The sequence below is a fragment of the Cygnus olor genome, chromosome 1 (assembly GCF_009769625.2).
Source record: "Cygnus olor isolate bCygOlo1 chromosome 1, bCygOlo1.pri.v2, whole genome shotgun sequence".
NCBI classification, from domain to species: domain Eukaryota; kingdom Metazoa; phylum Chordata; class Aves; order Anseriformes; family Anatidae; genus Cygnus; species Cygnus olor.
This window is the reverse complement of record NC_049169.1, coordinates 9,146,743-9,632,336: the sequence shown is the minus strand read 5'-3', so window position 1 is coordinate 9,632,336 and position 485,594 is coordinate 9,146,743. Positions and strand designations below refer to the sequence as shown.

The 485,594-nt window shown below is 36.1% G+C and overlaps 1 protein-coding gene and 3 long non-coding RNA genes across 8 annotated transcripts; 2 read left to right on the top strand and 2 right to left on the bottom strand.

Annotated features, from left to right (window-relative positions):
* Window positions 1–106,844: 106,844 nt before the first annotated feature.
* Window positions 106,845–113,130, bottom strand: LOC121064057. Its single transcript, XR_005816314.1, has 3 exons — window positions 112,670–113,130; window positions 108,573–108,793; window positions 106,845–107,487 (listed from the first exon to the last, which is right to left on the bottom strand). It is a non-coding gene; the product is annotated as an uncharacterized LOC121064057 (long non-coding RNA).
* Window positions 113,131–148,881: 35,751 nt separating this feature from the next.
* On the bottom strand, window positions 148,882–480,532 carry SEMA3A (semaphorin 3A). 5 transcript variants are annotated; one of them, XM_040548218.1, is made up of 20 exons: window positions 480,400–480,532; window positions 400,905–401,019; window positions 390,177–390,247; window positions 319,521–319,718; window positions 269,530–269,687; window positions 266,686–266,748; window positions 250,409–250,528; window positions 216,059–216,152; window positions 210,122–210,241; window positions 186,537–186,679; window positions 185,283–185,397; window positions 185,114–185,183; window positions 183,854–183,998; window positions 178,095–178,314; window positions 173,095–173,186; window positions 170,228–170,269; window positions 164,414–164,571; window positions 160,383–160,450; window positions 154,924–155,066; window positions 148,882–153,248 (listed from the first exon to the last, which is right to left on the bottom strand). In XM_040548218.1, the coding sequence occupies exons 4-20, from the start codon at window positions 319,630–319,632 to the stop codon at window positions 152,793–152,795; spliced, it is 2,319 nt and encodes a 772-aa protein (XP_040404152.1). In that variant the 5' UTR covers window positions 319,633–319,718; window positions 390,177–390,247; window positions 400,905–401,019; window positions 480,400–480,532; the 3' UTR covers window positions 148,882–152,792. The 5 variants fall into 5 exon arrangements, with proteins under 5 accessions (XP_040404152.1, XP_040404161.1, XP_040404181.1 ...); XM_040548227.1 differs by lacking the exons at window positions 400,905–401,019; window positions 480,400–480,532 and adding an exon at window positions 393,558–393,605; XM_040548247.1 differs by lacking the exons at window positions 390,177–390,247; window positions 400,905–401,019; window positions 480,400–480,532 and adding an exon at window positions 320,527–320,597.
* Window positions 186,534–189,966, top strand: LOC121065417. The gene is made up of 3 exons (XR_005817045.1): window positions 186,534–186,656; window positions 187,934–188,029; window positions 188,756–189,966. It is a non-coding gene; the product is annotated as an uncharacterized LOC121065417 (long non-coding RNA).
* Window positions 410,231–414,822, top strand: LOC121065421. The gene is made up of 3 exons (XR_005817050.1): window positions 410,231–412,766; window positions 413,760–413,827; window positions 414,642–414,822. It is a non-coding gene; the product is annotated as an uncharacterized LOC121065421 (long non-coding RNA).
* Window positions 480,533–485,594: the final 5,062 nt, after the last annotated feature.

Below are 485,594 nucleotides of genomic sequence, written 5' to 3'. Positions count from 1 at the left end.
GAGCCAGCTGTCTGGCAGTAGCTCAGCATGCGTGCTTCAGACATTGTCTGTAGAGAAGACAATGCCTCTGCCTCCAAACACTGACCTCAGCACAAGCAAGTGTATCATCTATCTGATAGGGTTATTATCAGCACCTTTCTGTAGTGCTGTGGCATACGAATGTGCTGCATTTGACCATTAGAAGCTGCTGTAAATGAGCATGCTCTGGTGCCTGCTGAGGTCAGGGAAACCTCTCTGAAAATTGTATATATATCTTTGGATGTGATTCTGTTAGCTGTTGTAGAAATATTCACTTTTTTTTTTTTTTTTTTTTTTTCCCCAAATAAAAATGGAATTAGAAGAATTCTAGAAGACTCATTCCTTTTAAAATGTAGTTCTGCAAAATTTAAACACTTCCAATTCTGAGGTAATCCAAATGACATTTTTGCTTTGAAGGATCCTGACATGGAAAAATTAACACCCTTTCTAATTTAATGTATGTATTTTCAAACAGGCTACAAAAATCCAAATGCAAGCTCAAGCATGAAAACTGAAACCATATTTAGTGAGTAAACTGAAAATTAGTGTAACGCCCCATATCTCTCTAGAACTGCTATCCAAGCTGTGATAGGGTGTTATTTATTCATATTCTCAGGATGCAGCTAATACAGTAGATGCTGAAGGAACCTGATTATTTAGAGTTCAGATATCCTGAGGTGGTATGACAAAGTTAGTGCATTGAGTTCAAAATTATTTCCCTAGCTTTTGCTTTAAATTCTGTTTTTATTTTCTAGTTGGGGAACTTGAGGAAAGGGGAGGATGGAGCTGCTGGAAATCATGGGCCTTATTTTGTACTTGGATAAGAGGAAGGGTGCAGCAGGTCTACTCAAACACGCTGTACATACAAATAAGGGCAATTCCGCTTTGTTGAGAGCTTACATGCACTCACTTGCATTTCAAACCCCTCACATCCCCAGTCATTACATAACTCCCTGGCTCCCTACAAACACAATGTGACTCAGGGCTAGAGCTCTGGCAGCATCAGAAATACTCAAGCAAACTGATTTTCATATTTGTGCCCAAGGACAAAGCTTTTTTTTTTTTTTTTTTTTTTTTTTGTCAGATCTCTGATTCTCGAGCAGGGTGGGCTGTGTGGGTTCCTCAGGTTCATTTCTCTGCCCATGGAGGGAAGGGCAACAGAGCGAGGGTTCAGGAGCAAAAGCTGGAGCTGCTACTGGATGTTGAAGCTTTAGCTGGCAGGAAGAGATGCTGGCATGGAAAAGCAGTGAATGGCTGCTGACCATGAGGAAAGATGACTGCACTGGAAAAAGACCCCACAAGAAAGAAGAGAAAGGGAAAAAAAATCATATATTAGTGTAAACAGGAAACTGTTCTGTTTCCTAGGAAAAATGAATGTTCTCACCAGATGAGAACACTTGCTTCATTTTTCTAAAATTGCTGTATAAGGACTGTAAGACTTACGCCAGCCTGCACCCATACACAAAAAATGTTGATGCAAAATGAGTAGTGGATAGGTACACACAATTTCAAGTCAGAAAAGTGTGGCCTCAGGCAAGGCAGTCAAGCTCTTTGCCTCAGTATCTTTTTAATTAAACAGACATATGGTCTCCCCTCAAGGGGTGTTTTGAAAGATTTGTTCCTTAAACAGTAGGTAGAAGGATGGCATCTAAAATGTTCAAATATTAGGATTCTGTCTTAGATGAGTACAAACACAGGTGCCCGAGGGCTGCAGAGCCTGCATGTTGTACACTGCTGGGTCTCTGAAGAGTAAACACGGTGAGTTTACTGCCTATTTTCTGTTAATAAGGCAAACACAACAGATCTCTGTCAAACCTGAATTTGTTTCAGTAGCAAAATCTCCAGTTAAGTGTATGTTGACAGATATATAAAAGTTCATGCCTAGAAACCTGTAAGTAGAACGCACTTAAAAATTCAAATGCAAATCCTGTATTTGATTGCTGGAGTAGAATTTGTATAATTACTCTCTACTAAAGAAGACTACATGATTTCTTAATAGAAAACAAAGAAATAAAGATTCTGTGTACATTTGCATTCTGTATATACAGTATGAAATTCCAATAAAAGAAATACACATTAATTATGAATTGCTATGTAAAGTCTGTGAAACACAGTTCGATTTGCTGCAACCACTGTAGATCCAGAACAATTCTAATGAAGTCACTGAGACTATAAATCTAAACATTCTAATGCAAAATTCTTCTGACATATTATGTGAACTGGTTTAAGTTTAACTGATAGAGTGAAATGTAAACGCAGGAGCATGATATAAATAACTAGATCTGCAGCTACTAGCACCAGTAACAAATTCTAAACATTATAACTATAAAGCAAAATGTTTAGAAGTTTTAAAACTAGGGTGGTCCAAGAATTGCCATAACCATAACTTAAAACCAGGTTTGAAAGCTACAAGGCTACCTCCTTTTTCTGAAGACAATACGCTGAGGCATGGCAGGAAATCTGTCTTTCTACTTTGGACTATGCTTGCAGATCAAAAGAAGGTGTGCAATCCCAAGAGGAGCTGTGTGGCCTTCACTGAAAATTAATGATGCCTGCATCCTCACTAGTCCTGTAACAAGTGGTAGCAATACTGCACAGGTAATCATATTTTCATTTATTTAACAGACAAGCCTGTATAAGACAGTAAAAGAAATCCTTCTCTTACAGAACTTCATTTGCAAACCTTTTTATGTCACTGCTTATACACTGAGCATTACAGTTATTATTGACACTTCAGCTTTCAAATTCTATGACAGAGAAATACTTTGAGATATGGGAGATGAAGGAAATATCTTTATATCATGCAATTTTTATCTCTGTCTTATCTCTGCCTTTGAGGTGGGAATTCATGTCTGCTCCAGCTTCCATTGGAAAGCCTCTGTTGTGACAGGAGTATAAGAGGAGACAGTAACACAGAACTGCTCATCATCAGCATGCTGTGGATGCTGCAGCCTCTTAACTCCTAATCAACCCACAAAAATTCTGTGGACACATTAAGCAAGATTTCTGACAAGACACAACAAGAACATGAAAAAAATGATCCAACAGGTGAGTAATCTCTCAATAATTTCTTCTGAGTACTCTCTCAAAGAAGGAAACAGAACCATTTGGATGACCCCACTGACGCTAGGGAGGATATGTTAACTGATAGCAAAAGAATGCTGCCAGATCCTGTTTGATACAAGGAAATAGTAAGAAATAATAACAAAACTTAGTCATCATGTTGAATTTTCAGATTATAAATGATTTCATCTTTTGCCTTTGTCTGCTGAAGTTGGATCCTAACATTATGTGAAAGTCAAAGTGTTTACAAGCAATGACTTCAGGATGGGGAAGTGTTTCTCGTTTTATACACAGTAAGTTTTCTCTTTGATCTAAGATCAAATTTATACAATATTCATTAAGCAAAAGAGTTTGACAGAACCTGCACTTCAAACTACCCACAAAATTATACAGTAAATTAATGCTCTGGAGGAAGAAAAAAAAATCTCAATTGAATTACTTCCCACTTGATTCCAGGAAGACTGGGTTTTGACAGGTCAATATTGAAACTTACTGTCCTTGGAACTTTGTTGTTTGCTGTACTATCACTTCTATAACTAATTACAGGTGAATATCAATACTACTTGGGCCATACATCACATACTTTGATTAACTTATAAAAAACAGTGGAATAAATGTTTCTTTCTTCAAATGCAGACATTTTGAGGGATTCCTTAATAGGTTGCACTAAAAAAAAAGGCTTATCAGCGTATCTTATTCCTGAAATCAACTCCATGTGCCCAACTTATGATTAGTACAGGGGTCACAGAAATATGTATGGTTAGTTATGGATGAAAGTCAAATTATCGATTTCCCTGGGGTGTGTATTTTTATGATATTTTTGCTACTGAATAATTGTTGAAGTCTGTCAAAAAGAGAAAAAAAAATGAAATAACTAGTTGTTTGTTGAAGACCAAGATGAAATATGACATGTCATCTTTTCCACTGATCACTGAGAAGGAAGTAAGAATGTAATGGTCAAAAGTCTAGCATTAAGTAATTAAGAGTATCAGATATTCCCTGTTAATTTAGAAAGAGGGACTTTTTTAAAAAAAACAAAACGTTAATGATGCTCTTTTTCATACCAAATGAACAATGCGGATACTGTGTAGATAAAAACATTTAAAATATTTGCTTTCAGTTGATTGATGTTTCTTCATTATACTTAAACAACAACAACAACAACAACAAAACATACTAGTTATATAAGAACAGTATCTTAAAGGTGACATTTTATTGTTTTATTTCTTAGCTATTAATTGTTCTACACAAGAATGAAGTGGTTTGGCTGTTGACAGAGAAAGCCGTAAACAAAAGTTTACTTTCCTTGATCAGACACATGAAGATATAACTTACTAATGTTATGTCTGAAACCTATGGCCATCTTTTATTGTAATTATTATCTCAAAGGGGAAATGGAAAGTGTAAATAATAAACCATTTTGACCACAAATCAGTTGTAGGCTTTACAGCTGTAAATGCATTTTGATGCAAAAATATCTGAAAATGAGTTCCAGTTTTATTGCATGCTAATGGATTCCACATTCCTACTTGAGCAAGGTGATGACATCATCAGGCTGGATACATGTCCTGACCTATATTTAGGTTGTATTCTTGCTTACACCTATTAGTGGAAGACACAATGACAAATCCGAAAAGCAGAGAGCGAAATTGGTATATGCTCTGATTTGCCTCAGCAGGATGTAATCTGCTTTCAAGAATGAATTAGATTTCTCGTGACAACATCAAAGTCCAAAAAGTGAAGAAAAGACAAAGGAAATCTAAAGAAACATTTTCAGGCATTTAATATGGAACATGTTAGAAAAGGAGCTGTCTATATTTGACTGCAATACAGAAAGAAGCTTAGTTGATATGCTTCTGTGTGACAGTGGTTAGAGAGTTAATTTTCTCCATAGTTTAAAGAGATTCATAGATATATATCCTACTATGAATCCCTTTTCTGGTGTCAGGCAACTAACATTTAAGTACTGTGATGCTGAGTACTGAAGCACACAAATCCCTGGTATTTTGTAGCAATTCCTGATTCCCAGTAGCTGATCTCTCTGCAGCCATAGACAGCTTTGGAAGTGTGGGAGATGAACCTTTTAGATTCTTCAAAAAACATCTCAAAGGGATGAGGAACCTAGTGTGGGAGTAACTGAAAAATCTATTTTTTGTAAGGGTTTTTGAAATCCCAGCATTAACCAGATCATCACCTTCATGGGAGAAAACCCCCCAAAATCCATCATTACCTTTTTAACTGCTTTAGCACACACATATACCCATGCTGCCTTATAGCCAAGAATATCTCTATATAAGAGAACTTCCTGTCTGATTGAATTACTGACTTTTGCTGTGTGTTAGTTGAAACAGAAAGATCTGTTTCTGCATTCAGAACTTGGGTGTTCCTTACACCATAAACATATTTTTTACCATCTGCTTTATTATGATGATGAAGAAAGTCATCACTGGATTTCTTTTTTGACATCAGTCTAGACAAATATTTATTTGAACCACTAACTTTCACTTAAAAACAAACCCCCCCCCCAAAAAAAAAAAAAAAAAAAAGGAAGCTTTAACACAATTTCTTTATTGAAGAGACAACAACTTCAGTTTTCAAGTTTCTGGACAGGGTATCAATCAACATGAAATTAATATTTTAAATTACCATCTTGAGGAAAAGAAAGAGGAGTGTCACTTTATTTTCCAACTAGATGCATGAATACTTGATTTCAGGGAAATCTGTTTCCTGTTTGCCAAGATCATTTATATCATTATTAAGGATAGATAAGTATTGTATTACCCTCATCTGTTAAGATGTTGCTGTCTTCATAGTAATTTGACATTGTTCCAGTATATAAAATCAATGGTTACAGTCATTAGAATAACTAGTTAGAAATCCAGTATTATAGCTGGATAGCAAATGTTCAGTAGTATTGCCAAATATGAGGAGGAAAAAAAAAAAGAAAAAGAAAAAAAAAGAATCCTAAGAATGTGTTAGCTAATACAGAAATTTCATATACAATGAGTTTGAGTTTCCCCAATTCAAAAACAACAAACAAACAAACGAAAGGAAAACAAACAAACAACAACAACAACAGAAATCAAGATAGAAGCGTAAACAGAAGACAAATGATTGCCTACGTGAACGTAGAAAGCTATCCTGTAGGCAAAGAAGGTTCACTCCCCTACCATAGCTGAACTGAAGTCAAAGCAAGACTGGAGCTATGTGAAGGAAGGTATGAAGAAAAATCCAAGAAAGCACTGTGGCAGCAGGATGATTTAGACTGGCTGGCTGGCTCGGGATGTGGTTAAAACCATGTTATTTGGGTCATTTTTAACTAGGCTACCCTGCCCTGCAGGGGAGGTGTACCGGATGATGTATTAGTTGCTTTCCACCCCTAGATGTTATGATCTTATAAATGTTGTAGCTCAGGACCATGTCTATTTTAAACTAACTAAACCACTTTGTACGTAATAGACAAGGCAAGGATTAGAGAGCTGATTAATTAACAGGTTCAAGTCTATTTATATTGGGACTTCATGGGGGTATATTGAAAACCACACTTCTCTGGTTAATCCCACTGTAGGGATTCTCTGAATCATAATTTGTTTTTATATAAGTGACCATCTTCCTCCTACACCAAAGGAGGGCATGACCCAAAAGGAAAAGTCACCACAGACTGTCGTTTAGTCTGCTATGGCTTCCCTGCTCTAACATAAAGCACATGTGTATTCCCTAAAATAGAAAAGTTAAAGTAGGCAAAACCAGAAAGACATACAAATTATGTCTGCCTGAGGGAAGCCCTGATTTACAATATAGCAAGTAACATGGTCTGGTGCTGTTGTGCAAGCTGATGCTCAACATGACTGCCATAGTGGTTACTATGATATAGTTTTAAAAATAATAATAATTAAAATATTATGTAGCTCTTCAATCATCTGGGCTTTAAAACACAGAATTCTCTCATTTTTATCCCTGTTTATCACTTCTGCTGTTTGTGTAGATCTTATTTCTTCAGTAGTATTTTCCAAGGGTTTCAGAGCCAAATTATTGCATCACCAAAAATACCAGAAATTGGACGGCCTCTTTTTCTGGTAATGTAAAATTACTTGATTCAAATTCTATTAATAGAGACAGCTAGGAACACCAAATATTCTGAAATTATAATTTTATTGGTGAAAAATGTGAATATGCTAAAAATATTCATTCAAAAAAACAATTTTATGGGTTAAATTCTCCAATACATACAGAGGATAAGGAATTGGCTGGATGGCCACAGCACGAGTTACAGCTCAAAATCAAGGTGGAGGCCAATGATGAGAGGTGTCTCCCAGAGGTCTGTCAAGGGACTGGTTGGCAGACAACACCAAGCTGAGTGGTGTAGCTGATACAACAGAAGGAAGGGGTGCCATCCAAAGCAACCCCCCTGGCAGGGGGGTTGGAATTAGATGATCTTTAAGGCCCCTTTCAAGCCAATCCATTATATGATTCTGTGATTCTCTGAACTCTCTCACCGTCTTCATAGAAGAGGTGCTCCAGCCCTTTGATCATCCTTGTAGCCCTCCTCTGAACTCACTCCAACAGATACATGTCATTCTGGACCTCAACAGGCTGGAGGGTTGCGCTGAGAGTAATCTCATGAAGTTCAACAAGGGCAAGTGCAGGGTCCTGCACCTAGGGAGCAATAACCCCTAGCACCAGTACAGGCTGGGAGCTCACCTGCTGGAGAGCAGCTCTGCAGAGAGGGACCTGGGAGTCCTGGTGGACAGCAGCCTGACCATGAGTCAGCAATGTGCCCTTGCGGCCAAGAAGGTCAACAGTACCCTGGGGTGCACTTGGAAGAGTGTTGCCAGCAGGCCAAGGGAGGTGATCCTCCTCCTTTACTTAGCTCTGGTGAGGCCACGCCTGGAGTATTGTGTCCAGTTCTGGGCTCTCCAGTACAAGAGGGACATAGAACTGCTGGAGTGAGTCCAGAGGAGGACTACAAAAGTGATCAGAGGACTGGAGAACCTGTCGTACAAGGACAGGCTGAGAGAACTGGGCCTGTTTAGCCTGGAAAAGAGAAGACTGAGGGGAGACCTCATCAATGTGTATAAATATCTGAGGGGACGGCGTTGAGAGGATGGAGTCACTCTCTTTTCAGTTGTGCCCAGTGACAGGACAAGAGACAATGGGCACAAACAGAAGCACAGGAGGTTCCATCTGAATATGAAGGGGCATTTCTTTACTGTGAGGGTGACAGAGCACTGGAACAGGTTGCCCACAAAGGTTTTGGAGTCACCTTCTCTGGATATATTCAAAACCTGCCTGTATGCCATCCTGCACAACATGCAGGTGTTCTAGGTGGTCCTGCTTGGCAGGGGGGTTGGACTAGATGATCTTCAGAGGTCCCTTCCAACCTTGGCCATTATGTGATTCTGTAATCCTTGTGCTGGGGGCTCCAGTGCTGAACGCAGCACTCCAGATGGGGTCTCACAAGAGCAGGGTAGAGGGGGACAATCACCTCCCTCAACCTGCTGGTCACATTTGTTCTGGTGCAGTCCAGGATACGGTTGGCTTTCTGGGCTGCAAACACACATTTCTGGCTCATGCTGAGCTCCGACCTACAGCCCCAAGTCCTTCTCCTCAGCGCTGCTCTCAATCCATTCTCAATACAGCCTGTACCTGTTCTTGGGATTGCCCTGACCCAAGTGCAAGACCTTGCATGTCTTTGTTAAACATCGTGAGGTTTACATAGGCCCACATCTCAAGCCTGTCAAGGTCCCTCTGGATGTCATTCCTTCCCTCCAGCATGTTGACTGCACCATACAGCTTGGTGTCATCTGCAAACTTGCTGAGGGCACACTCAATCCCACTGTCCATGTCACCAAAAAAGATGTTAAACAGCCCCAGTCCCAATACTAACCGCTGAGAATCACTAGTCTCCACTTGAACATCAAGCCATTGACTGTAACTCTTTGAGTGTGATCATCCAGCCAATGCCTTGTCCACCTAGTGATACATCTGTCAAATCCATCTCTCTCCAATTTATAGACAAAATTGTCGTGCAGGACAGCATAACTTCCAGGCAGATCTGCTCCATGATCTTGCCAGGTACGGAGGTGAGACTGACTGGCCTGTAGTTCCCTGGGTCTTCTTGAGAGAACTATCCCATTAATTGAATAATTCCAGAGGCAACTACTTTTCATGGAAATAACAAAGAAATGATTAAGCTCATAAAACTGATAAAACAAAAGTGTGCACAGGTAACTGGGGGTTGATTCAATAGACCAATGATTAGAAGTCAAGATGTGAAACACCCACCTTTAAACTAAATTGAAATGTGATTTAAACCCAGGAATCTATTTTCCTTTTTTTTTTTTTTTTTTTTTTTTTTTTTTAAATATAAGTAAATAAATTAATTAAACCGTATATAATATTGGGATGTGGTCCTTTATTTCTGCATGTCCCCCCCAAGCTAGAAGGCTATCTAACATAGAGGTACAGATAGACCTACTTGAACCTCCTTTCTGAAGTTTAATATAAATATAATTTTTCATCAAACAGATATAATTTTTAAAGAGAAAAATAATTTCTTATTGTCTTCAACCTGAAACTTCATTTTCACTTTTAAAGTACCGAAATACAATTATTCACATAGCAGTATTCTGAGGACCTCAGTAGATCTGGCACTCAGTTCCCATGTTAGATCATCAGACTAAAACACTCAGCAGAATGGAAGCCTGCCTGAGAAAGATTACTATTATTTGTCAGTTTTATGGAAATGTGCCATTTTTTTCTAAAAAAGGGGTGTGCTTGATCAAGAAAGCCTGCCAAGTAAAAGTATATATTTATAAATACATAAATCTTGATCAGCCATAGCTGGGAGCTTATTTCTCTGTGGGCTGAGCACCCAACAAATGACCAATTGACTTCGCTATTTGAATAGCTGTGAGATGGGAGGAATGATTTTGTATTGAGGGTCATTTTTTATTTATTTCAGTTCAAGGGCCAGTAGTTTTCCACAGCTAATATCCTGTTTTTAAACTGTCTTTAAATGATGCCCCTAAAAATAAAATCATATACACACATATCTTTACTGACACTTAACTTTTGGAAAAAGCTTAATCTTAAACTTGGGTCATTACATTAGCTTTTTCCACAGATATTCTCAGGAATTTGTCTATGGATAAAGACTTCTTTGAACATTTTGCTCAAGATTTTAATGCTCACAGTACCTTATGATATTCTCTTATAATTTCTGTAGATGATCCACAACTTCAACCTAAAGACAAAGCAAAAAAAACCAAAGCATTATCATAGAAATATAATAACCAACTATATTTTCTGCATTTATTAGTTTCAGACTTTCACTGGGCAGTTATTCACCAGTATCACCTTTCTCAGTCATTTTTATGATAAATTAATGCTTATGAAAAGAGCAGTCTGGTTTAAAAGAAACAAGAAATAAAATAGAATACACCAGAAATTAATCTATATATTTTAGGCAAAAGACCTAGAGAGCCTTGTCACCAAAAACTGTTTGCAAAGTGTATTTCTACATGGAACCAGTGCAAAGAGGTCAAGATAGATGAATAGCGAAATTGAGAAATCCCATTTCAGGTAACTGTTTTTAGGATAGGATAGGATAAAAATGAAGGGAAAACTACATGAGAAGGTTTCAAAGAAGCTAAAAGGAAAATGGAAACTGACATATTATAATAGAAAGGTACCAATGAATATAGCTATGGAAAGGTTGGTTGATGTTTATAGACAATTTCAAATTTGCCTCCACAGTCACATCTGCAGGAGAAGCCAAGAAGTTTGTAAAGCAGTCTCTATGACAGATTTGGGGACATTTAACTCTAGAAGTGACACCACACAGAGAGTGACGGTGTACACTTTAGTGCTCAAGTGTACCTCAGTATTGACGAGGGGAAAAACGAACTACCAGTCTTGTTCATAAAAAGCAACTTCATTTTATACAATCTAATCAATCAAATATACCCTCTTTTTTTTTTTTTTTTTTTTTTTTTTTTTTTTTTTTTCCTGAAGCTACCAACAGGTACCACATGGATTAAACCTACCTGAAAATGGGAAAATGGGACTCAACCCAAATATTTTATACTGACCACTTGACAATAAAATTAGAAATTAGACTGCTGTAGTTTTTAACATTGTTAATGTTCTGGACTGGATTTGGCCTGGAACAAATTCCTAAATTGTTTGGTACTTGGCAAGCTGTGAATTTGAATTAGAAGCTTTATTCAGTAAACTATATTAATTTTGGAACTATATTCTTCATAGATTTATAGTTTTTCTCTGTGTTAGTTTGAACATAGAGAATAGAAAACGTTTAGGAAGAATAAAAAATAATGATCAGCAGCAGTTTAGAGAACTGTTTTTAATTTGGATCTTGTCAACTCAGGCTGTCCTTCATCCCTGTGGGGTTTCCAAAACCATCCACATTTAATTGACCCCTTGGTAGCAAAAAGCTCATTTAAATTTCCTGATCTTTAGTCTATTGCAAAAGCTTGTAGCAGCACTTGTGATGCTGCATTGATCAAAATATCCCCCAAGTGCAACTCTTTTTCAAATTGAAATTTCTTAAATCTTTTCACCTTATAAATAACATATAACATTTTGGTCTGAGTTCCTTCTTTTAAAGATAATATTTTTATTAACACCAGATAGTGAAATGTGATTCCAGCCCTCACTGGATATTTTGGATTAAATTCCCTTATAATAAAAACATAATAAATGTAAACAATGTGAAGTGTTTGGAATAGTTAACAATTATCCTTTAGATCTCCCCCACCACTTTCTTCCCTTTCTGTGAAGTTTCTTTATACGAATAATTTCTACATCTAAATAATAATGAAATTTATATATATATATATATATGTTTGTAAAGATACTTCCTGTTTTGGAGAACTGCCTGAGGCTTATGATTTTGAATCTTTGGTGTGAAGATGCTGATATAATGGTACACTGTTTCCTTTTGCCAAAGTTTGACTGGCAGCAACAAGAGCTGGTTTAAAATTTTATAGAGGCCGGTATAAAAACACCGTCTCCATCCAGAAACCTGCTGAAGTTATGCAAGCACTTCTAGTGCTTGTATAATTTTATTTATTTATTTATTTTTAGCCCCGTTGGGGGCGTGGGGGAGAAGTTTGACAAACCTTGTTTAACAAACTTTTCACGTGGGAAATAGAACACACTTAAAACAGACAGATAAACAGAATAATAACATAATTCCTAGAGGACAACTGTAACTGCTTTGCAGTCTTTTCTCTGGGGATGTAATTCTTTTTAAAATAGCTACTTCTTAAATGTGATGCATGGAAAACAAGATATGTCTCAAATCTCTTCATTCATCCTTTTCATTGTCACCCTTTCCTCCACCCAGTGACAAGTCATCTGTCTCTTGTGGCTTCCTCTCCCTTCTGGAGTTCTTCGGATGTGTTTAATACCTTGGTCATGTGTCTTAAATAGTCCTTGCACAAATACTTGCACAAATACAAGGTTCTTTTTACCTGAATATTAGTCAACTGCTAATTAGTCAACTGCAGTCTCAAAATCCTGTCTTAGGCTCCATTGAAGGTACATCTCTACTAACTGTAAAAGAAGTTTAGATGACTACGCTCTGTAGCATAGTTTAAATGTCTATACATAAAGTGCTAATGTTGTCTGAGCTAAGATCAACATGCATTACTCAGGTTTATCAAAAATGCCCTCACTATCCCTAAAATACAAATGATATATATGGCATCTGTAATCAAAAATTGTGATTCCTAATTATGATCCTATTTTTTTCCTATTGGCAGCCATAGGATAGAATCATGAATCATACAACTCTTTTTTCTTATTTCATTTTTCATATAAAATTTAGTTTCAACATCCAGGAAAAAAATATTTTTATTGAAACACAATTATCCAGCTGCTTCCTTTCACAACAATTGCTGAGATGAATATGCAGCTTCTTGATGCTTTCTAAACCACATGACTGTTTTGTTGAGAGCCAAAACAACAACTGCAGGAATGTCGAATGAAAGATGCATATAATTTATTTTCTAAAGGGCTAATTCAGCAAATAAGAACAAAGAATTAAAATTCAGAAGATCCAGTCAACTCCTGGCTTTGCTTTTGTGATATTTGTTCACATTACTTCGTTTCTTTGCATCTCAGGTTCCCCATATGAAAAAAATAGAGATATTTTTCATGTCAAAGGTACACAGCAAAGATATTTCTTTGAATATTTATGGGGTCTACATACAGAAAGTCTAGAATATAAACACCCTTTAGATAGACAATAATCTTACTAAAAATTAATAGGTTTAATTTCAAAATATTTTACACATTGCACTGTAAGGCTTATTCTTTCTATTCATATGTTCGCTACTTAAGCAACTGCAACAGAAACAAACTGAATTTGAAATAACCTGTTGTTCTTTCAGATTCAAGACTTGAAATAATCTGTTTTCCCAGAAGTCTGAAACCCATTAGAAAGTCACACAAACCTAAATAGTTTTCCCTAGGACTCCTATACGAAACTTCTGGAAAGAGGACAACTTGGATGCAAGAAACATTATTTGTCATGTAAGGGAGTCAGATGTTATTAATTACCAAGTAAAGATGACACATACTACAGAAAAACATAAAAAGCATAGTAGCTCTATAAGTGAACCATAAAAGTACAATGTATTATTTTTGCTAGAGGTAGTAAAACTAATATGATATTCAGTAAGAAGGAATGTGGATTTTCATCTGAAAGGAAATGTTACAGGAGAAATCTCTATACAGCTACATCTGTCAGTACTGTTGATCTAAGACTTTTTCTTTTACATTGTCTTCTTTTACAGTGGTATGAAACCAATGAAGTTTGAACTGGAATGAAGTGATGAATTGTTTGTGGCACAGTCTAACAAGTCAGTGAGCTGTGGTTCTGCTCCAGTGGCTTCCTATGCAAATTCTTATGCATTTTTTTTTCTCTTTCCTTCCTTCTTTTCTCTGTTTTCAACTGTTTGACAGAAAAAAAAAAATATGGCACATCCAAGTGTGGAGTAGCACTATAAACCCCAATCCCAGATACTAGAATATAAATAGATAGAAGTTACATTTTCTTACTTTTTATTAATTAATTTATTTATTTTTACACACACTTACCTCGAGAAATCAGATGTATTGAAACCAAACTATGCTGGTCCTTTTTCTACTAATATCTGTTATATAGCAAGGAGGATGCATTTCTGAGACCAGCCTTCAGTCCTTTAAACCTGCAGTCCTTTTACATCATGTCACAAATTTTACTTGAAATATTTTTTTTTTAATAAATTTTGATCCTTTGTACAGGGGTGCAACAAGATTTAAAATCCTGTAGGTACAACAGAATAATAACTATAATAATAAGTTTAATACAGCACAGAACTAAAGTGGTTTTCTTTTATTAATTTATATAAAAATAGGAAACATTTCCTGATAAATAGAGAAAATGAGAACAGCTAAATTTTAGAGTATTAACCACGTAACTTTCTACTGCTGACAGTGTTTTTGGTTTGCAGTAGAATTCACTTTCCAAAACTGGAAACTCTCGCTCACTTTTTAGCTGTTAGCTATTCATATTTGGAATAAATTATATAACCATGTGCTTTATTTTTTCTTAATGATTCTCTTTTACTTCTGTTTATATTTTCTTTTTTCTTTTTTTTTTTTTTCTATAAAACTATTTAATTCTGACTTGATCTTCAGAATTTGACATTGAAGACTGAAGTGTAAATGTGTTGTATGAAAAATTATAAACCAGATGATAAACCAGATGAGAAAATTCAATAATTCCTTTAATATTGCAGATATTTTTCACCATCGCTCACGTGAATCTTTTCTCATGTAATCATTTATGTTTAGGCTATACACAAGTTTTCAATTTGCAAATCCCATTGAATATTAATTCTGGTTTTCATTATGTAGATAGGCAAGAAATTAATGATCAGCATAAATGAATTATTTTGTTCAAAAGGTTCTGATTTTGTAAATTATCTATTCAAATGTTCAAATGCTTGACTGAAGTTAAGCATTGATAGTAATTAGAAATAACATGAACAATGAGGAGAGAGAATACCGATCAATCACACAATAATCTCTTCAAATTCTAGGCATATGATGATGAAATTTTACAGGTTTCAAATGTCTTATTTATATTGAAACAAAAACAAACAAACAAGCAACAAAAACAAAATTTTTCACCACCTATTTTTTCTCCACAGTTGTGAAACTTGCTTTTTCATGGTTGCATATACAGACCAATGTTCTAGGTGCATTTAAAGACCACATTACAACCACATAAAAATGTGTTTGAAGTAATATTATATTTGTAATTGTCTAAAGATATATCAAAATATTTGGGGATCTTATTAATATTTACAGATATCTTAAGTGTGGGAGATAGAGGGATTTGGCCAACCTCTTTTCAGCGGTTTGTGGGGACAGGACAAGGGGCAGTGGCCAAAAAATGGATCACAGGAAGTTCTGCACCAACATGCGAATGAATTTCTTCACGGTAAGGGTGACGAAGCACTGGAACTGGCTGCCCAGGGAGGTTGTGGAGTCTCCTTCTCTGGAGATATTTAAGGCCTGTCTGGATGCCTACCTGGGCAGCCTGCTCTAGGGAACCTGCTTTGGCAGGGGGTTTGGACCCGATAATCTCTTGAGGTCCCTTCCAACCCAATTGTAGAATTCAGTGATTCTGTGATTCCGTGAAAATCTTTATTCTTAAATACTCTTTTTTACAAGAAACAGCAGCATGGGAACTAGAAAATCTTTAATGTAAACACAGTAATCAACTGCTTGCAGACCAATTTCTCCAAATTATCTTGCACTTGTCGCTTTTCTAAGGGAAGTCATTGAGCCTGCTAGACCTAGTGGCTGGCTATGTAGGGTTTACAGGGGCCTGAATAATTTAAAGCAAGTGCTTTTGAGAGATCCTTTACTGTGGAGGTATCACAGTGCCTTGTGGAGCTTCAGCTAGCAGGAGCTTTGCTTGGCAAAGTTGCTGTCTCTTTTTCACACAGTCTGCAGTGTGCAGCCTGATATGTGACAAACTTGGTTCAATAATAGTCCTGTACATTCTCTCTCCTTATACCATGCCAAAGCAGACATCCTTCTACCTTGCAAGAAAACGAAGTCAATGAGGAAAGTCTAAGACTGAAAAACAAACTATGAATCAAGTTCAAAAATAGATTTTTCTTAGTTATGGACTATCACTGACTACAGTAAACAATGTACAACCTTCTCTTATTTTTGACATCTCCCATGTTTAGAATGTTGAAACTGTGAGTTTCCAAGCAGGCAAAAATTTTCTACATGGTCAGTAAAGACTTCTCAACATTTATGGTCAAGCCCCTGAAAACAGAATACTATGTTTCATTTGTATCTTTTTGCACTCCAGATCTTTGTTCTACATGTGTTAACTCTTGACATTTATGTGAAACTCTAGTCCAATATTTTACTAGACTACTGGAATATGTTTCTAAAATGTTTTTAGAGCTATATGAAATATTTGATCCTTGTTCTTTTACATAAATGGCACCATGCTGTTTATTCAATGACATAACATTTTCAGTTCCTGAGTTCTGCTTCATCAACATCATTCAGTATAACTTTGAATGTTTCACTTTTTATACAACAAAAAAACACTATCAGAATTCTCTTGCTTCTTTCCTTCTCTTGGCTTGTGGTGGTCATTTAATCAACAAAATAGAAGAAGGGTTGTACCATGAAGTACTTGCCAATAGAGAGGATGTTTCCTCTGAAATATAGATACACTTGCTTTCTCAACCACCTCTCCAAGAAACTTTACAGAACTGATATACATGCAAGAGAGGGAAACAGAAAGAAGAATGTGTATTTGCTGCTGGTAGCTACTGGGCAATTAGAGGCAGTGGAGACTTGTTTTGCCAAGGTCTTTCTCCCCATCTTAGTAAATAAGGATTTCTTGATTTAGAAGCTGCAGCCTAACATAGTAGCATAATTTCTATGCAAAATTATAGCTGATTGCTCACAAATAAAAGAAAAAAAAGCTAAAATTTTGTGCAGAATTAGCATAGTGAATATTATAGTAGATTTAAGTAATAAATAATAGGACGTGTACACAGTGCAAAACCTCTATGGTGACAATTGTTAGACTTTCAGATTTATTTATTTATTTATTTTTAATTATTTAAAATTATATAAATTGTATTCAAAGTATGGCTGGATACCTTGAGCATTCAGGACAGCCCAATTTTTATTTCAGGTAATGAACTAAGAACAGAACTTTTAAAGAAAGAATAGGACAGAGTTGGAATCACATTGATGCCTTTTGAGGATACAGTGATGTGATTCTGGTCCTTCTGATTTAGAGAAAGTTTTTGATATAACGATTGAATAACATCTCCAATTTACACAGGACTAAGTACTTTTTAGAAAATGAAAGAACGAGACTATGAAAGATCATGAACATTTTTATTTTCTGTGAATGACTTATATACTTTGTAAAATAAAACAATTATTATACTGAATCATAGCTGTCAGGTTTAGAAGCTTTTCATCTACAGTAGTGGGAACCAGATAATTTAGAGGAAGACTCAGGAAAACTAATGGGAAATTTGGAGTAACTTTTCACAGAATTATATTCCTGGCTCTTTATTTGATGAGAGCTACCGGCCAGAATAACAATAAATAAATAAATAAACACTTGAAATCTATATTATCATATCAATGGGAAAAAAATCAGTCAGAAATTGATGGTCCTTTCTATGTTACTTATATCCAAAATATTAAAATTGTTTCTGTTTTACAGTGCATTCTGTTATAGCTTAAATACACTGAAATAACCTCATTGTGTTGAGATCAGGAAAGAGACATCTCAGAGAACAGATGAAAATTGAATTAATTGTTGACAAGAAAGATTTTTGCAGTTTCAGTTATAGTTGTGATTTTACTTGACCATGAGTTTACATTCCTAGGTAAAATTCAGGTCTGTTGATCAGTCTTAAAAAAGACTGCGCAATCTTTGAGAGAAGACAGAGAGAAATTTTTAAACTTTCCAAAAAATAGTCCAAAAATATGTTGCCAGCTAAAACTGGAAATGTAAGTATCAAGCTGTCACCTCACACTGCCCTAAACAAGATCCTTAGTTCACAAGTAGTCCCATTTATTTCCCTGAGGCTATTCCTGGACACAGGTGATATTCAGTCTAATTAAAGACATCATAATTTTTAAGAAAATCCACATAAAGAGAGCCTGAAATTGTATTTGGTGATTACACACATCTTATGCTAAAAAACACGGATCCTGAGGAGTCCCACTGACTGCATAATTCCTTCAATTCTTCATGCTAAGTCAAGTGCCATTAATGATATGAGGGAGAATTCCAATGTTTGCTCTGATACTTCCAAAGTTAACATGTTGGTAAAGATTATGTATTTCTGTAACACCATCATAGGCAATGAGTGAAAATCATAGAATCACAGAATCATAGGATGGTATGGGTTGGAAGGGACGTTAAAGATCATAATTTCCTGGAGTTGGGCTTGATGATGGGTCCCTTCCAACTTGTATATTCTATGATCTAATTGCAATCCCCCCTGCAATAGGTAGTGACACCCTTCACTAGACCAGGTTGTTCAAAGAAAATAGGACAATGGGGCAGATTTGCATAAATTATGGCTGTTTATCAACAGGATTTCCAGTGCTATTATTAAACCTCGGCATCATGAGAACAAAAATATCATGGATACTTTAATATTGTGAAAGACATGACAATCCATGACAAGACATTTGACAGACAAATTTAAGTGTAAGTAAGGCTCCTTTTCTTTCATAACACAGTTGCATTATGGATTAGGAAGACATTTTGGACTCCCCAAATCTAAGTCCTCAAAATAAAACTAGAATACATTGGAAGTATTTTTCATTACATGATTTTATTAGCTTCCATATAGACTTTATTTATTTATTTATTTATTTTTATATTGAATTACATTTGAATTATATATATCCTGAATTATGCAGGAGGTCAGACTATGTGAGTTAATGACTCTTTAGGAGTTTATTAATGACATTCTCATCAGAGAGCTGTAACAGGGTTTGATATAGCATATGTTTGCTTTCTTCTAAGATATCACTAATTACCAAGCTGGAGGCAGAGATTTATGGATAGATTTCAATCTCAGGCCTTCTGTTCTCCAGAATGTTAAATCCCCGTGATGATGCCCATGAGATATAAATCAATATTTAAGCCCACTTCTATCTTATTTTTTTTTCCTTAATTACCACAGAGGAATTCAGCTAGGGTTCTGGTATGGCTAACTGTGACAATTATTCCAGTGAGATTCCTGATGTTTACGATGACAGTTGACTTCGAATAATCTGACATATTCTTTCATTGCCATAGCTACTTTCTGGGAGACTTGGGTGTACTTGGCAAGGATCATGCATCATAACTATGAGATCCCCTAGAAACAGTTGTAGAGGCACTGAGGACAAGCTGGTACTTCCTTATGTGTGGCTGGAAAAAGCTGTTTGGTGCCTAATGGATAGCATACAGAGTACAGCTATAATGGTCCTTTTAATAAGACTGTTTTATGTAAAATCTGATTTATATAACAGCCAATCATCCTTCTGAAGAGCTTAACTTCCAAAGGGATTGTGGACTACAAAGCCATTCTTTGGGTTTAAGGTTGCTACCAGCAACATATAAGAATAGACTGTAAGTCAGATGGAAAATAGAAAAAAAAAAAAATATTACACACTCAAGGCACATCTCTACTCGAGACAAAACTTTTTTTTTTCTTTTTTTTTTTTTTTCCAGAATATGGATCTTAACTAGATTTAGTGACTTTAATCCAAATGACTTTAAAATTATGGATCACATTACAATTGCAAAATCAGAACACAAGACTCTCTATCAGGACCTAAGAACATAAAAACTTACAGCCATGTGTATCCGAACAGACAGCATTCAAACTGTGCATTGACTTATTTTTAGTACTATGCATACTGAATATCAATCACAAAGTTACCAGTGTTGTGGCAGTTGAAAGCCAGAAGATTTTTTCCCCTTGTAAATACATTGGTATTTCATATTTTTCTTATTTCCTTTCTCAAGCAACTGTAATACTCTTCAGGAATTTCTCTAAAAGCTCCTCAAAATCTAGAAATAAAAACCTTATGTGAAAATTGCAGTTTGCTGTAAGACCCATCAAACTAGTGTATAACCATTCTCTGTGGAAGTTTTCCCATTGTCCCTGTTCAGCATCAGTTAGATTACTTTCAACATGAAAAAGGTTTCAGTAGAAAAACATTACATCAACATTCTGAATGTTATATGCTGTATGCTGAATGTGGCATGTAGCCTTTTTCCTCTTTTGTTTTGTCTCATTTAATATCTCTGTTAAAAGAATGAAGTGAAATATTTATATGCTAATGTTAGATCACAAAAGAGGACCAAATAACTTACTAATGAGTGTGTGTATCAGTACGATAACCATAGTCAAGGCTACTTGTGCTAGTAGATGAGAGAAAATATTTTGCTGAGTATTTAAGAAAGTAAATCTTTGATCTAAGTGTACCAACTTAGCATTAAGACTGTGATTTACTGATTGGTTTAACTCAAGTTATTCTTGACTGATAAAATTAGCTAGCAACTAACTAAAGTTATTGGCATGTGAATATATTAACTGTGTTGTGGCATAATCTTTCAATTAAAAAAAAAAGATGGAAAGAAGTAGACAGCCAAGATCCATAAATATTATATAATAAAGCCTGCTCATTTATTTTTTCTAAAATTGTTACCAAAAAAATAAGCTTTGGATCTGGGAAAGAAATGTTGCATTGCATCAGAGAAGAAAAGTGCCTTTTGTTCCTACTTAATCTGGAATCCCTTCTTGTTTTGGGGCATTGATTCCTGCTTGTTAGTGTTAATCCTCAATTGTTCCTACCTTAAAAGCTATCCGATTTAACTTCTTCCTCAGTCACACTCTAACAATTGGATAGATTCAATGTCTTCATCCAAAAAAATGAGAGAAGACATGATTTGAGGAGAAATAACAGATGTTTAGTTTTTTGTTTGTTTTTTCTTGTACTTCAGAAAGACACAGTGAGTAATTTCAGATATTAAATATAAGGCCTGTTGGGCAAAACACGTAACATCACATTTTCAACAAAGTAGTAAGTGGACTTGCAAAACACCTCCTATCTAAAATACACAGACATTTCCATTTGACAGCTTTGGATATGATTACATTTCTGTGGGGAATTTGGAACGGGTGAGGAGATCAAGGGGAATTCTTACAACCAGACTGAAAGCAGCACTTCTGACAGAGATCTTCTGAGCACTCTGTTTTCATGAATCCAATAAAAGACATTATACTATATTTTGATAGTATATTGATTATTCACATTACTATTACTATCATATTCCTATTGATCATTGCAAGAGGGAAAGAAAATGTTCTAAAGCTCCTCCAATAGCCCTGCCTATTCCTGATAAGGTTATATTGCTAAAGAAAATTGTCCTTGAACATTTGTGGTTACCAGAACAATCTAAAGTACGCTACCGGAAACTGGGAGTTAGAGATCATAGAATCATAGAATGGTTTGGGTTCAAAGGGACCTTAAATATCATCTAGTTCCAACCCTCCTGCCATTGGCAGGGACACCTTCCACTAGACCAGGTTGCTCAAAGCCACATCTAGCCTGGCCTCGAACACTTCCAGGGATGGGGCATCCACAGCTTCTCTGGGCAACCTGTGCCATTGCCTCACCAGATTCTCATTTTTTGCCCATCCCCCAGAAGACATGAGGGTATTATGGACTGAACAATAGAGTTTGATTTTCATACCTTAAATTGTAAAAGTCTGTATACTCAGCTATAGAAGTTTTAAAGTTTTATGCATTCACCGTAACAGTAACTATCTAAATAAACCATGCTGTAGTGCTCTTCCCTGCTGCCCAACCTGAGCCTTTAATTTGATATAAGAAGAGCTTATAAGGAATTGCAAAAACTATGTTAATTTTTATTATAAATCTAAGTCGAGACATAATTTTAAGTTTTTCAAGTGTTGATAAAAAATGTCATCACTAGGAAAATATGTTTATCTGTTGTGGGAATGTTAAAAGTCCATTATGTATTGATTTAAAGGGGGTAAAAGGGGAAGGAGAGCAAGGCAAGAATGAAGGATTAAGAAGTATGGAATAAAGTATTTTCTCTTTTAGAATTATGACATCTTTTTTGTCTCCTCATGTAAGTGGTTGTGACTGTGGTACAAAAGCTCTATTAGACATGAACTGAGATCTTTCCTGTACTGATATTAAACTAAGATGAAGTTCTCTCCCACAGAAATCTATTTTGCTTTAAAATTTTATGTAGATGAAGCAGCTTTTATAAATCTTACAACAGAAGAAACATAATAGGATTCTGACAATTTTACTAGCAATTGTCACATTGCACATATAGATTTAGAAATTTAGAAATCGATTTTCTTTCCCTAATATTCTTCTAGAACCATAATATAGCTGAGAATCCTAGATGTTTAGAATCAGATCCATAATTACATATGAAATTAAATACATAGGCTATTTGCTTGATATTAGTAAAAACTGGAATTACCAAGATGTAGTCCTTCTTATGCTATGTGCTCTACACATAGTATATTTACATATACTGTCCTTGTAATAGCTGAAGTTTGTAAAAGAATGGAAAGAAGGAAAATGTCATGAATTCTGAGTTTACCTCTATTTGTTTCATAGCTTGAACTTGCATGAAGAAAAATAAGGCAGGAAGCCTGGAATGGATTTAGCAGTAGAGGAATAGTAACATTTGCGAATAGAAACTGCAGCTGAGCATTGTCTCGCTTATTTCTTCACTTGTTCACATACAGACATCCAATCTGAAATCCCAAGGTCCCTGATGAACAATGAAGAAGTTCAACAAGGATAGCTTAAAAATCACAGACAATCTGCACTCATAGTGAGTCATTTTTTCTTTTCCTGTTAAGTTCTAAAATACTTTTAGTGATCAGTATTATTAAATATTAGTTCAATAAAGTTCTGTTATCTAACAGTTTCAAAAGATCAAACTATGGTTCTTCAGCACAAACTATTAATTTTTATGAAGAGACTTGTTTGGAGTATTTGAAAATGTACTTTGTAGAACACATTCCTAAAAAGGTTTGGATTAATTTTCAAAGCAGGCAAAAACAAAGTGTTCTAAAATCTATTTGACTTATTTAAAAAACAAAAACAAACAAACAAAAAAATTAAATAGTTGCAGAAATGCAAATAAATAATATTGCAAGTAGGCTTTGCCTACTTGAAAATTACAGTTGAAAATTAGAAGCTGTACTTCAAACCATCTTATATTTTCACATTTTGGAGAAAAATAAAGAAATATATAAAAGTCAAAAGTGGCATCAGATACTGCAATTGACAGTTGTTCCCTGTCCTGAGTTAACCTGTTGAATCCAGTGGCAGTAAGTGCAGATGTGGGGAAAGAAATATGCAGTGGAGCTGGAGTATGACTACTATGTTATGCCATTCATATACAAAAGAAAAATAGAGTGACGTGATTTTCACATTTCAATTCTTAAAGCTTATGACATTGGAGAAGCTTACAGTAGAAACAGGGCATATCTTGAAGGTATATGGTACAACAAATCCTCTACTCTCTAAAACATAATTCTTCTTCTAGGCTTCAAGCACCAAAACTGTTCCTTTGGGGTGCCAAGTGTTAAAACAAAAGCCGTATCAATGTCTAAAAATGTACCAGTGCTGAGATTCTTTTTCTTTTGCTAGAAAATTGATCACAGAGTCAGGCCTGGTATATTTTTCCATATCGCTATAGACAAAATTACTGTGTTTGTAACATTGGTAAAAATCTAAGCATTTGTTACCCTGAAAATCTCATTTTGTTGAAGATCCAATAAAGTTCAAATAATTTTTCTTTTTCAGTCAAACAGGACTGGCTATATTGGGCTATGTGTTTATTTCCACCTCCTTTCACTCATGCCAATTAGCACCTACTAGTGAACACAAAGACAGATGGTGATTGCCAGTGAGGGCTTTCTGTCAGAAATTTCCCTTTCTTAAGTAGGGAGAGTTGTAAGAGTAGGGGAAAAGGGAAGGGAAGTTATGTAAAACCTGCCTTGTATTTTTACACAGAGAGAACAGATAAGAAATCTTATAATGTTATAGCTATTCCTAAAATAAGAAATCTATTTAAACAGTATAAGAGTTAATTCTTCAACTTATTTTTTAAATTTTGCATAATGCAATCCTAAATAGATATAGCTCAGGTACCTTCAGGAAAAAAAAAAAGTTCTACAACATTGTTTCTGACTGCTGAGTACAAGCAGTTTACAAAAAAATCCTGATTTCTAGATTTCGGAATGAAATTATTAATCTTAAAATATAATAATAATAATAATAATAATAATAATAATAATAATAATAATAATAACTTCGCAAATCATTTCACCGCAAGTAGGACTCCTACTCACTCATGCCAGGGTAATGATTCTAATAGGGCCAGAAATTTATCAGCAGTAATTTGTTGTGGTTAATAGTAATGAATTATAAGAACACAAAGTATATTACACTAAATAGAAGTACAACATCATATTATTACAGAAACTCTGAAATATATTATTATTTGCATAAGACATAAGTACAATAGAGCTGGATTTAAGTGACACTGGGTCATAATTCTTGTATCTCGACTAAACTTTACTTATCTAACTGCTCCTACATCTGTATTTCTTACACTGGTATGAAGATTCCTTATTACTTTCCTATCTTGTTTCATCTTGATGTATGCTCACAAGTCTGTCATATTCTTTCTCCATCTCTAGCTGAATTTCAGTAATGAATACAGTGATCTAAAATATAGGCTGTAAAATTTGAGTGCTCCTGGGTCTTTGGTTAAGAGTTGATATATGAAGGACTGTCATTTAAATAAAACATCTCACTGTGCTCTCCAGCTCAGCATTTTTTCTTCCACATCTCATGTTTTGCTGCTTTTGTCTTATCTTCAAGCACAGATAGTTTGTCAGAAAATAGCTGTATGGATTAAAAATTAAGCTCTTGCTAGAATTATTTGACAGAATACCTCAAGTAAATTGGTAGAGGTTAATGGGGCACAGAATAATGATCATATAGATGGAGGGAATGAATCTGCAGCATGTGTACAGATTAGAAATGCCTCATCATAAGGGAGTCGACGTTGCAAAGAAGCTGAGCTCATCAAGATGGAGGAGAAGGAATGTTCATTACTATTTGTATTTGATAAGTCATCTATGAGCAATGTAAATATTTGGAGGAACCTAAATTATGTACTGATTGCTAAGAGGGGATAGCCTTGTACTTTGCAGTTGAGTGGATTTTTTTCATTGTGTCACCAAATAACTCTTTAGAGTTAAAATAGTAGAATATACATTTTTAGTGTATAATGTGTCTATAAATAAGACACAGTTTAAGCATGAGATCTAAAATGCTTAAAGGTGCCTCAAAAACATGTACTACAGACCCTGAAGGAGAATTCCAAAGGTCTGAAATCCCCACTGAAATTACAGCATAAACTCCAAAAATGAAAATGTGGTAACATAGATTTTTCACTTTCACAAGTCTATGGGCGGGTGGATGCTAATACGAGGACTGTGGTAATGTTGTTAGGTTGTTAGTAACTATTTTGACCCTGGTATGTCTCACTGCAACTCCTTAATTATGTTTGTTTGTTTATATGGGGAGGTGAAGTACACATTCAGTTCAGAAAATATTTTTTCATTTGAATAGAAAATCTCAAGTTCTTGTTAGGTGAGAAATTATGCATAAACATCCACTGCAAAATAGACTAGACTGAGCTGTGTGCTGGAGTTTCTTTTAAGCACTGCCACATAAGTACTTATGGAAGCACATGGCATACCCGGGTATTTAACATTTCATTCCTATTTGTAGTGTGAAAGATAAAAATTTCTTAGTTTAGTTTATTTTTTATTCCTTCCCTTGTCCTTATTTTATGCATTTTTTTATCACTTCCATTATTTTAAAGACATCTTAGAGAGCTTCTGGTCCTTCAGTGAAATATTCCAGCCTTGAAAATTTGACCTTTTATGTGTACTTTGCAGAAAAGAAGTAGATTCATAGCTTTTAAGGCCAGAAGGGACCATTCGATCATCAAACCTGACCTCCTGTATAACACAGGCAAAAGAATTTCCCCTCTATTGAGTCCAATAATTTGTCTGTAAACCATCTAGTAACAGGATGTTATATTTTAAGAGTAGTTTTAAACTGTACAGGTCTAATTTTAATCCTTCACTGGTGGTTTCAGTTTATCATTCAAATAATATTTATAACAGAGAATATCTGTATGAATATTGCTAGTACTTTATATAGAACTTTCTAAGTCTTAGTTTAGTTTATTAATCCATTGGTGAAGCATATGTTACTTTATGTTTTAGTGGTTACAAATCTGTGTCTTAAAATTTTCCAAATCACTGTCTGTGCTGCCATTAAGCTAAATCATTTCATCTCACTCACAGTCATACACTTGCACCCACATAATGTCCCAAGTTTAAATTCAAGGCTGACTTGTTAGTTGTGAACACTGCAAAGTTTCTGCCAGAGTCAGCTTTCAGAGTCCTATACGGTAAGGAAAAGTGAAAGGGCAACATAAAATTGCCAGTTCATATCTATTTGCATCACAAATAACAGCTTTTATCTCAACTTTGTTCAGCTCTGACTTTTCAGCTGCTTACAAGCGGATGGGAAAAGTTATGCCATACAACAATGTGGAAACAGGCTCATCATAAAAGACCAGGAATGAGAACCATGTAAAAAGTATACAGTTTTTAAAAAGTGCGAGTGCACACCAAGTGCTCTACTAAATCAGAATGCAAAATGGCTTCTCCGAGAAAGGCAGGAATAACAGCTCCCACTGGGGCTTCAGGCTGAGCCAACTCAAACCTCTTAACCAGTAAAAAATTGTGAAGGAAGTGTGCAATTCCCCATCTACAGGTACTATCCAACGGAAGAAAGTTTCATTTTCGTTGTAGTGGTTAATACTTAGAGTCACTTACTGGTAAATGACAGCTGTAGAGCACAGAATGTGGACACATATATAGAATCACTAATTTTTAGCAGCTATCACTGTTAGAAGAGTTCAATAGCAACAATCATGTTGAAAAAAATCCAAGAGGTATAATAGATGTTATAGGAAGGACACAAATCAGACTTCTTAAAGCTGACATATAGTTAACCACTGTTGTTAACACTACGGTTGTCTGAGTGTGATACGAACCAGGGAAAGCCACCTCTGGACACGCTTGCAGCCTTAAGTCAGGAGGCCATAATTTACTATTTTATCAGTGATAGCTAAGAAATTTACCATTTGTCAAGAAGTAACAGATGCTTGTGCAATCTGAAGTTTGGAGAAAGACTAGACATTGCCTAGAAGCTAACCAGCACATTATGAATATTCAAAATATTGGAGTCAAAGTCTCCAAAGAAAGGGAAACATGAATATGTTATGGAGGGCAATATTAACAGCTAATTTCATGAGGGATTGGAGGGGCCTCCACATTTTTAATAAGAATCATCATTACGCTTTGCCAAGTTAACTTGATGCTTCCTATCTGTGTTGCTGGCAAGTAACACCACAAGCTTGCTAATGTCTTGAGCAGATGGGCAGAGCAAAGACCAGGCTATTAAAGGATCTGTTAATATAGTATTTTATAATTATGCAGATAGGGGTCTGCCAATATACAAGACCAAAGGAGCGTAGTTAAATTCTCCCAAGCTTGAGCTACTGTGTTCTGCATTTTGGCCTGCTGGAGTTCATAAGGTTGCAGATTAGCTTGGAGAATAGGGAAGGAGAGCCCCATGTGCAGAGCTCACTTACCTCTGCCATCTAGAGGTAAATGCAATCTAGACATATTTGGCAAATAAATAAAAAAAAATCTAAATATGCTCACTGCAGCCTTTGAAAGCTCCAGGGAAATATGTTAGAAACAAAGCTGAAACCAGTCAGGAAAAGAAAATATATTTGAAACTTTCATGACCAAAAGATCAGAACAGTTCCACAGCATCCACAAACAACAGAGGTCTCTGAGAGATTGAGAGATGAAGAAACTGTTAATGAGTCAAAAGAAGCTGAAGCTGACAAAATCATCTCACCAAAATTCAGTGATGAGATCACAACTGGAAGAGACTCTGTAACTTCCAAATTACAAATAGGGGAACAAGTAAACAGTTATGAAGCTAAGCAAGACAATACTTGAAGTTACAAAATACACATATAATATAAAACAAACCGTTCTGTATTTCTTTTTTTAGCTCACAAGATCTCGTTTCAGACCATAATATTAAATCAGAAGAAGAAAGACTTGAGTGGGGAGAAGAGTCAGGATAGATGGTGAGAAATACATATTTCAGTGATTTTTTAACTTCATTAATTTTTCTGATGCCAAAGGTTTACCAGATATCCAAAATAAAAGTCAATACTGCTTGAAGTTCATTTCTGAACTGCACAACAAAACTCTGTAGATGTAGATAAGGAAAAAGACAGCAGAAGGTTTCTGAAAGAGAGGGGAGACATATATTATTTATATTTTAAATTAAGAGAACAGATAGCAAGATGCTGAAAATTTGAAAGAAAGGCTTAAAGGCAACAGAACAAAAGAATTTTGGTAGTATGTGTGGGGACAGTTCAAAGTATTTATTCTAAAAATAAATACAGAAACAAAACACAAATTTAAGTAATAGTTATGCTATTAATGTTTAGGGAATAGCAAGTGTTAAATGATTAGGAAAAATGAACAAGAAGTAAAATCAGTAAATACTTTCCAGGACTTAAATATTTGTGATTTGTATCCACTGCCTCTCACAGAGAGAATATAGTGCCCCCATAAGAAACCAAAACTCCTGGCTCAGAGCTGAGAGCATCTGGGAGACAGAGCCTAGGAGCCACAATCTTGAGAAGAGGCAAGATGTAGCACAGTGTGAGAGCACTGATGTTTTGCCTGTGTGAGAAACAATGATCCACCAGGCAGCCTTTTCCGTAGTGTTTGTGGGAACAAAGAGTAGATGATTCACCAGAGGCAGGTAATTGGCTAACAGGGTGCCCCACATCCTTAAAATCGTCTCCATGACTTGTTTTGTTCCTGGGTCTCCAGTACTACTTCAGGATTCAGTGAGAAGTTTCCATGAACAGTTTTTTCAATGGTGATGTCCTGATTATTTCAGTGCTGCTGTGATAGTGTGCTTCACTAAATGGTCTCAAATCACAACATGTATGTGGTTGCTCATATCTATTATATTTCACTGAACTAGAAGTGAAATGTAGATGTGAACTTTAAACTTAGAGTATTATAAGAATTAAAACTGTAACTGCTGGAGTAAAACTGTCTAGGAAGAAATGTTCTATCAATAGCTTGCCAGACTCAAAATAAAATTGCTTCAAAGTCTGTGGAACATATAGTACAAATTTGGCCTCAGAAATTTATCATGTGGCTTCTTGTACCTGAAGATAAGACAAGCACATTTCCTTGTCTCAGCAGATGAATATACGTCTTAAGGTACAGAATCTGGAACCTGAATTTGTACCTCCAGACATCTTAACATCTTAAACTCATATGTAGATATCTAGATAATCAGGTTTTTTTGTTTTTTTTTTTTTTGTTTGTTTGTTTGTTTTTTTTTTGTTTGTTTTTTTTTAAGGGGGTTCAGGAGTAGAACCCCTTTTCATGCTTCACTGTATGCTGTAAATATTCAAGAGAAAAGAGACAATTAAGAAATATGACAAAGTTACATGGAACTTTCAAAGCTTTACTGCTGCCAGACACAAGGTCAAACAAGAGAAGATCAGGCACTATGACAATCAGCAGGATGCAAACAGGTAATTAACATGGAGAATTGATCATATTGATCATCTGAGATGACACCAGAAACCACAGCTGTGATCATTCAGAAAGTGTTGGACAGGCACTTTGAAGCAATGAAAACATTAACATTATATTACTGGGAATGACTAGGCTGGACTGCATGGCCTCCTTCTGTCCTGAAGCATTACTGTAAAGAGCTGTAGTTTAATGCTAAAATAAAAAAGGAAAAGAAAAAAAAAAAAGGAAAAAAAAAAAGAGAGAGAGCAATTCTATGATATTAACACCTTAGACGTTAATCCTAGACAATCCACAATGAGCACTTAAATTTGTATTATTTGAAGGTGTGACAGTGAGAAACTGAACCAAGCACAGACCTGGGTATTAGGACTATTCAAGGATAATGCTGTGTCTCCCAGAAAAATTTTGTTTCAGCTTGGAGAAAAATCCTAATTTCTTTGACCCACTTTCTTTTGCCTGTAAAAAATATAAAAGAATATTTGTCTAAAACGCAAGATCAAGAATCACAGAATCATAGAATATCCCGAGTTGGAAGAGACCCATAAGGATCATTGAGTCCAACTCCTTTTCTGTGACTTGTTTTGAGACTTTTGGGTTAACAGCCTTCAAATTCATAGGAGTTAAGGTACAATTTTAGAAATATTTTATGTGCTGAGTCTCTTTCTTGATACCTGTACAATGACTTTGTGTGACTCAACATCTGCATTGTGCTAGTGTTTCTTTCAAGGAATAAAGAATTGCTATGAATAGTAATTTAATGCAGGTTTATAAAGGCTAAGTGTGTGACTAAGAGGTTCATATAATTCCCTGACAATGACTTTCTTTGCTCCCTCAGTTTCTGTATCATTTTGAGGACCATATATATATATATAAAGCCATTTATATATGAGGAGTGGGGGTTGTATTCCTAATAACTATTCTTCAAGATGTAAAATTATGATTCTGCCTTTCTTTGTGACTGCTCCAACAAATTGACTTTTGTACCACACAGACATAGAAATGTTTCAGTAAAATAAGGCTTTGCTGAAAAAATGGGATTTTGTAGAATAAAAGATGCCTGACTGGTTGTCTTGACAGGAAAGTTTTTGTAGGTGTAACTAATACATACATTTCTGGCACATTACCTACTCGTAGGGCTGGACCATTAGCATTTAGAGTTAATGTGCGATAACTAGCATTCCATAAAATCATATTCTACCTTATTGAACACTAATTTCTGTTTCTAGACAAGCCTAGAAAGTTTGAGATCTACTCTTAAAAAGGATTTTGAAAATTCAGTTCCATCTGACATTCTTAAGAAAAGTAAATATAACCTGCTATACAATTAACAGTGACTTGTTCTTGGCAATTCCTTTTACAACAAATGAATTACTAACAAGACATTGGCTAATGGTATCTTGTCTGTAGAGATTTCTATTTTTAAGTTTTGCTAAGCATAGTTTGATTCTTTGTAATTAAAAAGAAGGTGACATTTTGAGTTCAGCTTTCACAGAATCTGCAGGCGTTGTAGACAGCTGGTAAAACAAGGGAAAAGTTCTTTTACCTTTTTCTATACAAGCCTTTGAGACAGATTTCTGCATCCATGAACAGCCCCAAAGTCAACAGAGCTCTACACAGCCTTTAAAAAAATCTCATTACAGAAGCATTGTCCCTTTTCTATGTTCATTATTCTTTGTAAGTAACCTCAGGCCATGTTGTAACTATCTGTGGGGCAGATACACTCTGTGGTGGGCCTCCAAGTTGTGCTTATTAGTGCATGTGTTGTAATGAGTGTTTGTTTCTTCTCTTCCTTTCTTTTGAAAGGAGATACAGAATTGCAGTGGTACAGAGCCAGGGAAAAACCTGGGGCCATTTGGGATGAGACTTGGGAGCAAATATTGGAGCACTCTGACCCTTTAATGACAGCAGCTCAGCCAGAGACTGCTGTCTGTAGTAGTATTTATTTAATGTCTGTTTTTGTAGAGCATCTGACACTGTGGAGAGGGACATCCCAAGGTCTGTTCAGTGCCTTCTTCAAGTTGATGAGTGTTTTATTGTAGTTTCTGCTATTATTATGAGAGCACATATGATTCATAAGCCACCTGGCTGGCTAGGAAAATCTCCACAGAGTGGAATAGTGATGGTTTCTGCAGAGAATCAGTGCAGTTATCTTAGGATAAGTTCCAAGGGTAACCCCTATTTTTTTTTTTTTTCTTTTTAGATGAACAAAGCTTTTTCAGAGAGACTTTCAGAGGGGTTTTGCTTTGAAACTGGAAAGTTCCTATATACCCCCCAAAATGTTGCTAGACTGGTTTTGTCATAAATCAGGGTTCCCCTGGCCTATGCCTGTTGGTAAGGAAACCTATTTTCTGTTAAATTTGTAGAAGGAAAGTAACTCGTGTGTCTTGTAAGTGAATGTATTGGTTTTAGCCAGGTCTTGGTGAATTGGAATGACTTTCTGAATTGTGCCTGATGAAATCCAGGTATGCAACAATTTTCATTGTAACTAGGACGTCTCATCTATAACCCAAAATATCTAGATCAAAATTTCACAGAATCATCTAGGTTGGAAGAGACCTCCAAGATCACCTAGTCCAACCTCTGACCTAACACTAACAAGTCCTCCACTAAACCATATCACTAAGCTCTACATCTAAACGTCTTTTAAAGACCTCCAGGGATGGTGACTCAACCACTTCCCTGGGCAGTCCATTCCAATGCCTAACAACCCTTTCAGTAAAGAAGTACTTCCTAATATCCAACCTAAACCTTCCCTGGTGCAACTTTAGCCCATTCCCCCTCGTCCTGTCACCAGGCACGTGGGAGAATAGACCAACCCCCACCTCGCTACAGCCTCCTTCAAGGTATCTATAGAGTGCAGTAAGGTCGCCCCTGAGCCTCCTCTTCTCCAGGCTGAACAACCCCATCTCCCTCAGCCACTCCTCGTAAGACTTGTTCTCCAGACCGCTCACCAGCTTCATTGCCCTTCTCTGGACTCACTCAAGCACCTCAATGTCCTTCCTGTAGAGAGGGGCCTAAAACTGAACACAGTACTCGAGGTGCGACCTCACCAGAACCAAGTACAGGGGAACAATCACTTCCCTAGTCCTGCTTTGACACTGAGGAGATCAAATAGGATTTGCATTGGATTCTTTTGTTCTAAAACATCTCTAGGGAAGGAAAAAAAAAAAAAAAAAAAAAGCTAGAAATAAGCAAGTTGCCTTTTATTTATTTATTTATTTATTTATTAATTATTTTTTGGAATTGAAAGAAAGAAAATCTCTCATATATTATGAAGGTTTAAATATACTAGAAGCATTTTCCTACTCAATAGCCATACAATGTGTTCAGTCATGTATATCTCACATAAAGCTGTACTATGGTCAAAATAACTCGTTTATTTATTCATTCATTCACAGGTTATAAGAATAAGAATAGAAAAAAAAAAAAAAAGGGTATCTAATCATAACTAATCATAGAATCACAGAATCATAACATCCTGAGTTGGAAGGGACCAAGGAGGATCACTGAATCCAAATCCTAGCACCACACAAGTCTACCCAAAAATTCAGACCATATGACTAAGAGCACAGTCCAAATATTTCTTAAACTCCGACAGGCTTGGTGCTGTGACTATGTCCCTGGAGAACCTGTTCCAGTGTGCAACAATCCTCTCACTGAACAACCTCTTCTTGATATCCAGCCTGAACCTCCCCTGTCACAACTTGACACAGTTCCAGGACCTGGCACTTGCTCTTGTTAAACTTCATGTGGTTGGTGATTGCCCAGCTCTTCAGTCTGTCCAGATCTCTCTGCAAGGCCTTTCCACCCTCAACAGAGTCAACAACTCCTCCAAGTTTAGTATCATCAGCAAAGTTAAATTAATAACCTTAACAAAGCTATTCAACTTTTTTTACGAAGTTAAATTAATAACTAACTAATAAATTAAGTCATTGTATTTGAACTTATACAGATTGATTCCCATATATGCAATAGTAAAGTTAAAGGCTATCAAATTAAAGAAACAAACAAACAAACAAAAAAAAGGGATAAAATCTGGGTTAAAATATATCCAAGTCACAAGACAATTGAGACCTTTTGTTTACATCACAAAGAGTTCATTGACTTTGCTTCTATCCCACATTCAAAACAACTGAGAAATACATCTCCTTACATGTATTTTAATAGAACATATTCAGAGAGTTTATTCCATACTAAGCCAGTTGTATGTAACAAGAGGCTGGCTCTATGTATTTATTTTTCATTGTATTTTTCATAAGTATACTGTATTTAGTTTTAACAGATAAAGAAATCACGCTTTATTTATTTATTTATTTATTTTTGGCTTTAGTTTTGGGAATCATTATTCAGCTGTCAGGGATCAAAGACTGAAATTTGTCCTGTTCCTAAAATACAGAATGAGTCACTGTCCAATGCGGATGTAAGTGAAGGCATCTTAGTCTCTCTGTTTTCACACAAAGAAATATATTGTTGTGTTGCTACTAAAAATGTGAACTGCAATCAAGATATGCATAATCTCTTACAGTGGAATAGCAACCATGTTTGTTCTTTAAAACAAATATCAAATACTTTCTGTGGGATTGTCCACTGCATAGGACTCTTACATAATGCTCATTGAATGTAGACAAAGCTTTATGAATACTGAACTTGCCAAATCATGTGCACTTTCCTGCCTGTGCAATGGGAAACACAGAGACCCGTTATTTTCTTTTTATTCACACGAACCCCATCGAACGGACTTATAGCACATACAGCATAATTAATGTTCTGATTTAATATCACCAACAGTGGCAAAAAACACAGCAGTTTTGCAGGGTGGGAAGCTTGTGCTTATGGGACTACTGTTGACACTTGAATTCTACCAGAAACAAGATAAATAGTATTTTCCCAGTTTCTTTTCTATCTTACAACATACATGTTTTAAGAATTCTTATACTTTTCAACATTAAATTAGATATTCTGCATTCCCATAAAAGATAGCCAAAAAAGAAGACATGTTAATTCTAGGACAATTCAGAAATCAAAAGACACATCCCTAAAAGCAGATTAAAAAGTGTAAAGCTTTGGTGATTTCTCAGTTTCCACTTAAATAATAATAATAAATAAATAAATAAATAATAATAATAATAATAATAATAATAATAATAATAATCTTTTTGGAATATAACAACCCCCCCTCTTTTGATCTAAAATTAAAATTTCTCTCTAAGGTTAAGATGTTTTTAAACACTTTCAGGTTCTTATGTAAGTGAAAATGAATTACACTTAAGCAATATATATATATATTTATTTCTCATGATTTGATTAGAAATCATATACTACATTTTTTTTTTGTTTTAATACAACCATTTGGTGAAATACTAATATTAGCATTAATGTTTTTCTCCAAAACAGTTTTTGCTTGAATAAATTATATGTACTTTCTCAGACATTTTTTACATACTGTAGACTATATTGTAGAAATATACAGCTGACAGAAAAAGAGACTAAAGGTCATTTGGAAAAGGACCACTTCCCAGTAGGAGTTCTTATAAATCTCTTGTAAAATTAGATTTATATTGTCTTGCCTGATACTAATAAGACATAATGAGCAGAATTTCTGAAAGAGCTATTGTAGTTTATCTGCCAACTGGAAAACTGTATGTCTAAAGCACTAATTAGGCTGTTATCATAACTTACACAAACTGTGAATCCAAACTGAAGGAATCCACTGGGACTAGTAGATTGCTCCTGATCTCCTGTTCACATAAATCTAACTCTAATGACTATGCTAACGGAACTCATTTACTGAAATGCAGGTCCATGCCACATGTGCAATTTTAACCTCTGAAGCTACCTCCAAAAGCAGGAGTGAAACAGTAGAAGGAGAATAGTATTCACGGCAACTGGGGTCAATTAACCCAGCTTGGCCAAATCAATGTGATACACATTTACTTGTGAAAGGTATTTTTTCAAAAATATTTAGGAAATAAATTAAAATGAAATTTCCTTAAGTAACTTTCTACTGAAGGAGGTAACAGATGTTTTTAAGAATATACATATCTTCATATATGTTTATATATATGTGTATACATCCTTGTGCATATCATGCATTCAAACACTTATTTGCAATTCTAGGAGACAGATACATACACATGCACACAGAAGGATAAAGAAAGAGAAAAGTGATAGCGCACAAAGTTCAGATGACAGACATTTCTTTGAAAAGTATTGATAGGAGTCCAAGTTAACTGTTACTTTGAAGTAGACCTAGCTAGTCCTTTCCCTTTTAATGAGCTCCCTGAAGAAGACCACAAGGCTTTTAAAATCAATAAATGTTACTTTGTTTTCTAAGAAAGAAAACTAGAATATGTAAGTTCTTTTTCTACAGAGGAATATTTTAGAACTTTTTATCCAAGGAATATTTATGCACCAATTTCACCTTTCCCCATGTGTCCTTGCAGGTGGAAATTTACTTTCATACAGTATCGCAATTAACTCAAAGATCTTTGAAATGCAGTAAACTTTGTATGCCCTTTAGTCCCTAGGGAGTTTATCATTTTTATTTCATCTAAACCTTGGCTGTTCAGTTCCCTTTTTTTTTTTTTTTTTTTTTTTTAAAGCAGCTTCATCATCTCTGAACTCCATTTCCGCAGCCCCACACTTAGAAGCTTTTGCCTGTCACTCCCTAAAGTCTCTGATACTTTCTCTCTTTGCCCCCAGGTCATTCCATTTCACCTAACCTTCTTGAAACAGGAAGATATAAGATCAAGAAGAAATATGAAACAAATATCACCTGTCATAAAGACTCAAATGTGTAAAAGACAGTGGTTTAGAAGACAGAGTTTGGGGAAGAAGATTGGGCTTTAAGTGATTCATGAAATTTCTGAAGCACCACCAAGCAAGCACTAAAGTAAATCTTTGTATCCGTCCAAAAGAATATGATATTCTCTCTTACACAGGGTCAAAACTTCTTGCATACAGTTTATACTAAGACAGTTAAATAGTTATTTCAGGGCACTGAATTTAGTTTAAACTAGGTGATGGGGTGAATAGACAGAACAATCAACCTGTAGTCAGTGATCCAGCTGTGTTGTCTCCTCTTTTATATTCCTCACGATGAATTTTCATGCTTCTGCAAATACTTCTACAGCTTTCTTCAGCAGAAAATGACCCCAAGATTTGTCCAGGAGCCATCATGAACTTTAACACTCCTGTAGTTTTTAAGCAACCAGAAGAATCAGACTGCAAGGTGAAACTGAGTGGCACCAAGCCATTTGTAATGAAAGAATAAATTATGAACTTACTTTCACCGAAGTGGAAGTAATTATATTTATTAAAAATACCACCACCACCAACAACAACAAAAAACACCCTTTTTCTGAAACACAAATGCTATGTCTATGCTATCTGCAGAAAGCTACAGAAATTAGTTGATAATTTCTTTCTCCTGAGCTCCAAAATTGTAATTCATTACTCTGGTCATCTGACCCAGCTCTGACCATCCTACTTTCTCTTTTCAGTGTCAAAATCCAAACTGATAATTTATGGGAAGGAAAAAAAAAAAAAAAAAAAAAAACTTTATTTCCCACAAATGAAAGATAAGCATGAGTCAGGTGTGAGTGCCAATTAAAAAAACACAGTGACCATATTAAGACCAAGCAGCTGCTGCAGATGCATTGCTAGCATTTTTCTGTTGTCCCCAAGATACTTCATGAGAGGTGTAATCATAATCTCTTCAAATAAATCATTACTGTTTTGAATAGCACCGTGTAATAATAATGAATAGTGATGGAGAACTTGCTAGACTCCAATAGTTTCATCTTTACTTTCACTGAATAAATATTTCAAATGCTAGTTGCTTGTCTGAATGTCCAAGCTTCTGGAGTCTACAAGTGATGGCTGGAAATTCAGTCCTTTTAATACTTTTAGAATCTACCTTTTTTGACTGTAAGGCTAGATATATCCTATGGCTGGTCTTTTAGCAGTATTTCTTGTTGCCATGACAGGCACTGAAAAAGTGTAGAAGTGGTATTGATTTGTGTTTAGGTTAGACATAGAAGGAAGGCTCAAGAAAAGTAGATTCGATGTTTGGCACAGAAAGGCAATCTAGGTCTCACAGACACATGGAAAGTCACAGCACTGTGATGAGTTACTCAATATAACTGATCTGCAACACCATTTATCTTCAAACTCTTAGTTTGTGACAAGTGTGAAGTGATTTACATTTCTTTGGTCCTCAACAAAATATGTGATGAAAGAGGATAAGGATTATTTGAATTCACATTTGCCACAAACTCAGAAAACACAAAAAGGATAGTTGCAACACAGTGGTTGCTATTCAGTAACTTTTTATCTCCATGGGAACTTGTCCATATGCCTACGCCCATAACTCCCTACCTCTTGAAATGAGATGATAGTGTTTCTCCCGCTTCCCTTTTCATCTTAGATGATTGTAAATTCATCAGACCCAAGGGGTTCTTATACTAAGTGACTTCTTTGTTGAAACTACTTATCCTGTATTAATAAAGGAAGCTTGATAAATAATACCTACTTTTTTTGGCTCACTCATACAGATAAAAATACAGGACTGTTGCCAGCTAAGGATGATTCCATTTCCAAATATTATCGTGATAAATCACAAACTAAATATGGGATATATCACCTGCAACACTTGAATCTCACAGCTTGACCATTCAACATTTTAAATTTCTGGTTAAGGCTCTAATTTCTTCAGGGTGAATGTGAAGAGAAATTAAATTATAGAAATTTAAAATTTCTTCCATCACATCAGCTAGCAACACAAAATTAGATTAAGAGCTAGGTAAAATTTTCAGCCAGTTCTCTGTGTAACAGATAATGCTACCTTGTTATGTGTATATGGTAGGTATACACAAACAAAGAGCTATAGCAATTTTTGTGAGTGGACTCTATGTGTTCTCCAAATTCTTTGAAAAACATATTGATTTTTGCAATTTAAAAAAACAAATTAATGTTTCACAATTTGCATATTAAGTTATGAAGTGTTATCAAGAGTATGTTGAAAGCATAAGTGCATTTTCCTTGCATAAAATAGTCTATTTATGCTATTTTGTAAGGATTGGTTGCTAATATACTACTTGTTCAGAATGGAACAAGTTTTTCAAATTGAAGTCAGTGAAAGGAAAATGGCAGCTGGTCAAAAGACAACTCATGAGCCTATCCTTTCTGCAGCAGCCTTTTCTGCCAGTCCAAAACGGCAAAAGAAGTGAGACCAGACAGGAAACTTGACACATACAGTGTGCTATTCTTGGTGGAAAAATACATTCCTGGCCTTGGCATCAAAATCTCACAGCAGTAAATCTCAACCTGTGTGTGGCCAGAGGGTCCTGGCTATAAGTTAGCATACTTTGGGAAGTCAGGTGAAAAGGGAACATGCATGCTGGAAAACAGTTTCACCACCACAGAAAGCAGAGATGGGCTGAATGACCTGCAAATAGATTTGTTTAACAGCTACATCAAGAAACATGCTTCCAAAACATAAAGGCAGTTCACATGCTTTCTCCTTCAGGGATTATATGTCACTCATTTTTAAGAGCAGACAGTAATTTCCATCATTAGACCATGAATTAAGTTGTTTATAATTTTGAAAAAACTAGTATTTTGGGGTGAACTTCCACAAGTCTGCCATAGGTTGCACATTTCTTCTGAAGGTTTCAGTCATGTCAAAATGTCTAAATAAATAATAATAATAACAATAATATAAAACTTGTAGTATATTACAAGTTATTTCTAATTACAAGTTATTTCTAATTCTGAGAATATGTGTCTATGTTAAATTTATATAGTCCCTCTCTTTGAGAAGCTGTTGCCTTAAATACTCAAAAAAAAAAAAAAAAGTGGAAAAAATGGAATATGGCTTTTTAGTCTATTCATACAACTGCGGACATGTCATAAAAAACGTCAAATCCTGATTAGTTAAATCCTGTTGAAGTTTTAGCAAAAAATGCCAACTGAATGAACACCTTGTGTCTGGCTCCTGCACCATCCCCCCAGAATGACTTATTTTATTTCAGCCTAAAAACATAGCAAAAATGAGGTTTCTCTTTCAATGGTTACTCCTGCGCATTCTGAAGCTGGCCGCATGGACTGCAAATAGGGGATCATCTGTTATGGTGGTCACTCAGGACAGATGTGGTGTGTTATGTGGAGTTACTGGATGCCAAAGTCAGCTCCAGTCAGGTCATTGCTGCACTTGCACTGCTTCTTGTGAGGCTCATCCACTGTTGGTTTGAGTGGTTCCTGCTCAATACTTCCTATAACATGCAACTCAAATCATGGGTTACAGCAGTTTAAATCATCATAGAATCATAGAATGGCTTGGGTTAGAAGGGACCTTAAAGATCGTCTACTTTCAAGCCCCTGCCATAGGCAGGGGTACCACCCACTAGATCAGGTTGGCCAAGGCCCCATCCAGCTTGGTCTTAAACGCCTCCAGAGATGGGGCATCCACAGCTTCTATGGGAAACCTTTTCCAGTGCCTCACCACTCTCTGAGTGAATAATTTCCCCCTAACATCTAATCTAAATTTCCCTTTTAGTTTTAAAACATTCCCCCTCATCCTATTATTATCTGACTGAACAAAAAGTTGTTCTCCATCTTTTTTATCTTTATCTTTAAGTACTGAAAAGCTGCAATAAGGTCACCCCGGAACCTTCTTTTCTTCAGGCTGAAAGCCTTTACAATCTCCACCCCTTGTCCTTTTGGATCAGGATTAACATTTCAATGAATTTGACCCCTTACCCCTGTTTCTGCTTGGGCTTTTCCATTGGCCAGTCCCTTAGGGGTGTACCTACTGTGGACTTATCCACAGCCACAGATGTTTTTAGGTCTACCTGTTCTGGTGTGGATTTATTAACAGGTCATTGCCTCTTCAGAGGTATACCTGCTGCAGCATGATCTTATCTACAGACAGAGTCACTTTGAGGTGTATCTGCTCTGGCATCACCTTTTACTATGGCCACAGTCCCTTCAGTCCCTCCTGCCATATCGTGGTTCCTTTCACAGCCACAGATGCCTTGAGGTATTTTGGCATGGCCTTACCTGCGGACACAAACACTGCAAGGTGTATCTGCTGCAGCACAGACTTCTCCATGACCATAGGTGCTTTGAGGTGTACTTGCTCTGGAGTGGAATTTTCCATTGCCAGAGATGCTTTGAGGTGTATCTACTCCCACATGGACTCATCCACAAGTCACAGTCCCTCTGACTCGAGTTCAGTCTGGAGTTCCAGCCTGTCTAGTATAGCAGCACAGGAACAACAGCAATACCCTGGCTGTCAGCTGGCCCAGGCTCATGGCCGTAGCTGTTGTCAAAATGATATCAGGCACAGCAAAGCGAGGTGATAAGGAGTACAGCAAACTGCAAAAGGAAAAGCAGCCACTAACAAGAACTGGATTCTAATATGCAGTAAGGCAAAAAAAAAAACGTGACAAGCACCTAAGCCTGCCAACTAGCAGCTAAATAGCTATAACATCTATAAATTTAGTCTAACACACTCCACACTCAAATCAGATCTGTCATCATCTCAAACCCTTCGTGCCCCACATGGGCTGCCGTAAAGACTGTTAAGGTTTAGCCCCGGCAGGCAGCTCAGCACCACCCAACGACTAACTCACTCTCCCCAGGTGGGATGGAGGAGAGAAATGGAAAGGTAAAAGTGTGAGAACTTCTGGGTTGGGATAAAAAATAGTTCACTAGGTAAAGTAAAAGCCATCCATAGAATCAAAGCAAAAAAAGGAATAAATTCGCTACTTCCCATCAGCAGGCAGGTGTTCAGCCGCATTCAGGAAAGCAGGGCCCATTACACGTAACAGTTTCTTGGTAACACAGATGCCATCACTCTGAACATCCCCCCTTCCTCCTTCTTTACCTCATCTTTTATTGCCAAGCATGATATATTGTATGGAATATCTCTTTAGTCAGTCTGGGTCAGCTGTCCTGGCTGTGTCCCTTCCCAACTGTATCCCCAGCCTCCTCACTGGCCGGGCAGCACGAGAAGCATAGAAGTCTTGGGCTCTGTGTAAGCACTGCTCTGTAACAACTAAAAACATTGTTATTGTTACTATATCACTGTTTTCATCAAAAATCCCAAACATAGATCATAGAGTGTCTACCAAAAAACAAACAAACAAACAAAAAACCACCCTCTATTTCAGCCAAAACCATGACAGGGTTTCTACAACTTTTGCTGGAATTCTTTGACTAACACTATCTTTTATTTACTCTATTTACTCTATTTATTTACTCTTTATTTACCCACCTTTCTTTAACTCTCTAACTAAGCCTGGGGAAGCCTCTGTTTCAACAGTTTGGCTATCAAAGGTCATCAGGAGTGCTGTTCTTGACAGCTCTCTAGAGGAAATATTAAAGAAAGTAAGCAACAATAGAACAGCAAATACATTTCTGAAAAAAATATACATGCACATTAATTAATCTTTTTCCAAATTTCAGAGCATTAGATTCATGATATTGACAATACTCAGTGTTATTTAGATGCAAAGACATCTCTGTACCACTCAGACAAAACTAATCTCAGTGTTCTCAAGTGTGAAGAGTATTTTAAACTCAGAAAAAAAGCATTTTGGTTCATCTTAAATCCATCTATATGTTGTTGTATGCTGTTGATGCAGACTCAGTTTATATGCTTAATCAGACTTCCTTCCAAGGTTATTTCTTTCTGAGCTGTTAACTTGTTCTTTGATACTGATACGTATAGTTTAATTTCTTCATTTCATTCCTTTTCTGTTCAATATGCACTTGCTTTTCAAAATTATCTGTACCTTTCCGGGCCCTTTCCATTGACAGTTGCTTTACTATTTCTCTTATTTACACATTTCTCTGCTTTAATAATCAATTTATTTCTCATGACATCACAAAAAATTGTTGATTCCTCTTTTGTTTTGGGTGCATTCATACTCTTTCCATATTTAGAATCACAGAATCATAAAATATTGTGAGTTGGAAGGGACCGACAAGGATCATTGCGTCCAACCCCTGGCTCCACACAGAAATACCTCAAAATCAGACCACATATCTGAGAGTTGTCCAAATGCTTCTTGAACTCCAGCAGGTTCAATGCAGTGACTGCTTCCCTGAGGAGTTTGTTTCAATGCCTAACCACCCTCTCAGTGAAGAACATTTTCCTAATATCCAGCCTGAACCTCCCCTGATGCACGGATAATTTGGATAATCTGGATAATTTGGATAATTAGTAATTATCCACATTCTTCTTCAAAAAATATTTACTGATATGCATCAATTCATGTTTTAGACCAACAGTTTATAGCATTCTAGCTTCTCCTCTGCCTCTGTTGAAGGTATTTATTGCAGCCATGACACTGATATAGAATCTCCTCAGATAAGATAATTCTCAGTTTAGCAGTGTTTGTTAGATTTTATCAATTTGGCTTGTTTATTGCCAGAAAAAAAAAAAAAAAGGGACACAATTACAAACAAAAAGCAGGTCCACTGTCTCCTCTTCTTAATTTTTTTTTTTTTTTAAGGACAGAAGACAATTCATGTAGTGAGGTTCTGACATGTTGTCTATAAGGTATTTGGCTTCTGCAACATTTATTGTTTCAAAAATTTACAAGGTGCTGCTTGGTTTATAATTCATGTCCTCACACAAAGTACACTAAAATTATATATATTTTAAGTGAAACACATGTATGATATACAGTCGTACATAGGCTGATTGCTATACAGTGAGAAAAATAACTTCCCAAGGCATAAATCCTTGATAAAATATTTTTAAAAAGCATACACTGATAGTGATGCACCATTTCTTTACATCTATACATTACTGAGTAATGAAAATGTTAATGCTGCAGTCCATATCAGAATGATGTGTTGGAAAGTACAGGCTTAATAACTGTGTATTGGGAGCTGAAATACAAATTCCATCAGAGAGAAAAGAGACAACTAATGAGACCATGTTAATGAATTATACAGACTGACGGTCCTACTGTTTTACCTACAAAAGGTTTATTTTCTAGAGATTATTAATAAAATATCTCATTCAAAAGAAAATGTCATTTTCATATGAAAAAAAGAAAAAAATAGGAAAGAAATTAGAAATGATCTCACCATGTAGTGATTAAATATTATCCTTTATTCTTACACAAAGTAATATCAAATCCTTTCCATTATATTTTAGTCATACTAGTTTCATAACATTTTACAAAGCTTTACTGTATTAGGTGAAAGATTGATATTTTTTCTGTGGGGAGTTAATTCACTGCTGCAGACTGCGTAGTTTGTGTTTTGAAGCACTGGCAGCTGTTAAAAAAAAAAAAAAAAAAACACTGTGGTCAGTAAGCCTCTTGTGAGGTCCATTTACTCCATTATAAATGTCCATTTTACCATGGACTAGAGGGAGTCTTTTGAGAAAAATAATTCAAATAAATATTTTGGTATATTTAAATAAGACCAAACCTAACTTTTTTTTTTTCTTTCTTTTTTTTTTTTTTCTACAACTCAAGATTCAAAATTAGTGCAATGCTTAAAAACAAACAAGCAAACAAACAAACAAAAACATAACTTGCATGAACTAAGAATGCAAAAACTTAAATCTGTGTTCAGTTTCTAATGTTAGCCTTCTGAACTACGGTCATTATAAAATAAATCTCTCCCTGCTTCTATCAATGGGTATGAATCTCTAACAAAGATATTTAAAATGACCATCCCAACGTGATATAATTAATCATCCTAATGGTCAGAAACAAATACCATCATGTAGCAGTGACACAGCAGAAAATCAGCAGGGCATTAAACCTTCAGCATATACAAGGTTAGAACTTGTCTGAAATGTTGAAGCATATCTCCTGAGTAACAGACTGTCAGGGGAATACTAAGTCTGTTCTTCACTTTTTAATCTGACATTCTAACAGACTTTCAAATAATGTTCTTGGGCTCAATCATTATTTTTATGACATTCAACACTGTCAGTCAAATTAGTCTAAAAGATCATGTTGTGGCAGATGATTAATATGTTGGCAAAACTTCCATTATTCAAACACGAAAGAAAGGATTCTCCTTGGATCATTAGGTTTTATCAAAGGTTAAAATAGATATTAGGGAGAAAATCCAAATCCTACAGTACATAAAAGTCACCATCATACTCACTACCTCTTACGTAAAATCCAAAGATTTTCTTTTTTCTTTGTCTGTAGCATAAAGGTATTGCAGCATGTCTGTATGAGAGTAAGATGAAATAAACCCTACTAAAGCTCTATTGATAAGTGGAGCATAGAAATGAAAAGAAAATAATAGATTAGACCAGAACAATGTGCTGTTGGATATAAAGACTGTAATCACATATGCTTGGAACACATCACACACCCCTAAAAGGCAAGCCACCAAAATTCCCGTGACAAAATATGCCTTTATATTCTGTTGTTGACCATGAAAAGTAATTATTACTTTGTAAATTCAATTAACTACAATGCCAGTGAAAAAAGAATGCTTGTAAAATACATGTTAGATTATATGATTAAAAGCTCATTACCATAAATGAAAAACCCCAGGAATATGAAGAGGAACAATGACAGCTGAAAAAAAAAAAAACAAAAAAAAGCAGTAACTTAGTGTGAAGAGGGCACCCTAAGCCACATCCTGAGACTGTCCATAGAAAACAGTAAGATTATTCGCTGTGGTGGGAAGCCCACCCACAAAGACTCTCTGTCCCAGTGCACCCTGCAGACTGAAGGCGGTTAGAGGGCTCATTGTGGAATTCTAGTTAAGGTATGTTTTGTGATTGTGTAAAACTTAATATGTGGATTTGTGGAACATGTTGGGGAGGAACCAGAGATGTGGAAAGAAAGGCACTGACGTGATTTAAGAAGGAACAAGGAACAAGAAGGATTATAGAGGGGATTAAAAGGGCCAGAAAACTGAAAATAAGTGACTGAACACTGCACCTGAACACTGTATTATGTCTTATCTTCTTAATAAACCCTGGCTTCAATGATCTTCTGTGGGGGGCGTGGTCTCTGTTCTGAGTGGGTATGTGTGAAAGCTAGTGAACTTCAAGATGGACTGGTGATAAGTAGGATACAAGGTCTGAATACCATGAGACAGAGAGGAACTGCAAAACTCCAAGGTTTGTATGCCTGAGTACCAGCAACTGGAGGAAAAGGGGGTTCTGTCGAGGGGCTCTATTGATTGTCTACTGGATGGACTCTCTAAGGTTGCTACTGGAATGATCCATATTTCATGTATATATATATATTCCATATACTAGACTTTGGACACCCTAATCAACAGAAGAGGAGGATTGGGCTGTCCATACTGCTCATGTTTGTGGGTGCTGGGTGCACTTAAGTGGGTGCATGGCTTCAATCACTGTGGCTGGCTGCGTGTGGAGGGGTTTCTGAGAACTCATGCTCAGCCTTGCTACAGCTGAACCCTGGGACATCAAGCTACAGTAGTCTCACATTCATTGAAATAGTGGATTTAGCAATCCCTAACATTTTAAAATAAAGTAGTCCTAAATCTTTACAGCTTGAAATAATGACTCACTAGCACAGTATGTTTCAAGCAGACACCCACATTCAGAATCATATGCTCCGTTTTAACAGCACCCACTCTCCCTTTCCACCCACGTAATATAATTAGTGGAATCCCTTGGAAGTCCTCTCAACAATAATATGACACATCTTCTTCCAGAAGACATTAATTTTATCTTGCACAACTATCCTAAAAGGATGTAAATCTTGGTATGCTGTAATATTTGAATAGATATTTTGAGGAGAGAATGAGTTGGTTAGTGTCTGTACCATAATAAATAAATAAATAAATAAAAAGGTGCATTGTGTTGGCTGTCATCCAAAAAATTGTTGAGAAGAGAAAAGCTGTCTCAAAATACAAAACATAAGAGAAGAATAAATATATTAATGTTTCTTTCTTTCTTTTTTCTTTTTTTTTTCTGTTATATACCTGTGATAATGTGTTGACCAGTGACCGTTAGTATCAAAATGATACAAATGATATGATGTTTCACTTTGCTCATGTCCTAATATGTATTCTTTGGCTTCTTCACAAAACTTTCCTATCTATATTCTGAATGACTGTAATTTCTTACTTTTATTAAATTTTAGTTACTTTAATAGAGAATGCAATTTCACCTGAAGATGATGACACATTTACTGTCTTACTACACTTTCAGCAGAGAAGTGGTAAAATCCCTAATTATAGACTCTAGACAACTATACGGTTTCCTTCCAAATTATGACTGATGTAGTCCGAGCTGAATGCAAATTATGGCCTCATTTCTTAGGTTTCAATTGAAGTGCATTCAACATCCAAGCAACTTAAGTATCTAGTTATCCACAAAGGTTCCCTGAAACTTATGCTGGTTGACAGCAGCTCACTCAACAGTCTGGAACTCACAGAAGACAAATCATATCTCACCACATAGCCTGTAGAAGGATGAATGCAATAGCATTTCCTTTGCATGGATTTGCCAAGACAGATCATTCTTCAGCCACTTAAGCACTGTAAAAGCTTTGATTTTCTCTCTGAGTTTCATGATATTCTTAAATATTGAGAACCAAAATCTTCCTTCATATACTTGATAACCAATAATCAACAAATTAACAAAACATTATCACTGTTGAAAAGTCAGCCACATGCTTTAATCTCTTTATGTTTGGGAATAAGGGTTATATGGGAAAATAATCTGATTTAACATATTATTTCAACCAGACTGAAATTCTCAGATTTTACAGTGCTGAAGTTAATTGATACAAGACTGGATCCCAGATCTGAAGCTCTGAAAATGTGCAAGTGTTGGTTCTAGCATGAGTTTGGATTATGTTCTTGAACATGTTCTTATTTAATATTTTGAAAGTTACTTGAAAATAAATTGTAGAAATCTAAATTAATCCAACATTATGGTTGAAAATATTGAGTTGGAATTACAGAAATTATCTTTGTATCCAGCTTTTACATTATACAAGCATAGAAAGTTAATACCATGTCTGATAGATTACTAAATATGAGTTTGAGAAGAAGCTACTGTTGTGGTGGGAACAATCATTATGAATTTCCTGATTCGGTGTTAGCAAGAACCTAAATGAAGATATATTATCTCCATTTTTAAAATTTCAGATTAGATTTATTATGAGAATCACGACCCTTAAAAACTCACCTGCTGAATCTTAGTGGAAAGTATTCAGGTACCACAGGCACTGATGGAAAAACAAGACTCTGAGACAGACTTTATTAGACAGGAAACTCTATTGTGTGTTCATACTAGTAGTACTTTACATCTTCATCAGATATATGGCAATAACTAACAGAAATTGGAACAAGTTAAAGAACTATAACAAAAGCCAGGCCTTCTTGACTGTTCTAAGTTTCAGAGCTGAAGAATCTTTTCACTTTGGATCTACTTTATGGTAGTTGTTAAAAGGAGAAGATATGCTCAACAACCCATGGAAAAATGTCAGAAAGGGAAAATCTGCCAGAGCAAATAATATTCTAAATGAAAATGCACTACAGTAATTCTGCATTGGCAAAGAATTATATATAGTCTGCATGTAAAGACTTTTTTATTCTTATAGTAACAGCTCAAGACTGACTAAAACCATAACATAAAATAAACATAAGACATAAACATACACCAAAAATTTCCATGCTTAAGGTGTCACACAATAGTGAAGCTTTATTTTCCTTCATATTTTGATTAGCTTTATTGAGTAGTTTTTACATTGACATCTTTGTTCTCACAGTTTAAATATAACACCTAAAATACTGTCATCATTTTAAGTATATCAAAACATTTCTTATTCAAGCTAAAATTCGTTATTAAAACCTCTCAGAATTTAAGAACAAAAGCTGTAAACCTGTAAAATACCACAAGTGAAAATATAAAAGTGATAACAGTCACACTTCTGGATCTTCATCTTCTGAAAATAAAGCAGTAGGACTATGGTGGTTTACTCTAGAAACCATGTGAGCTCAGCAAACCTTACTAGAGTAAAGTATAGTCCTGAGATTTTTCACTCCCTTAGACTATTTGTCCCAGACTCTTGTTCACAGTTTAAAAAATAACAACATAAAAAAGAAACGGAAATTATTAAGGTCACATTAATTTTTCTAGTTCCCAAACTCAGTGCTTCAGCTCAGTTCCTGAGGGTTAGATAAATCCAGAAGACAGATGGGGCAAATCTCATGGACTTTAAGGCTAAGCTATTGCAGTTTACAAAAAATTAAACATATGAAGGGCCTCTAAGTTTTAGGTATAAAGGTGTTTTTGTTTGTTTGTTTGTTTATTTTTTTCTGTATCTTTATAGTTTTTTGTTGTTGTTTGTTTGTTTGTTTTAATAGAAAAAATCTTCCAGATGGAAAATGCTCGACTTGAAAATAATAACAATAATAATAAAAAAATATTGCTATTCATTGCTATTTTTTGTCTTAATTTAGTACTGTTTAATGCAGTCATGGTATTTACATTCATTTATCCACTCATTCTTAAAATCTAGAAAATTTAACAGTAAAATTTGTCTACCTTGTCATGCCTGTGACTATAGAAAAAAAGGTAAACACAATCTGAGATACAAGTTCGAAAAACATTCCTGTATAACCATTCTGACAGTCATGTATACATAAATTATATTTCAAAACTATTAGTGTGGAAAACACATTATGATGTAGAGTCCATGTATATTGACAGATAATTAAAACATCTATTTCCACATTAGGGAAAAGTGCAGTATCACCCCCTACCAAGCAGAATTTCACAGAAAGTTGGATCTGAATGAGAGTTCAGTAGTATACATCTTTTGTTTCCAATCATACTTTGAAGTTGTACTGCTAAATATAACATGAGTGAAGGGATGCAGGTGAGAGAAAACTGGCACACCTGGCTAGTGCTAGAAATCTGCACAGCACATGGTTCAACAGCGGTAACTCTTAATATAACAACTTTGTATCTTTGGAAGACAAAGAAGTTGAAAAACAAAAAAGGATGACCTAAAGTATGTATCAACATGTCAGAATATCTCAACTTTTACTAAGTACAGCATCTTTCATGAAATATTTATCAAATATAAAAATAGGTTGAAAGTCCAGCTGTTAATGTACTCATTGCAAATTTTGGCAATGACTTTAAACAGTCCAGGATTTAGACCTAACAACATTATGGACAGGAATATGAAGGTTTGGAAAGTTAAATAAAATGACCCTTTTAGGAAAGCTTTTGTGGTTTCTGAAGTGCTCCATGGATTTTGTGTATATATACAAAAGAAAAGTTTATAAATAATTTTACAGTGATATATGACAGAAGTTTCAGGATTTCATTATATCTAAGCTCCAGAATTTATTTATTTATTTATTTGTTTTGGAAGGAGAAAATCCTACATTTATTTGTAACTACTCTTGTAAATGTGATTGCCTGAACAGGCATGCACAATGCTGAATAATTCCTTCCTTCCTTCCTTCCTTCCTTCCTTCCTTCCTTCCTTCCTTCCTTCCTTCCCTCCTTCCTTCCCTCCTTCCTTCCTTCCTTCCTTCCTTCCTTCCTTCCTTCCTTCCTTCCTTCCTTCCTTCCTTCCTTCCTTCCTTCCCTCCTTCCTTCCCTCCTTCCTTCCTTTTTTTTCCCCTTTCAGCCACTCAATGCTTTTCCCATATTGTTGCTACAGGCTCATGGTAGATTACTAGCACTTAAGGCAGCTGATTTATACCAGTCCCACTATGCCTGCATGGCCTGAAATTACACCTTTGACTGTAGAATAGAGACGCCAAAATTGCTGACAGTTTGCTCAACCTGGTGGTTATATCTGCAGCAATCACTCAGGTGAAAGAACTGACTGGTGGGAGGAAGACCACGACTGAAGCAAAAAAAAAGTGTTAGCTGTCTCCCCATTTATTGGCACTTTTGCCAGGCTGTGCATCTGGTGCAACGACTGTTGGACACCACTACAGAGAAGCTGCAGATATCTCTTACTCTATATATTAACTTAAATATCATGTTATATCACATCATGCTTCCTGGTAATCTGTTTCCAGTTTAACAAAACATAATGGCAAGCTGGTTTCCTTGAAACATCTGCTTAACACCATGCTTAAAGTTAGAGCTTTAATTAAATGCTTTGATGACTCAAAATCTAACTAAAGCATAAAGAAAAAAACAGTGAGTCAAAACAATTTTGTTATTTTTTTTTCTAATTGATTGGCAGATAAGAGCTTCTCAAGCTTTCATGATACAAAACATCGTACAATACAAAGTCAAAGGTGTATTTTCCAGATCATGCATCATCCTTACAATGATTTTCATTAGCTTCTAAATGTTGAATTAGCCATTACCTACTATGTCAATATGCATTAAGAGCTACCATTAAATGTTTTTTTTATTTATTTAACTTCAGCTTGAGAGGAGGAGAGGTCTGCTTTATTGAAGGCTTTCTTACCAAGAATGTTAAAGAAAATTTTAAAACGTTGCACCTGTTGCAGACAAAGATATCTGTCCAGGGCTGTTGCAGATCTTAAACTTTTCTGCTTTGGTGTATTTATACAAGGTGGGAGTATTTTAAGTCAATGTTTACATACAGACATATTTCATATTTTTTCCTTTATTTCACAATCCTGAGTCTATACCTGAGACTGCCACAATCCTGAGTCTAATACCTGAGATTGCAAGATTGCTTTCAAGATTGCTTTTGATTGCTTTTTTTTTTAATTATTTTTTTTTTTTCAGGATGACACTAAATGCAGTTAAAAAATATGAAAAGAGCTAAAGACAATAGACCAGGTGGATGCTAAGTAAGTGAAAACAGATTAGAATAAGCAGAATCTTACAGAGCAAAAGCACAGTCCCTATGTCCTATTTATATCATCCTTTCATCCCCACTTAACTGTGAATGATTTCACTAGGAATGAAGGTGTTCCTGAAGAACACGTGTAAGAAGATAGGGAGATAAGCATAGTAGCTCTGATTTCTTTTAGTCAAATAAATAGCTGTAAGCTTAAACTTACAAAAGACATATGAAACACAAATTACTTTCATTTGTGATTGTTTTCAACCTTCCATATTCACAGTTCCTTTTTACTGTTTGAAAATTTGGGTAGGATTTGGGGGGGTAGGGAGATAATCTTGTGAGGGTGTATTAACTTATTTACTTGCTTTCCTTGCTATTCTCAAGGTATTCAGGGGTCTCTCAACCTTAAAATAGAAACACACAAAAGATATTTTTACAGAGAAGAGCTCAGTGGTCTGGATCTTGTTTGAGTTCTTCATCTTCAATTTCAAAGATTTCAGAGCCCCAGCCTGTAACAAGTGAAATCTATTTGACGTAATGATAAAAATAAATCCATCTTTTTTTAACTCAAGTTATCTTGGCAAAAGAAACAGAAGGGTGAGATGAATTCAGTTCTGCCTTATAAGCCATCAGGAAAAGCAATGTCTTTCACCCAGCACACAGTCTTAATAAAGAACAGAGGTACATTTATACATTTGGTGGCAATGGGATAAAAATCTGGATTTGTATAGAGGACAAGTGATGACAAGAGAAGTGTTTTTGTTTGGTTGGTTGGTTGTTGTTGTTTTATCATAAAAGAACAAAATAATGGAAATTATGAAAGCCATTAAGACGTAATAAACTCATGCGAGTGATTTGGGATCTTTCAGTTATTCTAAGTATCACTACATTATTCTTTTCTAAAGTATCCTTTTGGGAATTCAGCACAGGAATATTAGTAAAGAAATGCTACTACTTTTTAATTGTATAGAGTTATCTTGTGAAGTAACTGAATAATTGTGTACAGTAGTGGGGTTTGCAGGGGGCTGCCCAGTCCAAAAAAGCATCCAAAGGGAAACAGAATAATTCTATTTTAAAGAGTCAGAACTTGGGTATTCTTGCTCTGGGACTGAAAAGCTCCTTCCCTTGGGGCATGGGAGAACTCCCTTGGAAGTCAGGGAACTATACTATTTCCTTTATGCTGTGCATGTATTAAAGTACTTTGCTGTACTGCCTGCCATCATACAGGATAGCTTCATCAAACTGCATTTCAGAAAGCACTTGCCTCTAGTGTTAGCTTTGATAACTTTATCTGTTGGAAGACACTGGCATGTGACAGCTATAATCCACTGCAAGTCCATGTGGTATTGAGGACCAACTTTAGTGACACATGAATGTACCAAAGGTTCAGTTTTGCTCTATTATACTCATGTTAGTATGCACACACTATTTCAGTAAGAACCATCTCCAGAGACATATATTTAGCATTGCAATCTTATTTGACTTCCAGTATAGACAATTCATGAGTTGTGTTTAAGTTTAGCTGAGGTGTCTAGGACCAAATAAACAGTCAAAGTAAACTCTGTACAAAAGATACCTTGCTGAAATTACAACAGATTCTTGAGGAAAGTTTTACTAGCTCATAAAAATCTCTTCATGCATGTGCTCATACAATTTGTGCTTGTTCAAAATCTTTGCTGAATCCTTCCTCTGTGTTTTTTCACCATCTGACTAAACTTAGCATGACCAAGAAAAAAAATCCATTTGTACTTGACAGTCCTTGAGAGAAACTTAATCTCTCTATCAGCACTGGCATGTGAGTTACACTGTATACATCATGACTGCTCTGAAGCAGTTCTCCCATTCCTTCAGGACAACTTCTTTATGAGTGTCTGAGTGCTGAACAGAACACATATAAACCAACCTGCAGATGTTCTTAGTAAATCATTGAGAGTCTCACATTAAATATTAGCCACCTGTGTATTTATCTTTTCCCTTCAAAGTATCAATAAATTATTCGGAACACTAAAATGTCTGTTTGAATTTATCAGTATGTTCTTGTTCATAGTTTTTTTCTGTTCTGGTTCCCCAGAAATCAAAAAGACAGTAGAATCCCCTAAATATGATTGTTAATTTATAGCAAATATACAGGTCCATAGCAGTCTTATTATATTAATTCTCTTTGGGGACAGATTGAAACTGAAACCAATGTTACCTGTAAATTCTAATAGGTTTGTTTTATGTTTGTTTTTTTTTTGTTTCTTTTTTTTTTTTTTTTTTTCCTAGAAGTGCTTCACTGATAACAACAGCACAAAAACTTATTTATTTATTTATTTATTTATTTATTATTTGTGCTAACCTGCAGGGAGAAAATTTTGCAACCAGTTCTTACTGATGAGAATCTTATTTGACAATTGAAATTCCTGAAATTCAGTAGCAGTAAAACCTACTGTCCATTGTATTTTTTGTCCTCCTGATTCTCACCCATGGCATAATTAAGCTAACTGAGAGCTATATGGCTTTTTGGCCCTTACACAAGTTCAGGAATTTTATGAGACAATTAGAAATTATGAAATTAATAATTTCTGAATACATGCACATCTGGAGATCAAAAAAAAGATCAGACCTGTTCCACTTCATTGAAATCTGGCATTAAGTACCATAAAAAGTGGTAGTTCTTAAAGTTCTTAACATTTAAACAGGCTCCATCTGCAACTAATCAGCTGCCTCCTAATTGTACATGTGAGACGGGGGGATCAAATAATAGCTTGAAGATCACCTGGTCCTCATAAAAGTCTCCTAGAAGCTTGGTTGAGGGGGAGTGATGAGTAGGCAGGCAAGCAGACTTTGTCAAGAGACTGTGGTTTGACAGAAAGAACACAATTGATATCCTGAGCTTCTGTTAATTTACTTATTCTGAAAGAGTTGAACTTACTGTCTTAGGGAGAAGGAGTAAAATTTTGTACCAGGGGATTTTCACCTGAGTATGATTTGACAGAGTGCTTACAGTTATTATTATTTTTTTCCTTCTTCTTTCAGGAGCTTGATATTTTTCATAAGCAGATTCCAAATCACTACAAGTAACTGGGTCAATATATAACTAGGTTCCTGCTCTGTTCCATACTATCTTTTTTTTTTTTCTTTTTTTTCTTTTTTTTTATCACAATAAAAGCTTCTTAGAATTATTAGTGAAGTTAGGTTATTAAAAATTAAATAAAAGCTTAGAATGGAGAATTTTCACTTGTAATAAAGGATTTCAGCCTCAGCTTCATAATCAGGAGGTGCAGTAAACTCTTGCTATAAGAAGAATATTGTATCCTGTCAAGAAAAGGGTATTTAGTTTTCCTTGCTGGAAAAAGAAGGCTTTGACTTCTGAGATGAGACAAGTACCTTAAATCTGTGAGCAGGGTAAATAGTTAACCACCATGTGCTTCTTTATCATTTCTGACTGTTTAGCTTCCTTATAACAAAACTACCCAGAAATTCCTGTTGTAATGCACAGTAGCCTCGTGCAATGGCTAGTGAGACCCTGTGCCGAACCTGAGTGTGTAAGTGTCCAGGGAGTGGGATACCTAAAAATTTGGCTGAAACTTCACTCTCATGTTATGTAACTGTCTTACTGCTCATACATAACTTGCTTGCTCCGTTCCACCTCTAAGGCTAAGAGAGGATAATAATGTATTGACGCAAAAAGGGAACCAGAGTGGAAAATGAAAATAAAATGCATCTCTAAAAATTATCTTATTCTGATTGATCCTTCCTGAAGTTATATATGGAGTTCTGTAAAGAGTGAAATGGAGATGTTGAAGTTCAGATGTAAAATAAACTAATTAAACCATACTGTTTGATATCAGACGAAGTCACATATGATGACCTGGTCGACCAACAGCATTAGTGAATAAATGCAGAAACTCCATCAAAACCAGACGCTACATAGAGGTTTAACTATCACAAGCATGATACATTTGGAAGTGACTACTGTGAACAAGATATTGTGAATTCATCTTCTATTTGAATAAAACCGAAATTCCCCAAAGGAAGCATACAATATAATCCATAGGCAATAAAGGTGAATAGAACTATATAAACAGAAAAAAAAAAAAAAAAAAAGAAAAAAAAAAAAAAAAAAAAAAAAGGAAAAAAAAATAAGAAACAAAGAAAAAAGAGGAAAAAATCCAACCCTTGTGCTATGTTACTAGTCTTTGGAGCCAAGATCATGCACACATGGAATCAATGTCAGTTCTGCTGATTTAGTTTGTCCTCCTATGTCATAACTTTCATAGTTCCTGGCTGGGAAACAGATGATACAGAGCCAAGTCTTAATAAACTCTGAGTGGGTGCTCCAGCTGAACAGAGCACTATTTTGAGTGGAGAGATGCAGTAATTGCTTTTAGCAGGTATTGTAGACTTTCTTAATTGTGTGATGGGCTTGCAAGTGTTTAAAGGCACTTGGAACGTGTGGCAGGGAAGCCAGGAAAGCTTCAGGAGACACCATGGCTGGGGAAATACTGAAACATTACTTATTCTACCTCTGAAACAAGGGATGAAGCAGAGGGAAATCAATGTCACAGCATCAAGATCTGTATGGCAAGAGCATGGCTTCATTATACAAGATGTTGCAGAGAAGGACCAAAATAGTCCTGACCATGAAATATTGCAGTCCAAGTGAAAAACACAAGAAATGCATGGAATCACAAAGAGAATGTGTGAGGAAATGTGTTTTCATTCAGATTAGCAAGCAGGAATTTCTTTACATCTTACAGAAGCAATGAAATCTCCATCATGGGAAAGAGAGCTAAGTACACTGAAATTAAAATCCATGTAATAAAGAAAGCTGCCCCACCCAGTTTACATCTACAAAACAGTGAAAGCACTAGATTAATCTTTTGCTTATTTTCTTCTTGCTTTCACTCAAGTGAATAAAACTTGATGGAGGGCACCAAGATGATCGGAGGTTGGAGGATATAATGTGTGAGATGAAGCTCAGAGAACTGCATTTGTTCAGCTTTAAGAAGAGACAGCCAGAGGGGACTTTTGCTGCCTTGAGTTATGCCGTTTAAAATTAACCCTTTGAGTGTTGGGGCTGACCCGATAACCTTCAAAGGCTCTTTCCAACCTTTGATTATATGATTGTAGGAGCAAGGGTTGGAAACTGTCATAATATTATCCAAAAGTATTTTACCCAGTCAACTTAATACAGACTACCAAGCATCACAATACCCTGAAAATCATAACAACTGCCAACATGGCTATGATGCAGTTTGGGACTGAAATGAAAATAGATAGGCAACAGCATAGTCCTTAGCTTATGTTTGATGATACGGCGAAAGGCAACAAAAAAGCCAGCTTTCAAACAGCCACAAATATTAATGCAGTTAGAAGTTAGCTGTTCAAAATGCCCAAAGAGAAATCAGGCACTTTGCCCTCCCTTCCAGATCAAATGCACAGAACAGTTATTGCATAAGAAATTTTTTCAACTTATTTGTCTTTGTAGAACTTAACCTCAAACCTTTTGTCTGCAGATAGATTAAGGATATATTTATTTATTTATTAAATACTAAAAAATCAGGACAATATACAAAACATGAGCAGAAATTGTTTTCTATATCTTCTAAAATCAAAACTCTGAGATATTCCTCAAAACATGTACTTCAGATATGTGATCACCATTCTGTCTGGCCAGACGTGGCTGTAATAATTAACAGTGACCTTTTCTTTTCTGCTCGGATCAAACCCAGCAATTTTCAGTCTCTACAATACACAGGATATTCACTAGGAACTAAATCCTACTCTTCTTGAAGTCTTTATTCTGAAAGAGTTTTTATAAAACAGATTTGCAAAAGTTGTAGGAGGAAAGAGGAAAGAAAATCTCTCCTTCTCTGCTTGCCTTAGACTGTAGAAGTTGAAGCACTTAGTCATCTCTGCCTAAACTGGTTACTCCAGTAGGGGTAGATACCAAGGAATGGATACTTGAATTTAATCAGTTATTTTCATATTTAGAATGAAAATTCTATGTTATATAAACCTACAGTTATATACAGAACATCAATGACTAACTCATATATCTAAACAGAGGCATCAACCTTTATCATTGAATCACATAATTTTTTTCTTGAAACCACTGTAATATATATCCAGGGGGTGTGTTTTATGTGGCCACAATCCAGTTTGGACAATGGCATTCTTCCCTTTAAAACTATCATAGGCATTGTGCAAAGAATCCAAGAGCATGATTTGGTCCTGAAATGGTTGCTATGGTGCCATTTAGCATTAGTATCTTCTGCACATAAACAAACTGCTATTTTTTTATTTTATTTTTTTTTTTCCCTTAAAACCAAGAACAGCCCGAATTCATTACACTTCTGTTAACTGTTAATTTGATCTTGCGGCAGCTTCCATTTAAAAAAAGCTACACTACTCTTAACATTTTCCCAGTCAAAACAGTCAAAAGAGATGCTTCAAATCAGTTTATTAAATGTACATATGCTAATGTCTAAGCAAAAAGTCTTATACTAGAATTTGTTCACCTTATTAACACCCAGAATTCCGCTCTCTGAGGTACACATTTTAATAGGGTTCCTTTTTAATTTAGTCTAACTTCTTGAAAGAGTAAATGGATGTTAAATATACTGTTCTTGCTCCATTAACATCTTTTAGAAGAGATCGTGTTTAGTTGATTGGAAAGCTCCTTCTACTTTTAAGGAAAAGACTGGTTCATTGATTTAAGCACTAACACAGAAAGTAAAGGAAATCTGCTTACACATGTAGCTGCAAATCCTGCAAGGCAGCAAAGATCTTATAAGGGAATACACTTTTAAAAAGAGTCTGAAATAATTTAAATATGATCCATGAATGACTTCTCAGTGGATTAGCCCCTAACCTTTAACTTTTGTGACATTAGTTACATCTCTTCTTGACATCTATAATGGAATATTCTCCTATTCAATTGCTTAAAAAATGTTCAGTTTGACTTCCTGATTGACCTCTGATGAGAACGATCTCTTGAGAGGGTTTCACAGTTGTAGATTCATTAATCTTTCTGTAAAAGTCTAATGATAGATGGAAATTATTTCTATATAAAGTACAAAAAAAAAAAAAAAAAAAGCAACAAATATTTCCTGAGCGATAAAAAACAATGAAACATTTGTAGGCTTGTTTCCTTCCTTTAAATCTGTGGAAATACTTTGTTCCAAGCTACCATAAAAAGGAATTCTTAGGTATTCCTTCTATCTACTAAAATTAAAACAAAACAAACAAACAACAAACAAACAAACAAAAGATTTAAAGGAGAACACATTTGAAATGAGAGTCACATTGATGATGTGTTATTTCTTAACAACAAAAAAAGATTTCTAAAATTATATTTCAAAACATCACTCTGCACTCTTAGTTAGAAAAGGATTTAGAAGATTATCTTTAATATCTTAAAGATGTATCTGGTAAATGGTAGATCTGGAACCGGAAAGGCCAGTTATAAAAGATTTTAATTAAAGAAAAAGACATCAAGATTTTGCAATGTGTTCTCCATGAAGTCTATGAGATTGTGAACTCAGAATGTAAATGGGATCAACATCTGGATCCACAGCAATTAAATTGTAACGATGAGCAAAGCTGAAAAATGTGACCCTCTATTGTCCCTTAAGACAATTCTTTTATGTAACAGAAAATATATTACAGCATGTAATAGCTTATATATAGGATATACATTTTTATCCTGTTAACCATTTGCTCCCCCATAACTTGTAGCATACATTCAATTCAGTACATTAAAATACAACGGCGTGCTATGAAACTTTGTTTTTTAATGTTGGTGCATTGAAGAGAGAACTTATTAAGAGGTCTAATACAATAAAAAAAGCCCATTATATTAACATAGTTGAAGGAGGTTCAACATGTTACTCCCATGATTCTCAGTTCCAAAGGATATTTTGAAAGTAGAACATCATCTAGCATGTGCTGCAATGACCAAACTTCATCTGAAAATACATTTGTTGTATGATGGGACACAGGATTTTTTAAAATCGGTGCTAGTGGCCACTTATGAAGCTGAAGATTTCTTAATCTAGGTGTCTTTGTATTTAGGTGTTAAATATGATATCATCTGCTGGGCAGTAAGTCCAGCATTTGAGAAAGAAATTGTTGAAACGAATAATCAAAAAATTCTCTAAAACTTGTTCTGCACTGAATGGGATGAATTCCTACAGATAGAGTAGTAGCTACAACTGGGTGTATACACAGTTTTTCTGTAGCTTTGGTGTCTTCTGAAAGGAATATGAACCAATTACTGACTGAAAATGTTTAAATAAGATAATATTGAATAAAAGCACAACTGAGATGTAGTCTATTATTATTTTCCTTTGGAAGATGATGGGAAAATCAAAAACAGGAACATCTCCAATCCATCACCCAAAAGAATTCTTTTTTATCGTGGTATACAGATACTTACAGTGACTAACAGGATGTTAACTCCTGGTCAGAGAGTTTTTCAGATGATTGTATATGACAACTGATTATGAATTCCTGTATACTATTCTTGTATTTCATCCATACATTTAATCCAGCATAGCACTGGGAAAATAGTATTTTGGAATACAGTTTTATCTGCATATAATATCTGCATATCACAAGGTCATCATTTTCTGTCTTCCATAACATGGATTTGTCTTTAGGGTAACATTGAATAACATTCCGATGAATCCTTTTCTCCAGGTGTGTGAAAACTCTTAAGACTTTTACGTGAAAGATTTTAAATCCTTCTTCTTCATTCTCTAGAAAATAAATCTTACAAAGTACCAGCTTTCTTAGTGAGTCATCAGAACTAGCAACATCTAACGTCGATATTTACTATTATTATATTAATATATATTATGTACTATATATTATATTATATATATTAATATAATATATAATATTACTATTACTAATATTAAACAGATACATAAATTCCAGTCTGTGTTATATTAGAAAGATGATATACTATATTACTACAGAACTTTTTTTTAGCTGACTGAATACACCTAGTATTTTAAAGGAACAAAAGCTTTTCCACATAAACTGAGATGAAACTTAAATTTATTATGCTTGCCAACTATCTTATTTCAAGAAAAAAAATATGAAAACTGATTTCAATAATACTTTACAGTATTTAGGTAATAGATACAGAAACCACCAAACATTAAGAAATGTCTGACAGCAAGTAAAGGATCAACAAATACAGAAGAAAGAATCTGTTGAAAATATGTGCCAGCCTCAGCATTCTTACTTAATTCTAGACCTTTTATTAATCATTAAAGTTTAAGTAAAACAAACATACAAACAAACAACAACAACAGAAAGACAGGAGTGGAAAAGTGAGAGTAACTTCTTATGACTAAGTTCAGGGACTATAAACTCTGTGCTTAAGTACACATATCAAGATATATGTAATAAGTTTTAATGACTAGGTCTAGAATTTATTTTAAAAAATTCTAAAGTATTTTAACAGACAACTGCAGTAGTCATTTTCATGGTAAGATTTTAAGGGTAATTCAGCAATGTGACTTAAACTTCTCTTATGACCACCTAAATGATTCTGCACACCATGTCCATTAGGCCTACAGTGCAATCAGAGGACTCAAATCTGTTTGCCTCAGGTTACTAGCAACTGTACAGAGCTTGTTTTTATTATGAATATCAGTAAAACACCTTTTATGGACAAAAACAAATGATCTCCAAATAATTCCAACTTTGGAGGATCCTAGGGATCTTCCATTGCTTTTCACAAGAAAAACAATGTTTGGTAGTTGTCCATTTGTATGGGCAGCTGCATGTTTCCTCTATCCATCTCTCATAGAGATCCACTATGAAACACAATTATCTAGTTAATAATCATAGTCCCCCAGGAAGGGCATCTAGTTAACTCAGATACCCCTCCTGGCTGTAAGGACTGCCTTTACATAGTTCTCTACTGTGGGGACTCTGCAGGATGAAGAATACTTCCCTCAGATGATTTTTTTTTTTTAAGGAATCTCTATGGATCAAGACTTTATTGTCCAGGCTACATCCAACAGAGAGCAAACAAATCCCACAGCTTGATCCTTTGAGATCACTACAAAGAATTTCTAGCAGCATTCCTGTGTGACCTGACATAGGTGTTCCTGCTCTGGCAGGGGGATTGGACTAGATGATCTTTCAAGGTCCCTTCCAATCCCTAACATTCTGTGATTCTGTGATTCTCTGAATTTATACTTCCATAGAGAGGGATGATTTTCCTCCTCTACCGTACCCACCTACATAACAAATACGAATTTCATGTTGATCTTACAATTAAATTCCTAACATTTAGGAATTTTGAAAGCATATTTATTCAGTTAAAGACAATGTCATGGAATGAACTTTTTGACTTTCCTAAATGTCTTTAGGTGTTTGTTTTTCTAGTTGTCTTCTGTGACATGCCCTACATCTGTGTGATCTGAAGTAGACAAATTTGGGCATTTCTTTAATCTTACTAATGACTGGCAATTCTGTTGTTGTTGCTGACCTGCTGCATTTCTACAGGAAACAAGGTATGTGCATTTGCAGTAGCTGGTTCCCTATCTATCTGTTTATTTATTTTCCTTCATCCTCTTCATAATTACCTTTGAACATTTCAAACAATCTGAAAGAAGAAGAAAGTAATAATATTATTAAATTCCTACAAGTTTTGTAAGAATAGTCATCTGCATCTGGGAAAGAGATTTGAATTAGCAGTGCTGCTTTGGGAAAAAAACAGATCAAACTCGACAGATAGGACTCATAGCTCAGACAGGCAGAACTATATATTGCATTCAGACAGATGGCTGGCTTGTCAACATGGCCAAAAAAAGAGCATGTGTACTTCTGGATTACTGCAACCCATTAAATCTATCCCAATAATTGCTGTGTCCTGCCATGGTTACTGCTCTAGGAAGGTTGGGGTACTAAAGAACACAATCCATGAGGTCAGCCTTTATTAGCCTCACAGCACATTGGAAGTCTCTATTTTTGTCTTTTGTGTTTGCCTTGAAAATTCACAGAACTGAATCAGAATAAGAGTTTATTTATTTATTTATTTATTTATTTAATTTTCTTAAATCATCCAACCAATGTTACCGAGCAAAGTTCAAGATGTAAAAGCACTGGAATGTAACTAGGTGTGTTCTGCTTTATTTGAATCAAAGTCAAACAAAAATAAAAACTTATTTTTAGAAATCTATCATTTAAGAATGTTAGTCACAGTCCCTTTAAGAAAAAGTTTATACAGAAAACATACAAAGACACAATTCATAACATGAATTATATATCTGAAGTGCGATGATGATTAACTGAGCATCAGCAGTACATTTGCTGAGTTTGTGTTTTCTAATCTGTTTCAACTTCAATACAGAGGAATCTTTCTTATAAACAATTTGGATCATATTTCCCTTTATCATAAGGTAAATATAATATAAAGATAATTGTTTTCAAGAACATTTTACTGTTGTTGAGATAATCATGTTTTGAGGCTCAGCATCTTTTCTTGATCATTGAAAGCTGCTGTAATTGCCCCACTAAGAAGCCATTGTATGACAAGTGAAGACATGGAAGTTATGCTCCTCAGTGGAGACAACTGATTTGAAACGGAAACGGGATGTTTGCTATGTTCTTTACTGGCAAACCTGGAGAGCACCAAGATCTGTTAAGCTACCTTTTCTTGTCCTTTCCATTAGACATTTCCTTTTCATCGAGAAGGGAGAAATACAGATCCATCTATGCTGACTTCTTATTGTAAAGAGGGGACCTCCAATGTCCTCCTGAAGAGACATTTTCATCCCCCTTTCCTTTGCAGAGCAGAACAGGAGACTTCATGAAGGCCAGACTTTGGCTGACAGCATAACTGGGATCAGCTCTGACACTCTTGGAGATGCTGCCCTCATCTGAGCGGTGTGAACCATAGTCTGTGGCAGGGTGTAACACATGCAACACTGGGGATATAATGCCCAGTATGCAGTGCATGATGGGTGTTTACACTAAATTAAATGTTCATTCAACATGACTTTATGAAATCTTCTAAATAAAATAATAAAGCTTTATTAGCTGTTAAAAAAAAGTGTTGCTTGACTTTACTATCATTAAAACTGATCCCCAGTGACTACAAAATAGAGAAAAAAAAATAAATTGTTACGTGTCCTGGAAGTTTTCAGCCCTGCCACAGATTTCTTGAGTCTGTGTAAATCATCTTTGTTCTGTGCCTTAGCAGCCACCTATAGAATGGGAATTAATAGTACTTCCTTACTTCACAGGCTGTTTTAAGGATATGTTAACATTTGTAGGGTGCCAGAGATGACTAACTGATCCCAGGGGAATTAATTATACATAAAAAGACCAAAATAGAATCAGGAAAATAACTAGCTGAAAAATATTAGAAGTGTTACTTCATTGCTTATACACTGTACAGTGTTTAAACTAGACTAATTATTGAACTTCCTTTCCTTTCCTATTGCATATTATATAAATCACACCACCACGCTCTTTTCTGTTTCCTTCCAAATTAATCCTGAACTGTAGAGGTACAAAGTCCTGGCCCACCAGCAGCAACTCATTCACGAAGATGTAATTTCTTAAGACATATTTAATTTAAAATGGAGCTTCATTTGGTCTTTGGCTTTCTACTGAAAGATGAAACAGGGTTATGCAACTGGGATTTTTGTGTGTGTGTGTGAATCCTGTGTGGTCTACTCCAGGATAAAAGCCTACTGCTGCTACAAAGAGCTGGGTGAGGCACAGGGTAGCAAATACATCATTTGAATTCCTTTGCACACAGACCTTAGAAGCCAAGTCTCCTACCTATGACCCAGTAAACATAAGTGACAAAGTGGTTTTGATACTTATACCGTTGCTGAAAATACAGGGAAGGAAAGTAATAGCTGTTATTTAAATCAATTAAGAAAAGGCTGTGTTTTTACAGCTGAAACTTCATATTTAATTCTTACAGAAATTCTGTGCTAGGACTAGAGCAGACAATATGCTCTCTTTCCATACAGAGGAATCACAGTAATACAGCAAGCAGCTGAGGGATGAGGAAGAATTAAAGAAATCCTTGTTGCCTGTCTTATGTACAGAGGGCCCTCTGGCTGCGAGGTGCTGTGTCACTAATACATTCAGGAGCTCATCTGTAGTAGGCTGCTTGAATGGAATAAAGGAGCCATGGATTTCAACAACCCGTAAGAGAAATCACTCTGAATCCTTCCATTTATTTGAATGAATTTTGCATCAGTAGGAAATTACACCAGGAACTGTGGTATAAACCATCCATTTAGGAATATAGTAAAAAATGTTCAGGATGAATATCTTACCATCATTACACATTGCTGTTCACTTAATAGCAAATATTTTTGAGTACTTTTAGCATCTAACAATTCTACTTATCTGTCCAAAACTTTTCAATAAAAGACCTGACGTTCTATATAAACTGAACTTGAATCAGAATCTCATTTCAGGATTCCCTCACAATTTTTTCCTCTTTTTTTTTTTTTTTTTAATGTCTGTTATTCTTTCCCTCACCTGTCCTCACATTATATCATTTCACATATAGATGCAGATTAGTATTATTGCTTTTAAGGATGTTTAGTAAGAATTGCATAATACTACCCACTATTTTAAGGTAATAAACAAACAAAGAAACAAAAAGTATTGGAGTTTGTTTAGAAAAAATTCCCAAGGAGACTAAAGGGATAGGTCATCTGAATAGAAGATATCATTGACCTGTCAGCCACCCACAAATAAATAAGTTCTACTTAGAAAGGAACTTAGTAAAAAAATAGTGAAGTAGGGCTATAAAGAAAACAAGACAAGGAAAGTATATAGAATATATAGACCATTTTGATATATATATATATTTATATAAATATAATATAATATTATATATATATATAACATATTGCTTAGACCAGTGAATGGGGAAAAGCTCATGTATATTTTATGTATAAAACAGTCCCACTGGATTTCTGAAGTAAATTTTCTCCATTGGATATTTTCCTGACTGGACTTATTTTTTCCCTGAAAACCCAGCCACACTTTCTAAACTTCCCAATCTCTTTCTCCAAATCCTTGTCACTAATTTGTCATTTTAGAGAAAAAAAAAATGTAAATAATGTAATTTTAATGAAGTCAGACAACTCTTTTATTAAGAACATGTAATTTTAAATGGTTGAAGAATTTGAGCAGCTTTATGACCTTTTCCATAGCTGTCCTGTGTAATTACACAGAAAGCAAAAGGTTATCTTGAGATGTTGAGGAAATGGTTAGATTACATAAAAAGCTCTACAGGTGAGGTAGAATTTATAGAAACTTGCATAGCTTAAATGTTATTTGTTGTCATTAAAGCTCTGGACCTTTCCATAGGACCTAAATACATGCATCCTGAAGGAACATCTGCTACCAATTCTGCATAGTTATTTCCCATACCCTTAAGCAGCAGATATTTGAGTGCTTACCATATGCCTGTACCTTTCATATTTGACAGCATGGATCTAATGCCAACTCCTCAATGCCAAGTTTATACAATTTGTATTCATCCTTCAAAGGCTGTACATGCCTCCTCCAACTAAAGGTTTTCAGTCTTCTCTGCCTACCAGTGCTGCAGTCTTCCCTACTCCCTTTTGGTGTTGTAAAGACACTGTTGCTCAGTGCCACCAACAGTGAAACTCTTTTGAAGTTAAACTTCAGCTTGTAGTGGCTGTTGGTTCAGCTGAGGATCTACCCCACACTGAACCAAGTGTAATGAACCAAGAGTTGCAGGGGATTCTGGAGAAAATAATAAAATGTTAAAGGGAGAAGATGTTTTCTAACATGGCTTCAGCCAGGTTGGACACAAGACGTTTACCTGATATGCAAACATGGTCCTTGGATCAAGTTTATACATATTCATATACCTAATAATTGCTTTGTTACATTCAGCTTCTTCTTTTCTATCTTAAGACGGCAGAAATTCTTTTGTGTGGTGTTACAAGCCACATCACTTAGTTTATACACCTAATGGTTAAAATATTTGAAAGACATAAAATTATTCCAGTAACACATTTTAATGGCAAAATTAGGTGTACGTATCATGTTGTCTCTTACCATTTATAACAGCAAAGAGATTTAAAATTTAATTAATTAGTAAAATTCACATTTACTTTAGCTTGTATAATACAAGAGGCTATTCTCCCCCTCCCCCCCCCCAAAAAAAAATGTAATTTGCTCTATACTAAATAATTTCTTCAGTCTCAATCAAAACCATATTTCAAATATAGTATCAATGTAGTTGCCAGTCAGAATGTGACACTAAAAGAAGTGATCTACGGTCCCAAAAAAAGTCCACTGATGACTTGTACTCATTACACTAAATATTATGATGAATATTTTATTCTTTTAAATGCTCTTGACTTTAGGTGAAGTTCTGTAGCCTAAATTGGGATGACAAGCCTTACAGAAACCCATAATTTAGGTACCATTTTCTATGAAGAGAGGCAGTGAGCCTTCAAAGTGACACAGAAACACAAATGGAGTAATAACTCTGCCTGATCAAATTTTAATATGTTCAGAGAATTAGAACTATGTGTCTATTCTTTGTACAACAAAGTTTCAAATCTAGCTGACCATTATCACTTCTTCTTTCAGAAGAATATTGGAATTTTCTATTATTTTGTTAATTTTCTCCATCTTCCAAATAGTTGTATTATTTGTTATTACAAATTGCTGGCACTCTAGTGTCAAAATCTTTTGTTTGTCAAAATCTTACAGACTTGAAGATGATCCATCCAAATAGTATTTTCCTTTTACAATACTCAGATATTCACAGAAGGAAAAATCATGTTGTAAAAGCATCTAACATTCACTATTAATCTTATCAAATAAAAATAATTTGTCAAAAATTTACTCCTAACTTCTTGAGACGATGTGGCGCACTTGCAGCTGGAATGTTTAAAATCACATGTTGAAATATCCTAGTGTAACTGACTTGAACTCTAAGATGCAGAAAGAATATAATTCTTTAGGAAATGAGGGTAAGTAGCACAGTTTTTAGGTTGACTCAGAAGCTCAGCTGTACACAACATGTCTTTGAATCTACTGTTTGTCTGAAACACTTCAAAAATATTAAAATCAAATACAGTCTGTTTTTTGTTAACTGTCCTTATCACTCCTTGGAGGGCCAGGAAGACATAGCTCCCATGCCAAGGACAAGGACGAACGTTCTTCTGAAAGTCTGGAAGCCAATAAAACAGAAAAATCTCTGGAAATCAATAGAATAAGAAGAATTGTCTTTCCTGGATTCAGAAGCATCATGTCTATGTGACACTCCATTTGGATTTTGCCCAGAGTGAGCTACCATACTTTGGGAAAAAATGTGGAATACAGGGTCTTCCACCTAAACACTGCAGGAGACTTCAGCTACCTACCCTCTCCATGTCTCACCTTTGGAGTCTCATACAACCACTGTGGGCACAAGACTGCAGGCAGGATTCATTCTTCCCGATAAATTAACAGCCTATCTGCCCTAGGTTCATCCATGCTCAGGGAACAGAAACAGGCACTCCAAGAAGGCAGCACCACTAATAGATGAATTTAATGAACTACTAGAAATTCAGTTTGAACTGTCATGGAAAGGTGTATTTCTCTCTCCACTGATTACAGAAGCAACTTTTTTTTTTTTTTTTTTTTTTTTAATAGAGTCAAGCTCCTAATTTAAACTTTTCAGTTAAATGCTTAAACTTAATTCAAACAAATTGCTATACTGACACTAACATTGACTGGGATGTAATCAGTTTATGTGCACCCTGTACCCATGTTGCAGGTATCTTATTGCTATTCCAGTTTATATATATATAGTTTACTATATATATATATATATACATATTTATATGTGTATATTTATATATATACAGTTTACTACTACAAATCAGTGGAAACATGAGGTTAGAAAGTATCCTTTCCCCATGTACACTTCTATTTTAATTTTAACATTAGCAAAAATGGAGACAAGCATACCCTCAACCTGATTAGGAAAGGAAGATGTGTAACCACAAAGGCTCCCTCATGTCTCACAACACACTGTTATATGTGATGTTAATGAGAGGACTACAAAGACCTTCGTATCTCTGTATCTTTGACGAAGCTATCTGAACAGAAATACAATCTTAGAACTAATCCTCACTAAAATATAATAAGGTGGTAACATTTATGGTATGTGCTGGAGGTTAGCCATTGGCATTACTATTTCCTGAATTATAAAACTACCATCTTTATCAATACTAATATGAAATAATAATTAAGACATTTAAAATTGCTAAACATGAAATGAAAAGAAAAAAATATATATTCATTGCTACAAAGAGAATATTACTGGTAAATTTACTGGTATAGCTTTGATCAGGAAAGGTGTATTTTCTTGTGACTCAGCTGTAGCATGTTTTGCATATGTACTAAATAAATTCCGTATATAATCCTTGAAATGTATGGAATGTTTTGTAAGTGTGTTTTAAGAATCCTTACCTCAGATTGTCTTCTGCTCTATGGATTGTTTTTCTAGGGTGTTTGAGAGAGTTTTTGCGGTTATTATGTAAATTCCTAATGCTACAAGTACTTATGATAATGTTTACCTTCACAGATAAGAAAGGTGTATAGTGAATACCTCAATCTGCAAGCTTGCAAGAAAGCTTACTTGGAATAACTGAAAAAGCATGCGTTTATCTTGCACAAAAGCCTTCTTTCTTAGGCTTATTTAGTTGTTTTTTTTTTTTCTCTTCTACATCTTCGGAAACATCTACAGCTTTGGAAGCATGTTAAAGTGTCATTAAAACTTAGTGATATTTTCCAAGGCAGTTGCAGAGATTACCATTCCTATAAATTATTATTATTGTTTTTCTTTTCTTTCTTTCTTTTTTTTTTTTTTTTTTCCAAATAAAACTTGGATGTAAAATGTGAGGAAAATTTCAGTCTGGAGTGAAAGTTCAAATCTATTCCTAAAATAGAAGCCAGCTAAAAAAACAAACAAACAAACAAACAAAAAACCTACAAGCAATATCTCTTATATTTAATATTCCATTATACTGTAATAGAAAGATTAGTAAGTAGAATGTGCCTAACAATATAGATACAAAACCCCCTAATAGTCATCTGTCAAGAAATTAACATGTCAAAAAAATCTTTTTGTATTCTGTTCTGCAAGTCTGTTTGATAAATCAACAGAGGCCCTAGCATCCTATGCTGTCATTTACCGTGGGCACAAATCATTTTCTCTCTATTTCATTATGTTCCAAGTCTTAAAGTTATTTAAACAATTTATCCTTAAGTTACCACAGTGTAAGCCACATAAAGCTAAAAGTCTATTCTATATTTCCTGTCTCTTCAGTATAATTAATGACTGTTTGCCAAATTGTAGAAAATTGTTCCCACTTGTTTTGTTAGCAGAGAATATTATTCCTTCTGATGGTTCACAAGTTGTTAGATCCCATTACCAATTCCTTCAGAAGGCACTTCATATTCCTTCCAGATCTCTCCTTTTGCTATTACTTGGGCAATTTTCATTTTTATTTACTTATTTATTTATTTATTTTTAATAACAGTTCAAGTTATCTCTCTAACCTATAAATTGTTCCACAAGCTAATTAATGAGCCATAGGGGATAGTATATATTGCACAACCATAATGATCACGTGAGACCAACATCTGAGACTGTAAGGGTAACAGTGTTTCCAAACCATATGGAAATGGAATAACCTTATATCTTTCATTCACACAGAGTTCAGATCTATTCCAATTTATCAGTAAGAATAATCAAAGTTTATTTTGGTCAAGCTACTTATGTTTTCTTTAGAGTTTCAATGGAACATATGTTTAAAGAGTAATAATATCATATTATAAAACTCCACTCCTAATTGCTGGAAGGACCAAAACTTTTTAATCTTCACAAAATTATACAACGCGACACTATTTTATTTATTTATTTATTTATTGTATTTGATCCTTTAATTTTTCAACAAGCTTTTTAGGTCTGGATATGCTTATGGTAATGGTGTTGACGGAAGAAACCAGATTCTATTAATGACATCTTCTACGAATTCTCTGAATATTAAACCTTACTAACTTAAATAAGTATGTTTATAATCATAAATTACTTTTTCCTATTGCACTTTTACTGTTAAGCCCCATGCACATTACAGAGAAATATTATATCATTATCCCCATTTCAGACAGAAACAAATGGCAATACTTTAAAGTAACACAAGTGATTTTATTCTAACATGTTTTTCTTGAAACTCATTCTGCTATCTAATTCACCAAACCATACAACTGTTTGCTGAAGTTTTTATAAATAGTGTTAATGTAAAAGATTTATTGATATAACTGTAAAGAAAACATAATAGTCTATATCAAAGTGATAGATCCTATTGAAAGCTGAAATAAATATTTTTTTCAGGACTCCCAGGGGAAGAAGACAAAAAAGACATGGCAGATGGGATTATCTACTAATGAACTAAATCCGCTAAAGGCAATAACAGTAAATTAAATCCCAGGCAATTAAATTGATAATACTAATAAATTTAATTCTTTAACTGTGAATGGCAAGCAGGAACTTTCATTTAAGTTAGATATTTGCTAGTTTCAGAAATATTTCTTATTCTCTTCCCCCAAGAATCACATTTTTTTAAGTTAATGAAAGCTACTTACGTATGCAAGCACTTTTGAGAGAGAGATAATTATTTTGGAACAACAACAACAACAAAAAATAAGTAACTCAGCTTCAGCTCCTCTTTTTAGTCTGATTTCTAAAGAAATAGATGAGATATTTCTCTGTGTTTGTCTGCTTATGTGTCTTCTAAATAACTCTGGAATATGTTGAGCAATTTCATTTAAATCTGACAGTCACGTTTCAAAGATATGCTTTGAGCTTCATACAAAATAACAGTCTGGTAGAGACCTACAACTTTTACCATTAGAAACTTTGAAAAAGAGTTCAGCTTGTCAGTAATATGGTAAAGCTATTGATGAAATTATTTCTAGTTCCATCAGCTCTTTTTATCCTTATTATCTGTTTTGCTAGACAATCAAATACACCAATCCACGGCACTGGTTCTGGAACAGTATGAAGCCTGCTTTTGTTTATAAACAGTGGTCCACCTTTTTCTGTCTACCTAGTTTACTTTCAAAGCCACTAATTCACTTAGGAAATTAAAAAAAAAAAAAAAAGAAGAAAAAAAAAGATAAAAGCAGCCAAAAGCATTTGCCTCCTTCCTGTTGATGAAACAATTAAATATAACGAGGAAGCTAATGACCCTAAATATTGTGTAGATGTAAGAACTGCACTTCACCATGATTTGTTTCTCTTCAGGATGGAGTGGAGAGAGAAACAGAATGTATATTATAACACAACACAATACATACACAACAACACAATAATAATGAGATATTTCCAAAGCGACAGGAAGGCTGTACATCTTGTACTTTGATTTGTCATCAATAAACATACAACAAATTTGCACACTAGATTCTATTTTTCACTTCCAAACATGAAACATATCCCATTTTCTCAAGTTCTCCAGGAATATTTTAGTGTGGTAAAAACATTCTTAATAAGTCCAGGTTTTTTAAATGGCCTTACTTCAAATACCTTTCATGGCACAGACATCTGAGGAAGAAAGAATATGGGATGCATAAAAATAACTATTTTTTCTAGGCCGTAATTTTTATATTTCCAAATCTATGTTAAATTTCCTAATTATATGCTAGTTAGTATATATTTCTGTTAGTTAAACTAGAAACTGAATTGTTTCTCAAGAATTTTTATTGCTCAACTTTAACATTCTTTTGAGTTTGTCTATCATGAGTCATTTGGATTCTTTTAAATGTTATATGCATGGGCTTTTTGCATGCACCAAAAGTGTCTTATGGTAAAAGACTGCAATTGTGAAACACATCATTATATTAACATTGTTAGACATTAATGGACCTAGATAAGCAATATGTTTTTGTAAACTGGGAAAGCTATAGGAAATAATTTGCTATACTATTCTTGGTCATTTCAAAAAAAAAAATACTTACTAAGAACTATGAAAATTGAATACCTATTGCAGGTATTTAATATTTTTTTAAAAATTACATTTACCAGTGTTGTCTTAAGCAGTTCTTAGAGAAGCTGGTTTAAAGACAATGATTTAAAGCATCCGGTGATAATTTCAGCACTTTTAATAGGAATAAAATATAGAAGAGTTCAGAAATCAGGTGTCTAACACATATTTACTAGAAATAGCAGGTGACACTTTCAGGCTATATTCATGTTTTGATACTTGTCAACATCTGTCAGGATATACAGCTTTTACTGATGATATAACATAGAAATTCTAATCACAGAATTTCATGAAGAACTGCAGTCAGGCTAAAACTGAAGAGCAAAATAATTGATTTACATAATCCAAAATGATTGAGCTTTTCCAGAGAGCAAACATCTGTTCTGCTGCTTAGGTTAAATAATTCTGTCAATGGTCTTCTTTTACGTCAAAGTGCACAGTGGCATTTTTAAAGTGTCACAAGAACTGGAAGATGGGCAAAGAATAAAGAGTGGAGGAGTCATTCTTCCAGTTGGAGGTAACTCATTCAGTGACAGAAGCATCATAGATATAAAATGCAATATTGTGAAGAAATTATTGACCGGAAACTACTGAATTTATTGTCAGTAGTATAACTTCCAAAGGATGGCTAGACAGAGATGAGCTTTATGTAATATTAGAAATAAAATTTTAAATTCAAATTTATAAATTTACAAAATCATAATTAAGTAACTTACTGACATTGTCAGTAATGTTTCAATAAGGAACCATAAAAATCTTCCTGTGAGTAATACATGTTTACGTGACTGATGGTAGAAATAAGATTTCATTATGGAATGACAGGAGAGACACAGGACAAATACTACAGCAACCTACCAAATATTTCTCATCGACCAAATATATTTAAAATTTGCATATAAAAAGAAGTACAAACACTAGGTAGGTAAGATGTGACATCCTAGTACACACAAATTCTAGGTTAACTTTTGTTTTTTCTTTCTTTCTTTTAATCTCAAATGCACATGAAATCTTTAGTTTTATAAGTCTTTTACTCAGAAAATTCTAACACAAAATTATATTATAGTTATTTTAAAACCATCTATTTACGCTAGGTGTTATATAGCTTGTTATGTAGATGACATATAATTTTTATTCTATATACATAAAATCTTGTAATAAACATCAATATTTTAGGATTCTACAGTAGAATAATTTATATTTCTAGGAAACGTGTAAAAAAAATAGAAAAGAAAGAAAGGAAATGGTAACAAAGCAGACCCTCTGAACACCCTAAAAAAATCTTATATAAATAAATACTACCATAGTTTTAAGAAGCTTATTTCTTTAGCAGGACCACATTCCTAACCATTTTTTGTCATATTATCAAAACTGCTTTTATTATGTTTTGTTTCAGAATTACAAGCTTTTAATATTGTTATATATTATTTAAAATATAATTAGTTAACAGTAGTTAAAATATATTCCACTCAATTTACTATTAAATTTCCACTCCAATTTGCACATTATTACAGGGACTTTTCATGCTACTCAGTCTGATTTACAGTACAAACTGCATATTCTATAAACTGTAACTTTCAACAGCAAAAAGGTAATAACTATGTCTTTGACTTCAAAATAAAAAACACAAGGTTGAATGTGTGTATTGAATTATTCATATTCCTTTTCAATTTAATAAAAAGAATGGCTAGCTTTTGCTCCCAGAGTACCTGAGAACGCGGGGGACCTAAGTGCAGAACTTATATGTATCTTGCTGAAAGTATGTGTAACCTCAATTTAAAGTCTATGCACCAGCTAAAATAAATAAATAAATAAATATGATATATCAGAAATGCTCAGGAGTTACTGCCTCAGGCTATTCTGTGGGGCTTCTGAGTAGTTATAACATCTTCTCTGGATGTCGTTTTGTTAGATTAACCTTTGGTTCTCAAAAGGTCATGTTTTTATTCATTTTCTGAATCAAACCACCAGCACATCCTCTTAGGAGATCCCAACAGAGCCTTCAGTATTAAACAAAGGAAATTCTTCGTGTCTTCCACAAGTTTTCTTTTCCAAATATATGCATTGACCTTATATCACTATCTAGCCTGAACACAGATTCATTGTAAAGCATATGTGAAAGACAAGAGCTTCTCCTCAGTGGCAAACCAAAAATAAAGGGCCTCATGAGCTCTTTCTGTTGGCAGGATTGCATTTCCAGTTTATTTATAGATGGCTAAAATGGGTACTTTTATTTCAGTCTTATGCCCATATTGCTGGAATTCATAAATGAATATAATGAATATGAGTACACAAGTTAAGCATTAGCTGACTTTCTCATTTTCCAGTGAGATGTTTTTCCTAATCACTCCAAAAATGTCCAAATCAAAACTATTTTCCTACTGAACCCAGCTAGATGAACTAGAAAACACTAGGCATGAATCACTAACTAGGGGTAATGAATTTTTGTCCTTAGAGAAGATGAGATATGTTTTTTGACATTTTATAAGGAAATATTTTTTCATTCTATGAGGAAAAAAAAAAAAAAAAAAAAAGGGTTTACTTACCCAGATATAACAAAAATGAGAATTCAATTAGTTGAAAACAAAAATAAGATTTTTGTGTGTGTGTTTTACCTCAAAAACCTACTCTAAACCTTATAGCCCAGTTCAAAAATGTCTTAAAACGTGATAGGAAAACTGACCACATGGTTTGACCACTGAACTTTGTTCTCTCATTACCTCCTGCTTTGCTAGGAAGGCTTTGCTAGGAAGGCTTTGCTAGGAAGTAGGATGTGATAAGTAGTTAATCACATACGGTAGTGGATAGACCTCAAAACTGGAACAGAGAGGACCTAGACTTATTTCTACTTCTTGGCTAATGACTGTTTTGTCCGTGGAAACAGATCTCAACTGTCTGTACATCTGTCTCCCCTTCTTCATAGTGGGAACAGTCCAGCCATCTCCCCTGTAAAGTACTCTCAGATACACTGATGAAATGTGTCATAAAAGAGCAATTTATGAATTAGTTCAAGCTGTGGTATGTCACCTTCACATTGATCAGAGTGGATTATGTTGGCTTCAAAGATATAGGTTAAACTAAATAAAATCAAGACTGAAACCAACTACGTAAATTTTCCCTACACTCTCTCAGCTTGTTTTTAACTCCACATGTGTAAAATCATGCAGTCAACTCCATGCCTGGTAGTTTGCTAAGTACTGAGACTCCTTATACCTTCAATAACACAATTTGGCTCATTATGTGGATGTGGGCTGCCAGAAATTACAGGTGGAAGTTATCCCTATATCCATCAAATCAAAGGAAGAAACTCTGTTCCCTGACATACCAGCACAGTAATGTGAGGAATTAAAAAAAACAGATTTGAAGGCACCATAGGAACTGAATTTGGCCTGGAATAATCAGAAGGCTTTTCCAAACCTACGGGGTGGCATAGTATAAAAGGTGAAAAATGTTCAGTGGATTCAGAAGACAAAGAAAACAGTCATGAAAGAGGAGCTGGCAGGCTCCAGAGAGCAGGAAGTGGTGAGGAGGGCCCTGGTGCAACCAGGAGTGGACATGTAAAGTGTTTTGAAAGCGAGGAAGAGATGCTTCTTGAATTTAAGACGTAAGTAGGTAAGGGAAGAGCAAGATTGAAAATCTTTGCAGCTGCATTTTGGATGGAATGAAAGCAAGTTAAAAAACAAAATAAAACAACAACAACAACAACAACAAAAAATGAGAGCAACAGATACTGTTTGTCCAGCAGTATTTTATACATGTGATTCTCACAGCCATGGCCCACAATCCTTTGATCTTTATCTTTTTCAAGTACACCCCTTTGATCAAGCTTCACAAAAACACTGCTGCTGGTATAGTGAAACTACATTCCACTGCCAGATATTGGAAGTAGCTTTCCTCCACACAATCTAATCATTTTGTCATGTCATCATTTAAAACATCAGCTAGCCATTCATCTCTGAAAATTAAATAAATATGTTCTGTCTGCTACTGCACTTCTCTTCACTATTCATTATGCAGGATAACATGTAGGTTCTTATGCCAGAGCTGCAGCTACAGTGCTGAAACAACTGATGTGTTCTTTGCACAGCATGATAGGTGGGGTGAATTTAGGGATTTTTCACTAATTGTACATTTTTCATTATTGGAAATATCCAACCTATATCTGTACACCACATCTATCTCCCAGTAAACTTTGCTGCATAAGGCAGGAAATGCATGAAAAAAAGCAAAGGTCCTAAATATATTTTACCACATTCAAAACATTTTCAATCACATTAAAGTGTAACACACCTTCTTTTGTAAGATTGTGTGACAGAAAATTGAAATCATTTGGATTTGACCCCTCATATTTATTAACTTGTACCTAATAAAATAACCTGATCATGCAGGTATTTAATGTTATATATAGCAATCTGCCACTAAAAGTCATGAAAGCATAATTGCATATATTAATCATAGGTGTAAGTATTTGAAAGACTTAAGTTTAGTTTGACAAGCTTGAAATAAAAATCCAAATTTAATGTTTGACCATTTATGGTTACCATTTGGGTGAGGGGGAAATTAGCAAAATATAGTCACTCACAATCAATCTATCAGGCTGCTCTTTTTAGTCAGAGACTTGCAGGAACACATTCAGTTGGATTTACTCCCTTCCCCATCTATATAAATAAATAAATAAATAATAAAAGCAAACATGAGCTTATTAGTAAGCCAGAGCACCGTATTTCCAATATAAAATCATCTATATATAATGCTGATACAGCATATTAATGGAACACACATGCTTTTAGTATTGTGCTCATTGAGAATATGAATGGGAGCTATTCTCCCATTTATTTTCATTCTCTCTAGACACAACAATATTTTTATATCATGTCTAAAATTCAGATTTACCTTGGTCCTCCTTCAGAGATCTATATCACGGGATTTTCATGCAACAACATTTTCAGTTTTAGCTGGAAAACCTCTTTCTCACTCTTTGTACATCCAGCTTCAAGTTCTTATTTCAGCTGTGTTAAGAAAAGAGGTTGAAAGACTTGTGGGCTGCTGTGAATTCTTCCATTGATAACTAATTGCTGAAGTACATAATAACATCAAAAGGAAGATAGTCTTGGCCTTCTTTCTTCTTCCTCAAATGGAAGAGGATACTTCATCAGGTTCAGCATTTATACATCTGTTATTTCTTGATCAGTAGACAACGAAGCCAGCCAAAAAGTGAGCTCTAAGCTCTGGGGTACAGGAAGATAAACTTTAAAAGTGCAGTAAAACTTAGGTATTCAAACAGATGTATTCCCAACACAAATAAACATTGCATTTGAATTTAATCACAGCTTTTGGGATATCTGATATTTTCTGTAACACTTCAGCTTCTAGAGTAATACTTGTATATAAGAATCTTGGCTTTCAAAAAAAAAAAAATCTTGGCTCACAAATTTGTAAAGAGGATTGGAAAAAGTTTACTGTAGAGTTGCAGAAGGCAAATGAAATGTATGCATATGATCATGTAAATTTATATATTGAAGCCAAGCTCATTATTATTCAGGGTCTAACACATTCCTTTTGAGTGCCTGAGGTCAGCAGTACTGTAAATGACACTATCTTTAACTTAGTAATGTAGAAGACTAACATAAATTAAGTAGGATAGGAAATAGTAATGGCAGGGTGGAGAACCAGGCAGGAAAAACACAGGTACCGTTATGTACCTTTTCCACAGACACTTGTGTGTGGCGTAACTGAGCAAGGAAAATAGCTGGAGCCATTAGGCTTGGCAGAAGTGGCTGAGCAACTTTAGAGGAGAAAGGACAATGCTTTTGTGGACAGGTTTGCAGTATATAGAAGCCAGCATTAGAGAAAGTGCAAAAGCAGTTAACTGGCTATTAAGGATGACATCATTGCCTGAGGAGAAAAGGAGAGGCTACTCATTAATTTATCTGCTTTTGGTATGTATAAAGCTGACATAGATGGAAGCTCCCTGTGGTTTAGACAGGAGAGATTACTTCTACAATACAAAGACACACACACACACATATATATATAAGCATGTAGAATGAGAACATTTTAACTCTGATGAAGAGTGTAGACACAGCTTCCATATAATAAATTTATGACTTTGAAATTTTCATTCCATAATGTATGTATAAACCAAAAAGTGATAAAGAAGTAAGAACAAAACTGCATTATTATATTAGTTTGCATCTCAAGCTCACATTCAAATACAAAATCCTCATTATTGTATTGCCCACATGCTGGTTCATATGTCAACTGTACTCTGGAAAAGCCAAATGTTCTGTCAAAATTTAACCCTACAAGACTGTATGGTAACAAATATTTAAGCCACTTGGCTCTAAAATCTCAAAACAAACCTTGAGTACAAGCCAATCTAATTTAAAGACAGAGTAGCTCTTAAATTACCTTAGACAAAATGACTTTCTAGTGGCAGCCTTATAATGTGGAAGGTATAAGAGAATGGGTGGATCCCCCTTGAACTCCTTCAGGACATATAGGCAATTGAAATAAAGTTCACATTTCCTGATTGCTTTACTGTACCTCAAACAAGAGAAAGACATGGAAGCAATGAAACATTGCAAGCCCAGCCAAAAACAGTTCAAATTACTCTTTTGCCAGAACCGGTAGAGCTGTCATTGACAGTGCCTGGATTGTGTGCAGAGCCTGCGGGCAGTGTGTAATTGTAACATCCACTGTGCAAGGTAGCCTCTCTGCAGAGCCTATTTCTTGGCCTTTTCAAGTCTCCATAGAGTAATGCTTGGCATGCACAAGATCTCATTTTTTAAATGCTCTTTGAATATGTGTTTTTTTTTTTCAAACTTTCCTTTAACTAGTTCAGCAGTCACTAAAACTGAGATACAAAGCTCTTAAGTCCAAAGCTTTGGGGCCCAGTAAATACAGAGCATTTACTCAGAGTCTGTTCCTTTACTGTGTAATCTTCAGAGTTTATTACCATAGTAAGACATGATTCATATCTTGTATTTCTTACTCGAATAATTTTATTCTTCAGAAAGTGATCATCTTTCTACCTGTTTGTAATGGAACTTATTTTCAGCTGGTCCACCATTTATTTCTTTATTATCTATTCATTTCTAAGCACATAAGTCTTTCTGGTTTTCACTCTTTATCTATCTGTTTTTGGAGACTGCCAATTAAAATGTGGAACCATGTTACAATACTACATTATTTCAGATCTGTTCTAATACATGTAATGTCAAAGAATTATGAAAAAAAAGATGTAGCCTAAAACATTGAATTCTGACATGCACAGTACTGAGCACTGAGTTGAACAATACACTAACAATTCAGGCCAAGCAAGAGTATTTGGATCTGTTTGTCCTTGTGACTGATACTTCTCAGGAATATATACATTACCTACGTTACCAAAAGTAAATGCATTGCCTGAGAACATATTCTGTAACTGCTTTTAAGGCACCATGTAATGAAAATGGAATATAATTTAGTCTGGAAAATTTAATACTGTCATGTCAGCATCCTGATGATTTAGACATGCTTGAATGCATGTGCACACACTTTACATTAGTTCCAATGTAAGGGGTGGTGTTTCATGTAAAGAAGCCAGGCCTAGAGCTTAACAAAACAGGTTCTAGTCCTGATTTTTCCAGTGGCCTGTTGGTTATTCTTAGGAAACATTCTGATGCCTTCTGTTTTCTATCTATGTAATATGAAAATGATATTGCTCTCTTTTATGCTTCTTTAATGGGTCAATGGATGAAGTTAATGAGGGATGAAAAGCCAAAAAAGAGAAAATCTGATAAAAGTCTTTTAGTGTCTTTAATAACTTAGCTTCTTTATAACTTAGCTTCTTTAGCTTAACTTCTTCAACTTCTTTAACTTCTTTAGCTTCTCTAATAACTGTGAAATTAATATAAATAAATTCAAAAATAAATTAATAAATTAAATAAATTTAAAAAATAAAATAAATTATGAAAATGAAGAACAAATAGCTAGAAAGCTTTTTTACAATATTCACAAGCAATTCTTTGAAAAGAGTCTGATTTCCCCTAAAATTTCTCTTCACCTCACAAAGTACTGCAAACTTATATGGCACATCTGTACTGTCTACACTTTCAAATCTAGCTTGACCAAACTTGCACAAAGTCATCCTTATGTTCTGCAGGCTGGAATGGCATCAAATTTAGGTCTGGCACACAACATTGAATTTATCCTGTGATAAAATGAGCTTTTGGATAGAGCTTTATCCTTAGTTCAGATGCATATCTCATGAAGTATGGATTCAATGAATGTGACCTGTTCTCAAGACTGGCCATAATTTGAAATATGAAATGTGGTTTAGGGTATCTCCATTTTCCCTTGATCTTAGTGCCAGTTTGGCTGCTAACATATATTAGAACAGCTTCAACAAATGCGTAGTTATATATAGCCCTAGAGGGGGTATATAAACCGCTGGGGATATTCATTATTTTGAAATGATCTAACTGGGCCTCCAGCTATGTGCTCTGCATTAGACAGTGTGTGGGAATCATCTGGCCAAATGTAGCTGTCTACAGAAGGAGTCATTTAGATCTTGTTTATAGTCAATGAGCAAACTAGGTACTTGTAGGGTATGGTTCATCTCATTCTGAAGAAGACATCTAAGACAGATCAGATAAATTGCACCCTAGAATTGCCAGAACATGCTTCCAAGCTGAATCTGTGTAGACAAGAATTTAATTTAGGACCAGAGGGTGGTAGAGAGAGAAAGAGGCAGATATGGAGTGTAATACATCTGGCTAATTTTACATGTCTATTTTAGGATAAAAGTTAAATCCTTCCTGGAGATCCCCACTTCTCTCCTTTAATAAAGAAGAGATCCTGGGGTGTTGGTCTTCATTATAATATCCATGTATGGAATTCTAAGATGATAGGATGAATCCTGCTCTGGGACAAGGCTGGACAAACTTGGTCAAATCTGCAAGCCTTATAGACCTTTAAATTAGCCAAACAATTCATGGAAATTTAATTGGAGCAGATGAGCTGTTTTGTTAATTAAAATATCAAGAAAGAATAAGAACTATAATATTATTTTAGGAGTGCATTCTAATTGTTGGCTAATCAGTATCTTGTATTAAAGATATAGTTGCATCCAGTTGTGAAATGTATTTATTATTTTATATGCTACTTCTAGGTCTTATCACATAATAATAAGGGTTATACTCATATATTAATTACTTAGTACTGCAGCCTGAAAGTGTCGTGCAATGGAACCTAATCTAAGAACTTCCTCTAGATAATACCCAGAAATAGCATGGCTGCATCAGTGTGAATGCAGCACCATAGTGAGGTATGTTATTACAACTTCCAGAGTGAATAGGGTGGTCTATGCATAAAAATTTGGTACTGTGCAGTATACATCTGTCTGTAGCCTGGTTTTGGATCTAGTCCTTAATTTTTCCTTGGCATGTTTTAAAGATATATACTCCAATGACTGCAGTTAGTTTAGGTACCAGAACACTGGAGTATTACAAATCCAAATGGCTCATTTGATGTATATTAAAAAAAAAAAAAAAAAGAATCATACTTTATTTGTTTAAGAAAAAAAGAGTTTACCAGTACTTTGAACGTAATTTTCCTCCAGAACAACTCCAGAAAATAGTTCATATCAAAATATCAAGATAAATAATGACATCTTCCACATCTTTACATTGCAATTTTGTTATCTGTATAGCATAAAAACTCCAGGAAAGAAACCCCACTCTAATGAGAAACTTTTCAAAACTTTAAGAAAAAAGAAGCAGCAAAGTAAAAGCCAGAGAGGTAGTAAAATTTTTATTCCAGAACCCTGAAAAAGGAAAATCACACACTATGCATTGCTTTTGATGGTGAAATAATCTTCACTTTGCAGAGGAAATGATGGAGGAAAAAAAGCTTTAAGCAGAAAATCCTGCCTCAGGCAAAAACAATTTTTTCCACTGCTGGCAGTAGCTTTTTAGATGTCTGTTTTTTTGTTTGTTTGTTTGTTTGTTTGTTTGTTTTTGTTTATATATGCATTAGTTAATGAGATTTCCGTCTTTTTTCCAAAATAGTTGCTTCGGTCTTTTTTTTTTTTTTTTTTTTTAATGAATATACAGAGCTTTTAACATCTTGAGGGAAAAGAAGGTAAAGAAAAATAAAGTAATAAGAAAAGATTTTTAATTACTTTTTACTTAAGAAGTGAGTTAGTGAGTGACAAGGGAAGTAGAACTTGTCAACACAAAAAAAAATCAAAGTCAATTTCTAAATGTTAAGGATTTATAGGGCTATGATTGGGAATTGAGGACCTTACATAAAATCTAAGTTAGATACTCCTCTCTACTAGATTTATACAGTATTTGATGTACCACAATTACACAATAAACTCCAGCCATAAAATTATCTTCACCATTTAACACAGGAGCTCCAACATGCAGCTTACGCTATATAATCCGCTATATACCCTCAAATTTGTGGTGGTCAGCAATTACTTAGCTAATAAAGCATCAGTAACAGTCCATTTAATACTGTAACTATGCTTTAAGAAGCAAATGTGATTACAACCTGAACTAAAGCATCACATGTCACCTGACCAACATGAGAGACTGTTAATATTATAGGGTAGTGGACTTTTATTTTAATTGTTTTCATTATCTAATAAGCATGTAGCATGGATATTATTTTGAAAGTTTTTTGAAACAGATCTTTACCTGATTAACTGAAAAGATCTACCCTACTTTACAAAACTACTTGATAATTACTATGGATCTCTTAATTTCAGTGGTGGAAATATAAAGTACTGTTATATTTGACTAAATATATGCAATATAGCTTATTGCTTTACATTGATAATGTAGAGTTACAGTGTAATAGAAATATCACTAGATATTATGCTTGCATGCGTCTATGGAATTGGACCTGACAGGTTAAAAAGCAGAAGAAAGTTGAAAGCTGGGAATGTCCCCAGAAGAATTTGGCAAAAAAATAACATGAGACACTTTGTTTTAATGTTGTGTTCATTTTTTAATAGCCTGGTCTGACTCAATTCTACTCAATGTAAATTGTTGTTTGTTTCTTGTTGTTGTTGTTTGTTTGTTTGTTTCCTATAAAAATCTATTTACATATAAAAAATACTAAAAAATTAAACACAGAAATTGCAGTTCTGCATTAACTGTAAAGAAAATGATTATTTAATGTTTCCAGACACTTCAAAATGTGCTGCACAATGTAACATGTTTTTGTACTGAAGTTGCTAATTAGTATATCTTTAAAGTAATCTGAATGCAAATCTTCTACTGGTTTCAGTATTTTGTACAGCATGCTTAGCAAAAAATAAAAATCACAAGGTGGAAAACAATCTTGTAGCCTATTAAGCAGCTAGCTACAGAAAATATATATATATGTATATGTATGCATATATATATGTGCTTATTTTATAAATGGTACAAAGACATTGTGAGAGAAATTGTCATTTGTCTAAAGACATTGGATAAACGTTAGCCTTCCTCTTTCTCTAGGAGTAAGAAATACAAATTTTTCACTACTTTCAACTGCCTCTAGTTTGAAGTAATATTTGGAAAGATAGGCAGTAATGTTGCTCGAGGGTGAAAATTAATGTAGTTACGTGCTGGGTTCTGGATATAAGCTAGCTGTTACACAGAGTGGAGAAGATGACCGCTTGGAGCTTTAGATCACTCCTCCACTCTAGTCTGTCATGAAAAAAACTTTTTCATCCACGACTGATTTTTAAGTTTTAACCAGAAAAAAAAAAAAAAAACAGTAATAGATATATTCAAGTAACTGATTATGATTCTGTCAACTTTTTAAAGAAAGGTTGCCTTTCATCTGTTGTATTCTGTTGTACTTTTTTATCCTGAAAAAAATTATTTAGATCCAGAATGAGCTGGGTAAAATAAAAAGTGAGGTTACAGAATTGTCTATGCAAGAGATACCCAGGATAGGTAACTATGCTATTGAGGGCAACCTGTGATATCACAGCCTATCCAAGACATATGTTCAGGACATTATTTGGGATACAGGGTTTAGAGAAGAGATGTGCCCTTTCTACATAACAGATAGAGGACTAGGATAGCTAAAAAAAATGTCATGTTTAGGTGGCTCCATTCCTCTGGTACTTTTCAGTCTTTCTTCTAATTAGTAGATAAGTGCTTGATACAGTAAAACAGGAGAAATGGAGAAAAATTCACTGCAGAATGGTCTGTTTCGTTTCACAGAAGCACAGAATGGTTGAAGTCATAAGGGAGCTCCAGAGGTCATATTTTCCAGCCCCCCCAGGGCTATCCAGAGTCCTGATAAGATAATATGATAATAAGGCACACTCCTCAATATTGAAGTATGTCTTTAGAAAAGTTAAGAAGAAATTTAATTTACCTCTATGCTAGGGAATTTCTCTAATGTGCTTTGTTCAACCCCTAAAAATTTTTTATTTGCCATTTTGATGAGAAATGGAGGGAAGTATCTTGGACAGAGGCCAACCCAAACTGATGTAATTTCCATTCTGAGTTTGAACCGGATGAATCAAGAAGTGAAACATTCACTAAGTTTTTCTGGAGATCCCATTTAATCCTCCTGATAGCTCCCTGATGTGACAGATTTCCTTCCCTTCTCTCAGAGCATGATTGCACCTTTGTAATTTTGCAATCTGCTTTTGGAGAATATCCTAGGGTAGCAGCCCTTATTACCCACTTGAGTTAACACAAGTCCCTTTATCCTTTAAACATATTAGCTCAGTAAGTGACTCAAAGAAGCCTTTTCAGAATTGGAGCATGATCACCAAAGGTGCAGCAAATAGAATAATGGTAAAAATATTTACACTTCAGTTTCTGCTTACCTAACTCTTTAATGTTTCTTACATCTCTGGTTCCACTCACTTTTCCCTTCATCTGCAAGAGGAAGCAAATTACAAGACTGCAGCAAAATGTCCAAACTTCATTCATTGTCTCTGTTGGTCATACTCTGTTGGTCGAATGCTGTAAAATCAAGATCAGGGCTCAGATGTTCAAACAAATCACAGAGGACTGATGAATGATGGATGCCAGCAGATGTTTAGAAATGGTTTGAATGAGGTGTCTAAGTCTTTGTGAGAGCATTTAAATTTCACAGTCCCCCTTCCATTGAATACTGACCAAACACAAATTACCTCCTTGCTGTCACCAGCTAAGAGCTCTCTCCTACATAAGGACACCCTCTCATCACTTTAAAAAAAAAAAAAAAATAATCCTCTGAAAAAAGTGAAGAGGGGTGGAGACTAATCTCTGGTATTTCGTGTTGTATCAAGTTCAATATTATCTATCTTTTTGTTGTTGTTGTTGTTGTTGTTGTTGAATTACCCCACATCTATGAGGAATCCTAGGGCTGGACATGGAACTATGGTGCAACATGCTATATAAATCTGTCTTTCAGACAGGTAGCCCCTGTCTGAAACACTCCACAGTCTCCATCAAGTCAAACAAAATGGGCTTCAAATACTGCAGACTGATTTCATAGGTGTTATCAGGTATTTTGTTCCTTAAAGTACAGCTACAGTGTGGACACTGTGTATTCAGACTGTGTATATTCAAGTTAACCAAACACCCAAAAGTGTATTTTTAGCTTATATTATTGTTGGATTCACTGGAATAAAGCATCCTATTGACACTATGCTACCTGTGATGACCAATTTCAAGTAGAATGGGAATTGCTAGCTCTTTGGTACAGGATTACTCTATATAAGTTTGGTACAAGGGGTAATGGTTTCAAACTAAAGAGGGGAGATTTAAATATTTGGAAGAAATTCTTCACACTGAGGGTGGTGAGGCAGTGGAGCAGGTTGACCACTGTGTATGCCCCATCCCTGGAGGTGTTCAAGGCCAGGCTGGATGAGTAACTGGGTCTAGTGGGAGGTGTCCCTTCCCATTGCAGTGGGGTTGGAAATAGGTGATCTTTAATGTCCTTTCCAACCCAAATCATGCTATGGTTCTATGATTCTATGATTCTATACTACAGCTTCTGACATGTCAGAACTTTCTTCTTCCTTCTCCACTTCCATGGCAAATTATGAGTTTCAGCCTCCCTTTTGTTTATAACGAATTATATAAAGAGCCTAATCAAATCTAGTTTTGATCTAAATCTTTTAACCTAATCAAAGCTGATTAAGGTTTTTTCCAATTAATATATTTCTTGTTCTCTCACGAAATATAAGCATTCATATTTACCTTCAGATTGCAGATCTTTGCTATAGGTTATTATCCCATCGGATTATCTTTAACAGCCTCCTATTATTTAGTTAATCCAAAATCAAACACGGTAATCATCATTTTACTTACAGCAAATTTACTAAAAAAAAAAATGTTACTGAAAAAAACACTCTACTACCTTGACTTTGTACAATATTGTCATGCTATGAAGACCTTTTATTTTGGAGTAAGTGGTGTAGTTAACTCAGTACTGCATGATGTGTTACTGTAGAAAACATGCTATCTGAATACGTCAGTGATTTCAGACTCAGTTATCCTATATAACAGGTGATTATGCATATACTTTATTATTTTTTTTTTCCAAGACCAACATCAAATATGTTTGAAGGACTTTTTTCTTTTTTCTTTTTTTTCCATGATAAAATCAAGACTTTTGAGTAAACACAATCTTGTATCCCCCAAATCATTTATAGGTTTAGAAAACTTTAGCCAACATACTGCAACTGATGACACAATGGAGCAGCAATATGAATATTTTATCTTCAAATTACAGGTGCTTATTTTATATATTGGTTATGTTGAAATGACATGCATAAAGACAAATATGTGTGCATGTATGTGTTTATATATATAATCTTTATTTTATATTTTCTTGCCATTCCAACATTTGCTCCAGCTTTTGCTGTCTTGCTGCAGAATAACACTACTGCAATAAAAAGCTCAGAATTGACATCTGAAATTTAATACATTATTCTTCACAATTCAAGATTTTAAGATAAAATATTATTTTTTATTTAATGAGAATAATATTTCACTGCATATAAAATTCATGGCTGTGGTTATGTCTTTATCCTTTTTTTTTCATTAAATTGAACAACAAAAAAAAAAAAAACACAAAAAAGTTCAGTAGAAAGATTTATGAAGCTTCGTGTATATTTTTCACCACAATATTTGTTAAATCTCCAAAGTAGGATATAGATTTTTTTTTTCTTCTGTCTTTATTACATATACATTAGATTGTAATTTTTACCTTTATTTTTCTAGTTCTAATATTCAATATAATTTGATATTCTTTTTTTTTCATTGTTGAAAATCTCAGAAAATTGGAAGGGGCTCTAAAGGACCTCCAGAGATATCTAGTCCAATGCCCGTCTGAAAGCCAGTTCTGAATCCAGCTCCTGGAAGAACCATTGTTTCAATCACCAAACGTGTTTTTGTGTAACAGTACTATAAATCATGGATCACTTTTCACTGGACATATTGTTTATGATGGAAACTTTAGTACTGTTAGTAGCAATGAAGCATAAGAGTTAAGATATTACTATAGCCTTTAACACAGTAGTCAAAAGATTCTGATAGAATTTATAGCTGTTTTTTTACACATTTTTGTGTCACAAGTTTCTGTCCATGTTTTTCGTAGATTCTAATTAATAGACATTCCCATAAAATATCTTATCAGTGGACACAAAGTCAGTGGTCAGAACTGATAGGAAACCCATTGTTTATATTGCTTTGGAAGACGAGATTAAATTTACTGCCAATAATTGGGAAAAAAAAAAAAAAAAAAGGACATTAAAAAGAATTGTATACCTGCTGGTACTCAAAATGAATATCTACAACCAAAATAAACAAAATTGCTATCTCATTCATTTAATTTATCCATACAGTTATAAGATAGGGGAAAGGAGATATTTTCAGAGACACTTTGCAGGCCATTTTCTTGTAGAAGGCCTGAAGGAACTCTTTGTGAATTAAAAAGACTGTTGATGGATAGTATATGAGGGAGGAGGATGTTTACTTCCCTTATAAGTTGCTCTGAAGCTCTGCCATGAATTTATGTATGGAACAAATTGCCTTGGTTTTCTTATGTTGACTGCAGCATTTTTGGAGACTGACATTGGCTAAAGGAGTTTAAAATAGTTTCATTTCCAGGATACCAAAGTATTTTCCCCAAAAACAAACAGCATCCTCTACATAATGTTGACACTACTTTTCCAAGTGAAATGTGAGCAGTTGAGTAATTGTAATACTTTATTTTATTTTATTTTATTTATTTATTTATTTATTTAATTTTTTTTTTTTGCTAACTCCCAGGACCCTCATATATCTTAGGGGCCGGTATAACACTGTAAGAACAGAGTCAACTTTCAGACCAGTAAATGGTCACTTTGTGGGTGACAAATATTTTTACAATTGACATGGGGGGCGGAAAGAAATACCCTGTATTGAAACACAGTATTTATTCTTTCAACCACATTGAAGTGAGTCATGATTGAGAATGATATTCACATCAAGGCCAACCTAGTGGTCCTTGATAGGCTGGATAGCTAGAATGAAACAAGCTAAGTGGAAATAGATAATATTTTTGTCTTTCAGAAGTTGTTTCTGAGACACATACTATGTTTAGGCTCTGTGGAAAGGCTTTTACCCATGGGATCAAAAAGTAATGTCATATCTATATGCATATATAGACCTTTACAACTAAGATACTTTTTAGCAATAGACAGGGTTAAGAAAATGCTGATCCACTTCTGATTTTAAATAACAGTGTGTCTCATACTGTAGGAAAAAAAGTACAATTTCGGTCTGGCAATAAATGAAAAGAAGAATCTCAGACTTAGTGAAAGCTGAATTAAGTTTTAGGACAGAAAAACAGTGTTCTGCAAATCTGAAAATGGCCATGAGAACTTCACTGAATAATTTGTGGAAAATTTTACTCATACAACACAGTCCCCAGGCTTATTCTGGATGCTGACTGATATTCTTGGAGATTTTCTTACAGACTTTTTAAAAAAGAGACCTTAAAATTTTCCTGGGATTGACAGGTAAATATAATTTTTCTTTATTATTTGTAATTTTGTAGACCCTAGAGTAGTAACCAAGGGAGATCCAACAAATTATTTAAAAACAAACACAGTTAAAAAACTTACTCAATGCAGCCAAAAGGTATTCAACTGAAATATAAACACCCAGATCTTAGTTCCTTATCAAGTTTATGTTACTGAACAGGCTTGTATTAGAAATCAATATTTTCTTTGTGCTTATTTCAAGAATCATAACTCTTCACATTGTGCTTCTAATTCTGTAGAGGTTGTCAAAGGTCTTTGGAAGCCATAAGGACTGATCCTAACTGAATTAAAGATAAGCCAAAATTACTGTTTATTTGTACTTCTATAAAGGACTGAAAATGCACATAACAGAGGGGAATCACTGACAATAGATGGAAAACATTTATTATTTGGAGTTTGCAGAACACTCTGCTATGTCTTCTTCAGTAGACTTTTCATTTACATGGAGAAGTCATGTATTGAACTTGTTAAAGAAATAGCTATATGCATAATGATCCCATCCTAAGACATCTCTGCAGTCCTGTAACAGTTTGACAGTGAGAATAGAATTAAAAGGCTAGCCATTTACACTGAAGGTTCCTTCTCAGAGTTTATTGTGCCAGAATCACTGGTGATTTCCATATCTGGATGAAAATGAATGGGATAGAGTTTCAGAGAGTTTTGCTGAAGTCACAGGAGCAAAAGCTTGCTCCTGTCTTCTGTTCACCCACACTGTCTGAAAATATATTCCTTTTACCCATTTACCTCATTTATCTCTTTAGCCCTTTACCCATTCCACAGGATTGCCTAATGAACTAACCTATTTGCTCAAAGACGTTTAGCCTAGAAAAGATCTACTATTTAACATATTTTGGTTAAAAAAAATAAAAATAAAATAAAAATATTTTTAAAAAGATCAGGTTGGTGAAATAATAGTTCACTTCAAAGATCAGCTGACATAGCTGCAGTTAGTTGGAAATCTGGATAAAGCCTGGAAGGAAAGCTCCTGGAATATTTGAGGAAGTGTCAGTACTTCTCTTGACAGTTGTAGAACTAGACAAAGTGATTCCGCATGCTGGAGCCTGCAAATATATTCTGTTAGAGAGAGACCTCTAGGAGAAATTGCATGAGACCACTCTAGATGTCTAGTACAAGAGTTATTTCAAATACATGGTGCTTCGGATAAAATAGGAAGACATTCTCAGTCCCAGAGAACTGAATCCATTGTCACAAAGCATTATGATAGCTTAGGATAAAACAGAAACTACAAGAGTTTCAACACTGACATATCATGCAACGTTAAAATGAGACACACAAGAGGTAGCAAGCAGCATTTTAGAGCTGCTTATTTGCTGTTATTCTCAGTAACATTTTGCTGTTTAATGTGCCTCATCAGCATCAGTAAAGCATCTGAAATGATTTTAAATAAGACTTCACTAGCACAGGTACATACTCTATGGTTTTTGTCAGCTCTGTGCAGGACAGTTGCAAACTGTTGTTGGTGATACTCTCCAGAGGTCCTTTCCTGATCTATGAGCAAGGAGAGAATTTTAGGTGGGCTTTAACTGATTTCACTTTAGATTTCTAAAATGTAAGTCTCTCCTTTGAGAATCTTCTTGAGCCTTTATCTGTTAAAGATAGCATAAACAAAAACACCTAGAAAATGTAGAAAATTATTATAGGATGAGATGGAAGTGCCTGTGTCTTTTCATTAACCAGAAAAAGGCTTAAGAATATGCCTCAAAAACAAGATATCTATGATGAATCCTATCTTTGGAGTCAAGGCACAGAAGATGCCACAAGCATTTAAATTCTCTGGCAGTGCTAAGTAATTTAGGCATTATTATTTAAATGAATGAGCCTTGAGTGTTCACCACCTGATATTCTTAATCATTTGTAAAAAGAATTAAACAGAAATATCAGCCATGCTAAATTAACCAGTTTTCATTAGGTGGTCTCACAGTGATTATTCTTCAACAGCTGTTTCAATAGGTGGCAAAGGCAGTAATTCAAACTATCAAGTACAACTTTAATAAGAACTCGGTTGTTTGGATGCACTTAATCTTGAAAGATATAACACATTTAATTAACAGCAAATTTGGAAAAAAAATAAAAAAAATAGTACAGAAATAGCTACCCTGTGCTGATCTTTAATTTTGCTTATTACACAATCTCCAAGATGACATGACATGTAAGGATATAACTACTACAACATTTTTGTGATGAGTATACCACAGTATTTGATATTATTCTCACTTCATCGTATTTCATTAAAGTCTTTCAACTTTATATTTATAGCTGTATGTTCATTTTTGACCACTGCTGAATAATTTTCTGAAAGCCACACAAAAAAATCTGCAGCAAAGCAGAGAACGGAAGTTCCTTCTCTCAAATCTGAAGCAAATTTCTAAGCACTTCTCAAACTCTGGAAGAAGGAAAGGAAAGGAAAGGAAAGGAAAGGAAAGGAAAGGAAAGGAAAGGAAAGGAAAGGAAAGGAAAGGAAAGGAAAGGAAAGGAAAGGAAAGGAAAGGAAAGGAAAGGAAAGGAAAGGAAAGGAAAGGAAAGGAAAGGCAGTAGTAAGAACATTTTCTTGTATATTGGATGCCTTTTGAAACTATTTGCACTTTTTTTTTTTAGTTTTTTTTTTTAGAATCTTCAATTTCTTTACAAATGTAACACTGAAAGGGAAACAGCACACTCTCCCTCCTTTGAATTTTATTCCTTAATAAGGTATATATAAAAAAAAACAATCTCCCGAAAAATGTCAGGCACAGTATTAGAAAGGGAGGAACTGTGTCTGGAATTTTGTTAGTGGTGTGTGTGGGCAGGCTAAGCCATTTCCATTAACCAGTGTTGTTCAATGTGGATACACTGAACAATTTCAAAAGTAAATAGTTCAATGACTACTCTGTTGTGCTGAAGGGCAGACCAGCCAATAACCACATGATCTCATCCTGTGCTCTTGGCAGTATGAAACTTAAGTTCCTTCATATAGTAAAGTATAAATATAACTCATTCAATAAAAATTAACTGAGACTTTCAAGCCTTTTTTTTTTTCTTTTTTTTTTTTTTCCTAATAGAAGGCTTTTGGATTTGATACTTTTCCATGGAAATCTTCAAGTCATGTTCTTTCCTCGAGTCAAAACACCCAATCCATTGTCTTGATGAATAAATAAATACATATATTTATTTTTCTACTGCCAGTCCATTTGTGTCACAGTTGTTAACTTATTTTTTCGCTTACCTACAACAAGCAGTTGTAGGTACTAAGTAAGCTTACTATTTGAAGGAAGTTAAGGACCTAGGGCACCAGGCACTGAATATTGCTGTTCTTTTATGAACTTGACAGTCATATGAGTAAGACCATTTCAGATGAGAACTCACATATACAATGACTTCTCTAGCACTATGCGGCAGGCTGGTGCTGTCGCCAGCAATAAAATTGTGTCTTTGGACTTCAGTGAATAACCTCTATTTTTGGAGTTTAGAAGATTACAGAAGAAGACTGTTTCAGAAGATGTTTGCATGCAAGATTATTCTTCTCTCTCTCTCTCTATTTTTTATTTTATTTTTTTTTTAGGCAGAACTGCCTGGATAAGTAAAAAAAAAAACTCACTACCTCCCTCATTTAGTATTACTGTTGGTTAACTGGATACTTGCAAAGCTACAGTCACACGAATCAGATAGGCCTATTCAGCTAATCCCAATATATCACTCCTCTGAAGTTATGTTTGAAACATAAAATGATATTAAACCTGAAACATTGCAGACTGCTTGACAGACTGCCTGCCTATTTGGGGCCTATATGGGGCCTTTTCAATTAGAATGCTTTTCACCTGACAGCATAAAATCTAATTACATCCACACAAGAAAGTTTACCTCCACTGATGAAAATTAATTTACTGGGAGGTCTTTTTGTTGCCCTGTCAAAGCCAATGACTTGATTTAATTTCTTTTCTAGCCACTGTGATACCCCAAATTTTGGAAGCAGTTTCTACCTGTTTATTCTTAATTACGTCTTAATAGTGCCTCTAAATATTAGGACAACCTTCACTGTGTAACGATGTCTAACTTACACTTTCTGAAAATATAACCCAAAATATGAAGGTTACCAAAATCCTTGGGAATATTAGATCTAGTAACAAATTGTTTCATAAACTGGAGTTGATGTATATCAACTGATGATATATATTAGCTGATGATGTAAGGACCACATCTGTTTCACAAGATGTATTTGTCATCTTAGTGGACTTCGCAGAGGAGATGTGTTACAGCAAAAGTATGACCAAAAAAGTCAATACTACTTCCAATGTCTTCAAATATTTATATTGCCATGCTATAGCCCAGTAGCAGATTTCTACAGAGATGCCACCTGGTCTTCTTAGGAAGCTGATGTTAACGATGTAAAGAAGAATAACCCAGCAAAACCCACAGCAGCTACTGTCCTTATATCATAGAATCATAGACTATCTTGGGTTGGAAGGGACCTTAAATATCACCTAGTTCCAATCCCCCTGCCTTGGGCAGGGATGCCACCCACTATATCAGCTTGCCCAAGGCCTCTTCCAGCCTGGCCTTGAACACCTCCAGGGATGGGGCATCCAAACTTCTTTGGACATGTTCCAGTGACTCACTACCCTTACAGTGAATTTCTTCCTAATGTCTAATTAAATCTATCCTTTTTTAGTTTGAAATCATTCTACCCTGTCCTATCATTATCTACCAGAGTGATGAGTCCCTCTCCATCCTTTTTATAAGCCCCCTTTAAGTACTGAAAGGCCGCAATGAGGTCTCCCCAGAGCCTTCTCTTCTCCAGGCTGAACATACTCAGCTCTCAACTTTTCTTCATAGGAGAGGTGCTCCAGCCCTCTGATCAACTTCATTGTCCTCCTCTGGACTCGCTTTAACAGGTCCACATCTTTCTTGTGCTCGGAGCCCCAAACCTGGATGCAGTACTCCAGATGGGGCCTCACAAGGATGGAGTAGGGGGACAATCACCTCCCTTGACCTGCTAGTCACACCTTTTTTGATGCAGCCCAGGGCACAGTTGACCTTCTAGGCTGCAAGCACACACTGCTGGCTCATGTTGAGCCTTTCGTCCACCAGAACCCCCAAGTCCTTCTCCACAGGGCTGCTCTCAGTGAGTTCTCCCAGTCTATATGCCTGTCTGGGATTGCCCTGAACCAGGTGCAGCACCTTGCACTTAGACTTGTTGAACCTCATGTGGTTCACTTGGGACCACTTCTCCAGACTGTCCAGGTTCCTTTGAATGGTATCTCTTCCTTCTTTAGTATCAACTGTACCACTCAGCTTGGAGTCGTCTGTAAACTTGCTGAGGGTACACTCAATCCCATCATCTATGTCATTGATGAAGATATTGAAAAGCACAGGTCCCAAGACAGATCCCTGAGGGACACCGCTCCTCACTGTTCTCCACCTGGACCATTGACCACTACTCTCCGCTTGTGGCCATTGAGCCAATTCCTTATCCACTGGTTGGTGCACCCTTCAAATCCATATATTTCCAATTTAGAGATTAGGATGTCATGTGGGATCATGTCAAAGACCTTACAGAAGTCCAAGTAGAAGACATTGGTCGGTCTTCCCTTGTCAACTGAAGCAGCCACTCCATCACAGAAGGCCACCAGGTTGGTCAGGCACGATTTGCCCTTGGTGAAGCCATGCTCTCTGTCTCAGACTACCTTCTTGTCTTGCATGTGCCTTAACGTTGCCTCCAGGAGGATCCGTTCCATGATCTTTCCAGGCACAGAGGTGAGGGCCACTGGTCTGAAGTTCCCTGGGTCTTCCTTTTTACCCTCTTTAAAAATGGGCATGATGTTCCCTTTTTCATCAATCTGGTCCCCAATGTAGAGTCCTGCAGCTTTCAGGCACTTAGGACTTTCTGGAGGGGTGAGAGTCCTGTGTTAATTACATGGTTGAAACAAGGACAGGACAGAGGATGGCATGGGAGACTGAGCCATTTGTTCAAAAAAAAAAAATTATATGAGACCTCTAATAGTTTAATCAAGGTAGGAATATTTTAATGTTAAATTTCTGGACCCTTCTGGCTGTTATAAGGAAGGGAAATCTAAACAGCAAGCAAGATTCAATGAGGTTAAAGTACAAGACTGATTCCCTTTAAGATATTTTTTTTTGCACACCTATGTTTCCTTGAAAACATTGACCGGTATTTAAAGCAGACATGGTCACTTCTGCCCAAATCCTCAAAGGTTTTAGATAATATAAATATTCCAAAGGGGCTGAGCTTTACTAAGTTAACACTAACTATTAAGGTCATTGAAGCATATGAAATATTTAGAAGAACAGATAATTGATCAGACTTTTCCATTTGTTTATGAGTGGTGTGTAAATCTCATGTTTCTGTCATTATCACATATAAATCTGTCATCTGTATCAAAAACAAATATTATCCTTCCTTTCCTGCAGCCCATACCTCAATGTATGGTCTCCATGAATCTGCAGTGAATCTTGCTCCTGGTTCTGCTAGGCGGAAAGACACTCAGGAAGACAGCAGTACAACACCCTGAGCTGTTTCAAGCCCTACTTTCAGAAGAAAATGTATTGCTCTAACAAAGAGACGCAAATGCTTTCCATGGTAGTTTTTCACTTGTTTTTTTAAAGCCCATAGAAAAAGGCAATCTTTAGCTCCCCAGATGAGTCAAGCACCAGGCAGGTAGATGGTAAGCCTTTCCTGGTTGGCTTGTGGTGGTATTGTATTCAGTCATGATAGGGACATAAAGTTTTCCCTGCACTCCCAGGCAAAAAGAAAAAGCATGGCTGTCATGATACATTATTATTGCTGTGCTCAAACCACTAGTATCACAGAATCATAGAATCAAGTAGGTTGGAAAAGACCTTTAAGATCCACCCATCAACCTGACCTACTGAGTCTCATCACTAAACTATGTCCCCTAGTGCCACATCCACACATTTCTTAAATACCTCTAGCCTGTTCCAATGCTTGATCACCCTCTCTGTGAGGCGTAATCTCCTGAAAGCTATAGGAAGGCCTGTGAATCCCAACAACGATGGTATTTTCTTGTCCTTCCAGGTTGCTCTTCTTGCAGAACAGTTTCTCAGGTTATTGTCAGTTTTTCCTTAGTTTCTTAGTTCAAGTCAGAGGTCTTTCCTTCCATCTTCCAGGATTTTACCCTTCTTCCCTCTCCATCACTGTGGCCCCAGCTTGGTGAGCAAGAAGACAGTGTTGAGTTAGGTGCAGCATGTTCCCCACATTGTTCTGTCCTGTTCAAAATGACACCAAGAGCCACTGCTGGTCACACCACTCGCTATGGCTCTACAGGCAGAAGCTGAGTATCTACATCAGCATGTTGCTACCTGTCACTCTCTGTTCAGCTAGGCTTTTAATAGCATAAGAGTTTTATTGCAGGAATAAGATTAAAAAATATATGAGCAGAAACATCTTCAGCCTTGTCAGTGTGGAGTATCAGTGTCCCAATGGTATGTCCATACTGCTAAATAAGCTGCCTACTCTATGGAATAAAGAGGCAAACTGCACTGTAGACCCTCACGACCCACTTACCTATTTGCATAGAATGGGACACAGCAGCTGAGATAGGGCTAACTGCAGGTGATACTCCAGTTTCACCTGGAGGTTGGTGCATGGGGTTCAAAAGCTAAGAGCTTGAATGGGGAACACTACAAAAAGTTCTGGGGATCCAAGCCTGCTTCTGTGGCTGCTGCTTAAGGAGATGGGAAAGGCAGTTATTAGTGCAGGGGCTGTGGCTGCTGCTTCTGGGTAGGGTCATTCGAACACCCTGACCTGTCACTCCAGCTCTGCAGAAAACAGGGATTTTTACAGCTCCCAGTGATCTGATTTTTAGACAAATAACCTACTGTATTTGTTTGTTTGTTTTTGTTTGCTTTGGTTTGGTTTTTGCTATCAAGCAAAATAAATGTTATTTCAGGGTTCTTGCTTGATATGGATCAGAGAGTATCTCTACAAGGGAGATTCCTCCCAGGAATCTCATACAAGAGCTTGATTCTTACATTCTTCTTAGACAAGTTAGACCTTATACAAGAGTTCAGGATTCCAAACAAGTAACAATATTACTGTATTGTAAATAAGACTGTCTTCATGCTGAGAATGTCTCATAAAGTTATTTTATTTTGAATAAAAATAATGACAAACATGATCCTTACAGTATAACAGAATATGAAATTTCCAAGCAAATATGAAGGAAAAAACCTTCCTCAGACAGGAACAAAAACAGTTTATAATAAAAATATTGCCTCAAGCTACAGCAGAATACCCCTCAGATATTTCTACAAACTCTTAACATTTACATTATTACTCCTAAGTTATGGTGGAACAAATCCAAGTCATAAAGTCAAAACACATGATACAAATATTTATTTATTTAGAAGAGATAATACAAAAGCCAGCCAAATGAAGAAGTGTGGTACCATCTTTAAAACTTCAGTAAGCTACTGGAAACCAGGAAGAAAAATTCTTCATTGCCAGATTATTAAATATTATTCATTATATACCTTTTTTTTTTTTTTTTTCATAGTGCCAACAAAAGTAGCTAGCAGAAGTCACTGTTAGTTATAAGAACAGGAACACCCTGGCTGTTTCAACATCTTTATTGTTATTGTTTTTTATTATTATTTCTAATATGTACTGCATGAAAACTTGTTCAGAGTCTTACTCAGAGTTGTAGATTCTAAATACAGCGCAAACACAAAGACATATCACTGAAGTATGTTCCTAAAAATCTTTTCTTCTCTGTAGAGCAGAAGAGTCAACTCAGCATTGTTTAAACACAACAGGATTTGCTAATAGTGTCTGGCGTGATCATTGCAATATGTTCCACAAGAACTAAGCCTAACATAAAAAAAAAACATACACAAATTATACAAAGATAAAGAACAGAAATAATCATATAAAGCAATGAGTTAAAAATCCATTGTTGTATCTTACCTAACATCAGTATGACTTAATATCTGGTAGGAAATAAACTGGAATTAAGTGTGCCCTATCTTCTTTATCTTAAAGAGATTGAATGCTTCTGATTTTTTTTTTTGTTTAATTGTATTTATTTATTTATTTTTGTCTTGTATGTTTTACTCAACTTTTGTATTTCTACAAATGACATTACCAGGTCAGCCAAGATCTTCCAACTAAAAAAGTGACATCACTCCTGAAAGTGACATTTTGTGAGAATCACATCAAATAATATCATTATTTTTATTACATACCATATAGAACCACAAATCTCTTCACAAGTTGTTTACATATGTCTCTGTATGTATATGGATAGTGAATGTGGCATCTCCTCTGCCATCAACATTACACACCATGTTTAGGAAAGGAAATTAAGAGTAACGTATACCAATGAAATTACAGTGTATTTTTGCATAGGAACAATGTGATCATTCAGAGAGAATTTAGCTAGACCATTAAGGAAAAAAACCCTGAAAAACATTTCCCATGAGCTCTTTTCTGATATTTTACAGTCAAGATCTATATTTTCTGAAGGATGACATACGAGAAAAAGTGTTTTCTTAGTGTGTACTGCATAAAATGTTAAAGTATTACCTATTAAATCATTAATTTTCTTCCTACACAGTTGGATCTCAGAAATCTCTCCTCCAAATGGACTAGACTATGGCATAAATTATAAAATCTACTATGATGGCAGCTGAAATTAATGTGGCTCCAAAATCTTTGTGTTTGTCCCCAGTCTCTGAAGTTCTTCTGGATACATTTAATTTTTACACTTGTACAAAGTATTTTCAAATGGAGCTTTAAAGTCTACAGAAGGATGTTTCCCAAACAGGCTAATAGCTGGATAAGTTCAAAAATACTTCCTTTTTTTAATTGGTGGATGTAAAATTCAGCATCCAGAGGAGAAATGTGGCTTTTGTGGCCACATCAAGGCTATCACTGTAATTTTAATGAGCATTCTCCAAACATTTTGTTTGTTTCACTCTAAAAACACACCTGGTAACAGCAGATAAGTACACTGATAAGTTTAATAGTTTACAGTATTTCACTTTAGTTTGAGGCAGAATTGCTAAACAATCATAAAAAAAAAAAAAAAAAAAAGCTTTTAGCAAACCTGTGCAAGAATGCTCTTATTCAAATATTCAAATAAACCTGGATTACCAGTTCTTTCAGCTCCCTGGACAGAAAGGTATTAAAAATGATTGACTAATGTCTTCCAGGTGCCCTGCTTCTTGCTGAAAAGCTATGTAGTGGAGTAGGTGTTAGAAGTCCCCAGCAGTGATGGGGAATCTTGCAATAGGCTCCTGTGGCAGCTACAAGAGAAGTTGCTGTAATGCTGTAGGTTTATTGGGAAAATGAGGAGCAACTAACTTGGAAGGTATAGCAAAGTCCTGTAGGCACATTTTAAGGACCAGGTCAGGAAGTCTGCAGGTCTGCAACATGTTGCTATCAGAAAGGATAGATTCTTGGTCTACCCAAAGGGATGACAGCAATTAAATCAGGGCTGTAGCTGCTGCCAGTTTTCCTCTCCTCCCTAGCCAAGACTTCTCTAGAGCCAGGTTCACTCTTACATCAGCCCTTTTCCATGGATAGTTGAAGGGGAAAAAGAGGCACATAGCAAAAATAGAGGATACATTCATGGTAGTAAAGAAAATCAACGAAGGACTGTTACAGATCTCTGTGAGCAAGTGGTGCAGCACAGATAACACCTATACATGATCCACCCTTGCAGATGTGGATGTATTGTCTTCAGCCAAACCATCATCATTGCTTTTTCCATATTGCTTACTGCAAATAATCTCTAGTGTGAGCTATAGCCTAAGCTGTGTTTAGATATTGCTGGAAGAGTGACACTCTTTTAACCAGTCATATGCCAAAGCTCCCTTCTCTAGTTCCCTTTTCTCCTCATTCAAAGTGAGTCCCACCAGTTAGGAAAGCCTTTTATAACTGGATCATTTTAGGCACAGGTATTGAACCAACGTTGCACAGATCTTCAGGTTACTTTAGATTTCAGTCAAGATTTGATCTGAAAGAAGTACCATGACCTTCTTTGCTGATAGCAACACGAAAGACATACAACTACTGGCAGCAGAGAATCTAAGAATTACCAATTCAAGTAAATCTTATGTAGCAAATTAAAACACCATCACCTAGGTTTAATTAAATCCCCTACATAAAATTACCGCACACAGGGCTTTCTAACTGTCAGATTAACCCTGCCTGATATAATTAAGGTGGAAAATGAAATTTTAATCAAATCAGAAGTAGATTATATGTACTTTATAAACAGAACCTTGACACTGAAGAATTTGTAGTGGCAGGTAGCTATAATTATATATTAGTGCAGAGTTCAGTAATAACTAACTCATTAAGTCATTTTTTCTTTTTTTTCCTTATTTTTAAACTATTTGTACAAAATGAAATATTTTTTCCTTTTAAATCTTCTTTAAGTCTTACTTAATATTTCTGTAGTATGCTAAATACATGACAATGTCTAAGTAAAACTCTCCTTGATTTAAATGAGCTTATTATCACAATTTGCAATGCAGAATTAAAATCACTCATCCAGAGTCCCCGGTGGGTTAGTGTCAGTGTGTGTTACACAACCTAACTAGCTTAGGGACATTAAGGATCTATTGACACAGTGCTGGAATGTCTTAATCTTAATACATTGATGTCCGTATATATATATATATATATATGTATGTGTGTATATACATAAGGTATGAAGAACTATTATCTTAATTTTGCACATATAGAATTAGGCACAAAGAAACTAATATTTGATCCTTCAAAGTGTTAGCCAGCTACTTGTCTGAAATTATAGAAGTAATGCTCCTAAACACTTAAATGATTTATATAGTCTGTCATAAAATCTGTGACTGAGCATATTGTCCTGAATGCTAAGCCAATGACCTAAACACCCTTCTTAGTCCGGAAATACTGTAGAATGTTTTAAAGTGGACAAAACAAGAGAATTCTGTTTTGAAACTGGACCCTGATATTCTCTTTGTCAGCTGACATTGGATGTTATTATCATCAGATTGAGTTGTCCTGGATGAGAAAACCTAAATCTGAAGATGGGATGCTACAGCAGAGCAAAAAAAAAAGTGTCTTGTAAATTAAAATTTATATATATAAATGACCACTCTGTAAATTTCACTTTTTGAGTTTTCATAACTTTTTTGTTTGTTTGTTTGTTTCCTCTTACTATAATTTCACTGCCTACTGAGCTGGCTGTAAGTCCCTGATACAAAATATAAGGAACATATATGTATAATATATATATAATGTAATGATATAATGATGTGGACATACAGCCTTGTGTGCTCACTAGGGTGAATGGAATGTAATTGCTTAAACTCTCAGGTCAAGCTTTACATGAGGTGTACAGATACCAACATGGGTCAGTGAAAAGAACAGGACTTTGTATTGTTTCATTCTCCCCCCACTCTTTAAAGGACAGTTGAGACTCCCTCCGTGTCTGGTAGTGTTTATATTATTTTCTGTTTCATCAGCTTTCATGTCACATAAGTAAGTATTTCAGCTTTCCTTATAAACTTTAATGAACCGTGTTCTTACTCTTGGTGATAATGTCTGTCTTTCCAAGCTTTAATGATGGGAAAGTCCTAGTAAGTTATCAAGCCCATCTCCCAGAATTGTTCCCCAGAGAATCTTTTAATTTCAGAGTCCCAAGTAGCAGAGTTTCTACATCTTCCCTTGGGAGATTTTTCTAATAATTTTGTTTGCTCTCAGTAGTTTTCTGGATATTCATGCTACATATTTCTATCTTTAATTTAATCCAATTACTTGTTTAAATCAACTAGAACTTCTATTGTGGAGCTGACAATCAAAAAAGGAGAAGAAAGAAAATGGAAAGTATGTGTCTAAAAGGAAATTGAATAATGTGTACAGATCATTTTGTCTCCTGTTTCTTCATCCAGGTGTGTCTGTGGCCCTCATTTCTACAACACCTATGAACAGTTTCTTATTCAAGTCTGTTTTCTGCAAAAAAAAATGTTTGCATTTCTCAAAAACACTGTCTTTCTTTTAGGTAAACAAAGTCTGTATACCACCATGAAAGACGGACACTGATATGTTTGTGATACCTGTAGACGGAGAATGAGAAGGTAGGCTCAATGCCCAGCTTTCTCTTTGCATCTTACCACAGCACTGCTCTGTGTAGGGCCTTGTCTGCAGTACAAATGCTGTGCTTCTGGCAACCTCTGTGATGAAAGTGATGCAAGAAACAGGTCTTCTCCAGTCAACTTTATCTCAAAACAGGACAGAATCTAAATGATGATCTGGGTGGCCTGGGTCTGAATTACTGCTAAAAATACATAAAGATTCTAACCTTACACCAGCAAAGTTGGTTTCTTTATTGGCTCTGGTTAAAGGACAAAACTAACCATTCTGAGCTCTTGTGTTTATCTCCACCTTTCCTTTCTTGCCTATGACTTCTAAAAGTTTAATTGTTAATCCAATTCTTTTGGACTTCATTTTCACAAATAAGAAGCCATAAAAATTATGAAATTTAACATTTATCTTTCATAAGCTTTTCTGATTTTTTTTTTTTTCTGCTAGTATACTCATGGTATATTCATTTGGATCAATCTATGATATCTGTTATTATAGGTGTAAAGGAGAAACTCTGTTTAACACAACAAAGAAATAAATTGTTCTTGTATGGTTCCCTAGGAAGAGAGTGGATTTGATAGAAGTGAATAAAATTGGTCATATTTATTTATTTATATATGGATACTAGTAAGATATTTTTTTCAAATCTAGATATTTAACTGTTTTTTTTTGTTTGTTTTTATTTTGTTGTTGTTGTTGTCATTTTTGTTAGTTTGTTTGTTTTTCAAATCACTTCATATTTGAACTTTTCCCAAAGTAGAGTCTTAAAGGAACTGTCCTGAAGGAAGTTCACTTGGATTTTTGATTATGGATTTGCTGTTGCCTGGAAAGTTGATATGTCTTTTTCTCTTTAAAAATTTTCCTGCTCTTTTTGCCCCCTTTCCCCATTATGTAGTAGACTTCACATGCTAAGGTTAATGGAAACTACCCAGACTCCTCCTTTATAATCAACTTCAGAGAAAAGAAAAAAACAGAAGAAATATTGCAACAGATGAATTACAATATATGAAGATCTATCTTTTTGACAAATTTCTGGCATTTTCCAAAACATTAGGGTTAATTTTTAGAAGGATCACTCTGATTTGTATATAAATGCCCAATTGTAGTCTTAATCATAATATTTTGACCTCAGTAATATTTTGTTGCAAAGAAATCATAGATGCCTTGTAATTTGCATCAATGGAGCTCATTGTTTTACATTTTTTTCTGTCAGAAACAGAGCAAGGAGATAAAAATGTTCTCAAAAAGCTTGAAAATTGAAACTTCCATTCTCACATCACTATCTCATCATGTCAGACTAGTTCAGATATCTGTCCAAACTTTTTGATTCCTACCTCAATTAAAGCCAAATGCTAAAAGTTTTAAGTTTATAATTTTCTGTTGTGACTCAGAGATTCATTGGAACATCTCATACCTTTTTTAGTGCAGACAGAGATTTCTGGGTTTTCAAGCTTAGTTACCTTATGAAGAAAGATTTTGAAAGCAGAAGAATCACTACATTTGAAATAAAGTGTCAGTTAAATCAAGGTGACAGATATGTTGGGTGACAGGAATACAAAGACTTTTTTGAGTCCTGAAGTCTGTTTCCCATAGATTCCTTCTTAGCTGATGTGACTTTAATTTGCAGTGTATAGACAACTTGGGAAAGTCATCCAACATCTGTGATGTGCAACACAGCGCCTGTAGAGTGACAGCTGCAGCAAGAAATAGATGTCTTGCACTAAATGAGGGTCACTTAAGATGTAAATCAATATCAGCAAACAGGAAAGAATGATAAGGAATGGAAACATTAACCACATTCGAAGTACTTGGAAATACTTTTTTATTCAAGAATTGTTCACCCTTTTCTGTACTATTGGATTCTACTATGTACAACTTCTTTAGCTAAACTGAAAAATATTATTGATCTGTCACAAACACAAATTTTAGTTAACCTTTTCTAATAAATATTGGAGATAAAAAATGTTACATATAGATTGGCTGTGTATTACATATGATGGAATGTATACCTATGCATGTGTGTAGCTCACATTATACTCACATGATACACACTGGTACACTTGTGTAGATTTTGCTAAGAGTTGCTAGTAATGTTTCCCTGCAGCTCTGGTATTCTGGTAATCTTCCCTTTAAACTCTGGTAATGCTTTGGATTTCACTAGTTCTAGATGGTGCTTGAGAAAAGCAGGGTGATAGTTCCTGGACAGTGTTACCATATTTCCACTCAAACTATGTCTAAGTCTTTTTTGGACATCACTACCTGTTTCTTTAAATCTCACTTGTTATTACCTTAATTTTACAGGCAAGAAGATTGGAATTGCCTTTCCAAGACAAATGGAATCTAAACTAAACAAGTATTAGCGTATCAAAGTTGGCTTGTTTTGCCCTATAGTTTCAAGAGAAAGCTGGGTTTCATTATATATCAACTTTGACTTGGTGATGCAAACTCGATTCTCTGGTGAGATTAATACTCAGTTGCTTAGAGACAATCTTAAAATAAAATAAAATAAAATAAAATAAAATAATTCAGATACTTTGAAGTGAAAAAAAAAAAAAAAGGAATCCACAGACAAACAAACAAAATACACAAAGAAAAGCCTTTTGATAATTCTGGCAGACAAATAGATGAATACTGACAGAAGAAAAAAGTATATATTATTGCCAAAATTATTGTCATAACTGTAACTCTGTGACTGCTATTTGCAGTGACTTAGCAGAAAATATCAGGTAAATATGACTGTTTCCTTTGTTCTGCACAAGATAAAGATATGTTCCTGCCAGTGATCAGGAAAAGAAGGCCAGCCACCCAAAAAAGTCAGTGCACAGCATATGTTGCACAGCTGTCTGATGCTCTGAAGAAGCATCTGGCTGAACCAGCTGACATCTTCAGTACACTTTGTGCTATCAAGCCACTTCCTGTACATCTCCATGACAAAGCACAATAAAACACAACACCACCACAGCAAGTGACATATTCTTGTTTTGCACATATCCAAACACAAACACCCGGTAGGAAATGTTATTACTTATCAGCTGGAGATTGGCAAGGAAAACAAGCCCTTGCAGACTTATAGAGAAAGACCAGATGGACAACAGGTCTTTCTTCTGTAACATTGGATCCTCATCTGTACAATGGCTAAGTACAGTCTCTCCATAATTACTAGGAGGTTCTTGAGCTCAGGTCACTAAAACCAGGTAATGAGATCCTACACTCCCAAAGCCTGTAGATGTCTGTTGGTGTTGCATATTTTTTTATTCAAAGAGCCATAGCTATAGGAATTTTTGAGAGTTTGAAACTTTCTGCCCCTTCACTATATCACCCAGCACGTCATCTGTTTCTGTGGCACCTCACAACTCTGACCCTCACTAACAATTATCAAAGTTTGAGCAAGTCCCTTCTTGGCAAAGTGGTCTCCTAGGCTGTTTCAGTCAGCCTCCTGTTTCTGTTTAATCAGCAAGACTCCTGGATGATTTGAACCTTTGCTGACTGTGAATTCTCCATCATCAAAGGAGATAGAATTTGCATTTCTCTCTGGCTACCATCCCAAGAAAGCTATGTGTAAATGTTCAGAGACTGTATAAAGGAAACAGACTTATTTTATTTATTTTTTTTCTTAAAGTAACTTTGTATGCAAGGAAAAAGTCCTAGAAAATATAAAACTGAGGAAATCACTCAATCTGTGCTGCTGCACTGCTTGACATTACAAGAGAGTGAAGGAACTGACTACTCCCGGAGATGGGATGACTGGACTGTCTGTTTGGGGATCCCCAGAAGATTCCACTATGTAACAAAATTATATCTATCACAAACAGGGAGTAGAAGCAACAATAGAATGATAAAGAGAAAAATTATTTTTATTTTAATTCCCATTAAATATTCCCTTTATTAGATACAAGATATTTACAACATATTGATGCTCCATATTATTGGCAGTCAAGAGAGGTACAGAGAGATATAAGGAGTGATTTTCAAAGATACGAAGAAAAGTTAGGTCTTGCACTTACTGTCAAAAAGGATTGGTTAACACTTGACCATTATTTACCCCTTAAGTGATTTTTCTAACAGTAATACAGGAAATCTGGTTCATACAGGAAATCTTTTGAGTCCTACTCCACAAAATAATTCTTTCTAGTCTGTCTAAAACCAATCAAAAAGGAAAACAGGAAAGAACTAGTATGGGATTATTGCTTTGCTCATAAAAATTATATTTTCAGAATATACTATACTAACGATAGTTCCTTTAGAGACTTTTACACATCCGGTGAGGTGAAGCATGAAAACTGATCTTTTTGAGCTATTTATATTTTATTGAACACTTGATCACAAATTATCTTTTATCCTACATGTGTTTCTGATTGCTATCATTCATAACAAATAGATTTCAAACACTTTGGTGAACTTCAAATTTGCAAATGTTTCTTCATGAAACCTGTGAGCAACCAGCTAAGCCAGAATTCTAAATATAACATTTCTGAAGGGAAATTAATATTCTCCCATCTTCTTCCTTCATAGTGTAGGTTTCATTTCATATGAAATTGAAGCTGAACTGGAAAAAAATAAAAATAAAATTAAATAATTTAAAAAAAAAAACACCATCTCATATCATATAAAAATCCAGCTTTTAATGGATTACAAAATGTTACACAATGACATATTTTCTGTGTTAACATTTTTACTGCACTGCAGAATTCAGTCAGAATCAAGAAAAGATGCTGGCTGGGTGGAAGGAAAATGAACTTTTAATGAATAATAAAAGAGAAATTCCAGCTGCACATATTTAGAAACTAATACCTTTTCATTACATTAAAGGATGAACTAACAGATCAAAGGCTTGTAAGTGTCATAAGTATGAAGTGAACATGTACATCATTAAATGCTGTATTTTATTTCCACAAATACAGATTACCAAGCTAGAAAGGTTTATTATAATAGGGTATTCTTTTCTAACAGAGACCATAGTATATTCTTATTTAAACTGAACATGACTTTTAGAGAGAAACAAGACAAATAAAATAAAAATAAATAAATAAAATAAAATAAAATAAAATAATAAAATAAATAATTTTATTTTTTTCCCCTTTAAGCTCTCAAAGCACTAGAGAAGCCATTACAATTATTATTTTTACTGTTAGTATTCTTCCTAAGTAGGTATTTGCCAAGATGCACTGCTTGGTCACAGTCTGCTGGATCATAGGGTACAGTTTAAGTGAGCTACAAACTGTTGATATCTCTTGGAGACTGAAGAGTCACTAACATAGTCATAGATATGACTTCTATATAATCAAATAGAAGCAAATGTTCATTTTCAGTAGTTTGCAAAATTTAAGCCAAACATATATATATATATATATATATATATATGTGCATTTATTGGTGGTTAGGGGAAATGAAGGAGTGTGAGACTTTTTACTGAGAGAAATCTCATGGCAACTGTATTTGCCCTTCTGACAGAAGATTCCGCTAGAATATCCAGAACTCCTAACACAACAAACTGGATGATGAATAGCCACTGGATTTATTGCTTATGGCAAATTTATTAGTTGCACATAATTTCTCAAATAACTCTTTTTTTTATTTTACAAGAAGTATGAGGATCTCTTAAAATGAATGAAACCTTTACACTGTCCTTACCTCTACCACTTCAGCACATTGGAGAATTTTGAGCTATGACACTGTTCTTCAATTTTCTTTGTCTCCTCAGAGCCATGGGTTCAGGTGGAATCAGCCAATGTTATATGAGTTTGTTTTGCTAGTTGCTCAGTTATATCACTTAATATGAAAACACGAATCTCATTCCCCTTCAGTGGTTTTTTTTTTTTTTTTTTCACTGTGAGACTCTTCCTTGCTTGATTCTAAACAATAACATAAACACATTACACATAGCATTGAAGTTTTCATCCACATAATTTCAGCCTTAATTATATTAAAAGTACTATTAAATCCCTGTTTCTACTCAGAAGTCTTTGGTTCAGTCACTTTTTGTTTGGTGTTTCTCTGGGAACTAAAATGCAGTTAAATGACATATTCAAATATATTGAACATTTTTCTTTGACTGAGCTGTAAGAATTATATCCTGCTTTGATCTTTCATTTATTTTTTCCTTTGCATTTTTTGCAAGGTGGATGATGACATCCAACACTAAATGTTGCATTTGAGGGGTTATGGAAGTCTTATCAGAAAAAGCAAAAACATCAGGAAGTCACAATATGATTTAGATATAGTTTGTACTAATTCAATATCCTCATCTTCCTCAGACACATGCCTGATGCTGAGTACTCTGAGTCCAGTTAAAGGCTCCATTTCCATGGTGACAAAGACAAAATTTAGGATGCTCATCTTCCCTTGTTTGCTGAAGTACATAGGGTCTTTCTCAATCAGTACTTCTGCAGAAGAGCTGTCATTATTGACAACTACTCTAGCTGGAGCTGAATGTCTATAAGTAGTAGAAATTTTTGTGTATCCCTGCAAACAGGAGCTATGGCAGCCCAGGCTCTGTTTTTCAGTCTGAATCCACGAATCAGCCACATCATGTTTAAAAGTGACATTGGGAAGTGAAAAATTCTCTTCTGTTTTACTAGCTGACTTTTACAAGTATAGTTTCAAGATGGCACAAAAATAGAAAACCTGTCTGCAAGTTCAATGTTTTCATTATTCCTCTGAGGAGCTTATTATATGAGAAATAGCCTGATAGAAGGAACTTCTGTCTGACCAATGGTGGCAGTTAATTTGAAAGATTAGCTTAACAATAAAAGTCATAGATATATTTAGTAGCTTGTAGCCAGAGCTGCTGATAGTCAGCTGAAATGGGCTCTCCTCGTTTGTCTCACTTCTAACAGTACTAAAGACTTATTTGATCTCATATTTATGAACAACAAGGTAACAAAGTTGTTACTTTCTTAACAGAAAGATAGAAGAGATCTTCTCTGCTAGAAGGTCACTCATTGATCTAATCTAATTCTCTCTGCTTAACTGCAGTAAGAACTGGTGGGGGGGGAAGGAAGGAAGGAAGGAAGGAAGGAAGGAAGGAAGGAAGGAAGGAAGGAAGGAAGGAAGGAAGGAAGGAAGGGAGGGAGGGAGGGAGGGAAGGAGGGAGGGAGTGAAGAAGGAAGGAAGGGAGGAAGGAAGGGAGGAAGGAAGGAGGGAGGGAGGGAGGGAGGGAAGGAAGGAAGGAAGGAAGGAAGGAAGGAAGGAAGGAAGGAAGGGAAAGAGAGAGAGAGAGCATGAGAGGGAGGGGAGAAGAGGGAGAGTGGGAGAGAGAGAGAACAGGCTGATGTCTGACAGTAAAGAAGGGAGGAAATTTTTTAGGTCACATAATATTAAAGTACTGGAAGCAGGGGAAAAAGAAAACAAAACCCAACAGCAATTTGTTAGTTGGTTTAGGCTTGTACCCTAATAGCAGAGTAATGGTTTTGGAGCCACATAGCTACATTGAAGGAAAATTGAAACCCACTTGGGACCTATTCATTGGTAAATACTTTGGGGAATACATTTTCCACTGGAGAGTATTGAACACAGAGCCCACTTATATTCTACCATCTCGATATATTTATGTTACTATAAAATTTTATCAAATTAAAATTAAACAAAATAGAACTTCTGCCTCAACATTGTAAAGAGATTAACAAATATACAGTGTGTAAAAGAAAGTGATCCATAGACAATAGAATTAAGACAAAAAACCTTTTGTAATACTTTGATCAAAGATCTATATGCATCAAGTTTCAATTAAATACGATATTTTATCTTAATATGTCTGAATATCTCTTTAATGAGAGATTTAATAATACCACTCAATCATTACAGAACAGAAACTTAGGGCTTTTCAGAAAGTCAGAAATGGTTTCAAAATTTTGAAGGATTTTATTTAAAATATTGTTGTTTTACATATTTGGTATTTTTTCGTAAGGAGTTATTTTGGAAGAAGTTATTTAAATTGAAATGGGAAACAGTTGTCATAAATTCATTCTGAAAAATAAATTAAGTCTCTAAAGTAGACTGATAAAAATAGATTTGGGGCACTATGCTATCTGTTATAATTATAAAAGTATTTTGAAATACATGAAATTAATATTTTTTTTTTCCATCAGCACATTTTACTTTATACGATGGAATAATTTTCAGTTGAAACTTTGATCATGTTTCAGATATCACAATTATTACAGCTTTAACATGGATGTTTAATCATCAACATTCTTCTCTGAAATAATAAAAGAATATGAAACCAGAACCATTTAAACTTTAACAGCTTATAAATCTCATCTTTCAAAGAACTGTTCAATTTCTTGACTTCCAGCTGACAGAAAGGAAGTGGTTAAAATAAACTTCCTTAAACAGTGATTGGCATTTATTTAAATCATAATGCCAAAGAAGCCACAGTGAATTTCCCTACACAATTTCAGAAGGATTTAGGACTATTCATGCAGGGATTTAAGCACATCTCTGGGAAACGAATCTATTATTTCTAGAATAACGAAATTAATTTCGACTTCCAAAAAAATTTCTCAGAAACTGATTTTTTACATAATTGGAATAGAATTAATATTGTTATACTTGATTAATTTAAAAATATGGCAAAGATAAAGTTAAGAGGAGAAATAAACTTCAAGAAAAGAATTAAATTACAATTTCATACTATTTATTAACAGTTAAAGAAAGGATATAGAGTAGTCACTATTTGTGTAACCTATTAAACTGTCCCAATTTCATTATTTAACTGAACCTTTGACTACTTGCATTGTTAAGAGTTCTTTTAGGCATAGAGACATCCTAATCACTAATTTGTAGCAGCAGAAATATTGACTAATAATAAAGGTGGTTTAAAGTTGACAGACAGAATTTGTATTATATAAATTATTGTGCTATTTTAAATCTAGCCATAGATTGCTTATATCCTATTCCGGCCAAATGAGATAAATCAATACTCCATTCCATATGGATTCCGTGGTTCATTTACTTTCAGCTCTTGTGTACAGTGATATTTCTTAAAACTATTAGAATGTAAATGATGTCTGCTCAAATTCTAATAAAATCATAAAATCACATTATAGACTTTTAGTACTAAAGAACAAAGTATATTATCTATATCCTTCGATCAGTACATATTTTGGATTTTAAGTTATTCAGTCTTTGTTCAATGCCTGATCTTTAGGACAACACATAAGAGGTTTCAAATCTGTCTTTACTCAACAGAAATAATTTGTGGATTATAGGACACTATGAGGCAGGATGGGGTGGTGTGCATATGTTTATGAATCATTTTGGACTTAACATCTCTCCATGAATGCTTTTTAAGTGAAACTGATGACCTTGGTAGCCCTACATTTAATGAAAAGATGACACAGACGATGTATTTTTACTAGATTGTATATAGCTTTGTTCATTAAAAGCTTAGTAAGTTTTTGTTTGTTTGCCAGTATATTAAGATCAGCAGTATCTCTGTACATACACAACGCTTTCTACTTTTTCAGTGACAAAGGAACTGGGATTTTTGTTTGATTTTCATTAAGGAAAAGGTGTGAAAGTTTTTTGAAGTTACTGCTGAAGTATTAAATTAGTGGCAGACTTTAAGGTGTTAACATCAAAAGACAGAACTTTTAACACTTAAGAAAAAAAAATCATATGCTGTAAAACAAGGATATTGTAACTAAAATTACCCACTCTTAAATGGAATATTTGGACAAACAGTGATAATGCAAATGGAAAAGACCAATATTTTACCCTACACCAACCTTCTCAGATGTCAATATCTTAGACCAGCACAAGGGAGGGAATCTGTATGGACTGTGATTCACTGGCCACAGATTACAATGTTTCTTTTCCTGTTCATCTTTCATTACCAAAACATACTCCATACAGCTGCATTTCAGAATACAAAGGTCTGTAATGAAGAACCCACAAGACATTGAGTTATAAAATCCAGTGTCTATATTACATATTTCCAAAGTTTCATGCTAGTCATGAATTAGATCCTGCATAATCTTTAACAGCACGTGCTCTTGCAAGATTTTGAGAAACATGAGTTAAATCTACTATAAATTAACCTTCCCAAGTGAGGTATTGTCAAAGACTAGGGTTAGGTCTTCCTCCTTCAACTATCAGATTCACAGGCTAATACAAATTCCATCTTTTCCTCTGGATGACTCTCCCCCCTCCCCCTCCCTTTTTTTTTTTTTTCTTTAAATAAAAAGTTCAGTCTCTTTGCTCCCTGGAGTACAGAGTCCGCCAGCTTCATGGCTTGTTCATTCCTCCATACAAATCTGCCAGGGTCCAGGAAAGTCTTGGAGAAATAATGTTGTACCTTAAAGAAGCAATTTAATGTTTTTTGTTTGTTTGTTTGTTTAAGATCATTTACATATTTCTCTAGCAAATGCAATACAGAGATTTAGAGACTTTACTTACGGTATTTAAAAAAAAAAAAAAAAAAGAGGCCTTATAAAGGTACTTGATATTAATGTGATTTCTACAGAAATGCAACTGTGCAACATTCTGAAAATATGTTTAATCATGGTTAGTCAGATGATAGTTAATTATGGTTAACTGTTGTTTTCTGAATATATGGATCTCTCTTTCAGTCCAAATTGATCCATCTTTGCCTTCTGACCAGCTGTTGACTCCAGAAATTCTTTCTAGGCTGAGGATCTCTGTCACTAAGTGTGCCTCATAACCTTGAGAAGTAGCTGAGCCTTGGACTGACTGTGTAGTCTCTGCATGGTAGCACTGAGGGATCTTCTCAAAATGTATAATACATTCTTCAAGTACATTTAGTCACAATGAAAACTGAATTTATGATGTTTGTGTTTCCCTTCATGAGACAATCTTTCCACCTCCTGGGTTTACTTTACGGGTCATGATGGTCCTTTGCATTGGCAGCAGTGTGAGCTAAACAAACACTCATTTCTTGTATTTCTTCCGAGTGGGAATTTCTACAGTACAGTTGGCTATTTTCCTTCCACATAGATAGCATCCATATGCTAACTTTTCTTCTGCTCTATTTAATATTTTCTTTATTCTGGGATCTTTTCCAATTTAGCTATGTAAGAGATGGCTTTCTTTAGTTTGCTTCTGTGACTAATAAACTGTTAAAAATACTCAGAAATTCTGAAGAAAAAAAAAAAAACAAAACAAACAAACAAACAAAAAAACAGTGTGGACCTTGAGTAGAGAAAAGAAGTTTGAGGAATAAGAAATGTAGCATAGAAAAAAGCATAGAAAAAGCAGCAAAGTGAACACACAAGAAATCAACAGAAAGAAAAACTGCCTAGTGAGAATCAATCAACAATGGGAGATATAAAATAATTGCACAGAAGGCTTAGAGACATGTTCAAATTACCACTGCTCAACAAGTTTCTGAGCATTCGTTGGACCTGTGTAATTGTCCATGTTCTTAGCCTATGCAAAAAAAAACATCGCGAAGCTTCAATAAAATAACAGTATTTTGCTTTTGTTGTGCATGCATATAAAATGGACATTAGAACTGGAATGCTGTTACGCATCCATGGGAATATATTTTGTTTTCTGATATGCTGAGTAGAGACTTGTTTTTATTTACTATAGTATCCTGTTTTGACATTTATTACTTCACTCCAAACATGCAACAAACAAATCTGAACTAGCAGAGCAAAAATATTATAAAACCTGTCAGTGAGTGGCAGTATAAATATTTGTGATGTCCAACAAATCACTACATTTCTGCAAGCAAATGTTGTGGTGATGTTGCACTGGTGGAAAATATTATAGCACCCTGTTCCAAAATTAAAATAAAATAAAAAATAAAAATAAGATAATAGAATCATATAATCACAGAATCATTGAATGGTTTGGGTTAGAAGGAACCTTAAAGATAAGCTAGTTCCAACACCATGGGCAAGGACACCTCTCACTAGACAATGTTGCCCAAAGCCCTCTTTTAGTTTAAAGCTGTTACCCCTTATCCTAACACTACACTGCCTGAAAAAGTGTCTCTCCCCAGCTTTCCTGTAGGCCCCCTTTAAGGATTGAAAGGCTGCAATAAGGTGTCCCCAAAGCCTTCTCTTCTCCAGACTGAACATCCCCAGCTCTCTCAGCCTGTCTTCATAGGAGTGATGCTCCAGCCCTCTGATCATCTTCACGACCCTCCTCTGGATCCTCTCTAACAGGCCTATGTCTTTCTTAGACTGTGGACCCCAGAGCTGAATGCAATTCCAGGTGGGGGTCTCATGAGAGCCAAATAGAGGGGGAGAATCACCTCTGCCGACCCACTAGCTACACTTCTTTTGATGCAGCCCAAGGTACAATTGTATTTCTGGGCTGCAAGCGGGCATTGCCAGCTCGATGTCAAGATTTTCATCTACCCCAAGTCCTTCTCCACAGGGCTGCTTTATATTCACTCAGTGCCCAACCTCTATGTGTGCTTAGGATCGCCCCAACCCAGGTACAGGACCTTGCACCTGTCCTTGTTGAACTTTAGGAGTTTTGCATGGGCCCGTTTCTTGAGCTTGTCCAGGTCCATCTGGGTGGCATCCCTTCCCTCCATCATGTCAACCGCACCGCTCTGCTTGGTGTCATCGGCCAACTTGTTGAGGGTGTACTTTATCCCAATGTCCATGTCATCAACAAAGATGTAAAAAGTTCCAATACTGACCCCTGAGGAACACCACCTCTCAGTGTTCTCCATCTGAACATCAAGTCATTGTCTACATCTATTTAAGTACAACCATCCAGTCAATTCCTTATATCATAGAACTATAGAATGTTTTGTGTTGAAGGGAACCTTCAGTATCATCTGGTTCTAACACCTGTGCCATGGGCAGGGAGACACTCCATGAGACAAGGTTGCTCATAGCCCTATCCAACCTGACCTTATATTTTATAATTTGTTCACATTCACATGAAGAGGTTATTCAGGGCTCAACAATGAATCCAGAACCTGAGGTTCAGTCCAGACCTGTCTTCTTTTGAGGGCTGTAATATGCTTAATTCTGATTTTGTTACACATTACTAATTTGAAAATAAAAAGTATCTGGCAATAAAAAACTAAGAAAATGGAAAGGGAGAAAAATGAGAAAAAAAAAATATGATGGGTTCTTTAAAGAGCAAGTCAAGGCTTTTAAAATTGAGAGCTAAAATGAATGTGATAGGTTATCAAAATAAACCTCTAGTAAAATCACACAACTATGTTACTTTAGTTAATTGTAATCACATTAGGCTTTTCTTGAACAAAGATACTTCTTTCCAAATGTTTATCTGATTTCTGTACTGGATGTTGGAGGAATAAAAAAATCTTAATAAATCATATTAACAACTCATGTATAGCAATAGCCACATACAGACCACTAAGGACAGAATATCTTAGAGTAGAAATCACAGGTCAGGGACTTTGGTTAAATCCATCATGACTCAGTCTTACTGAATACATGTAAAATGTGCTTTGGAATAATGGGGGGGGGGGGGGGGGGGGGGGGGGGGGGGAAATACCAGTCATGCTATTAGACATACAAATATAAGTATTAATTTTTTTTCTACCCTGTATTCTTTTCAGCAGTTTATATTTTTTATTGTAACTTTTTTTTTTTTCATTTTACATGGGCAGAAAACTTGATGATATTTAAGGTCATTTCCAACACAAGCCATTCTGTGAAAACATGCACTAAAATGGTTGCTAAAAGAGCAAAACGGCAAACAAGTATATTAAGGAAACTGAACCACATTTTACCTGAACCAAACAACAGATCAGACCATTTCCTTGAACCAGAGACATCTGAACTTTTTTTTTTTTTTTTGTAATGGTGGCAGTGTTTGTTGTATTTTGTTTGTTTGTTTTTATTATTTGGTGGGGTGGGAGGTGGAGAGAGGAGGGGAGGTGGGACAGGTATGCAGCTTGACAAAATAAAGTAGAAACCACTGTATTTCTCTCTTCTTCTTGATCCATCTATATTTCCCCATTCTTCTTTTCCAAATGCTTACGAATAAAAAATACAGATTTCATTAAAACTTCAAATAGGACTTCCACATATAAGTTATACTTAGTCTAAAAATGCGCTGAGCTCTAATAGAAATAGGACAATAAGGGATTGTGGAATGTTTCACTGAAAAAAATGCCAGGGAGACAACACATCAGCTCTAGCAATTTGCATGGTAGGCTACAGGCTTGAGCAGGAATTTTTAGCAAGTGCTGATCAGAACTCCAGAAGAAACATCTACATAGTTCATAAAATTGGCTAATTGACACGTGTGGTAAATCTGAAGTGTCTAGGGTGCGATTGACTTGTGATACAGATCAGTTGCACATGTGCACTACATTTGACATGGTTTAATTTTGATAAAGTTTAACAATTGTCATGTTAGTCACTGTTGACAAGTGGGAATGGGGCATAGTCAGGCTGAAAACAAATTCGGTATGCATGGACTAAAAATACATTTTTTTAGTGTGTTAAAAATTGTTAAAAATTAAATATTTCCTTCCAGATCAGTCTGATTCAAAATAAAATATTTTTTCCCATGGAGAATTTATTTGAATGAAGTTTTGGGGATTGGGTTGATCCTTACAATGTGATTGAAAATTTCTAGCTTGTTTTCCTTAAACTTCAAGAAGCAAATATGTAAAACCACAGTCAAAAAATACCCTCCTCTGCATTTGTGAAAATTCATCTATAATTAGCTTATATTTACAAAAATCTTCACTAAACTATGTTTTTTCCATATTAGTATTTACATAAGAATGTATGCAATATTAATTTTCAGAATGTGATATAATTTAACAGAAAAAAAATATTAGAAAAGTATATTACAAAATATGGTAGTTTCCATACCATAACAAGTTTAATATAAAAATAAATTTAAAAGTCATCTAACAGGATTGTAGATTCCTAGATATATTTTAACATTTGGGGTGGAGGGTTTTTTTTTGTGTTTGTTTTTTTTGTTGTTTGTGGGTTTTTTTTTTGTGTGTGTGTTTTTTTTTTCCTTCTTCCAGCATTTGATTTAAAATCTGCTGGTGAATTTAAGGTTCTATTTTAATGCATACTAGAATAATTAGATGCACCATGGAGCAGCTTAAGCTAATTGAAATGGCCACAAAAACTGTCGATGCAAATGGAGCCATCTGGATGAACAGATAAAAGCTTCGGAGACATTCAAAAGACAGGTGGCACTTGGTTACTTTCTATCTCTTCTTCACAGTATGGATAGAAAACTGGGAAAAAGAAACGTAAAATTCTTCAGACCACCAAGACAAAATTTAGTGTCAACAAGCCTACAGTATTGGGCAAAGTTAGTATGGTAAAAAAAGGAATTACCGCCTGATAATAAAAAGAAAGGATAATTAACCCAACTATATAACCCAAAGGAACACCAATTACTCAGTGTAAAAAGCAGGATCAGGCCAAACTGTAAGCTAAATCATTGTAGAATATTGATCATTTTTTGTTTAAGATACTTGACTGAATTCAGACAATCTGACTTAAGTTTCAACTCACTCATATAGTTTGTGAGAGATTGGACAAATTCCTTAAGTGTTAATTTTCTATGTGTTAGCATCCATGTTTCTATTTCGTGTCTCTAAGAATTATGTGTGCTTAAAGGTTAAAAAAAAAAATAAGACTGTGCGGCTTTGTTGTGGTTTAGCCCGGCTGGCAGCCAAACACCACACAGCCGTTCGCTCACCCTCCCCCCTCCCTCTCCGGGATGGGGGAGAGAAACGGGAAAGTGAAGTCTGTGAGTTGAGATAAAGACAGTTTATTAAGACAGGGAAAATAATAATAATAATAATAATAATAATAATAATAATAATAATAATAATAATAATAATAGTATTAATAGTAATAATGTGTACGAAATAAGTGATGCACAATGCAATTGCTCCCCACCCGTTGACCGATGCCCAGCCTATCCCCGAGCAGCCGGCCCCCCCCTCCACCCCGGCTAGCCACATATTGTTCAGCATGACGTCAGATGGTATGGAATACCCCTTTGGCCAGTTTGGGTCAGCTGTCCTGGGTCTGTCCCCTCCCAGCTCCTGCTGCATCCCTAGCCTGCTCGCTAGCAGGACAGAGCGAGAAGCTGAAAAGTCCTTGGCTTGGTGTAAGCACTGCTCTACAACAATTAAAACATCAGCATGTTATCAGCGCTCTTCTCATTCTAATCCAAAACATAGCACCCTGCCAGCTACTAGGAGGAAAATTAACTCTGTCCTAACTGAAACCAGGACAGATATCCACCCCTTATTCCATACCATTTATGTCATGCTCAGGTTACACTCTTTCCAATACCTTCTAATTAATCACCATCTTCATCTATTATATATAGCAACCATGGTAGTGATGACATACAGTGTTATATGATAATTAACATACTACATTTCAACTCATGGGCTATTCTCACCCAATATTAGGTCCCCTTGAGGTACACACCGGACCTCCCCATTCTTTTGCATTACCCACCAAGTGCATCCAGGTCCCTGGGCAAAAGCAATCCCACGAATGGGCTTGCCTTTTCCTGAGGCGGGAGTAGCCCAGACTGTCTTACCCAGCATGTTTCTTACGTGCACTCAGGAACTTTATCCCCTTCTACAGTGCGTAACAGGTTTGATTGGGCAGGTCCAGCTCGGTTGGCAGATCCTCTAGTATTGACTAACCAGGTGGCCTTTGCCAAATGTGTTTCCCAATTTTTGAATGTCCCAGCACCCATTGCTTTCAGTGTAGTCTTTAACAGTCCATTGTATCGTTCAACTTTCCCGGAGGCTGGTGCATGATAGGGGATGTGATACACCCACTCAATACCATGTTCTTTGGCCCAAGTGTCTATAAGGTTGTTTCGGAAATGAGTCCCATTGTCTGACTCAATTCTTTCTGGGGTGCCATGTCGCCATAGGACTTGCTTTTCAAGGCCCAGGATAGTGTTCCGGGCGGTGGCATGGGGCACAGGATATGTTTCCAGCCATACGGTGGTTGCTTCCACCATTGTAAGTACGTGGCGCTTGCCGTTGCGGGTTTGGGGGAGTGTGATGTAATCAATCTGCCAGGCCTCTCCATATTTGTATTTCAGCCATCGTCCTCCATACCAGAGAGGCTTTGACCGTTTGGCTTGTTTAATTGCAGCACATGTTTCACAATCATGAATAACCTGTGCTATAGTGTCCATGGTCAGGTCCACCCCTCGGTCACGAGCCCATCTGTATGTTGCATCTCTGCCTTGATGGCCTAAGGTGTCATGGGCCCATCGGGCTATAAATAATTTACCTTTATGTTGCCAGTCCAGGTCCACCTGAGCCACTTCAATCTTAGCAGCCTGATCCACCTGCTGGTTGTTTTGATGTTCTTCAGTAGCCCGATTCTTGGGCACATGAGCATCTACATGGCGTACCTTTACAACCAGGTTCTCTACCCGGGCAGCAATATCTTGCCACAATGCAGCAGCCCAGATGGGTTTGCCCCGGCGTTCCCAGTTGTTCTGCTTCCATTGCTGTAACCACCCCCACAGGGCATTTGCTACCATCCATGAATCAGTATAGAGATAGAGAACTGGCCACTTTTCTCGTTCAGCAATATCTAAGGCCAGCTGAATGGCTTTCACTTCTGCAAACTGACTCGATTCACCTTCTCCCTCAGCAGCTTCTGCAACTCGTCGTGTAGGACTCCATACAGCAGCTTTCCATCTCCGATGCTTTCCCACAATACGACAGGACCCATCAGTGAACAGGGCATATTTCTTCTCATTTTCTGGTAGCTTGTCGTACAGTGGGGCTTCTTCAGCACGGACCACCTCCTCCTCTGATGATATCCCAAAGTACTTGCCTTCTGGCCAGTCCATAATCACTTCCAGGATTCCTGGGTGACTGGGGTTTCCTATTCGAGCCCGCTGAGTAATCAGTGCAACCCACTTGCTCCATGTAGCATCAGTTGCATGATGTGTAGAGGGGACCCTTCCTTTGAACATCCAACCCAGTACCGGCAGTCGGGGTGCCAGGAGGAGCTGCGCTTCAGTACCGACCACTTCCGAAGCAGATCGAACTCCCTCATATGCTGCCAATATCTCCTTTTCGGTTGGAGTATAGCGGGCCTCAGATCCTCTGTATCCCTGACTCCAAAACCCCAGGGGTCGACCTCAAGTTTCCCCAGGTTCTTTCTGCCAGAGGCTCCAGGTGGGACCATTCTCCCCGGCTGCGGTGTAGAGCACATTCTTTACATCTGGTCCTGTTCGGACTGGCCCAAGGGCTACTGCATGAACTATTTCCTGTTTAATTTGTTCAAAGGCTTGTCGTTGCTCAGGGCCCCATTCAAAAACATTCTTCTTATGGTTTACTTGGTAGAGTGGGTTTACAATCAGACTGTAATTTGGAATATGCATTCTCCAAAACCCCACGACACCTAGGAAAGTTTGTGTTTCCTTTTTGCTAGTTGGTGGAAACATAGCTGTTATTTTGTTGATCACATCCATTGGGATTTGACAACGTCCATCTTGCCATTTTATTCCTAAAAACTGGATCTCTCATGCAGGTCCTTTAACTTTATTTTGTTTTATGGCAAAACTGGCCTTCAGAAGGATTTGGACTATTTTCTTCCCTTTCTCGAAAACTTCCTCTGCAGTGTCACCCCACACAATGATGTCATCGATGTACTGCAGGTGTTCAGGAGCCTCCCCCTGCTCCAGCGCACACTGGATCAGTCCATGGCAAATGGTAGGGCTATGTTTCCACCCCTGGGGCAGCCGATTCCAAGTATATTGGACTCCCCTCCAAGTGAAAGCAAACTGTGGCCTGCACTCTGCTGCTAGAGGGATGGAGAAAAATGCATTAGCAATATCAATTGTGGCATACCACTTGGCTGCCTTTGATTCCAGTTCGTACTGGAGTTCTAGCATGTCCGGCACTGCAGCACTCAGTGGTGGCGTGACTTCGTTCAGGCCACGATAGTCCACTGTTAGTCTCCACTCACCATTAGACTTTCGCACTGGCCATATGGGACTATTAAAAGGTGAATGGGTCTTGCTGATCACTCCTTGGCTCTCCAGTTGACGAATTAGCTCGTGGATGGGAATCAGGGAGTCTCGGTTGGTGCGATATTGCCGCCGGTGCACAGTTGTGGTAGCGATTGGCACTTGCTGTTCTTCAACCCTCAGCAACCCCACAACAGAAGGGTCCTCTGAGAGACCGGGCAAGGTAGACAACTGTTTAATGTCCTCTGTCTCTAAGGCAGCTATGCCAAAAGCCCAGCGGAACCCTTTTGGGTCCTTGAAATATCCTCTTCTAAGATAGTCTATGCCAAGGATGCACGGAGCATCCGGGCCAGTCACAATACGGTGCTTTTGCCACTCATTTCCGGTTAGACTCACTTCAGCTTCCAATACAGTTAACTGCTGGGATCCCCCTGTCACGCCATAAATACAGATGGGCTCTGGCCCTTTACAGCTTGATGGCATTAGAGTACATTGTGCACCGGTGTCTACTAGAGCCTTATACTTCTGTGCGTCAGACGTGCCAGGCCATCGAATCCACACAGTCCAATAAACTCGGTTGTCCCTTTCCTCCCCCTGGCTGGAGGCAGGGCCCCTCTAGTCCTGGTCAGAATCTTCATTTCTGTGTTTAAAAGACTGCCTGCTAGAAGTTGGAGCAGCAAACTTTTCAGAGAACCCCTTTCTCCCAATTGTTTTCTTTTGCAACTCACGTATCCGTGCCTCTAGGGTCTCAGTAGATTTTCCATCCCATTTTCTCATGTCCTCTCCATGGTCACGTAGGTAAAACCACAGGGTGGCGCGGGGTGTGTACCCACCATATTGTCTTCTTTGCACAGATGCACGTTTACCCCTAATAGCCGAGACACTGGTTTGTACAGGTGGGGAAGAAAATACACTCTCTTTAAGTTGGTGGACCTCTTCAAAAAGTTTCTCCAAAGTATTCTCTTTTAGTTGGTGGCCACTGGTTTGTTCAGGTGGGGGGGAAGATAAATTCTCTTTAAGTTGGTGGAACTCTTCAGAGAGTTTCTCCACAGCCGAGACGCAGGCCTGTAGGGAAGAGGAGAGATTTCCTTCGTACTCCCGGAGTTGTTTAGCCATGTCACCCACTGTGGGATCTTCACCGTTTTTCCAGGTTATTATTGTCAATGAGCTGGCCCATGATGATGGTGCATTCCGTACAAACTTCCGCCACATGGGTCGAGTACACTGGACTTCATCTGGATCTGTGGATGTTTGTGCGTCGTCTAGGTCCTTATAAATTACTTCCCGTACGGCTAATTCCCTCAGGTACTGAATTCCCTTCTCCATGGTGGTCCACTTGACTGGTAGACATACAAGTTCTTCCTTGTAGGGATACCTTTCCTTCACAGCTAACAGGAGACGCCTCCAGAGGCTGTGAGATCGTGCTCCATCTCCAACTGCTTTGTCAATGCTTGCATCTCTAGCAAGGGATCCCAACCGCCTGGCTTCCCTGCCCTCTAATTCCACACCATTGGCTCCAGTGTCCCAGCACCGGAGCAGCCAGGTGACAAGCTGTTCACCTATACAGCGACCAAAATCTTTTCGCACATCTCGTAGCTCACGCTGGTATAGGGTTCGGGTAGTTACTGTTGATTTTCTGACATCCTCATCCTCATCTTCATCCTCCTGCACACTTGATGGCCCAGCCTCGTCTTCTCCACACCCAGATTTAGCAGAAGACTTTCTGCGTTCTAAACGACCTGAGTTTCTATACCATTTTTTCACCTTTTCTACAGGGGCAACTTGCACTGCTACAGCTCGCTTCTCCGACCCAGCCACAGGGTCTGCCACAGGGGTTGGAATACCCTCTGCAGGGTCAACTTGCACTGCTACAGTTCGTTTCTCCGACCCAGCCACAGGGTCTGCCACAGGGGTTGGAATACCCTCTGCAGGGGCAACTTGCACTGCTACAGTTCGTTTCTCTGACCCAGCCACAGGAGTGGGAGCAGCTGCAGGAGCTGGAGCAGCTGCAGGGGCTGGAACGGCTGCAGGAGCTGGAGCTGGAACAGCTGCGGGAGCTGGAACAGCTGCGGGAGCTGGAGCTGGAACGGCTGCGGGAGCTGGAATGGCTGCGGGAGCTGGAGCCGGAACGGCTGCGGGAGCTGGAGCTGGAACAGCTGCGGGAGCTGAAGCTGGACCGACTGCGGGAGCTGGAGCTGGAATGGCTGCAGGAGCCAGGACTGGAACGGCCGCAGGGTCTGTCACTAGGTTGATAGTAGCATCAATTGCAGCTCGATAGGCATAAGCCAGACCCCAACACGCCACAGTGATTTGTGTCACTTTGGAACTGCCAGAGTCATGACACCTTTTTTTCAAGCATTCTACCAGTTTTTTAGGATTTTGCAGTTGTTCAGGGGTGAATGTCCAAAACACTGGAGGTGCCCACTGCTCTAGAAACCTGCCCATATCCTCCCACACTCCCTGCCACTCGCAAATATCCCGCCTCAAGACAGATCTCCGGATGAGATTCCTAAGTAGTTGTTTAACCTTAAACAAAACCTGAAGCGCATTCAGGAGACATAACAACAAGAACATGCTGGTCTGAGTATCCCAAGGATATTCAACATCTTGGAGAGCTACCGTAACTAGCTCGGGGGATAAGAGGGTGGTGAAGGAGGAAGGGAGAGTGAACAGGTAGGAAAAAATATCTTCCCCTGTCCCCTCCACAGATTGACTCCCTGATGAAAAAAGGCAATAGGTGTAATTGCTAATAGTTTCTGAGATATGGTTTCTGAAGTATAGAGTCGACGACAGTGCTGAGTACAAATAACAGGTTAGAGTCATGACCAGAAATCTCATCATTTCATAAGCCATCATTACACCACACAGTACCATAACAATCTTAAACCAGGGCCCGGAAAGGGTAAACAGCACGACAGGGAGCACATACAGAAAGTAACTTGCTATAAAACTCAATTTGGGAAACAGGCACAGCAGACTTGAGATTAAGGCAATCAACATTGTGACTAGCAACTATTAAGCAGGTCGAATACTTATACCAATTTTAGTTTAACACACTCTGGTCAAATCTGTCGATATCTCAACCCTTCGAGCCCCACGTTGGGCTCCAAATGGACTGTTGTGGTTTAGCCCGGCTGGCAGCCAAACACCACACAGCCGTTCGCTCACCCTCCCCCCTCCCTCTCCGGGATGGGGGAGAGAAACGGGAAAGTGAAGCCTGTGAGTTGAGATAAAGACAGTTTATTAAGACAGGGAAAATAATAATAATAATAATAATAATAATAATAATAGTATTAATAGTAATAATGTGTATGAAATAAGTGATGCACAATGCAATTGCTCCCCACCCGTTGACCGATGCCCAGCCTATCCCCGAGCAGCCGGCCCCCCCCTCCACCCCGGCTAGGCACCCCTATATATTGTTCAGCATGACGTCAGATGGTATGGAATACCCCTTTGGCCAGTTTGGGTCAGCTGTCCTGGGTCTGTCCCCTCCCAGCTCCTGCTGCATCCCTAGCCTGCTCGCTAGCAGGACAGAGCGAGAAGCTGAAAAGTCCTTGGCTTGGTGTAAGCACTGCTCTACAACAATTAAAACATCAGCATGTTATCAGCGCTCTTCTCATTCTAATCCAAAACATAGCACCCTGCCAGCTACTAGGAGGAAAATTAACTCTGTCCTACCTGAAACCAGGACAGGCTTATAGAACCTCTTTTGGAAATGATTGTTCCATTTTCTCTCTTCTCTTTCATATCTATTCAAATTGCCAGGGATTTTTTTCGTTGTTTTTTGGTTGGTTGGTTGGTTGGTTGGTTGGTTTGTTGTTGTTGTTGTTGTTTTGTTTCATTCACTTTGATCATTTACTGTAACTGATATATTCCTTTACAGAATTTAGTTTTCAACCAGGACCTCTAAAAAATATTGAAAAAGAAAGAAAGAAAAAAAAAGTTAGAATTGAACAAAATTATTCAAACCTCCTTTTACATGAAAATGTGCTTTTTGTTAAATGGAAAGTACCTGGTTGAAATGTCATCTTTATTATAATTGTCCTTTTCATACATTTGGACATTGAATTAGTTTCAGACAATTAAAAAAAAGTTCAAAAAAGTAGTTTGACAGGACTTCATGGAATTTTTTCTTACAATATTTTGCAGAAAATTTTACTAAAACAGAAAAACCTCATTCCCTTATGATCTTTGTTATTTAAATTAACAGAAATCTATTTTTTTTCAGACTTAAAAACAATATAAAAATCAAATAGTTCAAAAAATAATAAATAGCAACTAAAGAAATTTTACTGGTAAATCAAAAAAAAAAAAAAAAAAAAAAAGCTCTGTTCTGATATGCTTATAGATAATAATTGAGCTCACCTGGAAGAAGCCCCTGTTGTGAAAAGCTGATGTTTTTACAGCTGCTCATTTTACCCAAAGATAAATAGTTCTTTTATCGTCACTTACATGTATTGGAATAGCTTTATGTTTCAAATACATTTAGATTGTTTCACATGTGCTACCCCATGTGGTTTTACTATGAATTTTTTTTTTTTGATGTGTGGAATTTCCTTCCAAGTCACCTGGGGACTCTGGCCATTGCAGTGAGGAGGGCTGTTTGACTACCTATAGACAAAGAAAGAGATGGCATCTGACCAGTGTAGAATCTTGGAAATCCAATTGGACAGAAGCGTCCTCTCAGGTCTTCATCCTCTTTCTCCCACAGGCCATATGTCTCTTCTAGGAACGTTTTCCTAGCTAGTCTCTGAGGGAAATGGCAGCTACATACTGAAATTTACAGCAGAATTAAACAGGCTTTCAGATTAAGTATTTGATCTCTTCGCTGGGCTATTCCTGCAGGTCTAGCTGTGTTATTTCAAATCTGTGACCAGAAATGTTCTGTCTTAAATATCCATTTTTCTAGTATATAAACTTTCATGCAGTGGGACATGTCATGAAGCAAGAAACTGCAAATATTAGGCCGTATAGCAGATTAAAAAACAAAACAAAACAAAACAAAACATAGTTCTAGGCTGCAAAAAGGACAGATACTTTCTAGTAGGCTTCTTTTGAACATAAGAGACTACTAGTGTACTTTCTAGCTATAGGAGAGAATATCACAATTTGTCCCTTGCTTGACCCCAGTTTTTACCCAGAAAAGTTGGTAAATAATGGATATCATGGTGCTGTGCTACGTGTGAGATATAGTCCTAGCTGTGAGGAGTTAAAGATCAGAGTGAGAGGCTGTGAGCTTAAAGTTAAGATGTGGCACCTCTGTGCCTGTAAACAACCATGGGTTCTCTAGTGCCAACTTTAGAAATAAAACTTTACTGAAGAAGACCGTGAAATATAAACACAGGGCTAAGTGGGATTCTAGTTTACCACTAGAGGGTATTCTTGCTGTTCACGTTGAACTGATCTCATACCAGGAACAAAGTCATGGGGAAAAAAAAATAACAACAAAAAAATCAAAGTGTGGCTGTATCTGTCAACTGTTTTGCTCATTGCATGGACTTGAAAAGTTTCCATGAGGCAGTTAAAAACCCAGATACCATTAAACCAGTGTCTGCTGTAGGTCAGCTGTCCTTACTCAGGTGCATATTCTTGTTTATTGAGCCCAGCTGGAACGAAGAGATACAGAGATGTTTGAGAGTTTCTGAAAAATTAGAAGGAAAATGAGTGTTATTAGAAGGAAAATTACTGTTATTGTGGCCTTCATGTAGGGAAACTCATCTGCACCTTCTTTATAGTGCAGAGACCAAGACTGATTTGGGATTTTGTTTAATCTTCTGTTTTGCTTTGTCATGTTTGTTTGTTTGTTTACTTCTTTGTTTTTACACCGGTACAGAAAACCAATGTCTCTGGAGATATTTGCTGAATAAGTCTTAAACACAATGTGTTTCAAACAACATCTTAATTTTAGAGAATGATAATATAAATGTTGCATAATAAATGAAAATGTATATAAAAACATGTTATTAAGTTTTTGTGTTTAAGGACAAATTATGTTTCAAAATTAGAACAGCATTGGTATTTCACAACTTACTCAGGTACTTACTGTCTGATCTATAATATTCATTTCTGATTGTATAGAGACTGTTTAAGTAAGGCTTTAGTAGTAAACTTCAGATGTGAGAGATTATTTGTAAAATTCTGTTGCTTCATTTTTGTGGCTTAACTTTTCCTATAAATGATGGCCTTTTGGAAGTACCCTATTTGTATGACCTCAAACCAGTTCATTAAAAGGATTACCATCTCAAGTAAAATGGATCTAATTTTGATATTAGTGGCTGACAAGAAGTAAAATGCTTTTCGTTCTTTGCTTTTATCTTCAGTAATTGTGATGTGTTAAAAAAAAAAAAAAAGTATTAAGACAGTTTTGTGCATGGATTTGAATAAGAATAGACTAAAATCTTTAAAAATAATAATGAATCTTCTCTATGGTTAAGAAAGAAAGAGACTTCTGTTCTTCCTAGGTGGTCCTAGTTTAGAAACAGAAGATGAGATTCATTTGTCAAACTTAAGCATCTAAAAGTCAGACAACTAAAACTGAACTAGTCATGCTAGGTTCTTCACATAGTCAAAGAAGAGAAATAGGCACTTCCAGAAGGTTAGTCAGCTCATCTTAACATAAATGTCTAAGAAAAATGATTTGAATAAACTTCTGGGTTAACCTCCCTCATATTTAAATGTCTAATTTTTAGATATCTGAAGTGAAGCAAATTTAATGATCAAAAACCAGAAAAAATGCTTGTTCTCACAATATCCTGAATCCAATGACTGTATTAATTTCAGTTAGTGTTCACTCTCTGATCAGATTTGTCCATCTGAAGGACTGGGACAGAGGATGGAGGGAATGGGAAAGGGGTGTTGTTCACACTAAACAGAAAAGGATGGATTTTGAATACTGTAACTTGGTATGAAGAAAGAGAATATGGCAAAACACTCTAAGGACTTTAGAGGAGATATAATTTCTTTGAAGTCCAAACTATTTCTAGGATTTTTTTTTTTTTGACCAAACATATATATATTCTTAATTGTGTTACTAGATATATCTCTGATTGAAATAATTTGACATTTCATGTATGAGAGACTTTGAATGTGAATATTCTAATATTTTCAGTAAAAATGAACAGTTGTTCCCTAGATAGTATTCCTATTTTAAAACCCATTTCAAGTGGTTTTTCTTCTTTCTTTTATTCAACTGTAACTGTTTCTGATATTCCTAGCAAGTACTCCTAACATATTTATTTATTTATTTATTTTTTACAAAGGACTCTATATATTCAAATATTCTAAGGTCAGAGAAAACCTTCTGATAATCTAGTTTGATCTGGGACGGTGTGGTGGGATGAGTGTAAGATAAAACTATTTATCTCATTTCTACCAGCAAATTCATACTCCAAAGGAAAAATCTCAAGAAAAAACATCTAAATGCCTGCTCTGATTCTGAATCTACAACTACTAAATTGCTTCTTAAGCATCCTACTGTTGACATTTCTGACTTCGTTTGCATCTGAAATTATCCCATCTCATCTTGAAGAACTGAATCTTACTAAAACTTTGCAGCCTGTGCTCCAGAGCTTTTAATTTACTGAACTTTGTCTTCCAATAAAGAACCAGTGAACTGTGGTGAAAGGATCTCTTTGCTTTATTTTGGTTAAGCTAAACAGATTGATTCATCCTTGTTAGAGAGTTTACTGAAACAAGAGTACTTGAACTTAATCATAACACTTCAAAAGAACAGTCCTATCTTCATGGGTGCCCTGGGAGCCAGGGGGACTAGTAAGAGGTATTAGCTGGGAAGAGGAGGGGTGGAAGGAGTTGGGCAATGCAGACTCCTTCAAACCTTTGATAGATTTATATCTTGTATAAACACTATCAAGAAGTATACAAATACTCTCCTTTCTCTGAGGAGTTTAAAATCCTTTGTAATTTACAGTGTAGGGAAGCTCACATTTTGCCTGCAAACTAGATTATCCCTGTTTTAGACAGAGGGAAATGGAGTCACAGGGAATTTATATGATTTGCCTCAGGAGCAGATTACCATTCTGCCTTATTCACCACGCCTGAGCTTCACCTTTTCAGTTCACAAAAACATTTATGTCTGAGGGGGATCTGCAAGGAGATATATATCAGGAAATTTCCTTGTAATATTACCTGTTGATCTGTCAGTCCCTAGGGATGAATATATGTAATATGCATGATAATTTTCAACCAGATTGCATAGCTTCAAATTTCCCTTTTATTCAAACAGAGCCTGGTCCCAAGCCTGTTGAAGGATGAAACAGTTCTCAGGAGCTTTGAATTAGGCTTATAAATATGTCTTCTGTTTTAAAATGCAAGGTGTATCTGAACAAAACACTACTATTTCAGCTATGAAACATTCATTTTAAAGCACGTTTATCTAACAGTTTCATGTAAACAGACTAAATACACAAAATACGTACAAAATCCAAGTCCATAAAAGAAAAAAAAAAAAAAGCTAATGATGATTTAAAACAAATAACCTTTTCTTCCCAGTATAGTTTGCAGCTGTTGTGTCATCTAGTTTAGAGATTAATATATATATATATATATATTATTATTTAACAGATCCTCATTTAATACAAGAGAAAATGCAAATTTCCCTCTGAAAATTTTCTCTACCTTAATGCTCTTAAATTTGGTTTTATACTGGAGAAGATCCACTGGATGGCAGCCTTGCTCCTCTCAAACTGTAGGATACAGTCAGTTAAAAAAGCTTTGTTATGAAGATGCAGCCCAAACCTGTCTTTGGCCTGTGTCCTAGTAATGGAGGTGCCTTTGCCTGATCATTCAGAGGGATAGAGATTCTTCACTTGCAGGTGCGCTTAATCTTTTCAAGATGTAACAAAGCCCTATAAAGCCATGCTGTGTTGTGTAAAACATAATATGTCCGCTGATCTTTCATGTTTATTCAGCTTTTTTGGAGAGGGAGGGAGGTGCCACAACAAAAGAGAGAAAATATGTAGCCTGCATGTTTAAGCAATAAGGAGATTGCTCCATTGTCTAGTGTAAACCCCGCCAGTGTGCAATTTCCTTTTTCCTGTTCTCCAAATTATTTGGTAGGACCACGTTCTCCCAGGTGGGAATAAGTTCTCCAGACTTCATGGAAAAAGCTGACCAAAAGTTCCCTGTACAATTCCATTTTCTCCTTAAAATAACAGGATAGTTTTGCCAAGGTGCCCTGTATCTTATTGCAGACCTTCCCCTAAACCTGCTGACAGTAATGTGGAATTTTACCTTACCCAGATTTGAATAAAATCTTTTGTTCCTGACAAATGTGCTTTGAAACAGCAACAATCCTCTTCTTCTACAACAGTTATATTTGGTCATGCTTCTGTGGGATGTCTTTCTCTGGATGGATAAATGGAGACAAAGGGTAGGTTAGAGTAGGTAGATTAATATAGTGCAAATACAAATCTTTTGTAGGATCCAGGTACCCGAGCACCAGATGTGACCTTTGTTTAGTTCTTTGTATGTCAGTAAGATTATTGGTGAAGAAATCTCATCTCTAATGCCTTGGTTGCGCAACAGATTCATTTACCACTCCATAGTTGCTTTCTCTTCCCATGTCCCTGCCACGTCCCTGTCTAGGCCAGGGTACCCCTCCTCCATGAGTTCCTCCTGCCAGCTAGCACAGAGGTTTCCCCAGTTGTGTCTGTTACCCTAGAAGTAGCAATATTATGCCTATTTGTGATTTACCACATTGCTGCTTGCTGATGTTTTGCTGTCTGGCATTTCAGCCTCGAGAAACTAGAGGCTATTCCTAAACCTTCTCATCTCTATGAAATACTAGAGCATATCTATGGTCAGTAAAGATTTCTACTTGTCACCATGTGGTCTGACATACCTATTTAGAGCTTCACAGCAGAACTTTTTAACAACAGAACCAGGGCCCTGCTTAACTGGTGAAGATGAGTAAGGAGACTGCTCCTTTCTCTCCCCATTCATCTCCCACTGAAGGAATAAGTAAGCTGTTTGTGAATGAACTTTTGACCCTTCTTTGTTTTCACATCATATGCTAAAGAAATTCAACAGATATTTTGGTACCTCTGGTAATTCCAGTGCTGATACCCACATAACAAGGCCAGTACCACAACCCTTAGGCATTCTCATGAAGTGTCCCAAGCAGGGATTTACTACTCATTTACAAGCATCTGAAAAAAATCTTGTTTCAAAAGCATTGTTTTCTACTATTTCAAGTAAAGGAGAATCTGCATCAACGAATGAACTGGAATGTAGGTAACCAAGACTCAGTACAGGTAAGAAATTGTTGCATGCATACCTGTCCTAGTTTACAGCACTCCCCTGCCACTGGAGCGTAATTCTTAGCAGAATAATCTTTCTACAAAATTGTGTGTGCACTACACAGGCATGTTTGTCCCCCATCTCAGTCTGTAATAAAAAATGTCTAAGTCTATCACTTGGAAAGAGCCACTGCAATTTTAAAAGCATATTCCTCATCCCATATCTAATAGCTCTCATACAGAGCTGAGACAGAGTAAAGAATTCACACCACTTCATCTGAGCTATGCAGATGAGGTGCTTGAATTGGTGAACTGGTGACCGGGAGCTCTGCTGAGTGGAGAAGAGAGCCTAGGGTATCATTTAGTCATCTAAATTAGATACCTAACACCACAGTGTGAAGAATATTTCCTTTTACATGTAATTTATTAAGATGTCAAGATCTGAATGTTTCTAACCAAATCATACTGCATATTTCTGTGATACTGATTTTCTTGTTCCTGTGCATTTGTTTTGCACATGGTAAAGTAACATACCGTATGTACGTACGTACTGTACTGCAGATGTAACATATTCAAAAATTCAAATGCTACCAGGTGGCTGCCTCTCAGGAGCTTTGGATCTGTTTGTAGAATATGCAGCTATCACCTCTGTTGGTCCTGAGGGATCCTCAATAGAAAACACAATCAGTTGATAAAATCCTTCATGAGTTGCTACAACACTTCTGCACAGCTGAGACTGAGAGTAAACAATCCTCGCTTTCTTTATCAATGCAATCTGAATGCAAGCCACCCTGGAGCCTAACTCTACATTAGTGAAGTACAAAAATACACATCTTAGAGAGCAATTACCACATCTGAAATACATCCCCAGACAGCATCAACCATCCACTGAGCCATGGCCAAAACACATACCAACTTCTTTCCAATTCAGCATATCAGAAAGTAAGGTGTAGTAGAAGTGCTAAAGGAAATCTGAGTCATTGTCTCTGTTTTAAGCTCATGCCTATCATGCCAGGTTAAAGATGCTCATATTCTTAGAGTCTTTGTTGATAGAAATTGTCAACACTGTATTTGGAGAGGGAAACCTATCATCCACCCTGGAGCCAGCCTAAGGCTTAAAAAAAAAAAAAAAAAAAATCAATAGACCTTATGTGCCAGTGCCTTGTAGCACACCCTCTATTTATAAGATAAGGACATAAAAGTAAAACTCTTACCACCTTTAATATCCTAGATTGCAATAAACATCAGCTGGGCTGATGAGTCAGAGAAGAGAGGAAGATTTGGCAGTGATGGGGGGAAGTTTTATTTCAAAATAGTTAAAAAAACAGTTGCAATGCTCTTGAATTAATATAACGTCAGCAAACATACCGAGCTGGGACAATGATGATGTCTATAAACGACACACAAATGGGTAAGTAAATATGTGTATAAGTTTTATTTAGTAGTAGTTGTAACCTTCAGTCTTTTTTTTTCTTTTCTTACATAATAAAATGTGTTTATAATATCTATGTAGTAGATAGAAGAATTTTCATTTTGTGAAGAGGTGCTTATTCAAGGTTTCTGAGCCAGCTGTGTAGTGACTAGGACCTATGCAGGAGACTAGCACTGGCATCAAGGTTCAGACTTCAGTTTTCTTTTTTTGACATCAGTCAGTCCCCTCAAACTGGTCTGCTAGAGTAGACATCATTTCAAGATCAAACCTCGTGCCTTCATCTGTCTTGAACAGAGTGAACTATTCACTTAAAAAATAAGGGAGGCAGTGTATTAACTGCTGTTATTCTGTTTGGCCAAACTAAATCAGTCACCTAGAGCTCTTTACTTCAACAATGTGAGGCTCATGGGGCTTCTAAGAAGTAAACCAGAGCCAGGGTTTGGACCCACACTCATGCCTAATTGTTAATGCATGCCCACTTACAATTTTGGCCCATGTCAACTAGTGCTCTCCGTACCTACAGGAATGGATTGAGTGATAGAAGATGGTGTTCCCAGTAGGCGATTTGAGTGTGACTCCCTGAAAGAGCTCAGCTGTGTGATATGTACCATGGTGTGCCACATATCCGCAGGGTCACCCAACAATAATGCAGCTAGCATATTTAATCCGTTCTGTAAAACTAGCCATAGTGACCAACACACCCAAAAGCCTTACAATAGAAGCATCCCTTCTATTTCAAGTATTTAACCAAATTTAGGACTTGTGGATATTTTCTGTGTGGAGAGAATTTTGAAGGAGGTAGAATGGCATATTTTCTTTTTCATTTTTGATGTAAACATTTTTACAAAGAATATGCAAAGTTTTGTTTTACTCAACAGAATAGGAGTCAAATAGCTAGAAAAAAAAATATAACAAAAATTTTGCTCAAATATTGAATTTCTTTCCAAACAGCAGTAAAATCAGTTGATGTCCTCACAACTCTTCTCAAAGTCACAATCTGAATACTTATTTTAAGCATTTTTGTTGGTGGTGGTCTTGACATTGTAGTTGTGGTGTTTTTTTGTGTGTGTGTGTGTGTGCGTGTGCATGTGTTTTTAATTATTTATTTATTTTATTTTCATGCTCTTCTATTTATTTATTTATTTTTATTTTTCCTGATTCTTTCTCATGAGAACACAAACTTAAGAAACGCAGTTGGGAACATAACATTTCATTAATATGCCTTTGTCTGGGGCAAAGGCTTGTACCCTTCATGTGTATAGTATAGAATTTAATATTTTTCCACTGTTTAATTGTACTAATTTTCCTGTAATTTATAGTTATCATAAATGACATCCAGTTACTGCACTTATCTTGTAACAAAATGTGGAAGTGAATAACTAATCTGAAAAAGAAAATACTTTCTTGTACATCTGCCTTGAGTCCTGCCAACGCAAAACAAAGGCCCCATTAGCTAAGCTTCCTCACTTAAAGGGGTCTGGTTGCCAATCTGTTCCACTTCAGCTCTCTTCTGGTTTGAGGTTGAAACTGTTTTTTAACTTGATGCTGTACTTTCATTCATAGCCATTTAGAGCTGCTTAACAGCAAAACTTCTTAACAAACACAGTGTGAATTACATGCATACTCAGCTAATGCATGAGATATTTACCACAGTGTCTTGCTGTTTCTTGTATCCTGGACCTGCTCTGTCTTTGTCAGCAGTGTCCCTGCTTGTGATTTCTCACACTGAAGTTGACTTGAGATGTGCGTTATCTGCTCATCTTACTTTCAAAGAGCAATACTTCTGGAGGGATGTGGGTTATCTGATTATATGTGAGAAAATATAGTCACTGTTTTTCTGTAGTTCCTCTCAGCCAATTTTTCCTGTGAAAAAACAGATGTAGATTTACCAAAAGCTAAATCTTAAAAAAATCAAAGCATGCCAAATGTCTATGCTGTTAACTGATAGGGCTGTCTGAAAACCACTGTACTTCTGCATAGTGTTCTTGATATATTATGTCTATGTACCCAAAGAATAGTAATATTTATGGTGTTCAATTAATATAATAGCTTCAGTATTCATTAATATTCAGAAGGTCCCCCAAGTCTCCTCCATTAAGACAGAGTAACAATAGCAGTAAAATGATCATAAAGGTTATGATATTTGTTTCCAGGATCTCGCAGTGAGTGGTGTTCCTCAGGGGTCAGTATTAGAATGACTACTATTTACACCTATGTTGATGAAATGGACATCGGGATAAAGTACACCCTCAACAAGTTGGCCGATGACACCAAGCAGAGCGGTGCGGTTGACATGATGGAGGGAAGGGATGCCACCCAGATGGACCTGGACAAGCTCAAGAAACGGGCCCATGCAAAACTCCTAAAGTTCAACAAGGACAGGTGCAAGGTCCTGTACCTGGGTTGGGGCGATCCTAAGCACACATAGAGGTTGGGCACTGAGTGAATATAAAGCAGCCCTGTGGAGAAGGACTTGGGGTAGATGAAAATCTTGACATCGAGCTGGCAATGCCCGCTTGCAGCCCAGAAATACAATTGTACCTTGGGCTGCATCAAAAGAAGTGTAGCTAGTGGGTCGGCAGAGGTGATTCTCCCCCTCTATTTGGCTCTCATGAGACCCCCACCTGGAATTGCATTCAGCTCTGGGGTCCACAGTCTAAGAAAGACATAGGCCTGTTAGAGAGGATCCAGAGGAGGGTCGTGAAGATGATCAGAGGGCTGGAGCATCACTCCTATGAAGACAGGCTGAGAGAGCTGGGGATGTTCAGTCTGGAGAAGAGAAGGCTTTGGGGACACCTTATTGCAGCCTTTCAATCCTTAAAGGGGGCCTACAGGAAAGCTGGGGAGAGACACTTTTTCAGGCAGTGTAGTGTTAGGATAAGGGGTAACAGCTTTAAACTGAAAGATGATAAGTTTAAATTAGATATAAGGAAGACATTTTTTACTCAGAGAGTGGTGCAGTACTGGAACATGTTCCCCAGAGAAGCTGCCCATCCCTGGAAGTGTTCAAGGCCAGGTTGGATGGGGCTTTGGACAACCTGATCTAATCGAAGGTGTCCCTGCCCATGGCAGGGGTTTGGAACTAGGTGATTAAAGACAAACCGTTCTATGAGCTTTAATGGACCTTCCAACCCGATTCTATGATTTTGTGATTCTCTGATTCTGTGATCTCACTCAGATTATTCCCTGCAGGGATTGCATTCTCTTTTGTAAAAACAATTGTTTGCTTAAAAACACTTTATGCAAGCAGGGGAAATCAAATGATGAAGAATATTTCACAAAGAGAACTCCAGGTGGATGAAAACACCAGTCAAATCCTTCTAGAAAATCGTAACCAAAAGTAAATCATATAAACAGAAAGAAGATTAAAAGAGAGAGAATAAAACACAACTGACAATAATCACCTAACTCATCTGGATGTAAGCCATCACTTTGTGGGAAATGGAAGGAAGAAAGAAGTGACCATCAAGCATTCATAAAGGGCTGACATCACTCAGTTCTCTACTAGACAAGGTCTGCACTCCCATTTTAGGACAGTGGCGAAAGACATATTTGTAATTTTACTACTATTACATTTCTGTTGAGTTTCTAGTGTGACACCAGAAAGACAAACATTGACACACCAATGCAAGAATTTTCTTCTTGGTGAGGACCTTAGTAAATATTCTTGTTTTGCCCTAATAAATGTCAGTTCAGAAAATTGTTGTCATTTTGCTTCTGACAAGCAAAGGAGAAAAAAAATGGTTTTATTTTCTGAGTCACTGTATTATCAAAAGCGGTAGAAAATTAGTGTATTGGGAAAGGAAGGAATAGTTTTAAGAGGATTTGGGAATCTCTGAGACCTCATCACCATCAGTGACCTTTATGACCTTCCTGTGTGAAAATCCAGTTGGACACCTGCTTCTCCCACTCAGTGGTTTGCAACTCCTTTCCTATTATTTTTGTCTGAACATATTATATTCTTCATAGAAACACAAAACTCCCTAAGTGAAAACTAGCCCATATGGAAAAAGCATATTTTCCAGAGAGTTCATCAAATATATTTCATATGTTTGAAAGATATCATGTAGTTTATATGGAGCCGGCTTAAACTCATGGTTCTTATAATATCAGCTCTGAAACAAGATATGTTTTAAAAGGAGAGAGAATATGGGGAAAAAAAAAAAAAAGATTGAAAGGCTTTGTTAATTATATATAAAAAAAAAGTTTTATGTCAGACAGAAAACGTGGTATGGAACTTGGGTTATTTTGTAGATGTCGTGTATTTTGCAAATAATTCTAAGGTAATAAAATGACAGAGCATGTGGAAATGCACATTGCAAATCCATTTATTTAGGAAGGATGCACAGTCTTGTGGTTTCAGACTTGGAAAAGCTGGGTTAATTTTCTAATTTCACACAGGTAATGTTACCAAACCACTCTGTTTATCTTTGGCCTGTGTTCCCAGTTGTAGAGCAGTGAGAGCACTACATGAGTTGTAAAGAAGAAAGAAATCTGTTAGTGAAGATGTAGCAATATAAGTTACCTAAGTGCCTATATAGATCAAAACACATTCTGAGTATATGCCTGAAAATTTTGCTAGGATTGTATACAACTAATAAAAATTCAGCTGTGTAAACTCTGTTAAGATTGTAATAACTCTAAACCCCCAAAGGTTGGTCAAATTAAGAATTCTAAGGGAAATCCAATGGTTTAAGAAGTTGTTTCAGTTGATGATTTTTTCTCTACAAAAAGCTGTGCCATTTCTTGTGATATGTAAAGTATCTCACTAAGTGAAAGACCATTTATAAAAGAAGTGTCTAGGAAAAATATACATGTTTTTAATTAAATATTGGAGGCATTTTGACTGTTTCTATAATGCATTAAAGAAACTACTGTTCGTGAAGATCTAATACATAATACTTCTATTTAATATAATGGTTTTAATATAACTTTTAATCTAACAGTTATGAACAAATGCCAAGATAAATAATCACTGTGGTTTTAAATATATACAGTTGTCTTGCCTCTTTCAGTCATCTCCTATTCCACTCTAATGATGAATTCTGGTTTTAGGCAATGTGCTAAATGTTTATATATGTCCGCTGACATCCACTTCAACCTCTACACTCACTTTTGAAGACACAGGAATCACACATTAAACAATAATGTCCCAAAAGTATTTTTGAAAGTTGCATAGGTGGGAAGCATAAAGCATACTATAAATGACATAAAATGATCCTTATCCTTTCATGGATACAGATGGTATTTCTAGAAGAAAAGTTGCTTCTTATTAATATAGTTTGTTTCTTATTTACTGAATTTGTTTGTTTTTAAAGAGCAGTTAGAGTGAATTAACAAGATAGTAAGCTATACTATGCATACAGAATCGTGTTTTTTTGTTGTTGTTGTTTTTGTTTTTCTTTTTGTTTTTTTGGTTATTCCTCATATGGGTAATCTGAAACAAGTGATAATCAGTACAATTTTTAATGACTTTTCACAGCTGTCATCATAATTGGTTTCCCATGATGCTTATAAAAATAAAATGAATAATGATAGAAGAAGTATACTCCTAATTTTTGCATTGTTCTACTGAGTTCAGCTGTGCAATCAGTTTTCTTACAAAGCCTTCAGTTAAAACGTCTTTGTTATTTTTCTCTGTTAGTATGACAATACTTGGCTGTCGGGTAGCTGTTGTGGTAAAGCAGTTGCTTATTAGTCTAATCACTGGTATCTCACTATTGTCTGGGGTTTCTTCTCAGCTGACTGCGATGTTGACCTCCTTCTTCTTGCCTGAGGTTGTATTTACACTTTTTGTACAGGTCTTCTTATCTGTGTATAGTATGGTTAAATCTGACAATTCATAAGCCTTTTTACGCCCTCACAATATACGCTAATAAATAAAAACCTGTAATGAATAATACATTTAAATGCCTCTTTAGGGACTGCTGACTTTTTAATATCCGATACTTATACAGAATTTGTTGTCATTTATAAGTAAGTATCCTTATACTCTAACTGGAGGTATACCTACACAAAGTAATATTTGTATTTCTCTTTTGTGACACCCCAACTGGAGTACTGTGTTTATCCCTGGGATTGCAGCATAACAAAGACTCAGATTTGTTTCTCCTCTGGACCCAACCAGGTCCAGAGGAGGGCCATGAAGATGATCAGAGGGCTGGATCACCTTTCCTATGAAGACAGGCTGAGAGAGCTGGGGACTTTCAGCCTGGAGAAGAGAAGACTCTTGAGACAGCTTATTGAAGCCTTTTAATCCTTAAAGGGGGCCTACAGGAAAGCTGGGGAGGGACACTTTGTCAGGCAGTGTAGTGATAGGACAAGGACTTTAAACTAAAAGGAGGTAAGTTTAGATTATATATGAGGAAAACATTCTTTATTCAGAGAGCAGTGAGGCACTGTAACAGGTTGCCCAGAGAAGCTGTGGATGCCCCATTCCTGGAAGTGTTCAAGGTCAGGTTGGATGGGGCTTTGGGCAACCTGATCTAGTGGAAGGTGTCCCTGACCTTGGCAGGGGGTTTGGAATCAGATGATCTTTAAGGTCTCTTCCAATTCAAACTATTTTATGAATCTATGATTTAGTCATCTGATGTGTTCACTTGCAAAACATGTCTCAATATGGAGGTATAGACTATAGCTTAGAGTTTCATATTCAGGAAATTTTTCCCAAAAAAAAACAGAACACTTGTTGAACTGCATCAAATGCAAAAGCTATTAATATTAGGACAAGATGCAAAGTATTGTTTAACAGAAATACATAGAGAATATCAAGCACACAGAATACAATTAGCAAACTTTTAAAGAAATTAGACTTTGGAACCACATCTGTGGCAGAAAACAATAGATGAATGAATCTTCTACCGTAATTATTTAAAAGGCACGGAGAGGGTGATTATAGAGTGATTACTCAGGGACTGCCCTAGTACAAATCGGGGGGGGGGGGAGGGTACGGAGGCGTGTAATTAAATGAAGTTTGCATCTAACAAGTTCAGACAATACAGTATAAAATATCAGCCATTATATGGTAGGTTAAAGATGTGAAACTACTTACCAAAAGGATATTGTAGATGGTAAATATTTGCATAGAGGTTGGACAGAGTTCACAGAATAGAAATCCAATAAGGATTGCATCAGTAGAGGTGCATAGAAACTGTCTCTGGACTAGGAGGTTCCTGGGATGCATACTGTTCAAAGCTAGGAGACTATTCTGAGAAATTGTCACTATATTTGTTTTTTTGTTGTTGTTGTTATAGACTTATGTATACATTGATTTTGTCCAGTGTTTCAGACTGGTAGTTTGACAAGATGGACTTGACTCAGCATACTAATTCATGTATGCTCTTATGTTTTGAAAAATGAATAATGATTACATTTTCTCTGAGGAATTTTCTAAAGTACTTAAGAGATCTAAGAGAATAGGTCTCTATAGGAGTATGAGGCCTATTGTTCAAGATTTAACAAAAAGTCTCTTAAGAACTCCAGAGTTTAGTTTATCTAAGAAACTGTTATCTTAGATGTTATCAGAACTTAATCAAATTCTTGTATCTGCAAAATAACAGTTTCAGAGGAAAATAAGAATTCTTAAGAGAGAAGTGTTATTTTCTGACCCTTTCTCAGCTACACATAGCAAAAAACCATTCATTTCATATTTGGAAAACATGCTTCTTTGAAAACAAGATCTCTGGAAGAAAAAATAGTTACTGAAAATAAACCAAAAATATATCATAAAATTTGGATCATAAATGATTTTGATGAAAGATTTAAAGGTTTTTTGAGCACGTTTGTGGATGATACCAAACTGGGTGGAGCTGTTGATTCTGTCAAGGGTGGTAAGGCCTGGCAGAGAGATCTGGACAAATTAGAGAGCTGGGCAATCACCAACAATATGAGCAGGGCTTCAGACAGGGATCTGGAGGTTTTGACTGACAGTAAGTTGAATATGAGACAGCACTATGGCTTGGCAGTTGGGGGGTCAACTGTATCCTGGGGTGCATCAAGCACGACATTGCTAGATAGTCTAGGGAAGTGCTTGTTCCATTCAATTTTGCACTGGAGCGATCTCAACTTGAATACTGTGTTCAGTTCTGGGCGCCACAGTATAAGAAAGACATAAAGCTGTTAGAGAGTGTCTGAAGGAGGCAACAAAGATTGTAAATGGTCTAGATGGGAAGACGTATAAGGAGCAGCGGAAGTCACTTGGATTGTTCAGCCCGGAGAAGAGGAGACTGGGGGGAGACCTCATGGCAGTCTACAGCTTCCTCATGAGGGGGAGCAGAGAGGAAGCTGCTAATCTCTTCTCTCTGGTGATCAGCGACAGGACCCGAGGGAATGGCTTGAAGCTGCAACAGAGGAGGTTCAGGCTGGATATAAGGCAAAGGTTCTTTACCGTGTGTGGTCAGGCACTGGAATAGGCTCCCCAGGGAAGTGGTCACAGCACTGAGCTTGTCAGAGTTCAAGAAGCTCTTGGACAATGCTCTCAGACTTGTTATTTGATTTTATTATTTTTTTTGGGGGTGGTCCTCTGGGGACCCAGGAGTTGGACTCGATGATCCTTGTGGGTCCCTTCCAACTCAGATATTCTATGATTCTATGGGAAAGGATGTGGGTAAAATTCAACTACAGTATATGAACAGCAGGACTCATCTTTTTACTTCAGAAATATGAAGATACTTGTCTTTTTCAAGACTGCTATTTTATGTATCAGTTCTAAGCAGAATTAGATCTGGAGATGCCTTTTCACATTTACTGCAGATCTGACCCTAAAAGACACTAGGACAGACTTTGACTGAGCCTCCCTCTTCTGGATTCTTCATGTTGACAATGACAGATACCCTTCCATTCCCCTATCCTTTGGCTTTAAGCTTACAAATTTGAAAGCAAGGCACTTGTACTGTTTGGTCTTCTGCATACACTTGTGGAATCCAGATTCTAGATTCTCTTTGAGGAAACAAAATCAACAACCTGATTGCCTTCAGGTCTATGTGTAGCACCTCCAACTCATGACTAATACTTTCTTACCATATTCCATTTCAGTTTTACCCTCTATCTAGTGTTTGCTACTTTTTTTCTGGAAAGATTCACTAGACTCCTCTTTTATTCTTGAGTAAGCAAACTTCAGCTTTGTTTACAACATTAAGAAACCATGAGGACAAGATGAAACAGATAAAGACGTACTTCAAAACAAAACAAAACAAAAAGAAGCAAATAAACAAAGTATCAATGGAGAGAAGAGAAAGAGGAAGAGAAGAGAAGAGAAGAGAAGAGAAGAGAAGAGAAGAGAAGAGAAGAGAAGAGAAGAGAAGAGAAGAGAAGAGAAGAGAAGAGAAGAGAAGAGAAGAGAAGAGAAGAGAAGAGAAGAGAAGAGAAGAGAAGAGAAGAGAAGAGAAGAGAAGAGAAGGCCAGTATTGCATTTTCTATATTCATTCATTCTTATAAAATATAATTTCAGGAAAGATGATGAAAAAAGAAACACCAGACTCAAAATTGGCTTAAAACTCAGGTTAAGTTTTTTTTACGATGTGATAATATCCTCCTTGTTAATACTAGAAGCTTATACCCCTAGAACTGTTTACACGAAAAACTCACTGTTCTATCTAGTTTTCTTCAGCAACTCTATTTCAAACATCAAGATCTACAGCAGAAATTTGGAAAGTCATTGTCTGGTGCTGAAAGGTGTTGTCACTCACATTTTGGACTGAAAACAAGCTGATACATAATTCCAGAGGTAGAAAAGAAACGCAAACTCATATGTAAATCATATAATGTGATCACATCAGCATTTGTTGCTAATACCAAAAAGTCAAGAGCTTCATGGTACTAGATATACAAAGGCGTGTTTCTTCAAACCCATTCTACTCAGTCACTAAAAAACAGGTTTCTATCCGGGGTCTGACGTTGTCTGAATGCCCCGAACCATTGATTTTAGCTTCTCATGGCAGGAAAGGTAAATCCTGGCTTGATCTTGGTGAAATTTCCAAGGACTACAAAGAAAACAGATTTCATTTGTTTCCAATAACTTTCCCTTATTTTTAGCAGTCCATCAGGTCTGTAACACTCAAATAGACTAGAACACCTCAGTGTTTGTGTGTTTACCCTATTATTATTACTTCTAAAAGAAGACTAAGACTTTAGAGGTTACCAATAATTATAACAACTCCTTAGATAAATTGTGAAAATAGTACATGTTTTTAATTGTTTCAGCACTGTAATTTTAATACTATTGTGATGACTTGGATAAATGTTTTATATCTCAAGTTTGGGAGGAAAATACCAGCCAAAAAAAAAGTGACAAAAGTACAATTTGGCAGACTTCATTCAGGCTAATCTAGCAATTAGTAACCACTGGAATACTAGATAATGCATTAGAGATGTGGTTTCTTGGCACTGATAAATTAAATGCCAGTTCCAAAAGATGGGAAATACAAGGACCCTGCTTTGCCTTGGGAGAGTTCATAAATATTCCTCAATAAAGTGAATCATGTCTTTGTGATATATGTGCTGATTCAACAGTATAAATCTAACTGGACAAATTAGTCCGAACACAAAGATTTAGCAGTTATACAGTCCATCTTACAGCCTTGACAAATATTTCAGTTCTTAGTGGGACACATTTTCAATGGGCTTGCAAGAAACTCAGAAGAGTTCAATATCTTTGATAGAAGTGATTTTCATACTAGTGACTGAATAGGTAATAATATGTTTAGATAACTAGATTTGAAAATAAAACAACATTATTGATGCTGGTGAGACATGAATAAAGGCTGCCATTTCGTTATCTTATTTCCTATGAATACTAAAATAATATTTTTTTCATGTTTTCCCAATTAAAAATATCCAGATATATGTTCCGTTAATCTTTATTTCTGTCCTTAGCCTTCCTATAACCTTCTCATAAAAAGTTTCACCATGGAATTTATGAAAGCACCATACCTAGGAGTATCTGTGGAGCCTTGTTAAGTTTTCAGCAGATTCAAGGGCTACAAAGAGTTTAGGGTTAACAATAGTGCCAAACATTTGCAGAGACACTTTTCTAACAGTCAACAGCATGTACAATCATCAACATATTGTCAAAGCACAGTGAATGCCAGATAGGAGAATTTCTAGGAGACAAAGAACCATTATTTGCTGAGCATGCATGTGTTTCACTCAATGTCCAAATAAGATTTTTTTAACTCCATTGTGTCTGCTATATTGACGTGCAACAGTGGACTTAACTATAAATATTTTAATTCTTCTATAGTCAACCATATCTCCCCCTCTAGCTAGTGAAGATAACAGAGATGTATAATATGTGAAATATTTATCATAGTTTGAAGCCTTGTTATATTCAATTGCTTTACACTGGCATTGAACTGTTTATCTTTCATAAGTAACATTTTGAACCACAGTGAATAGCACAAGGACTGAAGCATATCTTTCAGTACCTCCTAACGTTTGATAGATCCCAGTCAACAAAAAAGGTGGTGGAACACACAGCTTTATTTATTTGGGTGAGGATCTAGCTAAGTGTGCTGGTTAGCATTAAAGACAAAAAATTCAATTAGTTGATTTTTAGAAGCATTGACGTGTTTATAAGACTGGTGTTTGCATATAGTTGCATTAATAAAGGAAAATTGTGTGAGAATTCTGCAATGCTCTAACAGATGTGGATCAGTTGCAGCCTTTACATTTCAATTCCATCAGAACAACAAAAAAATATTTTTCCTACCTAGCATGAAAAACAGCACAAGCAATTATTTTCTTCTATAGCGGAAGTCATCTATTAAACAGGTGGAAGAGTTGAGCTTACATTATCTTTACATAGAACAGAAATTTAAAAATCATCTTTGATTGACTAATATGAAGGGATTTGCATGAAGCAAGAAAGCCTACCACTACAGAGAGCACAGTATGAGCAGCATATCTTTAAATCACAAACAAGTATGCAAAACTATGCTCAAGTGTTTGTCTGATTTAGGACCTCTGGTCCTCATGTAGATGTTTTCAAAACCAACTTCAAAGCCCAGTGAGGTGAGAAGCTTTTATTATGTTCATTGAGCTTTACTGTACTCAGCTCTTTTTTTTTTTTTTTTTCAGAACAGTCTCCAAAACAACAACCTGACATTGCTAAAGCTGTAATTATTTTTTCTTGCCTTCAAAACTGAATTCAACACAGTTTAGCCTTTTTCTTTTAGGAAGTGTAAAACCATTTCTGGATTAAAAGCTAGTATATAAAACCTTTAACCTGTAGTCAATCAATTTAGACAAAACTATAAATCCCTAGAAACTGGGATTTATAATGGAAGTCTTGACAAAACCCTAGCGAAAAGAGCACCCATGGTGATAGTATAATAAAAAAACAAACAGAAGAGGAAAGTTAAGCCTTCTTCGGAGGAACTTACATTGTCTGTTTGTTCTGGTTTATTGAGCTATTCAGTGTGGCATTATTCAGAGAAAGCAGAGTTTATAGGAATGCATTTTTCTGTGGAGTTCTGAAAACGAGGAAAAAAGTTGACATGAGACTGAAGGGCCTAAGGGACTGGTCATTGCAGAACATGGCTGAAATGTCTGCATTTCTTTTGTTTCCTCTTTTTGTCTCCTGCTCCCAGCTACAGAAATAGATGAGAAATTAAAATCTAGCTGTATTTGATATTTATGTGATGCATTGGAATATCTATCAGAATTGCCATGACTTCTTTATCCTGTCTCCATGCAGGAATATGCATCTCTAACACACAAGAAAAGATGAAGCATGAAACCCCTACAGAAGTGAGTATAATATATTTGTATGAAGCAAAAAAGTAATTCAAGCCCAGGGATACCCCATGCTGAGGGATGTAAAGGTTTGTTCACAGAACAGACTACTAGATTTAATTTATACCAGTCTGTAAGGTGGAATGGTCTGAAAAAGTATTGGGTCTGTATCCAAAGAAAGATTCATATTTCAAAAACAATTCAACATGCCTCAGATGCAGCTCAACAGTACTTATTAGTGTATTGGTAGACATGGTAGGCTTGCACTCAGGGTGAACAACTAGGTTTTTTGTTTGTTTGTTTATCAGGCTTTCTATGCTCAAAGAAAAAAAAGGTTATGATCCTGTGCACATTAATTCTTAGGAGTAGGTTAGGTGTATATTTTAGTAGGTTTTTTTTTTTTTTTTTTTTTTTTTTTCAGCTTTACTGTGTCAACTAAACAGGGTCAACCGGACAAAATCAGATGTATTGTTAGGGTATGCTAGGTTATTTCACAAGGCAGAGATGTCTACACCTGGCAAACAACTGCAGATGATCAAGGATTAAATAAACAAATAAATAGCAATTCAAAAAGGACTGATCAAGCCCGCAAACACCAGACTCCAGCTCATGGCCAGTGAGGCCTGTAGCAGTACACAGCAGTATGGAGTAGGACCTTCCTCACACTTAAAATTTCTTGAATTTCCTTACATTTTAGCCTTCAGCATGGCATTAGTGCCTATATTGCTTGTTTACGACCTGCTGCCTCAGGGGGCTGGTCTGGAATAGCCCCAACTTCTCAAGCTTCCACAAAGGTAAAAAAGGACTTCTAAGGATGGTTAATGACCAATCTGGGTTACTATTGAGGCAAGAGTCCTGTTTTCTATAGGGGTGAAAGAATACTATGAGAGAAAGGAAAGTTGCATTCTTAATGCCAGTGAAAGTTTTTCAGTATGGAAACTGTTTGACTAGAGCTTTGGGATTTAGCTCAGATCATCCTGAAATTGTCCAAAATGTCAACTTTTGATAAGTTCCAGGACAAAAAAGTCCCCCCGAAGTCCTGTCCTCTATGGTTTCTGTTTTTCACTATGAAGCTCCTCCAACCTTTCACTCAAGTATTTATGGGGAGCAAAGAAACTGGATGGTTCACTAATACTCTGATCTGCTTGAATCCTGATACTGAGCATCCTGAAGAGAATAGTCCTTTTGTTTTAGGCTTTGGAAAAAGACATCAGAACTTTGCCTCGCATTAAACGTGTGTTTGATGGAGAGCTCAGTGAATGTGACCCATAAAAAAACAGAAGGGTATATTTCAGTCTTCACAAAAGGAACATTTATTACAATTTATAGATGAGGCTGCCAAACATGTTCTTCAGAGATTCACTAGAATTACACATAGAGCCTCAAATACCTCAGGGAAAAGTGGATTTCATCTCATTGAAAGCCGACAGTTTAAATATATATATATATATATATATATATATATATAAACATGCATTAAACCACAAATGTTTCTTCTTTCTTCCAACTCAATGTCAATGAAGGTTATCCCTAGGCATTATACATTCCTGGCAATGTAGCAAAGTAGTTGCAAAAGACAGTGAGTTTAGCTGTGCTCTGCAGAGTACTCTAGCAAAGGACACAGCGTGGCTATATTCAGAAACAAGGCTCATCCTTTATGAGTATTTATAATCCCTGCACTAGGCAGACAGAAAATAATAATAATAATAATAATACCCTGGTCTTTCAGTTAGTGAATTTACTGACCTCCACATCCTTTCCATTTTGATGTATCTGATGACATCTTTTGCAAACCAATGAATAACCTGGCTGCTGTTAGGGCTTATTTTCATGCTCAAAAGACAGTAGCAACTGTGTAACTTACTTTTGAAGTGGACATCTCTATCTTTGCTTTACAGAGAGGCACATGGGCAGAGATGAATGGATTAGTGATGATTGAGTACTACTGGTTCTTTTTTCAATTCTTTATGTGGCAAATGGAAATAACACTTTCTTTTCCCACTTCTTGTCAAGTATTGTTAAACTTCATGTCTTCCAGGGTGGAATTCATCTCATTACCTGTTTGCACAATGCTTAATGCTATGCCATTCTACTTTTAGATAAAGCCCTTAGGCACTTCCAGACAGCTACTAAATTTGCCTAATACAAGGGTATGTTGATAACAGACAGAAACTGATTTATTTTACTTGCTGTCTATGCAAGCCAGTTTCCAAGAGGAAGCAGTATAGCTGTACTAAGCCATTTGAATGGCACAGAGTAGATTTCATCAAGCATATCAACTTGCTAATTTCTGCATCACTTCCAGGCTGACTTAGTTTTGTTCATGGGCAGAGTGGGTTGCTTATGTGCATGTGCAGCTTTACCTGCACAAGTCCATGAGGCTGTGTCAAATGATATGCTGAAGATAAGTTTGAGGGTTCCATTTCAAGCCTTACTAGTTTGTACTCTTCATAAAGAAACAATAAACACCATTAATAAAAATAACAGCCCTTCTGGCTTAGTAAACAGAACTTATATACGCTGATAGCATTATATTGGCAGCAATACACTCCATACATTCATGAAGGTTACAGGGCACATTTCCATATAAATAGTTAAGACAGTGAACTTCAAATATTTGGAAGAAATGTTTATTCAACAACTGAATACATGCTAAAAGAAATAATTTACAGCAGCAGTTTCATTACATTTTTCCTCTCCAGTTTTCTAGTTCCCATCTGAATTGAAGTGATAGATATAGAATTAGAGTTATTTACTATCCAGTAAGGAATGTGCTTAAAGAATAAGCACATAACTTTGGCACTGATATAGCAAATAAACTATCTTATCACCTGTGTGACAAAATCTTGCATTTTAGTATTATGCTGAACACACCAAAATGGAGTACCTCTAGATAACAGTACTTTACACTGTACCTCCTTATCTAGTCAAAAATATTTACATCTCTTTTGGCTAATGTGTAGGTAGCAAAAACTGAACTATTAAACACATACCATTGATATTCACTAAATAATACATAAAAAGGATCAGTAAATGCGCATTCACATGCATTTAATTTAAATTTTTTTTATTTTTATTTTTTTTACATAGTGACTTTATTGGGTCATTAAGATTTAACTCTGTTCTGCAAAGATGCACATTTTCTCAGTTTGATGTTATAGTTTAACATAATCATCACACAGTTTTTAGGAGACATTGAACAAATTCCCATCTTCAGTGATCCATGCAAGTGCAGTGTACATGAGTAAGAATAAGATTCAACGTATTTTTCTTCCATTCAAATGGATATCTTAAAACAAAACATTTTTTTATGGTTATAAATGAAACTTTTTATTTCTCTCCAGCATAAACACAACTTCTTACTTTTTCTAAAGTCTGTAACTAGGAGTTTAGAGGGTTTTATTGATGATTTACAGAAATGCTGTTTTTACCTTTATTTTTAATCCTTATGGTGTGTTAAAAAAATATGACACAAGTGGGGGTATGATTTTTATTGAAGCTGCAGGGCATCTTTCTATCCATGAATTTATTACGGCCTATTTTCTTTGAAAAAAAAAAATAGTTCATTTCACAGTAATATTAAATGTTGTTTTAATTTGACCATAATATGAATGTGAAAAACATCAATTTCTGCTGCTGACTTGATCATCTACCCTCTTATTTATATGAGCAAATACAAAGACATAAAGAAGACTACTCATGTCAGTGAGGACTGGATTGAAGTCAGTAAGATCTGATCACATCTATTATCCAATTAGACTGATAGGTCATAGTAAAAACATTGCAACTTCTGTAATTTTGTTCCCATTAATTATCTTTTTTTTCTATACAGAAAAGCACATCTTAGAACCCAGACTTAATTTAAGCTGTTTTTTTCTTAAGGAGTGGTGGAAGAGGTTGGTTTGGATTTTTTTATTTTTATTTTTTTTTTCAGCAAATGGCAGTAAAAACGAGCGTGGTAAAGAAAAAAAAAAAAAAAAGTTACATGGCAATACCATTAATATGTATAAAAGGAAACTAAGTCATTTAGGGCCTGTCAAAATCAATCTATATTTTTCCCAATGAATTCTCTGAGGTTCATTTTAAAACTGTTTCCTTTTGTAACAAAGAGGATTCTAATGACTTGATGGTACATAATAGCCCTACACAAAAGGCTAAAGAGTGTTCTGTGATTACAATTAAATACTTCAGCAGACAACAAGGCTCACAAATTAATCATAGGCTGAGCTGAAAATTAATACTTCTGTACAGGAAAGCACATAGTTGAACCTATGTTTTAATTTATCCCTACTCAGCATATCATGAAAGTATGGGAATTTAACAGCAACCTAAAGTTCACAAGAGTCAAGTTTAACACAAGCGATAGTTAAACTTGCTTCAAAACTAAATTCCCAAGTATTTTCCATGGCCTTACAGACTTGTCCTGCCCTATTCAATGAACTTATGCTAAAGAATTAAATGGCAAAAAAACTTGCAAGTTCATCCCCTGCAAAAGATTCAAAGGGGTCTAAAGTGATTGGGCCTTTAGTGAGAACCCAGTTGTTGTAAAGGCAAGAAACCAAGGTTTTGCTAATCAGAAAGATATTTTAATTAGTGAATAGCAAGGAGACGGGGACATACTGTGAGAGTTGCTGTCACAGCGGTTGTGTTCTATTGTATCTGATAAGGCCAATAGTGTTGTGATTGATAAATTAAATAATCTGGAGCGAATAACAACAAAACAGATCAGTCATCAATACAGACACACTTTTATATAAAAACTCATTTAGCAAACTAAGGACTTTGTTCTAGTAATCTTCCCCGCAATGACATTACTTGAAATTATGCCATTTACTGACTCTACCAAGGCAAAATATAGGAGGCTGGAGAAAGATGACCTCAAAAGAACTGGACACCATAGAACTGGGGACCAAAGGCACATATGTGCTGAGGTGAATAAATCCACTACTTATATCCCTAAACTGACACTTATGGTGCAAGTGCATTGTCTGTTTTACCCTGTTGCTCTCCTGTATATAGAATAAGACAGAAGTGCAGGACCAAATTATCTGCTAGTATAAAATAACGTTAAACTGAACTGCACCAATTTACTACTGCAGCAGACATCACCCAGGGATAAAATAGTCCCTTTGATTTTAAAACAGAGAGCTCGCTCTGAGGTTATATATATGTGGCCTAGTGCTAGTACTTTGCATTTAGGTGATCTGGCCCACAGAAAGAATGGAGCACTGGGAATCACTAGTGTGGACATGTTTCTACCACTGAGTTGGGAACAAAACACCTTAAGCTGAATGTGAGCTTTGCTCATGGATATATGATAGTCTATGAGCCACATTATTTAAATATTAGCATTCACAAATATTTATGAACCAAGAAAGCAAGAGCATAATTAGTAGAGGGTATTTTAATGCTATTTACTTTTTTTTTTTTTTAATAATAATAATAAAAAAATATACAACTGAAAATCAACTCTCCTCTTAATTGGTTCAGTCTATAGTAAGGTATTACACAAGTTCAATCATTTCAAATACCATACTTAGAGAAAAGAATGCAGAAGACTTCCATGTGATACAGTGACTTTCATGTTAAAATAGCTTAGTTTTGAAATTGTTTTGAAGTTACATGTCATAAAGGTTACTGAGACAGTGGGGAGGAGGTTAACTGCAGTGTGACTAGTTCCCCTGGAAGATTTTCCAAACAAAAAAGTAAAGCAGCTCATAATTGGAAGTTGTCCTTATTTTTTTTCCTCTAAATCAATAATTAGGAAGTACAATACTTCTAAGACAAAAAGTCTAATCTATTTTAGAAAAGAGCTAATGTTTGCTGCATATTTTCCATCGTACATTTAAATTATATTTTTAATAAAATACATCTTTAGATCAAAGCTGAAAGAAGTCATCAGTAGTAGGCCAGTGTACTCCAAACTTTTTTTGTTCTTCCAGATGATGTTCAAAGTTCCATATCTTGTTCAAATTTCCACAATCTCATTCAGTATTGTTTTTCCTCTTCTAGTACTTATAAACAGGAGAACTGGTAGACAAAACAAGAACAAATCCTTGTGTCCAATCATGTATTTAGACGTTCATCAGCTTAATGAGTTCATGCAGTTTTATAATAAGTCTAGGAGTGGTAGTGCTGATGATGAAAGGTGGGTTTTGTTTTTCTTTTCTTTAAGATAACGGCATGAAATACAGCATTTTGTCTATATCTCAGGCAAAAGAGAAAGCAAAACCTGCCTGCTGAATACTTGGAGAACTCTTTGAGCAGTAAGCTAGGTCCAGGTGAGTTTTCATCCTTGATACTCTGGTCTTTCTGGTCTTAGAATCAGAGCAGAGACAAAGGACTTACTAGGAAAGTTAGAAATAGATTTTATTTAAACCTAGTGGAAACTGTTTGAACTTTCCACTCTTGTAAACATCCACATAATGCCATGAAAAAGTTCATGTATATTGCATTTTTTTTCCAGTTATCTGTCTATACAAGTTTCTACTTGGATGAGGTTCCTAGAGGTAATGTAGCTCAGACACTCCGTGGTGCCCTCTCAAATTCATGGGTCCTCCTGTTCCTACCTTTTTTATTCTCTTGTAGGTGCTTCCACTTATTTGTATTCACCTGTGCATTGGCAGGCCTTTGACGGCGTTGTTTGCGGTCTCTTTTCCAAACCTGCTCACAGAACTCATCCATTGTGTTGAGATTGGGATGATTGATTAACTGCATGAAGTCTCTATACCAGATCTTTTGACTGGGTGTCATGCTATTGGTAGCGTCCTTGGTTTTGGAGGCATCACCATCATCTTCTTTCTGGAGCAGCTCTTCCAGGTGGTCAGTATCAATTACTTCCAGGGTCACTTTGAGCAAAGTTTGCATGAAGCCATGCTCCACAGCATGGCAAAAATAAATACCAGAGTCTCTCCGTTGAAGACTTCGTAGCAATAGGCCTTGCTCTGTTTGGATCATTCGATCATCCACTTTTATCTGTATTAGACAAAAGGGGTAATTTCAGTAGTTATCTTTCATATATGTGCAAAATTATCCTCTTAACTTACAAGTTCCTTAGTACAGTTCATTTCAGCTAGTAAAATTTGGCCAAAAAGCCCAAAACCCACATAAATGGAATACCCCTTGCCAGTCATCTGCAGTTACGGCAGAGTCAAATACTCTGGACAAACTATTCTTGTGGTACAAAAAGAGCTTGGAGGATGAAGAATTTACTCTTTAGTCTTTATTGATACTTGAGAAATACTGGTAGCAGCTCAATCAGATGGAATTGTCAGTAAGATTAGAGAAAATGCCAACAGTTAATCAGCAGAGCCAGCATGGATTCATTTGCCTTAATTAAAGATGGCACATTTACTATTACCTTTCAGTTAAGCCCAAATACATATGTGGGAAAGGTTCAATTGTTCCCTGCTATAGAAGGTTTTATTTGTAGGAGGGGGTTCAGGGTAAGTGGAGAATTTACAAAGGAACAATAATGATTCAATCTGAAATTTTTAATATTCAAAAAGTAGCTGTCCAAAATATCATATATTTATGAATGAACTGATATCTAGAAATATAATTTCCTTTTTTGAATCCATGTGGAGCTGTGGACAGAATGGGCACAAATTCATCTGTTGCTCTCTTCACCAAGAATAAATTCTAAATATTTTACTATTTATGCAAATAAAGCAAAAATCAAAAGTATATAAATCGGTTTAGGTAACTAAGAGCATGCTTTAAAAAACTTGCTTCAGTGTAGTTTGTGTATATTTCCAAATACTTTAATGCAACAGACAAGTTTTTGTTTCCTAGCTTGATCTCTCTACATACCAGAGTAGATTATTCTCTTAAGACATATGTGACCTAGCTGGATAGTAAGATGATTTGAGAACCCGGGTAATAGGTTCTCAAGAACCTGAGTAATAATGTAAGAATGTTGGTGACAAGAGAAAGAGGAAAATAATCTGTCAGTTTAGTGCAATGCAACCAGAGAAAGTGAGTGTTTTCGCTTCTATGAATACTGCTTTTTGATGAAAAAGATATGCAAGTTTTCATACTCTTGGGTCTACTACAGTTCCTCATTCTGTCTGTATTATCTGCAGTTCAGTCTTAGAGCATGCAGCACATAAGAAACACTTCTGTTGGACTACCTTTTACACAGCATAATTAGATGAATATAGTCAGCTTTCTCTCTCTCTTTTTTTTTTTTTTTTTTTTTTTTCAGAAGCAGCTTTCAGGTCTTTGTAATATTTAAGTTCAATATAATCCGTGTATGATGCTTTAGGTGGTACTTAGCATACTAGCTTTTTGTTGATCATCTGTGAAAGGGAATTTTAGTATATCTAAGATATCTGAATGAAAATCAAAACAAAAAGCAAAGAAACAAACAAACAAACAACAACAACAACAACAAACAGTATGTTTTACAAGGAGTAAACCAGGGACAGAGTATGAAAGTTTTCTTATGTAGATCAGTAAAACCTCTTGGAGTTTATGGGATTTTATGTGATAAGAGTATGAATATGATGAGAAGCAAGAGAAATAATAAGATTCCAGGAGAACAACTGCAAACTGAAGTACAGATGGACATTATTCTGGGAAGGACAGAGGTTCAAATATACCTTCATAGAAAAGATTAGTTGTATCTCTTAATTTTTTTCTACTGTACCTCTTCTTTGCGGTCATCGTTTTGCTTCTGGAATTGCCAGTAGACTATGGCACGCTGAGATTTTGGACTGCACTCAAGAAAAGTGCTGCTATTCTCTACTCCATAGATAATCTTTTCCTCCACAGTCTGACCACTTGGATTATCTGTAAAGCAAGGGGAAAAGGAAAATAGGAAAATAGGAAAAAGGAAAAAAAAAAAAAAAAGGAAAAAAAGGGAAAAAAGGAAAAAAGGAAAATAGGAAGAAGGGAGGGGGAGGGGGAGTGAGATATAAATTTAAATGATCAGGAAAGAAAAAAAATCTTAATTAGCAAATGAATTTGTTTATTTACAAGTTGGGATCCTTTAAGGTGTTTCAACATAATAAGACTCTTAAAGATGAATTTCTCCATATCAACATGTCTTTGGAAAATCTCCAACACCTCTATTTTTGTAAGCAACCCTTGTAGTTTTTTATTTTTGTATTTTAAATCCTAACAGCTGTTAATATATCAATATGTGAAGTTAATGAATTTCATTGGGAAATTTTGTTCAAACCTCATTTTTATTCATCAAGGAAAACATCTAGGACACGACAAGAATTTTTAATGGCCAACTGTATGCAGTGAGAAAACTCAGGGTGTAGTTGCAGAATGCCTGTAATGATGCCTCCTGGGCTCTATGATCATAATACTTTAGAGCAAAGTAATAAAACATGAGGCTATTTAAAAGTAGTATAATGTATTTAGATTATATGGCAGTACGGTTTGCTGAAGCTGTTAATGACCAGGAATAATGTTTTTGAGGAAACAATCTTCAATTAATCATTTCCTCTCATACTGATATAATTTATGGAAATGTAATGAGGTTAATAAACCAGACATTATGGGAGGGGAAAAAGAAAGTTAAACAAATTACTTCCTTTTGTAACAGCAATGTTTCAAGATATTCATCAACTTGCTGGAAATATCACATAGCTATAGGACTTACATGGCATTTGATTCTTCTCCAATACCACAGAGGCATCATATTTCAACTCTCCACCTTAGCTCTTTAAAATGCTGTTATGGTCTTAAGTGACAAGAATACAATAATCCTACAGAGTAGATGGAGAGGAAGGGGTTGGTAAACTATTTAACGCTGTTTTGATCTCATGGGGTTTCCTGTCTACCTGCTATTATTTGTCATTCTTTCCATTTTCCATTTTTGATCTATAGTACTGGATTTTTTTTTAGGAACTTCTTTTGAAACAGTTTAACAGGAAAATGATGTCTAATTAAAATATTCTCAAATAAATCCCTTGTCACAATGTGTTTGCTTTCACTTAGCCTTTATCATATTGGCCAAGTTTAGCAAACACAAGTTGTTTGATAGACTACTGAGCCAAAGGTAAAATTGAGCTCCTGGTTTATGTTGACACAGAAATCATGTCTTTCCATAATGACTTGCAGCGCAATGGAGGATAGGAGGAGGGATGGGGGACAGAATAGGAACTTGTGCTTGCCCAGTTCTCAGTAAGAAAACTTCAAATGGCCTATGAATGTTGAACAAATAGGGATGGATTAGCTTGCTTTCCTCTGTTGGATTAGCTTGCTTTCCTCTGTTGGATTATAAACTTTTCCAGCAAGTAAGCGGGGTATCATATAGTCGAGCAACTGAAGCAACTTTTATGACATCTCTCAGAGACCACATCCCAATAAAGAGTGTCAGAACAGCTTTAGGCCAGGAAGATGGAGAGCAATGGTGGAATGACTTAGAAAGCAAAGCAACAAAGAAATTGTAATACAGATGGAAGAGAATGTAGCCAAGTGTACAGAGGAAAGGCCTGATGGAGCTTGGGCAAATTTTTGTCAATAAAAGTGAAGAACTGGAAATATATGAAGAGATTAACTGAATACGACTGGAAGTAAAAAGATAATGATTGCAAATGGAAATGGTTGGATGATTACTCATTGCTACTCTATAGATTCAACAGCATGATCTAGGTGTCCTTTCTCTTCTGTTTCAAGTTAGGTGCTCTGATTTAGGAACAGAATTCACATGACTAAGCAGGCAGCCAGCGATACTCATACAGTTGACAAGAGGCAGTTTCGTATCTGCACTGGGATGCACAACAGACAGCACATGCAGGGCAGCAGCATATAAGACAGCCAGTAGGAAATGTCCCCTTAGCCTAGGATCATTTCTTTGTCAAGGATCCTACTGTGCATGAGCAGTAGCATAGTTTTAAGTATATAAAGGAGTTTCTTCAGGAAAAAGTAGATGCCTAGGATATCCTTAATATTTGAGAAACTAACCACAGTTTTAATGAAAGTTAGCTTGAAGGTGAATGCTCTGACACCGTTTGAAACTTCTGGGTGGTTTGTTGGATCTTGCCCATGGCATTCAAGTCTGAGATCACATGGTAGGTAGCAGAAGCCCCCTTTCAAGTTGTTCACAGCTCCAGAAAATTTAGCGACAGCCATGCAGTGAGAGGGGAAGGAATTAAGAAATCCTTAAAATTTAATTTCTATGATTTAAGGGAGCAGAAAACAGGTCCAAAAATGTCTATAGAGTTCACATAATACTGAGTATGTAGAGTGCAAGAAAGTAAAGCAAAGTGATGGCATAATCACAGGACCAGAGAACAGCTCCGGGACTGAGGGAGAAGGTGAAGAGAGTAGGAAGAAGAATGAAAGACTAGGAAGTTCAGAAGAACAGCTGGAGTAATTAAAAAACTATAGAAGTCATGAAGGTGGTTATGAATTTCAACCCAAAATCTTGTCTGAGATCTGCAATTCCCAAAATGAATCCAACAGCAATATCAGTTTACTACCCTGATAAATACGTAATTTCTGACATGACCGAAGAAGTATGAAAGGTTAGGTACTTATCCCAAGATTGGTTTGCAGATGAATGCATCTGATTTTACAGTCAAACAAGGAGCAGTTCTGTGAGCTCTCCCTGGGATGACTTACCTAAGAAAAGGTTCCACCTCACTTACAAATTATTCAATACAAACATACAAACAAACAAACAAACAAAAAACCTTGATAAATTTCTTGATAGCACTAGTATGGAATAATTAAAGAAAATTTGTTCTTTGGCTGACACAAAGTTGATTACGTTTTTAAATTCAAACACTAATATCTGGCCAAACACATGTACAACTGAGGATCCTCAGCTTTCTCTGTTGTCGCTGCATACTATGTCTTATGCATTTGCACAAATGAACTGAGAGAGTTAACTAAGCTTTATTAAGCAGTATTGCTTCTGACTGATATCTAGGTAAATTTCCACAATGTCTTTAAAAGTGACTTGTATACTAAGAGACTGTTTTTTTTTTTTGTTCATTTGTTTTGTTCCTGCAGAGGAATGTGTAGAAATGTAGTAAATGATTGCTGTAGATCATTCTTTCATTCTTGGCTATAAAAATTCCCAATTCTACTTGTGTTGTCCAAGAAACTACTGGTCATAACCAAGGAAAAAAAATAACATAAATTGGCAAAGTTCATGGACCATGTAGCTGTCTGTATATTGCATGATGCACTTTTCCATACGTAAATAATCTAGGAAAATTTTACAGATTCAAAAGTTAGAATTAATTTGGTGAAAAATCAATTCTAGAGCAATCTAAAGCATTCATTGTGTAAGGTATTTAGACAGTGCATCCTTAAAGGAACCTGGAACTGAAGAACTGAAGTCCTGCAGTGTTTTTGTTTTGTTTTGTTTTGTTTTTTGTAAGTTGGTTTCTTCCAGTCGCTCCATTTTCATTTCACCACTAAGTACAATTTTCAAGTGATATCTTGCCTCATACTTCACTGCTCTACCTATTTTGACAAAGGTGTATTAAAACTCCTTGTGGTCGAGAGTAGTATATAATAGCTTTTTCCTGACCTTGAGTTCTCATGATTTTTGTCATAAAAAAACTGCACAAGATTACTCTCTATTCTTTGGACAGAATATATATTTTCAGGCAAATATGTTTTCCAGGGGAAGGTTAAAAAAAAAATAAAAAAATTGTTTTGAATTACTTTCCTGGTCTATGAAGATAGGGAACAGACCTAAAGTTGTATAAAGTAAAACTAGCAATGGGAAGAGAGTGTTAAAAATAAAATGGACCTGTGGTAGCTAGCTCACCATGAGTAGATTAAAGATGGAGAAATAAAAAAAGGTGAAGGTAATGTCTAAGACATGCTGCTTTCAGGAATAAAATCCATATGTAGTGCCTGATGTAATTTCGTATTGGGGAACCAATATGTCATCTCAGCCCCAATAGCCAGTTGTCTCATCTGCTATCTGATGTCTATTACTAGATATCATTTAAGTGAAAAATTGTGAACTTTCTACTAGTCCACATTGTCAAATTCAAATTAATCTAATTGTGCATTCATGAGTTCTCAAAATGTGACAATTGTATATTGATCATAGTCCATTCATGAACTTTCCCAATCCCTTTATTCTGAGTAGCTTGGCCTGAGTCTGAAAATGATGAAGCAAAAAGAAAAGCTACAGTAATCTTAACTACGATTTTCAAATAATTAAAAAGGAAGATAGAGAAAATAGTTACTGATAGATGGTGGTAGTGAATTGTAGCTGACACAAGAGTACATGTATGGATTATTAGTCATTGTTGCTAGTATAAGAACTGGATGGACATAAGGGTTTTGAGGTATCTCCATGTACAGCCACCTCTACTTTATTTATCCCAGAAATCTGTCCAATAATTTAACTGTTATTACAGATATAACACAAACACAAGTAATCTTTTTTTTTTTTTCTTTTTCCCAGCAGAGGGAAGTGTTGCCTAAGTGTTCTCTTCATGTAGGGCAAAAAGTACATTTTTCATTCTCTGAGTGAAGATCTTTTGAAGAGTTTGGCAACAAATTAGTAACTGTGAGGTTCATGAGCCAAGCAATTCAAGAATGGAAGATCTGGTCAATACAGTATGTGAAAATAAAAAAAAAAAAAAAGAAACAACAAAAGTAAAAGATGTCAAGGAAAACTGAAAGCATACTGAAAGCACACAGGACAGGCCTACTACATGGAACATCCTGATGGTAAGAGCTGTTAGGGTGTCACCTACAACAAAGGCCATTCCATATTTAGCAAAGGTGGCTAATCATATGCTTGTTTATCATCACATTCAAACTATATGAAGTAACATGTATGTACTTCTTGCTGCTTTGAAGGTGATATTATTCTTTTCTGACATAATACACCTAGCCTGATAGTATGATATAAGGTAAGTGAATCAGAAAATAATAATAATAATAATAATTAAAACTGTTAACTAAGGAATAAAAAAAAAATAATAATAATCTTTAGTGTCTGATCCAGGCTGCTGTAATAAATTGAGACAATGATACATTATGTTCATCTGTACAAAATGTTCAAGACAATTTATCCAACAAACCATTCACGTGCTTCCTATTTTACTCATGCAGTGCAGAGTCTGTAAGTTCATACAAATTTGTTGTAATTTAGCCATTCCCATAACTCACCATGATGCTGCAGATCTGAGCAGTGGGTAAGAGGGTCTCCATTTCGGATGTCTTGTCGTCTAGTACGTCTGTAAGTATTATATTTGAAAATTATTAGTGACCTCAATGGTCAGCATTCGCTTTTGCCAACAAATGGAACATATATATATAATTACATAAGTCACAAGTGCATCTAGTCAACATGATGAAGGAAATCATCTTATTATATTCTATGCATTATCATAGTTCATCAGCCTCTACACTTACAGATAAAATCTTCAGGATCTGGTAAATGCATGTCTCTTGTACTGAGCCTATGAAATACATTTTAACTTTGTAGGTAATATTAATCAGAGACAAATTCATGACTTGATTCATAGATACCGGGACTGTTATAAGGTATCAAAGCATAAACAGTAAAGTTGGGCATGCACCAAAAGCATGAAGAAGACATAGCTTTTCTGCAAGCACAGAATACTGTAAGTATCATGGCATCTTTTAGTTAAAATGACATATTAAAATGAATGGCTTTTAAAGAGTGTCAAAGTGTTGTATTTTCTACAAAATCTAAATTAATTTAAGTAGATGATCTCAGCCACTGCAGACTAATGTATGTTTAAAACATTTAATGTGTGTATTGCAAATGGCTTTGTCTTTAGAGTAACTGAATAAAACACTTGCACAGGAAGATTTGTAAATGATTCTGAAGTCTTTCCCCAGTTTTATCTCCACTAGCGATTTTGGAAAACAAACAGATCTGTGCTAAAAATACTCTATTTCACAGAAGAAAGCTTTTAAATATAATTTTATTTTGCATTTGTTCTTTCTTTGTCTGCTCCTATTTTTGTTTAAATAGCTGTGACAGAAAATTCAGCTGAGCCACAGAAAAGGGTTTCATATTAAAAAAGAAAGAAGAACAAGGCAAACAAAGATGTGTTTCAAGTGTGAGCATTTTACTTTAGGAATCAGAGAAAGCCTGAGGGCTTGCAAAATTAGAGGAGAACAAAGAGGATTAAGCTGCTGAACAATGCTGTGATTTCAGATTACAGCATCCAACAACGGATGTGCAAAAGTCAAGTAGCCTTGTAAAAAGCACTGTTGGTCACTCCCTTGTGGCAACAGCCCACATTTTTAAAAAGCCATTGTTGTGCAGCACAGAGACCGTCTCTCTTCAGTTCACTAGCCTTATTTACAGTCTCTAAGAGCCCAGCATCAGCACATACTAAGAGTTTTCACAGAGGCACCATCGTCTGCACAGCTGACTCCTCTTGGCTGAAAGATTTTAGTTTTGTTTGTTTGTTTGCTTGCTTTCAACTGAAAACTATTGAAACGTTAAAACTGAAATTATGTATATGAAGTATGGCAAAGATTAAAAAAATAAATGGAGAACGTGCATTCTTGATGTCTTTCTGAATAAAAACCACAAAAAATGTTCCTAGTGAATCAGATCTTAGCATGCTTTAATAAGAACGATTTTTTTGTTGATTGATATATGATTCAAAAATATACTGATCCTAATTTCAGATATCCTCTTTATAGTACTGTTTACCAATAAATAAAAATATCCCCAAGACTTAAGGAACCATACAATTACATTACTCCATCCTAAATTTTGAAAGGCAGTATATTTATAGGGTACTATTTGTAGGAAAAAACCTGTGGAAAGATTCATATTACCGTCAATGGAATTTGGATGTGATGTTTAGTTAGAATCTCAGGAAAATGTCGCACATATCAGTATTTTATCAACATGATGATTTATGAAATATGAACCAGAACACATCTGCATGGAGCAGAGTTAAGTGGTCACAGTACAGGAGCTCTGAACTGTCATTTAAGCTTCTTAAATATACAAAGAAAGAGAAGTAAATTAAAATCATGGCTCATAAAAGTTCCTTTTTAAAAAAGGAAAAAAAAAATAAAAAAAGCTCTATTAGCAAAGCATCTGTGCAAATGCCTCAGGACTCCACTTTCCCAATATTTCTGGAGCCTAAAATTGCAGACATTCATTATTTGGAAAATGATGACATTTAAGCTGTTTTCCACAATGCTGATTTTGTCACAGATGCATTCAAAGATGGCTTGGGGCAGTGGGTACAGCAGGTACCAGGTAAATAGCTGATCCTCCCCCTCAGTAGACTTTTTATTCTGCTGTTGCTGCTGCTCCCAGGGGAGAAAGGGGGGAGGTTGCGTGGGACAGCTGCTTCTCCTGTCAGGACCTCAGTCTCCCAGAACTTACTTTTTATTTTGAAGTGAGCTCAAGAAACATAAGTTTTGCAACCCAAGTTTTTTCTATAGCTATGCAGACCAGTGTAGCTCACTAACCTCGCCCCTTAATCCCAGTAAGAAGAGCTATGTCTTTCCCTTTACTGTTGATGGCAAAGGCGAGTTCAGTCTGCTATTTAAGAGAATAAATTGAAGAGACGGATAAGGAAAAAATGAAAAGCCCTATTTTTTCTCTCTGTGTAAGCAGATGAATTATATGACTAGGTGATTTGTGAATCTTGAGTGGGCAGAGAGTAAGAATGGATATTAGGGAATGCAGAGAAAGCATGAGTTTCAGGGACAGAGAATAGTTGAGAGGTAGCAGAGAAGGATTATCCAGTGATTAGACCTTACTAAAATCTCCTTCGATTCAGAAACAGTACTCAACCACACTGATTTCTAACCCTTAAAACTTTCAGATCAATTCAATCTCTCAGACTCCCTTTGAAAACCTCACTGGCCCCTCTCCTTGCTTTCCTCCTCCTCTTCCTCTTACTGCTGTGTTCCCACCACAAATTTGAAATTAGCCTGTGCAGCTGAGAAAACTTGACCAGCTCTTCATTTGGGATGGGTTCTGTTTCTCCTTTTTAATTATTTTCTAAAGAATTTCAGAAAAAAAAAAAGTCTCATATTAACTCTGCTTCCTGGTGCAAAAATAGAACCTGATGTTCATTCCATAAGCAGCTTTTTCTTCTATCATCAGTAGTTGTTTAGGATGCACTGTAATGCAAACCTTGAAACTTTAATCCTCTCCATCTGAAAAGTCTGTGACACAAATGTTACTTCCCACCCCATACTACATTTCATCTCCTAAAACAACCAATTCAAATCTGGAATTTTGAATCCTGAAACTCCCAACTAGGTATTTGTTAACATTAATTTTAAGATATATATAAAGGGTCCTTACATGTATAAATCCTTGTATTCCTTGTTTCTTAATGTTAACATGTTTTCATCTTTGGCTTAGCCAATTTATCATGGGAATCTCAACACTACGCCAGTGTGTGTTCTTATTTGCAAGTGGTTATCAATTCAGTTATTCCTAATTTCTACTTCAGTAACTAACAGCAGTTCAGTAACTGTATGTTTTAAGGGAAAGAATTCTAGAAACAAAGGAAGGCAAAGAAAATATGATTTTAAATCTTCAGAACAAGAAACTAGGACTTGTAAATTCTTATAAAAATGCTGTTTTTTACTTGCAGAGTCTGTTTTCCCTTAACCTTTACATTGCAAAGCCTTCAACATCAGTGCAGAGTGAAAGTAAAATAACAGTTGTTCTGATCTGGGAGCATTTAGACATACATCAACACATATAACTTATACTTTAGAATAATAATAATGTTATATATCACTAAATAATAACTTCCCATTAATGTTCAAAACACATTAGAAATATTTTCTTTGAATTAAAATTTATGAAAATGTAGGATTATATAGTTGGTTGAGTAGTTTTTTTTATTTTTAATATCAACACCCCTCCTTATGTTACAGAAAATCATTTTTTTTCCTGTTTATTACTGAATAAAAAGTTACAAATACATTTCAGAAACAATACTTCTCTGAATGTTTTTTTACAACAGTTTTTACGCCAACCAAAGAAGTAGCAGTGTTCACTTTAAATCAACCAAGACTTCATATTGCTCGTAGCTCCCACAATTATATTTTCTTTGGAATAGAAAAGACTCCACTTAACCATCCCATGAAAAATCTCCAAAGCCCTCTGGTCATATTGAGATCATCAGTTAAAACAAATAGCAAACCATGCAGACATCTGAAACTGTCCCTACCTCTTAGCAGTGGGGAAGTAACGTGAGCAAGATGAACCATCCCAGGCACAGTAAGGGTCTCTCGCGAGGCAACACTCAGCACATGCTTTTCCATACACATCACAGCGGTGTAAAGGAAGCTGTGAAACTCCAGTGGCAGAGCCAATGTAGAGCTGTTGCTGTAACAAAAGTAAAAATAAATAAATAAATAAATAAATAAAATTGCAAATTACCAGGTTTTTGCTAGGAAAGCCTAAAATATTTACTGTAAAATAACAAATGCAATAAGGGATTGAGATCCTGATGTACATTAAAGGAATGAGAATTGTCCTCTGGTTAAAAAAAACAAATAGGAATGACTTTGATTTTTTAAATGAAACTCTCAGTGGCTTCTCTAACAAGAAAAAATAATATTGTATTTTTTTCTTTTTCTTTCCTTGTATTCAGATCCCCTTACTGGATAGTGCTACAATCAGTGACAGAAAACAATGAAGAATATTATTGTGGTTTCCATTTTTAAAATAAATAAATACATAAATAGGCAGCTTTCACTTCCATTTCCTATATATCACTTAGATTTGTGTATGTGTGGGGGGAATTCTAAAGTAAATTATTTCAGACAGATGCTGAGATATTTCAGCTTGGAAGTACTGCCATGCATGCACTTCTTTGCATGTCTAGTAATTCTGGTGCTTCATACTCTTTTCTGCAGGTCACACACTTTCATTAAAACATATATTTAATGAGGGAAGATGGCATACTTTATTTTGGATAAAAAACAGTGTTGAATGAAAGATGGAGTTCAAAGGTAGAGAGGAGTTGCAAAGGAAAAAAGTGATGCAAACAAAATGAGGTACCATTTGTAGTGCATCACAACAGAATATCTTGTCTCTCTCGGTTTGCTCTTTGATATCAAATTCAGGTGACCCATTCAGGAGGCTGGTCCCAAGAGAGGCATGAGGAAACTGAACTACTAATCCCATATGAAAGTACAGACGTATTTCAGCTTAACACTAATTCACAAAGTGAATAAATATGAGTGTAGTAAGCAAATACACTTAATTCTGAGATACTAAACTAGGATGAAACAAAATAAATAGATACATAAAAATAAAATGGTGTAATCCTTCTGTTTTGAAAACACTGACACTTTTCTATCAAAAGCTGTCCAGCACCCATGGTGGAGCAATTAATTCTTCTCTTTTGAAGGTATCACTCCAACCAATCCCACCAAGAAAATGCATATTTGTATTCATTTTTTCTGTCTTAGAAAATATATCTTGCTGGTGTAAAAAAATAGGTTTTCAAGAAACATCAAAATTCTTTATCTCCTGCATTGTGATGTCCCAGAGGTACCAATTCCAGGAAATTCAGGGATGGAAGGTGGCTGAGATTACCTATCTACTGGAAATGATGAGCACAGGATACCAGGAGACAGAAAAACTGAAAGCGTTCAAAAAAGGTGTTAAATTCTTTGAGAGAGACAGCAGTTTGGCAGTTTTTACAGACTTATGAACTATTACAGAAACATCCCTTGCCTTCATGTAAACATCAGTAGTTTTTCAAGGAAAATATGTCAAGGAAAAATATCCAAAAGAAAATTCACTGGTAAATTTAAAACTAAGCCCTATTTAAGCAGCTGCTTCCATCTACTGTAGTGCCATAGCTGAGCTGCAAAACCACGTTCTTCTGGGCAACAATCTCTGACCACGCAGATCTCTCCACAAAGCCTTCACTGTATGTAACAGTTCCCAGCTAGTGTATCCTTGAGCAGCAGATGACAGGCAACAGACATGATGGGCTGATTTTCTCTAACTTAAGCCACTTAATGAAGTTCCCAGCTTAGGGGTACATTCTGCAGTAAAAAGAGCAGCAATTCAAATCATAGGTGACCTAATTATTTCTCAAGGGATGCCTTTTCTCTTTACTGATTATAGAGGCAGCATAGGTCAAATTAGAGCTTCGCTTAAGTATCTTAAATGTCCAGATGGTATTGATCTGGGTCCTATGTAATTGAGGCATTAACATGTATGTGTGTGTATATATATGTGTGTGTGTGTAGCAATGTGTGGTGCAGCCAATACAAAAATGAACCCAGAGAATGCATATGGGAAAATAAAGAAGTATGGTGTAATGGTTTCCTACATACCCCTGTAACCAATTTCATTTTGTCAAAAAGCCCTCTCTAATTTCTAATAAATGTCTTTAGAATTAGAGAATCACCAGAAACACACAAGAAAAAAAAAAAAAAAAAAAAAAAAAAAGAGGCCAAAATAGGGTTACTTAAAGTCTCTACTCCGTGTAAGTAAGTTCATAAAGTTCAGTCACTGAACTATAGCATGTGTTTTAGGTGCTGCACAGCCTGAAGGCTGCTGCCCTGTTTGCTGCTCTTCTGATCATAGTTTTAGACTCCAGCTGGTGATCATTATTCTGGACACTAATAATATATAAATCCAGGCAGTATGAAATTCAGAAAGTAGTAATAGAATGTTTTGCATCAATGGTCTGACTTTGCCATACACAGACAAACTGCTTTTTGGGCAAAAAGTGTCTCCCAAGTGGTTTTTAATTTAATAAATCATCTGATTAACAGATCAAACTAGAGAGAAATAATTAAAAAAAAAAAATCCTCTAAAAATCCTTGCAGAAGTATCATTACTCCAGAGAAGCTGGGGAGACTAACATTTTAAGCAGTCCAATGATTTCTCTGCCGTATTGTGCTTGCCAAAAAGCAATCTTTCCCTAGCATTTGGAGGAAGAGATAGCTGAGAATTTTGTATTTGCAATGAAAAAAGAAAAAATAATAATAATTTAAAAAAATTAAAAAATTGAATGTCAAAAAGAAGAACTTAGGCAGAATTTTAAAAATGAGGTTTAAGGAGCAGGAGACTCAAATCACATTGAATTTCATTTTACATCTTAAAAGGTGACTCTCTGACCCAGAAGAGTTCAGGAGATTGCTTAAGTGACAGATACATTTTGGATAGGTCCTTCCTTCGCATATGCTCTCTATGGACAGAATTGGGGATCTCTGATTAAGATTCAATACATTGTGGGAAGTAGGATGTATAGGCAGTCATTAAGGTCTTTTTGAAAATCTCTGCCTTGTCTTCGATTGAATATGTTATGGAGGAGAAACAAAAGCTATTTGTAGCAGTTAACCAGACGAGGAGATGGACTATATCAACCAAGGTTCTCTTTTTTTTTTTTTTTTTTTCCATCTTAAGGGCTTTTTGAAGCAGAGAATCATAAACCTGACCCTGAGGAAAAGATGGGAGTTTGCTCTACAAAAAAAATCACCTTTTATTGGAAGTCAGGCCTGACTTTTTGGCCTGCTTCCACATTTTTTATTCAAGAGGAAATATAGAGTCCCACCAGACAGACTCAGGGCCAAGTGAAGTCAGGGGCTCACTGGAAGCCTGGCTCACACAGAACTATGAACTTAGATGGCTGCAGGGTATTATAGTGACTCTAGGACGCTGTTTTCTTAAAGTATGTGTCTACTGTTAACTATGCATAAGTCACTCAAGTAATAATGCTACATTAAGGATGCTCTTAGAAGGAATATGTAGCTTCAGTGAGAAAATGTAAATATAATTCCTGTGAGTTAAAGACAGAAGAGCTGAGAAAGACTGTATAACGACAGTCTAAATCTGCACATAAAGGCTGAATTTCCTTACTAAAAGTCACTCTCTCTCGAGGGCCAAATTTATATTTATATAGAGAGGCATGAAAGCCTTAAAGTTTTATATCATTTAAATCTTTATCTAAACTCTGTTTCTGAGGAATTTGTAGATTTTGTTCTCTAGCTAGAAGGATCAGGCGTAACATATCATATTGGTGTGACAGCAAAAGAGGTAGCTTCAAACATCTAGCATAGTAAGAAATTCAAAAATAAGAAGAAACTCCATGTACCATGCTTTTATAGTAAGATAAAAGAATCGTTAGTGAAGAAAATAAAATAAAGTGGTGTCCTTAAAAGTATTCAATAGGACCTGTTGTTTTTACTGTTTGCATTTCATGCTTCTGCTTTCTACAATGCATGAAGTTATAGTGCTGTTTATATGAAAAACACTGTGATTATCAGAACACAACGAGTAAAGTGTTTGAATTGTAAAACTACAGTATTTTGAAAACCTAATATAAAATGAAAACATGCTGCCAAATACTTATTTGATACAGAGGCACATTGCCAAAAGCTTGTCATACTGTATCATAATTCTGTCATTTTATCCTGAGGCTGGTTGATTTTTCATGAGCTTAACTGTGCCTGATTAACTTGTGTTTTATGTTCTTTTTTAGGTTTAGACAATTTTAGTAGTGTACATTTGTTTTCAAAAGACTCAGGGAAAATCATAATCTCTCCTGAATAACTAAAGACTCTTTGAAGAAGAGATTGTACTAAAATACATGTCCCATTATCAAATATGATTGGCTGCTTTAAGGGAATGTACTTATAAAAATAATCCAAAGCAGAACATTTTGGTATGAGGTGAACGTATATACAACTTGACAGGTTTGTTTTTAAATATCTCAGTATTCAATAGCACTTTTTTTTTTTTTTTTGTCCTGCCATTTTTGTTGTTTTAGGTGATAAACTATGTCAGAAAAGTGGCCCCAAACAAAACGTTTTCTGTCAAATACACAAATGCTTTCAGACAACTTTCCTACATACAGTGAATTCAACTTCTGTTTAATAGTGAACAGAGAGATAAATTAACTAAATCTTATTTAGAATACATACATCTTTCAGTGCACCTAAACCTGCAAGTAATACCAAATCTCCTTTTTACTGAGAATGATATTCATGGAAAAATTAATGAGTGTGAACAAGTCGCTGGTATTTACAGAACATTTATTTATTTATATACTTATTTATTTTGAACTGAAACAATGCATATCTAGTTTAAGTAGACTAAGTTGCCCCAGTACACTCCCACAGTCTGCAATGATCAGTATCTTAAGGGCTTTCTGATGCAGAAACAACATCGTTATCCTCACTGCTCCTTGGTACATTCTCCCATCAGTGGTTCTAATTCCTTTTCACAGCCACCAAAGGGTTTGCAAAACTGTGTGCCATGGTCATTTCCACAGAGTGTGTTGGGTCAAAAGGTATCTTCTTTTGCATATTTTACATAGCTGTCTGATTAGCCTCTGGGGGAAAGAAACACCGTGCAACTCATGATTTTACCATGCTGTATCGTCCTTAGCATCATGTCCCTGCCTGTTTGTAGACTGCACCATTTTAGAGACTGAGAAGTCTTCATTTATTTTGTGTCTCTTCACAGAGACCATTCTGCACTTTGTTCATCCTAGGGCTTCTTCATATTCTACTACCTCTTTTCTGGTGGGATCAGAAGTGGTTCTGGTAATAATCTCTTCTGGTGATACTTTCTTCCAACATTACTTCCATGCCTAACTAGAGCCAGGGATCTCTGTCATGTAAATTGAATTTCCATTTATAACATTGGCTTTGGTAGAATTTGCTACCAATGCTACAGAGTAGAACTGGTTCCATTAAAGCAAGGGAACAAGTTTGGGGACTCCTTTAGAACAGTTTCTCTGTCATGAGGTTCAATATGTGGAATTTTTTCTTGAGATCCTCCAGCTGGTTAGTTTGTGTTTAGTTTCCACCTTACCAGTAAGTACCACAAACTAGGATTTTCCTTTCACCTTTGCATGTCACATTTTCCTGAGAAACTACTGATGTTTATGTAAAGGGATGGGGTGCTGCTGCTGTAATTAATATGTCCCTACTGACTGCCAAGTTACTGTCTCTAAAAGACAGAGGCCAATAAATATTTAAAAGTGATTTAAAGTTTGTGCATATAGTACCTGTTTTGTGGAAATCTTCATTGCTGAAATAACAGTAGGTTCCTAGGAGGGGAAAAGAGTTAAAATATAAAATGAGCTCTATAAATACAGAAGTTCTGGTAGAACACTATTTGCCTAACTTAGAAAACCTGAAATTAAACTAGACATTCTTTAGTAATGGTCCTTCTTGCTGTCTTTTGCAGTGGAATATTTTCTAGTTATAAGTGAATTAGAATGTGTGCACATATCTCTCTGATGTTATGTTGATTGTAGACATATCATTTCACGTCACTGTTACAGTTTCAAAGTGATTACTTTGTTACTAGTTTCACATTTTGAAATTAAATTAATCTTTTAATATTAAAGCTGCATTTAAATAACCTCCCAGAAAATATAAAAATAATAATGTCTAAAACAAAATATGTAGATACTACATATTAAAGATTATAACACTGAAATAAATAATACTTTTTAACCATATAAATGTGAAAAAACATGTCTGCAAAATCTTTTCTTGTAAGAACAAACCATAATCACAAGCATAATCTTGTTGACTGCGCTGCACTATTCACATGAAAAAAAAAAAAGTTATTCATATTTACAGAATTCAGAATGAAAACAGACAAGAAGTTTTGTTTATTTGTTTGTTTGTTTGTTTGTTTCCCATGCTGGAATATTCATTATTTAATCAACCAAACGGGTCGCTAGGAGAGTTACTCCTCTCTTGGCTGTATCTACTCTTAAATACATTTATCTGTATCAGACCACTATCTACTTTCTTATATAACAGACTATAGCAAATATTTAATAGAGTAAGTATATTTAGATCTGATTAAAAGTATATTAGTTATATGTTTTAGGCCCAGCTGCTTGAATGGATTTTCTCCAGAGAGTAAAAATGGCATCAATTTGTTACAAAGTCTGCAAGTCAGTTCTGTATGCACTTGATTCCATCTGAAAATTTACTAATGATCTCATGCATCATGCTTTTGGTTATGTAAAATAATAAAGTACTTATTAAGCTTTCACACTTGTGTAGCTTTCAACTTGCTTATCCTGAGAGAATTTGATATGGGTCAGTGGATGTTAAGCATGTGGACCTGCATTTCCAAATGGGTTAATATATCTTATATTAGAAAGCATCAATAAAGTGTAACATTTGAAAGAAAATTGAACTCATTGGTTTGTTTGCTCAGCTGTTCAGAGAAATATTGCACAAATGGGGTTAAAAGAGACATTTGTTATCAATGTAAAAGATATGCAAGTCTTTCAGTTTGGTGGAATTATAAATGAAAAGCATTTTATTCAGGACATTGCTGTTTAAGCAACAAAATACATTCTTTTTGATGCACTTAAGGTATACTTAAAAACTATAGCAAATGTATTTCGAAATATATTGAAAGATACATATCCTATGCATACAAATTCTGCTTATTAGACTGCAGTATGTTAATGCCCTCTTTAAGTCTTAAATGTATGCCGAAGGAGATAAATGAGCTTTCAAGTAAATCAGAACACCAAAATCTCTTTGTGTAATGAATAAATACATACATAAAATAAAATACTAAATTTAAATTTGCTATTTTCCATAGCACTTCTGTAAAGTCTTTTTGAAAAATACTTTCATTCAATTTATTTCCTTTCGTTCACTTTTATATTTCTCTGATCTCCTTTAGCTTGGCACTTTCTACTTGATTTAGGGAAGAGACTTGTACATTACCAACAATTGCCAAATTACCCTGCATTAATGTAATGACTTTTACATGTATAAGAAAGACAAAAAGCTGGGAACCACAAATTACTTGCTTCATTTTCTTCTCATAGTTTCTACTTTATTTTCAGTTGAAAGAAAAAGAAAAAGGGGGGCAAGAAAAAAAAGGGGGTAAAAAGAAAAAAGAAAAAAAAACGCCCTCGAGGTGGGAAAAAAAAAGTGGATTTTAAAAACAAAGACATCCATTTTTCAGGGCTCAAAACAGTGGTCTCTGTTCTGCCTTTGGCAGAACATCTGCAGGGACACCATGTGATAAGGACTTGCCCACCATGCACACATCATCTTCATGCCATCACATGAACTTGGTTCTCCCGGACAGGTAACAGCCCCTCAAAAGTCTGTGGCATGTTAAATAGTGCCATAAAACAGCACAGACAAAAAGTAAGTGATTTGTTGTTGTGTACAAAATATGAGACAGCCCTGGGTTCTGTCTGGAAAGTGTTTGAAAGGTTTACTTGGCTTCTACTAGTGGGAGTGCCTATAAGGATGCTGTATTTTTTTAGGTGGCCCAGACAGAAAAACTAGAAGAGATTGATTTTCATGAAAAGTGTTAACAATTAGGGAGTGTTCATGGTGTCGTGTGTCAAATGCTGAAAACAAGGCTCTCAAGTCACCTTTGAAAACATGAACACTTTCTTTGTTTCTGAGATTATTAAGCATAAGAAAACTGTGCAGCTCAATGTTTTTCGTAAGAGTTATGTTATGCGATAATCTAAATAGCGTTAAGAGTTTAGACATCTACACAATTCTTGTATTGTGTATCTCTGTGGGAGAAAAGAGACAAAAGAGACAGGCATTATTGCCAAACTTGCACATATACTTATCTAAGTACAGCATGTAATGTCGCTAAGATTCATAGATACTCATTTACATTTTAAGCCACAAAACAAGAGGCTAGAATAACCTTTTTTCCTTTTTTTTTTTTTTTTTTTTATCATTAACCTCCAGCTAGCACTGAAAGTTTCAAGGTTTATTTTGACTAGTGTCTGGGTTTGTAAATGACAAGCTAATTAGAGGGGTATGCCAGGCTATTCCTTGGCTAGATTGCAAGAAGTTCAGTTTGCAGTAGTCCACAGAGAAATCTACAACCTGACACTTGAAATTTAGCTGCACTTACCCGAAAGACTGTCATTTCTTCCAGCAAGACTTCCTCTAATTCGTGCCAACTCTCCTTAGGAATTGAAACCACTTTAAGAACTGTTCCAATATCTTGAAAAGGGAAAAAAAAAAAAAAAAAAAGGAAAAAAGTTTTCAGGTGCCTAAGAAGCCTACTTCTGTATCAGAGTAGTCATAGGCTCTTGTATGTAATTATTTCAAGTATAAAGATTGTCAAGCCACATATCAGTGCACTTTTGTTTCACATACTAACTGCTATCAAAAAATAATAATAATAATACAAAAATGAATTTCAGTAGGGTATTTTTTTTTTTTAATATCAAAATTCAACAAAAGCAACAAGAAGAGAAATACTACGTTAACTATTAAAGAATGAGCAGGACTGAAATACTATTTAAATGACAGTATAAAATGACAGATGTTTCAGTCACTTAATTGAGGAAGGAAATGCAGTAAATTTACTCAGCCATGTTTTATTGTCCATTTTGAAATGTGATGTTTGTCATTCTTAAAATGCAAGTGAAGATGCTGTCAGAAAGCTCAGTATGGATATAAAAACATCTGGACAAACGTTGCTAGATAGATGAAGCTGTTAGATCTCTTAAGTACGTATGATCTTCCCTGTGTCAAACAAAGTACCTAAGATATAAAAGCCCCTTAAGGCATCTCTGTGTATTTTAGATACTTCACTGAGGGATAAAAAGCAATCAACTTGTATCTTCCGTTTTAGCAATAGATGTGTGCCAGTATTTTAGCACTATATCCATTTACATTCTTGGGATGGGAAGGGGGTTGCAAGTGGCTTTAATGTGCACAAGGCCAAGACTTGAAATTCCCAGAAATCAGGGGGAAAAAAATCATTTAATCACTGCAGACTCTGAAATGGCAATAACTCTGGATGTGACTTTTCTTTTTAACCAGTAAAATATAGTACCATGTAAATATAGGAATAACAACTACATCCCTAAGGACATTTCATGTTCTGTATTCTATATTATTAATAGTTTATGAAAATACAAGGCATTTTAAAATGGATAATATTCTCAAAGTAACAGAACTATAAAGATCAGCATTCTTAAAACAAGCATTAAACTATAAAAACACAAAGTCAAAATATGATTTTAGTATATATATATGTTGAAACTTCTAATAAAAAAGATGACAACTCATCATTTCAAAACTGAAAAATACAGGTGAAACTGAAACACATTTCATAGTGTGAAAATGTTATTTTTATAAGTTAAGCATCTTAAAAGCAAATGATCTAGTGAGAAAATTCTGGTATTTCAACTTCTTTATATGAAATTTTACATTTTTGGAAGTTTAGAAAAGATTTTCTTTTCCTACAAAATATCTGCATCACTGTTTTGTTTCATTAGTCACAAATTCATAGTTTTTGTTTTAAAAGAAAAGAAAACAGTTCTTTCTAAATTAATATATATATATATATATAGCCTTATTTAGGTAGCTACATGTACAAATTAAGCTAGAAAAGATACTAGATAAGTTGTTTCTGGAAGTGGTTTTCATTATGGTTACTACTACAAAATGAATATATTTGAAGCAGTGAGAACACTACAGAACAAATGTAATATGAACTTTAAAACAAGAAGAAAAATCTACAACAAATTAATGCAGAACAACAGATAATTTAGCATTAGTTATATTTGTAATATAATGGATGAGTTCATTTCCTTAATTATCTTGATAATTTGATGACTGTGGTTTTGAGGAAAAAAAATTGAACGGGTAAAAGAGAGAACTGTGATCTAACAAATATAACAGTGCAGTGCAGTAATTTGTCATGGTTGTATTCTGAGTTGGGCTATGTCTGTCCTCAGTCACAGTCCATCAAATTCCATATTCCAGAAATATAGGGGCATTTTTGAAGAAACAACACAACTGATATTGTGAACCTGAGTGGGGCACTGAGTAGACATCAGCTCCCAACAAAATGTTTCAAAAAGAAGTCTGTGTTTTAATTGAATTTTGCAACAATTACTATCACTTGATGCCAGAGAAAGCCTCTGAGGTCAAAAACAATCACTGTGTAAATCACTATGGCTACTCTGGTCAGGCCACAGGTACCAAAGTGGAGCTTTATCTCAGTTCTAGATTAGGTTTTACAGAGTAGTGTTTCAAACAATTTCACACAAATGGAATCAGGCTTCTCCTTTAGGATCAATAGGCTCTGCCGAGTAAGATAAGATTACTGTTATTAATTTGCTTTACTGACGGATGTACCTTGACTGTGCCAAACGATCCCAAACATCAGACACTCAGGATATGCATTAAGTGCATATCTTAAATCCTGTTTTTTTCTGATATAATTTCAAGCATTCTGATATGACTTTTTTTCCACTGTGAAACACACTGGTGCAATCACAGTGGGAAAGAAACTGTTTGACTGAAGATTTCACCCACAGGAAAGGAAAATGTGACCACACTGGATGGCTATTAATTATGTTGTGTTCAATTATCATCAGCTATTCAATGGAAAGAAAAAAAAAATCCTCAACATACCGAAGTTCAGCAGCATGAAGGAATAATGCAGATTGCTGCAACAGCAATGGAAAAATACAGAGAAATTTATCTAATCTGATGGGACAGACCTGAACAGAAAAATCCAGTCATGTCCCAGAGAGCTTAATTCTGGTTTTGTCATAGGTCATCAAGTAGGAAATTGCACTGTGACTAGGATCCCTAATCTACTCCCCAGTTTGCTCTTTGCTTGGGGAAGATGTAATATGTGCTGATTGTGTATCTGTTTCTGGTTTCTTTTACTTTGACCAGCCAGCTCAATGCAGCTCAGTGCAGCTTTGTGGCAACAAGCCAGACAGGGCCTTAGTTCTTCCTTTCTTATTTTGCCCCTGCATGGAAGATGCCTCAGTCTGAAAATTGCAGTAAGGACAGTTTTCTCAGAGCAGTGTAGAGTATCTTTTAAGCACCAGTTCCAAGCACAGGTGTTTTAACACCTATTCTTATCTCACTAGGGATAAGACCTCCTCCTGGAATAACCTTCTCCTGGAAAAAGAGCAATTTATATTGACAATGGTAGTATTTCAAGAAACATTAGCACTCACAAAACTGTATTTTTGGTGCTGAAACCTCTTTTGGCAAGTGCAAGCAATAACCTTTCAATATTTTTCTTACAGTTTTGGGGCACAAATAGCAGCAGTGTTGGATGGGATGCAGACCACTCACCACACACCTGAATATTAGTGGTTTAGAGAACTGAGTGTCTAAATTTCCAAATCAAAGGTAAAAGCTGGAGATTGAGGCTTCTTCAGAGAGAGGTCTCACCTGATTGATTTAGATAAAAGCCACCATATATAATGATTATTGTCTAAAAGTTGTGTCTCAGGTTTATGCAAGTCTTCCTGTACTGCCTGAAAACAGACAGGAACTTCTACATAACTGTTTGTCTTACTCTAATAGAAGTCTTGAAGAAAGCACAAAGAACCTCTTTCTGGAAGTACTTATCTTTCTCACTTGCAGAAATCAAGGCATCTTTTTTAGACTGAATGCCAAACCTTGGTGAGATAACTACCACCTCCAGAGGTAGACATAAATCAGCTCCTTATGTTTGTTCTTCGTCCTACCCTGGATGCTGAATGGCTTGTTTCCTCCTGCCACAGCTAAGGGGAGTATTGTCATTAATATTTTTGTGGGCTGAATCAGGTCATAGAAGACTTGTTGAAAGGCACAAAACACTGCCAATTGTAGATTGCATTAAACCATTTAGTGCGTGATGGAAAATATATGTGTTGTGTAAAATCATATGAAACTACTTTTCAGTGTTTTATGCAAGAAAATATTGTAACACTGATATCTAATAACTCAGTTCACAGCTATAAAGCACTGGACTTTTTTCTGCAAAGCTACACTTCCTGAAGTAAATGTTCTGAACTGCTACACATTGAGGGTGTTTGGTACACAAAGCTTCATCAGCTCTCAGTTTTCCTCATAATGTATTTCAGACATCAACATGAAAGAGACCTTGAAATTTATTGCTCTGGAAATCTGACCCCAGGTCTAGAGTACCAGAACTGTAGGCAAGTCAGAAATTGGATTGTTATAAAATAGAGAGCCAGACAGATATTTTTTTCAGTCCAAAGCTGAAAAGAAGCAGTTGATGTGGGGATTGTTTTGGTTTGAATTCATGATGCCAATGGCTAATTATTAGCAAAAGTTTAAAATGCTTTTATTGAACATACCTGAAACAACAGCAAACTAATGTGAAATCTTCAAAGATGAAGAATCAGATCCACCAACTGCTAATCAGCACAGGCCTTCTGAAGCCACTGAACTAACGCAAATGCATATCAGCTAAGTTCTGGTCATTGTTATTTCTTGTTATTACTTTTCTGGGAAAATTCTCTTCCCCAAGTGCATATTTCCACTTTGGTTGCAATGCCCCGCCTGCATCATTCTGCAGCACTTCAGAAAAGATGCCATGTTTCTATCTGAATGTTCTTAAAACATGTCTTACGTGCCAGTTATCTGAATCTTAGGTAAAATGATGTACTCTTCCCGCTAAAGAACTGGACATCTTAAAGCAATACTTGAAATACTTGAAAGGCACACAAGACATTTCCCACACCTGGAAACTTGCTTCATTCATGTTAATATTTCTTATGATGTGCTTCAAAATGGGTACCTCAAAAACTCCATTTTAATACTAAATTATAATTAATAAGGTAAGATATTTCTAATAAAATTCCCTAATAACAGTAGTTGAAAAGAGAATGGTTTGATCTTACTCCAGCTGGCAAAGCTCCTAAAGGATTAAGCTATGTAGGCCATGGCCTGAACCTGTAACAGCAAACGTATACAACAAAGGCCTCCCCACACACAGTTTTGAATCTTGCCCCAGATTTTCATGGGTAACTACTGGAACATAACTCAGTGTTCTATCTTTCAGAGTATGAAATTTTATCTGATCTATGCCTTTGTAACGTCTGGAAGAGCACACAGTGTAGATTCAAGATTGGCACTTACCTGTGCCAATGAACATCACATCATATTGGCCATCTTCTGCGTCTACTCGATCTACTACTATCTGTGTGAACTGGTAATCTACATCTGTTTTGATCATGATTGGACGATTGTTGATGGGGAATACTGGGTTGTACATGGCTGGATGACTTCTTGCAAATGTTATAACTTCATCAGGAAGGTCCTTGGTGGAATCAAAGCCTCCAAATGTTTTACTGGGACACTGGGAAAAGAAAAAAAAAAAAAAAAAGAAAAAGGAAAAAATGAAGTATTTTGCATTTTACTACTGAAGAGTAGAAAGATATTACCAATCTATTTCATCACAATCATCACATCTTCTTCAGTTTATAATTAAGTGTGGCAAGAGATCTAATTGTTTCATGACAGACAGCAAAAGTTGATTCTGCCACTAAAGGTCTCTAATTTTTTATTTTTTTCATTTTGGATTTAAAACAATATAATTAACAGGATGTAAATGAACTTCATAAATCATTTTCCTTTCTACCATGCAGTGCAAATAGATTTTCATTCATTTACTGATTAGTATTATTCTTTAATTGACAGAAGGAACAAATCCTGAATTTTATAAAATTGTTCAGTATAAAGCAACCAATTTCAGTATTTCCTCATCTGTACTGCAGATAATTAATCAGTTATGCCTCCATCTTAGTTTCAAAGCATTCTCTGCTGAAGTTGACTGGAAATCACAGAATCACAGAATCACAGAATTGTAGGGGTTGGAAGGGACCTCAAGAGTTCATTGGGTCTGACCTCCCTGCCAAAGCAGGTTCCCTAGAGCAGGTTGCCCAGGTAGGCATCCAGACGGGCATCCAGAGGAGACTCAACAACCTCCCCGGGCAGCCTGTTCCAGTGCTCCTGGAAATCAGTTCCTCTCCTAGGAATCAAGTTCTGAAGTGCCAGGACAATAACCTGTTCTACTGACTTTAAATTCATGATTGTCTTAATGAGTTTGAGTCATTCATTTAGTCCTGATAACATGGATCCTCTTACATTAAATTATCTCTACAGATATTCTAATGTGTGCAGTTAGCAAAGGGTTTGACTAATCTGACTAAATGTGACATATACACTATATATACATCTATAAATGAGCTACACATTAGGGTCCCTTTAACGTAAATGGAGAGAATAGACACAATTTATCCCAACTTAAATAAAACAGTAAGTTTAAAATAAATTTCTCTTTAAAATAAAGAATCCCTTTGCCACCTTGTACAGCTATGAGTGGGCCAGCCAGTTTTGTCTCTGTAATCTGTGAAAAGCAGGAGGGCTTTGCCATCATTCTCCCAATGTGAGAAAAATGTAAAGGCTGAGAAAGGAAAGAGAAGTAAAACCATTGCTCTGGTATCCACAAAAATATTCCTCTACTTTCACCTACCTTATTTTTCCATGCGGAGACTCAAGGACTGTGGCTGATCACCACCATTTGTCCCTATCTCTTCTGTAAAATTTCTAAGTATTTTAAGAACACTTAAAGGTTACTTTAAAGTAACCATTTAGTAATGTATTAACACTGTTGAAAGGATGAAGAAAATGAGCCATAATTAGTCCAAAGATACCAAGAAGACAACTTATTGTACCTCGTTATTAATCTTTCCACAAATACCTGTTTAAGATATATAAGACTCTGAAAGACAATTGACAATGATTATACTTGCAGCATTTGAACCTGAAATACAAACAGCTGCCCTAGATAATTTGCCTTTATATGTACATATAGAATAACTTCCAGCTAAATTAAAAACCTAGAGGACAACATCTTATTAAACAAGAATCCAGACATTTCAGGATGCTCAGCAGAAGAAATCAATTGCCTTTGCTATCACCTTGATCCAGATTATTAATAATTCATCAGAAATTAAATTAAAAAATCAATGCTGTCAAGAAGAATAGTTGTTATACTCAGCAAAAGGATGCTTCAAGAATGGACATGTAAAGTGTAAATTGTCGCTTTTTGGCATGTTTGTTAGTAAGCAAATTCCAACACTCTGCCCATTACATGGGATGGAAGGGAGAGAGGATATTTGATTAATGTACACGGATCATACTAAGCAGAAAACAAGTTTGTTATCCATTTTGTTATGTCAACATTTTAAAGCCTTTTTATTATTATATATTCTTTCTATCTTGTGCTGAAATATTACTAAGATAAAATCAGATACACTTTTTATAATCATTGCCCAAACCATTGCCTGTCTTTTTTTTTTTTTAAATTTCACACTTCAATTCTAAGTTTGCTTTAAATCTTGATTCATATTCTAACTGCAGTTCAATACTAATTACTGAGATTAATTAGATAATGATTAATTAGATAATATAAATTATTCTATATAAAATTCTAGAATAAAAAGACCTTATAGTGGTCTTCCAGTACGTAAAGGGGGCTTACAAGAGGAGCTGGAGAGGGACTCTTTGCCAGGGTGTGTAGAGATAGGACAAGGGGGAATGGTTTTAAACTAAAAGAGCGTAGATTTAGATTACATATAAGGAAGACATTTTTTACTCTGAGGGTGGTGAGGCACTAGCACAGGTTGCCCAGAGAAGCTGTGGATGCCCCATCCCTGGAAGTGTTTAAGGCTAGGTTGGAGGGGGCTTTGGGCAACCTGATCTAGTGGGAGGTGTCCCTGCCCATGACAGGGGGGTTGGAATTAGATGGTCTTTATGGTTCCTTCCAACCCAAACCATTCTATAATTCTATGATCACCACACAAGAACTATATATTGTTAATTGCAGCTGAGCAAACAGTGGGGAAAAAAAATGGAGAGAAGTGGATTTGATAGATGGACCACTTGGTGGGTAAGGAACTGGCTGCATGGTCTCACTCAAAGAGCTGTGGTCAATGGCTCAGTGTCCAGGTGGAGATCAGTAAAGAGTGGTGTTCTTCAGAGGCAGTATTGGGACCAGCTCTGTCAGGTGACATGGACAGTGGGATCGAGTGCACTCTCAGCAAGTTTGCCAATCAAGCAATCAAGCTGTGTGGTGGGGTTTCCACACTGGAGGGAAAGGATGCCATCCATGAGAGACCTGGACAGGCTTAAGAGATGGGCCTGTATGAAATTCATGAATTGCAACAAGGCCAAATGCAAGGTCCCATGGCGCAAACCTAAACACAAGGGACGGTGCAATCCTAAACACAAATACAGGCTGGAAAGAGAATGGATTGGGAAGACGAGAAGGAGGAGGAAGGCCCTGAGAAAGACCTAGGGGTGTTGGTTGATGAGGAGCTTGACATGAGCTGGCAATATGTGCTTGCAGCCCAGAAAGCCAACCGTATCCTGATTCCACTTGCATCAAAGAAATAGTTTTCACATGCCAAAAGTTATACATGAATAAAAAATATCCTCATAAAGGTTGCAGAGATGAGCTTGATCTTGGAGTCAACTGAATTCTTGTGTTTAGTATCTTCATCCAATTGTTGATTTCCAATATGCTATGCTAAGGATTTTGATAAGTCAATAAAAGTTGACTAGGCTATACCCTAACTGGACTACCAGGGAATCCAACAGACTAAAACAAAAACTACATTTTGGTAGGAAACAAAAGGCCTTTGGTCACGGCTGAAAGTAGTCTTGGCAGCATAAAGTAGAGAAAATTAAGGCTCTGTATTTGAATTCGTATAAAGTCAGTATGAATTCATGATTCAAATTTGGTATATATAAAAATCCTCCCTTCTCTCCCAAATAATGCTAAAAGGTTAAGTAAATAAATAAAATTCTGTAGAGTTTAAAGGAAAAATCCTGGCAACTTCTTTGTTAAATATAAAGCTGATGTAGAATTGTTTACAAAGTTTTCCAGCTTTTCAAAAGAACCTTTAATTTTCCTTTTCTTTACTCTGACTGGGCAAGTCACCAGATGCTTGGGAAGTTTATTGGCACCTCACCTATGAAATTCCTCAGATAATTCAGCACTGTTCAGTGAGAGCTGGAACTGAATCACTGTAAGTTCAAGTTTTGTTTTTTCCTTCTCTTTCCGTTTAGGGAAAAGGAAGCTACAAGTCTGACATCTAAAGGAACTTCAGAAATCATTCCTCTCTATTCTCAACACATCATTGAAAGTAAATTCAATTTTATCACTTTAGAAAAATAAAATCTCCATTGCAGTCAGAGATGTCTCTCATTTTTAAATTCAGTTTTATCCTACTAATACAAGAGAATGATTTTTGTAAATACAAGAATAAAAATTCTTTTTCAAAGTGGTAGACACAAGGATTAGAATCATTGGCAGTGGAGAAACTGATGGTCTCAGCCATTCTTTTATTAACTTCATTTTCACTGGCACAGCTTCTTGCACTACATGGCGCAACTGAAGGGTTATGTAGAATTTAGGAACACATTCATCCTTATGTAAGAAAGTAACTTATGAGGAAATCCCAATGTCTTTGCACACTCTTGGTGAATCTTAGTATAGGTATATTACAGTGAAATTGTAAGGGTACAATCCGTTCTGAAAAGGCAGTCAGAAAAAGTATATATAACTTAGCTATATTTACCTACTTTGACAAAAAAAAAAAAAAAAAAAAAAAGATTAGCAAAAAATTATGATGACATATCAGCTTTAATTACCGTAATTTAAAAGAAAAAAAAAAAAAGTTTAGCATCAAGAAAGAAATAAAACCTCCCTTGTTCTGTCTTTTAACTCTGGAAAGAATTAGGAATCCCTTTAGCAGAGGAAGTGGGAGCTGGGCAATATGGCTTATGGCTGTCAGGGTGCCACTGTTTTTTTTTACTTAGGAAGTCACTTTTGTTAGCCTAAGCATATAGACCGTCTACCTGCTGGAAATCAGTTAAAAAATCAGATTTGAAATAACATTTTTAAAACATACCAGATAAAAATAGAAAATCAGATGGTTTAAGAAAGAGAAAGGATCAAAACTATCCCTGGTTTGTTTCCTGCCTTGTATTTAAGAACACTTTTAAGAAATATTACAGACAGATATATTATTTATGTTTCTGTTTATATTCTCATGTGTATGGACACTTTATATTCAGCAATGATATTCTAGAATATAAATGGATCAAGCTGATTTACACCAGCTAAGGAGCTATCTTGATGTATACAATAAATGCTTTTCTCATAAATTCCCTATCTTAGACTTGTGGCAACTTTGAGGCAGTTAAATACTTCTAGAACGTGATGATATCAGTTTGCAGTTGTAGGTATGGGTGTCTCATATACACCAATATTTTAGTCATTCATAAACTAGAAACGGAAACAGGTAGAGGCACAGATTAAAAAGAAATGACAGAAGAAATCAGTTATTGTCACTCTAACATCCATTGCAGAAATACATCTTACTGTACTAGACTTAATGTTGCAAACAATTCAGTGTTTCTTAACAGTCAGGCAGATGCTCTGTTTTCTGTTCACTCTCACCAAGAATGGTTCTGCCAGTATTTGGAACAAATGCAAATTCCAAGGAGACAATAATGCAGAGTAATTTATTACACATTTGACTTTCAGCAAATTTCTGCAGCCATTGCTCAAACTTATGTTGAAATTGACAAGAATGCCAAAATGAAAGTCCAAATGAAATTAGATCACAGATATAATGACTTCATATTTTACAGGAAAATCAGGAAATTTTGGACCTGGATGAACTGTTAACTTTCCCTTCTGACACTCAGTCTGTGTCATCTTTTTCAGTTTTTGTTCTGGATCTCAGCTCAAGGACCGTGTAACGTGTGAAAATATTTTCCATGGTTTTCTCTTTTTAGATTACTGGATTTCTTAGGGTACTTACAGTTCCTGGCCGTGGGTATGGCACTCGCCCTTGGTAGGGAACCCACTGATAGTTTGGGCCATCTCGGTGTGCGTAGGGACCAAGAAATACCCTCCTCACATCTGTCATGCTGTACATACATACTGCTGACCCCTTGAAGATATTACTGAAAATAAGGGGAGAAGAAATCAAATCAGGTTCTTTAAATTATCAGTCAGTTTAATCAGGTGGGTGAGCTATGGGAATAGCAGCTTGTTGCTTTCTAATTTATTACATGTGTTGATTATCAAAACTCTGACACGCTCTCAGAACAATCCTAACTCACCTCTTGTGAAAGTTCAGCATAACTGATACGATCTCTCAGACATTGTGATAAGCAGATGGCTGCTATTCCTCTATTTAAAACATATTGTCCCCACAAGTCCAAAGCCCTGGTCTGAGTAAACTTCACCAGGACTTGTTGAAGATTGTTCAGTTCTTTCCTACTCTTTGCATTTTTCTATTTTAATTTACTTTTTAGCAGTCTCTTTTGTAATGTTGTTGACCTACAGACAACAGTTTGGGTACTACACATGCAAACTTCAGTGTTGCTTCTTACCTTGAGATTTCTTAACAGGAGACAACAGCAAGCACTTATAATTCTTCCTTTTCTATGCCTGGTTATCACTAGTAACATTCTGTCTGTCTACAAACTGAATCTTTCACCCTTTACAGATAAATGTAGCAATGCTCTGTCTGTCTAGTACTGCAAACCTTTCTCAGACCAAAGCTACAAGTATAATTTTGTTTCTGATGAAAGCACCATGAAACCAAAACATTCAAGTCACAGTTACATGTGATTCAATAACAGAACTTTTGAAAGATTTTTAAAACTTACAGATTTCAACAGTGTTTTTAACTAATACTTCCTTGAGTAGCAAAGTTCTAATACTGTGGATTTTCTATGTTACCCTTCCCCCAAACAAGCAATACTGATGCTTATGTTACTTTTCCAGGTCTGTGCGGGAAGGACTACGAATTCTGATCTCCACTATTAAAATGCAATTCAACAGCAAGAACAGCATGAGAAACTGATAGTCTTTGTGATTACTTGCTTCAGAGTGATGATGTACATTGCCCGTTAGAAAAGAAACCTAATTAATTACTTCTTTCTGCCACTGACTTCTCAGTTCAAAGGTTAAGAAAATTTTGTGTTTCTTAAAAACATTTTTAACAAAGAGACCTCTTTAAAACAAGCAACCACCCAAGTTTCCATGCAAATTTCCATGATACACTCTGTACCTGGAAGTTGTAAACACTCCATAGACTATTGGACTTTTAGGGTCTTTTGAGTTCATTAGGAACACATCCTCTGTAACAATAACAAGAGACAGAAAAGGAAAATAAGTTACATTCTGTATGGACAATGCCAGAAAATGCTTTTATATTCAAAGCCACTTCTGTCACTTACGTAGTTCATCAAAGTGTGTGTCAATGCCATTGGGTCCTGGCACAGAACAAATCAGACGTGCCTTGAGAAAAGTCGTCCATTTGTTTACAAGACTCCTGTGTCCACCAAAATCATTCTAATAATAAAAGTATTTTGCATTAATACCTAGTAACAGTCTCTGAAGGATCAACAGAGTGCAGTGTTAAATAATCACAGGATGTTACTTATAGAAAACAGAAAAAAGAATTCAACTTCTACATATAAAAACATAATTATGTTGCCAAAGACATCAATTCTGAATTAATTTTATTTTACACAGGATCACTACATAGTTCACAGTATCACTTTATAGTTCACAACGTTTAGAGAATGATAATAACAAAAAACTCCCTATATATATATTATATATATAAAGCTGAAAAAAAGACAGACAAGCAGAATATTTTACCCCAGAGCTCCCAGGCTGACATGGCTTGCTAAAGCCTACAGGGTTTATTATTTTTAACTGTGTAGCAATGAAGTGGATGTACTAATTGCATTCTGAACATAGTAGGTGGAAATGCCAACACAGTGGGATCAGTTGCATTGCTGCATAACTTCTGAGTAGAGGTACACCAAGGAACTCATACTTAGAAAGTAACTGGTTTTCAAGCAGCCATTTCTGGATTTGAGAGATAAACTAAAATTATGTATATCGATTAACATAGAATTTTAATGAATACATCCTACATAGCAAAGTTACAACATTTATGAATATAATTTAATTTGTAGATTTTTTTTTTAAAGTCTGTCAGAAAATATTTGGACATTTATCAGTGCGGATGGATGATTCAATCTGCAATCATTAACAGTCTTCTGGATTGTTGCCCATTTCTACAGCTAAGTAAAACAGTTATTTTGTTGACTCTTCCTTTGCCTCTGTTTTAAGGATTTTCACTAATGTGGAAAAGTATTAACATTCCTTTAAAATTAAATTCTTCAAATGTTTTTGGCCTACCTGGAAGTATCATATTTCCTGTAAAAGTTTCCTTCTGCAGAAACATTCTAAACATCAGAAGATGCCTAAGATTTTTTAAACATAATGTCATAGTTAAGCTTCCCCAAATGAAAAGGAAATAAATATTATACCTTTGTGTGTATCCAATAACTATCACTCTGCTTCACTATAATGCCAGGGCTAACACTGAATAGTTTACAGGCATGAAAATGCAGTTTCCAAAATTGCCAGTGTCCTGCTAGTATATTCAGTCTCACACAAAGAAGACATCATTTTACCTTACAGATCTGCCCTATTCTGGCATGAGTGGCTTTTCCAGTGTGCTCTCCATCAATTGCATTTTCACGGAAGAAGAAATAGATTTTGTCATCTTCTGGATTGTCACTTTCTGGTATCAGGTGAGCACTAATAAATCTGGGATCTGAGAAGACAATATCATTGTATGTGTTACTATACCATGAATAAAATCACTTACCTTCCTTACGTGAAATAAATGTGATTTTGCTTCCCCAGAATCAATCTCTGCATCAGGTAAGAAGTACATCCAAATTAGGTACGTCATTACCTACAATGTGACATTTATATTCCTTTTATCTCTAATACATAGAAATGTTTACTATAGATATTTAATGAACTGACCTTAACCTTATCACTGGAGCAACTAAACATCCATGGAATCTCATACATGGATGGAGATGGCTTCCTAATTCAATCTAGATATTATTGACATTTTTGTAGTTTGTTTGGATGCTTTGACTTTTGATCAATAATATTTCTGTAAGTCTCTCATAAAATAAGAGAAATATTGAGACAATCATAATTTTCCTAATTTAAGCAATAAAGAAGTATATATAAAGAAAGCATTTTATAGCAAGAAAAGTATTAGTGTCCTATTGTAAAAAAAAAAAGGGTTAAAACTAAAGTTTTGTTCAACCTTGTCCAATTCCAAACTATGATCCCCTCAAACCCAACATTTTTTTCCTTGTTTTCAAGAGAAATGTATCTACTTGAGTTGTTAAAATATCGTCTTGTTATTTTTTTAAGATTTTTTTTTCTTAGAAAACTTTTCTTTCTTGACAATTAGAGTGATGGTGTTATTTGCTGACGAAGATACAGCAACAAATGAAAATGTGTAAGATGCAAACATATTTATTAGCTATTAAAAAAAATGGCAGTAAGAAGTTTTGGGAGAAAAGTTTATAAAATTATAAATGTAAATTCATACCAGTGGTGAATCTCTCTCATCACTATATTTTACAGAGATACTTCAGCTGGTATCTTTCACTCTATTTGGAAAAAGAAGGCATATCCAACAGATTTACCAATCTGTTTTATAGCCATTTTACATCCTGCTGGGATAATTAACTGTGAACTATATTTAACTACCCAAAGAGTCCTGTTCCTATGTGAAATTATAAGCTATTTTAGTGTCATGTATTAACATCTTTTCAGTGTATGTTTATTGCCATATAGTCATGGAAATAATGAATTGTAGTTTGTTTTGCCAGTTTGCACTAGCTGTCCTGTGAAACCCATTGCCTTATTAAGAACAACAGTGTGTGTAAGCAACTTTTTTGATATATTTATGTTAATGCATGTATATGCTTAAATGTGTCTATTACATGAACACACAATGCGTCATATTTTTATGCTTATATTTTTATACATTATACAGGAATGGCCATACTGGCTTAGACCAAGGTTTACTTAGATCAATGTACAGACTCCAGCATCAACCAAAAGAAATTATCTGTGACAAAGTAAGAATATGGTAGGTCCAAATAATACTTCCAAAGGCCAAATAATACTTCCACAGAATAATTTCCCTGACTCCAACTATTTTCAGTGTATCTGATTCCCTGCTTGGCTGCATGTCTAATGTGTTTATTTACTCTTAACAAAATTATTCATCTGGGTATCTCTTCAGAATTCATTCACAGTGTCCTTTTGCAATTTGTTACTAAGCATATAATCTAATAAACTAAAAGCTAATTCTGATTTTGTGGTTTGAAGATGATTCTTACTTCATTTTCCTACATTTGAAATGCCTGCAGTGTTTAAGTTGTGGGTGAATTGTGCTCTTATAGAGATGCTCTTATACAATGCTCTTTGTTGAATTACCTGTTCTTTTCTATTAAATCCTAATATTTAATATAGACTAGACTGTTTCTAAGCAGAAAGCTAAAATTTAGTAGAACTTTATGTGCCCTAACCCCAGAATCTCACTCTTTTTCAGTCATGCTCAGTCCACAGCCCATCATTTTATATGTGAAGATAGGCCTATTTTCCTCATGGCTTTCCCCATGTTGTTTCACTATATCATTCATCAAGAATAATTTAATTTGTCATTTGATTGCTTAGCTACCCAGTTGCATAAGAGTCTTTTGTAATTCATCGCAGCATTCCTTTTTCTCACTGTGCTGAATAACGTAGTATTGTATGAAAACTTTCTCATCTAGCTGCTCAACCCTTTCTTTTTTTTTTTTTTTTTTTTTAGGAACACGTTGAACAACAAAGACCATAGAAAAGATCTCAGTGGAACTGTGTCTGTTACCTATTCTCTATTAAAATAAATCTTTTTAGACAACCAAAAACATTAGAAATCTATAAACAGCTTAAGCTCTCCATCTCTAAAACAGGAACTCAAGCTAGCCTTCAAGTTACATTGACACAAGGCCCTAGATAAATAATATCTAGATCATATTGTAACAAGGTTAATATATGTTATTTTTATATGATCTATCACCAAAATATCTACATGGCAACCTGAGGAAGGATTCATCAGAGAAAACAGACACCCAGACACTGGTCTGGGCTACTGGATCTGAAGAACTGGTCTGAACACATAAGGTTGTTTTTACAATCTTAAGGTCTTAATGAAAAGGGTAAAAAAACATTCAACCAAAGTCTAAATACATTCCCAAATGGCTGAATGATTTGTCTCCAGCACAACGGGTTTTGTAAATCACAAGATATCAAATTCTAACATAAATCACTATATTGTCAGACATCAAAATTCTAACTTTACACTGGTTTGTGATGAGCCCATGGGGAGACCCATTCAAGTCAGCAATATTGCTGATATAGTAAAGGTTATATAAACTTGCCCTAGGTTAGCATATTATTATTCTTTTCTTTCTGTCTCTTAATTTTGCAAGTGAACCTAGAACAGTAAGAAAGCCTAGTATTTGAGCAGAATTGATAAAAGAATTACACAAAATATTTGAAGAGGTTAAAAATATGTATTTCAGATAACTAGCAGAGTGGTAGCAGAGGAGAGGGGTATGAGTAAGTCAAATAGAACTAAGGCCATAGCTAGAGCATGTGAATATGCTTTTTACATATTTCTTAGCAGTGTTCATCTGGGAAGAATTCAGAATTTCAATTAGTGATTAGTAATTCTAACTACATCCCCCAAAATAGAATGCTCATACAGCCTTGTATTAGAGCATATCTTTTGTACATCATTGAACAGCTTCTGCTGAAAAACACTTGTGTTTCTTACTGAGCAAACCTCAGTTTGTTTTGCCACCTGGTTAAATTGATATGTTTTAGTCAATAAAAGAGTGGTTCTTCATGTTATACATCCCTCGTTCCTATTATTTTTTCCCCCTCTTCCATATAACATTTTGTGTGTCTATGTAATGAAACAAATGAAGGGAAAAAAAAAAAAGGCTATATGTGTTCTGTTGCATATAGACACAATTTCTGTTCAGAAAGAATATAATGATCATAGAAGCAATTTCATATTATGTTTGTGTGTGCATGTTTGGAGAGAAGAAGAGAAATGTGTTTGATAATTCAGTAGGCTATACAGCTAAGAAGTGTAGGGTAGTGTAAACTAGTGATCTGTAGTGTGTTCTTTATTGTTTCATTAACTGAGGTGCTATTTGATCTGAAGCTTGATGCACACTGGCATAAAGCTCCGGATTTTGAGACTGTGCTTACAACTAACTGTTTAGGGCCATGATGAATCAATCAGCCAGATGGCCAGCAGTCACACAACATAGCACTCTCCATGGACTGCGTAGCATGTTTGTATTGCTCTTCTTTGAGGAAGGGAAGGGAGGTATTGTCCACAGATGAGGGCCTTATCCTTGACTCTCCTAATTGCTCACCCATGCGGCAGAAGAATGTTATCCGTGAATGTGTATGTTCAAGTATTGAGACTGCTTGGCCTTACCCTGCAAAATTAAACAGGTTCAGTATCGAGGCTCCCCATGGGAAGTTTAAAACAATTCAGTCAGGGTTGACCTATTTCATATATTTAACACAGCCACATAAGAAGTGCTGGAATGAACTTCAAGCAAGTTTTATTGAATGGAAAGTGGAACTTTGATCCAAAACCACTGGTGACAATTGTAAATGTCGATGCACTGCAGGTGTTGTGGATAGATAAGATGACTTCAAATTCCTGTATGTGAATTATAGGGTATTCTGAGACCCTAGAACAGTCTTCAATCAGTGAAGCACTCAGAAAAGCCACTGCAATAATTCAACATGTTCTACCTTAAAATGATTCTTCTATTGGCTAGACATCCAGAAAACATGTTTTCTGAAACTGGATTTGAGAAATAATTTGACGGCAAATAATTTGCAATGATTCATTGCTTTAAAACAACACATAACCATACAACGTGGAAGAGTCCTTTAAAAAATAGCATACATCAAACAAACATGTTTGAAACATGTTTAAGCATGATCAAAGGAGAAACAAAGCCACAGTATAAACATGAGCAAAATAAAATTATAGCAAAAACACTTCTCTGATCTTGCAGCCAATGTGAACAAACTAAACATAAAAATTTAGATTTTGATTTAAAGCAATCAGCATCAAGAAGCAAATTATTAAAGCACACACCTTTTTCAGTCTCCTTTTTCCAATTGTCCTGACTGCGGGGCTATTTCTCAGCTCCCACACGACACCTTTCTAGCGCCACTTTTTCTGTGCCCTTCTGCAATTACCAGTTCTGCAGACATTTCATTGGCAGCAGCCCATTAAACTGTCCTTCATGAGAAATCTGGCTCTTTATGAAAACGACACCTTGGTCCAGCTGCCTCTATGATTTATATGCCATTGTTTGCTTAGTTAAGTAATGGAAACATGTTTTGCTTGTCTCAGCACTTTGACTTCAGAAAAAGCCAAGAAAAATTGATCTGCATTTATTCTTTTACAAACGTTACTCTTTAGCGGCAAGAACCACACATGCACACACACACTCAACAATAGCAAGAAACAATAAAAATCAGAAATTGGATTTCTATCAGAATTGTATTAACATTTTAATTAAGATATATAAACTTGAGGCACAGAAATTACTTTTAGCTGTCAAGATTGAGCTAGCTGATGGAACAGAAGCTAGGGTCATCTCTTGATCATTCAACGGGAGCAAAAGGGTAATCCTCTCAGGAAATGTTTTGTAAAGAGTTTGAACTGGATGCCCCTATTATTGTATAGTTGTGGTCAAAATGACTAATTTACAAGTTCACAGCAAGAAACAAGGGAAATTTTACGCTCAGTAAAACTAAAATTGTTATAATGTAATGAAAATTACTGGAGGGTGACAAAGGCCCTGAGGAGAACAGAACTAGGGAATTTGAAATTAAAAATTTAGCAAAAGCAGACATAGACAGCTATGCGGTACTTCATAAATACGTGCAGTGCCTCTCCTCTGAGATCCAGGAAAGTCAGAGAAGCAAGTACTGTCCTCAGAAAATCTGATCTTGAAATCACAGCGAGCTCCACTACTCACAGAGAGGAGGACTTATAGCATCAGTCATAAATGTGCTTAGCAAAGCCACTTGGTAAGGTCACCAGAGTAAAAAGCTTTTAATATATGTTGATGAGAAAACCAAGCTGTTTTGCAGTTTTAGTCACTCAACTGTAGTTTACAAAACACCAAAGCTTTTAATAGTCTTATTCTAAAGTCTTCTCGTTTTAATTCTTCCACTTTCACGTATTTTTTGCAAGAAATGACTTGGGCAAACACAACAGAGGTCTCATAGAGTCACTGTTTAGAATGAAGCTCTTCAACAACACTACTGGCACCAGACTGGCATGCAGACCATCCATGGCTGAGATGTTAGCAGCTATCACAATGTAAGAAGGACTGTGGTGATTCACTGATGTTGCAATGGAAACTCTCAACAGAAAGAGTTTTGAAGTTTGCCAACATTTGCCAAGTGGTACTTTTGTCTTTGAGTCAAGCCAGACTGATTCTGAGCAACCATGATTTTCTAATACTGTTGGCTATGATAGTTTCTGACGTCCTCCTTCTTAGAAATCATATCCTTTTATGTACATATATATAGACTAGTGGAACTAATTTTGGTGACATAGAATATCAAATGGGCTAATAAATGAAAAGTTTAGCTAAGGTTTCTTGCAATTTTAATTGCATGAATAGTCTTTATTATTATTATTACTATTATTGATTCATAACCCTTTGCAGAATTGAAAGAGAAATCTCCTTTGCACGGTTTGACTGTTCTGTTTCAGTGGAAATCCGTGTGAATCTTATTCTGTCAGAAAAAGATTACATATTGTTATGGATAAAGGTATTAAAAATAATATTAACATATAATTCTTCCATCATTTCAATGCATGAACTCTTCAGAATAACAAATAAAAAGATGCACGACGCTTTTACTCATGTAAATCCCTCCACATCTTAGCGATACTGTTTCATACACGACACCGAGAATCTGGTCCTTGAGGCTTCTCTGTGCTTTGGCTGCGAGTGTCACAGCCGCTACAGTGTCAAGTGACTTCAAGGAGAGCATAACTTTCATTTACGGTACTTAGCACCTCTAAGTTGTGTAAACGAGCCCCTGAGTACCAGCCAAGGCTTATATCTCCAGGCACTGCCACTACCCTGATACCCCTTCTGCTACTGAGACATAATTCAATATGGATATTTCTTGTGAGGAACACTAGTTTACACAGGAGAAAGAAGAAAATGTTGATCTCTGATGCAATTATCAGTTTCTGAAACCTTTATTCTAAAAAGACAACAATAGTTTTTATTCCCTGGAATGGCTAATTATATGGTGAAGAAAAGTGAATGCAAAAGTTCAGTAAAATTATAGCTTAATTCTCAACATAAATTAGATTTCTCACAAAACAATGTTTATGATCTACCCACCCTACTTAATTTAAGAGGTGATTATTATCTCTTTACAGAACAGCAACCAAAATTAACACCTCTTTTCCATTGCTGACTATGTTTTGAGGTGTTGTATATCTATCAACACTGTTCATTTTAAACTGATGTAGTTGTCCCTTAAAGAAAATAATTGGGCAACTGAGAAAACGACTGTCCTTCACAGATCAGAAAGGAAGGCCAGCAGCATTTTATCTCCATGTAGGAATACTTTAATCTCGCTTTTCTGTATTTCCTAACCTCTCTGCAGAAAGAGCTTATGAGAGTTCCAGCTAAGAGCCTGTTTCTTTCCTGTCGATCATTTATCTGAAGTTTCTTGACTTTGATGCTTGGAAATTAAAACAGTGGAAAGCTTGTGCCTTAACTGTGTTACCTCCATCTTCAGAGCTCTGGCTTAGTGACAAAAACTAAAAATTGCAGTCTTTGTGTTAAAAAGTGCTGTATTACAGGAGAAAGTGGAGCATGGAAACAATGAAGGCCTCTGATGCCTCTGATTGCCTCTGGTGCCTCTGATTCCCACACAGTTTTGGCAATCAGAGCCATGCTATGGGCCTGTCTCTTGTAAACTCTGAGGAGGAGCTCTGCAGGTGGAGCACAAGTCCCTGGAGATGCCCAAGCAGTTTATCTTAAATGACCCAAAACTCTAACCTGCTCCTCTCCACTCGTGATTTTCCCAGGTCTTCCTGTATATTGGGAGACGTGTGATTAAGTCTTGATGAAATAACCTTCATAACTTGGAAATTAGAGGTTACAAGAAAGTGTCCCGAAGGCAAAAAGAGCATGCTTCAGCAGCACCATCAGCCGAACTGCTGGCGCAGCATACTGCAGGAGACAAGTCCTTGGTGTGATGTGAGGAATAGCTGAGGATTAGCAAGGTGAACACATTTCACTGAAGGGAAAATGGGACAGCCATCAGCAGCACAACTGGCAAAAGCCTGAACCCCCAACCTGAACAACAGTTGCTTGACAAGTATGTCTTCAGCCTCCGTATGCCTCCTGAGACTTAAACTCTTAAAATATCTCTGTCAGCTCCATGCAGTGCTCAGCCTTGTCTCCATCAGGACCCTTCATCCACACATATATTTTTTTTTTTCCTGCCCCCATTGTGAACAAATATGGCCTTTGTGTCAGAAATAATCTATTTTCAAAATAGGACAAAAACAACCAAATTTTGTACTGCCAGGTTCAATTTGAAGTGTGTGGAAGGGGTCATGTAGCTGTAAAAGCAATCTCCTCTCAGACATCACATCAAAAACTGTACAGGACTCTGCCATCAACTCCTTTTTCAGTGAGGGATGATCAGTCATCGGGAAATGATCCTCAGCCTGAGCCAGTTCCCAAGCAGCAATCCAGCAGAGCATGCTCATGTAGCCACTTCCTACCTTATCCAATCTCCTGCAATTTGATTTCTTTGTTAAATCCTTTAGATTAGGCCACAAAACTAAGGTCATTTAGTCAAAGTACGAAAAAGGTTTTGTTGTTATAATTAACTTTTACAGCTAGTATATAAAGTAACGACACAAAATCCATTAACATAAGATTAATGAGGGATGGCAGCAAAGATTAAAAGAAAGACTGGGTGAATGACTGTTTTTAAGTAATCTGTCAGTGTAGCACAGCAACATAAAATGCAGTAAAGCATCTGCAAGAGGAAACAAAACCCCTCAGCATAAACTTAGGTATTCAACGTGATAACATCAGTTATGACAACCTCTTTCAGTACTCATGTGAGCAAAATAAGTGATTCCAACTTAATTTAGTGTCATTATAAAGAATTAACAACATTAGTACCCAACTGAAATAATTTACTAATTTACTGATGACATGAAACTTAGTTCTGCTCATAAAAAGAATTAAAAACAGAAACAAACAATCCAGAAAAAAAAATATATAGCACAGGTGTGATTAAAACCTTGGAGTTGTTTGAGATAGTAAAGTTTTGAAAAGTTTTACTTCTTGCACAACTCTGTAAGAAAATTGTTCTCTTCAAACTCATTTAATTGAAATTTAATTAATTCATTTCATTTATTTAATTCATCATTCATCATTCATTTATTTAATTCATTCATTCATTTATTTAATTCATCATTCATTTAATTAATTCAAATTTAATTGTTATGTACTTTTATTTTGTAAAAACAACCCCTGTTTTTTATTGTTATTATTATTCATGTGTCCTACAAATTCTTCCTTCACTACCTTAAAAAAAATAAATAAATAAAAATTTGAAGCTGATACAATGTTACACCAAGAAGGTTTTCATTCTTACAGTAATTTCATTCTTACAGTAATTTTCTTCCATTCTCACAGTAATTATACCAAATATTTCTGAAATGCAGTCTGAAAAAAATATATATATTTGTTTTAAATCATAATAAATGAATATAAATTGTAATGTAAGGAATGGTTTCTACCAGCAGAGGTCTGGGAAACAACAAAAACAACTACAAAAGTAAAGCTGAAAAATATGTCAAATATGGAGCAGAACTGAATATTAATAATGAAAACCCGTTTGTACAGTGTTGGGGAAAAAGCTTATGACTCGCTAATCCATGTAAAATATCTCATACGAACATTTTGTACCTTTCCCTCCCATGGAGCTTCTTCTGTCTTTCATGGAAGCTCCTTCAGAAAAACAGAAGGAAACAGAGACTGGAGAGATGGGTGACTGAAGAGAGCCGTGCTCTGTGACTGACAGCATTCACAGTGTAATATACTATCATAGAGATCAGGAAATATAAAATACAAGGAATAACTGTTTGTTTGTGTGCGTGTGTGTCTGGTTTGGGAATTATCAGACCCAATAGTGGCAGTTTTACTTACTGGGCCTGTCACTGCAATATCAGGAAATCACTGGCCAAAAATCACTGCCAGTTCAATATCAAGAAATCACTTAAAGCATACTGGTAATTCTAAACAAGGCAGGCTATAGACCTCCCATTTTTTTCAGTCATATTTGGTACATCTAATTTTTTCTAAGGTGCAAGCATGGCTTTCTTTATGTACATGTTTGTACTGAATACTATAAATCATTGGTTTTAAGACTTGTTTGCATAGTTCCATGCTAGTTTTGGAGCTTGTCTATCAGATGTTTCTGTACATTTCTTCTGTCTTATTGTAAAAGTCACAGAAAGTACATTAGAAATCAAGATTCATGATTTTGACAGAAGGCAGTTCCTTTTGTTTCCTTCATTATGCATTGATAAAATGACGTCATTATTTGTTTCTTTGTACTTCTGTACATCTTATGTCAGTGCATAAAATGAATAAAAGAGACATTTAGTTGACTGCTGCAAAACTCTATGTTTGTCTGCTGTTCAAATTCCCATTCTTTAAAAACTTAATATTTCCTATTGTATACACCACAAAACTTAAGATCTTTTTCTCATGTCTTTATTCTACATACATCTCCTTCCTGCTTGCAAGGAACTGACAGTTTACAACCTTAAAAAGTTTTTTTTGTTGTTGTTATATTATTATTATTATTATTATTATTATTATTATTATTATTATTATTGGCTTTCTGGCGACGTGTGTAAGCTCCAGCAAAAATCCCTAGTAAATCTAATGCCCAGCATTTCCTACTTTGTTTGAAAGTTTCAGGGTTTGAGAAGTCTGAATTGTACCTACAATTCTTCTATGCAAGAGCACTTCCCTCTGCACAAATGTTTTATGTCCGCAGAGGGCCTAGTTCAATCCAGAAACATTCAGTGGAACATTTTTACTATTTATCAGAGAACTTGTATTTTCTCAAATAGTAGTAAAAGAATCAATAAACACCAATCGTCAGATATATGGCAATATTCACAGTTAATGTATTAGAACTGGAGGTTTGCAAATATTTCATAAGTGTGGAATGAATGGACAAAATATATAATCCAGTCTTTAAAATAACTTTTCTTCTGTTTTCATGAATACTGACCTGAAAAAGAGCTTGGTCCCTGAAAGGTTGTCCAGTTTCTTCTTATACCAACTCATCTAATAAAATCTTCCTACAAAATGTGATGCACTTATCTGAACAGAAAACTTTACAAACTTACCAACAGGAAATTAAATTTATACATAAAAAAATATGTTAAAAATAATATTTTCTATAACCTATGAATCTGATAAAAATACAGGGCAGCCTATCTCTTTAAAAGGTAAATCAGAAAGGGAACTATTTTTTTCCTTCATTTACTTAGTATGCTTGTGGAAGCCCTAAATAGACCAGGAACATTAAATTCTGTTGGATGCCATACAGGAATTGTTGGTCCCAAGTATTTGGAATTTAACATTTATTTTAAAAATGGGTAATTTTCTTTGAGAACACTACAGAACATCTCACCTTCTTAACATGTGAAACATTCTGTCCATAGCCACCAGTGATATGGATCATACAATTAAGAAAAAAAGAGCTCACAAAGGTATATTAGCTTGCAGTTCAGTTTTGGTGGCTTACTTTCAGCAAGCTTTAGGATACTGAAATTTCCAGAGAATTTTTGAGATTCTTAAAACCATTGTTACCATATTTCAATAGTGTAGTCTTTTATCTGTTCGTTATCACATTATATGAGGCATTCATTGAATACATGTGAATACATGAGTACCTTGATGGTTTTTAAACATTACGATAAACATTTTTTCTTTTCTTCCCTTTTTTACTGTGTAGTATGTAAAACCACCTGTCTTACATGATTATTAGGAAATCAAATCTAACATCTATCCAACAAGGATACTTTGATATAAGGCAATGGAATCCAATGGAAGAGCAAGGGATGGGATACTTTTGACACCACTTTGAAACCTAAAAGCTAGGCATTAACACCTAAAGTAAGTAATTTATTATGCTCTACAGATCAGTAGGAAAAATACACTTTGGCACTACAGCAAAATGGGGTATTCAGGATCTAGTGCTCTGACAAAAAAACAAACCAAAACAAAAAAAAAACTTAAAGGCTTTTTTTTTTTTTTTGGTGATCTGTTCATCATATCTGAGAACTGTGATTCTGTAAGTAACATACTTGGGGCTACTTTATTTATTTTATTTGTTATTTGGTCAAACATGTTAGCTTTACAAATGAAAAACAGGTATCCATTTGTCTCTCCCTTTTGTCCTTCTCCCTTCCTGTTCTCTCTTCCTTACACCACTGTCATGAATAAGGCTGTAAGGGCTAGATTATGCTCATGGTGACATCTGTTTTACCCTTTTGTTTTACAGGTGTTGCCTGGTGGAACCTGGGGAGGAACCCAGTGAAGTAGCTGGAGGACTATCCTGGACACACTGGGTTTGCAGAACTAAATAAAGAAAAAGAATCACTAAAATCTTTTGTATCAATTAAAATGTTGGAAAAAAAAATCTGCTGAGAAATTACATATATTTAAAAAATATACTTTTGCAACTAGGTGGTTTTGTTCTTCTATTGAAAGGTTATAGAAATATAAGGATGTCTTACAGGTACAGCATAAAACAGGTCTTCAAGATATAAGATTTGATATATCATAGCATTTCATAAATAATGAAACTATAAAGTCTGCAATAAATTTACACATGTGAATTTAATTACAACAGATCCTCTAGCCAATTTCTTGATCTTGCATGCTCTGTGTCTGCCTAATCACAAAGTATTGTTTTAGGTCCAGTCCTACTCTAATAAAGTCAATAGCCATAACTCTGTTAAATACAGAATAAGTAGGAATATATCCTTGAGAATGGACCTTAATATTGGCTTTGCCATTCTTTGCTAGTGTGACTCCTGAATTATGCTCATGAATTACCTGAATGTGTTATCATTTTATATACATTGATGTTTCCACTTTGTTGTAAAAATAGGCCTTTAATATAAGACAGTACTTAGCAATCTAGTACCAGCCATCAGTTTGATATCAGCCGTGACATTATTTAATTTTCAGAATCACAGAGGTTAAAGCTCACTGAACTATAAACAGTTGGAAACATGGAGTGTAATCCCAAGGCACAGCTCTGCACAAGCTGTAATTTAAATCATATTGCATGCTAAGCTGAAAAGGCAGTGCAGGTCCCAGAGGGCATGAATAAATCTGCAGTCACTGATTTGCCACACACATTTGTGTTGGGATTCTGTAACTGCAAATGTGATGTCTTCCTTTAGTGCAGAGGACCTGTCATCTACTGAGATTTGTAATTAAATAACCCAAAGAACAAAAGCAATTACTTAGCCTTACAAGCATTCAGACTGGAATTTACACGATTTCATGAACAAAGGGAAGGGGAAGTTGTGGAGACAGGGAGAAAGGGAGGCTTTGAGTCTGCAACATAATTCAGCTATGTCTAATGCTAGCTGAGGGTTTAATGTATAGACCAGGTATTCAAATACCTGGCTTACTTTTGAACTAATAATTCCTTCATCAGAAACTCCACTCTGAAGTGGATGTTTGCTCATCTAAAGAGCCAATTATGTTTTCAGCTGGCTACATGCCACATCAGGTGCTGGCTTTGAGCAATCAGTTGTGTTAATTGCAAGCAACACTGAGTGCCTTTTGGGACAAGCAATTCACAGTTCAGGAATGTTAGTGTAAAGGGAGTTAGGTTCAGCCCATTACCAAGAACAAATCACAAAGTCTGCATAAATTGCAAACGAATAGTTGTAATTTTATGGAATGGGTGAAAGAGGTTAGAACAGACTAAGATGCTGTATCCTCACATCGTTTGCTCTGCTAAGTGTACTGAGCATCTCATCTACGTGATGGGTTGGTTGGTGTTTTTCAGTTCAGCTGCTCTGTCCTCCCATTGGCCAAGTTCTATCAAGTATCCTGATCCAGGCCAACACAGCCAAGATATTGGGTGAAGAGAAAACTACATGAGCTGTCCATGAGTACATTCTTCTCCATATTTGTTAGCATTTCCCTTCTTTCTATTTGACATGCTTGGAAAATAATAATAAAAATGTATATTTTTGCAACAATGTAAAGGAAATATTGTAAGAGCATAAATAACAGCAAATGCCATAAATGGATGTTGAAGTGCAGATTTATATAAAAGCAGATATTGAAGAAAGACAACAGATTATTAGTGACATGAGGCAAGAACTGCAGTGCGTAGGAATCAGTAGATCTATGTTGGCTGCAGTGAAGATATTCTAATTTATAATCAGCTAAAGATCTGACCTGTAGTATTTTTTTTTTGTATCTAACTTTTGTCTCTGTACCTGAATAACAAGTTTTAATTAGTCTATCTATTCACAAGAGTTGATTTCTAATACACTTGCCCATGAGTTGCAGCACCAGCACTAGTTAAAAGAAACCTGCCCAAACACAGGAGGTGATGAATGGAAGCCTTGAGTTGAATCATTAGAGATAAAGAGAGTTTGTGTGTGGCAGGGAGGGGGAGGAACTGGTACAAACCTCAAAGTCTGCAGGTGCTTAGAAACAGCATGGAGGCTCAGGAAGTGTCTCTAATAGTCTTTAGAGTCTCAATCTCCGAAGTCCGACAAGACTGTATAAAGGAAACTTTTCAAAACAAAGCCATCTTATTTCTCCTTTTAACACAGACTAAAACATTGCCAAACACTTTGCGTCTGAAGCTGTGAATTTCATTAAATTCAATGCAACTTGCTTAACACTCTCCATTTTTGTATGGCTGAAACGTCTAATTCCACCACCCCACCCCACCCCCCCCCTCTCAGCCAGCATGCTCTAGTCACATCACACTTAACCTTTGCCTTGGCTTCTCAAAAAAGAATTTGTTTCACTCTATTCACAGCTTCAACAGTTTGGCAAACTGCACTTGAGTGCCGCACTGGGCCTTTATATTGAACACACTAATCTGATTGTTTTTCCACTCTACAAACTTTGGGTCAACAATCAAGCTGCTGCCAGAAACTAATTAATTTGCAAACAGGCCCCATTTTCACAGGGGGAGAGCTTTTGAAACCTATGTCAGCAGAGCTGGTCACACCATGGTGACATGCATTGTCATGGCATCCACTTTTCTGGGTAATTTTCCTCACTAATTTTTCACCACACACATGAACTCAAATTACCCAGTCAACAGTAAATCTCTATTGAATGCCCACCAAACTCTGAACGTGGTGGCCTGAGAAGAGGAAATTGGTATTGACAGGGTCAGCACTCATTAAAATGATGGCTAGAGCTGAAGGAAAGAAAAAAGCACAAGAACATACAAAAAAAAAAAAAAATCAGATGTATGTCATAACTCAGTGAAGGGGGCTGTAACAGACCCATTCCCACTTTGTTTAAATCAATTAGCATTCTGCTGTATGATTCCCTACAACCAGATCTCTGCTTAACTTTTTTTTTTTTTTTTAAATACTGGCTAGTTACTTTAGTTAACAGGAAAGAAGTCAGAATTTGGTACCTAAAAGTCACCATTTTCCAAGCATCAGAGCAATGATGAGCCCTCACAGAGAGCTCAGGGATCATGGGAAACCTACTTGAGTTTGCAAAGCCTGTAACACACAGGTTTTGTCTTTGGCATCCTGCCACCTAATCTGAACTTTCCTTTTTCTAAATCTGATTTAGATCATTGTAAAAATAATAATTACAAATAAAACCATGTTGTGTAATTTAAAATGAAGCCTACACCAAAGGCAAAGCAAAGTGCATTCTTAGAACCTGAACATTACACCTGTCTTGGACAAATTACCTTTTTTTCTTCGTCTTGAAATTCGTCTTCAGGGCAAGAATTTTCAATAAATATTGAATAATTCCTGACTATGAACTGATGAATGTAGGTAGTGTTTATATTTATACTCATATGTTTAGACAGATATAGTTCTTTTAATCATATATTCACTGAAAGTAGTACAGAAAGCTTTCTAGCAGAAATTATTGACGCAGCTGCTACTGCATCAGTTACTTAGTTTGTCACCTTCCTTACGTAAACAGACCATTTCTTTACAAAGTTGTCCATTGACAACTGTACAAGTTATTCATTGAAACTAATGCATACAAATAATCAATCCTTCCTTGTAAATAAATAAATAAATAAATAAACAAACAAGAGAGTACACAGTGGGAGACGTAGGATGAGACTATGACTCCTGTTTTTACACATCTATAGCTGGAGGTGGCAGATTAAGTTTGTCCTTCTGTGTCTATAACAAGCAACTCACCTGGCTCATTAAAACTTGATTCTGACCACCCAAGCAGGACACCCAATTTGCTTGGTACAGCTAGGTACACTGATTTATCCACATCTAGGATTTGTCAGAGCTTGTTCTGTCTCATTTGTCCAATTTCATCCTCAGAAAAGTCAGAGCATGGGTGAAGGAAAGGGCTATACTCCCAGGTCTCACCCTGACATGAGGCTCATCAGGAGTTACTGGGTTGTTGACCTCATAGTGTATTCACCATTAACATAAAGATAAAAATAAATAATAATAATAATAAAATAGAAATAGAAATGGAAATAGAAACAGAAATAGAAATAGAAATAGAAATTAGAAATAGAAATAGAAATAGAAATAAAAGCCAGTCTAAGACACAACACCAGTATATCAATTCAATGTACATGAGTAAGCACAGACCCCAAAGCTGGCAATCACGTCCTAGTCCCTGTTTAGAAAGAAACTGTGCAGTGATCTTTTTGAAACTGGGTTCATATCCTAGAGCACTTGTTTGAGAGCTATAAGCTTCTTTCCTAAAACTGTACTATGTACAGCGGAAAAGCTTATCTGGTCTCCTCTGGAAGACATGCACAAAGCATTGAACTCTGAGCTTTCTCATTATTTTGATCATATATGCTCTATAAAGAGGGTGAGTCACAGGACGAGTTACAAAAAAGCATGGTTTCTAATCTACACTCCCAGCTACTTTTTTTTTTTTTTTTTTGGTGTGGATAATAAGGCTGACCAAGCTAAAACCCATAAATGAGACCACAGTCAACCATGTGATATACACATATCCTATATCAGGTGTTACTGGACTAATGTGTATCCTAACTTCCCCAAGCATATTGTGTCTGTAACTTAGACTAATACGTTTATTGATGCAAGTTTTTTTGCCCCAGGTCACTTTCTCTGGAATGTCAGAAAGTTCTCAAAATTTATGGTCAGTCCAGAGGAACGTCCTCTTCTGCTTTTTATTTTTATTATTTTTATTTTTATTTATTTATTTTATTTTTATTTTTTTCCCATCCTCTTTTTCCACTCTAGCCTCAAAACCAATCTTTTCTATACTTCTACCAATTTTTCATACCTAAGTACAACAGAATCTCATCCACAGCACTTAAATTTAATGAAGAAAATGACCCAGACATGACCATAACAAAAGAAAGAAAAGAAGGAAGGAAAAAAAAAGAGAGAAAAAAAAAGAAGGGAAAAAGAAAGGAAAAAAAAGGTCTATTTGTTAGAAGGATTTAAAATAATTTCTTTAGGTCATTTGTTGGGATACAATCATTTTTCTTGTTGTTTTTACCCACCACCTTCATGATCTTACTCACATCCAGAGGAACTGTAAAGCAACTGCCAATTCTGTAACTGCTACTTGACCTCCAGTTTCCAACTCAAAGGTTTCTCTTACTTTGTATAAAGAAAAAGGTATCAGCTATCAGACAGAATGAGTCACCAGGTTTAACTATGTTAGTATCTTCTGATCAAATATTCATCTGGGCCTATGTCTTTCTGTGTTGTAACCATTTCAGGTTAGTGGCAGGATAAACTTCAAGTAATAACAGTAAGAAAGAAGTAAAATTTTCTGCTTCCAGAAATTCTGCGTTTCTTCCAAGAGAAAAAGAATGAGGTGTAATAAAAAAGTATAGAGAAATGACTTGTTAGATTGCAATGAGAAAAGCAACTTAAAATTCATATCCAGACTCTCAGATTTAGATCTACAGACCTAAGGAACAAAAAACCCTGTAAATTGAGTTTGTATTCCATTCTGTTCACATCATTATGCCACCGTCACCATAGTTTCTGAGTACTTCCTAGCACTGTGTTAGGTGACATTAGCGTTTGTCACACATGGAATTTATCACTGTGCAATTATTTATTACTATTCTTAGCAATGAAGCTAATGGGAATGGGGGTGGGAGGGTATATTAAGTGAGAAACGAGACTTGCTTATATGGACATGTTTTGCTCCTACAAGGGTCAGAGTTTTTCATGCCTGTATAAGCAGTGGTGGGAAAGTGCAAGGCTTGGTTCCATGCTGCAGCCTGTGTGATAGGAGATATCAGCTGGCTAATTTGGTTCAGAGATAGAAATGCATACTTTAAATGCAAGAGATCCTTGAAAAACAAACCTCACTGTTTTCACTGGTAAGACTGTCTAAATATTCCCATGTAAACTTATGTGAACACAGTCCTAGGGGAGACTTAGTCTATTTGCTCCAGTCCCTTGCGATGTCAGGCAAGCACACGATCTGAGAGCACATAAAATGTTATCAAAAGTTCCTCTTCAAACCTGCTAGGCTGCCTCACTGACTACTGATTTGAAAACTAAATTTATTCATACCCAGATTTTTCAAATGTCCTGTATCTGAATAGTTCTTTTCTTGCTGGAGATTTGTGTTCGTAGCATCCATCACATCTTTCCTCCTAGAATATCTCAAATACACTTTATGAAATAACCCCCAGATACTAGGATGGCTTAGTCCTGTCTATGCTGGCTTATTAGTCATTTTCCATCACTGCTTACCTTTTCTGGCATGTATTTTATTGCTTTTTTTATGTCTGGATTGGCAATGTGTAGGAGGTGGGTTGGAAAGTCGGAAACTAGGAAGATGTTTAGGGAGTGTCACAGAAGAGAGAGGTGTCAGTGGATATATAGGGATGGGGAAAGGGTTTGGTGTGGCTGACCAGAGAAAAAATATAGACCAAGGATGCAGTAAATGAACATATCTAAGCCTTGACAAGAGTAGTTGGAAGAGAACACGTTAATTTCTGTAATTTCTGTTAATTTCTGTAATTTTCTGTTAATTCTCTAATTTCTAAACAATTTGACACATTTAATACATCCTTATTAGAGAAGAAAAAATCCTACAAACAACCTGAAATCTTGTCCTCTTGCTGTACATTTCTCCATTGTGCAATGAATATACAATCAAAATTATGTGTACATGTTTCCAGTGTTGGGACATCCTACAAACTGCCATAAACGGAAACAACACACAGTGGTGGCTAAAATTCTGTATAAATGCCAGGAGAGTATCAAGTCCCTGTTTCCTGCCTTGGAGCCTGCAAAATTTAAGAGGGCATTTCTTTTTTTTTATTGAACAGTCGCTTAGCTTCTATAATTCTCAGCTGTTTATGTAACTGTAAAGTAAAGATTACCAAGGACAATAACCTCAGGATACTAAGCAAAGCTACTACCCCACTTCAAGAATTAAGCCATGGAATGTATGCAAAAAAAAAAAAAATCATAGAGCAGGTTTAAATCCACAAAAAGCAAGGAAATTCCACACCAAGGCTGGAAATCCAGCCTGACATTTTCCCTTAACTCCAGGGCTAGTTAAGAAGGTGAGTGAAGCCAGTGTTCCCTCACTTTTCGGGGTGCAAACCAGATTCATAATACAACCTTAATGAGTATTTTGTGATTTCATTTCCTCTCCAATCTTCTGCAGCCCAATTCTGTTTTGATTCTAAAATAAATGTTTATGGTTATTCATTTTACAAAATGTTAACAATTTAAAGCCAGATCCCCTGTGCTCAGGTCAAGGAAGATGAGGACAGCTCCAAGCTTTCCTTCCACTCCCCTAATCTTCATCTTAAAAACTGTCTTCAGTGCACTGTTTTTTGCATTGCTTAGCATTTGCTTTGGTACACTGCACCACCATTTCTGCCTTCTTGCCTCTAGCCATGCCCTCAGCCCTCGCATGAATGCTTCTGAGGCTGAAGAGATGGGAGCGGGTGATGTACAGCAAACTCTGCATTTAGCTCACTGGGGAACTCCCGGGTTCCAGGGAAAGCTGCTCCAACCTGCTCACACCTCCTACTCATCTTTGTTATTGCTGAAACAGTTCATAGAAACAGGACCTGATCTGCACTTTCTTGAAATAACACTGGATTCTGATGGCTCTGATAGCTGGAGGTAATGGCACATTTAATGGAAAACGTTTTTTGCCTATAGGCAGGACTCTGAAGGATACAACATCAAAGCCATTACTCCTTATAGTAAAGCTGGATAGGAGATATCTTTTTTTTTTTTTTTTAATTTCAAGATTTTTTCCTGAGAGTCCAAAACTATTCTTGACCCTCATTGTGTCCAACCCAGACTGTCAAAGCTTTTTGTGCAGAGAAACTCCATGCACTTGCTTGAGGTGCCAATAACATCCAGGGTGAGCATGCACTTGGCTTATAACAAAGTGCATGATTCAGTCTGGGGCACTGAACTTTTCATATCCAAGATGATTTCCCTGAACATCAATAAATTTTGCTGTGTTTTTGCAAATGCCTCCATGTCACATCAGGCCAACTTTGTATCAATAATTAAATATACACTGCTACAGTGACTGATGTATGGTTCCCTACCTTCTAGATGAATGCCTCGACTGCACAGCTATAGAATCAGTCTCCCTTGCTTTATTTGGCTTGGTGACTGTTTAATTATTTATACAAAATGAAATGTCTTTACAAGCCTGACAGTGTTTAAAATTTTTAAAAGAATTAGAAGTATTTAGGAGCTGCTGGTCAGCACCTTCCCTTTGCCTGGGCACAGTTCAAAGCCCTCTTCCCAGCAACATTAGACTTGAGGTGGAACATGTCCAGCAAGTGACTGTGTGATGTCTGTAGGAACTCTCTGTTCATACTTAAATCTTAAAAACTTAATTACTCTTGTGCAATGTTGTCCAGTTCCAGATGACATTTAAATTCTAGAGAAAGTTTGTAAACTTATGTGCAAGTGTCTTCTCCTCTCCATTTTTGCTACCAAGCAGCTGTGTTTCCTGCACCCTGACCTTAGCCTTAATATGGGGAAAGCAGTTTCAAATGTATGTTCTGAATAAAGTAAACATTAGCAAGGACTTATAACCAAATGTCTCACCACCTAGCTATTAAGCTCCATTGGGATGAGAATTTCTCCTTGTAAATTTGATCAGAATTGCTGGCCTTATCAAGCTTTCAGTGTATGTCCATTGGAATAGTGGTTTATAACCTGAGGCTAAGCACACTCTAGAAAGCAACTGGAATAGCAAACCCACCACTACGTAATAACTCATGCCATTACTAAAAATGTATAAACGTCTACAAACTTAAGGTTCAAAACTAGTTTGTACAGATCTTTAAGAATGTAGAGTACATCTCATCCTTCAATATAAATATATTTCATTAGAAGTATATCCACTTTAAATATATGCAATCACAAAACTTCTTTTGTTTAATTACATTAAAAACAGTCAAATGGCCAAAGTAAAACAAATATATAGAAATTAAAAAAAACAAAGGAATGACATGTCTGCAGAGCTTCAAATCCAGACAATTATCATTTATGGGTTTCCACATTAGAAAAGTAGGAATGCTGTGCAGAAAGGCTACCAGGACCTTATCACTGAGAAATTAACACTGAAGTTTTAGAGCCTTTAATAGGAACATCGTAGTGCTGATTTTAAGCCAACCTTTCCCTATTAGGAATGTAACTTTATTAAGTTGCAAGGTAGAGACAGATTTCAAGAATGTACTTAAGGATCATTGTCTATTTATTAAATTATAGATAGCTATAGGAATAAATTCTAAAAGCCTTAGTTTGATTCTTGCATTTTAAAATTAGCATGAAACTTTCCATGCAGGAATACAGTGCAAGAACTACACTTAGAGTTGAAAACCGTCTTCACCATGTATTATGGTAAATGCTGCCTTTCTACATTTATGCTTGTTTTGGATGATACTTAAATTTTAGAGTGCTTGAGTTTCGTCGGCTCTTTATGTGCGAATGTCTTCTCCTCCCCATCTTGAGCACAAAGCAGTTGTGGTTTCTACACTCTGTCAGATGTAACCTTAGTGCTAATTTGAGAAAAGCAGTTCTCACATTTAGTGCTGAAAGACTGATAACTGAATCCACAAAGGAATGACACATTTTCAGCGAAGAAGTACAGGGGCTATGGACAATAGCTGTGCTTTCCCACTGCATAAATGCTCCTGACTCAGCTGTCATTGTGCAAATCTACTGCACAAAAGCAAATTTTATTTGCATGATTGGACTCTATGTCGCCATGACTATCAGAATGAAAATGGGTGTCACTCTACCAGGTACCAAGCTAGATGGTTATGTCTGTAACCCTTGTACCTTAATGTCTCCTGAAGTCCAGCTATCTTCTCTATTATTACAATAAAATAAACCAATGAACCATATTTCTGGGTTAATGGGCAAGTATGGACTGTAGAATTGAATTGTAATAGACCTGAATCTGTCCTTACAGTAGTCTGGATGAGTTATGACCAAACTAAATTTAACAGGACAAAAGTCAGATTCATGCAACACATCATACTAAAAATATACATACATACACATACACACACACATGTTTATCTGATACAAATATCCAATGTACATATCTTATATTTTTTTGTTTATCCAACCTACCATGAACTTTGCAATTTTAATTATGAGACTGATTGGCTACGTTATGGATCGTACATAGAGCTAATATAATAACCAGTATGAAACAAAAAGTTCCTGATTGTAGCTAATAAGAAACTGCGTTGATAAAAGATTGTCTTCTGTTATACACTAAAAATTTTCATGAACACTTTGCACTGAATTGCAAAACCACATAAGAAAACCCAGACCTCAGCACAGACAAATATAGCCAGAAGTGAAAAATATCTTAGCACAAAATATTCTGTGAATTCAAAAACAGAAGTGCAAGTCTGGCAGATGCAAGCAGCATGTACAGCAAAAGTTGCTAGTCAAGTCTTTAAAATTAAAATATAAATTAACTCAGACTAACTACAACTAGTATTACTGGCTCACTTAAATCAAATGTCAGCTTTTTCAATTGATGAATACTCATTTCCAAAATGTTCATCGTTCTGGTATAGTTAATGCCAAGCATAAAACCACTTAAGTTAGTGAAAATTTGACTCCAGTAGAGCTTGGATAGAGTAATCAAATATATTTTAAAGCATTTTGGTACATGAAGTCAAAAACAGGTTTTCACTGATACTCTCCCTCTCCTCCCATACACACAAACAAGCAACTACAGGCTTGTTAGTAATATCCGTACAATAATGTACGCTTTTTTATTGTGTTAAACTGTTGAATATTTTGAAACTCAACACCTTGGAATACCTAGGACTCCTTTTACTTTTTCCAAACTACTGACAGCTCTGGCCCACTCATAAAACTGTTGATCCACTTTCTGCTGGACTTTGGTGGCCGGTGTCAGGTTCCTTTCAATCCACCCAAAAATTAAAGTCTATACAGAGCACAGTCCTGTCCAGGGCTCTGTAGCTACTTTGTGTTGACGTGTGGCTGATGCCTCCACAAGCCTTGAGCTTCTGTCCAACTTGCACCCTACAGCAATCTGCTGCTGTGTCTTAATTGTGTTAGCTGTAGCTTCTATATATGTTTTAAATTGAATAACACTCCACAAATCTCAATGTAATTAAAACAAAAATGCTTCTTTATAAATCACTTTTGATTAGTTTAACTGGTTTAAGACAAAATTCTGCTCCAAATAAAAGAAGGGTGTATATGTCACATATGTTGCTGGAATGCTAGTTGTTGCTGTGTGCTAGTCTTTAATGGCTAGATGAATGTAACTGGATAAATGTACATTTTACATACCATTTAGCCACCGGGAGTCATGCTGCTCTGTTCTGATTGGATGATGATGCCCCAGAGTTCGGAAAATGGCAAAGTCTCTGCCCATGAAGTCTGCTGCTGTGCCAGAGTACAATTCTCCATCTGTGGGAGGATGTAATTGTAAGCAACATTTCTCAATTTTCCAGTCATGTTAAGTCAGAGAAAGTTGTCAGTCCTGTGTTTATATTACACTAATAGGGGTAATGAGAAAATTATAAAGCAATAAGCCATATGCAATGCATTGTCATTGGAAATATATGATTAGACCCGCTCACTCACTGCAGAGCTCACTGTAACCTCTCTCAAATGAGCTGTATCTCCCAACTGTTAGTGTAGGCACTTCACAAAGATATGTTTGGATTCTTAGGCTGAAACAGTGATGGCTTGTACACCTATATCTGGAAGACAGTGGTATGCAATGCCCCCAAAATCTACCCAACTGTGAAATTAGCCTGTTTTGAACAGAAATTTTGACTGGAGACTTCCAGAGGTTCCTCCCAATTTACTGGGGTTTTGTTATTCTGTGTTTATAAGAGTAAATTGGCTCATTCACTTGCAGTTCAGAATGTCATCGTGTCTTGTGAATTTTTCATACAAGAACATTGGACATCTCCACATTTTTTTATTATTATTATTTTTTTTTTCCTTAATCAGGCAAATCCTATGTAAAATGTATCTTCTACAGGGAAGACAAACATGCCTTTCTCATCCTGCCACCTTTGTAATTAAGACTGGTAAAGTGCAACAGCTGAGGGAGATCATCCCCTACTACCCTTATCCCATATGTACCATAGTGAACAGATTTAAAACTTGACCTGTGATACTTCAACCCATACGTGGCATACACATAGCCTAGCTGCGGATGAAACTCATAATATTAGGGTCCCAATGTGCCCATCCTGAACCAGGTAGAAGGATCACAGAGGAGACAAAGAGAAACAGTCTAAATGCAAAGGACTGGGTCAAGTTAAATACATGGCAACTGGTAGAGAAAATTAAAATAATAAGTACATAGCAGTGGAACCCACAAAAAACTTCCAGAAATCAAAAAATAACATGTCTTTCTGATATATATTTTTTTGAGTTTGCCTATGAAAGTACTCTGAATTTAAATAGTTAAAAAATACATTTTTTTAAGACTGTGCACTTCTATGCCTGTCTACGAAATGAGATACCCTCTCCTATTTAATAAGGAATTAAAAAGCATTATTGTTTCTACCTGCTATTTTCAGGCTACCTATTTTAAATGGGTTTCCTGTGAAAAACAGAAGTTTGAGGATGAAATAGCTCTTTCTTTAAGCTAAAGTAATAATATTTTATAGTCACAATGAATACCATACCTTCCTTTCAAAACACTCTTTGCAAACAAGTGTATCATTTTCATGGCAGTTTTAGGTGCTTGTATGGTGGGACAACCATGTCCAAACATGCTGTTGCGATATCATTGGTATCTTTTCCCCAGAATACTGACACCATGAAATTATCAATTGAACCCACAGTGGCTCTGTACCATATGGTAGTCACGAAAGTCAAAAAGGGTGAAAACATGATAACAGAAAGGTGTGGAATTGAATGAATTCACAGCAGAGACTAGAAGCAAATAGACCAGTCATGCCCAGCAGGAGATGTAATCAAAAGTGAAACAGAAGAGCATATCATTAATTAACGATTTATCATTCCACTATGTCATTTTTAACTTTTTTGAAGGACAGACAATCACTTAATTATAGTGATTATTATGTACTGGGTATGCAGCTGAGATTTTAAAATACGTAAAATCTTTTTGCTTGTGAAAATGGCTTTGATACTATGCTTAACCTTTCTTTAACCTTAAATTCATTTGCTTGTCTTCCACTCCCAAGTGAGTTAGGATAGATCAATATAAATCAAAGGGAAAAATAAAAAATATAACAAGCCCTATTTTACATCCTAGTTATCAGCAGATAGAAAGGTCAATCAATTAAAAAAATAATTCTTTATTTAATACGGCATTATTAAAACTAGAGAAATAACTAAAAAGCTCATTGAAATTATATATTTGAAATATTTAGAATTTTAGGAAGTTTTAACACCTCAGTTTCTAGCTCACTACATAAACACCACTGAAAATCACATATATTCCAGGTTTGACTCAGTTAATCCCAAGACCATTTAAGGTTACTCTGCTTTGATGTGGCTGGTACTTTTTGTCAGTAGTGACAGGGTAAAAGTTATGATGGGCTTCAGCATGTTCTGAAGGAAGAAGTGTCTATAGGAAACCAGCTGCCTTGTCTTTGCTTTCTATTACAGCTTCTCCAGCTTTCAGTATACCTACTCCAGTGCCTGCAATTTTAACTGATTTGCTTTGATTTCCAGCAGGAACCAGCCAAAGGTCCGTTGAAGTCAGTGGACTTCAGATACAATCTTTAACTCAGGAGAATATGTGATAAATAGCTTCCTGTGCACTGAAGCCACAGAACAGCCCGTTAAGTGTTTTAAATGTATTCTCATGGACACAGGCCTAACCTTTTTCATTTTTGGCGGGATCAGAGGTGTGGTGTTGCAGTAAAGAAAGAAGGGGATTTGGACCTCTCTCAGATAGGAATATCAAGGAATACTCTTTCATTTAGTAAGACTTCAGACAATTTTTGCTAAATTCAGGGTGAGTCTCAAGTCAAATTCCAGATGTGCGGATCCTTTAAGTTAGAACTATTCAAAAGCTATACAAGAATTTTTACTCGCCTCCAGTTAAAAGTAAGTTAATCTGTGTTTCCCTATGCAGACCACCTTTGGGACTGAAAATGGGGGAAGAGGAATTATTTTTCCGATGTACTGAACAGAAGCCGCATGGAACTGTATGACTCTCCCCAACATCTCCCCAAGTTCATTAGATGCTATTATGTTAAAAGCTGAAAAGTATACATTTATTTGCTGAATTGTTTCTATTCAGCCCTTAAAAAAAAATCTGCATTCTTAAATATACATATATCTTTTTGGAGGGTACAGAAGTACAAGCTTCCTTTCTGAAAGAAATAAGAAAATTTAATTTTTTATTTAATTTTCAGCATATAGATGGGGATAGCTGTATAATGTCTCACATTACTAGAAACTAGTTATATCATGTTCCCAGCTGGTATTTACTTAAGAGTAGAGTAACAATAACTACCTTTAATGAACAACACTTAAAAAATAATGAAAAAAATGTTTGCAGGATGAAACAAAGAACACATATTAGAAAAATATTGGAACTATTTAATAATGGTGAACCTTTGCAGTTGTTTTTCCAAATATTATTTATTTTATTAGGAGGGAAGGAACTCTGAAGATCCTTTTTAAACTTACAGAAGTTTCAGCTGAAATAGAAAATAAGAATCCTGAGTACTAATGGCTATTAAAGATCTTAAATTACTTTTTGCAAATTAACCTTCATCTTTTGACCAAATTCCAGCTTGTGTAATTACATTTTACATACCTAAGATTTACCTTCTAGTTAGAGAGTCAAGAATATACACCTTTCCCCCACTTTGTAAAATCTTTCTTTAGTGTTTTTGATGAAGAACAGAAGTTATTTTTTCCTTCACACATTTAAACATACAAATTACTTTTACTTCTCAGCTTTCTTTTTCCTTATAGTTACATTGTGTTACTAATTACAGTGTTGCATTTTAATGAGTGCTGGGTAATTTTTTTTATAGTTGCCCTCTTGAACCTTAAATAATCCCTGTTTGCTTGTGAATAGGGACTGGAAGACAAGGGGCCAGGAGCAGCTGAGTTATCATTCAGCTTAGAAGGGAAGAGGCAGTCCATTCCTGTTCGTCTTTGTTTAGGGGATTTGTGGTCAAGAAGGTCTTCTGGCCTTCATAGTCCCATTCATTACCTCAGGCCAGCGCTACCTGCTTCAGAAAGCAGTTGGACCATACCTCTCCATACAGTCATTGCTTGGCCAGGTCAGTACCAGTTTCTCACCCCCCAGGGTGGTGTGAAGTTTCTCACTTCCTACTTCAGGACAGGAAATTATTTTACCTTTGGTCATCATTTTGCCACATTTTTTTTTTTTTTTTGGCAAAGATAAGAGTAAGCCATTGTGAACCAGTGGTGAATCTGCTGTACACTTTCTTAAATATCAGGGGAATGTCTTCAGTAAAAGATTGAAATAAATGCAGCATTACAATCATTAACACAATATAACTGTGAAGTGGCTATGAATAGTCAGAGAAAGGGTGTTCATATTCAGGATGCAGGAATGTTAATTTTAGGTTCACCCTGAGTTTTGTGTAAGTCACTAAAGCAGAAATTAGTCACTGGCATTGAATTTTGAATCTGTGCCATTTTACACAGTGTTAATACACCCATCATTCTATCTGAAGCCTGATTCAAATCAAAATATGATGCTCAGTCTACTGTTTATTAGGAAGAAGAATACGTGGAGTGAAAATTATAGTGATAGAGAGTGGGGTCAAGAAAGCAAAGATGTTTTAAAGACATGAAATCTAAGCCAAGGGAAATAAGATAATCATATTTGTGCAGGACTGAGAAAAAAAAATGTGGAAAGCTAGACACTGTTGACTTTGTGCAGTTGCATACCAGGTATACCATGTAATACTGGCTTGTCATCATTCTCTTTCTTTATTGTATATTAAAGTAAATAGTAAAGCCATTCCCTTGAGAGCAGCTCTGCCACAAATTCATGTTGCTCCAGGCACTAATTTATACACTGGCCTTTTACACACACATTTTTTTTTCCTTTCTGTTTGTATGGGGTACAAGTTGGAGCAAGATGTGGACTTCTTTTTTGTTTTTCCCTTTTAAAAAGTGCATGTCCCCAGGGTAGCTCATCACCTGTGATCATCAGGGGCTTCGAAGATCAGGAAATGGGGCACATTGAAGATTAAATTTTTGTTGCTGGCTCTTTTGAATAGCTTCACTTTTAAGTGCAATGTAAATACAATACGGGTAGTTGCTAGGAAAGATTAGCAATACGGGCAAAGTCCTGGATAAAACAAGGTATCTGATTATGTGTCATTTCCTAAAGACTTATGTGATAAGAGAATCTGCAGTCTTCTGAGATATTGTTATCCCCTTGATTTTGAAGTTGTGATTAATTTCCAGAAAGTTACACATTAAGGATGTTAAGTGGCTACACCTGGGTAGAGTTCTTACAGAAAGAAGAATCTAATTTGTTTTGCTCTTAATTTCTTCTCACAAAACAGATTTTTGCCTTTTTTTAAAGGAAGAAGGAAGAACAATGAACACAATTCAATTAGATAAATTCAATCAATTAGATAAATTCAATCAATTAGATTAGTTCAATTAGATAAACACAGGCCAGGTGCTCTGTACATCCATATTCCACAAAACTAGGCATTACTAATTCACATATACTTAATTTCCTGAAATTTCTCTTTTTCTGGCCAGGAACTTAATAGCTTTCACTGTCAGATATATTTCTTCAGTTGAAACATCATCTTAAGTCTTGGACCTGTGAATGCTTGTGTATCTCTAGCTCACGCGTGAATAAAAATTGGCTATGGGCTTTCACAACAAAACCGATAAAAGGAAATGCTTATTCTTCATCTCACTTCATTCCTAGATCTGCTGGTGCAGCCGTCAGTGAGGCCAGACAGTAAACTGAGCAATTAAAATGCCTCCAGAGTCACGTTGCTCTAAGAAGGAGAAACACACTGCAGAATCAAGGCCTTACAGAGGGATAAAGCAATTCACGTGATTCTTGAACCTTGGTTTACACAAACCTTGTTCTCAAGACAGCTGGGCCAACTATATTAAAAAATGAAACCAGAATGACTTCAGCCTAGAAAGAAAGCACATAAAACAAAGTCCTATCATAGGTGCTATAAGGAGAAAAAAAAAAAAAGAGACAGAAAACTGGCAATTATCATCTTTGCAGTGAACATCTCATTGAACATGTGTTCTGACACCTACCGACTAAAAGAGAAGCTGTCAGCAATTTAGGATCATAAGGGCTTTTCCCTCGGCCATTTTCAAAATGAGAATCTTCCATTCTGAAAATGTTGTCCTGTAGGGTGGAAAAAAGAAAGAAAAAAACATTATTTGATGAAAGAACACCTTAAAAAAGTTGAATTAAATAGAGCACAGTATATATGATTCATACTGGTGCTTGTGGCTTAAGGGAAGTCTACATCACCAGATTTTTATTTTTTTTTAATTTTTTTTTCCAGTACTATGCAATGCAACTTTTAGAAAATACCAGCTGGTGAAAAAGTAAAGTACATGGGGTTATAAAGAAAGATTTAAAAGTGTCTCGGTCAGCACTAACTTTCAAATCACGGTCAGTAAATACAACGCAATGGGTTTTTCAGTACATTTAATTACTTTAATTTTAACTAGGGAACCAAATCTGCCAATCAAACTTAATAGTTTGTTTATCTTATGTTTTGCACTGAGTGTAAAGCCAGAAGAATAGATGCTTTTTGCATAGTAGACATTACATTGACAGAAGACTTGAGGAGCTGAATTTCAGCTGAATGCTGAAATTTCCATTTCCCATCGGCAGTGTTGTTAATTTTCATTGACACCTAACAAAGTCAAGGAATTCCAATGCCAGGACACACTCTGGCAGCTATTCCGGTTATTTAAGTCTGTGCACCCAGTCCTTAGTTGTTTATGCTTATGCCTATCTCAGGTAGATGTTGAAGGTCCTCCACTAATAAATATTCATAGGACAAAGTAGCTTAGGCTGTAGTAGCAACTACAGCATGCTTCAACCTCTTATTATTATTATTTTTTTTTGCTGTCTGGTCAGAGATCAATTACCTGTTGTAGGAAAACAAACAAAAAGAAACAGAACAGAATATGTTTAAAATATGTATTCATAGTAGAAAGCAACTGAGAAGATGTTACAATACTTTTCCTTAGTTATCTCTTTATCTCAATTCTCATGTCCCTACAGCACTCACTGCTTCCATGAACTATCTAAAGCCCCTTCTTTCTTATTATCATTGCCCTTTTACAATCAGAGAATCATTGAGCTTCCGGTTGTAAGGGCTCTATAGGTATCATTTAGTTAAACCTTCCACTTGAGGTAAGACTATTGCCAACACAGGTTTGGTTTTGTCTAAACAAATCATAAAAATCTTCCATTGTCCTGTTAATAAAGCATTATTTCTAAACTGAACCTTCCAAGGAGTAATATATGGTTTTTGGTCTTTATTATATCATCTGTAACGATGGTCTTTCCTATTTGATCTCAGGTTGCCCAGAGAAGTTGTGGACGCCCCATCCACATGTGGATGTGGCTTTGAGCAACCTGGGTTAGTGGAAGATGTCTCTGCCCATGACAAGGGGCATGGAACTCAATGACCTTTAAGGGTCCCTTCCAACCCAAACCATTCTACGATTCTATGGTTCTATTTGTATTTACCCTTGAAGTAGTCATAGTCTATCCTTAAGTTGTCCATTCACCTTCTCTTCTCTACTAAATTTCAGGCTAGAACTTCACAAGAGCTTTACTCCAATGTAAACTGTAGAAAGTATCTTTGTCCAGTGTTCACAAACAAAAGTCTCAAAATTGCACGTAATGCTTTTATCCTCAAGGGCAACGCTCCAGTGTTCACTGGAGTCCTGGAACTCCACAGTGTTATTGTGGGGATGCAAAAAGTAAAAATTAAAATAACGACTGAAATCTTATTCAGCAATTGCCTTGGTAATCTATTTTTTATTTTTATTTTTTTATGTGAAGATCAGTCACACAAATATCTGATGCCTTTCTCACGACCAGTGAATTCAAGTATCTGGAACCAACGCTCTCCCTGGCACCATGCCTTCCCCATCTTGCTAGCCCGTGCTGAATTCAGGCCTTGGCCAAGATCAATGACCAAACACACTTCCAAATGGTATTATTTTTTATCTTTTAAGGCCATGTTTCTGTAAGTGGATCACAGGCTATAGTTTTTGTTGCAGGCTTGTTTAATTACATTACGCAAGCACATATCTGTGTATCTGTGTGTGTGTATTACATATTTTCAAAGGAACACCAGAAGGACTTTACATTTCACTTCTTTTACTGGAGAAATTGGCGAAGGGAAAATTGACTATTAATAGGGCAGTCTATCTGGAGAGGCTTAGTAAGCTTTAACATAAAAAGTTTGGGCACAACTTTGTGAAGTTTGATCCCAGAATTCAAGCTCAGTCTCCTAAAGCATGTTCTTGTAGATGAAGCTTGCCTGATTATGTTTATACAGTCATCCTGGATCTGCAATATCTTTCACAATATTAAATTTCTTCATTTTCCTTTGTCCTTTCTACTTTTTAGTAGTTCAGATGCATTCCTCACTTCCATCCAATTTTCTGACTTTGTTTCTTCTAACAAGAAATGAATAAATAATGAAAAAGAATGTATTTATGTATTTAATTCTGTGGTAGGGTCCATATCTAGATCTTGAAAAATAAATAAAAATAGTAAATTGAGAAGAATGTTAGACCTGAACTGCAATAATAGAAAATGCTACTAATGCTACAAGCCATTACTGAAAAATGTTATTATCGATCTATGTTTTCTCAGGATTTTTTTCTTAGTAGATGATAATTGCTCAACATGCACACCAATAGATATTTGATAAGACTATAAAGTCAGTGGTAGGACAGTTAAAGCAGAAATTATTCCCAAGATTATCTCATTTTGTCATTATTAGACAAATAGGAAACAGATGTGGAAAGTGATTTGATGTAGGAAGGATCTGATTTTTTGCTGTATTCTTCTGGTTTATGTCACTGTAACTCCACTGTTATTGGTGTGTAGCAAGCAAAAAAGAGTGAAGCACTGGTCAGCATAAAAGAAATGATCTACACTTCTCTTCATGGTTGTGGAATAAACCATTGGAGATAGGAAGCATGACAGGGAAATCAATCCCACAGTGTTTTCATATTTCAGTTAAAATGCAACATAGAGACGCATACATTAACTTTCCAAATTTATCAGTGAGTAATAATGATGATAAACATATCACTGTAAAGTGCCAAATGAATGTATCATGGTTAGTCTGAAGCCCCAGGGAGTTTTCATAAACATGCTGTAGGAAGTCTAACCGATCACAAATAGGGCAACTTGCCCAATTATCTTTTTGGGTTCTGAAATCAAACAATGGAGGAATAAAAACTTTCCTATATACTCTCCCCAGCTCTGTCTTCCTCTCAGCCCATCCACTGTAAAGCCTAGAAAGTGATATGATCAACAACAGGTACTTGATTGTACAATCAGTGGTCTGTGGAATTTGCATCCAAGTTCTGCCCTGAGATGCCATGTCAGCAGGAGGTCAGATGAGAAGTCAATGTGAATATCTGTGGGCAAAATTTCATCTCTTCATTTTCTACTAAAGGTGTTCTTGTTCATTGTCCAGAGAGTTAACCTCCACATAAAACAGAAAACTTAGGTTACGTTCCTGATGTTATTAGTTGTCCTGTCCACCCAAACTATGCTTCAAAACCTGTGTACAGGCAGCAGAGTGAGAGAGGGCAGCCCTTTGGTAATGACTCTAGTAAAAAACCATTCTCCCTGGAGCTAGCAAATAAGAAGGGTCTGCTCAGAGACTTAGGGGGCCTTTAGACTGTGTATGGCCTTTACTTGCACAGGACAGCTGAGAGCTAGAAATCATGCATGCCCATTATTTGCCCCAAGAAAAGTTTCTAAACAGTTTGCAGTTTTGCTTTCTCTTGGGTTTTACTGTACTTTGAATGCCAAGAATGATACTGCAGTAAGTCAGCAAATACCTTAGCCATATTCTGCAAGAAAAGCTGTGTATTCACCAAATGCTCATTGCTTCGAAGTTTTGTGATGGTTATTATATTACTAAAGAGAGGAATTAATGACAAAGAAAGCTTGCCAAGGCTGACTGTGATAAGAGCAAATTCCCTAGAAATGCAAAAGGAAAAATAAAAGGGCAAATAGATATTCAAAGAAAGGCCTTTGTAACTAAACAATAAGCCCAATTTACTGTGCAGAACCATTCTTTAGTTTCTCTGGCAGCCCAAAAGGACAATACAATATACATCCAACCTCTTTAAGGATTCCAGTAGCTCAAAACCTAGCAGTAGAATGTTTTATTTAGTTGGTGTGTGAGTTATTAAGCTCTAAGTTTATATCTCACTGATGTTTCTCTATAGCTGGCTCCTTAAAATAACTGCTTTTCTGTACCACACAGTGTGATTGATGTCAAGACTTAGCCAGAAATAACTACATTTCATTCCTGGAAATGAATGTAAAAGTTCTTGTGATTCCCATTCTTTAACCTCATAATCTGCCATTTTCAGGCTATATAGATTCACTTTCAAACAGCTGAAACATGGTTGATATAATGTCCTATATCATGATACTGAGTAGTGACAAGACATTGCTACTTGACAAGACTTATTTCATATCTTGCTATTTAATAGTTTCAGTCAGATGGTATCATACAAACATGATACAATATATACATAAATGTAAATGTATATGCTGACTACATATCCACATATACATAGATCTGTAGATACACCCAGTATAAGAAATTTTAAAATCTTTTTTTTGGCATCTCTCTCAGCAACTATCCTATCCAGAACTGCCTCAATAAATAAAGGAAAAGAAAGATGACAAAACACACTACTTTTTTATTATTACTGTTATTGTTGTTATTATTGTTATTATTAATAATAATTATTATTGTTGATAATTATTATTATTTCCTACTTTAGTACTGTTTCCGGCTTGTAAGAAAGCTGGTGATTAGTGGGGAAGAGCTAACCTCCTTGAATGGATAGCAGTAACTATAGAATTTTGGGGCGATTTTTTTTTCAGACTTTTCAGACTAGTCACGCAGAAACCATCACAGAATTGCAGAGCTTACTGCAGCAAAACCACTGCTAGTCAGTAACAAATTAATACAGTGCATGCAGATTATCTGAATAAGCTATGTTGCTGGAGTGTACACAACCACTAAGAAGGTACTAGTGGTTTAGATTATAAGACACGGAAGACATAGCAGGTTTGACAGCAGTGATGCTCCCCAGCTGTGCCAGTACAACTGAAGGAACTCATATCCTTACTCTTGTAACCCTCAAACCATAAATAGAAAGAAGCACATCTTCAAGGTATCTTCCAGGGACTAGATGATCGTCATGATGAACAATCATGTGGGATGGTCCAGAAACATTCAGAATGCCAGGAGCCAAAAGACTAACATATCTTTTGTTTAGCAAAAAAAGTAGAGTTGGCCACAGCTGCAAGCATTATTGATGTTAATATTTCCCTTGCTGTTCTCACAGATTCTCTTGTACTACCGTGAAGAATTTCACATGACAAATAGACTACAGAAAGAGAAGAAAAAAAAAAAGGGGGGGGTGGGGGTGGAGGTGGGGGGGTGGGCGGTGGGGGGGAGAGAAATAAGCAAAAATGATGATGGGGGGAGTGCCTGGAGTATTACAATGCACCAGAAAGGAAGATCCATTTGGAAGACTTAAGTCTGATGCCAGTGTCTCTTAAACAAGCCAGAAGTTTCTGGTGTTGAGATATGTTCTCTGTGTTTTACAGCATTTGTGAGAACAAAAGGAAAAGTCTCACTTCTTGCTCAGAGGAAAACCTTCAGAGACATTAAGGTCTGGATTTATCCCTTCTACACAGAGGCATTAACTGAGCTTGCTAAATTTGCTGCCCTAATCACAGTCAGCAAAAAGCAAAAGGTGCCTCTGAATGGTGAGTCAGCCCAACTAGGAACAGCAGTTCCCAAGGGCAGGTTCCCCCTTCACTGACCATAGAAGAAGCTTCATGATTTTCGGTCTGAGCTAACAGGATAGCCTTCCTGAAACGAACACTGCTGAGGCAGCTGATTCAAGACATCTGACTTTGAGAACACAGGCTGATAGTTTTTGTTTGTTTGTTTGTTTTGTTTTGTTTTGTTTTGTTTTTCTTTCTCTCCAATAGTTATATCAGTGATTTTTATTTTTTTAATTATTTTTCTTTTGCCCAGTACAACTTTTTCAGCAGATATTCTTTGATTATATCAAGGATATTTCAGTCTTTTAAGTACATTTCACTCTATGAGAAATGATTTTTTTTTATGAATTGTGTTACTTTTCAAGATGAATTTTAAGTGGAACAACTGTGTGGGATATGGCTATGTTGTTATTGTTATTATATTTCCTATTTCACACATTCTATTGAGTCATGAAAACTTAAATATGAGGACTTTGGTTTCAGGTTTGGGAATCATGCTGTTATAGAACTTTTAATAAGGAACTTTTATTAAAGTCATCCCAGTGGAATGTTTTATTTAAAAAAAAAAAAAAAAAGAGCAAGTGCAAATAAATATAATGTGAGAAATTATGCAAAAAATACAAATATTAGAACAAATGTAAATATTGAGGCAAGTGGTAGCCATTTGGGAAATAGGTGAAAAGTGACTGAAGCAATAATGCAACTGTTTTAAATCATTAATTATTAAAAAAAAAAAAAAACAACAACAACAACAAAAAAGAAATACAATGGGCTTCTGACTTTTAGTGTTCAGGCTCTATGTGCTATAGGGTTTTTATCTGTACACATTTGGGGGATACTGGACTCTGGAATAAAAAACCACACCTTTATTATATTTTGTTTTTCCAACTTAGGACTCAGCCAAATTGAGTCATTGGAAACCAGTTTTAAAACCCTGTGGGAAATAATTCTAAGTGACAGGTTTTTAGTTAAATTTAGTAATTTAGTAAAATGCCCGAAGGAGAGATCTCCAGCTTCTGTAGGACCTGCAGCTTAAACCTCCTTTTTTTTTTTTTTTTTTTTTTTTTTTTTTCTTGTGCTGTGCTGAAGATGATAGGGAAGGAACTTTGTTGAAAAGAATTTACCTGCAGAAGTGATGATGAGCTCCTGAGAAGATGTGCTCACATCTCTGTGCCTGATCTCAGGTGGCTTGCCCTGCTTCCTGTTCACTCTAAGCCCTCTCCAAGAGCCTGTGCATTAATTTCTGCCCTCCTTTTCAGACCCCAAACCAATCTTTCCAAGGAGCCGCTCGTGAAGTTCACTGAAATTTTGATACCTGTAAATCTTATTCTTGATGTTAAGCTGGAAGAGGTTTAAATATCATCTCTAGCTTCATGCTTCCTTTTGTAGATTTATGAAACAGAGCTCTTGTTTTTGTTTTCTCCTTTTATTCCAATACACCACTCATATGGGAAAGTTTTCCTGGCTTATGACATTCAGAATATACCTTAAGATGCAGTAGACAACTTGGGTAAGGACAAGTTTTGAAAACCTGTGTCCCTAGACTGAACTGAATTTGGACAACTCACTCTCTCAATAGCTCTATTTCAATCAAATATCAAAAATTCCATATTCCTTTGCTTTCTTTTTAAGTTAAATAAATTAATATTCATTAAGTTACCATAAGCCTTTGTGAAAATGGAAGTGTTCCATATCATATATAGCTACATAACTGAAATTCATTGAATTTAATGAAAAGGAAAACAGCCAAATGGGATGGAACACGTGTTATAATCTATTCGTTATTTCTAGCTTTAAATTTGTAACTCCTTCTGCCTCTGACTGAAAGACAAAGAAAATGATGTCAAATAGTGAGGAATTATTCACACCTGAACATCCAAGTTTGCATACTAATATTGGTATTTATGTGAAGAATAGCATCTTTCAAATAACTGTGCAACGTGTGTAAATAAAAGGAGGGCAGACGGTCAAACTGAACAGCTGCTCAAAAAAGAAATATGTGTTTGTGAACTTGGTTTTGCAATATTTCACAAGATATAGACACTAGAATAATGACTTTCATGCAAGATTTTTTTTCTGATATGTCATTTACACATTTACACCAATTCTAAAGCACTGATTAAATTAATGTTTTAGATATAATATTATTCTAATTCTGGATTACACAACTAAGTGAGCAGACATCAAAAATGTCAAAGAACTTCATTATAGAGTCTATACTATTTATTCCTTTAGCAAAACCTTTCAAATACAGTGATTATGAAAAATAAATAAAACAACAAACAAACAAACAAGAAAAAGCACACATAATTAACATGAATGACATGTTAACCTCAAGTGATTACTAAAGACAACAAAACGTCATCCCAATGGTATACCAGGCATTAGATATCATCAAGGATATTGAACAATTCTCAGAGGACACTGAGAATTAGAATGTCTTTGTATTGCAACTTTCTGGGTTGTCAAGTGTAATACATCACCTAAAATCACCGTCTGGCTCATATAGGAAGACCTCTGGAAATATAAGTACTATTACAATGACTGTCTGTTCTAGTCAAGCTATTAAGTGGTCTGCATATGTAAGCAATAAGATATACAAACCTAAAACCAGTAGACGTAACTGAACTACATAACCTGAAAGTCTCAATTCGTTTAGTGTTCTTATTCTTACCCCCAACATATTTTCCATTAAAAACATTTGGAACAAATTCTAATTGCTTTAGCAGATTCTACTACTACGTTAAATAAATTATTGGGCCATAGTCTATTACAGGATTGTAGTAGTTTTCTATGGTTATTTTTAGCATTCAAGACCACTGCTTTCCTCCTTTGTCTTCTGGATTTCCTGTATGTTATTAGACTGTGGTGAGGTCAGGCATCAGAGGAAATAACAGCAGTGCTAACTCCTAGGCCCAATGTTTTATGAATTACTGAGCATCAGTGATGTAATGGCAATAAATCTAACCTAGTCTCAGTCTTGTGTCCTGTTGTAAATAAATGAAGTTAGCAAAGGTGTTATTTTATTCAAGAGCCTTCCTGATGAGAATGAAAATGCTTCCCCCGGGGGACTGTTGGTAAAATTGCCTCTATAATTAGGGTGCTGTTTAACAAGAGAAAGGTTCTTCAGTTTTCCTGGGGAACTTTCATGTCTGAGACGAGTTTTGTCAAGGGTATCTTATTTACAACACAAAACAACTGCAAATTGGGGAAGCAATGTATAGAAAGGACTTAGTGAAGTGTAGTTAACATATAAGCGCGTATGGCCAAGATTTTCTGATTTCCCAAGTGATTTTGCATGCTCCCAAGTTGGACACCCAATTTAAGACTTGCTCAAGGGCTCTGATTTTCACTGAATACCTTCTGGGCAATTTAAAATTCTGATATTTTAAACTATTAGTCACTTCTGAAAAATTTAGCAATATGTCTGCATTGCTTTTTAGCCTATCTGGTTTTTAATTCCTAGTGTGGAAAAAAATAATAATAATTATGAGCACAAGTTCTAAATAAAGGTTTCCAAAAGCAGACTCTAAATGAGTGACAGAATGAGAAGGACCATAACAATATTATGAACTCTTCCCCTCCCATTCCCCCTTAGCTGTCCCCCTCAAACAAGACCTACTGAGCATGCTTTCAGAGAATTTGTGCAAGAAATAAAGAAGCAACACAGAATTACACCCTCAGAAGCTACTGTAGCAACTCTTAAGCTTTTCTCTTCTCAAGAGGTATTGACAGGTCTAGCCCAGTGTTTAATAAGCATTCAGATCTTAAAAAAAAAAAAAAAAAAAAAAAAAAAAAAAAAATAAACCAAAAAAAACAACAACACCCACAAAAAACAATCAAAACAAACAAAACAAAACAAAAAAAAAAAAAAAACATAGACAACGGCTCTGGAATATACAAGCTGACTGTCAATTTGCTTTTTGCTTCAGTGAATCAAAGCTTTGAGTTAAAACCTCTGCAATAAGCACCTATCTTTTGTCTTTGTTCCCTCCATTTACTTTCAGCATGACAACACCTAGACCTTCTGCAGCCTCGTTTTATTTTTGTCCTTAGCAAAAAATAATATCTTCAACATGTTAATAACTGGTATTGCATTAGAGAACAATACAGTTGAAAAGCTAACTTCACACGGAGACATAACTAACATAGTAGACATAATTATAAGCTCTCTCTGTGACAAGTTGCAATTACTCCTCATGGCACTGTTTAAGAGCAATGCATTTTTCATACGGGTTGAGGGGGTTCTATTACAAAAGTCAAGAATATTTGATATTCTTTTCCCAGTGCAACAGAAACTTTGCTGACATAAAAACAGATGGATTTAAGTGTTTTTGATTCAGGGTGACTGAAAAAAAATACATTAAAATTCACTTTTTTTTATTCACTAACTTGCCTGTTTTCTAGCATCCAGGAGGCCCCAGAAGGGGAGAGTAAATGAAACTGGCAAAAATAAAAAACACACTCAGCTTATACACATACATCTGTATATGGACACTCATAAATAGGAATGTTCAATATCACTGAGTCTAATCAGTATCCATCCAGTCAGACCACTCAGCTAGTGACATTAATATTTTTGAAGAAGAAATGGTGCCTTCTGTTTAAGAGAACTGTGGTTCAAAATCCTGGTCACAAAGATCATAGCATAGTATAGTACAGTGCAGTAGAGTATAGATCAACTTTGCAATTTTATTGATTAAAACAAAACCAGCAAATGCACCAATTCTCATAGAAAAGAAGTTGTTCTCTTTCAAGTTCTGTTGATTTCTGGGATAATTTTCTGTAGCCAATTTTAATGTAATCTAGATGAAATTTTTATTATTATTATTATTATTTTTTCTTGAGAAAGAAAGGTAGCATTTAGGTTAATTCATGTTTCATCACCCACTATGGGATCACACTGACAATGTGGAGTAGTTGTAGTCATGAATTGGGTTCTGCAGGAATCTTTGTGCTAAGAGGAGGGTTAAGGACTGTAAGAATAGACCCTACAGAGTGTCTAGGTGTGAGTGCCATCCTAAGTAAGGTGTCATCCCTGAGACCTTCATGCATATCTTCTCAGGTCCCATTCTGTTAGATCCTCATCCTAAAGACCACTGAAATCAAAGAAAGATTCCCCTCAAGTTCAGTGAATGCCAGAGGAATCTTTCTCATATCCCTTGCCATGTTTACATGTTAAGTTGCGGTCACAGCAAATCCTTCCAAATGACTGGGAATTAGAACAGTTGTTCTCCATCACTATCAATTTAAAAGGTTTGAACTGATGAATATACAACTTCTAAATTTGCATCTGTACAATCACCCTTCTGCTTTTTGTCATCATTAAAGTAATGGTAATAAACACTGAGAAGAAAAAATCATGTGTTCTTAATTCGTACTGATTACTTGTTTTAGAATATCCAACTGAAATGAAAACTTCATTTGCATTTATGCATATAAATGTTTAACCACACTTAACTGTTGATCTTTGAAATACATAATTGCACACAAACACATATATGCAGAAGTAAAAATAGTAAAATCTGAAATATTGTCTCACCTGCTGTCAAATTACCCATTTAATTTTGTATCCATAAACAAAAGCATATCTAGACCGTGAGCTGAGCTGTCTCCCCAGCAACCCCAGTGAACACCAATATAGAAAATAAATAAATAAATAAATAAATAAATAAATTTGGGAATTTAACAAGGAGGACAAATATCAGGATACCTTTTTTTTTTTTTTTCCCCCACATAAATATTTTTTTAAGGCATTGCATTGCTTCTAAACTGTATTGTCTCAGGTTTACCAATGGGGTACTGTAAGTTAGTCCTCGATCCAGGAAAAAAAAAAAAAAAAAAAAAAAGCCTTTGTATTTATTTATTAAAACCTGTTCAGATCATCTGCATAGGTAATGCTGCTCAGCTTTCTATTGCCTTGGATGTAAACATTTCAACAGGAGAAGGTGTTTGTGCTATTTGAGTCACCTTCTGAACTCCGCTGAGTTTATCTTTTCTTTATAGATGAAGCTTCGTTTACCTAAGATTTGAACACTGATTACAGGCTCCTGAGAAATAGGAGACCATTTTTGAAACATTGTCAACTCTAATTGGTTCCTGTCGAAGCATAAGTCCCTCAGAAGGGGAAAACCTCAGAGGTACAGCGTTGTAGGGAAAGTGACCAAACATTGATGATGCTGGAGTTTTCTTTTAAGAAAAATCTTGTAGGGGCTAGCAAGGTCTGCCAGTCCATGTTTAGAGATGCACTGAAACACAGTGTGAATGAAGCATATCTTTCCCGTTCCCTTTCTTTTGTATGCAGGCATTAAAATTAACACTTACTAATGTGATCTGAAATATGATAGTGCAGCTGTCTTCCTGTTTCTGGAGGTATTGGTGGTAGCAGAGAAGTCAATTGCAGGACTGTCATTTTATTCTCATACCAATGACTAAGCATCTGCTCCAAAGCCAATTCAGCCTTTGGCACTCTCTTCTCATCTTTCCATGGGCTCTGATTAAGGCCTCAAAAGACCAGAGGAAGCATCGCTTTTTGTACAGATCAAAGAAACAAGAATTGTAAAACTACATTTATGCCTGAAAAGGTTTTATTTGTTAATGTTAGAGAGTAAAATCTCATATTACAGACTGAAGGCAGCCAGAATAAACCATAACAACTTGTGTATTTCCTGCAAGGACTTTCAGGCACTTTGTATATGGCCATTTCCTTCTGTACTTTCCAGACAAAGAATTCTGAAAACACTGTTGTCAGGTTGCCTCAATTATAGATCAAGAGCAAGATCTGAAAGTCATAATCATTCCTTTGTCCTTACTTTCCTTTCGCTTTCCTTCCTTTCCTTTCCTTTCCTTTCCTTTCCTTTCCTTTCCTTTCCTTTCCTTTTCCTTTCCTTTCCTTTCCTTTCTCTCCTCTCCTCTTTCCTCTCCTCCTCCTCCTCTCCTCTCCTCTCCCTCCTCTCCTCTCCCTCTCCTCTCCTCTCCTCTCCTCTCTTCCTCTCCTCTCCTCTCCTCTCCTCTCCTCTCCTCTCCTCTCTTTCCTTTCCTTTCCTTTCCTTTCCTTTCCTTTCCTTTCCTTTCCTTTCCTTTCCTTTCCTTTCCTTTCCTTTCCTTTCCTTTACTTTCCTCCTTTTCCTTTTCCTTTCCTTTCCTTTCCTTCCTTTCCTCTTTACTTTCTCTTTCCTTTCCCTTTCATTCCTTTCCTTTCCTCCTACTTCCTTTCCTTTCCTTTCCTTTCTGCTCCTTTCCTTTTCCTTTCCTTCTTTCCTTTCCTTCCTTTCCTTCCCTTTCCTTTCCTTTCCTTTCCTTTCTTCTTTCCTTTCCTTTCACCCCCTTTCTTCTGCACTTTCCGCACTTTCCGGCATTTCCTGCACTTTCCTCTTTCCTGCACTTTCCTGCACTTTCCTTTCCCCTTTCCTTTCCTGCACTTTCCTGCACTTTCCTGCACTTTCCTGCACTTTCCTGCACTTTCCTTTCCTGCACTTTCCTGCACTTTCCTTTCCTTTCCTTTCCTTTCCTTTCCTTTCCTTTCCTTTCCTTTCCTTTCCTTTCCTTTCCTTTCCTTTCCTTTCCTTTCCTTTCCTTTCCTTCCTTCTTCCTTCCTTTCTTCTTTCCTTTCCTTCCTTTCCTTTCCTTTCCCCTTTTTTTTCCTCTCTCTCCTTCCTTCCTCTCCTTCCTCCTCTACTCCTCTCTCCTCCTCCTCTCCTTCCCTCCTCTCTCTCTCTCTCCTCTCCTCTCCTCTTCTCTCTCCTCCTCTCCTCTCTTCCCCTCTTCTCTCCTTCTTCCTTTTCTTTCCTTTCCTTTCCTTTCTTCCTTTCCTTTCTTTCCTTTCCTTTCCTTTCCTTTCCTTTCCTTTCCTCCTGTCATTTACATGCCTGTCCTTTCCTTTACATTCCTATCCTTTCCTTTCCTTTCATTTCCTTTACTTTACTTTCCTTTCCTCTTTCCTTTCTCTTTCTTCCTTTCCTTCCTTTTCCTTTCTTTTTCCTTCCTTTCCTTTCCTTTCCTTTCCTTTCCTTTTCCTTTCCTTTCCTTCTTTCCTTTCTTCCTTTCCTTTCCCTTTCCTTTCCTGCACTTTCCTGCACTTTCCTGCACTTTCCTGCACTTTCCTCTTTCCTGCACTTTCCTGCACTTTCCTTTCCCTTTCCTTTCCTGCACTTTCCTGCACTTTCCTGCACTTTCCTGCACTTTCCTGCACTTTCCTGCACTTTCCTTTCCTCTTTCCTTTCCTGCACTTTCCTTTCCTGCACTTCCCTTTCCTTTCCTTTCCTTTCCTTAACTTTCCTTTCCTTTCCTTTCCTTTCCTTTCCTTTCCTTTCCTTTCCTTTCTTTCCTTTCCTTCCTTTCCTTCCTTTCCTTTCCTTTCCTTTCCTTTCCTTTCCTTTCCTTTCCTTTCCTTTCCTTTCCTTTCCTTTCCTTTCCTTTCCCTTTTTTTTCTTTTCTAATGCAAGTTTAATGTTAGGAATTTCAAAGAACAAAATAGAGAACAAAAATACCATCCTTATGCCTCTAAATCCATGGTACTTCGTCACTTTCAATACCGCAAGATGCTATAGTCCTTTGACTTAGCAACTATACTACAAACTGGAAGAAAAATGAAGAAAAGAAGATTGTTCTCATTTTGTTCTAAAATGAGAAACTGGCAGGTAGAGGGATTAAAGGAAACAAAATAAAAGGTTGTTCCTCACATGTTACCATTTGTAGAGCATGGGATGTTGTGGATACTTAAAAGATATATGAGCTCAAGAAACGCCAGAACTAATTCATCAAAACCAAGTCATTGAAAAGCATTAAACACAGAGATTTCACCCGTAGTTCAGGAAATCCCAGAACAACGAGTGCTTGAGCCTGGGAGACTATATCACTAAGCGCTGCTGCATGCTTGCCTTCATTCTCTTCCACTGGCCATTATTGGCCCTTGTGAGAACCGAGGTACTGGGTTTTGGTCTGAACAGATTTGACTGTTCTTATGAAATGAGGCAGAGAGAAATTAGGTAATTTAGCCAGGAAATCTATGCCAAAGCAAAAAGCTAATGTTCTAGTTCCTGAGCCTTGTCCAGTGCCATAAACAAAAGTATATAGTCTTGTCTCAAATCCTAGAAAAGCTAATGGCAACTTAGCTTAGTCAGTGCATGCAAAGCTATGCACAGTGTGCCAAGTAAAATTGTAAGTGAGGATCATTTGTGATGGGGAAAGTGCACCAGTCTTTGTGCTCAGTTAGCTTTAGTCTCCCTGTGATTCCCAAGGAATATCTCTGTTTGGTTCCCAGTGCATGGTCAAATTGCCATATGCAAATACCTACTTCTTTTTTATTTACTTGGATTTAACAATAAGTAGCAACAGAAGCAAAAAAATCCCCCTCAAAAATTTCCAGTCTGTTATATACAGTTACTTAAAGCAACTTAATATTAAACAATCTCATATACAAAAATTAAGAAGAAATAAGTCATTAAACTTAGAACAAAGATCAGATAATGAATACTGAAAAATCAATAGAGTTTTGTTTTGTTTTGTTTTGTTTTTTAACTGGCTTTTATGATTCAAATACAGTCAGTGGAGATTCACATGACAATATTATTCTAAAATGTTTCCATCACATCCAAAATTTATTTAAATAATCTAATCTGTTTAAACATATTGGAGGGAAGAAGAGCTGATATGCAATTATCTTTCCTAAATTGTTCTTTGATTTGGTTTCAAGGTTCAAAGATCCTCCCAGTTTTTGTGCTAATAGCCAGCACTGATGTCACGGCGAGAAGCAGAACGGAAGATAGAGGTGGAGGTTCAATTGAAGATAAATTCAGTAAAAACATTAGAAACTACTGGATAAGAAAAGCAAACAAATATCCACAAGTCCACCTCTGGTTTCATAACTCTTCCTTGTTTCTTGATATATCGCAATATCCTTCATTTCCCCTTTTAATCATGCAAACTTACAGCTGTCTTTTGAAACATTTTTAGACTCAACTTCAAGTGCCTTACTTGATACCATATGTCATACATTTCCTCTTTTTTTTCTGTGAAATGGTTTCAGATAGAATACATTTAACCTTATTTTCCTGCTGTCTGGATTTTGTCTTGGTATGCAGAAGCCTCTTTCTATCTTGAATGTCATTCATTTTAAGTCATTCCATCAATTTTTGATCACAAGTTTTAAATTCTGCTCAGTTAATCTTCTTAACTTATATGAGAGGTTAAAAACCCATTTATTACAAATTGTACCATGATGAGGATAGATCCCTACATAGAACTGCTAAAGGGAAGTAGAAGATTCCTGTTAGAAAATTAGTATGTGTAAGCTGCAAACAAAAAATGAAGTGACAAAAATGACATAAAATAGACCAGACTTGCTCTATCTTACAATGTCCAGATGCTTTTCTCTTTCAGCTGCATTCTTACCTGTCTATCACTTCTACCTTGCCATCACATTAGCTTTTAGCCATTATACTTGAATACACAAAAGTAATTTCAACATGGGGATTTGGTCTACTGTTTAGATGGTAAAACCTGAGGAAGGACACCAAATGCTTTTAACAGACACATATGTGTGCACTGTTACATTCCAAGGATTCTGAACGTTAAAATATAAGTTTAAGAGCAATACTTAAGTTCACGTTGTTCTGCAGGTTACTGTGGATTGTTTCTATCTGCATAATAGTCTGCTTTTACTCTTGTACAATTAAATTGTATCTGACATTTCATACTGTTTTCTGAGTTCTTTTCTTGGATTCGATTGTATAATTTCATTCTTTCTAGTTTCATTCTTCTAGAGAAAGAATTTCATTCTTTCTAGAGAAATGTAAATTGACATTCAGGAACTTTTCTGAAATGCATTGCTTCTGAATTTCTGTTTCATTTTATTTAATTATTTTTACTTCATGGTAGTGAACATCACAGATATTATGACAGGTGCAAAAGCTAAGCAAGATTCCTGAAGACGTATAGTCCTCTCCCTCTGAAATTAAGCTGTAAACTAATTAGTGAATAAATTATTTAATGCTAGGAAAGAGAAAAATACTGAAAGTCCCGGATCCTCCAATATACTTTCTGTTGACATCTTACTCATGTTCCTTACTATCATTTCTTCTCCATCTCATGACCCATTGCTCATTGGCATTGCAAGAAACCCCAATTCTCTTCTTTCCCCTTCAGAGCTCCCTGTCTATGTTACTCTCTGTGGGGAGTATGGAGAACTGGGAATAAAAAATAAATACAAATGTCCTTTTGAAGCACCTAAATGCGTAAAGGTTTCAGAGTTGTCTTTAATTTACATATATGAGTAATCTCCCTGAAAACAATGAAATCATTTGCTTGTTCCTTCTGAATGGGACTCTGAGACAGCTTTACATAAAAGCATCTTGGTGTGCAATTAAATGCATAGGTAATTAATGCCCATGTTTGACAGACTGGCATATAGAGCCTAATCCTACCTCTAAAGAAATCTACGAGTAGTTAGTGATCACAGGGCACAAGAGTTTTGGCTTTAAAACAACTTTGAAAATAAATATTCAACTCCCAAGTTCTTTCCCTTTGTCTTAAATTGGTCGCTGAAGTTGCTTGAGAAAATATAGATATCTCATTTTAATGGAAACAAGTTGAAAATTCTCTATTATTACAACTAAATTCAGCGCTAAGTTTCAATCCCTCATTTGTGTAATGACAATAAGGGTTATTTATGCTTATTTTGTAGCTCTCCTTGCGTCCTATGAGAGAGGAAGTGTACTTATGATTCTTCTCCTGACAGCAGACACTAACCTTTACATCAAACCTTTATTTCCTTCTTAAAATATACTGCCTTTTATTGCTACATTGGAATCAGAGAATCATAAAATCATTAGGGCTGGAAAAGACCTCCAAGATCATCTGGTCCAACCATCACCCTACTACCAATGTCACCCACTAGACCATGTCCCTAAGCACCAATTCCAACCTTTGCTTAAACAACCCCAGAGATGGTGAGTCTACCATTTCAACATGACTTTTACTTTCAAGAAGGATTCTGGCTGAATTTTGGTTGCAGGTTCTCTTACTGTCTTTTTCAAATTTAAGTCTTATCAATTGGAAGTAGTAGTCTCAAAATAAAAAATGGGTGGGAAAACTTGAACTAACTGCTGAAGTTATTTAATTAATGAAAGAAATACTCTTTATTTTATTTTTTCAAATAGGAGACCAAAAAGTCATTTCCACAAAACATAAGTCTGAAAAATTAGAATAATAAAACATACACACACACAAATCTCACTTATCCTATGATGTATTTAATAGGTACCAATTTTGTCAGTAGTGAATGTGGTCTGCAGTAGATGAAATCTGGGACTGACCAATAAAAGATTGTTATACATCCTTCCAACTTTATTTTAGAAGATAAATACATATTTTCCTCAAAGAAGCATAAAAACAATTACTTTTAATGTCATTTAGGTTCTTATGCACCTCATTGAAAATGAGACTTAAGTTCCAAGCCAGCTAAGCACCCATTAAAGTAATTCAATTTACAATTTAATGGAAATAAAATTCTAATTAATTTACGTTCACCTAGTTACATACACAAATATGAGAATTTAAATTTAGGTACCTAAATTTGGGGAGTGGACTAAAATTATTTTTCTGGTGGTTTAATCCCCAAACTACAGAAAACATTTAAACTTGTTTTTAAATATGGTCCTGTTAAAGGACAACATTTTATCACATATTCTTAATTCCATAAAATCTATTATGAATACAGTATTTTCCTGAATCAAGATCAGTCAAAACTGGAGGGCCACCAACGAAAAAAATATTCAATCTATTTTTGTTCCAGTTTAACTTTTGCAGTAATTTAAAACCAAGTTAGTATCTGTTTGGAATGTTTTAGAAAGGTTAAGTCTGGATTTGTTTCTGACTGTACTGCTCAACCAAACAAATCCGGTGTTGTGGGTACAGCTGAACTGTGCCTTTCTTTCCACTCCCCCACACCCTTCCAATCAAATTAATCATTTGAATGAATGTTTGTTTATTATCTTTAATATCTTGTTTATCTTGTTTATTATCTTTAATACCCTGTGAAATATACTGATTGTAAAAAAAAAATAAATAAAAAAAATCTAAGTTATTAAGTGTATCTAAGCTACTTGTTGCAATGTCAGCTAAAATAAATCACATTTTCAAGGGATTCTCTATCACCCTTCTACAAAAAATAACAGACATTTCCCTTTACTTTTTTCTACCTCTGTTTAAAACTTTTATTTTGTGGTTCTGATATGTCACTGTTTTTATAACTTCAAGAAAGTACCTTGAGTTTAAAAATTTATATTGCTATAATATCTGTACAGAGAGACTTAAAATTTCTGTATTAACCATCTTTTACACTGTTTCTTACTATCTCCCTTCAAGGTAATCCTTTTTACAGTGGGTATGGCTTTTCAATGTCTGCGTCAAAACACATTCGCACAAAGAAATAAAAGCCAAACTCAAAACTTACAAATGACAAGAAGAAAGGTCTTGTTTCCCAGCTTGCTTTCCAGCGTGCTTTCCTGCAAAATCCTTTGAAAGGCTAAATGGCCTTTTCAGTCCAAGCACTAATCTGCAGAGCTGTATCAGTATGTTCGAATGTAATGAGATCCCAGTAAACAGATGCACTCTGTGTCTACACACTGAGCCTAGTTTAAGAGCAGCTTATTTTCAGTCACTTTCAGGCAGCTAAAAGAAGATGTGAAAAAATACTCTAACTGAAATGAGAATGTCTGTGCAAGGATTTGCACTACCTTGGTGAGACATTCACAAATTTGCATGTGAACAAAGCTTAAGTCATGCAGAGAGCTTCCACAACCCAGATTCCCACTACCTTGTCCATACTCTCCTTTTCTGGCTCCTTTCTTGACTGAGGTTAAACAAAGCCAACTTTTTCCGTTACTGCTGTATACATCCTCACCAATCTTTAAGAGAATACATAAATCTTGTATTTGTGTCTAGTTGAAGAATTTTTGTGGTCTTGTTCCATGTTAAATGATGTCCAGACTTTCTGTGTCCTAAATTCAGTATGTTTCACAGCTTTTTAGTTAGGAAACAGATTTTGTGATCTAGACTAAACTCTACTGACTTCAAGGGTTTTGTCCAGTAAGTATCCCAGGAAAAGTCCATGGGCATGGCAACCATAGGCTGATGAAGAGTGTACTCTTTCATTACTCCCACTCTTGAGTAATGAAACCAGATCCCTGTTTCTTACAACAAAAGATGAATAAAATGCATAAATAGAAAGGTTTGTTAAAACAGAATAAAATAAATTGTTGTTCAGAAAAAGTAAATGAAATTAAGCACCTCAACCAACTCTAATTAAATTGAATATGCCACCATGACTATTGTTGATATACCACCTTCATGACCACTGATGCTTAGCCAAACAGAAAATGAAACTTGGCTCAAGTCAAGGGAAAAAAACAACAGCATTATTGCTCCACAGTTTTCTGCTGTTTGACACATGGTTTGTATTGTAGGTGCAGTCAAATCCCTTATGAAACCCTTTGCAAGCTGGTAAATAAACGTTAGCTACAGAAAATAAGGTTGATTTATACAAATGGCAAAACTCTTTCAGGTTTTGTGTTGATTCTGTATTTCAAACAACCTGGAAGTATAGAATGAAATAATTAGAGTTGCTGCTTTGAACAAGTAATCAATGCCATTTGTTTTCTGATTACACATTTACTGGTTCATAATTAGAATAAAAATAAATCATGCCTCAGGGCAAAGTAACTCACTGGAAGAGAGTCTTCCTCTCAGATTTTTTTCCCTCATCTCCCTTCAAAAGCAGGTCTGGAATCAGTATATATACTTTTACTGTGCTCAAGAAGTAAGAAACTGTAATATTTGAGAAACTGCAGCACAGAAATCTGACCTATTCTTTTAGACTCCTACACTATTATCATTATTATTTATTAAAATTATTATATTTACATTTATATGTTATAACTTTGTGTCTTTTGGATGCTTATGTGTGTAGAGGATTTCTGAAGAATATCAGAAGATTATCCATTGGACAAATAGCTCTGTCACTGTTATTTTAGCTTGCCTGGATTTTTTTTTTTTTTTTTTTCCCCAGGTACATGGGACGATTTTCACATAACAATGAACTGAAGCTTCATCTTTCAAGAAATCTCAATTGCAGAGAGTAAACCCAATTAAGACCAAACCTCTTGGTCTCTGCAGAAGCCTGAGGACTGGAGGAGAATCTGTAATACCACTGTCATCCTCAACAGAAATTTGCAGCAACTTTGCATATGACTGATAAAATGGTGCCACCAGTGCTAATTATCTCACTGTCACAAAACAAAACAAAACAAAACAAAACAAATGAACAACAACAACAAAAAAAAAAACACAAATCATGGCATGAAAGAAGTAGATTTCTATCGAGAAATCTCCATCCTTCCTTTCCTTTTGTTTATGCATTTCTAGCCATGTTATTAGCAAATCTTTCTGCAGCATGAGACAGATTTCTTTTTCTCTCTGTTTTGTCGAGAGACATGATCAGGCAAAACATTTAAATAAGGGTGAAAACTTAAGGTATGTGAATAATGCCACTGCCTGGAGCAAGGCCAGTATTTCAGGAGGACAGCAGAGATTTGAACTTTACATTTTTGTGTGCATATCTCACAGATGAATCTATTTACCTAGTGGATTGTTTCTCTTTAAACAAAAAGAAAAAAAAATGCACTGTGCATTTGTCACTGTTGGTTTGCATAATTCTAGGAAATGATTTTAAAGTCAACAACTATGAAATGAATTTTCAATCCAGCACAGAAATTATGAGGAAAAATAATTTTCTCTCATTTCTGAAGTGCCCTGCTCTGTCAAGGGTGTCACCCATGTCATATTCCCACTTCAACAGCGATGAGAAATGTTTACACACAGATCAAGCCACTTGCTCAACTTTTCTGGTGTGGTTTATGTTAAGTACAGAAGAAGGCACCAAACTAGTAATCCCTGAAAGCATCCTTCTGATGAGTCAGATAGAGCTGTTAGCAAAACTCTAGTCACTCATTATCAGGCTTTTAACCCCATGTAGTGCAGCTGTGTGAAAAGAATTGAGTCAATTTTAATACTTCTCCCATCCTGAGTTACTTGAGCTTTGTACTCAAGCAGCACTTGGAACAGGACAATGATAACTTTGATACTCCATTCCTTTTCAGATATTTTGCCACCATTCTTTTCAACCCAACAGCATAAACATTATCTTACACATAAGAACAACCGAGACTATTTTAAATTTAAAAATAACTGGGCATATCTTCAACTCCTCAGCTTTCTGTCACCGATCATATTATATATTTATATGCCAGATATTCTGCACATAAAATAGATTACTACAAGGCTGACTTTTAATTTCCTTAATTAATTTCATTGTGAAGGCATGTTTGAAACCACTTTATTCAAGGATTCCTCCAAGGTAACCATTTAACAGCTAAGTAACCTTTAATTACTTTGCTGTAATGATACACATCTAGACAGATATTGTTATACTGTGACATCTGATCACTTTAACCTAAAGGTAGTTATTAGTACTCCCATGCAAAATTCATTATGGATCATATTTCATTAATGGAGTGTATTGTGCTCTTGTCTGATTATGTACTTGTGAACGTTTATTAACATATCTCCCTGAGTGTGACCACGTTGCTACTCAAAGGAATCCATAGATTTTCATAAATGAGGTAGTATTTTTAAATTAAAATATATGCAATCATACAAGGTAAAAGTTATATGGCAGCTCTTTTGGAACTGCTTGATGCATACACTGAAAAGGAAGAGAGTTGCTTAGGACTGGGCAATGTATATAGCTATGATTAGTTGTAAAGTATTTGAGAAAATGATTAAAATGCAAATTTATGCTGCATTGCAAGAATTGCTAGTTGTGATTTATATCACTACAGGTGAGAAGACAGTCCAGACTTGTAGATGACTGCAGATGTACACAAATTAGAAAGATTAGATGACATAACAAGTCACCACCACTTCTAACATGCATGAATTCATCATGATACATTTATTTGTTCTGTGCACTATTTCTTTTATCTAAATTTTCCAGTGGTGACTGTTTTTTCATCCAGTGTGTTCCTCACATTCTTTTCTGACTCACTGACCTAAAGAAATGACACATTTTTTAAAAACAAAATTTACTTCTGGGAATAAATAAAAACAACCATATGTGAATTGTCTATTACAAATAATTCAGAAGCTGAAAGAAAAAAAATTTTTTCTTTGATTGGCTTTGTTTGAGTTCTCAAGTAATGTTGGAAAGTTACTCACCCTTTCCAATGAAATGAGTGACTTAGGAAATAACTAATTTACTCAGAGTCCACAGAGGCACGTACAAGTTTGAGGTACATATTTCTCTGAGTCAGGTCATAGTCACTAAATTATTTGTCTTACATAAACGAGAGAGAGGTGAAGGAAGGAACAGAAGGGCACAGTACATTTCTCTCACAGGAATGGTATTTAAGGGAAGATACAGAGATTCAGTCTGGTTTATACTCAAGAGCTCAAAGAGGAGCCAGCACGTTTCCAAACAGACTTACTGATTGCCACAAACAGAAAGCAAGTTGTTACAAACTATGTAAGCTAGAACTGAGAATGAATGGAAGAGTAATATTTCTCCCCAATGACTACAAGAAGTTTTATTCTTAGATCTGTAGGACAGAAAGAACTGCTGTGACCCCTTAGAACGATTTCCAACATCACATAAGCAGTAGGCATATGGGACTAGCACAAATTTAAAACACTGCCTGTTTCATTACTATTCTTAATAGTTACTATTCTTAATCTACCACAGTCTTCCAACAGTAAATTGATTAACTATTTATGGCAAAATATAGAAGTACTGATGTATAAGAAAAATGATTATTAAGGCCACGCGCTCTCTATTTGCCTGTTATTTCTAGATAATTTAATGCACAGTTCCAGGTTCCTCCCCTGCACAAAATACAATCTGCAACCCATGACCTCTTCCTAAAACTGGATTTTCTTCTTAGTGACAAGTACTATTGCAGCAATCAAGCACTCATTCCTGTACTGGGACTCATATTCCCATAAAAACACTGTTTAAAGAAGGATGAAGTATTTTCTCTCCTGTCAGACTTTTAGGATCTTGAAATACCTGATTGCTAATCTATGTCATCTTATGCTAGCACAACACATGATGAAAAATGATGAAAGATGTGTACCAACAAAAAACGTTTTCGTTATGTTTTTAAAGGTATTTTGAAAAGTTAAAAATGATATGTTTAATCTGCTCTTGTTTTGCAGGGATCCTCTTGCAGCCATGTTCTCCATAAATATGGCATATATGAGATTTTTATTCATTATCTCATATAGATTCTCTCCTCAAAAAGAAAAGTTCTAATCATTAATCAAAGCATCAGTCTTTACCATTATTTTCCTCCTGAACTGTGAAATAGTGGTATTTTATGATTTGAACTTATTTCAATAGTAACAAATTTTAGATGTTCTTTCTATTACACGGGGCAGAGAAGAAACTCAGTTTCCAAATCTTGTAAAGGCAAGAAGACATCTGGAAAATTTCAAAACATTTTCACATAAATATGAGTCTGTCCATAAAAATGGAGATGGTCAAGATAGAAAGAGAAGAAAAGTTATTTACTATTCCACCAGGCAACCACTGGAAATACCTATGCACTGCTATTTACTCACAGAAATAGTAGCTTCACCTGCAGTTGTTCTGCTTTTTATCAAAGGAGAAATAAGACTAAATCACTGTAGAGAAGCCAATTTTGTCATGCCAAATGCAGCTGTTGATGAAAGGAAGAGATGTAAAGGGTTCTTGGAAGCACACAAAGTGGGCCTCCATTGTTGGAAAGCTACTTTTTCTTTCCTGAATCTGTTTGAAAGGTTGCTTTTAAATCCATTAAATCCAAGATGAGTGTTCTCATCTTTCCTTTGGGGAAATGCTCCCTTTCTGTGTATTCTGACCAGCTGAGACTCTTATAGCCAGATACAACATCAGGAGGAGGTTTGGGGGAAAAGCTTGGGCATGAACAAGCTCAGCCATTGTGGCTGAGCAGGCTGCACCACTGCCAAGTACAGCCTGCCCCGTCCTATCCAGGGACTGACCTCAAGCCTGTCACTGTGCATGCATACCATTAAGCACACACGCACTGTGAATATGCAGAAAGGATAAATATGAGACTGGTCTGAAAGCATGAAAATGGACAATGTTTTCAGCGATGCTGTTTAAAAGGTACATGCAAATTCTGTGAGCTGAATGTATCCCACAGCCTTTAAAAATCAAGTCTGAAAAGCACTTCACTATATATCAGCTTTCATAAAATTTTAGATACAGTCCAGAGAAGTCCGTTAATGTCAACAGGCTCCTCGTTAGATCCTTTCATCTGATTATTTACTATATGCTCTTGTTAGTTTGTTTGTGCTTTTCACAGCTCCATGGTCTATATGTGGAGCATCATGCACAGCTGAAATCTGCTGCATTGTGATCTTGATTGTTTAAAGCCTGGTTGACAAGATGTTTGCATTGAGCTACAAACACAATACAGTCACTTCCTTCAGCTGCAGAAATCCTACTTAAAATGGGTTTCTTCTCATGAGGTCAGGCCCTGTCAAATGGAATTTTGTGACATGGATCCCACAATGAAAAATGTTGCTTTGATGCTGACTTATCCAAATCTGTGCTTGGTAACGCCCTCTTTCAGTTTTGCTTCCTCCTGAATCTCTAAATCAAGAAATAATTCTATTTATAAACAATTTCCTTAATTAAGGCTGTCTACAATGTATACTAGGTTTCTATTGGTTTTATTTTTTTATTTTTCCCAACAGATGGTGGTTTGTTATTTTTTTTCCCCCATGTTGGTTGAGAGATCAAATAATTCAGCCATACTTGTCTTTTTATTTCAGGAGGTGCGGATGAAATTTTACATATTTTGCACGACTGTGAAGTTGGGTTTTCAATTGTTACTTTAACAAGAGTCAAATGTTGAGCTTCTGTTCTGCTAGAAACACTATAGGCTCTGTGATGAATGCACATAATACTACCACCAAGAAAACTGGATCTACATCTTAATCTGGTTGCCATCTCTCTAAATATTACAATGTAAGTTTGTAATGAATTAGGAAATTGTATTATCTTATGAGGTATTACTTTAAATGAGGTAACCATGTGCCAATGGAAATATTTACATTCTGGAAATGAATAATTAATCATAACATCCTTTAATTGATAGAAGAAATAATTAACATCCAAGTGCAAATAGTGGATGTATTCTCAGCTTCTCTGGTAGTGATCACAAAAACTAATATTTTTAAAACAGCCATTTTTTTTATTTTGTTTTTTTTCTATGACTACATAAATGAGCAAATGTCTGTCTTCGTTACATTTCTATATCTCATTCAGGACTTCACTGAAGACGACTGTTACGTGGAAATAAACACCCCCGATTTAAAAATAAAATAAAAATTAGGCCAAGATCCTAAGAGTTCCTTAAACATGAATCATGCATTATCTGAACATATTTGAAGTTATCTATCCTTTCTGTGATACGGTTTTAGGGAATGGACTCATAAAGAAGGTTGGTACACATGGTATACAAGTGAAAATCCACTCGGCAGTCTTGCATGTGCACGTGTACACACTCCACTCAGTGAATTTCCTTCCGTGGAGGCCTCTTTCTATCTCCGTTTTTTTTTTTTTTTTTTTCCCTCCCCTTTAGCAGCATAAACAAAAGTTTTCCCACAGCTCTGAGACTCATTTCTTTGAACCTAATGAATATGTCGACTGGCTTCAGTTTCCCATTCATGGAAGTCACTCAGCTGTGGCATACTGTATACAGTTCTCCACTGTAATCAACCAGCATTTGTCAGCAACAGAAGGCCAAAAGCAATGTACATTGGGGGAACAATGGTCTTCTCAGTTATCTCAGTGGAAGCGTGCTAGCGCATAGATTGCACTCATTAGGAGGCAAGGGGTTCAAAATCGACACTACACTTCATGCTAGACTCTTTTGCACTGAATAATCTAAAAGTTTCTCTGTTACTTTGTGTGAAGGATTTTTTTTCCTTCCTTTTAAGTACTGGAGGAGAATACACAGGATCTCACTATTACAAAATTTAATTTTATGGCATTGCTTGTCTCTAATGATCAGGCCAGATCCACAGAAACACTGATGCTCTCTCTACAGACCGTATTCTTACCAATTCTTTTTCATTTTAGGGAAGTTTTCAATTAAAACCAAACTGCAGAGTGCCAGAACATCACCTGTGGAGTGACTTTTCATTAAAACATGTATAAAGTAATATGGATCTGATAGGTTTTGCTGTTGTTTGTTTGTTTGTTTTCATCTGAAAAAGAAAGCAAGTCTGCCTTAGCAATTTGGATATATTTATCAAGTCCTAAACAAAAGTTAGTTGCTGAATAGTTGAACTGATCAGACTTGAATAATAATAGGGCGTTCATTAGTGTTTCTGCTATGCAGAAATGGCCCTTGCAATAGTATATTTCATGTCTTTGTTCTGCGTCTCTTCATATCTTACACCTCCCCTCTGTATGAGAGTAAAGAACTGTGCTTCCATTTTATAAAGATGAAGAAATAAAATAGCCAAACACAGTGCTTTGACTTGTGATAGTTTTAAAACTTGATTTCATTTCCTGCATGTAAATGTTCAACTTATAAATCTCAGACTGAACCTCAGACATAATTACTGATTTTCTGTCACTTTAGACATAAATAGATTCCAAATTGGTTAGGTGTAATTATGAAATATGCAAGGGCAGAACTGAATGCATTAAATGCATTAAACAACTGAAAACCTAAGGTGTTCACATTTCCTGTCAATGATTAAACATGACCCCTTTGCTAAATACTCCCCCCCAAAGGTATTAGTACTGTATCTGAATTTTAGATACTGAACCAGGTCCTTTGCATGTATATTTTTGAGTAGCCCTATTCTTACAAATGTACTTTTTGTTGCTAAATTGAAAACAAAATGAATCAGCTGGTTGTCAAATATTCAGCTGCCATAAAGGCACATCCTTCTTAATTGACTACATCAAGAAAATGAACGCAGGCTGCAAATTTAAATGATTATACTTTTAACTGTGTGGTTTACACCAAAAGTTTACTATGTATTATAATTTGCATTGGAAAATAAATCCCTATCTTGTTAAAACAGGATACAAAAAAGAAAAATAAATCTCAACATTTTCTCTTCAGTATCTCACTTTGCTCAGGATGAAACCTCAGTAGTAGCTGTGTAGCTTAACAGGGAGGGGTAGGAAAGATGTCAGCCATTGCTACCATGTGAGCTATTCAGTTTACAGAAGTTTACCTCATAAATTAAACTATTGCAACAGCTGAATTAACATACAAAACCTTATAATTCTATTTGAAAAGATCTACTCTGGAAATAAGTTTTTATTGGAATTATCTTTTGGTTCAGGATGACAGAATGAAGTTTTGAAAAATCTGAGTTTTATTAACTTTTCTTTTAGCAACCAAGGGTTCAAAATACAACTAAAGTCAAAAGAGATCTGCAATGCATTCAAAGACAGGCCTTCATAAATAATAGGCCTTAACCACCAACCTGATTCATATTTGTTTACAAAGAGGTTTATGGAGTTTTTCAAAAAGTCTTTTAAATGGGAATCAAATTACCTCTTCGTGTTGACCTTCTACATCTGTAACTTTATCACAAGATAATATCATGTAACAAGAGGTGCCATTTGGGACACAGCACTCAGTCTGTAAGAAATACATACTGTGCAATGGTGCTTTAAAATGTGTAGAGCTTCCAACAACATATCCTTATGGAAATGGTTGTCAAACCTTGCCAGAGAAAATGACAAAGGATTATCATGATCTCTGTCCCCTCCCTGTACTCCTGCAGTAAATACTGTCTTCGGGTCATTGGAAAGTTCCCTTGAAAGTTCCATATCCTTTCCCAACCAATCATACAGTGAATTATGGCTTGGAATAAGAATCATATGCTATACATAGCTACATATAGCTGCATATACATATACTATACTTCTTACATGCTAGGAAGCACATGCTACAGCTATGCCAAGATTTATCTTTTTGACAGTGGAGGTAAATTGTACATGTGTGAAAAGCCTGATTCTACGCAAAGAGTTTTCATACAGGGTAGCATAATGGTCTGGAAATCAATATAATATGGAGCAACAGAAGTGATGGTTTGCAGATCCAGCAGACTCCAGAGAAATCAAGCCCCTTTATTTTGTGATTTTGGCCACTGACCCTGAGAGATGCCTGGACAGATGTGTGCCTAATGCTGACTGCCCTATTACTTACCAACTTTTGCAAACCTGAACCACCACTACAGCAAAAAATTTGAGTATCTGTAATTTTCCAATATAGCACAAACCATTGTGAAATGTTTTCCTTTTTTTTTTTTTTTTTTTTTTAATGCTTTAAGAAGTGCTTACACTATACATAAGCCAGAGATCTGGCTCTTCAGGTTTTATTTTCATGTAATATACTAACTGGATCTATATTAGTCTGAAAGGTACAAGCATCTCTGAACTAAAATAGGCTGCTACTGCCTGCAGAGTATATTCCTTTATTGGCATTTCTCTGTGATTACAGTCATGCTTAGACCTGGTATCTCACAAATAATTGTATCAAATAATTCCTATATCACAATGCTATATCCTCATCACAAATGAAGATCATCCTTTAGCAATCTCCCTTCCCTTCTTATTTTCTATAAATATTGATAAGCATATAAAACTACATAAAGGTACAATTAATTAGAAGGGAAGCCAATTAGCCTGAATTGATTCTTAACTTAAACTATCATTTGCTCAAACGTTTCATTTAAAAACCACTGTTCAGAATCTTAACTGATGTAAACTGACACAGCTTTGCTGTCTTCAATGAAGTTAGGCCAATTTATGCCACATCTGCTGCTAGTGAAGTCAATGTTTCACCCTGGATTTTATATTAGATAATGAAACACAACATGTTTTCTACCAGCAGTAGCATTGGTCCTTCAAGTAATGGGTTCCTTCAAAGTCATTCTTTCAGGAAAAAAAAAATAAAAAAAAATCCCCCCCCAAAAGCTTTTCCATCACTATATACATAAATAAGTATAATATACACATACTTATACAGACAGACAGATAAAAGGCAGATACATAAATGTATAAAACAGGATGTCCATTACTTAGAAAATGCACTCTAGACCTCTTCTAATGTGAAGTACAGAAGAGGAAAAAAAATGAAGAGGTATAATTCAGCAAAATTTTATGAGTTGAACTAAAGATGTTTAAAATACACAGAGACCGGAAAAAGCAAATATGTTACAGGTGGTAGCATTATATAACTTCATATGCAATAACTTAATGTTTATGTACATCATAAATCTGAACTAAGCTTAGAGCTTCTTTATTGATTAAGAATGAGAAATAACCTGCAAGTAAAGTGATCCCAGATCTTTTAAGTTCATCCAGTTAAAATGAGTTTTAATCTGTTGGACAATGACAAGAAATTTGGAATTAGGAGACAATAAAAGAAGCTGGGTTAGTTCTTCAGACAGCGTCTATTGATTTACCTCTGTTGAAGAAACCCTAATGTATTCCTGCTGAAGATCTGGCAAACAGTTTAGTACAGCTCTTTGCAGTGCCTGTCTCGAGTGTTAAAAAAAAAAAAAAAAAAAAAAAAAAACTCTCTATACTTCCACCTGTACGTAAGGGTTAAATAAATGGAAAATCCTGTTCTTTCCTTAAACAGGACTGTTCTTTGCATGTTCATACAAACTACCCCAAAGGCAACCCTGGGGAAATGGAACAGGGCTGCTTCCCCCTGCTCAGGCACACACAGGCAGGTGCATTTTGCATTCTGTTGTGATTTTCTAGTGGGTTAAATGCACCTCTGTGTCTCCCTGCAGTTGGATGTGTTTCTTTCAAGCACAGATCTGACTTGTGTAATTTTGCAACCGTAAAGACAACATTCCTACACATTCAATCCTGTTTCCTCAGAAGTCAGTGGGAGCAGAACATGGTTCTACTAATTGCTTTCTTGTATTTTGTACTACTCAATTGTAGTAATTGCTTTCTTGTGCTATATTGCGTTATCTAGACAGAATGCCACTTGTTGCCTAACAAGCCCTGAAGCTGGTGTAGGTGTCTGTGTTAGGTCATCTCACATAAATTCAGGGATGTACATTGTATTCATTTGCATATGAACCAGTTTACCCTATTCAGTGAAAGGTACAAATATAGACTCTGCAGTGGATCATCTCAAGGTTTAAATTAGGTTCTCCTCAGGTATTTTGTGCATATACACATGCTATGTTCTCTCTAAATATGTTCTTTCCTGCTTACTCATGCCTTACGTGCTTAAAGTCTATTCAAACTTTAGCTTTATTCTTCTCTCTAAATACTGTGGTTATTCACTCCCACATCTGGAATGGATTTAAGTACAGATTAGTCTGCTTTACTCCTTAGAATGTGGTGTAATTCACAACATATTACACTGTATACATTTGTGCAGATCATTTTTAATCAGATGCACAGCATGCTGTTCATATCCTTTTACCTTTTTATTATTATTTCTCATACTGTACTTCATCAAACTCAATTAGATCTGCCTAGTTTCATCACTAGAAATGGTTTTCTTCAAGTATGGAATGGGGCTGTAATATGCTGCTTCATATCGAAGAGATATTCAACAGATTTAACAATTCATATTCCCATTATTTTATGACTGTCACACAAAGCAATTTATTTCCTTTCCCAGTCATAAGAATTGTACCATATTCCTGCCCTCTGCAGCTTGCTCCAATTGCTTCTAGGGTCTTCTCTATCACTTCCCACTCTTTTCTTTAAATTTCATTTTTTCCATCTTCAGTTTGACACACACTAATTTCCACTCCTCCACCAGACTCGGACAGGTGGGTTCCATTCCACCACCACATAAACAAGCAGTCTTATTAGACAGTAGGTACATTCCCTTACTATTCCCCTAATCAGTTCACATTTACCTCTTTAAGTGCTTGAAAATAAACAAGCAGATGGTGAAGTCAACTAATTTTCCACAAGTGTTGTGGCAGAAAATGAATCTTCAGGAAATGTTTTAGATGGCAATTTTTAAACTCAAAATCAACCCTTTGCTTTCACTTTTACTCTTTACCTTTTTTAGAATGTTAGGAGGTATAAACTATACACAATACAGAAGCAGCGGCCCTTTGACACGTCCAGTGCTGCTGTCTGACATGACCACATAAACCAGCTGGCTCTTATGGATGCAGAGTGTAGGCTGAGGGGTTAACATCGTATCCCCCCGTTCTTTATGTCTCTAATAGCTGCTGTCAATCAAGCACCCTCTTCTTCCCTCTGCTTCTGCAGAAGACACACTGAAACTCCTGAAATTCCTGGCTAGGTTGTTGATGTAAGCTCTAGCTAAGAGAAAGACAGTCCAGGCTGTTTTTCATTGCAAACTTAATTAATTCATTTACTTGTCCAATTATCACCTTTGTAAGGGACAGGACATAGACAATCACATTTGTCAAAGCACGAGAGTAGGTGGGTACTAGTGCCTCCTCTTTGCCCCAGCTTCTCTCTGCACAGTAAGAACTGGACCGAGAAGGTAATGACTCTTCCTACACAATCATTCAGAGGATAGAGAAACTTGTGCTAATGAAGGGAAAGTTAAGGGTGATTTCACTCATAGCTTAAACATGAAAGGGAAATCAGAAGCTATCAGTGACCATGTCAGTCCAGATGTACATTATCCTTTCCCTGGTTTGCAAAGCTGAAACAATGGTTCATGAGAATGATTCGGGCACATGGGGGCTAACAAACTTACTGCATAAATGACCAAAAAGAAAAAAGCAATTATTTAGATTTTGTTGATAGTTATGGACTGATAAAAGGAAGCTAAAAACACATCCTCTTTCAGCTCCAGGGCCAAACACATCATTGACTCAAGTCTTTCAAAACATTGAATGTTAAACCAAGGTTGGATCCGGCCTCTCATCTCTGATCATCCTTTCTATAAATCCTTCATAAAGTGTGTGTTGGTTTTATGACACAGTCATAAAACAGCCACATGTAGAAGTAAATGACCTCATACCAGCTATCTCTCTGCAGATAGATTCACTTGGCAGATAGCCAAGGTTTGATTGACACACATCTTACGGAACTAGAGTTAATTAATATGTCTACCAATTCCCAAATGGATCTCAGGAAACAGAGAATCTGTTTAATGCAGTAAGCAATGACATACTGTGTGTGGTCAAGAGACAATCACTAATTGCCAAGAATGCATTCTGGAATAAAGCATTAATGAATATATATATAAAAAAACAATAAAATGAAAAATAAAAAAAATAAAAACCCTTCTACTTTGCAGCTCCTTTATTCCTTCAAAACCTTATGTTTAGAACATTAAAAAGACTCATATTTCAAATATCAAAAGACATTTTTATAGAGAAAAATGGTTTCCAGACTATAAAGTCAACACTCAAAATGTCTGCTAATTTTTCTAGGAGAAGAAATTCTGATTTTTAAATAACAGAGTTCTCATTCATTTAACAGTGGTGTCTTTCTATTCAGAGAAATCTGAAAACCTGAATTGCAAAACCATAAGGTAAGTTGAAAGAACTGTTCTTCAGAGAACACAGAAGCTACAAGTAACATAACTATGGATTCACCAATAAAACATATCCTTAAATGAAGTAAGTGAGTGCTGAAAACACATCAAGAGTCTGGCTGCTAAACTGAAACAGTCCATGGAGCAACTTAGGTTAGCTGGACTGGAAGTACAATAAAGTGGATTTACTGATATTAAGTACTCAGATTAATAGGAAAATAAAAGTTTTGCTTTTCTGGAAAAAAAAAAAAAAAAAGATTGAAATTAAATCAACTGCAGGAGCACAAAGACATTCTAGTCTAATCTGCAGCCAGGAGGAAAATCAGCATGGCCCTATTGCTTTCTGTGGGTGATACTGTTTTTCACAGAAGACCATGCTTATGTGGTTATGACAATCACTCAAGAAATATTACAAGAGCTATGCCATCCCTTCTGCAGTACTAAGCAAAAGTCAGAAAAAAAAAAAAAAAAAAAGATTAAAATAAATGTGGAAAAGAGAGGAAAAATTATTCACTTTTCACAAAAAAAAAAAGTAAGGAAACAAAACGTAGGTCACATATGAAAACATGTTGACGTGTTAGGACAAATCTGAGAAGTGGGATTTATGAAGGCGTAGCACAATTTTAATTCCCTGGGAGAAAGCTGCCATGGTGTCAGACTGTACTCTGTAGTAGGAGACTAAAGGACAAAATTGGCCTCAGAATAAATGCACAGGCTGAACTACGAACGAGGCAGAATGGGCTCATTGGTATTTACTTAAGAGCCAGGCGGAAGGGATGCCGTGTGGGAGAGAAAAGCACAGATCTGGTTGTGATTTATCAATCAGCACCAGAGTCTGGTGAGAGCAGGTCCTACCAGATCCATTCACTGAGCTGCAGAAAAGAGTGAGAGTATTCTGGCAGAGGGCTCATGGCTAAACACCAAAAAAGATTAAACAAGAAATATTGTTTTAAGATAATTTACCTCAGGATGGCTTCCAACTTCAATATATGTGCACACTGGATGAAAAGCCCCCGTTCCACAGGCGTACAAGTGGGTTTGGTTATAAGTCTTGAGCACCTTGATGAAATTAGCACATTCTCTCTGCAAAGAAAAGGAAAAAAAAAAAAAAAAAAGCATCCTTGAAGTTAATTTGGTGATTATGACTAATGGGAGTGCTTTCTGTGTTGTGGATTTATGGCTGAATGAACAGATTTTAAGGTGTGATCATTTCAAGCTGTTTATAAGCATGTTTAGCACTAAGCATTTAATAAACAACCTGATTTAGGATCTCATTTAAATATCTTTGGTTGTCATTTAATAAAGCATCCAACCCTGAACAAAAAATTATACAACAATTTTCCTCGTTTGTTTCAGACTCTCTTCATCTTTGTAATTTATGGTATTGCCGTGTTTGTAAGACAAAACCCATTTATAGAAATGTGTCAGAATAAAATAATGAAGAAAAATGGACCAACTGTTTGCTTGTATTCAATTAAGTAACAATTAGAAAAAAAAGATGGGCCAGATGGAAGGAGTTGATGAAAAACAAATAATTGATATAACATTTCTACCAACAATATGAATGCTGCCTCGCCCCCATTGTCTATGTTTAGGGACCAGTTTTAGAAAGATGAATACATACGCTTAACTTTATTGGAACTGTTTATGACCCCTAAAATATAAGCTTTGCATATTCCACTTGAGTAAATTATCCATCATGAGTAATTCTAGTTCTCAATACTTAAAAATGTTCTAACAGTCCCTAGCATAAACATAATCTCTTATCTGTTAGTAAAAATGTTGTTATTAATGCCTGTTATTAATGAAATGTTATTAATTTCCATATTAGAATGCAAATGTCTAACCTGATAGTTAAGATTTTTTTCTTTAATCTTTCCATTTCCACCAGGTCTAACAATGAAAAAATGTCAATGTCAATGGCTGTGAATCAGTCTACTAACACAATTTTATAATGGATTTCAAATAGGAGAAAAATAAGAACATTAAAATAGAACAACCATTTCCAGTAAAGTTTGTGTAAAATAATGGAGGAAACTTTTCAATGTATAGTTGGTGCCTTTTTAGTCTTTAGTTGGTGCCTTTTTATAACACTCAGTTTTACCTCTCCAAGTAGATCAGGGCCCACGGAAACACCACTTTAGCTACCACCTCTACAGAGATCTCATTGCCTGGCATCATCTTGCTCTGTAACTTGGTTACTAATTAAACCAGATAATCTCAACCAGAAAATTATGGCTCTGCCATGAAAATGCATGTGCAATTTGAGGCATGCCTTAGGCCACCACTGAGAAAAGCAGTGAACTTATATAAAATACTGATTCCCTGCTTCACATAATGGACTGCGCCAAAATGACTTTGCTCTTCCAATTTTATTGTTTATTTGCGTAACAGTTAATGGCAAAGTACTAAAACGAGTACTGTAGAGAAAATCTATAGAATCCTACTATGTCCTCGGCTTACTGCTGACAACCTAAGTTATCTTTCCAACTGAGATGGAAGAGAAACATAGAGATAGTTAAAGTAATCCAACAGGAAATTGAAAGAAATAGAGATGGATGTTACCAGGGGTCTCTCTTAATTCTTTCCATTCTGACCTTTCTTAATAAAAACACACGAAAATTCTGGTTCATACATATTCTTCCTCCCACATATATAAACACGAACATACATTTATTACATATATTCACATGCTGCTTTTCACTGTCACAATGGTAGAGTACTAAACAAATACCTGGCATAAATCATCAAAATTACACTGTATGTTTCTATATTGTTCTTAATACTATTGTCCTTTGTTCTTATTAATAAAAGAAATATGGAGAACCTGTGAAAATGTATTACTAATTCAAAACCTGCAAGAGTAAAAATGAGCAAATACCATAAATTCACATAACATTAAAAATGAACAAAATCGAAGCAGATCCTTGCATAAACTCTGATATTCTGTGTTCCAGCTGAAGCATCAAACATTGACACTGCATAATTTAAAACTGACCAATGGTTTGTGTATTATTAAAGCATCCAGAATTTTCTTTCTTAACGCTGTATCTGGTCAAATATAATCACACATCTGTTTCAGTAGGACTGTGCTTTGCCTTGGCTGATTTGATATATCTTGATTTTAGAAATGTCTTTGTGGTCTACTATTTAAGAATTGCCTGCCTGAAGAACATGAAATGACAGAGGCCAATGGACACACACCTTTACAAAACGCTGTGAGTACGTGGGCTAGATCCACAGCCAGGATAAATTACAATTTGTTTTGCTGATTTCAGTGGAGCTATTCTGATTTATAGCAACACAGTACCGTGACTCTATAGGCATTTGTTAAATACTGTTCATCTGCATATACTATACAGCAAGAAGGTTTTAGATAGCTAGTATTTAAACATGAGATGGAAAACCCTTCTTCACTTCTGGGCAGAGCCTTCTTTGATTTCTTTGGAGGGAAATTAAGAAAAATTCTACCAGCTTCACTGAATTATTCCAGATTAGTCTGCAGTAGGAAGAAGAAGAAAAAAATAGTTTAACTTTTTCCTAACCATATTTTTGCTTCAACTGTTGAGCTTCGATTGTACTGTAACTGAGTTTATATCAGTAGAATTATTATTTCTATATAATTGCTCATATTATAAGTGATTTGGTTTATTCATCCCTGCCTTTAAGCTCTCCTAAATTCATTGTGCAACACATTTTTTATTATAGATGTCTGAGAAATACACTACCTAGTTAAACAATGGGGAAGGTAAATACTTACAGCAATAAACCTTTGACTATAACAAATAAATCTGTATAACATTTAAAGTCCCTAGTCCAGCTCAGACTGGTCATATAGCTTCTCTGTGTTTTATAGCTGCATAAAGGAACCATTAAGATCCATTCAGTAAATTCTCATACACCTCCCTAACAGATTAGGTTTCTTTATATATTTTACATGACTGTAAAAAATAAATAAAGAGGGGTATTAAACCACAATAAATGACATCAAAGTAAAGCTAAAGTTCTGATTTAAGCCCTTGTCAACTCAGGAAGTTCAAAGTGAAGTTTTTGCCCTGCCTGGGAGACAGGACTATTCTCACTGGAACAATAGCAACAGTCTCTTTGATTTCCATTGATTAAGTCCTTCCTTTGCCTAATTGTGCTTAAGTACAGCTGCACAGATACAGCACGATGTGTTGAAATGTCACTGTACCTGTGAGTTTGTGAGTGATACACTGAGCAGAATAAGAGTTTGCTCCGTGAAGGTGAATACTTGGTTTTACCTGTTTATGTGACTCTGGGAAAAAAATAATAATAATAATAATAAAATCTATACTGTAACTACTTTAACAGCTCTCCATGATTCATTCAAACTCCAGATTTCAGCATACATGTATGCTAAAGAAGATATTACGATCAGAGAAACTGTGTGTGCTTTGAGAAGACTTGTGTCTACCACTACATGAGACTGGGGTGACTGACTCAGATGTCCAGGATCTGTTTCCCCAAACCTGCCCTGGCTTCACAGCTTGTGCAGTGGTATTCAGCTGAGAAATCTGGCACTCAGCTCTGCCGGTCCCAACACTGGTGGCTACATCAATTTGACTACAAAGCACCAACCACCTTGGCTGAAGGCCTGGAATGACTTGGTTGTCTCTAACTGGGCTTGTCCTACTTGGCAGCCACATCCCCTGCTGCCAGGCCCTCAGGCCAACACTGTATTGTTAGTATGAAGGTCCATGCCAGCAGGAGGCATTTCACTATATGGTCTCAGAGTGTAAGATACTGGAAAGGAAGTGAAGACTACAAAAGAAATGTAGTATCTTGGTACGTTACAGCATTTGGGAGAAAATATTCAGTGGAGGAACAGGAAGGAACCAAGAGCCAGCAGGTGTAATGATCAAATTATCAGGAAATTTAAACACTGTGTCCACACGTGAGTTCAGCCCCCGGTACCTTTGAATCCATTTTTGCTCTTCCCAGGAAGGGAACATTGTTTAAAGGGAACATGTTCTAGACAAATTCATATCCTTTGAATATTGTTGTTCTTCAAGTAAAACAGTTTAAGGAAGAAAATTAGACTTTCAAAAATTACTTTCTAGTTGGGAAATTTACTTTTATTTTTATTTTTTAATATTTGAAAGCTGAGTGGAGTGGGAGTTTAAAATACTTCTAGCCTAATAATGTAAATGAATATCTGAAAATGAATGCAAAGTTTGCAGAGTTCTTTGTAGGCAGGAAAATATAACTTGGATAGGCAATGAAAATACGTTTTAAAAAAAGGAGTACTGGAATCACCATAGTGAATCACTAGAATTCTTCCACCTAATAATCCTGTTTCTTATAATGGATAGTTTCATATTAGGAATTTTTTTCTTGTCTGTATAAAGCTAAACACAGGTTTATGCCCTAAAGCTTGAGTTTATATACATACATATAGCAGAAAGCATAAGTGATTGCATATGGTACAGAATGATTGAGGTAGACATTCAAAGAGAAAATTAGGTACATCATGTGGGAGTTACTGCAGTCCTGAAAACCCCCACTCATTTGTCTTGCCTAGTGCAGGAGAGGATTAATCTTCATTTATATTTCAATAAATAGCATAAGGTTTCCTGAGAGCTGTAGGTTCTGCCTTTGGCCTTGTGCTGAAGCATCTCTAACTTAAAATCTAAGCAGCTAAGCCCCAGCATCATGCCTGGAGACTCTTAGCATAGTTTATGAGGTCTCTGTCTCTCTGTCCTGACAGAGGGAACTTCTTCAGAAAGCTACTATTTTTTTTTTTATTATTATTATTTTTTCAACATGTAAATTCTGGAGCTGCTACTGTGATGACATGATTACCACTATCCTCTAAAGCATGCCCAAAGAAATGGTTAGTGCTCTTTCTTGGTTATACTATGTGCTATACTGATAGTTTATCGAAATTAAAGTAGCTAAAATCATTCCATCATACTAAGGTATTGCAGCGAAGGAACCAACCTTGCTGCAAGACCTCCTGCACTAAACTCTTATTTGTAGTACAAGTTGAGAAATTGTTAGATTGTCACTTAAAGTCAGAGTGTGAATTAAGGTCAAAGAGTTCCAGTGTGTCTGGACAGAGACCTTAAGTCTAAATTCCAAATCCTAATATTATATATTACAAATAAGGGCAGAGGGCCTGTCTTGAAGAGAAGATAAAGTATTAATTAAGCTTTCCAGCAGGACACCCACCATATGAATATCACTATGTCTGACACTAACCAAACATATACATTTAATTTTTGAGATTTCCAATATTTATGCATCAAATTGATAGAAAGGATTATGGAGAGAGAGATTATCCTGAAAAAATAAATTACAAAGAAAATGTCTGCAACAAAAAGCATAAGAGCCAAAAGCAGAAAGATTGAAAAACAAACACTACAGATATGTAACACTGATTAGACTGTTATGCAGACTTTTCCCGGACACTTACAAAAATAAAGTCCATCCATCTGTCAAAACATCTGCTCTGCATATGAAAATTAAAACTGAATTTCGGTGGTTTTTATGAGTTTCCAGTAATTATCTCCCCAAGAAGCCTGAAATTTACATCCTTCAGTCTGGATTACTGATGCAGTAAAGAGTTTTCAATTATATCTTTTTTAAGGGGATGTTTAAGGAGTAAGTCCCACTGACTAATTAATATCCAGGCTTTTTTTTCCTTATTTTAAAGAAGATGTTTCTATTAAAAAACAACAAACAAAAAAAAAACCAGCATTGATGTCTATACTGCTTCACAGATATTACAGCAAATATAAGCGGACAGATTATGCAGGGCACTGAGTAAAAGGCCAAATAATCCATTACTGTATCATTAGCTTCAACGGTTTTCTGCTGATTTAATCCAGATAATGATCAGACCCTGTCATACATTCTTCCTTTATTTCAACCTTCCACATGGCTACGTGATTAAAATATCAGAAGGTTTTGTCTAAACTGGATACACAAAGGGATTTAAAGCTATCGTCTAACAGCTGGACAAACAAAACAAATGCATGTTTCTTTCAAATCAAATGAACAGACAGTTTCCATATTAAGTCCCATGCATGAGTTTAATTAATATGTTTACTTTTTTTTTTTTTTTTTTTTTTTCCTTCTGTCTAATTAGTTGAATTCTCAAGAGGCAAGGTCAGGAATCCATGGAGAATAAGTAATCCCTGATATTATTGCTGTCATTCATAGTTATCACACTGTTGAAAGATGTTCCCAAGTTATCAGGGAGCTTTTATATATCCTTCTTTGCCGGTGGTCTACTGCCAGCTGCAATCAGTTCAGTCTGTATTGGCTAGTTATCTTTTTCAGTATGCAATAGCACTGTTTCACGGAAAATACTTCTGGACTGTTCGTGCAATAAATATATATTTAATCTCTCAGCTAGATCCTTCAAACACTTTAGCACATCAGCAAGCATGTGCAAGGAAGCCCTCCTCAGTGTGAGCTCTGCAACGCATATGCTTTTACAGCTATGCATTTCATTGCTGCTTGCATGCAATTTTTTTTTAAATTATTATTATTTGGTAAATTGCAGTAAGATTATTTAAGAATTTGTACTGTTTCCCTATTTGCATTACAGTAGCACTTAAAAACATTGGTCAAAGAGTAAAGTCTGCTTAAAGAGGCCCAGAGTAGGCAGGGAACAGAGCAAATCATTCCAGTCCTGTTAAATTGCAATGATCCTTTTAAAATTTTATTTTATTGGAGTAAGCTAATTGGTAACACTGCTGCAAAACCACTGCTGCATTGGCAGTAATGGGGATATCTCCCAGTACTAGAAGCTTTGCACAGGGTTTGATGGGTGGGAAAATCATGCGTGGCACCTGTACTCCATGAGATAACATTTCAAATGAACCCGAATAAGCACGTGTAAGATTTTAGAGTGGGGGAGGCCAGCAATGCATGCAGCTGGCATGAAAACATTTGCAGACTGTGATTTACTGCTGTGTATCTCTCGGAGTTTGGATCAATAACTTCATTTCCATCCCTGTTTTCTCATTACTGTACCTTGCAATCAGCAGGTTCAATGTTTTATGGTCCTACCCTCTGAAAATCTGCCTGCAGTGAAGTTAGTTGAGCAGTTGAAATACTGGGGTCTGTGTTACAGAGGGGATTTCTATAAACTTAGTTCTTAGGGATTCCCCATCAGTTAAAATCCGTTAAAAATAACTATTTATATATATATATATATATATATATATCCAATAGAAACCTTGGATATCTCTTGGTAAATAAAATATCTAGTCTCTTTTATAAATCTATGTTATTTTCTGAACTGAATTCTAATTGTACTTTGAAGTTTTTCAGTACATTAGAGCTCTGAAAAAGCTGCCAGATCCTGAGATCCAGTGGCCCTTGCACTGTATTGTGATCTAGAGGATTTGACCCCTCCCAAGATGCCAGGAATGACACTACTCTTAGACATGGTCACCACTGCCAAAATTAAAGATGAATGCTTGATTAACTCCATATCTAGACTTTCCTTTGCTGTCAAGCCATGCCCTGAGAAATTTCAGACTGAGGGTGCTGATGAGGATTGATAAGACATTCTTTCTTGCTTGCCTAGTGCAGCTTACTGTACTTCTAGCTATCTTCCCAATTAAGTTATGCCTGTTATCTGTCTGATTTTTGATATGACAAGAGTTCATGAGAATATTTAAAATGTATAATTTACTCAAGTTGCAGGATGTCTGCATGAATTTAAACCATTAAAACATCAAGACAAAAATAAGAAGCTAACTAACAAAGTATGTGATAAAAAAGCCACTAAAAAAAGCAGATATATCCTGATTCCTTCAAGCCACAAACCTGCATGTCATATTAGAAAACAGTCTAATTGTCAGCACACTTGCACAGCAGATGGAAAGCTCTTTGGCTTCCTGCTTTTCGTCAGTGAGGGTGAAACAAAAAATGACGCTGCCTGCCTGCCTTTCTGTCTGTCTACCTGTAAGGGTAGTTGTTCACTACTGGTACTGTGGACCAACACATCAGTTAAATAGGTCTTCAAATCTTTGTTATTATCACTAATCATATGGCCTAGCAATTGCTTAAGGCCTTAAGAAGTAAAGTTTCTCCAAATTGTTCTGTATTCACTATGTCCACATCAGGAGACATGTTTCCAGTCCATAAATCTTCATTTAGCAGATGCAGATAATAATTGTTCTAGACCTGTGAACAGCTAGACATATGCCAAGAACAGGCTGCAGTACAATATACCTGTTTTAATGACCACCTCATATTTTTGTACATCTGGTTAATGTGTAGTTAACAAGACAAACCAAAGTCTTTTGTGGAAGCAGTCCAGCAAAACTGTTTTCAGGATTTTGCAAAAATAACATGGTTGTTGTACACTGAACCCTTCCAGGAGCTTTAGCAAGAAACTTATTTTATTTTGAATTGTTATGTTTTTCAGGAGTATTTACTTCCTACAGAACAGAATTAAGTTATTTAAGTAACAGAAGAATATTTCAGGAATAACTCAAAACATTGGGAAGCCTTGAGGTCAAATGGAAGACAGTCCTTTTCTTACCATAATTTTAAAACAAAACTGTTTTTGCTCTGTAGACTAAAGCTGGCCCACATTCTGGGCATGGCTTTATTAGAAAAGCAATGAACTATACTGCTTGGTTTCAACTCAGGCAGTCTCACCAAGCCCAGCAGCAATTTAAGTTGCGACCACAGTCTAGATCGAAAGAGTCTCTCCCAGCTATCTCTTCTATCTGGGTGGGGTAATCACCTGTCTCCTGGAGAAATCAGATTACATCCTGCCTTTCCGAATAGAATCAACACCTGCTAATTGGGTGGAGTATTCAGACAAACAGGTTGCAAAGCCTGCTATATGCACATAAAGCACTTAGACTCCATATCAGTCAGCTTGTCTTTATTCAGCATTAGACATATCCTGTAATGACTTCCACTCACAGCCACCTAAAATAAATATACTCAAAGCCTCTGTGTTGAAAGTGAACGTAAATGTGTGAAGTGTTGAACGGAAGCAAAAGACTGTGGCATTCATAAGGAAGAGTTGCTTAGCAATACGTGGGCCTGTAAATAAAAACACTCTGTAAGCTAGACTATGAAGTTACATGTTTCTTATTGTGGGAATCTTTACATTTGGGTGTGGAAATTAAGTTATTCTGAAACCATAGAGAGATATTGAACTGGGACAGAAGCCTAAAATTCCCAGTCAGTAAAAAATTGGTACCAAATGGATTTATTTATTTATTATTTATTTTTTTTTTTGTGAGATTCATGACACTGCAAATAATCTAAGGTTTTGAAACATGTTAATCAGCAAGGGATTATCCAAAGGGAAATCAACAGATAATTTGTTCCAACACAGATCATTTTGAACAGTCAGGAAAAGAAAAAAAAAAAAAAGAAGAAAAAAAGAAGAAAAAAAGACAGAAATGTACAGGTTCTTTCTTTATTTAGGGTTCTTAATTTTCTTGTTCCACCATCTTCAGAATATGAAACTTTCTCTACAGTAAAAAGGCTTTTTTAAAGAAGATTAGTTGACATGAAGATGTGGAAACTGAACAAAGCATTAGCTTTGACATAGGAAATAATTATGTATCATTTCCTTGGTTATTTTAGGAACTTTTCCTATAACTAGTATTTAGTTCTTTTACTTATTCCAAAAGAAACAGACGATATTAAACTTGTGAGCAGCAGAGAGGAATTTAGTGGAACTACTGGTTGGTGTATGCAAGTAACAGAACTGCAGAAATAAAATTAGTTGTGGACTAATTTAACAGGGAAATAGTGATCACATCTTGAGTATAAAGGAACTGTGATATGTGATCTTTGAGAGCGGACCTATCCTTAAATTTTAAACTGTACTTGCTTTTATTAAAGCAACAACCTAAAAATTGGTCTGTTCACTAAAATAGAAAGAACTTCTAGTAAACTCAGGGAAAAAAATGTTAATGATACCAAGAGAAACACTCTTCTCTAATTATGTGAGCTTCAGCCTGAAGCTCTGAAAGAAAACAGGGACTAAACACCTCCATAATTTTTACTAGTTATTCAGTTATGTGTTTCTCTGAAAAGAAATGTATAAAGGACAAATTTACTCTGTCCATCTTGAGATGCAATAAATCATAACAAGAAATTACCCAAAGTCATTTTAAAATAACAATGGCTGGTAACCCAGCTGCAATTAAAAGTAATTCTCAGACTTTGTGAAGGCCAAACTTGGGTTCATGAGGAACACATATTGATAGGAAACTAAAACCCATAATTTGGGGAACAAATTTTCCTCCATTTCTCGTTTACTTCCCGTTCTCTGCCCCTGTAACTTCATACTTCAAAGACAAAATGCTATTTCTGCAAGACTGCATTAAATCTGATGAATATAAAGTTTCCTTCAGAGGCAAATTTCTATAGTCACACCTATAAACAAAAAAAGCCAGAAATTGGAAAATTAGTTTTCTCTTTGATCTATGTCAATTTGTTCCCCACATTCAAAGACATAAATGACTTCCCGTGATACATAAATGGGTAAACTATGAACATCTGAACAATTACTAACTTAATCCTTCCTCTGTGTAAGTATACAACTTGTTACCTTACAGTAACTGATTTGTCTTGGTAAGTTCATATAAAGAACATATGCAAATGTCTAAATGAACACAAGCTGTAGGCTCAACTTTTGAATGGACTCTGCCATAAATGAGGCTTTATGCCCGCAAGTGTCGAAGAACTAGATCTGGCACAGCCAGAATTTCCTGGGGGGGGGTATGTGTGTGGGGGGAAATAATGTTAGAAATCTCCACAGGACTTTAAAAGACTCCAGTGTATTATACTTCTTTTTTACCACACTCAGTTCACTTCTTCTAAGTGAAGGAACTGTAGGTTTGTTGTACTTTTTTCCCTTTCTGTCTTTCTATGTTGTGTCTATGCAAAGCAGTTCTATGCAGCAGCACAAAACTTACAAAATGCCTCACTCCCTCTTCTCCCAAATGGTAAAAAATGCCTTAGTAGGAAATCATGCCCACATTAAAGATTATGGACAAGGATAAGGAGTGAGAAGACCCCAAAGTAATAATTTCTTCCAGGATTACTGACTGGGACAAGTGATAGAGTCGGAGAGGATATGCAGTGGCACTGTTTGTCTCCAAAGAGCTCAGAAGTCACATTTCTCCTTGTGGAAGTTAACACGAAGAGTAAATTCTGTTCTTATCCTCGTTGGAGGTCCATTGCTTTGGATCTATTGCTTACCTTATCCCTTCCTACTCCCACTGGACATGCAGCTTTCCCCTTTCCCCTTTCCCCAGGCTGGATGGTCCTGGGTCTGTATGCTCTATCAAAGGATTTCAGTGTTATGCTGGAGACAGGGAGCCAGAAAGGAAAAGGTTACGGTGATAAAAGTTGGTGATAGAAAAGCTGGATATCTGTCTGTAAATGTCCTCTAAAGGAAGAACACTGAAAGAAAGGGACGAACTTCTCTTTGGTACACACAAAAAGCCAGAGGTAATTTGACCTGATAAACTGTGACTATCAGATGAATTTAGAAGCAGGCTTTCTAGATCCAGCCAGCACTGTATATTTAATTTTCGGAATCCGTCTTCAGATCTTTGTTTACAATAACACATGAAAAGAATTACTTTTGCTTTCTGCCTCTGTGTTCTTCTATTTTACCTAAGGCAACAGGCAACAACAGTAATAAAATGAGTTAAAGGGAATTGTGCTCGTTTGTTGCCAACTTTGTTTTTCCAAAGTATCACCAGATATGGCTGAGGGACACTTGCTAAGTTACACACCACTTTTTTTTTTTTTTTTCCTTTTTCAATCAAATCATTGCACACATTGCTTTGGAAATGTTAATCTTCCTATGATTTAGGGAGGATCTGGAAAACTTTAAAGAAAGCAAAAATTTAGATGATACATGAACATTTTGGCTTGAGTATATCTTAACAAATGAGATAATGAACTAAATTACAGCCACATGATTCTACCCACATGAATCATAAATTCAATGATTAAACCACACTTAAATGCAAAGAAGCAGAATATAGCTATATTGTGTGTACTATAAAGAGTCTAACAATTCTTCCACACTGGGAATAGGTTTCTGATCTGAAGTGATTCCAAATCACCACCTAGTGACCTATCAAGTTTAAAATGTCAATCACAGTTGAATTCAGGTAAATGTAACTAGCTAAAATCTAATGACACTTAAACAGCTGACTTAGATGTCAGATGATGTGTTGATACAGAGAATACCACCATTTAATTCTCACTAGAAAATCCAAGGAAAACATGATTTCATATTATATTCAAGTCTTTTATAAGTACCTGTCATTGTTTATCTTGTTCTATGTGACTCTGTAAAACTACTCATTGAAATTTAAAGATTTAAACAAGTCAAGGCCAAAAGGGACCATTTTAACAATTTAGTTGTGCTGGGATATTTAAGAGTGGCTAAATAAATTAGATAGTCAAATCACACTTGAAAATAAATCCTAAGGTACCCTTCAGAAGCACATCTTTGTAGCTTTCAAGTTGTAGAAATCTATCATACTCTTTAATTGGGATTTCTCTGATTATTTGTGTACCATGTTGTGGTACTGTTATGGTGCTTTAGCCAAACCTAGTCAGAAGTGTATTGACTAGACAGTAGTCAAAACTTTTTAAGCTATAATAAATTAATAGTTCAAGGACTAGAAGAGCTTCCAGTCAACAAACTAATTATCTATCCCTTCCTGCAAAAGGCTAGTGTTTTCTGGTAACATTTGTAAATCACCCAAGTTTGCTTTGCTGGTTTATGACATCCCAGGAATGTCGAAATGTCGAAGTAGAATTGTAGCTGCTTTTTTTTTTTTTTTTTTTTTCAGCAGTTACCTGTTATTTAACCCATATGTAATGTAATGCAGAGGTTGCCATGTGTTCCTGCTGGGATCCAGGTGCCTGTGAGATCTTAAAATCAAAATATTGAGGCTCACAACTGAGGGATATGACTATGAACATGTCTGCACAGCAAAGTTGAGTATAAAAGCTGAGAACTATTCTGTAGAGACCTTGTCTTCTTTGATCATTACTAAGGTCTGGTCAGGAATCATGAGAATGTTCACAGGGCTTAGAGCAACTAGAATAATCAAATGAGAGACTGAGGTCCAGAATAGCAAGAAAGCCTCACAGAACTGCTCATTTAGTAGAATTACATAAGCAAATATCATATTTGTTAGTTATATAGCCTTTAATTTTTACTATATTACTGTGGTGCTTTTCATATTCCATAACAGAAATACATTGTAATACTATGGACTTACATGGGACAGTGACTATTATTATTATTATTATTATTATTATTATTATTATTTATTGTTGTTATATTTTGTGGAGAGTCTAATGGTTAACTGCTGTCAGAGAAGTCCTGCTTTATTGCATATGAGGTCTTTCAGCCTCCCTTCTCCCCAGCTTACCCATAGGAAAAGATCTGAAGCATATTTAAAAAAGGTTTATCTATCTGTACAGTGAGCAAAGCTTAACTAATTAACATACAGTAAGCCCTTCAAGAAACAGAAATGAGAATGACTGCTTAAGGAACAAAGAGAGAACCAGGAGAGCAAGAGCAGTCCAAGTAGGCCGCGCTCCTTGAATCCCACACCAGCTGTCCTGAACTGCAAGCCTACTGCTCTCAGATTGGCATGACTGACAGTGTCAGTACAAGGAAACCCTCTGAAGGAGTAAAAATGATGGTAAATTACCTCTTATAATTATGAGAGGAAATCTCTGAGGTCATAGCTGAGGTTAGGAGCAGGGCAGAGACAGGGTTGTACTTGCACTGCAGCTGCTGCAGCGCACCTGGCCTATTAGTGGGGACTTGCATTTTCAGCACTCACTTCCCCTAGAGATCAATAATTGAAAAAGAATTTTTAAGACCTCAGTGTAGAAGTATAGACAATCATTTAGAAATTTCTGAACCATCACAAGTGAAGAGTATCTAATATCTTAGCAGTGTTACATTGCTGAAAGCAATATTAAATAAAGCATGTTTCATACTGCATGTTACTTGTCCTCTATTTCTCTTGTTCTCAGTAATGAGAACCAGTTGAGTTATTTTTATGTCCTATATATCTCACACTCCCAAGGTACTGACAATGGCTTTAAGGAACAAATACGGAAGGAATAATACATTTCTTAAATGGTCTGTAATTACAGTTAAAGAAGTTACATTAAATACTTTGTAATGCACTGTTTTACAGCAATAACAGGTAGCAGTAATTATTCCAGGACGATGACATGAGCACACCAAGGTATTTATTTGATCTTTCTAGTTTCTTACCAAAACCAGACCCACATTAAATATAAACTCTGCATTTTTATTTCAAATCTAAACTTCAAGAGAAATATGAAAAAAAAAAAAAGTATGGGAAAAATGTTTTCCAAAATTAATTATCTGTTTCTAACAATATTTTTCTGTACTACTATAGTGTTCAGTTTGGGCTGCATTGAGTCCCAAGTGCTGTGCTCCCCTTCTGCCTTGCTCTTTTCCACCAAGTCATAGTTGTGCTGCTTCTAATGACTACACTCATAGCAGGCACCTAATGTGCTAGATCATACAAAGCATTGTAGCGTGGTATTAGCTTCACCTTTTACTTGTGATCTTATGGTGTCTTACTTATGGTGTTGCTGTCTTAATATCATAGGAAGCAAATATAGGAAGCATAATATGATGGAAAACAAAAGATTAAAGGAGAATAAATTAATTACAGCTTACAGGAGTCAGAGGACTGGGGGGACCCTGAACTTCCAAGCTCACTCCATTTATAATAAAGTGCCTCATGTGTGATTGGAACCAGCCTAGTGCAAATGATAGAACTTACTCATACTGTACTGTTGTGAACTTCTAAAAAAAGTATTAAAAATTCAGAAAGTAGGCTTTCATTCTCAGTGCTGAATCTCATTATTTTTCTATGTTTCAACACCAGCTATAAAAAATTACTGTAATATCACAATACTTTAGTATTTTTAGTAATTTGCTCAGACATTTAACATTAACCTCATTTTTTTAACCTTGAAAATTAGATAGTATAGTCCTCACCTTGTAATACACTCCTGAAAATTATTTGTTAATATGAAATAGGATTAATTTAAACATATTATTTCTATTTAACGAGATAATCCAAGTATCTGATACTGTAGCTGCTCTTTGACACTGTAGCTGCCCTTTCACATATATACCTTAGCCTATGATTTTTAGCTTTTACCTAATCCACCTCTGCTGTTCCCAAATGGCTTTTTATGAAGACAACTGTCCTCTATGTCCTAGGTAAAGACCAATGATACTATTTTTATTATGACCTAGGAAATTATTCAAATGGAGCTCTCTAGAGGCATATGGTTGGTATTATGAATATTTTACAGAATCATCTCTGAAAATCAGGCCAATAGCATATATACAGGAGGCCAAGTTCTACTCTCAGTTATACCTTGGCAGCCACAATGATTTCTCATTTGGCTATGTTCTGCAAGTATTTGTTTGGATTATTTTTTTCCTTTTTCTCTTCTTCAGCCCTGTCCTTACATTCTCATGCTGTTGATATAAAGAAGACAGTTATTATCAGTGCAGGATGAGTATTATTTGGGGGATACGGGCTATGTCTCTCCTACCTCATAAATACAGGGAATATGATGTACAGAGGAGTGAGGGAAAATGTACAGAAAATTGTGTCTACTGTAACGGTGTCTATCATGAGGTACCAAAAGTGATACAGAATGTTAAAATCACTTTGACCATGTTTTCCTATAAACTTCATGCAGAGAAGAGTTTAGAGAAACCCACTGACTTCAGTGAGATGTCACAAAGAGAAAAGTCTGCTTGGAATTTGGAAGAGTGAAAAATGGAGACAAAATTTTAATGACCTGAGATCAGGAGACAATTATGCAAGGGTTAATATTTCTTATTTTGATGTATCTCTTCCTTTTTCTTTCTTGAGAAGACTTGTATTTTTTGTTGTTGTTGTTTGTTTTGGCTTTGTTCTGTTTTGTTTTGTAAATAAATTCAATTTCATTTGCATAATTTTCATTAAAAAAACTTAACGCCTTGGTCATAAAGGTAAAATTTCATTATGAAGAATTTAGAAGGTTGAAGTAGCTTAAATTTGAAGTTATAATCATGTGTGTGGCCTTTACAGAGGAGGAAAAATACTTTAAGAATTAATACAATAAGACCTAATAAAATATTTAAAATATTTTATAAAAGAAAAAAAAATGCTAAAAAAATTTGTACTTACCAGAATATCTTTTCCAGCCCACTTGCACTCATCCCTTCGGGAATGAGATACAGGCCAAACAATCTAAAGACACAGAACAAAAATCACGTTGTGTTATTTCATGCTTCAGTAACTGAAAATTGCAGACCAAATGCTACAGCATGTCTTTACCCAATTTCTCTTTTACCCATTCTTTTCCTTATTTCTTTTTTTTTCTATAAAACTTGACAACAAGGAATTGAAATGGTAGGAGTAAAACAGAGATGATAGGAATCATGGTAAAAACAATCTTGTGATATAATCTGTATTGTGAATTGCAGCAATGAATCTTGAATACGAATGAAGAAAAGGTTACTCTCAGTTAAGTGAGCGTTCTTCCACTTTTAAATGTTATATAATGAAACAAAACACAAAGCAAAAAAAATCAGATACTAGCAATAAACCTGATCTATGTGAAATCTCAGATTCATAATTCTTATAGTTCTCAGAATCATAAATTAAGACATTTGTCTTTTCAGTGTATTTCAGTGCAGTTCACTCTTTTAGTAGGCTTAGTTAATTAAATAATAAAAAAGATGTTGTGGTATTTGAAAAGTATTACACCATTGAAGTAGATTTGTTTATGTTGTTCCTATAGAGCTACTCTAACACAAGTAAACCTAGGTTTACTGTAATGTCTGCTTTGCAGAAAATGGATCTCACCTCATACAGAGAAAATCCAGAGACGCTCACAGTCAATTATTCATGTTTTTTTTTTTTTTTTTAAAAGCTTTTAGGAATTACATATAGAATAAAACATGATCTTCACATAAAATGCCATGCTATTCATTTGGGAGCCTCAGATAATGCAATATAAATGGCCATAAGTCTGGATTACAACCATGGTGTTCAATACTGTTTGTTAAAAGAAAAGTAAAAGGCAAACTATTCAAAACAAACAAACAAAAAAAAGAATATGGATGACAAAAAAGGATGAAGGAGACATTACATGTGTCATTTAAAAATACAGTTTGCAACCACACTTTTAAATTCAGAATTTTCTTAAAATGTAATAAAATCCAAACAGAAATCAAACATCTTAAGTCTATAAAATAAGGCTGAAAATTTTATGAGAACATTCTCTCTCAAAAGGATTCCTGCTACTTCCTGTTTCTATTCTCAGTTTAAAATGTGCAGAGACATGTGAAAATTAAAATTTACTAGGTTGAAAAACATTAACCAAACTTCTCAGATCTCCCAAAAGGACCAGTTCAAGTTCAGTTCAAGTTTTGGGCAAAGATTTCTATATTAATCAAACCAGTATTTTAATCCATAAAATTAAAGGCTAGATTTTCTTATTCTCACAGCACAGTATTTTCTCTGGTTTGGTTTAAATGTCAGCAAAACCAAACTATTTTTAATAGACTGAAAAGTTTGACTTTTTGAGCTGTTGTTCTTTGGAGTCATATATTGTTATCAGCATTTAGGCAGAAACTTTAGTTCTTTTTACTGTGGTAGGAACAATGACTGCTGAAGTTGGAGTTCAGGTGCAGAACCAACTTCATTGTGATTTTGATCGAAGTTTCTTCAGTGACCCTCCTGTATTTAATAAGAAGATCAAAAAATTGTTTAAGCCTTTTGTTTATTCTTAAATCTAAAGTCGAGTTGCAAGTCTGTTCTTAAGTTTTTTACCACCATTCAGTTCCATGTTACCAATAGTAATTCTTTATTTAATATAATATGTATATTTTTATAATTTCAATTAGTATTGTAAAGGCATCTGAATGCCTAAGTATGTAAGATACAATTCTTGCCATTCTGCCATTCTGCAGAACTGTTTTCTGCAGTGGAAACACCTTTTTTTACTTTAATTATTCCAGATGTTTTGCACATTAAACTACGAATCCCTCAGAGAATTCAAATAAATAGCTAGTTTCCTTTATAGCTGCTCTAAAGAGAATAGAAAAGAAAATACCCAGTTTTCTTTTTATCCTTTTTCCTTAGAGAATACAAATGAATGTTCCCTCTGAACAGAAAACACAAGGTATTTATTGCTATCATCTTAGGAAGCTAATAGTCAACGGGCAAAAGGTCAGGAACACCAAGAAAAAAAAATCCCCCTGTATTGGAGCAATATATCTCTCATAAAAGGGATATATTGGACTTTAAAATGTGCCATCAAAATACTTAAATATAACAAATCAAAATTCCATGCCATTGTTTACCTTCTTAGCATTTTGTCTCACTAAAGTAAATTAAAAGATAAAATGTTTTATTTAGAAACCAAAAAAAGAATACTCCAGAACATCTCTGAATTATTGGTTTACTTTTAATTTGTCTCCAGCTTCTACAGGAAAATTATATTTTCCTTCAAGAATGCCCAGCTTTTATGAATCTATTCCTCTTTTATTTATACTTAATCTATTTTGGTTTATGAGCAGCAGAAGTAGGGTGCCTAAAAGTGCTGGGCTAAAGAAGAGAAATCCTACATTTGGACTGATGAACAGCTTCTTTTTATCAAATGCAGAATAATGAGGCCATTTTGTGTAAACTGACATAGTAGTTATGTTTGTTTTTTTTTTTTGTTTGTTTGTTTGTTTTTAGCAGCAAATATGAAGTATGTCTTGTTTGGAAAATAACTGGATTATTCACTTGAAATTTATTTCTCATGGGAGGGGAAGATAAATAAATAATGACAGCTTATAGGTTCATTATAAATTTCTCTTTCAAGAATCAGCAAATATTTGTCTGTTCAGCAATAGTAGTGTTCCTGATATCCAAACACTTACCATATAATTCATATAGTACCCAACATAGTCTGGATAATAACAATTGTACAACATTAAAAGTATATGTTTATATTATATAAAACATGACTAAAGGTACCTTTTGATATTCCTTGATGTTAACCAGGTTGAAGGAAAATATGTGGTCCTTTGCTCCAACATATAACCGACTCCTTTCTTCATCCAAGAGGAAAGTATGGTAACTGGAGCTATTAGCTAGTCCATTGAAATTGATTATATTGTTGGATTCCAACATTTCTGCAAGATAAAGGTAATACTTTCTATGCTAATATGGTCAAATAAATTACAGACATGTTTTGACTTGTATGGATTTTATTTCTGGAATTTATACTTATTGAGCAAAACACAGTGAAAGTGCTACGTACCTGGGCCTGTGAGTGTTGTTATTTCAAGAGCCCACACCCAAACTGCTAGTGAGATTCAGCTCTACACAAACAAAGATCATCAGCAAAGTAAATTAAACTCCTGTATGAGGTTTTAGGTGGTGAAATTCCATCCATATAACTTGTCAACTGTTGGACTAAGTTCAGTTTTGTTCAAAAAAATGAGACTTAGAGCCACGAAGCTGAAGATGACCAGCTCATAAAAAACACATCTAACCACATAATCTCATACTTCTAGCATACAAAACTACTCTACACATCCATAAATTGTGAGAAAAACGTAAGAAAGACTAGCTAATGACATAAAAAGACACAAGTAATCCATTCTTACATGCACTGCAGTCATTCCAGCTTACTGACACTGGCGGCATGTAGTTCCCTTACTTGGAACTGTGTACTTATCTATCACAGGAATAAAACTAGAGAAGTTAATGTTGCTTCTGTTTAACTCAAGAATAATTGTCTAGTCCTCGTGCTCCTCACAGTTATCGCACTTGCCAAGGACAGAATTTTTTTCAGTGCAAGGATCCACACAGTCTTCTCAACTATACACAAATATTAACAAAGACAAATGTATTTACCTGAAACTGCTTAAAAATAGTTTTCCATAAAATAATGCAGACATTGGAAGTATAAACTTTCACAAAAACACTATTTCTTCATTCCTGTCCACCCAAATTCATGTTGGGACCAAAGCCAACACTATCATTTCAAGGCATGTCTGTGCTAACAAATTTCTGATAAGAAACTTTCCCTGTGATGACAAAACCTATGTGGTTCAAGCCATGACCTTGTGATACACAGAAGCAAGCACAGTTTTAGGAGCAGAAACAGTTCCATAGATGCCAGTATAACTCCTCACACAGCACCCATGCAGACAGATGAGAAAGGGGAGTGGACAAGTTGGGATCCAAGAGCTTGGACCACACTCCACATACCCACATCTTCAGGCTGCTAAAATCTGTTAGCTCTACCAAGCCAAGGATGCATGTTTTTCTTCTTAAAACAGCTTCCAAATGTTTAGGTTCTGCCTAACAGTGCAGCTTACCTGCTATGACTTTTTGGTTTTCAATAAGACCACTCACATTTTCCACCACTGATCCAATTGATTAGTGAGTGTAAGATAACAACTCCTATATATATATATAAAAATCAAGTGAAAGTTGCTGTTAATTTCTTTTTCCGTTTCCATTTCTGTTTCCCTTTCCCTTTCCTTTTCCCTTTCCCTTTCTTTTTTTTTTCCCCTTTTCCTTTCCCTTTCCCTTTCCCGTTCCCGTTCCCATTCCTTTTCCTTTTCCTTTTCCTTTTCCTTTCCTTTTCCTTTTCCTTTTCTTTTCCCTTTTCCTTTTCCTTTTCTTTCCTTTTCCTTTTCCTTTTTCTTTTTTTTTTTTTTCCTTTTTTTTTCTTTTCCTTTTTTTTTTCCTTTTTTTCCTTTTTTTTTTTCCTTTTTTTTTTTTTTTTTCCTTTTTTTTTCCTTTTTTTCCTTTCCTTTCTTTCTCTTTTTTATTATTTTACTTTTTTTTTTTTTTTTTTTGCTATTGGTGTTGCTTTTTACCTCAACTTCCTTCTTTTTTTCCCCATCTTTTACTTCAGTCAGAACAAGGAAGGTGTTGGGTGAAGATTCTTGAGGCCTACATAATAGTGGTACTTATAATTTCAGAGAATCTCAACATCTTAGTAGTTCCAGAGATGTTAAACCTATTTTTCACATTAATTTATACCAGGTAGATTTGGAAGCAGATGTTCTATAATGACAGATATTCTATAATGGAGAGAATTAGTAGGCAACATATTCAAGGAAGAGAAAGATAACCCTAAGAAGATTCATTCTTCAGCCCAGTGTTGCCCCAATATTCTTTTCAGTTATTTGGAAAAAACTCTCCCTACCAACCAAGAGTTTACTCACATAGAAAGAGAGCAAAGAGATCATGCGCTATATTTTGTTTCTCATTCTATTTTTTTTTTCCTGGCTAAATATAACTATACATTTTTATTGCAAAATACTTTTTAAAACTCGTACTGCTCAAGACAAGTTCTTTTTTTTTTTTTTTTTTTTTTTTTTTTTTTTAATGTAACAAGAAAAAATCAAATCACCCCAAGCAGTCTTGTCAAAATAATTCTTCTGGCTTCCTGCCAAATTTTAGAATTCGACGGTATTGTCCTCCAGTTCACTTATTTGCATTTTGTTAGAGACTTTACTAATTCTCTTTACGTTGTAATGACTGATTCAAATGTTGAATGTCGACTTACTGAATAGTGAGCGATGCAGATGATTGATTGCTTAACTTGTCTTAGAACACTCTTGGCTAGAAATGCTTTGCTGTCATCTGTATCTGATCATTTTTCTTATAACTGTCAAAAAGCTTTGTAATTTTCTTCGTCTCTCTTGGTTTGAACTCACATAGGTATGATTCTGCCCTTTGTAGCTGTGGATAAAGACAAGTGTCTGCTGAAGTCAGCATTATACAAATGTGAATCTGATATAAATGGAAAGAATATCAGTTAGGCAGATAGCTGCTTAGTTTAAAACAAGCCCAACATGATTTTGCTATTGTAAAGTTCTAAATATTCACATCTACAGATGGCAACTGAAGTTTTATTTTCTTTCTAATATTCATGAAAAATTGCAGATTATAACATTGAAATCAAAAGTTTATTGTGTCCAAGAGTAAATGATATCATCACCTTCACTGTTCGTAAGCCCCCACAGTGTAACTTAAAAGGACCAGGTGTAGCCATATAGAGAAATAATATTATTATTTTTATATACATTTTCTGTGATTCTTTGGAATATGTAACAGTTTCAAACTAAAAAAATAAAAATAAAAATAAATACTAATCTCTAAGATTAGGGCTTTTCTCTTGGATTTTAATCCAGTATTTGTTATACTGACCCATTATTCATTTTTGTGGGAGGTGAATAGATTTCTAGTGTTTCTTTCAAAAATTAAAATAAAAATTAGGCCTCGGCATATTCCAAGCAGTATAGTTCAACTAATGTGAAATCATGTTTCTCCTTATCAGGAATCAGATCAGGGATATAGGTTGAGGGAAAAATGACATTTGGATACTGATGATTCTCATTCACTGCTAATTTAATTGGGATAGAGTTACAACAAAACTAAGAGGTGAAAACCTTAATAATCTCTGTAGTTTCTCTACTGTTTATTCTAAAGTACATTTCTCCAGTGATGAATATAGCTTTAGATGACATTCTGGAAAGGGCTGTTGAAGAGCAAAGCAATGACATTTGCACAATCAATACAAATTAAGTATTCCACTTCCTCAAATTAATTAGTTTCAAAGTGTTTACCATCCAGTGTCTTTTCAGTATCCAGTCAGTGACTATCGCTGGGAAAATGACACAAACAGCAGTGACAGGGCACATTCCCAGAAGGGCACTGACATCCATCAATTCTGTTGAGTGTCAATCAGTCATGCTGGCAAGGTACATGACTGATCAGTACTAAAATAAACCAAGATTTACAACAAAGATTGCATTGCAATGACAAGAGAAAAACGATGAATGCCTTCAATAAGTCAATGAAATTAATACTGTCTATTATGCATACACTAATTCTTTTCCATTTTTCTTGTTGTTCATGTTAATGGTTGGTATATCCATGACCTTTGCAGACATATAATATTTGTCTGTATTGAAAGACTTTTTTTTTACTTCCTTTATGCTTTCTCCAGTTGATTTTACTATAAAGAGGTTAACGTCACTCCACAAGTTGTCGCAGCCAAGAACCATTTCTTCAATAAATGTTCAGAGAGCATTTTCTTATTTCCTTTTGACACATCTTCAGCTATCATCCTTCTTGTTGCTTTGAGATTTTTCCTATAAAGCTGATCTCTGCACATTATGACTACAATATGATCTATAAAATGCTTTATGAGGCAAATTTACAGTAGGTCATGTTTTTTTGGAGGTAATAAAGACTTCATTGCTTTTGTTATTGGTGCTTGCTTCCCACATTTATTTTGAGTGTTGCAAGTGACCAAAACTAATCATTTGAAATGCACCATATGTTAAAAAGAACCATCATATTATAATGGATTTTCACTGAAACCAACTGTAGTGTGAGTTTGTGGGGCAGATTCTGATACTGACCACTTCATTTTAGCCACCTTAAATTCACTGCCCTGACTTGTTTTTATTCTCTGTTCTCAGCCAGTGTCCAAGCTTTCTGGTATTTGACCTTCTTTCAGTATGTCTTTCTGTAGTCTCTACATGGTCTTTCTTCTATTAACTGATGTTTCTGTTGATCTGGTCTGACTTGTGTCAGAAAATTCACTTTGCCAGACCAAGCTGGCAAATTTACAGAAGAAAACCAATCCCAAACTCTTGCCTTTCTTTTGGCACACGATTATTTAATTTGCTAATGGAATTGCAATTTAATAGTATGTATACACACAGAAGGTCTAATTCCTGAAGTGAAATCAATGGAAATATGCATGCACAAGGAATGTAGATTTGGTTTATTTTTTATGACACATTTTCATTAAAGAATAAGCCAGAAAACCACAGCTATAGCTAAGATGAATACAGTTAGGCAGATCCTGAGGTTTGCTTTATCCGTGGCTGGTATTCCATTATAAATCTTGCTTTATGTCTGTGTTACTTCAGTAGAGCTTGTCAAAAAGAGAACACAACAAAAGAAAACCACTTTTTTTTTTTTTTTTTTTTACTTTACTACCAGGCACACTATCTTTCTAGTGTGCAGGAGTTTGTCTGTGTTAGAAATTAGAAAATTTGCGAGCTTTGGTTCGTGATCCTGTTACAGTCTTCACAACAACATGCCAGACAAGATTATTTTTGTTGATAAGTATCAAAGCGGTCATATCAATTTCTAGAAAAACACTGGTTTCTTTACTAGGATTCAGATCTGCCCCTGTCCTATTACTGGTGACTCTGCAGTGACTGGATTACGTAGTCAGTTCTGCTCGTCATAACACGCTTGTGAAAGAAGTGAGTGGGTTGCTGGTTGCACAAAATTCTCGACCTTCATTCCTTTGCCTGTAACGATAAGATCTCATTGTATATCTCCTAGCAATAGATAAAAGATAAGTCAATGCATATTATGCCATCAAACAGGGATCTTGCTGGATTGTGAGCAATGCCTCCCACAATGTCATGCTAGAACATTTCCTTCTTCTCTCGCCAGGCTTTTACTTTAGCTACTGAGTATCAGGTGGCCACATGTTTGCACATGCATTTGTTGCTTACACAGATGTATATTGTGCCTGTTTGGTATATCTGCTTGTATATCTGTCTCAATAGTCCCAGATATAAATTAGTCATTACCCTCTGATTATTTGCTGAATACTAAAATGCCAATTCTTCCATTAAAGGAAAAAGTGGATAGTCTATCTTCTATAGCCTCCACATTTATTGCTCTGAGTGTTGATGGCGAAGTCTGCCCATGACAAACAGTTAAGGAAAAAGCAGGAATTGGAAGGAAATTATGATTGATAGCTTCCTGAAAGGCATCAGTCAGCAGAGCATATCTGGCAAAACTAGGGATATAACTGTAAAAAGGCACCAGATTTGTTGTATATCATTTCTCCATCCCAATTCAACAACAAATACAATGCATACAGACTGATGTTTCACTGAGGTATTATAAACGTTGGCAAGAACTGATTGGGTACTTGTTAGTATCTGAAGTCAGTTGGGCTGGTCCCCATCCCAAGTCTAATGCTGAGTAACACAACCAATAACCTGATAATATATATATATACACATATTTATATATATACACATACACATATATGCATATGTGTGTGTATATATATATGTATATACATATATACACATGCATATTATTTTTGTCAGGGTTTGGTTACTTTATATCTCAGTTATTTTCTTTCACTTACACCTCAGACGTCACTGGGACCTTAGGATTTAGCCCTTAGTAAGGAAACCTTTGGTTTGCTATATATTTTAGTTTAACTCATTTGCTATCAGCAAATGATAAAACAAAGAACAATGACAAAAAAAAAAAAACAACACAAAACCTCAAAAAATTATACTTTTACATAATTTTAGAATATTGGAAAGTGATTGTTTTTATTTGATATGAAACAAAATACAGGTTTATAAAGTGTATAAGTTCACACGGTGCTCACATACTGTGCTCACCACTAAGGTAGTTTATCCATTTTTAGTAATGTAAAAAGAAAACTTTTGCAATCAGCACTTTTATTTATTTATTTATTTATTTATTTATTTTGGTGCAGTATAAGCCAGATAAACTTGAAACTACACAGCATTTGTTGTTGATGGCAATTCTGTGTTATTGTAATTTGAATGAGATAAATGACTGGGAGAAAAGGGAGGGTTATCTTATCAGTAATCAAAATACAATTGGAAGAGAGCCTCTCACAGCTGTTCAATCAATCCCAGCTTTCATCCTCCTCATCTACCTTATCATAACAGTTGCCAATCACCTGGATTCACTGAACTCTACTGGATGAAGGGGAAAAAAAAAAAAGGAAAAGAAAAGAAAACAGATTTTTTTTTTCTGTAAAACATTTGTTTCGGAAGGAGTATGTAGTTAGAAACATAGTTCATGGAACAATATTTTCATTACAATTTATCAATTAGAAGTAGTGAAGACAAGATATACAGTTTTTTGTGCACTGGTGATGTAAGCCAAGCATTTTAAATGAAACACTCCTGCCTACCTTCCACTGGAGAGAAGAGAAAAAAAAAAAAAAAAAAAAACTGAGGGCCACGAGTATAGTTTGATCAAAACCAGATACTTGGAAGGAGGAATGTTGCACCAATGTTTTGTTTCAGTTGCGCCAGCATAAGCATGGACTCCTTTGACTTCAAAATACTGATGCATATGGTTTTTATACTGTAAAACTGAGAGTAGATTTTAGCTCATTAATGTCAGCGCTATTTAGCTACAAGACAGCCCTTAAAGTGTTCTTGATTTGAATAATTGGATGAGTCACGTGATATTTTAAAGACATAAAACATTTAGATTTCAAAAGCCAACCTGTTTTCCCTTTATTATTTGCATTATTTGTCTTTTTTTGTCTCTGGAAGTGAATCCAGGTTATCCCTACTGTTCAGTCATTTTCTTATAAAACATGAGAATTATTAACCTCTGAGCTAAACAAGGGCTTGTAAAGATCAATATCATATGTTCTTGAAGCTATTATAATATCTCATATTATGTATTTGATTTTGAACAAGGTTTTAGTATATATGTAACTGTGAACTTCACAGTAGCTCAATACTGATCTAATGAGAATGGTTTCCAAACATTTCTTATCCATGGATAAGGAATTCTTTATGGATAAGGAATTGGCTAGATGGCCACATTCAGAGAGTTGCAGTCAATATCCAGGTGGAGATCAGTGGCAAGTGCTGTCCATCAGTGTCCCATATTGGGACCGGCGTTGTTTAGTATCTTCACTAATGACAGAGACAGTGGAAAAGAGTGCACCCTCAGCAGACTGTGAATGACACCAAGCTGAGTGGTGCAGCTGACACTATAGAAGGGATGCCATCTAGAAGAACCATGACAGGCTTGAGAGGTGGACCCATGTGAACCTCATGAATTTCAACAGGGTCCTGCATCTGGGTCAGGGCAATCCCATACAGCAGAACAGACTGAGGGATGAGTGGACTGAGAGCAGCCCTGCAGAGAAAGATTTCGGTGTATTGGTGGATGAAAAATTGGACATGAGCCAGCAATATGTGCTTGCAGCCTACAAATACAAGTGTATCCTGGGCAGCATTAAAAGCAGCATGGCCAGAAGGTTGAGGGAGGTGATTCTCCCTCTCTACTCCACCCTCATGAGACCCCACCTGGAGCACTGTGTTAAGCCTAAGAAGGACATGGACCTGTTGGAGAAAGTCCAGAAGAAAGCCATGAAGATGATCAGAGGGCTGGAGCACCTCTCCTACAAAAACTGAGAGAGCTGGGGATGTTCAGCCTGCAGAAAACTCCAGGGAAATCTTACTGCAACCTGAAGGGGTCTAGTAAGGAAGATGAAGAGGGACTTTTTACAATGGCATGTAGTGATAGGACTGATGTGATGTAGTGATAGGTAATGGTTTTAAACTAAAAGAGGATAGATTTAGATTAGATATTCAGAAGATATTCACTGATGTGAGGGTGGTGAGGTAGTTGAACATTTTGCCCAGAGAAGCTGTGGATGCCCTACTTCTGGAAGCATTCAACGCTATGTTGGATGGGGCTTCGGACAGTCCCCATGGCAAGGGGGTTGGGTAGATGGTCTTTAAAGGCCCCTTCCAACCCAAACCTTTCCATGATTCTATGATTCTATGATTCTATGATTCTTTTCTAGCTCACATAGTAGAAGCACTATAGGCCCACTAATTCATTATTGTACCTTGAGTAATACACCTTGAATGAGCCTGGCTAGTTTAATGGGGCACTGATGACTGTAAATTGTTCTATCTTCTGAGCTAGTACAGGTAAACAGCCAGTTAAATCCCATTCATTAAGTATCTCAGTTATCAGATCTGGTTAATAGTTCATGAATTCTCAGCCATTTCTATGGTACTGTTGGAAATTTAGGCTTCAACGTGCAGAACATTATCAGGAAGTGAAATTGTGGGTAGTTGTTACTTCAAGGACTAGCTTATCTATAAACAATTCCATTCTTGTCACATTAAACATCATATCACATAGGCATGAACACCTTTTCAATGACTAACAGTACAGATGGAGAGTTGTTTTCCCAGGGCAAAAGTGTATTTCATTTAGCCACGTGGGAACAAGATAAGAAGACTGTCATGTCCTAGCCTCTCCATAGCCTACCCACAAGTTGGGTCCAATCACAGTATAGAGCAAGAAAGGAACAGTTGCCCTATAGGAACACCTATTTGCTCAAAATATTGACCATGCTTCAATAAGACACATCTGAGGTAGTTTTAAATTCACTTGCGTACCTGTAGTGTAACAACAGGTACACTAACAGTGTAACTAACAACACTGGCTAAGAGTTATATTAGTAAATATTAATTGATTTTGTTCCTCATTTAATCATGCCATGTTTAATGACTAGGGTGTTATGCCAGGCTAAACAGGCAAGCAAGTTACTCTGAAGTCAGCTCAGCGGGTATGTTATGACTATGTATTATTATAATCATAATGATGAACGAAAGTCGGATAAACTCAATGCAAAAGCAAAATGTCTACACACTGATTTTTGCATGGGTAACATTTGGGAAGTCTAAGGTTTATTTACATATTTTTAAAGACAGTTACTGCTCCTTAGAATTAAATTCTTTACACCATAATTTCTGTAAACAAAACAAAACAAAGTAAAACTACAACAACAACAGAAAAACTTCTCAGTTGAAAATAAAACTAACTCAGTAATGTCAAAACCTATCAAGTTTGGTCAAGCAACAAATTATTTAAAATACCATGATGTTTGAGAAAAGTTCTCTTAGTGAGGTCTGTTTTTTTTTTTTTTTTTAATTTTATTTTATTTTTTATTCATCTCTTAAAAAGTCTTTTATTCTAGATTCCTGATAATTTAACCTGAAAGTCAAAAGTCTTGTCAGTGTCTTTACATGTCACACGTCATTGACTATTAAAAATTAAGAGTAACAAATTTGTCAGCAAGTGTATTGGAGTTGAAGGTGTTATAATAAAATCCTTCCTCTGCAAATATCTTCCTTTCTCAGGGCTGAGAGTATGAAAGTTCTTCATAACCATCAAATAAATATTGGTTTCAGGTACCAAATTTATATATTTCAAAAACAATTGAGCTCATTTAAAAGAATTAATAAATATGAGGTATTAAGTTTGTTAAGGATATCAGGGGAAATCCTGTGGTTTTATTTTCAAATATGACTTCAGTATTTGACAACAAATTTAACACTGACTCTTGGAGAGACTTGTGGAGTAGGTCCAATCCAACAGAGATTCAGTCTGAAATTAAAGTCCTTTTTCAATGTTTCAAAATTATTATTATTTTATTATTATTATTATTTTTATTTTAATTATTGAACTGATAATAAAAAACTGCATGAATTATTTACCAATGTGAATTAGTTAACACATACAATAGGGTTAGGAAACTTCCTTGGAAATTCAGTTGCATATGCAAAACTACAAAATAGAATAAGAGTACATGAGTTTTCAGAACTTCAGGGACAGATTTATGATGGAAAGTACAGTTGACCTGCTTCAGAAAAAAAGGTCTCTTTATTCTTGAAAATCATGTAAGAAACATGTTCTTGTGTTTATCTGTCTAACAAATCTTCAAAGTCCTGTGATTAAAAAAATGCAAATAGACTTTGGGGTAGTTCTACTTGTAGGTAAATCATTATATTCTATATAGCAGCTGGCTTAGATGGACTGTGTCCAGCTTTTCTTATATTGGTACAAATCAGTGACCTCATATTTTCAGTTTCAGACATAGCTATCAACACTCCTTCTGTTAAAATTGGTTTTTGCAGAATGGGATCCACTCTTCACTTTGATCACATTACCAGCACTTTGAGGAATTGTCTTTTCACATTATTAGAATAGATGAGTAAAATTCATGCTTGGATTTACATCTTTCCCTCTTCTGATAGCTCTTATTTCTTCTAATCCACAGGGAAGGATTTGGATGAATTTCAGCAAGAGGCTGAAAGCACTGACTGCAGTTAAACAGTCTCTGTAGCTCACATACAGACTGCCACAACTCTACTAATGCACTTTAATCATAGCACATAAAAGGAGGGACTTCTACCACTGACACTCCTTGCTCAGAATTCTATGCCAAAAGAGAATAAGTGATGATACCCAGTTTTTTTCATGTTTAATGCTACTCTATCAATCAAAGTTTTAAATTTCTTTCAGGTTACACCAACCAAACTAGTTCCACTTTCAGCAGTTTTGTAATTATTGCACTCTCAAAGGAGGAAATAGAACTTTCTAAGTCACAGCTAAATTCAATGTGAAATATATATATATAAAATTTTTACATTATTTTTCTGGATTATGTCCATAGTACAAAGGGGCTGGGAAGAGTGTGTTTCTACTGAAAATTTTGTGACATGCGAACAACTTTGAACTGTAATTCTGATAACACAAGTAAATTATATTGTAAAGTGCTTTCCCTAGTTTAAAAGCCTCCCCCAAAATGTCTTAATCCACTTCACACAACACACAGTTAAGCTATGCAAATGCTTGACATGGGCTGATGTAGATGTTAGGATTTGTTCATAGTTTCAAGGGCCAAGGCTTTATATAAGATCGAGAAAAATAAATCCTTAAAAGGCTATTTAATTTAGACACAGCTCCTAGCTAACAGAGTTCCTGCAATTCAAGTTCTAAGAGGTTTAGTGAGTATTTGGGGGAACTAACACTACATGATTGACCTAACATTACTTTTTCTTCCCATGGAAACCCTTATTATGGGTTTGCTATGACTGTGGGTGAAGAAGTCATACATCCCACCTCATCATGTGTGCATACAAGTACAGTCTTGAGGAGAGGCAACTGCAAGATGTGAAATATAATTAGACGAAATAACTGTTGCCACTCCTTTCTCATCTGAGCTGTGCAGTGTGGCTGCTTCTGGGGCCTCCTTAGCCCTTCTTCCTTCCTCCTCTGCCTCCCCTCAGAGCCTTTGGAGCCATCTCAGGTAAATTGAAATATTTGCAAACAGCATTGTTTCATGCTGACTGAATCCATCTTCTGCAACTGCATTTCAACCTCTAATTTCTTCTAAATACTTTTTGTTTTGAAATAACTTGTACATATTTGATCTTTTAAATGAATACCAGAAAGAATCATTAGCAATTTCTGGTAGAGACAGAAGAGGAAAAGTGAGTGGATTATCAGCATTCACATAGCACCTGCTGCCTGGATGGTCTTAATGCATGACAAGATTTGGATACAACTTCATGGTGCTTGACCTCAGAGCACAAGTTCATTTTCCTAAAGACATGTCAATGTAAATATAATAGGATTTGCTTGAACACCAAATCACCTGGTGAATCAGGATCTATTTAGGGCACTTTTAGAAAGGAGTTCAAAGATAATTGAATGTAATTTAGGATGTTTTTACTCCAAACACACTTGGCCAGTCCCAGCTGAACCACCTCTGAGTGGATTCCTGCTGGATGTTATCAGCAGAAATGGCTGAACTGCAGTGTCTCCAGCTCCAGCTCCTCTGACATTCTGCAGCAAGCATCAGCAGGAAGGAAGTGACGTGCACACAAATGACCATTGAAAAAGTGAAAATACCATTCCCAAACTAACAAAAACAAGTGATAAAGTGATATTTTGTTCAAATAAATTAATTGGGCAAGAAAAGCTGGCACCAAGCTTCAAATTTGCCTGTTCCCAGTTAATTTTTTGGATTCTTTTCCTCTTTGTTTACACTAGCACAATGGAAGTCTAGTCCACATCACTGATCCTAGGTGACTTGTCTATCTAAATAAATGACAGCTTATTCATTGCACCAACACAATAGCATCATTATCCTCAGCGTTATCATCAGGAATAAAGTTCAGTGGAATTTTGTATCAGAGAAGAGAAATAATGCATGTTTCTGACGCTCCAGTGGAATATCAATGAAAATCAGTGTATCATTTTTTTTGCTGAAGCCATGAAAACTACACTTTTCTTACCTAGGCAGAGATCAGAGATCATATTCATGCCATTTACTTCGTGTCCCTGTCAAAACAGAAGCCTTCAGAGGATGACCTGTAGACTGCAGGTATTAGTGAAATGGCCCAGATACACTGAGATGGAAAGCAGTGTTTGTCACCTTTTCTTTATTACCTAAAATGAGAATTACCAAAGCTAACTATTTCTGCAAAGTATACTGGGAATTTTAAGTTAGTTCACTGTTTCACATTCTAATTTTCCTCGTACTTTGAGTGATTTAAAACAGGACTACTTTTCACCTGAATTCAGGAAACATTCTCTATTGGCACCAAATTGCCATTCCTGCGCAATGAGTTTAATGGATTGCTCAGGTAGGTAGTGTAGCCTCAATATAAGTTTGGTTTATGTAAAGGACACATTAAAAATTGGAATGTTTGGGGGGAAAAGTCAGAGCATTTTCCACTTACCCTTCCAGACCCAATGATATTTTTCATTCTCAACAGCTCCACTACTTACTCTGCTAATTTCCCTCCAAAAGAATGCCCCTTTGGGTGCAATATTCAAGCATATATGTTATGTCAACTGTTGAACAAGCTTCCAAATGCCCACATTGATCCAAGATATCATGCGTCACTGTTGAAAGATGAGGAACATTCACACACACACAAAAAAAAACCACTAGAAGTTAAAGGAGACATTTCTCATTGAATGTGTTAGTTGACACACTAACACGTTGTTAATGGTATAATCTAGAGATTTAAACAACAATAGTAATAATAAGCTAAAGTTGCAGTTCACCTGAAATTGAACAGGACACTGATCCAGTGTTTCCAAATTAAACCAATACTGGGCGGTTCCAAATGAGTTCTAGAGAGGCAGATTTCAGATGATACAAATTGGTAAAACCCTATTGCTCCGTTGCTTTTAATAAACCCAGAATAATTTAAAGCAGATGTGGATATCCCTTAAACTTACGCATACTGAGCCTTTCTGTAGAGCTCCTTATTATCTAGCAGGATTTTGATTAAATCTGGAATAAACTATCATCAGAACAGTAAAGTTTCTACATGCTTATAATGTTTGAAGACTAAGTAATATGAAGAAGGACATTACAAAGCTGCATCATGGCATTCTGTTGCAGATGATATTCATACTTCTAAAATAGCTGGGGAAATAATTCCTTGTCCTTATGGATAGGAGGTTTCCTATTGCCATATATATATTGGAAGATCTTCAAAAACGGATATCTTGCAGTCTTGAAATTGGTGAATTCTGAGTCTCCGTGGAGCATTACCAGGCATTGTAAAACCAATGTACTACTTTTTCCAAAGTTATATTCATCTATTGTAATCATTTCTGTTTCCTGTACTGACAAGTGTATATTCAAGAAAAAGTATTTTGTTTTGTTTTGTTTTCTTTTATTTAGACAAATGTAACTCCAGTAGCAGCTGACATGGCTTCAAATATAATAACAAACATTTGAGTTTATTTCTAGCTATTCTAATTATGAAAGACATCAGGGTGGATGTGTTTTCTTTTTTTGTAGCCACTAACGCTAATTTGGCCTACCGGGAAACAGTTTCAAAATGTCAACATTTGCATGCCTGAACCCTGCTATGAACTAAAAGGATTCATGTGCAGAGGTCCTGCCTCAAGCTGTGACACACTACTTACCTCCTCAGAGAGAGTTAACACGCTAATTTGAACAAATGAAATTAGAACAGCCAACTCTCCACCATGGTCAGGGGAAAAACACCCTGACCATAGTGTCTGATTGCAGTTTAAGTTGTATGTTGCTTAATTAAACTGTAGTATTACAGCAGATTAAGGCGTGTGTAAACACACTACAAAAGAGGTCTTCAAGTTTGGAGGTAAATATGAATGTAATACCCAGTTCACTAAAAGGAAAGTTGCCCTTTTTAGAAGCATAATCTTTGAGATTTAAGACAAAAATTTTCACATATGCTGTATATGCTGTTTTCCACAGATGTATATTCTGGAGTGCTCTCCTGAGATTCAAATGCTAACAAGTCTGAACAGCAATCTGGTAGAAAGGTCCACAAGTTGAGGAAGTTTGCATCTGCTCCGCTGCTTAGTTGAACTAGTTCATGACCCTTGATGTTTAATCCAAAGACAAGCAAAGGCAGTGGGATTTTACTGATTGTGCTGAAAACTGAATCAAACCAATAGATTAAGGGCATGGTTCCTATAGGACCTGTGTTTTCAGGAACTTCCTCCAGAACATTTGCCCTTATAACCTCAGAAACATTTATTTTTATTATTATTTTTTTTTTAAGTATGCACTTTAAGCTAAAATATAGAGTCCCAATGGATGTCACTAGGTAACGCTCTTATGCACAATGCTCCAAATATTTTCTTATCTTGTGATTAAGTGTTCAGTCTGACATGCTTTGCTATGATCTCTGTAGGGAAAATATAAGTAGTGGGAACTTTCTAATTTGCCTTAGTATAACTCTTGTAAGACTTGAGAGTGATCTTTAGGAAGTGGGATTTAGTGCTGGCTCAAAGTTTTTGGAAGATATGAACATCTTACTGTCCTCCATGCTATTTGAGAGCTCTGTTCCAGAATAATGGTGAAATAATAAATCGTATGAACTACACCTAGCTTTGCTATCTGAATTGGGACTAACTTTTATCATGTCAAGAAGCAGTTTGCCTAAAATAAGTGTTATGCAGGTCAGTGGACATCGTGAGGTGCCCCTGAGGATCTTCAAAAAGAAATCAAGTCCGCCTAAATTTAAGAACCTAAATCAAATGAATCAAATCCTATTTAATTCTGCAAAAGAGATATCAACATTAAACTGTATTGCAGCATTTTAATTATATGTATTTATTAATTGCTTCCACTTGCATTAATATGTGGGGGATTTTTGTATATTCTCCTTCCTTTGTTCAATATGCAGAATAGGTAGAACATTAAATTTATCTTTCTTTTCCAACTTTTCAGTATTTGCCCTAATGACTACATAGCATTCAAATGCTGGTCTGGAAGGGAGAAGTATTAAATTGCATTTTAACTTTCCTATGGCAAAAATCTGAGTCAGAAATGTGACTCAGTGAAGGAGAAGCTATTATGATTCCTATTCAATAAGGAAGGAAAACAGTGAGAATTAAAACATAAGTACCCTAAAATACTGAGCATTTGACTTGACTCAATGTCCTGGTTTCAGTTAGGACAGAGTTAATTTGCCTCCTAGTAGCTGGCAGGGTGCTATGTTTTGGATTAGGATGAGAACAGCGCTGATAACATGCTGATGTTTTAATTGTTGTAGAGCAGTGCTTACACCAAGCCAAGGACTTTTCAGCCTCTCTCTGTCCTGCTAGCGAGCAGGCTAGGGATGCAGCAGAAGCTGGGAGGGGACAGACCCAGGACAGCTGACCCAAACTGGCCAAAGGGGTATTCCATACCATCTGACGTCATGCTGAACAATATATAGGGGTGGCTAGCCGGGGTGGAGGGGTGGCCGGCTGCTCGGGGATAGGCTGGGCATCGGTCAACGGGTGGTGAGCAATTGCATTGTGCATCACTTATTTCGTACACATTATTACTATTAATACTATTATTATTATTATTATTGTTGTTATTCTTTTCCCTGTCTTAATAAACTGTCTTTATCTCAACTCACAGGCTTCACTTTCCCGTTTCTCTCCCCCATCCCGGAGAGGGAGGGGGGAGGGTGAGCGAACGGCTGTGTGGTGTTTGACTGCCAGCCGGGCTAAACCACAACACTCAACAAGCCTTGATCTTTGAGAGTACTTAGCATGATGAGATATACGATTTCAAAACACAACCCTACACTCTGCAGACTGCAGAAATACTTCTGTGGATCTGCAGGGAAGGTAGCTAGACAGATAGTGACAATCTAGCACATCATGTAAGCATGATAGAGAAGCAAGATAATAGTTTAGATGTCCATGGCAGAAGTCAAGTACCATAATTCATACCTTACCTCTGGTACAGATACCAGAATCTGCAATAAATGAAGAAGGGGTGCTATACACAACAAGCATGTCTGACCTCACCTTTCTTTTTTACCCACTTCTATCTGTGCATCAAAGGAAGTAAAAAGTCCCTTGGAAATAATAGATGAAAACTATGTAATCAAAGGTTGTATGGGACTGATGTAGTTCATGAATACGAAATAAGCTGCTGAATCTCCCAGTTCGGTGAGGAGAGAGCAAAGCTTCCTCTGTGGATTTCAGACACAGTTGAAGTTGTGGTCCAACCTTTATGCCACATGTTCACATCCATTATTGATTGTGTTGGCCAAAAATTCCAAACAGCAAGAAGCAGAACACTCAGCATATAAACTTTCAGTCCAAACCATTATAAATTATGAGAAACTAAAACCATTGATTTATCATGGGAAAGCATGTTTAATTAGTGTTCAAATATTAAGGCACTTAATATGCTTTTACATGCACATAAAAATATCAATCCTGTTTTGAATAATACTCAGTAGTCATAAAAGCATGAAGAAATGTATGATTTTTTCTAGTCTTAAAATTTAGCACCCGCTCAATTTCTACCAAAGTCAATAGCATTTAACTCCTGTTTCAGACTATATACATTAATGTTTCTGTAAATCAGGAATATAGGCTGTTTTCTAGGTAGGTGGACTTACACTGTGGAGTAAAAGCAAAGTGAAATGGACCTGTGGTTTCCTCACATCGGAAACCTCCATATCTGCATACAGACCCTAATTCCTATATAATCCTGAGTGGTTTACCTCTTAAAATAAACAGACTCTACCTTATGTCCTTACTGGATTACTGTGAGTAGGATGTTTACATAAAGGATATAGCTAAGTATTCACTGAACATAACAAGAGTGCAATTCATTCCCATGCATTAGAACCCATTATAATTTGGTGGCTATATTTAAATAAACCAGAATTTAACTATGGCAGCAATTATGATCTAATGTTAATACTGTAATTGTGTCCAAACCTTGCCCTCCAGAGCCTGATTCATTCAAATGTTTATCTACACTACCACTACCCATGGAATGTAAATATGAAGATGAGTATTTTGTGTGAGAGAAAGTAAGCATTACTTACTTTTTGTTCAGGTATAATAGATGTCAGTTCAGTAAACATAATTTTCACTCCTAATGATGCCAATTACTTTGCACTTCATGCAAAGATCTAACCACATTTTAATAAACAATAGGACCTGAGTCTCACTCTCAGACATTTATTTGAGCAGTGCAGAATGTTTCAACATGGAAATAATTGTTTTAAAGCTCTTTTGTACTATCCTAGCTGTGGAATATGTCCATGACATTGAAGCAAAAAAAAATCTGAAGTTGGGCTGACCTGAACAGTGGGGAACCATAATGCTGAGTGCCATTTTAAGTTGACATGGCATCACAACACTGTAACTTACTGTGTCTGAGTAATATCTGTGGAAAAAAGAAATGTCTAAGGGATGATCTAATTGTTGTCTTCAATTACCTGTTGGGGGATTATAAATGAAAGAGAACCAGACTCTTGCCACAGGTGCATAGTGGAAGGACAAGAGATAACATGCACAAATTGCAACAGGGAAATACTGAATGCACTTTAAGAAAGAAGTCTTGACTCAAATGGGATGTCCAGAGAGGCTGTGAAATCTCTGTCGTTGAAATCTTTAAAACTTGAGTGGACCAGACACAAATCAACCAGATCTAAATCTGAACATAGCCTTCATTTGACCAGGAGATTGAACTGGTCTCTTTCAGTTATATCTTTTTTTTTTTTATTTATTTTTTTTATTATATGATTTAAGTATACTGATTAGCTTTGATAAATTAGGACCTAAAAAGAAATAAAAAACAGACCACTGTATCCTACTAAAAAAAAAAAAAAGAAAAGACTCGTGAATCTCTCTTAAAGCTGGTTATTCCTGAGGGTCACAATTTCCTTAATCTAAGCAACAGCAGAAAACAACCAAATGGGCAACAGGAGATATGCCACATACTGATACTTGTAAAGCAGTTGAGAGATACAGAGGAGTATAAGTACAAGTGCTTGAGCATTACGGGGCAAATAAGGATCCATAGCTTTCAATGAAAGAGAGAGAACAGAAATCTCAAATGTTGCATTGTAGGATATGTATGTCAGATATGTCAGATACACAAATTCTTGCATAATTTAGGCCAGATTCTCAAATAACATAGGCATACCGTCATAAAGCTATGTAGGTGTTCAGCTATTAACCATGTTTTCATTCATTATCCTCATTATATTTTCAACACAGTCTACTTTTAAATAATATAATTTACAAATCACGCAGACATGAAGAGGCAGTACTTGCTCTGGACAGATATTTTCTACAAATAGTCCTCTATAAATAGGATGCAGTCTTTTATCTGAGTTTCATCTTCAGTTAGAAAGAGCACATCCCACTCATTATTTCCATTTACCTCTACTACATTACCACCTTAAGGGCCATGTGAAAAAAAAAAAGTCATGGAACACTATGTTAAATATCTGCTAAAAACATTTAGGTAAACACCACCTTAATGATGATTAAGTAACAATCTCAACACAAATTTCGGTCCTTTTGATTTCAGCATTCCCCAAATCTCACTCTAGCTGCTGGACAGCATAGCCATAAAGAGTACAGTGAGCCTTAACAAACACAGCTAGTGGTTTTATTGTCAATTTTGCAGAATAATTGTCTGGAAACAGCAGCAAAGTTACTTATGGAGATCAGAATGAAAAAAAAATGTGCTAATGTAATACGTTATGGCTGTTTAAGAAAGAAGGGGATGTTGATATAGAAAGACAAAAGAACTGCAAGATTAAGAGTAACTCATTTTCCTTTTATGGCCTGTTATTGCATGGCTGAACATTGCCATTAACATTGTATTTTCAGAACATACTGAATTTAAGAAAACTCTTTTGTTCCATTTGCAGCCCACATGCTGACACAGCATCTCATCTCCTATTGTTCTAACTTCCAACTATTATCTGATATATTTGATGTGCTGAAAGATAAAATGCACACAGATTCCAGTTACCTTAGAGATAGCAAAAGAATAATTACTTAGCAGAGGAACAACTGAGATTGGTCCATTTCTGACAGTTTTATTCTGGTGTGTGTGAGACCCACAAATGCGAGTTCAGACCCTGTCAGCCAGGAGTCTTTGTTGGGGCTCTGTTGTGCACTGAATGATCTCACCCTCTCCTGACTCCCACACACAGAGGTACACAGGGAAGAGCAGGCTCAACCAGTCCTAAATTCCTTTGCCAGTTCAGACTCCAGATAGACTCCGCAGCAGTGAGGAAGAAGCATGGCTCGTATCAAGTGTTCAAGAGAGATGTTTTGAAGAAACGGATTTATTCAAGGTTAATAAATACTTGTGTTGTCATTTTTCATGGATGCTAGTTCTGGTGATGAGCAAGCATTGACCTTGCAACTGAGAAAACTGTCTGCCAAGAGACCTTGTAAAAGTCTGCAGCCTCTGATAAGGTACAGTGCTAGGCTAAAAAGAGACTAGTTTTCATATAGTTGGTCAGAAAATTTTTGAGAGACAGACGCTTTTCAAAGTCTGAGTCCTTAGAGCCCCAGCCTTCTAATTTAGCCATTTTATCTAGGCTAGGCATAACCAAGTAGTATTTCACCAGTGTTGCATAAACTTGACTTGTATAAAGAATCTGGAGAAGTTCTCACAAAGTCTGATTCAATCAAACTAATTAAAAAAAAAAAAAAAAAAAAAAAAAAGTGCTGTTTGGTTTCCTGGGGAACAAGTTTCAAGAGTGTGGCAAAAACATGAAGTAGATGACCTGATCAAAATACGTGTCTTTTTTTTTTTTTTTTTTTTTTGTTTTTTTTTTTTCTTGTTTTTGGAAAACAAAATAGGGTATGGGGTAATATCATCATTAAGATTGTAGTAGAAACTAAGGATCTCCACAACTCTTCGAGTCTTACTTACTGAAAAGAAAATTTCAATGACTACGTGGTGTAAAGAGCAAGTTACTAGAGCATAAATGTTCTTTCACCAAAACAAAATTGTACTGTGGTTCCAGGAAAGAAAGGCACTCTTAGGTGGGTTCATGAACAAAGGATATTAAGGAAAGGTAGGAAGAAATAAAGCCTGACTCTACATGATGTGTGCCAACTTTGGTCTAATAAAGCAAAGAAATCTTGGAATGCTTTGAGTACATAATATTTTTAAAGCTCTAATAAAACACACCTGAGCTGTTATTTTACCACATTTAAAGACATGTGCCACAGAAGCTAGATTTTGCCATACATTTTTGCCTATTCTGGTAGCCTGTAATTAATAAGCACTGATGTGGAGGAGAGCAGAATACTCAGCTGCCGGTTCAGATTCCTCTGACTTACTCCCACATACTTTTCTAAAGTGTACAACATATAGTAATGTTCTTGAATTATTCTGAAGTCATTTGGTTAAGAAGAGATGACACTGCTATGTCTGCCTTGCTGAAATCAAATATTCTTCTTTCTCCTACAGATGTTCTTCTTCAATTTCTTGACTTATTAGAGTGTCTGTCTACACCAGCTGTCTTACTTCAGCATCTCTACAATTCTGGGGCAGATTAAGAAACAAACCTGTCTATAACATTAATAAGATTTATTTTCATTTTACCTAACTAATCTGTGAAATAAAGGGGAAGAAAAAAAAAAAAAAGAAGAAGAAGAAGTACGCACACCCATGAAAAATATGCTAGCTAGAATAACCCTTCTATTCATCCTGCCATTCATGTAATGGTATCAAAAATCATACTGCATGTAGAGGAGTCAAAATGAACTATGACAGCATGAAAGAACTGCTGGAATGTTGGTTTCACTCCATCCAATTTGGGTGCAGGAAAAGGTGATGTTACCCAGAAGGCAGACAGTCCCAGCAGCTGCCAAAATAATCTCATATATACAGTGTATATGAACCAGAGGTGGAATACACATATCCAATCACTTAGAACAATAATGTGCCAAATAGTTGTAGTAGCACAATAGCAGAAAAAATAATGGAATCAAAATACACTCTGGGTGGTATCAAAACATGGGAGGACTAGAAAAAAGAGCAAATATCTCAAGTTTTACAAGGAATCCAGTTACATTTTGCCTAAAACTAATACTAATTTTAAAAATGTATTAAAATTAACTGCTGTCTACTTTTAAGACAGGGAATTCAACATGTATTTCATCCAGGAGTCAGAATACCAGTACAGAATATATATAATTATTCTTTCCCTGTCAGAGTTTGGGTTGGCGCTTTCCGTGCTAGCTGATCTCCTATAGTATTTTCTGCTAGAATATATTACATTAATTTAATTTAGAGTTAAAGTAAGCATGACTAAATGGCAAGGCAAGTGTTTCAGTACTTTGTCCAGCTAAGATGAAAAAAAATAAATGCTTATATGTTACAAAAGAGTGTTTTTTTATAGGTGTTTGTTTGTGTTCAGTAATCAGTCTTGCAGTACCGATCCGTAAATAATCACGTGGGTTGCATTCTAAGGGAACATTTTATTGCTGACTTAGCTACCTAATGGGAGGCTACAGAGAAGACTTATGCAGACTCCTCTTTGAGGTGGCAAGTAACAGCAGGACAAGAGGCAACAGACACAAGAGGCAACACAGAAAATTCTGATTAGAAAAAAGGACAAAATTATTCACAGTGAGGATGACCAAACAGTGGAACAGGGACCCAGAGAGACTGTAGAATTTCTATCTATGATTCTCAAAAGTTGGCTGGACAGGGCCCTGAGACACTTGACTTAGTTGGCCTTGTTTTGAGCAGGGTTTAGATGTCAAAGTAAACTTTCAGAAGCTTCTTCTAACCTAAATTACCCTGTGATTCCGTAATTGACACATTTTCCACTGTCACCATCTATCAGGAGAAAGCACAAAACCTAGGATTACACAGACATCTCTAATATCTAGTTTTACATACATTTAATTACATTTAATTATTTTCTCTTATTTATTTATTTATTTATTTATTTTCATATAGGCATTCAAAACAACTTCTTTAATGCATCCTACCACTTCTACAACAGTCTACTTGATAAACTACTTTCCTCAAGAAGAAAGTCACAAGCTCTAAGATGAATTAGGATTTTTTGTCATGGCACATAGTTAACTAAAACAGAACCACTGAGCTACCACTGCAAACAAAAATTCTCAAGGTAATGGCAGTATATACGTACTCTGTGTTGTGCAGCTGAGAGTAGACTAAGACATATTAGGTCCCACTAAAAGTGAGATCTTGTGGTTCAGAGAAAGTGACTGAAACCTAATAGAATTAGAAACTTGGATGAAACTAAAACAAGATCTTTCCTCAGTTTTTTTTAACAACAAAATTTCCAGTACTTTTGTTGGTGGCATCATTGAAATAAAGAGATTTCAGGAACACAAGATACTATGGGGGTGGCTATTGAGAAAGTGGCAACCATAGACACGACTTCAAGCAAGTGAGCTCAAAATTTTATGACCTGCGTAGGAAGATAAATGAAACTTCATGAGAAAACAGCACTACTGACATGAGGATGTTGTTAGGTGCAGAAGGCGTGCACCCTGAGTGCTGATGAGTAGCTAGCTGACAAAGAGCTGCATCTTGTAACGACAACTGTGTAAAGCCATGATATATTTTTTTCTGCTAATTTTTTGTCTTTTATCACATCCATTTGAATGAATCCTTAATGAATATTGTGCTCTATTTGAAGTCAAAGAAGAAAAACAGTAGGTACACCATTGCCACATATTAATCACAATATTTTATTTCTCAATTATCTTTAATTTAATAATTGTATTATTTTCACTTCTGTTTTAACTTTAAGGGCTTCTATTGCAAATACTGTATTTTTGCAGGTGGTTTAGGTTACCAGCAATTTTCAGTAAGAACTTTTTTCCATGATTTTTTTTTCCTCAAAGCCCTTCTCTATACTATTATTTTGTCTAATCATCAGACTTCCTGGAAATATTAATCATTATGTCTACTACACTTTCAGAAAGACCTGCGTCAAGTTTCTTTAAATTGCTTCTCTGTTTATTTTAGCCACAGTCTGAATAAAATGATTTGAATAAACAAGTCTGAAGCATATCCTGAATTGTACAATTGGGATATGAACCTGGAATCCAACATAAGTTTTGGCATTATAGTAATAGAATTCAGTAGAAAGAAAGAACTGTATTAAATTATAAGTGTATGTGGAAAGGGATTCTGTACAGCTAGCTATGTTTTCAGTAGTGAAATACTTTTTATTATCCTTTATTTCTTATACGGAGGAGTATGGGTCTAATCTGCTAAAAAGTATGAGAGTTTTGCTGTGGCAGTTTTTAGCTGATCATATACTCCACCACTTGGGTGTCATTTAGAAAAAGCCAGCTGAGAATATGGACTGAATGACACCATTAGTTGAAATTGAATGACCTCATGTTACACAGAAACAACAAGATTGAGATTATAGAATATCTAGCCTTAAAAGTCCAAAGTTAAATCCAGCCAAAATACTGCTGTATTTTGTAGGAGATGGCACTTCAATAGCTAAATTACTTATGTTCAACTTATTCCTATTTAGGCCAGAAGAGTGATCACAGCTTTGAAGCTCCAATGTAAGGTTGCTAAATTCTCTCATTTACTATCTTTTCTTTGCAGTATGTGGCATGAAGTCCTCTATGTAAGCCTATCACAGATGGATAGACATTACTTCGATGAACAACGATTTCTTGTCCATACGATTTCTGTCTTTCAGGCCTTCAAAGAGAGTTTCTGTTTTATTGATCTTAGTTTTCATTTGGTCCTGTGTTCAACAAGGTTCTCTGATCTAAAACTTTACATTCTGAAGACTCATATATTCTTGTCTTCACAGAGGCAGGTGGTGTTAAAGAGAGTACAGTTGCCATTCTATGTGCTCACAAAACTTATGCAATTATTTTGGTGGTTTAGGGAACACACAAGAACATTTTGTGATATCACTAGATTAATATGACTTGATGTGAAAAGTGCTTTGACTACTGGTCTGTGTTTGTGCAAGTGGCTGCTCTATACCAGGGATGAGCTGGATAGAGCTGTGGCAAGGCTGCCCACATTTATTACTAGGCTTTAATTATTGACTATTGTTAAAAAACAACTGGTCTGATACATGTCTCATAAAATAGCGGCTACTAAAGTTCTGGCATTGACAGTTCACACACAGTATTTACTGTCATTCATTTTACAGGTTTAGAAAAAAAAAAAAAGGGGGGGGCTGGTTATCTAAACAAAACCAATGTAAATTATAGGCCAATATATTATGAATAAAAACAGCATAAAATCAGCTTAGTAGAATAAGAGAATAACTCCCTTTTACTCATTGAGTGCTACTGATTTTTTGGCATGGAAGAAGGAAAAAAAAGAACAGATGGTGAAAGAAATAAATTAAGCTGCTGGTGATGGAATACAATATCACACTGAATTATAAAGAATGAGGAACACAAATCCTTTTAAACAGGCATTTACACTTGGTATAAGAGGTTCATGTTGTTGAAGTTCACAAGTGATTATTTTGGTTTATTTTCTAGTTATTAGAGTTTTTACATTCAACAAAAAGTCCAATATGAATTCAAAATATAAATCCCAGGCAAGATATTCAAGCTGGCTTTTTCACTGTGATCAACCATAAGATAAAACTTCTAGTAATGTTCAAAAATGAATATTTCTCGTATCTTTAGAGTTTAAGAACTATAAACTATTACTGCTAAGAATCAAAACATATCAGAAAAAAAAAGAAAAAAAAAAAAGATGTGTTCATGTAAGTGAGTGGACAAGAATTTCTGTGACACCTGCAGGAATTTCACTTATTTTCAGAAGCAAAATTACAATGCCCAAACTTGTCCTAACAAAGTGACTGCTATCCCCCTCATTTCAGTAGATATACACAACTTTTCAGGAGATCTCAGTTTGACCCTTCAGTAATAACACTTCCTTTTGTTTTTAATGTGACTAAATCACCCTTTGGGTCACAGGCACTTTATTAGGTATGATAGATTTATTTTTCATGTACTGAAAATGGTGTTTCCTCAAAGTGCTCTCATTTTTCTGTAACTTAATGTTCTCCCAGACCACAACACTTGGTGGTAAAAAGAAGTATAACATCAGTAACTGATTCAACAGAATTATAATTCTGTCTTAAGTTAGTGAAGACAAATCCCCTTTAATGTTCATGGTTATAATTCGTTATCATTCATATCAATACTTTTCAACCTCCAGCCTTCAGACATGGTTCAAAGATGATTTGGTAGCACTAGCACCATTATCAGATGAAGCATGGAGTTTAATTTGGTCTTGCAGGCAAGAATCATGGTTGGTAACTAAGCTCTTCTTCCTAAAACTTGTTCGAAACCTTGCACTGCATTTTAGTGAGCTTGCTTCTTTAAACTCTATGGGGAAAAAAATAAATCACTATCAAACCTATAAGCTCCTTTTGTATGTGCTTTTGAGAAAGATGAGTAGAAGATATGGATATCAAACTGTTTAGATGGAGACAACTGCCTGATGTCAACTCTATTATGGATTTTTAGAGCTTGGAACCATGTTTCCAAGGTTTACACTATCCAATTCTACTTAATTTGTTTATTTTAAGACTCAGAGAAATTCTATCGACACCCACAGGAATATTTTAGACCTTAGTCTCTTATTGCAAAACACCAAGTCCCCATTTCTGTTTGTCACTGTATTTTCTCATGCCTTATGGAATGGAATGATCAATGTCAGTTGATAGGTATTGCTAACCGAAGCAATTAGACAAAACTTACTACATCAGACTTCACCAATAGATGTTGCCTGCGCGACTGGAATAATTTCCAAAACTCTGGACCTACCATGTCTACCTCCAGATGTAATATTTTCTCTCCAGCTTTTCCCTAAATCAGGTGGATTTCCTTCTTCTCAAAAAATTTTGGCCAAAGCATATAGCATGACTCTCAGTGAACCTGCTGACAACCACATTAGCCAATTTAGCAAGAATCATAGAATCATAGAATATTTAAGGTTGGAAAAAACCTTCAAGATCATCTGGTCCAACCATCCCCTTACTACCAATGTCACCCACTAAACCATGTCTCTAAGCACCAAGTCCAACCTTTCCTTGAACACCCCCAGGGACGGTGACTCCATCACCTCCCTGGGCAACCTGTTCCAATGCCTGACTGCTCTTTCTGAGAAGAAATGTCTCCCCATTTCTAACCTAAACTTCCCCTGGCACAACTTGAGGCCATCCCCTCTAGTCCTATCACTAGTTACCTGTGAGAAGAGGCCAACCCCCAGCTCCCCACACCTTCCTTTCAGGTAGTTGCAGAGAGCAATAAGGTCTCCCCTGAGCCTCCTCTTCTCCAAACTAAATAACCCCAGTTCCCTCAGCCGCTCCTCATAGGACTTGTGTTCCAGGCCCTTCACCAGCTTCGCAGCTCTTCTCTGGACATGATCCAGTGCCTTGATGTCCTTCCTGCACTGAGGGACCCAAAACTGAACACAGAACTTGAGGTGTGGCCTCACCAGAGCAGAGTACAGGGGTACGATCACCTCCCTGGTCCTGCTGGCTACACTATTCCTGATACAAGCCAGGATGCCATTGGCCTTCTTGGCCACCTGGACACACTGCTGGCTCATGTTCAGGCGAGCATCAGTCAGCACCCCCAGATCCTTTTCCTCTGTACAGCTTTCCAGCCACTATCCCCTAAGCCTGTAGCCCTGTTCTCGCCAAAGTGTAGGACCCGGCACTTAGCCATGTTGAACCTCTTCCCATTGGCTTCTGTCCCTCGACCCAACCTGTCCAGGTCCCTCTGCAGAGCCTTCCTACCCTCCAGCAGATCAACACTTTCCCCCATTTTGGCATCATCTGCAAACATCCTGAGAGTGCACTCAATTCCCTCATCCAAATCATCAATAAAGATTAAAGACGATAGATCACAGTTTGAGCATGTTTTTCCCTCCCTCCCTCCCTTCCTCCCTCCTTTTTTTCCTTCCCTCCTTTCCTTCCTCCCTTCCTCCCTCCCTCCCTCCCTCCCTCCCTCCTTCCCTTCTTCCCTCCTTCCTTCCCTCCTTCCTTCCTTTTATTTTCCTTTTTCCTAAATGTTTCTCTGTCTCTAATCTATTTATTATATAATATAATGTACTTCCAATATTTTTATCTTAATTTGTAACAAACAGAATATACACATGCATATATACATTTGAAAGTACAGAGACTACCTTGACAGCTGATTAAATGAGATCCATGAACTATGGATGTGATTTTAAAAATGTATAGCATGGGGCAGAGATGAGAAGAACCTATAACTTTTAAAAGATGAATGAGCAATATTATTTTGATTTGACTTGTCTCTCTTAAAAATCAGTATTTTCAAAGGTGTTAAACATCCAACTCTTTAGCTACCTTTGAAAAATTGAGATTGAGAGTTGCTTTAGAAATATCAAAGGGTTTAGATAAAACTGAATATAATTTGATATCAACCGATCAAAGAATCTAAAAATTCATTATCACCTGGTCCTGGATTTGCTTAGAACTGTAGAAAGAGTTGTAGAGGTAAGATGACAGAAAACAAAACAATAATCAGTAAGGTGTTCAGCCCTAAAGTAACAAGGCAACTTCTTGTCTTCTTCCATGACGTGGACCAGACTATGATGGTGGTAGGGAAACTACTTAGAGGTAGAAAGAGCTGCTATGCTGTTGTGCCCTTCTTGAGGAGCCCCTGCAGTAAAATCTTGTACAGTCATACATTTGAACAGATCTGCACAGGATTCTGCACAGTTTCTGTTAGAAATGCCCTTGTAATTAGTTGTTAGTCTTGAAATAATTAGAAGTGAATGTTGTTTCAAAAGTCTTCTTTTGCTTAGGTCCACATTTCATGTTTGCTTTGGAAAATCCCAATGTATGGATACTCTCTTATTACAAAGGAAAGTTTAAAGATGTTACTTGCTGAACATAAATAAACACAAAATTTCTCAGTATTTATTTTTTTTTGCTTTTATATTTCAACTGCTTATTTTATTTTATTTTATTTTATTTATTATTTTATTTTATTTTATTTTTTCTCAGCTGTCAATCTCAGTGGCAGCTGCTAAGGCTTCTTATTTTTACTCCTCAAAAATCAAATCAATTAATACTTTTTTTTTCTTTCTTTTTATCTTTTTTTTTTTTTTTTTCTTCTTTAAAAACTTGGATATATCAGGACTGATGTGATTGCATCCTCTTCCCATATCTCCCAAAGAACCACAGCATGATCTTGGCATGTATCTTGTGGTGTCTCACTCTCTGTCTACCTCAAAGCTACTTTGTTAAATAGACTGTCAGGTTTTCCGTACAGGAACACTCTTCTGTGTTGCACAGTCACATCTAGTCTTTGTGGAGAGGTTTAATTTCTTCTATCTTACAAAAACAGTAAAAAAAAAAAAGGCAGTAATTCACAGAAAAACAACAAAGATGAAATTAATATAACCTCTAAAATGTATAACGAACGCTCAGAACATTTTCTTCCCTGAAGTCGATACATTTTCTCCTTATACTAACCTACTTCTGCTTATGATATTATCTGTTTTGTGCTAGAAAGGTCTCCAAACTATTGCCTTGGCAACCAATAAACATTAATACATGTGAGATTTTCCTCTTGAAATACTTTCTATATTGGAAATGTTATGTAGGAGGTAAATTTCATTGGAACTGGAAAAGATGTGCTGATGATTTAATTCCCCCACCCCACCCCCCTTTCTCTCCCCTCCTGAATTTTGCAACAAAACACAATCTTGAATATTTCTTTTATGAGAACAAATTTAAATTCACTTTCAGTCTGATGGAATTCACTCTCTTGGGCACACCTGGAGCATGGGTTTATCCGCCCCAGAAGACTTGAAGCACCCTAAGCAGTCTAACAAAAGATAGAGTACAGCTCCCTCGAGGCCCATAGTAGCTTGTGAAATGTTGCTTTATGTTAGCAACCTTAATTTTCAGTTCTGGTGGATATTTACAAGTATGGTTTCAAAGGACCAAACCAATGATTACATGAAATACTTAAAACTGGCAAGTACCTTTGCAAAAATTGGCCCTTTAACCTTAGCAGTTCTGTAGGTTAAAGCACTTTTAAGCTTTCATGGCAAGATCCAGTGCTGTTGACATATCACTTAAAAGATTTTGTCAGAAATCCCAGGCAAGCAAATAATGTCACACTTCTCCCTGTCATGCCAAGGAATGCCAGCTGTTGTGGTTGAGCTCAGAAAAGAAACAGTGTTGTAACATCAGCTATAACCAAAGACTGTGCTCTGGTTTATTGGCCACCAAAATCAATGTGATTCTTACTGAATGCAACAGGCTTCAGTTGCACCTCCATAGGGTGATAATAAGGTTTAGAACTATATCTAGAATTTCACATGGGCCAAGGCATTAGCAAGTAGGAAGAAGTTATTTAAATGATTGATCAAAGTCCACTGACGTCTTCCCATAAGTTTTGAACAAGTGCCACAGTATAGAAAGTATGGAAGGTAATGGAGGTTAAGGATGACTCTAGTGAGGCCAACACCCTAATGCTGCTGTACAATGTACACCTGAAAGTCAAATTATCTGAAGAAGTCTTTATTCATAAGAGCAAACACTTTGGAGCACTTGTCAATGTGAAATAACACATTGCTTGCATCTCTGAAGACATGATGTGAACCATAATGTGTGTTATTTCAAAATAACACAGAGCTTGTCACTTATTATTACTGTAATAATCTGTATTTGAATGAATCAACAATGGCAACGAGTACTTACATCAAGGAAGTGGCAGTTCCAGCAAAGGAGAAACTCTGGATTTGTATTCCTTATGGAAAATAAAGGAAACCTTTTGTAGATATGGACCAGTGTTCCAGACTTACCTCCTGAAGAAAGGTTAAACCCCTTAGAATGAGTAGATGGTTTCCTTAACATTCAAACACAACATGGGATTACCTTTTCAGAAATGGTTTCTCTGCCTAGTAACACTCATATATTCATCTATGCCAGAACCTAGGGGACTGCACAGCTTGTTTTGGAAAACAGTCATTCTTCTTGTGTGACACCTGGAAGTCCCCTGATAATCTCAAGTGTTCCAGTCGACTAGTATAACAAACTACACCTGAAACCACAGATTATATAAATATATGTATATTAAAAGTGAGGCGAATGCACAGAGTTTCAGCACCAATCAGACTGAAAATTACGCTGCTTCTTCTCAGCAGCAATGTGAGACAAAATTGTCTTTTCATAATAAAACGAATGAATGTAACAAACTTGAGTAATTTTGCAGCTTTTATATCTAGAGCACTGCATAACATGAAGATGATATATAAGAAGAAATTTTGAAAACAGAAATAGTAAGCTTCTGAATTTTATATGTGGGGTAATAATCATTTAAATAATCCTTTTAACCTTTTTAACTAACAATGACGTTTTAATTCTAAAAGGAATAAGCTACTAAAAAATAAATCACTTCTCAGTTGCAAAAGCAAGGGACTCAGAAAGGTACCTTACAAGTGACTAAACCTGGATTTGTGAAATTAGGCTAGATATACTCTTAAGGTATAATTGTTCAATGTTTTTATATATATGTAGATATGTATATTTAAATCTCTTGTCTATTACTTTTTTACTAGAGTAAAAGTAAAGCAAGAGTGAGGCTTTTTGTTTTAGTACTTAGGCATTTGTTTGAGCCTTGAACTAAATACTTATGCTATTTATCAGTTGTACTATTTGTTCTGGAAAGTCCAGATAGAATCTAATTGCGCGAAAACCTAGTCCTTGCCTTCAAAAAACATGCACTACCATTTGAAAATAAAACAAATGTGTGTAAAAAGTAATTACAGATTGGAAGCTGATGCACAAAAATGTTATCTGAAGTCACACAGAAAGTTTGTGTTAGAACATGGAATTGAAGATCAACTGTTTTAGTCCTAAGACTAAATCCTCCTGATATTAATGACCTTGAAATGCGAAGACAAACACATATCTCAATTAATTTATGTTTTTATTCTTTTAAAGAGGAGCAAAAGATCTCATCTCTAGTATAATCTTATTTTATCCAATATATCCAAGCACCATTTTTGCTTTCTGGGAAGGTAGTATACAATGAAATATCCAGATCAAATAATTTAGAACTTGTTTAAATAATAGTTCTATTTGGTATACTGTAACCAATAACAATATAAGTTACTAATTACAATTACAATTACTAATCAATATCAATTACAAAATCAATTACTAATTCTTTTTTTTTTTTTTCTCTGCAATTAATGTTGAGGAATATGCTTTGACATTAACACATAGCTGTGTGTGGCAAGATGGTCTGGAGCTTCAGTATTCACATAGGAGCTTTATGAAGCACTGCTTTTCTGAGATGACACAGTTTCATAGCAGGAATAAGTAAAAGCTGAGAAAAGCAAGGATTTTTTTTTTTTTGTCTCGGGGAAATTACAATATTCAAACAGCTGTTTTCAAATTAAGACAAACAGTCAAAATGCTGAACTATTCACAGAGTGACAACTTAGAAAAAAAATGAAATCCAAGAATGTATAGCTTTTTCTTTTGATCATTTTATCTCTGTCTGTTCTTGTCTGGGTATTCAGCTTTCTTAGGCTCTAACAGGAAAAACAATGCATAGACACCACAGCCCAGACACGGCCAAGTCATATCCCCATCTGAGAAGTCTGGAAATGTTTCTGAGTGTCCTGTCTTGCATGGCATCTCCTGACACTAATCTATACAAAACATAAACATGCTTCATCCTTGATCTCGTCCTGTTGGTTGAGATTCAAGGCTGGCTTATATGTCTTATGTTGTGCTGCTATCATATAACCCTTATGCTGCTTTCTGAGGTACTGTCAAAGATTTTAATGTGAGTTATGGTCCTGTGTAGGAAAGGAGGGGGAAGCAAACACCTAAACCTCATGAAATTCTTATAAACCGTGCTGTCACCCTGAACACACACAGTTTAATGTCAGATGAGTACAAAATCATGTGCCTTAGATCAGTGCAATGATCCAGAGTAATGTTTTCATTTGGATAGAACTGGTGGAAAATTTTGATTAAATGGAAACTTCCTTTTTTATTGACAATTCATTTTGATGGAAAACGCCTGCCTAATCCTTGTAATACTTTACCAGACAGTCCCACAAGGCATATTCTCTGTTTATGCATGGCTTAGAGAGAACGGCCATGAGCCAGGTTGCTTCAGTACTTTGTCATTGCAGCTCAGCTCTTATTTGCCAGTTCAAACCTGGGGTGCTAGTTGTGGTGGTGAATGAAGCAGCATGAACTGGTCACTCATTCATTTCACACACGCCACAGATCAATTCCTGTATGATAGAGCTTTTCATTTTCCACATATGCTGAACTGCGTTTGACCTGGTGGTGAAAGGTTTCATTTACCATTACAGTCACTTCAGCTGTGCAGTCTCCAGTCTGTATGCTGATTTATGGATGGATGGATTTGCATATGGCAAACATCCACACAGCTTTATAAGTTTGCATTTATGCCAATAAATGTAAAGTCAAGGCTATGATACTAGCATGAGTAATGTTTTTTTTAGAAACAGCTCTTTTTTTTTTTTTTTTTTTTTTTTTTTAATGCATGTAAGGATAAAATTCCACTCCATTTCGAGTTTAAAGCACAAGGAGACTGCTAAAAAAGAAATGAGCCTCTCTTTATGTTCACCTTGTTTCTTACTGAGTTTTGCTGTTCCTTAGCAGACATGTTTGGGGATCGTCTTGTTCCTGGAGACAGAACTATGAATAAATCCTGACACTGATGGAGAATTCTCCAGTCTGGTCTTGGAGATGGCAGTGTAAGAACAGTAACATCCAGCCAGAACAAAAGCCAGTCTAATGTACTGATAACCATCCGTGGATGATTAAGGAAAGGGGATGAGCAAAGGAGAATACATAGTTCCTGATAGCTCTCATGTTACAGTTGAAGAAAATCATCCTAGGCTTTTTTTTTTTTTTTTTTAATAGCATTTGATCTCCTCTATATCTGACATAACTGACTACTGCAGAAGGCTACTGTTTAGTTTCAATACCAGCTTTTACAACTTTTACAAATACTGGTCCTGGTTTTCAGAGCACCTATTGCTTTTTTTTTTTTTTCACTCTAAGCAATTTGTCACTCTCTCCACAATGTATACATGTATCGTCCATTAATGCTAACATTGTCTTGATGAAACATCATGGTAAATATTAATTCATTCATTGTTTCCTGGTATGAGCAAAGGAGAAAAGATCCACCTCCCACCCACATTCTGTAACAGCCTTAGGAATGCAAGATGTTTCATGCTTAAATCATCTACTATGCAATGCAAACGTTTATACCCACTGAAACACAAAACACATCATTATTTTGAAATGTAATTTTGAATTAGACATTTACATTGAGGAACAGCTAAAAAAAACCTGCAGCAGGGTGTGGTGTAATTTTGCACTGTTTATGGATCTGATCCAAGCATGGTTGTGTAAATATCTTTATGTTTGTGTACATTATGTAGGTAAATGCATACATGCACCTAAGGATACTTTCAGAATTCAGAGACTTTGGGAAGCTTGTTCTCCCAGCTCAGCTCCACAAAGGGAGAGGCTGAGCTCAGCCATGTATCAAAACCCTATTGTAGTTGGATGGGAGAGATGGGAGTAGTTGGATGGGAGAGAACTTCTCATCTCAGTCTGGCATAGCAGGGGAAGGAGTTTCCCATGTTGCATTTATACCCCATGTACCCTGCTGCTGTCTGACAATTTTACATAGATGTCTGATGCCTGTATGTCCTCTAGTCAACATGTGAACAGACTCAGAGACTTTATTACAGTAAGTGACCTTCTTGACATATATGAATATTTTGTGTCTACGTTACTATATAATGTATTTTCTACCTGTTAATATCATCCTTGGCCAGTGCTAGAGAAGTGTTAGGATGCCTCAGTTCCAAGACATCATAGATCTATTTACTAATAAGTTACTTTGTGTGTTCTTTGATTGTTAATACAGTTCAAGTAACTACTACGATTAATTCAATTGATGTCCCCTTCCAGCCTAGTGAAGGACTTCACAGCCAACTTCACTGGAGATGAGTAACGTAAATGTCTTTCCTATTGGATTTTATGCCACAAATGGTTTCTGCTCCCATATTTAATAGAAAACATTCTGTTTCCTTCTTTAAACAAATACCTATCATAAAACATGAAAAATGTTATTGCCCCACCATCCTCTACTGCATTTGAGACTTTCTGCATTTTCTTAACATGTGACATAGACCACAATAAATTTTAGGATAATGGAGTGTCTCCACGAGTGACCACATCTGAGTAGCTGCAATTTGAGATTTCTCTTGCTGTTTTGTGAGGAACACCGAGAGACCACTGACAAGATGTCTGGAGTGAGGGAGCACATGGCCCTGTGCTAGCTGTCCCACTTTGTCGGGCGGACAGGCGGATGTTTGTAAAGGAGCAGGGATTCCTCACCCATCTGCTAGTGTTAGCAGTTATTTGGAGTGGCAGGAAAGCAGCCCTGGAGTCTCCTGCTGTGGGGAGAGCTCCTGGGCCCTCTCAGATGAGCTCATTTGAGAGGCAGGCAGTAGCAACTTTCACTCAGAATGCCTGAAGCTATAGCTATACTGAGTAAGTAATACTCCAGCAAAGGACAAAAGTTTCAATGATGTTGTGCCCTTTTTGGATAGATATGGGAAGGGTTATTGAAACAGAACAATTTCATTATGGAAACTCTGCTCCAAGATTGGAATATTACTAACTTATATAAAGTTACTGTGCTAAATTCAGTGGAACTGCTTCAAGGCTGATTTGTGTTCAATGTGTGCTCTATGTTATGCACACAGATGAACTTGTACATAGAAGGTTTTAACAGAAAGACCTGCTAGCAGGGAAAACGGGAAATAAAATACGATGTATTTCTTTGCTCGAATACTCAGTTTAAACTTGCTTTGGCATTTAAAAAAAAAAAAAAGAAAGAAAAAAAAAATCTGAAAAATTTCGTGTTGATACACATCCTGAAAAGGACTCCAGCAGACTGAGCTACTGGACATAAGGATGCACTGAAACACAGCTCTTCTTGTAGTATTTTAGAGCATGATGGAGCCATGGGATAAGTGTGATCAAGAGAGATTGTTACTGGATGAAACTGTTTAATCTGGAAACAGAACAAGATTTTGAATAGTTTTTCCTTGTTTCTTTCCATTAATTGAGCAAAGCTCAACAATTTCAAGTGTTCCTAACAATTGCCTAGTTTTGTTGTATTATTATTTCACAAGTGAAGAAGAACATATAACCTCCCAAAAGGGCACTTCGCACCACAGGTGCCGTGTCCATTGAAATCAGTGGGACTACTCATATGAGTAGGAGTTTGTAAAATCAGTCCTTTTTTGTTGTTGTTTTTAATCTCCTGGTAAATACCGAGAAAAATCACATTTCATTACAGGAATATTAGCATGATCGAGCAAATCCCAGATCCTTTGAATAATTGCCCTTTATAAATTCAGTGAATGAAAATGTGTTTAACTTTGTCTCTGTGAGTCCTTTTCAGCATAATTTAACCAGATCAAATTAGTGCACAGAAGCTATTTGAGAAAGAAAATGTGTGCTATAAATGATTACAGGGGTGACATGTGCTACTTACTCAATTATGGAGCTTGAATGAAATACATCATGGCATTTTAAGGTAAGTAGATAGAAGCTACAAAATAATATCAGGGAAAATGACTACTACTTAGTAAACTACAGCAACAGGCCCATGTTATCTCATGATTAATGGGTAGGTACATAATTCACATCACCTTTCAAGGTGAACTTTACTTTGGAAACATTTTCTAGTCCTTGCGCCTGCCTAATCACAGTTTTTGGAGCTGTTTCAGGCATGAATGGCTTAGTAAATCTTTCTCTCTCCATATATACACATGCCAATTCTATCTAAGCAGTCACGAAGTACAATAAAACATGTAGAAAACTGTCTGGCTCAGATCCTGTTAGGGTTTTTATTTTACTCCGTATTCCTCATTTTTCTACTGTTTACTTTCACTTTTTTTTGCCTTTTTGGATGCATAAAGAACTGTATCTTTTGAAGGATACATCTAATTTTAAACTAAAACATCCACCCATTCTACCTAGTTAAGAGTGAAGTGCAACAGTAGAGAATAATGAAATGTTGAGCAGTTTGTAAGCAAGATTCAAGTAATGATTATTTTGAGTGCCTCCTGGATCAGATACTGACTGGCACAATTCAGAATAACAATACTTGAATCCTTTATGTTTCTTCCACTCCAATGACACTTGTATGCCAGATTTTCAGTGAAGGTCTACACCTGCTTACCCCTTAGATCTTTTTTTTTTTCTTTTTCCCTGTGAAGGAAGAAAGGGCGGTATTTTTAGATTTTTTTTTTTCCTTTTAATATTAAAAGAAGCAGAAAATGTATATTTGTGGGAGACCTGATATTGCTTTTTAAGATTCACTTTTCCCCAAGTGGTCATTATTGCAGCAAACCTATTTAAGGCATGGGAGTTTCCATACCTGTGAATAGGTTAAAGTTTTATGGTGTTGCTTTTCACAGCACTTTGAAATGCAATGATCTTTGCCAGGAGCTAGCTACAGAATTATTTGCATATCTCTCTTCCTACCTCGGCTGACCATTCACATGCAAATAGGAGCTTTGACAGCTTCTCCACACATTTATGAAGCCCAGTGATCTGCCATTTTTCAGCTCAGAATGAAAAATATGACAATGCTGTAGAATAAAGCTCTGCCAGACTAGTTTCTTACTGCCTAGTAAGTTTCTTTCTGCCAGATTAGTTTCTTACTCTGCAGTACCGAATATGAAAAAAAAAAAAAAAAAAAAAAAAAAAAAAAAAAAAAAAAGGAAAGAGAAATAAACTTTATTGGAATGGAAAATTGGAAAATCTTGGAAACACAATGAATGCATTTTGATCACAATATAAACATCAGTTTCTTAGTGTTGGGCTGGGGGAGTGTAGTTTTACAAACTATTTGAAAGGCAGAGCTGACTTAAGCTATTGTTTTTTTATTGTTTGATTACCCACTTGATAAATCAGAAACACAAAATAACTCCCCCCTCCCCCCCCAAAAAAAAAAAAAAAAAAACAAAAAAAAAAAAAAAAACCCTGCTTTTTACACTAGGTTCAATTCACTGCATGGTGGACACACCAACGTGACATCTGGGGAGGATAGTGAATAGCAGATACTTAACCTGGCCCTGTATGTTAAACTCTATGTTTTGTTTTTTTTTTTTTTTTCTTGACTAGTACTAATGAGCACTTGCCTACAGTATGGACTCACTCAAAAATGGTCCCAGAACAGTTCATCTCTGCACACAACGGGTTCACTGTCTGCCTCTCCACATGCAAGCAATTCTCTCCTAAACTCTGATGTCCAAAAAAACTAACTGGATTGCCTTGCTCAGGACAATATTGTCCTATGATGGTGATTATCAAAAAATCATTGCTATTCTACCCACACACTCACTAGTTGTTATTTTCAAAGAAATCTTGTTTTAATACCTAATGTCTCCTTTTATGGTGTGGTTCCAGTGTCTTAGAACGAGAAACAAGTACATGTTTCCTAGCCTAAAAAGCTGTATTTCACCTCCCTTCATATAATTTACATACATTGATCACTTCCATATGTCTGGCATAAGGTAAAATAGTTTGCATGCATAGTAATGGTGGTGAACCTACAGCAAAACAAAATTCAATGTTTGTCATATTCGTACATGCTGATAGAAAAAGTTTTTAAGAGAATGACAGTTATGAGAAATGGGTTATAAAAAGCTGTTTGTAGTTTCAGCTATAGAAATTGTGTTCAAAAACTAGAAGGTGCATTGCTCACGCTTGTCCTCACTCCCTTTGGTACAATGTCAATTAGCAGTATCAATGCTCTAATTCCCTTCTCTCTTGCACCACTGCAGACACAGTCATTTAATGAATTTATATATGATTTACATGAAGATAATTGCTGATAGCTTAAAATTTCTAATGTAGAATAATAGTACACAGGAGATTTGATACTTTGAAAGCAAATGAAAAAGGTTTTTTTTTTTTTTTTTTTTTTTTTTACTTCAGTAAACTGATTATTTTGTGTGTGTGTGTGTGTGTGTGTGTGTGTTGATCTCTGGTGATCTGTTTGCCAGCTTCAGGAATTGAGCTTAGCTTTTCTAGTACCAGCAAAACCATCACAAAAAAATGGTATGAAGTGGTTCAGTAAGATACCTTAATCTAAAAAGTCAAACCACAGACGTTTGACTAATCAGAATCATAGAAATAAACTCATTTGTTCTGTATTTCTTAATTAATAACATGAAAATTAGTATTTTATTGTGAAAAAAAAAAGTTATTCAAAGCAAGAATTAACTAATGTAAGTGCATGAAAAAAGTATAAAAGCAAAGCATAAAAAAAAAAATCCTTGAATTAATTCACTAAAGGTAATATTTACATGTTTTATATCAGGTATGTGGAATATATGAACAACCAGTTTTATTTTCACACAGGCCAGGATGATAGGAGGAACAGATGATTTCATATTTATTCTAGGAATTTTACAGAGATGCAGAATTCTCCCTCTAAATTTATTATAGCAGTTAAACCTCATTATTAGGTTTGAACTAGTGCTGTTAAGTGACAGTTTTCCACTGAGTGAGTCCCAAATGACATGCAATTATAAGTGACTGAGCTGATTACTGAGTGTTTCCCCAAGTGGCAGAGAAAGGCTGCCCTCCTCCTGGAGAAGGTTGGAAAGCATTTTGGGTATGGAAAGAGAGAAAAAAGGCTGTATATAGGAAGACATAGAGGTTTAGTATCCAGAATCTCTTGGGAAGGAAAGCCCATAAACATGTAGCAGCAGAGGAATATTAAACACCGGTGGCCTGTAAGATATGTTCAGACTAAGTGGAAAAGGGACGAAGTGTTTGAAGTAAGGTTTTTATTTTTGTCTGACAAGTGCACGCGCACACACACACACACAAAGCTTTATCTTACTCTTTGTTTGTAAATTTGATTATCTGCTAAGGATACAAAAAAAAAGGAGAAGCCTAGCTTAAACTCGGATAACCAGGCCAGGGTCTTGCAAGCTCTCACATACCTTTGGTAGACAATACTGCAAAGACTAAACACAAAGGCTCCTTTCCTTCAGACAGTGCCATCTGTAATCACCTTCACAGTGTATTTAGTGTGAAATAGAGGTGGAGACTCCAAAAAACATTGTGAAATGTTCCTGTATAAAACCATCTGGAATACCCAAATCACATTAAATTAGATGGGCTTTCTGGATAATAGGCATGTGTTTCATGTCACACACATACACAGCTGTGAATACATTTTTTATAATCAGTTTAAAGTACCTGTAAGGCCTTTGTATGTTGATCAAAACTAAGTTCTGACTGAACTTTGAATATACACATTAATGAGATTATTCTGAGAATTGATACAGCTCTGAATAAGCATGTCAAGTCTCTGACCTCAAGCAATTCCTCAAGAGATCACCTAATACCACTTTATAGGTAAAGAAACTGACACAGATGAGCCAAAGAATTAATAAAATTTCACATTTATGGTGTTTTCTTTGATTCTTATTACATTACAGATTTTCTGTGTACCTTCATACACGATGCTGAGCTTCTGTTAACCTCCAGCTTCCACTTGTTGGTGAGGATAACAAAGCTTTCCTAATCTGTGTGACTGTTTTCCAGTAAAGACTGTGAGTTGCAATGGATGTTAGAAGAATGGTGAAGGACGCAAAATTGAAAAGGGATATCAGAAAAGTAAGTAGAACACTCACTCAGTAGGCTACAGTTCCCTGGATATAGTTTAAAAAAAAAAGAGGGAAAATCAAATCAATAAAAAACTGAACAGTTAGAATGATAAATTTATATAAATTTTATTTTATATATTCCAGACTTCAGAGAAAAACAAAATTTCCAACATATATTCTTATTTTTATTTTCATAATATTTTTTTACAAGAGTTATGTAGAATTTCCTTTCAAATTCAACAAATCCCTAAATCTTTTAATCCTTTCCCATGAGACGAAATCTTGCTTGCCTATTTCTTCGAGTATTATGACTAGAGCACAGTAGTACGACTGAGGATACGTATTTTGAACTGCAATATGGGGGAGAGTTACCAAACTGATAACTGCACAGCCAACATTCTGCAAATACTGACCTGCTGATGTTTAGGATATTTCAGATAAATGCCAACAACGGCTCTTTGAAAATGTTATCATGTTTTCCTGTACATCTGAATTTACATTTGCTCTTCATGAATGGACTCTGACACATCCTGGAAGAGTAGCAATTTAGAAATAAAGCAATTTCCTGACTATGCAATTTGCAGGTACATCAGGAATTCATTTATATTGTTGTTTGCAAGGCTGTCAGAGCAGGAAGTCTTGATACAGCTATTCATTTGTGGTAGTGGGCGGGGGGGGGGGGGGGGGGGGGGGGGGTCCGTATATGAGAAAAAAGTAACCTGGAAGGTAAAGTTTTCTTTCTGAGATCCACAAAAAAAAATCTTTTCTGATGTCCCTCCCATCACTTGAAAGGAACCGACATTTGTCACGTGGGTCTAGCAGAACAAAGAGCTTGTACAGTACCTTGCATGATGGGGATGAGATCAAGTTGACCTACAGGTATTACAGAACAACACTCATCATTGCAGATATGACCATTGTGTTTGGAGAAAAAGAGCTCCACCAGAGACATTTCATATATGTTCATGCAAAAGTAGTAAAGTTGCACTGGGAAATCCATGAAGTAAGTAAACATAATATTAACATCTTCACTTCATTTTAAGAGACTTCAATCTGTTCCTTCCCAGGTGTGGGATCTGTGCAAAGGATAGCTCTTGCCATTTCAGTGTCAGCTGCTGATGAAAGCTGTAGCCTGCACTCTATGCAGCTCTTTTGGATGCTTGTGAGCTCTATTTATCCTCTGTTGCTTCTAGAAAAGGCCACCAACCCCTCCCCCTTGAAAGGCAGCTCTAAATCCTTTAAATTATCTCACAGAGCTTTTTTGTGTCCTTTTCTTACACAAGGCTGGAATTTCAAAAGGAGCCAAGAGGAGCCGTCAGAACCAACATGAGCTTTATACTTCATTAGAGTGGAGAGTAAAGGAGATTTTTCTTTTTCCTTCTTCCACGAGTTAGATGAAAGCAAATAACTACTTCATTCCTTGGATTGTTCCCCACAAGATCCAACTTTGCACAAAAATATTTATAAGAGACAAGAATTTTATTTGACTGCTCACTTCTAAAGTTTCTGCAACATTCAGCTGGAGAGATAAGCAGGAAGCCAAACAAATGTGAAACAATTTTAAAACATTAGAAGAATGGCAAAAACTTCTGACTTTGCTGTGTTTGGCTATCAAACAACAAAGGATGAAAACTAGATGTGACACAAAGTAGACTAGTGCTCACACATTGCAGAGATTGCTGTAGACCTGCCTAGCTGAAGGGGAATCTGTAATCACCAAGGTGAGAAAAGAATCCCCCAAAGCATAAGTCAACTATTCAGAATTTTTAGAAATAAGCCTAAATTAGGCTCTCTCACTAATGAAATAGATCAGCTGAAAAATGGGAGACTGAGGATCCAGACACCTGTCCTTTCAGTTGTACATATGCACATATATATTTATGCACAGACCAACTTATACAAAATCGGGGCTTGAAAACAGTTTTTATTTAAAAGTAGAAACCTTCAGAAAGTAACAGAGCTGGTCAGGGGACAGCATATTGAAAGCTCTGAATGATTAAGCTATTAAATTAGTTAAGCTCTGCAGCCCCAGACAGTCACTTCCAGCATGTGTCACTGGGTTTGGAATGAGCTTATTAAGGAGGAGAGACATGGGAAATGTGAGATGTAAGTTAGGGAATTGTTTTCAGCACAATGAAGAATTTAGCAGTACTGTATATTTCTTGCTGTGACTGAAAGTTTTATGGAAATTTAGATAGAGTCAGGCAATCTCCAGATCACAGACACTGAGGGCAAACATAGGTTTTAGCAGTTGGATTTTTACACAAATTTAAATGCTCATTTAGACAGATTCTTAAATTAGGTAGTTTTGAGATCGGGACACAGCCTAAATTCTTCTGTAGCATTTAATTGGCACCTTCTTTTGATACCCTCACAGAAAGAAAATCTAAATGAATGAACAAGGAGCTTAATTCCTTTTCCAGTCACTGAAGAGCGATGAGCGTCCTTAAAGTCTCATTCAGCCTGCCTAACCCAAGATTAGCTTTCTGGAGGTACCCCTCTCCTCCCATTGACAGTAACAAGAGCCTAACATGACTGACATAGTCAGTCAAAAAGAAAGAGAAAGACACCACAGAGAACCTCCTACTGCGCAGGAGAAAGGCTGCAGCGCTCTTAAGATTTTTGATGCTCTCAACAGCTGTGGCCATCCCTTTCTCTTGTACATTGGGGCACTGTCCCACTTGGAAAAAAAATAGGAAAAGTCAAGTAAACGTACTATCCACACAGTTATTCTCACCATTCACAGCTGTTACTGCAAGAGAGTAGCTAACCTATATGAAGGCTTTATGTGGGAGGACCATGAACGTGCAGACATTCCTGAAGAGAGCTTTAATCCTGCAAGGGAAGGAATTCGCTGAATTGCCCACCAGACCCAGCACAACACCAGCAGCAAATTTCACATGTAACCTTAATTAACAAGTGCACCAGGACAAGCTACAGAACTTCTATTTAAAATTTTGACATGGAGATGCCAGGGTCCACCCCACGCATCTGCTTAAAAAATAAGTGTGTGGGAGCCTGAAGACAATTTTATCCTTTTTAGCTTTCAAACAACTGGAAAATGTCACAATCATTGACACCACTTAGAAGGATTTGTTTCCTTCTCAGTCACTTAGGCACTGCCCCAGGTAAAGATCTGATTTTCTTTCAGATCTAGGGTCAAACCAGGCTTCAGGTGATGTAGAAAATGTTTAAAACATTGAAGTAACTTTGTATTACTTGTGCTTCCATTGCAATCTTCCAGGTGTGCATGTAAGAGAAAAAGCCTGTGGCCCAGAAGTAAATAAAATGATGTCTCCCTAATAGCAGCTGTGGGCATTAAAACTCATATGCTGAATCAGTGATTAGTCAAACCAAAAGCGTATTAGAAGGATCAGAGTACAACAATACATTAAATAAAACCTGAAAAACACTTCCAAGCAAAAAGAAAGAATTGAAAATACAAATCATTTAGTGGTTACTTCTCAGAAGGAGCTCGATGTTAATGCTTTTTTGTACATACAGATGCACATGCGGGAGAGATTATCATATATAATCCATTTACATTGTAGCAACCTGCAAAGACTGGGTTTCTTATTTTAAATATTGTTTTGCCAAATTGTTACGGAATAAATGCACACCTAAATAAGCCCTGAGCAAACAGATAGGTACTTCAGTCCTGATCTAAAAGACTTCAAGCACAGAAACAGATTTTAAGGCAGACTTCACTTACAGGAGATCCACTGAAGTCAGTGAAATTGTAAATGTTTAAATTGTTTTCTAGGTGAGATTTGTAAAGAAGCTATCATAAAAATGCAAGGGTAAGAGCTGCACACCTTGTACAGACCTAAAGAGTTGTGTTTCCTTTTCTGTCAATACAGCACCTTCCACAAATAAGTCAGTCATTTGTAATCCATACAGCACAAATAATTACAGAGAACTTCAGCTTCTCAGAAAAGAGAAGTAATTCAGAAGGCTCTGTAATTCAGAAACCACTTTTTTCCACCAGAATTAAATAGGAAAGTTGGAAACACAAAATGAAAATGTTGGGCTAGGTTTTTACCCTCCTTGTTCCAATTACTCTGCATGTCTCAGGCCCTAATCAGCAAGCTGAAAATTTCCCTATATAGGCAAGATCTGAGCTTAGGGATTTTCTTTATCAGCTTCTCCCTTCTGTCAGCATGTAGGACGTGACAGAGGCACGTGGGATGCATTTAGGTTGTCCTATGGTCTCTTCTGACAGTCCTCAGGTCTTGTGAAGACCCCACTCAACCAACATTAGGAAGAGCAACACATAGAGCTTCTCTGAAATTCTCAACATTTACAGGGGGGAAAAAAAAAAAAAAAAAAAAGGCTGAAGAATCTGTGGCTGCATCTGATGTCTTCATTGCCTCCAGAATGCACTGAGCTGATGGCAAGGACAGAGAGCAGCGGAGCATGCAGAAACACCGTGCAGAAGGGCTGGAAGCTGAGGAACATGACAGTCCTGCACCTCTCAACTGTCAATGTCACCTGCTTGCCTTTCTTCCCAGTCTTCTTCTCAAATCTAGACAGCCCTTCATCTCCTTTTCAAGCATGTTAGAGAGGCTTTTCCTTCAGAGTCTAAGCAAAAGGCTTTTTAAGCAGGTACCGTGAAACCTGAGACAAATTCTAACAGGGGTCCAAGTTCAAGAGAGACAGCCTGTATTGCTGAGATTTCTCTCCCTTTTCTTCTCCCAGCCTCGTCTGCTTTCCCAATATTTGTGGAGTTATTGAATTGTGAGTTTTAGAGTTTGATTGGAAGGTAAAACCACAATCAAAACCACCAGCAGGTCATCAGCTACAACCCAACTAGGTCAACAAACTACAAACCGAGTATCATATTTACACTAACATACATACAGGTAATTCAGTGCAGTGTCATTCCTCCCTCGTCACAGCATGTTGGACTGATTGAATCAGACAGAAGCTTTGCCATTGCTCTCACTAGGGCCAGGATTTCATCCGTATACAAATCCATCACATGAAATTGTAAATCAACTGCACATCAAGGACAGAGTAGTTCTCACTATCACTCCAACTTTAAACAAAACACTTATTTTTAATATGGTTTGAACTGGAGCCAGGGAGTAATAGAGCTAAATCTGTGCTCAATGCTTTTCCACTTACTTGTTCTCAAGTAATATGTATCCAATTGAGCAACAATAACAAAGAAGAACCACACATGTACTCTTACAAAACATACTTACAGCATTTAGTAATTTTCTATAGAGAAATAGGACGCAACAGATGGATTTGAGAAAGTTGGGTTCACAAGATTTACTCATGTGGAGACAAAAATGGGGGTTGCCTTAGGAAAAATCTATAAATCAAGGAACTGATAATAGAAACTCACTCTTTCTTTGGGCTTAAATGTTTATATTTAAAGGTTAGTGTTGCTGGTTTTGTTTCTGTTTGTGATGTTACCCCTCCATACAGAGGACAGCAAAAGAAAATAGGAAACCATAGATGATACAAGAAATCCATCTGGAGTTAAGGCTATATTTATTGTTTTAAACTTTGCACACTCAACTTGATCACCATCTTTCTGAGAACTCTGTGTGCAATAGAAGTTTCCTGAACAGAATCTGTGACCTGGTGACACAGTGTAGAGACTTACAGCTGACACCGAAAGTCAAGCCAGTGAGATTTAAAAAATAAAAATAAAAATAATAAAAAATCTTTAAGAAAATATTCTTCTACTTTGGACATATCAAAAAATGACATTTCTTGTTATTTTATAATAAAGACACAAAATCTTTGAAGGACATAAAAAGAGGAGCTCAGACGTTGAAGGGCTTGGCTGAGCTTTCAGTTTTACAGCTATTTTTTTTTTACTATGCTGAGGCTATGATCCAGAACTTATTGACATCAATAAACTTTGGATCGGAAGAATTAATCATATTAGTTCTCTTCGACTGAAATAAGGAGACAGATATCACCTGTGTAAAACCTTTCCAATCTGTGCTCTAAAAGGAATATGCCTGGAAACTTTAAAATGCACAAAGCAAAAGCCCCGATGCTACCGAACAGGAGTTTCACCACAGATCTCATCTGGACAAGGATTTCCCTAATGAGCTCCTCAAATTTCCTTCCTTTAATACATCATCAAAATCAAGGTGATATAAACCAAATAACCAGAGCTCTGTTTTACAATAAACAGAAAGAACCTTTTCAGACCGCAGATGAGGCCTTAATATATGTATTTATACACTTTCCCTTCCTCTTCCTATCCACAACATACCCTGTAGGATGCTTCTAATCTGCTGGAAGACTGAGTGACGTGAAGTTAAGAGGAAGAGAAAATGGGAGTTCACCAAAACTTCTGTCCAGCAACCTGGGAAATGGCAGAGCTAATACTGGACCTTTGAAAACAAGTGACCATAGGAAATCAAGGTTGGCAGGGCTTTAACCCTTCATGACTCATTTCGCTAACTTTTGAAGCAAAAGCCTGAGCTTTTTAACCATGTTTGACATCTAATTAGTCAAGAAAAACAAGAAGTTAAAATACATCCTTGCTTTTCTTTTGAAATAAAGCACTGACAATTAGCTCCAAGGTATTTGTTTAAGCAAAAAGACAAGCATGCATGTTAAAACAAAGCACAATGACAGCCACTGAAAAGAGAAGTCACTTGGGTCAGTCTTTTTACCTCACATATTCTTTTCAATATTATGAGTTTGTTTTACCACAGCTCTTTATGGAGAGGCAGAACGGGTAAGTAACTGGGTAGCATCTTCTAATTGTAAACAGTTTGACTAGAGATGAATCATGTAGTATCACATAATCATACAGCAGTGAGGTATATCCTGGGAGATGCGTATTAGCATGTAAGGTAATTTAGTCAGTGCCTAAAAGACACGTTTTCAATACCTACATCTCTTAAGGCTGTTCCTACGCAAACTGTTAACACTTATCTGTGTACAATGCTGGAAGGAAAATTTGTCTTGAAAAGCACCAGCTGATAAAGCTTGGTTTCCCCTGACTAATAATGATATCCCCATACTTAGGGATCAATGTAGCAGCACATGCAGCATGTTCTTCTTGACCTGGCCAAGCATTTACACTGGTACTTAACATTAAGTACGTGAGGAGTCTGATTTGATTTTTAGGGTTACACACTTCTAAAGTAAAATTTATGATTAAGTACACATACAAATCAAAGGGCAGAGTGTGAATTCCTGTAAGTCTTCAGACTTTAACTTGCTTTGAGTTTAGTACGCATTTATTTTCTTTGCTGGATAGGAAGTAGGGCTGCTCAGCATTTGAACTCATTATCTTTTTACAACGACCTATCAGTCATAAAAACAGTGTCAATGCTCCCTTTTGTTTCTTGTTTTGTACACACAGGACTGACTATATATTAAAGTTTGGTGTCTGATACATTTAAAAAATGAAAATTAGATCCTTTCTCCCAGAAACAGCTGAGCTGGAAAACAACCAATAAGCAGAGTAGCAAAATGTTGCTAAACTGCATATGGATACAGTAGCATCAGAAAAAAGAAAAAAAAAAAAAAAAAAGATCACTGTCAAACGGATTTGGCCATCCTTTGAAATTAGTTTCTGTGAGATTAGCCAGTATAAGCAGGGGTAGCAGACTTGAGCCATCAATAAACTTTAAAAGGTGGAAAATAATAAACAATAATTAATTAGCCATTAAATCCCTTTACAGGATATTTTTTATTGGATTTATTCTTCTATATACTAATCTGAGTTTCAGTATGATTGTGAAAGTTTGGAACCCATTAAGAGGCTTTTAATGATTTTTGACATGACATGTTATGGTAGAAGCTTTCTTCAGACTACATTATTCAAAATATTTTTTTTTTTTTTGTAAAATAGAAATGGCTTTTCTTATGAAAACCAAACGAACACATTCTGAACCCCTTAAACTGTTCTTTTCATATAAATCTTCTCAAGTCTAAACACACAAAAAATATGCATATATGTGTTCCTTAATAAAGCCCCACACATGTATTTTCTTCATACAATGCATCCAAGTTTTGCAGGTGTTTAATTTTTTTTTTTTTTTTTTTTTTTAATCTGGAGTGTGAAAATGACATCTGCCTTGTCTCAGAAAGGACTTTTCTCTGTTTCATTTGCACCATATGAAAGATGAAAAAAAAAAAATAAATAGAAAATTTATTTCCACTGGCAAGAGGTGTATTGACACTATACTACAAACTGAGATTGACATCTATGACCAGGCATGCACACACACGTTCTCTTTTTTCCACTATAGAAATGGTGTGTTACTTTTCCTCCCTTCCTTCAGAATCATAGTTGCTGCTCCTTCTCCCGGCCTTCAATAATCTGAGAATTATGAGAAGGGAGCTCTTCAGACAGAAACATGTATGTACACACACACACACATACACAAACACAGCTCTTACATTTTAAACTTCTTTCCCAGTTACATATTCTCCAGATTTTGTGAATTCTCCTGAAAATGTACGTATAGAGGAGCTATGCTGATAAAGAAAAGGAGTCTGCCTATTTCAGAGTCCTCCTTTAATACAGGCAATATTATACAAAAGTTAATTACTGACAATTGCAGTGTGAGTAGCATTACACAATTTCCAATGTAAACGTAATCTCAGAGCTCTTTCTTCAGTTACACCTTCCTTGTGATCTTTAATGACATGCATCTGACTATACTGAAAACAACCTCCGCTCAAATAAATTGCACTGCATGAAACATCCATAGGCGGTATTTTCTAGTGCATAACAGTCCTTTCCTCCTTTTCTGGACTGATCTGTTTCTTTCAGTTTATAGTTTCTTGGCAAACCCACCATCTACTGCTTATGTTAGGCATCTGATTGTCAGATTTGTACAAACTGAATATTCATGACTTGAAAATTAACCACTTCATGCCTAAATAAAGGAAAATATACGTCTTCATCTATTCCACGCTGTTTGAAAGAGATCCGGTACCGTGGCAGCACTACATGCCCTGAACGGGGGGGATTAGCTGGGTGGCCAAACACGTCTCATCGTTTTAAAGAGTAAAGTCCGATGAAATAGCACAAGACTGGAAAGACTCTTCCACGGATCAGCACGATCCCGAGCCCTTGTCTGCAAATGCAACTAACTCTTCTTTGTCTGTGTTTAAACTGCGTGGTAGCGATCGTAGCACAGAGTGGCTTTTTAAAGTATTTTTCTCAGAAATTTCTCCTCATGCCACTTTCCCCTTCGGAAGATAAGGAAGACCCGGGAGGAAGGTGGGGGGGGGGGGGGGGGGGGGGGGGTGCTACGACGGGCGAGGAGGAGAGGTTTTGAGGAAAACGGGGAATAAGAGAGAACAACAGGCTTACCTTTATAGGATAATTTGAGCCTCGGCACGTTATTCTTCACATGCTGGCAGTTCACTCTTCCTGCTAGTAATACTCCCAAGGAAAGCAAGGCAATCCCCCTGAGCCAGCCCATGCTGCGGCAGCCACTGGAGGGTCCCTGCGAGCCGGAGCCGCGGCTCTCCCCGTCCTGCCGGGCTCCGCCGGGGAACTTCAGGCAACCTGGGGAGCGGAGGTAACAGGTGATGGGGGTGGGCTCCGCGCCCCGCCGCGCCCCGCCGCGCCCCGCCGCCAGCAACCCCGGCCCCCCTCCTCCTATTCCTCCTATTCCTCCTCCTCCTCCTCCTCCTCCTCCTCTCCTCCGCCGCCTCCGGGGCAACTTCAAGCCCCTCTCACGCACACGCCGCGGGCCGGAAAAAGAGGCAGCCCCCGGGAGCGAGTGGCGGCCGGGCGGGGGTGCGGCATGATGCGGGAGGCGGCGGCGGGCGGTGCGGGTCGGGGGCAGGGGCCGGAGCCGGGGCCGGGGCCGGGCCGGGGCCGTGGCGGTGCTGGCGGGCGCCCTGCTCCCCGCACGGCGGGCGGGTCCCCGCGCACATGGAGGGAGGCACCGGGGAGGGGGGGGGGACACCGGCTCTCCCCGAGCTGGGAGCAGCTGACAATGGGAGAGCAGGAAAGCTCGACCCCCCCCCGCCCCTTCCCTGCTGTCACACCACACATGCAAAGGGGGAAAAAAAAAAAAAAAGGAAAGAAAAAACAACAACAACAACAAAAAAACATCGCGGCTGAGATTAGAGGAGGGAGCAGAATCCTCCACCGATCTTGGGAAAGGCATGGAGCTGTAAATTGCACGAGCTATTTTATGCCGTTGTCCAGGGGGTTGTGTTCCTTTTATTATTACTATTATTATTATCATTATCACCATCATTATTATTACTATTGCTATTATTATTATTACTATTTCATTTTACAGCTCCAATTAAAAGATGTCGTCCCCCCCTTTAAAAACACAAGCCACAATGTTGCTACCCACATAAATAACATCTCCTGCCCATAACATAATCCTCTTCATGTTGCTCCCAGTTAAAAACAAGTAACGAAGTCTTCCATCAGCATAACTTTACCGCTGAAGCTTTTAAAGCCTTGTTAGGGAAGGTTGTGCTAACCCTCCCGCCCTCCCCACCTCCTACACTACTCCAATTCAGCAAAAGAAATTCCTGGTAAAGCCCACTTCAACAATCAGTTCAAGACATGTACAGGTCTAGAGGGGCTTATAAATTACACTGGAGGATTCTCTGAAGCATTCTTATAAGTTAAAAACATTCCAAACCTTCCAATTTCTAGCACTCTAAATATTTTAGTGTTATATATATATATATATATATATATTTATGCAATGAAACCAGATAATGTTTTTTGTTTGTTTAAACAAAAGGACACAAAATATCTTCTAAATGTTAAGGGGCTGTAAATGCAAACATGCAAGTAAACTTAAACTGTCCCCTCCTTCACATCAAAACCCCTTTCGACAGTGATGGTTTATTAAATTTTCTGTGCTGTGCTGAATATCAATTTAACATGCAATTTGAAAGGTAGTCCTGCATTGATATATACAGCCCATTGCATTCCTGGTGCATTATGGACAGAAAAGTGGAAAACTTTTAATAATAAATAGGTGACTCCTATTTATTTTGCTTTATGCTTTTCCAGAAGAAAGACTCTGAGTGCTTTAGGTGAGAGCATCTGCAGTATTTGGGTGACATCTCTTCCTTCCTTCCTTTCACCATTATTTACTGTGGGTTGAAAATCAGTTATCTAGTCCCACCAAAGGGGATCACACTGCACTCTGAATTTTACAGAACATGGCATCTCTTTTCTGTGCTCAAACCTAGTTAGTAAGCCAGCGTCTAGGAAATATTCTTAACTTTGAAGCTGAAGTTCATAGTTGCAAATGCTGGTGTCAGTATGGTTCTAATTAAAATGTAAAGGCTCGTGCAGAACAAGGCTTGGTGCTGTAGTAAAGCAAGGGCTAAAATTCTGGCATTGCTGCTTCAGTCCTTAATATTCACACACCAGTGGAAAAGAAGGGGCTTTTCCCTTCTCCTTTTTAACAAATTCTTCTGCTTCCTGAGCTTAATTCATTAATCCTGTGGCATTGTATCTGCCAGATTCAGCAATTCCATTGATCAGCAGCATTGTTAAGAAAATTAAATCCCAAAATAATGTTGATTTTTGTCATTCCTACACTTGTTATCCTGAGCATTTTCATGCTCCAGGCAGTGGATTAGAGCTCCTAAATGACAAGAGACGCCTGTCTGTTTTCCATGGATTACTTGCTACAGACACTCACTCTGCAAAAGAATTCATGTCACTTTGAGATTATTTGAAGAATTGGCCTAATGAATTATCCTTTTGTGTGCAGCAAACAATTAGAAACAAAACACAAAAGATACACCATATTCAGGACTTTATAAAGCACATCATCTTACAATGATGTTGTTACACTCAATGTACTTCTAGTTGCATAAAGAAGGATCAACTACTTTTTTTTTTTTTTTCATAAGGAAAAGAAGGTAAGAAGCTAAAATTGTATCTTTCTAATGTAAAATGAATGTGTAACACTCCAGGCTACTTTCCAGCAACCAAATAAATAAAGCATGGTCCCCAGCCAATATATATTTTGCCCAGAAAACATATGGATTAGATACAATGAATACTAACTTATCTAAGATCGCGTTTTGAGAGATAAAATAGAGAATGATGTTAAAAGGGATGAGAGATGCTATCTCTTTGCATCCTTTGTGAGTGAGGCTGCTCACATTTTGCTTTCCTCTGTGGAATATGCCAGACCAAAGACACAGAGAAGGGTAAAACTGACCCTGTGGGTCGTCCTCCTGCTATTTAGCTCTAAGTAGTGCTAATCAGCTAGTCAGGCTAGCATATGCTACACCCCCTTAAAAGGAGAGGGGCAATGGCAGCACTTCAGTGGTGCTTGAAGAGGCTTTATATCTCAAAGACGCCCATTGCCATATGTTGCTTCTGCCAAGGCGAAACTGGGTTCTGCTTGGAAGGAATGATTTGGCTAACATGCATACGGCAAGTGCCAGAAACGTCAACTCTGGGAATTCAGGGTGGGCAACAACTCACTTTCAAATGACAAACTAATCACCTTTTTTCTTTGGTCTTTTGAAAGCGATCTAACTGCTGAGTTTGGAGAGAGGCAAAAAGTAAAATCTCAGCTTTCCCTGGTTCTTCAAATAATATCCTTCTCCCCTTAAGAAAAGAAGATCACATTAGCTTAATTATTCCATTGTTACTCAATGAGTTCAGAATAAACAACAGTTCTTCTGCATCATTTCCCATAGCTGCTGCAGACTTTATTTTTATTTTCTGTAATGGCATTTATATGACATTCTATACAGTGTTTTACTTTCCAAAATCCGGACAGGCACTTGTGGGTTCTGTGTAACATTTCTGGTCTCAAGCTGTGTGGCACTATAATTTGGAGATTTTTATACTGCCTTTTAATAGGTGCAACAACTTCACATTGATAGATCCTATAAAAACTTCTACTTGGATGTGACTGGGCTTTCACTGTTGACCATCCATGCAGAATTATTCTTTCAGTCACTTAAAAGTTGGCATTACTTGGTGCCTCTCATTAGTCAGAAATAGCCTTACTTGACTCGTGATTACTTCAAATCTTCTTGCTGCTGCTGTGATTTTTATACTTAGAAGCTCTTGAAAGCTTAACTGCTCTAAGTCTTTAGTGTGCTTTAAAAACGTACTTATGTTTTCAGAATTGTTTCCTGTGTCTTAGATGAGTCATTACTTGTTTATATCGATGTGATCAGGTACTTCTCAGAACTGCAAAGGAATTGCCAGAATCTGTTTTCGATAGGCAGTACTAGCTTAGTAATATTTAAAAGAAAGATTTCTTGGGTTCATTGTGCAATATCTGGATACCATCAGATTAAAAAATAAAAATAAAAATTCCCCAACAGCCTCTTAGAGTGTATCTGATTGTTAAAAACCTCCCTAGAGAACACACTCCTGTAGGAAATGTGGAATCCTAACTCATATAGACTCTCTGCTATTTTCTTCTGTAGTAGGTGAGTTGCTTGATAAGCAGAATATTTACAATTCTGCAAAGGGTCCCTTTGAAATTGCTCCAGTTGTATACATAATGATACTTGTAACACACTTTAGAATAACTGAATAATTATTGGTCCAAGAGCAGCCTTAGCCTAGAGCTCAATTATAAATAAATGCATTTGTCACGTGATGTGTGAGAGGCTCAGGGTGCAGTTTCACAACACATTGAGTTCAGAAGCAAAATCCCATTTAAGAAGATCCAGACCTCAGCTACCACGTTTTGCTTTCATGTCACAGACTTCCACTCTTTCATTTGGGATGCTACAGACTTTTTTTGTGGGGACATACCAGAAAAATGATAAAAAAGATTGTTTAAAAGTAATATTTGTGGGAATATGAAAGGGGTTGCTTTTCATGCAGACTCGGTGCATTTGCCAGCTCATGGAACAGAAAAAAATGTAAACTAGTATTGGAGAAAAGCTGAGTAAGCAGCAATGGAGAGGAACTTCAGATATTGGCCTCACTTCTGAAGGCAACATGTGATGAAGCTTTATCTTGAAGTGCAAGTGCTTATATCAGACAGGAATCGAAACCTGGAGTCTACTTGACATAGTACGTAATGTAGGTGCTCTTCTCTCTTTCATATGGAAGAAAAAAAAATCAAGAAAAAAGAAGAAAGCTGTAAAAGGTCTATATGGTGAAGAAAAATGCTTGTGTTATACCTGCTGAACTGGATGTTGGATTTATTTATTTATTTATTTGTCTTTAACAGTGTTGATGATTATCACACTAGCTCAAGAGGTTGCAAATCACTGCTTCCACCTGGATCTTAAAGGCTTTAAAATTCTGTGAACTGGCAGTTTTTAAGTTCTGAAGCAATCACAGAGCTAAGTTACTTAAAAATGCATCAGCAAAAAGGGAGCTGAAGGTGTAGATTTTAACATTTTATCAAGCTAAAGTTGCTAAAATCACTGGCTTGCATCTAGATCTGGAAATATTCTTGCTCTTAGAAGTCTAGACATGTTTATCCGCAGTGCTCCCTTGGGCTACATTGCATTTGGTAGCTTTATTCGAATCTCCTGAACCTACACAAATCTGTAACTTTTTTATTATTGCATGTGATCTGGTTGTTAACCAAGCCAGTTAGTATCTGTCTTCTCTCAATAACACTGCATCTTACCGTCTTGTCACAATCAACTTTTCCTTCATTTCTCAGGACTAATGAGACTGTACTATATGTGATGTTTGTTCTTTTGGCAGCATAATAGGATCTGTATCAGTATGATGTGTTTTATTCACAATACTTTCAGGTCTATTAAACACCTCATCAAATTCTTCAAACATATTCTTTGCATCCTGTTCTGTAGACAGGTTATGTGCCTGTCTGAACAGCAGCATTTGCAGATTGCTCTTCAAACCTAAACAAAACTTTTCTATTCCCTTGGCCTCAACTGCCTGATGTTCATCTTCATATTCAAATGTATGTGAACTATGATACCCAGAGCCATAGTAAGAAACCCACCTTAAGTCCCTTAAGTGCCAAGCATGTGGCATTAATAAGAGTAATGAAGAGCTTATTTTTCCCAACTCATGGTGTGGTGCAGTAGCTTCTGTTTCCAATGGATTAGCTCTGGGGTACTCATCCAAAATGAGCAAAATTTCCAAGTCTATTACCTTTCAAATACAGCTACTTTGGTCCCTCTGATTTCTTATGTTTATTGGCTGTTGGGCCTTCATTGAGGAAATACTAACAAGGACACGTTTTGTTTTTTTTTTTACAGGGGATGAGGGAAATACAAAGAAAGATATGATGTTCTAATTCTTCAGAGAAAAGCCAATTTAAGAAAAATAATTACAAAGCAGAAGACAAAGCAACAGCAACCCTGAAACTTTTGGCTCCTTAAATCTCATTCCAGGCCTGACATTTTGAACTTTGTTGAGGGAATTGTAATCAAGCCGGAAGGTCTCCTCACAAAAAACAGCCTGTAGAATGACTTGCTCCTCTAAACCAATAGATTTAATAGTTGGTGGATCTCTGAGAAGACAGATAATAAAACAGTCATGTCCTGGCTATAGAGCCAGCTTGCAAGGTGTATTATATACAAATGTCTTACAGATTCAGTTACTTTAGCATTCATATCCAATTTCAACTTTTATCACTCACATTTTTTACGGAACTGGAACAACTAACAATACCTATTTTCCTGCACAAAACTCAAAGAACTGTTGTAACTATGAAAGATAAGGTCATGTCCTTAGAAAGATGTAGATCAATATCAAAATATGGGTTTCAGAATTTCCTGCTTGTCTTTGAAAGTCTCCTTATGTTCTGATTTGCATCTTTAGACTCCCTATACACCTTTCAAGGTCTGATCCTTAGGGATTTGCTCAGGGCCACACACTAAGGCATTAAGATGACAAGAAATTGATCCTCTTTTTCTCACGTACTATGCCAACAATCGCATCCTTACCTCTTCATTTGTCATAGTACACAAGTCCTTCCTGTCAGCCCTAAAAGTCCCTCCTTATCACTAGGTATACAGAAAATCCCCAGTTCTATTGTATCTGGGATCCATCATAGCCAACCTTTTGGCCCTATGTAATTTTGCTTAGTAACCTTTACTGCCAACTGTCAAAGACTTGAAAGACACAACACTATCTTGTGTGCCACCCATTCATCACAGGCTTTTAAATAGCCCAGGTGAATTGCAGCGGAGTCATATGCACAAACCACAAACTGAAAGCGTATGCAACATCTGCTATGATCATTGTATGATCCGGACCTTTTTTTTTTTCTTCCTTTTTTTTTCTTCTTTTTCTTTTTTTTTTTTTTCCTTCTTGTGCTGAGTGGTTCATTAGTATATGACAAAGACATAAAAGCAACAAAACTCTAACCACTGGCTGTCATCTTCATACAACTGCCCTATTTGACTTTCTAGACTGAAAAACTTTTTAATGAGGATGTTTTTTCATAGACAAATTAGAAGTCTGATTTTGTTGAATAGAGTGTGTGGGTGGAAATCATCTTTGGAAGATCAAACAATATCACACAAAACATAGGGGCTAAAGAGTCAGCTTATGGATTCTGATGCCAAAACTGATAGCTATTTAATCACTACACTGTAGAAACTGGGAATGGTAAGTAAACTGTGATAGCCTAGGAAAACTTGGTTGATCTTTCAATAATTTGACCTCTGTGAATGCTTTTAGAGTCAGCAATATGTGAAAGTGTGTGCTAGAAGGAAAGGGAAGGGGGGATTCAAAGAAAAACAAGACTCTAAAAAAGCATTAACTAACTCTCTCTTTCCCTCTCTGAATCCCCAGTGAATAGGGGTTTCAGACAGGGAGGGGAACTTTATCCCTTCTCTGGTTTGAATTTGTAACTATTTCAGAGAATCTTTCCACTACATTGTTTTCTTATTTGTACTCTGACATCACAGTCCATGATATTTTAGGCAGGTAAATATAGACACAGGAAAGAAAGATTCCTTCTGTCTCATGAAGTCTTAAAATCCAAAGCAAAGTTAGAATGGAGTTGGATCAGTCAGTCATGTAAATCTTGCCTGTGAAAATTCAAATGTAGCTTGAACACATGCACACACATATACCATTAGAGCAATTCTGTAGGAAAATAATTGAAAACTAAGATTTTTTGTTTGTTTGATTGATTGATTTTACTCTTAGAAATTCTAAAAATATTTCAAATATGCAATATTTTGCTATCTCAATATTTGTATATGCAAGTAGAGAGTATTACTAGAAGGACTATCAGGTGATATAATGCATCCTGGACTCTCTAATGAGTTTTTACCATCAGCACTTGGGCTTAGTGAAAGTGCAGTCAAATCAAAGTCTGAGCAGTTGCAGTCCATCTTCCCTCTCTTCTCTCCAAGTAGCTGAAGATGCAGTTTCAGCACTCAGAGCTTCCTGGAGCAGTTCACCCCGTGACTGAGCACTAACGGCAGTGGTAAAGGTAATAAAGAAAACACATGGCCAGATGTGGGGAGGAGTGCAGCCTGACACCCTGTTGGAGGTCATACGATAATGGAGATCTGCTGACACTGTGTAACATCTTTCTGTTCTTTCAGAGCCAGGCCCTGTACCAGAAGAGAAGGAAAGACAAAGATGCTGGTACTGCCAATAAATATTTCCCATGACAATAAAAATTCTTAATTCTGGACCAGAATTAGCTACTTATCAACACCTTGCTGTTTTGTGATCAAACTAGAAAGGATATATATATTAATAAGCCAGGTGTTCTGTACATGCAAAATAGTGTCATTACAGCATACTTTATGTTATACCAAAACAATCATGGAAAAAAGATTGGATTCAAACTGGCACACCCTACATACACATATAGTTAGAGACAATACATGTTGTATACAAGTTTAACATAAAATTAGCATAATTAATCTTCTTCATTTTCCCTGGCATTTCAAATATCTCACAGATGGATCCTTCAGGTTTTTGTTTTTGTTGTTGTTTTTTCTTTCTGTGTAAAGCTTATATGCCTCTTATACTGATTTCATGAATCTCTCAGCCAAATTCCAGAGCGTTTCTTGACGCTTTACATAGTAATGTTAAAAACTATAAATATGTGTCTGTGAAGGTTGCTTTCCTCCTTTTTATTTTTATTTTTATTTTTATTTTTATTTTTATTTTATTTTTTATTTTTTTCCTTACATGTTTATCTTCACCTTCAAGTGAAACAGAACGAGAAGATGTTCACAAAGACAAAAAATCTATTGTTTATACTGATCGGTACAGACCAGGCAGCGAGGGGGAAAAAGCAAGGCATCTGTTGAATACAAATGAAGCCAGCAGGTTGGTGTGTTAGTGTTTAGGTTCTGAAGCTACTTGTCACTTGCTTTTAGAAGCTGAAATCTCCCCCACCTCCTCCCCCACCTCTCTTCCTCCCCCACCACAGGACAAAGGTATGAAAAGCCTGGTGGCTTCAGAACGGTGACTTTACATGACACTACAGACAAAGTTGATACAAGGCCAGTATTTACCCATTTAACGCAATGTTCCACCTCAGACCTAAGTTTACCAAATCTAAGTTTGTTCCAAACAGTCCCTTTTAGCTGCTGTTAAGCAGCCCTGAAACGACTTGCGTTATGTCGCTAACGACACGGAGGTGTGCTGAAGCCTAGAATTAGTGTCCTTAAAGGGTTTATTATGATGGCAAAACCAACTGTTAAGAGAGCTCCCCTGTGCCCAAAAGGTCTGTATTGTGCTTCAGAAAAGGGGAGGTTCCCAATAAATTGTGCAAATTGGAAGGAGGAGAAGAGGAAAAAACCCGACTTCTCAGACTTCAAACAAATCTTGCTCTCTATTTTTCTTCCAAAGTGTTGAACGATACATGATGTCATATGATGTGTGGTAATTCCCCCTTCTCTATTTTGAGAGGAATAAATGGTTTCTGTTTCTGAGAAAATGTGTTAAAGCCAAATTTTACTCTCAGTTACCCTGATGTCAATCCCAAGCAACAACAATTCAAATGCAGTTCCTCTGGATTTGCGCTGATGTAACGGAGAACAGAATGTGGTGCTTGAAAAAGCAGCTGTCACCTTATGGAAAACTTTATGAAATATCTTATTTGGAAACAAGTGTTCTTCTGTGCACTATATTTCCCTGTACTTCTTTTTTCTCATTCTTTCTTTCTGAAGACACTGCATGAAAACAGAATCACTGTTGTTTGTTAAGAATTTAACTGCTTCTGCACTTATTCTCCACCTGACATCATAATCCTCTGTTTGTGACATAATAATAATTTTTTACAATGACCAATTGTGATACCACAAGCAGGGCTTAACATCTGATCCGAAAAATGCATTTTACTCTGATATCTTACATAACGTCATATCAACTTACAGCTCAAGAGATAATAATTTCAACCAAGTGACATCAATTAAGTTTTCATACGGGGAGTGGTACACTCGATATAACTCCCTAGAGATAATTCCCTCTGGAGTTTACAGTTTTATGATTTGACCTTTAAAAATATTTCCACTCTACTCAATGCTTGGTTATGTAAGTCCATTGACTTTGCTGAAGCAGAAAAATATTACACGTACAATTTAGTCCAGTTTCCCACTGGAGTTAAAAGTCACTACAAGCAGAAACCTAAGAAAAGGAAAATTGAGTGCAAATATATTTCTCAGGAATCATTCAATTAATTTTAGATATCATAATGATTTATGAGAATAACCTGAAAAGCAACATCCTTTTCATCCTTCTTGAGAAGTGCTGAATGAGTATCCTTCTAAAGTTTACAGTCTTGTGTTTGAGGGTATAGTTTCATCCTATATTTTTGCTCTGAAATTCAGTGGTTTCTCTGTTCATCCTACCATCTTTGGCAGCTTCAACTGGAGTTACTCATGGGTTTCAAATTTTACACATGTTTTGCTGGATCTGTGCCTATGCATGTTGAAATGTTATGAGTAGTACATCCAGCACAATCCAGATTTAAGGAGGGCCAATTTTTTTTTTTTTTTTTTTTCTTTAGCACACTTTGGACTTTAAAGAAAGGCCTCCAGGAAAGACAGGAATCTGGGGAAACAGGTTATCAGTTGGTGTATAACCTGAATTTTCTCATCCTAACAGCTGAAATCACTTGAAAAAATGTCAGACTATGACTAAACTTGAGTCTGATGACTAACTTAGACAGATGCAGGACCAAGATTTCTAGTCTCTCAAAGTTTAGGGTATAAGTAGACCATTACACAGAGATTTGAACTGTAAGTTATTTTTCACAAATATTACACTCTGGATCATTTAAATGACTGGATTTCAACATGTTTCCCTTTTCAATAGATATTTCTAAGGAAATTATTTTCTCAGATTAAATATTTTGCTTTTTATAAGATGTCAAACATACAAGCAGACAGGTGGAAGAAATAAACAAAGGTTTTGTGAATATTCTCTACTGAAATTGTTATTGTAAAGTCATTATTTCTCATTAAAAAGCTCAGAAGTTCCCACCATTCCACAAGTCTTGTTTTCATAAGTCAAGACAAGTCTGGCTGGTGAGGGAGTTATTTTCCTCTTGGTAAAATGTCCTACTACGGTAAAATGTTCCATCTGGAGTGCCCAGCTATAAAACTGTACAAGTAAATTTCTCAGAGCTATCATCTCGTCGAAAGCCATGTGCACACAAGATGAGTCCCTTACACCATAAGATGGATCCCTGATGACATGAATTAGTATATAGCATGTGTTGCTTTGGAAAACTTTGTTTAATATTGAACACTGGTTGATGATACTCTCCAGTGATATCACATTACAAAACTGATTATAAAAATACCACAACCACATTATGAATAAAGTTATCCATTCTGTTTGCCACACCAATGCCTTACCATGGAAATCCATCCTAGATTTATTGACCGCAAATTATTGTATATGTGAAATAAATTAGTTGGAGAAATAAGCATATCTTTATGGCTTTCAACACATCTCCTGTGGAAACAGCATGAAAAATGCAAAACCTATTTAACTAATCTCTTCCAACATTTTGTATATGCAACAGCCACTTCCTCAAATGTTGTATTTCTTCACTGATCACATTTTCAAGACTCCTAAAGCAAAACTTACAAAGCACATTTTGATAGAGACTGTTAACTTGTTTGCTTGTTTATGTGTTTTTGTTGTTGTTGCTTTTTAGCATACTATATAGTTCAATTACTGGAAAGGATAAGTTTGAGATGGTTACTGTTGTTATTACGTGAAATTGATCTGGGCTCTAGCCAAATGCAAGTCTCATTCTCATTAAGATGGAGACATTCAGATTAAAATTAAGAACCTTCTGATGAAATATACTGGAGGATAAAGTTACAAGTGGCAGGACATGTTACCTTATTTATCTAGTTGTGCTTGCATGACTTGCTAGGCCAGCAGTTATGGCAAACGTTCTTTGCCCAACCAATTTTCAAGACTGTTTCCATTAAAAGTAACATGATTGAGTACACTGCTTTGCTCCTAGTTGAGATATGCTTCAACATTTATATCAAAGCAATTAAACTGTGTTATTTTAAAGCAATAAAAATGGTTCTGTAATGGCCACATGTTCTTCTCTGTCATTTTCAAGTCTGGAGACTAGGAAATAGTTTGCAGGCTTTCTGTGCAAGCTATTCCATCCTCTGACCTTTTATTTTTATTTTATTTTATTTTTTTTTTTTATTTCTGATTATCTGTTGTATTATAAAACATCCTATGTCCCTTTCCGTGTCTAGGGATTTTTTTTGTTTTTTTTTTTTTTTTGCTAACATTAGGAATGGAGACACGTCAAGTGATATTATTAGTGTTGCCATTGTTGTTATCATTATTTAAAGCATTATTCTTGCTTGCACATTATAATAGTTGTACCTGGCATGTTACAGGCATAATCCCTGAGTAGCTAAATTAAAACACTGAAGTCACACACAATCATGTCATTAACATACTCATGCTGGCAGCTGAAAAATGTGTTACACAGCTCCCTCTGACACATCTGCTCTTGTGCAATGTGGACCATCATCTTCATAAGCGTGTATTGATTTTGAGTGCCTCCATCTGAAGCAAATTAAAAGAGCCAGAATTTCAAATAATGGGTCTCCTGAAAAATATCTTTCACAGAACATTTCATTTGGAGGCAGGTAAAGCTAGCTACCGTTTCTGAAAATCTCTTGGAAAGAATTGTTTGTGGGAGAATAAACTATTTAAAATTCTGTGCCATCAATTCTCTCTGTGCAAGTAGACAAATCAGGAAAGGCCTTCTTTTCAGTGCTTGAAATTATAGGGAACATTTTTTCTGTATAAAATTTTGGTGTCTTCTGTGATTCTTTTCATTCATTTAAACTAAAGTACCAAAGGCCTATTCAAGCTGCTTTGCCGTGGAATCAACACATGGAAGGATCTTGGGAATAGAGTTATCTGCAAGGCTAATAGTAAACAGTGGTAGCTCATACTGGATATTTGAACTTCAGGATTTAGTGGCACTAATACTACCTGCCTAGAAACAGCTCTGGATGTACGGAAACAGCGTAGGGAGCAGAACAGATAGTTTAGCACTTGAATAGGGAAACATACATATATATATATATATAGTATTATATATATGTTTCTGAAATAAGAAACATCAGACTATTCATCAGACTCTGAGTTTTAAGGCTCATGAAATAGGGCTGAGATATAGAACTGGGTAACCGAGTTGTTATGCATCTTTTGACTGTGCAAACACTCAACCTATCGCTAGTCTAAAGTAAAAATAAATGATCTCATACCTCTGTCATCAATGCAAAAAGCACCTATAAGGTATACTTCTTGTTTTTCCTCAATATAACACATTGCAGAAGCAATTACACCTAACATTGATATTTGTGGTTGGAAGTCTCATTAGAGGCAGGAGGGAAAAAATCAAGACAGGAATGATTAAACAAACCCAAAATCTAGTAATATTCTCTGAGTTCAGAGTCTGTTTACATGGTGGGAAAGAAATATAAGCTATTTCTGGGAAACATTATGATTAGTAACGGCATTAATGTTCAAGATATTTATATGATATATTGTGTATTCTCTAAGAGAAAAAAATCTGAAATAGTCATACTATGACAGTCACAGCTATACAGAAATGAAGACACTTTCCCATAAAATGTTATGAATTCAATTCAATGTATTATGTATATATCATCTTGTGTCCATGAGAGATTTCAAGTTTGCTGAGGAAAGCACAATGTCAAGATATATATGTGTAAAGGTAAAGGCTGATGTCAATAATGTGCTTCATTCTGTCTTTTTACATATATTCTAAGGTAGGGTGGGGGTTAGGTATATATTTTTATTAGCTATAAGATATTATTTTACAAACATCCTATATGCATGGGTCCTATTGCCCTGCAAACTCCACTTCTGTTTCTGTCAAGTGCCTAACTTTAGCCAGCAGAGACCTGATATCAGATATCTGCATTCATGTAGATATCTTAGCTTCAAACTAATTTGCTTGCATGAGATAAATAATTTTAAGAGAGACATGGTTAATGACATACTTATCCTGTGCACAAGTGGACGAGTTGGCTGTGATCCACTTCCGATTTTGATTTTTTACTGCCATAGCTAGTATCAGATAAAAGCTGTTTTCAGGAACCAAGAAAATTGTGTTAGAGAGAACAGAAGGGTTCTGCCTCCTTCATGGCAGCTGGAAGTTGGTAAAAATGCGGTAACTTCATTTCAGCAAGTTCTGTTAGGACACCTCCCAGTCAGAAGAAACTGTTTGTTATGTACATGTAAGCCAGAATGTCAGCAGTGTCTAGAACAGGACAGGTTAATGTTATAATGCTGATAAATAAGTAATGCAAGCTTCAACTCAGAACAGACAATTATATGGGTTAGAGATCCATTGGTCTGCTAAGGCATTTAACCGAGGCAGATGACATTTAATATTTAAAGGATTTTCTATTACTTTATCTGGGAAAGCAGCTCACACTACAAAAAGTTCTGTCATAATGCTGATTGTCAAAGGAGGAACAAAAACTGTGCAAGCATAGAGGATTTCTTACGCTGTATTACCAGAAAGTGATCCATCCACAGCTGGATCAGTGAACAGGGCAAGATTTATTGTACTTACTACTATATGCATGCTGCGTCTTTTTATTTATGTAAAAGGATGTTTTTCTTAAGTGAGTAATAAATTGCCTTTCAAAAATTAGCTTCACTGAATAACTTTTTCTAAAGAACATTTCACATGCACCACTTCACCTAATTTTTGTAGGTAAAGATATTTCTCCAATGTTTCTGAAACAAGAGGAGGCTGTTAATGACAGGGGAAAAGTAAATCATATCTAGGTGCTCTGTTTCTACTATATTTCTTCAATTCTATGTTTCTATTCTATTCCTACTGATGAGCAGCCTCCAGAGCTGAGAAGGAGATGGTAAAAAAAATAAAAATAAAAAATCAAGAATTAATAAAGTATCTTTTTCTTGCATCTATAACCTTTGGAAGCTGAGGTGAGTTTCACAACAAAATTCTTTCAATAATAATAGAAATTTAATAACTGTTTTCATTAGAGAATTGTTATCAGAGTTTTGAATAAATTTCAGCCTGTTATTAATAGTCTATATTTAAAATGTATGATACTTTCCCTCTGTGCCGTAATTTAGACACAGATCAAAAGTTACACAAACCATTTGTTGATTCAACGGGGACATGACATGATGGAATACTACTGTTAGGTGGAGTTTCTGATATCACCTTAATGCAATAAATAAGTCAATGATAATGCATAGCATGGAAATCTGATTGCTTGAGTAAGAACCATCTTACAACTTCACTTTGAAAAACAAATGGATGCTCTGTCCATTTGGCTTGTGGAGATGGCTCTGACATATGGGCATTCAAAGAGGAAGGCTAATCCTATTTACACTCAACAGAAATAATGCACCCGACATATGCAAGAGCAGTAGCCTTTATAAGGAACTGAGATACCTGGAAAGACATCACATCTTCAGAAAACTGATCAAAGTGGTTACAAATAGTGCCATCAATCAATGGGAAAAAAAAATATTAAAAAATCTCATCACTTCTAGTTTTTGAGGGTAGAGGTAGAGGCTTCCTCCCAGCCACCATGGAACTTCTGATGCTGCCAGGAACAATCTACATTTTGCATGCATGTACACTCCAAATCCCATAAGCATAAAGGAACCACATGCAGTACTGCAGCCAAAGAAATCAAATAACTATGAGCCAATACAGTTACTGTTGAAGAAAGGAGATGAATAAGTAGGTAAACTCATGAAAGCAGGGTTTTTAACTTGGTTTCACATAACTTGTTCCAGCTACTCACAGAGACTCACAAGTCATTTGAACGCCTATATCTGAGCATAAGAATAAAATTCTAATGGTGGAGGAGAATTTTTTATATAAATGTAAAAGAAAACCAAAATTTCTAACTTTGTCAGGATAATGATCTGTGACATCTGAGTTCATATATAGTAACAGGTCTAAAATATATTTAGATTGCCTAAATCTTGACTAAATTTTTTCTTACAACATTGTCTTGGAGTAGCAAAAATCAACTTCGCAGTGAAATGAGTGTGACTACCTCAGCACTTTATAATGCCAAGCAAAATACGTTTTTCAAGAAGGTGGCGTTCATGCTTTTCTGTCTACTTCTGCTGTCTTCTTGGATATGTCTGAATATATGTGCCTGCCACCACTGAGCTGATGTAGCACCAGCAACTAAAAGATGGGCAATGAGAGGCATCAGTGTACTGCAATCATTCTCCGGATATACTGTACACTCATCCCAGGAATATCAGATTTATTATGCAAGTACAGAACCAACGTACAATGCACCCTCAATAAAACTGCCATTTCTGGGGGAAAAAAAAAAAAAAAAGGATTTACATATACCTTCTAAAATAACAGTTGCATTCACTATACATATAATGAATGGCATGACAGAGAGAAAGACCTAAGAGACTCTAGAGGAAGGCAGAGGTCTGCTTTGCTGCATTATCTGGGACATCCTTCTGGCTCACAGGCTTTTTCCAGCTTACTTAGGAAAAGAGAAAACATACAAAGGTCCCAGGGTCTAAATAATATATCTCCTTAGGTTGTATGTGGCTGGTTTATATAACACAAGTTGTACATCTATGTTATAGACAATACTAAGACCTGCCCAAGTAATATTTTGCTTTAGAAAAACAAAATAAAACATTAGACATCCATAACCAAACGCTCTGAGCTGTTGGAATTTTGAGAAGAAACAGAGATTGTAGCCCAGATCTGAATAAGCATAATTTGAGTTCTATATAATAGACATAACATATCTGCTGGAGACCTTAACACTACTAGGCATATATACAGATTACAATAAAGCTGAAATCATCAATGATGCAACAAAAAGTTTCCCGAGTTTCTCTAAATGCTAAATTGTATAGGGACATTTGTCATAAATCATGCTGCCTAAGTTAAATGATACAAAAAGGTCTAATGGGCATCACAGAGAAGCTTAAAAAGGTTCTGAAACTGGTTGGGCTCATTTGAAGAACCAGTAATGCATAACTACTATGCCAGTAAGCAAAAATCTAATTTTTCTGTGGAAGCTCTAACAGAGGTTCTGGCAGAGACTATTTACAGTAGCGTGATTGAAAATGTTCAACACTGGTTCATGCATCATTCTGACCACACTAACCACTAACCAAAAATGGGTTTCAGTCTGTTCAGAAGGAGGCTCTGACCTTAAGCAATGTAAATAAGAAGCTTCATGTCCTTCTTTATAATTGTTTTTATTCCCTTAAATGAATTTGGTGAGGCATTATTTACCATTAACAAAAGGGGGTCTGACAAAATATTCCAGTGTTTGAGAACTTGGCAATGATTATTTTCTTGGATACAAACCTATGATTTCAAACTGATAAAAAGTGGGTTAGATTTAATAACCACAGTAACACTGTATGGGCATACATGCAGTAGAACAATGTCTATTACTGTATTATGGAGTTGTCAACACAAGAACAAATCTATCAGGTCTTGGGTTAGATGTAGACTGAGACTGCCAGAGCTACAGCTGAGATAAGACTGTGGAAAATCATCAAAGTTACCAGCAAGGGATAGTAGGATCAGAATTTTCCAAGGGCTTTTCAAGAGAGACTGTTCAGTCCTACATGGTGGTTTATTTAAAGGAAACAACCTAGCAATTGCTAAGGTGTTACAAGAATATATATTCATAAGGATATGCAAAAGTAATGTTATGGTCCAAAAACACCTTGGGGGAAGGGCAAAAATATTTTATAACAACCCAAATTGAACACTGTCAGAGCTTCCCACATAAGCCAAAGCTAAGTGAAAGAGTGATAAAGTCATTTTAATGATAAAGGAAAATCGGCACCTTGAAGGAAAGCAGGCACAGATGATATTGTTTAAATTGGCAAGGACAAATAGGCTTGTATTAGGATATAATGCTGACTCCCTAGAGATGACTTTAGCAGAAAATACTGCAGCTAAACATGTAGCCATATGTATTAAATGTTTTTTTCTGCTCTAAAACAGCTCTTACTTTAATAGAGGCCTATTACATAGTAAATTCTGCCACAGATTTGCTGGTGTTATTTTAGGCAGTTTTAGTACAGCTTCAGAATGCAACTATTAATTGATATTACTGCTAGTGCTTTACAAGTTAGCAAGAAAATGGTGCCAAATAAATAAATAAAAAAAAATATAATAGAAAATTAAAACCTGTGGAGGGAGTCACACATGCTACCAATGAAGCTGATGTGGGGTAGTACTTGTTTTACAGAATAAATAAAATAAAATAAAATAAAATAAAATAATAAAATAAAATAAAATAAAATAAAATAAAATAAAATCATGAGTAGGATGTGAGACTGAACACAAAAATAAAGAGACACTTAGGGTGAAAAAAAGTCCCCAGATTTAATTTAACATGATCAAGAGAAGTCATCCTTTCATTAAATGAAGTAAGAATATATTCTGGGAATAGACGGACAGAAGTGGCATGCTGTCTGAAACTGTCACTCCAAACTAACATGTACTTTGAAGAAAGGGTAATTTCTTTAAGAATCTTAGGTAGACATTTATAAAGGGCACTTCCCTAAGACAGTATTGCTTGGGTAAGAGTTGCAGTAAGTTGACACAGTGAAACCTCTGGGCAGGGCATAATCAAAACAAATGAAACTGATGGTCCCAATGGGAAGGCATGAAGATATCTGGGACAACATTTCAGAGGCTGCTGTTCACTTTAGAGCAGTTACAGCTAATGAATAAAACATAACTGAAAAAGAGATTATAAGTATATATATTCTGTATTAACCTGATGATGAGCCCCTTTTTTTTTTTTTTTTTTTTTTTTTAATGCTTGGCTGTGAAAAGAAGACATTAAAATCCCAATATTGGGATTCTATATTTTTGATAAGACTCATCACATGTCTGTTAAACCAGTACTAAAGTTATTTAGTGTCTCATATGAACACTACCACTCAGAAAACTCAGGAACTAAATGATGTACAACTTACTCAAATTTCTGGACTTAGCATTTTTGGAGGAATACAGCACTAAAAAACTCTAAAAGAGCTGGGGCAGTATCCCTGATTCTCATTTCTTGCCCATCTGAAAGTGAGTTGTAAGAAAAACACAAAAAAATAGATGAACATACTGAGTACCATGGCTAAAACATAAACAGTAGCAGAGCCAGAGTAACATGAAAATAAAATAAAATTTCAGAACCACCCAGCTGAACTATTTGATCTTTATTTTAAAACATTTATCTGAATAAATTTCCTACACCTTTGTTAACATTAGAAAAATTAAATGCTGTTGCTGCTTTCAAAAATAGTACTCTGACTTTTTTTTTCTAAGTCCTTCTATAATTTGTGTTCACAGTTGTCATTCTGTAGAGTTAACATCACCAGGATAAGCTGCTTTCTGCAGGATGAAACAGCTACTGCTTATATGAACCCCACTCGTGGATATTGCCACTCACAGGTAGGGAGGTTGAACAGATTTTCTGGTCATATTACTGAGAATGAATGCTCAAACTGCTTACTTTTTGAACAAGCATCTCCACCAAAATGGTAAATGTTGAATGATATATTACTTAAAGGTCTTTGATTCAGTCTCTCATATTAGACTGCCTCTCACCTTCTAAACAATGCTTAAACCAAGGGTCTAAAATATGCTAGTATGCTACTTCTATCACCAGAAGAGTATCAGCTGTGTTACAAACACGAGAAATATAATTATTCAGGTAGCGTTTTCTGCAGTTCACGTAGCTGGAACTCTTATCCTGCTGTTAAAAATCACTGATGATCTCTTATCTTTGTTTTTTTAGATCATTAACTAACAAATTCTCCTCATTCTTCTATTGTATAACCAGCAAATAAAAGTGTATTTGCTGTTGATCTGGTTACAGTTTAATGTGTTTGTGCATGTGTGTGTGCAAAACTCCAAGTAGTTTATTGAAGATGAAATAGTATATTGAAGGTATAGTATAGTATATTGAAGACATAGTATATTGAAGATGAAGTAGTATATTAAAGACAAAATCAATTGCATTTAATCTATTGGATAACTATCTGAGTCATCTAATTACTATCTGGAGACAGCAAAACAAACAAACAAAAAACACTACAGTCTTTGAATGGCATTTGTCTGCAGGATGTATTCCAAGACCCCCTGCCCTGACAACACTGCTTTATTGCTTCAGTACTTTTATTGATTTCTCACCCAGTTCAGCTGGGCATGCCATTTTCCATGGGGAACAATTCCACAAACATAATATCTTTCCTTTTATGCAATTCTTTCTTTTCTATATTCACCCTAATAGGATATTTTGGAATGGAAATGCTAACAAAGCTAACTAATGAATTTTAAAAATCTAGATGTAAAGACAACTTCAAAGAATTGTTCAATGACAGCTGCAGATCATTGCCTCCTTTTATTAACCTTCCAGTCATAGCTTTTGTTGGAATGGGAAACTAAAGTGACCCCTTAAATTTTAGGCTGCTCCCATCTACATTCAAATCTCTCTAATGTTCACTTTATGACTGTGTTTCTTCTTAGGAGCTTCTTTTATCCTAGTTATGACAGGTGAATGCAAACTGGAGAGCAGCAGATTAGGTGTGTAAAACAGATTGGGTATTAGATGTACAAAGTCTGAGTCAAGGATTTTAAGCCTCTCCAAATCTTAGCAACACTATTAGTCTTAAAGATCTGACTTTGCAAATCTGAAACCAAGGCTGTAGGCATTTGAAATGTCACAGATGGATAAGGAGAGTGCTTTGCTTCAGTGAGGGGGGCAGAGGGTAACACATGGATGCTGACAATTTTGCACATCATCTCAGGTAACATGAGCATTTCCAGTGGCACCAGTAACAAAAACAGACATACGAACAAAAAACCCACAAGACAAAATGTTCCCCTATTCCTGTTGTTCTAGCTACAGAAATTTCGACAGACTTCGTGTTTGCTCAAATTATCATCAAAAGAATGTTCTTGTACAGCACTAGAAGACAAAAATAAAAGCAGCGTATTTGTTACAAATTCATGTTTCTCACATTAAATCAAGTTGAAGCACTGACTGCTTTTGATTGCTGTGTTTTGCTATCAGTTGCATGTTTGCTTTGCAACAGAAGCTGTACAATGCCTTTGGTGCCAAATGTATGGCAGGTGTACGCATGTGTTCTGCACAACAGAGAGCAAGCTAGAGGCCCCATTTGATGAAACAAGCAGACTACTGTTGGGGTAGAGATGAGACAATGTTTGCTTGAATTCCCACCATGCTCTTGAGAAATCTGATGCATGTCACCTAGAAAGCTTGTCAGCATTAGTGTGAAACATGGTGTGGCTCTTTCATGGGGTGGAGGAAAGCTGGTGACACTATTTCCTTCCTTCTTGTTCTCTGTAAAAACAAGAACAAAAGTATGGTCGCTGCTTAGGAGGACAGATAAGGGAAGAAATTTGGTGTTATGCTGGTGTTTATAGAGGCAACCACTTCTTTTCCCTGCTTGTAAATGTCATAATATGCACTGCTTAAACAGGTTCTCACGCACAAGCAAAAGGACTGCAGAAATCATGCTGCATGACCTATGTGCTTGCACAGTGCAGATGTACAGGCCATATCTGCCATGGCTGGATTAGCATTCACTGCCCCTTTGTACTTTCCCTGACCTGAAAACTCTGAGTTTACTTGACATTAAGTCTAGCGTTAGTTCCATCTCCACACAAATCCCTGCTTTTAGCCTGTGCTGGCTCAGCCAGAAAAAAAAAAAAAAAAAAAAAAAAAAGCTAAAATTCAGATAAGCCTAAGCTTATGAATCTCTAACAGGGCCAATTTGCAATGCTGATACAAAGCTCCTCTCAAGCCAGCTATTGGGGTCACACACATGCTCAGAGATAATGATGGCTCACAGAGAAGAACTGGTGAGGTGATACAGCTCACTGCTGTGTTGAGAATCGCCCAGCATGTCATCTAATTAGGTTATCAGCTTTGCTCTGAAATGACACGCAGATGAGCACAGTGCTCAAGTGGACTTAGGATCAAAAGTGCTGCTCCCCAGTGGGATTTTCACACTCAAACTTTCTTAACACAAATGGTGTAAGTGTAATGAAGACACACACCTAGAAATGATCCCAGGCCTCTGGGCAGGCCATACAGTCTTTGTTGGAGCAATGTTCAGGATTTTTATGTGTTTTGCCATTTACCTTAACCAGGGTTGTCCTTCTCACATGTTCTGCTTATATTAATAGTAATATTAAAACAAAACAAAACAAAACAAAACAAACAGGCAACTAATAAGTGGATGTTTTGTGACTTAAGAAAAATCTAACTGTAAACTTTCCTTCTAATTACAAAATTTGGAAGCTCAGATGAGATATAATCTAGCATATTCTCTTAAAACTCACTCAAAGTGATTGCAATTGGCTGATTACTCAGTGGCGTAGAAGCCTCTGGTCTCAAAGAAGAAACCATGAATTCTTGGACCATGCCTGCCACTCACGGATACTAAGTTGATCAGCTCACCAGGAAACTTCCAAAATTAGAAAGAAACTCCTTAAGTTGTACTAAAAAAAGACTTTCCCCACGATTTTTGAGTCATAACACAAAATGTCCTTTATGCCTTGATATTTCATTTCACAACGCTTTTTATTATGGAATCAGTGGAACAAGTCATGACCAAAACTTTAGTCATTAACTTTTTTCTGATCTACTACCAGTTTGGAAAGTGGTGACCCCATGATTCATATATATTATGCCAAAACAGGAGTGGTATGAATGTTAAATTATTTGCCATGTTCACAGACTGTCAGATGGGGAAGATAGCCAGCTTTTCAAAATGATCTCAAAGAGGTCAGCACAGCTGTATCATATTTTCAGCTTGTATTATTTACTAGTGAAACCAACATCCAATGTTCTCAAACCAATGCTCTCTTTGATGAACACAGGTTTCAATTAATATATCCTCTTGCTTTAAATAAAATAAAGGAAAAAAAAAGTGACCAGTTATTCTGATCTGTAATTTTCTCCTAAGCAATACTGTTAAAATGTCACATTTGCAAAGCAAGAGAAAATGAATAAAGTGATAAACAACAGTTGTATAAGTGCAGTGTGGATGATATGAATAGATGAAGAGCATGAGCTAATTGTGAGAAATGAGAAGTATGAATTGGGATGACAACACGTAATCAAATTCTCTTTTTAATGTTTCATATCTCACTTCTGCAAAGTGTGTTGAGCTGATGAATGGCAATCACTAAGGGAGAAACATTTGCCTGTATTGGACTCAAACTGCTTCCATTGCTATTTATCAGTCCTTTTAATTAATAAATGAATTGCTGGTCCCAATTGTCTTGGAAATGTTACACAGTACTACAAAATTAGGAGGTAAGAAAGAAGATTGGCAAAAATGTTAGTATTTAATATAACAGAATTATGTTATTGATAATCTAGAAAACAAATCTATCATTATAACTGTTCCACCACACACACACCCCAATTAAGAACAAATGCTGTACAAAGCCCTGCAAGACACCCTGCCTCAGAGAGCTTACAATCTAAGGGTATGGCAGGAGACAAGTGGGAATGGGCAAACAGATGGGGAAAGTGGAAGATAACAGTGAAATGGTTATGATTAGTTTAATAGTATCTGAACATTTGATCATGAGCCTGCCACAGGGGCAAAGAAAAAGCTCTTTATTTTATTCTTCTGTAAAGGGCTGTCTACACCAGAGGATGCTAATAAGATAATTAGGGTAATGATGTAATTAAAAAAGAAGCTGGAGTCCCAAAAGATACAGTTTATGATAGGGGTGAGGAATTGTATTCCATATTATATTTTTAACATTCTGTACAGTTTGATTTTGCAAGACATCACAAATGCTGTAAGGCAGATAAAAAAAAAAAAAAAAAAAAAAAAAAAAAAAAAAAAGTGCCAGCCTTCCAGAAGCAGAAATGGGCTGTTTCTTAAATAAACATAATAGGAAAGGGCAATGGAGAGAGCAAACAGTTTAACCGGCTTGCAAGGACAAGCGAAACGACCACGTAACAGCTCCAGAAAGGACATATAGCAGACTCTGGAGGTCAGGGGGAGGCAGAGTGGGGATGGATTCAGTCCAGCAAATTCCGCCTCCTGGAGCAGTATGGATGCGGCAATGCAACTAATGCAATGGGATAACTGTGTCCGTGACACTCCACATTCCCCCTCCCCCCCTTTACCCCCCCTTCCCATGCATCCCTTTACCCCCCTTCCCACACATCCAACAGCCTGGAACAGTGCTAGCAAGCCTTTCTGGAGGAAAAATGCATCTCAGTTCTCCCAGCTCCAGCAGAAGGGAGAATTGTGCGAAAATAAATCAGTCAAGCACTTAATAAGAATGACCTATGAACTCCCTTTCCTTTTGAGCCATTCATATTGTTAGAAGACTGTTGTGAGAATATTTGCTCCATGAGCAAATATTTTATTTTTTCATGATCAACTAAACTAACTGCCACTTTTATTCTGCAGCATAGTACAAAGAATGTGTCCATATATTAGAAAAAGGCTTTGTTTGCTAGAGGTGTTTGACCGATGAGGGTTTCAGAGTCTGTATATCGCCTGGCTCATTTTGCTTCATTTTGCTTGTATTGATCAGAATTCATTAGCCTCTACAGTGTCCTTATGTCAATATATTATGTCCGTAATGTAGTGGTGGAGGGGGAGAGGGCAGAATACAATAAATAAAAATACCCTTACTTCAAAAGCATAATTAATTAAATTTCTGTAATATTAAGATAACTTTGAGGTATCTCTCCTTTCTGTAAATCTCTGTCTTAATATATTAGATTACACAGGAACAGTTTCTCATTCAGTAGGGTTTAACTTTGATTGTGTCCCCTCTGCAGACAGCTTAAGTCAACAGAGAGACTGTCACCTACTCAGAGAGGGCTTTGGATCAGCTTTGGGAGCTCAAAGTTTTCCCAAAACCTGACAATTTAAGCATAGCTACACCTATTCAGAGATAAGATTAAAACTGCTTGAAAAATGTCATTTTTTTCCATCATACTTCACCAGGGACAAAAAGTAATTTTGTCCTTTTGTCTACAATGTAGTCAGTTGGCTCACAGCACTTCCTTCAAATAAATGGGCACAGGGAAAAAAAAAAAAAAAAAAAAAAAAAGCTTAGAAAGATATGGGAATGTTTTTGCTGTTTATTTATTTATAAGTTTACTTTGTCATTTAAAAAAAAGGAGAAAAAAATAAAGAAAAAAGTAGGAAAAAAAAGAGGAGAGGAGAGGAGAGGAGAGGAGAGGAGAGGAGAGGAGAGGAGAGGAGAGGAGAGGAGAGGAGAGGAGAGGAGAGGAGAGAGGAGAAATATACAAAAAAAATATATTTTCTAGGTCACTCTAAACCTTTTTGCACAAATAAACTGAACTGAATGAAAAGATTTTGCCAAATTCCATAAAAAAGACACCCTCCAATCTTACCATTACCAGTTTCTAAATTATATTCTTTCTGCACTGAGAGTCAGGAAACCCATTCAGACAGAGAGTGGTAGGACTTTTCTGTGCACTTATTATTTTATGTTTATCCAATTTCAAAAAATAAATGTAATTCCACATGAGGAGGCATATTCAAAACTCTTTTTTCGTGCTTCAGAGCAAGGATTAAAGGCAGGACTCCCACCTCCCTTGAGGATGCTGTAATCTTTGCAATTTATGATATACTTTGTATGTATTTTTTCTCCATTTCTGCTACAGAACATCTTTCACTTTGCATAAAATACTTTAATATTTATTGAGCCAGGGTGAGAAAATGACTCTATAAGACAGTGGTTAGACCAGTCCCAAGGGATGAGAGACACCTGGGTTCCCATTTCTAGTCCAATGAATTTTTAATTGTATTATAAAAAGTGGAACAGCTTTAAGAGAAGAGACAAAGACTGACTCAACTTCCTGGAAAGCAGATGACCTTCATTCAAAACCCTCATGTTAATCAAGCAGAAGGAGCATGAAAAACCCTTTTTCCCATGTTTGTGTGACTGACTTGAAAGTTGGGCAATAGGATTTAATGAGATACGATGATAACAGTACCTCTCTCTGGTTTGCAAAGAAAGCTGATCTGGGAGTCTGACCATTGGTAGAAAGAGACTGGGGCAATTGTTTCCAATGCAAGAAAACTTTTTTTTTTTTTTTCCCCAAACATCAACATTTCAAAAAGTTAATATGTTGATTTCTAACAAAAGTGGCCAGGTTTAATAGTCAATGTTTTTCACAGATCATGGAGAAACACTTCATTATACTATTTCCCACTAATTTGTCTTTTTGCTCTTTTTGCTTGTTTCTTTTTCAAAGAAAACATTCTCTGTTGAAAGCAAATACAGAATTTTGTTCAAAATAAATACACAGCTTTTGCCTCTTGCACCCATTCATCCTGACAGATCTTATTCTATGAACAAATGCCTACAGTAGAAAGGGTTTTGGTCCACTTACCTAATTCCTCTGGCTGCATGCATCTATAACATGACGGGATATGAGAGGAATTAAATTCAGTGAGTGTAACACTAGTGAAAGGCAATGAAATTTACATCAGGAAGGAACTGGATTCATGTTATATATATGAGGAAGCAAACAGCCTTCAAGTTTGAGTTTCATGAGACACAAGAGGTATGCACCTTTTTTCATTATAATTGAATGTAAGTGCTTGTATGGTTTTTAACAACCAGTGATTGCTCTTGTGGTTTTATGGCCTGGTCGTATGCCCACTGAAATCAACAGAATGAACTGCGAAAGGCTTCTGGGCTTGCTTGAAAGTGTAGCTCAATGACACAGAGCAATCCAGCTGCCTTATCAACAGAAAGGATTTGGAAAAAATGACTAAAATAAAAGAAAATAAAAGAAAAAATACTAAAGGAAAGGTGATTGCTTACAGAGTTTTAAATTTTCAGATCTACTTGGTTTATACTTTCCCATGCTCCTTTTCCCATCAATAACCCAACCATTCATCTTCTGTGAAATCTAAACCTTCTGTGCTTCATGTTTTATTCATCTTAAGGTGCTTAATTTATACCAAAGGACAGCAGAGGAGCTAAGAGTAGTCTGTGTAAGGGGAGATGCCTTTAAGGCTATTATTCATGCCCTTTGATCTCAAGTTTTCACTCAGGAAACTTCAGTTCTGTGGGTAATTAGAGGCTGCCACTAACTGTTGCTCTATAAATTACAATAAATCTGAAGAAAGCCAAAGATCTTTGAGACTTTAGCCATGTTTCAATATCTACAGTGCCCAGAACAATTATAAATATGTCCTAAAACACTAAAGTTATTTCTCAGTGTTAGCTGTTTTCTTTTACATTTATTTTTCATAACACATTTAATAAATATTACCTAATTCAAAAGTATTTTTGACTGTTTATTCTTTTCTACCACTTAGGCTAACACCTAACAAACTACAATATGATGAATGAAGAGTGACACCAAACTTAAACTTTCCCATGGAAATATATGTTATGAACTGTACACAATCAGTTATTTCAGACAAAGCCCGTGCTGTTTCCTCTTCTCCTAAGACTGCTACATATTTAGGTTTTCAGCTTGAAAGCCCATTTTGGCACCACTAATGAAATAAATTATGTTTCTTGTCAGATCTCCCACTGGGTGGCGTGTGGTACCTCATGTACGTTCATTTGTCACCCTCAAATAGAATAATACTTCCTGCAGGTTCTCAGCGCAGATAACTGCCCAAGTGGAAGTTAATTAAGTCATTGGTTCACTTTGCTCTGGAGGATGTTAAACCACTGATGCTAAATGAGATACTTACAGTACCACACTAAAGACACATCCAATTAAAAGACCAGAAGAATTCAAATGTATATAGTGCTGTCCTCACAGATTACAGTGAAAAGAGGAGTAATAGATAGCAAGCCATTTAGAAGGAAACATGGAACCAGAAATTTATTTTAAAGTCAGCAGAAACCATTCTTCTCATAAGATCTGGATGGAAAAATTCTAAAAAAAAAAAAAAAAAAGTAATTTTCTCCTATTTCAAATTTGAGACTTGACATTTTATCCTGTCATGCTTCCAGTGATGATTTTTCATTTATCTCTGGTTTTCCATATTATATAATCACTGAATCACTGTTTCTAACTACTAACTTATCCAACCCCAAGGAAGTTTTTTTTTTTTTTTTTTTTAAGCGTAGCCTATATGAAAAGTTTACAATTTCTTAACCACTTAAGAAATGCTGTCAGCAAATCAATGGCATGTATTATTTGTTTATTTATTTATTTATTTTTCATGGAAGAGGATAACTTTGTTGCAACAGTTAAGATAAAGAAGTTTCACTTCTATGGAGGAGCAGGAAATATTAACCAAGTAGCCCAAAGTGCTTTTCTAGGCAGAATACAAAGTTCACACAAGAATTTTGGCTCTGTAATAACGGTGAGAACAAGATTTCATACCCCTTACTAGTTCAATCAACTCCCATTACAACAAGAAAACCAGGCAGGCAATAAATGTTGACATTTTGCTTTATACTTTACTATAATCTTTTTTCCTCCTGACAGTAAAACTAATTGAAGAACAGTGACTGGCTCAAAACAAGAGAAAAGAAAATCCTTCTGCTTTTGGGCTCCCAATGTAAAATCATATTCCAACATGAGCAAACGGAAACACTACTTTGGTCTAAAAAATATTCACTGGCTCATTGGAATAAGACCAGTGAGGTTTATTAAGCCCTCAGGGGTATATTGCAAAATCTCCACTTTCACTTGTAGTCTCAGTAGTAGGAAAAGAGTGGGTAGCTACCTTCACACACAGTGTAGGCTCTGTGAGGAACTACAAGTGCTATAGCACAAGGAGAAACTTTTGTCCTGAAGACTACCAGATCAGCAAAATTCACACATAGAGAAAAATGAAGAAAAAGAAAAGCAAAATACCTGTCTTTCTAATTTAGTATATTGGCCTAAAAGGAAAAATGGGCAGTTTGGCTGTCTTCAGAGACGTCTCCTGCTACAGTCAAGAGGAATGAGACAGGTTGCATCTTCCATTTCTATGACAGGGCCATATTCAGCTGGCATTATTAATTTTGTATTACAGTGATTTCATGAATAGTTCTGAAGGGAGTAGACTTATAAACAGGATCAGGAGGTGGCTATAATCAGCATAAAGCATCTGGTCCATAAAACTATGGATAAATAAAAATATGGATAAATAAAATGAAAGAGCTCTTCTGTGGAGTATTGAACATGACAGTTTGACAAAGGGTGAGACATGGGGCCTTTCCATGCCAGATTCTGCCCTGCCAGACAAACTCACTCCCATGAATAGAGGACAGGCTTACTCTGTGTATAATCCTTCAGGAACAAAGACGTTCTAGGCACAGAATAGTTTGAAGGTTGTAAAGACAAACATGGTTTAGGAGCTGCTAGGCAGTATGCAGAGGGTAATGTCTCTGGGTAATGCTTCCTGCAGGTGTGAGGAAGTAGAACAACTTGAAAATGTTACTGAAAAATGCCATATCATCTGCAGTAAGAGCTTATAGCTATTAAAGGCAACCTAGTTTAGAGACAAAACTGATACACTCTGAAGCCACCTTACTTATTCTGCATGACGTGAAACAAACCAAACTATTCTTAAAAGTGAAGATGTGAATTTCTTTGGCTTCCTCTAAACTGAATAGCAAATATGCAGAGTGTAAATTGCATCTTTTTTTTTTTTCCAAAGGATACCCAGCTGCTGTTTGCCAAACTCTCTTCCACCCAGTGGGTTCAGTTCTCTTTCACACAGCAGTTGGGATTGCTGGTGCAAAATGAAGGCTTTGTCACAGAATATGTGAGGGAGAGGTGGACAAGGAGATCAGAAAGGCAGCTCTCTTGTCAGGATTTTAGATTTTAATTCTAGATTTAGCTGTGGACAGGATTTTCTGCCTGTCTTGTTCACCTGGCCTGGCATCATTCCAGGTATCAACTAAGTATGGTGCCTAACATAATAGAACTGGTCAAATCTGGAACACTCCTATAAGAAAAGTGATCAAGTGATCACAATGCTATGGAACTTCTCAAAATGAGTATAGCAAACACATTACCACATCTCTAAAAATGAAATACACATTTATGGCAAATGCCTCCAGATAGTTTCAAAACTTTTCCAAGAAGAGTTTCGTAGAGATTGTTATTACTTAATGGAAGGGCATTTATAGACATGAGGTTATAATGAAATTAAATGAAATTCAAACCAAGGAGGGGGAATATATATTTCCAAGGACACTACATCCTTAACTTAGACCTCAGTGCTTTTATCCTCAGCACTAGGAGCTGAGGACTGCACAAAAGCTTTGATCAACCTTAATTAACTCTGCATTGCATCTGTGACTGGGAATTGTTTACAATACTTTGGCTGAAAGCAAGAAGATAACCAATATACTTAGGAAAAAAAAATCACTAGAATAGAGTTTGACTTGCTGAAGTAATGTTATGCCAGCTAGGTTACAAAAACAAAAACAAACAAACAACAACAACAACAAAAAAAACAACAGTTAGCCTTAAATGCATCACTGTTCCTCTAATGTAAAAAGGAAATCCTTACAAATTAGAATTTATGGCTGTGTTGTCCATATACAGTATTTCTGTTGGAAACTCCAATGAGAAGCCCTTGGTATTACTCTGTGGCTGGGCTATGCTCTGCAGCTGTGCCTGAAGCTGAGTGTCAAACACTGAGGCTCCAGTTGTTTTGAGAAGCCAGCTGGGGTGTTGGTGGGTGGCTTCCCAGCTGGCATCTTCTCATGACTTTTGGCTGTGAGTCCTTCTGGCTGGCCTGGCAGCTCAAGAGTTGAATGTGTGGCTGGGATAACATCATTTCGATGTCGTGCTCAGCTGACCTTCACAATGTTTTTGTTTTGACTCATATTTGCTTGTAAGGAATTTGCTTTTTCTGTCACTACATAAATACACAGGCAGACCCAGGCCAAATCCTGAATCCTTCACTTTGCAGGCTCTGAGCCCAGCCACAAATCCGAGCCCTGGCTGGGATCTACACTGCACAACATTAGGCAAATACAGCAGCTGTACAGCTTTACACGCACCCAGCCCTGATGCCTCTGCAAGGAAACCCTAGAGTATAGGTTCCTGCCCTAATATTCCTGCAGAAACATGCAGGGGTCCCACCAACAGCCGAGAAGGAAGAATTAGGCCAACCAGATCCACTTCTCTCAATATCCAGCATGACTGACAACCTTCCGTGAGAAAACCCCTATACCATAATGACTCCTATAGCTCATTACTGTTACAATGCCACCAACACCCACTCAGCAGAAGGGACAGACCCGTTCTTGCAAGCTCAGACGCACAGACAAAAGCCAGCATAGGCTGGGAGGAAAGAGGTAGCTTTAGATAAACTTAAAGAATGTACCAAACAAGAACAAATTGTAGATTTCTGAAAGTGCTACCACCAAAGCTGAGACCTGTTATAATTGTGATGGTGTTTGTTCTCTCATTCCCATATATTACTGCAAGTATCAGTGAAGTCATAACAGCCTTGCAGAAGAAAATCCAGAAAATATTGCTTTAGTCAAGGCTTTTTGCACCTCTTAGACAGGAGCAATTCCAGTGACCAATCTTACCTGCCAGAATCAAGTCCAGGGATTAGCTTTGCTCAACGATTTTGAAACCGTGGTTCCCCAAAGTGCTGGTAAATCATCCGTATGTGGTCTCTCGTCTATTAAACAGCATGATCTCATCAGCCCTAAATAGCTGAGCTAAACTCTGTGAGAAACTTTGAGAGCTGACAACAGACTTAGTACCAAGCTGTGGGCGTCTCTGTCCTCCACAACACTGTCATTAAAGCAAGCTGTGGGTGGAAGCTTGGAATCACCATTATTGCAGAGAAAAAAGACATGCTATGGCAATATCTACATTATGCGTTTGTCCTGGACCAGAGCCCTGTGCTCTAGTGCGTCGAGCTTGCTTGTTTGGATGTGTTAGGAAGGCAGGCAGACGTCATCCTGGTGGGCCATGTGAGATGATGGTCCCAGCTGCAAACACCCACACTTTCCTCTGAATATTGAGCTGTTTGACTTCAGACAGATGTTAGCAGTGGGCAGGTTTAACTTAAAACTCTAATGGACATTGGTTTGTCTCTCTGAGAAAGTGACTTTCAACAGTGATGACCTTAGATCCCTAGACGAAGGCAGGAGGTGGGTCTGGGGTCAGCAGTGGTCTTGCCCAAGTAGGTCCTGTGCTGCTACTGCTGCTTCATGAAAGCTCTCTCTGACACTTGGAGCCCTAAAAGGTTTTAAGATCAGAGCTATGGAGTTCCAGATTCTGCTTCAAGGTTAACCAAGGAAGCGAGTTAGCACAAAACAAAACAAAACTTGAAGTCAAGATTGAAGATAAAGACATGGAAGATACATTGAAAAGGGACAAAAGACAGAATAATGCAAATATTTCCTCAGTGGGAAATATTTGATTTTTGATTTTCTGCTAGTGTTTCATACATGCATGAATTTTTAAAGTTATAATAATTTTTCTCTAAACACATCTAGTGTTCTAATGTAAGATATGTCCTCCTTATCCTTTTTTTTTTTCTTTTTTTATGTAATATTTTCATGGAAACATTTATTAAAAGAAATCAGATGTTTGAGAAAACAAACACACAAGACAAATACTTCAAACTATGCAAAGACAGGAAAAGAAAAAAAAACAACACAAAAAACAAGAGATTGAAAAATGATCATTTTAATGTTTTCAATTAAAAAACAATTTTTGAAAGAAGATTGCCTTTACAGGTATTTGGAACACTTCTACTCAAAGAATTTAATCAATATATAGTGGTTTATTTAAGCTAAAATGTTCCACAGAAGCATCTCAATATTGATGATATTTTAAATGAGAAGGTTTCAGAGGTCACTTTGCAATGAGAGAAGAAGGAAAAAAAAAAAAAGAATAAGAAAGAAACACTGAAAAGCAGACCCTTAATGACATGAAAACATGTTTTATGACACTGCCAACTCTAGGGGAGGGGGATTCTTCTGAAAGGTTTTTACTGTTATGCTTATTTTTGTTTCTCTAATGTGCACCAAAACCCCTCTCAAGTTGGAGTGGTCCATTTCATGAGCTGGAGTTGTCCTTTACATCTCTCTGATCATCTCCGGCTCATTATAAAGTGACCTGTGGGCCTGTGCAGTGCTGTGCCCCGGAGTCCTGCAGCTCCTAATGTCCTAACTAGAGACTTGCTGGGACACGCAGGCTGGATGGGACTTGCAGCCATTTAATTTTGTGGAAATTCCAGGCCATAGACAGGGGGACCGGAGGCGCCTGCTGTACCACGCCATCTCTCTCACCAGGGAGTTGGGCTGCTCCCAAGTCTCTCCTTCTGAGATGTAAGCTTCATTTGCCATTTCCCCCCAAAGCCTTATTGCAATTTGCATACACCTATGCTTGAAGAATAGATGTACTGTGCGTAAATGTCCTAACTGGCATACAAACAGGGATGTTTATACATAAGCAAATTCATTCTTTGTTGGCTATTAGAGTCATTAGTCACTTTCAAACACTTGAGTCATTCTATTCATGGAGCAGAAAGAGTACCAGTGACCTCAACAACCCATCACAGACAAACCAGTGAGCAGCCAGTGATGGATAAAGGAAGAAAATTCTCATTTAAATAAAAAATCCACAAGCTTGAATTTCTTTATAAAAACTGTAAAAAATAACTTGCAGACTAGCAAAGAAACTCAGTTTTTAAACAATTAACAAAAAGGAGTGAAGATCAAGGTCTTGACCTGAAGCTTGATGCAGTCAATGGAAAGACTCACTGTTTAGTGGTTTTGGGGAGTGTTTCCTGCTTCCAAGTGGATTTGAACAAAAATAATTTCTAGAGTTTCCAACTGTACAAGGAAAGGGAACATCTTTTCAAAACAGAGATATGCGCTATCCAAGGACAAGGAAAGTCAGTTTGAAGAGATATGGCAGCACATGAAGGAAAAGGGGGTGTGTGGGGGGAAACGAAGGAAAAATAAGACATTATTTTCTTCATGTCCCTGCAGAGTGGGATGCAGGACAGAGAACATAAATTTAGGCCTGTGCTGCTGGGAACAGGAGAGGTGTCAGAAATCACACATTCTGCAGTGTGTTCCTCTACAAGAAAGTCCTTTGAGAGAAAAGCCTCTAAGTGTGTGAGCAGAACCCATAAAACTTTACACCCACCCCCCAAAAAAAGGGAAGAATCGAGAGTCCAAACCTGCCACAGAAATTTCGACCCTTCATTTAAATGTCTGCAATGCTTTTACAAGACGTGGTTTGAAAAGGGCTGCATGCTTGCAGTAAAAAAGTTACATTTATAACTTTTTCATTGTAGCAGGCTGTTCTTGCCGGTGCCAAGATATAATTTTCTACCCTGAAAACAGCGTGTATGTACGCATGGTTTTAAAATTCTGCACAGTAGTTTCATACCAAACTGTTCATTGTTTATATAATTTTTCATGTCAAAATGCATTCTGTGTACCATGAAAATGGAATATATCACATTTTAATCATTTTGAATAAATTGTGTTTACTGCAGGTTTAAAAAAAAAAAAAAAAAAAAAAAAAAAAAAAAAAGGTTTTCCTCCCAACTACCAAACTGATTGAAAACAATTATGCTTCTGGCACAAGACTCTGAAGAATATTCAGCACAAATTACATTTCATTCTATTATTAATAGATGTGATATGTGAAAAATGAAGATATATGGCTACTTGTTTCTGTTTATAATTATAGAGATGCCATTCCTGTTTTCCATCTTTTATATATGCTTTTTAGAATCTTTGGGTTGGATACCTATGTGTTTGTGATCTCTTATCCAAAGGGCAAAATGACAAAATAAGAGCAGCTATCTTGTTACAAGATTAATTTGGGAATGATAAATGAGTGTTTTTAGAATGAATTGCATAGGTTACCATTTAAACAGGTCTTGGCAGCTAACCAGTCCTTTCCTTTAACAAAAAGGGGGAAAAAATGTAGAGAATGTATAAATGGGTTGATTGCCCCAGGATGTCTCTCTCAAGAAGGATTAGAGAAACCAACTGGGTCATTTTCTATCCCCACAAAAGCACTATTTGTGCTGCAAAAGTTTACCCTGATAATCATGTTACTACAAAAAAAAAAAAAAAAAAAAAAAAAAAAGGTTTTCTGGTCCTGTACAACCTCTTGTAAGACATTTGAAGTCATAGGTGCCACTGAGTCAGCTGCATAATGCAGGCTGAGCCTATCCAAAGAGTGGGAGTGAGAACAAGATCTCTCAAATACTCTTCAGCATAGACAGGGAAAACCAAGCAATATATTTTCCTGCTAACACTGAAAAAGTGCTGTGAAATCAAACTCCCCAGTTCAGGCACAAGTTTGTCAGGGCTGTCTTGGTTTTACCTTTGGGTTTTAACTGTACTCTGCCATTTCGTTCAGGTTTTGTTCAGGTTTTGTTCAGGTTTTGCAGAACATTTTGTTCTGCATGTGTGCTTGAAGGGCAGCTCCCGGTCATGCACATTCTTGCTCCTAAATCTGCTGCTTCCAGTTGAGAGACAGGGATTTCTATTATGCCCAATCAGTTATGAGTAAGACTCCAGCATGGCTTAAGGCCAGTCATGATATACATTTGATGAGATGGGACATCTGTGTTTCAGTTTGGTCTCTTTACAAGAAATTTATTGGCAGGCGTAAGTCTAAAGCCTTGTCCGGGTATTACTCCTTCTACGTGACAAGACAACTGGAATATTTTTAGTTGAGCCCTGTAATTTTTCTTCTGTTTTGTTTTTCTTGCAAGATTTCTTCCGATTCGTAATGTAGTTATTTAATGAAGATGGAATGTCTTCCTCACCTTGATCAGTGCATTTTTCACTCTAACCTTTCTGCACTTAAAAACTTTAAAACTGCCATAGCTGTTCAGACCAAGAGCCCAGTTCCTAGCTGTGGAAGATATGGGTAGACATTTATGGAAATAATACAGGAAAAAATGGAAAGAATGAAGGGAACCATCTTCCCAGCATACTGTAATCAGATCTTCTGAGCTGCAGTGTGCAGCTGGTAGAGCTCTCCTCCAAGTTTTTTTTAACTCATTTTCACTTCACTTATTTGGCTTCCTCAAAATCCTGCAGCTATTGGCTTCAGATTATACTTCTTGCTGTACAAAATATATATTTCTTTAAAATAAAATATATTACCTGGTAATTTTTTGTTGTCTCAAACCCAGAGTTATGGGAAATGGTGAAGAGCCTTTTACCTTCCCTATACCTTTCTGTTTTAAAAACTTAAACAAGGTGTGGTGGGAAAAGGCCAAATAGTGAAGCAAAATGGAACAAAAATAAGGAAAAAGGGAATTGTCAAAAAAAACAGTATAAGCAAAGCAAAAGTGAGAGAAATACAGGTGATGAACATGTGCTTAGAACCGAATGTAGAGATTTTCCAGTGGTGAGAGAACCTGAGATAGGTTCTAAATATCCCAAATACCAACATTGCCTTTGAACCACTAATCTGTGTTCTCAGCGGGTATTTTATTCATATTAGGGATCTCTGTTTGTTAAAATCCATACATCTACAAATAAGCAAAACAAAAAGCTCAAACAACTAAACCAATTATTTGTTCATGTGTAACAGAAAAAAAAAGAAAGATTCTCTTCCTGGCCCCAGCTGTTCATACTTATATTCTCTTGACAAATGCTTGAGAGTTTCTATCTGACCCATTCATGAATATTTGGGGGAAAAAGTGGGTCCTGGATAAATTCATACTGAGATATTACCATATCATATGTAATATGGCAAACACAACAGTCTTGGGGATATCTCTGCTGCTCTGTGTTAGCTACATTATAAGTTTATGGGATGGACAGGACAAGGATGTGGATCTTTCAGAATGACCAGCGTGAAGGGTTGCCACTCAGGTCATGGTACATTAGAAGAAGGCAAGAAAGGAAGCAGATATAAGTGGGACAGTGGCATGCCCACAGCTGAACCAGGTGCCATAGGAGCACTTAAATTTATTATGAATGGAAACATGGTCTCCCGATGGAACACCATGACTGCCCTTTACAGACCAATGTAGTACATCTATCGAAGGACCTTCACACAGTCTTTGTGTAGCAAAGCACAAAGCCAGCTAGTCTGCTCCACTTGCCCCCAGCACAATACTTGTGAATGAATGAACTGACCTGAATTTGAATATGAAAAACCCCAATGAGCAGGTGCTCAAAGCTCAGTCCAAATGAAATAATTTCCTGGAGATCTGAACAAAAAATAATTTGTGCATGAAATTATGACTGTGAACTGTGATTCTGCCACTTATGTTTGAGTGCTGAAGACAGCAGTCAAACTTCTCCAACATTTCACAAACTGTTATTGACAACACAGAGAAACCTGTCTATGTGCAAAGCTCTCTGGCATGTATGCTATCATTAAATTTAAAGCCTGACTTTAAGACAAAGAACAGTTGGATTATAGACACTTCTTTGGGGAAAGAAAAAAGGAAATTATTTGTATTTGTCATTTCAGCTAGTAAGATGACTTGATCCAAAGCCCATTAAAGCAAAATGTTTTACTCCAATTGCTTTCACTGAATACTGGGACCCAGGGTCCTCACTGACTTGTATGTTACCTTCACCAAGACACAATACCTACCCCCAAAAATTTACTTTCCAATCCTCTGAACCATTAGTAAATAAACATATTTTATAGACCTGCAAACACCCCATAGTTGCTTGTGCCTGAAAGATGAAAATACTAGGAACATTTGAAACCAGACAAGACAAACAAAATAACCACTATTCACAAATTTTATGTACGTAAACATAGTGATCTTTAGATCTAGTCATTCAAAATCCTTCTTCAAATCTGAATTTCAACTTTCTAGTCCAGATCAGATTCAGATGGTGTTACCCTAAAAAAGAAAAAAAAAAGGAAAAAAAAAAAAGAAAAAAAGCCTGTTTTGAATTCTCTGACCTCCCTCATTTTGTTTTAAAGATATATTCCCAGAAAGACACAACAATTATGCAGGTAAAGAACAGTATGAACAGTATGAATTGAACAATATGTTGCATTGCTTAATGGAGCTCTAAAGCTCCAATATCCCTACAGTTTTGGATGGATAGATAGAAAAACAGACCAACCATCAAAGGGTATGTATTTATGAATACACATTGAATTTCCGTTGCCAATATCTGATGGATGTGAGCTTATCTGCACTTTGAGTTACAAGTTGTTCTGTTCAAGAGATTAAAAAGTATGGAATGAAAAAAAAAAAAAAAAAAAGAAACACCTCATGAACTCATGAACTCCTGTTAAAATGTTGCAAATATTTTCCTGATTTTCCATTTGGTTGTTTATACTTTGTGCTGCAGATGATGTATACCATTTAGATGATTACCACTTGCAAAGAAATGTCAAATACTCTGTTGCCCATTCAAAGGAAATTCATTTTCTTTGTTTTCTTCTATTTAATATTTTTTTAATAGTTATTCTTTTCCCCTACAATGCTGCTTTGACAGCTGATACCAAGACACCTGAGTCAAGTGGTTCTGATTTTTCTTCATTGTTAGCTAGAAGTTTGTGGTTTTCCAGCTGTGGTTTTTAAAGGTCATACAAAAGGAGCTGAAGGTAAAAATCCAAAGGCTGCTTTACATTCTCCCACTCTTACATTTTCATGCCAGCTCTGCGAGGACTGAAAACACACTGTGGCTGTCTTTGAACACTTAAAGAAGCACAAGAGAGATATTTGAACTATCAGTTAATGAGAACGAGCCTCAGTTCTCCAAAGCACTAAGAATTTGCCCATTGATCACAACAAGCTACACTGTAGTATTTAAGAAGTAACAGCTGTGAAGAGCACACGCATGGGCTATGACACTCACTTCTAGATTCCCACCATCCAATGGTTATTCATGTCTTTGACACCTTGAAGCTGAATTATTACTCAGCCCTCCATCTCTGACTGTGCCTATAAACCATTCTGAAACTGCTGCAAGTGCAGCGTTACAAGAAATATGTAATACAGACACAGCCTTGTCTTTGATATCCACTAAGTACAAACTGGTGCATTACAATCTAAATTTTAATATGATATTTTTGACCTTAGGTAATTCACATTGCTAGAGAAGCCTAGCCATTTATGCTGTACTCTCTTGTGAGGAACAGAAGGAAGTATTCAGGTTCAAAACGAGTAAACACACTTTCTTATGTGATGTGTGTCAATAACTTTATGGCCCCAAAAGCCATAATTCACCAGTGCTTTCATTAACAGGTTTCACCAATTAAACAAGAACCCTAGAAAGCAGGCTTTTGTATAAATAAAAAGAGTAACAACTGTACAGTTCAGATATTTGAAAATGGAGTTATTGTCCATGAGCTTTGGGAGAATAGGACTTTGAAGTTATCACTTGATGAAAGGACTTTTAATTTCACTTGGACTGTCATTGGTTTCAGACAGCAAGAGCCTAATACAATGTTCCATGTGTGTGCAATGTTTCATCTCCGTGCAGCATTCCACAGCACTGCAGCTGAGCCTTGTTTTTACAGACCGTTTCACTAACCTTGCTCAAGCTACTAATTCATACAATCACCCATGAACAGAACATAAAGACCCCTGTAAAACTAAACAGTGGGAAGTCAAAAAAACCCCTTTTCAGCTGCATCCTCTGAGAACTGCATCCAAAGCAGAAATTGAACATGCAAACTCCAAACTTGTAAAAAAAATTGTTCCGCCAGTTCAGTAACGCTGACAATGACAGGACAACCATTTTACTCAGCTTGTTGCAATCATCCGAAATTATTTTCAGCTTTGATAAACTCTGGCAGAGTTCTTGTGGATCAGGCAGCCACTCAAACTCAGGCACTGGAGTTCCCCACCAAAAAAAAAAAAAAAAAAAAGAGTATTTAATTAGCACAAAACATCTCTTTTTACACAGTAAAAAAATCCAGGTTTGCAAACATAAGCAGCTTGATCTTTAATTTGCATTTATTAGGCACTGATGGAAACCATGGACCTGGGGAGGTGACTTGTGCTTTCAAAGGGATGGTAAAAGTACAGCCACTGTATGGGCCACTGCGTGTTTTATATAGCCTGTTCTAATGCCTATTACACTTATGGATTTGCTTCCCAGCCTACAGAACACACACGTGTTTAGTGTCAGCATATTGAGAAAACATGCAGATACAGAAAGAGAAAAGCTATCAAAAAGGCCTTTAAAAGTGAATAAAAATTACAATCAAAAACTTAGCAGAAGCAAATCTCCTTTGGACAAGACTTCATACAGTGAGAGTACTGAGAAACTTACATAATTGGACTAACAGTTTGGGAATTTTTTCTAGCATCTGGTTGTCACTTGAACTACAATGCAACTCCAATTATACTTTATAGGGAGCAATTTCATTTTTATAGTTTAAGAATACTTTGGAATTGTTCTGTGAAAGGAAATAAAAATGAAGAAAAAGAAAAGGATCGGCTGGCTTCAGAGCTTCTAAATGGAGATCAGAAGGCACAATCTAGACTGGCTGTTTACAGTGCCCACTACTGAAACTGTTAATTGAAAGCAGTGCCCTGGAAATATCTATCAGTCTTATGCTCCCTGTCCATTTAAGGGGAAAGAATGAAATCTCAAGGGATTATTGGGGAACAGTCCAAAAGTCTCATCTCTCCTCTCTGCGTGAGCTAGTATTCATCACGAATAAAGACTTAAGTGACAAATTGACTCTTCCTTCTTTTGCTTTGCTAAATAAGTCCTCCTCTTGGTGCTAGAATCAAGGACAAAAATTCTGTTCCTTCTCTTGACTGCAGCATCTTACTCCGATCTCATACTTACAGGAGATGGATGTCCAGCTCACTGCCTGGTGCACAGAATCAGTGACACTCAATCTTGGTGCTTATTGAGGGCAACCTGGTTAATCAGACATCCAACAGACATCTTCACTGAAAGTGTGGGGACATTCTTATTTCGGAGACCCAAGTGCAAAATCTATGTCCAGTTCTCAGAGATACATGTTGCCGCTAGAAAGGAGTCTAATTAGAGAGCAAATATTTCTGCTGCTCAAATAACTTTATCCAGTGCAAAAGCATTTCCTGGTGCATCCTATTCTGAACAAAATTTATTTTGTGTAGTATAGAAGTTTGCAGTGGCCTTTTACCTGCAAGAGGAAGCATCTGGAAGATGGACTCAGTAGGAGGAGGTGCATCAGTGAGAGGAAGCTTGCAGGGCACTTCAGGAGCTATTTCCTCTGCTGTCAGCAGTAAGCCAGTGACAGTAAGTTACAGTCTCAACTTCACTGGCCCCACTAAACAACACTGGCCCCTTCCAGGCTAAATTACCTTCCAGGCTAAGCTTTGGTTACATTCAGGTTGATATAATTTATATTTTAGGACTGCACAAAGTGAAAGCATTGGTAGAATGTGATATAAACCTCCTGTGCAAGGTGTGATTAAACAAGCTGCTAAATCTGAGCTTGTGCAGGTGTCCTGACTGAGGTGCAGCTTCACACATATTTTGGATATCCTGCTTTTAGTGGCCAAACAAATAAGGTTCTCCCCTGTGCTACACTGACGTGGTACAAGATTAGGGATCTTGCCATTGTGATTATTGTAGGATGGAAGTATTGCCTATTTCTGTTCTCATATCTAGCTGTATACTTGCTAAAAATATAGTGTCTACAGTCTCACATCTACACCCTCCTTGTGTCTCAGGAGTCAGTATTAGAGGATACATAAATCATGTCATGGTCCAGTAGCCCATTCACTTGGGGGAGGGAAAGAAAATTTATTTAATTAAGCAAGTGGCATACTGTACTGCTGCTACATGGCCAGCTGGCACCTTAGTATTAATTGTTCAGATTCAAATGTTCCTGAATTAGAATACAGATTTCCACCAAGCCTTCTTGCTTTCTTCTCTCGGACAAATCAGAAAAAAAAAAAAAAAAAAAAAAAAAACCTCTTATTTTCTTTTAACATGTAAGCTGCAACAGGTGCCAGTTTTACCCTCCACCCTCAGTCAAATCAGTGCCCCTTTACTTGGGCTTATCTGCATTTCCATCTATAGCTTCAACACTTTCCAAACAGCTCCTCATAAACAATAAATTGTGTTGAAGTACTACAACTTTGCATTTTTAAATGACGACTAGCCCACTGAAGCTGACAGATTTCCATTACTTTAAACTTGGAGCAAGACAGATCAAAATATGTTCCTTCACGCACTGTCTGTGATTAATTATCAGAGATGCACAGATATTTGTGTTAGAATATTATTTAGTCTTTACCATTTACAGTAATGTTTTGAGAAGAGCCTGATTCATCACCGTGCACTTCTATCACTGGGAATCATTTTTTTTTTTTTTTTTTTTATTTGGACACTTTGGTTCTGTTGACAAGCTGTTTTTATTGCTTTCTCTGCATAAAGAAAGTTGTTTTTGTTGTTGTTGTTTCCTAGCAGAAGATACACCACAGAATTGCAAGCTTTCTTACAAATTGTAAAATCACAGTGTTCTCCTCCTATCTTATTCCCTGCTGTTTTGTCCTTAAGCCTTGCAACAAGCTTGAACAAGATAAACACTTCACAGGATACAGAGAACTCTTTGAAAGAGTCACCTCTTGTTTGGAGGTGTGACACAGGATCACAGAAATATTTCCCCATTAACTTTGTGAAGATTCACATCTATACAGGAGCTATTTCAGTAACATTCCTTCAGGGTACAGAGGAACCCTTTTGCAAACATCTTACATAATGATAAAATTAGGCATGCAATTCTTCATTTGGATTATCTGTGGAAGCCCCAGTCCGCTTTCAGACAGACATGTTTCAATAAACACTGTGTCAATGCTTGTTTGTAGAATTAAAAGAATTTATTATATTATTATTATTATTTAGTATATTTTCTTTAAACTCACCATCTAGGACTCTCATGTGTTTTTCCGCTCAACAGCAATGAACCTGCAGGGGATTCAGTAAAGACTCTGTTTAGACCCATAATACAGCAGTGTTCACACTGTAAGTTAAAGCTGTTTATGTTACTGCCTTCCATTTTCGAGGAACAGAAAAACAAAACTAGTAAAGGGCAGATCTCATCCCATCACATGATTGAGGTCACTGGAAGGCCAAGTTTGACAATTCAGCTGTGGTATAACCTTGAATGAAGTAAAAGAATCAATTCCCCATCTTGCAATTTAAAGCTTGGAAAGGGCCAGCTCTGCATTCCTGATCATACTGCTCTTCCACATCGCTCTGTCTTTTCCTGCCAAGTCACTAAGTAGAAAAATCTAACGTATAACTTTTACGGGCATGTCTCCAGTGCAGGGTAAGTACTGTCCTGCAAAGCAGCTCACAGAGTGATGACAACGGCGCACAGATCAGACACCGAATGGGGGCTGTGTTGGGAACTGTGAAGAAACTGATAGTGTCTAAACTTGTGACACTCCCCAAAAGATTTAGGTGAAGAAATTTGGCTTGAACTTAAACAGACAGATGATTGTAAAGGGCTGGGGATCTTTTTTTCTTATAGTACCTTTTTTTGTCAGTGAGGGTTAAAGCAAACAGTCCACCATGATCCCACTGTGTAATTGCTTCCATTTTGTTTAGGCAGTTTAACCTCACTTTAACCCCTCTGACTACTGTTCAAGATGAAACAAAATGACTTTGATGATCTTAGACCAGCAATAATAATAAACTCCTCTGGTGTTGTAAACCTCTTTGTGCTAAGGACAGAGAGACTGATTACTCCTCCAAACTGTTTGTGCTGTGTGATTGATAATGACCAGTTGAAATTCCCCTGGCTTCTCCCTGTGTACCTCCATACAAGGGTGATTTAATTCACTGGCACTTGGGAGGAGTTTACCTCAAGGCATAGTGTGGGTTCAAAGGCACAGTGAAGAATGGCTTTCTGTAGACTAGGGCTGGGGGCAGAGCCTTCTGAAACCTGCAGCCTCTTTGCTGGCATAACAAGCTGGGAGTTAGATCCTCAGCTAGCATAAATAACTTCAATAAAGACATATTAGTTTTATTGCCAAGGTATATTAGTTTTATTAAAGCTTGTTCTGGGGTGCTGTTAGCTGTTCAAAGACAAAGCTGTCCCATTCAAATTATCTCATCACTTTTGGCTGCTGACAGATCCAAAGCATCTCCAGACCACTCAAACTCTATCACCACTCAAACCATCCATACCTGCAATTCCAGTGTGACAGCGTGCTCTGCAATTACCACAAACTGAAGCAGTCTAGGAGAAAGACATGCTGTGGCAAGAGAAGGCTTTTAAAAATATGCAGAGTAAACATACTGTAGAGTTAAATTGACCTGATTTGCATTCATAAATGATGTATGATGAATGCAATTATACTGTGGCCACGGACTAAAGGTCAAATGTCATGATTTTTAATTACAAACACACTAGCAGCAAACCAGCACCGGTGTACAGATCTGGAAAGCCATATCCATTTAGTAAAGCTTTAAAATCCTCAAACTGACCACAGATGTGTGTGTAGGGGAGCAGAGAGAGGGCAGGAGTGAGAGAGTCCCCATGACTTACAGACCATGTTACATCAAGTTTGGTGTGTCTGAAAACATATTATTAGCTGTATTGTGTGACGAGAATGAAGTTTCCAAACTCCCATTAAGTTAATATTTAGTGCTACAGATGACCCAAATTCTTATTTCAATATATTTCAAAACTAGAAACAGGTAGGTATCATTTCAAAGGCTTCTGCCACTCTGAATGCTTCTATGCTGCTGCAGCAGGATATATTCACTGCTTTAAGATATGAATGGTCATGAGCTTTAAGATGAAAGAAACATGCAAGAATTTTTCATAGACTACAATATTCACTGAAAAAAAATAATAATCTGTAGTTAAATCATCCAACTTGCTCCTTTATTTAGTTATTAGACATATCTACAAAACAGACCTACCAACACATAAGCCATTTAAAGCAATGTGGAAAAATACATTTCCACTGCTGATGGAACCACATTGCCCCCAGAATACAACTGAGTGGCTGATTTTGGGATCAGTCTACATTAGGCTAAATTATGTTAGTCTTTGGGTCTTTAACTCTGCTTCTGTTGAATCACTTTGATCATAGATGTATTTCAGTTTACTCCCCCAAAAATTCTCAGAGCCAGAAGAAACAGGGTTTTCTTTTCTACGCCCACCCCCCCCCCCCCCCCCCCCTTTTTTTTCTTTTTCTGACAAGGAAACTCTAGAAATGTCCAAATCTGATTTTAGGTTTACATTTTCATATGTCTTTTGGAGTTACCAAACTTTAGGATGGTGAAAAGTGTGAAATTTTGTCAGCACATGTTCCTCAGAACCAGGGCTTTCCCAACCCATATAAATAAATACAGAAAGACATTTAAACTACTAACATGTATGATATAATAATGGCCAAACTTGAGATATGTAATTCCAGCACAAGAAGAACCCTAGGTTGATCTTTTTAGCTCAGTTTTTCTGTGCCTGCTTTTTACTGGGGCAGGTTGTTCCCTAAGTTTTTGCCTCCCACGTGGATACAGCATGTTATGAACTTTCAAATCAGACTCACACATGAGGACAACTGCACCATCTTCTGAGGACAGGGTAAGGTCTAATAAGTATTCCACTGCAAAGAGAGATCAATTAATTACTTGAATCAGTGCTCCCACAGCTGTAACATTCTTCACCTGCTGCTCAGACAGGTACATAATTCTTCCCTATCTTTGAAAACCATCAAAGGTTTCCACTTTGAGCACATGCTTTAAAACTGTAGTCCACATTGATCACTACAAACAAGGGCAAAAGCAACAGCACACAAAGGAGTGAAGGATCTGGAGCATGGAGGTAATTTGCAGTGGCAAGGACCATCAATGCACCAGATTTCTACCCAGGGAGGAAGGTTGCTCTGCAGACTCTTGGTTTTAATGGTCTTTTTGCAATATCAGATATATTAAACATAGTGCCTCCGTGATCCAGGTCCACACCCTATGCTGAAGTGACCGCGCTTACTCCAGAAATGTCGTATTTCAGGTGTGAGGGAGATTTCTGTAATTTGGTCGTCTTTGTGATTATTTCTTTCACCGCTTCACACATGTGTCATAGGCCTCTCTGATACAGTTTTTATACAGGTGGAAAAGATGTTTTCAAGCAAATTCCTTTCTTGGTCTGAACATCTATTTAAATGCAAGCAGATTTTCCTCCCTCCAAAAAACACCTAACAAATTAAAACATCTGCTTCAAGGGAATCACAAGTTTATTGCTGTCATAACAACCTGACATTTGACATGCTGCACTTTGCTGAATTAAAGTCACAGTACACTGTACTCTAGAGAAGCAATGATGGGCTATACTTTGCTGTAACATCTGTAGAGTACAAAATGCAGGTTTGCTCTCAGGTTCAAAGAACACTTGGAACTATATTCCTTGAAATCAAAAACTGGGAGATGGCATATGGTTAGCACCTCTTTTTGTTTTATTTATAAATTTGTTTGTGGGATATAAACGTACTTAATTTTGAATCCTAGAAATTTGCCCCTGAAGAGAAACATTAGCAAGCCAGGACAAGTAAAGGATCCTTTCTAAAATCTTCTGCTCAGGAGAATAATAGAAAAAAAAAGAAAAAAAAGAGTGCTGCCAGAAAAAGAAAAGGAGAGGACTAGATAAGTACATCCTGATGTCTTTTCACAAGTAGGACTTCACCTACAGACCAGGAAAGAAGAACATGATGCACTGCTGTGTTGGTGGTTTACTTGGATGACCTTCCATGAAGCTTAGTTCCTCAGTGCGTCGGTTTCCTGTTTGCAAAACGGAGATCATAGTAACTGTCTGCCTCAAATTGCTCTCTGAATCTGTTATGTAAATTGTCAGATATTGTAATACCCTGGGAATGGGGACCATGTAAGCACAGAGACAGAGATATAGAGATAAAGACACAAAGAAGGCAATCTACCTTTTTTCTTCCTTTTCCTAAGTTCACCATTAAGCCCCAGAAGCCAGTAGTCGGCATTCTAAATCACCAAAATGTTTCTAACCAAAAAAAAAAAAAAAAAAAAAACCAACAACAAACTGAAGGAAGTAATAAATGTCAAACACACATCAAAAACAGGCTAGTTTTTTTTTTCTTTTTTTTTTTTTTTCCATAAGGCTCTGCTAGAATTCTTTAAAAAAAAAAATCTTTTTGTGGGTAGCCCATATGCTGCTCAACTCAATTGTATACTGTTGTAATGCACTATCTATTAGAAAGCATACACCTTCAACCAAGGGTTTAGTTACGTAAAGACTCTATAATGGGAAGAGAGAACTTTTTCAAGGAACTTTGGAAATTCTACATTTAAAATTCCAGTATTTTTTGTTTGTCAATATTCAATTTTCTGTTGGTCAATATTATGAATTCCATATAGGAACTGACTGGTCTAACCCTGTAGCATTGATGTTCGTGGCAAAGTATGCATGCAGAAGTCTATTACATCCCACTTTATGATCACACCTTTCTTTGTAAAAGTATGTGGAACCTGAATGGGAAGAGTAATCCCTTCAGTGGATGATTTGAGGCCTTCCACTAAGGTTTAAAATACTGAATGTTTTGGTTTGCACTGATCAGTCACAACAGTTGTGTTGACTCATCTTAAATAAAACAGAGAAGCAGAAGGGAGCAACTAAAGAAAAAAAGAAAGAAGAAAAAAAAAAAGTAAACAGTGCAAACACATTTACTCAACAGTCTGATGCTGAGTCAGAACTTACAGTAGCTCTTCCTCCTCTAACCAGCCCTGGAAATACTTGAAGGCCTGGCAAGCTCAGAAAGAATAATATGGTAGTGACAGCACGTTATATGGAAAACAGAGCATAGACAAAAGCAAACAGGTTGACAAAGCACAAGGAAGATTTATGTTCACATTGTGGATACAACATTTTGACGGTACCCGTTGTGCCTTTTCTTTGCAACAACTGAAGGCAGCATTGCATGCTGTGTTGTGACTCGGCTGACATGGCAGGAAGAGCAACTATTTTAACACTGATGCAAGATAAGGGGAGCAGCTGCTCCCATCTAGACCGAAAGATACATTCCTTATTTCTCTTCCTTTCAAAAGTCACTCTCTACCTCTGTTCTGTCAACACTCCCCAACTAAGGGTCAGGGAAGAATTTATTCCACCTCTTTTATCACATGCATTCATATGTAGCACTTCATTTACTGAGGTATTTTTTGGGGGAGATGATAACTCTTAACTCCTTAAGGTTTGGAAGACTAGGTCTTCTGATCATAAGCACTGTTTCCTAAAGGTCAGATGCTGCTTGCTTAGTTATGTCAATTTTATTACAATCACCTCACTTTCAATGTACAATGGGCATTTGATGATTGATGTTTTGTAATGGGACATTCCTACTGAACTCTTTAAGAAATTCTTTCCTTCCATTCAAGAGTTCAAAGGAAAGAGAAAAATTGAAACAGCAATTGCATAAGATTTATGTACTGTACTGTGAGAAGCCAAAAACTCTCCTGTTGTTATCTAACAGCAATTGGGAACAGCATATGGAAAATGACTTCAGGTATTCTTGACTTTACCTTGCAGCTCATTAAAAAAAAAAAAAAAAAAAAAAAAAAAAAAAAAAAAAAAGGAAGAAAGGAAGATAAGGGCAATCCGAAAACCAGAACATAAAAACTTCTACTTACAAAGTATAAATTAATTATGCTATTTAAAGCAATACTACAATGTGATATATTATGTCAACAAAGGTGTTTATTCTTTTTGAGTCTTAAATATAAAATTAATGACAAATAATTTTCTACCCACTGGGTTTTGAGTTAGTCAAAGTTGAAATTTCTTTTCATCTGGTTAAGTCTGCATTAACAAAACAGCCTTTCTATACTATTTTTGGAAATGGAAAAAATCTCTGTAATTCACTTTTATACTCATTAGAACAGACATCATAATATACTCATCTGACTGCTTGCATATTCCACTATAAGAGCAAATTTATTAGATGATCAGATCTAAATGACAATTTTGCCAAAGTAGGAACAGAGAAAAGTGTCCCATTCTGGGTCAATTTTTGTGGAGATCTTGTTATTTTTATTACTGCAAATATGGTGTTGCATTTCCCCTTTCTTTTACTATCTTATTTAAAGAAGAGTTAGTCATGAGTGTGTGACCTATGGACCACCAATGTCTCAGTGCTGTTTTAAGTGATATCTTTGAAGTTTTTAAAAGATGATCACAAGTGAATTTTAATCAAGTGTATTCTTTATTTAGGTGCACATAAATCTAAACCTTTTTGTTACACATGGTAAAAGCTTTGCCAGTGCCATCCCACCTGCCCTCATGAAATGGTGAATTATTTTTCAGCACAACGTATTGTAATACTTGCAATGCTTGAAATTACTGTTTTTGAACTGTATGTAGAGAGAGACCATGATTTATATGCTCTCATTCCACATATTCCATAAACACTTTAGCAATGTGAATTTCATTTCCAGGACAAGTGCTGCCACTTAGTTGTAAGCAGACTATGTCATTCCCAAGCATTTTAAAACAGCTAGTAAAGTGTTCCATGAGAAACTGTTTAAAAATACTTCTCTAAAGAGGAAAAAAGAATTGTGTAAGAATATGAAAGGTCAGGTGTTTCTAACTTTTCAAAACTTAGTCATAAAATTAATCTCCTCAGAAGACAGGAGGATGATAAAGAATTTTAGGGTCTGGTTCCAATGAAAAGTGAAACAGAAAAGAAATATTGTAAAGAGATGATCAAAATGATGTATTGGTGAAAGCAATCTACAAAGGCCAAGAAACTGCTATAGTCTGCTCTTGACACCCTTATCATTACAGTGACCTAATGTCTCAAAGTAGCATTAGGCGGTATGACTGACACCTGTCGTGTCACTTCTACTCCCTTACCCGCTCTTCAGATCTATCTGTTTTGTGTGGCGTTTTGATTTGACAGCATTTTAAATGTCCATAGTGTTCAAAATGTATGAAGGAAGGTAGGCAGAAAAGGTATTTCTACTTGGAATGGAAAGCAGAGGGGATCCTCTGGGTTCACATTTAAGGGGGTTTCATTTTGCACCCTGGGATTAATCTTGGAAAGAGCTCAGTTTTCTGACTCCAGCAAAGGTGGAAGGAAAAGGTGATATCTGACAGTAACAGATGAAAAGGAAGATTACCTTCCCCTTCTACAAAAGAAACAAATATTCTCAGTTTTAACTCTCATCTCCCTGACAAAATATGATGAACCTGCACAATGTTTATGACTGTTAGCTGATCTAAAAACATCCTGTGACTTCAAAGCACTACATCTTCTTCTGAGCTCCCATCCCTCAACACTCTTTCCTGCTCTATCCAACTATGACACTAGGAATTTGAAGGTATTTATTAAACGAAACAGTAAATACCTAACAACCATATACGCTCTTTTGATAAGATTGGAGGGGTGTGGTCCTGGTTTCTTCAAGTGACTAGTGGCCTGAAAGGCAGACTTCAAGAAACTCCATTGATAAAACAGTCTTTCACCTTTAGCTCCTTCTCTTTAGCAATTTGTTCTGGATGATATCAGCTTGTTGGTGGAATAGCTGAAAAACAAATTATCAGAATCACCTTTATTGTCTTAAAGGAATTTGTAAAACATAAAATCAAGGTATCTTCTGTTCACCAAAGACTATATTTATTTTTTTTAAGAGCCATCATGCTCTCAAACTCTGAACATTCATTCACATTATCAGGGCTTTAACGGGGACTTTAGCTATATATTCGGTGGAACCTTTACGTTTTAAAAATGAAAAAAGTTAAAAAGCTAGTTTTAGAAAGTAGAAAGGAAGACACAAAACAGAACTAACAGTGCACCTCCCTACCACAGAGTGATTTCTGCCATGTTATGTTGACCTTGGTCACAGAAGAAAATGCCTTAGAAGCACAAGAGCTATTAGCAAAGAAAACTTGTCTTTGACTGAAACAGTGAATGGCCCCAAGACCATTTGTTTGTGTGTATGGGGTTGTTTGAGTTTCTAAAGCTTGTTCATCCTATAAGGACTGAATTCTTCTGTAAGGATTGATGTGGTGGACCAGATTTTCTCTATTCGTCATGAAAACACTGACATGCTATTGTCACAAACATAAAAGGACCTACTTAATCCAACCAGTGTTCAATTCCTCACCAATTAATTTCGTGTGAGCCTCGTGGCTAACTAAAAATCAAGGGTCAAGCAGATGCTGTGGGTGAGTTTGAATTGAGGCACTGACTCACTGGATGACCTTGCAGACAGTTGCTTGACCTCCGTGTGCCTCAGAAAGCTGACAGTAGAGCTGGGAGAAAGGTGGAATGTTGCTGAACACCAGATCCCATGTCCAAACCTTTCAAGCTAAGCTATAAAGCAGTAAAATAAGCTTGCTAATATAGAAACACTTCCTAAATGATTCACCTGTCCCTTTGACTTCTTCCTCAAAGGCTGAGAATGACCAGGAAATCAATGATGAACAGGGATGATTTCACTTGTTCTTGCTGGGTGGGCTCCACTCACCCTGTATCTGCAAAACATCCGAGTGGAATTGCCAAAGATCCTGTCTGCCCCTAAAAAAAATGCCAGCATTAACAAGACAGAAAGTACAGGCAGAAACACCTGTGTGCCTGCTGAGCCCAGCTGTACACAGCCTGCTGCAGCTTAGAATGCGCATGCCAGACTGCTGCCTGTGTCTGATTGGGAAAGAAGGGAAAGACAGAATGGTTCACATCAGGAGAAGACAAGCAGCTTTCACTAATGTTTTCCTAAGATTCACACTGTGCACAAGCAGTCCTATACTCTCTGAAAGAGCCTAATATTGCTTTAAATTAATTCAGTGCAAGTTACATTAAGTGTGATCTAAGGATGTCTAGCAAGTCAAGTCAACTTGTATACTTCATTTGGGGTGTAAACCTTCTGAACTACAAATAGCCCTTGTTCAGCTGGGCAAAAACAAGAAAGTCAATGAAGGTTCTCAACAGCAAAACTGATCTCATCTTTACACTTGAAAACAAACAAACAACAAAACAACAATAATAATAATATAAAAGCCTTTAAAGTGTTTAAAAGTTTTACAGTACAGCCACTTCCCTTTTAGTATAGCAACATGTTCTTTCAAATGCAGTCACAGAAAACAAAACCAAAGCATATTCATCCTGTAGGAATCTGTCTTATAGGAAGGTTCCTTTATAGGAACATCAAGTTCCTATAAAAGGACTCACATTTTATTTGTTAGGCACCTAAATGTGCACAACAAAATTGAAAACAAGTCTGATGCTTCTTTCAATAACAGGGACACATGTTCGTGTGGTTTCACTCAGATCAGAACTGAACTCTGTTTTTAACTGAATATATTTTTTCCTTCTGTCTAACTTCTTCACCTCTCTGTATCACAAATAGCAACAAGTGAAAAAACTTGCTTTAAATATTAATAAATATTAAAAATATGTTAGGCATTTCTAAGTGAAGTTTGAACTCAATGCAATGCATTTAGCAATGTCCTTGAGTTACCTGTATTTTGGATGTAACCTAAAACCACAGCTCTTGACCACTTTTATAGCTGTGCACGGTCCCCTGGCTCCCTTCACTTGAGCAGGGGTGTTAACCCCAGTGTCCTGGCTTAATTCCAGTTTACGTAATTATATTATGCTTGCTTGAATTCTCCAAGAGTTTCCAACTGGAGAAGCTATTCTTCACTTTCTGGTTCTTCACTTTCTGATCCAAGAGGTCCTTGAGAAACACCACTTACAATACTTCTACTTTGGAAATGACTAAATTTCCTTAACGGAAAAAGTGGTCCACATTTATGGGTATATACTTTTGTACAGACATACACACACGTGCTCATTTATTTATAATAATTGCTTGAATGTATAGATTGACATACACGCTTAGAGTTGTCCTGGGACAGCAGAAAGAAATATTTTTCAGCTTGGATTAGCTGAAAAAACTAGCATTTTCTAAAGGATTATGTAATATGCAAAGCAAAAAAGAACAAAACATGAAAGGGTTTAATTAAGTGACATAGGATGCCTATGGCAGAAGTGGGAACTTAACCCAGGTCTCAAGATTTCAGCTTTCAGCATGACATCATTTCTTTCCCCAAAGAAATGTTATGTAATACAATGAAGAATGTATAACAAAGATATAGATGTATAGAACATAATGAAAAATCTACAATGTAACAAAGAGTTATAGCAATATAATCTCATATCTGAAAAGAAAGTTCTATGGAAAAGAAAGTATTAAAAATATTACTGGGTAGGAGTCAACACAATATTGTGTGTCTGTCACCTGATGAGCAGGTAGTGGCGAGCATTTGTATGACAGAGATAAAATGGATGTCCCAACCATCACTCTTTCTGCCCTAGAGCTGCCCATTTCCATTTTATTCTACTTTGCTAAGTTTAAAGCTAAAGTTGTCATGGCTCAGTAAGAGGCAACCTTACGACATTAACAAATACTGCCTCTTCCTCTGAATCCAAACCACAGAAGGGTGTGCTTAGTTTCTACCATTTAAACTGATTTCCATATATTTCATCACTCTTATTATTCACATTTTGGTGTTGTAATAACTTAGCAATATGTGCCTGTGGCTTTCATTAGAGAGGGAGCAGCACTTACGGTTTGACAAGTCCCTACGCTCTCCCCATACAATTACTTTGCAAATATTTTGGCACAGGGCAAGTGAGGAGGGATGGACTATTTGTTAAGACAGAGGACAGGCCCTCTTAAAAATCCATGGCCTGCTAATCTTTCTATCATAGACATCATAGACTTTCTCTGTCCCCATTTCTTTCTATCTACAAAACTGCAATAATCTTTAAAGAACTCATAAGGTGAGGCTGAACGTAGCATCATGAATTGTTTGTAAACTGCTTGGAGATTTTTGGCTAAAAGGTACTGTACAAGTGCAAAGGAGTTAATTGAAACTACAGGAGTCATTTCTTAATGTATCTGTCTGTGTTTACGAGCACACTTTTCACCTTGTCCTTGTGGAATTTGAAGATATAAAAAACACACTCAGCCCCAAAGACCCTTAAATCCCAACAGAAAGTAGAGATAAAAGGGTAGAAGTTAAAACTTGTCATCCCCATTTTACAGAGTGAGAACTGAAAACAAGAAGCTTAATGTATTTGTTTCTGGATGCACAAAGAGCAGTGTACGCAGGGATGTGAAGGCAGATCTCATGAATACCTTTCCAAGTTCTTCATGTAGACAATATTCTGGTTAGCACGGTCCCTCTACGTTCTCTCCACTGTCCCACCACACATAATTACTGAAGTACAATTACTGATTTTACTGTCATTAGAAGGGTAAGAAATAGTCCTTCATAAACCTACATCTAGCTTGGAAATCAAAAACGGCAGCATGCATTTTTAATTTGTTTACTTCTTTGTTTATTTATTTAATTTTCACACGAAGCTCATGAAACTTATTGGTTTTGCTAGTGTTTTTTTATGAGGGTTTCTTAAGGTAGCTGAGGTGGCTGAAAGCACAGTATGCTGAGGAAGTGCTCAGCCATGGCCCGCTGGTTGGTGTCAAAAGGCCAGCATCTGGTACCATTCTCTTGGTACTCAATTGCTTCTTTCTTTCAGGTCTTTCAGACCAAGGTACAACTTGAGAAGTGCATTTTGTGTTATAAAAGCCCTAATAGAATGGCAGCTTTATGTGCATAAATCTGTTCTCACTGCCAACACCACAGCTTAGCCAAATAGCAACAGCAGCCACAATACCAGGAGGCCAAAGTTTTCTAAGACTAAATCTGTCACCTCGTCTCGTGCAACTAGCTGCCTACAGCCCTGCATATGACCTTAAATTTGATTCTTCCATTGTACACAAGCTAGAGAAAATTACACAGTGCTGATTTATTGTGCTATATATTTTCTCCATTTTCTTTACTTTTTGTTTGCATTTTTCTTAACAAAGTTACCTATACTCCTTTAAATACAAAGAAAAAAATGAAAACAATAACTGTCATGGTTAACTGTCAGAAGATCTATGTAAAACTCAACTGCCACAATTTACTAATCTGAACAAAGGGAATTTCATTTTGACATTATTGAAATATAAAACTTCCTCAAATTAAAACCAAATGAACTCATCTTTATAGTCAAACTGAGACTCTACAAAGGCACACAGCATCAAGTGCTACTTCACACAGTGGGGTCAGCACTCTTTCTTCACTGCATTTGACAATGTTTATGGATTTGTTGTTGTTTTAAAATATATATATATAATCAGAAGAAAATCAAAGCCACGTGGACACCTACAGGGAAAATAGGAGGTCTCAAAATGTTGTTGGCAGATCAAAATTTGTGATTCTCTCACTGCACTCTATTTTTTTGTCAACTTTGCTTAAGTTACATTTTCATATTAATTTATTTTATTTTCTAAAGTAGTTGGGGCTGGAAACAAATTTTCTCATCGTTTTTATAGAACTGTAGAGCAGCCATTCCCAGGTGGAACTTCTATAAAGCTAAGCTTTATTTTAATGCACAAGCCTCAAACTAATATATAACCTCCCCATTCTTCTAAGGCAAGGGTAAAGCAGCAGGTGTTTCAAGTTCCTGGGAGATGCATTACAGAGACAAATTTAAACCATTCATGATTAATAAAAATATATATTTTTTCATCTGAAAGGCTAGGAGAATATGAAATTGCAGTGACCATACTATAGGCTTTAAAATATAAATAACCCTCATAACACCTGCATGTGGGGAAACAAAGCAATATTCAAAAGTGCGTTTAATAGAACAAGGCAAAAAAAAATAATCCACACTATTAAATGAAAAATTGAAATGCAAGTGCATAACAGTCATAATTTTTAAAGCAGGGACCAAAATAATGAACAAACAGCCAATAACTAGAAAATCACCTGAAGGATTGAATTCAAAGGGCTTATTAAAAATATCAAGTTTACCTTTTAAAGGACCTGTGTAATTACATGTATTACAATGTAGTATGCAGGGCACACAAGGAAAGCATGTGCTGTAAAGGTCTGAACAACCTATGGCTGTACGTATGCAGAAAACACAGCAGGTTCCTGAGCTCATGGATGCATAAATGTCCAGGAGAGGGAGCCTGAAGGCAGTCTGCACTGCACCATTATGGACCTGTCTTGCTTTGCAAGTTTTGCCTTGCAATTTGTCAGCAGAGGACCTGACTGGGGATTAATGTGAAAGGCTACACATTAAACTTTGTTGGCATATTACTCTGAACAAAGCCACTAGACTGTAGGATATGAATTCTGTCTTTGCTAGGTATCACACCTCTTCCTTTGGCAGTAAGAAATGACAATGCATACCTTCATCCTCCAGTCTCATAGACTTGTGTTAAACAAGCCTACAGCAGGCATAGGGATGCAAGACAGAATTTTTGTTCATTTGATTGAATGAAAAAATATTATCTGGGCAGAAAGACATTAGGTTACTGTTTTTTTTTTTTTTTTTTTTTTTTTTTTTAAATTTCTTCTAAGTTAGTAGAAGAGTTAACTGGGATTCCAGAGTTTATTCTTATCAATACCACTGTATAAACAACTCAAAGCTCATCAGACTGTATTAATTGTGCTCAGACTAAATACTGGGAGCAGTGCACTTATCTACTCTATACATGATAGGATGCTGATTTGGTTAGTAGCTATATACTGGATGTTAATTTAATATCAAATCTTAATATGCAAATCTTTTGACTAATTCATAGTTAAGCCTACTGGGAAAAGACTGTTCTTGATTCCTGGAAATCCCTTATGAATCCAGTGGTTGGTTATTTAATATCTTGCTTTCTCATTCCACTTAGTCTACTGGCAATACTATCTGCCAGGAAGAGAATTAATGATGGTGAGTCATGATTTACAAAGAAAGAGTCTGTTTTTTCAAGGAGACTTCAACAACAAGAAGCCAAATCCCCAAGTAAACTTTGTGATATTACAAGAGTAAAAACAATCAAGACACTACACATACTAGAATTGGTGATTCCCTAGATGCAAAGGAGGTTACAAAGAATATATGGACAGCCCAAACAGCTTTGGCTTTCCCTCACTTAATGGAAATATCCAAGGGGATTTGGGGTTTAAAAAAAAAAAAAAAAAAAAAAAAAAAGAATTCTGAGCAGCTGGTGTGAGTAAAATGTCTCTGTCATTTGACTTCTGAAATCTCTTCTCCCACTAAGACAAAGGAGACTTGTAACTGTTTAAAAGATGTTTACTACACAGTATGCATTTCTCTTCACCCTATAATATCTAAGATCCATTAGCATCTGAATCTCTGAGTCATACTTATCACAAGCTAAGTATTCTCCTGGCTTTCAGTGTTAGGATCATTACTTTCTTCACTGACATGAATAAGGACATACTGTTTACATCCAAGTTGGTTTAAATAGCTGAAAATTTATTTGTGGATGTTGAACTAGATACAGGGAAAAAAAGTTATGGGTCATAATGTAATACACATACTGAGTTTCAAATGGTCTTTAAGGAAGCTCAGAGGAAAACACATACAAATGCTTAGATTTTTTTAATATATGTATATATATATATATATTCATTCATGTTCACACACAGAAAGAAGAATATATAACAAGAACTTGGTAATTCTCCAGCTATCTGAAATAGTATTTCATTTTAAATATCTCCATGTGTTTATGAAGCTGAAATATTTTTATGCCATCACCCATGATATATTCCCTCTTAGAAGTGACTAGGTAAAATGAATGAAAACAAACAAAAAACAAAACACCAGAATAATAACATTGAGTCTTTGACTACAGAATATTTTAGGAAACAGAGTTATATCTTCAAGTAAGCTAGCAGTTAGCTAGTGGGAGTGTATTGCAGAGCAGACACAGCAATGGCATGTGATGTGTTCTTATTCTTCCCATAGTATCTCAGATGATATATCTTAAGCTCCTACTTAGCTGAGTAAAGGGATCAACTGAATGACCCATCCTCGTGACATATGGTGATATTCTTTTACAGTTAAAATGGCAAAAGTGAGAACCTGATTTACAGAATGAGTTGGACATAATTTTTTGAGAACCTTTGAGGAAGGAGACACTCAGGCTGACTTGATTTCCTTCAAGATTTTTTGAAACTTCATCATATACCACGTCTAGTGCACCAGCTGGAGTTGGCCATATCCTTTTTTTTTTTTTTTTTAATTATTATTTTTTATTTTTCCTACCTCTGATACATCCACAAGACCTGAAGTGCAATGGAAACATCACAGACCACATTCTGGTGTTATGAATCAGGGGACTTCCATATACCTCAATGGAGCTAAGTCAGCTTACACAAAGTGGGCACCTTCATTTCTGCTCTGCAAAAGGGATCAGGGAGCACATGTATTTAATTCTACATCCTGACTTGTGGATCTGTCACCAGTGCATCTGACAGCATTCTTGATAAGTTAAAGGCTTTGTGAGTCATGGCAGTTATAGATCAAGTAACCCAAAGCCTCCCTGCCTAGAGGGAGGCATGAGAAAGGCCATGGACACAATGCCTGACTGTAGCATGTAATAAAGCCTTACCTGGGAGATGAATGATCCCACTCAAACATTGCTGATGGCTTCATTCTGCAAGATGTCAGTAAAGTACCTGAGCACATGTTACTTCATAAACAAAGGACAACAGGATTTCTCATCTGCTAATATGCTTTGTGCTAAAAAAAAGCACAGGCAGTTGGTTACAGTCAATTTGCCTCCAAGTCTTTTTAGCAAAGTTCTTTCACTCTTTGAACAGGCAAATTGGGTACACTGAACAGCTGAACCTCAGGTGGGATTTTTGAAGAAAATAGTTAAGAAATAATGTGAAAATTTGTTTTTAAAGTTAGAAAAAAAAATGTCTTTGATCTTACTCCCATGTGAACACTGGAATTATAGTACGGGTGAGAATTTCACTTGGCCAACACTTCATCTAGAACTAATTTTCCTACATCTAATCCCCTAACCAACCTCTTTCACTTTGTAGGGTCAGAAAATGGGAGCTGGTGTTACTGACATCACAGATTTTCTTTTAAGCAAATGGCACAAAAATTCACCTCACTTCTAATTTACTATGCAATAATCACAAAGTGTCATCTTGTTTATTAAACAGACAGTGATATTTGGTTGGAATCTAAAAGTGACCACGCAGTGCAATCATAACAACCCTAGCAGATTAGATTAGGTTTAATGCCACTTCCTGCACTGAACAGAGGTACAGTCCCACCCAATTGCCAAACTCAGCACCCTGCTGCCAAAGGCAAGCAGAATGTTGTCTCGGTGTGACAATAGTTGAGTAACAGACTTCCTAGGTGATGTTCTGAATTATTAAGAAAAAGACATCTTAATAAGGGCAAAAGTTCTTAATGGTTTTGTAGGAGCCTTTGTAAAGCCAGATCTGGAGATAGGTGGCACACAGTATGTACCTCAGAAATCAAATCCAGAATTTGGTTTCAAAATCTTACCGTTCTAAATGTTATCATGCTTCCATAATGTATGAAAAAATACTTATACTTGAAAACAAAGTGTGCTTGCTGCTGTGAAGTTGAAGAAAGGCACAGCTAGGTACAAACCACTACAGGAGATACTTTGTCCCAACTTCTACCACCTTGTAGTTGCAGTCATTGTTTTTATACAGCTCTCTTAGAAACTAGTGGAACTTCACATTAAAATTACTTTGGGTTTTTGTCCCTTATATTTATTTATTTATTTTTTCCATTGCTATTCTGTTTGGTATACCACTCCTGTTGTTTTGAAAGCAAATTCCAAGAAAAATTAATATAAACCTACTACTTTTACTGTGTTTTCAGAGATAGTCTGGTGGAACTGCTATTTCTAAAAACTGGCATTAACTTAATAGACAAAAATACATTCAAAAAAATGGAATTACAACTGTTGATATTTATCTGAAATATTTGCTCTGAGATTCAGTGAAAATACTGTTTGCTTCAATAAAACTGCTATTGCAGAAGGCCTATTAGGAACTAGAATTAATGATGGAATAAGAGATTATTTCTAAGCATATATCTAGACTGATCAGAATATACAGTACTCTAACTTCCCAATTCCTCAGCTGGCTGCATAAAAGATACAGCAGAGTACATTGTGACTCCCTGCCACTGCAGGCGGATGCATTTCCTTTCCAAGGAAAGCAGGATAGGGAAGGAAACGCACATGAGTCTCACCTTTATATGGCTCTGATGGTTTATACAGAGACTATATTAACTTCGCTTGTCCAGATTTTTGTTACAATACCCAGTAAAATTCCAATGAATATCTAAGTCACTCTACACTTTTAAAACAGACTTAGACACGTGGGACCAAACTCCAGCCATACTTAATATTGTCTGATTGTCTTTAAAAAGGGCTTTAATCAGATAGCTTCCTAAGTGTTTCATTTCTGACAGTAGAAATATTTTGTGTTCCTAAGGACTTTAAGGAGTCCTTCAAATTTTATAAATAAATAATAATAATAAAGCGATGAACGACTACACCTAAGAGTTTGAATGTGATTTATTGCTTTATGTGAGGTTGTGTCATTCATACAACCAGAAATGTCTAGGTAAACACAGCCAAAATTTTAGAAGTGTCAATACTTTGTATCGGCATTGTGACCGACTGTTCCACTATAAAACGTAACTGGAAAATGCACACACCCTAGAAGTAGGGCATCAAAATCTAGTCTTTTATCTTCTTCAATTATTCACCCAATTTTTGTTTTCAAATTTATATTGGTATTACAGCTTGGTAATTAGATGAAGGTCATGATTTATCGTTACAGTTTAGTAATATCAGCTTGTTAAAAGTCTCTGTCAGAAAAAAAAAAAAAAGTAACTTCTGTAGGCTTCCATTTTAAGCTTTGAAATTGTTCACTTTTTAAAATGAAATGTTTATTCATTTTGCTGAAGATCAATTTCATTTCAAAAATCAGTTTTCTTTAGCAAAATGAAAGCAAATCTTATAAGAAGTAAAAATGAATTTAAACGAAACCGTATATAAGTATCCAAATATATTTGATTTATTCAATCGAACCTGTAATATGAAATCCTAAATGTATTAGCCCAAAGCTTTTTGCCTAGCTTAGAGCAGAAAATTATCTGAAATCCTAACAATTCTTCCTGTAAGAAAACCAGCTTGTTCCAGGCTTATTAATTTAGCCTGATCTTGGACTGTGGAATTCTTACCACTAGCATGCAAAACTGAAAAATAAATAAATAAATAAATAAAAAATCACCCCAGCAGGACTTTTAACTCTGTCATTCAGTCTTGCCCTAACAACTGTCGTCCCTTACAACAGTTAACCATGCACCTGAATCCCTCCAGACCACAAGTTGACACTGCCACTGCATTGGCGGCAATTAGTAGATGGTGACCCAAGAAGGATAGATGGGGTAACATGGCTGTAATCTTAAATTTCAAGAAGCAAAGCAATTTGGAAAAGGTGATGGAATGGTGTTGAGGTTTTCATGGGAAGAGATGAAATCTGGGGACAGGGCAGAGGAAAAGGTCATTCTTTTCCTCCTGTGCACACACAGCCCAAAAAACTTGACCAGACTCAGGGCCTTCTGCCACTGGAAATGTCAGGAGTTCCTGTGTTAATCTATACTGTACTGTTACTGACTTCTGTATTTACAGAGCAGATTTGTCCCTTTTCTTCTGTAGTGGTGTGGTATCCTGATCCTTCACTCTTGCTGTCACTCATCTTACACCTGAAAAGCTCATTCAGAAGAAAAGTGAAAACATTTTACCCATTCCAATTCTCCTAACCTGTTTATTCCCTGAGGCAAAATAATCAACTAGCATACCTGTGGAAAGTGAGCAAGAAGCAGAGGAAACCCATCAGGGAAACTCCCTGCAACCACAGCTGTGCATGCTGCCACTGGAGCATGCCCAGTGCCTAATGGCACATTAGGTAGGCATTTATCTCTGCCAGTTTATGAGGTCTGTTACAAAATTGAATCATTTTCTGCTAAAGCCCATGGAGCAGAAATTGCTACTTCTAAGCTAATCCATTTTCAAATTAGCTTCCAATTGTGAGAGATGACCTCACTGCAAATCAGCTTACCTAATTGCTAACACTCACTAAGGGAAGAGAAATCAATCTTTCTCTCCTTTTTTTTTTTTTCCCTCTATTTTTCTTATTTATTTATTTATTTATTTTTAATTCCTTGCAGCTTCCTTTCATACTGCTCCAACAGGGAAGATAAACTTTATGAAAGCTAAGATTTCTTGATTTCTTAATTGTCTACTCTTAGATAGCAAGAAGGGTAAAAGGAAATCAATGACCATCAGTGTTTCACTGATGGTAGAGTTGATTGTATATGCTTTTTTTTTTTGTACAAATTTCATAAATTATTTGGTATATATATTGGAACAAGATGCAGATATTTCTACTAAAATAGACTCGGTTTCTTGGTCATTGTACTTAATTATAGGCAGTTCTTTTTTGCAGTTGGTAATCGAAAAGAGAAATCTTAACGAGTCTGGGCACAAAGCTAATGGGAAGGGAAGATCTGATGTCCATGTGATTTTTAAAAGTGGATAGAAGAAGCAATCACAAGTTGCCTCATAAATCTGTTCTAGATGATTTTAATTATGAGAGGTGTAGGTATTTTTTATGTCCATGGAAGATTATACTTAGAGATGATAGTGCATAAATAATACCTTATACAAGCATGTTTCAGACTGAAGAACAGAGAAGATAGATTCATATCAACAGATATAGGTAAATCCAATTTTAGATCAACATCAGACCCATGTCAAATTACAGGGGCATCTTCTGGGACAGGTTAGTATCTCAGTTTGAATCTTCCCTAAATTTGATGGTATTGAACTCCAAACAGATGCCTTTTTTTTGAGATAACTGACACATTTATATGCAACATATATTGTATAGGGTAGGACAGAGTGTATAGAAATGTACAGAAATATTAACTTCTGAGTACCAAAGAAACATATCTCTATTTTTCATCACATTATGAAGCAGGTAAAATTAAGAAATAATACTAAAAGAACAACAACAAAAAAGTGGGGAAAAAAGTCACTTAACAGTGCATTGGTTAAAGAATAATGAAGACCTGTCCAAAAATCATACAGCTTATCCAAGTTGTTCTTCAAAGCAATCAGCACAAATTAGGTAACTATTAAGTTCATCCTACACTGACTCAAAATAGAAGGTAGTGAAAAAAGAATCTCTGTGCAAATGAGTAAGGGACAGTCCAGAATTCCATTCTGCTGTGTCAGCTGGCTTAGAAGCAAATCTGCATTTCCTCCTGGAGAGATACACATGTACTTTTTTAAATAACAAAATAGCCAATGTGTCTCTAAATATGATTATCATAACCACATATAACTTCTTGTACAACTATGCTCAGCTTCATAGGTAGGGCAGAAAGCCAGAAAATGTGGTGAACATATCCTCTTCCCCAACCCTTTGACCTACTAGCGTGATGTTTATCTTCATGCTGACATTCCTAAAAAGCTATATTTCCCACTTGAATCAAGCTACCATATATTGAGAACAGGATAGCAACTAATGTTCTTTTGGCTTTTTAGAAACAAATTTTCTTTGCATTAACTGCCTTACTTTTTATTCCCTTTGTAAGCTTCTCTCTTTGTTTCTTCATTGAGTCCCTATTTCATTTCTGATTGTATGACTCTTTGCAATCCATCTTGGTTACATGCTAAATAAATAAATAAAATAAAAATCCTAAGGCAACATTGTGGCTTGTGGTTTCAAATGTCATCTTTACTATGTCCCTGAAGTTTAGACATGAATGACGTATTGACCTTTGAAGTAGCATTGTCCTGGGACATAGCTGAGATTTTCTATTAGAGTGAGGTTTGCCTTCAACAGAGGAGGAATGTTCAGATAGGCTGATTGGTACTAGCTCCTGGCTAGGCTAAAAGGATAGCTTTCCCCTCTCTCAGGCCTAACTCCTAGCATAGGAATGCAGAAACAAAAGGAAACAAAATAAGGAGATAAATCTAGAAGTTATTCTGAGCAACTTTATAGATTTTAACATATAAATTGGAACATACACTTCTTTATTTAGTCACTTTATCTATTTTCACTTGTGCCTAATTTGTCTTTAAAATATGCTATGTTATTTTGAAAGTTATATGGATTTTTTTTTTCTTGTTTGTTTGTTTTTCTCCCCATTGGGGGAAATGTTCTGGGAGAGCTCTAAAGTAATAGGATAAGGTATAGCTTATTTTCTTAGGAGTTCTCTAATCAGTATTAGTATGCAGCTCAAATTCCAAAATATTTGGCCCCCTACTGAAACAAATAGAAGTGCTTGAGGAACAGAAATGCGCTACTGACCTCAGAGCAATTCTTAATATTCTTAAGTGTTGCTTCCAAATACTAAAATCTTTTGAAGTGGTGTCTAGCTATTTTTCTATGATATCTGGGGATATAAACTCTATTATTTATTTATCTTAACAGGAGTTTTCTTTCAGTGAATCTCATAATATTAAAGGTAATTTAATTAACTAATTATAAATGGTACTAGAGACCAAACCCATGAAACTAAACTCATCTGCTACTGAGAATGCTCAGTGTCACTGTAATTTTCCCATCCTATTTCAAGGAGAAATGAGATTTAGTCTATTCTTGTAAACGCTTCAGATAGGACCATCAACAAAGTAACCATACGTGGTAAACGCATAATCAGAAGTAGGAGGATACCCTCAGGTACACTAAGGACTTGTAATTGCTTTCCAACAAGTACAAATGGCTGTGGTGGTACAAAAGATATTTATCTGGAGCTTTAAAATCATCTCTTATTACCATTTCTCAAGTCTTGGCCAAAGATAAAAACATTATAATTAGGCCTAAAACTGTAGCCCAATCATGTGACCCAAACAAACAGAGGAGCAGAAAACAGTGGCACTCAGCTGGAACAAGGAGAAACGCAACAAAGTAAGGAAAGACAAAAGAGATAAGGGACCCCTGGCCAAAACCCCCAGGATCACTTTAGCTCAAAAGGGGTTGCACAATGACATACTTCATAAGAAAGATTATACATAACGGATGTGGTTGCTTTTGCAAATACCCATTTGAAAACCAGTGCACTGATGCAAAGATAAGATATCGAAGGGGAGAGGGAAATCAGTGACTTCACTTTCCCTGTACATACTGTTTTTTTTTTCTTTTCAGTTTTCTGATCTCTAGCCAAAATAAATCATCCTCTGCATTACATAAATACAGTATTTTTCTTGCCATTTATTATTATTTTTCCCATTTGTATTGGCTTATCAAAGACTCTGCATGGAGAAGACAATACTTTCGATGCCCAATGTGTAAGGACTGGCAGATATTTGACAGCATTTTGTAACCCAAATATAAAGCATCAAAATTTGAAATGGAAGTGGCGGAAACCTCAGAAGTCACTGAGTCTTCAGTGACTTCAACCATTCAGTTGCCAGCATTTTCTATAACCTACATGTTGGGTAACTGACACGATGGGTTTGGTGCAAGAATATTTCTCTCCTCCAGACAAAAAAAAAAAAAAAGCAAACTTAATCGAAAATAAAACAAAGCAAACAAAAAACAACAACAACAAAACCAACAAAACAAAAACAAACGAAAAACAAAAAACCCCCCTTTCATTGATAAAGGTAAACTTCACTGTAAGATAGCAATCTGAATACAACAGCCCTGCTCATCAAAGAATGCTACTATGTAGGTAAGTAATTCTGACACTTTCTTCTTAAAACCTCATTGCTCTCCAAAATAACATTTTCCTCCTTTTACCTCGTTTGTAGGGGGAAAGATAATGAGGAAACAGAACATTTAAACAGGAGAAGTGAAACTGCTACTTTCCTTGATGAATATATAACAACTTCTATTAGAAGATTCAGTTTTGATGAACTAGATTTTCAAAGTAAAATTAAAGAAACAAAAACAACAAGAAAAAGGTTTACATTCTTCAAACACTGTAAATGGTCCAAAAATGTATGTAATTTATTTACTTTGAAGCTTTTATTCTCTCATAGTAATGTGAAAGAAACCTGAAAATCAGACCTGTTGTCATTTCTGTATAAGCTGTGATAAAATGATTTTTGCTTGAACTTCAAATCTAGGCTCATATCTAGTAGAAAGTACAGAATGGGTGGCAAGACTTTTTCCATTAGACATATCTGACTATTGACAGATTTTATAATCACATCATGATGCTGTACTCCATCTTTCTGTCCTGCCAAGAAAAAAAAAAAAAAAAAAGATTTATCTGCATAAAACACAGACTTTATATTCTAACATTTGTAACATGACAAATTATCCATTACAGATTTATAGGACAATATTAGTCTGCAAGACTGAAAAAGTGCAACTACTGCTTAGAATAGTTTGAAAGAAATTAAAATTACTGAAGTTCAATGTATATCTCAGTGCTTGAGATTATGTTTAGAATTGCATTAAGCAGAACAGGAAGTAAATGACGGAGAAATATCTGTTATATTTTTGTTCTTTCAATAAATCATGAATATATCCAAAAATATGAATACAGAGAACAGAAGGAGAAACACAGTATCTACTATGTTGCTGTCATGACTGACATTTTAATTGGCTCACAAGCGTATGGGGACTGCAGTATGTTTAGACTTAATTTCCACATGTACAATACAGCCATTACAAGTCTTTTCTGCATCTGGGAATTAGCTTATAGCATTGCAACTGTTGCTCATCTGGTCTTCTGTTGTCTTTGCCATGAACATGAGTCTTGACAGAAAATGCGGCTGGACAGAATAGCTAGCAGATATTATTGTAGTCCCCCTAGGTATACTAGTTGAGAATATATCTCTAAGCAGAAAGAAGCCCAAACCATGGCATTTAGGTTTGGAGCTAAATAAAATAGAAATTGGAGACTTTGAGTACGGCTTCTTGTGTTGAGATGGGAAAAGCAGTGGTGCAAAAGGTATGGTAGGTACAGCAGCACGTACAAACAATTGCCAGCACTAGAAGTCATCAACCTAGGATTGCTGTTTTGCACCACGATTTTCAGGGCACATACAAACAAAGGACATCTGCATGATAGCTGGTTGGGAGTTCTCCAACATGTTCTTTTTCTGTCCAAAAATTATATTTGTCAGAATATTTTTTCCCTAGTGAAAACTAATAATTTTCAATAACATTTTTATTTGAAACCTTTTGCAGATAGATCCTTCATGGAATATCCCAACTGCCTTGACTCTACTTTTACTTAGACAAAACATGACAGCATGGAATTTACGCACAAATGTTATGTATGGTCCAGTGAAAATAATTTGAATGCGTGGAACAACCACCATAAAGACTGTGTCTCTCCAAGAATGTCTCCAAGCACAAAAAGTACCATCCTTGGAGATGCTTCACAGACAGAACTTTCCCCCATTCCCTTCTTGAGGGATTACCTTGAACCAAAGAAAGAAAGAAAGAAAAAAAACCTGCAGTCAGCCTCCTACATCTTTTGAGATTCTGAATCATTCTCTATAGAAACTTCATTCCTTTATCCCAACCAAGCCAGCCAGAGTCTGGCCCAATGTTTAAGTATTTTCACAAAACTAAACAGTTGCAACAAAAGCAATGAAAAGAGACTGGTTTTATCCTAGGATTTGCCTGAGACACAAGAGTAAAAAGGTTTTGTTTTGCTTTTTAACTACAGGTGAGAGTCATAACTATTGATCTATTCTTGAGCATCCACAACATATCAGCATTATTAGAAAAATGAGATTTTTTTTTCCTACCCTGTTTTTTTCTTTATACAATTTATTAACATGATGAAGAAAATAAAACAAATTCCCCAACCCTGAAATCTTTTGGAAACCAGAGTTTTAATTTTTCAGCCAGCCCTCATCCACATGGAGGCCAAATGCTTTTGTCATATTATTAATTCAGTCTGCACAAGAGGTTGCGGTTCTCCTGCTAAAGGAACTCTGCTATGAAATGCAGTGCCAGGAAATCTGACAAGTACCCTCCCTCCCAGTACAGTATTTTGGAGAGAGGAAGCACAGAGCAGAAGGCAGACTCTCTGTGGGTTTTGGGGGATGGTTTACATAGCACTTACACTTTGTGGTGTGGTTGGAAGGGGGAGAAAGCCAGAACATTTCAACAGCCCTTTCTCTCTGTCTCCTGTAGCTTATAAAGGACAAAGACAAATCTAGCAAAGCAGGAAAAACCAATGTCCTTGCTTCTATGGCTTTTCTACCATTTTGAACAAGTTCTAGTAGCAAATTCTCGTAGATCATACATTAAAGCCAGTGTTTGGGAACATATATAAGAAAGTTTTGGGGAGTACAGTAAAAATCCAATATTTCATGAATGCTCAGTTTCAGATGTTGTTTTAAACCACATTCAACTATATGAAATGTTTTTGTTGTTGTCGTTTTCTTTCTTTTCATTTTTTTTTTTTCCCCCATTCCTTTTAAAAATACCTGAGGACTATTTGTAATACTTCTTTCACATTTCAGGTAAATATATTAATAGTCATGTTGGCTACTGGGAACACAAGCATCAGATCTTGGGAAGATGATTGAAGCCCTAATAAATTTGAAACCGTTTTCAATTAGTACACAGGAAATTTACTTTGTGAGCCATGACTTGTTTTATTAGTGCCCCGGAGGGCAATTTAGATTGGAAAAATCAGGAGATCATTGCATGCCAAAAAAAGAAAACAGACACTTAGCTTTCATCTATAGTCTGGGATACAGCCATGAAAATGGGACTAAAATATTACTTAGTATCAAAAAATATTTATCTTTATACATTGGGGTCAGTCATAGTTCCAGAGTGTTGAAAATAACACTCATCCCATCCTGAAGCATGTAGTTAACTTGGAATTTCACCACTTGCTGTTTTTACTTTTAAATGAACCCTAAGTAAAACCCTTATTTTGCATTTCTAATAGGTACAATTAAGATACGGGAACAGGTGCTCAAGAAAGCAGGAGTCTCCCTAAATTTTATCATATCTTTAGAACTTCAGTCACCTGAGTTTTCTGTTGGGTCACATCAGATACCCCATACTCTATTTTCCTTCTCTTATTGCTCAGGTTCTCAGCGACGAATAAAAAAAAAAAAAAGACATCAAAAGGACAGAGTACAGAGGGAGGGGCTCCTACCAATGCATAACGCCTTCTAAAAATATGAACAGCAAGATCAACTTTTATGATTCTAAAATTTGTTTTGCCGATTGTAGTCTTGTCAGTAAGGTGAAGGACAGGATACACTCAATGAAACAATTCTTAATATTTCTTTGTCTGAGGTACACAAGCATCAACTGCAACAGTGTTCCTTGCGTGTTAACCTGCCTTGACCTCATCCACCTGAATAAGGGCCTCTTGCAGTGCGGTCTATAATTTTTCAATACTTTTTAATCATAGACACTTCAGTGTCTTTCACACTTCAGCAAGCTCCTTCAAATGATGCCAAGCTCAGTTAGATTCAGCAGCACTAGACCATGTCTTAAACACTAAAGGCTAAATTATCATAGCTATTTCTTGGCTGTGCAAGGGAGTGAGAAATCTCCCCTCTTTTTTCTCCCTGTGTGACTGTAACTCCAGGGGAAAAGGACAGGAATATGAGAAAATCTTTGTGCACTTTGCTCCATGTGCAGCAGCTGATACATAGAGTGAGAAACAAAATTCTTCAAGAAAGGAAGTGCTTTAGGCCTTTCGTCAAAGCATGTATTGCAAGGATGTGACTCCAAACAAATATTCATATCATCTAGCTTTAGGTTTCGTTTGCATAGTGAGTGCGCTGCAGTTAGGTAAATGAGGCTGCTCTAGAAAATATCTCAGAGTATCTAAATGAAACTAGTACTGAAAGCCTACCTTTGTGAGAAGAACCTATGTGATTAGTGATCGTAAGTACTTTAGGGTCTACACAAGTAAAAATTACCCCACAATTGGCCACAATTCCTATAACAATGGGAATATTAAAAATTCCAATGGCACTCAGTAATGAATCTCCAGGTAAATACAGGTTTTGTGAGAGTATTAAAAGGCTTATGGTTTTCCTTTCCTATTTGAAGTTTCCACCTTCAAAGTTTTTGCTTCTCAAATGAATCATAAGTGTGGTATCTGAGTTCTTACACCTGAAATTATTTCAGACATGCAAATACCCATCCAAGAGCTTAACTTGCAAGAGCAAACTCTTGAAAATGTTGCTTCCTCTTGCACAAAAATTCTACTGGGTATGATAATAGTATTTTCACTGCAACTGCAGTTATAGACCGAAGCTGAAACGTACCTACTGTCCACACATCCACACTCTGGCCATGTCCTGACCCTGAGGCAGAAGTCTCATAGCCTTTACTCCTGGTTTGCAAGAGGGAGGGACACTGGTATGCCTACCAACTGAAATTCCCCAAAGAAAAGCAAAGTATTCAGAAGTCATCCTGATCAGCCAGGTCTCACCTCAATAAGCAGGTATGATATTGTCAGGTCTTGTACAAGACCAGAACTGTAGGGCACATCACGGACTGCACCTATGCCTTAGTATAGGCATGGTGTCTATCTGTGTCCATCAAACCAGCTTTGTCTACATGGACGTACAGCTGAGGTTTTAACAGAAAACTAATCAAAACTAACATTCAAATCCTGTGCATAAATTTCAAAGTGTTAGAATCTTTAAGCAACATAGCAATTTCACACAAAATGACTGTAACATAATTAAAAATGTTAAAAAAAAAGAAAAAAAAAAGAGCTTACCTTACACAACAACAAGTGCTTAATGGTCAAAGTAAAATGATCTCGTTTGATTGATGTCTTCTTTGATACTCCTAAAGGAAAACAATTTTATATTTGAAAAATCCAACTAATTTACAGATGAAACATAAAGGTTTACCTATATGGTTTGAAAAATAAATAGGAACAACTACCAGAACATTGCTTTAAAGTATTCAAAGCCTTGACTATATAACAAGAACATTCTAAATTCAGTATGATTTAGGAAAGTGCATGGCAGGAGGCTTATGATGAAACACAGTTGTATTGCTCTTGTATAAAATATCAGTCTGCTGTAATGAAATGAAGTCATATTGGTTTGCAACTGCAGTTTGTTAGGATTGTCTCATTAATAGAAAAAAAAATACAGCCCTCCATATGCATCAATTTTTATTGGAATGAAGTTACATCTCCTCATAAAGGAAAGCCTAGTCATAAGACATTGAATCAAATTGTTTTCAATTTTTGAAACATTATAGCATGCTTTGGCCCACTCAGTTAATCTTCAATAGGAAAAGGGGAGGGGGATAATAGTTATTTGGAGAGGGGACATTCCATTTTGCAGGGCTGTAGGAATATCATATAGCACAGGTGTGGAGCATTGCGTGTACAACCCTATGGCAAAAAAGCAGCAAGAACGAACACACGCCAGGGAACCTGATCTGACATTAGCCAGAGTGCTGTAGCACAGGTGTCACGTTGCCCATGCCTAGAAGCTAGACATAAGAATTATGCATTTTTTGGCCTCACAGGTCTACTCAGACACATATGTGGGTATTCACAAAGGCTAACTGCAGCCAAGGAAAGTTGATCAGAAAGCCAGGCTCATAATGGAGTAGCTCAGATCACCTAACTTCAAACTCTAAAAGAGCCTCCCTTCCTTCTTTGGAAAAAACATTTCACCTTCCTACACTAACTTCAGACTGCATGAATTCCCTCTTCTCCGTCTATTCCCCCCCCCCCCCCCATTCTTTCCTGAAAAGCTGCAGGAAACCAAGCTAAATGAAAAATATTTAAGACTTTCTACAACTCACTAATGAGAACACCGCTCACGTAAGTGGACCTTCCAGGCACTGGTGCATAACTTCCACTGGCAATATGACAAACTTACCACTGCCTGATATGTATCACATGAGTACAGACACCCTGGGCTGCACTTTCCTGCTCTGAGACCTTGAGTACACTCTTGCACCAAGAGGTGCTAAAGAGAGAAGGTGTTGGGGAGGGAAAGGGAAAAAGCTACATAAAGCCTTTTCAAAGCTCTCTCTATGTGGAATTCATCCATGAAAGATCAAGTCCAAATGGAACTAAAACCAGTTTTATCTGCAGTTGGTCCATTTTACCGAACATCTCAAATTTAAGATTTCTGTTTGGAACACATGTACTGTGATGGTTAACTCTGTTAAATTTCTTACAGCAGATGCTCTGGGATCCTACAGATTTGGAGAATACATATTGTATTTTTATATGTGCTTTCACAATACCTAACATTCCTTGGCAGATCAGTTAGTAACATTCTCACGTAAAATTATGCTTTGTCTTGCTTGTTACATGTGAGTATAACTATAGAAAAGCAAAAACAGGTTCTGTATTTGGATCATGATTTACAGCTCTATTGAGGTGCTCAGGCCTTGTTAAAAGTGATTGACACAGGATGAACAGTGCCTTTTTTTTGTTGTTTTTGAAATAAGACAATGGTAAATGAGATTACAGGCTTCTTTCCTTATAGAAATGTATTATAAAAAGTTTGCTGAATGACAGTCTACCCTGCAATTTTAAAAAGATGCAGACAAAACCCCATTCAGTGGAAGAAACCAGTATTGCGAACTTTCCCACATCACCTCTCAAACTTAAGACAACACGCACCATTAAAGTAATTAGAAAAAAAAAATAAGTTTTAATACCTCAGAAATACAAGCGTTGATCTTCTGTAACCTAAACTGTCAGTGACTTAAGATTAAATACATTACTTTATCAGCTAAAGAGGACAATGTTTGTAAGGTTTTCCCTTAACCTTCCCGCCCCTAAATGATACAATAGCTGCTGTCTGATTTGCTGTCTAGGGATACACTTTGAGGGTTGGAACTAGATGATCTTTAAGGTTCCTTCCAACCCAAGCCCTTCTATGATTCTTCCCCAACCCTGCTACTGTTCTTGTCAGGCTAAAGGCAAAATTCAGACCTTACCCTCTCTTGTGTTAAAATCTGAACAAATCCCAGGGAAGTAATTAGAAGACACGTGCATCGCTTCAAGGAGCTATGAAAGCAAGAATTAAACTTGGTGTACACTCAGAGCTAGGTTGAACAACACCAACATAAACCATAATAAAAGTAAACAGAGGAAGAATTCAGAAAAGGTACTTCTATGTATTCTATCTTTTCTTAATCTGATCCTAATCGATTACTTGGGAAAATAACTGTGAGTGTCCTAAGAGTACAAAACAAATTATTGTTCCAGTTCCCCTAAAGCCTTAGTAATCATTAAACTAGCCCTGTGAACGTCTTACTAAGCCAGTCCTCTCTGGACTATAAATTAAATAAATCTGATTTTTAGAACATTTTCAATCTGGTATTTTCTCTATTTCCTGTGAAACATGCATACCACTAAACTATTGCCTTTAATGTACAACAGCTGAAGAAAACATTCTTAGTTATGGGAGAATTAGAGTGATATTAACATATTGTTATCAAAATGCATCTGTTGAAGTTCTATCAACACTTTCTAGAGATACAGAAACAACTGTATTTTTGTAGTTTTATCATCTGCACAGAACAGCATTCTGCATGGAAGTTTCTAATTAAAATTCTGTTAAAGAGGCTAAGCTGTTTAGCATCAGATATAGAAAAGATACAGAGTTTTTCTCTAAGCTACAAAAATGTGAATTAAATGATTTAATGTCAAAGTTTTGTTTTTGCTTTTTTAAGCTTACTTTCTTGCATTGTAGAACATACACCGAAAAAAAAGGGGGGGGGGGGGGGTGGAATCAGCTTTTAAGATTCTCAGGAGGGGCATCAAAAGTTTAAGCACCCAAAGTTATTAATCCCTTCTGAAACTCCTACTGCAGGTGCACGCTTTTTTTTTTCCTCTTTTTTTTTCTTATGCGTATGAAGTCTATTCCAAACCTTGCAGTCATAAGTAGAACAAGCATCACAGATTTTAAACATTTCACTGGTCTGCTTCTCTAGGCAAAAAGGGACAGACAGCATCCTTGTACCTCTTTCAGACATTTTCCTCATACAAATGTTTTATGGCTCAAACCCAGAGTCTCAAAGACTGATTGACCAACCCACCCACATGCACATATATATACACACATGAGGAAAAGAAAACTAATCTTCTTTACTAAACAACTTGTAGGATCCTTACTGCTTTTTCTTTTAGTCTGCTCCTACTACTTCAGGACCAATCACAGGAGCCAAACTACCTCCTACTGTTTTTTACAGCTGAGGTTTCTCAATCCTTTATAGGCACCATTTGACCTCTTTCCAGCTGGCTCTGATAATCGAATATGGGCAGTAGAGTCTAGCCCCACCTTCTTGCTCCCTGAACAACTGCTATAGGACTGAAAGGCACAGACCACCCTGTTAAGTTTTCTATTATTGAAACAGAAAAAAATATTAATAAGAAAATCTACTCATTTTATTATTTCTTACAAGACAAAAGGAAAGAAGGGAGCAGAAAGGGTGCCTTATGTGGATATGATTAGCTTGTATTCACTTGAAAGTCCTATTTAGAAACAGAACTTTGAACTATGAGCTTTTGAAGACATATAGCAATTTTAAAAGAAACAGATATTTTATGAACACTTTTTTACGTACATTTTGTCTTTGGAAAACTCCACATATGAAGTGTTAGTCTGGGGAGCTATTTTGTTTAATGTTCCTACACAGATTTGAAATAAATTCAGATCAAGCAACTCTCCCATGTTTAAGTTTTTGTTGTTGATGTTGCTTTTGTTTTAACTGCATGCTCATTATATTTTATATGCAATACATGATTAAAAAAAAAAGTCTTAGTGATAGGTAAGAAAAGATCTCATGAGCTCATACTGTCTGAACTACTGAGCTGAAGATGAGAGAGGATCCTCTGGAAGGAAGGCTTTTATTTCCTTGGGATGAGGATGTCTATATTCATGCCACCAGCTGAGAGTGGTTTCCTGAGGTAAGGGAAGTGAAAAAAAGGGAGGCTAAGTCTGTGGCATGGGCAGACACTCCTGAGAAAAGCAGGTAGCAAACACAGAAAGCAATGGAAAAGGAGGTTGTTCCAGCTAACATAGGAATCCCAGTGCTTACTGGGAGCAGAAACTTGATCTGAAAGATACAGTGGGAAGGGGGGAGAATTCAAATGATCTTATTTTAATTTAATTCACTTAAGATCTCTGAGCTTTGTCTGGGTTTGGAGTTTTTTTTGTTTGTTTGTTTTTTGTTGTTATTTTTTTAATTCACTCTAAGAAAAGGCTTGGACAGGCTCATCACAAAACTATGCCTGACTTAAGAGTCCTATCACATCTCATCAAGTATACAAAGCTACATCTGTGAATCAATACATTATCAGAAAGACATTTGTCGCTGACATTAAATGTCAATATTTGCATAAGAAGGTAGTCCTAAAAGGTTATGATTTGCTTTGCCCCATTGCTAAGACTGTTTATCACAAATTCTTGAGATAAAGCAGAAGCAGGATGTATATGCTATGTAAAACATACTTTTGTGTTCTGCAGAGATAAATTTTATCTCAGACATAATAATTGTATGATGAGTGATAACATTTGAGAGAACAGCATTCTTTTAGTGGAGAAATGGTATAAGTTACTGTATATATAATTTTTACTTCCCAATCATCTCCAAAGGTGCATTTGTGCAAATGTGACTTTTCAAAATTAGACCCACATACAGTCAAAGCTTCTGCTTGTGTTTGGATGAAGTACATCCAATTCTTGTCAGTTGGGTTTAATTGTCTCCAGTTGTCACAAACATTATCAGAAGCTATATTAGACATATTATTGTGTGTGCTTAACATTTTGGAATACCACCAACAGGGAAAGAGATGTAGCAACATTTCACTGTCTTTGAAATTTTAGTGAAAATGAACACAGACATTTTCAGTACTGGACTTATTAATGAAAGCCTTTCCTGGCTGGTACATATAAGGGCAAACACATTATTCCCAATGAGAAACAGCTTTGGAAAAGTGAAGGGGAAAACCTAATGGGTGGTCTTCTAAGAAAATAAAATCAGAGTTTTACATGCGAGTGGCATTAGAAAAAAAAAAAAAAGTAACTGAGGGCGACCTTTGGGGTCCAAAGGCATGAGAGTAAAGATGCTGAGTTTGAGTCCAATGGGACATATATTGTGTTCTCCCCAGGCTGATGTGGGAAAATACTGTAAATTTCTGAAATCCGCTCTGATGCAAACATAATGATAACAAGTTTTGTTCCCTGTACTGGCTGAAGCAAGAATCTATGAAGGTGGGGAACAACTGAAAGATTCTTGTATCAGCAAATACTAAATTAAATGTAATAGGTTTTGGAACATGCTTTTACCCTTGAGAAGAGGTCTCCAAGATATTTGATATTAAATCATTCTGGCATTAACAGGAGCCCAGACTTACACTTGATCATTTTAGTACTTTGCATTATCAGGTATCCTTTGTCTGTTCCATATTTTAAAATTATTTTCTTTTGTCTTCCTTCATCTATGTACCACTGTCTTTGTCTGTATCTTTCCTATACATATATATATATATATATCCATTTCAGATGGTTTTAAGATGTAGAGATTACATTTTCTGCTATTTGGGAGAGAAATAATGGCATGAATGACAGAGTTATCTTGTCATCCCAGTATGAATTTCACTCTATTTGAATACCCTGGCAAATACTGTAATTTGGAAGAAAAAAATAGTAAAAACCTTCTGCTAGTGCATATTGCAGATTTTAACAGTAGAGACTAGTTTCTCAACTGATATCTTTTATTGGCTCTACTCAGGCCTTTTAACATTTTTTTTGTTCTGTAATTAGACAAATCATTTATCATTATAAATATTCTGTTTGATATCTTTTGGTTTATGCCTTCCCAACAAAATTCCATGAAATGGAGTAGCTACATTTCTTCCATATGCAAAATTGTTTATGACATTTCTGATCACCATGTGATTAAGGTTCCAGGATGAGTGACAGAGATGCAGTAGCAGATATAACTGTAGATTAACATAAGGTAATTCTATAAGGTATTTGACTTTAAGCAAAGGCCGTGAATGAATCCATCTCCCATGCCTCCTACTCTTGTTGAACTTCCTCTAGGCCCATCTAAATAGACTGTTGCATAAACATCACTACATAACTTTGGCATGACTGTAAAATTACTAATTGACTGCTCTGTTCTCACTGATGAGCAAAAGGTTCTCACCTTCCTTTTCTTTATTAAGTCACCTTTCCTACAGATAGATGTCACAGGACATGCGATTTCCTTCTGTGAAGGTCATTAAATGTGAGAAATACATAAGCACAGTTTGCTTCCTCCCTGAGGCAGGGATCCAGAAATTTTACACAGAAGTCTCTTATGTAATACTTCTTGCCAGCTAGTTTGGCAGGTCCAGCCAGCACCAGTAGCATAAACTGACTTGGTGAGATATACCTTTGAAAGTGATTCATTACAACCGTGTAAACAAAGACCAACAGTGGGGAAAAGATCAACTATTTTAAGGTCTTCAATGAGTGGTTTGTTTGTTTGTTTGTTTGTTTGTTTGTTTTTAATTCAGTAAAATATTCTGCTACCAAGCTCTGTCATACCCTGCACATTAGAACACCTAATTGGTGTTCAATAACCTTGACCTTCATTGAAATGCAGTAATAAAGACTCCAGGCCATCTGAAAACATCGTCTTAAATAACCTAGCAATATACACTTGAAGTCAGTGGAAATCTTGTCATTGACTTTAGTGCAAACCTTTCAAGACCTTCTGTTTTGACTCAAGTAATATTGTGCTTATAAACACACCCTTTGGAGAAAGAAATATGAAGACTCACCTAAAAGCTTACAGCTTTGAACACAACCTGTATCTATATCAAGGAAAAGTGATCTCCTGGTGATTATTCAGTAGTTGACGTTAATTAGATAGTCTCCACTGAATTCCAGTAGTGAAACTGTTCATACTATCTTCACTATATCTCTTGACTACAGCTGGTATTTTATAGGAAATTTTATGAAATAGCCATGAAGTAGCAGTTCTTATTATCCATTAGAAATGTGTTGTTGAAGATTAAAGTTCATTTAAAAAATAAATTTTGCTCTATTTATATACACTCATTTGTTGTACAGAAATAAAAATAAAAAAGAAAAAAGAAAAAAGACAATTTCCTTGATGTTTATTTAAAATTATTATTATTATTATTATTTATTATTATTATTAGGAAGACTTTTGTTCCTTCATAAGAAGTAAAACAGATTAAACCATTTCTCTGACATCATGAATAACTCTGATCCTCTGCACAGGAGAGGGTGATAAGGATTTCTATAATGACTGCTAAGAAACCAAATCATGTAGATGTATAGCTCTTAGAAAGCCTAATGGAAAAGAAAATATGAAAACAAGAAGTGCTATGCTTCACTGTAGAGCAAAATATCATCTTACAGGGAACTGTATTTCTTTTTGTAAAAAAAGAATAGAGTTTATTCTCTGATTGTGTTCTGTCATAAATCATATAGACAGATGTGTGCCTTAGTCACGCATCAAGGTCGATTACCATTGCTTTAGGTTTACACAACACAGGCTACGGATTAGACTTTTTTATAGTAACTTTTTTATTTTTTTCATTTTATAGTAGAGAAAATGTAATACTGCATGCATTTTTCTTCGTTACAGCAGATCTGTACAATAAAAACAATATTTACATCATGCAATTTTCTGCTCTCATGAAGAAAAATCTAGTCATAGCTGCATCTGCTTGTTCTCTTTCTAAGAACACAGTTTGGGGGAAGTCCTTACACAGTTTAAGATAATGTCTAAAAATTTTTGGTTGCATGTTCTGCTACCCACATGCCTATCTACTTTTTATGTTTTAAAAATTGGTTGATTAACAAAACCTTAGAATATATAAATAGATTAAAAGCATATTGAAAAACAAGCAAACAAACAAACAACAAAAAAAATCCACCAATTTAATAATTAAGCTCTGTTGAATTCCTGCAGACATGAGTCAAGGACTTTTAAATGACAGGGTGTGTATAATGTTTTTTAACTTCATTGTACCAGGCCAGCCTGAACCAGATGTGGGGTTCTTCCTCACTATAGCTCTTTACCAAAGAAAACTCTGTAGGAGGAGGATATATAGGATATATACATCAGGGATAGTGATCTGACCTCAGCTATTATAGCTAGCCATAGTTGGCATCAAAAAGAGATCAACATGAGGTTACTCAATATTTCTATTAGATAGAGTTCAGATTTGACATTAGTCATGGGTATAAAGTAAATTTTGACTCTGCTTTGGAATTCAAGCTCTCTTAGTTATCTGCCAGTTCCAATGAACTTACAAAAACAAGATTGTTATATTGCATAAAGGAGTGAACACATGGCTGCAACAAAGAAAAGCTAAGATTTGACGGAAGAACTGATAACAAAATGATCAGTGGGCACCAGTGTTTGAATTTTACTGAATTAAATTTATTTAAAACTGAAAGGCAAAGCGAATACATAATCTATGGACAATCTATTAGAATAACAGTCACATCATGTCATTTCTAGATGTGAAATGTTTGACAAATGTTTCTCTTAGACAATCTACTGTTTCCTCATTTTGTCTTTCTTTTTGATAGGAAAGGCCAAAAGGATGCGTATTTGCCTGTGAAAATGTTAAACTGCTTCAAGTTTTGTAAAGAACAGTATTTCCAATGTCAACCCAAGAATGTTAAAAAAAATAGTAAAACTTGAGTCAAAAACTGCTTTTGTCTTATCACAGTACAGTTCATAACAGTGGATCATGGTTCACTAGTATCTTAATAAAAATAATATCTCTAATATCTTAATAGCACTGCAGTTAGAAATTTGTGTCACACAGTGTTCTTAGCGCTCATACATTTCTTCTCCTATTCTGAATAGTAAAGGCCCAACTATTTCAAATACTTTTTTTGCTTAGAAAATATCAAAACAATTTGAAAAAAAAAAAAGATTTTGCAAAAAAAAGACATTTTTTTTTTCCACAGTAATACATTTTTCCACATAGCTGTGATGTTTATGTTCACCCTGACTCACACTTAAAGGAAAGGAGGTGCTAATATCCATGATCAAATCAGTTCATAAATTTACTTCGTTGCCTAGTCCCACCATCAACACTTGTTTTTCCACTGAATTTGTTTCTCATTATTTCCTCTCTTCTACCTTACCCATGAGTGGTTTTAAAACTACACCAACAGAAAAATATTTGCAACAACACCCCCATGCAAAGAAGCATTGTAAAATCAAGGTGACTTACCTTTCAACAATTTTTTCTCTCAAAACAGAAAAGCTTCATGCTTTTTTGAGCAAGAATCTCTCCTCTGAGGCTCTTCTCTTCCCTTGCCTGTCTTACACTGTGGCTTTAATCTTTGCCATCATTATAATTTCCTTAACCAAGGACTATGATGTCACAACATTTTCATGTTATGAGGGACCTCTATGGGTTCTGGATATAATTACTGCTTTTCTGGGTGTAACTATGCAGTTGTCAAAGAAGAAGAGATAACATAAAAATAAGGAAACAAACTACAATGTCTGGTTCTTGGCCCACTTGTTCTTTATGCTGATATTGTTTGAATACCAAACTCTCTGGCTTCTTAACCACTAACACACAGTAGCATTTTACTATCTCCTGAAGGAATCAGAAAGTAAACAGCTGATTGACTTAATTCACCTTTCCCTACTGAAACCTGTTATTGGTTGAAACACAAGAAGAACCGGTATTTCTACTGCATCTCCCTAACATGCTTAATCAACTTCTTTCCCCATTCACCAGAAATGGAATATTAAAATGAAGTGTAATGTAGGTCTGTGTGCTGACACACAGTAAATAATAACTGTTTTCTGACCTTTTTTTATGCAACAAATACACTTTTAGGGATAAATGACTTCTGGGGCTGAAAAGCCGCTGGCAAAATAGTCCAGCAATACAAGCACTGCACGAAGAAACATTTTTATTGTGAGCTTCACTATTGCAAGTGAGTTGGGTAATCTCTCTTACTTTGGATTTTTAAAATTAACTTTCAGATGCTAATGTCATCTCAGCTGGGGCTGAGGTTTCCCAGAAGAAGAATCCTAACAAAATCAGCTTCTCAGTCTACTACACAAACTGTCAGAGCCAACTGATCAAGGCTGAAATCAAAGCTCAACACAGATCAGCAGAATTTAACCAAGAGGCACACTTCCTCAATGAATGCCACAGATGTTTATTTTCCCTACTGGAGTTCTCCACAACTCCCCAAAAGCCATAGGTAGGAAGATGGTTTGTCCAAGCAGCTGTGCAAACTGCTGCACTAAGACTGAATAATCCTTACTGACATGCTCTGGCAATGGATGGATCTGATGGCAGCCCTGTTTTTAGATAATCTTACATGCTGTCCTTCCCTCTCTGCACAGGCTGAGAACTACACACCTAGGTAATTTCTTTCTCTCCCCCATGGAAAAAGGAAAAAAAAAAAAAAAAAAAAAAAAAAAGGAAGAGCATCTCTATGCACCTTACCCTGTAATATACACAGCTCAGTCTTGACAGCCACCTGTGGACTGGAAGTGAGTGTAGTCAGAGGGTGGATGCACCCTATGTGGCACAGGAAGGTGAAGAAATCCTCATCAGCAACCTGGAAATGAAGGTCAGATATTCAGATTTCAAGGAGCCCCATGAAAAGATCTCAGTTTACTTGTGGTCCTTTGAGTCATGGGGCCTTAGAAGAACATTAAACTCTGAAGCAAGCCGTCAATCAAGAGCCATAACAGCAGCTGTATGTGGGCAAAACTACCTGTAAAATATTGAGACAAGACTATTGTTACTAAATGCAGACAACTACAATTCAGGTAGCTTGTTTGTGCCTGGAATGATTGCATTTGAAGTATAATGGAAGAAATAAGCATCAGTACCTAACGTCTGCCTGTTGTGTAAGTGCTGTTTTTATTGCTTTAGCTCACAGGCCAGTAGGAGTTTGTTGGTCTAACAGCTGGAAATAAACCCCAGGAAATCTAAATCTTTACTGAAATATTTGAATATTGTGGCTCTTTTTTTTTTTTTTTGTTGAGTGTTTTGAGCTCTATGACTTAAAATATAGAGGGTGAGTGCAGTGAAACACCCTACTCCCACTCAGACACTCCTAAAATTTATGTTTGTGTTCAGTTTCTCCAAGGTCGCTCTGGATCGGTGTCACTGCAGCATAGCTGTGCCAGCTACACAAGCTGAGAATGTGTCCTTCTCTCACTCAGTTGCAGACCCCTCAGAATATGAAGTAACCACTTGATGGAGAGGAACACACTGTCCAACACAGAAGTTCCTTCAAAAAATATTACAGACCTTCACTTCAAGCCTTTGAGCCTTCAGACTTTCTGACGTACTAAAACAAATCTTCCCTGAGACCCTGTCCTACCAGTTCTAAGCAAGAACATTTTGCAGGATGCAACATGCCATATTATATAATTTAATTTATTTGTAAAAATATCCTGCAATAAAATAATGAACATCTTTTATTTATTTATTGATAATGTGCTGATACTATACGAAAGAATTACTTCTATTCCCAGGCCAGACCAGTATTTCCTACTCCTCATGCAACAGACCCATATGAAACATATGCTTTGTGATGCATGTCACAAAGCATTGAACCTTCAACTTAGCCTAATATAGATGCCCTTGTCTTCCAAAGAAATTTCTGTATCCAGTGAACAGACACAGACACTTACTCCGTCCACCTCAACCCCCTTCTAGAGGTAACTGTCTCTTATTATTATTATCAGAAGGCTCCTGCAAGAAATGTTCTTCTTTCTTCACTGTCTCCATGAAATGCCTGAAGGAGGGGATGACTTCATCTCTGGCTTTTCTAACTTATTCTTCCCCACATTCCTCTTCATATTGACATTATTTCTGGTGGGAATTCAATCAGGTAATGATGCAACATCCTTTCTGCACACAGTGACCTTTCATGAATTTAACCCATTGGATGTAGTATGTAACAGGGAAATAAAGTGTTTGGCCATTGCTTTTGTCTGCAGTTTTCCCCTGTATTTCCTAACTCTGTTCACTACATAAAAGCTTACTGGAGTGAATGTCATAAAAATTTAGATAATCTCCTTGCTCTGCTATATAGCTAGTACGCAAAGACAAACCTATAGAACTGAATCGCTTCTAAGTTATGCAAGAGGAAATCCATCTATTATGCACCAGTACATTTAGGCATGCCAAAACTAAAATTGGTATAAAACAAGTTACGAGACAAAAGCCAGAATCACCTTAGAAGATAAATGCATTGGAAGTGAAGGAAAGGTCACAAAGTTGGACTGTAAGTACTTATAAAAGTTAGATGCCGTAGTTTTTTTTTTACTATTATTATTAAATAAGAGTCATGCATACTCAAGGACTTATTGATCTTGGCAAAACAACAAAATTAATTTTTAAAAGTCAAGCCATTCTTGAAATTATCCCTGACCAGACTTTATAACAATATATGCCTATCTGTATTTTTATCAATATTTAAATCAATATCTATTTTTCCATGTTCCATTTAATTTATTTTCATGGCATGATCTTACTCTTATAGACACCCAGATTAAATATTTATTTTTTATTTACAGGCGCTCCCTCTATCTATTTCAAGGATTTTGAAGAAGTATGTTTTTTTTTTTTTTTTTTTTTTTTTTTTTTTTCCAGTTTTATAAACATCACTGCCCTCTCTTGAAAATACCCATGCCAGTATTTGAAATTTTAAGTGAACACTAGGATAAAGCCAGTATAGAAGACACAATATAAAAAAAAATAATAATAAAAAAGAGAGAGAAATTAATTTCTCACTTTGTGCTGAGGTATGTATTGATTAAATATTATATCTCTATATATTTATCTCAGATATATCACAGATAAGATAAAGTGTGGTAATTAGCAGGCATGGCTCCTGCTAATAAATATTACTTGCTGATGTTTTCAGACAGCAAGTAACTTCATAGCCCAGAACTCATAAAAAAATGCTGTTATGTATGCAAACAGTATTTTCTGAACTACTGGTCATACTGCTAATTAGTATTTCTTAATTGTTCCCTTGAAGCCTCCCATCTCTATGTTATTTCTTGTATTTAGATTTCTATATCTTTGGAGAAGAAACTGTCTTTTTCAAAGAATCACAGAATCATAAACTGGTTGAGGTTGGAAGGGACCTCTGGAGGTCATCTGGTCTAACCCCCTGCTCTGCAGGGACATCCAGAGCAGGTTGCCCAGTGCCATGTTGTAGTGGGTTTACGTGACAAGGTTTTGGTATCGGGGGCTGCAGGGGTGGCTTCTGTGAGAAGAATCCAGAAGCTGCCCCATGCTAGATAAGGGCCAGTTTCAGCCAGCTCCAAAGGGACCTGTCACTGTCCAGAGCAAAGCCAGTGAATGACATTATTTGTGCCTCTGTGACAGCATATTTAAGAAAGGGAAAAAACACTGCTGCACAACATCAGCTGGGAGAGTGAGGAGTGAGAACCAGCCCTGCAGCCACCAAGGTGAGTGCAGAAGGAGGGCAGGAGGTACCCCAGGCATAGAGCAGCAGTCCCCCTGCGGCCTGTGCAGAGGCCCCTGGTAGAGCAGGCCCCTGCAGACCATGGGTCCCACATGGAGCAGATCTCCACGCTGCAGCCTGTGGAGGAGTCCCCGGTGGAGCAGGTGGCTGTGGCCTGGAGGAGGCTGCGGCCCATGGAGAGCCCCCGCAGGAGCAGGCCCCAGGCCGGAGCTGCAGCCTGTGGAGAGGAGCCCACGCAGGAGCAGGGGACCTGGGGGGAGCTGCTGCCCGTGAGGGACCCGTGCTGGAGCAGTTTGCTCCCATGGTATGGAACCATGTTGGAGCAGTTCTTGAAGAGCTGCTGCCTGTGGGCAGCCCCCGCAGGCTCAGTTTGGGAAGGATGGCATCCTGTGGGAGGGACCCCACGTGGAGCAGGGGCAGGGAGTGACCAAGAAGGAGCTGCAGAGATAAAGTGCTGTAAACAGACCACAGCCCCCATACCCCCATTCCCCTGTGCCACTCAGGTGGAGGAGGTGGAAGAGGATGGATGGGGGGAAGACATTTTCAGTTTGTTTTTATTGTTTCTCAGTTCTCTAGCTTGTTAGTAATAGGCAATAAATTTCTCTAATTTGCCTACACTGAGTCTGTTTTGCCCATCATGATAATTGTTGAGTGATCTCCCTGTCCATATCTCAACCCTTGAGCCCCTTTTATGATATTTTATCCCCCTTTCCCTTTTAGGAGGGGGAATGAGAGAGTGGTTGTGGGTGGAGTTCAGCTGTCCAGCTGGGTAAAACCACCACGCAGATCCGGATGGTTTCTGAAGATCTACAGGAGGAAGCCTCCACAACATCTCTGGTCAAACTGTTGCAGTGCTTAGTCAGCCCCATAGTAAGGAAGTGCTTACAGACGTTTAGATTGAACCTCCTGTGTACCAGTTTGAGCCCATAGCCTCTTGTACTGTGACTGGACAACACTGAAAAGAGCCTGGCCGCATATTCTTGGCACGTTCCCTTCAGGCATTTATAGACATTGATAAGATCCCCCTAAGCCTCCTGTTCTTCAGGCTGAATGGTCCCAATTCTTTCAGCATGTCTTCATAGGAGAGTTGCTTCAGTCCCCTGATCATCTTAGTGGCCTTATGTTGGACTCTTTCCAGCATGTCCATGTCTCCTGTACTGGAGGACCCGGAACTGGACACTTCAGGTATGGCCTTATCAGCACTGAGAAGAGGTGAAAGATCACCTCCACTAACTTGCTGACAATACTCTGCCTAATGCAATCAAGAATGCTGTTAATCTTCTTAGCGGCAAAGGCACATTGCTGACTCATGTTCAACTTGGTGCCCACCAGTACTCCTAAGTCCTTTTCTGAAGAGCTTGTGGCCCCAGCATGTACTGGTGCCTGGGGTTGTTCCACCCCAGGTGCAGGACTCTGCACTTCTCGTTAAACTTCATGAGATTTTTGTCAGCCCCTCTCTCCAGCCTGTTGAGGTATGGATGGCAGCACAGCCCTTTGGTGAGTGAGTCACACCCCCTACTTTATGTCATCTGTGAATTTACTGATGGTGCACTCTACCCCATCATCCAGATCATTAATGAAGATGTTAAACAGGACTGGACCTGGTACTGACCCCTAGGGTACCCTGCTCATTTTGCTCTGAGTTGGTGCAGTATCTACCATGTAATGGTCGTAATTTATGAATGATCCTGCTGAAATTATAATCTTAGTTCCTTTTAAATAGTTGTCTGTCCCCACAAAAAATAACCCTATGGAACAGTTCCAATGTTAATGTTGAGATTATAAAAACTTTTGCAATCATATTATTATACTCAACAATTTATAGTGTAAATCTAATATAATAGCTGTAAGTAAGGATATCCATCTATGTAGGCAGCATCTTTAATCTCAGAATCTGAAGATCAATGGACAACTCACACTACATGCTAAAATGTGCTGCTGTTGGCATGAGTAACATCCACTGGACTGACGGAGCATGGGATGTGCATAGTAGATATACACAGACATTTTATACTTAACAAAATAAAAAATATACTTATTAAAAAAAAAAAAAAACAAACTTCTGGGTTTTAAATTAAACATTTAGTCTAGGTTTTCTATAGGATCTCATGAGTCACTCCAAGGACCTTTGCAAGACATAAGCCTGCCACTGCAAACCACAAGTTGTCCTTTTGTCTTAGAGCAATTATAGTATTATTAGGTACTGTCATGTTATGTCCAATGATTGTCATATACTTGAGGCCACTCCTGGATTTATACTATTATCCTTTAAAACTATTTTTTTTCCCCAGGAATTAACTACTACCTTTTATTGCAGCAGTAAATAATACAGCAAATGTGGCTTTTACTGTGTTTTTACTGACAGTGTCTAAGAATAAGCAAGGTTAAAGAACAATGCTAACAATATATTTTATCTCATGGCATATATGATATGGTTATATTTAATCTCAAGACTATAGACAATTTCTGTAATGTAATTAGGACTTGTTTTTCTTGGAGTTAAATACTCCCTCTGTAAAATGGGAGTAAAATTATTAATCTTCTTTATGGTGCTGAAGAAAAGTAAACTCTGCTGTTGAGAAGGTAGGTATATTATCATCCTCCTCCTCTGTAGTGGAATAAATCCTTATATATGTTAAAATGATTCTCCTTATATATTTTTCCCTGCATCAGCATTTAATAAAGTAGCCTCTGGACTCCAGACAAGAATATTTTTATAACTTCCAATGATATCTGACTTTGTGCAACAACAACAAAGATCTTTACAGTCCCCATGAATAAACAAAAAATTAGATTATGTTTTGCATTCATCTACAAAACAAAAACAAACCAACAAACAAAAAACAAAGCTGGGGGCAAAAGGGGAGGAACTTGTAAGAAAAGCTTAGTCTTATTTCAAGAAATAAATATGTGTTTTAGGACCTAAAGATTTCAATTTTTTTTTTTTTGCCATACCTAGAAAGTATGCTCTGCATCATATTTCGTAACTAGCTTTTGTTCTGATATTTTTTTTCTCATTTTCAAAAAACTTTTATCTGTAATGCCATGAACAATCTTAATTCATTTTACAATTTTGCTTCAGTGACTTTTTAGACTATTCTCATGGAATGATTTCTCCATCCCAATGGTACCTTAGCTGAGTGTTTTAAAGAGTTTCTTGAATTCAAATATAAAATGTAAATGAGACCCTTAACTAAATCACAGATGCAAATAACATCCAGATGGATCAGTACATGTATTTCATATACAGTCCCTATCTTTGTAATGGGTTAAATTAAAATTCTGGATCCAACATGCAGTAAGTGGAAGTTTTAGTCTCCTCAAATCCTTCTTTGGATCTGATCTACATGGCTGATGTCCATCTCAAGTCAAAAAATCTGTTTGCCCAGAGGAAAAGGATTCCCACTGTAGTCACAAATACTTAAATGTTTCCATGGGTGACTTCGAAGCCAAAAGTTTGCACAGGCCAGAGAAGCAACCTTATCAGAGGAAAAAAATATACAGATCCCATTCTTCAGTTGTTTCCTGAATAAAATATTTCAAACTGTGGTACGTCTGCACTGCATATGGAATGAGCATATGCATGTTTATGTGTGCATATTTACATGCGTATGTAGTTTTCAATTCTTATATATGAAAGAAGGATATGAATGAAAACGTACAATTCTGACATCGCCGTAAGCAAGAAGAAATGACTACTTCAGGTTAAAATTAAATATACTTTCAATATTGTCAGAAAGATATATATTATACAAATCTAAAAGAATTTTATGTGTATGCACTTGCATGTTCATATAAAAGTATATTAAATCATGTTTATAACTTAATTGGTGGGAAAGGGACATTTTCTTTTAAATGCTGTGATAGTACTACATTCAGTAAAAGAAAGACTCAACAGTTTTACAGCCCCAGCAGTAGGCTCAACAACAGAAACAACAGGAGATGAATGGAAGTTACAATGACAGAAGAGCCAGACGCTTCTTGGTAGTAGCAAACAGCAAAGCAAGGGGCAAGCAACAGAAATTGCAGTTTAAGAGTCTCAGATTAAACTTTCAGGGGCAAAAAAAAAACCCTCGCCATAAGGTTAGTGTTGGCAACAGTCCCACTTTGAGCAGGAAGCTGGACTAGACACATCCAGAATTTCCTTCTAATTAGCATTTCTATGGTTCCATGAAATGTATTAAAAAACATTTGCCATGTATCACATCTTCCAAAACAAACAAACAAAACCCACCACCAAACAAAAACAACAAAGCAAAGCAAACAAACAAAGCAGGAAACTAGTAGCAACACGCTGATATGATAATTCAGGTGGATTAGCAAGGTTTAGCTACTGATTTTAATTAGTAGAATAAGAGGTATTTTTATTTACATCACCAACACACACATCTTTGTGAAAGTATTCATGGGATTTCACTAATAATATATTTACAGAATTGGCTTGGAGCAATTTACGTTACCAAACTACCCCTTGGAACCTCAAAAATTTACTTTTTCTTTGATAACTATTGCAAGATAAAAAAGTGTTAGGTAGCTGTTAGGGATTATTATCTGTATGAGAACCTTGGATTCCACTGTATGGTTCCAGTAGTTAAGTGTTCCATTTCAAAGTGCAATATATTGTTAGTTTCTTTAATCAGTAAATATCTTTAATTGTAAGTATGTTAATAATGTTTTTGTGTGTAATGTTCATTTGACCCTGCAAGTTACCCTAGAAGTATCATTGCAAGAAGAATTGATAAATAGAATCTTAGTGTTCAGTGTAATGTCAAAATTGATTTTGCTTTTTCATTCACCATGTTCCCTACCAAAATGGAGAACAAAATAGATACTTGATAACAAATTTTAATTTATTTTTTTTTGAAATCACTTGCAAACATTCCTAATACTCCATCATTTTCCTGTACAATTCTACACACTGTTGCATCCTTTCTTTCAAAAGAAAGAATGACCTTGTACTTGACGGTTGCAGGCTCAGACATTCTGAGCCACTCCCAGAACTTCCCTCTTTCACTTACATTTCTATCAGAAGATTTCTAAATGTAAATGTAAGTGCTTTAAACTGTGTCCTGATTGCTTAATGATGAACAACCGCAGATGACTTGAATTCTACTTATTTAGGCACTAATTATAGATGTCAAGCTGAAATACATCCAACATCTTGAGTTAATATAGGAGGAGCTTGGATATTACTCTGACAGGTGCCAGAATAAAACTTTAAGACACACAAGCAGGAATTATTTATGGAACTAATGGCTGAAAAGATTGACTGTAGCTAGTCATTCCTCCATTTTTTTCAGCTGTAAAATAGAGATAATAATATCTCTCAAGGAAGAAATAACTCTTTGAAGTGTTACGAAGATGCCCTGAATTTGCAGACCACTGTGCATTTCTCATCTGGAAGGTGCTATATACGGTGAGAACAAGTTATTGCTTGTTGTCTCCTATCAAAGACAGATGCATAGTTAATCATGAATCCTATGCTTTCATCTTGCAACCCAGATGTAGCAAATACATTTTTTACTTGCTTTCAGCTTAACAAGCAGAATTACAGGTTTCTTAATGAAGTATATGAGCCTGTGCCTGAATCCAGTGTTCACTACCAGGCTGAAACACAGGTTCACAGTACCCTGATAATTTTAAATGTAGTTTTCGTATTCACTGTGCATGTCTATTTGTAAAAAGTCAGTGCACATCAATGAACTTCATAGGTTTTTGATTCTGCCATACTGATCCTGAAGAAAGCCTGGTTGCCCAAACTTAGTTCTGTAATAATTTGTTCTAGAGATGAGGGGAGATGAAGGGTCTATTTTAATTTACTGCATTGTTTGGTAACTACTATCATTTGGTGTAGATGAAAAGCTAATAGCATAGTGGAGACAGAACAAAGAAAGAGTACTTTCCCTAGATAACTGAAATTAAAATTTATTAATTTTCCAATGTGAACTCTACATTTGCCCAGATTTAACAAAAAAATTGCAGTATATACCAATACGTCACATATAGTCTCCTCCTATTTCCCTCGTGAACACTTTCTAAATGAAAAAAAATATATATTTTTTTTATATATATTTATACATATAAAGATATATATATATCTATCTGTTGCCTTCTTATTTCCCAGTGCCAATTTGTTAGGAAGAAAAGTGTAGGTACACTGTGGAAGTACCTACATTCTCAAAAAAATGACATTAGATTCTTTTTTTCTTTTTTTTTTCTTTTCACTGCCAGTTTTAAGCTGGGAGGCTGCTGGCCTATTCCCACTTAAGCCTGCTAGAGAATAACTTCTAAGGTTTTCTTAGGAGTAGGCATTTTAGCAAGTGAAGAGCAAATTAACTATATACAGTGTGATATTTTATACTTCATGAATTTCAAGAGGAAATTGGAACTACAAGAGTCACAAGCTCTTGCCAGGAACAGAGGAAAGTGTAAAATAAGCTGTAGAAAATACACTGAAAACTTCTGCCTGCTTCATAGAAATAGGAAAGCAACACAAAACAAAATTGTTTAAGCCCTTGCTTAACTTCTGAAATCATGATACCATTCACATATGTTAATAAAGGAGCTGCCAACTTGCTTAGAGCCAAACATTTTTCTGGACTGGGACTGCAGTTCTCAGCACCAGGCAGCATCATGTCTTTCTGAAACAGTCTCATGACCCCAGTCTATGAAGAAATTCCTAAGAAACACTTGATCAGATAAGAAGAATGTTTTCAAGCAATAATCATGCAAAGGTTTCTCAGATGGATCATTTTGTGCCATGAATAGAACACTGTGGGGCACTGTTTTTTACAAATAACTTTTATCCTTTTTTTTTTTTTTTTTTTTTTTTTTCCTCCACACAGTTGTCTTTTATTTCCTTGCAATGTTGGTGGTAGGAATTGCTGTAGGCCTCACAGGAAGCACCCAGCCAACTTGGAGTTTCATAAAACATCATACAGGCTTAAGCCTGCCCAGATATGCTGTTAAGCACTTAGCTAAGTGCAGGGAAGTTATGATAACTAAATTCAAGTATTTCTTAACCAGTAAATCAAATCATAACATAATCTGATTTAGGATATATCAACAACACAATGCAGTGTCCTCTTTAAACTACCTCAGGTGCTGGATCATGTTCATAAAGTGGTCTTCTCAGCTAAATACAACCTGCTTCTCAGCTGCCTACTAATTAGCCTGAATAGAAATCCATGCTAATGAGCTTTTTCTACTCTCGGTATCTGTACTTCTTCAGATATCGTCAAACAGCAGTGAACCATTATATTCATGACCACAAAACTGGTCTCTTGGATGTGGACTGAGTGCCCCTGAAGGCAGTAAAAGCTTAGTAATAATATAAATTAAGAATTTAGCCAAGAAGGAAGAGAAGGGAACATCAGAATCGTGTTTGGTCTTCTTCACTTTCTCCTTACCCAGAAATAACTCCAGAACTAAAACACTGAAAAAAAGAACCAGACTTGTGTTTCTTGCATGATTTCCAGCAGCCTCAGCAACATAAATTGGAAGCCACCCATCTAGCTGATGCATGAAGACCACTAACCATACACTCAATAATGTATTTCCATTTTTGCTGTCTTTTTGGATTATTTCAATGGCACAGCTCAAGGCAGCTGCATTCAGTGCCTAAGGAGTTGCAGCTGTTCATCATGGATATGTCAGGAAGGAGAGGGTTTGGAGCTCCTTTCCAGGGATCCTACTGTGTAGAAGGCTGGCAAGGGCTGTGGAAAAGGGAGGGTATTGAAAAGAATTTCTGTAAAGCTGTTTCCCATAGTTGTGGCTTTGGTCACATGGGGTAAATAGCTGAGGTGGTTTTTGGTTGGACAGCCTGGGCACTCTCACAGCAGCTATCAGGCAGTCAGCATTTTGGGGCTGGTGACTTAATTGTTGAGGGCTTCAGTTTTCAGCCGTTTCCTTCATATATCTTATAAGGCCCATCATGTACAGATGTTTGTAATGAAATAACTCATTCTTTAAATTTGGTCTTTCAGGTTGCTAGCACGTGAAGGCAGGTCAGTTTTTTAGTCAAACTCATAATTTTTTGGGAAGCAATGTTTGAAGACATGTAGGGGTAAGCACGATAACGTAATGAAAGACTTCCAATTTAATTATGCTAAGAGAGACAGAGAAGGTTCTTTTCTGATGACAAATAAGCAGATGTCTTTGCTTTAATTATATCACTTTAAGGAAGGCTGTAAGGAAGGCTGAACCACTGTAAAGAAGTTTTTGCTGGTGGCTTTTTAAGTTCCAAAAGGCAACATTCTTTGCAATGTTAGGCAGTTACCACGGTACCGTGGACTTATTTTTAGCCAGTAGCTGGAGAATTTTGCTACCTAGAGAATGTATGTAGGTGTGTCATGATGGAAAACAAGTCACATAGAATTTATACAGAAACCTACTGGACACTTGCTTGGGGAAGTATACATTATTTTTATCTGATTAGTTTTGCTCTAGTCTTCTGTGGTCATCTGAAGTGTATGAGTACTATGTTACAAAGGATTTCCATCTTCAGTGGTAAGCTTAGAAGATATATATTGACAAGTTAAATGGGGATCAAATGCTTCACAGATTATGGAATCTTTTTTCCATATGGCACCCCTACACTACAGTTTTATGGGTCTAGTACTCCAGCTGCATCAGTTTATAGGAGGTGTATATGACACCTCTTTCTTGGTGCCAAACTTATTTCATATTCTGTATCCCACCACTGAGGCAAAGGTAAACGAAGCAGGATAGAAGACAGAAGAGGATGAATGAACCTGACAGTCGTTGTGTCACCTCAACCCAGAAGACAGAAAGTGCTATGTTGCAACAGGAACCTCAAGGAAATTCATGACAGTTTTACCATTCTCCCACAGGTTTTACAAATGTTTTGGATAATCCTTCATGTCATAATGACAGGAAATGCACACATGAATGTAGATGACATCTAACAAGTGTCTTTTCTCTCTTTCTATATATATATGCATATAAAATTACAATCATCTCTTAAATAGAACTTTTATTACAAGCCATATCCTAAGGAGCTTCACAATCCATAAAATGTGACAACAAAGCAAATAGGTACCATGTGTTCAACATAATCACTGAAGAGGCATTTACAGGCAATCAGGGATCATAATGGAATATGTTCATGGATTCAGATACTACAGTGCATGAGGAAACTGGAATAGTATATTCATGAGAATCAGGTTCCACAATGCATGAAGAAACTGAAATAATATATGCTTGTTCAACGCTTATTTCATATATAAGTTCCACATATGTCAAGACCCTGCAGTGATTTAAGTATTCTTTGGCTTAATGTCTATATTACTGTGAGGTTGAAATTTGGTAGTGTCTAGCTGGTAGGAACATGCTAATGAGGAAGATTCATGGAGGAAAACCCAATATTAGACAGGGAGGCAATTCCTGAGGCTGTCTTCAACCTGATAAATGTGACTGGCACGACGCTACTCTCTTGTATAACTCTGCTTCTTCAGGTATCTCTATTGAACTTATGCTTATTGAACTACGTGGGTGTGTCGTCCAAGACTATGAAGGTCACTGTAGGTACCAAACATTCATATAAACATTCTAAAATAAAATTAATAACACAAATAAAAGAGAAAATGGATCTGAAAATCTGTCTCCTTCCCTGAAGTAAAAGCTGATTACAAAAGCGAAAACAAATTGCAGTGAAGTTTTATGTTGTCTTACAAATTATCCTATCCTAACAATTCCTCGTGACAACTAGGATATATTCAATAAAAGCAAACACTGTAACCAAATTAGTCACATGTAATATTAAAGAAGATGCAACTCCTGTAATAGTGGTTTTTTGTTTTTGTTTTTGTTTTCTTAATATACAGTAAATACTGGCCATTCAGCTGCTTCTGAAAAGAACTTACTCCTTTCAGAGTCAACATCTAAGCTCTGTGTAAGTTAAAGAAGACCAATTCAAGATTTCTCTTTCTTTTGTCCTAATGAATAAAACTTCATGAACTTCAGAGATTGAATAATTTCCTGAGAATTCACATTTTTTTAATCCTTTGGGTCACCAGTTTTAGTTCTTCATTACACTGACTGCATGTAAGTAGTTACAAAATAAGACATTCATCTGCTTGGAATTGAAATTTTGTTTCTGAATATTGTATTTCAAATCCCAAAAAGTTTTTGGCTCCAGAACTACTTAATAAATTGTTAGGGACCTTGCACTAAAGACATCATAATTCTTTTACAGCTGTCATTTCATAGAAAATATATATTTTTCATTAAAATGGCAATACCTCTCCACAGCATTAATTTTGGAAAATAATAGGATTTTATTTATTTTTATTTATATTTTTATTTATATTTTTATTTTTATTTTTATTTTATTTTTATTTTTATTCTTATTCTTATTTTATTTTTTTTAGCAAATGAAGTGGAAAATTCCAGATTTTCATGGTACTTTTTCAGTAAAATGGGACATTTTTGCCAAATCAAATGAAAGTTTGCTTTCCCCAAAGTATTAAGTACTTTCAGAAAATGTTCATTCTTAGTTTGATAAAAAAAAAAAAAAAAAAAAAAAAAACAAAACTTTTTAAAGTTCTGTTTCTGGGTCTCTTTTTTTTTTTTTTTTTTCATGCTTTGCAGCTTTTGGGGCAGTATTTGACCAAAACTGATACAAGTTTTAATATATATTACTGGATACTGTGTGTGAAATACAGAAGATTAAAAAAAATAATGTTTTGGTTATGATTTCTTTACAGAAGTGCAATGGAAATGGGTGAAGAAATGGGTGAAGAGCAAAATTTGCACAAGATTTTTGGAAGAAGTTTACAAAATGATTAACCATTCACTAGGAACTTGCCAATAAAGTATGAGACCAAGACCATAAATACAATTTTTATGTTGAATTATTTGACTAGTTAGATTCAATAAATCTTTAAATCAGACCTTCCTTCTGAGGTATCTTTTATTGTGTGCTTTCACATTCATGTAGCTTTATTGATTGTATCTTCTTCACTGCCATATGTTAAATTGCAAGCAATAAAACTGAAACATTAAATCACATTATTTTCTTTCATGTGTCACTTACCTATTGGGAACATATGTTACATTGGCACAATAAAACTTGCCCCGAAGGCCTAGTCTGTGTACACAATGCTGTGAAAATGGATGCACATAAAAAAGTCATTGTGTCCTAACTGAAGATTAAGCTTCAATAAAATAATATTATAAATATTTAAAACATAAAATATGACTTGTAATGATGTAATAACGAATTCTCTGGAGTCTGTGTCCTTAAAAGGAATGCAGAAGGACATTTGCAGTGTGTGTCTTCGGTAGAGTTTACCACTATGATGCAAGCCACATTATTTCCTGAAAGGGTTTAACCCAGCTACTCCTTCCACTCAGTTTACTTTGTAACCAGATTAACCTATCATGCATTTATTATTTATATAATACATTTTTGCTATTGATCCAAGCAAACTGAGAGACACACAATGAAAAGTAAACTTAATTTCATTACATTTTAAAATCAATTTAACAAGGAGGAAAATTAAGCATTCTATATAGTACTGAATGAAATATCCTGGGTTTACCTTGAGTTATACCTCTGTACTTTCAATTAAACAACAATCTAATTTCTGCTGTTTTTCTCTTTTGGCAAGGAATAACTTTTATTATTATTATTATTATTATTATTATTATTATTATTATTATTATTATTATTATTTCCAAATGACTCCATTCCTATTCATAGTTCTGATCCATAGATCTATTACAATGGCACTACCAGAAGGGTGGAGTACATCTCCCAGAACTTTGACCTGTATCTGATACCTAATTAATTTAGATTAAGATATGAGATATTCAATTTGGCTTTTGTTAGAAACAGACTGATTTTTTTCCCTCCAAAAGAGAGAACAGACTTCTGAACTACAGAAACAGTTCTGATCTGTCATTTCTTAAAACTCCTACCTTTGTAAAGAACTAATGTAGATAATGAGGTAAAAATGCTAAAAAAAAAAAAAAAAAAAAAGTTTTAATGCATAACCATAGTTAGTTAATAGTTCTAATGCATAACTAGCAGATGATCTTCATACTAAAGTCCTTATACTTTCATTATAAACATATTATACAAGCAATTTGGGAATAAACTAAAAAGAATTGAAAAGTTCTGATTTATTTTATTTTATTTTATTTTATTTTATTTTATTTATTTATTTATTCATTTATTTATTTATTTATTTTGAGCAGCCTGCTCTGTTCAGAAAGTTTTGCTCATCTTATTTATTCCCTGCTGGTCTGGCATTGGCAGCAGTAGTTCAATAGCAAGCCGAAGCATAGCACAGCACTTTAAAGACAGTGAAGAAAAGTATTTTTATAGATGAATGTTAAGACAGTTCAAACCAGAGAGTACATAATTGTTAAAACCGCACTGGAACTAACTCACCTATTCTTCCTAAAAGTGCCATGGGGTCTTCATTTCACAACTGATGCATGGGACATTACAGTTTTTTGTTTGTTTCATTGCAAAAGACTATGAAATACTGAGACTGAAAATAACTTTAGTTTTGTTTCAGAAAGAGAGAACAAAGTTTAACTGATATTTGCTAGAGCATGAGTCCAACAAAACAGCTGGAGTCTAAGAGAAAAGAGCTTCTTTTATCATTAAAAAAAAAAAAAAAAAAAAAAAAAAAAACAACAAAAAAAAACACTTTTGTGTATTATCTGGGAGAGATGCTAGGTTCCTTCATCTGCTCCAGGATAATAATGCTACAGTCTGACTATACTTATCCATCTCACACAATATGTATCTCACACAATTCTTTTTTCTTCTGACTATAGTGCTTGCAAATGAGTTTTTCACTCAAAAAATCTAAACAATGTCTAACTTAATGAGCATTTTAGAACATTGAGAAAAGCTGTCAGTTCATCCAACCCTTATTATTTCATCATGAAATGTCTGATCCTGCGATATTATCCATTGCTTGTTATTCTCAAGCCCAGGAGGGAGCAAATCAATTGCAAATGCAAAACTTGTCAAAGGCTTTGGGCCCAACCCTTGAAAAAAGAAACACAGCACATCTTAAATGGCTCTGCTCCATAAAAAAATGACAATGGGGTAGTAGGAAGGAGTCTTCAATCCTGGCCAGAAAAACTACTTATGCAACTGGGTCACAGATGCTAATTTAAAGAAAGGGGCACAGAAGTGATCGCAGTCATATTCCCTCAGAAAGTTTGAATCATTTTATTTGTACAGCATTTTGATATGTTACATGCAGTCATGGACCAAAAGCAACAGTACTGAACAGGGAAGATATATTGACCATATACATACAACATATATGGAGTCCTCTTATAGCTGTTATTGCCCTCTTCGTGCCACCAACTTGCAGCTCTTTAGTGAATGCATCAGTCCCGTGGACATGTATCTTGGATTTACCTCTTCAAATTTTAGCTATTTGAGGTTTGATATTTAAGTCTCAGCTATTTACCTTTCTTCAATGACAAAGAAAGCTCTTTCAGATACCTGTTGCATCGATGTTTGGATATGCCAACTTTCTTTTGTTGGTATAAGTGGAAATTAGGTAATTAGATGAGAAATCATATTATTTTAGATGCTTAGAAACCTATTCGTAGTTTCTGCTTAGTATTGTTAGAGGGTTAAATTCTACAAACCTTAAAACCTCTCTGGGCAGTCTCTTTCTAGGCAACTAGTACTACCATTTGCAAAGCGTTAAGCGGTCTGTCAGGTGGTACTCAGTAAGCATGGTGGAATCTGGCTTTCCGCCCAAGCATGTTGAGTGAGGTTGGTTAAGAATGCTTGATTTACTGTGAACAAATAGTTAAAACAAAATTCAAACCAGATAAATAGATCATTCATGTAACAGTCACCCACTACTACTACCCCATACTGCTATGACATTGTGAATACAGAGCATTATTATGGAACTAGGATCATGGAGCTTAACCGCATTGCAAATTCTGTGCACAGCTACACAGAGTTACTTAGTATGAGTAGAGGTCCACGGGGTGCAATCTTGCATAGCCATACCAAAAAAAAAAAAAAAAAAAAAAAAAAAAAAAGTATGTATATCTATCTATATATTGCTTTAGGGTGAAAACAGCATAGAGAAAAACAATGTTTCTAATAAAAGCATAGCATTTGTTTTTGTGTATGTGAAAAAAGCATAAGGTTTAAGGTTGTTTTCATGTCATAGCTAGGCAGGTAAGTTAGGTCTACCATATAAAAAGCAGAGTAAATTGGTCTGCACTGAATTTTCTGCTTTTACAGTCAAGCTATCTTTAACCAAGGGAGTTTACCTAAGGCTTATGTGTTAATTTGCACATTTTTATATCTACACATATTGTAGATATAAATATTGTAAAAACATATATACATGTCTATACAACCTACAGTTATTCTTGCAGAAAAGCCAAGTCAGAGCTCTGACAATAAGACTAACATTTTGGAAGTACTCAGAGTTGGCTAGTGCCTTGGGATAGATCTGCAGAGACCATTCCTTTGCAGTGAACTCACCAGAGACTGAAAGACTTTTAACCTGAAGAAAGACAGATTTAATTAGAATACACATTAGGACAACTCCATAAATACAGCTCACCCTAACTTGGTCAAAAAGAGTGGGAAAAAAAAAAAAAGTGGGTGGGGATAACATACAACTCTACTGTCTCTGCAGGGATGGTCTTAGTTTCTAGCCAACTCAGTAGCTTTGAGTTGCAACAATTTGGGCATAGATCTTTGTGGCCCTGAGGAAATCTCCTTCCTCTTTTCTGATGTCTGGTTGCCTTTGCCTGCTGCTTCTCTCAGCCAGTGATCCTACTCAATAGTGCAGGACTTAGCTGTGATTTTTTACTCTGCCAACCAACTTTCACTCTGAAAGCTTGTTTCCCCAAATGGACTAAGTAATTTCCAAGGAAGGAATAATTTTTCCACCCTGGGAACTTCACTCTACCCAGTTATTTTTCCTAAGAGAACATAATACACCAGCAGAAACAAAGTATTGTAATTTTAGTATATATAGTAATATTCTTTCCTTAGCAGGATTTTTCTTTTCCCTTTTCTGCACCAGAGAATCAGAGATCCCTGATAGAAGCCCAAAAGAAGAACATGAATAACTAAGACCTTTTGTGCTGAGAATTTGTGTGTCACTTCAAAAAAGAAATGGAACACTAAATCGAGAATAGCTCTAAATTACTCTTATTCTTTGGGCACTGGCATCAGCCAAGGAGGAGCTTTAGTTCACCAGGGTTTTGAAGTCTCAAAAAACTACAGGCCTCAAGCTTTTTTCCACATAAGAAGAGAATCTGGGTTTTGGTGATTTTCTTTGATCTTCTTCTGGTTTATATTGGAAGAATAGTAGTGGTAATACATACTCATGTACTTCTGGGGTATTCAATAATATATTTTTTTTTACTAAATGTAAGATAAGTAAACACTCCTGGAAGCAGGCTGTACAACAAAATTGTGTCCTACGTCATTGGCTGCTTGAGCTTGGCAGCTTGGGGCAGAGCAGTGGGTATAAAGGAAAGTTTTTTGTTCAGAGAAAGCTTCAATAAGTATTTATAGCTAGAGAACTAAGAGCTAAGCCCAGATGTTTCTATTGAATATGAAACAATGTTAGAAAACAGTGTCTAAAATGTGTTTTCCAATTACTTCTAGAAAGTCACTGAAAACCAGTTAGATTAAAGTAAATTAGATTTCTTGAAAAAAAAAAAAAGTCAAAAATTTTTGTAACAAAAATGTCTTTTAATCAGAGAAAAGTGAAATTCCTAAGATATATGACTTTTAAAATATTTTTGTACCTAGTACTTGCAATCAAGCAAAGTTTGAATGGAGGAAATTTCTGGAAAATTTCTGCCCCTTAGAAAAGCTTATTTTTGCCATTGAGTTTAGCACTCTGGATTTGCAGTTGCAAATCTGGCTTCTCCTGTGCTAGTTTAGTAAAAGTATTGAAAGTACTGAACACATGGACAAAAATCCAATTTTCAAAGATAAACAAACAAACTGTGAATATGAATCTATAAGGAAACAATTATACATTATTTCATGAACGACATCATATGAACATCCATTTTTAGCCTGATACAATCGAAAAAATAAAACTGACCCTAAAGCAATCCCCAATTATATCATTTCTTGACTATAAAATTAACTACACTTTTTATGACAACAATCAACTTTTCTGAACAACAGCAATTTTTTCTTCTTTAATTATGACATTGGTGAGAAAAATTCATTTGTTTTTCTATAGTTTATAGTTCAAAGAATATCCATGTGTGTGTTGTATTTGTCTGTCACAGGTCACAGTTATCAAAGGGAGCCAATTATTGAGTCAGTTAAAGTGTTAAAAGTTAAAATAGTGATAAAACATATTTTAAATACTGGTAAGCATACTCCCAGAATTCAAGTCTGATTAAAATAGATCAAGACCTGCTAAGATGAAAACTATAACTTTTATCTGGAATTGCAAAACAATTTATTCTAAAACCCCTCCAGCTTTTCATGTAAAACTACTAACTCTGTCTTTCTCTTCTCAAAGATGCTTAGAATTTCTTGAAAGAAAAGAAAGAAATCAGCCCACTTCCTTCATATTTTTTGTTCACACTTACCATGTAGCTCATTTTTTTTGTGTAGTAGGACCAAGGTGTGAAATTTGCCTTTTGTCGTGTTTCTCCCAGTCAGCAAAGCAAACTAGGGAGTACTCCAAGAGACCAGACCTCCACTTCTCAAAAAATAAATCTGTTTAATATTAATAGCCTACAATTGCCAGTATCCACCCTTGTAGGAGGGTGATGAAACCACTTTTCCCATCTAACATTCCAAAATGCCATCTAAGGAATGTAATATCTAAGTCCCATTTAAAGAGATGTTTCCAAGTACCCTCACGTTCACGCTGCTTTCCTGGGGGCTGAATTTATTTTTAAGATCTCTGCATATTTGTCTGTCCATGAAAAGGATACCAAATGTCATGCCTATCAATTACTAAATATGTATATATGATCCATTTGGAAAATATTGCAAAAATTTGAAACTGTAAATGTCTTTACAAGCTGCAGAAAAATCAGATCGATATGCTTAAAGGTGCTATGAATACATGAATGCCAGATGCACTGGGATACAGGAAGCACCACTCCCTTTTGTTATTTAATGCCTAGAGTCCACATGACAGGCTAGTGTTAAAAACAAAGCTGTTCACTAAGGCCATTTACAAACCTTTTACTGAGATAAAAGCAAAGAAAACAAGGACATGTGAGTGTTTGATATGATTAAACTAATGGCAGCACAACTTTAAATTTATCAAAGCTTTTAACCACCTGGTTTTCACAACATGGACTTCTTGGTGGACTTATTGTTCTGATTCTCCTGTAACACTGCTGTGATAAAGTGTAGGTTTTCCAAAATAAATATAATCAAAACAGTCCTAGGCAGTTGTGTATACCAAAATGCTCTGCAGGATGAGGCACAGATGTGAGCAAATGGCTCAGATGTTCATTTTATAACCGTACAGGTTATTTTCTGCTGAATTTAAGGGGGCAAAGTAACAAGCAATATTTCTGTATACAGCTCAGAAAATATTTAATGCCAGCCATAATTATCTTAAACTAATAGACCTGCACTTGTATTTCAAATCATATGGATATTCTCTATTCTGGTATAATTGCTGTATTTTACATGATTGTTTGTGGTTTAAGTTTTGATTAGGACCTCTGGATATTCTTGCAATATGAATTGATTGATTGCATGGGTATTTGCTCTAGTTAAAATAATAAAAAAATGTGTAAAACAGTTCCATGAAAGGTATAGTTGCAATACTGAGAAGTAGCTTTCATTTGCTTGGAAGAATGAGACTATTATCTGAAATTATTTCCCTCTTTATAAGTAACTTTGAAGACTTATTTGCCCATGACTTTGTCATCAGCATATGAGATCATCCTGTGGAGGTCATTCTTTTGCTCTAAGCTCTGGATTCATCTCATCAAAATGTAGCCATCTGCAAAACAGGTACATAGTTTAAACTAGGTGTCTACAGTCTCTCTGTGCATAATGGAAAAAGGGATAAGGTTATTTCCTTCTCAGTTTTAGGGCTGAATAAGCTCTACCTGTGGAGGAGGAACAGGAGGAGTACACTGGAACATGTTGCCCCCAGAAGCTGTGGATGCCCAGTCACTGGAAATGTTTCAAATTAGGGTTGGATGGGGTTTTGAGCAATTTGATCTAGTGAAATATCTCCCTGCCCATGGCAGGGGGGTTGGAATTAGATGATCTTTAAGGTCCATTCCAACCCGAGCCATTCTAAGATTCTATGATTCTATGGTTCTATGATTCTACGGTTCTATGATTCTAAGACTTTGTAAGAAAAAAGTAGTCAACTTCAGATTGAATTATCAGGGTGGGATTACTTATACCAATCATTAATTTAGTCTTTAGGTATTGATAATTTATATTACATCAAAAGTATTTAATGCATTTTTTTTCCAGATTTTAGCTACTTAAGTTCTTTATGATATCAAAAGGAAACTTTGGGATGCAAGTGATATAGGTTTGAGGTATACCAGTGCAATGTTCTGAAGGCATGCATTTAAATTGCCTATATCAGACTTATATCTGAAATTAGTACATTTACTGAATAATGTTCTTGAACTTATGACTATAATGTCGTACATTATTGATGAAGAAACACACTTTCTTCTGGTATTAACTGACACACCGTTGAAATTAATGAGTCTATGCCATTTTATTGTAACCGCAAACTGAATACAATGAACCAGCTTCTGCTTTTTGATATTCTGTGAAATAAAAGGATTTTTTTTTTTTTTTTTTGAGTTGAGTCTTCAGGATTACACCAAATGGTAGTCAGTCAGTTTGCAAACCAAAGCTGTGAGCTGTTGGTATGTAGACTGAATGGGTAGATGATACACAGAGGAGCTAGAAAAAGAAAGGAGTTGCTTCATCAGAGGGTTCAGCCTCCACATGTGGTGCAACTTTACTCAACAAAGACAGTTTGTTTCATTATTATTATTTTTTTCTTTTCTTTTTGTTCCACTACCTGGAGATTTCATGGTTTAGAGATGGTAAAATGGGTAGAGCCATTTTGAAATATATATATAAATATTTGATAAATATTTATATATACGATAAAGTGCTAGTTAGGGATAATAATTTACATTTTACAGGTAGTGATGTTACTTAAATCCTGTTCAGGTAACAAAGACTGAAAAAAATTCCTTGCTTGAAATTCCTGCTTCCCTTTATGTTATCCAGACTATGGGAAATGAAACATTACTATTCAAGGAATTTACTCTGAAAATTAAGTTAAATATGTAAATTACATAAATTTTACTGTTTAATTGGTCATGTGAAAACTGATTTCTGAAGAATAAGGGAATGATTTTATTCAGTTTTAATATTTTGCTGATTTTTGTGTTAAATGTGACTCAGAAAAGAACATAATTTAGCACTGAAATACATGATAAAGGAATTATTATTAACATGGAAGAAAATGTTATAACATAGAGGGGAAGATGGGAGGAAGTTTAAAAGCATTTTGTAAAATAAAGAAATAAAAAGATAAGCTGGAATAGAGAATAGTGAAAAAAATCCTATGTTGAAGAACAGTTTGAGAATTTAGAAAAAGGTAAACTAAGATATTTCATACTTCATGTATGAAAAAGGAAACAAATGAGGGACTGAATATGTTACTACTGTACTATAAAAATCAAAAAGTGATTCCTACATTTCAGAAGGTAAAAGGGCACTAGAAAGAAGCAAGCCAAAGAAGATCAAGGCATGATCCATTTTTCAGCTGGAGAAATTATGTTTTATTAGATTTTAAGACCAGAAGAGACCACTATCATTATCCAGATGAAACTCTCACATCATAAACTGAAAAATTTAGCCAGTTTTTTAGTTTTTTTTTTAGCATTCACATAATTTTTGATTGAACTAGTAAATATCTTTCAGTGGGATATCCTAAAATACTCAACATGCTGAAGATCTATACCTATGTATTCAATTCACTAATAAACCACCTTATTAAGCTATTATACTATTTTTCTGATTTTTGCAGCCCTTGGATCTAGTTACATTTCCTGCTGGATCAGAGACTCTCCTGCAATTTTATCAATGCCATGACCAGTAAGATTTAATGATGACCTGAGTATAAGAGAAAATACACCAAGACACACACACACACACACACACACAAATGTTGGTGTGGAACAGCAGATTTAGACAAATAGACTAGGAAAAAATCAAGGAAATATGTAACATCAGTTTTGTGAAGTAATTTCTCATTCTCATCACAGGAGAAACATGGCAAAAGAAATCAAAGTTTTGCCAGATGCATGAAAAGAAAAATGTATGGCTTGTTGTCTCACATTTTTTGCATGTATCTTCTGTGTTGACAGGTTTTGTAAGATGGAAAGTGCCTTTCATTTCAGTGAAATCTCCTTATATTTTTATTATTATTATTAATTATTTTGCCAGCTTGAAAAGGACTGTTTCAAATGGTTAAAAATGATTCTAATGCAAATTACAGCCAAGAATACATTGGAATAATTCAAGAACAAGCCAGAAATTTTAATGAAGTCCTGCAATTTTATAAAAGTACCATTTTGAAGGAGCTGCATTTTTTCAATATCTATGGGGAGAGGGTTTTAACAATGGAAAAAAGCAGTACTTTTGTACCCCTTGTTTGTCAGGATAAGGGAAATTTGTACAGACTTTTCCTTTATTTACCCATTTTTGATACTTTTACCTGTCACTGAAAAATAAATGCTAGCATTTTTGAAGCCATTGAACAAAACAGATTCAAGGAAGTAGCCTGTTATTTAAGACTTTTTTTTTTTTTTCATTTAAAAACGGAAAAGGAAAAACCTAAACCCAAACTGCTGCCTTACCATCCCCCAATATATCAGGAAACAAATTAAATCTCATTTAAAACTAAGGAAAAGCTCTGGCCCACAGCAAAACAAACAAACAAACAAATATCTATCTACACAGAGAGATATATAGTTATATTTTCTGTATTCATGACTGCAACAGTGCCTAAATGTAGGTATTTTCCTCGAAATAGAGTTCACAAGTTGGCTTCCATGTTTTACTCAGTCAAAGCAGACTGAAAATGGATTCTGCAATATACAGTGAATCAGGCAGTAGAACGGTGAGAAATAACCAGGAAATCTGCCCTCTTCTAGTCCTGGGGGTCCCTTGAGAAGAAGCATTTGGTCTGGTTTCATAGACTCTAACCTGCATCTAGATGTAGAGAACACATTGGGACATGACATCAGGACATCTAACATGTTTTCAAGCTCGAGGGGGAACATCTATACAGCACCTTCATTTAGACATAAAATATAGAAATATGAGCCAATACCTATCTTATTACAAGACCTTTCATCTTAAGAGAATCCGATTAGAAGAATCCAGCTTACCTCTTTGTTTTATCGGAGTCTGGGTATTGAACAGAAAAAATGTAGATGATACAACATTCCACACAGAAACAGTTAAAAGAAGAATTGTATTTATAAGTGTTAGTTTTATGGCCCATTCCTTTTCTATTTTTTTTTCTGGTTTGTTTCTTGATCTTGTCATTTTTAAAACATCTTTTGTAGTAAATCTTTTTTAGCTGTGTGAAACCACAACTCTCAAAACTATGACAACACTTGTAACTGTCACTGTACTGATAGTTGAGCATCCAAGTTCATTGCAAAATGGCTTTGAAAATGATTCCAAAGTGATGACACTGATTTTGATTATGGAGAAGAGAAATGACAATTACTTATTTATCTCCAACATATATATTAGCAATCAAAGTAAAATTAATATTATGAATTTAAAATCAAATGAACTTCTCAATACATGTAACAAGGAAAATATATATCAGGAAGATATTTAAACACACAACTAACTTAAGTAAAGAGATGTCCATTGAAATACTTTGCTTAAAGCACAAATATAGTGGAGTCAGTGAGATAAAATAGCAAATATTTTTATTCATGTTTATAAGTATTTTAATACTTCTGGTGTTACTAAGGATATACTTTGTATGAAGAAGTAACATAAAATTCTCAGATACGCTTTCAGTCAAATATTTTAACGATATGCAACAACTGTAATAAGAATCTGTCTGAGAAAAAGTTGTGTAAAAATTAAATAGGGGTCCTGAGATACATGCTTTTGTATGATACCTTTATAAATCACTCCTGCAGAACCAAGCAGTCAGCATCCTGCTATGCACAGCTGTTTGCCCAGAGAACTTCAAATAAAAAGTAAATAAATATAGACAAAAAAATAATGTGGAAAAACACTATTACAGCTGAAAAATTAGACAAGCACAGTTTGTACTAGATCATTAGTCATGTATTGGCAAGTCCTGATTATCAAGGGTGTCACCAGCCATGCATCTTCAGAAGTCATTTGGCATTTGATTTAGCCAGCAAATATCTAATCGCATGCTAAATAAAAGTCATTTTTGCCCATGTTATTTTAGCATCAGATTCTTCAGCTATTTAGAAACTCCTGCGAATGTTTTTGGGATTTCAGCATACAGAACAGCTGGAGAAGCCAGTCCTTAACTAAGCTGGTTACAAATTACTCTGTTCTAACAAAACTGTTTATGTGTACAGTAGTCTATTCTGATAGTTGATCGCATGCTGGTGAGCTAAGCCAAAAAAAATGCAGGTAAGATCCAGAAAGCTAATGGCAACTAAAACACAGTTCAATGGATTGTAGTAAAAGGTTAACACTGATAAAAAAATCTTCCACAAATAGAAGTGAGTCATAGAGCTACAGTTAAAAACAAGGTCCATTTCAGAGAATGCCCAAGAAGAAACCTGCTACATGGAAGTGAACAGAAACAGTACTCTTGTGAGAAAAGGAGCTTTACAAACTGGGCAGTTAATAGTATTATCCAAACAGTTAGATGCATTTTACAACTTAGGCATTTCCAAAACTTTGAATTGAAGTGAATAAAATTTACTCCAATGTGCATACATAGAAGATGAGCATGGAATGTTTTATCCATTCACAGAGCAAATGAATGAAGTTTTCACCATTTCTCCAGATGCATTAGATTAAAAAGAGATCAAGCTGAGGAGATTGTTTCAGACTGCTAAAAGCAAATACTCTATTAAAAGAAGATTAACACTGAAAGCACAATTGTTCTACACATTTTTCTTGTCACGTACTAGGGTACAAAATACAGATGATGTCTGAAAATTCTAGGTCAGAGACTAAGGGTGAATTCAAGGTGAGAAGCGTGTTAAGAATAGAAAGAGAAAGTAATGCTGAATATAACCAGCCAGGAAATCTATATGATGAATTGGTATGATGACATAGTTTATGCTTTTCCTTTAAGGCTAGTGTACTTATTAATAACTAAAGGATATCAGTGCAATATCTGCCACAAGAACAGTGCTTTTTTGCTGTGTGCAGAGTTCAACAATATCTACAGGGAAATACAAGAGTCTAGTTTATATTTACTGTATGATAGGCAGGGAATTGAATTTGAAGTTGAAAATGGGGACAACATATTAGCATAGGTTCATGACAGTTGGATAACAAGAGAGGCTAACTTTTTCAGTGTTTGCATTCTTTAAAACTTATTCTGGATTACGAAGTTTGTATTGCCAAGGGTCTGACATTCCTATATATTTATTACTCTTCCCTCAAATATTTAGGGGATAGTTAAGACTTATTGAGATTTTACTTTATTGGCAATCCAAGACTTATTTCTAAAATATTGGAATGTACTTCGCATTTAAGGGAGATATCACAAGAACAGGAAATCTCAACAGCAAAAGGTTTTTATGACAATAACTGAAACAATTTTTTATACTGAGCAGGATTTGTAAAGGCTTTTATCTGCCTCTAGATAAATGGCATGCAACAGTTTTGGAAACACAGGCAGGATAAAAGAGAAGAATAAGCCTTAGAAACCAAAGCAGGATTCAAATGCCTACCAGCATTATTCATGAAGGGTTGTTTGACACAGAACTCAATGTTTTTTCTCTATCCTCCAATCACAATAGCTCAAATAAAATCAGCACATTGCAATCACAGAACAGTATAATAGTAAAAAGAAAGCACATTGGTGCTTGATAATAACTTGAAATGGTTAAATGGCACAGAAAGTGAGGTTAATGTATAGTTTGGAGCTGTAATTGTTTATGAGCCCATCCAGAAGAGCTGGTTTTATGTTTATGCTCAGGGTTCTTTTTGAGCAGACATTTGGCCAGACAGGTGGAAAAAAGGTAATGGTCTTTAAAATAGTTTGGCTTTTAGAATGGTTTCCAGCCCCCATATTTTTGGTCATTGAGGATGAATGACCACTAGGACCCTAGATAAATCCTCAGGGATTATGGTTTAGGCATTATTGAGACAATTAGCCAGACAGATGCAGATCCGGTGTTCTTAAGTGTTTTAAGTTTTTTTTTTTTTTTTTTTTTTTTTTTAATGAATGTTCCTCAATTACAATTTTTCTGGCCAGCAATTTCATAGGGATTATTAGAAATATATACCTATTTCTACCCCCTTTTCCAGTTTTTACAATATTATTTGCTTTAAGTCCAAAAAAGACTTCAACAATAATGATTATTTCTGTGACCTGTGGCTTGGGAGACAGTACATGAATGTATATTTGGAGTCCAGACAAAACCTCAGTGGAACCAAAACTAGAGATTCAAAAGGCCATTGCATGTTCATGTAACATCTTCTAATATTTCACATGTATTTACATTTAGCGTCTGGCTGCCCTCTAACTTACCTGCCTCCACTTTGTGGCTTCCCTAGTCAATAATTAAACATTAAAAAAAAATAATATATATATATATATATATAAATCTTTTTATCTTTGTCTGTTTTACGGATTTAAGGAACTGGGTTAAAGTGAATATACCCACAGGCCAGACAGAAGAGTACAAAGATGAAAATAGATTTCAGACCTGTTATTTAATTTGGGAAGTATTTGTGGGTGGTGGAAATTAAACAACGCCATCTATCCTGAGTTTTACTGAACCTTTACTTTTCCTCTTCTGCAGGGAAAATAGAGCTTCAGCAATCACAATGAGTCTAAACTGAGGCCTTCCTTTTAGTAAAAGATGACACTAAAATGCAAAATTTATTATCAGATCCCTATTCTTGCTGAAGATGAGAGATTGTAGGCATGTAGTTAGTTATATTGCTTGTAACAGAATTTGGGTTTGTCTCAAAGCTGTTCATGGATCCAGATCATTGCTTTGCTGAAGTGTGAGGACATCCAGGTCCATTTCTCACTCTAACAAGTGGGAAATAATTATATTGTCTTGTTTTTCCTCAACTTCATATAATTTGGCTGCAGTTCCCTTTGCGAGAACAAATAGTTTAAATCAAATTATGGTACGTATACCAATAGTAGTGGTAAAACTATTTCAAAGTATGTGCAGAAAAATATCTGGCCTTCTGTCTTTTCCACAGAGAAGATGGGGAACAGCTGTTTGGCCAGTGAGCTCTGTCCGCTCAGTTAAGTGAAACATGCACAGCCTACTGCAGAGGTGGCAAATGCTGATGCCATCGCTGCCAGCTGGTGTAACTCAGTTCTCAGTCTGTAATGGCATTCTCTATACAAGAAGTGAAGATGCACAGAATTTTTTTATTTTTTTTTTTTTGTCAGACTACAAAAGGAGCCTTGACACTAGCTTACAAGTGTGCCCCTTGTAGACATTTAAATTTAGGTCAGATGAATCCCAACATTTATGCAGAAAATAGCAAGAAGAGGGAAGCTCGCCAAGATCCAAACACCAGCGTGCTTTAGCTGTTTTGTCACATTCAACTTCTGTGATAAAGAAATATCTTAAATTGGTCAACTACAAATATTCAGGGCGTTTAGGGTTCTGGTTCACACAAATGTTCACAGTGAGTTAAAATAATGTGATGAGATTGGAAATAAGAAATTAAAGATGTCTCAAATCCTTCTTTTGCAATGTCACACAAAGTAGTCATAGAAAACCTAAGTCTAAACATTTAGAGAATACAGATAATGTGGATGCATTCATGAGATAGTGTGGTCCACCTCATCGTTTTTATCACAGAATCACAGAATCATAGAATTGTGGATGTTGGAAGGGACCTCAAGAGATCATCAGGTCCACCCCCCCTGCCAAAGCAGGTTCCCTACATCAGGTTGCCCAGGTAGGCGTCCAGACAGGTCTTAAATATCTTGAGAAGGAGACTCCACAACCACCCTGGGCAGCCTATTGCAGTGCCCCATCACCCTCACTGTGAAGAAGTTCTTTCACATGTTGGTGCAGAACCTCCCGTGATCCATTTTGTGGCCATTGCCCCTTGTCCTGTCCCCACAAACCACTGAAAGAGGTTGGCCATAACCCTTTGTCTCCCACACTTCATGTATTTATAAACATTGATAAGATCCCCCCTCAGTCTTCTTTTCTGCAGGCTGAACAGACCCAGGTCTATCAGCCTTTCCTCATAGGATGCTCCAGGCCCCGTATCATCTTTGTGGCCCTCCGCTGGACTCTTTCCAGGAGATCCCTGTCTTTTTTGTACCGGGGAGCCCAGAACTGGACACCGTACTCCAGGTGAGGCCTGACCAGGGCAGAGTAGAGGGGGAGGATCACCTCCCTTGACCTGCTGGCCACGCTCCTTTTAATGCACACCAGGATCCCATTGGCCTTCTTGGCCACCAGGGCACACTGCTGGCTCATGGCCAACCTGTCGTCCACCAGGACCCCCATGTCCTTCTCCGCAGAACTTCTCTCCAGCAGGTCATCCCCCAGCCTGTACTGTTACATGTGGTTGTTCCTTCCCAGGTGCAGGACTCTACACTTGCTCTTGTTAAACTTCATTTGGTTTCTTCCTTATGGTCATGTGTTCTTTATATGGGGACACATGCTGGTTTAGATCAATATCCATTGTGTGACAGTGGACAACGGCAGAAATTTTAAAACAGGTGTATGAAGCTGTAGATAATCTGGTACACAATCATACAAGAAATTACAAACATACAATAGGAAATACCTCCTTACCCTCTACCAGGTATTGGCGGTTTACTAATCTGTGCAATAAGGGATTTGGAAAAAAAAAAAAAAAAAAAAAAAGAGCTAAGTGGATGAGAATCACACACAGCTAGGGAGTTTCAAATTAATTTCTACTAGAATTCTTATCTGCTCAATACTCAAAGGAGAACAAAGTCTAAAAAATAAACTGCTAGACTACTCACCTATGTTTTTGTGTTGCTGTTTTTTGTTAATTTTTCTATGAAAATGCATATACAAATACCTAGGTTTTGTACTGACATGCTATGTTAGAATTACCATAGCACTTTAAATGAATAAAATATTTGGTTGAAAATGTAGCTGAGTGTTGGGAGTAATGATATATTGTTAATTAACATTTGCTCTTTTGGCTGGAAGAAAGGCAAAGTTCATAGCCTTTAGCCTGGGTGAGGTGATGGTATTACAAACAAGTTAGGAAGAAAGGCTTAACTGTACTCTATGTAAAGAATGAAGCTGGTAAACAAATTTCACTTGGATAACAAGCACACTACAGAGCTTTGACAGCCTCACTTTTTTATTATTTTGCCTTGTGTTGTTTTGTTTAATTAAATGAAGCAAGACAGAACATTCAGAGCATGACTCCAGCTATTGCTAAAACTACTAAATTAGATTACTTTGGCATTTAACTCCTGGCAATTTTGACTCAATGGCTTGGACTTTAAAGAAGGGAAGTGTTGAGGAATGAGGCTGAGGTCATTGCTTCTGATAAGTCAAGTCCACATACTAAGCATCAACACAGAAAATTCTTAATGCTGTTTTGGTGTCATCCATATGTCCTGGTTACATTATATGTCTTATCGAGACAGTTTTATTAAATATTTCTGTACATACTTTGGGAGGGGGAGAGGAGAGAGGAAATTAACCCTTATCTTTCCTTAATCTTAAGGAAATTAAGATTTCAGGACATTGTACATCCCAAAAAGCACTATGCACACTTAAATCTTTTGCATTTTTTCATGGTACCAAATGTTCTTTTGCCAGTATGTGTCAATACACTGGCCATGTACTATCATGACTATAAGACTGTACATTGCCTCTGCCCCCCAAAAAGAGGAACTCTCTGTTTGTCATAGGGCTGAGAGCACCTACATTAAAAACCTCTTAAAACAATTTGGATTTCTTTATGTGCCATCTTACTGGAACTACGGAGAACCACAGTTCATAAACTGCAAAGATTCTCTTTAGCCTGTGGAGGGACTTTTTCTCATTTGTTTTTCTTCCAGATAGATGCTAGCTAGAGAACTTAAGTCAATATGAGATGAAGAGGCAGACACATTTAGAAAAACAAAACAAACAAACAAACAAACAACAACAACAACAAAAACAGAGGGTGATAGAAGTCTTAAAGGTTAAATGGGTTCCTTCCCACTTCAGCCCTTTGATTAAAAAATAAAAATAAAAATCGACTTTATACAGGAACATAATGACCTTTCATTTATTTACCTCTGTCAGACTGCAAGCCCTCTGTATATTCAGTTATTTACAGAGCATCCAGCTCAATCTGACCCTAACTCTTACTGAGGCTTTCCTGTTACTCTAATTCCAATATTTACCAACAGTGATTACTAATGCTTATAAGGACACATGCTTTTGCTCCGTGGAAGTCTGTCTAACTTGGAATAAAAATTACACTTTATCTAATTATTTTTATTTATCTGAACAAATCTAAGGATGGGTACCAAATGTTTATTAGAAAGTAAAGTGCTTATGACTATAATTGTTTTATATCACAGGTAAAAATCATATGACTATGATTTATATTAAAAATTATATCCTTTGTAAGCCATGTTACTATTTATTTAAATGAACTTCAACTGGGAATATAATTTTATGTCTGAGGCTTGTGAAAAAAAATAATATTTATTAGATGTTGATTGTAAAATACAGGTCATTATCATATAATAAGTCACTGATTTTAAGTTGTCCAGGGATGGCATTATGCTATACGGCATACATTTTAAATGTACCTCTTCAAAGGAATAAAACATTATGATTAGTCCCTGTGTATGAATGGTGCAGGAGAAGATTCTGCATTCACACATATCAGTACTAGGAAAAAAAAAAAAAGAAAATAAATCACCTTTACTCATCTTTAAAAAGTTCATAGACCAAAGTATCTTAGTGTTTTCTTAATGCTCGCTCAATATGCCCAACAACAGAACTCTTAGCTGAGGCTGCAGTCACAGATCTGACTTGAAAGCTGCAATCTGCATGAAAAAGGTGTTACATTTCCATGTTAGAGATTCTAAACTTCCTGGCTGTAAAATTCAAAACCTTAACTGCATAAGCACTATTTACACTTCTGGAGCAGATGTTTATTGTTCTAACAATTTCTGCCTCTTAATAACCTTCCAGTGATGCAAATAAAGCAGTAATGAAAATCCGATTTGTGGAATTTGCTTTTTGTAGAATGAAAATTAAAAGGTTATTGTATTTCTTCAGTGAAGAATTTTTTAGAACAACCAGGCTTTCAAAATCTAGAAAAATAAAGCAAAACAAAAAACCAGACTCAACCTCAAGATAAAGGAAGAATTTTCAGTATCAATGACCATGAGGGGAAACACTGCTTTATCTAGCCACTTATTCTTCACCTGTATTAGCACATTAGTGTTCAGCATACATTCTTGAAGCCCAATGTTTTTTATACCCCATATACTATCGTAGCTCTTTCCACCTTTCCAAACCATGCATAAGTTCATCTATTCCAAACAGCAACAGTAATAGAAGACAAGATCACATTGTAATTATTTATTGGGCCAGGCAAAAAGTAATAAAATAATATGCATCTAGAAAAGTAAATCCTTGATAAAAGTCATTTTAAATGAGTCCCTACAGAGCTATTCCAAGAGACTTTTTTTGGCATGCATAGGGAATGAGTCCTTTGTTAAAGAAACAGAATATAATTCTTAAGACTACAGTAAGCAAACACTTGCCCCCATAAAGAAAAACAAACAAACAAACAAACAAAAAAAAAAAAACTCAATACTACATACAATTGAACCTTATAGTAGATTTTTGACACACTATTTCTATTTTATGTTTGGAGTCTTAAAAGAAATACATAAAATTTAAGAGCAGTAAAGTTCACTTACTCATATGAGTAATACTTTCTTCAGTATGTTTATGATGCTGAATCTTCACCATTGTAATAAACATTGCATAAGAAGTGATATATTCCATACTGATTCAAACCTAAAATTATGTGACAATTTCTGCTTTCTCTTCAAAAACACAATTGGTTTTATTCATAGAAATGTGCATTTTTGCACTATTTCCATGAAGAGAGAGAGAGAGAGGGAGAGAATGCTGTGTTGCCTTGTTATAAATACATGGCGATTAAAATTATTTTTTGATGTTTTCAGTTGAGATGGCAGTTTCCTTATTGCAATCTTGCCTAGTATCATTAAAAATATGACATTTAACTATCAAAAGTTATAATCCATTTTTAAAATCTGGAGCTGCTTCTAAGAAGTTAAAGAGCAATGCACTAATATGGCTGAAATGAAGTTGTAATCTAACATATTCAATAACAATGAATTCTTCAGTAGATACAGATCTAAATATAACTTTGGCTTCTTTTTGCTGTCTTTACCAGAAAAAAAAAATAAAAAAAATTAAAAAATATTGTCATTATATGAATTACTAGGAACATCACCAGTAGTCTGATCTGATCACGTGGCTAGATAATTGTCCATCTCCTTTTCAAGGCTGTCTGGGATTCAGAGGTTAGGTATTGCAGTACCAAACCATCACAGAAGCATGACTACCAGAAATATTCTGTGAGCAACAGGGAGCCAAGCAAGACAAGGAAGAGTTTGGCCTTTGCATTAACAGCCACGTGGTTACATCTCAATGACTTATAACTTGAGGATCAGTAGAAAAGAGGCACAACTATGCACCTGTTTGCAAATGTTTATATGTTATCTTCAGTAGATAACAGAAGTTATCTTCAGTAGACTGTCAGTAGATAAAATACAGAAGCAGTCTGGTTTTTGGAGCAGAGAACTTCCCCTTGGGGTCTGGCACTTTACCTCCTCTATTCAAGCTGAGTAACCCCTACAATCAAGCTACAGATTAAGTGCATGCTTCAGTCTCCCAATTAAAGCAGCAACCCTACCTCTGTTGCCCAGAAGGTAGGCCATTCAGGTGGATATCAGCCATCTCTAATACCTTTTTCCTGCTCTTGGAATATTCTTAAGGGATAGTGACTCTGTAGGACATAGCCCCAGTAAAACAAGAGGTCCTGAATGCAGCCTGCCAGGTTACCCAGCTGCTGCTAACAGCCTTCCCTGTGCAGGTAAACTATCATCATTGTTGCTTAGAAAACTCTTGAAATTAGCTGGCACCTGCGAGCCAAAGGTATATTCTAGGAGTCTCATCCAGTTAATAAAAGTAACCTTGTTAAATTAAATGGGTGTGGATCAAGTAGTCTGAGTACTTCTAGGTGTGTTGTTTTGTTTTAGGTGAATTGACATGTACTATTTAAAAAGTTGTACAGTCCAATGTACAAAACAAACTAAATTTCAGTGGCTTCAGAGAGCTAATATACAGAAAATTACTTTTAAGTGGCTTGAGGGTACAGCTTGAAATATGGAAATCAAAAAGCGCTTCTCATGAAAAGAAAGTTAAAATCCAAGCAAAGATTAATACAAAATCACCTACATTACCTCCATGATGAGAAATCCTCAGCTTGTGCCTGGAGAGAACTAGTGTGTTAGAGTACTTCAGAGCAGAAACTACCTCCACCTACTCAAGAAATTATGTCATGTGCCTTGCGTGCAGGGCCCTGCCGGGAACTGGCCCACAGTGCAGGTTTACTCCCTGCATAATCAATCAAGAGGGCTATTTGAACACCAAAGTGTATGGAGAGCTTTATTAACTCTATGTCCACCAGAACAATTTACTAAATATAGAAATGTAGAGTTTTGTTTTGTTTTGTTTTGTTTTGTTTTGTTTTTTCTTCCCCCCAGCAATTTTGGTTGTAAACAAACACAAATGCCACAAGTAACTGTAAATGTTTTCATTCTAAATTTGTGGGTGGCTATTTTTTCCCCAGGACTTGTTTTTTGAAAGCAAGGAAAAGGGAATAGCTATAAAAAGCCACATTTTCTTTCAGATTAACTTATGCACAAAATGATTACATTGACATTATTCTGAATCACACTGTTGGTGGACTCGAATAAAGGGTCTGATTCAGGAACTGAAGTTCATGTTGAGCTGAGAAAGCTTTCCTTGTGTAACCTTCTGTGCTTCCTCTGGCTCAGAGAACATAGGGGGTGCTTTAATTAGCTAAGTTAGTTGGATAGAGATATTGTGCTGATACTGGTTGCTTATGTATCAAGTCTCAAGTCCAAATACAGTAATCTAATAACACCACAGGCAACCTATATTCAGGCAGTTGGACAGCACAGAAAGAAGTCAGGAAGTCTAAGACTTTGATGTACTTTTAGGTAAGAGCTTTGTGTGTTTTAAAAAGAAAGGCACATTTTATGTCTTTTCCCATTTCTAAAGATGCATTGTGCTGTATGGAATGGATTTTGCTGTCTTTTGCATCAGTATTACACCTACGTAATTCCAAAGCTGTGCTGGACTTCCACTGAAGTTGATGACAACAGCCTCAGGCCCCAAATCTAAAATTCAGTACATTCCCAACACAGAAATGCTTGGCTTCCAAGACATATGACCACAGCTGTCTGCAAACGGTCTGTCTCTGATGTCCTGGCATCACACCATTATTGTCTAACACAGTTACACAAAGTGAAGATCTAACTTTCTTTTGGACTTGAGCAAAGGTGAAAACAGTTAGCTAGTGTGTAATAGCTAGATTGGGCTATAGCAGTATTTCTTGCCTAACTAACATGACCTAAATGAATTTTGCAATTATAAAGTCTAAATGCTAGGATTTAGTATGAGTGACACTGCAAACCTTTAGAGATTCTGAGCATTATTCTGAATAAACAGAAGCTTAAAGTCTGGATGGCCAAACCAATCCTTTCTCATACAGGGCGTTGCCTGAAAAAATGCTGAGAAAAAATCCCTCCTCTGGGACATATAACTACTTCACAGACATTTTCCCAAGGGGCGGGGGGGGCATGAACAGATGGTTGTAAATCCTCTGGCTTCTTTTCCCCATGAGCCAGACTCCCCAGGACTCTTCACTTGAAGGAGGATTGAGCAACTGCAGGGCTCTGATTTTCTCGACAAGTAGCTGAGGAGTACAGCTCCTGCTCCAAGCAGAAGGGAAGCACATGGTTCTGCTGTAGTCCCAGCTGTCCATCAACTTCTGTTGTAGGCTGGAGAATTTGGCTCTGAGGAAATGTGTTTAAATTTATCCTATTCTCTGGTGGATAACAACAGCCATGCCTGTGTTACCTTGCGTAGAAGAGTAAATAATCACTGGAAGGCTGGCAATTATAGCTAAACCAAGGGCAACGTTTTTAGAAAGAAAAAGCTGATGGTTTCCTGGCTCTGAGTTTTGTATATTTCTCTACATTTATTACTCTGTTGAAATGTTTCCTCAAACCAGAATGATGCAACACATAATCTCTTGTTCAGCTGAAACTGTAGATGGCAGAGAATACAGGGAATACAGCTCTAATCAAAGAAAATAAGAGTAGACATTGGATCTGATCAGGCAGTCTGGTTATTTTATAGCTATCCTGGCTCTGAAGGAAACAGATCTCTTTCTGAGCAGAACCTGTTAGAATGCAGACATTTTTTGACATACTAGAAGTCTGCATTTGTTTGATCTTAACCAACAATCCAAATGTATATCAACAGAAAGAAAGCACATCTGCCACAACAGGAATGTTTACAATCATTTTAATGACACCATTAGATTTTGTTTGCCAGTGTTCAGTTATTTCAGGCTTTTATACAAAAAACATGTGAGGTAAGTTTACCACCTGTGTACAATGGAAACAACCCATTTAAAGGAATAATTTTAAAGGTAATACATTACTCAGTAGTTTTCCTCTGTTCACCAAGATAATTGTGGGAGCACAATTATGTTTACCCAAGAATACACAGAGCTTTTGTGTTCTTCAATAATGTTTCATATTGATCAAGCCTGCGCTAAGAATTACTCCAAAAAGAACTTTGCGTGCTTGCAAAATAAACAAACATGCTCTAAAGCAAGGCAATTTTAGAAAGTTTTCAGGTGACAGGTGGGATTAGTGTTAAATGAGAAATCCAGTCTTAAAAGACAACTGAAAACATCTACCCACTATATTAAGCTCCTCTGGATTTAAATATTTTAAGAAAGCTAAAGGGTTGTCTTTGAGGGCTTGGTGTTGCTATCACTTATGTCACTGGGAAAATTCGGGACGGTTTCTAGAAAGAACAATTTAAATTAAGGTAAAACATATCTGGTGTCACACAAAAGCTCAGAAAGACTGAACAAGTGGTAACAGCCTTCCATTGCAGATGTGATACAATTCCTGATGTTGTACTTGTTAATACAAGCACACATGTATCTTCCTCACTCAGCTCCTCATTATATGGCTACTAAATCTCCCAGAACCTCAGGCATCAACTGCACATTATTGTGCAAGACCCTGTGCAACCAAAGAACAAGAAAAACACCGTCTCAGACACAAAGAGCTTAGCTTCAAATCTGTGAGGGTGTTTAATTCTCATCGAATGGATATTTATAGCCTAATTATCTAACATGTAATTAGCACACCTTCTGGAGAGAGAACAAAATAGGGGATTACATGTGATATTACTGAGATCTTGGCAGACATTTTCTGCTACACAAGCCAAGCTTTTTATGTGCAGGAAAATCACACTACTGACACACAACCCAGGTCTACATGGCTGCTTTGCTCAAGGGTGCTGGAGAAAACTTTGTGAGACAAACGGCAGGGGTGAAGGTGTGAACCGCACACAGGTCACCTGTCCAATGCAGTGTGCATCTAAGGGGATTCAGCTGGAAACGGAGCTATGCTACCGCCTGGTCACTGATAACTGCACACAATTTTAGTCTCGATTTGCAAAAGGAACTTCATTAGCCACAGAGTTGGAGTTCTAAATTTACATTAAGTAGTCACTGGATGGTATTTCCACAGGGGAAAAAAAAAAAAAGAAAAAAAGAGAAAAAGACCAGAACAAAACAAAAAAAAAATCAGCTAAAAATCAGCTTTTTTGTATTTTTCAGTTTTAGTAACTGAAGTTACTGTGTAAGCAGTTCTGAGGGAACAAAAACCCGTTTCCTTACACAACCTATGTTCTAAAGGCTAAAAAATGATAGAGCTTTCTTTACATGATAGTTTAGTGTTGTTTTCTTACTTCATTTCTTCATTTTATCTTCTATTCCTACCAGGCAACACCACTTCTACAACCTTGTAAAATGACATATGTTACCATCATTATTATTTTTTCTGAATTAATGCCCATGTAAAGAGATTTTACAGTTTTCTTAAGTTTTGTAATTAAAATTGTGAATAATAAAGTAGTAAAAATAAATTTTAAAATATACTACTCTACTATAGCATAAACCTTTCCTGCAATCAGTGTATTCAATTAGTGGTATTAAGCAAACCAGAGAACTGCAGGAGGTTACTTTTGCAAACGTATTTGCAAATCATAACATTATTCAGCATCATGGACTATACAGTGTCTCAGAAATGTCAAAATCACCATTGCAACAAAACGTTTATTCACACAGTTAGGTATGTATCTAAGTGCCACTGAGCTATGTGAAAATGAATTAAAACAGGGTTTGAGCATCTACTTAAATTTAAGCACAGTGTTAAGTACCACACTGAACTGGGCTCTATAACAGTTCTATTTGCCAAATAATCAGTAAGCCACTCTTGAGTGTTTAAGGATGTTCTTTGATATTTCACAGGTGGGTAGTTAAATAAAATGGAATTGCTGCTCTTCAAGCTATTTTAAGCTGTTTTTATAAGGAGAATTTTATATGCACTTCACTGAGAAATTTCAGCAAGCTGAGCTGTGACACATGCAGTGAGTGTGTAAACCACATGCTCTTACTTGCCTGCTTATCATGTATCCAGGATTCATTAGGAAGCTGGATTACCCATCACCACCTCATATGCAGTAAACATTGCAGTGGAAATAGATTGTAGTTTTGCAGTTCATCTTAGAACAGACTGTTTTAGCTAGGAGGGTGACTAATATAGTAGCAATACTCTCTGCTCTGATACTCTGGCTACATGACAGAATAGGTGGCTATTACAGAACTTCTGAGTTGATACAGCACCTTTTGGGTATTCTCTAGTCCAACTTGATGCTTGGTCATGGTCAGGGAGAACAGGTTGCCCAGGACCATGTCCAGTCAGGGTTTGAATATCTTTAAGAATGCAAAATTTACAGACTTGCTGGGTCAATTTGCTCTGGACCTTACATACTCTCATAGTAAAAAAAAAAGTATTTTCTTGTAATCAGGTAAAATTTCCTGTGTTTCAGCTAATGTTCATTGCCTCTTGTACTGTCTTTGGGCACTGCTGGGAAGAGCCTGGCTTCATCTTTTTCACTGCCCCCATTGGGTACTTACCTACACTTTTAAGATCCCCTAAGCCTTTTCTCCAGGCTGAGCAACCACAGCTCTCTCTGCCTCATTTTGTGACAGATGCTCCAGCCCCTTAATCATCTTGGTGGCCCTTTGCTGCATTTGATCCAGTAAATCCATATCTTTCTTGTAGTGGGAAAACCAGCACTGGACAAGCATTCCAGATAGGTCTCGGCACCATTGAGCAGCGGAGAAGGTTCACTTCCCTTGACCTGCTGGCAGTGCTCTTGGAAGCCCAGGAGGCTCTTGGCTGTTTTGACATAAGGGCACACTGCTGTTTGGTGTTAAGTACGCTGTCTGCCAGGACACCCGGATCCTTCTCTGAAAAGTGCTCTGCTCATCAGGATGAGAGCTTCAGGGGCTTGGAGGAGTTGTTCCTCAAATATCAACTAGCTCTCCTGGACTTTCCCGCTCTACTCTGCGCTGGTGCGGCCTCACCTCGAGTACTGTGTGCAGTTCTGGGCACCACAGTACAAAAAGGACATTAAACTGTTGGAGAGTGTCCAGAGGAGGGCGATGAAGATGGTGAAGGGCCTAGAGGGTAAGACGTATGAGGAGCGGCTGAGGTCACTGGGCCTGTTCAGCGCTGGAGAAGAGGAGGCTGAGGGGGGACCTCATTGCAGTCTACAACTTCCTCGCGAGAGGGAGTGGAGAGGCAGATGACCTATTCTCTGTTATCACCAGTGACAGGACCCGTGGAAACGGTGTGAAGCTGAGGCAGGGGAAGTTTAGGCTGGACACCAGGAAGAGGTTCTTCACCGAGAGGGTGGTCGCACACTGGAACAAGCTCCCCAGTGAAGTGGTCACTGCACCAAGCCTGTCTGAATTTAAGAAGCGATTGGACTGTGCATTTAGTCACATGGTCTAAACTTTTGGGCAGACCTTTGCGGTGCCAGGAGTTGGACTTGATGATCCTTATGGGTCCCTTCCAACTCAGGATATTTTATGATTCTATGATTCTATGACTCCTCATCAATCTCATGGAATACTTCCAGGCAGATCCCTGAAGTGGCCAATGTCTGCTCTCCTGAGTTCCAGGGCTGTGATCCTGCTTACAGCCTTGTCTCTTCTCAGAGGATCCTGGACTCCTCCATCTCCTAACAGCAGACTTGAGTATTGGCAACTTACTTATCGTCGGTCATCATCACCCATGCTAAGTAGAACTAATAACTACTAAAAATCTTCTTATTTTCCAGTACTAGTGTTCTGCAGCGTTTCACTGCTGTATAGCCCATTATTTGAATGTGTATATCCAATATAAGGCTCTACTTTGTATACATTTAAGGTGAATTAATATTTTAAGGTAGAGTATATAATTTCCTCTCTTGGAAAATGTGATTTACAACTGTTCAATGAAGAAGGCAGTTTCCTTCTCAGGTCTTTTTTTTTTTTTTTTTTTTTTTTTTTTTTTTCTTTCAAACATACAAATATTTTGGTTTATGAGAATAAAAGTCTAGTCTCTCTCCTAATGTCTCATATAGTTTATAATCTGCTATGGAAAATAACTTGTTATTGTAGAAACAAGTGTTTCTAGCAAGTTTTTGAAGTATTTTTTTGAGGTTCTCAGTGTGAAAAATCACAATATAACAGAAACTTCTTCTTTACAGACTAAATGAATAATAAATAGAAAGAAAAGAGATCGATGAAAAATGAACTGAAGTGAAGCACTGTACGGATACAGGATAGCTACATGTCTAGTACCATCCATTAGATGGACTTGCCTCAAGGTTAACTTTGTGCCCATTTTTAAAGAATTTTGAAGATCAGAATGTGAAAAATGTGGAAATAAAACACACTCCAGGCTTAAAAAGTGATTTAAAAAGATATTTCTTCTGTCCTCTGCAGATGCAGGACTTTTGTTGACCAATACTCTTTCCCTTTCCCTTCCACTTTTTCTTTTACCCCATTTCAATTTCTTTGCCAAAACATACTAAAACTCCAGAAGTCTCCAAAACACACTAAAACTCCACTCTACTCTACTCCAGAAGATTTTTTTTTTTCTTCATACTTTGTACTGTGTGGCTATATGCTCTGTACTTCACAAAAATGTAGCAGGAAACAAAATTATCACTAAGACCCTTCAAGTGCAAAGTGCACAGATGTCTGTCATGCTGATAGCTGTCAATATACCTTGTAAAACTATAGTCTCTAATCATCCACTTTGTCTTTTTTAGAAGAAAAAAATAATAAAAAAAAATCCTCAATTAGGAATTTATGTCCTTATGTTCTTATGTCCTGGACCTTATGGAAAATATGCTATACTGCTGTATAGGGACTAGATGCAAGTATATTGTAAGGAATAAATGTAATTGGATTAATGATTTAAAACAAACAAGCAAGCAAGCAAACAGACAAAAAACCAACAATATTAGCTTCTTCATTTGCAATCTATGCAATATTGAACCTGTTGAGTCAATATATAGGAGTGTGTGGGAGGATCAATGAAAATACTTTTATGGGAACCTGATAGTAAAGGCATGGATAGGGCTGCAGGTTTCACACATACGGTGATCAGCTTGTGTCACGTTAACGTAAGGCTGAGTTTACAAGATGGTCAAAGGCCCAGCCCTGACAAGTCCCTTTCCTGGCAAGGGGAGGTGGAAATTATCATCACCTGTCAGTGGGAATCCTTTTCCATTTGTGGGTTTATCCTGCATAGAGCACAGTCTGGATGAAATCAGGCATCAGGAATCCTAAGCCCAAAGAGTTCTTTCTGTAAGTGTACTTAACTTCAGGGAATGGACAGAGTTAAAGTAAATACAGTTACGCAGCATAAGGACAGCAAGACTGTAAGAAGGTCTCTGTTCCAAACAAACAGAAGAGAGTAGGAGAAGAACTTTTCTCTGCCTCTTCCTGCCCCATGCCCACTCTCCACCTCATGCCAAATAAATGCATATGACTGAAAAGGAAAAGAAATTAAAAATCTCTAGAGAAATAAAGCCAGAAATGTAAAATCAAAGTACTGTTTAAACTCAAACTATTCCACTATTCAAGGCTTTTCTTGTGTGCTCCTCTATATTCAGTGTTTATGTTTCTTTCAGCTAAAACAGCTACCTATTTCTTACAGGATTTTTTACTTTTTATTGCACTAAGAAAGAAGCATCTTTACCATAAAGGGCCTTCTCCACATTTTCCAGTTCTTTATCATAAGAAGAAGAAAAAAATAGAAAACTTAAGTGTCCTCCCCAATCTAATTGTGTGTCCCAGGCATCCACCACTCGTGTATATATATATATAAATATATATATATATATGTGCTCTTTTCTGTTGTAAAATGAAATTAATCTTTACCATTCCCAAGTACAAGCTAGATATAAAACACTAAAAAGCTGTCATAGCTGTCTTTTTTTTTTCTTTTTTTTTTTTTTTTTTCTCCCCCACTGAAATCAGTAAACATTAGCATGCAGCGTAAGAGCCTAGGAGTGTTCTGACCCACCTGATTCACAAAGTGACAGCTTCAAAGCATTTCTAGAACAATTCATATCTGGGTCTGCAGTAAAAATCCCTTTCCATTATCAATGTGAATCATAAAAGTTCTATGTCTGGGCTAAGTTTAGACTCAGAGCTCAATCCAGATTCAGGTAAAGTGGTTTGGCACATCTCTGTATATTGAGGAAATCTGGAAGACAGGAAGCTAAATCTGTTCCACATAATGTTATCCAAATGCCACATAAAGCTTCCACTGGAAAAATCTTAAACCAATATTTTCCTAAATAAATTGAGATATACATTCTTTCCAGTCATATGTTTTCTCCTATGGCAGCAGACTACAGCTGGGTTATACCAAATAACCTCTTGGCAATGTATTCTTGATTTTTATTAAAGAAAAGAATATCAGGAATAATTTAGTGGAAGTCAAAGTGGAATCATCTGATGTATCACAGAAGATGAAAAACAATATATATAGAGAAAGAATCCTATTGAAACTATAGTATATGCAGCTTCTGCCCTCTCTAATGCAACCATGTTTTCTTCTGTCCTTTTATTCTATATGTTTCTTTCAAACTTTCCATATTCTATAAAATGTCTGCACCATTTCTCCCTGAGATTTTCCCCCCTCTTTAAAGAACCATAATGGCCTTTTTCTTTTTTAACTGTGCCTGGCATATGTTGAAAGGTATCTTCTAAGATTTCATTTATGATAGCTCAAAAATGCATGTCTTGCTAGGACTACAAAGCAAGCTAATGGTTTTAAAAGCACAGCGATGAAAAGCCTGGCAGGGGAGTCCGTGCTAACTACATACATGGATCACGGAAGAGGGTACAAGAGGTCATTTTTTTCTCTCTCTCTCTCAATCTCTCTCTTTTTAGTTTATATTCAGGATCAGTTCAGGTCACATTGGTTACAGCGAATTGCACAGTAGCATTCTTTGCCATTCATCCTCATCCAAATCCTTAATTATGGGCTACACAATCAGAGCTGGAGCGAGAAGTCACAGCCATGTATTGTTCCATGGCGAGTGCTTAGCAAAAAGGCAGGAATTTGATACTTGGTCACAGTTTGCAAACACTGTTGCTGAACCACCTGAGAGGGTCACATTTTTACATTCTGAGACAATTTATTAGTAACGGTGCTTGTCACTTGGAAATCCCCCTAAAGCCGCTTCCATTGCGTAGGCTATCTGAAGGCGGCTTTTGCTCAGCAGTAGTTTAAGCAAGAGGTAAATAAAATACGTGATCCTCCCACTCCAAGTAATTCACAAGAGAGCAGAGAATCCTTTTCTTAGAAGTTGTCTTTTAAGAGTTTCAAAACCTTAGTCTAGTGACAGACTGCTAGAAAAAATCCTGCCTGGGAGATGCTTTCATGTCTAGAACCAGATGGGCCTGATGCAAACTTGAATGATGTTTGTATATATATGTATAATCTCCCATAGACTTCAAGGGACAAAAGAGAAGTTATACATGTTTTTCATGTATCACCTATGTGCTAAGCACTACCTATATGCAACTTGATTTACAAACCACAAATGTAGAAATGTGAGTCCTGCATTAGATACCTTTCTTTTTTTCAACTTTTCTTTTTGTTTCGTACAAATAAAGTAAATAATATAATGGAAAAACAGCCAAACAATGATACTTTGATAAAAATCAGTTCTTCTTGACACAATCCCTTCAGAAATACTAAGGATTTTGAATTCATTAATGTTTCAAACTTCTAGATACGCCAAAGTATCACAACAGAGGGAAAAGACTCTGAAGTCACTATAAATACTTCTGGGGTTTTAAAGAAGTTTAAGGTTTAGACATGTATGTATGAGCTGTTACATGTGTGTGTGCTAAGACGTTCCCTCTAATTCTGCAACATTTACTCAGTAAAAGTGGCCATATCAAGGTTAAAAGGTCTGCTGAAAAAAATATTCTAAAGCTGTGATGCTTGACCTACTAGAGCCCTCCAAAGACAATGAAATATTTGCCCAGGTAAAGGTTATTCTGGTCATGCAATTATGAAGGCTTCAGAAAACTTGAGGAAATAAAATTCATCCCTCTCTAAAGAGCATACCAAAAATAATGTAAAGGCATTTGTCTCATATAATGTTGGCTTTTTTTTTTTTTTTTTTCCTCAGAAAGAGTATAATATAATTTATCTGTTTTACAAATCAGGTGCTTTTTTTCTTTTCATGTTTTTCTGGCTACCACTCTGGAATTTATCATTTTATAACTTCTGTTTTTATGACAAAATAGAGGGTATTACCATCCAGGCAACATGACATTAGCCTTTTTCATAACCAGGCTGTTTAACACAGCTTTTTAAGCTCATTGCATTCACTGAAGATTATGTGGGCAACTTGAAAGCGGCTAATAAGAGAACTTAATGTAAGGACTGTAACATACAATCTCAACAGAAAAGAAACACAACTTCTAAGAGATGATAGAATTTCAAAGTGCCTTTTGAAAGAAAATGTTATCAGCAATTTTGACTCTATATTAAATTTCAGAGTAGGACAAAAAAATCAACCCTTAAATGAAAAGTGAAAAGAAAAAAAGTACAAACAACAGATATATGACACATTTTCCTCAAATACTTTCTCATGTTCAAAATTGTAAACATCTTTTTACATTTACAACAGAATTTTCCAACTTTGTTAACGTATCATTTTATATAAGATGCAAGAACCCTAAGAGAAATCAGATCCTTATCTAGTGTACTATTTTGTTAGAACTGATGGGGTGGACAGCTTATGTTTCTTTTTCAGAAGCAATGCAAAAGAAAAAAAAAAAAAACATACATGAGATGCATTGGAGAGATATAAGACTAGAACTGGATGTCTGGTCAGATGTGGGTTTGTCTTTTCTTATACTATCTAAATTAAGAATGGAAGTAAACTGTGTTGTCTTCCATTACACAAGGTCTAAATCACTGTTATGCTCAAAAAGTACACCTACAACACTGCGGAAATAGTGGTGTTACACACCTTGCAATTTCATAACAATTTCGGCTCTGGATGTGTTTCAGGTTATGTAATTGAGAACAGCTTTCTGGAGTTCTTACCATATAAAAATAAGAAATCAAATAAAGCAGCCTGTAGTTAGAATTCTTTATTATCTCAACAATCTAGTGAAAGGCCAATACTAGCATTAAATTCTTGATTCAACTTTGTCTTAATAGGATGCTTCCCTTGTGATCAGAAAAAAAAAAAAAAGTTAATATTTGGGTTGCAAAGATAAAGTGATGTTTGTGTGTGATACTGAGCTACTTCTTTGATCATAAACAGCAAGGTTAGCCTCTCCTACATGTAAAAAGTATTTAAGATAGCATTGATTTAATGACAGACATATCTCTAATCAAAGAAAGGATTTTGCAATGGCTTTTGCAGAATATTTTTCTCTTTATTCTTACTGCCAAAAAAAAAAAAGAAATTTTAGTGTGATGTATTCCTCAGACCACCCTACATTTCTGAGTTGACTACAGAAACAAAATATTTAAAACACATTATTGAGTTTAATCTTTTTCCCTGAAAACCAATGGGAGTTTTGCCATTGACTTGAATTGGAATTTAGGTTGCCACAGAAGAGGAGATCCCTTGAAAGAAGTAATACATGTTTGATTTGGACAATGACCAGTTACACAATCCAGAGTCCTTCTTGATGTATCCAGCTGAGAACATATCACTTCACAAAAAAATATGCTTGACTCAAGTGGGCAGTCAGACAACACACAGGAAGTCTGATGTTCCTGGTAACTGAACCATTATGTGTGGAACACATTGTAAGAGTGGTTAGAAACAAATGTTGACATCCCCCTTGTAATTTTATAGGTAAAAATATAAGATTATAGCTGTCATGATGAAGAAGGTAAGGGATTAATTTATACAAAAAAAAAAAAAGGAGGGAGGGAAAGAGGGAACGAAGGAAGGAAGGAAGGAAGGAAGGAAGGAAGGAAGGAAGGAAGGAAGAAAAAAGAAGGAAAGAAGGAAAGAAGGAAAGAGAGAAAGAGAGAAAGAGAGAAAGAGAGAAAGAGAGAAAGAAAGAAAGAAAGAAAGAAAGAAAGAAAGAAAGAAAGAAAGAAAGAAAGAAAGAAAAAGATGAACATTATTTGTATAGATAATTCTACAGAGATTCTCTTTCTAAAACTCATGTATAAACCATATCCAGTGTCTTTAGTGTTATATAATAAATCGTTTATACATCTGAGTATAGTCAGTGATAAAGAATTTTTAAACACTTAAGTCCCTAGGCTGCATTTAAACACCAGAAAGAATGTTTTCTTCTTGTGGAGTTACAATACATCCATAATTACAAAAAAGATCTTGAAAATGACAGTTTTTTCCAGGTCCAGTCAGTATAGTTTATACACAAATCTATATATTTTTTTTTTTCGAGAGCCTTAGCCTGGAACTTGAATATCAAGCTTTTTCCTTTTTAGTTCATGTGGTTGCTAAGTAGGCAGCACACATTCAGTAAGATAGCAACAGTACTGGGATGCAAGGTAGGGATTAAACCTGTTTATATGGTACTAAAAATTTACCTGTCTACATAGAAAACAGTGTAGAAAGACAAATTTACATCCGTGGCATTAGCACTTTTTGTTCATAGCCATACTTTGAACCAAACCTGACATACTTTTAATTCAAATAACAGTATAAGATATTCTCTTTTAATTTCCCATTCACAGTCATATCAGATGGTCATTCTTTCAAAATCATTTATCAGTCTGTACTTTCAAGTGTCTAAGTTCTTCAGGTGGTATGAGATATTCCACTGGAAAAAGAAAAAAGGATCTTATGTAAATAAAACATACTCCAATATTAATATTTACACATAAATGGAGTCAATTCAGGAAATAATTAATAACATTTAATGTGGAGTGTCACTTAAACCTGAATTGATTTTATTAAGGCAAACAAAATTCTATGATACCAACATAGGTGATGATACCAACATCTGCACTATGTGATTTCTCTATTCAGTCACATTTGACTTTAAAATAGTCAAGTTCTCTTACATTACATTGCCACCAGAGCTTTAAATGGTAAATGAATTATTAGACTTTTTTTTCCCAATTGTTTTATTATGAAGACATCAATTAGGACATCTCATATACTGTAAGTACTTTTCCTGTATACTTGTGAATATGCCAGACATAAAACTATTTGGAGACTATTTATTAATCTAAACACATATGGAACTTCCATTTCCACTGTTTCATGCTAATGTAGTATCTAGCCTTAAACAGACATGACTCCAGCTTCTCCAAGTGGGTTCAACCACAAACAACCAGACTCATTTACCTGTCATAGCATGTGCTTTCAATTTCAACATAAATGACTCCAACTTACTTTTAAAATTTCTTTTTTTGCTTCTTTGTTTAGAAAATGAAGCCTACAGAACACACTATACTATATTAAGGTTTTGCCCTTGATCATTACTGACACTTTTTTTCAGAAGAGTGATTAGAGTAAATACAGTAGTACATATTATAGTGATTCATAAGTGAATTTGCCATACTGCAGGAAAATAAATGAAAAGAATTTCAGTTGAACTCTGAATGTTGCTACCACTTTTTTTTTTTTTTCATATTTCATTTACTTTGAATCTTTTTCATGGCTATGACAGCTGATAAAACACAACCTGTGTTCCTTTTCCATATATCTGGCAAATATTTGGTTTATAACAGTAAATTAACTTGCCAATATTACACTACAAGAATGTGTTTGATTTCAGTGAAAGTTTTTATTATTATTATTATTATTATTATAGTTTTTATTTAATGAGTCTAAATTTTTGTTGTATAACAACTAAGTACATCTAGAGTAACTCTTCCACTATTAAATGTGTTAGTCAGGATTTTCAGCAGTATGATTTGAACAGGATTTGACTGTGTCCTTCACTCAAGGAATCTCATTCAGAGTGGTGGTATGAGTCCAAAGCATTAATGATCTATGTTGCTGTCAAACTGTAATGTAACAAAGAGTTTTTTTTGTGTGTGTGTGTGATACTGTTTAATTAGTGATTTTTTTCTCTTACTACCATATTTCCTTTGTCTTTTTTTATCCCACCATTTTCCATTATTTCTTCCCTCCAATAAGAGAAGAATCGTGTAAGAGTAATGGATTATCACAGACAAACTTTTCAAGCTAGTTTCAACAGCTTTCAATAGCACAAATGGAGACACCCTGATACCATGAAACAGTATAATACTATGACTATCTAGATTATTAAACTTCTATCTAATGCTACACGATACCTTTTTTCCTGCTACTGAAAAGGAACTGAAAGACAGAGGAATTTCAAGATCAGTTGTCATGACTGAAGAAAGAAACTAATTGAAGACTAATTAAAAAAAAAAAAAAAGAAAGAAAAAAAGAATACACTCACTAGACTAGACTAGACCAGAATGGACCTTTACAGGCCATCTTGTCCGACAGTCTGATCGTTTCATGACTAATGAAAATTTAAAGCCTATTATTGAGGGCATAATGCAAATGCCTCTTGAACACTGACAGGCGTGGGGCATCAAATGCCTCACTGCCTGTTGAAGTGTTTGGCCACCAACAAAGTAAATAAATTTTTCCTAATATCTAGAAACATCCCCTGGCACACCTTTGTGCCATTCCCTCATGTCCTATCATTGGTTACCAGGACAAAGAGACCAGCATGCCTCTCTCCATTTCCTCTCTTCAGGAAGTTCTAGAAACCAACGAGGTCACCTCTCAGCCTTCTTTTCTCCAGACTAGACAACACAAATGCCCTCAGCCTCTCCTGAAAGCCCTTTGACCAGCTTTGTTGCCCTCCTCTGGATGCTTTCAAGTACCTTAATGTCCTCCTTATGTTGTGGAGAACTGTACAAAATATTCAAAGTGAGGCTGCACCAATTCTAAGTATAGTGGGAGAATCCCTTCTATTGCCTGGCTGGCTATGCATTCCAAAATGCACTTTTTGGCTGCCAGGGCACACTGCTGGCTCATAGGGAGCCTGCTGTCAACCATATACTTTTCTGTTGAGTTGCTCTCCAGCCACTTGTCTCCCAGTCTGTGCCAGATGTATCCATAATTACTCCATCCCAGGTGCAGAACCCGGCATTTACCTTTGTTGAATGTCATGCCACTGATGACTGTCCAATGCTCCAATCTATCTAGATTCCTCTGCAAGGCATCTCATTCTTCCAAAGAGTCAACACCACCTCCCAGATTAGTGTCATCAGTAAACTTGCAAAGGATGCATTCTACTCCTGCATCCAGATCATTGATAACAATGTTGAACAGGACTGGCCCTAGGATTGGGCCCTGCGAGTACCGCTAGTGACTGGCTGCCAACCAGATGTAGCCCATTTCACTATGACCCTTTGAGTGCTGCTATACAGACAGTCCATCTCACAGTGTAGTGTGATTAGGAGGAGTGGTTATTATTTGCAATTAATATTCTTGGTGTTCAGTGAAGCTCCTAGTGTTATGTTGTGATCAGCTTTAACAGCTTTTAGTGGAAGGCTGCATGTAACTTTACTCACCTGACTAGGTCCACTGTATTGAGCATGAATTTCAATTTTTGTTTAGCTGTTTACCCTAACTCCCTTCCTTACCAGTTTCATCACATATTTATCACTATTCTATTTTGCCCTCCAAACTGTATCACTTCATTTTCTTTATTTTCTTTCATACCTAAATATATCACCAAAATCATGTGGCTGTACTGTATTAGCTGCTATGATGTTCTTCCTGCTTAAGTGGTGACTGCTTTGTTTACATCTAGTCCAGTTTGTCAGTTGAGACACAGTGATAGAACTATTCTATATTTAAATGATGTCGCAATGGAGATACTTCTGGTTTGGTCAGCTGGTAGCACTCTGTTTCAGAGAAAACAAACAAACAAAAACAATAACAACAACAACAAACTCTTATTCAAAAAAAAATTTACTTAAGCACCTGCTTAACTTCAATTGAAATTGAATAACATACATCAGCAAATTGAGCATATGCTTGAGTGCTTCCTAGACTAGAATGTGATTTTCTCTGACATCAGGATGTTTATTAGCATTTTGTTTTCTTTCTCTGTCATTAAGTTTAAAACAACTCGAGTGTAAGCCACAGGACAGATCTTTCATTAATCAGAAGACACAGGAAGACTTGAAAAGTAATTAGGCAAACTGTTTATAACAACCGGGAAAGCTGAGACTCATAAACTATTTATAATAAAATGCCATTGAATTCTCAGATTGTAATGATTAACATAGTTATTTGTAAACAGGATGGATGATCAAGCCCTTATGAAAATAGAGTGAAGTAAGCTTATTTTTCAATTCATACACAATCTTTTTTTTTTTAACATAATTTACTTAGAAAGTGTAACATATTCATAAATTTCTTGAGTATAGCAGACGTTTGCAAAACTTGGCTTCTCTAGCATCTTTTCTGTCTATTCATGAAGTGATCATGAAATTCACATGCTTTCCTTAATTCAAAAATGTTCACAATTTCTTATTTTTATTTATTTTTATTTATTTTTATTTTTATTTTTTATTTTTTTTTTCAGGAAATAAGCCATGGTCTGCAGCTCATTTATGAAAAGCTCATTTTGAAGATCTTCAGTTCACCACGTGGTATTGTATCTGTTCCAGGTGATTTATGGTATGGTATGTACCTAACAAATGTAGCATGAAATATGAACACTATGAATCTTGTGTATGACTGGAAATAAGTTCTTGGTAAATATGAGAATTCTTGAACTCTTTAGTTAAGCAAGATTACAGCAGACTTTTTGACTGCCAAAGTCAAACAACAAGAGGACGAATCATCCTCCTTAAAGCACTCAACACTGTTATTTCTGCATACGTGGAAACACACGTTGCTTAGTCTCTACACATTTTGGGTACAAACAACTTTTTGAGGAAACAAATACTGCTCTATCTGCATGTAGGTGATTAGGGTCAGCAAGCTGCCAATGTCATCTCAAAGATCTTCAAAGCTCTGCATTGTTTCTCATGTAGTGACCCTTTTAGAGAATTCTGTCTGACACCACACTAATCAGCCTCTGCCAGTAGTGGGCCAATAAATAGAAGGAAGATACAAAGGAACAAACAAACAAACACAAATTTTAGGAACAATTTGTTAATAAGGAATAATATAACAAAAATACTGAAGGCAAAATTTCTTCATTTTGGAGCTGACCCACAGCCCACAGCCCACAGATGTTAGTGGGATTCTTTCAACTTTCATGAGTTTTGGCTGTGATCTTTGGGGAAAGCTGGAAACAGATCTATGGAAGAAGGGAAGAATCACCCACTAATTGAACATGAGGTTGTGAGTAAGGACATCTAGTTGAGTCACCTGCTTTCCCCCAGACCTTCTTAGATCACAAGGCTACAACTCTATGTAAACACAGTACAGTGTAGATACAAACAAACTACATGAGCCCTGTTGCAGCTGTGAAACACGGTAAAAACATCAGGCTGGCACTTAAGTCAGCATGATGCTGGGCTGACACAGTTCTGCTTTCATTATTGAGAAATCTCTCCACATAAACACTGTGATGTTTCATATGGGCATACCACCTTGTCTGGTAATCTCAGACACTTACAGACCAGCCTTCATTGTGCAATGTGAGCTAGTTCATAGCGTCAGTCCAGACCATAATAGAGGTCTGTGGTGAGCTTATAACAGTTATGAGAGAATTCAAGGGTACATCCATAAAGGCCACCAGCAAAGACAAAATGAAAATATATATGTATCTTTCGGTGAAAGAGAAAGAGAAAAAGGCTCCCAATATTATGGAGAGGGCAAGGTTACAGCTGATTTTGTGACATTACAGATAGTTTTCAACCAGATACTATTGGGTGCAAATCCAATGGGGTCAGTTCCCTTCTTATCAGACTTCAATTTTGGACTCACTGGGGGAAGGGAAAATTTCTGTAGAGGACTTCAAAAAGATATAGAATTTAGCACATATCTCAAAATTATTGAGATGAATATATTTGAAGTTGTTTCATGTACTAAAATAGAAGCATGGATCAGGGTATATTGAGAAGAGTTGGTAGGCCGTTTAAGGCCTTCTAAATAGAGGCCAAAAAGGCAACCAGAGGTTAATCACAAAGATTTAGATTAAGGCTATCAAATGAAGAAATGTGCTTCCAAGGCAGACCTTAGAGCAGTGTGGAAAAGATTAAATGCATTAAAAATAAATAAATAAATTCTTTGCAACAGAATCTGACCATTTTAGGATTACCTTAAAGTTATAATGCTTGTTTTATAGACAGTCCACTATGACTTGTCATTTCAAAATCATTAAAAATTCAACTATTGTCAAAATGACATTTTCTCTACATTAAGTTTTGTTCACTTCAGTGTCATTTTAGACTTTTGGGGTGCTGGACATGCCAGTAAAGAATCCTTAACAACAACACTTGGATACAGTGACTTTGGGATCTTACACAAACCCTCTCACTGGTTTACTCTGTCAGTGGTACCTTTGGGGCTTGGACTGAAGGAGACTGGAATGTTCTTCCTCTTCTGTGCATGACAAGGCTCCTTCTGTCAGAGTCTGTCACTCATTACTTGGATTCCCCCTTTCAGCATTGAGCTTTACCACCCCATAGCCCTTGGTGGAGGGCCAGGAATTAATCTTTTCACAGTCCCTAATTTCCTTTACACAGCAGCCTCACCAGATACAGTTTGAATTGCTACAATTATTTCTTCCGTCCCAGCTCAATCCCATGTTTTTTTCTGAAAAACGATAAGACTTAGAAGAAAAACAAAAAGAAATCTTAAAAGGCAAGTTGTGAAGCCAGGTTAAAATATTGGAAACTAAATTTGATCTAGGGACAAATGCCCTTTACAAAAAAGCAAACTGCTCCACTGTGTCTTTCCCCATTTTAGCAACCTACGCTAATCTTGTTTAACTCTCAGGAAAATTAACGCTTTTATACATCCTTCTTTCTCTCCCTTTAAAAACTGTCGGAGTTTCTAAAGATTTCACACAACAAGGAAAGTAGAGGAGATCCTGAAGCATGGCACTTCTATAGGCACTGTAAACAGTGTCACAAGTGCCATTCTGAGTGGTGGATTAAGTGTATCAGTGCAAAAGAGAAGGAAAACAGTTACATCAGTTACATTCACAGAGTTCTAGTGGATCGAAATGGATTTTTTATTTTATCTTATTCTGATTCAAAGAATGAGACTTCATTTGCTGGACAATGGCAGACAGAAAAGTATGCCAGTCCACTATACCATGAAAAGAGGTGGTTAAATGTCAGGTCAACAGATGTAAGAGAGGTCATGGTGTGAAGTTTAAGCTGAGAAGTGGGGTTTCCTAGCTACTTCAGTGAAAAGAGACCAAAAATGTTTCCACAGAAGTAAAGAGCATGCTAATAGGATAGACCTAATAGGAACAGAAGTCATCCAAAAAAATAGTCTATAATCCATGGCAATCTTTCTTTGCCTTCCTCTCCTTACCAGGACATATATTATTGAAGACAAATGAACTGTAGGAAAATTTTGCTCGGAAAGGGGGGACAACCAGCTTGGACAGATGATACTAGTGGGTTATAAACAATTTCTGTTGAATTATTTCACTCTTGAGCTATATCTTCATAGCTTTTCAAGTTTAATAATGGGCAGGACTAATAAAAATAGAAAGGACTGAGGAGCTATGGATTCAGTTCATCAAGAATGGATGAAGGAAGTAGGATGTTTGGAGATGAGTGTGGTGGGAACAAATGACAGGAGAAAATTAAATCTTTCCTCCCATCTTGCTGCATCCTAGCAGTCAGAGATACAAGTGACTTTGTAAAGCAGCTCAATGAAATTCAGAATATATCAATTTGTAATAACTTTTCTAATTGATTTGACAAGCTGGAATTTTACGTTAGAATGGACCAAAGGACCTAAGGAAAGATATTGAATTTTCTGTAATTTTGTCTCAATTTGCCTTGTCGCAGTTTCAGAGAGACTTTATATTTTAAGATTTATATTAATTTTACAACTCAGATGCAAAGTATCTGAGTATGCAAGATATCACTGTATTCTTTCATTATTGTTCTTTCACTATTTCATCCTGCTTTCTCAATACTGTATTCTACAATTCTGGAGTAGTTTATGACAATCCATTGACTATTAATGAAATTAGATCTTTAGTATGTGTTTGTATTACTCATTTCTGCAGTAGTTAAAAGTAAGGCCTAGTTACCATGGGCCAAAGCTGATGCAGAAGTTTCTCAGTGACGTTAGCAAAGCTGGTATTACTTGCTTTACCAGTGAAGCTGTATTGACAAATGAGGAGTTCATCTGTCAGTGACCGACAGTAATGTTTTTTCTTTGCCTTTTGTAACTGCTTGAACTCAGAACAAGAGGTCACTCATCACTCTCTTTGACCATTTGTATAAGGAAATAAGAAGCATGATTTCACTTCGTATTTGCAACTGTCACATATTTCCCTTCTCCTGTTGATGTTAGGAGAGGAACTTGTATAGATGCTATATCATACTAAGCCAACATGTCCATGAAACTGTGACTATGTAAGTTACTAAAGATAAGGAATATTCAGACAACCTGATATTATTTTCCCATAGCATGTGGAAGGGAGTTGGATATTAACAAGGTGATTATTTTGAGCATAAGAATTAAATAATTTATGCACACAAATTAGTTTTCAACTACTTTTATGTAAATGTAGTAGTTTTGTGTGGGAAAGAGGGGGAAATACTCCTACATTACATTACATTAAGTGCTGTAAATGACTACCACTTAATTGACTTCGGTGGACACTTCTTCATACAGGATCTCTCTTAGTATATACTAGATATATACTAGGGCAGAATTTGTCCCAGTGGATGTATACCGCAATATAAATTCTTGGATATTTAAATAAGTGCTCTGGGATGATGTAACCTGAGATACACCATCTATTAAATAAATTATACTTAAAATATATTATACTATATAGAAAAAAAGATATATATTTTAAAATAAATACCAATGGATTTAATAGGAAAACGGGGATGTGAGAGTGGACAGAACCTCAGGCATTAACAAAAGCAATCCCCTGTTAGTGCGGAGGCTATATATAAACCCTATAACATATTCTAAATTTTATTAAGCACCATCTTTAAAGAAAAAAATTATTTTCCCTCATTGTTATTGCTGGATAAAACCTTTCCTCTTAGGGGTTAGAAATTATTATTTTCTGGGCTGGTACTTGATCGGGTCGATATCAAATTGTAGAGAATAATCAGACAGTTTTCTCAGCTTTTAGAGTATGCCATCAAAAGATTTTGAATTTTATATACCATATGTAGCACTAAGAAACCACAGTGCTGGAATTCATTTAATGTTTTGATGAGCTTTGTTAAAAACCCCCAAACCTACAGCCTCACACTTTAGAATTAATTTTAAACACAGACTCCTAAAGCTATGCAGACTCCATGTAATTTTCAGAGCTGCCTTGTTTCATCCATAATTTAAGATGCCTTGTTTTGATTTAAGGAAAATAAAAAAGTTTGAAGACCTTTTCTCCCTGGAAATCATATTTTCCATGGAGTGAAGTGTACCATATTAAATCAATCTACACATTCAGACTTTTGAATCCAATTAAAACTTTCAAGATTTTTTTTTTTTTTTTTTAAAGACAGAATAACAGAAACTTTAAAACAAAGGAAAGGCAAACGTTACTAAAAAAAAGACTTTTTTTTTTTTTTTTGACTAATATTTGGAAAGACGATCACACATGAGAACAGACTGCTTGCAGGACAAAGACAGGAATAGATTTATGAATGTGAAAGCATAGAGTGTATTATTTCAGAGTTCTGTTGTGTGTTCTCTCAAGTGAGTTTCCTCAAATGAGAATTGATAAAGTGTCTTCAGCTCAAACTATGTAAAACTTTCAGTTGTATGACCAGTCACTTTATTCTGTCTTTGTTTTGATTCTAATTGTCTTGAAAATATGAGTGGAAATTAACATGCAATTCGTCTGTATTCTAATTATATGATCTTTTACTAACAACATCCCTGAAAATCTTAAGACTGTTTGGATAAGTATTTGTTCAACAAACTTGCTGGTTTTAATTTATATTTCATTTCCATAAACGTTATTTCATAACTAGTCATGCATTTTTGGTCACAGCCTAGGTGCCGATTTTTGAAAACAGTCCTGATTCCTCCAAACATCCAAAGACAGACACTTGGCTGCAGTTGAAATATCAGTCCGTCACTGGGATTTAATTGACCAAATAATTTTGAAGATGCATGCTTTTGTCTTTGTATATTGTTATAGCCTCCATTATCAAATGTGTGCAGTCTCATTGATGTTAGCGTAGCTGCATGTTAAGAATAGCAGATGTTCTACATATGTAAACACCCATTATAACATCTTTTTTTCTCTCTAGCGATTTATGAAATCTACTTTCAGAATCTTAATCTTTCCAAACTACAGATATATTTTGTTCCTTTCCTGAAACAAAGTGTACGAATTGTAAATACATCAGGCAAGACATCAGTAAGTGTTCTGTAAAATATTATGGAGGAGTAAAGCAGAAACTGACAAAAGGCAACAACTTCATACATCCAATTTATTACTGAAGAAAAAATGAAATTAACATCTCAAAAGGGTCTCTCTGTTGAACTTTCTTAACAGACAAAAAAATATTATGCTCTTTGAGCAAAAGATATGAAAGACCCATAAGCATAAGACAGGAAGAATCACAATTTTTGGAAATAGAACAGTCAAATCATTAATTTTCACTGTGAAATTATGCTTAATATCTTAACACTGAATACAGTGGTGACATCTTTGTGGTAGAGGGAGAAAGACTCATGGTGATTTTTGTTTCCTTGTTTAATCAGCCCACTTCTATTAAAACCTATGCTATTTTTTGTTTGTTTGTTTGGTTGGTTGGTTTTTGCCAAACCCTTCCTATTTCCCAGATGTCCACTTTGAAACATTTTGTTAATTAAAATGAACAATAAACTTCAAAATCCAAATTCAGAAAGGAAGAATATTCAGGATGCTAAGAAATCTAAGAGTATTCTATCAATCAGCATAAGTAGAAAACAAAAATAAATAGTCCACTATCCCCACAGCATAGTATTATATCAACAATCCTTTTAAAGATTCATTAGTGTTTCATCACCAAAGCTTGACTTGCTGTTATGTTCAAGTTCCATGAATGTCAATGGTAAGATGAAATGAATATACCAAGAGGTGAATAGCTCTTTTATACTTATCCAGAGAGTAGAACCAATGAGTTTTAAATCCAGGAAGCTACTTTACACACACATGTTTAACAGGATTTTGGTTCTTCTAACTAATCCCAAGCCCCATAAGTTAATAAGATAAATATGCAAGAAGAAATTGTGCTTTTGCTAGCTGTATGTGTCATTTTTTTTTAGTTTCTAGATCAGATTCTGACCCCACTGAAGCTAATTTTACACCAAAACTGGTTAAAACTATTCAAGGAAATCACTAACACCCTACTCATGAAAAAACAACAGCCCCTAAAAATTTGGATGCTTCCCTGATCTGTGTTTTCCAGAACAATTAATTAATATATGCCAGATGACATGCCATACCAACAGAAAAATAGGAAGCTTTTAGAACCTTATTTGTGCCATTAAATATTAAGGAAAGGATTTCCTTACATGAAAGAATGCAACTTTTATATCCTTCCTATTACATCGGATAGTACCTCCTTCCTTTAACAGCAGAAGCTAGTTTGTCCCTAGCAAGATAGTTTGAAAACTACCCTATTTTAGTAGGTTATGTTAGTATTTGCTCCCTTCCTACCTCCTATGTTTAAATGCCTTGTTGCACTGGGGCATAAAGGAGGTAAATCATTTTGCCTCTGGTGAGACATATTCTTTCATTAGAATTGTTTAATCAGTTCTTAAAAATTGAACTAGGAAGATTTTTTGGTAAGATGTGCTTTCCTCACAGGTCAATCTACTTTTTCAGTTTTACAAATGTACACATCATTTTCAGCAAGAATGCAGATCAGTATTTATATAAATGACTTATTTCATACAGTGAAATGTCATTTTTTTTTTTTTTTTTTTTTTACAACATAAACATGTTTTTTGATGCATACGTGCTCACAAATTCCCAATTTCACTTTTTTATTTCACTTCATCATTTTTGCTTTAAAATAGTCATTGGAACAGATAAATAAATCAGCCACTTATGCGTGAAGAAATATGATTTTGTATTTTGCAAACAAGCGAAGAATAGTCCAAAACAATAGGGAAACCACATCGGCTACGTAAATAATGTAAATGACTTCTGGGAAAAGGATAAAAAATCATTTACATAAACTGGGTTATGATCTACTTCAAAATGACCAACCTATTTAAGTCTTGCCAACTCAAATATTACACGCCATATACAGTTCATTTGGGGAAAATCAATTAATTTCCTAATGTTTATGCTTCATAACAGTCGCAGAATTTCAGCAACGCTTCTGTACTTCTAATCTCTCCATCAGCTCAAACTACACTCCAATGAACTTTCAGCTACAAAGACGAAAGTTGGATCAGTGGGGATTTTGGAAGAATTCTCCTACCTCAGCATTACTGTTATTCAGAGTAATCAAAGCTGTCTTCTTTGCAAGAAATTTCTTTGACAGCACTGACTAGCCTGAACTTTCTCATAGTTCCTTGTGTCTATATATTTAAGTTTTTGCTATGCTTTAGTTTGGAAAGGTCTTTGTGACAATTGGGTAAAAATGTCCCTTTCCTGATTCACTCATCAGAAGGAAAAAAAAAAAAAAAACTGTTTTAAGACTTGATTGGCCCATAATAAAAGAACAGATACATACAAGTTAATTGTAAGCTTTACATGAAAGTAAGGGCTACACACTGATCATCTGTCAGAACACCTCTGAAAATAGATACTTCATAAATCATTACTTAGTTAAATTCAGTTAAATTCACCAAGAAAATATATTGGTTATATTCACCTGTGATTATTCAGTAAGTTAGTAGCTTCATGGTATGCAGAAACTTTACAAAGAATAAGTATGTTAATGAGATTTTCTGTGTTGCCTTTTTCTTTTTTTTTTTTGGCAATTTGAAAGAACCCAAAAGGATTTGGTGTCTCAAGATCTAATAATAACTTTCAACTTATTGAATTTTTTGAAAAATCAAATGATCATGTTTGCTTTGTGAACTAGGCATGGCTTTACATTTGTGTTTTACTTAAGATAAAATATATGTAAATTGAAAGTGGTATACTGGAGCTCGGAAGTTAGATTTTATTAGATAGATGGATTTATACACATGCATATGTGTATTTTTTATTTTCATCATGTTTGGTGACACAAATTTGGCAAATGTCCCAAATAAACAAAATATACATGTTAGGAAACCACCTCATTCCTAAAGGTAGCTCTTCAGACAAGTAGCATTACTGGACCTAGTATATTAGTGAAGATGCAGATATAAAAATTTGTTCATCCAGCAACATCACTGGGTTATGTTTTTTTAATTTTTTAAAAATTTTATTTACTTATTTATTTATTTATTATTATTATTATCATTATTATTATTATTGTTTGTTTGTTTGTTTGTTTTAAGGAGACGTGTATCTAGTTTCCATGTACATTTCTATTCCTCTGGGATTTAGTTTTTGATTTAGATTTTGATAAAAGTCAAGATTTACTTCTTCGACATAAAGTAGTTTAGTTTTGTATTTTAATCTCTTCTAACTTTAATAGCTGATTAAGGAGCAATTTTTTAACATTTCTTATAACAAGTTCAGTATGGCACCCAGCAAATATATCAGGCAGCAAGCTGAAAATGAAAGGTAGCACTTTTTCATAAATTGAAAATTTAAATCATGGAACTCATTGTCACAGGGTGTTATGGAAATAGAAAGTCTAAATGAATTATAGAAAGTAACAGAAGAGTTCCATGGATGCAAAGTGTTTTGAGGGCTGCCAGCCACAAGGATGAGATGCACCTGTGGTTCAGGAAGTTACTCTGTTTTGAGGAAAAGATGGGGAGGTGCCAACAGGCAGAGTCACTTTGTTCTCACACTCCTTCTCTAAGTGTCTTCTGCTGTCCACAGTCATGGCTGGGACACTGGCACAGGTCACACCTCTGCTCTGCTCTGATTGACTACCCTGTTTTCATCACGTCTATTGAAGGCAAAAGGACAAGGGCACTGCATAATGTGAATGTGTTAATGTCTATGATGAGAGACAGAACATAAAAAAAAAATAATAATAATTTACTGAAATCATGGGAATAGTTAATTAAGCTACAGCAAAAATCATAATTTGAAGTGAATGGGGTGTGAGATAATTCCACCTGTGAACACCATATACTGATCTGGAGGAATGACATACACATTTTTTTTAAATAAGACCTGTGTTTCCTATAGTACCTAATGTTTTTGTACTGAACTTTAATCAACATTTAACTAAATCAAGTAACAAGACTGTGTTTTCTTATACGTACTGCTAAACGATGTAATATTGCTTCCTGTAGCTATGGAGACCTTTGCTCTTGTTAGTGCTGCTATTCCATTTGACTGTAACCCTGAATAATCTTTAAAGAATGTTTTTAGTCATGGGCCCTTCACCTTCTGGTGATTTCATCCAGATACAATTTCTACAGGCTTTACTGGGTTAGACAGAATAAAAGAAGGGACCATCTGAATAAAATAAAATGTCACCATTAAATTGGCTTTTGTAGCTTAAGGTATAATGTAATGATATTTTCCCAACAGCTGCTTTCAGTTGAATTTGAAGTTTTGAAAACCCTTTGCATCTGATTCAAGTAATAAAATGCAGGTTGTGTTACTTCCTCCTTCTGTGTCGTATACAATAAGCAAAACGTTGATACTTTACATGCAACTGGTGGTCATTAGGAATTTTTACTGTATGTTAACATTATTTGCTGACCTGAACATTTGATAAATGAGTCACCCTATGAAAAGTTTTTTTTTTTTTTTTTTTTTTTTTTTTTTTTTTATGAAAGTGATGGACAGTAATTATTTTGGAATTAAACTAGTATTTTTTCTAATTTCTGTTGCATACAGAATATTATCATCTGTTACTTATTGTTTATGTTTTCATTTCTTTCAATTTTTACAACTGGATTGGAATATAATAAGTGCAATTCTGCATATCTTCATGTGTTACCTTTCATCCCATGAGATTTTAAAATATTTTACAAACTGAAGTACAAACTAGACAAAGAGATCACTTCATCAGGCACTGGAGTACAGCCATCCCTGAGGTGAAATATAGTAACTGCTTTTTAGTATATATAACCAAGATGCAAGAATTTAAGACAGGGAAGGAGGAATAAGCATATTCTTAAAAAATGTAGGGTAGTAAAATATATTATCTCAGTTGAAATAAACACCCAAGGCTGAAGTAATATGCCACAGCTTCTTGGTGATAATCTATTGTAAAGTTCACTTCTTAGTGTATCTGAAAGGAGGCACTTGATCCTTCATCCTATGTTCCTTACTATTACTTAATGATATCATGGTAGTTAGGTGATAAACAAATGTTGAGTACTATATAAATGATCAAGACAGACAAAGAGTATAAAGGGGAAAATGAAGTCCAAAGAGACGTAAAGATCAGACTCAGGAGGGAATCTGCCTCTTCTGCACTCTCCACCTTCTCCAACCATACTCTTTTTCAGTATGACCAATGTGCTTGATCCAAAAGAAAGAGTTTAACTATCTTCCTCAGTATCTACCACGAAAACTTGCTCACAAGGCATTTTATAATATAGAAAGGAGCAAAAAATACCAACATGAAGACTTTAAGTAGCAGAGTTTGGAAATGCAAAGGTGTTTTCAGAAGGTATCTCAGAAGTGGGGTAAAAGATAAATGACATAAGAAAGCAAAAACCACGTTAGCAAGATCTCATGCAAATTATGGGATACAACCACAGTAAAACAGGAAAGACAAAGTAAAAGAGAAACAGAAAGAGATAAAGAAGGTGTATGAAAGAGATAAAGAAGGTGTATGAAGCAGATTTGGGAAGAGGAAGGTGTGAACAGATGAGTCAAAACAACAGGAGAAGAACAGGAATGTATAGTCCAGAAAAGTGGGAGAGAAAGAGATTAAGAAAGTGCAGGAGACAGAATGCTAGAGGACAACAGAGTATGTGAAATGGAATGAATAAAAAATAAAAATAAAAATCCCAGTGGCTTTTTTTTTGGGGGGGTGGGGTTAGTGTTGACCCAAACTGCCGAAATCACAAGCATGTAGCAGCCTTGTTTTCATCGGGAACAGCTTCTCTGTGGAGGTGACTTTTCTCTTGCTTTTTTTTACCTGGTTTTCCCTGGAGGACACAACAGGTTAATGCTAGTTCAGGTCCTTCTAAATGAGCTGATGCATTTGCAACACTATCATTTCTTTGCTCCAGAGGGAAAGCCAATACACCAGGCAATCTCATTACAGGAATTAGCATTTACTGTGACTCAGCTATCTTCACCTTTGAAACAGGAGAAAGAGACACAAGCCTTGAAGAGAGATGCAGAAGCACCCCTAAAGGATCACTTCAGGGCACTTCTTCATGACTGTGGTTTTCATTAGGCATTAATAACTGCTGAATAATTGTTTATGCTAAATATATGTATATATATGTATAATAAACTTCAGTGATGGAATACTTCTACTTTTTTTTTTTTTTTTTAAATCTTTAACTATTTAACTGTCTTTATCTCAACCCATGAGCACTCTCACTCTTGCTTTACCTATTCTTTCCACCACCCCACTGAGGGAGGGTGAGCAAGCGGCTGTGTGGGTCTTAGCTACCTATTGGGGTTAACCCACAACAGTGGTATAAATATTTCACCTGATCTATGCAAGTCTTCTGACATTTGAGAATTGCTGACATTGATCATGCTCATCATGCACAGAAAAAATAATAATAAAAAATTAAATCACTTTCCTTCTAATGATTGGAATTTTTCATAATCTTCATATTAGTACATGTATTCATAATTATACATTACAATTGCCAAATAGGCCTTTTCATAGCTAGCTAACAATCAGTTAGCTGATTGTTTCCTGTTAAACATTTGCAATATTTCCAGGTCTTGCTGTGATGTTCCAGTGTCACAAAAGAGGGTAAATTACAACTTATTCATTTATCTTTATAAAGGGTTTATACTTTTTCACAATAAGAAACTCAATAGAAACAAAGTAAATTTATTTATTTATTTATTTATTCCCCCTTAACAAGTAGAACCTTTAAAATTAGCATGTCTACTCTCCACATCAGTATTGTATTTTTCAAGGTTCACTATAAAAAATGGTACTGGCTGGAAAAAAAAATTTCAAGAGAGAGAGATAAAGAGTGGTAGGATCTAAAATCTAGCTTAAACATTTGGAAAATAAAAATAAAAATAACAATCTCAGATAGTAACACTCTCAGAAGAAAGTTACAGAATTGTCAATCTCCTTTTCTAGTTATTTCATTTTGCTGTTTCAGACCAAAAGACTTAAGCTCCCAAAATGAAAGAGCATCCAAAACCAAATCAGCTGCAACAGCTTATGTTGTATCTATTTCCCCCAATTCCATCAGTACAATTACAAAGAAAGAGAAATACAATTAAAAAAAAAAAAAAAAAAAAAAAAAAAGGAAGGAAGGAAGGAAGGAAGGGAAGGAGGGAAGGAAGGGAGGAACGGAGGAAGGGAGGAAGGAAGGGAGGGAGGGAGGAAGGAAGGAAGGAAGGAAGGAAGGAAGGAAGGAAGGAAGGAAGGAAGGAAGGAAGGAAGGAAGGAAGGAAGGAAGAAAGGAAGGAAGGAAGGAGGGAGGGAAGGAGGGAGGGAAGGAGGGAAGGAAGGAAAAATAGTTCATCATAACAAAATCATGAAAATTGAGATGAGAGTTAAAAGGTGTATCTACTCTATCAAATAGCTCTGCTCCTGATTAAGTGATGGTCCACGCTACATGTACATTGGGTTATGATTAGGGGATCCTTCTTTTCTCCCCTAATTAGCCTGAGTTGTGAGGATGTTGGGATGCACACCTTCACACAGAGAAGACTGTCCTCCAGAGATCTTCAGCTACTGGGGAGAAAATGAACTCCATTCCCCTGGTCTGAAAGCAGAGGTTTCAGCAGTCAAAACAACAGCTTTAGCAGATAACCTTAGTGGCTGAAAGACTTCTGTGAGTTTCTCTGTCTCTGCATTTAGTTCATTTCAAATAGAATAGAATATTTCAGTTGGAAGGGACCTTTACAGGCCATCTAGTCCAACTGCCTGATCATTTCTGGGTTAATCAAAAGTTAAAGCATATTATCGAGGGCATTATCCAAATGCTTCTTGAACGCTGACAACCACTGACAAACTGTCTAGAAAACCTGTTGCAGTTTAACTACACTCGCATTAAAAATAAATAAATAAATAAAATAATAATAATAGTAATAATAAAATCCTAATATTCAGAAACCACTCCCAAACCTCCCCTGGCACACCTTTGTGCCATTCCCTCATGTCCTATCATTGGTTACCAGGACAAAGAGACCAGCATGCCTCTCTCCATTTCCTCTCTTCAGGAAGTTCTAGAAACCAACGAGGTCACCTCTCAGCCTTCTTTTCTCCAGACTAGACAACACAAATGCCCTCAGCCTCTCCTGAAAGCCCTTTGACCAGCTTTGTTGCCCTCCTCTGGATGCTTTCAAGTACCTTAATGTCCTCCTTATGTTGTGGAGAACTGTACAAAATATTCAAAGTGAGGCTGCACCAATTCTAAGTATAGTGGGAGAATCCCTTCTATTGCCTGGCTGGCTATGCATTCCAAAATGCACTTTTTGGCTGCCAGGGCACACTGCTGGCTCATAGGGAGCCTGCTGTCAACCATATACTTTTCTGTTGAGTTGCTCTCCAGCCACTTGTCTCCCAGTCTGTGCCAGATGTATCCATAATTACTCCATCCCAGGTGCAGAACCCGGCATTTACCTTTGTTGAATGTCATGCCACTGATGACTGTCCAATGCTCCAATCTATCTAGATTCCTCTGCAAGGCATCTCATTCTTCCAAAGAGTCAACACCACCTCCCAGATTAGTGTCATCAGTAAACTTGCAATGGATGCATTCCTGCATCCAGATCACTGATAACAATGTTGAACAGGACTGGCCCTAGGATTGGGCCCTGCGAGTACCGCTAGTGACTGGCTGCCAACCAGATGTAGCCCCATTCACTACAACCCTTTGAGCTCTGCCATTCAGTCAGTTCATCACCCAGAGTATTGTGAACCCATTTATCTCACAGTTGGACAATTCGTCTGGAAGTATAATGTGAGGGACAGTATCAATGGCCTTAGTAAAATTCAGAAAGATTATATCCACTGCTTTCCTTTCATCTACCAAGGAGATGACCTTACCATTGAAGGAAATAAAATTACTAAGGCAGGACTTCTGATGAACCTTGATGAACCCATGTTGACTATGTCTGATAGTAGCCTTGTTCTTTAAAAGCTTTTCTATATCCACCAAGATAATCTTCTCCATTACTTTTCCAGGGACTGAGATTAGACATACAGATCTGCAGTCTTCTGGGTTTTCTCTCATGCCCTTTTTGCAGATGAGTATAAAACTGACTAGCTTCTGTTCAGCAGGGACCTCCCCAGACTCCCACAGCCTTTGGTAAATTGTTGAGAGGCATCTAGCTATAACATCTGCCAACTTCCTCAGTACTCTGGATTTATGAACATTTTGCTCTCTTACAATTTCCAGTTTTGGTGACCACAGATGGAAAGTCACTGTGCCCACAGTCATGGTCCTCCATCTGTGAGGACTGGGCAGCCTGAGATCTGTCATTACTATTAAAAACGGGGGGGGGGGAGGGAAATAGTCATTAAATGCCTCCATGTTTTCTTCACCCTTCCATGTTAGTTGATCATCTTTTTCAAGTATCAGTTCAATGTTTTCCTTTGACCTCCTCTTGCATACTTGCATCCCCTTACAATATATACTTGCAAAACACTTTTTTGTTGTCTGATACTACACCGGCCAGTATCAAGTTAAGCTTTGGCTGTTCAGCCAGGCTGGTCTTCTGCCACGCTTACTTGACTTGCAGCACAATGGGATTGCTTGTTCCTGGGCTTTTAAAATTGGACTGCCTTGCAGCCACCCATCCTATCTTTTATCTGAGGTTTGGATTCTAGTTGGACTGCCATCAGAGCTGACAGATTCCTCAGAAGAAGACGGTATTTTTCTCACACACACAAAAAAATACTCTGTCAAAAAGTTTCTGCCAACCTTTATGCAAATTCATCTTAAAAATCATCCAATGCTGATTAAGCTATCCAGCTGTTATTAATGGTATTATTACAGCTTCTGGTATTATGGAAGGATTATGTTAGTGCTTTTTTAGGAAAACAGCATCTGCAGAAAATATCTTCTTCGTGATCAACTAAGAAAAACTCTTATATTAAAAATGACATACTACTATCTGCAGCACCTAGCCTTGTCTCTTTAAGGTCAATAAAATATAATCATCCCATTGCAAAAATACATAAAAATTGGAAATCAAATAGTCCAAAAAAGGGAAAGGATTGAAGGTGGATGCTCAAACGTTTTGTCTCTGTATAAATTACTTTTTGATGTATACTTGTTCACTTCCCCATGCCTTTCCACTCTTCTAAATGAGCTGTCAAATTACATTACTGCAATGGAAGCTTATAATGTCCCTCCTTGTCTGTGAACACATTGTGCAAGGAGTGCCTGATGTCATTCCACCTGATCCAGAGCTTATGTTCAAAGAGCCTGATTCAAAACTCACTGAAGTCCATAGAAAAACTTCTTTTATTGAATTTCAGGGAGGTTTTTGACCAAGTCTAAAATGGAAGAACCCAGATGTTTGCTTCCAACAGCAAGAAGTGCAAGTCTACGTTTCCTGTGCATATGCGTGAAGGAATCTATGTCTCCTTCTATGCACCTGCATACAGGATCTGACCACATAACAACACCATTGCTTATACCTTTCTATTAACCCAACCTTATATTTATCTTAATGAACCTGATTTTATCACTTTTATCCTTATCTCTTCAGATTATTCTCTTACCTTGAAATATATTTTCAGCAACCTCAATAAATTCACAGCATGTGAATCAGTGGAGAATGGTACACCATATCTGACTTAAAATTTCTCCAATGTATCATTGCTTCTCTTATGGACTGACCATTACAGCCTGTATCATTTGCCTGGATGTGGGAATAAAGTGCTGTTACATGACACTCACTTGACACACTGACCTCAGTTTAACTATTCATCATTAATGATAACTCTATGCATTTGGTTTTGCTTGGCAATTATGTATTTGGCTTTCTCTAGAGTTCCTTCAAAATTATCATTTGTGAATTTAGTAAATGCCTACTAAAAGTTACATACTCTTTGCTGATGCAACAAATCTGTTAAATGAGTTGCCTTTTGAAAGTATCATAAAGATGTATATTTTGTATTAAGTAAATCAATTAGAAGGGCATGTGGCTGATAAATGACCCCTCTAAAATGAGATTCATAGTACATTTCTGTTTCAAAAATATGCTGTACATTCAAATTCATGTTTCTGAAAGACTGACATAATATAGAGGCAAAACCAGCCAGGATATTAATAATTGTGTAATTACTAATTGCAAAATTATTTTTTTGTATTTACAACATGGGCTGCAGCCACACTTGAGATGATGATGAGAAAACAGAAAAGTGGTTCACAAAGTTGGCAATGCAAACCATGAGGAGGATGTGAGCAAGTGACACTGATTCCAGCATTTTGCAACAGTGATTAACTCCACCATAATAATAATGTTCTTTTAAGGCATCTTTCAGGGGTGTAATTATAAATAGTATTACTAAAGTGCCAGCTGAGACTTATTATTCCTTGTACGATGTGCTATGCTATACACACAATAATAGCCACTTCATGCTCTGTATCTACAAGATCTGGATACATACCATCTTCTGCACGTCTGTGTTTCCATTCGTATGGGAAAGGCACATGCTAAATGAAGGGCTGTACTGCACTTTAACTAGTTCAAGGATCTGGAAATGGGGAGATCAAGGCTTCACTACAGAGCAGATTTACTCTGCTGCAGAATAAAAGAGTTTTTCCCCCTCCATTCTTCATATGTTGTACAGAGACTGAGAAAGTTGTTAGTTTTCCTTTTTCCATTGTGGCAACCCTATGGTAAATCTCACTTTTCCAAAGGTTGCAGAGAAATGTTGTGAGATTAAACCCTAAATGTTTTCGTATGTTACATATACACACATATATAAAGAAGGAGAAAGAGAAAGAGAAATAAAACAAAAAAAAGGGGGGGGGGTGGAAAGAAATAATAATAATAATAAAAAAAAAAAAAACCACACACACACAAAAACAACCCTGTCCAAGGATCAAGTCAGCCAACAAATCCAGCAGGGTTGCCTGATATTCCACTGTGCAAATGCTCACAGTTCTACTGAAGGTAATAGCAACTCTTATTTGTGCCAGCTGGGGATCTAGCCCATGAGGCCATAAAGCAAAGAGGGTAAAAAATCCCATCAAACTAAACATAATACATATAATTTAGGCTACCTCCAAGGGCTCCTGAGCTAATAAAATCTGAATTGAGAGCAAGGACATAATTAGCTCTATTTATGTCATATTTAATTTTATCAATTATATGACTAATTGGCCTCTTTTCTATTTTCATGGTTTTCAGGCTTAAGTCACTTTTTGCTTGTATATTTGCTAGGGGTTTGATGGCATTGCTGTTCTCTGGAGTTAACCTTTGCAGGAAGGGAACATCTCTAGATTTACACCAGGGAAACTGAGAACAGAAAAATGGATTCATTGTTACAGAGGTGCTCTTACATTCACTGTAGCCACTGGAAAATGAAATATTAGACTGCCACACTGTTTGAATTTTTACTTGTTTTTCTGTAGTCAGAAGTACATTTTACTTATTTTTCTGTGCCTGTACATATATATATATATATATATATATATTCTAAATGTACAACCACAATGAAATAGCATCAACTTTTAAATGTACCTGTCCAAAAGGCAGGAAGTGTCTTTTACATGTTAAGATCATATTGCTCCCTTGAATTCACTATGTTATCTCGTTCTTTTTTCTTTTTATTTTTTCCTCTTTATAGCATGCATAAGATCCATACTGTATTTGGAAAATTACCCCACTGCTGTTTTACATTCCAGCACTTAAACAATAATGAATAAATTATTTATAAATTTATTCAGTGTCATTGTTACTTAAAGTAGATTGCTAAATTGTTTAGTAGATATTCGTTTTCAATGTGAAATAAATAAGATCTTACTATATTTGATTTCACCTAATATATATAATGCAGAAGAAATACAATATCCACTCATGAAACTAGCTTGAAGATTGATTGATATATTATGTTGCATTATGTATTATAGGCAAAATATAGTTAATGAAAGCAAAAGATTAGGACCAAATGAAATATGAACTCACTGAGACCTGAAATTTTACATATACAGGGCCTGATTCTAATTTACTTGAGCTGATGTAGAATGTGAGTCACAGGAAAAACAATCAAGCCACACCTCTAAAAAGAGTATAACTGATAGGATTACTGCCTTTATTGTCTTGAAACGAAGAGAAAGGCTGCAATCAAAACCAAGCAGAAATGTGGGTTACCAAAATCAAATTACTTCTGTGTTTTTTTTGCCCTAGTGTAGCCACTATTGGATGTTGTTTCCACTTCTGGTGCCCACACATTCAGAGGATTTCAGAGAGTGAGCAGAGATGGTAGATATGATTTATAACAGAGGGCTTTTGAATTTAGGTCTAGATTTATCATGTGCATCATTAAGCACCTAATACAAGCATCTCAGGATTGGAGACTAGGTACCATAGAGTCTTTCTGTAGTTGCTGATGGTCTTTCAGTAGAAAGAAAGATTTATGTCCTGAGGGCAATAATAATATCAACCTATAAAGGAGTCATCCAAGGGAGTTTCTTACCTCATACTACTGAGGTAGTATAGAGGACTTTATCTACTATCTACCCATCTACCCAGAAATTAATCTGGGACAAGATTTTGTTCTTCTTGCCTTTTTTTTTTTTTTTTTTTTTTTTTTTTTTTTTTTTTAAGTAAGGATAAAAACAAGAGAGAAGAGCTCTAAAATTTGTGGACAATAACACAACAGAAATGAATGGTTGGAATTGGAGACAGAAAAGTTAAAAACAGTATTTTAGAAACAGTAATTAACTGGTGATTTAAAAATAAATAAATAAACAAAAATCTTACAAGTAAGTGTTTTAGTTCTACTGTAACTTTTGGACCCGAAACACAAATGAACTCAGACTGAATGTAATCCCACATGCTGCAAGTTTGACTAAACAGCTATATAATCACAAGTCACCAAGTTCTTTTCTATCCCTCCAAGTAGTTAGAAATCTACCTGTTCTGCACTTCTTTTCAGCCAGAAGACCATGCTGGAAACACATGGGATCTCAATATATAAATTCATTGAAAGTGGTCACAAATTCTCTTCTTACATTTTTGTTATTTGTGCTATCTGAATACTAAACCCCGTGTGTATGTAATAGATGGTAAAATGGTGCAGAATTTCAAATACAGACAGCACGTATATGATCATAATAATTACTATGCTCTTATGGTTTAACTAGGTTTCTCACTTTTGTCCAGTCTGTTTGTGCTGTTCTGGGTACCGTACATAGTTTGGAGAGTCAGCAGCTCTTTATTGGTAAATGTTTCCAGAGCATGGTACAAAGGTGGCTTGGTGAATCGAAACCACCCACCTGGTGGCGTTTTGCTCCAGAGTGTTTCCTGGGAACAGGTCTCAGAGCGCTGCTGTTGATTGGTATCAACCATGCTAAGGCTAATGTAGACCTTGCTCAAAAAGCAGTGCCTCTACGCAGCCATATACTTTCCACATTCACCCACTGGGGAAACTATGAATGCTAGGCCGTTTACTTTCTAATACAAGGCATTTTCATGAAGTGGTAGCATCATTAAAAACAAACAAACAAAAAAACCTTTTCTCTAAATTTGATCACAACAACACTAAAACTATATTAACACTAAAATAAATATTAACAATGCTCTCCACCCTTCTGTGTAAAGTTCCCATAGCTAACTGTGTAAAGAGAACAACAGCAAAACAGTCATTTTCTGAAATATATTAATACTGATTTCCCAGCTTCTTCTACAGTTCCAGTTAATTAAAGGTAAATTAAATCCAACCATGTCACCCAATTACATCCAGATTGCCCATTTTATTACACGTGTCTAGGTTGACAGAATAAAGAATTGCCTTCAGTAGAAGAAAAGCAAATTGTCTATTTAAATTGCTGGGACAACATTTTAGTTCTTAACACTTGATAAGCACTTAACAGAGGAGGACAAAATTACCTTAAAGAATCAAACCTTCTGTTTTTCAATTGACTTCAGTAACTTGAAGCTTTTTAATTAAGTACACCAGAGCAGTTTATTGCTTAGGCTGGTTCTCTGTACCTTTGAGTCTTCTAAAGTATAAGCCCTTTTATGTGGTAATAACATTCTGTATAGGTTTTCAAACAGCGTAAAGGTACTGGTTTAGCCTGTTTATGTGTAGCTCTCTACATCTGCTAAATAATTGCTTTTTGCTTAAATGAAATATTAGAACACTAGAACGTGTACTTTGTATGTACAGACACTGTGGATAGTGTATAATAAAATCATTCATGCTGCAATAATTAAAGCTGTGTCAGCATTTTCATTACAAACTCCATTTTTCAAGTGTTTATAATTCAACCATAAAAAATTGTCTTGGACTCTTTCCACTGTATCTGAAGGCCAAAGAATATATCCATAAAGAAGTTTACAAGTTTTGAACACTTGTTTTGCAGGTGTAGAACTTAAAATCTACTTTGATTTACAAATGAAATTTGACAAGTAGCCACTGGCATTTTAAAACCCAAACAAATTCAAAACACTTGTGATTATCAGGTTCATAAAACTTTCCTTTCTGTGAGATGATATTAATTGCTAGAAATGGGTATTTTCATCCCTCATCAAATTTGTGATTGTTCATGAAAATACTGGGAAATGCTAGCAATAAGTAAATTTGGACCCTACAAGATCTTAAAATTAATAATGTCAAGTGTGAGTGACATATTCTTGTATGAATGCAAGGATATATATTTATTTAACTCTGTAAAGGTGTTAAATCAAAACCCTCTGCTAAATTCAAGTGCTATGGAAGTCAGTATGAGTTTTGGCAGGATTTCCTCTCTGGAGACAGCAGTTATCTGTTTTTTCACAGATCCAGTACAGCATGGGCATCAGCTGCATATATTTTCCCACAATACCCTTTTAATGTGCCTTAACCCTAGTGTGAAGGGAGCCATCATAGTGACAAAAGAGATGTTTGCTTGTCATGTCATTAAATCTTTCTTCTCGGTCTGCTAAAATGGCTGCCAAGCAAGGTCACTTGGATGGAGCTTCTTGTAACAGGACAAATGGATGGACTGAGAAACCACAACTAATATTGAAAAATAACAAACAAGGCTTTCTTTTTTATATTTTTGCCATTTTGCACATACACTCTTCAGCTTGTGGAAATTTGGCCTGTGAAGACATGGAAGCACTGATCCATGGACCATCAAGCTTTACTGGCATATAGCATCTTCATGAATGTGTAAGCAGCCTTGACAGAGCTGTTCTGTGCAGTGCTGGCCATCTGCACAGCCTTCCCAAATCTCTGCGTTATCAAAGGGAAATGCACATCATCCCTATTAAATTCTTTTTTGTTGTTCTTTTCCTGCTAATAAGGTTGGGAGAGTGATTAGCTCTCCAGTATTGTAACCTTTGCCTCTCCTCTCCTTTCCTCCCCTCATTTTAAATTAACACTGTGACATCCCATCACTTTTCAGTCATTTAACCACTGAGAGATCTGCCAGGGATGTGTCTTTTTGTCTTGATGACTGAGGCAAACAGAAATAGAATGTGTCTGAAGATCAAAAGGCTCTGCAAACCACTGTCCTCATGTCCTTTTTGCACCCATTCCACATATTATTTGGCTTGGAGAGTCATAGGGCTTCATGTGGCATGTCTGTGGTCTTAAAACATTACTATTATATATCATCTTGATACATGTATTGTGAAGGCTGTGTTTCAACTGCTCGAGTGGTCTTTTTAAAGCATGATGACCAGGCTTATGAAATGTATGCTTCATAATGGGATAGAACAGGTCAGGCTAGAAAGATTTTGTAGAATGATGTTGGAAGACACTGCATAGGAAGGAGGTGGTATTATTGATGTTATACTTGTCTATATCTTTTCTGTACCTGTAAAGATCCCATTGCTTTCTTCAAAATCTTGACTAGAATGGTAGATATGTTAGCCACCTCACCAAGTCAATTACAAGTCTTATTTTGGAATAAGAATATATTTGGGGTTACTAATAATTCTTTAGGAATTTTTCAAAACATGATTTAGGAAAGAAAGGTTTTATTCACTTTTCCACAGCATTAAAAAGAAAATCTATGTTTGCGTGGATGCACAAAGCCTATGAGTTAAAAAACAATATTAATAAAACTGTGTCACATATCAGTACTCCAGATGGTGGGGTCTATTTGTGTTGCGAGAAAACCTACTCAGAAGAAAAAAGCTTCCAGTAGAAATCGCATTACTTTGTACCACACATGTTTCTTTCATTTTCTCAAATGTAAATTTTTAGTGTAACACTAATGTTATTACACAGGTATGACACACATCTGTGATATGCACCATGTGAATTTGCTGTGCTATTTCAAAGACTGGTTTACATTTATGGAGCTTTTAAAGTCCAGCCCAACCTTCTGGAAATTTAACAAACACATTTTTGACCTCAACCCTTCCTGTGCGCAGTATTGTTGGCCAATTTGTCCCAATTTTACAGGTTTTTAATTTCAAAGTTGTCAGAGCAACAAAGTTGTAGCTAGTGTTACTTTAAAACAGTTCAACATAAAAATGGCAAGCTAAATTCAACCCTGCTCTTAATTCCAAGGAAGTAAATGAGATAACACCTGAGTTGAATAGAGTAAACCCAAAATAAGATTTGGGGAAAACAAACAAAGAAACACAAAACAATCTTATTTTTTAGTCTGGTTGAATCTTTCTCTCACTCCTAAATTTAAAGGAAAAAAAAATAGTTATAAATAAATTATTCTTATTCATTATTTCCTTACCACTCTTTTTTGACGTTTTACGCCAGAATATAAGCTACTGAATCAAACTCATAGTCTCTGTGCATGGGATTTGTGCATATCATGGGGTTCATATATCTTTACTACCCTTTAAAGAATAGCAGTAAAAAAAAAAAAAAAAGGCTTTTTCCATTAATCATTTCAAGTGAATTAACTTTTTTTAGAATAAGGACAGAGGCATGTTGCTCTTAAAATGCATTTACTGTTTCCTTTGCAGTTTAATAGCATTTGCAGTCCAATGCTTCATAGGAAGAAGACGGTAATATTCAGCTTGGCTATAGAAAAGTATAATTTTTTATTTCTTCCTGTAGTTTTACTTTCATTATTCCTGAATATTTGTATCTACTGCCATCAGCATCCAAGTTCCTCACTCACATGGAAGACCAATCTACTCGTAAGTATGAGAAAATCCACTTGTTAAACTGGTACTTGAATATTAAAATGATATATCAGAATGACAGCATTGTTTCAGACAAGCACTTTATGTGAACTTCCACAGGTCCATATATTAAGAATAAAATTATCAACAGTCAACAACTCTTTACTGTGATGCCACTGAATTTAATAAACCACAATAACAACTTTATGGTATTTTGAGTATTTCATTCTGATACAGAGCAGCAAGACAGGATGTAATTGTCTTCTGAATCTTAAAACAAGCAAACAAACGAAACAACAACAAGAACAAACAAGGCTTGTTTTCAACTGAACTCAAAAGACAAGTTTTCAACTTGAGGTGATTTAGTTTTAATAGACACAGCAGTCTGGTAACAAGAAATCTCTTATTGTATACAGATTAGTCCGACTTACTTAATATTAAACATTATTTTAAAAACATGTGCTAAACATTCACTGCCAAAACCTGATTATCACTGGACATGAGTTTTCTAGACCAAACGCTTAGGCTTCATGGAAGTGCCTAAAATGCCCTCGAGTAACAGCTCGTACGTCAAATCTACATTGATACTTTCTTTCCATAAGAAGAATGAAAAACAAATTATGTTCAAATTACTTTTACCTAAACTCACAGAAGTAAACAAGACTTAGTAAAGTAAAATCCAAAAATCTGTGTACACCAGTATACTGCTGTAAATAATTGGTGTGATTTTAATGTAAACAGCATTAGCAATACTTAACTAGACTTGCAATATGTTGGCCTTGGCAGAACAAAGATCTGAACTAGCTTGAAATTGGTGCTTTGTATGAAGAGTAATAATACAGATGAAGAGAAACTTTCTTTAGTGACTTCTTATGGAAAATATTTTGGATTTGTGGAATTTACATGATTTGAGGTTTTCCTGTAACCCTAGCTAATATCCTGGTAATCTTTTGATGCTCATCAGTAACACATTGTTATGCCTATAAGCACTATGTCTACATCTTTTTCAGTTTAAGACTCATTAAATCTTTAGCAGCCATGAGTAATAGTATCAAAGAAGATAATACAGGATTCATTGTGTCATACAATACCTATAGATTCCAGTACACAAGCAAAAGGGAGTAAAATTAAAGCCTTCTGTAGAAATGTTAGTTATAGAAAGAAAAAAGACTTATTTAATATTTATGTCTTCAATGGAGTTTTGTTAGTAAATAATATTGTCAAATGATATGTATTAACAAAGTATTTTTAAAATGATTCCATTAGAATGACTCTTCCTTGATGTCACATGAGTTGTTGCTGAGATCGGGCTCTATTTCAGGCACTGAAGAAAACACGACCAGAAAAGGTCTTAAGGGATTTAAAGCACCATTTCAAAGTGAGGAGAACGGATAGATCATAATATTTCTTGTTGTTATATGTGTGTATATGCTTGTGTGTATACCAGAAAGATGGTGAGAGAGAGAAAAGTAGATTAAGTGGTTAAGCTGCACACACTTAAAATTCATAGTAATAATAAACAAAATATGAAAGATTTAAAAGTTATTGTATTACAAAAATATAATTAAAAACAGTATTTTTTTATCTTATGGGGAAAAACAACAAAATCTGCGTTTCAAAAAATACATTATAAAAATAGGTATAAAAATACATACAATCACACAAATTGGCCAACAAACAGGGATAAATTTTGTTCAGTTTATTTATGTAAATAGAAACTTATCAGTCAATATTATCTTCATTCTTTTTTACTGCTATCCGTAAGTGCCTTACAGAGAAATGAGTCCTACTGAAAGAAACGGATAAAGTACCAATCAAAAACTGTTAGATTGGGGGTGGGGGTGGGGGGTGGGGGAGGAGGAGTAATAATTTGTTTTGATATTAATACTGTCGGAGTACTTGATGTGAGTATGAAAGTGAGAATGTGCCCCATAAATACCAATCTCACCTATACCTCTATCAATCTCACTTTAGTAACTTAATAGGTAGTATCTTAAATTCATAGGCATAGTGCAATTTCTAAGACTGTTTTTGATCTACTCTAACCACACAGGGATGGTTGCAAAGTTATGTTCATGATATATAGTTTATGCAGATGACATAAGGTAAGCAGGAATTTATTATAAATTCACACTTTAACTTTGCAGCTGTGAAAGAGCACTGCTGATTATGGCTTTTAAATTCCAAAAGACATTTTCCACTGGTTTAAATTTAAGAGAGAAAAAATGTCTATTGCTATTTATTAATTGTGCTATTTCTTAGCAATCCAGCTCTTTGAAAAAGTCTTTCTATTAATCACAGTCTGACCTCATCATTAAGGGGCAGTTGTTGGAGTCAGAGAATAACTGCACAACTCTAGTGGATGAACTGAACTGCTACAGTGTTCATGCACTAAGGGAGGCTCAATGAAATTAGATTCTCTCCCTGTAGGGGGTAGGCATTGACCGCTGTCTGATGCCAGCAAATAGAGGTCTAAGTATTTCTTCTGAGGTGGTTGTTTTACCTTCTTATACTTCCAACTTCATCCTTTTTAAATTGCCACATTCAAATGATTACTGTCAACAGATTGGATTTTTTATTTTTATTTTTTTTTTAGCAGGAGAGTCAGGCTAATGGCTATCATGCACAAAGGATAACTGCAGCAGCCTAAAGCCATGGCTAATTAAAAGGACCATATATACTTGTCTGTCCAAGAGCAAAGAAAATAACTCTTCTGCAGTAGGGAAGACTATTGAAAGCATTTTATAGGCATAACTATGCAGACTCATTTGTTCCACTTCCAGTGTTGACAACAGCCACCAACCTGGGTAATAGTTCAGAATAAATTAAGCCTAAAGAGAGAAGTGTCATCTCACTGGATCCTCTGGAAAATAAATCCAAACATACTTCTGGTATGCATTCTTACACTGTGTCATCATCTACTTGAGATGCCAGCAGATCCTTTTTATACTGCGTGTGTTTATTTCTCAGACAGAACATTTTGTATATGCAACGGACACATTCTTTTACATTGGCTGGCATTCCACCTGAAAGTTCATCACAAAAAGCTTGTTAATGTACTTCAGCATATATGCAACAGTGGTAAACATGCTCCCAATAGCAAAGTAAAACTCCAGTAGGAGGTTCGAAGAATATGTGTGTGCTAAGATCAAATCTTGACTTCAAGTTCAAGCACAGTTTAACTGCGAATCCAAAGTTGTAAATGCAAAGTAAAGGCAACTTTAAGGCTGCTTTAAACCAAGCATGAAAGACTGAAGAGTCAAAGTTGAGATTCTATACATCTGTTTCTAATATGCCTCTTCTTGCATTTTAGATAAGCTTTGTTTCAAGCTTTACTATCACTGTAGTTGATACAGGTTATTAATTTATAGTTTGGCGGCATTCTCTTTATATTTCAATCAGTGGTTTGGTAAACAAAATAATGCATCTTTCTTTTGCAGGCTAAATTAATTTAATTTTTTAAAATTCCTAACATTTCTAATTCTTCCTTCCTCTGTTCCCTCCTCTCTCCCCTCCACAGAAAAAGAGTAGGTTTACAGTATTTTAGTTTCTTCGTTTAGGGATTTTTGTTTTTGCATTTCATCATGAAAATGATTAAACTCTGATTCTGCCCTGTAATCGGATAAGCACAGACACATACATCAATAGAGAAATGGACCTATGTGTTACTGATATCATTACATATCTCAGTTTTAGATAAGAAAGCAGCTTCAGAGCTGTGCTGTCTGAGTATTCAGGCTGAAGTGGCAGGACCAGGGCACAGTGTAAAATAAAACAGGAGGAAATACACAAGGGATCTGCATGCAAACATTATTCTGGTTCATTTCTGCACCAGCCTTCAGAGGATTCTCCCAAAAGTAAACACAGTTAATTAATTTCCAAGTAAAACAAGTAAAGGCAAATTTTCCACTTACTGTGTGCTGTGCTTTGTCCGTGCACTGAAGAGAAGAAAGAGTTCTGCAGCGCTCACCTAGATCCAGGTTGGTTTCTAAATTAGTCATACATGTAAGCGGGAGGAAGCTCATTGACTTTGTAACTGTGCAAAGAGCAACCCATCTCACTGCTGCGAGACAACCCTTCAGGACACTGTGTGGAACTTCAGCACAAGAGCACAGCATCTATTACGCTTGAGGCTCTACCATTTCACCTACACCTGGGTGGATCTATCAGGCTTCATCTCTATTAGGGCGGTTTAAAGAAAAAGAAAAAAAATAAAAATAAAAGGTGGGGGGGGGGAGGGAAAGAGAAAGGGAGAGAGAGAGAAAAAAGGGCTTGCCGTTGTCACACTTGTTTCCTATTAAAGAGCCTTACGGTGGATTGAGTAATTGTGTACGAAGGTAGTCTGGCTGGCAGATGTGTGCAGCCCCAGTGGAGCACTAGATTCAAGGCAGATGGGTTGTACCAGGGCGCAAACAACATTGGAAAAAGAGAGGCGTGATTAAAACAGCAGGCCTCCGTTTTACAGTGCTAGAAGTGGGGACAGCAGGAAAGCTCCCAGGAACTGCAGCTCCCCAAAATGGGAACTGTACAGACACAAGCAAACTGCAATAAAACAAACCTGATAAAGCACAGTGGATGATCAAATTGACCGAGTCATGCAATACTGAAACCATCATGATTATTAATGAGCCTCTTCCCCCTCCTCCTCCTTCCAGGCACTTACATTAGAAATACTCAGTTGCAAGGAGCATAAGCATGGGTTTATTCAAAACAGAATCCTGGGCTACCGTATGGTCTGAAGCATCTTTTGGAAATGGATTAGAGTTGCTTTGAGGGCTTTACATTGTCTGTAAAGTCTGGTTTAGATTAAAAGAAAAGAAAAAGAGAAGCTGAGTATTGAGAGTGAATCTGCCACTAGCAGTTATATCTGGGAACGGTTGAAGCAGATTATCAAAGAAGTGAACAAGGGAATCCTTATTATAAACTTCTGTCTAACATACATTGGGCCAAAATCAGCCCTGGTATAATCACACCAGTATATGTCAGGGGCGATTTTGTCACGCTGCCTCTCCCAGGTTATTGAAACTTGGCTACAGCAGATGGTCAGAGAATCCCTGTTATCACAACAATGGTTTGTAATGATAGTACACTTTAGACTCTTATGCAGGAAGGAGAGAAGAACTGTTTGTGAAGTATCAAAATGATCTCAAGCGCAGAGCTCCCAAGTGTGAGCTCATGTGTTCACCGGCTGTCTACTTTGAGGTTTAAGTGGAACTACAATAAGGCTGATCCACCATTTGCTGGACTTCTGCTCAAAAACAATGAGTCTGGTACAATTCCCTCAGTGAATCTCTACTGCAGTTTTCTCCAGTAAAAAAGACACCCCGCTACAGATGTGTACATGTGAGCTTGTAACTCTGAGATGCCTTTGTGGTTAATGGTGACAAACAGGAAATTCTGGAACAGTAAATATGAACCTACGTAGGTATCTAAAATAAGTTAGACAAATCACATTCTATTCCTATTGATACTGTGGGATTTCACATATGTGTTAGTTTAAATAAATCCCCCACTCTGCATGTCCAATCCTCAGCCAGTTTAATTTAGCATTGTTCAGTAGAGTTATGATGTTTTATAAGAACTCTGATTGTCTCTCGAGCAATATTACTGCAGTATTCTAAGATGCCATCGTACCATCATAGAATACTATAGTACTTATTTATTGTATATAGGGAATGCTGGTCCTTAATATATACCAGCTGTTTTATCAGATCCTTTAGACAAGAGTGGGTTATATAGAAAATCCTATGGATTTTTCCCATGTAATCTCTTGTTATTAATTTTTCAATAAGGCCCATTCATAGCCAGGTAACAGAAACAGCAAAGGAAACATAAAAAATGGCAAAAAAAAAATCTTTTTGTGGAAAAGTTCCTTAAAGGTGTTTTTGTGTGTGTTTGTGTGTGTGTATCCTAGGATTGTTTTAGCACAACAGGAATTTAACAAGAATGTATTTTTCATTGCTCCCTTAGTCTGAGCTTTTTAAGGAGCTAGATTGTTGGCATGCCCTTCTCTCTTAATGAGAGAAGGACCACACAAAACAAATTGAGAAAGATTTAGAGATTAATGAGCCTTAACATTCCTATGCAGGAGTCTTCTAAAGTTAGAAGACATCTCAATATAAAGTTTATCAAAAGTCTTAAGTTCTGTGTCTGTCAGCAGCACAGACTTCTCAGGATTCTTAACACTGAACGGTTTGTTTTCCATTTCAAGCTTAAATTTTGAGGATCCTTGGAAAGCTAAGGGTTCACCTTCAGTCCAGTAACATTTTATGAGACTGCTGATGCCTTGTACAAAACGGACTTCAAATTTTCAAAGACAATCAAATGTATTCTAACCTTGAATGTATGGTCCAGATAATTTCTACAGGTTTGCTGGAATTAAGTTATTTCAATGCCTGCACTTTTCATGATATATGAAAGGATTCCCTGGCTCTGTTGTAACATGAGAGAGCTACACTGTTTAGGCTGGTAGCTGGAACACTCACCTGAGACAACAGAGATGGAAAATGTCTCTTGTTCTATTTATCAGACTGTTTATTCAAAGATAGTTTAATGAAAAATATACAAACAGTCTTTGAAAGGAGGCAGAGCTATGTTTGATCCCTTCAGGAAGAGAAAGAACCAGACCAAGGATTGGAATATTTATATTCCAGAAGAGGGCTTCAACAGAAATGTTTTACTGTGAAAAACAGCTCTGTTACAGGTGTCATTTCTGCTTTTCCCCTGCCTTCTCTGACCTTCTGAAAAGAAATCAATAGACATACACTTTCAGGGAAATAATCTAAATGAAAGAAGAAACTTAAGCTGTCATATAAATAAAACACCACAAATACACAGCAGGGGAATTTGACAATGACCTTTTCTCTCATTTTCTGTAACATCACGTTCAGTATGCTGGGTGCTGAAGATAATGTTCCTGGATCCTTTGGTGCTATGGAAAGGGCAATGGTATGTGTTAGGTATGGATTCCTCTATAGATTCAAATAACTCAGACTCTCTAAATCCTTACAAAGTCCAGTTCACATCCAATAATCTAGACTTTTCTTTTTCTGTGCAAATTCTCTACCAAGGTGACTAACCTGTGTAACACACAGGTAAAAAATAACAGAATCTGTGTCTTCTCTGCACATTTCTACAAACCATTTGGAGGCAGTGGAAGACAGTGCCCCGTTACCTTCAGAAGATGTTGACATATCTTGAGTTTTTCTTATATATAAATGTAGAAGTGACTGCAGCTATTATTGAGGAACTGCCATAGGGTATTGGCTTGTACTTTATATTTTAAATGGGAACTTTCTTGGCAAAATTGTCTTAATTCATGTAGTTCCTGGTGTATTGTTTTATTTGACTTCTGAGAATATAGTCTTTCAGAATGGTGGGGATGACTCTCCTTCAATTTACATCTCTACAACTTCACTTACTTCAGGATAAGTCCTTTCCTGACATCTTCAAGCATGCTAGGATGGCTCTGTTGTCCATGAAACTGTTACATGACCACCCACTATTAAACAGATGTTCCCTGGCTCAAAATATAAATAGAGTCTGGAGCGTGAAGCTGGCTGTGATTTATTTAGGTAACTGTGACCTTGTACGGAAATATTCTCACTTTTTTTCTTTTTGGCAAAAAACCTTTTGATTTTCAGCAAATGAAAGCTCCTGGGCTAGAAAGGGGCTTTTTCTTTCACATAGAATTATAGTGAGATTTACCTGAGTTACTGAATGTAAAAAATTGCATTCTTCAGGAAAATATAGGCAGAATATGAAAAGCAAAAATAATATAGAATATTTTTTTTTACAATCTGTGACCATGTCCTCTCTTAAGTGAAATGATTAGGGTAAGAGTAATGACCTCTATCTCTGCAAACTAAATGATTTAAGCATTTTGTTAAAAAGGAACAACAAAAACAAACAAACAAACAAAAAATCCATTCATGTTTCCCATAGAATTTCTCTGATTCCTCTCTGAAGAAGCTCAAGAAATTGTAAGAGCTTACCCATTGTAAGAGTGATATTTCAGGGTGGTCTGATGCTCTGGTAGCATACTGGTGGCAGAACTGTGTCTATAATGGGAAGACGAGAAGGTGGCAACTGGAAGAGGCACAGTGAGTTCACTGTGGAGCAATGGAGAACACCTAGAGCAGTTGTAATTCAAGGATTTCACTATTATATCTTCTCTGGCAACAGAAGTATAGTTTATTTAGCTGGGATGGGTAGAAAAGCTCATGAAAGCAATGCAAACCTTAAGAGGGTTGTGACAGCCTTCTAGGCCTGGTGGTCACTTCCTGTAATCAGTGGCAGGGGTGCCTCCATGACACACACCTTTCTACTATCCTAATGTGAGTGAGTGAGTATGTGTGTTAGACCCAGCTCCATCTGGCAGTACCAGAACTGCAGGATATATACTGAGTGAACGCATTTGCATTCAAGAAATCTACATGTTTTCAGAAGTGCTGACTTTGTGGGGAGAAGGATGTGTAAAGCTGTAAGGGATGGAAAATGGGATGTTGGAAAGCAGACTGCTACATTGCCAGAACAACTCATCCTAACCACTGTCTGCTCCCAAGCTACCTATTGAGCAATGACTTGTCCTTGAGGACCTCATACAGATGACATACTACTACAATCTAAGTGCTACTGACTTGGGCTGGGAGGTGAAACTGTCCCCAAATCATTTTTTAAGCCTAGATAATGAGATGTGTGAGCTGGATGTAGGTGGAAGGAGGAGGACAGTGCCCATAACCTTGGCTGCCCGTAGCTGCTGTAGAAAGAGTTCAGGTCCAGGGCTGGGCCTTGGGGATGGCAGTCTCACTTACTGTTCATTATTTAGTTTTTCTAGATCAATGTTTTAGAAGGTCTCCCCCAAATATAGTTCCGTTCATTTAACTTCCTTTATGCATACTTATGTTTTTTAAATGAAAAAGTATTTCTCATTCTGAACACACAGAAAGGGCAATTTATTTTCCAGGTTTCTGGGTAAGGGCCTAAGACGGTGTCACATGAGAGTTTTAGCAAGAATCCCTAGAAATCAAATCCAGGCACTCTTTATTGTGAGACTGGCCCTGGAAAGAAGATGAAAGTTTTGTATTTATATAAATAGTGTAGGAGGATA

Coding starts and splice junctions, on each gene's coding strand:
- SEMA3A (XM_040548247.1), bottom strand. CDS start 320,548: ATGGGCAGGAGATGTTATTTAT. Junction 216,153..250,408: donor AAGTTGGAAGCCATCCTGAG/GTAAATTATCTT, acceptor TCCACCCTACAG/GACAACATTTTCAGAATGGA. Junction 164,572..170,227: donor TGAAGATTTCCACAAAACAG/GTACTATATGCA, acceptor CTTTTGTTACAG/CAACAGCTCTACATTGGCTC.